Raw genomic sequence first — 486,795 nt, forward strand, 5'->3', positions numbered from 1 at the left:
CTCGTTGCGGATTGTATGCATGTCTAGGCGTGCGATTCTGCTGTTCTACCCCTTATTTTCGGCATTGGGGTTACCATTTTTGAGTGGTGCACAACTTCTGTTTTCCTGGTGTAATTAAGCAAACGAAATATAATAATAATAAATTATAATTTTAGAAGGCGTGCCCCATACGCTAAAGAGTCTTCCCCTGGCATAAGAACTGTCGCCTATCTTCGAGGAGGGACACAACCTGGGGGCCATTGCTTCGTTTGTGTGTTTTAAACATAAACGAACAGGCTCTAAGAAATGTTCAACTCGGGTAAAAGTAATGCCCCGCCGTTTTGCTATAAAAAACGTTGGAAATTATAATTCGAAATGGAAAATGCCCCCCCATCTATCATTTTGTTATGTTAATTTTACAGCCAACGCCAACCATTCGATGTTAGTGTGCTGAAACCTGAACGCCAGTTAAAGTACACAGCTGTACAGCGACACTCCAGACCCCCGACTGCAGTCAAGAGCACACTCCAAGCCTTACTCAGACCCCTTTTCAAGCCTCAGCCATCATCATCTCCACCTCTACTAGCGGCTCTAGCACCATCTCCACCTCTAGTTCCCAAGCTCCAGCTGCATCTCCATCGCCATTTCCAGCTTCTGGCGGCGGTTCCCCATTTCCTGGCAAAGTTGCGGCCAGATTTTTGCCATTTCTATGAAAACTTGGTAGCTCTTGGGTTGCTTCTAATGATTTTCTATGCCCACCGCTGTTAAAGAGCTCCCCATCGGCAAACGTCAACACTGCGCGGATACACACTGTGGGGACGGTACAGTGGATGGTGTGTGTGTGTGCCACACCGCCTTGCCTGGCAACAATCTGTTGAATGCGCCTTCTGGCTGGTGTGTTGTGTGGCGTTTCGTGGCGCGGTTGAGAAATGTACGTTCTTGGTGGAGTTTGCGTCATGCGATGTTAAGTGAACAGGCGAACAGAGACCAGCCGATGGATGACGTAAGACGTAACGGCAAAAGGCGCAACGAAGCGAAAGAGATGGCTATACATAGAGGACAGACAGCCAGAAGGTCGCACAACTTGTTCACTGTGTGTGTGGGTGTGCTTGCTGCGAGAGATAGAATGTGTGTGCGAGTGTGTGTTTCGTATCGGTGTGTCTGACAGTCTGGGGCCAATGTACTCGGTCAGTGCATTGCACTCGCACTCCGTCATCCCAATCCTCTTTGTTATGCCTCTTCGCGTTGTTCTGTATCTCAGTATCTTGCGTTTGAGGATCGGACGCAGAGAGCAAAGTCGGGAGTAGACGCTCTTTGGTATAGGGTGGATCAGTTCAAGCGATTGATTGGAGTTCTCTTACCTGAAGGTTACAGTTAAGAAGATCACTCTGTATGTGCGACTATTTCAGAAGTATAATAAATATTTGGAATAATTGACTGCCACATTGCTCTTATTCCAAACCAAATGGGATCAACAGACCAAACTGCCTTCGAAATTCCTCTTAGATTAAAAAGGTCGCTTGAAAATTAATTAAATATTTATTGGAAATGCAATATTGATCATAACGTTTTTTTGAAATATTTTCAATTAATTCATTTCGAAATCCTTGAGATATGGCTCTTTATTTTGAGTATAAAGCATTCCCTTTTTCGCCCAATCAGTAGGGGGTATATGTAGCATTGTCATCTACCTGTTCCCACTAAGCACTCTATACCTAGATAATGTACTACTTAGTAATGATACTCTATAGATACTCTTTCAGCTTCTGCTTCCTACCTGGTTGCCAAGTCAACTAAAAAATGCACTGAGAACTTATAGACGAGAATGAGGCTGCCCTCCACTATGTTGCAATTACGACATAGTCATCGCGTCTACGTACAGAGTGCAATTTCTTCTTCTACATGTAAAATGCACGTAGCTGCTGTTATCTCTATCTCCCTCTCCAGAGCTGGCCCTATCTCTCTCGCTCCCTCTCTATGGCTCTATGGCTCTCTTTGGTCTATGGACGCGAGTGTGAGTGTGAGTCTCGAGCCGGCGGCTCCTATTGCCGCCCCCTCCAGCCCAGTGCCGGCAGAGAGCGTCAGCTGATGGAAAACTGTTTGAAAAGTGCATCTCCCGATGCACGATGCACCGACACCCGCGACCCGCTGTTTCCCTGCATCTGCCGAAGCGTAGCCCCAGACCGAGGCCTAGTCGAGCCTAGAGTCCGACGCGTCGTCGTCTGCTTGGAAAAACTCTTTGAATTTTCTGTTAGACAGAGCGCAGACGGCATAGACCAACGATCCATGAGCGAGCCATGAACGAAGCAGCAGCAGCAGCGCCAGACCAATCCAATGCAACCAATGCACCTATTGGGGGCACATGCAACTCCAACTGGTTGCATCTATTGCCCCGACGTCGTTTGCTATGGCTAGGAAAAATCCTGGCCTCAGTTTTCCCCAAAATGAAAACCACACGAATGTGTGTCTATCGGTTCATAGAAGATGCCCCTCCCTAAAAATGTTGGCAGTCCTCCTGGCGGACCCTGTTTTGGGGGTACTTCTGCCTCAACCTCCGTTGCACGCGTACCAATGAAAAATGGTTGAAAAAAAAGTTTGAAAAAAACGTTGTATGATTTTTCTTCGTCAATATTTTGTAACAGAGACGCAGCACCGATGCAGAAGCGGATACCCGGATCCGACGACGACTTGTGTAACAATAAAAATGCACACACACGGTCAGGGCGAGAGCGAGAAAGAGTGATAGAGACTGACTGCGAGAGGGAGCAGTCATGTCACGTCACCTCCACATCGGTTACGCTTTTCTACTTCCCCTCCAAATGCAGTAGCCGATTGCCCCAGTTCTATGTAGCTGTGTGTGTATGTGAGTCTGTCTGCTGTCTCTCTTTCTGTGTATTTCTCCTGCTCTGAACGTTTTTTCAATGAGAGCAAGAGAGCCAGGCACAAAACGGTACGAAAGAAACAGCAAAAGACCAATGCAATTGAACTTTTGCTCGGTACAGTGTAATGAAATCATTGGGAAGGTGTTCAAAATAAAGGTACAGTTTAGAAAAATAATTGGTACAACAATAAAAATAAATTTGTATTATAGACAACCTTTAAAATCTATTTAGGTAGTGTGTTTTATGTTACAGATGTAAATTCGCAAAATAAATCTCTAAAATATATCTAAATCGGAAAATATACGTTTTCGGTGCTCCAAACTTTAGATCCTTCATAAAATACAACACGTTAAAATGAACAAAGATTCAAAATCCATTTGTAAAACTTCGCAAATAGTTTTCACTCAACTGTTAACCGACCCGAGCCCACTGTGCAAGTGCATTCTCCCTCACACTCGCATACGCTCGCAAACATACACCGCTACGCTGCTTGCTTGTGTAACTGCAGCTGAGTGAGAGAGGGAGCAAGAGAGCGATTCGAAAAAAGTCGAAGCCAACCAAAGAGCAAAAGAGGCAATGCAAGTGCATCTCAGTCGATGCGCTGCAGCAGCATCAGCTCCCAGCAGCCCCCACACACCAAAACACCCCAACAGACGAAGGCAGACACAACGGCGTACAGCAAATGGAGAGCAATGACGTTTGCTCGTCTCTCACACACTCACACAACCCTGACACTCACTTGGACATGTATTAACTTGTATCGAGATTTGTGTATGGGAAAGGTCTTTGACTGCAAATCTCCTCCACGCGAAACAAGGCGCGCACCTGCTCCGCCCCATTCTCGCTCGCTCTCACACAAACACAGTCGCAAGCGAGTACATTTTTGCATTTTGCTGTATTTTTTTGCAAAAAAGTGCATCGCGTCGCTACGAAATCTGGGCTCCTTTTCCCAATGTAACACAACCATGCACCATGCGAGTGCGGATGGCCCCTAGGGGACCCGTTACGACAAAAACGGTGTGGACGTGGCTTTTACAGCTCTTCCAACCTGGATGGAGATGGAAGTAGGATTCTCTCGGAGATGGGGAACAGGATTATGGTTAGGGACCTGACAGGAAGCGGCACTGCCAGTGCTCATTTTAATTACATGTAATCCCTCTCCACTGGCAGCTGCGGGCATTCATTTCCACCAGTGGAGCCGTAGGTTCTCCTCCTGGTGTACGGCTACAGCTCCTCCAGCTGGCGGCCAACTCGGAACACTCTGGGGTCCGCCGGCTGCGTGCACAAAAGTAACAAAATGTACTGAATGTCATCAGGCTCTCAGTTTTCTGTAGAGCAACGATTTTACATTACGCTGTTCGTTGTCGTCGGACTTTGTGGGGGGCTCTCCTCTCAGTACGGTACACGCTCATTGCGCGATATTTCCCCCCTCTCATACACCCAACCATTCTCTTACTTTGTGTGTACTCACTGTGTGCGTGTATCTGTACAAGGCATGTGCATGTGTGTGTGCGCTATACTTGCGCGGCTGCTCCCCTTTCAAACCGCCCTCTCCACAGCACAGTACGTGTATTATCTGTGGCTCCACTCCCCTGATGATTTTTTTTTTTTTTGTGTGCCTTTGCCTTTGGCGGGGTCTTTGCTCTCGTTTTTCTTTATCATTCTCGACTTGTCTTGCCTTTTTCTGATGCGCTTGCTGTGTTAGTGAGAAAAAGAGCCAGAAAGAGAGAAAGAGCAGCGTTGCAGCGCAAAAAACTGCACATGCATTTTTGGCCACCCTATTCATTTGACATTCGGCTGGCAACGAGATAGGGATTTAGCTATACGTCACCATAAATATCTAAATACATACAAATATTGCACTCGCGGCTTATGGATTAGAAAATTTATAATATTAAAAAACATTCAAAAAAAAAAACATATTTCTATAAAAAATACACTGCAATCGCGGCTACAGTATTTTATTCCCAGTGCCAAAAGTCTCTAATATCTCAAATTAATGGATTATGATCTGATTGTGGCAACTTCGTTGAGAAATAAACCCAATTAAGAAGCAATTGAATTGACATTTAAAGCTAAATCAAGCTGGAACTATTGAAAAAAAACTAGCAAAACCAGCCAAATATGAAAATATGCTAAAATGGCAGTACTGCCAGAAACATCCACTCTTCCAAAGAACGCATTAAATGTTGATCAATTTCTTATAAAAGGGCGAGCGTAGTCGGAGCCAGGCGTCATAATGTACATGTATTTCCTTTAAAATGGTACAAATAATTGTCTGCTCTATTAGCTGATGATTTTTCACTCAATGTTCAAATCTTCATATAAGACTGTTTCGGAAGAAACCACATTCCATTCATCTAAATCTCATCTATCTGCATCTAACTGCAGTGGTAGAAAGCAAACAATTTCATTAATATTCTTTAAAATTCGGGAACATTTATTTAAATACATACTAAAAACTGAAAGGCCTTCTCCTCCTTCCCCTTTTTATTGTATAATTAATTTAAAACTTTCGCTTGATATGCTTACGATTTGGACTTAGGTCTAGGAAAAACGCTCAAACGCTGATATGCATTGGTTTTAGCTAAGAGAGAGCTTCAAATTCACGATTTTTGATATGTATCGATTTCGACTTTCAGGATCAACAATAATTATCTTCCAATAACTAAAAATTCGACTAAGATTAGATAGATAACATCGCAGGGGGCTGCGGTCGTTTTACATATGTAAATTATGTGACTGGAATGGTCTGGAATGGGACTTTCTGCTGCTTATTTCGGGGCATCTTAACTACGTATCACAGTTTCAAAAGTGCGTGGGAGACTCCTCAATCGTTGGGCCTAGAACTCATTTGCCTTTGGTGGATTGGTGGTGCCACAGGCTTCCTTAAAGTTGGTGGCATTCAGCGGCGCAAAGTAATCCTCGTGCAGAAATCGAATAATGTTCTCGATGGGACACAGATCCGCCTTGTTGCCCCTCGAGTCGCGGGTGACACGCAGACTCTTGCCACCCTCACAAAAGTCAATCTGCTGCGTGACATCCCGACCATTGTAGACGACCCGAAAGTAGTAGTCTGTGTGCGCCTCGCTGCGGTACACCTCGAAGGCCAGCCGCGAGGCGTACGCAATGGTCTGGCCCTGGCTATTGGCGATACCCAGCGCCGCTGTCAGATACTGCATGGTGCAGTCGTGGCCGGAGTAAAGGACAAACTTGGTACGATCTCCGGATATCATCTTGAGCATGTAGCTGACGATGTGCCGTATCATGCCATAGGATCGCAGCAGGCCGGACAGCTTGTAGTAGGGATGATCCGCGGAACGCTTGGACAGATCATCGGCAAAGGACATCAGGGTGTCCACATGGGTCGCCTCCACGCAACCCTCTTGATGATCCGCTTCCCCCTGTGGCGATGAGGGATTGCCATTGTCCGCCTCATTCGACTCTGGTTCCACGATGCCATTGTTTGCCTCTGGCTGCAGATTGGTCGCCGTCTCATCCTGATCAATGTTGATGACATCCACCAGCTCCTGGTTGGGATTCTTTCGCGCTGGCCTGGCCGTCGGACTGCGTTTCTTGCGCCGACAAGGCAGTGCCGCCTCGTGGCACAGCACCGTCAGCATAGCGTCGACAACTTCGAAGGGATTGGTGATGCCGTTCGGTGTATGCTGCAACAAGGTGCCGCCAATCCATTGCATTGCCTCCAGCACATCCGATTGCCTCAACAGCTGCACATCGCCCATGGCCTGCAGTCGTTTGCGCAGCAGCGCCGACTGGGCACAGGTGCACTCCCCAAAGCAGAAGGCCATGCTGTGGGATTCGCGCACGTTGAGGCCCAGCCACTTGTCCGCCGGCAGTAGCGTGAACAGCATGGCCAAAGCGGACTGAAAGGTGCGACGATAGCGTGTGGTGTAGACCACCACCTCATCCGAATTGAGCAGCGTGTGCGGTGTAGTCTCCGTGCCACCGCGACTGAGTGGCGGCTTAAGCAGCAGCCCCAATGGATGTGCGTACACCTGATGCATGATGTCGCCCACATGCAGCAATTGAGAGATGCCCCTGCAAAGAGAAGACTGTAATGCGTTCTCTTTGTGTATGCCAGCACTTACTTGTAGGTAAGCTGCCCCAATGGACAGCCACGCTCGGTGGCTGGCAGCAGCGGAAAGCCATGAAAGGGTCCCACCTTGTTCCAGTACATGTGATTCGAGCCCGAAGCCGAGCTGCTCGAATTGTGCAGAAAACTGCGATATCTGGGGAGAGAAAAGAGATATGATAGAGCATAGGATTACCCAACTGGGATAACCCACCTGTTGACCAGGTTATCAGTGCCCCCAGCAACGCCACAATTGATGCCAGTGGTGCGCACATGCGACATGGGTCCACGATCCCCGTGACGTATGACCAGCAGCACGCCCTGCAGCTTCCAACCCTCCAAGATGCCGCCATCATCCAGACGCTGCAACTGTGCCAGCGGTGCACAACGCTCCCGATACTTGGCAAAGCGCTGAGCATACGACGAGGCGGAGTTGTCACCCAAGGAACTGATTGTGCCCGAGCTGGGGCCAAAGCCAGCGCCAGCACCAGAGCTGCTCTCCACATTTCCCATATAGCGATACATGCCTGCCAAGAAGGAAAACCTTGGATTAGCTTTGAGGGATTAGCTTTCAGTGCGCAGAATGGACTTACCCGCTATGAGTAGAAAGATCCAAATGCTGAGCAGCACGTAGCAGTAGAAGGTGCGATGCTGCGTGGCCAGACGCATCAGTTCCTTGAGCAGCAACATGCCAACACAACCTTGCCCCGCCTCGTTCTGCCCTTACCCTTCCAACAGCGACTGTTCCAGGGCATATGCTCGATGGCGGCACTCTCAGAGGGTATGCTTGGGCCTTAAAGTTGATGGTTTTTGGGCCAAAATCTGCTTTTCTTTCCTTTTGTTCGGGGACCGTTTCGACAGCTGGGCTAAAAGAAAAACCTGGTTTAATTGCAAAGAGAGGGCGAGAGGGTGGATTGGAACTGTCAAGCGACGACGTGGAGCATGTCCAATTGTCAAGGCATGCGCACTGGAAGAGGTCACAGCGTTATCAGCTGTTGTTTGGGGGGAAATTTAAACAAACAAAAAAGTCTACAAATATTTACAGATTTCGTTTGTGCATTAGCTTCAAGCTTTGAGTGTTTTTACTCTTTAATTACAAATTTGAAATGCTTTTTTTTGGCTGCAAGCTCAATAAATAATTTGGATTATAATATTGTATGTGGTATATGTATGTATGTAGTTATAACTGACAGATCAGAGATCATCGCATTCTTCTTTCTTTCCAGCCGTCGCCTAATCCTGCGCAGCAGTCAAGGCCAAAACGGTGAAACGCACTTCGGTGGGATCACGTGCCATAAACTCTTTGCACACCTTGGCCGCATCGTTCACGAAGGTCTCCTCCGTGGTCTTGCCATGCTTAATGGGAAACGATTTGCGTCCATCGAGCTCGTACAGCGTGCCCTCTTTGTTCACCAATGCAATGAAATGATGGATGACACTCTCATGCTCCTCGGCATTGGTCTGACCCTCCTGGGCCAAAGCCTGATGATCGGCTGTGAACTCGGTGTCGTGCTCCAAAGCATTGCCACGCTCCTCTGGCGACAGAGCGGCAGTTTTCTCGAGGAACTTCTTGAGCACTCCACCAGTTACATCCACCCTGCAAGAAGAAACACATCAGTTAAGAGTTCGATGTGAGTAAAGGAAATTTACTCCTTATTATTGGCCACGCTATGGATGAGGGCTACAGTGCCGCAGGCATTGTGAGTGAACTGGCGCATATAGAACAGATCCTCGGGATGCTGCTCCTTCACATCCTTGATGCGCTCATGCTCCTCAGCACGATGTTTCTCATACTGCAAAAATGGTGACTAAGTAAACGCCAGAAACGGTATTTGTTTGTGCAGAGGGGTGACACTTACAACCTCACTGCATGGGAAGAGCAAGATGAACGCCTTCACTGGACGGGGTATAAACGCGAGCATGTCTTCGTCCAGCCCCATGACGTCAGTCACAGACCAGGCCGGCGACACGCCTAGCTTGTGTATGTACTTGGTCAGCACCTGGGAGAATGGGTATCAATATCAATGGCGTCTTATAATTGCCAATTTTCAAAGGAGCACTTTTTGCAATGCCGGCCAATCAGCACATATCGCTGTTGCATGTGTTATAAAAGCAGCCGCAACTAATAACAACTGTTCTACTTACATCTGGGTTGGATTCAAGTGGCGTCCAGGTCGACATTTTCCTAGATTTTTGGTTTTTCTTACGTTCTGAACAAAATTTCGAAGCAAAATGGCTTTGACGGAGAATTACCGGCACTTTTGTGGTGTCAAAGTGTTGGGAAGCTTGCTAAGTTAGCTTTTTACAGTGCTAGACAGCAAATTTATTCCAAAGATTGCAATGGATTTGTGTATCGACATACGGGTTTGACCATCTCTTTGCGGAATATTTCGGTATATTTCCGAGAGACCGATGGTATATGTTTTCGATAAATTATTGTTTGCCATCTCAATTGTGTAAAAAAAATGACCAAAACAAACAAAACGCCGCAAAAACAATGCGAAACAGATATAAAAAGTACAACTTTAACTCCAGTGCGATGTAAGTTGAGTTAATCAGTTAGTGTGTGTCTATTTTAACATGGTTTAATTATAGATCTGGACAGCCCTTGCCAGCAATCTCCCACAAGTCACGATGCAACTTTGGCCACATGCAAAACGCGTCTGGAAACGTTGGTAAAACAACTCCAGGATAACTATGCCAAATGGCAGCTAGCCCAGCAGCGCGGCACTTCCATCTGCTATGCCATTGAGGCCAAGAAGACCAAGTGCCTGGAGAAAAGCGAGGGTGATGACGGCAGCGGCTCTGCCTATCCAGATGATCTTTTGTTGCCCTGCAAAAAGTTGGCCATTATTGCTTCAATCTTTGGCGACATTGCCAACAACACACGCGAAACACTGAGGCAGCTGCGTGGGCTCACAAAACTGCCTGGAGCGGCGGCAGACACAATATTCTATCGCTCCTGGCGGCTGGCGCAGTTTGTGGCGTTTACAGTGGAACTGGCGGAGCGGTACGAACAGGAGGCGCTGGTCAAAACACAGGTGGCAGGTGGGTAGAAAGTAGTGGATGCCGCTGGGAGTTTATAAGCTTATGTTTCTATTATATTTGCAGAGAACATTGCGCACTGCACGAGGAGAAGCGAGCTGATAGAGCACACAAGCCTCTGGGAGTATCCCGAGCATGCCGATGCCTACGTTAGATTGGGATTTCTGCTGCTGGCCGAGGAAGTTACTTTAAAATAATTAAATATAGGGAGTTTTCCATTCACAATTGTATATAATTAATGTTCATACTTTGCTTCTTAATTCTAAAAACTTACGAAATTTATGAGAGTATTTGATTGGAATAATATTTCCAAGTGGAATGCAGAGATTATAAATGTAGACGCTATAAGCTAAGGTTATGGCTGCAATTTGTCCGAATTAATACACCTTTTAAATGATGTTCAGGTTTCCCGTTGCTTTACCAAAGGGAATGGCATCGAGAGAATGCTTTTGCTTTGGCTCAAGTTGCCACCGAGATCCTGTCCAGTCGTGCGGTTCCATTATGCTTGGACCACCACCAAAACCAGGCACAGGACAAACCCACAGCCATGGCTGCGTAGTAAGCGCAAGTAACCAAATTTAACTTTTTCTGCAAGCAACAAAAAATAATACATATAGAAAATGTCGAAATATAAGTCAGATTTTCCCACCTTCTTGCTGCCTGCCTTGGCCTGCGCTTCATCAATTTTCTGCAGCTCATCGACTGTTTTTTCAATCTTCTTCAGGTCCTTGGACATTTGTTCCAATGTCTCCAGCGCAAAACGACTTGCATAGCGCTTATCGCCCACCACAAAATCCTCCACAGGCATCACTTGCATCTTGTAATTGGTGGCAGCAAGGGAGGCGCGCAGCGACATGGCATGATTTGTGGTTTTGCCCAGAATTTGCGAGTTGTATTGCTTGGCCATGTCCGTGTTGCACAGGTAATCATAGCTGGGATCCTGGTTGGGCATTTTGGCAAAAGTTTTGAGCATTTCCTCGCGATGCGTTGCCGAGGTGAAGCCAAACAGCCGCAGATCCTCGTCGGTAAGCGTGCCCAAGTCGCGGTAGCTGATGCCATCGGGTATGAGGTTGTCCAAGCCACTGCCGGACTGATCCGTCTCTATGGTGGTGGCCAGCAGCGACTTGAGTAACTCCCGCTCGCGCTCTGTGTCTATCTTGCTGTTGGACTGCACCCAGTTACGCTTCTGATAGCCCAGAAATGATTTATCCAGCTCCTGTTGATGGGTAAGCGTTTGGAAGTCCTTGTTGGCGCCAAACTGTATAACTGACGGCATATTTGCAATGGATGCCAATGGCACATGTTCTGGGAGCATGTTGGGGCTGTTAGCTACGTTCTGCGAGCACTGTAATTCGAGTATTTAACTAATTTAAACACAAATGCGGCAAAAGTGTCTTGCCAGGCGGGAGATTGCCACTGTGTCGCTAGAGCAGCGCTTTCCAGCACTGCCCACCAGTGTGTACACAAAGCACGAACGAATTAAATGCTCGACATTTATATTTTTGTTTAACAATTTACATATATTTAAATGAAAAAAAGCTATTAACTAATCTTTTTTGTCCCCTGTTGGTGTCCTGTACAGTGGTGTACTGGTGGCGGCCGCCTCCTGCAGACGCTTCATGAACAACGCCTTCCTTTTCTCATCGTCCGTTTGGTTAATATTACCGCGGGCAGAGGCCTTAATACGATCAATTTTATCGGCATTTGGCTCGGTCAGCCGCATCAGGCCATAACCAATGCCACCGAAGGATACAAGCCAGAACAGGGACTTTAAATACGGATTGCCAAACATGGTTTACTCGCTCTTCTTCAAGGCGCTCCAGTAATGGGCGTCCGACTGACGGGCCTGATTTTCGCCGAGGATCTCGCCGATTTTGTAGTAGTAATCAAGCACAAAGGGATAGTTCTCGTGTATATGCTGACGGAATTCTGTAAATGGTGAAATACTTATTATTCCGAAACTTATATAAAGGACGGCCACTGGACATGCCTCGATTCGTGTTCATGCGGTAATAGACGCCGTAGCTGGCCGCAAAACAAACCGCTTCCACCACAAAGAGAGTCTTGGCGCTACCCTTGATGAATCTCCAAAATGCAGGCTTGGGTGTTTTCGGTAACATTACAATAAGGTAAAAGAAAGACACGTTTTAAATTATAACAATTCGTCACGAAATTGAAAACAAAAAATTGCTTACGCAGTTACAAGTTAGTGTTGCACAATGCGGAAATATGGTAGCGGCACAAACAGCTGATTGACCGGCAGTGTATGCGTGTGAGTACAATTTCTCTTGAGTGTGTGAGTGAGTGTGTTTATCGCACGTTTTTGTTTTTGCAACTGATAACGCGACGCAATTAGGCCAAAGATCTGTGAAAATCTGGTTAAAAACACAGCTAAGCGAATGGAAAACTGCTCATGATGAGTGGCAACATACACGGCCTCAGTTGGTTTCCCAACTTTCCCGACAAATTCGTCTCGTGGGGCCAGGAAATAAATTTGTACGAGGTGCGCAGCAAGGACGATGCCCCGCAGAAAAGTGAGTGTCTAGCATATTGGTTGAGACACACATTAAAACCCTCTCTCCTTGCAGGTCGCTTGCCCTATATCTCGGTTAATTATCTGGCCAACGAGTCGCGCTATCAGTATGCGCGATGTGTGGCCGCCTCCTACCACAGCCATCAGCCCATCATTGCCGTGGGCCTGGCGGATGGCAAAATTGGCATATGCAACTTTCGGGACACCTACGACAGCAGCTGGGAGTACAGTGGGTAGACCAACACTCGCTGTGGAGCCCCAGCTAATTCTTGAATGTCTTTTGCAGCGCCGCGACAGCAGCGCATGTGCACGTGCCTGGCCTGGAATGAGTTGGATGCCAACATACTGGCCATAGGACACGATCGTCATCGCTCCGACTCCTGCATAACCATTTGGGACACGGAGCGGGGTGTGCCCAAGGAGACGGCAAACTTTTTTGGCCAGGCAGAGTCCGCGAATTCGCTCTGCTGGGATCGCAATCATCGCATGCTGATAGCAGGCATGAGCCAGAAGATGATCAAGCTGTTCGATCTGAGACGTGAGTGGCACACGGAGCACCCTAGACTAGTGCACACACTAATCCTCCATCTGTTTTACTCTAGAGAACAATGCCACCTGCCAGAGCATACAAACAAAGACTGTCCAGGGTCTGTCGGTGGCGCCCAATGGCAATGATCTGTGCAGCTATGTGGACTCCATCATCATGCTGTGGGATGTGCGCTCCATTAAGCAGCCACTGCGGCAGATACAATCCTCGCGGAATCATCTACAGATCGCCTGGTGCCCCACGCGCAACAGTCTGCTCTCCTCGCTGCAGCGCGACTCGCCCTACATCACGCTCTACGACATACGCACCGTGGAGAACGAGAACTCGCGGGAGATTTATCATGTGAAGCGACAGATTAGTCCGTTTCCGGCCAAGTATCATCACAGCGGCAAGTTTGCGTCCGTCAATTGCCTCTCCTGGCACTCGCGTGACTTTGAGCGCGCCCTGCTGCTGGCGGATGCGGTGAATATTTTGGATTTCCGACTGCCCGCCACGCTCCACACGGCGCACAGCAATCGCCGGAAGCTGCCGCTGCTCATGCAGCGTCCGCTGTACGCGCCCGCTTCGCCCACATCCACGACAGCGGCCACGCCCACCCAGCAGCCGACGAGCAGCTGCAGCCTGAACAGTGCCAGCAGCTCCAACCTCGATTACAGTCCGCATTCCGCGCTGAATGTGGACTTTTTGGTGCCGGAACTCTTCGAGCTGGATCTGGTGGATGAGACGCGGCAGCGTGCCCTCGAGGACTACGGCATCAAGCCGGACAACAAGCGGTTTGCCGAGCTGCATCTGACGCCTTATTTGCGGAATGTTTGGTCCACACTCAACAATGTCTACTGCGACGAGCAGTTGTCGGGCGTAAAGTCCGCTTTGGGCATAAATTTGGGGCACACATCGGAGGCCTTGATGGCCAGCTCACGCATTGAATCTCAGCTGCTGCAGTGGCCCGACGGCATCAACAATTCCAATAAGCTTGTCTGCTACAAAAGCGAACAGCGTGACCATGCCCTGCAGCTGTGTGGCTGGGCGTTCGAGTACGAGCTGGAGCGCTTCATCGATCAGTTGTATGACAACAAGGAGTACAGCCGAGCGGCCATGATCTGCGTCTTTCATCTGAAGATTATGCACGCCTGCGGCATACTCTCCGCGGCGGCGGACAAGATGCGCGATCCCAGCATGTACCGCATCACGGTGATCGCTTTGTCCAGCTTCAATGCGGACCGCTGCAGCTCGACGTCGCGTAATCAACGCTCCAGCGCGAATATGCAGATACAGGATCCACATTTGAGAGCAATTTTCTCTTTCCTCACCATGGAGAAGGACAACTTTGAGGCTGTGCTAAAGGAGGAGGGCGTATCCCTGGCCGATCGCATGGCATTTGCCTGCAAGTATCTCTCGGAGACGAAGCTGACGGACTATGTCAAGCAGCAGATACAAGCGGCCATCGATTGTGGCGATCTCAATGGTCTGCTGCTCACCGGCGAGTCCCTGGATGGCATCAGCATCCTTCAGTCGTATATGGATGTCAGTTTCGATGTGCAGACTGTGGCCCTGGTGGCTATCAACTACTTCCGGCAGGAGCACTTCACGGACAAGCGCATTCAGTACTGGATTGCCAGCTACTTGGACTACCTCAACAGCTGGGGCCTGTGGGAGAAGCGCGCGGAGTTGGACATCAAAATCGAGGGCATACGCTCGTCAGCGCGCAGCTCGCGCACCGTCTACCTGTCGTGCAATTTCTGCGGCAAGCCCGTGTCGAATGCGCTGCTGGATGAGCCGCGGCCACGCAGCACCACAACCAGCACAAATCGCTTATCCTCGTGCCCAAGCTGCCGCAAGCCATTGCCACGCTGCTCGCTCTGTCTGATGCACATGGGCACCATGATAAATATGAGCAATGGCGAGACGCCCAGCACAACGCCCGAGGTGCAGGGCTGGCAGACGAAGCCATTTTCCAAGTGGTTCTCCTGGTGTCAGACCTGTCGACACGGCGGACACACCGAGCACATAATGCAGTGGTTCAAGTGGGTCCTCCATTTACCTAAGGAAATCCCAAGAAATTTGTTTAATTTTCTTTCCTTTTTTTTGCAGACAAAATTCGGAATGTCCCGTCTCCTCGTGCAATTGTCGCTGCTTTGATATGGATGGCAGCAAGCCAAATACCTTAAGAGATATTTCCTAGCTGTCCGAAGGAGTGGGCAGATGCCTTTAAAAGCCACAGCCAACAGCCACAGCCACTATCCACAGCCCATGCCATAATGCCTTAAGTTGTTGATTTCTCTTCCAAAATGTGTGTGTGCGCGTGCGCGCCTTACAACTCAGAAAGTGTTCATTGTACTTAGAGAGAAGGGGTGTTTGTATGTGCCCGGTAGAGTTTAGTGTTTATGACCCAACAGCTTTTAGCTGCTCAAAATGCATTTTATACTTACATTCAAATAAATGACAATATAGGGAAATCTGCGCGCTTTCAATTCAGCAGTTCACAATAGAGCTTTAGAGGGTTTCACAGCACTATTTTTCGAGTGACCGTGTGTTGACTGTATTTGGTATACAATCCAATAAAAGGAAGTCATGAAAACTAGCCAATCTTGTGAAGAAAGGATTCATCCTTAGTATAAAATTATAGTTTTAATGCTGAGACTCCGAACTAGCTAGTAATATTTAATAGAACATCAGAATACAGAAAAATAATTTAAGATTCACGGTATATTGACAGTATATTTAAAAACAGACACTGTATATTTTGTAATATTTCTGATGGTCAGGCGGTTTGTTTCATCGATAAATACGCGGTCACACTGGCAAAACGATTTTAGCTGCAAGATTTTTTTGGTAAGCTTTTTTAACGCATTTTATCCAAAATCCAACGAAATCGGCTATACAACACCTAACCAGTGGACTAGTACAAGTTACTAGCACAGTGATTGTTTAGTGTACAGTGCTTGGTAATAGTATGATGTGTACAGGTGCAGAGGTTGGTCTAGCTGCGCAGCCAACGCGTAGTTTCTTCCTTCTGGCTGCGCTCATACTCCAAGAATATTGCCTAATTTCAAAGAGTTCCACAAACGAACAGTTTTTAAAGTGTTTAATTGACAATAAAGCTGGAGTTGAAGCAGCGGTGGGGGCTACAGTTAACGGATATTCGCCTACGAGCAAGCCCCCTACGCCCCAAATGGCGCTGACTGCGCGGTCGGCGTCAACGGCGGCAGCACACACATTTTTGTTGTTGCTATTCTCGACATATGATTCAATAAGAAATAAGAATAAGTGCGACTGATCGACCGCCGCCCGCCCGTTCTCTCTCTCTCTCTCTGCCGCTCTCCCGCGCTCTTGCAGAGTGTTTCTGTTTTTTGTAATATTTGTGTTAGCTGTTGTTGTTGCTGTGCGCTGTAAATAATATTTAAGGAAAAATCTGTGTTGTGTTTGTGCATGGAGCGAAAGTCAGGCTAAAGCAGCAACTATTAGTCGCTGCCACTTCTAAAGCAGAGACAACACAACGCACACAAATGGTGGTCGTCTGTCCGTCCGTTTGTTGTTCCCATTTATGCAAACCAAAACCATTTGTATACCCTAGCAGTGGTACAGGGTGTTCCGTTACTGACAAACCGTTTGGAACGTGAAGCGGTAAGGTGTGTGCAAAAAAAGGAAGTCGAAGTGTTGGCTACCGTGTGAATACCGGAAACTGTGTGCAACAGCTGCAAAAATATTATTCAGTGATAATTATCACATAAAATGCATTATTTTAGTGTATCTGGCGCTGCGACTACACGACAAGCGTTTGTCTATTGTCATTCATTATTTATTTCTTTCTTTTAACTATTTGCAATTATTGACGAACGTATGATTCAGCCAGCCGCATGCCAATGGGTTAAGTTTCGATGCGGCTCGTTGGTTTTCCTGATTTGGCTTTGTGCTTGCTTGTGGTGGGTCCACAGTAAACTATAGATAAACCTCGTTTTATCAGCTACAATCCGCTTATCAAAGTTGCACATCATTAAGATCTTATATGTAAACAAGTACGCAAAGTATTTAAATCTTAAAACATTTTGGAGCAAAGTTGCGTCGCAGTTTCTTGAGGGAGGCCGCCTAGCAAGCATAGAAATAGACGGAGCACAGCTGCTTTTAGTCAGTAATTAACGCTTAGACACGTTAATAATATTATGTACTAATCATTTGTTAATTTCTTTACAGGGGGAGGTGCGGAAAACACGACGAAGCTTCTACGATTTCAATTCACAAATTCTTTAATTACCTTCAAAACGAAACGACGACGACGACAACCCATTATCCATTGACTGAGATATCAGATATAGTAAATAAACACGAAACCAGATTTTGCTACCCATAATTATGGCACACACACACCTGGGACGCGCTGTTAAAAACATTGAGGCGCCGCGTCCGCTCAAGACACAGTCGCGGGCTTCGTTGAAGAACAGCTATCTGGTGATGGAGGAGCTGATACAGCTGATTGACAATGTCACAGTGGGCTTGCAGTCGTGCAACACGACAACAGAGTCGATAACGTTGCTGCTGCACAATCTGCGTGTGCATGGGCCGCAGCTGGAGGCGGTGTCCAAGGATACGCTGGATCGGGCTTTCGTTGTGTTTCGCAATGCTTCGCAGGACGAACGTCTGAACATAATGACGCGCCTTAAGCTGCTCGAATTGATTGAATTACGTGCCAAAAGCTGGGAGGACAATGACACAATTGCCTACTACAAGTCCAAACAGCAAGTCTCCAATGTTGAGGTGAGTCTCGCTGAGGGCTCCTCTTTGATAAACTCGTTTATAATTCCTTCGTTTCGTTTCTTAGCTACCCCCGGAGCCTTATCAACATGATGTAAGCGTGCAGCAAGGCGGATTTCTCAGCACCTCCCCCACATTCGGTGTCAGCGGCGGCGGTGGTGGCATGAATGTCGGTGCTGCCGCTGCTGCTGCCGCTGTCTTTAACGCGGCCTCCGCAGCTGCCGCAGCCCAGGCGGCCGCCATAGCAGCCGTCGGCTCACCCAATCAGCAGCACATGCTGCTGCCGCCCGGTGAAGTCATACGCAACTCGGGCAAGTTCCCCAAACCCACCAAGATACCGGGCAAAACCTACTGCAAGGATGAGGTTGTCATCCGCAATGCTGACTCAGGCAAAGGTGAGTGTGTGCCGCCCATTTGCTCTGCTGCCCCCCTGCTCTATTTTCCCCCCCGAAATCTACTCAAATTGTATTCTTGAAAATGTATTTTCCAAACATCTCGCGTGTCTGCTGCTGTGCCCCACACACTCTCAGTCATGGGCATCAAAGGGCGACGCGTGCACATGATTGAGGAACTAAGCGAAACTATAATCTCGTTTCAAAGAGGTAACATCCAGATCACATCTAGCCTTAAGGACATGACACGACATCCTGCATTTGCATCTGCACACCTCACACGCTTGCCACACAATTTTCTCAAATAAATTCCGCTTTTCCCATTTTTGTACATAAAAGGTGACCCCAAAAGGGCTTTTTTGATTCAATTTTTTCGTTTTGCTTGTTCGCACGAAATATTATTTATGCAAAATTATTAATACCAACTCTTATTTAGTCAACCCGGGCGCCAAGGAACGTTTGGTGCAAATCACTGGACCGGCGGAAGAAAAAATCAAGTAAGTTTCACAAGGGAGCTGCCAACGAAGGGAACTCAAATTAAAATTTAATTTAAATACAATTTCAAAAGTTCCAGTGCTGCACAACGTCGCACTGCCAACTCTTTCGCTAAGGTTGGCAGTGCGGCTTTGGCTCTAACTGTAAATCTCCCACGCAATTGGCAGCCATTTTCCCTTTTAGTTCACACATTTTATTAAAAATAAACAAATTTCGTTTTGCTATAGCTACGCCAAGCAACTCATGGAGGACACAATTCGACGCAATGCCTCGCCGGTGCGCCTGGAGCCTGCACCAGCGGCTGGTGGCTCGTGCTCGTCCCTTAACTCTTCAAACTCTGACGACGCCGTCGTGGTGCAGCCGCGCACGCCCGGTGGCAGCAGCCTGGCGAATCGCTTGAGCTTCAATTCGGCGCAGAATTTTATGACTGCCCAGCAGGCTGCGGCGCAGCAGATCTCCCAGATCACACAGCATCAACAGGCGCAACAGCAGCAGCAGCAACATCATCACCATCAGCAGCAGGTTGCCGCCATACAAGTGGCCGCCGCAGCAGCGGCCCAGGCCCAGGCAACAGCTGCTGCCGGTAAAGTTTTGCGACCCAGCCAACAGCTGCTAATGCATTCATATTCCACAAACGATGCTTCCGTAGGTGAATACAAGTTCACGGTCAACGTGGGCCAGCGTGTGATCAAGATAACCGGCGACTGCTGTGAGCTAGTGCGCGTGAGTGAAAGCGGGAAGGGGAGTCCAGTTGGAGTTCATGCAGATAATCTTTGCTTTTTGTTCATGCAGGTGGCCAAGCTCGTACTGGACGATTACTTCAGCAGCTCCGAGTTCTTGGCTTCTATGGAGGCTGGCGCCGCTTTTGATGGCAACTCTCTGGTGAGCCCCGTAACCACGCCATCCACACCGCTGCCCGGCGCTGGTCCGCCACAGTTTATGCTGCCCCTGGCCGATAGCGGCATTGGACTGAACTATGCCGCCTCCTCGGCCAACAACAATGGTGATGGGGACGATGAAGTGTTTGCCGACACAACGAACGGCGCTTCATCGAATGCTGCCAATCAGAACGGACTGGCACGCTCACGTCGCAGTCATTTCTCGCGCAAGGAGTCCACGCCGGAGAACAAGGTAGCACGCGAGAAGCTGGACGTAGAGGAGCGTCCAATGAAGACAAGTGCATGTGAGTTGAAGAGAGGTTTTCGCACCGCAACCCAGTGCTAATGGGTTTCCCTTTGCAGCACGCGTCTCTTATGATATTGAACACTTGATCTACTATTCGCAAAGTCCGCATGCCTGGGCCCTGCCCAACGATTGGCAAAAGATGTTGGAGACAACGCCATCGATTCTGCGCAACAAGGTAATTTCGGGCAGCGATGGGCAATTGAAATGCCTCAACGGTCGTCATGTGCCGAGCCCTGAATCCATCACCAATGCACCCAAATCACATGCATTAACAATGGCTAGCATAAATCCCATGAATCCCGAAGGCGATGCGCAGGTCGCAATCGCAATCGCAAGCGCTAGTGATGCAAACACCTTAACCGAAACTAACAAGCAATCTAGAGTAATGCCACAGGAGCGCGAGTTGCGTCGCAATCCAAAACCATCGGCAGAGTCCGATCGGAACTTGTATAATAGGCAATTGCAAATTATAACCAGCACAATGGGTGCCCAAGCAAAGTATCGCCAGCCCAATTCTCATTCACATCATACTCAGTCACAGTTGAAAGCTGTTTTTCAGCGTTATACCGAGGATGACGAGTGCTTGATGGCCTGGTTCGACGAACAAACGCAGCCAGAGCTCAACAATAATCGTACTTTTGCTTAGATATTCAGTCCGTTTCAATACGTAAAATATAAATACGTATTCGTTTTTCCAATCTAAATATTTGGATGATCCCGAAAAGAGTCATTTTGGGAGAGTTACCAAACAGCTTATAGAATCTCTATCGAATCGAATAGAATAGCATCAAAAAAGACTCTCACGCATCTCAAGCATATTTATTCTTAATTATTAATATTAGGATACGACGAAACGAAACCAAAAACCAAAACAAATCAAGCGAAACTTTTTGCTAGTCTTAGACGTAATCAACACTTAACATAAAAAACCGTACACCTAAACACACACACATGCATACATTGTGATGCAAATTAAATTTAGAATGTAACTAAGGGAGGCAGAATCTGTGTTTTGGCTGTGAAACAGATTTAGTTTAGACTACCACACAAACACACACACTCAGACACATTAACCAACACAAACGCACATTTAAGCGCATTTTTTACATAACAAAACCAAACTGTAATTAACAATTTTTCAAATAAGACTTATAACAAAAATACTAAATATAAACGCAAGCAAGCAAAGCAATGATCGTGGCGGAACCTATGTCTAAGCGTTTTTTCACCCAGCATACTCCAAAAAGCATACATACACATAAAAGTACACATATATACATATATATTTCAAATAAAATAAAAGACTTGCAAAGTCGTAAGTAAAGCTTGGTTGGGGTTTTAAATCACAACACAAAACACTCGACACAACCCACAAGACACACTGTAAATTGCATCTAAAACACGCCTGCCCCGCTTGTAATGGCTCTTAAACCTGACACATTAATCTGTTCCATATGTAAATGTTCATTAACTATGTCCGTCCAAGGTAAGCTTAAGCTGAAACGCTTTTTTCTTTAATTTCTAATCGTTTTCTTTGGTTGTTTTGCAAACAGGATCTACAGGATGAGAGTCAACGCTTTGATGGTGACAAGTATTTGGTTAGCATCAAGACTGACGCCACACGCGAGATAGCGGCAGCCGACGATGCCGAGAATCTGGATGAATAAACCCAGTTCCGAGCGGAGCCCCCAAACCAACTGACAATATATAGATAATGTCCTCTGCGACAAAGCTAGACTATATCCTTCAATGCTGTTAGCTCTAGCGGCTCTAACAATCAACCAATCAAAACAAAACGACCAAAAAAAACCAAGAAAAAAATATGAGGAAGCAAACTTAGGCGAAGAATGCTAAACACAACCACTAACCCTTAGAATCTAGTAACGACAAGCAATCAAAACTTTCAACATACTTAGCTAGAAAATTTCAACGAAGCTCTTAGATAAGTTCCAACGAAGAAAAGTGAATGAGGACGTGGGAGAGGGCAGCTATAATGCCCCCCAATTATAATTCAACTAATTCACAAAATGCAGCTAAACTGAACACGTATGAGCACGGGTCTCGAAGCGAAATAAAAAGGGGAATGGAATGCATTTTTAGTAACTCGATAGAGAATGACAACATACACAATTTATTTAATTTTGATTCTCATTTCTCTCCCCTCAAGGCTTTGTTTCCATCCATCCTTAAACCAAAATTCTCAAAACAACAAAGAAAAAATGTATTAATTCATCTACATACAATGTGTTTAATTATTATTTGTATTTTTTATAAACGTTTTCTCTAGTCTATCGTGGAGATTTGTTTTGGAAACATTTATTCTTTATTTTATTGCAATTTTCGACTTCATTGTAACTTCAGAGAGAGAAGATAGAAAGAAAAGCCAAAATTATTTTGAATTTCTGCTTTATGCTTTAGTTAATTTATTTTATTTATTTTGTACAAATACAAAAACATATTCTTCAAGAAAATAAAATTAAATCATGATCAAAAATGTAACGTTTTATATATTAATTTTATTTATTTAATATTTCTACCCATTAAATTATTTTGCTGCATTTTCTTTGGTTTATTTTTGTTTCGGTGAATGTACATTTACATTTATTTATTATAAAACAAAACAATAATTTCTGCATATACTGATATGTATAATATTTGTAGGATATTTGGCTAGGAGGTTGAACGGAACGGAATACGATAACGAACAAGATCAAGATCCCACGAAAATTGTGCGGTTAGCAGAATGTGCTCCAAGGTTTTTCATAACAAGTCAAGTACTATTAGAGAGATGGCGGTAACATCACAATTGGGTTATTTGTAGTATAGTTAGTTAGTTCATATTCATATTTAGTGGCCCAATAGAGGCCGTCGATCCACAGTTGCGCGTCGGATTGAGCTTTTGGTATGGTAAGTCGAAAGTAAATACATTTAGAAAGAGAATGGCAAATTAGTCAATGATTGATGGGACATACATATATATAGACAAAAGACACCAAATCACAACATCAATCAATCAATCAATAGGCATGCTCAGTACATCAATCAACTCGACTCAATATTCACGTACATCGATGTGTGATACGTGGCCCGCTGTGACGGTGACATATTCAAGTTGCCCTGATGCTTGCGATTGTAGGCCCAGATCGCAACAGTTGCCAACAGAGAAACTGCAATTCACAAATGAGAAATGGATTCTAAATGAATTCAAACAAGTTCGGGGCTTTCCACTTACTCAGCAGAAACAGCATAAAGAAGAGCTGCAGCCAGAAGTGACTGCCACCGCTGCTATCCACAATGATGCCAGCCACAATGGTCACCACAGCCAGGCCCAAATTTTGCACCGATTGGCAGCTGAAAATAAATAATAACAAATCACAGACAATCCCAAAAGATCAATTAATTCTTTCACTTACAAGCCATATGCCGTGCCCAGCTGATATTCGGGTATAATCAGGGAAACTAAAGGCCACAGGCTAGCAGCCAGCATGGAGTAAGAGAGCCCCATAATGCTCATGCCAATATACGGATCCAGGTGGGTGAATGTCAGCAGTGCATGAGCCACAAACGTGGAGATGGTGGCACAGAATACCCAAGTCAAATTGCGTCCCACCTTGTCGATGATGAAACCAAACAATGGCGAGGCTATGGCTGAGATCAGGTAGACAATCGAGTTGACAGTGTTCGCCTCGGCCGGCGTCATGTGGAAGTTGTTCACGAAGAAGGCCTGTCCCAAGGCGACAAAGGGAAAAATGGCCACATAGTAGGCGACACAGACCACCGATACCATCCAGAAATCCATCTTGAAGGTGACAATGTCGCTCAGCTTGGCAATCTCACCGCCTGGGTTGTTGTTGCGTTTTAGAATGCGCTCGGCACGCTTGTCCATCCAGCCTAGATGGAAAGATGAGAGACAGATTAGAGAGGATATTCAAAAGTTGGCTTAAACCAAACCTACCCAAAATCAAAGTACAAATCAGCGACATCACACAGGTGGAGGAGGCCAGAAACAGCGCCACACCCAGTCCAGTGTAGCCAGCGTAAGATTTGGACACATAACCATACAACGGCTGCATGATCCAAAAGTTGACGGTGCTTCCGAAGCGTGCCACTGACAATTGCAGGCCAAAGACCATGTTCAGCTCTTTGCCCTTGAACCACAGCACCGCGTAGCTGTTCTGGGCCACAGCCAGCGACTCTGCCCCAATGCCGAACACAAAGCGACCAACGATCATCAACCAAAAGTGCCCGAGGACACCGCCAGTGGCGAATATCAACTGCCCGACGAGCACAATCAGCATATAGATGATGGTGCCCAGACGTATGCCAAAGACGCGATCGATTAGGAAGCCGCCCACGAAGCAGAGCACAATGTTCGGCCACGAGTAAATGGAATAGATCAGCGTGAACTCGGTGGAGTTGAGGTCCAGTTCCTTTTGGAAAACATCCTGCAGTGCCCCGGGGTTGTCGTAGCAGAAGTAGGAACCTAAAAGGCACTTTGCATTAGTGCTGTGCATGCCACATGCAATGCCATTGCCATCACAACTCACCAAATCCCAGCAGGCACATGAAAACCAAGGCCAGAAAACGATGCGGCGTGCTGGAGGGATCACAGCAGCCCGGGTCCTTGGGCGGTGCCAGCTCCGTGTCGCGGGTGCTTCGCCTACGCACCACTGGCTTCGCCTCATCCTCGCCGCTGCTGCTGCTGTTCGACGTGTCCACAATTCGCTGCCGTTCTTCGCGTGTCATGTTGGCACCGGATATTGCAGGTGCGCTTGGGGGATGGGTGGTATGAAGGATTGGTAATTGCTTTTGGCTGTTCTTCCTGTCAATGCGGTTGAATGGGGTCGGGGAGCGGAGGGGTTGCTCGTTTTGTTGGTTGCTTTTTGCGTAGTCGTTGGCGGTGGGCGGGTGGGCTGGGCTGTGGCCCTACTGTTGTTGCTTATCACTAGACCGCACCATGACTTTGTTGTTGTGTGTATTGATTATTCCCACAGAGGGACGAGAGCTGTCACGACGGGGAGGGTGCCAGGCGTGGGCGATGGTAAAGGTTAATCTGCAATAAAAGCGACATGAAAAAATGTCTGCATCTTTGCAAGGTATACACACACACAAACACACACAATAGTACACCTAACGGTGAACAGAACCCACGCAGGTAGCAGGTAGATGGCGTGACAGATCTTGTCGTCCGTTTGTTGACTAACGGTACTAATAATGGTAATCAATTAAGCGCTCACCGTATGTTACGGCCTTACCTTTGTGCTCTGACACCAGTGGGTTTAAGGTTTTATTACTTTATTTGCGTATTGAAAACAACCCAACCAACTGTTTGTCTACTATGCACACACAGGCGCCCATACACCACACACACACACACACACTTCTGTGTACCTATATGTAAACAAGGTTTGAATCCAGGAAAAGCGGCTAATACTCAAATACCCCGTTATCGCAGCCAACTAGGCACGAACGTCATACTAATTAATCACTGTCCCCGCGGTCTTATTATTCGTTAAAATGTCGCCTGCGATTGTAACAGGCGCGCTATGCTGCTGATTCAAAAACTCACTCGAAAAGTCGTCAGTTGCTTTGTTACTTATTTCTAGAACATAGAACATAGAAAAATATGCAAAAAAAAACTAAGACGTATACTAACATATGTGCAGGTGGAAATTCAACAAGTAGAGGAAAACTCACGGTATATTTGACGGTCCTGAATAGATTGATAATATGAAAATAGATAGCAGCTTGATATCAGTGGAACTATCGGCAAAAAGTACCGATTGACAAATTTGTAGTCTGGACTAGTCTTAAAATTAGTTGTGGTGTTTCTTTTGATGATATGTAGTTCCAAATTAGCTATTATATATCACAAAATTAATTAAATATTTCAACATACCATGAATGTGGCTTCTCGCCATGGAATTATTTACCCGCGTTTTTTGATTCTGTATATCGATGCACAGAGCCAGCTGGAAAAATGTATCGGTAGTTATGTGCGATAATCGTGACTTATCGGTAAACACCATGCAAAACAAAACAAGTTAATATTAACTATTCAGCACAAAGTTCAATGTTTTTAAAGTCTACACGAGAAATAGGATCACCCACCGCAGCGGCATAGCGTAAAGTATGTAAGCGATGCATGTCCAGTTTACCTGGAAATCGAGTGGCATCTGGCGCGGTGTAAACGAAAAATGATGTCGTCGTTGTCTTCTTCGTCGTCGTCGTCGTCGCACAACAACAAACATATTTATTCCCAACATTTCGACACAATTTAGAGTAGCCTAACACGTTTCATATGCTTGCATGTATATCTCGTAATGTGTACAAAAGGAACTAGTGCTTTGTAGACCGACCACAGACACAGACGACCGCCCGTGAGATGGCTGCGATTAAGGTAAGGGCCCGCCTCGCTTCGCCTACATAATACTTGATTTAAATGCGTCGTTTGTACCATGCACCACCCGCAGAACATCGCCTACGGCATACTGTACGGGCTGTGGGACAGCATACGTGGCATGACCCTCGTCCTGCACATTGACAACGAGGTGAATCGCCAGAATGCCGAGCAGGAGCTGCGACAAATGCGCAGAACGGATAAAGATCGGTATGAGAAGGCGCGGAGATCGCCCTCGCCAGTGCCCAGCTCGGCGGCGGCCATGATACGCGAGGAGTACGCCAAGCGGGCCGAGGAGAACTCCGATGAGCGAAGTCTGCAGAAGATTCTAAACCAGAAACCCGCCGCCGAGAAGCAGAAACAGCCGCAGGGGTACGTGACACAAAGACAGCCAGACAGCTGGTGCTGCTGCTGCTCAGCATGACTAATCTATTTATTGCGCACTTGCGTTGCCTCTCCCACAGTGAGAAGAAGATCGCCAAGAAGCTCTTTAAATGCTGCATGCTCAATGGTGGCTTCACCTGGCTAAGCATCGAGCTCTTCGAGTCTGCGCTGCTGCCCACGCTGAAGTTCTGCCTGACCATCTTCTACGGAGATCAGTCGGAGACACTGCCCGTGGTGTGGGCCTGGCTGCATCCCATACTATCGCTGCTCTTCGGCATGATGTGGGTGCTGCCCATATTTATGCTCTCTAAGATTGTCAGCTCGCTGTGGTTCGCGGACATTGCCAATGCGGCGTACCGCGTGCGCAAGGGTCGGCCGCAGCTGATTCCCGGCATCAGCAAACTGGTGGCCGATTTCCTCTTCAGCATGGTGGTGCAGATGCTGTTCCTGGTGCAGAGTATGCTGGTGAATCTGGTGCCAGTAAAGTATGTTGGCTCATCGCTGTGCTTTGTGCATTTGTGCCTGCTCTACTCGCTGTACTCCTTCGAGTACAAGTGGTTCAACATGGGCTGGGAGCTGCATCGACGCCTCACCTACATCGAGAAGAACTGGCCATACTTTTTCGGCTTTGGCATACCGCTGACAGTGCTCACGAATCTGTCCAATTCGGTGATTGTCAGCAGCTGCATCTTCTCCATATTTTTCCCACTCTTCATACTCAGCGGCAATGAGGCACAGCCCATGGTGGACACCACGTAAGTGTGACAGATTGTGCGGTAATAGATTTGTGAGTCTAAAAATAAACTCTGCCCCTTTTTCTAGTGAGATCTCGCTGCGTCTGTTCTCGCCGGTGGTCTTCATATCGAACCTTTGCTTCGGCGGCAATCCGTGGAGCAAGGCCAACCGGCTCAGTGCCATGCAGCGTCAGCAGTACGAGCTGCAGCAGCGCCAGCGTCTACTCCAGCGTGAGGAGCAGCTGCTGAAGCAGCGCAAGCAACAGTACATGGAACAGCAGCGCATGCAAATGCGTCGCGAACGCTCGCACTCGCGATCGCAGACGCCGCAAATGGCACCTGGCACTGGGCCACCGTATAGGTACGCCCAGGCACCTGTGTTTGATGCCGCGCGAGTACGCGACTCCTCTGCCTCGTCCACGCACAGCTCCACATCGCCGAGCATCAGCAGCTATCGGCCGCCGCCGTACTACGGCAGTTCGCTGCGCGGCGCCACACCGCTGGTGCCCACACCCGTGCCTGGTGCACCCCAAGCACCGCTTACCCCGCCCGTCATACGACAGGAGACGGGACCAGATGACTGGAATTTGTGAGATTTATGCATATACAAACTGTAGGCTTATAGGCTTTATATATGATTATACGATATATTATTATTAATTGGATCAATGTGCGTACGTGTCTCGTCTTTGTGTGAACTGTTTCGTCTAAGTGTAATAACTGTAACTATACAACTACAACTACAACTAATTATATATCTAGGATCTACGATTAATGACGAATGTTCGCTAGTCGACAGCCCATACCCTCCGACTGGGACAGCATCACTAATGTAGTTTATATCTTCTATGTGTCTGTATGTGCGGCTCCCTGCATATAATCCATTTAGAGTTTTTATTTTTAGGTCGCGTTTTTCGCTTCTGTAGGGTGCACACACTCTACCATTCAAATTACTTTCGTTTACTTTTTAATTATTAATCAAAAATAATAATAAAACAGAAAACATTTTGTACTTTCGTCAAATGTGCGTTTGTTTCTTCTGTGTTTAATGTGCAGTGCCGGACTTTATCTGCCTTTAGATTAGAAATATAATGAGTCAGGACAGGCAGTGCGATAATCGGCTGGTGGGAAACTGATAGCAAAGGAAAAGCATTGAAAGTGCATAATAATTCAGAGCCAAAGAAATGTATTTTTATACACAAAGATTAAAGCAGTCGGGATGTAATGTAAGCGCCAGACATATGTATATATAGAGTATATAAAAATATTCTTGATAAGCATCAATTGCTATTGATTAAGGGTCTAGTCTCTTGCCTCTTGCTCGTCGCTGACCCCCTGCCAAACGCTCGCTCTCTGTCTCTTGTCTGCTGGCGCCCCAAGCGGAGTGAGCGAGATGAATCGGAGAAAAGTCATTCATTGTTGAGAGGAGTTATGGCAGTTATACAAATTATATAAATCGTAATATAACCAACTGAGAAAGAGAAATTAATTCCCTTTTAGTCTCTATACAAATAATAAAAAAAAGTCTCTTGATTTTGCCGCCCCCAAATTTATTTCCAATTAATTTTTTCGGGGAAAACGCTTCCCCCAATCCAATAGCCAATAATCATTTCATGTTTATGTGACAATATAACAAGCTACTCAATGCCTCATCATAACTCTTGCCATAAGCCCACACCAGAGTCTTCGGACAAAACACCAATAGCCGCCGCCTAATTATCGCTCGAGTTCTGTTCCGGCACGAACACCAGACTAGACACAGAATTTGTGGTCAGGTTGTGGGTTTGGGGAGGTGATTACACAGTAAATTGATTATCACCAAGGTTACACACATGTCCAAACATTGTCCGCACATTGAAAGTGAAATTGTCAGTGGCATTGGTTGAGGTATCCTTTCGGACAGGATATGCCCCGTTCAGTTGTAATTTGTAGTTCGTGGCGTGCGGTCAATTGCTGAGATCTCGGAACGGCAGCTCCCACCCTATGTGCCCGCTACCATGTTGGATGTTTGCCTAAAGACTTTCAAATATTTATGGATTCTCGTACTGTTGACGCTTTTAAGCGGTTGGAATCGAGAGATAGTGGCCCAGACGACGCAAAATATTAATGTGTGTAAGTGTGTAAAGCCATCGATTTATAAATGGATATACATATAGGATATATGAGATCAAGGCTATAGAAATTGTGAAATAATTAGAGTACATTTTCTAATGTGATCTAATGGAAGATTAGCATAAAAGTGCAAAGTGCATGGAAAATGTGTAACAATTTAATAAAGTGCTTAAGTGCAATGAAGATCTAAGATTTCAACCAATTCAATCCGAAAATACCATTATGGTGGATGGTGGGACATAATTTGATAGTTGAAATATTACACACTGTAATATATAATATAAGATAATCTAATAAAACATATTTGAATGCGATTTGTATTCTTCCATGGCTACTCTTTTAATCCAATCCCATCCATCATTGTGCTGCTAGTCTTCATCAATGAGGTGGACAACGAACCGGCGGCCAAGGCAGTGGATGTGGTGCTCACGTATCTGAAGAAAAACATGCGCTATGGCCTGTCCGTGCAGATTGAATCGATTGAGGCCAACAAAACGGATGCCAAGGTGCTGCTGGAAGCAAGTGAGTGAAATGCTAGAGATCTTCTCCAGATCTGCCACTTATAATTCCTTCGCTCAGTTTGCAACAAGTATGCCGAAAGCATTGAGAAGAAAATGATGCCGCATTTGATTCTGGACACTACCAAGTCGGGCGTGGCCTCGGAGACGGTGAAGAGTTTCACCCAGGCATTGGGACTGCCCACCATAAGCGCCTCGTATGGTCAAGAGGGGGATCTGCGGCAGTGGCGTGACCTGGACGATGCCAAGCAAAAGTATTTGCTGCAGGTGATGCCACCGGGAGATATTATACCCGAGGTCATCAGGAGCATTGTGAGGCGACTCAACATTACCAATGGTAGGAGGACTTTAAACACTTTACCCCTGAATAAATCTGTATCCTTCCCCAGCTGCCATCCTCTACGACGAAACCTTTGTCATGGATCACAAGTACAAGTCGCTGCTGCAGAACATCCAAACGCGTCATGTCATCACAGCCATTGCCACGGAGGGCAAGCGGGAGCGCGAGGAGCAAATCGAAAAGCTGCGCAATCTGGACATCAATAATTTCTTCATTCTGGGCAATCTGCAGTCCATACGCATGGTCCTCGAGTCCGTGAAGCCTGCGTACTTTGAGCGCAACTTTGCCTGGCACGCCATCACCCAGAACGAGGGCGAGGTGAGCAGCCAGCGGGACAATGCGACGATTATGTTCCTCAAGCCCATGGCGTATACACAATTTCGGGATCGTTTGGGCCTGCTGCGCACGACTTACAATCTGAATGAGGAGCCACAGTTGGCGTCGGCATTTTACTTTGATTTGGCGCTGCGGAGTTTTCTGACCATCAAGTGAGTTCCTTTTGGTTTCAGTTTTAAGATACATTAAAAGATAAATCCCATTCGCTGGTATCTGATGAGTTCTTGGTTCTCTTCTCCTTCTCGTTCTTGTTCTCGCTCCTCTTCTCCTTCTCTCGCTGCTGTTCTCGTTCCTCTTCCCGTTCCTCAGAGAAATGCTTCAATCGGGCGCCTGGCCCAAGGACATGGAATATCTGAACTGTGACGACTTTCAAGGCGGCAACACGCCCCAACGGAATCTTGATCTACGCGAATACTTCACCAAGGTGGGTACAGCTTCAATTATAATTGATTATTAATAAAAAACAAACAATTCCCGACCTCCCGTAGATAAGCGAACCCACTTCGTATGGCACCTTTGAGCTGGTCACGCAACCGAAGCAGCCATTCAATGGCTTTAGCTACATGAAGTTCGAAATGGACATAAATGTGCTGCAGATACGGGGCGGCAGTTCGGTGAACAGCAAATCGATTGGCACATGGACAGCAGGACTGGACTCACCATTGACCGTCAAGGATGAAGAGCAGATGAAGAATCTGACAGCGGATACGGTGTATCGGATCTATACTGTTGTGGTGGGTGACAAAAGGATGACGCCTTGCTCTGACCCAAGGGTGTACTTTCTGCTTCTCTGCTCCACAGCAAGCTCCTTTCATTATGCGCGATGAGACGGCGCCCAAGGGCTACAAAGGCTACTGCATCGATCTGATCAACGAGATTGCGGCCATTGTACACTTTGACTACACCATTCAAGAGGTGGAGGATGGCAAGTTTGGCAACATGGACGAGAAAGGCGAATGGAATGGCATTGTGAAGAAACTCATCGACAAGCAGGCGGACATTGGTCTGGGCAGCATGTCCGTGATGGCTGAGCGTGAGATTGTCATTGATTTTACGGTGCCGTACTACGATCTGGTGGGCATCACCATCATGATGCAGCGTCCCAGCTCCCCGAGTTCGCTGTTCAAATTCCTCACCGTGCTGGAGACGAACGTTTGGCTGTGCATTCTGGCTGCCTATTTCTTCACCAGCTTTCTCATGTGGGTCTTTGATCGCTGGAGTCCGTACAGCTATCAGAACAATCGCGAGAAGTACAAGGATGACGAGGAGAAGCGCGAGTTCAATCTGAAGGAGTGTTTGTGGTTCTGCATGACTTCGTTGACGCCCCAAGGCGGTGGCGAGGCACCCAAGAATCTGTCCGGGAGACTGGTGGCTGCCACTTGGTGGCTGTTTGGGTGGGTTGCAGCTTCCTGCTGGCCAATCCTTTCGTTTAATTTGGTGTCTTTCCCTTTAGTTTCATCATTATTGCCTCTTACACCGCCAACTTGGCTGCTTTTCTCACTGTCTCCCGTTTGGACACGCCCGTCGAGAGCCTGGACGATCTGGCCAAGCAATACAAAATCCTCTATGCTCCGCTCAATGGCTCCTCGGCCATGACATACTTCGAGCGCATGGCCAACATTGAGCAGATGTTCTATGAGATCTGGAAGGATCTGTCGCTGAATGATTCGCTGACACCGCTGGAGCGCTCCAAGCTGGCTGTGTGGGATTATCCGGTGAGCGATAAGTACACCAAAATGTGGCAGGCCATGCAGGAGGCAGCACTACCAGCCACACTCGATGAGGCAGTGGCAAGGGTGCGAAATTCAACAGCTGCCACGGGCTTTGCCTTCCTCGGAGACGCCACCGATATACGGTACTTGCAGCTGACAAACTGCGATCTGCAGGTGGTGGGCGAGGAGTTCTCACGCAAGCCCTACGCCATAGCAGTACAGCAGGGCTCACATCTCAAGGATCAGTTCAATAATGCGTGAGTTTGGTGATAAATAATAAATGTCAGAATGAACTAACTTGCCTTCCCCTCAGCATTCTGACGCTGCTCAACAAACGCCAGCTGGAGAAGCTCAAGGAAAAGTGGTGGAAGAACGACGAAGCACAAGCCAAGTGCGACAAGCCGGAGGATCAATCGGATGGCATATCCATACAGAACATTGGCGGCGTCTTCATTGTCATCTTTGTGGGCATTGGCATGGCCTGCATTACGCTCGTCTTTGAGTACTGGTGGTATCGCTATCGCAAGAATCCGCGCATAATCGATGTGGCCGAGGCCACCACAGCAGATCAGTCGCATCTCAAAGACGTTGGCTCTGGCAAGCTGGTCGATGGCGTCATTTTGGGCAATTCGGGGGAGAAGTTTGAAAAGTCAAATGCTGCACTGCGTCCACGCTTTAATCAGTATCCGGCCACTTTTAAGCCACGTTTCTAGGAGAACTCTAATTAATTTGTAGTTTAACGCGCACGGAGAATGTCTACGTTTAGCAATTAAGTCAATTTGGTGCACTTTGCGCACTTTTATTCAATTCGTAATAAATGTTTTGCAGATTCTAAATATTCGTTACTCAAAAGTATCGTTCCATATGGAGCTATCGATACTAGCGATGGGCATTCACTGCAATAAAATTAAAGACTGTGTGACACTCCAAAAATAAACAACTATGTGGGAAAAGATCGTAGTGAGGGTGAGAGGAATATATAATCTGCTATGAATTTGATTTTGAGTTGGTGGCCGCGCAGCAGCAAAGACCTATTATGGGCATGATATAATATAAGCTATTTGTGTAACTCAGCTGCCATTAATATGGTGTAGTACAGATACCAACACTAATTTGGCACATATTTTCAGCCATCTCTGCCCTTCAGACTAGTTCCATCAAGAATTTGCGCTTATCGCACAAAAGTATCGATGCAAATACACACATCGATAGTGCCATACACTCCATTCAACGAGCCCCAGCTGCTGATAAAAACTCTTTCCGATTCCATTATTCCATCATATTCGCCAAATTTCCATCCAGTCAAGCAGTTGTTTACACAAATTGGAAGAAACACAGCAATGGGTGACAGCTCGGATGACGAATACTTGGGCACGGAATGGATTCCGTACAGCGAGCGCCCTGAGTGGGCCGATGTAGCGCCGCTGGCCCAGGATGACGGTCCCAACCCAGTTGTGTCCATAGCCTACAGCCAGAAGTGTGAGTAATGCGCCGAAATGAGATTAACCTGAAACGAGAGAGTGTGCTAGACTGACTGTGTGTAATGTTTGCTTGCAGTTCGCGAGGTGTTTGATTACATGCGTGCCATCATAGCCCGTGGCGAAAAGAGCCAACGTGCCTTGGATCTGACAACAGACGCACTGCGCCTGAACCCGGCCAACTACACGGTGTGGCAATACAGGCGCGACATACTGCGAGAACTGAAGGCCGACCTCAATGTGGAGCTGGACTACCTCAGCGAGGTTATCGGGCAGAATTCGAAGAACTATCAGGTGTGGCATCACCGGCGCGTCATTGTCGAGATGCTGAACGATGCCAGCAACGAGCTGGAGCTGACAGAGAACGCGCTGATAAACGATGGGGATGCCAAGAACTATCACGCCTGGCAGCATCGCCAGTGGGCCATACGCACATTCAAGTGAGTGGAAAACTAAAACCTCTCCTTGCTGTGGGCTTAATTTTTACATTTCCCTGCAGCCTCTACGATGCCGAGCTGTCGTTTGTGGATCGCTTGATCGGTGAGGACCAACGCAACAATTCCGCTTGGAATCAGCGCTTCTTTGTGATCAAGCACTTTGGCTTCAGCCCCAACTTGGTCGACCAAGAGCTCATCTACGCCATGAATCGCATTCGCATCATCAAGAACAATGAGAGTGCCTGGAACTATTTGGTGGGCGTCATACGACAGAGCAAGTACGGCGACGGGCTGCTGAACAATCATCCAGCGGTGGTGGAATTTGCGGAGGAGCTCTACCAGGCGGGCAACCGTTCGCCGTATCTGATGGCCTTCCTGATTGACCTCTACCAGGAGCAGGCACTGCAGCAGGACATTAGTGACCGTGAACAGAAGGCGCGCAAGGTGTACGGCCTGTGCGATGACATGTCCAACAAACACGACGTCATACGCCGCAAGTACTGGCAGTATGTGGCCAACCATTTGAAGGACCAGCTGAACAAGAGCTCTGAGCAGGCGCAGGCATAGTTCCCCCAATCCAGCAACAACATTCGCTTTGAATTAGTTTTAAATCTATCTACGTACTTAGGCCTTTCTTTATACAGAAATAAAATTAAAAGTGTAACCAACTTTGAAGGTTTCCCAGCCATGTGGCAGGCAGGCCACTCAGCACATTCCCACATTCATTCATCTATCATCTTTCATGCATGTTTATGGCGGTGTGTGGCAGAAGCTTTTGTGTTTGCCGCATTTGCTAGCCTTGCCTTGCTGTACCGCTCTGTTTATCTAAGCGCGCCGGCGTGTTTGTACACGTAAATTTCATTAACAAAGAGCCAGAGATAACTTTAGCGCAGTATGTACTCTAGCTGTGACTCTCTGTTCTGTTGCTGTTTGACTGGCAGAAGTAAGCCCATAAATTATAGAAAATAATTTTATGTATAAACAACCTTTTGTGTGTAAGTAAACTCAAATTAGCTACAAATTGTTGTGGGATTAGCTGTGATGTTGGGTAGCGAATTTCAGTTTTGATAGTGGAAAACTTTACTTAAAGAGTGGAACTTTTTTCTACTATGAAAGCAAATATATCTTCGAAGTGCAGATATATTAGATGTACTTTTAAATGCTATGCAATGATTAATTTTATGCACTTTATGCCACAAATGTAGTGTAATGTACTAAGCAATCTTTCATCATTGGAATATCTTTTTTGGTGAATATTTCAGGTAAGCCGCTCTTGGAACTTGGATCTTGCACAGCAAAAAGAAGGGTCTTTGCACAATAGCAGTCTGCAGAATATATAGAAAGATATAGATAACATATAGCTCCTGCAGCTAGACAAAAATTAGACTTAAATTTCCATTGAGTCAATTTCGCTTGAATTAATCACAGAAATCTACATCTAGAATGATAATTTTCATTCATTCTGCAAGCTTCATTGTAATATTAGAATACCCTCTAATAGAGCCTCAAACGTGTCTAGTTAATAACTTTAATGAGCACTTTTTGTTCTTGCTGCTGTAATTGTTTATCTCGTTCGTTCGTCATGGAGTCTCGTGGCGTGCAGGAAACACCTTCAGAGTTTGCTGTCTCAATATTGTTATTTATTTAAATTTGCTTCTTTAGGTTTTTTGGTTTCTTATGTTTTTTTCGAGTACATACAATATAGCAGTTTTTTTTAATATATAACTTTTTCATTTAATTTGATTTTCTTGCATATATTTGTGGGAGTTTTTTTTATAATTGAAAATTATCTGCCAGGGTAGCAGCACCCAAGGGAGAGAGTGGGAGTGTGGTAAGGAGGGGAATCTCAGGGTTAAGGGAAGGGGAAGTATGTACTTAAAATCAAGCAGAAGACATCTTTGGCGTGTTTTTTATTTTATTTTCTTTTTTCTCTTTTTTGTTTAGTTCAGGCTAAATAGGAGCAAAAAATCATTGATCATTGAGTACTCGTTTGCATAGTTTAATAAAATTTCGTAATAATAAAATATATATATTTATTTGTTGTATTTGTTTTTGTTTTGGTTTTCGCTTTTTGTTCGTTTATCCTTTCTTTTGGGGTATTTTTTTTTTGTATATATAAATTTGAAAAAAGCCTAAAAATCCAAATGTCTGCCTCGTCTCAAAAATCAAATCATTTCGTTTGGGCACAGAAATTATTGGAATATTATCTGAAAAATATATTTGTCTTATAGTATTTGGGCTGCATTTAAATAGTCACAAAAAAGAGGCGGAGGAGGAGGAGGAGGAAACGTGTGCAAAGCTCTGTTCCATGGCCCAAGCGAAATAATTGTTGGATTTGTATTTCCTTTTGTTTTCAGAGAGTTTCCTTTTGTTGTTGCTGTTGTCGCGTGTAGAGCCAGAAGAGAGAAGTAGTTAGTTGTTGTTGTGTGTTTTCGTTTAGTTCATTTAACAATTTGATATATAGAGTTAATATATAATATATATATATAGTAGTTTATAATAAATTGATGCGCTCCTTTTATTTTATGTCATTCTTTCCTTCGTTTTTTGTGCTTGTTCCACGTTCTTGGAGTTCATTTTTGTAAAAGCATTTTTAGCAAAAAATTAAAAGTTTCTCTCTCTCTCGCTTTCGCTCTCTTTCTCTTTCTCTTTCTGTCTGTCTTCGTTTCGCTTTTTAAAAATTGTCGGACTTCAGCATTTGTTTTGTCTCTTTCTGGTTTCTTGTTTGTTTTTTTGTTCATTCTCTACGTAGACTTTGATCTCGAATTGTTTATCAATACCCCCATTATAAAATAAATCCAATATTTAACTGCTGTCGAAATGTCCGCGCACTCCGACGATTCGCTCTCTCCGCCATGCTGTCTGTGTGAGGAAGCTTCATATACCATCTATAAATATACTCGTAAGTTTTCCCATTAATATGTTTTAAATTGTTTTTAAAAAATCAGCGCCACTTGTTCTGTTGTGCCTTGTTCTTTTTGTGTCCTGTCTGTCCTAAAGAGTCCTAAGAGTGGTGCTTACAGCTTTAAGCATAAGTATTAGCGTAGGTATAGGCGCCGAAATCTGTTTGTCCTACTACTTGTCCTCGCCAATGCCCTCGTCCGTTGTGGTCTTGGGCCTTGCCTCATCGCTGCGGATATCACATTTTTCAGCCAACATATCCTCGATGCCCTCGTCGACGGTCTGGCTCTGGCTGTCGCCGGGCCCCACCTTACGCCCCGCCACAATGACGCACTCGCCCTGAGGTAGCGGCGGAAACTTGGCATAGGATGAGTTACTTATGGTGCCCACTGTGCTGTCCTCATAGCAATCGGGCGTCATACGCACGCGGCACGTCTCGAAGGCCTTCTCGTAGCCAAGCTTCGTGTACAGACTGCGGGATGCATCGTTCCCTGGACGTATCACAACGAAGGGCGTATAGCCACGCTCAATGACCAACTGAGTCAAAGATTTGGCCAAACGAATGCCATAACTGGGTAGGAAAACAAAAGAGTTTTTGGTTGAAATTCAATGCTCTATAGGTAGGTGTTTTCTGTACATTCATACTCACCCCATGCGACGATAATCTGGACGTGTTTGCATTGAAAACATGGCACCATAATACGAGTGGACCATCCATGCGGCCAGCTCATTGGTGTCCTTGCGAAAGATGCCCAAGCCGGGCAGCTTACGCACAAGTATGTCAAAGAGCCGAACGCATTCGATTTCATTGGCAGGATATAGTTCGTGTATGCCCTGCACGTTGTCGAGGGTCAGCAGACGCATCTCCGCATCCTCCGGCAGCGGTTCCAGCTCCAATTCCGCATTGAGCTTCTTGCACACATAAATATCACCACTGAGTCGCTCCATCACCCCAAACTTCGAGTAGAAGTCATCCAGGCGATTCATAATGGCGATGTGCGTAAAGTTCAGGTACATAGGCTTCTGCCAATCTATAAGTACATTTTCGGTGCGCATCATATCGATATGCTCGATGTGTGCGGATGGGCAAAATATGCCCAGAGTTTGGTAAATGTTGTTGTGCGGCTGCAAGAAAATTTCCATACATTTTAGCTTTGGTTTTTGTTAATTTTTTGGAGGGTTTTGTGTACTCACCGCAAGCGTGCATCCTGGAAAATGAAGTATTATTGGTTTTTCGGGCCAATCTTTGGCAACATAAAACTTAAAATCCCAAATACGATCATTCAGGTACGTTTTTATGGTTTGATGAAACTGCAAAAGAAATACAGAAAAAATTCTATTTAAATTTGAAGTTTTAGGTTGAAATTAGAGTAAATAAAAAGGGGATAGACTGCAGCCTAAGAAGTACCCTGGAGCTTCCCAGTTCCTTCCAGACTTCGTCTAGAACTTCGTGAAAATCAAAAGATAACTCCCAGCTGCACTTTGGTTTCTCGTTTTGGACTCACACTTTCTCTGGTTGTGTTTCTTTCTGCCCCGACGCTAATTCCCTTCACTGCACATCAAAAAATTGAACCAATTTTGCTTTCAAAAATATATCCCCCAAATCCCCGCTTTAATGCAGAAAATGAAAACAAAAGGAATTATCAGCTGGTTCCGTGTCACGTGTTGGTTGGAAAATTCACATTCCGAAAGCTGTTGGTAAACGCCCCGAATAAAGAGAAAAAAGTTTTCACAGTGAAAATCGAAACTTTAGCCAACTTTCAAATCCTTGAGGCTGGTGCCAAGCCGCCGAAAAAACTCCCGGCCCGCCACAGATATAGCCAGAGCTATAACCAAGCCACGGAATGGGCAGGGGGGCAACAAAAAGAAGAGTAGAAAAGTCAGCGTAAACAGTGAAAACGGGTCAACAGAGAGAGAGAAACAACAACGAGGAAAAATGCGAGTACTGTGTGCTGTGTTCATGGGGTTTGAGGTTGCATGACTTGTGGCCTAGGCGGGCATTGTGGCAACGCCTCCCGACTATCGGGAGTTGCAGGTAATTGTTGGTAAATTATCTGAGAAATGGGCGTGGCAGCGCTTTTCTGGGTGTCAAGACAGCCACAAGTACAGCGCCATATTTTAGCAGAATAAAGGAAGCAAAGAGCAACGGGATGGATTTTATGTACGTACCTTTAATGATTCCGGCAGATAGCGCTCTAAAGTTACCAAAATTTCTGGAAGCTCTGATTCATGCACCAAACGAAAGTGTTTACCTTCAGGAATGATTTCCATTTCTGCCGAAAGAAAGTTAAAGAAATAAATGTTAGTTTAACTTTGGGGTTAATCATCTTGCAAAATTTACCAAGAATTTATTTTTCTCTCTGGGCTATACTTATATTCAAGGAAACCCCATGTATACGTATATGAAGGTCTCACGTTTTGGCCTCTTTCAAGGGCAGAGCTCAACGACAAAAAAGTGAAATGAAAAGTCACCAAAAAAAGAACACAACAACAGCAGGAACCGGAGGGAGCGAGCGAGAGTGGGCGCCGCCACAGCACAACCGGATGGTGAGGATGCTCCGCTGCAAGTGCTTCCAAGGAACATGTGCATGGGGAACTCATATGAGTGCTGTATGTAAATATGTATTGTATTTACATATGTGACTGCCATTTGTTACCTGTTTAGCCATGCAAATGGCTTGCGACAGCGAAAGGACAACAGCGATTTAGACAAATTGCCAAGCAAATTGCAATGCCAAAATACTTGAATTTTGAAGGGTAATCATCCAAATTTCGACCAACATTCAATTTGATTTGATTAACGAACATTTTAGTCCAATTAGCGTCAACTATTGGGAGGTAATGGAGCACTTAAATGGCTGTGGGTGGAGCGGGAATGGGGAGGGATGGGAATGAATGGGGAAACTTTGAATTGGATGACACTGGAAAACCTGCAGTTTCTGCTCAGAACTTTGGGGGAAAAAAAGGAATATTTTGCATATCTGATTTGAGAGTTTTGGGAGTGTTTTTTCATTCCAAACTATTTTTCCAAGATTATTTTCTTGTTGTCAAAGAATCTCTTCTGCTTGCTGATATTTTGGCACTTACATTTAGTAACTAAAGTGCTAAAGCTCCATATCTAATGAGTGCTTTAGGGTGTTTTCTTCTCAACCCAAAACTATTCTCTCAAGATTATTTCCATCTTCCTACTCTTCTCCCTGCTCTTAATTTGGCACTTTAATTTTTCTGTTTTCGTATTTTTGTTTGCTTGATTGATTGCCGTTTGTGATTGATTGACTAATGCGCCAAATATCATTATCCTTCACTCGTTCAGCTGGGTCCAACCCCCCCGGGGGTTACTATGACTATTTACTGCAGTTATTTGTGTGCTGTGTGCTGTGCGCTGTGTGCCCCCAAAATGAACGTAATAACGGGGCGGCACATGCTGGCTGGAATTAGTATTAGTCATGTTGTACATACATAACCCAGGGTGGCACGTGGGGACCCCGCCCTGGCCCAGACCAGACCAAGAGCGGGGCCACTACTGCCCAAGATATCTGCCACGTATCTGCATCACGTCTGCTCCGGCACAGACAGGGACTACATGTGGGTTCCTCTACTGCAAGACAAAATCAATATCAGACCTAAGCGTTTTTCTATTCCTGTGAAGAGCACACACTTGGTGGGGGGTTGGGGTGGATTGTTGCATGATGAAACATAATGAAGGGAGACCAAAACCCGAGACCGAGACCGAGACCGGGGTTGAAATATTACAATTTTGTTGATTTTTATGGATAAAAATACCGATGACATTTCACAGCGACACCCCCCGAGGCGGTGGCCCAGACGAAGATTCAGATTTCCCGATTGCGCGATTTCCCGATTCCTGTTCGCACTTGCCGCATTCCCCTGCCCTACCTGTGGCATGCCATCGCACTTGTCAGCCAATTTATTTTGTTTTTGCTTCTTTTTGCTGTTGGCCTAATTATTGAGATGCCGCATGGGCTATGGCTATGGCTGCGATGCGTTAATTTTTAAGAACCTCCGCCTTGGAGGGTCTCATGAATTTGCCATGAAGTTTGTCCTCCGTTCCCAAGAAAAGAATGTCAGGAGGGTTGAGGAATGCAGAAAGTGAAAGGCAGGGGGATGAATGTCAGAGATTGCAGGGAACGGGATGAATGGATGGACAGATTGGCAAAATTCCAGGAGGTCGGATACTAAGCATAAGAAATAAGTATGTCGGAAGTGTGTAAAGAATTGGAGGAGAAAATTGAATGGCATTCTGAATAATTTCAAGGATAGGATTTGGAAGATTAAACAATAGAATACGGCAGATGTAAGTGGGATCTATTGAAAGGAGTCGGAAGCACTTCAAAGCGGAAAGAAATATAGAAATCAAAGTGAAGGAAACGAAAGAAGATTTGAGGAAAATAATGGAAAGATCGAAGGGGGTGATTTTAGAATGGCATAAATAAATTATGCGGAAAAAGGGGTATTAGGATAATAAAAGGCGAAAGATCCATTAAGAAACAAGAAAATTATCTGCCTCATCGATCTTTCTAATATTTTTCTTAATTCTTCAAGAATAGACAAAGAATTTTTAATTAAACACAGAAAGAATGTAGAGAATGGGAAATTATTTGTTGTACTTTCTCTTTTCGACAGTCTTTAGTGGCGTTGAAGAAGATTAAAGAAAAACAAAAAATTACAGAAGGGGATTTGAAACTCAGATTATGGAAATTATCTATAAATTTGCCAAGTAAGTAGGCAACGAAAAGGTTGGGTAGAAAATTCATAAAAAAGACAACTTAAAGCAAGAAAATGTTCCATGAAAATAAACTCTACAATAAAATGGATAAAAGGTAAGGAATTACTTCAAAATATAATCTCTCATTTTTATCAGAAATCTATTAGGAAATTAAAACTTTCTTCAAAGCACTTCCCAAACACAACCCAACCCACTATGGTCCAGACGACCACTTTTCTTGGCCAAAAGGCAATTTTTAAAAGTTAAAACCAAGACGTGGTTTTTGGCGCTCTGCATTAGAAAAAGAGTGACCATCAAAGTTGCGTACCAGAAATTTGCATAGATGGCGCCACCTTCGCACAATCAGCTGTGAAACCCAGCGGTCATTATGCACAGCACGTGCAGTGAAAAAGTACCAATAATATTGCTGTTTTAAATGTCTCATAAAATGAAAAATACGATTAACTGATCCAATTTTTTGGATGCATTTTATTCAGTAGGGTTTTTACTACGTGTTTTGTAATGTGAACGGTATCTAGTGGTTGGCAGATGTCTTCGTAATTGTATGTCAAAGTGAGGCCTTCAATATGTGTCAGTTCGTAGTAAAGACTAATTTTTGAGAAGGTTTTTTTAATAGAGTGTCACCTAGTCCCACCTTGAAACCTATTGTGTGTCGTAGACCAATAAATGATTGTTAAAATGTATATAGTCACAAATGCCACATTTGACCACAACTCTTACAATTTGCATTTATAGATCATAACCTCAAATGAGAAATTTCAATGTTTTTTGCCCTTTGGAACACAATGAAGAAGAAAATTGTGAAGTAGGGTACCATTTTGCATTGCATTTAAGCCACAGTATTAGTCACTAGCTATTTTGGAGGGCTAGAGTGTAGCCAGGGTAATATTGTTTTATAATGGAAACTGCTGAAGAGCATGCTCTGTGGGAGAAAAAATGCGATTATCTTAGATTTTTGGTTGTTTTAACTCGTGCTACGACTTTTTTTTATAGAATCTTGATCTGCTAAACATATTCCCATCCTTTTTTTGCTTCTAACTTTTTGAGAAAAAAAATTAAAAACCGATTTTCCCTTAAAAAAAGGAGCTGCCACGCCCATTTTTTCAAAAAATCTTCCTCTCCCTATTCTTAACTTATATCAAAAGACTAAATCAAAAAATCTTGTTCCGTTCGCGAGTTATTCAATTTGGCCAAGAAAAGTGGTCATCTGGACCATAGTGCAACCCCTTCCCACTGTCTTGGGTGTGCAGGGTGTTCGGCCGATCGATTTGGTACATTAGTGCCGGGCCCTTGGCCGTAGATTTCGCAGATGCGATTTCTTGAGGCGCATCACAGCCATGATAATTGACATGCACATGTGCATATCTCTCGGGGGAATGGCGCGCAGCAATGTTAGCGACATTTTTGCAATTAAAGCGAAAAAGTGAATAAAATGTACCCACAAAAATGTTTCGATAGATTTCGACTCTTATGATGCCGTATGACGTTATGACTGGCGGTTGCGGAACTTACAAAAAATATTAATTCCGTTGACCTTGTGTGAATTTGTTGTTGTTGCTGCTGCTGCGGTTCGGTGTCGTGCGGCTGCGGCTGCTGCTGCTGCTGCGGTGTTGCGGTTGCGGTGGCTTCTGCTGTGGTTCTTGGCCTTATCCTCGAGGCGTGTCCGCTGCTATTGCGTGTGCCGTTTTTATTTATTTTACTTTTTATATGTTATGTCTTTTAGTTTGTTTATTTTTTGTTTTGTGTTAAAATGTGTTTAATAAATTATATGCTTTTATCATAAAATTTTTATTGGTTTTGTTTTTTTGGTTTCTTTTGGAAAAAGTGCAGTATGAAAATAATTGCTGTCTTTATTCTTTTGTTTTGTTTTCTTTTTTATATGCGAATCACAGATTTATTTTTTTATTAGAAAATTCTTTAAGTATTTTATTTGGTTTATTATTTATATTTTTATATATTTTATATATTTATTTCTTTTAGCTCTGAATGTTGTTGATAATTTTGTGATGAAATTGCTTCGCTGCTTTGGTTAGGCCTTTTTCGAATGGAGATGTCGGCAGGCTGAGATTCACACAGTGAGAGCGAGTGAGACACAGAGAGAGAGGGAGAGTGACCCGCAATTGTATGATGGATTGGGTGATTGATTGATTGATGGAACCTTTTTATATCGATAGCGATAGACGCAGGACACAATTATCGTTGCAGCTGCTGGGAAAGCGGAACCTGAGGAACCCCTTTATTGTGTTGTAGCCTCCGTTGCACCTCCACACAGACAGGCCTAACCAGGCGGCGGCGGCGTCTGGCAGAACCGATGTGACACGGGTACGGTACTCTCTTTACGGCTGCACGGCTGTGTCCCAACAGGCGTGTGCTGCTAGTCCAGCATGGCGAGTCCCCAAACGAGAGGAGTGCGCGACGTGGGACGTGGAACTGGAACTGGGAAGGGTTGATGCTGCTTTTTTTCTGCTTCGTACTTTTTTTGTACTTGTTTTCTTCGTACTTTTTTTTGTACTTGAATGTTTTTTCTTGCGTTAAATTTGAGTCCGCTTTTGTTGAATATATATTATGTTTTAATTAGAAATTGATTTTCAGGACCCGGTCTGGCCTGATTCAGCTGCTGGCGCTGCTGCTGCTGCCTGCTGCTGTGTGTGGGTTGTATGTAAATATGCCTTGGCTTTGCGACTGTCGTCTGGCCTGTGTGTGGGTCGTGGGCTCCGAATCGCTTTCGGATACCGTTTAAGTTATTACCGTTTCTGACTTCTGACCAGCCAGGCGGCCCCCAAGGACGCAGACAAACACACACACTCACTCACACGTTAAGCACCCACAGCACAGTTACACACGCACAGGCAAATTGAGTTCTACTTCGGCTAATTCGATTGCGGCTGGGGGATCAACTTTTTGCATTGACTGTGGATGAATTGCCGTTGCTGTTTGTTGCTGTTGCTGTTGCTGTTGCTGCTACTGCTCCTGTTGTTGCCTTCGCCTTGGATGTTGGTTTATCCCCTGGTTGTTGTTGTTCGTTTAATTCCGCAATGAAAAAACCCGAACTGAACTCACTGACTGACGACAACGATGTGATTTCGAGTCCCAAGGAGCAGAAGCACCAAGCGGCAGCAGCAGTCGCAGGAGTAGAAAACAGCAGCAGCAGCAGAAACAGCAGCAGCAGCAGCAGATGTTGCCACACGTTTCTATGCTGTTGCTGTTTTCACTGTTATTCGCTGCTGCCGTGCCGCTTCTTTTCCATATTGCAAATTCGAGAACGAGAACGAAGCCAACTGCAACGTGGCAGCGGCGCCGTCCGCCCGTCCTCTTCTAACGTTCTGCGTCGCCGCTCGTTTTCGCTTTCTCTCTCTCTGCGCTCAGCCTCGCGAGAGATTTACGCTCGCGCTTTAAAGCTCTCACTCTCTTGCAGTACACTTGCAGCAAAAAGTGTGTGCAAACGGGAGAGCACTATACACCCACGAGGAAACTATGAATTGATTGCATAATAAATTTGATTTAATTTTCTTATTTCACGGAAGTTTAAGGGCTTGGATGATTGAGGAGGAGTAAGTACATAACTAAAAGTTGGTTACAAAAATATTCTAAAATGTTTTGAATGGAAAAAGAAAAGTTTTAAATATTCAAGATAATTCTTTCTTTTTTCTTTTAATTACCTTCTAATTCTTGTCTGTCTGACTATTCCAAATTTTCGTTTCCAGGTATTTTTACCCTCCTTCTAAGTCGCACCTGTGCATTTTTGCTCACATCTGCTCTGAAATTGTTCCCATCCACCCCCTGTCTAATCTACATGTCATGTACACGCACGAATTTCTCTCAGTGTGCCTGCTCTTTGTTTTTGCTCGTCCTCCTTGTGTTTACCTCCCACTTCGGGCCGGAGCAGAGCGGGCTGCGTGTGCGATGCGCTCACATGTTGCCATCACATTCACTCGCTCTCACTCTCACTCTCCACTCTCTCTCTGTGTCTCTGTTTCGCAAAAGGAGCGTGTCCTCAGATGTGAGTGACGAAGGGAGTTTTGTGCCTTTTGTTTTGCACGTTGCCGTTTGCCGTTGTGCCGTTGCCTGGCGTAACGTAACTGTACACCGTAGCCGGAGCAGCAGCAGCGGCAGCGGCACAGTTTTCGCTGGTTTGGGATGCGTTTTCTAAGCACATTAGGCGGCAACAACAGTTACATTTACAAACCAACAACAGCTACAACAGCGAATAAACAGTTTGGGTAAAAGGAAAATGGCCACGGCGTCCGCGCAATACGTATACGCCACGTTGTGCCGGACACATTTTCGAGCACGTGTCACTGAAGCCGGCACTCTCGCTCTCTCTCTCTCTCACTCACTCTCCCAGTCTCTCCTTGCTGCCTCTCGCTGTTTCTCTGCGTTTTGTTTATGCCGCACAGCTGTGAGGATTTCTATGCCGGAGGAGGAGGAGGCATCCATCCCAGCCACCACAACCCACCAGGTCTATGCCGAAAAAAATCCATTTTAATCGCCATAATTTGGACTGATATGCCATGCCCGCTCCCTGAATGACCAAAACATGTACCGGGGACCCAGCTCAAGGTCGCGACTGGCGGGTTTCGTGTGTCTGCAATTGACATTTTTATTGGCACTAAGTGGTGCCGAAACTAGTTCCAGTTCCAGTAATTAAAGCAGACATGAAGACGCGCCAAAACACGCCCGGGGCGTTGAGTGTTGCATTCGAGTTGCTTGGGCGAAAACTTTTTGGGGACACAGCGCCGAGCCCATGCCCCATGCATCATGCTGAATCACGCAAATTCGAGGCAGCTTCAAGGCACGCAAAAGACAATGACGCCAGTCCAGCTGCTTCTCTTTCTGCTGCTCTATCTGCTCCTCCTCCTGCTCCTTTTTCTCCTTCTTCGCACTCCGCCTTGGTGTCGAGGACGCATAACGGGGCTTGTAATCGTCGTCAGAGCCAGCGTATCATGCCCGTATGAGCGGTATCCAAATTCCATAGCCATTTCCAAGGAAACTTTGCTCGTAAAACAAAATAACAGTTAGCGCTCATTCTGACGGGGGCTCCGTGGCATTTAGTCAGGTGGATCCGTGGACTGGGTGCCATTCTATTCTATTCTGGCTGTGGCATTTGCGTAGGCCTGAGGTTAGACGAGGCGAATAGGTTATCCCCCCGCCCCAAGTGAAGTGCCGACAACTGTTTGACAGTAAACTTTGGCCTTCGGTGCATTTATTAAAATTTATATATATTGCCAAAACTGTCACAGCCAAAATACAGTGAAAACTATCTACAGCAAACAGCTAGGGGTTGGAGGAGAGAGCTGTAAAAAGAAGTAAGTGCCCCCATTGAATGGATTTATAAATGTTGACGGAGAATGAAGACGTCTGCTGGCAGTTCAACAAGATTGCTTTTACTGTATGCACTGGGAAAAATTGAGCTGTAGCTACAAATAATTAATAAATAAATAAATATAACAAATAAGGTATTAGGTCTCCATTATATTAATTGTTCGCCCATTTTAGGCTAAATAAATGAGCAAATTTCTTTGATATTTGCACTTTCCGCTGCTCTAGTTTCAGGGGTGGAGCTGCTTTCGCTGAATACACTGAAAGAACTAGTTTATGCTCAGTAAATTTGACTGAGACTCGAATTTCCATGACACAAAATATTTATATTTACTGGCAATAGTGTTTAAACATATATGTATTATTATTTCTATAATATAATTTCTGTAATATTTTATACTCGAATTCTCAATAACTAAAGCCCCATCTTGCTATCTCAATTATTGATAGTTTTTTCGACTCTTTCTATATATATTTTTATCACAAGTTTGGTTCGAAAATAACTCAAAAATTTGCTCTAAAATCTAAAATATCTCACCAGCTCCAAAATAATATTTTCAGTTTCACTTTTGTTTTCCCCATGCAACTTTCTCTCAGTGCATTGGATTTTTTCTGGCTCTTCTCGAACACCAAAATGAATGGCGGTGTTGACAAACGGCCTGGAGAGCGACTTTGGCGACTTGGGGCCTCGGCCTTGGCATCAAGTTCGCCGCTGGCCTTTAATTAGCTTTGGTTCGGATTACTCATTCGATGTCGGGCAGGGTCTGGGGCAGACAGGACGTTTCGGCATGGGTTTTTGGGGGGTATGCAGATGGGGCTGGGGCGACTGGCTCCATTGTTTCAACGACGGCATGCGGATGTGGTTGGTCAAACGTGCATGTCTGGCACGTGTTTGCATTAAAGTTTGCTGCGACCCACTCAGGATGGGTGAGGGGAGTGTGGTGGGGGGTTGCAAGGGCCAACTTAATGTCAGGGTCAATGCAGAGTTGCATGCATGTGCGGCCAATTTGTTGAGCTGTTTCTTTACAATATATGCACCATATAATATACGGAGATATTGCATAAATCAAAAACAAAAGAAGAAATACAACAAAAGTTTCGGTCCACAATGGGAGGAGCAGCCGGAATTGTTTCGGCATCTCTGTTGTGTTTGGGTTTTGTGTTTGGATGGGACATTCATTGGTCAAGATACAATATTTATTCAAAAGCAATTGACAGCGGTTGGGAAAGGGTCTCTGGCAGGGGCAGGGACTGGTGCGCTTCTGTCAGCGACAGCTGCAACACTCTGGGGACACGTCTGTGACACACACACACGTGGCAGTCAAATAAATATACTACGTAAAAGAGAATAAAAGTGACCTTGACTGTGTGGCACTGACAATTAGAGTTATTTTAATTTGCATTAAGGGACACACATCTTTGTACTGCGCATCAAAATGGCCGTGAATAATGTATGGAAATAGTTTTAGGGGCATTAGTCATTGTCATCTGTGCCTTTGGATGCAGCTCGAAGTGCTAATTCAAATTTTCAAAATGTGTAACGTACATGCTGGTTGGCGTTTCGGCATGTCGTTTTTACACAACCACGTAGCTCATGTGTAGGATGTATTTGGGTACGGTGTTGTTACATTGTAAAAAAACGACAATATTTTCTTGCCCTTTTTTGCCTAAACCTTACTAACTCAATAATGCAATAAAAAAGAGTCCCTAGCATTTAACATTCTTATAGTAAATTGATTCATCTATGCGCGAAAATTATATGTTAAGTGTGGAATGTTTTAGCTAGCTAGTAACATTAAATCGAATATCAAAATCTACTAAAATGCTTGCCGAACAACTAAAAGAAACACTTAACCCTAGATCTACCTGTTGTTCTTCCGTTTAATTACAGGGGGCTACAGTGGGTTAAGCCCGGCAAGGAACAGCTGTGCCGCATTGACAACAAAAACAGAATTTGCAAAATAACTTTAACAAATGGCCACGTTTAAGCCGAAATTCCTTAAACCCGACACAGATGACTCAATTTCGGATAGCGTGGGCAGCGACCAGCAGTCCTCAGCCTTTGTTTTCAATGCAAATCATAATCTGGGCCTGGTGGAACAGGTAAGCGCAAAGCCTGAAACAATTTCAACGCCAGTTGCAATCAACAAAATTTGTTTAATTTCAGCGCGAACGCTTGCCCATTCGACAGTACAGAGATCAAATTCTGTACTGCATGGAGAAGCATCAGGTTGTGATACTGGTGGGCGAAACGGGCAGCGGCAAGAGCACCCAAGTGCCGCAGTACCTCTACGAATGGGGCTGGCATTCCAAGGGCCTCATTGGCGTCACTGAGCCGAGGCGCGTGTCAACAGTAAGTAAAATAGTTCCCCAAGCTGTAGCGCTTATAATAATGAAAATTTCCTTAGGTTACACTCGCCAACAGAGTGGCAGAGGAACGCGGCGAGCTGGTGGGCGACACTGTGGGCTATGTGGTGCGCTTCCTTGAGCGCATGACGGCAGAGACCAAGATCAAATTCATGACGGAGGGCATACTGCTGCGCGAGCTGCTGGCCGATCCGCTGCTCACCCAGTACGGCGTCATCATTGTGGACGAGGCACACGAGCGCAATATGCTGACGGACATGGTGCTGGGGCTGCTCAAGAAGATCCTGCGCAAACGCAGCAGCCTGAAGCTCATCATCTCCTCGGCCACCATAGATGCTGGCTTCTTCAGCGAGTTCTTCAGCTGGCCGCGGAGCGATGGCGAGGTTAGCGTCAAGCTGAGCATCGAGGGGCGCATGCACGCGGTGAGCAACTTCTACCTGAACGAGCCCTGTGCCGACTACGTCAAGGAAACAGTGGAGACGGTGTGGAAGCTGCATCAGAAGGAGCCACCTGGAGACATACTCGCCTTTCTCACGGGCCAGGAGGAGGTGCTGGAGGCGCTGGATCTGCTGCGCGAATACATTGCCAGCTCGGAGCAGCAGAATCTCAAAGTGCTGCCCATGTACGGCAGCATGACGAGCACCGATCAGTTGGCCGTCTTCTTCACCCCACCCAAGGGCGTGCGCAAGGTTGTGCTGGCCACAAACATAGCCGAAACATCCATCACCATTCCAGGCATTGTCTACGTCATCGATTGTGGCTATGTGAAGGTGAAGTGGTACAATCCGGCCACCTGCAGCGACAGCCTCGTCGTCGTGCCTGTCAGCAAGGCTTCGGCGGTGCAGCGTGCTGGCAGGGCAGGCCGCATGCGTCCCGGCAAGGTTTACCGTCTCTACACAAAGCAGGACTACGATTCACTGGAGCCGCGACAGCCGCCCGAGATGCGACGCAGCGAAATGAGCGGCGCTGTGCTGCAGCTGAAGGCCTTGGGCATTGGCAACATTCTGCGCTTTGACTTTCCATCGCCACCGCCAGCGCAGAATCTGCTCTCAGCTCTGGAGACACTCTACGCGCTGGATGCCATCGATGAGGAGGGTCAACTGACCAAACCCGTGGGCTATCTGCTGGCCGAGTTGCCCTTCAGTGCCATGCTCTCAAAGATGCTGTACATTGCCGGGAAGATGGGCTGCTCCGAGGAGATAATCACAATTATAGCCATGCTGCAGGTGCAGTCGGTGTTCTCCCGCCCCGTCTCTGCGGTCGCACAGCAGGGCGGACGCATTGCCCATCGTCATTTCCAGGTGGCAGAGGGAGACTTCATTACGCTGCTCAATGTCTACACCGCCTTCGTGGAGGAGGGCATGACGAAAGAGTTTTGCGGCCAGTATTACCTCATCTACAGGAATCTGAAGCGCGCACACGAGCTGCGGGAGCAGCTGCTGACGCTGGCGCGCAAGAAGTACGGCATTCCGATCTTCTCCTGCAAGGGCGATGTGGAAATGCTGTGCAAATGCATCACCGCTGGCTTCTTCACCCAAGTGGCCTACCTGCACCACTCGGGCGTCTATCGGCAAATCAGCAGCGGCACGGAATTGGCGGTGCATCCCAACTCCACGCTCTACACGCTGCCGCAAGCGCAGTACGTGGTGTACGGGGAGCTGCTGCAGACCACCAGAATCTTCATGAACCACCTGACTGTGATCAAGCGCGAGTGGCTGACGGAGCTGGCGCCGCACTACTACCAGCAGACCACAGTGCGGGACTAAGAGGGAGCCACAGGCTGGTATAAATCAGTTTCCTGAATCGTTTTACTTAGTTTAACATAACAATTATAGATAAAAGACTTAAGCTAAAAGGATTTCCCAATTGTAACTCGTATCGGAGGTGTCCAGACTAGCCAGCAGCCACACGTCCACGTCCTTGGAACATCATCATGGACTCGGGCCCGCGTATGACGCGTGACATCAGCTCCCAGCACATTTTGGCGGGCAAGAGACTGCAATGAAAGCAAAATGAACTCGGCTATAAATCAGGCATGGAACCAGCACTCACCATTTAAGTGGCGTCAGCAGGCGTATGGAGTTGGGCAGCACGCACCAAACCTCGTTGCAGCGCACAGCCTGCACGATGCGATCGGCCACATACTGGGGCTCCAGCATGGGCTGCATGCGTGGCCGCACGCCCGAGAACATGCCCGTATTGATGTAGTACGGACAAATAAGACTCATCTCTATCTGATCGTAGCCATGGGCCTTCAGATCCGTCAGCAGACTCTCGTGGAAGCCAATGCAGGCGTACTTGGTGGCCGCATAATCACTACAGCCGTAGGTGCCCAGCATGCCAGTGACAGAGCCCACGGTGACAATGTGCCCGCGATTGTTGCGCATCATGTGCGGCAGGAAAGCCTTCACCGTCCAGTAGTGCGAAATGATGTTGATGTTGTACGTGTTCTGGATGACGCGATCGTGCAGTTCCCAGAATGGTTTGCAGCACACAATGCCCGCATTGTTGATCAATATATCCACGGGGCCCACTTCCTCGATGACCTGGCCGGCACGCTGATAGACCTGCTCCCGATCGGATATATCCACCACATAGCCCTTGCAGTTGTTGTAGCCATGCTTGGCCAACAGATCCACCGTTGTCTTGATGGCTGCATGGAAAAGTATCAAATTTTAATATGGAAATGTAACAGCTTTCACTCGGCCCAAAGGTGCTTGACCCTCTCCATCTCTCGCTCGAGTGCTGACCAAGCAATTAGCGGGTTGCTGCGAAGTCTCAGCCTCTTTTTACCTTCTTGATTGATATCCCAGATGACAATTCGCGCCTCCAGTCGAGCAAAGTTGAGCGCTATCAGACGACCAACGCCGCCGCCTCCACCAGTGACGAGCACCACCTGACCGGAGATGTTCTGTTGCAGATGGACAATTGAAAGTGAAATTCAATTAACATATTTTTGACACATGTAATATGGGAGTAATGGAAACATGCCATGACCAGGCTTAAGTAGGTTATTTGTTTATTTAATAAGAGATAAAGAATTGGTGGAAGGAAGTGGAAATGGGTGAGAAGATTGGTTCAAATCTTTTAAGGAAGATTCCACCCTTTTATGCCGAAATAATACTTATTTAATGATAAGATAAATCATAAGCTAACATTTTTAAAAGAAGATTTTATCCTGGAATGATATGCTTAAAGATAGCCACACAATTTTGTAATAGATTTAAAAGTTTCAAAGAAAATTTTGAGGGTTGCCCTAAAACTCTATAAATGTTTATAATACTCTACCTAAACAGACCAACAAAAACCTCAAGCCTATCTGCTTTAATTGCTCACATTGTTACCCAACAAAAACTCTTAATTTGAACACTCTTAATCTGTCGCTGTGTCCGTTACTCTCTGCCTCTCCATCCCTTACTTTCGTTTTGCATTTACACTCGTCATAGCCATGCCTATGCAGACACACAAATGTACACTGTTTAACATATGAAAAAGGTGCGACTGTGCCATGATATTGCATTTAATGTGATATCAACAATTTGCATTCATACATATCTATATAATATTCAAATGTGTTTCTTTTTGTTGTTTTTTGCGGTCGAATGTCTTGCATCATGTTGCCGTTGTTGTATAAAATGTCTGTGGCAAGTTTTTCTTTTGGCTTTTGCCATTTTTTGTAGCCTCTAAGTTCATTCATTTCGAACAGAGTTCAATCCCCTACAGTCCGGCACATCAGTTGTCGTGCATCGCTGGCTGAAGGAAAACTGTCTGCTATGCGGGTCACAACTTTTCCTTTTTTTTGCCATTTTCTTGCAATTTATATGTATGTTTCTATGTAATTGTAATTGTAATTGTGTTTAATAGGAGTATTCGTGTGTGCATGTAAAATGCGTTTCCGGCCTTTAAAATTATATATTTGGGATGTCATCTTAGGCATTTTTCTGCATGAATGATTAAAGAGGAATCATAAAGAATGGTATGATATTTTTCGATGTTGGTTTCGATGCCCGCTAAAGGGTTTTGATAGCCACAAAGTATACCAACAAATTATTACAGCAAGAATAGGGATTTGAAATTATCTCCATATATTTTCTAATGAGTTTCTGAGTAATTTTGGACAATTTTCGTATATTGATTTTCCGTTCTGACTATTTTCGAATATTTTTTCAGCTTTGTTGCAATATTTTAATGGGTAATTTCACAGTCTCATAAGTTTTATTCCCACTAATTGTGCGTTGAGCGTGCAGTACGTAGACACTGTCGAAACATTGAGAAGAAGAAAAATCAGCAAATGACAAAGGAAAAGGCAAGACACAGTGGGATGCGGAAAAACTCGTTGTCAAACGATTGTTGGCAAATGTTCAATGGACTGCCAAGTCACGAACGCTTTTGGGCCTGCTTCTAGACCCCACCAGAAACTGCAAATATGTTTAACCATGAACAGCTCCCATTAGTAGGATGGAAAGATCTCCATTTCAATGTCACTCTGGGCGCTGCCTAATTGAAACCAAAGCGCCGTAAAACAATATTCAGATGGCTAAACATTTGCACAGTTTGAGGTGTTTGTTTTGGTAGCAGTCGAAGTACTCAAAAGGCTATCACAAGTGACGTCCACGGATGCCGAAAAATGTAAATAAGAAGCGGCATTAACCATTCATGAGTGACCAGCAAAGCGTGTGAACAAAATTGCTTTTGCCATCCCAAGCGTAGCCAAACAAAGCGAAAGATTTGTTCGGACAGCAAAAACCAAAAACTGTTTTACGATCACAGACAGAGCAGACAATTTACAACAATCGCAAATGAAGTTTTGTTAAATGAAACAAATAAATTGGAAAGTTTATAGGCAGTGAAGTCGGTGTGCCAACTGAATACACTCCATTTGTGGCGGGTTCTATCGAGGCTCTCATTGGTTTGGTTTACAAATCTTAGAAAATATATTCCCAAACTAGTTTGACTCAATGACCTGTTTTTTATGCAAATTACTTATGCAATAGAGCATACAGCATTCGTTTGAATATGTTTTGTTTTTATTGCTACAACGCCTCGTGTGGCTCATTAAAGTGTTGGGGAAATTATTGCCAAAAAACGGACAGGCAAAAATGATATGAGGAGAAACGGCTTAGAGGTAGCCCCTGGAAGCCTATGATTGATTTAAAGTGGCCAACTGGTAGCCAGTCCGTTGTTCCGTTGTTCATTACATGGTGGGTGTCGGTTTGGTTGTGCAACCAAGCAACAGGGAGTCCCCCCGGGTCATTTGGTTGAATGAAAGTCTATAAAATTAGGTCTAAACTTATGCACAAGCGACATTTGGGTCGGACTTACCTTCAACTTTCTAAAACGCATGGGCAGCAGGGTATAGTAGAGCGTCTCCAGTATATAAAATGCCGATTTGATGGTGAATATAATCAGGTCGAGGAAAAACTGATAGAAAGCCAACAGTGGGCGTTCCATGTGTAGGAGTCCAGGAGCAGATGTCATGTTGATGGATGGATGGATGACCCACAGTTAGTTGACGGTTTGCCCCAGGCCTTGGCACTCAATCGAGTTGAGTGAAGTCGCGAATTACACTCGAGGCACGTGCGGGGGAGTTTTTCGTATTCACAGCGCATGCGCGGCTGGAATGGTTGATTAAGGGGCTTTGTGGCTTTGTGGCACACCAGTCAAAATGGCATTCAGCATGCACAATTTGATAACTTTTATTGTGGGGCTCAGCTGTGCATATCAAATGAACCGAACACAAAACAAATGCAAATGAAATTCCTATGAATTTCTCTATGTATCTCTCTCTCTCTATGTTTCGATTCGCACTTTAACTTTGAGCTATGCTAGGCCCGATCCGCACTCACGTCCGCTTATGCTGAAGTCACAATTCCAACTGAGTTTGCCGCGTCTGGCAAAAATCTTCAAGCTCGGCGCTCTGGCGCTGCCTTTTTGCCTTTTCCATTATTTATTTGGTGGCTGCCCAATTCAAGACTTACATTCACACAATAGCCGAAGTCGTGACAGCTGCGATAGAAGAAATGCTCAACAACAACAACAACAAAAGCATTGAGCGCTTTCTTCTTTGACTCTTTTTCTAGTTTTTTAGCAGCTGAGAGAAGTGCTAGGGAGCCGCCACACTCTTCAACCTGTTTCTTGGCTCATTTTATTGTCTTTTATTTGAGCAAAGAAATTTGATTGTGGCCGTATGCTGATTCCGTTTTTATATTTATTTGTGGGTTGAGAATGTTTGAGATGGTCAGTGATATAATACAATCAGAAGATCAAAGGTGATAACATTTATGCAGGAAGGAATGCATAATTAATATTAAAATATTTCATAAATTTTTTGTTTTTGGTAAAAATCTAGTACGCAAGCCGTGGAAAGTGAAAGATAAATAGAAAATGTTTTGAGCAACAATTTATGTAATTAGTTACCAAAATGTTTAGACAAAATTGTGTTTCTGTGGTGTAGTTTATGGACAATTGCGACTAATAGATCTTTGTATAGCATAGACGAGCTGCTCTATAGCTGCGCTGATTAATATAAATAAATATCATGTATATTTGTGGAGTGGGTACATTCCGTAATGCGGCCTACGATACTTCGTTCTACCCCATTTTGTTCCCGAAATGAATTTGTATGCACAAACATTCCCTCAAAACCATCAGCCACCGCATTGTTCACAGACCCAACAGTGGTTCAATTCCCACTGTGGACAAGGACAAATATTTTATTTTTTCAGCTAATAATTTTGTATTTTTTTTCACTTAATATATTTTTTATAACTTTTCACAATTTAAACATTTTTTCTAAGCATTTTTGAAACTCTCAGGAACTAAAAATGTAATTCAGCTTAAAGCAGAAAGGAAACGCCTTTTCTATCATAGGCTGAGGCTTCCTCGCCAAACTCGTTGGCCAGAGTTTCTGAAACATGGAGCTCCTGCTGTTGCTGTCCGGTATCGTCTGCATTCTCAGGAAACTGTGTCCTCTGCAGAGATCCTGCAGTTGGTCTATCAAGGGACGCATTTGTTGTTCGTTCTCCTTCAGCTCAATGCTTTCATATGGATAAGTTAGAGACGGGACTAGATAGGGAATTTCACTGTATCTTAAGCTTTCTTAATCTTACTCGTTCCAATTCCGAATTCTTTCCTTTATTAAACTTAATTCTTTCTGCATGATGGTAATCAATTCAGATTTAAGTAGAAGTTCCTTGTTTAAACGTTGCTCCCTTAATTGGTTGACTCTGTGCAAACTTCTGAGCATTCTAACTTCGTTGCTTAGGTCAGAGTTCTTTGCTTTAAGTTGAAACTTAACCAACTCATCCTGGGATATTCGTCTTCGGAGTCTCCGCGTCTCCAACCGAGCGGCGCAGAGTTCTGTTTTTCGCTGGCCTGTAACTGCTTTTAGTTTCTCATTCTGTCACATGGAAATGCAATAAGAATGGCCAATGTTAATTCTATAAATGAACTTACATACCTCTCTCTTACGGCAATCCACTTCCTCCAGCAGCTGTTCCTTGTCTGCCGTCAGGCTGATCTTTGACGAGTGAATCTGGAAGGTGTTCTTCTTGGACTTCATCAGCAGCAAGCAGAGCTCATTGTTCCGATCCTCAGCCACCTCAGTAATGACTTTGTACATGTGCAACTTATTGTTGCTCTCCATGGCCTGGCATCGGAGTTATATGCAGAGGTAGCTTAAATCTCAATTGGCTAACTCACTTTGTGCTTGTAATAATCCTTCGCCTTGAGGAGCTGGCAGATGTCTTTGCCGCGTTTGCACCAGGCGCGCACTATGACCTTCGTTGCCGTTTTCTGGTAAGGATCCGTCAACCACTCCTTGCCTGACTCTACCGTCTCTGAAATCTGGTCCATGTTGATTCTGTGTTCTACGAGCTGAAACGTGTTGGAAGACGGGAATGTATGTACCTATCGTCTATGTTTTTCAAGAAAGAATAGAATGTTCGATAGGTATTGTTTAGGATAGGGTTTGGTTTGTTTAGCTATAAAACTGAACGACTACTTGTATCAAATAGTCAGACGGAAAGACAGAAAAAATTTACCACCATCTGCACAGGTAAGTGTGCCTCAATCGACAAACAGCGCATGCCCACAGTTAGCACCATAGTTCCATTCCCACCGTGGACAAGCAACCGTGGACAAGTTATATAATTCCAAGATGCAGTTTTTCTTTTTTTTTCTTCTAAAATACTTTTTCCGAATTTCGAAAAATGTCAATTAATTTTTAGCAATTATTGCGCCACTTTTTAAACTACTTTGAATGCATTTTCGCCAGGAAAATCCACCCCGTTGCAAGGCGTGCGCATTCGCTTGTAATTCCCAAGTGCTTATTCGCGGGATGCACAGTATATATACGAGATGCACTGCAGTGTACTTTGGAAGTGTATTCTGTGATTGTTCTGTGCATCGATCGATAGATAGATAGCCATCTGTTTATCAGATCTGCTCAGTGCCGACCCTCCGTCACACCTTTGTTTCCCAGTAATTCTGCCTGGCATTGCTGTGGCAACATTGTTCTGGATTGGCTTTCCCGCTGCCTTTGCTAGCCGAGTGCGTCGACTAGCAACAGACGCACGGTCATGTGCTGGTCTTCCACCACCCACTCCGCCTCGCGGACTCCAGTCATCTCCACGACTGGAGCACGCATAGGTCGGGGCCGGGCGGTGGTGCCAGTGCCGAAGCCAACAACAGTTGCCCACGTCAGCCATTTTCAAAATTTCTTGGTTAAGTAACTTTGTAGCTTAGCTTCGGATTTTCGTAATATATTTGCTGTTCAGAACACTTCCATGTACGCGGCATTGCCGAGCAATTTGCCCATTCTTTTGCTGTACGAAATGTTTTTGTTGTAGTTTTACTATAATATTTTAATGAAAAGTATAAGCGCATTGAAAAGCACATGCTGGGGCATCGGGAACGCAGCTTTGTTACTTTTCCTGCATTCAGTCTGTAAACTGTCGTCTGAGATGGATAACTCCTGCAGTTCCATCTTGGGGCGGACCTGTGGTTCATGCTCCAGCGGCTCATTGCTTTCATGTGAATTAGGAAGATTTAATTTTGCCTAGGGATATAATAACATTACCTGTTCCATATCCGCATTCTACCCTGAAGACAGTTTAGTTCCTCTTGCATGGTGCTCATCCTCGCGTTTGTTTCCTCCAACTCCTTGGTTAAGCATTGCTCACTAATTTTGTACTCCATCTGCATCCTGCGGAGCGTGGTGACTTCCGTGACGAGGTCAGCATTCTTCCTTCTTAGCCGGTTGATGGCCTGCTCCTCCTGCGACAGTCGCTGTTGGTCGATCAGTTGCTTTTTGAGGGCGGTACAGATTTCTATTTGTCGCTGGTCTGCCACAGCTTGTAGTTCGTTATGCTGTCACATGGGTAAGCAGCATGAATGGGTTAAATTTCTCCCCATATAAGATCCTACCTCTCTCTTGCTACATTCCACTTCGTGCAACAGTTTTTCCTTGTCTGTCGTCAGACTGTGAATGGACGTTTGGGCCTCATTGAAGCTTCGCTTGTACATCATCAATTCCAGATGCAGCTCGCCATTCCGCTCGAGTTCCACGTCCTTCAGGGCCTTAGACAGGCGTACCGAGTTCTTAATCTGTAAGTACTGGAACTGGCATATGGGTACAGACCCATAACAGTATTTTGATAGCTCACTTCATCCCTGAAATGCTGCGTCTCCTCCTCCAATTGGCAAATATTTTCTCCTCGCCTGCGCCAGCTGCGCACCAACGCCGCGACAAAGATCTTCAAACTTTCCGATCTTTTTCGGTAAGGATCCACGAGCCACTCCGATGTCTGTGGCTGCAGCATTGGATTTGAACAGACATCGACTTGCATGCCTGATCCTTCTTCCATGTTTCCTCCTGGGAAACTTTTGGATGGTTCTCTAGAGAGAACTCCAGTTTTGCTCCGACTTGAATGTATATTCAATGATAGCTGTGTTTCGAGGAAATCTCTCTACTTTACACACAAGTTCCCCACCCAATAAATCATTTGACCTGGTGTTAGTTATTTCACAACGAATACTCGGAATTGGCCAAGGTTATTGGGGGTTAACTGTAGAAGTGCACGCACACGGGACTGGGGCTCAAACAGCACGATGTGGTCTTAAGGCTCAAGGCTTTCCTGGCCAATCTGATTGCTTTTGGTGGGGCTGTTAAGACTGTGGAAGACGCTACGAAGCAGGGGACACCGCTTATATTGGTGCACATAAAAGCTTTTCTAAATAATCCATTTATTGGTGCCATAGAACCTGCTTAAGAAGCTCCTCCTTACGTTTCTAGGAACCCGTAGACAGTTCAAGATTTAAAATAATAATTTCCAAAGAATTTTTAAATTTTTACACTTTCTTGGAACCGCTTAAACGTAATTTCCAGTCGTTATTAATCGCTTAGTCGCTTCGAAAATCGGAGACGTTCTGGCAGCAAACAACTTTCCCCAAGGTCCTGCCGGCAGAGGCGTGTACCCTTAAGAGGGGCAACATTTTCTGCACACTAATTAATAACTCTTGAACCCTCATTCATCATTCGGATCGGCGCTACTGCCTGTATCACCTTCACCATGAACGGCCGCGGCCCCACAACATTGTAGCGGTTCTTACCCTCCCGCTGTCAAGGACACGTGTCGCAGGAAGTTCAAAGAGTTTAAATCGGCGAAGCAGAACTACGACTACTACGACAACCGGTAAAAAAATCAATAGTGTCGTATACCTAGGAGGATACATGTGTACATAGCAGCGACTCCTTGGCACCTGCACCCTGCCCCGCAGCGACGCTGCTCGTCAAGCACGTGTCAGCTTAAAAACTGGGGGGCCAGGTGAGTCACCCATTCCCTTCACCCACCAGAAATGGCAGGCCAGGACTGGATAAATATCGCGTGATTTTCAAGAAAAACCCTCTGCAATTGGCTGTTTGGGTACTCTGCAGAGTGGGGCTCGACCGTTGTTTGATCGATGTCGAAAGGACTCCATTAGCATGGGAGTAATGGGTAATTGTTGTTGTTGTTTTGGTTGTTGTTGTTTCAGGACTGCCCCGATTCGTGCTATCAAGGCATCGCAGGTTGGCTGAGGTTCAGTATCCATAGCCAATCTGTTGGCATTTGTTGTGAAATTTCAATACTGACATTTGACATAACTTCTATTTATTTGGCTTAGGTCATAGCCATGTGTGGTGAACTCTGCAACTTTATGTGGGAAATTTCGGCAATTTGCAGACTGTTGCATGACCTTCGTGTCGTCTGTTGATAAGACTATCAGATCAAAGAGTGTGGAACAGGCTGGCATACATTTTGGTTAAGAAATATTTAGCATATCAATAAACTGGCTGAGTAAGTGGGGAAACCAGCTTAAATGTTGCCAAAAATGCTATAAAATGTTAATTTTGATCAAAGAATTTCCACCTAAATACAACAAGATTCAAATAGTCTCATTTAAAAGCAGAAAATCATGTAAATAATCTGGAACAAAATATCATATCAGATTTAGGAAGCTTCATCATATATTTTTTCGGAAATTCCCAGCCACAATTTGCATTATCTTGAGAACGTGCCAAAAACTATCTTATCTCGCTGCCTTACCCACTAATGTTTCATTTTAAATCAATATTTTTCCTATCAAATGGGAACTAATCAGCTGTACTTATAATGTTTCCTCTGGTAGCAGTGTGCCTCCCCCCACGCTCTTTGTGTGATTCTGCAACTTATCAAATTCCATGGAAATTGGCATCCCGAATGCCAGAGTTCGCCCGGAAAGTGAAAGCAGCTCCGGCTAGAGCAGTGGCACGCGGAACACGGACCAAGTGAGTCACATTGGGGAGCTGAAATTTATGCCACAACAAATGCCGGCGCAGGATAATGTATCCTTTTTCCAGGAATCCAACGCTGAATCAGGCCTCTCTGCCAGTGGGCGGTTCGGGGATGAGTCAAAAACACGCAGAAAGACACAGAGACGCGGCGAGCCTGCATTTTCATTCATAAAAGCGAGAAAAGCTTTGCCTGCCGCGAGGATGAGTCACAGGCCGTGCGCTACACTGGGAAAAAGTACGAGTACGAGGCTGTGGTCAAAACTGCTGCCTGCCTGCCCCCACAAAGGCCGTTGATTGTTTTGCTTTTGCATTCAGCCACATACGTGACTCAACACAGCTGCTTCAGATCGTTTTTTGTGACGCCACTTGCTCTCTCACTGTCACTCTCTCGCCCGCTCTCTTGAGACAGCTTAAAAGTTTGATCTTTGTATTTGTTTGTGCTTTGACAACAACTCCAAGTGAGCCCGAAAGCTTTGCTATCGTATCTGTCTACGGTATTGGAAGTTTTGTTTTCTTTACCGCGCTCGCCGCAGAGTCTTCAATTCGCTGGCGTCGTGATCGGTTGTGCGTGTGTGGAACAACAGTAACTCTGTGCTGTGCCTCGTTTTTGTGTCTTCTTTCGTTGCGTTTCTCGATATTAACGCTTTTGCATTCGCGCATGCTTAAAGCTCTCTCTCTCTCTCTGGCTGCGCCACTGTCTGCCGTCTTGCGACAGTTAAAATACCAGAAAAAAACCTGTGCCCAGAGTGTTGAACAAAGTTTGTAGATAAAAAGTACTGACAAAAAAAAAATGCGATGCATGAAATGTATAATTGAGTTTTGAGCGAAGCAAGTTTCACTTGCTGGCAAAAGCAACAGCAAAAGCAACCATCGAACCGACTCTGCACTCGTATCGTACATGAAAAAACCTTTTTAACGGCACACGTATTGATAATTTCGATTAAAATTGAACGTTTTACCGATTAGATTACACGACGCACATCGACAATTTGTTGCCGTTGTTTGTGTCCCCCCTTAGTACTTATTTACCATAATAAAACAAAGTCAAAGCTAAAGAGACAGAGACACGGAGAGACAGTGAGAGAGAGACACGACAGACGTCTGCATGGTGGGAGAGCAACAAATTAAGAAATATTAAATCCGCCGCCACTGTTTAAAAACAAAAACAAAGTTGATGATGATCGCATAAGCATAAAGCCCGGAATTCCCTAGAAGAAAAAGACGTCATTATAAAATCGCGCCAGAAGAGCGGGACGCGCTCTCTCTCTCTCTCTATGTCTGTCTGTCTGTCTGTTTGTGGGTGTCTCTCTCACTTTTGGCTGCTCTCGCTTTCGTCTTGGCTTTTGCTGTAGTTTCTGTTCTCCCTCTCTCTCTCTTGATATTTCTTTTGATATTATCGCACTCTGTTCTCGTGTTCGTTTTTCGCGCAAAAATTATAAAAAGAAGAAAAAAAAAGATTATTTATCTATATAAATAATATGCAAACCGGTTTCTGTAATAGTTGCTGTGCCTGTGACTGTGTGCCTGTGTTCCCGCGCCTGTATTCGTGTGTGTTTTCTGTGTATTAACATTAAAAGGAATTTTTTTTTAACCATAAATAAATGGCTTATTTAGCATTTAACTAATTTACATAACGGCACTCATCAAGGCTCGGGGGAAAACTAAATATAAAGCAAAAATAAATTTAAAAGGAAAAATCTACATACAGCGCAAAAGTGTATTAAATAGTTCGTGTTAATTTCAGGTGCTTCTCAACTGTAACCCACTCGTGTGATCAATGCCTATGAAACGTCGACAAGTCACTCCTTGATTAAGGTGAGTTCCCCCGCCCATCCATGTCTACAGGTTAGACGGCAGTCTCTGGGAAATCCTAATGAATATTCAGATTTCACATTGAGATGTTTCTTGGTACAGAATTACAGAATAATTACATCTAATAATACACAATTTCTAAAAATTCTGTATAATGAACTGATAGTTTTATAGACCGTAGACATTTCGTATAAATCTATAAATGCTCAAAAGTTATAAACAAATTCGGAAAAAAGAGGCTGTATCGATGGAATAATGGAATTTTCTAGTCGTTTTGATTTAATGTCCCAATTTACTATAATTGAATGTACAGCAATAAGTTAACAAATAATACATCTTGAGAGTTTTCACTGTACACACGCTTTACATTCCATTGTTTATTAGCTCCCAAATGTTAATCGTAACAAAAAACAGCTGCTTCTGTTTCTATTTTCTACTAAACGAACAGAACAGAACCTAACCTAACACGGCATAACAATCCACACTCAAGCCAATATCATAACAAGGCAACTTCAATCGCATTCCCATGGCATAGAAATTCCCCAAATATGTATGTGTAATTGTTCGCCCAAAATTCCTTTTGCAGTGTAAGCCTCAAGCTTTTTTGGGGTTGCCCTTTCTTTCAATTGTGCTCGCTCCCTCTGCGGCACAACTGCACACACCTCCCCTGCTGCGTATTAAATATTCCACCGTTAATACAAACGATAAACCGAAACAATAACCAAAACACCTGTGTATATGGCAGCGCAGTCCACCCAGTCTCTGCCCTCTGGCGCTCAGCCGCTGTCAGCGTCTGTCACAAACGAAAGTTTCTTACGAGCACGTGTGTGTGAGTGTATGTGTGTGTGCGTGTGTGTGGGGGGAAAAGCTTTTTGTCAATTCGCTTTCAGCACAGTTCAGTGTGTTCGGGTTCGCCTTTTCCTCCTCCTTGCACTCTACTCTACGCTGCTTCGTGCGGTCTCTCTCTGCCTTACACTTGCATTTGTTTTTCCGGCAAGCCAGTCCAAAAGCAGAACGGAACCGAACCGAACTGAGAGGTTGGTTTTTCAATTGTTTCATTTTCATTCTAAGATCGACTCGATGCGTTTGCGGTTGTGCTGACGGCTAACAGCTAACGGTATTGTTTTCCTTTCGTTGCGTTTCGTTGTATTTTTTCGCCAAAGAAGAACAAAACAAAACTCAAACAAAATCCCAAATAATATTTCTTGACTTAATCCAAAAACCGCAAATAAAAATTCATTTTTTGTCGTGTGTGTGGAAAGCAAAATAAAAAAAATCTTTCGTCATGTGTTAACTGGTACTGGTCCTTGGCTTAATTTACAGGTAATTATGGAGAGGCTTTTAGCTAATTCGAAGTAATTTTAAAACTGCAAATGGAAACCGGCTGCTGCTGCTGTGGCTGCTGACTCACATCCAAAGTGCTGAAAACGAGTGAAAAACATCAGGGAAAAGTACAGAGCGTCGTTTCTTTTTAACCAAAGTCGTCTACGATATTCAAAGCTTTGTGAGTGCTTACAGATCTAAGGCCAAGTCAATAGATGATGCTACTCTACTCATTCCCACAATGGGCAGTTTCCCCGTATGCTAATTCCGCAATGATTGATACAGTGAGGCGGAGCTGGGCAAGGCCCCACTTTCTGCAAATGATCAATCAATAGGAATTCTGTTACCACAAGTGTGGGAGGGAGTACATTCATACGTTGTGTTTGTGGATAGAAGAGTGAAATACCATATCATATCGAAGTGTGAATATAATAATTGTGAAGTGACGGATATTTTATATACATTTTAAATAAAATTTTCCCTGCTCCAATATCACAATTCTGCATCAAAATATTCCGCAAATCATCTGCCTTTTACTTCCTAAATGCAAAGTAAAAATATGTAAACCCCCGTCTGTAGAAATCCTCTTCTAATTTCAACATTCGGAACTAGTTCCATCGATTTGTCAGCATAACAGTTATTTATTTTTATTTGAGCTGTAAATTGCTTGACGCCAGCGATCATTAAATTGTCTGTCTGGAAGTTTTGGTAACTCGTTTTCAGTTGGGCGGCCCAGCAGTTGAGGAATTTTTGCAGCTGCTGCTGGCTGCTTCTACTTTGATGTTGATGTTGATCTTAATCTTAATTTGTAGTGCTGGCGCCACAAGAACCTTTTTATTTATTTTTTATTTTTCTGTTGGGGTATTAAAATTGCATAAAATTAGCATATTAAATGATCGAAACGAAATGTTTTTATTTTATTTCTGTTTATTTACTTTTCTACTTTTTGCGATCCACCAACTGGAGAGTGTCCGGCTCTGAGCGGTGGAGGGAAACGTTCTTTTATTAATCAATTTAATGGTTGCGAAATCCATACGCTTTCTGTTTAGTAACAATTTATCAGGTGGCATTCGTGCTAGCGATGGTAGCGTGAGCTCAATCCCTTATCAATCAATTAAATATTCATCACGCTATCATCGCTACTCCTGGGTCTAGTCTATTTATATAGTCGCAATCTCCAGTGTGTTATCATCGAGCTGTGTTTTCGGTATTTATACGCTCTCCACCTGTGCATTGTCTGTCTGTGCGATACGCTTTGCTGGCCATATCTGATGGGTTCTAAACGGTAGCGCATTTGCCTTTGCTTACCCCTGCTAACGGGCATAATAATCTCTATATGGTCTCAATCATAAATTGTCTATGGAATTGATATTACTACAATATTTGCTCATATAATTTCGTACACACACAGCAGCTGGCTATCGATTTTCATATTTCCAAGAAGTCCTACCCGTGGGTAACTGACCTATTCCTGTTGTGCCTTTTCCCCGTAGAGTCACGCATTTGCTGAATGATATTCGCCCACACGAGTGACTGTGGCACACGAGCAAATTCCTGACATATTTCAATTCCTTTTCGAATATATAACCCATTTAGATTTTGCACTGTGACTCATTGTGTTTCTTGGAAAGAATCGAAATATTTTTGTTTATTAAAAATCTGCACAGTACATTTTGGCATACGTACACCCTATAGGATATATGGATTTGCTCTTGCCCATTCCCATTTCCCCCAGCATAAACCTAATTATTATATGCATATTCTTTTGAAATCAGTCACAGAGCTTTCAAGAAACTGGCGCCAAGCGTTGACAAGTGCCTTTATCCCACCCATTTTTTGGTGGCCATTGAAACGGAAATGCCAATATATGTATGAATCTACCTTATGCCTATTGCATACGATATATTCGTATGTGCAGATGTGTGTTTGGATGTACTTGAATATATTTGTTTATAGTCGATACGAAAACAAACAGTTGCCCCTGCCGTTGATGCATTTTATGGTAATTTTTCAGATACCTTTGCATCTTTTGCTTAGATTAGGCGCTGTGCAATTTCCTTTTAAAAAGATGTGACTCAACATTGATGGGATGTTCGATTTTGAAGTGCATTTAGCTCTGGAATATTCCTAAAATTGTGGCTATAATTGTGTCTCCTGCGATCAAAGTTTTGCGATCACCATTTGAGGTATTTTATGTGTGTATTTGCGGTCCCCAAACGCGGTTTAAAATCATCCTTTTCTTATAAAAAACTCACTCTGAAAAGCGTTCAATGAATCATTCAACTTGTATCTTATTTATTAATATTTACTTAGTTGTGTTTAACAAATATTCTGATTTCCCTTCCATAAATGTGTTGTTTTATTCCATTATTTGTTGTCTCCATAATATTTGCTAAGACATTCAATCAGAATCAGCAAACTAGTCAGCCATTTATGGCTTTCAATCGCTTCAACTGTGTATCCATAAAACACGTGTACGATCGATCGATTTATCTATTGATTGAACTGTTTACACAATTGCCCAGCTATAGCCAAAGTTTATTGACATCGGGCAATAAAGTTTTCATTTCATTTTCCTTACGTTGTAGCTGAGTATATTTTCCTGACACAAAATTGGGACAACTGCCCCGAGACGAGTATGAAAATTCCTTGAAAGCAGCAGCAATAAATACACGACACAAAACACAGGCAGATACAACAAAATATTCAACAACCAGCGTATATAAGATTATTAACAAATTAAGTAAAATAAAAATAGCAGAAAGCTTCTTTCTCTACGACAACTACACAACGTCGAAGACGACAAAAACTTTTGCTGGTCAGAGGCGTGCATAAAGAATTCTGTGTGTGTTTTTGATTTTTTTTCTCGAAAAACATTTTGCTCGGTTCAGTGTTCAGACATTAGGCGAGTACTCAAGACGCGTTCTGCTCTCTGTGTGTGTTTTGTTCGGTCAACTAAAGAAAGATTTCTCATTATAGATATTATATATACAAAAAGGTATATAAAGATATAGCTAAAGACTCTGTGAAAGAAAAACTTTAACGCCGTGTGTGTGGTTTTAAAAGAAAGAGCGAAGAAGTGAAATAATAATGCAAGAAATTTAAAAAAAAATTGTAAATCTATTCAAGCTAAAAAATATTACTTTAATCTAATAAAAATTCGAATTTAAATCGGTTTGGTTGGTTTTTGAAAGCCCTTTGGCAGCGCAACGTTCGGCCGTGATAAGTGAAAGGTGATTGATTTATAGCTAAATGATCTTCAAATTGATTATCTAGTATTCTTATTTTAACTAGATCTTGTTTTATATTTATTTTACATTTGTTGGCCAGCATCCAATTGGCTTTTCAATTCGCTTTTCAAAATGCAAATAGTTTCGTGACGTAATCTTTGCTTTAATCTTTTGTGCAACATGCGAAAGTTTTTGAATCTAATTTGTACTATTTGAATCTACAAAAAATATTGATATATTACTGAAAGACTTAAGGACAGCACGTGGACACTTTTTAGCCTGTTCAAAGGCTTTCAATACATTTTTCCTCCATTTAATTATGAATAGTTTTGTCCTCTGTGAGACAGTTGGTTCGGCGCATGATTTATATTTCGAAATGCTCTAATTGACGCACAAAAAGCATTTGACAGCTGCGAAAAATATGATCGGAAAATCGAATTCTTTTAGGGGAAAACACATGTATAAATACGCATGTACATCAATTCGATAAGCTGGCCACAAAACATGTTGAATTAAATAACAGATAGTATTTGTTTGCTTAGGAATTTTCAGGAGGGAATACAAATATTTAGATGGGATTAATGGGTCTAAAAGTTGCTGAGTTATTTCGCAAAATATTTATTAATTTACTCATGTTTGTTTTGTTAAAGAAATATAATTTTCTGTTATTTGTATATTCTGCAAATGTTTATTCGATATTTTTTAATTCATTTTTTTTCGTGCCGCTCGTCATGCGGTATTCGAGAAACGCAAGATTCTGTTTGATGTCAGTTGGGTAACTTTATGTTCTGGAATTCAAGGAAAGATTGGCAGCCACAAATAAGGACTAAAATATTTTCAGATGCACTTCCATATTTTGTATCCCTGGATTCATAGATTTCTGAATCTTGTGATGCATGCTGTACTCTCTGCTAAAAGATTAACCAAGAATGAGTCACTTTTAATCTAATATATAACAGATGTACAAGTAACGACAGTTTTTTCTGATGTTTCGTTGTCTGCAAGAAAAGATGTAGTACATATGTATGTATGTATGTACTTATGTCTGTATGTATGTATACATCCAAAGTTCGTTCACCTAAAAATAAAAAATACAAAACAAATAAAGTGCTGATTAATTAGCAGATTCGCTAGCAGTTACAGTCAGAAATTGTATCAGTTTACTTTTCCTACATGAAACACATTTTAATTCTTTGGTTAAATAAAGCAGCGATTATGCAGCTTATAAATATATAAAACAAATCAATAAGCTGATGAGCAATACATTGAATACAAATAAAATCCCTGTCAATGCATAACTCATAGAATTCCATTTAATTTGAGTGCATTTAAACAGCGCTTTATAGACGATAAAAAGGAGATAAAATACGTAAAGTAGAAAGAGATATTTCAGCTACAAAAAATTACAAGAGTAATACATAATTTACACCCATCTAAATCTAACAATAAAACACAAAACATCCGAAATTGGCACACGTTTTTCTTGGGTAGTTTGTGGTGTGTTTTTCTACCCCATGGCCCGCAGTTTGGTTCGAAGGGGATCGGTTCAGATCAGATCAGACCAATGCACGGACGTAGTTTTGTCAGCCATTGACGTCTGCTAGACCAATGTCTAGACATGAACGGAGAAGCAGAGAAACAGAGTGAAAACTCTGAGGTCATAGCAGCTACTTTGTCTTAGTCTTTGCCCAATATAATCGCTATACATTAGCTGCTATATATTGGCTGTATGATCGCGTTGACAATGCCCCCAGCCCACCATTGATAAAATGTTTTTGTTTGGAACAAACTCTATGCCAAAAAGAAAAGCTCCAAGCTTCGAGGAGGCCAAACTGCGAGGCGTTCTATATGTGCAGGCAGATCTCTATATATATAGGTACTACCTGATATATAGAGTAAAAGCATATGCGCTCTCTATGGGTGGATTTTGTCGCTTTGTGGCCGCCGCAGTCGCTTTACGCGTTACGCAAAATGTTATTTTTAAACAGCACGCCCCGGAGCGGCGTGGCCGGACCAGACCGGACCCGGCCAAAAAGGAAAATATACACACACGTGTCTGTATGTAGCTGCCATTGCAGTCTGCAACAAATACTACACCTTAATGACCCCTAAATAGTGCAATTAATAATGTCCGAATATTGTACACAAACGCCCACACACACAGCCAGCAGTGGGATTACGCGAGTATCTGGTTCTGGCTGAGAGTTCTTGCAGATATTCAGTTCCATGCCAGACGCTACACGCTGCGGTTCGTCATAGTTGCTGGTCATAGCTAGGTATAGCCAGCCAGAGCCATACATATATTAAATATATAGTGTACATATAACTAAGAAGTGAATCAAATTGTACAAGTGATTATTTTGGGTTCATAACGTCATCGTCTGGCGCTCATTTTTCTTCGCAAATTAATTGTTGAAAGCTGAAAAAGGGACAAGGAAAATTTAGATAAATCTTTGCATACATAAATATGTACTACATTTACATATTTTAACGTACATTTTACTTACATATATTTAAGCAGAAAAATGTTCCTCAATAGCTGTTAAATTTATCAAAGTAAATATGCAAAATATCGATCGAGTTCCAACATAAATTTTCCCCTAAAAGAGTAAATGTTTAATCGTAAATTTACTTAGCATTAAATAATTTTAGCAATCATCACAAAATCTCTAATCTCTCCCTCTCTCTTTCCCCCTTTGCAGTTAATTTTTTGGCCACGAAATGTTTCCCAACCAGAACAATGTTGCCGCTGCCGGCCCTGGTGGTCCGGCGGTTGATGCGCAACAAAATCTCAACTACAATGGGCTGCCGCAGCAGCAGCAACAGCAACAGCAGCAACAACAATTGTCACAATCCACGAAGAATGTGCGGAAGAAACCGTACGTGAAAATAACGGAACAGCCCGCGGGCAAGGCGCTGAGATTTCGATACGAATGCGAGGGTCGCTCCGCGGGCTCCATACCCGGCGTCAACTCCACGCCGGAGAACAAAACGTATCCAACCATCGAGATTGTGGGCTACAAGGGACGTGCCGTCGTAGTCGTCTCCTGTGTGACCAAGGACACACCCTATCGGTGAGTGTGAAGCGAGTTTTATGGCTAAACTGTGGATATTTATTTGGAAACTCTTTTCACAGTCCACATCCACACAATCTGGTGGGCAAGGAGGGCTGCAAGAAGGGCGTCTGCACGCTGGAGATCAACAGTGAAACGATGAGGGCTGTGTTCAGCAATTTGGGCATTCAGTGCGTCAAGAAGAAGGACATTGAGGCGGCCCTGAAGGCACGCGAGGAGATACGCGTCGATCCTTTTAAGAGTAAGTGGAAGATCCATCTACCAGAAATCTTTGACTAATATTTCTGCCTCTTCCAGCGGGTTTCTCGCATCGTTTCCAGCCCTCGAGCATCGATTTGAACTCGGTTCGTTTGTGCTTTCAAGTATTTATGGAGAGTGAACAAAAGGGACGCTTCACCTCGCCCCTGCCACCGGTCGTCTCGGAGCCAATCTTCGACAAGAAAGCCATGTCCGATTTGGTCATTTGCCGGCTGTGCAGCTGCTCGGCCACGGTGCTGGGCAACACGCAGATCATCCTGCTGTGCGAGAAGGTGGCCAAGGAGGACATCTCCGTGCGCTTCTTTGAGGAGAAGAACGGACAGAGTGTGTGGGAGGCGTTTGGTGACTTTCAGCACACGGATGTGCATAAGCAGACTGCCATTACCTTTAAGACGCCCAGATATCACACGCTGGACATCACAGAACCAGCCAAGGTGGGTTCAAGCTACGAACTTTGAGGACTTCTAAAGTAAACTTCGATTATTCTTAGGTCTTCATACAGCTGCGCCGCCCATCGGATGGTGTCACCAGCGAGTCGTTGCCCTTCGAGTACGTGCCATTGGATTCAGGTAAACACACGTTCTGGAATCTTCACCGGCACCTCAAGCGAAAGCCGGACGAAGATCTCTTTCAGCAGATACTCACGTTGGATGCCAAGCGGGAGGCGCCCACGATTGAGGTCATCGATTTGGATACACCCAAGTTGGAGGTGGTGCAGTCGCCACTGGAGGTAGTGTCACCTGTGGCTGCTACAGAGGAGAATATGGTAGAAGAGGAGTCCTCGCCTGTGGCTGAAACTGTGGCAGATCAGAGTGGAGAACAAGTTCCTCAGGACATGGAGGCAGCAGATGCCGAGGCAGAAGCCGAGGCTGAACGTCTGCGCTCGGAGCAGGAGAAAGAAATCGACACAATCATTGATGAAAAGGTGCGCGAGTTGGAGCAGCTGGAACTGGGACAGCGCTTGGAGCCGCGGCCACTGACAGCCAACGACAAGATCACCGAATGGATGAGGTCCAGCGAGATTGAGCAGCAGCCGCACGAGCCGAGTCCCACACAGGTGGAGAGCGACGTCCCAGACTCGTCGCAGCTGCTGGACTCTGCCATCGAGCCACACCTGCAGCCCACGGACGAGGACAAGACACTCAATGAGCTGCTCGAGCAGGTGGCCGAACTGGATGAGATTTACACGGACTACAAGGTGCAGCGGGACACGTACAACAATACGCTGCAGAATGAGCTGGCTGGCAGTGGGCTGGAGCAGGAGTTGGACCGTCATCCGGCCATGCAGGTGGAGGACAGCTTCGATGATGCTGCCACCTACACGAGCCTACAGATTGCCTTCAAGAATCCCGTGCTCATACCCATGGATGACATAATGCCACCCACACCGCCCATGTCGCAGTGTGCGCCGGAGGATGCCCATCAGCATTACGATGCGGTGGAGGTTAATTCGCAGTCGCTTACGTCGACCCACAGGCCAGTGCCTCCAATTCCAAGTGCCAGCATCAGCACACCGCTGCCCGTGCATGTGACTGCGCCGGAGGAGGAGAAGCTGCCGCCGCTGCCACCCAAGAGGATACGCAAACAGGACAGCAATGCGGAGAATCGTTCCATCGAGGCCAACACGGTCCAGGGGGATAACCTGCCGCCAACGAAGCGCCTGCCGCCGGCGCCAACGCCCAAGAATCCCAACTTTAATACCCTGCCACGCCAGAAGAAGCCAGGATTCTTCTCGAAGCTCTTCTCGCGGCGCAAGAGCAAGCCAGATCTGGCCCAGACCCCAGCCGACAGCTGCTCCCATTTGGAATCGAAGACCAACAGTCGGGAGCCCAGCATTGGGCACTTTAACATGCAGGATCCGATGCGCGCCTCGCTGCGGTCCGCCAAGAGTGCGGCACCCGCGCAGACAGCCAGCAAGTCGAGTCCCATAAAGTCGGGTGGCGCCAAGAAGCCGCTGAAGCTGGGCAAGCCCGTGGGCCGGAGTGTGAGCAGTGTGTCGGGCAAGCGGCCGGCGTATCTCAATGCCGATGTGGTGCACATACCGCTGAAGGGTGACAGCGCCAACAGTCTGCCCCACCACTCACCCCTGGAGGCGTACTCGCAGTCCAGCACCATAACGGTGGGTGGGGCACTGGATAGACGCACTGCCTCTGCCTTACAGCTGGCCGAGATCCCCATACTCGAGGGCGGCATGGAGCTGGTGGCCATTGCCGATCGTCAGAGTCTGCACAATCTCGTGAGCTCCATCGAGGGGCACTTCAATGTGCAGCTGGATCCCAATCTTGACCTGACAGAGGCGGAACACTTTGCGCTGTACACGAGTGTGCCACCGCTGGCGGCGGCCAGTGAGTTCGATGAGACCTCCGCCTACTATACACCCGTCGATGCTGGGGAGATACTCACCCCCGAGCAGGTGGCCAAGCGGCTGGCGGCAGCAAATGGCCTGAACTAGGAGGAGCCCAGGGAGATTTTGTTATATTTTTTTTAAGGAATACGAAGGAAAGGAAATCCAACGAATAATTCAACGAAGGGGCAAAGGAAAGCCCCCAAGGGGTTGCATATTTTTCCAGGAAATAAAACCCAAGGCAAAGAGGTCACCTCTTCATGGGAATCTTTTGCGGAAAATGTCGCCCCGTCTAGAACCATAAATTGTCCATTTGTCGGAGAGCCGGCGACTGAAAGTATCTTTCGGCGCGAGGGCTCTCCATTTTGTATTTGTTTTAGATTTGATAATTGTGCTAAAAGTTTATCCAACTGCGGATAATACTCGTATTTTGTAAGACCCAAAGAGCAAAACATTTCTGATGTGCTGTGCTGGGAGCGAAACGAATTGTTGTTGTCCAGGTCCCCCCGAGGAGACCTCAACTGAATTTTGTATTTAAGCGAAATCTCTCTAAGGATTTCCCAGGAATATCTCCAATCGATTAACGAAGAATATGACCTGTAGCCTATCTATGTTTTGTTTTTGTAGATCCAGCACACCTGAGGCGGAAGCGTCAGAAGACTGGCGGCGATCCCATGCACCTGCTGCTGCAGCAACAGCAAAAACAGCAATTACAAAACGATCATCAGGATGGCAGTAAGTTACCAGTAGATTGTGTATTTCTGCTACATATAAATGTACATTCTGGTGCTGGGTTTTGTCTACTTTACTCTTTGTATGGTGTTGGGTTTTGTACCCCTTACTTTTGCTGTGTTGCTGGGTCTCTGTCTCTGCCCTTTGCGGGGATGTGTTGGCATCTAATCTTGTCTTGAGATGTTCAAACATCACAAACTGATCCTACCTAATCGAATATGCGATATTTGATACTTGTTTTTCGGTATACCAAAGACTTAACTTAACTATTCATCTGCCTTGATGATGTATTACTCGAATAGACTATTAGAAATGATTAGCAAGCACTCAACGCACACACACACACAAGAAACACTACTTAAATGAGAGTTACCTACTATATATTTGATATATTGCTCTAGTCGAAAGTTATAGCATTACTATTGATACAGAAATTGATTTGAAATCAACTAAAACAAAACTTTTGTCGCTTTTCTACTCGTTTACTCGTAATTGCGAAAGATATTTGATATTTTTATATTCATGAAATGGGAACGTTCGAAACAAAATCAAAGAAATATTTTATATAAAATATTGTAGTTTAATAAAAACAGAAAAACCAAAAAACAAAAGTTGTTGAAACGAATTCGAATACTTTCAAAAGGTGTTTTTATTCAAAACTGAAAAGAGGTTATAAAATTAAAGTAAGTTTTGCTCAGGGGTTGCCGGGTTTTTAAGGAAGTTCTTTTTACTCTGAGTAAGTTCTTAATCGCAGTTTCCAAGTGCTCTTAAAAATGTTTGTTTAATTTGTTTGAGTTTGATGTTTTTGGTTTGTTTGTTGCATGATGAATATTTTGTATTAAATTTTGGTTTAGTTTTTATATATTTTATGCGTCATAGTATAGCATTTTTTCTATCAGCTTTAAAAGCAACTTTTCTTTTCTACTAACACTGGCCTTGACCTTATTTTAAGCTGGTTTTATTTTAGCAATTTAATGTTCCTACTTTTCGACTTTCACCTTTTTTTGTGTACTTATCCTTGGGACTCTTTATTCCCTCTTTTCAAAGAATTTTCCTATAATTTGAGTTTATTTTGGAACTGCTTGCAGTTTGAATATTTAACAATTTGCAGACCTTTAATTAATAAATATTTTTAGACCTTTTCGCCAAGTGTTGTACTGTTGTTGTCTTAGGATAAAGAGCATCGGCAATAGGATTGAACCTCTGCAGGTGCTCTTTCAGCTTTAGTTGAATTTTTGTAGCTTTTAGACCTTTGCAGTGTACAATAAATAGCACGATTTTTGGTTCAATATGGCAAAAATTATATTCTTTAGCGTCTGGCAAGGCGAAATAATTTTAAAAGAAATGACAACATTTATTCACAATTTTTTTTGTTAGTCGTTTTGTAAGATTTCCCCCGTTTATTGCTTTGCTGTTTTGTTCCCTTTGAACTAACTCAATTTAACTTCCCTATTAATTTGTTTTGTTGGCTGTCTTACTTAACCTTTACTTATATTTATTTTATAATTTTTTAATGCTTTTATTTATTGTTTTGCTTGGCTCTTTAGGACAAAACAACATGAACTGTTGGAATGCACAGAACATACCGCCCATCAAAACAGAACCGAGAGGTGAGTGGTGGCAATCTGCTTGCTGGTTTACCATATACTCGAATGCAATTTATAATAAATGCCATCTGCAGATACCTCACCGCAGCCCTTTGGCTTGTATCGGGCACCGCCAGAGTTGACGCCTTCGCCGCAGCCGTTGTCGCCTTCGAGCAATTACAACCACAACAGCACGCCCTCGCCTTACAATCTAGCTGCCACGCCCACCAATGGACAGCAGCAGATGATGTCGCCCAACCACCCACAGCAGCAGCAACAGCAACAACAGCAGCAACAGCCGCAACAGCAGCAGCAATATGGTGCCACAGAGTTGGGCAACAACTATAATCCCTTTACGCAGCAGGTTCTGGCACAGCAGCAACATCAACAACAGCAGCAACAACAGCAGCAGCAGCAACACCAACAACAACAGCAACAGGCAATGCAATTCCATGGCAATCCCTTTGGCAACACTGGCAGCAGCCATTGGGAGAGCAAATTCTCGGCAGCGGCTGTGGCAGCAGCAGCAGCGGCGGCAGCAGTTGCAGCACCCGCCAGCAACACCAGCAACACCAACAACAACAGCAACAATCTTAGCAATCTCAACAATCCCTTCACGATGCACAACCTGCTGACATCGGGGGGCGGTGGCAACGGCGGAACGGGCCCAGGCGGCAATCTGCAATGGAATTTGAGCACAAATCATTTGGTGAGACGAATTTTAATTAATTGTTGTAATTTAAATTTATATTTTAATCATTTTGCTTACAGCACAATCAGCACACGCTTCACCAGCAGCAACAATTGCAACAGCAGCAGCAGCAACATGCACCGTCCATGCATCAGTTTGATAACAACGGTTCCAACAACCCCAACAATAATACCAACAACAACAGCAACAACACCAACAACAACAACACAAATGCGAGCAACCAACCGGATAATGGTCCAACGATCAGCAATCTGCTCAGCTTCGACAGCGAGCAGTTGGTTCGCATTAACTCAGAGGACCAGCAGATACTGCGCCTCAATTCCGAAGATCTGCAAATATCCAACCTATCGATATCTACGTAATACCTTAAAGAACCCAGAAAGAAACAGTCAAATCATATAAATAATGAAACGGATAAGGAGGAGGAGGGAAATGATTAAGCATTAACCCTTATCGACCTGGTCGTCATCATATTGATTGTTTTAGTGTTTTTGTTTAGTAATTAATGTAAATGTAAATGCAAAGTGTAAAATGAGTGTGTTTTTGTAGGTTAATGTTTTTTAAATATGAATAAATTAAACGTTTTAGTAGTAATATGAAAAGCAGTTGAAGCAGGCTTTAACTTTATAGAAAACTTGGAAAAAAATATATTAAAACAGTCTCTGTGGCTCTCTCTCCCAGTGTGGCTTAGTACTTAAGGGTGAGTTTTTAGGTCTGCTTATTTCCTAACATATCTATCATCTACAAGTCCAAGTTATCCTTCAAAGGAATCATTAAAAGTGAATGAAGTAAACCCCAATTCAGATGGTTTAAATTCCAAAATTAATTCTCTTTGCCATTTACAACAGTCTGGGCAGCTACAGTTGTTATTGAAATGTGCAATGAACCTTACCACGTGCACATTATTCAATCTAATTCCGAATCTAATTCCATTTATGAGTTTGGCTGGCTTTTCCATTCTAGTTCAAGCTAATTATTAATAAATCAGCTATCGCACATATGTAATTATGAGGCTAATACTGTTTTAATGGGTGGCAAAAATCTTCAGCTTTTCACTTTGTTTTAAGCTTTGCTTTGGGCAACATTTAAATCAGTTACCGAAACACTAGAAACAGAAACAGAAATGAATTTAAAGTGCATGCGGATGATGTGTTCAATTATTTTACTTTTACTGTTTGACATTAATGCTGTAAGAAAATCGTAAACTGTGAGAGTGAAAGCAGCGATTAATACTGGGAATTTGTGTACTTAAAGGTCGACAGCAAACTGGAGTTTACAAATGTCAAATGCACCATGCTGGATAGAAAATTCGCCAACTTTGAACAGTGCTATCTGAAGGCGCAGAATCGCACCTATAAATACATTACCATCGAGGCTGTTCTCTATCAGAAACCAGTTACCCAGTTTAAGGTACGCAAAATAGTTGCAAAAAAAAGTTCTATAGAAATTTGTGTTCTCAACCATTCATTTAAGGTTAATTTTGCATTGTATAAACGCTCGAATGGGCTACAACCGATCAGCATTAACACGACCATAGACGGCTGTAAGTTATTACACAACGAGAGGAATCCCTTGTCTTTGTTTCTCTTTGGCCTGTTCAAGACGTACTCGAACATCAACCATTCGTGTCCATTCGATGCAAGTATCCAAAGCAACAGGATTGACTGTGCATCACTCATTTGATTTTTGTACATTTTGCAGCATGATTTACTGGTGGAAAAGCTGCCCACCACATTCGTGCTGCATCACATGACAATGTTTCTGCCCTTTCCCGCCGGTGACTATGTCTTCAACAGCAATTGGATTGCCAATGGAGTTAATCGGGCTAATGTCAGGGTGCATGCAACTCTAGACCAATAGAGGATTTGATTTTATTTTTATTAACGGACAGCTCCGCATAACGGACAGAGGCTATTGCTCATCTCTTGTGAAGTAAATGGTAACATTTATTTGTGCAAACAAAATATATAAATTTAAAACAGCAAACTACAACCAAAACAAAATAAATGCTAACCAATAACTAAATAAATATTAATATTAATTGGACGATTCCTTATTTTCTTCCGCTTCATTAAGGAATTCCTTTATGGACTTTTCTTGCTTAGTGTCAACCTTCTCCTCTGCAGACAGCTTTGGGAACAAGCGTTCCTTGATCATTCTGACTGCCTGTGGAATGGATGGCGGCGGTGCATAGCCGGGTAGCACATAGTCGGCCACAAAGTGTAGCACGCGGAAGGTGGCCTGCTGGTAGACCTCTCTCTGGATGAGGCACTGGCGTATACGCTGCCCCATGGTGGCAGCCAGGCAGCTCTGAAGCAAATCTACCTGATCCTTCATCTGCTGCGCACAGAGCTCCAGCTGCTTGGAGTGCTCCAAAAGCTTGCTGCGGGAGCAGGAAAAGATTTAAAGACGAATCTCAGGAACCAATTTCATTGCTTACTTGTACTTCTCCTCCGATTCGGCTTGAAGTTTTTTTGTGTTTTCCATTTCCTTGTATATTTCTTCGATGACCTTCATCGTGCGGACTGTCGCGATGTTAGCCAGCTCCAAGTTGGCGGCCTGCCCCCCCGCTGGATGTCCAAACTCTTTTGAAGGTCGCGATGTAACTGTGCAATTTGTAGCATTTGCACTTCCTTGTCGGCATTGGCAGAAAAGACTTCACCGTTCAAGGTGTCCTGCCACTCTTTCAGGTTCTTAATCTCTTTATTCTTTTCTTTCAGCTCAACGGACAGTTGCTGCTTCTCGCTCTTGATCTTCTCCAGCTGCAGGTGCAGCTCCTCGTAGGAGAGTTTTGTATCTGCAGCCTCGCGATATGATTGCAGCAGCTGATCATTGAGAGTGCCGTTGCGACGCTGCTCCACGGAGAACAGGGAGGTGTAGAGGTGGAGCTGGTTGCGGGTTTTCAGTAGCTGGGGGAGCAGGAATTGGAAAGAAATTACTAAGAGTGGGAACAAAAGCAGCGTAAGATTATTGGAATTGCCCCAAGAATTGACATAAAACGAAAAGCCCTTTGACATTTCTCACACAACTTCGATTCAGCTGTCAAAACTCCCAAAAATTCCCAATTTAAATTCCAAGACTATCTACTCACAATCTTCTTTTGATCCTCCAATTGCTGTGTGATTTGACGTACGCTCTCGCGCCGCTTGCGCCAGGCGTGCAGCATAATTGTGTTGAAAATCTTCAGGCTGGCCACGCGTGCATCCTGATCGCTGCTGACCACAAAGCTCACACGTCCCTTGGGTACGTCGGACATCTCTGCCGCATCCTGCAACAGCAACTTGGACATGCTGGCATCCAGGCCAGCGGCAGCCACTGTCTGGTTGTCCTTGCTGCCCGGCGAGGGCACATGGGCCACCAGCTGATACTGGCCTGTGCGACGGGCCTCCTTGATGTCCATTTGGGAGACGGATTTGCGTGCCCGATAGTTGATCATGGCTGCCGTCTGCTGGCGCTTCAGCGTTAGAATGGGAGCCAGTGGCTTGGGCTCCTTGAGCAGACTCGTGACCTTGGGCATGACCGTGCAGCTGCGCTGTCCGCAGCGGGCAACAGTGGTGGTCAGCGAGGTGTCGGACGATGAGGGTGTCAGCAGTCCAGCAGGTGGGTGCTTGGCAAGCAGCTGCTCGTTTTTCTTTTTGTCGAAGGGGCTAAAGAACTATTTAATATAATTATTATTTTTATTTATTATGGATACTCACCCATTGTTCTTGTTTTGGTTGCTGCGCGGCGTGAAGCTGCGACGCTTTTGCGATGTGCCCGGAATGAGGGACTTGGTGTATGGAGCCCGAGCACGGGGCGATTGGGTCTGGCCAGTCAATTGTGTTTGACGAATGCGTGGGCTTTTGGGCTTCATATTTACTAATCACTTAATCAAATATTTTAACTCGAAATGGATCAGAAATATTAACAATTTTATTTTATTTTAGTTTTTTTTTTCAAGAGAGAAGTTTACAAGTGAACACCACAGAAAGGAATGACTTATTCGACTGAGATTTCAGCTATGAACTGATTAAACAGTGTTTTACTAGAAATCAGGGCCTACTGAGTTGCTTCAAATTTATTTTGAAACGAATTCGACATGGAAAGAAAAATCAAAATGTATGGCAAATTTTTGCAAAATGGTTTTAAATTACAAAAAAGATATTTAAATTTTCAGTTACTTCTTATTGGTTGCCCATAAAAAAACACACAAAAGTGTTTGTTTAATAGAAACCAAAAAATGATTTCTGCATCGGCCGGGAATCGAACCCGGGCCGCCCGCGTGGCAGGCGAGCATTCTACCACTGAACCACCGATGCTGTGTTATTTTGGGTAATTAAATATTTAAATTTAAATATGAAAATTCAGATTTTGTGTGCTTTGTTTTTTATAAGTGAAAAGTTATCTCTCTTTCTATTCATAAATTGTAGATTATTCCCTCGAAGTATTTCTTGGGAATCCAATTCCTAGACAGTCGTCAGAGTTTTTCTTGTAAAGGTTCATTGATTAAAATCAATTTTGTCTGGAATCCTCTCAATTGACACATGACAAATTTGGATCCGCAAAATGAAAGAACATTGAGTTCAAAGCAACAGTCACATCCTGCGGACAACAGCACCCTAACACATACCCACACTCCCACGCAGACCCCACATCCGGTTGAGTTCTCACACATAGTAACTCGATTCGGTTGCGGCATCCGTTTGCTATTTTTTTGTGATACCCTTAGATGGGTCCTATAAGTTTTGTTGTAATGTTTTTTAAGCACCAAGTTTTCTTATACGAAGTTCATGTTACATTAAGTTATAAATAATTCAGCCATGGGGATAACTATTTTATGTGAAGCCATAGACAAAGATCTCAATAGCCAGCAAGGGCATATATATTTCGGCAACTTTCCTGCCATTGCCATCCATTTTGCCAGGGGCCGAAACCCAGACATGGGACCCAGTTTCCGCTAGATTGGGCGCCAACTTTCTGTTCGAATCAGCCGGACCCAACTGAGGTGGGAAACTTTCAAACTCACCACGGCAGAGGCAACGTACGCACCGTTTGAGTGTGCGCAGGCAGGCGAAAGCTTTCTTTCGAATTGCCGCTGCACCACGCCTCTGGTCGCCCAGCCTGACTGAGTGGCGGCCCTAGGACAACTTTTGGGTCTGTGGTTGGGGGGCAAGCGGCACTCCGTGTGGCAGTCAAGGCGGTGTCGGCTTCATTAACGGTTCGACGCTGCTGGCAAACGGTTCTTTCCTCTCCTTGGCCAACAGGGCGCTGCGAAAGCTACAAAAAGGACGCGAACGAAAAAGTAACGTAAATTGAAATTTAAATTTGATTCGATTGCGAACAAATGCTAATAAAACAATAATGAAACATATAAATTAACAAAAATTATTGTGCTGGAAATAAGATAATCAAAAAGTGTTTATCTGTGTGTGTAATATTACGAAAATTCGAAACGAACATAAAATTTATATTGAAAATTGAAAATCACACAAAGTACATTGAATTATTGCCTTTTGCTGGAATTTCTGATTTAGGTGAGTTCTGGATTTTGTCTATAAATAATCTATGGCCGCTGCGTGATTACAAAATACCAAAATTGTTTATAAATAATAGGCCATTAAGGCAAACGCGTCCAAAACCAATGAACATCAATGGAATCGGTTTCTCCCAGCATATCAATTAATTCAATTCCATTGGGATCTTACTCAGATTCCCCCGATGAGATACCAGTTCCGATCCTAATACTCAGATGCTTACGTCTGCGGGAAAAAGTAATCAAACTTAATCATTATTCGATTCTTCGACAAAAGCAGCGTCATAGTACATGATGTATGCATATGTATCTCTCCTTTCTCCCTGGTGACCAGTTCTGGTTCTGCGGTTTAATATAAAGTATGTGATTTGATGGGAACAGCGATTATAAAGCCGGGCGAATGATAATTCTGACGTGTTAACTGGAATCATGTTGATTGAGTGAGCGCTCGACTAAAATTCCCAGAAATTCGTAACGTTACAAAAATGCATAGACAAATTTTTAGAATAAAGTGCACAATTATTCTTCGAAATTGAATGGATTTCCTAGTAGTAGAGATATGTTAATAGAGGTTAAGAATTTTAATTGTTTAAATCTAGTGTTGAAATCATTTGAACTGTGACAGCATTGATCTAAAAATATTTTAGTTGTTAACCCTTTGGAATGGGTTTAAGGGGAAACTTTCATTTCCGTCCCACTCTTTCTAATGCACATTCAGCCCGCATTTACACTAGATATTAGCTATCTTCATGTAATTAGAAATATTTATCAATTCTTGCTACACAAACATTGTACGATAAAAACTGCACTTTTGAGTCTTATGCACCATCAAATGGTAGAGACATAAATTAGTGATTGGTAATTGTAAAGATATAATTGATAAATATCCGTGATAGTTGAAGAAGTGTTATATAGATAATTGTATGTTCCTATAAAGAACCAAACCTTTTAGTTCTTGGATTACTTAATGCGAATATCTTATATGAGTAGCATTAGTTTGTGAAATTTAAGAAATTTCTTACAACAATTTGAAGCTCTTCGCATTACTATGAGAAATCGAATTAAAATGCGCACAGCTAAAACGCTTTAAGAGAATCAATTGAAATGGGGATTGCTGGGAAAAACAATTAACTAAATAGATTTCAACTCCTTAGAAAGCTGACCTTTTGTCAGTTGTGCCACTGTCTTCCACCGTAGACAAATACAGTGAACACTCTTTAAAAGTGCCTTCCGCAATAATACTAAAATAATAAGTAGTCTCTCTAGCACGGGTGTTCACTGTCTTGGCAAAAACAAAACAATAAAACTTTGCAATTGCAGTGGTCGATTCATTTCCAGTTCCAGTTTCAGTGAGAAATGGCAATAAGCTCTAATCCGACCCAACCCATTGCCTGGCACGCTCCTGTGCCTTACCCCTTCCGCTTGGCCACAGCCCCAACGATTTCGCTGTGCTTCACAAATCGCTGGAACATTAATTAATTAACAGTTGTTTGTGCTGACTGTTGCTATTATTGCTGCTGTTGTTTTTTCTGTCGTTGCGGTGTGTTATTGTTGCTATTATTGCTGTTGATTTTCTATAAGGCAAAAACCACACATAAAAAATGTTAAGTCTATCGCTATTACTGCTCTCCCTCTTGCTCTCGAACTTACCTGAAGTTGTGAAATGACAAAGTCAAAGTCCCAAAGTCTTTGGCTCAGACAACCTTGATATGGTCACCAGCCAAGCAAATTAACGAAAACAAGAAAGAAAGATGAGCTTCTGGGTTCGAAACTGTAGATACTCCAGCAGATTCGGCTGACAATTTACTTAGGAAGCTTATTCAAACACAGCAGATACAACTAACACGACCATTATGACACGTCTGTTACTGCTGATAGCTCTGAGTTGTCCAAACTTAAGCGAAATCGCTATACCCACTGAAAGAGTACAACAACAACAGCTTAACATTGCATGCGGAACTCGAACGCAGATTCGAACTCGAACTCGAAATGAGCATCAACTTTGCAACTGCATTTACCAATTATGCAATGCAAAGAGACTGGAAACTGGAATGGCAAGGCAACCACCGACACACATGTGCATACACACATTAATACATACATATGTATGTATGCACACTCTTCCGAAACTTGATCGCACCAAGCGCACTCGCTCTCAGCAGATTTCCGCCTGGGCGAACAACACTCTCACTTGCTCTCACGCTCACTTGTTGGCCGATGCTGCTGCTTTAACTGAACATGCGTATGGGGAGAGGGAGAGTGAAACAATTGAGTTTACCTAGCAAGTGCCTCTGCATCTGCCTTTACCTGCACCACCATGGGGTGATTCATGCTCGTTTTCGGGGAATCCAAAGCCAATCAAGTGTGCCCCAAAGAAGGCAGACGGACAGGTTTTCTGCTTTACCTTTTCGTTTTTTTGTTAGTATGCCAAGCTAAAGTTGGGCTAATCCACGAATCAGTTACTATAGTCGTGGCTCAAGGAAGCGCACAAACAAAAGTTATGTGATGGAAGGCGGCACTGACTGCTATTCTAGAAGCTTTGCTGGTAATGTCTTGTGCATATTATGTTTGTTCTGGAAGTATTGAAATGTACGGTAAATATGTATGGAGATCATTGACCCTTTTGGCACCAAAAGCCACCAAATCAGTTCAACTGTGCGCACGAGCTTTTAAAAATCTTTATCAACATGAATGACAAATATTCCACAAAACAAACCACTTGCTTGATTGGCCCGCAGAGTAAACAAACAAACACATTTATCATAAGCTGAACTTTGAGTTCTCCTTAGCATTTACTGGTCACTTTTTTCCATAAATACTCGTACTACGTGCGTCGTTGAAAAGTAAAGCTAATTGCTCCCAAGAGATCAATTAAAATGCACTTATTTTTTTTTCGTTTCGTGTGCCGGCGTTAAGGAAAGAGGAGGGCATAAAAACTTCGACGTGGTGTAGTTTTTTATTTTTGCCTATGCTTCTCTTTATCGTCGTGTCTCGCTGCTGGGCAAACATTTAGAGTTCATTTGTAATTTTGCTCATCTTGTTATTGATATTCCCCCCTCTGGCCATTGCCCGCTGCATGACTGAATGTCTTGCATGTTAATGCTCTTAGTCTATCTCTCTCTCTCCCACCCTCTCCCTCTCTTTATTTTTTCGTGGCGGACGACCTTTCGTTGTGGCTCCACTATTTCATGGAATGGTCGCATTATAAACAGTGGCCTCAAAAGCGATAAAAGAGGAGGAGGAAGAGGAGCAATAAAAGCAGAAACAACAACAAGTGGTTGCTCAACTCTGTCGCGTCGCGTTGCCTCCCGCCTCCCTTCCCTTCACATCTCTTGTGTCTTTGTCACCATTCGCTTTGGTTCGGTTCGGGGTTTGGCTTTGTTTGTCTGCAGTCTCTCCCGCTCTCCTCCGCTCGTACGCGTGTGACCTTGAATCATACATGTGCCAGAATTGCAGGGGTACGGATTTTTTGCCCGCTTCGCTTTCGTCTTCTCTGCTCTGCCCGCTGCTGCTGCGCTGCTCGGATGCTGTTGATAGGAGCTCTCGAAAGCAAGCTCAAAATAAAGAGATGGCAAAGTTTGACGTAGAAATCGAACTGTTTCGACGTCACTGAATGGCTGCAGTGATCCAAATTAAAGTGATGTTGAAATGCTTGAAGAAAATTTCGAGACATACATAAATGAAAACGCAATTTATGTTTGTTTTCCCAAAGTATGATTCATAAGTGCAGAGTTTATGTGTAATATATACAGATGTTTAACGGATAAACATATCCGATTGTTTCACGTTTTTATTCTATTAACAATCTAAACTTTTTCCATTCATAATTTAAATTCCATATAAAACAAATAGTTCTGTAGTTGCAGTTTCTTGCTCTGTTGATTTTATTGTAAAACTTCTACGCGAATAAATAGCTTTTGGCAAATACATCTCACAGAATGCAGTCAGTCGATCCAGACGCTACCCACGCCCCATTGCGATTTTGTTTTTAGTTTGGATATTTTGTTGCCCAAAACCAAACAACAGAAATAAACTATACAGATCTGCATATAGTATGCACCGACAATAATGAAATTTTTCTGCCCGATTTGCAATCTCAAACAGAAAATATTTTTCCACCGATGGATGTGTATTTCGTGCTCGTGTTTATTTAAATGACTAAAATCTGGTGATGGAACAGAAGCCAAAAATTGAGTTAATAACTCAGTCTCTGACCTTAGGCGGTGTCGAGAGTTTTTGGTTTTTTTCTTCTTTCTGTTTCGTCTATTGCTAGTTGGGGAATTTGTCTGTTTAAATTAGCAGCGCTATATGGATTTTATAATTTACATTTGGCCGAGGGTCGAATCGGGCTGGTTACTTTTCAGGTATGTCAATTCTTGGGAAAATCAATACGAAATGGAGCTGTCAATAATTCATAAATAGAGCTTCTTTGTTGTGCCAGGGGAGGGGAGAATTGTGGGTATAATTCGCACACATTTGCATGCATTTATTTATGAATATTTTACATTGGTGCCCAGGCAAAGGAAATGAGAGTTGGTGACCTTTTAGGCCATGTACTTCAAGCTCGAATATCTTGCATGCTGGACGAATTGTCAAATCCAAAAAAAAAACCTTTTTGAGTGCCCAGAAAATGTATTGTGGGAAAGCATGTGGAGTTGTGGGACTTTCCGTCTACTCTTTCGTTGGATTAGTCACTGAAATGATAAAAGAAATTATTATTAAGTATTTTATGGTATTTATAGTATCTGATTCAAATAATTTCTCACATTCCAGCGCACATTAGTTGTAGGTTTTCCACCTATGACCTGATCTCTTTCATCTTTTCCACACATTTTGTTTCAAGCAATTTTTAATTCCACGTTTTACTCGATTGATTGTACTCTTTGTACTCTGTTCTTGCATGCTAAATATGTTTGCAAAAAGGCTTTCAGTTTTGAATACCTAAACGTGTAACCCCTCATGATCATAGATCATCTTTGAGTTCTGCGAATGTGCTGAATAAAATTCTTCTCAGAGCAAAGAACATTTATTTATACCCAAAATCGAATTGTGGAACACCTGCAGCGTATTATAAAAATCTCAACACTTTGCCATACCCACTTTAAATTCAATAATTTTTGTTTGCGTCTTGTTACGTCATTGAAAGTACAAAAAAGAAATGAAAATAAACCGAAGAATACGCACAAGGAACAGCGATAAACAACAAAAGAAAACAGCAAAACAAACAATCAAAGTAAAGCCAGCTGCAGGAGTCGAAATTGTTGATACTCTTGGAGATCCATCATGGAAAATGAACCATTAAAAAGAGGGAAATATGATTTCCAACGTATGAAATTTCTACATATAATTTTAAATATTATAAAGATTTTTTATATTTAAATAAGTTGAAATAACTTATTTTAGTGCGCAGCAAACATCTGATCACAATCGTAATACCCTCTACCAGGGCATAAAAGCGGTTAAAGTGGCGGAGAAAATTGAGGCAGCCAATCAATGAGAGAGCGAGCCGCCTGGCGGACTGGAAATGAAAACAAAAGTGTGCGTCGCACCGCTTCGCTCCGCATGGAATTCCATACGATAGCAACGCGCGGCAGCAGCAGCAGTAGTTTATCTCACGTACATATACGCGCCCGTCATCGGCCTATCAGCAGCGGCTCGTTCGCTCTCCGCCAACACTCCGAGAGCGCAACGCTCCAAGATCGAGCCGATGGCCAAGCCGGGGCCGACGTGGAGTCGATCTCAGCCTGCAATCGCCAGGCAGCCAGCGAGAGTCGATGTGCTGAGACCCGTAGACCGAGGATCGCTCAGTTTCACAGCAAACTTTTCGGTGGTCGGACGTGCTAGGCCGGGAGAAATCATTCGCTTTATAACGCTCATATTGTGCAAGTCACACGCGACCATTTACAGTGCTTGTGTGTGTCCATGTGTGTGCCTCTCTATATGTTTGTTAATTATACGCGACACGACAACTACACAGTGAAGTTAGCTCTAAGCGAGTGTGTGTGAATAAATCAATGTTGGCGACGGGCTGCATTGCTAATACAGCAAATAAAAAACAAAACAAATAACAAAAGCACACTTGAAAGATTGCGTCGTCAATTTGTGTTGCTTTTTTCCTTCCAATTTCGTAGCCCATATCTTTCATATATACAAATTTGGCGCGCAGTGAACCGAGTGATAAGACCCTACGGCCTGAACTGTCACAAAATATAAACAAATTATGCACAAATATAATTAAAATTGTAATCAAATACACGTGTCACAGCGCGGCAACAAAGAGATAATTCGATTGCGTCCAAAGTGCATGCAGATCAACGTCAAAACCAACCAAATAAATTAACACAATTCGAAGGCAATAACATTTGTGACAGGCAGGTGCAACCACCACAGCAACAGCAACATACAATCCATAAAAGGTTAGCAGCAAATCCAATCCCAATCCATTTACTAAACAAATCAAAAATCTAAGGCGCAGTTTATAAAGCTACAGGCTACCCTCTCCCTCATTCATAGTACAGGCATTGAATAGTCGCGGCTCAGCTGCCCTTCCTGCTCTCCCTCCTTCAGCAATCATTGCAATGACACTGCAAGAAATCGGCTGGTGGGATTAGCGGAATAAATAAATTATAATCCCAGATACATAAACAATAGCACATGTTGTGCAGTGGCAATTAATTAACTGCCGCATGTAATGCAAATTTTATTTATAAATGTGTAATAAATAAAAAAACAACAGCGTGGAAGTGCATTGGGTAGAGCATTAGAAACTGACTATTTTGAGTCTTTTGTTACTATTATTATTATCTGTAATGGTTGCTCATTTCGTTGTTATCTGCTCCCACTCTTATCTACAAAGTGTGGCCCGTTTTTTAGTCATTCGATTGACAGCAAATGTCTCCGCAACTTTTGTTTAAGAAATCAAAATAGAGAAAAATTATATGATATTTGAAGCAGGAAATTCCACAACACTTTTGTGGCGCTGCCTGACGTCACTCTGCTCTGCTTTTGTAATGCAACTACAATAAAAGTGAGAGGCAGACACAACACACCCAAAACTTGATACGACTTCCCCACTTACACAGTTGCTCTCTGCCCTATGATTTGCTCATTGCATGCAACGAGAGTGAGGCACGGAGAGCCGATCTCTCTATCTGCTAGCTCATTGTAAAAGCCATAATAATTCATCTGAGGAAGCAGTCAGTCGAGGGCATTGCCAGATGGAAGAAATGTTTGACATGCGAAACGCAAATGAAAATTCATTGACATGTGTAAAAGTCTGTCAAAGTGTTTTGACTGCTAGACACCCGAAACTCAGCTCTTAAATATGTAATTTCCATTTGAATATGAGCAGACAACGAGCTACTTAAATAACTATTAATGAGAGATGAAAACAAAGTCACTTTTGAGCTCCTATGACCAACAGCTGAAGTAAATAAAATAAGCAGAAAGATAAATGTTGCTCCTTTGGTGTTTCACAAACACTTCCTTCTGGCTATTACATTGCCCCTTTGCTGATTTATTCAGCTTTTTTTCAAGTGTAACATTCGATTTTGCAACTCAACTGATGCCTATTACAATACACACAATAAATGCACAATAAATCTCTAAAGAATGAAGGCGTCGAACTGCGATTTATTGTAATTATTATACATAGTTAGGTGCACTTACCCGCGAATCTAGAGGTGGTTCCCTGCTTGAACTGTCTGTGGCACACAGCGATTACCGATTAACACAAATCATTTACATACTGGTACTGGTTCGAGTCCAGTACATAGTACATACATACATACATATGTATAGGTATATATGTTTTGTATATTACATATGCCGGAACAACTCCCCTGAGTAGACATTTCCTCCAGTATGCATTAATTTTCATTTCAAATTATACAATTTTATTGCTTGTTTGCTTATCGCCAGAGTCAAGTTTTTACACAATGCCTTGAAATGCGTCTTATGTACCATTCATACTTATAAATATATGCTTTAGAATATGTACATAGTGTCTAGTAATTCCAAAGAAATTGATAAGGAGTAAAGAGAGCAAATTTTAACAGTTAAAAATCAAGAAATCCAGTTCCCGAGTAAAGCTATTTCCAAGAAGAGAAGTTCAGAGATCTTCTTCAGAGAAGCTCTTCGAAGTCCTCCCTGTCTCCCACTATCTCCATCCCTCTCCCTCTCTCATTTTCTATATCAATACCAAACTGTAATCAATTCTCACTTGACCGCAGGTCGACAAACATCGTCAAGATCTGTACAAAGAAACAAATGAGCAAAAATACCGAAATGCTGACCCGAAATGCTCACCCGAACTGCAAATATTTATACAAGAAATGTTGTAAATATTTTTACAAGTGAAGACCAGTTGGTCTTGGCCAGGTTTATAAAAATGCTGCCACACGGCGCGGCATCTGGAAGATTTCGTTTATTTCATTTGTAATCAAAGGAACTGGAACTGCATTCGCAGAAACGAACAGAAGCCGAAATCCAATAAAGTCTTTAAGACTTTTCCACACGCACACGGACAGGGTCTGGCCGAGCCATAAAAATAGAATGAGATGGAACAGAGCACAGAACAGAACACAGTCATGGTCAAAACTTACTTAAATATCGATTTATCTGCGCCTATGCCCCAGCAGATCCCGAAACTTGTATTCATTGGGAACGAATACATAAACTAGGCGGCCAAAAGGCAGAGGTGGCAGCGGAATTGTTTTTGGTAGTTGATGAAAGGAAGACCCAAACAAAACACACACTTTTCACACCTTCTGCTTACAGACAATCTGTGCTACATCGAGTGGGGGATATGTAGGTACAAAAGGTGTCATATACCCTTGCCCTGCAGTTATAACTTTGCCATTTATCGTTCGGATGGTGCTCGGATTGAAAGTTATGGGAAATTAAATGCCAACAGCGGCAGGAAGGTCACACGCGGGGCAGGGCATAGGAGTGTTGTGAGTGTAACTAAGGGATAAACACTTGTGGGCTGCCGTTTAGGGGTCAGAGTTTGCTTAAGTGGAAAATTAAAGGAAAATTATAAATGCCATTCTGGAAATTAGAAATTCCACAAAGGTAAAAAATTGCGCAACCAAAAATGGTTTTAGCAGCCCGCCAAAATGAGGGATATACAAAGTTTAGTCCCAAAGTTCAGGGTTCGATATATTTACATACATATGTTTTATGTATATTTTATACATTTCCTTCAATCCCCTCTCCAATTTCCGTTCAGCGGAATATTTCCCAAACAAATTTCCGTCTAGCCAAATTGTTTCACGATCTGTCATCTCACATGCCGAGCGCCCTGCCTTCAGACCCGAACACGCATACGCCGTGTAGTTGTACGCTGAAAATGTTGAATTGATTGAATTGTGAAAAGTTTGATCGCAAAATAATTAAATGCTGCGGTTTCTACGATTTGTTGGGCATCGCGTGTGTCGAGTGTTTCTTTTTGGTTTTAGTTTTTCGTGTGGTTTGCTGTGTGTCTTGGCCATTAGAATGGAAATTGTTCTAACGCTTCGCTGACTCTTGCTCTGCCCTGGCCCAGCCGGGTGTCTGGTGTGGTCTGGTCTGGTCTGGTTTGGCATTCGGAGAATGCCTTTGCGTTACTCTCAGCATTATTTACTTGACTGCAAAATATGTTCGGTTCGGTTCTGTTCAGTTCCTTTTGATTTTTGCTTGAAAAGACATGAAAATCGATTTGTTGTATAATTTAACTTTTGCTGCTCGCTCCGTTCTGTTCTTTTCGGTGCTGTTTTGTTGTGTACCTGGGCAGCGTTCGTGCTGAATGAAGAAGCCAAATGTAACCGGAAAATGTGAGAGAATTAATTGCTTTTTAATTAGTTGCGCACATTAACAGTTTTCAGGTGGCACGGCATGCCGAATAAAATGCCAACAAAAGCAAACAAATGAAAACAAAATACGAAAAAACGAAAACACGAAAAATGCAAACCAACACAAAAACTTTTCATGATATTTTCATTTGTAAAAGCAAAAAATGGGAAATTATATTCCACTGTTTGTGGCAGGGTTCGCATTCACATTCATTCACTCCCTCCAGCAACTGATTCACAATTGTTGAGATTCATAAAATATTCATTTAAATATTGTACGAGGGGTTATCAAACACACGCTGGACACTGGGCATACGCCCTGATTTGTAGAGTTAAATAATCTCTCAGTTACCCGCTCATTTTATTACCCTATTAGTTGAAGAAATCTTCTTGGGATTACCCATAGATAGGCGCTGCTGCTGGGAAAACCTCACCAGAGGCAGCAGCTTACTGAATGGAAATCCATTTTGTGGCTGCTGTCTCCACAAATTAAATAACAATATTCCAAGGCAATATTCGGCAACAATCAATAAGCTACCAAAAATATACAAAATGCACTCAATGCGTGACAGATTCAATTATGGTGTGGCCTAATGCTCGGTTTATTGCTAAAGGAAAAGAGCAAAATATAAAGAGTTTTCCAAAAGAGGGAAAAGAAGGGCTGCACGTCCGAAGAAGTTTTTTGCTTTCATGAAATTAGAGGAAGATCTTTTGGTATTTATACAGGAAATACACGAGGTAAAAAATGTCCATATAATCTTTTATTAAACGGTTAAAAAACGGTGCATTGATGCCCACGATCTGCTCGAACAAAAGTTTATTTCTTCATTTAAAACATATTTTAAAATCCCATTAATTTTTTCTCACAGTACAGCAAACACTTTTAACATAACGTCCACACCCTTCTCTTCTTCCGACTAAGGTCCCACCACAAACAGGTTAAACAAAGTTAAGATCAAGCAGCAAACAATTCCCAAACATTTGTTTATTCGTCATATACAGAATGCCAAATGGATTTTGCTGCGAATGACAGCGTGGTTAGGCCCTCTATGAAGGACACTCTCTCTGCCAAGAAGGGCAGGACAACTGACGGGGAAATCATAATTTCATTTATTGATTTTCCTAGTCAACTTTTTCTTTTCTTTTCTTCGCCTGAGAAGATTCCATTCGTACTTTTTTTGGTGACAGGCAGAATTTGTGTCGGGGGGAAACTTTTTATTTGAATTTAATTTTTTCTATATATAACATACGGGAACGGAACGGAACGAGTACGTTGGTGGAGTATGGAATATAATGCAGGGCACGGGCACTCAACAGCAGCACCAACAACACCAGGCTCAAAGGGAGGCCCAGTCACGCACACAAGCGCACACACACACACACACTCGCAATAACAGCTTAAGCACTTGAGGTGCCAATGGAAGAGAAAAGGGAGATAGAATGAGGATACCCTGTGGGGAGTAAGGTGCAAAATTTGGGGATGCAACTGAAGATCTTTCTTCGATGCATGGAAACATAATAGATGTTATATAATTTTGCAGAGTGACGAAAGTTAAGGGAATTCCACTTCAATTTCTATTCCTCTCACAGATTATTCTTCGACTGCCTAGTAAGCTGAATATTTGATGGGCATCCCTTAGTCGCGACCCTCAACTCTCGCGCTTCTTCGTTGCTTTGTCTGTGTTTGATGTTGAAGTTTATAAAGCACAACCACTGTGCTTAAGTGTGTGTGTGTGTGTGACTGAGTGTGTGATTAGGCCATCCAGTGGGTGAGTGAAGTGTATGTGAAGGTGGCGGCATTTTGGGTTCTACCCAGCCAAGCTCTTCCTATGCCATTTCCCACCCCCCTAGACGGAGCCTCAGACCTAGTCCCAGTCCCAGTCCCAGTCCACTTCCGCTTCTATTTAGCTGTGTGTTTATTTTCGGTTCAGAACGCGATTTTCCAATCGATTGAGCACGTGACAAGCTGCTAGATTCTGAAATATGTGTGTGTGGATATGTCCTGCCCGCTAATACATCCCCAATATATCAGAGTATTGCTGAAGTAATTCAAAACTTTCCAGCGTAACTCGAAACCATCAATTTTGAGGCACTCTCCGTGCTACTCCCACCCACTGACATCTCCATTTCGAATGGAATCTATTTTTGACAACATTTAATTAACATTTGGCTCAACAATTCCGTTTTACCTAGCTCACATTTTTGGTTGTCCTTTAGACAGTCCTTTTTGTTTTCAGCTTTCGGTTTTCGGTTTATTTATGCATCAATTTGTGGCTCTGATTTATGTCGCCAGAAATTTCCATTTCTCACTCCCAGAAAACGACTCCCACAAAAAAAAACCTAAATGCGAATTAAATTTGTGCGTTTTTCCCGCGCAGAGTCTCTGCCCTGCCATGGCCTGTCTTAAAGTATTATTCAGCTTAAGTTATGCCCAAATTGAGTAGGAAGTACGAGTAGCTGAGGGCTAGACGACCCCCATAATGGTGGGCGGGCAGGGCTCTGCTCTGGAGCAGCACCCAAAGTAAAAAGGAAGCTTGAGATGAGCCAAGCAATTGCGCGCCTTTCCATTTTGGGGCACTTAATGAAATCTACAAATTACGAGCACACTGCAGGAGAGAGCTGTGCGAGAGCAAAATGTGAGAGGAATATTGATATTTGAAATTCACAAAATAAAGAATAAATGAAAAGGTCATTCTCCAACCAGAAATAGTAGGAACCGGTAGCTAGGACTTAACCACTCAACTGAGACTGCACGAACCCTTGGGCATAAGATTAAAGAACACTTTAAAAGATGCCCAAAATAAATTCGGAACAATTTACAATTAAGTGGGAGTGCCTTTGAAGTCTTTAAAATATGATTATGAAATTCAGAAAAATAAAAGAAGGTTTAAGTTGGGTTAAGCCCTTAACTTTAACTGAATTTTAATGCATTTAAGCCCTAAATTTAACTGAATATTAATGCATTAAATCCTCAAAAACCACAACTTACTTTTTAAACACATTGAGCACATACACATGTAGTTCGCGTTTAAAAAAAAAACACATTAATTTGCATCATATGCAGAGAGTCTTTCTTAATGGCCATACAAATGATGCTAATAAATATTCCTAAATTTATGCATGTCCTTTTGGCGTGGGCCAGATAGACAGATTGGGGGTAAAAAGGCTAATTAGCATGCGTTCTATATTTATATTTATCTCTGCTGCTCCATTGAGTGGCGCCAAGCTCAAGAGGACTTAAGCTCGAAGGGGAAATCACTGTCAGCTAATTTAAGAACATTTTACCACGCGAGAAGGATTATTTCTCTAAGCGAAACTAACGAGAGGACCCGCCCGTGTGTGAGCTGGCAAGAGGATTGTGGTTCCTTGATACCATTCCATGACTGTAAGTTACAGAGTTACATTTTGATTTTCCATATAAGTGGGTTTTGTAACTAGGTGCAGATAAGAGAGGGAGAGAGAGTTCTCTGCCACAGATCACACAGGATTATCTTTGTTTTCAGATGTTTATGAAATTATTTTGTACTTTTTGAAAGCTTATTTGGTTGAACAAAGTTAGGGTCTAGGGAGAGCGCAGCTGATGGTAGCTGAGGGATTTAATTTCAATCCTAAATGTTCCCCAAGCTTATGTCAGGAAAACATCTCCAACAAATTCGTAATGGGGACTCTTAAATGTGAATCTCTCCCAGTTCCAAGTTACAGATTGTTGGACTATGCTCCCACTGTAAGTTTAACATGACAAGTCCTTGGCATGGGATTCAGGACATGTCACCGTGGATCTTTTTATACCCTGCACACGTACACGTATCACATATGCACACACTCTTATCCCTGTACTCGTAGATATCTTTATTATTACACCGGTCTCCGTTTTTGTGGCTTGCATTACACTTGAGTTGATTTATTATTTATGCCTGCGAGCGAGCGGCAATCGATATCTCTTCTCACAACTGCTTGGCTACCCCGTTACACAACAGTTTAAACTGTACCGTTACACATGACAGTTAATGACCCGACCATTGCCAGGGCAACCAAACTGCCCAGTGTGTGTGTCGGCAGGGGGTGTGTGTGAATGGTGTGTGGGCGTGGCAGTGGGTGCGCGGGTTGAGATTAGCGCAACGAAGCCCGACTGTCAGCAGCATTAGCCGCTAGCGCCATCTACTTAAAAGTTTTCCTGATGTCATTGCGCCGACTGCCGGTTGTCGAAAGCCGCTGGCAAAGCTGAGTAAAGGCAACGGGTCTTGGAATACCCTTTTGGAGTAGGGTACGTTTGACCACGGGTTGCAGCGCAGAAAGACCATAATTTGCCATAAAGTTAAAGCTCAATTAAATATATTTATCTCTATGTTTTGGATAATTATGATGCCTTACAAGCGAAATAGTTTGAGCTTATCCTGTATGCACAAAACAGCCATACAATAAATATAGCTTCTAGGGTATCAACTGTTTCACACCCCAATTTTCGCATTCATTTCTTTTTAGTTGTTTTGGTTGTCGACCCATATTCGCTTATTACACAGTTGAGATGTTCGACACACGTGTGGGTGTGAGGGTTGGGGGCGTGTGCTTGGGTAGGAAGGAAGGAAGGAAGGAAAGAAGGAAAGAAGGAAGAAGGAACACTGCCTGGTCAGAGGACGGACCCATAAAGCGTCGTGTGGTCCGTAAACAAAAGCTGTAGGTGTGAGAGTGTGTGCGTGTGGTGTGGTGTGAATTGCAAGAGCGGCGAAACGAAAGCGAAGAGCTGTAATGCTGGAGGATACCCTTTAGTTGAACATATTTTAGGTGCAATGGTTTTGAGCTCTTCTAGGATTGAGTTATTATAAACAAACGAACGGACTGGTAGACTTAGCTGGCTGGTCCTGCTCTCCATGCTCACAAAGATGCGCAAATATGAGTATGTTGCTTGCTTTTGATCTGCGAAAACATGTTCGTCCATGCACCCAGCATACCCTCTGTTCCTCCTCGAATGGCTGAGTAACAAAATCCAGTGGCGTACAAATTTTTTTTGCAATGCTATAAATGTAAACAAAATTAACATATGCAAATTTTTCAAGCCCACGTGGACGCGCATGTGTGTGTGAGTGCTGCTGTGTGTGTTTTTGTGTGTGTGTTTGAGTGTTGGTAAGCCTGACGCCAACATTTGGCATTTAGACAAATAGGCTGGCTGGCCTGGCCTAGCTGGCTGACTGTCTCTGAGGCGAGACTTCTTGCTGGATTATGCATGTGGAATACTCTGAGGGTGTGTGTGTGTGTGTGCTCTCCTTTTCTTGTGGAAAAGTTGAATTATGTTCAGAAAATGCAAAATACTTTTAGCCATATGTTGGCTGCATTCTGCTGGCTAGAGAAGGGAGAGAGAGAGAGGGAGCGATGTAGAGCTGGCAGCCAACTTGTTTGGCCTTTTTATGGTTGAGACTATTGAAGGCACATTACACATTACAAAGTATTTGTTATTATCCCATACAGACAAGCGAATAACACTGATAACCTTGATCGAAGCGGCAGTAACCGAGTCGCTTTGTGTGGAGCAGCCGCATAGGAAGTCGTTAGGATAGGGCCCACACGCGCATACTATCGCATCGCATTCATAATAGAGCAAAAACGATAAAGAAACAGGGAAGAGGCAGAGTGATGGCATAAACTAAGTCTCTAAGTTGTTGGCTGACAAGAATAAAGCAACATTTACTTCATATTTTATGAATTAATCACGATAGAATAATAAATAATGTGCACATCATTTACATACTCGTACAATCGGATAAGCGCTATAACAAATTGAGATGAATTCAGCTGTTGGGAAGAGAGAGATAAATGAGGAAAGAGATGGTGGAAGATTATGTATACTTACTGTGTCTATAACCTGTACTCCTGCAGAATCATACAGAAGAATAACATCTGTAAGAGTGGAAAAATACATTGAAATCGGATCACAAGTTTAGCCATAACAAACAATAAAAGTTGCAGAGTCCTTGAGCTCCTTGAACACCTGGCTTTTCGCACACTATTTATGCCAGAGCAACGAGCTTTTAAGTGGCACCCCCCAAGAATATTCCCCACTGTGTTAAAGTACTTGCCTTTTCCTAGAACTTAAAACTTGGCTGGGGCTATCTTTTCCGCGAATCTACAACAGTTTGTACACCGCCAAAAATGTTTATCAAAGCAATAGAAATTATGGGTATGACTAGGCCAACCTATTTTGGGTTGTAGTTACCAATTTTGCATTTGCATTTGTTGTCTTCCAAATCAAAGTGCGAAACTTTTGCTGATAAGAATGTTGTCAACGAGACCTTTTGGGTCATGTAAATAGATTTATTTTAGAGGCCGTCTTTTGATGGTGAACCTTAACACTAGATTTCGTTATCAGAAATCTTTTTTTGGGCAAGAAAAAAACAAGTACAGAGATAATGAAAAGATTGACAGAGTAGGGGACATAAATCAGTTTGGGGCGGGTTGCCAACTGCGGATCATAATTTGGGGGGGCTTACCCATTCTAGCCATAATAAAGCTCTCCAGAATTCTTTGTCTTTTTTTTGTATTATAAATTCGTATTGGAAGTGTGTCGTTTGAAGCGATTATCCCTTGAATCTTGATTAAAAATAGCTGAAATCGTATGTTTAAATATTCTGCTACAAATTTATACCATTTGTTGCATTCCATTCATTACTTTCGTTTCCAAATAGCACACAGAAAACTTTCCTTTACATTTATAAATCATAGCCATCGATGTTTCCAGCTAAATAAAAATATCTTTGGCTCATCAATCCCAAAATCTGTAACCATATCGATGCAGCATGTTTCGACATTTAATGTTAATCTATCATTACAAATCAATTGGGTTGGGGAAATGGCTCATCATATATGGGAACAAATTAATGGCCATCTATCATTTGTTTTTATTTGCAGGCAATCAAGAGTAGCAGCAGCAGCAGCAGCATCGCATCCAATGGCTGAGGAGGAGCTCTTTGGCGATTTACGTATGTATAAACAGTCATCAATTTATGGCACATACTCGCAGTAGTTCTAGCCCTAATTAATATAAACATGTGGCATACCCTGCCCCTGCCATGAGGGAAAAGAGTGCTCCATCCGAAAGGGGAAACGATTGCTCCTGCCATGCGGCAAAAGATTGCTCTGGCTAATGAATAATCTGGAGGCATAAGTCAATCGACAATGGGCTTAATTAGGCCAGGCCAGGCCAGGCCAGGGCACAGGCATCCGATTTGTGTAGAATTTTTAGTGGCTAATTGAACATTGTTATTGCTGTTGCTATTGGTGCTGCCGCGTGTGGCATACAACCGAAAAACGAATCACGCACCAAAGTGGCATAAGAAGTCTGCCAAATTGCTGTGGCCCACAAACATTTGACGTCAGAGACAGACAAATGGAGCAACTCCTGGCACGACGTTGACCACTCGAAAACAATGCCACACGAGTGTGCATAGATACAAAATTATCCACCTCTTGGTATCCTTTTGGCACATGGAATTAGACAAATGGAATACTAATAAATACTGTGGAAAAACTGTGTCCAAGTGCTCGTCTGTCTGCTGATAATTTTTCCCCTACTAAAAGCGCATCAAATGAAACTTTATGAAGCATGCTCGTACTTAGTTACTGCCCTAAGTTTTCCACGCTTTACTTATACTTGTTATTAGATATCTGCCAGTGCGTGGAGAACTAAACTTTTCTTTTTCCTAGAATTTTCCCAAGCCATTCGAAGTTGGTCGAGGGCCATCCTTGTTCTAGTTCTTGCGCGTAAATTGTTTCTGGCATTCTGGCATTCTGACTTATTGATTTTTGTGTTATTTTGCCCCCCATCTGCAGAGGACATTATCAATGCCAGCATGGAGGTAAATGGCGGTGCTGGTGGACAGGCAGGCGGGCATATGCCTCAGGTATTTCATCAGTCCACATCGCTGCCGGTGATGCCATCGGCCATGCCGCTGCACAACCAGACACCATCCAAGACGACGCCAGCAGCCAAGGCCAAGACGGGTCCACACCTTCGCATCATTGAGGAGCCGACAAATAATATAATCCGCTTTCGCTACAAGTGCGAAGGCCGCACGGCTGGCTCCATACCGGGCATGAGCTCCAGCCCGGAGACGGGCAAAACTTTCCCCACCATCGAGGTGTGCGACTACACGGGCCCCGTCATCATCATCGTCTCGTGCGTGACCAGCGATGAGCCCTACCGCCAGCATCCCCATTGGCTGGTCAGCAAGGAGGAGGCGGACAGCTGCAAGTCCGGAGTGTACAGCAAACGGCTGCCACCGGAGGAGCGGCGATTGGTGCTCCAAAAGGTGGGCATTCAGTGTGCCAAGAAGCTGGAGATGCGCGATTCGCTGCTGGAAAGGGAGCGCAAGAATGTGGATCCTTTTAAGGGTGAGAAAAATGCTTAAAGACTGAAATTATTGCTCAACTCTGAACCTTTTCCCTTTCCTCTTGTTAGCCAAATTCGATCACAAAGACCAAATCGATAAGATCAATCGCTATGAGCTGCGTCTGTGCTATCAGGCATTCATTACAGTGGGCAACACGCGCGTGCCCCTCGATCCCATTGTGTCCTCTCCGATTTATGGCAAGAGCAACGAGCTGACCATCAGTCGGCTGTGCAGCTGCTCGGCGAAGGTGAGTGGCGGCGATGAGATCATTATGCTGTGTGAGAAGATCTCCAAGGATGACATCGAGATACGCTTCTACGAGACGGACGAGGATGGCAGGGAGCTGTGGCACGCCAACGCCGAGTTCCAGCCCACGGATGTGTTCAAGCAGATGGCCATAGCGTTCAAGACGCCGCGTTACAGGAATCCCGAGATAACACAAAGTGTTAATGTAAGCAGAGCAAAAGTTATGCCAAATGTGACACCGAAATCTAAGTCTTCTCCCCCACAGGTGGAACTGAAGCTGGTGCGACCCTCGGATGGTGCCACGAGTGCCCCTTTGCAGTTCGAATATTATCCGAATCCAGGTATAGTAACCTTTGCCCGGCTGCAGCGTAAGCTGAAGCGTAAGCAGGAGATGGACGTGTTCCAGCAGATACTCTCTCTAGATAGCGAAACGACAGCCACCAAGTACTCGTGTCCGCCGCTCGATCTCAATGAGGATGAGAATAACACAGTCTCCTCCGACGATCAGCAGAGTTCGGGCACCCTCAATGACTTTGAGATTGCGGTGAAGAAGCAATTGATGCATCTGCAGCATCGCGGGGAGTCTCACGATGCGGATGGCAACACCATGACGGAGTACACGGACAATGACAACGAACCGGACATGGAGATCGAGCTGGAGGTGCCGCAGTTGTTGCCACAGCTGGCCGATGATTGCACCCAGACATCCACGCCCATGGAGGAGATCCTGCAGCATCCTCAGCTGCAGCCGCGTCCCCTGAACAATGTGGACAAGATCACCGAGTGGATGAAGAGCAGCGAGTTCGAGCGCACGGACAGCCTCACAGTGGAGAATGGGGACACGCCCACAATGTCCAACAGCACCGCCCAGACGGCCTTTACGAATGTGAGCAGCCTGACGGCCAATACGACCATCACGAATCAGCTGGATGGGGATGGGGATGAGGAGGGTGCAGGCTCACGCAGGGATACGCTGGAGAATCCAGCAGTCAAGGAGCTGCCAGAGGCAGATGGAGCTCCTCCAGCCCAAGAGGAAGTGGCAGAGGAGCAGCAGCCGGAGCCAGCATCTGCCAGCGCCCAGGCCTCGGTGGATCTCGATGAGAACTTTGATGAAACGGCCACTTACACGAGCCTGCAGATAGCCTTCAACAATCCCGTGGGCATGCCCAGGGACTCAGCAGCCTCCAGGCAGGTTTACGCAGCCACCAATCCCTTCAGTCAGATGGATGAGGATGAGCTGGTGGTGCTGACGAATCCCCCAGCGCCGAGGATCAAAGTGAATGCAGCGCTGACACCAGCCACGCCTCCATCGCCCACACTGCCGCAGCTGCCGCCGCGCACGCCCTCGCCGGATCCGGACTACCGTCTGCCGCCGTTGCCCCCAAAGCCGCAGAGAAACTCCCAGGATCTGAGCATCGTCAGCGATGGATCGATCAATCGTTCGCGCAATGGCAGCCTCAGCTCCGCCCGGACCACGCCCTCGCCCATTATCATAATGAGAACGCCCGACCAGAGCCCCACCAAGCGGCAGCCCACATCCACGCCGAGTGCCTCGCCCAAGAAGCGGCAGGGATTCTTCTCGCGTTTCTTCTCGCGCCGCAAGAGCAGGGCCGAGGAGGAGGAAGGGTCGCTCACAGTGGGCGCAAGTCCCAGCAAGCAGCAGGGCAACTCCTCCAAGGCCACCACGCCCACGGGCAGTCGAGAGCCCAGTGTGGCGCACTTTGCTCTGGGTGATCCCAATCGCAGCTCCAGCCGGTCCATGCAGCCGCCGAGCAACTGCAGCGCTGGTCGCAGTGGGCGTCCCGTGGGTCGCAGCTCGAGCAGCGTGTCGGGCAAGAGACCCGCCTACCTCGATGCCGATGTCATTCACATCCCCCTGAAGGGCGGCGACAGCGAGAACAGTCTGCTGCGACCCGAGAGCTACTCGACGGCCAGCACCCTCAGCTATGGTCGACCGCTGGATCGGAAGACCCTGAGCACCCTGCAGCTGGCCGACATACCCATCAGCGATGGCAACATGGAGCTGGTGGCCATTGCCGATCGCCAGAGCATTCGCAACTTGTGCGAGGGCGCCTACGGCGTTGTGCTTGATCCCAGCGTGGATCTATCCGAGGCGGAGCACTTTGCTCTGTACACCAGCAAGTCCCCGGAGCCGCCAGAGCAGGAGGGAGCTGATGCTGGTGCTGGTGGAGCGGAGGCTGCGGATTTCCTGAGTGCCGATGAGATAGCGCGAAGGCTTGCAGAGGCCAATGGATTGCAGTGAAGCTGTGGCAGGGGAATTTTGGGGGGTTTCGGGTGAAGGATTTGGGTTTGATCATAAAAGAGAAAAGAGTTCTTTGGGTGTTGATGGATTGTAGCTGGAAAATGGTAGACAACTGCGATGAGAGCTCTGGGATTGTAGCTTTTGCAAGGAGTATTCCGAAAGGGATCAGAGAGGAACCTTCACAGACCAAGACACACATTTGTATCCCTCCAAGCTTTATAACAATATTTACCTACAGAAATACCTGACAACAAGCAAGATTTTTGAAAGATTTTCGCATAAAGTACAGAGAACTGAAAAAACACGGTCAAACAGTTACCCGAAACCCCCTTCAAAAAACTAGAAAACAAAAAGCTAACTTTATTTGTATTTATTTAATTTTCTAGTCGTTTTCTTTTTCAGTATTAATTAACGCTTATCTCTATCCCCCACCCAACACACACCTACTAGTTATTAGTCAACGATGAGGAGCACAAATAACACCGAAACGAAGCTTATACCCGTATACGTATTATTCTTTATAGAAACCTTTACCCAGCACAGTCGTCTGGTGGCGCGCAAGGCCGTTGAGAACCTTAAGAGGAATCTCATGAGCAGCGAATTCTCTGATTTCCATCAGAGTGCCAAGCAGCCCAAAACGTCCTGTAAGTTGTCTTTCCTATCTATTTGGTGCTGGTTTTGGGTTTCTTTACATCTATGTAGTTCCTATAAACACAACACACCCACCCACACACACACTCATTGAAACGATTCAAATGTTTAGAGCTTATAGATCATATTATTGGTCATTGTAATACCTACCTATACATAAGCAAATGTTGCTCATACCTTGTGGACCAATAGGTTGAATTGTCTCGTTGCAAATTGTTTGGGAATTGTCGTTGGTTTTTTTTGTTGAGGAGCCGCCCAGGTTGATCGTTGATGTCCTACACATTCATACGTACATTTATTGTATTTAAACTTTTGATGAATAAAAGTGTTTGGTACAAAAACCAGTTACCAGATAATAAATAATAAATTAATTTCCATTTTCTATCATTTCTATAAGAACAATTTGTGTTCTTTGGAGCTTTAAATAGTTCCAAGACTTCTTGCTTAAATTCTTGAAATGGCTTGAAAAATATTTTAAAGAAATCTTTTACTATATAAAATTAATTAAATATTCCAATGTTCTCTGGTTCCAATCGTTCTACAAATATTTCCTTAAACTAAAATAATATTTCCCATTTGTCTTACTATATTTTTAGAAGTTAAAACATTTCTTTGGTCTCCAAAATCTGTTTTTTTAGAGTCAAAAAGCTTGCACAATGCCAAACGAAGTACAGACGATTTTATGAATATTTCCGCGTGTTACCATAACATTTTCTTATACGACCTATTTCTGGTCAATATATTTGAAATCAGTGGCTCATTTGAGAAACTTTCGTCCTTTAAGGGCATTAAGAACATTCGAAGCTGCCGCCGTTTGTGTTCCTTCGTTTCCTGCTCTTTCCCCCATTTAGCTCTTTCCTAGCTCCAGTGGAAAACTCAACTGATGACGAACAGACAGTAAGTTGGCTTCGACCTAATGCCCAAGCAAGTTGATGTTGTGGTTTGCCTTTCTGTGTCCTTTTTAAGTTCCGCCAAATTGCTTTAGTTCTGCCTCAGTTTGTGCCTGCCTCAATTATGTAAATGCTTTTAGCCTTATAGCCGCCGTGTCTTGCGTTCATTAACCTTTCGTTTCATTGTAATCTAATACCAAGCTGTGCCACAAGTTGCTAAAAACATTCTCTATACATTTCTGTGTGTGTCCTTTGCAGTGGTCCAGCCGCCGCAGATAACGATGACGACCGCACCGGCGCCACAGATGTCACCCGCCATGGGCATGATGTATGCGGGTGGCAGCCCGCACTTTATGCAGGAGATTAAGCTGGAGAATCCCTACATGGATGTGGACAGTCGCAGCAGTCAGTGCGCCTCGGTGGACTACAACTTCCCCTCGCCACGTTCCACCTGCAGCACAACGGACGGCATACCGCCCATGAGAATCGGCGCGAATAATAATCTCTATCAGAACTTGGATCTGGGTGCGACGCTGCAGGAGCCAGCTGCGAGCTTTGCTGCGCGGAATGGCTGCAGTCCGACTGGGTTTAGTGGCGGTTCCATGACGCCCATCAACCACAACAGCAACAGCAACAGCAGCAGCAGCCACAACATGATCAACAATAACTTCTTGAGTCTCAAGCTGGGCACAATGAATCCACCGTCCATTACGCCGCCACAGCAAATGGAACAGCAGACGGCCATCAAGCAGCGATTTCTGGTGCAAGAGTCACAGCCAGCGTCACACTACAACCTGCAACAGACACAGCCAGAACAGCAGCAGCAGCAGCAGCAGTACCCCCCGCAGCAGTGTCAGCCGGAGGGCCAGCAGCAATCCTTCAGCGATCTGATATTGTCCAGCACGTTAATGGATTTGGGGCCCATGGACACGAACGATCTGCTGCAGGGCATGGAGGAGACGCTCAGCAGTTTGGGCCTAACAGGAGGTGGCGCTCCAGCCACGCAAATGAACAACCAGTACAATAATTATAATTAGTTTTTATGTTATAATATGTTATATATGCTTAACCATCAATAGAGCCATGTGTGTAGCTGGTTGTTATGTGTGGGAGGAACCGAGCCAACTATGCAACCAATGTAGACCTCTATTACATGACTCTGCCACGAGCAGATTGTACATAGATTTTATATATAGAGAGAGTGAGAGGGATATGCGAATCTCAGTGAACGTTGTCTTGTTTTGTTAACGACAAATTTGATATATAGAATAAACTATAATTTATGAGATGTTAAACGTTTGATGGATGCACTTCATGTGTCTGCTGTGAATTTGGAGTGGGGAATGTGTGTGGTAATACTAGGTATAGTGGGAACTTAGGATATAAATATGTGTGGGTAATGTTAACTCCCTTTTAGCGACAGAAATGCGGCTGTCCCACACTGGGCTTGGGCTCATCTTTCATGCGGCTAAAGAACGCTTTAATGTCCTCCTCCTTTACGACCTTATCTTGCAAGGCAAAGCTCTTTAGGTAATCCTTAAGCTTGTGTGTCATGCGATTGTATTCGGTTATGGCATCAATCTGCTGTGTGCGATCGATGGAGGATAGGGCGCGCATGCCCTGCTCATAGCTGGAGTTCTCCACGGCACGCTGCATGCCGCGCTCCTCGTAGGTCTTGGCCGAGTCATCCACATCCAATAGGAACTCCACGGCAAATTCCTTGAAGAGCGCCAGGCAGTCGGTGCACTGGCAGAGCGATTTGCGCCAGTCGTTGGTCCAGAAAGCGGCACCTAGAAAGGGAAAAGGGAATGGAATGAATATTCTGTCCAATCGAGCAAGCCCTGACACTTCATTTTGGTTAGAATCTCTAGCCCAAACCTATCACAATTCATCTTGGCTCTAACCCTAACATAAAATATATTTTATTTGAAATTTTTCCTTTGCTCTACAAAAATGAATTTGGAGTACTTCACGGAGGGCATGGACTGCCTGATGTACTGCGGCTTGAAGCTGTCGCCCGAGCAGCGTATACTCATCGAGAACTCACTGATTGCGCTGCAGAACGACAATCGCTTCTCGGGCATGTATCTGTGGGGTCGCATTACGGCCACCAAGAACGATTACTACATTGCCTTTGGCTACACCAACGATTGCCTCAAGGATCGCAAGTATTTCTACAGCCTGGATCAGTTTCAGTGGCAGCTGCTGCCTTTTGTGCAAAGTCCGAAGATCTTTCAGGCCACCACACTGGCACGTGAGCCCTTTATGGGGGATCCCAGTGTGATGAGCTACGTGAAGTTGGTGAGTGGAAAGTGCAGCCATTGGGCACTGAAATTGCTGCTTAACTAACACTTTCTGTGCAGGATCCCACATTTGAGATTGTGGGCAATCATGTGGTGGGCGTTGGTCGCCCGGAGGTGGTCAAATTGAAGGAGGAGGAGCGCCTAGCTGCCATTGTCTTCATCATAACCGAGGAGTGCGCGATCTGTCCGCGCGGCGCCCTGTACAAAATGACCGATGGCCGCGTTATACCCAATCCAATGTTTTGCGGTTTGGACAACCTGCAGGTGGACAGTCAGTCGTTCTATCAGCTCTATCGTCTGCCCCGCAACGACCTCAAGGTGAACCTGTCGAAGCGCAGCGACTACAACTATCCAATTGACTTTCTGGACACCATTGACTGTGTGATTCCGCTGGGGCAGGCCTTTGCCCTGAACTTGCAGCGCAACGAGCGTCTGGTCGTGATCAAGTCGTGCCTCTGGCTGGGCATGACCTTCTTCCACAAGATTAACTCTCACAAGCACGGATTCTTGTACCTTGGGGATGGCAAGAAGAATTCCGATTTGCTTTTCATGTATTGAGAGTTGCGCAGCGTTTTTTCTGATTACAAGTTAATTGTTTTGTGGGCGGGACATGCACTTACCTTGGTGTTTCTTTGTGGGATTGGGGCGACGGCAATCCTCAGCTGTGAGCTTGGGGCGTTTGCTAGCGGGCTCCTCTGACTGCTCTGGCTCGGCATCTACCTGTTCCTCCTCTGCCACTGCCTTGGACTCTTTCTCCGCTTCAACCGGCTGCAGTGCCAGACCCGTGTAGTCGCGCAGGAACTGATTCTTGTCCATGCAAGTGTCGCAAATCATTTCGCTGCACGCATCGAGCATCTTCTCGGAGGCACCGGGAGCCTTCATGTGCGGCAAATGGTACCAGTCCTCGCACACAGCGCACTGCAGCATCACCTCCTCGGTGGTGCGCTCGGGATCAGGGTAGGGACGCTTGCAGGAGCAGTAGAGGCCCTGGAAGTTTTGGTTGTACAAATTGGCGTCGTTTGGCGGCTGGGGTGCGTCCAGCTGGGGATTGAGGCAGCAGCGCTTGACGGTGCCCAGGCGCAGTGTGGGACAGTCGCAGCGGAAGTTCCGCTTGGTGTACAGCTCCACCAGTTCGTGGTTTTCGTGGCAGCGATAGGAGCAGGCCAGGCAGACGCCCGCGCACTTGGCCAGATCCGTGCGCGCCTCCGGGCAGCAGGTGAGGCAGGAATACAAGGCCTGCCGTTGAATGGGACCCTTGGCATAGGTGCAGGCTTTCTCATCGGAGGCGCCAAGCACAGCGGCGTACTCGTCCTCCATCTCCTTCTCCTGCTCGAGCACATCGACCATGGTTATTGTCGATTGTTCGAGTGCATTGGCCTCCTCGACATCGGCGTCAGTTGTTTTGCTGTTCATCTCGCTCATTTCGTTGCCCAAACACTTTAAATGTTATCTTAGCTCTGCGTTATACTGATATTTATTGGAAATGCGCCATTGGCGCGTTGTTGTACGAAAAATTGCAAATAATTGACGAATTAGAGATGGGCAGTGCCGCAGCAGAGGTTTCGATCAAATATACCGCAATGCACCAAAAATGTATGAAATATACTAAACCATATACCGATATATCTGGAATGATCGAACTTAACCCATTGTCCCCCCTATATTAAAAAAGAACGAGGCATTTTGAGATAAATCCGAGAAATTTTGCTGTTTATTTATTGATTGGCATATTAAAAGGAATATTTCAACATATCCACAGTGAGTATTTCGCCAGAAACAATTATCGTATCGTAACGCAACATACAAACGTAGGCGAACGTTTCCCGGAAAAAGTGCGACCAGATCTTCAAAATATGTTATCGATTGCTGCTCAGCAAAAATTTAAAGTCAAAATATTGATTTGCAATAAAAATAAATAAATTGGCAAATAAGCCTAGACACAGCCATGGACTTTACCGGCTTTGAAGTGCGCAAGGTAAGTGAAGCATGCAAGTTCCCTGTGTATTGTTAATCCACTCCCAATCTGTTGCAGTGCCCACCGACTGCCATGTACATTCCCAATTTCATTACCTCCGAGGAGGAGCAAAGGATCCTTACTCATATCGAGCGTACGCCAAAACCGCGCTGGACACAGCTGCTGAATCGCCGGCTGGTCAACTATGGCGGTGTGCCGCATCCAAATGGCATGATTGCGGAGGAAATACCCGAATGGCTGCAGAGCTATGTGGACAAGGTGAACAATTTGGGTGTCTTCGAGTCGCAGAATGCCAATCACGTGCTGGTCAACGAGTATTTGCCCGGACAGGGCATCCTACCCCACACCGATGGACCACTCTTCTATCCCATCATATCCACAATTTCCTGCGGCGCCCACACCGTGCTGGAGTTTGCCAAGCGGCAAGTAGAGGGAGAGGCCGGGGACCAGCCGTGTCGGGAGGTTCTGTTCAAACTTTTGCTGGAGCCACGCAGTCTGCTCATTCTGAAGGACACGCTGTACAGTGATTACTTGCACTCCATTGGCGAGATCAACGAGGATGTGCTCTGTGATCGCATTTGCAACTACGATTTGTGTGAGACCACCTACAAGATGGGCGACCATTTGGTGCGCCGCGCACCGCGCATCTCCCTGACCATACGCAATGTGCCCAAGACCAGCAAAATGAAGCTGAAGTTCTGCTAGACTGACCCAAAAAACCAAAGCACGTAAATGTTGTTGCTGTTGTTTAAATGTTAACTAAAATGCACAAACAAAAACCAAACCCACTGATGTCTCAGCGAACCGCAGCACCCGTAACTATATTCGGGGTGCATGAATCTTCCGCTAGTTGTTTAAGCACCCACACGCGCACCCGAGCAATCCAATGTTTGCCCAACCACAAAAGTGCTTTATTTTACCATTAATATTATGTGTAGATATATATATAAATGTTTCTTGTATTACGTATATTGTGAAGCAATAAGTTCAGCCGCACTGTGACAGGTTCCTTAACCCCGCGCTGGATGCAGCAGTCCGGCCGTTTAGATTTAGTTTCGCGCAGCAATTTTTTAAGAGCAATCCACGGCTGAGAGCTATGAATTGTGTACAATTCCTATTGTTAAATGGAGAAATGATCCCTCTGTGTGTATTTTTGTAACCATTTTTTGTCACCATGCACCGAACAAAATGAAAAGTGTTGCAAAATAAAAGTTATTGTCGATTGTTACCACACGCGCGTGCCCCTAGGCATCCGCCTCCTGCCACTCCAGACGAAACTCCCGCTCGAAGACCAGCCGATCGTACAGACGCACCTCGCTGATCCGCGCCGAGATGTCCAGCCGCAGCTCGCTCACCGCCAGATGAAAGTTCTGGCGCACGGTGCGCTGCTTGTCCGGCGTCAGTTGGTTCAGGGGCTTCCGGAAGATGCTGATGATGCGCTGCAGGTGATACTCCACACTGGCGCAGCGCCCAATGCAGACCCACAGGTTCTCCGGGTCGTGTATGTTGCCCGGAAAGCGGGTGCGCTGATCGAACGGCGCCTTGCCCGACAGCAGCGCCCGCACCTCGGCCACAATCTCTTGGTGTGTCTTCAGGTCCCTGGTGCTGAGGGTCGTGAACTCGTATTTGTCGCAAAAGTACATCAGCTCGGAGATGGCCACCCAGGGCTGCGAGGAGAGCGTTGTATGATGATTCGACCAGTTGGAGTAGCCCGCGGGTGTCGGCGTTTTGGTGGCAGTGGCCGCCGCGGCAGCCGTACCGGGGCCCGTGCCACTGGCCGTGGCAGTGCTCTTCGTGGGGCTGCCCACTTTGGCTGGCATGGGCTTGATAGCCGCTTCCAGGCTACTTCCATTTGTGGCTCTCTTTTCTGCGGTGCGATGCAGCTGCTCCATTTCCTTCTCATGTTCGCGAGCTCTCAGATACGCCTCCTTCTTCATTTGCAGCTCCTGCAGTTTGGTCAGCTTCGGCGGCGACGAGGATCGTGTGAATATGCTGGCCGGCGGTGGGGGTGCCGGTGTCGCAACACCGCCTATACTCAAAGCAGACTCATTCTCTGTGTACAGCGAATGGCCGTTGGTGTCCAGCGATGCACTGCGCCCGTACTTGGCCCGATAACGCTCCAGGGTGTCCAGCGAGAAGCTGAGCTCCTTCTTAATGGCTTTCTGCATGGTTTTTTCAACCCGAACGATTCGCTTTCGGCTTTTATGTAATCACCTTGAAAGCGTTCAATGCGTTCATTCAATTGCACGCGTGTTCCCCTTCGAGAATTTACAAGCGAATGCACAAAGCGAATTTCGAACGAACGAAATTCTTTTTGCTCTTCTTCGGCAGGGCTGCTCTCTCTTTATTTTTATCTTTTATCAATCGGCGGCGGGTACTTTACCATGTGTACTTTATTTTGGTCTCTGCCAATACATTTTGATTCGAATGCAACAATTTTGAACACACACACACACACACACACGGAGAAAGGCCAAACAACTTGTAGAACAGCTAAATGCTCTAACTAAACTAATCTAATGTTAAGATTAGCTTCTTTTTCAATTCTCGCTTCTTCTTCAATTTGAGTATTTTTTTTTGCAAACGTTTGATGGAATTTTTCAGTATGCATTTTTTTGTTTTCTTAAATTTTTTGCTACGAATTGCTGGCACCGAAGTCATCTGCGGCGAAAGTTCTAGCTCGGTCAGCAACTGTTGCAGACTGGGAAATTTGTGCAAGTTCTGTGCTGGCGGTTGGACAGCAGCTGGTAGCGCCTTATGCCAGCAAAACAAAGGCTGTTCCTGCACAGGCTCCACCGCTTTGGGTGTGGTATTACAGTTCTGATCCGCCATTGCCAAAAGGTGGGAACTAAATTTAAAAAATTTGAACACTATTTTTTTAATTTTAAATAATTTATAGTTATTTTTTTACTTACTTCAATTTCTGATCCTATTGTAACCTTGCTGCGTTGTGGCTGAAGTTGAACTGATTAATTTCAAGTCTTACTTTCCCAGCTAGAACTGGTGACAGACTCACAGCCTACTTTCCCGTACAATTTATAAATTTCATATTGATTTATTTATTATATCGTAATGGCACACATTGTGGATTAAGTACAAAATCTTATTGAATTCGTTGCATACATATTTTATTTATTTATTAATTTTATTTCTCGTTTTTTTGTTTGTCGTGTGCCTGATTTTTCTTTAATTAAAAATGCACAAAGTACACATCGAATACTTTTAATTGCTGTTTGTCTGCCAGCTCAACAGGCAGCTTGCGAATCGTTCACATGGATTGTGGTTAAATAAATAAATCGCCTTAAAAAAAAATACGTAATAGAAAAATGTACAAAATTACACACAAAATTGCTTGACAAAAACAAAAAAACACAGACACAGGCATAGACATAGATACGCGTATAACTAGCTAGAAAACATTTTTACAACTACAATAGGGAGAGGGAGCGTGGGTTCGCAGAAGGCACGGGGTATACACAGAAGTGAGCTTGATTTAGTGGACAGATCAGTGACAAGTTTAAGTAGAAAGTTCCTTAGCTTAGGGTTGGTTTGCAAATGTACAATTAGGTTGGTGTCCTCTCCCGCTTGTCCTTTCAAACGCAGTAGGACGAGGGCACCTCGAAGATAATGCTGCCAGCGGAATGACGGAAATTTGGTATCTCCACATTGGCCGCACCCTCGACCACAATGTTGCGCGGCTTGTCGCCCAATCTGCAGGCAATATTACTGCTCACATTCACGCGCAGTTCCGTGCCAGTTAAGCTGTAAGAGAAACACACATTGAGACGTGGTTGAAGGGTATTTGCACTCCATTGTTGATTGACTTACTCATGATACTTCTTGCAGACAATGCCCACCAGCTCGCCAATGCGATCCTCCCTCAGTGGCGATGTCTCGCCTTGCAGCGAGAACACCAAATCGTTGTTCTTGGGCGAGTGGAAGACAATCAGCTGATCGCGTCCGGGCGTAACACTGATTGAAGTCAGCTGTGGGCAGAGAGGTAACAGATGTTAAATGTTTACAAGGTTAGAAACTAATCCAAACTCACTTCTCTGATGCCAATGGAGCGCTGTAAATCACGGAACTTCTTCTTGATGCCATCCAGCTTGTAAATGGTGGAGTCCGTGACAATGAACGCACGATCCGCCTGCTTGTTGTGCCGATTGAACTTCTTCACGAAGCCGGAGAAGAGCACCTGGCGTACGGAGTCGCCACCGCCGTGATTCTTCATATTCCGCACATTTGTGGTGTACGAATCGTAGCCGCTGTTGTCCTGCGAATTGGACAGATAGTCGCCCAGCCAGCGACGCTGCTGGCCCCAGTGTGGTCGTCGGCCTGCCAATGCGGTGGCCGCAATGATCTGCAGCCGCAGCTGTGGCCACTCGCTGCGCGGATACTTGCGCAGAATCATGCAGGCGCGCCAGTTATCAAAAATGCGATGCAACTTCGCCTCCGCCTTGCGTCCGGCAAGCGGGGGATGTGGCCACTGAATGCTCTTGCCGTAGTCCCGCAGCTGTTTGGCATTGCGGAAGCGATTGGCCAGCTCCTGCACGTAGCTGCGCAGCTTGTAGGTTTTGTAGGCCCGCATTATGGCCATGGCTGCCTTCATCTTCTTGTAGTTGCGCCTGGCAATCCAGCCACGCACCTGCTTCTGCAGCAGCGTCACAATGTGTGGGATCATCTCATTCCGCTGCTGTTCCAGCGCAAACAACGTCTTGGGAGAGCGTATAAAGATCTTCGTGTGGCCGTACTTCACGTCCTGCGCGAAGCCCTTCTCCTCGATGAGCACACGCACGCCATCGCGATCGCTGCCGGCACGGAAATTGGGCCACGTGTACTGGGAGATCATTTTGTAGCGCAGCAGGAACTTGTCGTACCGCTGACGATGCACAAAGCCCGCACGACGCACGCGCACATTCTCGAGCAGACCCAAATACCGCACTTGATGCTGCACTCGCTCCTCGTCGAACACTGTGGAGCTCTTGATGTCATTTGGCTTGACGCAGCGCACATAGAAGGGTTCCTTCTTCAGCAGCGTCACGACCAGCTCGGCCATGGATCGCTGGAAGAGTGTGCCAGCCGTCAGCGGTCGCTTGGTGGTCTTCTTGATGTCCTGCGCACCCTCGGGCCACATTTCGCTGAGGTTTGCATCCTTGGAGTTGTGCAGCAAACGCTTAAAGTCCTGATACAGCGTGTCCTTGTTCTTCTCGATGAATCCATTAATGTTGTAGATGACATCCCCGGCGTAGTGCGTGATGCGGAAGTCCTCGCGATGCTTCAGCTCCTTGTCCGTGGGCTTCAGCTGGCGACTGGTGTAGTGCGGATGTTTGCTGAGGTTCTTGTCCATGGCGCCCAGCAGCGTGTCATCGGTGACATTGCCCACACTCAGACAGGCCTCGTCCATGATGGCGATGATGCCCTTGTGCGGCTGCTCCACAAGATCGCAAATGATCTGAAAGGTAAAGGCAAGGACTTCAGTTTAAGGTTTGCTTAAGGAAGGTGTCTTTCGGGGGACTCACCTTGTTGTTAAAGTAATCAATATTTGTCCACTCGATGCCCTCGCGTTGGTACTCCTCCTGCTCCTGCTTTAGCACCAATTCTGCAGCGAAATTAAAGATTTAATCAGCTTCTATCAACGCTAAAAACCCTGCCACACCCACCTATAAACAACTGCTGCAGCTTCTCGTTGCAATAGTTAATGCAAAACTGCTCAAAGCTGTTCGAATCAAAGATCTCAAAGCCATAAATGTCGAGCACACCAATGACGGAGTTGTGCCGCGCTTGGGTCTTGCTGCCGCGGAAGAGTATCGCACGATTGATGCGTGAAATGATCCAGGTGAAGAGACGATCGTAGATGGCCTTGGCCAGCGCATCCTTGCCGTACTCTGCCTGTGTGGCATTGTGATCCTTCTGCATGACATTGCCACCAGCGGCAATGACGCGTTTGGTCAAGGCCGTTGCCAGCTCCGATTCGGTGACTTGCAGCAGCTTGGCCGTGGACTGCAGACTCTTTTTGTTGCTGATGACCAGCTCGTCCTCAATGGCTATAGGGGGGAAAAAATCAATTAGAATTCAATGAAAATTATAACATAAACTCACTCTGAAACTCCACATTGCCCAGGTGCAGCACAGCGGCAACTGTGCGCCAAATGGTGTGCACCTCATCCGTGGAGAAGCCCAAAGTTTTGAAGGCATTGCACGTGCCCTTGTAGTCGGACTTCTCTGTCAGTATATCCATGCTGCCTTGGTTCAAGTAATGATATTTGCCCGTCTCCTTTTGCAGCTCATACTGCCGCAGTTCATTGTCGCTGGCTCCGCGCAGAAGCTAGAAATGGAAACCCAAATGGGGGGCATTAGTTCAGGCACAAATTATACAGTGACCATATCTATATCCCAAGTATTTAGCACAGCAGACAATTAGTAGTCGTGCTAGACATTATTGCATTTCCGTTTTGCCAATTTACGGTGGGGTTTTGGTATCCAAAGAAATTATGTGCTTAGCTGGGACTTGTAGGATTTAGTTCTTCTCTGTACAAGCAGCTATTGGCCGCACAATATTCGTACTTTTATCTATAAAAAATCACTTCCTTAAAAGCTACTTTTGCACCCGTTCCTAGCTCATATCTCACGTAAAAGTGGGCAAGTCCAGTTCCCAAGTAACTATCTATAAACTTTTGACAAACGCAAACACAATTTATGATCGATGAGCAATAAGTTCCAAATTTCCTACAGTTTTAATTATGAGGAAATACCACTGAAAGTCTGAGACCAGATCTAACTCACACTCAACCAGAATTAACACTTTATGGCGCTGCTAATTGCTAAATGAATCAATTTGCTATTAAATAATTCAGCTGGCTATTGGCAATCAAATAGTTCCATCAATTAACACCTTCCCACAGATTAAATCAAGCCGAACAATGGTTCATTATGCTCACATATCAAAGGTGCGTATCGAATCTATTTTGATTGCTTAGTGGATAAGTCGGGGTGGGGCATGGACAACGTTATCATTTCGATGATATCATCAAAAAGCAAAGCCAAAGACCAGGGACAAGAGTTCACCAATTGAACTAAATGCCCAGCTGTCAGCAAGTGTAATTAAATTAATAGTCTCTGGTCTGGCACTTATTGCTTCTTCATTGGCATAATTAGTTCAGAATTTGTGCTAAAATTTACTTGAAGTTTACATTATTCATGAGTGCGTTAGCCAAGCGGACATTCCAGATATTTTTTCATGGCCATCGCTTATCAATGCGCGAAATTCAACCGAAATAAATATGACAAAATGTTTTGTTCTTTTTTTATATATTTGTGATATCAGTTTCCATTTGAGTTGCACAACTTACTCATCCAAACGGAAATGAGTGTGAAAAAATAGGGTATAGAAATATGTATGTGCCCTCCCCCTCCTCCCCCTCATGGTAGCTGTCTCAAATTGCTTTCGCATTCAAGTTAAATGTCCATAAATGTCTCAACACCACACCCTACCCTACACCACAACTGTCTGCCCAACCGAGGAGAAATAATAAAATACAAAGTTACAGTAGAACCTGACCGCACCAGCACCCCCCGAGCACTCCCCTAGCACCACCTTAGCCGAACAATTGACGCCCCATTGCCCTGCCTATCGTCACCTTTCGGCACGCGTCACGCTGACTCACTTGAGTAAATATTGCCCACCCACATAAAAGCAGTCCCAGCCAAGGTGAATTTACTTGCAAGGTGAAATCTTCACCATGGGAGAGCAGCAGCACCTCTCCAGCTTTCTCAGTCTCTCGGCGCGTGGTGAATAAGTTATTGATGCTCACCACAGCGGACAGCGTCACCTTGCACGTAAATTCAGCTTGCTCCCACTTATTTTTAGGGGTGGGTACCACCACTCACCTGATAGAAACTGTGAAAGTTCCGTTCGCCCGGCTGTTGCTGCACCACACGCGACTTCTCCAGCAAATAGTTGGTGATGATGCCACCCACTGGATCCGCCTTGTAATCAAACTCGATGTCCATATACTTACCAAAACGACTCGAATTGTCGTTGCGATTCGTCTTGGCATTGCCAAAGGTCTCCAATATCGAATTGCTCTGTATGAGCACGTTCTTCACTCTGCAAAGGATTACAAAATGGAAGCATTAAAAATGGAAACATTAAGAAATTTATTCATTAAAAATGCAATTAAATCGCAGCAGAAATTGCCGCTTAAATGGGTCTTTCTACCCATTTCGTTGTAATTTAGTAAATGCTTCCCCCAAACCCTAATAAAAGTCAGTTTAAATTCCACTTGTGCACCACTAAAAATTGGCAATTTCCTACGGTTATTATGTTGGGCTTGGCCTGAGGGTCTTTTGTGTAGTTTATGGAGCACCTTAAACTACACCCAAAAGTGATAAAAGTCGCTTAGACAAAGTGGTTGGGCGGCACTGCAGCGTTGGCAATTAGTGGGGGCAATTAATTCGGTAACTTAAGCTTTAGTTGGTCAATGATGTCATCCAAAGGGTACCCATCACGCGATGACTGTCTTCGGCGATGTGTGTGAGAGATTAATCTTTATCTGGGGAATGTTGTCGTCGCTGCCAATACCCTGCGAGGCTTTGGCTTAATTAGAAATTTTGCTGGCCTTCATGCACTCACCATACCAATGAAAATTCCAACTGCAATTTGCATGCAAAAACAATGGCAAGATAGTTTTTCTTTTGGTTGGAGCTTGGGTTTGAGTTCCCACTCTCTAGTTCGCAGTATTGTGAGCGCTCCTAAAGCATTCTCTCAGCCAGGCTGAGACACTGAGAGTTGGTAAATTGACAGACTAATTTATGGCGTACACTCAGTGGAAGCTACTTGGGAATTAATGAACTAGTTCTGTAGTCAAAGAAGATAAAATAAGTCTTTTAAGGAAGCTCTTTTCTATGAACTTTAAATAATCTTTCCCAGATTTTTATCTTGTATCTTCTGCCAAAAACTACTCTTAATTTTCCCTAATATTCCCTTCCCTTCACCTTCCTTCACTCACCTTTCAATTTCATTCTGTCCCTGTGTATTGGTCACCGCTGCAATGTACTTCATGATAATCTTCGAGGCCTCCGTCTTGCCCGCACCCGACTCGCCGGAGATCAGTATGCAGGTGTCCTGATGGCGCTGCTTGAGCACCCTGTAGGCACAATCCGCAATGGCAAATACGTGTGGGGCATTCTCGAAGAGTTCGCGACCCTTGTACTTGCGTATGGTCTCCGGGCCGTAGATGTTCATCTGTCTGTAGGGATTCATCGAGACGCACACCTCGCCGATGTATGTGTAGATGGAACCAACTTGGAAACTGCAAAGAGAAATGAGAATGGACGGGTTGCTCATTAGTTTGTGTTTGGAAATGCATTTAAATTAGGAAATATATTTGTGGGGGAGGAGGACTAGCTAGAATAAATGCTCCCATAGCTCCCCGTGGTTTGGCGCCTGTGGATTCCTATTCGAATATGTTTGAATATGCGTAGATCTGGGTTTATGTGCCACCACCTCTCGTCAATACTCTCTCTCCTGGGGTGCGCCGTATAATCAAATTGATTGCCGTCGATGATGTTGATGTTGATGTTGATGTGGCTCAAATTTGGATCATTTTTTCTCGCTTTTTTGATTGACTGAAATGGGCGCGGAGGTGTGTGTGGGCATTTTATTTTGTATGCAGTTTGTAAGGCGCCAAAAGATTGAGTCTACACTCTTGTTTTGTTGATTAAATGATGAACTGAATGCGCGGTAAGTGGGTCAATTTTGGATGGGATGGGATTGGGGTGTGAGCATGGAGTGGCTGATATATCCAGGGCACTTTTCGATCCGTCGAAATGTGAGGAATGCACTAGATCTTTTCTGTTTTTAGAATAGCCGCATGAATTTTGTATATATTGTCATGGAAAATCTATGTGCAAACGGGGAATATAATTCTAAATTTTGGTAGGAGTAAATTCAAATAATTTCTTCGGGTTTTTAGAGCCAAATATAATGAATAGTAATTAGTCTGTTAAAGTTATTTCCGGCATTATTTATGTACATACATATACATATCTTCATAGCAAAATAATTGTGGTAAGCCAAGAGAAATTGTAACGATATTTTAAAGTTAATTTTGGACTCAAGCAAACCATAAATAAATCCACGCAAAATTTAACATTTTCCAATAAACATTAGGTAAATTCCATTAGCACTAAGCCAAACAATTGAACTAAGATAGTGGCCTCATACAGTTACGTAGTAACTAATACAAAATAGCTATAATCTTACAACATAGTTCCTAGCTATCAGAAAGAACTACATTCAGATAATGTGAAACAAAACCAACGAAATGGCCAGGCATTAGTTCCATTGAACAAAGTAAAAGTCCAGAACTCAAACCTATAGATCAATAGCGCTTATAATCTTATCAAAAACTTAGAATTGTGCCACAGATAGTAAACTTTCCAAAGAACTAAAGCCTTAACTTTAAAGCAGAACGTTCAAAGCAAATATTTCCATTGAACTTCAAGAGTTTCGAACTGATAAAACACTATCAAAAGTGGGAATTTACATTTTGTTTAAATGTAATTAATTATTCAATCATTATTCATTACTGTTGCCTCAGTAAACAAATTACCATGAAGGAAACCCCCTAGTTGCAAGTTAAATGCAAATTGTGTGCCAAAATTACACACAAAACAAAGTGCTCAAGTGTCTTGGCTAATACTGGCCCAAAAGTAATGGTTTATTTCTCTATTAAATTACACCAGAAGAGCGCCACATAACAGACAACCCAACCCAAGACTTGGAGTGTGTGCAACAAGTGTAAGTATTACAAAACCACAAAGACAGACCTGCGCCCGCCCAGAGCCCAGAGCAAAAAGTGTTTCCCCAAGCCAAAAAAAGAAACAAAGCAACGAAGAGAAATTGTTAAAACAAAACCAAGCCAAACAGTTTTGTTTAGCCCGAAAAGAAAAGTGGAAAAAGTAGACAAATTGTTGTTGTTGTTGTTTTCGTATTTTGTATTTATGTTTTGAATGTTTGGCCTGCTGGTCGCTCGGGTCTGCTGGGCTGCTGGTCGGGTGTCTGTTCGGTTGCCCAGAAGTCGGGCCGGCAGCACACATGTTTTTACTTAAGTTTTCAGTGTTTATTTATAGGCAGTGTGCTTGCTGGCTTTTCAGCTTTCTGTTTCGTTTTCTACACATATCTGTGTGTGTGTCTGTCTCTGTGTCTCTGCTGATCTTTTCTGTTACTGTTTGCCGCGCCGCGCGCCTCCTCCACATTTGGGTCAGAAATGTGACAGGCGACAAGCGGCAAAATGCCCTCAGATGGCGATAATATTAGCGCTGAACTAGTGAACTCCGAGGAAGCGTTTAGTACGGCTTGTTAACTTTTAAGAACACCAAGGGGGTCACACACTCATACGAGTGTGTCTCAGGTCTTAGCAGCGAAAAGGGCAAGCAGCAAGCCTCTTAGTCTTAGTCTCCATTCGTTTGTGATTTCTATGATTTCCCCCAGTATCTCTTGGTGCGAGGTATGTTCTAACACCTTGTCAGGTGTGGGGTGGAGTCCGAGGTGTGGGTGTGGATGTGTTCCACCGCCCACGTGGCTCATGATTGACGTGCCGTCAAAAATTTGTAGGTGGCCGCCTGCCTGCATGACTTTCCACTGGCCTTCTGCTGCGTAGGCGGGGGTGTCCAATGAGGCTATAGAAATTATCTTTTGGGAGTAATTATTATGGGTACTTGTATGAGCTGGACTCTATAGAATTTGGCAGAGATTTTGCATGAGATCATTGCACAGGTGGTTGAACGCTGAAGGAGGTTACGGAATTACTTGTGGGAAATTAAATTTCCACAAAATGTACTTCCATTTACAGCTGCTCAATATTTAGAACTAAAACCAGATTATCTTTTTAGGGTGTAAAAGTTTGACTCATAGTTTCCCGTCTCTGCCATAATTTCCCCCTAAATCGTTGGAGTCATAGCCGAATGCCTTCCTTTAATCCGCTTTGCTCTCTCATGGCACTTGCTCTTCAGAAATACGAGTACTCATACACATAATTTATTGTGTTTATCCAAGTGCTGGCACATGCTTTTTGGTTCTTTCTTCTGTTTTGGGCTTTCCCCTCCTATTCAGCTTGAAGCTGAAATTCTCGCACATTCCCTTCTCACATTTTCATTCTTTTGCAAGCACTTCATAAAGTTGACAACTCCATCCAGCTGACTGGGGGTTATTCATTATAGTTAATGTTCGCTGGGGCTTTCAATGCCCCCTCAGTTGTCGCAGTTTTTCATTCTTGGCAAATATTACTGGTGCTTGCATGGCCAACAAATGACGTAATTCAGATAAAGGAAAACAACAAAATCAACAGAATTTCCAGCACAGAATGTAGCACCATTCAGCAACAATTTTGTTATGTCTTTATTCCGATATGTCTTTATTTTTGTGTGTCTGTTCACACCCTGTTTTCACACTATTATTATCCATTATTCTATAAGCAATTTCTGAGTCATCTTTCCTGATGTTGCGAGACCTTCAATATTGCCTGAATTATTTGCATTTATCAATGAACAAATTGCTTGGCTTGGTTTCAAATACTAACACGTTTAAGGCTGAGCTGTGACTCATCTCGCCGTCTGCTGGCACTCTCAAATGCAATTTGCATGTTGTCATTAAACATTTACAACGCATTTTATATCTACTACTCCTCTGAGTTCATGAATCATAGAGTTTTCCTTGCAAAGAAACCTTAACTACGAGGGGCAGAAGAAGGCCGGATAGAAAATCAATAAGTTAACATTGCACTTTTCGTTCGTGAAGTTTTTCTGCTGCTTTTTGGGCTGACGTCATTGATTTGGTCAACAAACTTGGCTTTTAGTGGGTCAATGTTTTTATTTCGCTTTTATGGGTGGGTTGTCTTCTGCTGTCTAATTGAATTTGAGCGATTTATTGAACGTTTTGATAGCAGAATGAAATACAAGAGGAAACAGATTGAATGGGAATGCTCGGGTGTGTGGGAATTTGATAGGAAGGTGATAAATATGGAATAATGGGGGTAGCACTTATTTAATTACATTTTAGCTGGAATAAATTAGCAGTTAATATTATAATAATTACTAGGGAAATGCAGCAACCTTATATTTACTATGGGAAATGCAGTCATGACTAACTAGACCTTAGACCTCACATGAAGTGTAGAATGCAGTCATTATTCTAAGGGTATTAGTGGAATATAAAGCATTACAAAAATTGTGTTCTAAGCTTATAGAAAATAGCAATTGCCTAAGGTTCTTATACCCTTAAGAAAATATCGAAAAAGAAAGTCCATCCGTGCGTGCAGAGAGGTCAAAACCCCTCGCTAATTTCTTGATCTGCTGCCAATAATCGCATTTATGGGAAACAGCAGATCGGCCTCTGCCCAAGAAAGCTGTTCCATCTCAGCCTTCTAGCCATCGTTCCCGTGCCGCTCCCGTTCCGTTCCCGCTTCGTTCCCGACTGACCGCATCCTACAGACACAAGACGAAAGACGGAAGATGGAAGAGGAAAGACAGCACATCTGCGTAGCCTCAGGCAGAACAAAGGCGGCAATAGAATTTTCAACAGAGCATTTTTCCACAAGACTTTCCATTTTCATATGCGCATACTCGTACATCATTTTGTACCTCTGCGTTTTCTTCTATTTTCCCTCAATTTGCGCAATGCACAATTGCATCTTGCGATGCTTTCAAATTAACTTCAATTTACACCCAAAAGGCAAAAGGCAGACGCAAATCAATTAGCAGGAGCGCAGAGCGGAGTGGGGCAGGGAGCTGGAGCTGGAGCTGGAGCAGACAAGGCGCTAGAACTTGATAAAGAATTGTGTAAACGAAATGCAGATGCAGCCGAAGATGCCACAAAATGAACCAAGTAAAAGTTATTGCAATGCGAATGACAAACATTGCCTGAGCGCTGGATAAACAAACAGAGCGAAAGAGAGTGAGAGAGAGAGAGAGAGAGTGAGAGAGTGAGGAGCGAAGCAGCAACAGTGGCGTCGTCTAGACGGGTTCTCAGCGTCTGCCAGAGCATCAATAGACTTTGCTTTAGTTGGTTTAAGTTTTTCCCCCCCGGTTTATGATGTTTTTCTTGCACAGAATTTGCACATAAACATAGGAATGAAAACAGAGTAGAAACAGAAGCGAAGATCCCAGAGATCCCAGAGATATTCTATGTGGCAATCAAATCGAAGCGTTGCCGCCTTGCTGAAGTTACCGTTATGTAAATGATTTGATTTCCGTTTCGGTATCAGAGTGGTGCTTATCACACGAGCAATTGACTCATTTGATAGCAGCTTATCAGCAGACAGGGAGCTAGCTAAGCGGTGCAGTGAGGTGTGAGGGAGAGGAGCAAATCGAGCAATGTTTACCTCCAGTCAGAGATGAAAGACTCCCTTTGAACTGCATTCAGCTTGCACTGAAAGACAATGATGAAGTTGCCCTCACTGCACAAATAAACAGAACGATTGCTGATTGCAATCGGAAATCGAGAAAGCATTCTTGAAGTATTGAACAGCTTTTAGCTCCAAGCAAAACTATAGAAAAACACTTGTACAAATAAGCATTGTGCCAATTGTTTACGTTCCACGAAATGGAGTCTCTAATAAATTCCCATCGAAAGTGAAGCAAAATAAACAGACTTTGATATCAAATGGAGGAAATATTTAGTGGGGGAAACATAATCCCCTGGAAGGTCTTCAAGTTACCAGCAATTGCATAACCATAAAAGTCTGTCGCTTATCACCTTGGCGATAAGTATTACCCATGTCCAATCCCCCCGTACGTGGGCCGTCAATAATAGCCAAAAACCCCGGGCCAAGGCTATCGAAGTACTAAGTATAGGTAACAATTTCTGCGTCTACTTCTGGCACTTGGAGCCGCAGAATGCAGCAATCTTATCGGGCTAACAAATAAATAAATAAGGAATGCCACGTATCGGGACGGGGTGGAGCTGCCACACCAAAAGGTGTACCCATATGTGCGAGTATTATAAAAACAAATTGGGATTTTTTATATACTCCTATCAATTCTGGACTGAGCGATAAGATTTGCCGGAGAACCCTCAAGAGTTTGCCTTTGGAGCATTCCCATTCGAGTAAAGAGTGACAGCAACTTTTGAGAGTCATAAAAGACTCATAAATTAGTGTTTTATTTTTATGTTCTCGGAGTTTTGTTTGCCCACCAAAATCCCTCTTCACTTAACACTCAAACAACACAACAAAGTTTTGTTTTCAGTGCATTTTGATTGTCGCCTGTGGAATACTAAAATCGAAGCCTTGACAAAGCCTAAAAATTAAGTAAAAACAAAATAAATTAAATGGAAAACGAAAAGCATTCAAATTGAAATTGAAATGCAGTTTGCTGTTTGCATTGAGCGCCAGTCGGGTACGTCACATTTGTGATTCATTCGATGGCCTGAATCTATAGCTCTAGCTGTATCTGTAGATTGTTTCTCTTTCCACACTTGATAAGACAAAAGGCAATCTGTGAAGTGTGTAAATAGTGGAGTGCAAAAGCACTTGAAGTTCACAAGAACTGAGGGAAGAGTAGAGTTGATTTGTGGCGTGAAATAAACATATTTCAAGAGTGTTTTGTGGAGTTAAAATATAAAAACATTGTGGTAAATGTTATGCCATAAATTTACAAGCCAAAAGTTCAACAAAGTAACCCCTTCTGAAGTCATTATCATCTTAAAGTTTAAAGATCAAGATACCCCCTTTATTGCTGCTTCCTAAAAGATCTTTCTGTACATTTTTCTGCCCACATAATTATACCCGGTACTCGAAGAGTAAATAGGGTATATTGTATTTGTGCACATAACGGTTGTATGTAACGCACAGAAGGAAACGTTTCCGACCCCATAAAGTATATATATTCTTGATCAGCATCAATAGCCGAGTCGATTGAGCCATGTCTGTCTGTCCGTCTGTCCGTCTGTCCGTCTGTCCGTCCGTCCGTCTTGTTTGTCGGCTAGTTCTCAGAGACTATAAGAGCTAGAGCCACCAAATTTTGGCACCAGACTGCTGTATGCTCACACTGAAACCAGTGTATTTCAAAAATGAGCCCCGCCCCCTTCCGCCCCCGCAAAAGGGCAAAAACCTCCCAAATCTACAATTTTGAAGATAACAGAAAACTAAAAACGCCATTCCGTAGGGAATGACCTTATCTATCAGATCACCAAATTGGAATCCGATTGGATCATTATTATAGCCACAATGAAGAAATTAATTTGCAGTAGCCAAACCCACCCCGTCCCGCAGCATTCACACTCTGCTTCGCGCTGTTTATGGCCTGGCCCCTGACACGTCACTGCCTCTGCCTCTGCCGCTGCCTCTGCCGCTTCCTCTGCCGCTGACTCTGCAGTGTGTGTCTATAGGGGAGGGTGGCGAGCTAAAGGAGCGTGTTGGCGTGAGTAGTGTTGTTGATGTAGATGACAGATGAAGAAAAAATGTAAAATTGGACAAATAACCGCTAAAGTGCAGATGTAGTACTGAGTGCCGGGTATAAAAGTTGTGACGCGTAAGAAGCGTCTCACACGTCCCTTCTCGTTTTATTTATGGATCATCATCATTAAAAGTGTACAAGATCAAGCTGTACTGATCACCTCGTAAAGAACATTTTCCACGTTGTCATGCAAATCATTTCATAAAACCCCCAAAATAATATTCGAAAAATTCATAGCCGTAATAAATGCGTTTTTTTTTTCTTTTCCAGGAATGAAAAGTTCAACCGGCAGTTCATGGGAAACGCATGAGTGAGCACAAACCGTAAACAGAAGCCCCGAAAAATGATGATCTACAATCGAATATAGGCCAAATAAATGCGTAAACAAAAGATCGAACAATGGAAACTAAACTTATCAGGCAACGAAAGATCGAAATGAGCTATGCACTCGAGTGCAGATGGGTCAAAGGGCAATCCATCAGTGATTTTATGGGGCCCTCCCCTGAGGACACTTGACTTAATGGGAGTCATAAAAAAGAAAACTTCTTCATGAACTTGGACCAGATCAAACAAATTCATTTGCTTCGGAAAAAGAGGAAACTCTTTTTTAAGGTTTTTCTGGTAGCACAAACAAGTTTTCTTCATCCAAGCACATTTTTTGTTTCTCTTTTTTCTCTTATTGTTTTTTTGTGGGTGAGTCTTGGCCAAACTGACGCCATCAACCGGTTTGTATTTTTGGCTACGCCATGGCATTTCTGTTCCTGCCTTTTATTCGGTGTGGTGCTCGGCATTAGTGTTTGTTATTGTTGACTCGAGAGCCGCGACTCGAGTATCTGCAAGATACACAGAGAGTGACTCAGAGCAACAGCGAGAGCCTTTTATTAAAGTATATTTTTTGTTCTGAAAATAAAATATGCTGCCCTTTCTGGCATATCTTTTGGGGTGCCAAAATAAAAGCAAAGAAGATACTCGCCGTGGCAAGTTTCAGTTCCCCCCAATACATGATGTCATTGCCAACAAACTACAGCAAGTCCGAGAAAAATGCATGAAGAAAAGACATTTACAAACGTCGAAGTTTCTACACTCTACTTTGAAAAGGGAACAACTTTTTCGTGGGCCAATGGCTGTGTACAAATATTTAGCAATTCAAACAAAATTAAATTTGGATTAACATAAATTAAAGTGCAAATATTCCTACACATTTCCCTCTATCTATACCCAAACCATACCCAAAAACCCATAGCCCCTGCTCTGCTCTCTCGAAAGCGTATCTGTTGAATCTTCCTACAAATGTAAACCAAATGAAATGCAGTTATTTCGCATTTGGCCAACGGAATGAAAGTGAGTTTTGCCTTAATGAATTTCATTTATTTTCTTCACGTTTTCGCCACTTCTCCCCCTATTACGTGTTTCGCTTTTCCTTTTAGGTTTTTGGCTCGTTTTTGACCCTCAATTTGTTGCGGGGTTTTCCTCGTGCCACATCTATGTATTTCTTTTTTTTTCCGGGTTTTCCCGCTAAATATTTATTAATGTGCAAGCAACAAATTGATTTGTGTTGTGTTATGTATTTCTTATGATTATAATACCGTGTTAAGGCAGCACAGAAAATCGTGGAGTAACATCACTCGACGATTATGCAATTAATCCAATTTCTGTTGTTGCTTTTGCGATGCTTTGATAAGCGGATTTTATGAAGCACATAATTGGGTTAACATCTTTCGAGAGTAATCTACTGTTAATTATAGTTTTCTTTTCAGTTGCGCAATCGAGTTGGAGACCAGTTCCAGCCAGCCATTCATCCATCATTCGTGAATGATCTTAGTGATTCAATATCAATCTGATCATCGTTTCATTCACTGCTGCCACAGCTGCCTAACCACTTAATTTCCTTTTTCGATTCCCATCTGACAGCGCCTCCACTCAAGGCAAAGGCATTTGGTTTTTGGCTTATCAAACGGCAGCGGGATACGTAATTGTGATATATCGTCTGAGTGAGTGTGCTCAGTAATTAAATATATCTGTGCCTATTCCTGGTATACACTTGAATGAATCACTGCCCAAATAATGAGGAATTTCGGATTTGAAGCTTAGCATTCGTAATGAAGTGATGAAGCCACTCATTATCATATGAGTAAAAAAAGTCAAAGCAGAACTTCTACAATTTTGTAGACCCATTGCTAATCGGAAAGATAAATATGTGGACTCGACAATATAGCGAGAACTTACATGATAGTGATCGTTTTTACATGAAACTTAGCGAGGCATGCAATGCAACGACCCGTGGCAGCTTGGATAGAGACAGAGAGAGAGAGACACACCACACACAGACGGACAGTTTTCAAAGGAAGCACATGCAACAAGTTGTTGACACACGCCGCATGAAATGACATACTACACTGCCGTGTTGCTGTGGTGCTGTGTGTGGGGGCACCTCGTGGGCTGTGTGGTGCGCAGGTAAAGGAACTCCACGTATAATGGACCCTCCACTGCCTCTGACAGTAACTATTAAAACATGCTAACTGGAACCAACCACAATGCTGGCCACACAAATATTGACACGCGGACATGGTGGGCCACAGGTGGCAGATTGTTGGGCTAGGGATTGCTGGGGTAGCAGAGAAATAAATAGATAAAAACGATAGATTGCCAGACAACTCAAAATAACTTTGGCTTAACTGAAATCCATAATACTGATATAATTCTTTACCCTAAAATGTGTTCATTATTCAAGTTAAATTCTAATAAAAGAGGTGTGTTCTGTCTCTTTTAAACTATAACCAGATTTTGGCTTTAGTTTTCGACATAAAATCTTTAAAGATGTTCACGAAATGCGACGTCAATCATTGTTGCCAACTTGACAGCGTGATCCGGAATGCTTTTCAATAGGAAAGCAACAAAAATAGCACAAAAATGCCAAAAACTGTCAAATCTGTTGCTTAATTTGAATAAAATTTAAATACAATAAAACTGCTTTAAGGAAGTTTTTTCTATAAATTGGATTCATGTGTGTTTTCGCACTTTTTCACACATTAGCGCTCTGGGCTAAGTCTTCTTAGTTGTTTCCCACTTCCATTACCCTCTTAAATTAAATAAATGGCCAGCTAATGAATGTTTAAAAACCGAAAGTCATGCCGTCAACACTCACTAACTCACTCACTGACAAAAAAAACTAAAAGTAAAGTTAAACACTTTAAATGAGCATGCAAATGGGTCCATTGAGCGCGCTCTGAAGTAGAACCAAGCCGGCACATGGCAGGCGGAGCAACAAGCCAGACAGACAGAGGCGTCAGAACGGCCACCGGCAACCGGCGGAGTTTAATTGAAAAGCCGATAAAAGAAATCAACTTTAATCGAGTTGGAAAAGCCAAGAACCGCAACCGGTTGGGGAGCCGTGACACTGGCAATGGAGCAAAGCAGACAAAGCCCTGAACTAGACCAAGAGAAGGCCACAAGGGGAAGAGCGAGAGTACAAGGCCACACGGGGGAATCAATATTTATTGGTTTTAGCTGACTTACCGCTTACGCAAGTTGTCCATGAACTTCTCCATGGACACATGATCCAGTAGGACAAAGTCCTGTACGCCTACTTCCCGTTGCATTGCCATGTTTGCTGCTCCTTCCTTTGCTTTCCTTATTCGCTATTCCTTTGCGCTGTTTTGTTTTGCCCGGTGAGAGCGGGAGCGCGAAAGCGAGTTGCCGGCTGCAAGGGCAGGGAACTCAGGTAAATAAGAAAGAGATGGAGCGATGCACGCAGAAGATCGAGAAAACGGAATATTTTCGGGGTTCACTTCTTGCTTTTGTTTTGCTTGTCGTTTCGTCTCTCTCCCTTCGCTCTCTTCTTCTCTTGTTTTATCTCGCACTGTGTGTTGCCTTGTGTTTCGCGTCTCGTTCTGAATTTTGATTATACAAAATATAAATATATTTTTTTCGTTTTATGTTTTATGTGTGATTTTGTTGCTGTTTCTGGTGGTTCTGCTGATTTCGACGTTTAATTTCTGCTGTGACAACACACTCAATTAATAAAGAATATTTTGGGCTCGATCCAGCACTCTGCCAATTGGAATGGATCAGTCGCATAAATTGACATCACATTTGATTTAACGCACAATAAAACCGCAAATTTCGCGTCGCTGGGCCGGAATAAACATTTATGTTGGATTGGTTCGGGCCAGGCCAGATTGTGTCGAGAACTTGTTCGGAATGCAGCGAACGCGAGACAATAAATGGATATTGCCAGCTGGTTTCGGTTTCAGCGCTGACGAAAAGCACGAACACGGCAGAGAGTCAGGAAAGCACAAAACATAAAAACAGCGCGCCAACAATACTTGCTGGACAACAAATTCAAAACAATGTGACCTTGGACTTATAGATAAAATATACCGCACGGCCCTCAAAAATATACCTTCTCCTTTTTGAAATATACCGCAGACATGCAGGAACCAAACAAATAAATGTTCTTGATTTTGATTTTATATTTAATATATGCAGTAAATACATCACATCGCAATGTGGAGCTTTCAACACATGAGGGAAAGGTGAGGGCCTTAAAAAAAGCTCGTCCTTTTTTACCTCTTGACATACCTTGCCAACAATGTACGCTCTTATGGGCTCACTTTTGCGTTTAAAATGTGAGCGCTAAAATACCACTGAAATGTACCGAAATAATATAGGTTCATACTTCCGAATTCCTCGATTTTGATATTCTATTTAATATTACCAGCTGGGTAGGCTCTTCAGCGCTAAAACTATAATTTTATGCAATTCATAAATAAATTATCCAAATGACTGGCCAGTTTTGATGTCGTTTTTTTATAAGATTGTCTTCAAAATAAGTTCTAACCTAAAAAGGAAAATACGAAATAAATTGTGTTGGTGCTGGAACATCGACATCAAATTTTTATTGCTGGTTGCGAATGCAATATATATCGTGCTAATTGGTTGTGCTCCAGATTTGAATTATGTTGCTATTTTTGGACAAAACATTCCCGAAACGAATTCCATTTTAACGCTGGTATATATTAAATTTAAGGATAAACATAAAGTGATTTAGTGCCATCCCGAGGTCTTCTTGGACAGCACCACCTTCTGCATGTGCTCGTCGGCGGTGTGGGTGGTGTGAGTGCCGCCGGCATGTCGTGGCACACACTTGACCATGGGAACGCCAGCGGTGCCCTTCGTCCACGCACTGGCACAGTGCGGGAACTCATCTTTGCGGTAGTAGCCCATGATGCCAGATTTGCGTATTTGGCCCAGCTCATAGGTGACTATCGGACCCAGGCCAGTGGAGCCCTTGGCCGCCGGAAGCGAGGGCACCTTGGAGCGCTCCATGGTGCGCATCACACAGGGCGTGTCGCACGAGACGCAGGCCAGATCCTGCAGCACCTTCACCCGCCCAGCGGCAGCGGCGCAGTCGTCGTTGGTCATCTCCATGTACTTTTGCAGCGCTTCGGCGATCATGGCCACACGCTTCTCGATGAGCTCGCGGAAGTCCTTGAGTCCGAGCTCGAGGGCATCGATGCCCAGGGTCATGCGCAGGTGATCGATGATCTGCAGGACGTTCTTCTCGTTGACGCTGATGATGTGACGCAACTCGCAGAATTGCTTCTCCAGGCGCGCCTTGTACTCCTCGAGCTGCTCCAGCGACACCTTTGTGGCTAGCTGATCAAAGTCAACCTTCTCGGCCAGCAGCAGCTCCACCTCCGTCTTGTCGATCTTCAGTTCGTCCAAATGCGTCACGGACTTTCGCAGCTGCGAAATCTGCACAACATTCGCATTGACCTGCGAGAGCATGCTCTGTGTGGACTCCCGATTGCTGGACATGTACATTTTGATCTCCCGCACCGTCTCCTGTAGATCCTTCATGTTGTTCATCAAGTGCTGCGCATCTTGCTTCAGCAGTGCAGCGGCCAGCTCGTTGGTTTTGTTGGTCAGCGCGCAGAACTGCGACTTGAGCTCCAGCAGCTCGTTGAGCATGCGATCCGGGGAGTAGCAGAGTTGCTGCTCTAGGTCCAGGGTCTCCTCCTCCTCTGGCTTCTCCACCTCTGTGGCGGTAGTGGAGGCTGACCCCTCCTCCCCCATTTCCTCCTCAATGGCCTCCATTTCCTCGACCACAGCCTCACCGCTGGTCCAACTGATGGACATCTCGTGGTCGTCTTCGGCACGCATCAGCACTCGCAGCTGTCGCGCAATATTTCGGATAAGCTTGAAGCGATCGGGATTGGGTTTGCGATCAATCAGCAAATGGGTGACATTATTCAGCTGCTCCATGGTGAGCTTCATATGCCCCGTCATTGTCGTCACGAATGACTCCATCTCTATGCTGGCCTGTTCCTTTTGCAGCTCCACTTTAGACAAACGCTTCTCCAGGCGCGTCAGGTTGCCCGTCACGGAGCCATCCATGCGCGGCTGCGACCGCCGCTGAAAGGTGCGTGACGCTGCGCGCGACATCAGTGGAGGTTCCTCTGCCTCGGCTGGCTCTGCGGTCGCCGGCACTTCAGGTTGGGATGCCACTGCAGCTGGCTCTGGCTCCGGTTCAGGTTGTGGTTGTGGTTCGGCTTCAGGCTCGGGTTCGGGTGCTGCCGAGGGAGCTTCATCGGGCGCAGCAGCCTCCGGCTCGGATTCGGGTTCGGGTTCTGGCTCGGGCGCTGCTGTTGCTAGTTCTGGTTCGGGTTCGGTTGCGGCTGCTTCTTCCTCTGCTGGAACTGGAGCTGCAGCTGGCTCCTCTTCGGCTGGGGCGTCACTTGCGGGTGCATCAGCTGGTGCTTCCTCTGCATCGGCACCACCCAACAGACGATATTTGGAGCAAGGCCGGCCCATGGTCACTAGAGAGAAAGAGAACAAAAAAAAAGAGAAAGTAGTAGCATAATCCCTGTGAAATACTCACTCAAACTACTCTGCAAACGTATATTGGAGGCCAGGTACTCATCCTGCTCCACAATCTCATCCAGACATTCCAATTTCTGCGCAAAATTGGACAGCAGCACGTGCAGGGCATAGAAATTGACGTGACCCGACTCCGGTGTCCCAATGGCCACATCTATTAGATCTTTGTACGTAAATGTCATCTTGAATGGGTATTACGAGTGCGCGTTCAAATTTAGCGAGTCAATGAATTTTCTCATTAAATGAGAATTTGTGTCACTTCTATTACGAATCTACCAAAAAGTCTACAATAAAATATGAACTTAACTGAACGGAATCTACGAATATAATGAAATGTTTGCTCCTGAAAATATGACGTGAGGCTCAGGTATTATGATCGATAAATCAAAGCAATGTGAGGTTTGTTTTGAGATGTTCGTACCTATGACTGCTTAAAGATGGTAACTCCGTTGTCGGTCAGAACAGAGTGTTTTATTACAATTAATTGTCAATTTAAATTTCTGTTAGTGATTCCCATTCCTCTTTTTATACCCTGTACTCGAAGAGTAAAATTTCAAAAATTTTACCCTCCCCCTTCCGCCCACGCAAAAGAGCGAAAACCTCCATACTTAAAACTCTTGCTTTCCTCAAAATTTACCGATCTGTTCATTAATAGCTAGTGCCCACTGTGCGCACTCACTGGCACCGCCAAAGCATACACGCACACCAAAGGTACCGTACGACGGGTGGTGTAGGTAGCTTTCAGTCACGCCGAAACATGCGTTTTGTCGAAGCTTTTCGCCTTCGAAGAGCTTTCGTGCATTTGCCCAAGACATTTGGCAGGTCGTAGCGTTAACAACCGTTATCATTCCGGCTGAAACGCTTGTTGCTTCCACGTCTCTCTCTCTCTGTCACTCTGCTGCTGCCTCGTCGCGTCAGTTACCGTTAGCAGTGAAACGAACCGTTGAATCGGCGCCATTATTCGACGCGTAATCCACGAATTTCAGCAGCAAATTGTGCGGACGAGTGAGGTGACAAATGCCAAACATTGGAAGAGTGAAATGTGAATGGAAATGCTATTAGTGCCGTAGCCAGAGATTTGCATACAAATTGTTGGAGACTATTTGGTCAGTGAAAAAAGGAAGCAGCGGAAGTGGAAATCAAATTATGTTTACATTGTGTGCGAATTGAAATGAAAGAAATGCAATCAAAAATAGATGAAAGAAAATTGTAAAAAAATACCCAAACCAGAGGAAATTCTACAACTAAAATTGTAAACAAAAGTGCATACACTATAATATACACAATTTACGAGTGCGTGTGTGTCAAACGGAAATTTAAATAATTATAAATTATTCGATAATTATCAGTTTGTGGTGCGGAAACAACGATTATTTCCACTCATCACTTTAAAAATAGCTCTTTAAATATTTGTGTGTGTTGTTAATAATACAAATTCGATGTGCGAAATGTTTACAATTGAAAAGAAACGAAACAAATAGCATAAAATCAAATCCCATCCGTATACGTAAGTGTTGGATCAACGCAAACAAAAACTTGAAAGCTTTCAGCCATCATCAGCGGGCTGGAAAAGTCAACAATTTACAGTGGATTTTGGATTTTGCTCTAGCTGGTCTAAGTGGTCCATCAACCGCAACAGCAGCAGCAGCAGCAGCAAGGAAAGCCAAATGGTAAGTCCAAAGATGATCTGTCAATTTTGTGGCAACTGCCATGCGGTAGCTGCACCTCCTGATTAGATAGCAGCAACCCAATGAATGTGTTTCGACTAAATTCTTTGGAATTTCTTGGTGTTTCCTCCTGTTCGGTGCATTATTTTTGATCACATTTTTGTGTGAATTACTGTCTCTGATTGATGATCGCTTCAATTGAGGCACACGCACGTCGTAATTGATATTCCCCATTTGACACTGATCAATTCTAGATAGACGATCGCCACAGATGTGACTGATTTCAGGTTCAGTTTGCGGCATAATTGCCCCCCCAAAAGGTGATGAGACATCGATCGCCCCCTTTCACTTTTATTTTGGTTGCTGAAAAATATATATATTTTTTTATTAGATTGTGCTTCGATCGCTACAGTTACAGTTACGGTTATGGTTATATTTTTCAGAATTTTTTCTACTTTTTTGTTGCTGTTGTTGTATTCGGCAGCGGACACTTTAAGTGATAAGCAAAGTGTCGCCATTTGTTCAATAGTATTTTGTGTGTGTGTGCGATTGGGTTTCTACATATATAGTACCTTGGCACATAGTATTTTTGTCAGTTTAGTTACTCCACTAATTATCGAACTACAAATTATCGCACTCTTGCGGCAGTGCGCCTCTCCCTCTCACACGACACTTTGTTTTATTACAGCTTAAGCGCATGTATTGTATGTTATTTATTATTGAGAGCATGGTCAACAAAAGCAGCCAGAAATAATTCCATACAAACTATATATGTATGTATACGCTCGGTAGAGTCAGCACATGATTAAGTAGCCGCATTTAATCAACTTAAACACGCGCTACAATTGATAAATAATTGCGGCCCAAAAGAGAGTCAAAGAGGGCCAAACAAATGGCCAGATTGGCCCGGAACATGCGGCAATGTGCTCAAACATCTCCACCCCTCCCCAAAAGTGCTGTTCCAATTAGTTTTGTATAATTATTTTCATTCCGCTGGTTTTGTTTTACCCCCTAAAATGATGCACAAAAGAAATCCTGTGGTTTTAGCAGAAACACACAGCGGATCATCCAGACACAAAGCCAGAGTTTGGATTACAAATGTGGGTAGCAAATACACATACAAATACATATGTAAATACGTACATAAATACATAAAAACATACACATTTATGCAGTTGAATGCAGCTCCCAACACCCAGCTTTTATACCAAATATTCGTAACATAAAAAATGGTTTAATATATGTATTTAAAAGTAAGAGAAAACTCGAACTTAAATTGTTTCCATCGAAGAAGTTGTTTCCTGTAGACTGTAGAATAATTTGCTCCGATTAATTTCAACATTCTGTGCACTCCGCATAGTTAGTCTTAAACAATTTTCCGTTGCTGCAATCCTATTTGGATTTTTTGCCCGCATTTTGTCTGCCCGCACGCCCCGCCCAAACCGAGCTCCAAACAAAATTCGCACAGATGTTGGCTAGACGTCATAGTTCGGCTTCTCTTTGTTTTTACGCTTATTTATTGCTTTTCTTTTTGTTGTGGTTTTTATTGACTATCTAACAAATACAGCTACATGGCGTTATATATGTACGTATGTACGTACTGGCAGCGTAGTGCCGTGTTTCTCATATCTCATCAATTATTTCACAAATAGTCATTGCCGTTGGCGCGGCTCGGCTCCGTTCGCAGACATTGGAAAAGCTTTAAAAGTCAACCGCATACGGGTGAATACGAAAAAAAATACACAACAAAACTCAGGGACAATCAGAATCAGACACATGGATACGCACACACACACACACACACACACACACACACACACACACACACACACACACACACACACACACACACACACCCCCAACCGCCTGCGACTCTGAACACATGGAAATCGAAAATCAAACAATTTAACAATTTTACGAGAATATTTTTGGCAGCTTTTTCCTCGAAACTGTTGACCCGACAAATGGCTGCCAAAATAAAAAATAACTCATGCCAACAGTTATCGGCATCCAGTTCAGTTATTTGACAGAGATTTAGGAGAAGGGTCCATGCAGTGTGCACACTCTGGGGTAATGGAAACCCATTAAGGCTGCTGAGTGACAGCAGAGTGCAGCAACCAGCAAGGCACGAAATGTTGCAGAAAACCAGAGAAATTGCTTGAACATTTCTTTACAAATTGCTTAAAAATTGTGTAGCAATTGTTCAAAAATTGTTTTACATATTTGTGTGCATGTTTTCATGAATGGGAATAGATTTTGTTCATGTGAAGCACATTTAAGCTGCTAAAGTTAGAGCATAATTATTACTAAATAGCTTCAACATACAAATCTACTGAAACCCTACAGTAAATTCACTCTAATTAATTAATTGTTAAAATTGCATTGAACTTTACTACAAAGTACCCACACAATCGCATCCAGCTTCCGCTCTGTAGACTTCTGTTTTCAATGCACTTTTTTTACAAAAATTCTTTATCCTTTCGCGATGTGCTGTGTTCCGTATAAAATTCTCTTTATAAATAAGTATAAAAGAGAATGCTGCAGGGTCTGCCGTTTGTTTGCCTGCGAATGAACCCATTGGATTCGGCATAATTCCGCATGTTTATTTAGGTTTTATGGGGAAATGGACATCAAATACAAGCTCGTTAAAAGTTCGCGCAAATAATATGAACTTGGCACTGACAACTGCAATGCAGGGGGGGAATTTCTCAATGTATAAATATCATATTTGTGGCCATTCATCCACGGGACTAAAGTTCACTTCGGGCACTTCAAGTTGTTTGGTTTATTGGCCAGTCCTCCAGTCCAGTCTCTTATCATCCAAAGTCTGCACCGAAATAAAATACTACAAGCAAAGGAAAGCCAAAAATAGTCAGTTCTTTATATAACATCATTCTTTGTATCTATCCATCATCAATAAATGCTAAATTTATCACTTTCGCATGATCGAGGGCAGCATTTACAAAGCTTTTTTCGTGCGACAATTGGCTGGAAAAAGAGGTTGAGTTCGGTTCGGGGTTCGGCTGGGCTGGGTGTTCATTTTCCCATCGAAACAGCAGAAACCAAAACAATTTGTTCAAGTTGGCGTAAAATGGAAAACAAATTGAACTTATCAATAAATCGAGTGCTGCGCCGCGCGCGATAACGATTAGAGAGAAGTGCTGAAAGTGACGCGGCCAAAAAAAAAACCCATCACAAAAAGAGTAACAAAGTTCTGTACATAAGTTGGGCGACATTGAGTGCTCGTATGTATGGGACAGACCCGCGATAAGGGTTTAAAGTCGTTGCTCTTGGTAGCGGTACAAATTTGTTGGGTGTATTTCGTTTGGCAGTGATCAAAAGAGTTCTGAAGAGGCAAAAGATTTGGCTTTAAGTTTATTTAAAAGTGATTTAAATCTAAGTTCTTTTACCTTTCTTTTCTTACTTTGCCTTACCACATTTACCACGAAAAACTCATCAAAGTGTAGAGCATTCCCCATCCACCAGTGCACTTTTCCTTCGAATATTTGGCTTTTATTTGTGTTTGCGCTCGCATTAAGTTGGCAGCGCTGACAGCGCCAAACGCATGGATGGAAAACTTATCAATTGATTAAAACACAAGCATTTAATTTATGACTATCCATCGTCTTTGGTCTGCGCCACGACACAGCTTAGGCTGTCATCCCCGGCCAGACATGGGCAATCCTCGGCGAGCCAAAGGCCCGGCCCGACCCGACCCATTGGAAGCTATCAATAAGCTGTATTTAATGTGTATAATATCTGGAAAAGTCCTCTGGCTGTGCTCTCTCTAGCTGGCTGGCTGGCTGCCTACGCAGTTTTATTGATTGCAATGTTCTTTGGACTTATCACACGACTTTTAAATGAACTTTATACGCTGTTTATGCCAGGCCTGCTGCCTGCTGCCTGCCACCCCCCAAAGACCTTATCTGCGGTTAGAGCTGCTTGTCTTCGGCAGATGAAATGCGTCACATTATTGGCAATGTGACAAGCGCAGTTAACATGCCAATAAACGATTGGATATCATGGAAAATTATTAGTTTTCAACTGATGTCAGATAGGGCGAGAGGGAGTCCTGTCACTTTCAGCCGATCATCAAGTGAATTTTCTATTAAATTAGCTTTGGGAATGCCGCTTGGTCATGCTGTTTATGTTGTGGCCAAGTGACAGGCCTTGGGGCTGTCTTTTGTGTGTGCAAAAATTAACTTTGAAGTGTGTACACACTGCCAGGCCCACATCAATGTCAAACCGAGGGAGTGTTTGGTGTGCAAAAGCGGCTCAGAATCTGTCACTGGAAATAAGTTAATTAAATGCAAAATTTAACAGTAGCGGGAGTCACCCTAACCGAAAGCTCTTTCCCGCGTTTGCTCTGGTCACACGCAACAGTGTGACCACCGGAGGCGGCTTAAAAGTCACAACAGTGTGGCTCTAAGGTGGGAATTTTTATTACTATTTTACTACGCAGATACTACGCGTAGCACTACAACTACAACCAGCACTACTACAGGCATAGATTCGCCTAGGTCAGGGCAACCTATTGCCATGCATCAACGTCACAGCTGAAACGGTAACTTCACGCATACAAACACACACCAGCAGCTACACATACACGCAGCCGCTTTCCAGTGGCGTCAGTTCCGTTGTCAAATGCTTCACGAACTCGAGATAGTAACCAAGGAACCGGAGACGACTGACTTTGACTACCCAATATACAGTTATGATATACGACTGGCAGTAGTGATACCATAAAAGAAAACAACAGAAACCAAAAAGCTGTGGGAGCAAGCACTTTTTTTTGCTGGAAGCATTCGCAAGCCAAGAAGCATCTGCGTAATACTTTGCTGTTTTAGATGAAATACTTGTAAATGTTTACCCCTAGATTTAGATACGAGAGGAGAGAGATTTGGCAGCGAGACACTCGAGTATAAATGAAGCGCCGGCAGCTATTTCACAAGTCATTTTGGAACCACCAACAAAGCAACAAGCCGCCAGACCAGAGCATGGAAAAAGGATATCAAAGTTTCAGATTTTCCAGAAAGTGTTTCCAAGTTACTTAGCAGACAGCGGTCTGTGGTGTGAACCCAAAACTGTGATAAAATCAAGCTACAAGTCCACCAAAGTGTGGAGAATAGTTAGTTAAAGTATAGCAAAAGTTAGTTAGGCTAGAAACAAATTTGCGAGATGTTGCTCAACATATTCCAATCGGGCATATTCGAGTGGCAATTTCGTCGCCAGCTGCTGGTGACGCTGAGTGGTATGTGTTTGATGTGATAAAAAAGATCTACGGAATCACTTAAGGAATGGAAAGTTTCAATAAGGCTCAAAGTTTGCTTAGAATTTTGAGATTTAATGAAGCCTTTTGAGCAGCAGTTGAAGTGAGGCTTCCCCACAGCCTGCTGCTGCCAGGATATGACTTTGACGGGTCAAAATTCAATTTCGTGCTTCCGCTGCCTCTATGCAAATGAGCTACTTGAGCTGTTGACTCGGCAAACCCCCTCCCTGAATGGCTGTCACATATGAGTGTAGAGCCCATTATCCGGATGATGTAATTTGTTGATCTACTTGTAGCCACGCTGATAACCTTCTGCCATGGCATTGCCCTGGGCTGGCTGTCGCCCATGTTGCCGCAGCTGCTCTCCGAGCAGGATACACCGCTGGACTTTTTCATCGATGTGGGCCAGGCCTCATGGCTGGGTGCTGCCATCAGCCTGGGCGGCATTAGCGGCAACTTTTCCTTCTCCTTCTTGATGAATCGTTTCGGTCGCAAGGTGTCGCTGTATGCCCTGGCCCTGCCCAATACGGTGCGTTTTGTTAACACAATCCCCAGTCAAACACCGACTTAAGGTGTCCATGTTCTCCTCCGTTTACAGTGCATTTGGTTCCTGTTCTACTTTGCCCGCAGCATCGAGTGGCTGTATGTGGCGCGTGTGTGCGCGGGCCTCACTGGCGGCGGCATGTTCGTGGTGCTGCCCATTTTTATTGGGGAAATAGCCGACAACAGGTGAGTGGGAGTCGTGAGTGATGCCATATCCCTGTCATCAGCTCTTCGCTTTCAAGCACTTGTTCTGTCCAGCCTGCGCCTCGATTCATCCATCAAGTGGAATTGTTTTTAGTTGCTGAGAGAAGCCCTTCATCTGTTTCTGTTTCTGCTTTTCCTTTCGCTCCTCGGACAGCATTCGTGGGCGTCTCTGCTCGTTCTTCACCCTGACCATGAATACGGGCATTATGGTGGGCTTTATTGTCGCCTCCCACATACCCTATCACGTCATACCCTGCGCGGTGGTGGGCCTGCCCGTGCTCTATCTGTTTCTGGCCACGCGCTTTCCGGAGACGCCGCAGCAGCTGCTCGTCTGGTCGCGCGAGGAGGAGGCTCAGAAGGCGCTCAAGTATTATCGGCATTGCGATGGTCCGCAGGTAACCAAGGAACAGGAACGCGAGTACCAAAAGCAGTTCGATGAAATGCGACTGGCCATTCAGCAGCGCAGCAAGGATGCCGGCAACGTGGGCCTCTCCATGGCGGATTTTTGTAAGTTTTCATTGGAGATTCGAGACTGGAGTTGGGTTAATTAATTTCTGACTCACAGGCAACAAGCGCGCACTCAAAGCCATGGCCACGGGCCTCATGCTGATGATTGCTCAAATCTTTACCGGCACTTTCGCCTTCATCAACTACATGTCCAACATTTTCGATGCGGTGCACACGCAGCTGGACCCAAACACGAACACAATCATCATTGGCGCCGTGCAGATTGTGGGCACACTGGCCAGCATGTATCTGGTGGATCGTTATGGCCGGAAGATCCTGCTGGTGGTGTCCTGCGCGGGCAGTGGGCTGGGTGCCGCTGGCTTCGGGCTGTACGCCTTCTATGCGGAGGAAACGGATGCGGATCTCTCAGCCTATGCCTCCTGGCTGCCCGTCAGCCTGATGGCTCTGATCATCTTCATCGCCAATGTGGGGGTCATCTCCGTCACGATGGTGGTGCTGGTGGAGCTGCTGCCGCAGAAGATCCGCGCGGTGGCCACCAGCATTTGCTTGGGCTGCCTCAGCTTCTTTGCCTTCACCTCGCTGAAGACCTTTCCGCTGATGATGTTCCACTTTGGCCTGGCAGCCACCATGTGGTTCAGCGCCTCTGTCTGCGCGCTGTGCCTCTTCTATGTGGTGGTGTTTGTGGAGGAGACCAAAGGGCGCTCCATCTATGATTAAGCTGCTGGGAAACTGCTGGGGGAAACCTCGATTTACTATGACTAAGCTAGTAGGATGTTGCCCCTGCAACCTTGCCGAATAAAGTTCAGTGTTTAGTTCGTGTTTTGTTCACTGTTGTTAGGGGGGGGGGCTGGCGTTAAACCAAAACAAAACACTCCCCAAAAGCTTGTAGCCCATAAAAATGACGCTGACATGCCTTGATTTATGACCCGGCTGGCACAGTGGCTTTCGCCTGGTGGAGCGCCTGCCGTTTGCCACTGCCACTGGCATTCCCTCCGCTAATGTCATGTCAACAATTAGCCCTGTTGGTATTATCATTTATAAGCGCGCACATTAATCCCAACCCACGTCGGATGTGTGTCTCGTTAAGTGGCTGGCAACGCGTCAGGCACGTGCAACAAGGCTCCGAAATCCCAGCCCAACTTCCCACCTTTTCAGCAGCCAAAACTGAAAATGGCTTTTCAAGATACAGCGAGAGAATATTCTAAGCATAAATTAAACACAAAGCCAGAACTGCTGCATCATTCTGATTGTTATTTTTTGAATGCGATTGTGAGCGGGACAGACTCTTATATATTTGTGGATTATTTATGGATACCATTTGGGGGGGTGCGCTGACACATCGTTATGCAAAGAAAGCGTCCTGCCACTGTCACTGCCACTGCCACAGAGCTACCATTAGTTTTATTATTTGTTTATTTGTGGACAATCGATACACAATGCGGGCCAGCAGGTGTAACAGGTAGCAGCCAGCAGGTGTGTCCTGCCTTTATCTGTGGGTTTTTCTATCATTACTAATAGAAATTTTATTCATTGCTTATCGATAAATCTGTAATGTTTGGCGATTAGTTTTGTGGCACTTCTAATACTATTTTTGGTCTACTTTAATGAGAGTTGGAATCATTTTGCTGGAGGATACACTAATTACGCTGTGCTACACATTTAATTTCATAAACGAGCAAATGTTGTGTGTGGGCCAGGCCAGAATTTAATTTCCTATGCGGTAATATAGTTTTGATTACCAGAAAGGCTCGTTATATCCGCACAGTTGTGCTGTCCGGTCGGCCATAGCTGTGGCCACTGGGACTGTAGCACACAACGACCACAAAATATTTAGCTCTGGTGAAAATGTATTCAATTTGCAATGTTAAAGCAGAACTGTCGCAAAGCTTTGGCAGATGTTACAAATGATATTAAATTATATCAAAATAACTCGAGTGCCTTAGCTCGAAAATCAGCCACACTTCAGTCATTACCACTCAGACTTGGCCACTTTAAAACCCAAAACACTCGGGCCGAGCAGGCTACTTTGCGTCGCTTAGGCAAATTGCCAGTGTACGAGCAAGTACATGGGAGCGGGGCGGGCCACGAGGCCAAACTCTTGTCAACACAATGGCAACGATGATGGGTGCCGTAATGATCAGGAAAGGTGATAATAATGGGCAACGATAACAGAGAAAGAAGAGAGAGAGAGAGAGCGAAAGACACTTTAATGGGCGCTAGAGATGAGCGTATGACACGAGACGCGCACCGTGCACAACAATGCAACCAAAACGCACTGAAACATGGAATTGGAACGGGCAATTGTGCTCCCTCGTACCCAGCCCGTGTGCATCTCCAACAGGCACACTCATACATATCTATGTATGAGTTAATGTGCAATCAGCTGTAAAGAGACGTGTTTACCCACGCTGTTTTTGTCAACAACTGTGTAACTTTGAGTGCAGTCAACTGTCTAAGCTCTTATTTTGCTGCTTGCGAGTCTTACTTCTCTAATGAATTTTGCACAAACTCCTGACAAAGAGAAATGTTTTGCAGGGAATGGGCTGGCTGGCTGCTTATTAGGAATATATCATATTTTTTTAAATTTCTAATACGAAATACATACATATCTGCTGTAAATACATACATATGTACATATCTGCTGACCTCTCACACCGCATAAAACCAAAGCGCCACAAGGACAAATGACCCTCAATCGTTGTAATTCGACACCAATGCAGAATATTTTTACAAAACTACAAAGCCGCGGAAAGGGAATTTTCATACACAAGGCCCGCTAATTAATTGCCCAGAAATTTGATAATTAGTGTTTGCATCTCATTCTCTCACTTGCACACCTCTCTCTCTCTCTCTCTCTCTCGCACTCCTGTCTTGTGTTTTCTCTCTTACTATGTTTGCATTCGCATTTTAATGACACATTTTGTGCGCGCATTTTCGGTGTTACGGTCGTAATTGGAACGTTTAGCATTTTGATGGGAATGTTAAAGGTATTTGGGGGCTGGGGCAGACCCTGCGTAAGTCCCACTACCGCCCACAGCGCATGTGGCAAATGACATTTCAGCGTCGACTCAATGGCGTACGAAAACATCCCATCAAGAGTATTATTGATTCAATCGTGCACCAAAAAAAAGCAAAAAAATACATATAATCTACTTAGAATCTCTGAGCAAAATGGTTTTTCGATACGATTTTCAGGTACTGTGGTCTTAGAGGTGCCGAGGTACTTCGCTTCAATATTTTGAGACGGAATTATTGATGGAATATAACAATATATGTACATACATATGTACGTATTTAAGCATCCACTTTATTCGGACCCTCAAGAGGCAAACAAGCAAAAGGGAGCTGAGATTGTAAGAAACTCTTTGCATAGTAAAGAACGGACAACAGACAAGCGTGTTGCCTGATTGCACACTTCTGGGAACTGAAGCCAAACGAGCCTCAGCACTTTTGCTCTCACTTGCCAGACAAACAAAGGTCCCAGCTGCACGATACAATGTGGAGCATAAGAATTGTGCATCAACTGCAGGCATGGAAGCGTTAGAAGGTCAGCAGCCGTTGGATAAAATATGAATAATTCAGCGGAAAATTAACATCAACATGGCCGTTACATCCCGTGCAGAGACGGCAAAAGTTTAACAGTTTAAGGCGAGGTCAAGTTGTCGGTGCAAGTAGCTCGAATGTCAGACAAGATGCAATTCTTGCAGTACACCATCGAGGCACAGGGCTAAAGGGCAAAGCTCCACGCGCAGTCAGTCAGTCGTCTCAAACACGGGGGGATTAATGTTGCAACAAACAAGCTGTTTTATCACGTGGCAGAAACCTTGAGGAGCAGCTCAGAACAGACGACTTAAGCACGTGCCAGCCAAAGCACACGTAAAACCATCAGATCCATCACATGCACGGTACAGACAGTCGTTTGTTATGTTGCGTGCACTTCACTGCATCCTGCTCGAACATATTTTAGCTCCTGTTGCTGCGCATTTTTCTTTCGCTGTTGCTTCCGTCGAGCCAGAGCACCCCAACTGTAAAATGTTAGCATATACAATATATATACATATATATTTATTGTGCTTGAGTGCACTTTCCTTTTTTCTTAGGGTCTTGCTAGTTACTGCTGTCAAAATTCTCGAAATGTATTAATAAAATAATTGTATTTTCATTTTATTTTCTCAAAACTTTGTTACGACTTGTTATAACGAACTTTTTTGCCAGAGAGTAAATAAAGCTTTGGAGAGAGAACCCAGCAGCAAGCAGGTAGAAGATCAGGAATGCACCGCACACATATTGCTGTATACACTAGTTGTCCCGCTCTAATCTACAGATTGATCCCTGCTTGCTCTGCACATAACAGTAAATGCACATTAGTCGTTTACAATTCCCACTGCCTTGCTCTCACTACGCCAACTGTTGTTGTTTCTGTTGTGTTCATGGAAGATTTGTTGTTCTTGTGTTATATGTATATACTCCAAGCGTCTAAGTGTTCAGCACTAATCAGATGTCGGAAAACATCAATTTATCTGTTTATACCACAGATTATACCGCCTTAAGTCCGGCCAAATAGATTTAATTAGCTTGAAAGCTTAGCCCCCTAGAGGCACTCCTGGACACGTACAATCGTCCAGTATTGCAATTAATTCTATGCAAACTTGATGCCCAAACCAAATTCGTATTGGACTTCATTGCCTTTGTTTCCTTTTGCCTTGCAGTGAACACAATACACACACATAACTATGAGCAGATCAAACTCTCAAAATGCGGCTCTCTCATACAATTGGCATTAGCATTACCATCCAGGAATGGGTGGTGCTCGTGCTGATGCTGGTGCTGACATGTGCCAGTACAACTGCCACTGCAGTGGAGACCACTACAATGGTAACAATTTCGGAGAGCCCCCAGCCAAATGTTCATTTAAAAATGTCCGAAACGAGCAGCAGTAGCAGCAGCAGCAGCAGCAGCAGCAATGAGGGCCAAATAACATCAGATGCACAGCCAAGAGGGGAGACAGCAGGCACCAGGATACGCATCAATGTGGGTATTTACTATCTGGTTTGTGTAGCATAATGTTCTCCACTTTTGTGTGTCCACACAGACAATGCCAGCTGGGGAAATAACGGAACTGAGCACCAACGTCACTTTGTACATGGAGAAGATACCGCGCATACAGGTGCGCTGGCAGGACAACCTGCCCGAAGGTGAGTTAAGCCGCTTGATGAAGATGTTCCACAATTTCAATGCCTGCTCTATGCCAGGCACCTCCTACAATGTCCTTGTCAGTGCCGTGAACAACACACGATGTCCGGATGCGCCGTGCAGCGAATACGGCATCAAGGAGAAGCCATTGAGTTATGTCTACCTGCCGCTGAACCCCAATCTGAACGTGGAGTCTGTCGATTGCAACTACATGTTCGGCTGCCAGTACAAAGTCACCGTGGAAACATCCAATGCCCTGGTCCGGCGCTCCACTCGCATCTTTATTCCACGTACGTGCCAACCCAGCGCCAAGCAAAATGTTTGCTAGCGCGCTCTGAACTGTGCTCTAACATTTCTGTTATTCCCGTAGAATGCGTGGCTGGCAAGTGCTCCTGCCAGCTGGCGCCGACCCCGCCCAAAGTGCTGACTGCAGCCAAAATGCTCACCAACGACACCATCAACATCAGTTTTTCGATACAGGCCAGCGAGCAGTTGCGCAAGGAGCAGGCGAGCCAACTGCACGATACGCTGCGTTCCTACAAAATGCAATTAAGGTGAGTCCGCGGGTGGGGGCACGGCCAACCCTGCGGTTGTTTGCCTGCCAGACCAAAGTTTTTTATTAGTTTTTTAGCACTTTAAGAGCAAGCCAAAGTAGGCAAATTAATTGTCTTAGGGAACATGCCACTTGCCGGTTAGCAAACTTTTGCACAAAATTAAATTCACGAGAGAACTGCATAGTTTGTAAAAATTAAGCTCTGTACATCCTCAAGGCCCCTCAGGGCCCCTCAAGCCACTTGATTTAGTAATTGTAAGAGTGCAAAGTTGCCTCAATTTTCATCAAAATTATGCGAAGAAAGCAGCGTGGCAGAGGCGCGTCAAGTACGTCAAGTACTTCAAGAGTTAAACTTCAGAAAATGTTGCAACAAGGATACGCATATATAAATGTTTGCATTGCATTTTTTCATCCTTCTCGTTTTGTAGAATAAATGAGGAAATGAATCCATCACTGCCCTGGGGCGGAGTGCTCAAGAATTTGCTGATTCGAGTCTACAATCTGAGTGAGCTGAATTTCAAGCCAACGCCAAAGGGCTTCGAGGGCAACCTGAGGCTACCGCTGGGTGCGCAGCTAAAGGAGAAGGCCTCGCTGAATCTGCAGGCCGTCATCATGGACACGTCTGGCTGTGAGGGGCCACGCAGCGTAACAAAGGTGCCAGGTAGGATGCTTCTACCCCTACGCCCACACACATGAGCTTAAAGCAGAAATTAATTCATATTTGCAGTGCCAGCGAATCCCATAGTGCTCACGGACGAGGATCATGTGGTAAACAACAGACAGACAGTTACGAAAATCATCTTATGAGATTGTTCATTGTTTTACCCATAGAGCAATTCCATTATCATCATGAGCGCCATGCTGATTGCCGTCATACTGGCTGGACTCTCACTGCTCTTGATGCGCCGTCGACGTGCCCGGACCAAGGCAAAGCTGCAGAAGGAGGAGACTTACCTGCAAACCTTTGCCACCTCCGCCATCGAGTGAGTACTCAGAGGGATTCTGCTGATTTCAATGCCCATTCTCTATTTCCATTTCCCAATTTGCAGCATGGAGGACAACATCAACTATGTGGACAAGTATGTGGAGGTGAGTGCAGCATTCCCCCTGCTTTGGTTTAAGCCTCTCAATGCTAACCTGTCTATGCCCACTCAGCAGTCACAGGCATTGGGTCTGGCCGATATATTCGAGGTGCCACACTCGGCCATACACATGGGACGCATGCTGGGCGAGGGCGCTTTCGGGCGGGTGCACGAGGCAACGGCCATCAACCTGCGACGCATGCGTGGCACAACAATTGTGGCCGTGAAGCAGCTAAAACGTGAGTACCAGCACCGCCCACTATTATCACGTGACACTTCATTTCCCATTTTTATCAGCTAATCCCTCGGCGGATGAGGTGGCCGAGTTTCTGGCCGAAATTGAAATGCTCAAGGGCGTGGGCACACATCATAATGTTGTCTGCTTTCTGGGCTGCTCCACCATCAAGGCGCCCTACCTCATGATCATGGAGTATGTGGGGCGAGGCAATTTGGTCAGTTTCCCCATCCATTTAATCAAATTTTTTCGAGAATTTCCCTTTGAACTTCCAGCTCAGCTATTTGCGTGCAGTGCGTCAGGAGGCTGGCAAATTGAAGCTACGAAATGCCAATTATACCAGCTGCAAGCCCATTGGCAGAACTGCTGCCAACTCTGCAGTCGGACTACCCAAATCGCAGAGCGTCAACTATATCGAATTGAAGGCATCCAGCCAGAGCATAGAGCTGCAAAATTCTGAGAACTCCACAGCGAGCAACACTGCGAATGGCTTGGGTCCGACTGCTGGACGGCAGCCCATACCCTCGTATGCCGAAAGTAAGTTAAAGAGATTAATGCACAAGCAGGATAGCTCAGTGTTTGTTTGTTCTGTGTGCACTTTAAGCCACGTATACGATTGTGGAGGATGAGGAGCCCTTTGAGTACATCCTCGACAACAGAGAGTTGCACAACTTTGCCTTGCAGATAGCAAACGGCATGCGTTTCCTCGAAGAACAGGAGATTACACACCGGTAAGAGTGGGTGGGCAGGGGATTACGTTTAACGCTTAAGCTCGGTTCTTAATCCTTGACAACATTACAGCGACCTGGCAGCTCGCAATGTGCTAATTGACAATAACAAGACCTTAAAAATATCCGATTTCGGTCTGTCCCGGCATGGCATTTACACGAACACAAAGACGCGCAAGGTGAGCATTTTATTCCACACAATTATACACACATCCTCCATGCATGCATGTATCTCTTCTCTACTGTATCCTGTATCCTGTGTGTAGCTGCCACTGCGCTGGCTCTCCATCGAGGCCATACGAGACAATGTGTACTCGAGCAAGAGTGACATTTGGGCGTATGGCGTGGTGCTGTGGGAAATCGGCACGCTCGGCGCCTCACCCTATCCAACGATAAGCAACAGCGAGCTAATACCATTCCTCCTAGCGGGCAATCGGCTGCAGCGGCCGGACATTTGCACGCCACAAGTGTACACCATAATGCTGCAGTGTTGGCTGGAGGAGCCCGAGGAGCGGCCCACATTCGATGCCCTGTACAGGGTGTTGAGCCCAAAGACCACATATGTGGACATTAACAGTCTGAGTGATGATTACGTATTTCCGCCGATTAGAGAGAATAAGGATAGTCCTTAAGTTCCCCTAACTAGTTAGTTAGTAAGTGTAGTTAAGTCAGTTTTATTCTTATATTAATGAATGAATATGAAAGAGCTTTTTCCTATAAATTGTAGCCATTAATATCTCCTGTCTAGCTGTCTGGCTCTAGGTATAAGAAAAAGTTACATAGTGCTGCGCCCTGCCGTTGCACTGTTCTTTCACTCGTTAAACTTCTGTAAATAGTTAGCTAGTTAATTAAGAGCGAAGCAACTGTCAGACTTCCTAAGTATACGAACCGTAATTTCGATGTGCTGTGAGTTTTTCAACCAACAAACAAAAGAAAGTAGCGAATTATACCCGGTACTCGAAGAGTAAATAGGGTATATAGGGTCGGAAACGTTGCCAACCCCATAAAGTATATAAATTCTTGAAAGCATCAATAGCCGCGTCGATAAAGCCATGTCTGTCTGTCCGTTTGTCCGTTCGCCTCGGTGAGCGCCTATATATCAGAGACTATAAGAGCTACAGCAACAAAATGTTGCATCGACATTGCTGTGATATTACACTGTTACAAGTGTATTTCAAATTTCGTGCCGCCCTCTTCCGCACACACAAAAGAGCGAAAATCTACTGCATCCACAATTTTCAAGATAGAAGAAAAATAAAAACACAGTTCCGTAGATAATCGAAATATCTATCAGATCCCCGAACTAGGTTCAGATCGGACCATTATTATAGCCAGAATAACAAAATTTACGCCCAGTGACTAACTCCCACCTTTTTCCAGCAGACTTGGAGGCGTAAGAAGTGATGTTATTGATTATGTAGCTGACATATGTAGAAAAAATGTAAAATTACATAACATTGCACTACATTACATTATGTACCGGATATAAAAATTGTGACGCGTTCCAGCGTCTTCTAACGTTCCTCCTCGTTTTGAATTCAAATTCGATGTACATTTAATCAGTAGTTCTTACTTCGTGTTTATGCATACTTTCCAGAGTATTATTAAAAACAAAAAAAGAGCAAGAAACTAAGGAAACGTTTTAGGATTTACTTCTTCGAAGTTTGAAGAGAAGCCTTGTTCCAGGCTTGCTTTGCTCTCTTCATTTCAGTGTCTGTTGCCATACAATGCATTCCATTCATCGAAACGTTGGCAATCCTCCTGCGAAACACTTTTGGAAATTACTTTCAGCGACTGTTTAAAGTCCTCCATGGTGACGGCAGGCAGCTGCAAAGTGAAACAAACTCAAGCTGTACGTAAATATAGGAGGAAGAACCCTGTAAGTATTACCTCATGCAGCTGCACAGTCTCCATTTGCTCAAGACTTAGCGAACGCAGCGGAGCTCTTAGTGCATAGCGACATAGACTATCCACATCAGCGCCCGAATAGCCATCAGTAAGCTCGGCCAGCTCGCTGAACTCCGCTGAGCTAAGACTGTGCGTCACTTGTGCGATTATCTTCTCAATGATTTGCTGTCGCGCCTCCTTGGTGGGCAGTGGCACGTACAAGCGGCGCACAAAGCGTCGACGCACAGCCTCGTCGAGCTCCTGGGGACGATTGGTGGCACCGATTACCAGTATCTGTTGCTCATCATTGGTGGCAGCGCCATCCAAGTGTATCAGGAACTCATTCTTCAGGCGCAATGTGCTCTCGTTCTCGTTGCCCGAACGCTTCGATAGCAGAGAGTCAACCTCATCGATAAAGATTATCTGCCAAGTGCAGTTCAGGGATTAATAAAGCGTAAAATCAAGGAATTTATGCAACTCACAGCTGGCTGATGGGCAATGGCGACGGCAAACAAAGTCTTCACCAGCTTCTCGGCCTCGCCCACCCACTTGGAGGTGAGCGTGGAGGGCTTGATGCCAAAGAACTTGGCCTTGGCCTGCGAGGCAATACTTTTCGCAATCAGTGTCTTGCCGGTGCCGGGCGGACCAAACAGCAGCACACCACGTGGGGGCGAGCGTACGCCAATGAATAAATCGGGACGACGCAGCGGTAGGATGATGGCCTCCATGAATGCGGTTTTAGCAGATTCCAAGCCGGCAATATCCTCCCAGGCTACAATTTAATTGAATATTTGAAGTCATGTCTACACATAACGTATGGGATATACACTTGCCGACATTCTTGGCATTTTGCAGACTCTCGCCCATTATTTGCTCGACCATTTGCGCGTCGAGATGTGACAGCGAGGCAGGAATGTCGCTGCCACTGGACCTGCTGTGGCACAGGAATTAATACAAACATTTTGACATGTCTTCTCCCTCACCCAGTGCTGTGGTTCTCATGCTGCCCCTGTCCCTGTCCCTGCCCTTGCTCCATGGGCGGCACATAGTTGGAATGCACAGTGCGACGTCCACCAAGTTTTTTCTTTCTGTAATTCATCAAATCGGCTGGCGCGGCAGCTGGCTGCAAGCTCACACCATGAGGTTTATTTTTCTGCAACAGAAAAGAGTACGCTTGAACAAAATGTTTTATTGATGGCACAGGCAAGGGCATACCTTTAGATCATCCAGTTCTTGTTGTTCGCGTGCAGTGCGAAAGCCTAACCAATTCGGATCCGATTGCACAGCGGCAGGTAGAGCTTGTCTGCCGTTGACACGAACATTAGCTGCAGCTACTGGGGGTCCAGTGGCTGCATTGCGTGGGATTGGATTGCGCGTCACATTCTCATTAGTTCCCCCATCAATGCGTAATTTTTGCAAATCGCTTAAAGTCAATTCATCGTACTTGCAGCTCTCATAGCAGCCATGGCAAAGAGGCTCAAATGAGCTGGGCGGCGGCATTTTAAACTCCATGGGCTTCCCGGTGCTACGGCGACGGCTCTCGTTCAGTGTCTGTAGGCAGCGCTCCACGCGCTGATTAAGGATTTCCTCTGTGCTCCTGTTGCGTTCCAGTTTTTCCAAGTGCTCTGTGTTTACTGCATAGTGGATTGTATCATCCAAGTGCCTGCAATTCCAGGAAATGTTAATTCAGGGCCCCATTCGCTTTTGTCCACAATTTACCGCGTTGCTTGGCCCAGCATTATGCTTTGTGTGCGCCAGGCATTCTGTTTTTCCCGGGCACCGTGTAACTCTGACACCCAAATGACTTCGTTTGCTGCAAAAATGTCAACCCATTCTTCAGGTTTGCCATTTGCCATTTTTCTTGCTACGGCTTAAACACGCAAACAATTTAAAACAATTTACAAACAAAATTTCCGGGCTGCAGCTGTTTATCGTTTTAAAGCAATCAGCTATGGTGTGGCTGCGATCGTAGCAATCGATATCGATACATGCGTATCGAATAGATTTGGCGATTTTGCGTTAAAATTTTTTTGAAAGCTGATAAATGTTTGAACATACAAACAATTAAAAGCAAAAAATAATAAAAAGGCTACAGCTGCCTAACATTTCAAACTAGTCAGCTTTTGTGTGTCTGCGATCTTAGCTAGTGCTATCGGTACCACTATATCGATATGTGTAGTATCGAGTAGGTAAGCGGACTGTCTGTTAATTTTCAAATTTGTTTGTTTATATTTTTAGTAAAATGTCATAAATTGCATTAGATTCCGAAGCCCTGTAGCTGTTTATAGTTGAAAATGTCACGCAGCTGATCGTTTGCCCACTCAATTGCTCTACAATTGCTTTTAATTGATTTCCATGTGTTATTCGCATTTCAATTAACAAAACTATTTGCGGTTTGAGTTGTCGCTGTGAGTTACCCTAGCGCAGACGTTGGTCCGACATCCGATCGCATCCGTCTTGGATTGCCTCATCATCAGCCGGGACAGACAGCAGGCCGCAGACAGTTTTCACATCTTATCTGAACCGAATCATTGTGTTGTGTGGACTCACGTTGGGCAAATATATGCCTGCATAGAGATACTATTGCTCACATTTGGACATAAACAAGTGGGATACACCGCTCTGGTCACGGTTGTCTGCCCGACTGGGTTCAATTGGGTTGCGCATAACGCTGCGGGCAGCTCCGTTTGCTCCGTTTTTCTGGGTACGCGCTCTTATCTGTTGCCACGTTCAGATAACAGATAAAAGATAACAGCAATTAGCCCAATGGCCATAAATACCCGCACAGCATCCATTCACCGATTCTCATTGTAGCTAACGCGGGGCAGTGCGTTGCAGGATTATTTGGTGCGGAAAAATCAACTCAAACAGGAACTGGAGCTGGAACTGGCAGCTGAATCATCATCATGTGCCTACCCACGAACGTCGGTGGCCTGGCCATACAGAGCGTTGCCACAGCCATTGGTGAGTGCCGAGGAACGCTGACATGATGCACCATGTCAACCACTTACCCCCAGGTGTGCTATGCACCGCTCTCCCCCCCACTCAGGCAACCTGCTTTGCTTCAATTTCGGGCTCATGTTTGGCATTACACCGGCTCACATGTCCCTCTACGAGTCGGAGACCAAAACACCGCTAAACAAGGCCACGGATCCATCAGGCACGGCCTGGCTGACGGGATATCTCTTCCTGAGTGCGGCAATCGGAGCTTTAATTTCTGGCGTTTTGGCGCTGCGCATCGGACCCAAGTCCGTGCTGCTCTGGGCCGGACTGCTGCAAATTGTGAGTCCAGCAATTGAATTAACATTGAGCGATTAGAGTATCGACTTCCACTTTCAGTTCGGTTGGTTTTGCATCCACTTTGGCTTCGACATTGTGCACATTTATGCCTCACGCATGTTTTCCGGCGTGGCAGCTGGCGCCGCTTTCGTCGTGCTGCCCATCTTCATTAACGAAATCTCCGAGACGCGCGAGAAGGCCGCACGGCTCACCTTCACCATCGAACTGTGGCGCACCACGGGCATCCTGCTGGGCTTTGTCCTTGGCTTCTATGTGCCCTACGACCTGGTCAACATTGTCGGCTGTGCTGTGTCCTTTGTGTTTACGATGAGCTTCCCCTTTGTCCAGGAGAGTCCGCACTTTTATATGCGCAACGAGAATGTGGCCTGTCTGGAGAAATCCCTGCGCTGGTATCGCGGCATTCGCGACATTGACGATCGCGAGAAGCCCGAGTATTTGCTGGAACTGGCGGAATTCAAGGCCGAGATGCAGTGCCTGGGCAAGAACATTGGCACGGCGCCCATGTCCCAGAGCTACATTGTGCGCCTGATCTTTGTCAGCTTTCTGCTCACCGTCTGCGCCAAGCTGAGCGGCGTCTTTGTGGAGCTGAACTATGCCGCCGATTTCCTGGGACGCACTGGCTACTCCATGGAGACGAATTACGTGGTGCTGGCTGCGGCACAATGTGTGGGCGCGCTGCTGGCACGTGTCGTCGGTCCAGGGCTGCCGCGAAAGGTTTGCTCACAGTCTCTCAGCCTCTCTCTCTCTCTCTCTCTCTTTGTTCCTGATCTTTTAGCTGCTGCTTTGCCTCTCCTCGCTGATGTCTGCTGCGGCGGTCATTGCCCTCGCTCTGTTCAAGCAGTTTGGCCGCGATTGGCTGTTGGGCAATGTTTGGTGTGAGCGTTATCTGCCCATTTTCCTGCTGGCTATCCAACTATTGTTTGTTAGCTTTGGTCTGTACCCACTGGCGGCGGTTGTCAGCAGCGAGGTGCTGCCCACAAAGGTAAGTCCCGGCCCTCGAAGGCAGTCTTAACCGAAAGTTTTAATTTATTTTATCCCTTGGGCAGCTGCACGATGTGTTGTACTCGCTGGCCTCGGCCTTCTCCTGGCTGCTGCTCTTCGGCATGATTGAGGTGAGTGTTGCCACAGAAACGAGCCCAAATTGCATAATAATTATGCTTCCAATGTGTGTTTGCAGGCGTTCAATGCGGTCAAGACCTCAATTGCTCCTGGCCTTGTGCTGTACTTGTGGGTTTTTGCCGGTGCCTCCATATTTGTGGGTTTAATATCGTTGCCCCTGCTGCCCGAGACGCGCAACCGGCGTGCATCGTCCGTGCAACGTCAACTCGGCTATGTGGATGATGGGGGAGTGGCCAAGGGCTCGGCCATAGCCAATGGCCATCACATTTCCACACACATTTGAGGCATGTGCACGTGTGCAACTGTTAGTTTACCTACGATAGTATTAATAATAATAAATATGTTAAATTAAATTTCGAATTTTACAAAAAGTATGCTATGCATTTGCACATTGCATACCCACACGAAATAACTGTTAAATAACTCTTACTCATCCATTGAGTTCTGTTGGCATGCTGCCAGCCAGCCCACGAGCCACTGATGATTCCGGTAGAAGGAAACGGTTCGCTTATCTGCAGCACTCGACGACTGCCACTCGTCGACTCTCTTCCTACACTCTCTCAAGTATGTTTGCTTGTATGTTTACAGATCAAATAAATCTTATCTGGCATGGGGTTCTACCCAGGGGTAGTAGTTATGGTTACCAGATAAAAGTTACTCGAATTGCTTTTTAATTAGTGATTAGCCAAAAAAAAGTCTAGAACTTTAGTATTACACAATGTTGGCATCTACGCGGGAGCTCGTACACACGCGTTGATATCTTTGAACTGATTCCAATCTACACTGTAAGAAGTTTTCTAAGAAATAAGAACTATCTTTACGATGGTAGATTTCATATCCAAGAAATGATACTGATGCAAACACATTCACATTTCACTTTCGTTTTCTGTTCAGGTGCATGCTTTTGGCACGACCTGTACCCACCCTCATGTTCAGCCTCAACAGCCAGCTACCTGCTTTCTGCACACGGCAGCCTAAGCTTGCAGAAGAGTAATCCAAATTTACGCTTTTAATGCGTTGAGTGCAAAGTGAGAGCGAGAGAGAGAGAGAGATTGTCAAAAAATGTGCGACGGACGTCTGTTTGCCTTGGGTATCTGGGGACAGTGGCAAATATTTGCGACTTATTAGTATGTAATTTACAATCGCAATGTCTAATCTCACTCTCTCACTCTCTATCGCTTTGTTGTGTGCTCAAGATGAAATTACACAAGGTGGTGTATACTGCAACGCACTCTCTTTTCGGTGCTTAATTTACCGCAAATTCAACCGCATACTTCGCTTCGCTTCGGTATGAAAGAGATTCCGCAAGAGAGGGAAACACCACCTTGCCTGGTTTGCTGTTACTGAGCTTTGCGATCCCTTTCTCACTCTTCCGCTCTCTCATTATAACGGCATTGGCATTGTCGAACGCATATCAAATCAGAAAAAAATGTGCAATAAAAAATGGCACTCACTGCGATTGTAGTTATTGTAATTGTAAATAATCCGCAATGGGTTAGCAACAACAAATTTGCATTAACACCCCAGGGGCAATATTTTAATAGTTTTTTATATAGCCTATTGTTTTAGTATAGGCTTTGGGCCGCTGCCTGTTCTCTCATTTCGTGTGAGCATAATGAGATGCACTGATAACGGCATATACTCGTACCCCTCGTGGTAGGAGTCGTACGCGTAATCTACAAAGTTTGCGCTCCCTGTCGCGCATTCTCTTTACAACTTGGTCCGCTCGCTCGCTTGTTCGTTCTCGTTCCCGTTCTCGTTCGCTCGTGTTCAGTTTACGATCTCTAATGCAGTGTATAAATATTATCATCCAGCCACTGGTTTCGCTTAGTTAAGCGTGGAAACTTAGGGCCAAACGACGCCCATCGAGCCAACGAGGATACGCCGTGCTATGCATTTAATATAAATTTAATATAATTAAATCAGTAGTGAAAAATAATAGCTGTAAACAATGAGTTCCTCGGGTAGTACCAAAAATCAGTATCTGGCAGCCATAAGTGGTTAGTAAAGATTCAAAGTGAATGTGCGTGAGAGTGTTGTAATACTGGATCTGGGATAGCTGAGATATCCCTTCCATTAGCATATGTACGTTTTGGTGCACGAAAGGATATTCAATTCAAGTTTTTTCCCCTCCCTCCCAGTTAACATTGTGACCATATCCTATGGCGCATTTTGTGGCTGGCCCTCGGCCAGCTTTCTCGAACTTGGCAGCGAGGATAGTCCCCTGGAAACGGGTCCACTGTCCAATCAGGATCAGGGCTGGGTGGCCTCCACCATTTGCATAGGCGGTCTGTTCGGCACCATTCTGTATGCCTGGCTGGCGGATAAGATCGGCAGACGCTGGTCACTGCTGTGGATGGCGCTGCCAAATTTGGTATGAATTATGAGCTGCGACCATTAAGTAGAAACTTCTATAGAGTTATCTATTCTATCGTTTATAGATTGGTTGGATTATCATACCTTATGCCAGCACTCCAACGCACTTGATTATTGCACGCTTCATTGGCGGAGTGGCGGGCGGTGGCTGCTTTGCTGTGATACCAATTTACGTGGCAGAATTGGCATCGGATAGGTGAGATAACATCTGGAAATATATATTCCAAAGCTGATTTACAACATTCTTTTAGTGTTCGCGGCATCCTGGGCACTTATCTGGTAGTCACCTGCAATGGTGGCGTCGTCTTGGCCTTCATTTTGGGCTACTTTTTCGACTATATCACAGTGTCCTGGATTGTCTCTACCCTGTCCTTTGTGTTTGTGGGTTGTTTCTGGTTTATGCCCGAGACACCTCAGTATCTGGCCAAGCAGAATCGCGTGGAGGAGGCCGAACAGTCGCTGCGTTATTATCGCAATATACGCCTCAGTCCCGCCAAAGAACTCAGCGAAGATCTCAAGCTGGAGCTGGAGAAACTGAAGCCCAGCGAAAAGACAGATCTCGATGCCAAGGATGCTGACAATGCGGAGGATGAAAATGCCGTCACCTGGGCTGATTTTGGTGAGTAAAACGAAACACAAAACTGTCTGAATTAGGCTCAAACTTTGACTCCTGTTAGCTGAGGCCAAAGCCCGCAAAGCCTTTCTCATTGGTCTGGGCCTCGTGACGTTCAATCAGCTGTGCGGCTGCTTTGCGATGGTCAACTACACGGCTGTGATATTCGAGCAAGCGGGCGCCAGTCTGGCACCCACAGTGTCAGCCATAATTGTGGGTTCCATACAGCTGCTCGGCACCTACACATCCACGGTGCTGGTGGAGCGACTCGGACGCAAGATCCTGCTGCTCGTCTCAGCCGTGGGCATTGGCCTCGGGCAGAGTGCCATGGGCAGCTACAGCTACCTGAAGGTGTTGGGCTACGATGTCAGCTCCTACGGTTGGGTGCCCATTGCGGGCTTCTCATTTATGCTGCTGCTGGCCGCCAGTGGATTGCTGACGTTACCCTTTCTGGTCATAGCGGAGCTGCTGCCACCCAAAATACGCAACATGGCGAATATGATACTCATATCGGTGCTTTATGTGATTGCCACAGCGACCATTAAGGTGAGTCAGTGGAAACCTTAAGTATGCATTTTTACTCTAATTTGATTTCTTTACTATTTCCCCATAGTTTATGCCCCTCTTCACCGAATCTTTGGGCATGCACGGCACTGTGTTTATGTTTGCCAGCATGTCCTTCAGTGCCGCTCTGTTCATTGCCATTTTTGTGCCTGAAACCAAGGGCAAAACCAATGAAGCCATTCTGGCCAGCCTCTAGTATTACTTACAATTAATTTTAACGGATTTGTTAATGTTTTTATTTGCTAAAGTTCATAGAATAAATGTTGCCTTTATTTTTATTCATCTGTCTTGTAGCCATGATCTTCCACAGCTATCGGCACACGTCTCCCTTTCTGTCTGCTTAAATATGGAAATTCTTTGATTAGATAAGAGCACGTGCGATAAGGATCAAGCACATGGCGGCGCCACCGTTCAACGGACAGTTGTCTCTGGGCAATTAAGAAACATTGTGTGGATGCTGCTCTTTATGGTCATTTGCACTTGATTAGGAACTATATTTTACTCGAAAGTTAGTTTCCTGCGGCAAACGCGAGACGAACTACACACAAAATATTTTATTCATAAGCTACCTTAAAACTGTTCCATAACTAATTGAAACCTAAACTTTTTCCCTGAGCAATTTACACACAGAAGTAAATGACTAATAAACTGCACTCAATTGTGTCAACGAAATCCGCTTAACTATTACTAATTTGTGCATTTTGCCCAAGGGCCTAGCATTCAACTGCAATATTCTAATTTTATGAAAATTTGAAACAAAATTCCCGTAGGGTAAACTTTGAACGAAAGTACTGAATCTACATTTACCTTTATGCATTACATTTTCACAGTTTGCCTCTCAGTTTTAGTCCTGCAAAACAGAAGCCTGTCAGACATTTATTAAAAAGCTCGTAGAGGTAATTTAATTAAACAATATAAATTAAACGTTGCCTACTAATAGGAGACACACTTCAGGGAAATACTCGCACCATGCAAAGCGGATTAAATGTCTCCTGTGGCAAATGAGTTGATTGTAATAATCCTACTAAGCCTTACTAAACTGCCAAAGTTAAACGCTTATTTAGATTAGATTATGTACAAATATGTTGTATGGCATTCCGCTTTAATGGTAATGGCAGATAAAAATAGATTTGCAAAAGGTTCATGTACTTTTTCATGAATTTTTTTTAATTCGCTCAAACAGTTTCTAGATTTTCTGTAACTGACACCCTATAATCCTCTTGTTTCCCGACCTACATTACAGAGGTTTTATGAACACTAAGAAAATCCTCTAAGCGCTCAAATTAAGTAAGAAACTTTCCTTGAAATTCTAACCCTCTCAATTTTATTAGTTCTACTCCAACTTAACTATGCCCTCTTCAAAGGATTAGTTGGAACAGCCATTAAATGTTTGCTTTGTCAAATATCTCAGGTTCGCTAGCCCCAGACCTAGCCAGACAGCGACCTTAATCTGTTTGCTTGGAAGTAGAGCTATCATCCATGGAGCTTTGTCTGTCTAACGGAGATTGCATAAATACGCGGACTGGCACTCAAAGCGAGACACTCCATAGAAACACTCTCTGGAAACACTCTCCGGAGACTGCACAAAATGGCAAAAATATTTCAGAATTCCCTGCTGCAGTCCAAGACACGTTACCAGCTGCTGGCCACTGTGATCGGTGAGAGCTCTGACCATTTATTGCATTTAATATAATTCAGTTTTTGTGTACAGTGAACATCATAACATTTGGCCATGGCTTTGGTGTGGGTTGGCTGTCGCCGACGCTGGCGAAAATTCAATCGCCCGACTCGCCGCTGGACTTTGCAGTGAACATCGATGAGATATCCTGGCTGGGTTCCATGATTGGCATAGGAGGCATGGCTGGAAATCTGACAATAGGCTTGCTCTTGGAACGAATTGGAAGAAAGCTTTGCATTTATATGCTAGCCGGACCATATGCGGTGAGTATTCTTGATGGAACTTATCAAAAAGTTCTATATTTTTTCATTTTAAAGTGCCTGTGGATACTCATCTACTGCGCCTCCCATGTGGGTTACCTGTATGCTGCGCGTTTTCTTTGCGGCTTCACTGGAGGCGCCCTGTTTGTGGCACTTCCCATTTTCATCAGTGAAGTTGCCGATTCCAAGTGAGTTGCTTAAATTCAATTAAAAACTATGTAATTCAATTGTTGCTTATGTTTTCCAAAGCATTCGTGGTGCCCTCAGTTCCTTGATCATGGTTTATTTCAACTTTGGCGTACTGGCTGGCTATATTTTTTGCACTTATTTGCCCTACCACATTGTGCCCTTCTTTGGTATTTTGCTGCCAGTTACATATTTTGTGGCAAGTCTTTTTCTGCCTGAAACGCCAACATATTTGCTGAAGCGCAGCAAAGTGAATGCCGCTGATAAATCTTTTAGGTTTTACACAAATCAACCAGAAGGAACAACCTCAAAGGCACAATTTGAAGATCTGCAATCAGCGATCCTTCTGCAGCAGTCGCAGCACACAGCTCCTTTGAGTTACAGAGACTTGAGTAAGACTTTGCTTAGAGTAAAAAAAAGTTTACTAATTGTTTTCGTGCAGTCACCAAACCTGCCCTCAAAGCTTTCGGTGGAGCTGCTGTGCTTTGCGCGGGTCTTAGGTTCAGCAACATTTCCAGCTTCATCACCTATACGTCTGATATATTCGCTGCATCTGGTTCAGTGTTGGATGTCAATACCTGCACAATTATCATAGGAGTAGTGCAAATTGTTGGCGTCTATACCTCCACCATGTTTGTGGACATCGTGGGACGGCGACTGCTCATGCTGCTGTCCACGATGGGTGTGGGTCTGGGCTGCATCGCCTTTGGCTGCTACACCTACTTTGCGGGAATCTACGATCTCAGCCAGTTCAATTGGCTGCCACTGATGCTGATGATACTCATCATTTACTTGGCTAACATAGGCATAAATTCGCTGTTTAGCCTCGTGATGGTGGAACTTTTTCCCGCGAAGGTTAGTCTGGATTTTGGTTTATATTTATCATAACTGATTTTATGTTTACATTTACAGATCCGCTCTTTGGCTACCTCGATGTCCATGATATGGCTGAGTCTGATGGCCTTTTGCACCTTGAAGTTATTCCCCCATTTGTTGCACGATTGGGGCATTTCGGTTACGATGTGGTTGTCAGCCATTTGGAGCCTGCTGACTTTTATTTATTTTCTGCTGTTCTTGCCGGAAACTAATGGCAAATCCATGATTGAAGATTGAGGTGATATAATACAGATATACGAAATAACTTGTTAGTTTTATTGAGATGCACATTGTGAAGGAATGCACACGAAATTCATTTTGGCCTATTGGGAATTTGCATATATGTAAATAATACCCACCAAGCCACACAGACATTTCAGCACAGACATGCCGATGGACAGGTGAAGGCGTTGCTGCTGCTAGCTTTCTGTTGACACGAACTCAGAAGCTCTTGTAAGTGTGTGTATAAACAAGAGTCGGCCCGCAGCACTCACAAGCTTTAATGAATTTAATGCCAAAAACGTTTCTTGCTTCTCTGCCGCGCCGCATCAAGCAATTGTGCATGGGCCGAAGCTACACGAAGCTTTTACGCTATGCATGTGCCGAATGCGCTGCCCGTGATCTTTTCCTGTGCAAGAAACACGACTTTGACGCTTTAAATTGACTACCGGGTATATCGTTGTCGAGGCGCTCGCCTTAAGCGCTCTCTCTCTCTCTCTCTTGTTTAGTTGGCTCTATCTTCTATAATTTTGTTTTGGGGGCTGGATTTGCTTACTGTTTGAGCAAGCTTTTTTTAAACGTGAGGATCTGCTGGCATTTTATTATACAAATTATTACCCAGACAGCTGAAAAGCTTAGATAAGTGGAAAAAGATGTTTTGGGGAAAGACAATGCGTAAAGAAAAATAAAATATATTAAGAGTGTCAATACATACATATGTATTTAATATATTTTTCTTGAATTCAAGCACAGTTTCTGGCCAAGAAAACTTTAGTTTTATTTGCAAATGAAAGCTTGGAATATTTAATCTTTTCCTATTGAACAGAGAACAAGTATTGTAGTCTAGAGATGATGATGTGATTCTCCAAGAACAGACACTAATTAGTTTCCACACAAATCATAGTCTACTTATAGGAAACCCAAAACTATTCCCAAGTGCATGAACAATTCCCACTTGAAGGCATTTCCTTCCTTTTACAGACGAGCCCCCCAAGAAGTTTCGCTTCGTGATTATCGCAATTCATTGTATGACTTGTGAAATGCCTGTCGCACGGCTGGCTGGGCAAACTTAATCTTGACAAACTTAATCTATTTGTTTGAGCACAGCGCGTACATCACGGAGTACATATTTGTTCTCAATTTATCTTTAGGGTGTGCACTCGAGGAGGGACGATGCTCCTCCTCACACCTGATGCCAGTTGTAAGCCGACTCAATAATCTCGAATATAACGTGGCATAAAGTATACAGTCGAAATATTCCGTGAGCTTTTTGCTTTTTGTGGTAATTTATAAGCAGGAGGGTCTGGCATTCGCGTGCAGAAATCCCCCCCGAGTGGAAGACATTTCCAGCTGCAAATATGACAAAAATATTTCACAATTCGCTGCTGCAGCCCAAGACACGATATCAACTGTTGGCCACAGTCATCGGTGAGAACTCTGTGTATACCCCTTGGAAACTATTTATGATATAGTTATGGATTTTTGTGTTCAGTAAACATCATCATGTTTGGCCATGGCGTTGGCGTGGGCTGGCTGTCACCGACTTTAACGAAAATTCAATCACCCAACTCTCCGTTGGATTTTGTTGTGAACATCGATGAGATATCCTGGCTGGGCTCGATGCTCGGTCTGGGCAGCTTGTGTGGCAATCTGATTATGGCTTTGCTGCTGGAACGAGCTGGTCGAAAGTTTTGCATTTATCTAATGGCGATACCAAATGCGGTGCGTAATCTTGTATATTTTTAACAGATTTGTTGTGGTTCCATTAATAGAGGGATTTTGTTTGCTTTTACAGTGTCTGTGGATTCTCATCTACTGCGCCTCCCATGTGGGTTACCTGTATGCTGCGCGTTTTCTGTGCGGCTTTACTGGTGGCGCTGGTTATGTGGTCATTCCCATTTTCATCAGTGAAGTGGCCGATTCCAGGTAATTATTTTTGCATTTTAAATTATTTTGTTCCAACTATAAACAATATCCTACAGCATTCGCGGCGCACTGAGCTCCATGGTCATGTTATCCGTCAATCTGGGCATTTTGGCTGGCTATATTTTGAGCACATATCTGCCCTACCACATTGTGCCCTTTTTGGGTATTCTGTTGCCCATTTCCTACTTTATGGCAAATTGTTTGTTGCCCGAAACGCCACCGTATCTGCTGAAGCGCAGCCAATTAAGTGCAGCTGAGAAATCCTTCCGATATTATAGAAATCTGCGTGAAGAGGCAGCGGCAGAAACATCCAAGTGTAAATTTGAGGAGTTGCGTACGGCAGTGCTGGCACAGCAGGTGCAAAATACAACAACAGCCTTGAGCTATAGAGATTTGAGTGAGCAAAGAGCTGAAGAACTTTCCTATAGCTAAACTAATCTTTCATTCCTTTAGTCACCAAACCCGCTCTGAAATCTTTTGGTGCTGCGGCTGTGCTCTGCATGGGCTACCAGTTCAGCGGCGTCTTCAGCTTCATCAACTACATGTCTGATATATTCGCCTCCTCTGGCACAGTGCTGGATGTCAACACCTGCACAATCATCATTGGCGTAGTGCAAATTGTTGGAGTCTATACCTCCACCATATTTGTGGACATCGTGGGACGACGACTGCTCATGCTGCTGTCCACCCTGGGTGTGGGTCTGGGCTGCATTGCCTTTGGTTGCTTTACCTACTTTGCAGGGATCTATGATCTCAGCGAGTTCAATTGGCTGCCACTGGTGCTAATGATACTCATTGTGTACTTGGGAAATATTGGACTTATCGGAATCTTCTTCCTGGTGTTGGTGGAACTTTTTCCTTCGAAGGTAAGGTTTCTACAGCAGGCACTCACATAGGGGTCACGCCCACACTTTCTGAAAGCGGAGCTTGATCAATGACAAAGCTTTCATCTCTGCTGAGCAGCAATGTACAAGCTTGCACTGGTGCAGTCTGTTTGTATTTTTCGTCTCCGCTTTCAACTTCGCTTTCAGCTGCTGTTTGTGTGCGAGCCCTAACTGCGCGCAGTTTACATGCACAAACAACAGAAACAAAGTCAAAAACGTATCTTGCTTCTCTGCCGCTACGAAGTTGTTTCTCTGCCGCTACGAAGTTGTTTCTCTGCCGCTGTGCCGATTCTCTGTGCATTAGCCGGAGCCACACGAAGCTTTTACGCTGCGCCGTGTGCCGACTGCGCTGCCCATGATCTTTTTCTATGCACGCTGCCGAGACATCTCTTCTACCGTTTCTTTTTTCTCTTTTCAGATACGCTCTTTGGCCACCTCCATCTCCGTTATATTCCTGAGTCTCCTAGTCTTTTGTACCTTGAAGTTATTCCCATTGTTCCTGCACTTTTTGGGCATATCGATTACCATGTGGTTCTCAGCCGTTTCGGGTTTACTCACTTTTGTTTACTTTTTGCTGTTTTTGCCCGAAACCAAGGGAAAATCTATGATTGAAGATTAAAACAGAACTTTTATCTAAGCGTGTTTTTGAGTTGAGTGTTGTAAATGGTATCTCTGCGGCAGAGATAAACTGGGCGAAACTGATTAAAGGGTAAGGAAGATCATTGTGTAGTCGCAACTCGCATTCAGTTTGGAGTTTGTATCGCTGCGATGACGTTTAAATTGCGGCTGGCGTCGCTCTTTGACGATCCCAATTGCCTGCTGAGTGCCAGGAATCGTTATCAGTTTTTAGTTACGCTGTTGGGTGAGCAAGAAGGAGCTTTTAGGGCTGCGATTAGTCATTTACTCTGAGTCTGTCCCTTTCCCCCCAGTGAACATTGCCACCTTCTCGCATGGCCTGGGCGTGGGCTGGATGTCTCCTGTAATGAGGGATCTGCAAACTGCAGAGTCACCCCTCGATTTCGCTGTGCTCGTGCATGAAATATCCTGGATTGGCTCACTCGTGGGCATTGGCAGTGTCATGGGCAATATACTAGCGGGCACCCTACAAGATCGCATTGGGCGCAAAATGGTCATGTTCGGCATTGCCATACCCTACACGGTAAGTGGCAGCGATTGTCGCCTATGGGAAGTACCATAAAACTCTGTTTTCAGATCTTTTGGTGCCTCATTTACTTCGTGCAGAGTGTGGAGTACCTCTATGTGGGTCGTCTGATGGCTGGCATGACTGGCGGCGCCTGCTATGTCGTCCTGCCCACATTCATTAGCGAAATTGCGGACACCCAGTGAGTGTTTTAGTTGCAATAGAAAAGCTAAGCTTTAATTATAAATCCCCCACAGCGTGCGCGGTCGTTTGGGTTCCATGATTTTACTCTCGGTCAACACGGGCGTGCTCACAGGATACATCGTGTCCACGTCTGTTTCCTACTTTACAGCTCCACCTTTTATTATTGCGCTGCCCATTTGCTATTTTATTAGCAATTTCCTGTTTCCCGAGACACCACATCATCTCATACGCCAGGGTAAACTTGCAGCTGCGGAGAAATCCTTTCGTTTCTATAAGAACATCAAGAGAGGAGACAGCAAGGCGGCGAGTGAATTTGAGGAGCTAAAGTTTGCACTGAACAAGGCGCAGGTGCAGAGCGATTTGTCCTTTAACTACAGGGATTTCAGTAAGTAGCAAGCGGCAATAATATCACACACAACTCAAGGACATGCTCCTCCTGTTCCGCTTTCCCTTCTTGCAGTCACCAAACCCGCCTTGAAGGCCTATGCCACAGCATTCACCCTGCTCATTTGCAACCAATTCAGTGGCAGCTTCTGCGTCACCTCCTATCTGTCGGACATCTTTGCCGCCTCGCACACCACGCTGGATGTGGGCATGTGCACCATTATCATTGGCGTGCTGCAAATTGTGGGCAACTATGTGACGACGCTGCTGTGCGATAAGTATGGAAGGAGGATCCTAATGCTGATATCCACCTCGGGTGCGGCTGTCTGCTTGGCCACCTTTGGCTGCTTCACGTACTTTGCCGGCAGACACGATCTGTCCGTGGTGGGTTGGCTGCCACTCGTCATACTCTCCTGCTATGTCTTCCTGTGCAATATTGGCATGGTTGGGTGTCTGTTTGTGGTGCTCGTGGAACTGTTTCCAGCTAAGGCAAGTGTCCGCTCAACCCTTGACAATTATAAACTTTAATTCTGTTCCCCTTGCAGATCCGTTCAGCTGCTGTCTCCACCTTTGTCGTCATACTCAGCTCTACGGTTTTTCTCACACTCAAAATCTTTCCCATTTGCATGGCCGTGTGGGGCATTTCCGTGACCATGTGGTGCTGCAGTGTGATTACGTTCTCCGGCTTTCTCTACTTTAGCTTCTACTTGGAGGAGACCAGAGGCAAGTCGCTACTGGAGGCTTAGTTGATTTACAGTCAAAGCTAACAAACTTATCTCCAAGAGAGCGAGCGAAACAGAGAGAGCAACATCGCACCTGTGTGAGATTAAGCTTAAGCCTAGGAACAGAGTTTATCTTTATGGCCAGAGGATATGCCCGGTTAGATACTTAAGTTGATTGTCCCCCCGGTCGCAGTGCATCTGACAGTGATCAGCGAGCCACAGGCTAATAAAGAACTAGGAAATTATAGTTAACAAATTATAGAAAAAATTATACAAAATTATTCAAAATGTTGAGCAGACTCTTTGCGCGTCCCAATTGTCTGTTGAGTCGCAGAAATCGCTACCAGCTGCTGACTACTCTCATAAGTAAGTATTTCCGTGCACTGCTTTATCGACCATTGCAGAACTGCTTCGTTCCCCTTTTCGCAGTAAATTTGATTTCCGTCTCGCATGGCATTGGCATTGGCTGGCTGTCGCCGACGCTGCGCAAGCTGCAGTCCAACTCCCCCATCGGCTTTGAGGTGAAGTCTGAGTTCGAAATCTCCTGGGTGGGCTCCATGCTGGGCATGGGCTCCGTGACGGGCAATATACTGATTGGCACGCTGCTGGGCCGCTTGGGCAGCAAGAGATGTTTGCTCTTTCTGGCCATACCACATTCGGTAATTTATAGAAAAGAAAAACGTTAACAAAAAATCACTTATGGTGTGTCCTTTTAGTGCCTGTGGCTTTTGGTTTACTTTGCCCAGAGTGTGGAGTACCTTTATGTGGGCAGACTCCTGGCTGGCATCACCGGCGGCGGCATGTACATTGTTCATCCCATTTTTCTCAGTGAAATCTCAGATGCCAAGTGAGTGTACAGTCCGTTGATTTATTGTTTTCTTTTTTTTTTTTTTTCACGATAACAGAAAGATTAGCCCGAGTGCTGCGTTGTCATGGCTGTTCGAGTGGCACTTGGCCTATCCAAACTAATCGAAAATTAATCGCTTGCAGCATTCGCGGTACGTTCTCGGCCATGGTCATGTTGTCGGTGAATGTGGGCGTGCTGGGTGGCTACATTGTGGGCACTCATCTGGCCTACCATGACATACCCTGGATGGTGTTGGTTCTTCCTTTGATCTACTTTATTTCCGTGCTGCTTTTCATACGCGAGTCACCCATGCACTTGATACGCAAGGGGAAGTATGCAGCAGCTGAGAGATCCTTTAGGTACTACAAGAACATCAAGGATGGGGATAATATAATCGAACAGCATCGCTCCATGGAGGAGTTTGAGCAGATGAAGGTGGCACTAACCAAAGGCGATGATCGCAAAGATGCTGTCACACTGAAGGACTTTTGTAGGTTGAGCAAAATGCTGCGAAAATTATTTAAAACTAATTTTTGATTTCCAGTCTCACGTCCCGCACTCAGAGCCTATGGCCCGGCGCTCGTTTTGCTCATTGCCAATCAGTTTAGTGGCCTCTTCACCATGGTCAACTATATGTCTGATATATTTTCCAAGTCCGGCAGCACCATGAATCCCGATACCTCCACCATAATTATAGGAGCCGTGCAGATCCTGGGCAGCTATGTGACGACGCTGCTCTGCGATATTTGTGGCAGGAAGCTGCTCATGTTGGTCTCCACCGCTGGCGTGGCTGTCAGCCTCATCGCCTTTGGCTGCTTCACACACTACGCACAGTCCTACGATCTGAGTGACTGGAGCTGGGTGCCGCTGGCGCTCATGTCCATGGACATCTTTCTGGGCAACATTGGACTGGTGGGCTGTTTCTTTGTGTGTCTTGTGGAAATATTTCCACTCAAGGTGAGCCACGAAACTCAATTAAAACTAACTAACTTCTGATCTAAATTATTTTTTATATTTTCTTGCAGATACGTGCCAAGGCTGCCTCAATGGCAATTGTCGTCTGCAGCAGTTTTGTGTTTGTCATGCTGAATATTTTCCCCATCTGCATGCGGCAGTGGGGCATTTCGGCCACCATGTGGTCTTGCGGTGGCGTCTCGGCATTTAGTTTTATTTTCTTTGCTTATTTCCTCAAGGAAACCAAGGGCAAGTCTATGCTGGAGGACTGAAAAATGCACAGCTTGAAGCTATCAAATGTCAGCTGTATGTTAAATAAAAATGCTGCTGCTTTTATCTATTATTGGCGAGAACTTTGACAGCGCACAGGAGGATGCGTTCAAATGAAAGTCTATGCGAGTCAACACCTTTGTAGCTTTGGAGATACATATCTTCCTTGCTGTTTGCATGTGCGCAAAAGTCTCTCTGTTTTACGTGCATTTATTATATCTTTTGCTGCATTATTCTTGCACATAGAAATTCCTTCCTGGAAATGCTTTCAGCTGCCACACAAAGAACCCTTCGGGTGTGCACGAAATTTGTTAAATTAAAATCTTTGGCCCTTGAATTCGCGCCCTTATTTAATGTCATTTGAAGTGAAGTTAGCCTAGAAAAAATATATAAAGGTATGCAAAAGAGTCGTTGCTACACGTCCGGCATTTCCATCTGCTTATCTGATTGAATGTCGCTTTTTATGTAGCGACTGCTGCGGGCTCGTTCATTCTGGTCAAAACGGAAATTAACTTCAGGCTGGGAAGCAGCTTCAACGTTGATGCTGATTTTTACACTCACTTTTGCAGCGGGAGCGAAAAATATAGCTGCTGGAATTTGTTGCCACATAATGTGTCAAATAAAAGAATTCATATTAAAGTAAATGCCAAACTAAATCAACGCAAAAAGTTGCAAAAAGAAGTCCACAAATTAAGTCTTCTGCTGCGCATTAAACATTTAAAAAACAATTAAAAAATTTACCACTTTTCTGCTTACATTTTGGATGTACAGTTTATGTATATTTAAATAAATTTAATTACATATAATTAGTTAATATATAAACAAAATACAATTTATACCATAATTTCATACAATTGCTTGATTATGCGATTATGTGTGTGTGTGTGCTTGGGTGTGTGCGTGTTTTTTTTTCATTTTTCCATTTCTATTATGTGCCTCGGACACATTTCACTTGCTGCATTTTGCACGCACTCAATTTAAAACTAATTAAAAAACTAGCATACTAAATCACAGTGTTTTTTTTCCACAAGCGAAAAAAAATTATGTTTGCAAAAAATTCCTACAAAAAACATTACTAGCGTTCATATTAAATTTACAATTAATATTTATGTGTGTGGATAATTGGCCAGATATGCGCGCGGGGGGGTACTTTAAAACGTACATTAAAATATACTCTCTTTACACTCCGCTCTCTCCCTCTCTATGGTTGCTGCAGCGAATTGTAATTTGAACGGCTAACAATTAAAATGCATAAAACAAAACAAAGATTTCCGTTTACAGATACGCGCCGGCTCCTGGCTATTCTCTAGCTCCTACAATGATAATAGTAATAATAATAGTTGGGGGGATAGTAATATTTATAGTAGGTAATAATAAATGGTGTGTGTGTGGCTTGAAAAGTAAACTGAATCACATAATTGGCGCACTTTAGCAGACAAAAAATTGTAACGAGCAACGTGGCACTGGGGGTTCCATCTCCTCGGTGCTCGAGCTCCCTCTCTGTGTCCTCCCCTGGATATCACGTCTTTTTGGGGCAACGCAGGTAGCGTAGCACCGCATAGCCCAGGCAGCGGAACACCAGAAAGAACATCATCAGGATGAGCGTATTCAGCCAGAGCGGAGATGTCGAATTTTGTGCTTTGAGTATTTCCTCATATGGAATGAATTCGGTTGTCTGCTGTTTGCATATCTCATAGCTACTAGGCGTACCGCACCTGCAGGACATCAGAGAGAATGAATAAACGAAATCAATGGCAACGGGCTGGTCGCTCACCTAACAGCTGGACCCTCGCGAAACTCCAGTATCTGCATATTCTGATAGGCATAATGGATCATGGACGTGTAGCGTATCCAGCTGAGGCCCTCCGGAATGCGTGACGACAGATAGCCGCCAAAGAGCTGGGTGGCCAGTGTGTAGAGAGCACTGAGCGTGATGCTCACATTCATGTCCATGCAACAGGCGCCAATAAAGAAGCCCACGCTCTGTGCCACAATCGTGTTGATGAGCAGAAAGATGAGCATCAGGAAGAACAGTTTAAGGCTGTAAATGGAAGTCTAACATTAGATTTGGCTGCTTCCTTATGGCTGAGGTCAAACACTTGCCTTGTGCAGCCCAGCATGGGATAGCTTATCATGAGGTAGACAGTGGGCAGCGTGACCACCAACGGCAGTTCGGCACACATTTTGGCCAGATAGTAGGCGGAGAGGCGGTAGGCGCCCGAACGTCGCTCCTTGCTGATGACCTCACGCTCCGAGGGGACTGTCGAGAAAGGATTAATTAAGCATACAAAATAGATTCAAATTGAAGGCAGGCAGGCCTGCCACCAGCACAACTCACATGAATTGAGGGCACCGAACAGAGCAAAAAGCATCCAGTAGGTCTGCGAAAAGAACATCCAGCCCTGCAGGTCGTGCAGAAACTCCTCGGTGCGGGGCAGTTGGAACCAAATGGCGCCCGCCATCAGTGCCAGACCGATTGTCTGGAACCAATTGAGCTTGGAGAGCATTCGGGGCTTGGCCTCCTTGAAGTTGCGGCTAGACAGGACACAGAATTGGGTGTGAAAGCTTGTGGGATACGACAGCCAGTCCTCATCCCCATTATGATTCGGCACACTGCCCGCACTATACGAGTGACAGTCGCTGGAGGCGCAGGAACTGAAGTTTGACTGCGAGTCGGCACCGCACCAGACCAAGTGTTGAGCTGCCTCCTCATCCTCCTCCACCTGACAGCCACTGACTGTGTGATGTAAATTTTCGTACTGGTGATGGTGATGGCTGTGATGATGATGATGGTGGTGGGGCTGGTGCAGATGATGATGATGCTGGTTGTAGTAGTTGTTGATTATATCATCGATCAGTATGCTATCCGGCTGCTTCTTGGCCTTGGGCTCTCCGCTGGTGTGGTGGCTGCTGGTAATGCAATTGCGGTTCAAATAGTTGCCATGAGATTCCCTGGCGGCTACGAACAGCTTCTCGCGTATATCAGGATGGGACTTCAGTTGCTCCACTGCGAACAGCATGGAAAATGTGGTTAAATTTCACGTAACACCCAGAATGTATTGTGTTTACTCACAGACAAAGTCAGCGGGATTGTAGTGCGGTTTGATGGTTACACCAATATCCTCGAAATGTCGGTAAATATTGTGCACATCCCCAAAGTAGGCGGTGCGGCCCTGATGCAGCAGCAGCAACTTGTCGAACATGTGGAACATCTGCGACGAGGGCTGGTGCACACTTATCACAATTGTCTTTTGCTCCAGCTGTGCGTACCGTTTGAGCACCTTCATTAGCGAAATGGCCGAGTGGCTGTCCAGTCCCGAGGTGGGCTCCTAAGAGAGAAAGTACCTCTTAGTTTAAGAGAGAGAGAGAGAGAGAGTTAAAGAGAGCCGCACTTACATCCAAGAGCATGAGCAGCGGATTTGTCAGCAGCTCGCAGGCTATGTTGGCGCGCTTCTTCTCACCGCCGGAAAGACCACGATTCAGGTAGTCCCCGAAACGCGTCTGCTGGCAGCAGCCCAACTCCAGTGCCTCCAGTATGTGATCCACTTGGCGCATCTTCTCCGCCCGCGGCATGGACTCGGGCAGACGCAGCAGCGCCGTGTACACCACCGTCTCCCTGAGCGTTAGTTGCGGAAAAAAGATCTCCTCCTGCAGTACATAGCCGATCCGGCGACGCCACTTTTTGGAGAGCGGCTCGCGGTTGAGGAAGACGCTGCCGCTGTCAATGTGCCGCTGTCCGCTGAGGCAGTCCAGCAGCGTGGTCTTTCCGCTGCCCGAGGGCCCCATAACGGCAAGCACCTCGCAGGGACTGCAAAGAGAGGGAGAGAGAGCGGGAGAGAGAGAGCGAGCCCAGCGAAGAAGCATGCAAGCATGAGAGATTACGGTTAGTTCATTGGTTCACTGGGTCTCTAGTTCTTGTTCTGGTTTTATATACCCTTGCAGGTTGCTATTTACTGTACTTTAAGTTTTGTCGAATGTTGGTAACACACGGAGGGATAATCGATAGAAAATCTTTTTCTAAATATCGCATAACTTTTAGATGCACTGAAAATATGAGTATTATTTTCCTATTCTCAAGCAAGGGTATATAAACTTCGGCTTGCCGTAGTTAGCTTTCTTCCAGTTTATTGTATTGTGTGTTTACTTGATGGCTTGCTCTTGTTTCTGTTACCTGACAAATCCACTCACATCGGAAAGTATTTTTCGTTCGTTGTGCAAGACGTTCAGATTCTGAAAGGTTAACTGTAGCGTGGGTGGGGTGGCTTGCTGATGCTGTGGCTGCTGTTGTGGCGCTCCGACTGCTGGAACATTCGGTGTCGGACCACTCAGAAATGGATAAGCCAAAGATGCTGGCGTGCCACTGAAATGGAAATCAAAGAAAATTATAGTATGTTACTGAGGTGGAAAATTAAATGTTATAATTGATTCATATCAGATTTGTTTTACTGCAATTATCTTATCCTTATCGTTCAAGTGCAGTATTTTGGGAAGTTTTCCGCAAGCGCATACAAATCTTTTGTGCCTGTCATGTCCGTACACAAGTCAATGTACCCTGTTGCCGCAGACAGGCAAAAGTAAAATCAATGCACCAAAAGTTCTCCCGGCTCGTCCCCCCTTTCAAAAGAGTGGATCAGAAAGCACAATGCTGTGTCTCGGCTCAGGCACCCCCCTCCACCACCCACAACTCTCGAAACCAAGCCAGAGTCAGTCTCACTGTCAACTGTTATCGGAAATATCACATGTGTGGCGGTCGCATTATCACTCTCCCTCACTCACATACGCACCCATACTGAGAGGCGCGTAAAGAGAGCGTGATCTTAGAGTAGGAGTGCGAGGGGGAGACGGAGCTGTGCGTGCTCTCTGATTGTACCCTGTAGTCGTGGAAGAGCAAGGGCATATTGTCTTGGATACAATGATGAACCAGAGTAGAGGAATTTGTACTTTGTACATTGTACATGCATAAAATTAAATAAAATCAAATAAACCATAAATTATATTTGCTGTTCTCTCATTGCGTGGAGAGAGCTTGCACCTTCTACATCCAACTAGAGGGTAACTTCTCGTCGACATATTGACCATTCAATCTTGCTTATTTCCTTTTGCCCTGACTCTCGGTCAATGCTTTGACTTCACTCCTACTACACACACAAGCGCACACAGTGGGCCGACAGAGTCAATAGCCTCTGCGGACGGACGGACTTGCATGGTGCGCCAGTTCTCTCTTCTTTTCTCTTGCCAGCCCTGCTTCTGCTGCTGCTGTTTCTGTTGTTTCGTTTGTTTGTGTACCTATCAAATTTATTCAAATATTTTCTTTAGCCGAAAGTTAATGCTGAAAAACATTCGAAATAGAGAGAGAGACACTATAGATAACACCGTTATGGTTATAACATCTATTTCTGGATCAGAAATCAAATCAAAAACAGCAGCAGACCCAGCATCCGCAGTAACAGAAGCAGCATCATCAAATTATTCCTAACAAAAATTTTAATTTACAAATTATACAGATATGTAAATTTTTGATTGACTCCTCCGTCGGTGGGTAGGCGCCGAAAGTAAATAGAGAGCCACGTCGAGTGCATTGAACCGCTCTGTGCGTGCGTGCGAGGGAGAGCCGGTGACAGCAGCAATAGCAACAAGAACAGCGACAGAGAATGAGAATGAGACGTCATGCCCAAGTGGGGGTCAATGCAGTCAGCGTCGGGAGAGAGAAGACAACAACGGCAAACAAAGCCAATGCGCGCGCACACACACCAACGCACACCAGGCTGCATGCAAAGTATGCGAGGAATAAGTTTTATGGTACCCTGTACTTGTAGGAAGGTAACAGTGGAATGCTTTTGCAGGCATCTAAAAGGAAGCTGTTTAAGAAAATATCCTCTGGTGTGTCAGTTTGTTAGAGAGGCAGTTAGGAAAAGAAAAACCTCTCAAATCTCTTTCACCTTGGCATGTTGCATACAAATCAGTCCGTATCCTTTGTATACCATGTCAAAACACCTTAGTAGTGGGTACCCTTAAAGTCTGAATAACGGCTATGGAGCTCTTACTTCATTTTGTGCATTTTATTTTTTCTGCCCCCGCTGCTGCTGACGGAATTTGCCTGTCAGACTGCCCGGTAAAATTGCCCGGACAATGTCCGGGTTTGATAGGGAGCCGGAAAATATTTAATTAGAAATTTCTCGAGACGGGTTACACAATTATCCATGCAAAAGATAAGAAGGAATGGCACTGCAATGTCACTAGCTTTAGTTTGAGTGTTAAAGAGTTGAAGGACAAATTTCATATTTTAATTAATTAATCTGGATCATCTTCTTTTACGTTGCAGTTTACTCTGGCTATTTACATTTTCTTGCAGTGTGAACACCAACAAACTACATATGTACATATGCATGTTACTTTGCATATTTGTTGGTTTAATAATTTAAAGTTTATTTTAACAAAATTAATTTCACCCCACACACAAAAACAAAGTTTTGGTTTTTAGAGTTTTCTACACGTATTTTGTTATGTTTAGTTTTCGACGTTCAAAGTTGAATACTTTCGCTGGTGGACCAGACGCCTGACGTAGATGCAAAACAAAAAGAAATTTAGCCATCAAACTAACTTTCCAAAGTCGAATGGAAAATGTGTTCAAAATTTATGTCGGCATGGTCCAAAGCCCAGGACAGGCAAAGATTTCCCCCGGGCACTTTCCATCTACTACTCCTTTGAGAAAAATCTTTGAACTTTACACCAACGTTCTGCATTCCCACATTCTGGTTTGCAAAATCCCATTCTGACTCATACTACGAGTGTACGATACCCATACCCATTGTTCAGGCTTGACCCATTTTTATTATGGCCCTCACTTGGCACAAATCCCATTTGAATGTGAATATTTCGCAAAGAACAACCAATTTTTGTACCTCAGCTGGCGGAACACGTGACATCACTGGGGGTCATTTCACATGAACTCTTTGGCTCGTTCGTTGCTTTTTGTGGGGGAGAAACTGTTTTCATCAGCATGGTAGTGTGTATTGCCTTGGGAAAAGTAGTTTTAATTTCTTCGGTTTCTTTTCCTCCTACAATTTGACTTTCTTTTAATTTGGAAACGACATTTGAGACGGAACCAAAACATTGGACTGTGTGCCAAAGAGCACGTAGGCCTGGTCTCAAATAGTAGCCCCTGGACATCAGTACAAAACTTGAATGTCACTTTGTGCAGAGAAAGAATTTCATATGGGATGGGTTAAAGATTTTCTGAGGTATTTCGTTTTGCCTAGGATAGTGTTTCTTACTGAATATTGGAGTACACTTTCAGATCAAAGTATTGTGCATTTTTGATATATTTATTATCAATTACAGAACCCATTTAAGAATCATCTCTCTTATCTTATCGACACGAAAATCACCACGAAACCAACTCCACTTCCCTATGGCACACACCTACCACAAAACTTTCGGGCCAACATCATAATATACGTAATTAGCGTACGCTGACCGAATCTCCACTTGGGGCCAAGAACCCTTACTGACCAAGTAACCGGCTATCAATTTACTTAACCCAACTATGATGCCATTTCTCTCGCTTTTTTTTCGACTCTTGATTAAGGCCAGCAAAAGCATCAAATCTGAGAAGAAACTAACTCTGTTTTGTTTTGTTTATTGTTGTTGCTTGGCAGAGGAGAGCTGGGGTTTCTTTTGGGGGAACGCTGCATGGAGGAACTGGAACTGGCTTCTTGAATACGCGAAAAGGTTATTGACTTTTACAACAAGCAAAACAGACGCCAAAAAAAAACACGCACGAACACACACAAAATAATATAATTCACACACAGTCTGTGAGCGGGAGAGGGACAGCTGGAAAGCGTGTGAAAGAGAGAAGGGGGGTAGAGGAAAGAGTGTGAAAGAGAAAGGTAGCTCGGTGGAGGATGAGGAAAGAAAACAACGCAAAAATTACGTGAAAGTTTGGCATTGCACACAGAGACGAGACCCTGTGCCGCTGGGTTGGTGTGTGTGTGTGTGCGGATTTGTGATTAAAATACACTTAAGAAAAAGTACTTTGATGCTGAGAAGGCGTTTGGCAAGTGGAGGAGGAAGTGTGTTCTACATTTACTTGGTTAAATATGATTAGAGTTGCAAGACTTTGATGGCAACAATGGATCTGCAAGTGTATATACAACTTCGGCTCTCTAAGCCACATTATTGTTCTTCTCTTGTTTCCGTGTGTGTGCGTGTATCGTGTCGCACGCAATCGAAAGAAACATTTTTGAAATTCTTATCTCGTTTGCTTTTTGTATTAAATATTTCTGCTGCCGTTGTTGTGGTGGAATTCATTGACCGATATTAAACAAGTTGCCAAATAAAACAGATGATCGTACACATGTACATGCGTATGTAAGTGTGTGTGCGCATATCGTATAATGGATATCGTAAGGGCCGGGCCTGCAGAGTTCATTGACGCTGCCGCTGCCGCTGCCGCTGCTGCTTCTGCCCTACCGCAGTCGGCGTCTATGACGCCAGCGCCGTTTGCCGTTGTTCTTGCTCTTCAACAAAATTCTTATAAAAATTTCAATATACATAAATAGAAGATGAATAGAAAACAAAATCATTTAAAAGAATTGGGTCACGAATTTTGTGCAATTTATTTGATGTTCTGCTCTGTTGTTTTAATTAATTTTTTTGGTTGTTTATTATTGTTTTTTGCGCTTTTGTTGAACTTCCTAAAACGTTTGACAATAAATTCCTCCTGCCCTGATGCTCTCGTTGTATTTGCTTTTGGATTGTCGCGTCATTCTTATGGTACCCTGTTCTCAGCATGGATTACAAGGGCATGTTGTTGTGGTCATGAAATGTGTGGCATATTTTTGATCGAGGGTACTTCTAAGTTTTTGTTAATAGGTCAAGTATAGCACCCAGAATAAAGTAAAAGAGCATTCATTTACAAGCTATTTTTAACCCGTTCTGCCATCACTTTCCTCTCACTGCCAAATTACACACAATTAGAGGGTATTCCGTACTCGTAACCTGTTATTTATGGGTATTTTTGTTGTTGTTATTTCTAGCTATGACCACGCTCAATTGACTTTTTTATTGCGTGCTTTTGTTTTTGCTTTTCTTTCTCTCTCTCTGACGGTGCCGCCACCTCTCCCTCACCATTCCATTCCAGTGTTTCTTTTTCCTACTCTTGTTGTTGTTGCTGCTGTTCGGCTGGCTGGCCTGCTGCTGCTGCGGCTCCTTCTTCTTCTTCTTATCTTTCTCTTGCGTTTCGTGTGTGTGCGGCGCTGCCTGCTCCTCTCTGCTGCTTCTTATGCTTTGCCTTTTTTTTTGGCGTGTTACTGACCCAATTCTTTGGCAGTATTTTTTTTCGTTCGTTGTTTCTTGAGTCTTCTTTGGTTTTTATTTGATTTTTTTTTGGTCATTTCTGTTTGATTTGTTATTTATTGCTGCCTTAATTTGTTGCTTGCTGCTGAAGGAGGGTGGGGAGAAACTATTCAAATTTGTCTGTTTTTATACCCTTGAAGAGGGTAGTATGACTTCTTGGTTAAATGAGATTTAAATCATAAACCAAAAATGTCTTTTGAATATTTTCAGAATTGCCTTTATCATAACTCAAAACAATTCAATCAAAATAAATTATTTTGTTTAACTTTTATATAAAAAAAATATATTTTAGCCAGGGTATCAAAATGTCGACACCCAAATCTAGTCTTGATTTCCTAGTTTTTTTTCGTGAATGTGTTTGACAAATGTGCCAAGGCTTTTGGCATAGAACCTCGTCGAGTTTTTGGACTCTCTTTCGATCTTGGACTCGAATCGCGTGGCTTGGCATGGAAATGCAGGTCAGGCTGTGTGGATGGCAGTCAGGGCGGGGAGCAGGAGGAATGCCAGTTAACTAACTGGCACCAAAACAACATGTCGTATACGTAATTTATGCATGCATATCATGCATATTTATATCATGTGTCCGAACGAGACCAGTTCGAGTGGGGAGTCTCCTCTCTTGTGTCTCTCATACCCAGCTCTGTGCATTGCCTCTGAGTGTGTGTTTGGGTGGGTGTTTCTCTCTTGGCCTTTTCTGCTTGGCAAAATTGAATTGGAAAGGCGGCAGCAAGAGGCAAGAGAGTCGAGAGCCAAGATGATGACGATAGAAAGCAGAACTTCAACTGCACCAAAACTACTTTCAGAGTTGACCAACTTTGGTTTTAGCAAAGTCCAGGCCAGGCTAAGACTAAGAGTATGGACTGGTTGGCTATCCTGTAGGGTTTGGGATAAGTTTTCGAATTTTCATTGCATGCCAAAGGACATGCGATGGGTAAAAACTCTCAAAAGTATGCTACTTTCTCGTGGGTTAATTCTTTAAACATTAAATTTGCAATTAGTGTTTTATTTTATTTGTTACTAAAAACCCTTTAATTGTAATATTTATATTCCATACTTGGCAGATCAATTTTCATTTAATGGGCTCATAAAAAAGTCAATTTTTACGAAGAATTGTTTTGATTTCAATGAAACCACTGAATGACAAAACGTTCTGAAATGTTATATGGATTCTCATCGGCTTAAAAAACCCCTTAACCAACAGTTCCATATAATTGATGATTCTTGGAACTCTTATTTACCGTTTCATTTAACATTTTCACACATTTATAGGCTTCTCACCATTAAAAATTCATTTTTTTTTACTCATTTGCAATCACATGTTCATAATCAAGTAAATACTTATTCAGCATCATAAACTGTCTGCTGGTAGTTAATATTCATGCATATACATAAATTGTTCCTTCCTGATACTACTGACATTCCTATGTACCCATTGTGTACACTAAAACCCCATCAATCTACACTGCACCCTTCTAGCTGTAAACCCTCATCCATTCCAACTAAATCCTTTCTCCTACCAGCATCCCTTAAAGTTTACAAGCTCGTCCTTAATGCTTGTTTTAAATTCAGCTACCATACCGCCCTGCCCTGCCCGCTGGGCACATGCTCAGCCAGCCGTCAAATGCATAGCCACAGCCATTAACCAACAATGAAACAAACTCATGCCAGCAGCGCTTTATACGCTGCGGCAGCCATCGAAAGCGCCTGAATACCCCAATATGCCAATGACAAACAACCTTAAATGGCCTTCCCATCGACCTGCGGTGCTGGTGCAGCACCAGCTGGGGTCTGGGCTCTGGGCTCTGGGCTCCGGGCTCTGGGGCCTGGCGTTACATAACTTTACTTGGTGGCCGTACTCGTAATTGAAATGTGGGGTCAAAACCATTCCGAAGCGGCCAACAAGAAAGAAAGAAAATAACCACAACAAAAAGAAAAGCCAGCAACAAGTAGTGCGAACCAGACGAAAGAAACGACAAGAGACGACGACGACGACGACGACGAAGCCAAGTCGTGTCAAGTGGCACTTGTTGATGTGGAGGCACAGTCAGAGGCGATGCCACTTTGGGGGCAGGAAGCAAATATCGCGCATACGCCAGGGTGTGTGTATGGGTTTTGTTTGCGAGTGGTTCAAGTTGCAATAAAGATTCAAAACGCAGATGAAATTGTTGTGTGTTAGGTTGTGTTGTGTCGTGACTTTTCATGAGATGCGGCGAGATATATTGCAAATGAAACAAGAAAGCGCTTTCTTTCTTTTGGCATGGGCTTGGGCCCACCAGCCTCGGCCTCAGCCTCAGCCTCAGCTCTAGCTATAGCTGTAGCTTCCCCCCTGTATTTACGAGCAGATACTTATAGCTCTTCGTCTTCAGACTGGCGACTGCGACTGCGGTTTCACGAACTTTCACGTCATTGTGTGGTAATTAGTTGAGCTGGGAATTATGCTTCCTAGTTAGCAATTGATTGGCATCCATCTGGGGCGTCGGTCTGCCACTTCAACCAACGAACCATCCATGCTGCCACTGGAGATGTGTATAATTTAGCATATTAATTGACACAGTTTCTAGTGTTTTCCTTTTTTGTGTCTTTGTGCTCTTACGCACTTTCTCTCAGTGCTTCAAGAAACTTTATGAACTATGTAAAAATTATAAAAATGCTGTTGAAATTGCATTGCCAGCGAGAGAAAAAAAAGTACACAGAAAAAATATCACAAGAAAGCAGCCGGCAAAGTGAAAGAAAAATACTAAATGCAATTTATTGGCTGAAAGTGTCACTGCAATTGGGTCAACGCAATCAGTTGAGAATGCCAATGCACCCCACCTGGCACTAGCTTTGCTGTGGCTTTGTCTCTCCTTCTCTCTCTCTGTGTGTGTCACTCTCTGTCTGTCTTCGCCCTGACTGTTGGCCTGTCATTGCATCACTTCATCTAACAGTTAAATATCCAATACCCCATACGTGTCCAGTAATAACAAAAGCGTCACAAAACAAAACAAAACAAAACAAAACAAAACAAAATATGTGTGAATTAGTTGTGCAAATATTGAATATGCAGTTGAGTGCAGCTTTTTTTATTGCTGTTGTTGCTGAAACGGAAACCAACAAATGAATACCGGGAACACACAAGCAGTTGCTGGCACAATGTCCATTCATAGCTGTCTAAAATATTAATGAATTCAAATTAAATGTTAGTGTGTAGGTTGCATTGTTCAGAATCCCTTGGGTAAACGAAAATATTTATCGAATAATCTCCATGGTGAATATTTACATGAAATGTAATTGAAACACAGAGGAGCTTCAGCCTGTGTATGGTGGTGTTTGATACAGGAATAGGTGAAGTTTAAATAGGCGCATAAAATACAGCAAATACAATTTATGTGACCAAGGGTAACTGAAGCACTCGACTCGGTTCCTTACGCACATTCTCGTCCAGGGCTGTGCCGCAGCGTGGGAGGAAGGATCTGTCCACTGAAGATTCGAAATAGCGCATTGAACCTTTCAACCTTCGACGTTTTCAAAGCTTTATCCATTCGTGAATAAATTACGACACTTGAAACACTTTTCCTGTAAAAGTAAGTCCGATTTTCATAAGTATAACTGCAGAGGCCAAGAGCTCTTGTTGATATGTAGTCCTTCTGCATGCATCTAACCTTAGTGCTGGAAGCAGCTGGAAGCAACTGCAACCCACCTCAAAAGACAACACAAGAGGAAGGGGGAAAAGACAGAAAAGAAAACCAAGTGAAACTTGGGGAAAGAGTCGACACAAAAATGTCTTTGAGTGCGGAAAATGAGGCAGCAAAATGTCATAAACAATGCAAGCGGCGAAAGGCGGAGAAAAGTCTAAAGCATCTGCAACTATGTGCACATACATACACACATACATATGTACATACATACGTATATACATATGTATCTTTAGCTATTTTTTTACCAAAAAATAATATTTCTTTTGGTAAATTTCTGGCGCGGCCTTGCAGCTGTCAAAAATGTGGGAGCATCTCCCTCTCCCAGTCCCATCTGCATCTGACGACAGCTCTGACAGCCCATGCGGGTAGAGTTGAGCCAATTTTCACTGGGACAGATAAAACAATTATCTGATCATTGAACTTTGCTGGCTGACATTTCTCTAGCATTTTGTATTTTTTTTTGTGGAAAGCTTTCATGCCAAAATTGCACGGCTTTTGTCCAAAATTGTATTCAAATTGGGTTTTGTGTGTTCTATTTATGCATATTTGGGTCATGTTTTGTACGGAGCTTTTCAGAATTATAATTTGGCGTTAAGCCTGTATCCAACGCGGAAATACATCTTATAATTCTGCAGTATGGTGTTAAATAATTTCACAAGAAATTGGATTCTGGGAGATTCTAGAATTTACTTTTTCCTAGTCATCTCATAATCCAAAGATTTTAGCAAGATTTTAACTCTATCTTATCGGTGTGAAACGCACTGTATCTATGCAAGTAAACGACTATATTTCGTGGCGATCATTTGCCAACCTCCTCATAATAAAACTATATAAATATGGGTTTCGCTTTTCAGACGTTGCTCTCTGTGTGTGTGTGTGTGTGGGCGTGTTTTATTACGTTCCAAATATGATTATAATAAGTGTTATTAAGTTCGTTGAGCTTGTTTCGTTCCACCATTCCCCCCGTTGGCTGTTTGCGTTCTCTCTCCAGTACGGTAAATAGCCGAATTACAGGGTAATAATAGCCCTTCACCACCGCCACATGCGATGTGTAATTTTTGGGCGTAGTTGTGAAAATGATATACTGCGGGATGGAGTGAGCTAATGACTGCATGCAAATGTGGGAAAGTTCAACAGAAAATTTATTTTAAATTGTAACTATTTCACGGGAGTATTTACATACAATCAATAATAATTGGGTTCATTTTGTGTTGGCATTTAAATGCAATTTGAATTTCGAATATCAGAAATAGTTTATTTGTAAATTTCTAGAGTTTGCCAAATGATTATTGAAGTTCGCTTACGATTTAAACTTGATTAATGCTAGATTTAATGCTATTTTCAGCGTGTTTAATGGTAATTTTCATCAAATTAAAGGTGTAACTATGTATACTTTAGGTGGCTTAAATACGCAAATAAGAGTATTCCATTAGGCAAAGAGGATTCGACAATCCACAATTCGACACAATTCTATCCTCTCTTTTCAACTGTTTAATATTGAGAGCTTGTTAAAGCTAGGATGAGCTACACGTGGAGTCCCGGCTAATCTAGTTTATTCTTTGTTATTGGCCTTGTCACAGAATATTTGCGAATAATGTACATATTTGTATGCAGTTAATTAAATTTGCATATAAGAGGAGCCCCCGCCAACTGTCGTCTGCTGTCAATAAATATCCATGAATATTTGCCAGAAGCCATTCCCCCCTACCACCCTTCAAGGGATCGAAGAAGCTAACTGATGGCAATGTTCAAGCAGAAAAGAGTGGGTGGAGTGAACGGGGGAGAAATGAAATAGAATGAAACGAAACGAAATGAAATGCAGCAGCAAAAGTACTAAAAACGAACACGAATTGCAATGCAAAGCGAAGGAGGTAGAGAATAAGAAAGACAAACAAACATAAAAGGAAAATGTACAAAATCAATGCATACGAAAGAGAAGGTGAGGTGTAATTGAGTGGGTGTCTATTATATTCAATTGTTCATTTAAATATGCATGGCACGAGGAGAACTAACTAGAGAGCGTGGGTGTGGGTGAGCTGGGCTTGCCGGAGAGCGTGGACTACCTCACACTCTGCTTTACCTTGCTGGCAAATATACAAATACAAATGACGTTGACGAAGATGAGAGCGTAGAGAGCCTGAGCCAGAGACGTGACGAGAAAGAAACGCACCAACACCAAAGAAGTGAGGGAAGAGGAAGCAGAACGTGCGAATGGCGCTCAACGGCAGAGCAGCAGCAGCAGCAGCAGAGACGACATGACGCAGCCAGTGGGCAGGAGGAGGCGGGAGACGGAGACGCCGGCTTGCCGGCCATTGAACTTGCGAAGTGGAGCTCAGAATTGGCGAAAGTGAAGACCCAATGCCGCAAGCGGAACGAAGACGGACGGCACTCAACTCCCCTCCCATTCCACAACCCACTAACAAAAGAGAGAGAGAGAGATGTAGCAGAGCGGGAGAGATAAAGCACGATCTTCGCATCGTGCTGCTGCTGCTGCTGGTGCTGCCCCTGATGACGCAGTAGTCAAAAGGCAACAACAATAACCATAAAAACACAAAACTGATGATGAAGCAGAAACAACAAAAAAAGCCGATTAGAAGAAGTTGCTGGATGTAGGAGCGGAGCAGGCAGGCAGCAAGAGAAAGAGAAAGAGAGGAGTCGCGGGTCTCTGCCACACTGACTGACTAACTGACTCTTGGACTCCATGGCCTCTTCTTTCGCTCTCTCCCTCCCTCCATCAACTCCCATGATCATTAAGTTGATTATCATTGTTCTTGTTCTTTTCTTTTTTCTGTTTGGTGTACCCTGCAAAGGAGGGAGGTTTGATTTTGAGAAGAAGTTTGTAACGCAATGGCCTGAGGTGGCCTGTTAAATATATGATACATAAGAAGAAATGTCTGCTGATTATTTTATTGCCAGGACTTTAAAGTGATTCTGCATATCGAAAATATGTTCACCCAACTGCACATAGAAACGGTCAAACTGCATGACAAAAGAGTATTCAATGCTTCGACCCAGTCCGCCGTTCTCTTTCTTTGTTGTTGTTAATGCATTCGCTTCTCGGAAGAACACCCGAAAATAACTAAAAGAAAGATACAAACGACTTAAAAGCGAAAGAACCCAAGACACAAGAACAACAAGCACATTCTTGATGGCATCACAAACACATTAGTAGAAGAGAGAAAAAAAGAACATGAAGAAAAGAGAGAAGAGATACAAGAAGCAGGCAATCCGGCCCGGCCCGGCACGGACAGACACATTTTGGTAAGCAGTGAAAAAGAGACGCAAGGAGAAGAGGAAGAGAGGCAAGGCAATTTGTTTGAAATGTAGGTCTATAGGTTTCACGAAATCCTCTATATGGGGGCCAACAACAGAGCATGGCAACAGCCCCGAGAACAGATGGAGTGAAAGATGAAGCGGATGAGTGCGTCTTTTTCTTTTTTTGCTTTCCTTTCCTTCCATTATTTTGGCCATTTCTTGATGGCAAGCACGCGATTGCACTGAGAGAAATGGACTTGGGAGTATTAACTGCAGCTAAGTGTGTCTTCTTTGGAAGTCTTAAGTCAACTTTTGTAGCTCAGAGAAAAGATCTTGGAGTGCATGGCATTGGTACCCACTCCTAATGAAATCCCCTGATGGTTTATCTGTTGGATTGGAGCTGACTTTGGAACAGTTGCTCCATCACTTTGTGCACCTTGACTGTTTGTCAGTTTCTTGGCTTTTTGGAAAAAATCAACTTTAAGTTATGAGCATTAGCCGCATTTTATTATGGTTCTTTTGCTTGTTGTATTTTGGACTCTGTTTAATCTCGTGTTATTGTTGTTGATCTTAATGTTACTTTGCCACAAGACTGGTGCATTGTATGAGCTCCAATGTTGGAGTGTGTGAGTGACTGCAAATGAGTGTTTGACTGGCACAAAATAAATTCTGTGAATAAAGGGTAGACGGGGTATGAAGGGTTATGCACATCATTTTCAAATTTTAAACTGACTTTAGAATAACTCTTAGAATATCTACACTTTGGTGCATGGACTCTATCCCATTTCGTTCTGACTTGTTTACTCCTTACAATATTTGTTTTATATTTCCAGTTTTTTGTTTTTTCCATTTGTTTATTTGCCTTTTATATTGGTGCCACAGCAAATGCAGTCCAATTGGTCGAAACAAAAAATTGCAACTCATAAACTTTGGGATTTGATGCTGCAGCGCTTTAAAAGCAAAAATCTCTTGCCGCAGTTTCCTTTTGGTTTTTTTTCTTGATGTTTTTTATTTATTTATTCTGGCCTAATGTCATTACACAAAAACGATTCCAGCCAAACAAACCGAAGCGAATGAAGCAAACGAGTCAATGCAAAAAAAAAACAACAAAAAACAAAAAGTGTACCAAAGCAATTTGTTTTATGGCCCGGCGTCTGGCTAAATGCATTTGGTAAGCATTTTATTGCTCTGGCAGATTTTTATTTTGCGATTTTCGTATGATTCAATGCTGGTCAGCAGCCGGCCCAAAAGGATAGTTAGACGAAATGCTTTATGTGCGTGTTGTGCAACAGTTTGCCGGTCGGGTCTCCACGCCAGACCTGTGTCTCGGTTACCGGAAAATTAACTAATATCGGGGGCGCCAATTAGGCCAGACGGTATTTATTTTAATGGCACAGGGGCGGCGTGTTGTGGTAGAGGTGCCCTCGAAAACACGAGCAATGGGTGTTAGGTGTTAGTTTTAGGAGGTTCACGTAACCTCCTAACTTGACTTCCTGAAAATATATTTACTTCCTGGTGCATCTAGTGCAGTTGGGTAAGTATCAGAAATAAATTAAAACACTCAGGTAAGTATTTTTTAAAGAAATAAAAACAAAAAAGTGTACGAAATGTTAATTATAAATGAAGCCTCTATGAATAGTTTTAATTTCATGAAAGTTGAATATTGAATACTTGGAATTTTGCTGGAAATTAAATTAAAAAAGTTAAGCAGCTCATGTGTGTTCATGCATAAAACAGTTAAGAAAAGCTGCAGGAATAATTCGAAGAATTATGTAACTTTCTAAAATACATTTTCAGACAAACGATTTAAAGCTGCATTTGAGCGGCTTTCAACTTTGCACTGGCATACAATTCGTAGAACGAAAAGTGAGCTTAGCACCCGCATTATTTTGAGTATCGATTGCGGCAATCATCTTGAATTAAGTGCTACTTAGGTGTCATAAGTGTGTATTTAATAGTAAGTTACAGCTGTCGCTCTTTGATAATTTCAACTCCATAAATGACTTGTCGCTCAAGCACTACTACTGCAACATTTAATGAAGTACCTGTGGCTTTTCTCAGGTATTAAGTTGCAACTTACTTTGTTAATTTGCTTATTTATTCAGGCCGAAATGCAATTGAACATAATTTCATGCACATATTTTACATTTACATTAAATCAGGTTATTAAGTGAAAAATGTAAAAGTCCCAATTAATTAAATGTTCACTTCATTTCATTTGGAATAATCCGACAATATTGAAATTGCATTAACTACACATGAAAATACATTACATTAAATGTTTGTGGTGCGAATGTGGCACGGTGTTACGGCAGACAAAAGCCAGAAAAAAGAACAGGTAATAAAAACTGCAGTTTAACTCGTAAAGTAGACTCGTATTTACGTATACGCCATGTGGTGCAACCGTAAAATGAATATTCGTAAAAGCCAAACAAAAGATGGAACAGAATTGCAACAAGAGAGGGAAACGTTATAGGTGATTGTCTCGACAATGGGATACCCGGTAGTCATTGCGGAAATAAAAGAGGTATACAAATCTTGCCTTAGATGCTCAGCAACGCTGGGAGAGAGCGAGTCACTTGTTTTTCTTACTCTTAAGGTTTTTATTATGCTTTAAAGAGCCAGTAGTACTTTTCATTGTAATTGTAATACATCTATTAAAGAATATAAATAAATTACAGAGTTCATTCACTCAACCATCTCTGCCTCTCTCTTACCTACACTTGCCTGAGTTCAATATACCCCATGCCCACACTCTATGGTGTACCGGGTATACAAAACTAATCAAATGTGGAATAATAACGAGGCAGATGATGACTGGCACGGCACGGGTTCAAGAACGTTCATTTGGCATGAACTTGCAAAGGCCGTAAAATCCGTGCAATAGAAGTGAATGCACTCGACCAGCGGCAGTCGCAGCGGCAGCCGCAGCAGCGAAAAAGCAACAATTTTGAGCTCTTTAAATAATGATACTCGTAGTACAACAGAGCGGGAGAGAGATATATGGACCTACTGCTGCCGCTGATTCCTGACGCTGCAACCGCAATTTAAACTAATAACTTGCAACAACAGCAACCATCGGTAGCAGCAGCAACAGCAGCAGCAGCAACAGCACCACAACAATGGCAATGACAACAATTTATTTTTGAATTAATTTTTATTCGTTTTGCTAAGCAAGAGCAACAACCACATCTACATGTGCCATCAGCTGCAACAATAGAGATACTCCGTCTGTGTGCATATGCACTTTTCAACCACAGACTCTCTGCTTGGGGCACAGTGGCTCTGGGTGTGGAGAAAAAGAGAAAGGGGTAATTCGATTTGGAAAGGATTTGAACTAATTTCATTTCTGTATTATGTGTGCTTGAAAGTCGTAAACCCAATTAAATGTCATAGCTTTAGGGGAGTTGTTGTGCACCAGCGCTGTGCAGTGTTTCGCTGCTGTTCTGGAATGCCTTATGTAATTAAGGTTTTTTTGGATCATATTAAGATATTATTTTTGGTCACTAAATAATTTATATATAAATTATAAACTGAGAAGAAAATTCCACCTTTCATGGCATCTGACACCACTGTGCACTGTGCATGGTGCACGGCGCTGGCGCTGCAGTTGGTCTTCGGTTTCCAGTGACTGTGACTGTGACAGTGACAGTTGTCAAAGAGCGACGCCGACGTTGGCCTCCATTGCAGTTCGCTGCCCCCCCGCGGCGGTGCAGTTGTCCCCAGTCACAGTCCCCCATCTTTCTCTCTCTCCGACGCTCTCTTTATATGTTCCACTCCCATTGCCATGTCCCACCGACTCGCCTCGCTCGTCGTCAGTCATCAACGCCCGCGCACACGTGTCTCTCTGTGCTCTCTTCCCCGCCCCACGATCTAGCTATACATCTCTCTCGCACTCTGTTCCCGTGCTATTGGTGACTCTTTCGCTCGCTGTGTTATTGACACTGCCAGGCCTAACGGTAGATAAAACCCAAACGAGGCAGACAGCGCCTCGCCGGGAACGAAATGGGATGGGACGGGACGGGAAGCGATCCAAGTCGAGCCGTTGAGAACACAGACCTCCGTCTCTATTTAATTTTCTATTCCAGATTAAATTATAATAAATTGCAATTTTTCTCTCCTTTATTTGCTCTGTATGTTTTTTGTTTGTTTTTTTGTATCTTGTTTTGTGCGCATTTCGTTGCGCAATGCGTTTTCCTGTTTCGGTGCGGTCTGGCAATTTGTTCTGTCATCTGTCGTCGTCGTCGTCGTCGGTGGGGTTTTCCAGATCCAGAACTCCGGGAACCGGGATGCATCTGGGCGCCCACACACGCACAGACAGACCAGAACGAGAGGTAAGTACAATATGTAGATACTACGAGTATGTACATACTTGGAAGGGAAAAGAAAAGCACATCTCACATCTCAGACACATTCGATGTGTTAAAGTTTGTTTGCTCTCAATCTCAATCCAGAAAAGTGCATTCAACTTGCGGTCGAACCAAAAACAAAACAAAACAAAGATTCTAATAGAATCTACAAATACTATTTGGGGTATTCCTGGAACACACAGTGTTTGCTCTAGATTGGACTATAAGATGTTCGTTCATCAGCTGAATGCAGCTGTTCTATATCGAATGCATTTATAGTGAAAGTTTTTTGCTGCAGCAGAACAGACTCCACTGCTTAGCGAATAGTTTTGCAATGAATGTAAATCTTTTACAGTGCTTTTGATTCATTGTAGCACAAAGTAAATGCAAGCATTTAAAAAATTCCATTACACGGATTCGTGGCACATTCCAGAGATTCGATGATTGGTTTAACTTATGGGCAGTTCTTACAGCGAATCAAAATTCTATTTTGAAAGTACACACAGAGCAGACTCTTTACAGCCATAGAACATGGCCATATAAGTACAAATAATCACAAAAAAACGATGACTAATACACCGAGAAATGTTTGCCAATTTAACGATTTAAAAAGGATAAAAACCACAACCCTTTTAATTCCTAACAAACGGAAACAAATAAATAAAATGACCAAATAAACGCCTGCATTGCTATAGAATCTATGTAACAATTTAATCCCTTGGAATGAATTTAAACTTTTAAAGGCTTTCCTGCATTGAAAAGGCACAAAGTCAAAAAAATAAACATTTACTATTTACTACATGTATTCATCCAATTACTCAAAATTCAAATGAAGTCACGTTCTTGGTAGTCCTTTTATTATTTCAGACAATTCCTACGACACAAAATATTCTCTTTAAACGAGTGCTGAAAGGTGGTTAGCCACACACCCTCTCAAAGTTGTCTCTCTCACTGAAATCTCTTTGGCTTCAACATATCTTTTGTAAAATAATAGTCAAGAGGGGGCGAAAAAAAGAAAAAAGGGAAATCAAGTAAACCAAGAACAGGAAAAATTCCATTGAAAAATAAAACATTTAGATTGAAAAATGGTTGGTAATGTGGCACATCAATACTCATAGTAAGAGAGAGCAGGGATTCTGACTAAAATGCATTGAAATGAAAAATGTCGTTTTCCTGTGGTGGCAGCAATGTCGCGCAAAAGTTATTCGAATCGAATGGGAATGGAATACAACGGAAAGGATAAACTATGGAAACTAAATGGAAATAAATGAAAATAAAAGCTAGATTTAAGGGTACATAAAATGGCCATAGTCAAGAGATGAATCAGACAAATAGTTTCTACATACAAATTTTGTGACCTAAACATTTAAACAACTTCTGATGAGTTTTTATTATGTACATTTCTGTACCACAAATATTTCATTTTATATTTTCTCATACAATTTCTACAAACCCAAAGCAAGTTCTCAGCTTCTTTGCCATTTTGCAATAAGCCAACAGAAAGGACTGAAAGCAAAAAGGACTGCAAGTACAAATACTCGAATTCTATCATGTTTTTGCTTATCACACGGACTTTGTTTCTTAGATTTCTCATGCGAACAAAAGCCTTTCACATGCAAATAATAAAATGTATAGCATAAAAAAAGACACGGAACAATGCTTGATGCCAGGAAGACTTCTAAAGAAGCAAAAATAAACATGAACAATACTTGAGGCTACAGGAGGACTTCTACTAAATTGCCAGCTTACATTTCCTAGGAATAAGCTTTTGTGATGGCCAATCGCAGCTGCGCCCCTTTCGGGTTGGCTTACCTGTCAAAAAAAACTATTCTTCTATGAACCCATCCACAATCCTTTTGTGTTCTATCTACGCTCTAGCCAGCACATCTAGGCCCGTATATGAAACCCAAAACCCAACCCAAAAACCCGAAAAATATATATTTTGCCTGAATTTGGCACGCCTGTGGATCTGTCGCTGCCGCTGTCTCTCTCTCTCTCTCTCTCTCTCTCTCTCTCTCTCTCTCTCTCTCTTTTTCCTCTCTCTCTTGCTGCTGCGACTTCTGATCCAAGTTGATCCAAAACTTGACCTACATACGCGGGCGCCTAACAACTCACAGCAACCGGTTCATTCTGGTACAGCGAGAAGGAACCCAAAATATTTACGAGCATGTATTGGGGGGGAATTTCTAATAAATTTGATCCTGACTTTAAGTGGCTTTTATTTATAGGAACTCAAAGAAAGAGAAACGTTAGCTTAAAAAAGCTTTTAGCAAAACGAAAAAAGAAACCCTCTAAAGATCTTTCTGTTGAAGATATTCTACCTTTGTAGATTTAATTTTGTGTTTAGTTTTTTTTAATTTTCGGTTCCCTCTTTTATCCTGCCAGAAAGTTTCGACAGCTTGCCGTGGAAAAAGTTAAGAAATTCTTTCTTATTTTACTGTCAACCACACAGCATATTTTTAATTTAAGTTTTTCCCTCAAGAAATACACTTCATCAGCGTATCCAGCAATCCGGCAGCTTATGAGTTTTTCCAGCACAAAGTTTACTCTGTTGCAAAATACGTGGGAGCAATGCTTATTGGAAATTCTGTGTCATATTTATTTGCTTAGACACCAAGTCAAGTGAAGCATCTTTAACATACGAGATTTGTCAATAATGCACTTTGACGTTGTACAATATTTATTTGTGGCATAGATATTTGCATGCAGCAAATCCTTTGGCAATGCTCAGATGCATTTCAATGCATCTTTGATGTCGGTTTTTTGTAGGCCACAAACTATTCTGCACAGAAAGAAATAAAATGACAGAGAGAGCCGCAAGGAATAAACCTTTCTCCTTTGCATTGCCATTGCATAATTGAACACCCTCCAAGCACCCTCCCGACACCCACTTTTTTGCCACTCTCTGCTGCGATTATTGCCCATTGTTTGGGCAAGCCTCCATCTCCCCTGCCTGCGACTGCCATTCGTTGGATACTTTTTGTGTGTGGGCCGCCACTGTCTATGCTCGGAGTCTGGGTCGTCTCAGGGTTTGCTCTACTCCACTTCCGATAGAGTTTTTCCATAAAAATAAAAAAACACTCACGCTGCTAGAAGCCAAAGCAAAATAAATAGAAAACTCCCTAACCCGCCGCCACACAAATGGTTTGTTTGTGTTTCCCCCTCTCTGCCTCAGAAAAAGAGTTCAACAAACTTTAATCGCTTGAGGAATTCGATCCCCAAGCCAATTGTTTTGGTGGAGAGAATCCACAGAGAGAGAAATACTCACTCAGCAACAACAACAATGGAGTGCTCCTTGCTATGGGGACTCAAATGTGGTTCCTCCTCTGCTGTTTACCGAGTTTGAGTATTTCCAAGTTCCATAAACAAATTGTAAGTTTTTTTCTTGGTTCAGAGCATTTTATCCACAGATGGTTTTACATAAATGGCGCAAAAATAAAATGAATTTAACGCTGGACAGATGTGCGGAATTATAATAGAAAACAATCTGAAAGAGGAGACTGTTGAATGAGTTCTCTTATGACAATAAAGGCTCAGGAGAGGAATGAGTCCAGTACTTGTCCAAGAAAAATACAAAGGACAAATTTGTATACATTTAGGAATGGTTTTTTGGCTGGATAAAGGGAGCCTATATTTTTTTGGAAGCCTTAAAAAACGAAATACAGAAAGAGGGGCAGAGTACATGTAATATTCGGTTTTTAAGTACAAACAAATCAAAATCCTCAGTCTATTTAATATCTAAACTGTAGGAAGATATTGAAATAAATGATTTAAAATTGTATTTCCAATAAGCGGTCTTTAAGAACAGTTTTTATAAAAAAAATTCCATAAATTAGCTGCGAAAATGGTGAAAACTTCTAGAATTATAGATACATAAAAGTTCTCCAAAGAACTAAAAACACTTGCTACAAAAAGTAACACTAGCAAAAACCTTCAAGAGCTCTCAACACTAACTGACGTGCAAAACGACCCACATTCACCTACAAAAGTCTATTTTCCCATTTGAACTGCAATTAAGTTCGTGCGATCCGCAGAGTGGAAATTCGTTACACAATTGTGTTTCGTGTGTTGCCCTTTTGGAGACTGTGGATACTGTAGGGAGCTCAATTAAAGTGTGGGCTATAATGCAAATACGTCGTGGAAAATCAAGAAATAAACATAATCATTGCCATTTTGGCCGGGCCACGGCGATCTGTTTTGCAATTCTTAGACAAAAGGCAAAAGCTCTCTCGTGGTCGCTGGTGATTTCAATTATTTATTTTAATTCGTTTGTCACTCGGACATGGACATGGAGCTGAGTGACGGACTGCCAGCCAGCCAGCCAGCATTATGGAGCGACGACTGACTCCAGCAGAGAGTTGGGCCAGTCAATTACGTGCAGAGAGAGAGAGAGAGATATCTGAGATCTGAGGGATCTGTGCTGGGTGGTTTGGCGAATTAACTAAATTAAATTACAATGAGAACATTGTTGGGTCGCCATGGCAGGCCTCATTATCTGCATTTAACATAAATTTTTCAATTATTATGCGATTCAAAGTGCACTCAATGTCGCAGCTGTTAAATGTATGTACGCTGTTGTTGTCGTGCATGCATACATCTTGCACTCACTGTGCACAGGCACTTCAGGAATTCAAATTAAAGTTGCGCTTTTTTCATTTGTTGTTTCCTTATTTTTTGTGCACAAGTGGGGCATATTTTGTAAGCCTTATAACAAGCAAGAAGGAAGTATTTTGCAACAACAAATATTCTTCAAAAACCAAAACGAGTCACTTGAGATATGCATTCTGTATTTCTGTATTTAAAAGAACCTCTCAAAATGTTCTATAGTTCTAATTGACTTCTTTTGGATGCTTTTGGAAGTCGCAAAGGCAATTTAAATGCATTTAATTTGCTGCATCTCTTGCGCCTGGCTTGTCTTCATCTTGTGGCACGTTTTATTTTCGCTTTTGCTGCTTTTATTGCCTGTTGGCAGTTGGCTGCTGGAAGTTGCTCTTTTTTCTGTACGTCGCTCTCTGTTGTCGCAATTTTGCCTGAAAATTGGTTCAGATCTGACCCAGTTTGTTTTTGGTTGCAGCCGCAGCAACAGCAGAAGAGGCTTGGAATGGATGCTCGATTTGGCAGCTGCAAAAACCACTGTGGCTGCAACATGTTGCACAGTGAGAACTTTATGAACCACCAAGGAACAATCAAGGAATGAATCATTCAGAATAAACTTGCAACAGGAATTTACTTGCAACCAAATGAGACTCATCAAAGAGGAAAGGGAAACAGATTTGAATGGATGATGGGATTTGTTCGAATCACTTCAATTAATGAATAAATCGCTCAGTAAAATAAATGTTCATTCACGCTGTTTGAGTGAGAAACAGAACTTATTTCATTTGTATCAGAAAGAAGCTTTTGAATATTTTTTGGACCAACTTTCTGTAAAAAATAATCAAAAACTAACCAAATGTTGCATTGCGAATCAAATTCCTTGGCTTTTGAGTGTTTTGATCGATTGTTTCTTTCGCAGTTTCTATCGATTATTTCAAATCTTTATTAAAAAATCGCAAAAATTCAAATATTTAAGTGTAGAAATTCATGGATGTACTTTTTTTTATTATTAGTTACATTTTTCAATGTTAACTGAATGTCTTGCATGAATCTGTTACACTTTAACTGGCTAGTCGTGGTTTTCCGCTCGTGAATGGATCACGTATTCAAAAGCTGCAACGTGAATGGAATAATCATTCACTGGTGTCGTGTATTATTTACTTTAAAGTTTCACTAGTTTATATATGAATCATTCATTGATTTGACCACTGCACAAATATGACAATACAAAAGCTCTTCTTAAACTAGGAGTTATGTGGATTAAAAACAGATAACAGCAGAATAATAATTATGTATAGTTGGATGCAGTGTAGCGTGTAAATTTGTGCTAAAATAAATAAATGTATCTCTATGCACAATGTTAAGTAAAACCAAATTCCAGAAAAATGCCAGAAGGGATGGCTGCATCAAAGGAATTGCTTGGCAAATTGTGTATCAATTGATTCTAGTGAAAATGGCTCAGAAATGTGTTAATAAAATTGCTCAGAAATGTGTTAATAAAATTGCTCAGAAATGTGTTATTAAAATTTCATTTAATGCAAGGCATAAATTGTAACTGACTCTTTAAAAGGAAGTAACTGAATATTTGCTGTGTTTTCTTATGGAACAGCACATATTCCAGTGAACCAGAAAAACAACAAATTTCAGGAAATGCAGCGAGAGACAATATTCAGTTACATTCAAGATTTATAAATATTGTAGAATATGTTTCTTAAACAGCTGCTGGCAATACTGGTCGCATGTAGATACTTGTATTTAGATGTACACGCGTCTGTGTGTGTGAATAGTCCCCCTCCACCCATTAAGTGCAACAAGGCATGGGACATGAGTAAGAGAGGAGCAGCAGCAGCAGCAACAGAAGTGCAACAAGCAGCCTCCATCCGAAAACCTGCTCCTTGCTTCAGAATTCGGTTCTGTTTTTCGCTTTTTTTTCTCCTGAGGCATACAAAATTGTTGTTGTTTATTTTGTCTTGAATGCTCTTACAGCAGAGAGTCTCATAAATATTCACAACAGGCTGCAAGCTGCAGAGAAGAAAGCAGACATACATAATTAAATCTATGAAGTGCACTTCATTTGTGATTAATTTTGGAAGAAAATGTGCTCTAAACATAGGAATGTCCCCAGAGAGATTAGGGGATTTACGCAGATTTAACGCAGAGACAAACATATATTGGGATGGCCAGAAAATGGAAATATTCTTGAAACCATTTATTGGACTTTATATATTTCCAAAAGTTATTAGCTTTAAATTTACTTGCAAGTAAAAACTGTACGCTTTAATTTTTTGTAATGGTGTCTTAATATTTATTTTTTGTTAAATAAAAATCTTCTCTATTATTCTTTTTTTGGTTAAAAAACTCTACAGGGTATGTACCTTTTCGACGTTTAACTGCATTTCCCCAGTGCATTTTTTGAAGCCTTTTTTTCGCAAGCGCTTTTCTTTTATTCTGACTTAATTTTTTTGGTCTTTTGTTGGCTTTGTGTGAGCGTGTGTGTGTGGCTCTCGTGTACATGTGTCTTCTTTTTGTATCGGTGTAAATTGTAACCCAAATTTTAAGGTGAAATTGCATTTTTGGCCTGTTTTTTTTAGTTGTTGGCGCTGCAGCATAAGGTAGGTAGGGGATGCGAAGGATGCAAGCTCCAGCGATAAAGCAGATGCTGCAGCTTGCAGGTTTTTATCCCCCACTCTCTGTGTCGCTTAGCCTGAAAAGCCGAATGATACCCTAGTTAATCTCTGGACAAAAAGGCAGGCGGCAGTCGGCAGTCGGCAGGGGGCAAGTACGGGGAGAGTTGAAGAACGGGTTTGTAGGCCGATGGGTAATCAATTAGGGCAGCGCAGCATACCCGTACATACGTGGCTAGGAATTGTTGCCGTTTCCGTTGGGTGTCAGCCGCAAATTAACCAAGCAGCACTTTTATGGTATAACTTTAATGTGCAATAAACTTTTAACTAAGTTTTAATTGAGCAGCAACTAAATGAGGGCATAAAGGATCAAGGGAATTTTATGCTTTTAATGAAAGTTATCCAATGGGCAGCTGCAAAAGAACAGCACAATTAATCGGCTTTTAGCTGAGCTTCTCATAATTATAAGCGGAGCTTTAAAAATATTAAAGGTTTGCCATTTTTTTTTTGCAATTGTAACCAACAATACATTTAAGCTGAGGATTAGCAGAGCTTAAGCTGCGCATGAAATATTCATTCAGCGAGCATTAAATGTACTTTCAATGAGCATATTTAAGTTGCATTTTAAGCGTATTAATTTATGAAAAATGTATAGAGCTTCACCAACGCTAGAACTTTTTTCATGAAAAATTCACCCTTTGATTGGCAACACTTTCCCCCACACAAAAAAAATTAAATAAATATACACACACACATCTACACACATATTTATAGCGCACTCCGCTGCTTGTGCCTCTTGTAACGAAAATTGGGTCACTGTTGATTGAAAACTCACCTTTTGGCATCAACTAAAATGCTTTTGCCCATATTGGCCAGTCCATTGGATGACGTTAGATTATCCGTACTTGGTATTGTCGTCTGTGATGTGTGCGTAAATTCTGATGATGTTGAGCTGGAAGATGATGTAGAAGCCGACGACGACGCTGAAGACGCCGACGAAGATGTTGTTTTTTCTACCATATCTTTTGTTGCTGCTGCTGCTGCTGCCAGTTCTGTTGCAACTTCAGTTGTTGCTGTTGTTGTGGCTGGCGCTGCTGCCGTTGTCGGCTCTATTTCGATTTGTAGCCGACAATCGGCTACGATTTTGGCCAGATTCCGACGACTGGCACTCACCAACGGTACCTGCTCCGTTGTCTCGTTGTCATTGTCCGATGATCCCATATCGACTGTCTCAACACTTTCCACAATCATCAAATTCATTGGCATTTTTTCGTAATTAGTGGCTGATGTTGCTGCTGCTGCTGCTGCTGCTGCTGCTGGTGTGGCGTTGGTGGCGGCTGTTGTTGCTGCTTCACACTTTGTCTTCTTCTTGGCTTTCAATTCTTCGGGTTCCTTTGGAATTTTTGAAATTTTTGCCGTCTTGCGGATGGCCAGCGGTCGAGACAGTGGCAGTGGCAGGGGCAGGGGCAGGGATAGAGGAGCAACTGCAACTGTTTCCTGTTTATCTGCTAGTGTTGCTGTTGCTGCTGCGGCTTTTAATGACTCTTCTACAACTTGTTCAGCTGCTCCTGCTGCTGCTGCTGCTGCTGATGCTGTTGCCGTCGAGTTTATTACCAACGAAGTTGCCGCAGTGGCTGCGGCTCCTACTGCTGTTGTTGTAGTTATAATTGCCGGCTGTTGTTGCTGGTGTTGCAGATGTTGCTGCTTTTGTTGCTGCTGCTGTTGCAGATTTTGTTGCTGCTGTTCCTGCTGCTGCTGCTGCTGCTGTGTTGCCACTGCTGCTGCTGCTCCACCTTCTGGTATAATTGTTGCAAAAATTTGTTCGCCAAATATGAAAAGATCCTTGGAAATAATCATTATCACCTTTTTGTGAACGTTTTGCTGCCCTTTTTTTTGTTGCTGCTGGCGGCTACTTTTGCTGCTGCCACACTTTGTATATATCCCTCTTATATATCTCAGCTTTAAATGTAAATCTGGTTTATATACCCAACGTTTTTGGGTGCCCTGAAACACGTTTCCTTTACTTCAATGCATTAAACATATTTTGTTGGCAGTTTTTTTTCGCTTTTTGGGGATTTCTTTAAAATTTCATAATTCCTCCCGTCATTGTCTGGTTTCCGCTTTTTCCTTTTTTACTTTTATATTTTGTTGAATTTATGGAAGGCTGTAATGAAAGAAATGAAGGATGGGGATACAATTAATACGGTTTCATGTTTTTGGGCGTTTTTCAAGGGATAAATAAAAGCTCAAAACGAAGCAAAAGTTTGCTTGAAAAACATTTTCAAACTTTGTTTGCTTTGTCTTCATGAGTTTCATAATATTTTCTCACAAAATAATTGCTTTAAAAGTTGTTTGCATTATTTCTAGGTCTTCTTCACATATTTCCAAAAAATTAAGTGCAATAAAGTTTTTAACTACTCGTATTAGGTGCTATGATAGTTTTCCCATTAAAACTATTTTGAGAATTAATGGGAAAATGGAAAAGAGTTGGGAATTTTAGAAATAATTTTAGTATGTCTGTTTACATATTTTTGGTTTCAGTAAATCATTGTTTCCTTTTGGTTTTAATTAAAATTATAAACTCAGAGAATTCAAGCACTTTTAAAAAATTGTGAAATTGAAAACATTAATTTTAGAAATTGCTTGAATTGTTCGATATTTAATTGAATGTTTAATATTCTTAAATTTTTCTGCGGGTTAACTATAATAATGTACACTTTTTATTTGATATTTTGGCTCAAAGTTAATAGTTTAAGAATTTTTTGAATACGAATTGGTATAGCAAAAATTAAGAATGAAATGTAAATTAAATTCTTTACAAATGTACACTTATTCGTATGGTTTTTATTAAAGATTTCGATTTGAAAGAAATATGGTATAAATTACACTTATTTTCGATGCTTCCAAAATGTTATGTTAATTTACTAAAAGATTTCTTCTTGTTTTATTACATTTTCTGAACACACATACATGTACATACATACATACATTCACATAAATATGTTTGTATGTTCTAAGCTTAACTTTTGTTTACGCTGTTAAACGGTTTTTTACTAAAGTCGTTTAGGTTAGCATCAAAAACGCACTTGAACCTTTTAAAAAGTTCCTATTTTCATGAGAAATAGCACTTCTATATTTATTGTTCAATAATTAATAATTTCGATTGCAGTTAGAAGAACTTTGAAAACTCAAACACTGGGAAACTCTTTTGTTAGGCGACTCGGCGTCTAAGCGTCTGAGCGTCGATACTGATTCTCCCTTTCGCTTCTTTTTTTTAATATATCAACTTCAAATTGTTTCTTGCACTTGAAGCTAAAGAGAGAGAGAGGAGTAAAGAGCAAAGAGCACAAAAGCGATAGAAAGAGAGAACCAAAAGAAGGTGCATCTTGTTGCTTCTCACACACAATTGTATTTGTTGCAATTTTTATATTACTTTTCACTCGCTTTTGTTGTATTCTTTGGCAATATTTGTCAATTAGCCCGCGCGAAACAAAGCGCCAGAGCAAAACGTCAGTTTTTATCGGTTGATTTTTTGTGTATGTGTAGGAGAAATTTGTGTATATAAAATAAATATAAAACAAGAAGAACGCACCCCAGAAACAACAAACGATGGAACGTATGTATTAAAATATATATTTTTTTGATGATGTTAAAAATTGTCAGCACATTATTTCACACACTTTTTATTTGTACGTTTCATGTTAACATATTCACACGGATTTCGAGTTTTTCCTTTTATTGATAATTACATATTTTTTGTTGAAGGAACACTTGGCGCGGGGGGCAAAGACCACAGGTAGGACGAGGAGAAATTTGTATACAATTATTGTTGCTTTTTGCTGGAACGAAGAGAGAGAGGAGACGCACGCACGCAACCAACGATCAAACGAACGGGGGGAGAAGGAACGGAACGAGGAAGAACAGCGCAGCGCGTACGACAGAAAACAAAACGAAGAACAACAAAATTGTGCTTTTCAGGCAACAACGCGAATTCGGCGCGCTTTCAGCATTGAAAAAAACATCCAGCGGCGGCGCCCGATTTCGATCTGATCGCAGGGACCGTTAAACGCTCCCCAGTTGCTGCCGCTGCTGCTGTGGCGGTTCGGTTTGCGCTGCCGGCGTCGACGCTGAAGAGCGAAGCCTGCCATGAATGACATTCATTCTTCTCTCGCACGCGCGCTCTCTCTTCATTGTGGGGCTGCTTTGCACGTGCGTGTGGCGCTTACTCTCACTCAAGGTGAATGTGTAAAAGGTGGGGTGCTGGCAAGAAAGCTCTCTGGAAAGATGCGGACAAGATTACACTGGAAGAGCCAAAACAAATAATTGTTGTTGTTTTGTACATCCTACATAGGCGTACTAGTTACAAGATATTAAATGATAATTACAACTTAAAATTTAACTCAGGTGGAAAAAAGTTCGTGCGCACATAGGAAAAGAGAGTGGAAAAGTCCACTGCCGCACCCTGTATAAACACAACTTGCTCTCACTCTAGTCAACGGTCTCTCTATTTTTCTCGTTCTCGCGCTCCCTCTCTCTATCTTCATTACATTCCAGTTGAGAGCATTTCTTTTTACATTGTATTACAAGCTCTGTTAATGCCATGTAATCGCTTTACAGTCGCGTACCGCTGATAATGCTATTGATAAAACTTTGTCAAAGTCAATAAAAGTTGTTGCTTTTGTTACGGGCTGTTGTTTCTGCGCTAGATTGATCAGCAAATTCGACTTGGTGATAGAAATTTAAGGTCTTGATTGGAAACCCAGAAGTCATTCAACACGTTTTGGAGACGTTTATTTCTTGGGTGGAGCGGACAGCTTTTCAAAAGATGTTTTGGCTCGAGGTTGTCACTAAAATATGTTTAGTAGGGTTCTGCGTTTGAAAGTCAACTGTTCTTGATTGTATGGATAACGTTTTTGGGTACATTGATCCAAAAAGCCTATGAAATGTAAAGAATTGCAGAATTTACAGTACCCACCATCCAAAAATGAATTTGCTTTTGCGGAAGTTTTATCGAAGAATGGAAGCCTACCAGAAATATAAAGAAACTCAAATAACCTTTATATCAGATCTGTACCATCCATACTTAGTGTCTTGCATTATGTACAGATTTATGTATTTATGTATGAATGTATGTATATGTATGTACATATTACTACCACTGCTTCAAGAGAACAGTCATTAATCTTAATTTGCATGTCTTCAATTGAGTTTTCAGTAGCATTTCATCACTATTCGCTCCGATTAATATAGCTTGTGGCTAACTACAATCTAGAAGAGTATAACTCATAAAGATATGAAAACAAAGCCATATTCTACTTCCAAAACACTCTCTTCTAAGTTTTTCACTAGAAAGAATCCTTTTTTAGTTTGTTTCGCATATTCAGACTTTAATTTAAGTATTCATAAGGAAATATGCCCCCCTAATTCGAATTAAAATTATTTTCTAATTCGTCTTAAAACTGTCATAAAATAAGTACTTTTTCCGTGTATGTATGTACCCAAGTGCCTCTCCCTTTTCTCTCTCTCTCCTTTTTTCTTTTGGCAAATTAGCATTAAAATCTTATCAGTCATTAAACTCGCACTGAGAGAATGTAGCAAGCGCTGCGTATACGCAATTTAAATGCGTGAAAAATATATATAATCATGCTCATATACACATGTACACATGCCGGGCAAGAGAGTGTGTGGACTTGAAATTTAACGACAATAAACTGGGTCTTTCATTTGGGTCGTTGACCAAATTCAAATGGAAAATACCATCCATCTAGCTGCATTTTAGGCCTAAATAATGATGATTTTTCACTTTCTTCCTGCCTCCCCACCGCACGCACGCACCCAGGAGGCTTTTGCCTCCTGGCCACATTATTAAGTTTTTTATTGGGTGGCCATAAACCCAAAAAAAACAAAAAAGTAGAACCGAGAATAAAAAGTCAACGAACAGCCGCCGCCGCCACAGCGTTTCTTTTCCCGTTCTGGTTGTTGTTGCAGTCTACGCTCTTTTTTCGTGCGTTGCGTTGTGTTGTTGTTGCTCACTTCTCTATAAAAAATGTTGTTCAACAATTTGTTCTTCTTTTTGTTGGTTGTTTTTTTTAAGTTTTTTGTTGCTTTTTATTTATACGCACAATGTGCAAAATGTGCGAGAATGGCGGGCAGAGACACACCGATACGAACATTTACGCACATTCATGCACACGCACTTGCTCTTAACCTTGAAAAAAACACACACAACACAGCAACTGTTGTTGCTGCTGATACTCTTTATTGAAGGTAGTCTTCGTTTGAGTTCATAAACGGCACTGGGGTTTTATAAGGTGGATTTGAAGATGAACGGTGCAAAAGGTTGCCATGCAAAGGAGTTCGTCTTTTAGATAAAATATCTCTAAGTAGCTTAAAGTTTATGCAGAAATAATCACCTAGCAATATAGCAGCTACGAGAACGATGGCTGGTAAAATTAGTCCTTGTAGATAAGCTTGCTGCTTTCTTAATCAAAATTGGATCATTAAATTCTCTAGCTGCCATAATACTATCGATTGGACGAATATCAAGTTGGTTTCTTTCAATCTTAGTTATGAATAAATATTTCAGATTTCAGGTCACGCTACACAGGCATCGAAATACTTTTTTCTATGTCTTCAAATCACTCCAAATCGAATCAATATCCAATTAGAAGATGTCCATTATGGGAATCCATCTCTCTGCTAGAGTATCAACCACTTCGACCTTCAAAGCTTCTCTTCCTTTTTCGTGTTTTTTTGTTTTCGCTCACTTTGAGGTGTTTACTGTACTGAAGAGCTCTGTTTTGTTGTTGGCGGCGGCTGCTGATAAGATTCTTATTTTCTTTCCTTCTTTCTTTTTGCTCTTTTTTCCTTATTTCTTTTTGGGAGAGTGCGTGCCGTGCGTGCGTTCTTTCGTGCCCTGTACTTTTTCTATGCGTATCTGTGTGTGGGCCTAACAAATATTGAATTTCTAGACGAATCTTATTAAGCGAATTGCTGAGAATGTTAATACAGTTTTTGTTTTTTTACTTGGGGTTTTTATTTCGTTTATTTGTTGTTTGCATAAATTTATATTCATTAAATTGGCCATTCATATATTCTTTAAGTTATTTTTACTTTACAAAATAAAAACCGAGCTGCAGCTTCCTTCGCTAAAGTCCAAAACTTTTCAATGATTTTTTCTGATTCCTGATTTCCTTTGCCAAAAATGGACCCCCAGCACACATTTTATCAAATATTTATCATTTTTGTCACAAGTAAAAAAGACTCCGCCTCATTAACGAATTATTTGTAATGCCTTTTTTTCCACATTGTTCCTAAAAAGTTCCAACATTTCTTTATCATTTCTATATGTACTTTATTTGTAATTTTTACAATCTTACCATTGAACTTCACTCTTATTCTTTATTCACCAAAAAAAATGTTCCTGATTTGTGTGTGAGGTTTATTGAACTTGAACTCTTATCAGTCAGGTTTGCATTTGTGTGATACCTTACCGCGAATGCCCCAGAGAGCTGTGTAATGCAACAAAAGAAAGCGACAAACGCCACACACAAAGTCGACAAAAGAATAAAAGAAGTTAGTCATGGTGATCGTCACATGGGTATATCTTATAGGGCCTTTGACCGGGGTAATACTTGTATATAATTTGTGTGGAGATTCAAGGTATTTTCTAAAATTTTCCATTTATATTTCATGATTTTTTGCAAAAAGTACTGAAGTTCCTTTGGTAGAATTCGGAGGCGTTTAGCCTCAGGGAAGGGAATACTTTTTCTATTGAAATTCGTAGAATTTTCATATTTGTTACCCAACAAAGGCATAGCTATCCGCTCCTATTTTTCCAGAATTTACCATCCTCAGGACAGCTCGCATATTCTTATGAAACATATAGCTTAAATCCTGAAATAAATCCTCCTTATACAGATCTGGGTCAACTGTTGGCCCACATGTCCAGGGATAGTTTTACATTTACATTACATTTACGTTATGCACTTTTAAGTGGCGCCCTCCACACGGCAGCGGCCACAGCATGAACTACTCAAGTTATGTAGAATACATGTCGAAATTATGTAGATGTTTGCTTTGAATGCGAATTTGCAATATAAAGGAACGAAAGTCATGATAGCAGAGTCCTCCATTATAAATGTGCAAAAAGCACAGCTCATGAAGGAATATATTTATGTATCATCAAAGTTCTACTTCAATAATGGACATAGAACCCAAGTGAAAATCTTTCAAATCCCAATCTTTCCTTCACATGAAGTAGGCTCGGACTTGGCCTCTCAATCAATAGTCACTTCTCCACACATTATCACATTAGTAGGTACAACAAATCGTTCTTATAAATATCTGTGTCTGATTTTGTTCACTATTATTTTAGAGACAACACATTTTAGTCTCCTACTATTAATAACTAAATACTTTCAGAGCGCACTGCACGTTTGTTGACTTTTCGGGCTTGCCAGAATGTCTAACTTACCGGGCTCGCCGATCGTTTCCATCTACGATTTGCTGCTGGAACGCAAGATCTTATTGGCCGGTAAAAGGCCATCAGTCAGCAAAGAGAAGAGCGGACCTGAAAGCCAAACAATCGCCGAGACTTTAACCAAAGCCAAGGCAATCAGCAGGAGTATCAATGAGTACCTAAGCTGCTCGTCGGATGGGGAAGCCTTGCCAACGGCGAGGCCATCGAAAGTCACGGCCAAGCACCTGACCAAGAAGCGGACGGGGGTCATCATGCAGCAGCCCACCCCGAAGGAAATCATCGTCAGGCTGCCCAAGAAAATTGCGCCCAGGATACTCAGTGGGAAGTCCAACTCTATAACCTCTTTGACAAAAAGCAACTTTGAGGCCTCCACATCGAAGCGAGTGACGGGCACGCGCCTCAAGAAAAAGAAGAAGAAAGTGTCAGTCTGTGCAGCATCGACATCAAAGGCGACTCTGTCTGGAGCTTCCACACCGAAGGCTCACCTGATCAACCACTCTGCTGACCAACGTATGCCCATGTCACCACGGAAGGCAGGCGGCGAGATCCCGGCACGCGTCAAAACAACCACAATACCAAAACTTAATAGCCCCAAGACTTCGCAGACCAAGTTGCGCGTGAAGGGACGCAAGTCGAAAGTTTCCATAAGCACCAGCAACACGCCAACGACTCCCAGTAGTGCCAATCGCTGGCGCATCTGAGCACGTCTCACAGGATCTACCACAATGCATTTTTTCATTACCACTTAAAATTATTTTTAAATTTAAAGTTTCATTAAAACCAAGCTAGCTAAGATTCATAAGAACGTAATTAAAAGAAAAAACCTAACATAAATAAAAACTGAAAATAATGAATAAAAACATAATTTTAACAGAGTTTGGTCTGTTTTTATGAGGTACTCAGAGTTTAACTTGCGGCAAACTTGTGACATTGAAACTAAACAGACTTGCGGCTGATTAATTGAACAATCTAATGTCATAGAAGGAATATATAACCTCTAGATAAACATTACAATCTAGAGGCAATTTTGTAGTGTACTTTTCACACTTTTCTTCGAGCTAAAAAAGAAGTCCAAAATATATTCAAAACATTTAGCACAAATCATAGACCTCTTTTTTTTGTATTTTTCATTTATTTTGGTTTTATAATAAATTAGAATTTTCATTACTGCAGCTTAACATTCGGTTTTCGTTTCATTCTTTCTTTCATTTAATTCTAGGACTAAGACTTGTGACACATTTTGTAAGCCAATTTCTGCGCGGGCTCAAATGAAGTTGACAAGAATTATGTATGTATTTTTTGGGGTTGGGGGGAGGATTCTCATGCTTCTCATGCTTATTTTCAGTATCGTGTTTTTGATTTTGTGTTGGAAGTTAACCAACATTTTTCATAGCTTAGACCTAAATGTATTTTGCTTAATTAATTCTGCTTAAACATTTTCGCCTTCAATTCGCACACAAGTTGGTTGCCATTTTGCATTTTGCTTTGCTGAATTTCGTTTGATTTTTTCTTGTTAAAATGCAACCACTACAAACTAACAATACTTGGCTATATATATAGTGTATATATAGAGTATGCCATAATCGGATCTCAACTCGCTTTAGTTTTGTTTTGAAGTGTTTGTCGGTTCTGTGTCGGGGTTTTTCGACTGTAAACGGGCGCCATAAACGTGGGTTGAGGGTAGATCAAAGAGGAGTTATACAAAAAGAACGAAAGAATTGCTCACAATTCGGTTTCGATACGGTTTTACAAAAATATTGTACACAATAAAACATTTTGTATAATCGTTTTTATCAAATGTTGTTTTTCCCCTAGCCAAAGACCGGCGGCAAATCGGTTATTAAATATATTCTTTTGTTGTTACTGTGTGTTTTGCGCTTGCTCGACATCTTAATGAATTTTCTAAAACAAAAATTCAAGGGCGCACCCTCTCTGCATGTGGTTTGTTTTTTCTCTTCTTTCTTTCTGTTTTTGGTATGTTGTGAGATATGAAATACTTGAGGAATTTGTAGATACATTTGTCTAAAAGCCAAAGCCAAACGAACAGGTGCCAAAACGTATGTAAATGCAGTTAATAAAAACGTTAAACAATTTGCTCTAAACCTAACTAAAATGCAGCTACTTAGATCTTAACATTACACATTTTTCTCTTTTTTTCACTTAAAATGATAGACATAAATATGGAGAAATTACGAATTTGTAGGGGGTACAATTTTATATGTGTTTCATGTGTGTGTGTGGGGCGTGTTTGTGGGGTTTGTGACTAAATTTTAGTTGAATTTTAAATTCAATTTCAGATTGTTGTTTTTTTTGGTAGCTTTTGCTTTGGGCCCAAGACTTTGCTGTGGGTCTTTTGCTTGCTTGTGTCGAAGACAATTGGATTGGATTGGATTAATTTTAGTTGCACCACAATTATAGCATAGCTTTCGTTTTGTTTTGTTTTTGTTTGCAGCTAACGTACAATGACATCAGCCAATGTTTTTTCAGTCTGAAAAACAAAAACGTTTAAAAATTCATAAACAACTTAAATCACTTTGACAATATAAATTCATTCCATGCGGAAGTAAGCAGTAAACAAATTACAGTGTTAGTAAACACAAAAAGAGTTAGTTGTGGTTATTAGACAACAAAAAATAGAGTGAGTGTGTTTAAATTCAATTAAGTTGCCAGCATAATAACAGAGGAGAGAGGAGCATGGTAGAAAATTTGCAAAATTTACTTACAAAAAAATTAACAACATTTTTCGCCTCTACTGAACTTTTTTTCTGAATTTTCTGTGTACAAATTTTAGTGACTTGTTTTGGTACAGCACAAAATGTGTGTGAGGTGAGTGATACAAAAATTGCATTAGCTTCATTCGCCTTTGGATTGGCCTCTGGGTTCTATGGCATACAAAAAACCTAGAGCTAAAGAGTCGGTCTACTCTGGCTGCACTATAGGTGGAAGATTCATGGGCTAAGTTTTTACCAATGTTTCCACATCAGTCTGCGCCCAGAGTGAACGTTCTCTTGAACAGAGAAAAGGAGAAACATGCAACAATATTGTTTACGGTTTTTTTTTACGTCTTTCTAACTAAAGAGATCAGTTACAAATGCCCGCTAATACAGTGCGTTTCGTGGCGATAAGTTAGGAGCTCGAAAAACATTTTATAAATGTTTTTAATGCCATGGGAGTGCCAGAATTGTCGAGGTGGCGGAGTTTTTGCACGCAAATTACACTGGAATAAATACACCTAATTCAGGATACACTGAAAATAGTATTCTGTTATGTAATACGCTTCTCTTCTCAGCTGTGGCAGTTCCTGTGGCATTGAACTTCCATCTAATAGCAACTTGGCCGCAATCTTCGGCTTCAGCTACTCGCCAAAACAGACTTCAGGGACTGTCACCCAATGCCCAGCTCTAACTCCGCCTTAACGCTTTTGAAACGCACTGTATGTATACATGTATGTGTGTATGTGTTTGTGTGAGTGTTTGTTTCAGTTACAATTAGTTGTCGCTCTTGCTGTTTTGTTGCTGCTGTTGCTGTGCTGTTGGTTGCTGTGGTGGTTCGTGGTTGCTGGTTGCTTTGTGGTTCACATTTTTGTTTGTAATGAGATGCTTAAAATTCAGTGTGCATTGACATCGACTCAATGCTCTGACGCAGCTGGTCATCGTTGTAGATCTTTTCGCAGACAATGCTCACCTTTTTCAGCAACTCGATGGCAGTTTGCAGCACTTGATGCCATTTGCGTAGCTCGCTCTCGTGCGATTGCTCCTGCTGACGCAACAGCTCCAGCCATTCCTCATTTGTGTTTGGTAGTTCCCTGCGTAACGAATAGAAATTGCGAGTTAAACAGCAGATGGTTGGCTGGCTGTGTACTCACTTTAAGGCCGCCAAACTGGGAAAGCTCGCTCGTCGACTGAGATCCACATCAATTCGTTCCTCCAGCTTCCAGAGCTTAAGTAATAATATCACATTTAATGCCAGCATCAAGCAGAGCAACAGTATAACAAACAATGACAAGCCCTTGTGTTTGAGGAATCTGTAGTGTCCCTGTCCCTGGCCCATGGCCAGTGGCAGTCGGCCAACGCCGCCGAGATCGACGCCGCCCAGGTGCTTCTGCAAATGCTGTTGCTGATGGTGGTGCTGGTGATGCTGCTGCTGCAGGCCCGACAACTGTTGCAACTTGCCGTGCTCGTGCAGCAGCGCATGGCCCGAGGCGGCCCCAACGGCACCCGATCCGGCGACGCCGCCCGCAGACAATAAATGTGATTCCAGCAGTGTATCGCCGCCAATGCCAGCTTGTGCCGTACCGCTGCCGCCGACGCCAACGCCGCCAGCTGCTTCCTCCAAGGGGCGTATTTGTGTGGCGGTACCTGTGGAGTAGGGACGAGCGCAGAGAGAGGAATGGCAAATGGTACGGTTAGAAATCAAATCATTCGAAAGCATAAATCTAATAAACATATGAGCCAGAGAATTAGGTGCACGCATTATGGCAACGTATGGTGAGGCAGCAACAAAATCACAACAATACAACAGAAAAGTCGAGAGAACTACTCATTCAAAATATAAACTGAAATAACAAAGCAAATCGATCAGGTACAAGTTCTAAATGGATTGGAGTAGCAATTGCCAGCAGTAGGAGGAGAAGTTACAAGAAAAAGAGTTTGAACGAGCTCTAATATGGGATTCGGAAAAAGAGTAAGATTATAAAAGAGTTGAACAAAATGTTTGATATGATTGGAAGAAAGCAAACGAGAGGCAGGAAAGGGGAGTGCCATTTGATGAAAATGTGTGGAGAACTTGGGAAGTTCTTTGGAGTTAATGGTGACTAATAATCCCACAGAAATATTCTTCACTTTATAATTGATTGACAGACTGATAAAGTTTTCCTATGCCTATGCCTAAAAATTGCAAAAACAACATACATGCGTGTGCATGATGCGCGCAATAACAGCTTGTCTCGAGTTGCGCTGATAGGCATTTAGTTTGTTGTTCTTTTAACAGCTAAGAAATTCAAGAGGCCTGTCCATGACTGGTCACAAGTGTGTCATAATCTTATGCTTAATCTTTATCGTATCATGGTCAATTTCTATGAGTCTTAAGTGACTCATTGCTCAATGTCTAACCCCCAACAGGTGTGTGCACTACTCCTAAAAATGTGTAATATATTGTCAGATTAGATAGCAATTCAAATCTATGCAATTAAAGTCCCGAAGCACGTGCAAAGATTTAGAACACACCATTTGTTGGCGACACCTGCATTCACCTTGCCACTGATAAAACACCACCTGGGCGGGTAATCAGCCCACTGATAACCTGGCAAACATTTATGACAACTTCTTTTTGTCCAACGGAAGTCGAAGATACGAAAGAAACAAAGAAATTATTTACAACTTGAAATGGAATGGAAACTTTTAACTTTTTCAAACATTTGAAAACCTTCTCCCCCTGGCAATTGCTTTCCATTTTTTGCTAGCTATCACTACTATGTACCTTTACTCGACTGAAATATGGCCTTACGATGATGCCACAATGGCTGCGTATGCTGATGATGTTGATGCAAGTGCTGATGATGATGATGCGGCCTTTGACTGTGCGTTTGCTGATGCTGCTGTGCGAGCTGTGGCTGTGACTGTTGGCTACCCCTGTTGCTGCTACTGTGATGATGATGATGATGGTGATGCATGTGCAAATGCTGATGCTGATGATGCTCATGTTGCTCCGACTGATGATGATGATGGTAGTGATGTCGTGATGGCTCTCGTATGCTTTCATTGTCCGTGCTGGTTGCGGTTCCCGTTCCCGTTTCGGTTACAGTTGTTGTAACTTTTGCTAAAGCTGTACCTCCAGCTGTTGTTGTTGATTGTTGATTTATGCCTGTTGTGGTGTATGTTGTTTGTAGCTTGTTGTTGTAGCTTAGCATTATTGGAATTGGTTTTTTTGCGTTGGTGGTAGGTTGATGTTGTAGCAGTTGTTGTTGTTGGAGGAATGGTTGTTGTTGTTGTTGGAGGAATGGTTGTTGTTGTTGTTGGAATGGTTTTGGTATGCATGCGTGAGTGTTTGGTATGTGTTTGTGTTTAGAAGAAGCAAATGGCAATGGCAAAATGGCAATTGGCATTGGCAGTGTGTATAAATTTCTATACATTCCATAATTAATTTTTATAGAATAAAAATTGCTTTGCATTGTTGTTGTTGATGCTGTTGTTGTTCTTGTTGTTGTTGTGGTTGTTGCATTGTTAATTGTTTATTAATTCTTACATCTAGATGCTTACCACGCCTCGGTCTCCGTCCTTTGCCCTTCGCAGGCGGAATACACGTTTCACTCTGCAGCGCATGCAACTGAGCGCCAAAGAAATCTTCAACACCCGCCCACGTATTCTTCTCAATGAAGCCCTTGACAACGCCCCAAATTGATTTCTTATATTTGATTTGTGTGTGTATCGATAGCATGGTGTGATCATCCACCGTTCTGTAAGCAAAAAAGGAGTATGAAACTGGCACGGGGAATGGGTTTTCGTTTGCGTCATACCTGGCCAAACAAAAGTGTATGAGCACACTGAAGCTATCCGCATATGGAATGCCTGCATTAACACTATTTACGTCTATGGAATACAGTTCTCCCGGCTTGCTGCATGCCCTCATCGTTTGATATTCGGTTACCTAGAAAAAAAAATGTATACAATGAATTCATTTGTTTTTTTCCACATGTTGTAACACTCCACCTTTGAGGTCTTGGGTCCCACAGAGGCGGCCAATTGTACTGTAACATTGACAGTGCGCACACTGAGACCCTCCTCGTTCTTCGTCCATTCGCCCATGGTCAAGTCCGTGGACTTGCGCAGCGCATGGAAGTCCGTTAAGAATTTGGATTTGGTGAACAGCAAATTGAAGAGCGTGTCCACGCTGATGGGCAGAATGGTGTGCACAATTTGGCGGCCCTCGTGCGTCGATGTGCACTCGGTGGTGGGCACAAAGCTGTGGAGGAGTTACAGAAGATTAATGCAAGTTCTTTGGAAGTTTCTTCCCCCCTACTTACGGCACATTATTCTCCTCTGAATCGGACGAATCCGAGACATCTGTGGGTGCCTGCTCTTCGGCATTTTTGCTGACCATTTCCGCTTCGCGTTGCCGATGATTTTTGCTCATCTTGCGCTTGCTTTCCGCTGCCACATGCTTGGCATCCGACGAGGCCGATAGAGAGGCGGCCGCTGCCGTGGCTGCTGCTGCCGCCGCCGCTGCCGCAGCTGCGCCCGAGTTGGAGCTCGTACTGATTTTCTTCTCCGCGCTCTTCTTATCACTGCCACTGGCTGTGGCCGTCACGCTGCCGCTGCTGTTGTTTGTGGAGGCTGTGCCGCTGGCTGCGGCTGCGGCTGTTGCTGCTGCTGAGCTTTCTGTGCTGTTTCGGGTGCTGCTGCCGGCGCTGCCACTGCCTGGGACATTCATCATGGTGACGCCCACCGATTGCTCCGCTGGCTTCACGGAGCTCAGCGTCAGCTCTTTGGCATTCTGTTTCATCTTTTTGCTCAGCTTGCGGGCACTGTCCTTGTTGTTGTCCGATCCGCTGGCCGATGCGTTGGCCGAATTCGAAGATTTTGAAGAGTTGAAGAAATATTTTGTTTTGGATTTGCGGGGAGCTGCCGCACGGCCACTGCCGCCGCTGCTGGCACTGCTGTTGCCGCTCAAACGCTGCAGGGGCTGCTGTAGTTGTTGCGATTGATTCGATTGATCGTCATCAAGCGCTGTGTGGAAATCCACATCGGTCTCTGTGTCCTTATACAGTGTGGGATCACAATAGTCCTCGTCGTCGGTGGTCAGGCCAAGCTCTTCGCCATAGCAATTGTGCACGTACTTCCAGATCTCTTGTGGCGAGAAGGGTTTGTTCATCAACGTGTTCTGCCAGACACGAAAGAGCATCAAGAAGGACTTGTCGCGCGAGGTGAATGTGGCAAAGAAGTACTTGTCCTTGCCACTGGCTATCGATATGGCATTGGGTATCACCAGAGCGGTCTTCTCCTTGGTTATGGCCGTGACATCCTTCCACTTGATGCTCACATAGGTCTCCCAGCTAAAAATGTTGGCATGGAAGCAAACGTAGTTCTGTGAGACATATAAACGGCCCTGGACCAAGATATCACGCTGCAGGGCGCACGAGTAATCTGGGAAGAAAAATGAGCATTCAATTGATTGGATTTTGTGTTTGCTTGTGCGGATTACCTACCCACAATCAAGCGCTCATCATTTGGCACGTCCTTGAAGAGTTTCTTGAAGTCCTCGGCGCGTGATTTGTAATTGGGATAAATGACGTTGTACCACGACTTCTTTTTGGCACGCTCCGACAGACGCGAGGGCTTGGCTGACTTCTCGTTGGAATTGGAGCTGCTGCTCACCTGTTGTTGTTCGCTGCTGCCACGATCGACGCGTAGGATGCTCAGCTCGTGCGGTGTCAGCTCGTTTAGCTTGCTCTGTGCGGTGTCCTGCAGGGAGATGGAGAGTTGATCCATAATCATTAGAATATCCATTCACTAAGCAACCATTAAGCAACGAGAGCTCTAACATTATTGCAGCTAACTGTTGGAGCAATTGTTTTATTTTCTCTAGCTGCTGCTGCTGCTGCTGCTGTCGTTGCTATCAGTTCTTCTTCTATTATTTTGGATGATTCACCTTTGGTTCATAGGAAACTACTTTCGGCCAGGTGTTTAGGTTTTATATGTCTTATCAGCACCACACGCCTGTCGCCTGTTTATGACCCCACCAATTATTTACAACAAAAAGAGCGCAAAAAAAAAACAAAGTTCGCGATATTTGTGCTACTTTTTTTGCCTTCTTCTGGTATCGTACCCGTGGAGACGCTTCGTCGCTTATTGAATACCGCTTTGCTATGGCCACACAGGCCCACAAATTACACACGAAAAAAAGAGAATATCTTATCAATGGGCAGGCAGAGAGAAAAAGCTTAGAGCGACCGAAAATTTATGTCGCGAGCTTTTTGCACACACACGCCGAAGGGTAATTCTAATCAGCTGCGGCATGGCACGTTGAATGGTTGATAGGGTGCTATGCCCATTTATTATATACTTACATATTCATACATGTACACCGGACGGACGGACACGTTTGTGTGTGCGCCGACTATCAATTGGGCACACGATTAGATTGCGCCCACTGACGTTCAATAATATTGCAGTTATTAAACTGTGACTGATATCGCACTGTGTCACACTGTCTTGTTCTTGTCTGCCAAATCCATCTAGCCAGCTGTCCACAGACATCGATCATTTGCTGCTTTGATCAGCCATCTGTCTTGAACTGGATTCTCACACCTTTGTTGGCTTCGTGGTGCTAATGGCTTAAGCAAAGCCTGAAAGGCACTCAGCGAGAGAGAGCTTTTTCTTTGGAAATGCAAATAAAAACCGGAAATAGTTGGGGGTCTTTTTGGACCAATATCTCTGCGCCAGAAAGTAGAGAGATCTCCGCAAAGTGTAGCTGGGAATGCACAAAAAGGGAACCTATCTGTAATCGTTCCATTACAAGTCGTAATTCCCATAAAAGTTGTAAATCTTCTATAAAAACTAATCAAAGTTGGTTTCTGCTTCGCTTGAGCACTCCAAATTATGGGTCGAAAATGTGTTTTTACCCTTGAAAATTCATTCCCAACAGGTGTTTAATCATAAAACGTTACATTGATTCAGTGCTAATCAAACTGCGATCTAATCGCTGGCATTTGTGGCGTGGGTTTATGTACTTCGACCCTGCAGACCAAAAGGTATTTGTAAATCACTCTGACTATGGTTTTTGCACATTTATCAACTCATTTCCCCCGATTTGGTTGCACCTGCTCCACTCACCTCATCTCGTCCACTGCTCGATGTGGAGAGTTTTGGTTGACTGGCGCGTCCCTTGGAGCTGGTCGAGCTCTTGCGACTGCTGGGACTGTCCGTGCAGGAGCCAGCAGGCTGGACACACCCGTTGGAGTCGACGCTCTGTGACTGCAGTGGTTGATCCCTTGAAGCCGGATCGCTGGCTACAATGTTGATGCTGGGCGTGGGGGCGCTGCTGCTGTTCGCCAAATTCGTATTAGAGCTGGAAGTGGCTTGGGCTAGGCTAGGATTGCTGCCGCTATTAATGCCATTGGTGGTGGAGGAGGTGGCAGCCGACGACTCATTGCGTTGCTGAGATCCTGAAGCTGCTGCTGCAGCTGCTGCAACTGCTGTGGCAACAGTGGCCGCTGCTACAGTGCCCGCTGTGGATACCGCCGCTGCCGTGGAGTTTGTGGCTGCTGTGGAAGTATTCTGTTTCGAAGACGTCGACGATATGGAAATGCTGCTGTGCTCAGCCTCCTGAATGGTGAGTAATTTGCTGCTCAAACTGCTGTTGATCGTAGTCGTGGTAATTGTAATCTCCTCGGTGATGGAATCGCGCCTGCAATGGTACGGTTGGGGGAAACACAAAGTTAGTTTATAGATTCCTTATGCCACGCCCGATCTAAAACTACCAAAGTTGAGTTGGAATTTTAATTATGAATGGTAAAAAAACTCTTGAACTAGGCATGCAAATTTGGAATAAATTTATTCTCTTACGGAATTGGACCATGGCCCGGCTGGAGAGTTTCCTGAGCATGGGTTGGATCCCACCTACCTGTCGCCACCATTGCTACAAGCAGCAGCCGCTGCCCTCTCCTCAGGCCGTGCTTCTTGCTGCTGCTCCAGCTGCTCCTCCTCCTGCTGCTGCAGTTCCTGCTGAGCAGTTGGTGGCTCTTCCTGGCACCGCTCCGGCGTTTGCTCTGCTTGTAGCTGTGCTGCCTGTGGCTGTGTCTGTGTCTGTGACTCTGGCTGTGACTCGTGCTGTGTCTCAGCTAACATGTTGGCATTGGCATTGGCATTGGCTGGGGTCTGACTACTGCACGGACTATCGGCAGTTCGGGCGTTTATGATTACACTTGATGTGGTGGTGGTTGTGTTGATTGTTGTTGTTGTTGGGTTGGTTATGGTATCAATATCTTTAATCCTACAATAAAATGCATAAACAAATCAACAACAAAAAATAACAAATGCCAAATTAAAAGACATGCCTAAAGGGAAGTCTTTAATAGCGAAAACAAAAATTGGACTCCTACTTGGGGATGGTAATAGAACTACTACGAAAAACTACAGAGAACTGGATGGAAGGAAACTTATGGAGAGCACATTAATAGGGACACTCCAACTGGAAAATTGCACAGCTTATGGGGTAAAATTTGACCAGGAATACGAGAAAGTCCCAAAAAATAAGTCAGCTAAGAATTTCGCTGTATGTAGAAGGAAATTAACGATTTTTAAGCTGTGAAGTGGCAGATCAACTTTTGTAATACATGGAAGATACCAAAACCTATTTCCAGGTGAAGATCTTGAAGTCTAGAAGAGTTAAAAATAACTATAAGAGCTTAAGAACAGAAGAAACGGGAGCTTGAGGAAGAATTTCAAATCCCAACCAGCCCATAAAATTATAGAGAAATATTTATTTACTTTTATATCTCGATTAAATATAAACACCAACGAAAACCCACTCAAAAAGGTAAATTAAAGTAGTAAATCATTACCCAACCAGACACAAATCATAAAAAAATATTATTTCTCATAAAATTTTCAAGAATAAAAATTACTTCTTAAAGGCCGCCAAAGACCTTCCACATAACTGTCTCAAAGTGCCGTTCAAAGGCTCCCCCAATCATAAATAGCAAATCAATTACTCATCCAATTCAGTTGCCAATGAGTTCATTAACACTACACACACATGACTCACAAACAATTAGACAGATAAAACGCCAACTTTTACACGGAAAATGTCTGTGCGGCTAATCTAAACTCATTTTCCAAAGTTCACTCTTATAATGCACACAACACACACTTTTGCCAGCTGAATCGCAATTAATAATTTATAAACGGCTGGTTTTAAACAATAACTGTTATTATTAAGTGGTGCCAATGATAAGCAAACAGCAAACAGCTTCTATAGAGAATGTGAAGTGAGGGATGGAGCCACCTTCCCATCGACACCTGTCAATTGGTTTTGTTGGCGACAGGGAGACAATATCGCCAAAGCTGATCATTGTTCCCAGTAATTTTCGCTTTTAATTAATTTCCTTTAATTGTTTCGCGGCACAGATAGAACACACACACAAACACACACTCACACACTCGAAATTCGAATCAACTTTTTTCGGATGCTTTTTCCATACCAAAGAACGCGCGGCGGAGCTCGCTTCTTTTGCGCCACTTTCCCTTCAGCATTATTTTTGCGTAGTTTATGGTTGGGCCTATGGAAATGTATTATATTATTTTCAATTAGACATGCTATTGCCTCAGCGGACTGCGACAGAGTGGTGTATCAATTGCCATTAAACGACGATAATCAATTCCATTGTGTACTATTTTTTCTGTGAGCTTTTTCTGAGCCTCTGTGTCTGCGTCTGTGTCCACATTTGTTTATTATTTTCAATATATGTATATGCACTAACATATACTTGTATGCCATCTAGTGGTGATAAGCACGATAAGATATTCGCTTCTTTCAGCTTTGATAAAGCAATCTGCCAGATGTCAATGGTCAGACCCACAGTCGTCGGCCACTCGAACGAATATTTGTGCAAACAATAATGTCTCAAACGATTAAATTAAAAGCTGTTACAAGCCTTTAACCGATTTTAAAGTATCACCAAAGCCCGAGCGGCACGCCTCCGACATGACGCGGCGCACAACGTTGCTAGACTCGGCACGCACGAGCGAAGTTTGCATAAGAGAATGCCTGAGAATTTAAAAACTTTAAAACTCTGCGACTCTGCTTATCTACACAACCAAAATGAAAGCCTAGTTTTGGGCTTGACAAGCTTTTGACACTGATCGTTAAACAATCTTTTGGCCAGATAAGCAAGGCTGACCCACAACTTGATTATCGTTTTATGATAGGGCGACAAATATGTACATTCGGCTGCGACTTTGGCACACAAAAAACCAGCTGGATTGCATAGAAACAGACCGATCGAAAATATCAGAGCTTCTGCTCTGGGTTTAGGGTTTAGCTCTTGGCATTCCTGGCAAACATCTGGCACCAAATACCCTGTGCAAGGGTAATGAGGTATATTTAGCTCAACATCTGTTCCATTTTTCGTATTGTTGAAGAAATATGTGAATTATGGGACGAGTGCACTCGGCAGTTACGAAATAGCTATACTGTATGATACGTTTGTACCCGAGGATTATGACTTGTTAAGGAAATAAATAATTGTTTTAACGATTTTCTGTTAACTTTCATCTAGAGGGAAATGGAGCTAGACTGCTTCGGGCTCGAAAATGCAAGAACAAAAGACATGTCATGTGCGCGACCTATTCAATAACATTGAGAGCAAAACCAGAGAGATTTAGGTACTTGTACATCCAGGGAAAAAACATTTTCTTTGTGATTAATACAACTTTCCACTATCTTTACGTATATATGTAAATATTTATACATTCCCCACTTCTTACTTTTCTCCGCGCGTTACACAAAGAATGTATCCCACCGAGTGACTTTGGAAATACAGCTCAAAGCCTCAAAACCTTATCAATGTCCCCGGCTCAAGTTCATAGAAAACATTGTTGAGATGAAAAATATTTAAGCCCCCAAGCAAGCAGCACAAATACGAACCGAGGAATTGTATAAACAAACAAAATAATGGAGTGGAGTGGAACCATTAAATGATAATTCCCCCATCATTAAGTACACAGGCATATAGTATATGTTTAACATTATGCGATTACGAAAGAGTCACTTCCAATGTGAGAAAGATCAGAGATAATGTGCTCCCCATTTAGTATATGAAAACTCTCTTCATTAAGCAATTAAATGTATGTAAATACGTCGAGTATTTAAGGAAGGTTTCGGTGTGAGAATGTATCCCCCAGCCCCAGATAGCAGATTAGCAAAAATGTGTATGAATAGACTCTGAGAAAGATCTGAGATAAAAGCTGAGCTGAGAAAGTTCGGGGGAAAACAATTATCTGGCTTCCATAATAACTGATAAATTCACTACGAAGCAATGCAAAATAATCTCAGAACGGGCTACGATAAATCATTGGAATTTTGTGAATAATTGAATGGAAATTTTCTGCTACATATTTAGAGGGCAAATGTAGATGAAATTCCTACAGAAATATGAATGCTCTACAGCAAATAATAAACCAAATATACATACAGTATAACATACATATATAGTATATCAATTATTGTAGTTTGCCATCGATGTAATTGAAAGTGCAGCGACTACACTCACCTCACTCGCGGCCCCGTTGAACTCTAACCTTAGCCATAAAACTATATTAGCCACATCAAAAATGTATTACAATTAACAGCAGCACCTCACAACAAGTCGGGGGACAGAGCTCTATATGCAAAGGAACTATCCGGCAATCGAAAAACAAGTCTGTCAAATCGTAATTAATATTTGCCCCCATCAAAATGCAACAGACTTGGGGGCAAAAAGACATCGAAAGACTGGCGAAAAATCAATAATAAAAGTGGGTAAAACAAAAAATCAAAGAAATGTATTACATTTTCTTTCTTTTGGTTTTCTTTGGTTCCACGTTTAGGGTTTTCCTATGCGGTTTTTTTGGTTCCTCGTGCGGCATTGTTTTTGCTTTTTTTTTGTTACTGTGTGTGTGGGGTCTTTGGGTTCTTTTATTGTTGGGGCACCGACGTCCCAATGTATGTCATCGTTCCGTAGAACACAGAGCCAGAAAACACAAAACGAACGAACGAATAACAGCAGGAAGGCAAAAAATAAAACTGATGACGAAATGTGAAAACACGACGCAAAAATAAAATATCGTATTTTTAGCACTGTTTTGGCGAAAATGTCATTAATTTATGAAACTATCCCCACAATATTCTCTCGTTTAGCACTATGACATGCGCCGCAACCGTAGCCGTTTTGCTGATAATTATTTAATTAATTTTTCTGCTATTCTGTTCCGTTTTGTTGTGTTGTTTTCTATGGCTGGTTTGCTGGTTTGTTTGTTTGTTTGTTTGTTTGTTTGTTTGCTGGCTGTTTAAAGGCACGCGATGTTTTCAGTCGTTTTGTGCTTTGTGCCGGGCCGGGGCACGTCATTACAGCGCGACGTTACAATTTGCACTCGAGAGAGAATCGCAAATAGATGGCAGAGAAAGGCAAAGGCAGGCAGGCAGTCAGCCAGCCCCAACGGCCCCAACGACGAGAATGAGTAAGACTGATACGAGACGTTTGTTTGGTCGACTTTTGCATACGCTAGAAGCGTTTGCCTTGTTCTTAGATACCTCCACAGCGGTTCAGATAAAGAGTAGTAACCCACATACATAAATGTATATACATAAATTTGCTGGATAAACATATCTACCTATTCCCTACCTTCCCCGCACAATCTGCTTTTGCCACATACTGTCTGGCGGCTGGCAAGCCAAGGCTACTCGGAAAAAGTTTGTTTTTGCGTTATTCGGCCATTCATGGTTACATGGAAAACGCTTCGCTGCACTCGCACAAATTTTGATACGTGTATATATGGGTGAATGTACAGTACGTTTCAAATGTTTAAGACACTTGTTGGCAAATACTGTGCGAAGAGAGATTCAAATAAGATTTGCCCCAATTAATTAGAGCGGAAATTGGCTTCTGACAGCAATAAAAGGTACACAGAAATTATAAAAATTGTCAGCTGTGTTATTTGTTTACATTTTAGGCAATTCATTCGAATTTTGCTGTGCCAAAGTTCGACCAAAAAACCGCACTAGAGCACAACCTCTTTCGCTCACACAACCTAATGGTTGTCTATTTATTTAAGGCCTTTAGAAAATGAAACGCAGTTCGAAAAATAAATACGAAATTACCTCCTAGCCCGATTCCGATTTAATTTGAAAGATAATGCGTTCTTTAATTTGAATTTTAATCAATTAGTTCATTAAAACAAATAAGGATTAGGAAAAATCCAAGTTTTTTTTTTAAACCAATTATATGATTAATTTTTGTTGACCACTGACTACGTTTAATAGGAAGTTGGGTAATTTAACAATAAATTCATGAAATTAGGGGAGTCTACTAACGTTGATAAAAAAGAGACGCTGCTGCTCATGATTATATTTGAATTAATTTATTATACATGATTTCAGTGCCTCCCACAATTTGAAAGAGGAATATTTTAATGGAGTGAAAAATCTTCTCAACTCCCTAAAAATGCACTACTCTAAGCAACAACAACTATTTCTTGTTAAAAGAGGGCCCACGTTCTGGAATAACAGCTAAATAAACACATTTACAATAAAGAGACCTTACCACCATGGAACACACGATACTCCTCGATTTGGACACAAATAAAATACGTTTGTACGTCTGAGCGCGCAACTGTTGCGCAATAAAAATAAAAAAGAGAAGTACAACGGGAGCTAATGCAAGAAGTAAAAGGTTTTTTTTTTGTGGTGTAAGCAGACTAAGTAGACTGGGAGCGCAATGGGGTTATTATCACTCGAATGGGTAGATAAGCCAACTGAAAGGAATGGAACGGAACGGAATACTATATGTAGGTAGATATAACGACATGCAATATGAGGAGCAAGAGCGAAAGAGTAACTGTTAAACATGCAAACCAGCGAAATAAACCTACACCACAAATTAATATGCTTAGCTTTTAATTATATTTAAGTCTTTTTTTTGGGGTGGCAGAGTGGCACCACAGGTAGGGCAAACAAAAAAACACTCACATGGGCGTCGCATTCAGGCTGGCAGTGCGTTTGTGTTGCCTATGTTGTTGTTGTTGTTGTTGGTGCTGCTGGCTATGGTGGTGGTGGCTGTGGTGTTGGTGGTGTGCCGACTGTCGGTAAAGGTTTTGTGCCGTGGCCAGGGATTTGGGTAGGGCACCTTGGCTGGAAGATTTGCACAGGGCCACAAAGCGATTGCTGGCACTGACCGATGGTGCCGATGATGTGGATGCTATTGACGAATTCGAGGACGAGCTGGATCTCTGTTGTTGTTGTTGCTGGTGGCGCTGCTGTGTGACAAAATGCATGACAACACGACACACGTTGCCGTTGCCGCCGCACAATTACAGTCTCCGTTTGTCTGAGATTTATTTAGTTATTATTATATTTAAAGTGTTTTTTGCGGGGGCCAATTTGCGTAGTCGTCGCCGTCGTCGTCGTCGTTGTCCAGCAACAACGGTACTCGTCGTCGGCTCTGTCGCTGTCGCTGCCTCTATCTCTGCCTCTGCGCCGCTGCTGACGTCTGCGGAAGTTTCTTTTTATTTTTGTAGTTTTTCATAGTTAAAACACTGCCACTTTATGCTCTTTGATGTCTACATATTAGTTGGAGTCGCTCGTTTACACTCGAATGCTTTTCTTTTATAATTATTTGTAAATGAGATTCATGTGCAAGTGTGTATAAATTCGATTCCTTTCCGTTTTTTCACTTTTTTTGCGCATAGATACGTCGTGGCTAGGGATGTCGAGGGTTTCGATGTGCAGACGCCGCTGTACTCGATTTTTATGATTCCACCCACTTTGATGACTCAAAAATGGTTTAACATATATTCTTATTGCTGTTGATGTTGTTTTCTTGTTTTATAGTGTTATTCAGTCAAGAAAATGTGTATATAATAATTTCTGGCAATTGCCGGCACCATGGCAACTCCCGGCCACAGCTGTTTATCGTTCACCTCTAAGCGATGTGTCACAAATCGATAGCTCCTACGCCGGTGATTTCTTGTGACAACGGCTTCACAAAACGATATAATATATTCAAAAATTAAACAATCTTTTATTTTATTAATATCACAAGCAAATTAGAATACACAACACATATTATTTTGTTCATAAAAACGTTTGCTCCTAAGCATGGCATCGGTGGGGGAGGGGTGTCACCACAATTTCTATTGTAGGCGCTGAAAGAGAGAATAATCGAATTTGAAATTGGAGGCTCTAGGAAATAGTTTTTAGGCAACTATTTAAGCACTTTAAAGATCCTGCACGACACAAATGATCTTCAAAATGGAATTTCTTAATAATACTTAAGCAAGAAAAAAATTTGGCGTTAGTACAATGCTCGAATTTCCGCTCTTGAGGAGTCCACGAATGAGTGCCAAATCATCGGGCGTGAGGGACCAGCCAGTCAGCTGCCCCACAGACTGCAGTTCCGGGCAGCTGTCCAAGAGTAGCTGCAAAGAAAAGGGGAATTAATAGAGGGGGAATGTTCCAAGCAATCAAATGAGTTACCTCCACAGCTTGAACGGTGAGCTCGGGGGCCAAAGTAAACCAAATATCTTCCAGCAGCTTAAAGTCGTGCTGCACAAACATGCTGCAAAAGAAAGATTAGACAATGATCCCACACACTATACCGATATTACCTAATGATATCCTCATCTGTAAAGTCCACAGTATCCACGGCCATGCGCTTGAGCTCCGTGCAGCTGCAGAGAAACGCCTTGAGGGAGCTCGTCATAATGGCACTGCTGAGAATTTCCAGGCCCTCCAGCTGCTGGAATTTCGACTGCGCCTGTCCATACGACAGACTGTCTATCAAATAGCAGTCGAGATCGATCAGCGAGGGACACAGACGCGCCAGCTTGCCCAGCTCCAAGTTGCCAGTGCCCTTGATCATTGTCAAATGCCGCAGATTTCGGCCAATGGGCCGCTCCAGCAGCGGCAGCAGCTCCGCCACCACAAACCGATTGATCTTCAGTTTCCTCAGAGTTCTCGTGTGGAGAGCCCGTAGAGAGCCCGTCTTGGGTGAGTCCAGATAGAGCGTCTCCAGACGCGGACATGTCTGCATAATCACCTGCAGCGTTGCCTCATCCGTGGCCGTGTCGTGGACATACCTCAGCCGACACTTGAAATGATCGTCGACATTGTCAAAGATAAACTTGAGGGAGGCGCCCACAAACGAGTACGTGGACAGCGTCTCCACCTGTGGGCAGTGCTCCAGAATGAGCGCAACGTCCGAGTAGCAAATGTTCTCCTCGCCGGGCATGCCCACGTCCACGACAGTCAGCGACTGCGAGCACACGCCCTTGGCCAGCACATCAATGCCAATCTCTGTGATGTCCGTCTCGCCGGAGATGTCGAGTATCTGCAGGCGCGTGGACCACTTGCCAATCTCCTCCAGCAGCTGATCGTTGGCTATGTATGGCACATAGAGCTTCACCAGCTGCTTGCAGCGTCTCACAATGTCGTACATGTAGTGCATGTGCTCCTCCTTCACCCAAATGCCCTTGATGTTGAGCACGCGCAGGCCAGCGCCCTGAGCGGCAATGACCTGCGGAAGGGTAGGCAGTTCATGGCCAAAATCCTGCGGAATGTGCACAGCAAACTCACCTGCAAAATCTTCTCATAGTAACTAAACGGAAAGACCTCCGTAAACAGAAAAGTGACGCCACAATTGAGCAACATTTGCAGGCAGGTGAACCGCATATTGGCATCCAAATAGTCCGAGCTGAGTATAACCCGCAGCAGATCCTGATAAATGTTCGATGTGGCGCCCGATTGCGCCAAATACTCGTTCAGCTCGACCATCACAATGTTTATGTCCAAGTGGACATCGGGCGCGTACTGCACATAGCTAATGGTGGACACCAGCAGATTGGCCAGCTCCGCCAGAGCGCTGTCGCTCAGTGAGCGCACGCTGCACTTTTTCGACATCGTAAACAAAATGCGACGCAGCAAACACCAAACAAAAACGAGGCAAGCAGATCGATTGAGGACTGCCTCTGTGGTTACATCACACGCTGGGTGGATCGCTTATTTGTTTCGGGTTTAGCTGGGGGTTTAGTCCTTTCGTACGTCCAACTATTTAGCGAATTTTCTCGTTGCTCTTTTTGCACAGATACATATATGTTTATATTCTTTATATTTATAAACAAAAATAGATTCTAAAATTATATACGCGATGGAAGTGGTTTTTCGCGCTGCGGCGATGCTACGTGCCAAACGTTTGGACAGCGCGAGGCAAACTGAGAAACCAACAATAGGACGCGACGCCAATAGTTTTGGCTGCACAGCAGAGGCAGCGCCAGACGACACTTTCGATGGCTCTACAATTTGCTCAGGGAAATGCTCATTTATAAAGAAATACTAAGAGAGTTTTGTCCGGCTTAAGCTTGTGAGATTCTAAGGATGAAGATAGCTGGGCAGCTTCATGCGCATAAACAGCCACGTAGTAAAGAAGGAAACGAGTATGAATATAAAGCCCATGGCGGTGAGCAGCAATCGATTGAGATTCGTCTTGCCGGGTGCATGTGTCTGGTCCATAATGATGAAGCCCAGACCGCCGACGGTAAACAGAAAGCTGCTGGCAAGTCCTTCCATAATGTATTGTCCGTTCACGCGGTAAGGCATAAACGCCACAGGTCGCGAGTGGCCGTGCTCATCCACAGTGGCACCCACGCTGGGTGGCTCCACAATCACATCATAAATAATGCCTGCAAGGGGATTGTTAGGATATATGTAGCTCTAATATTTGTAGCATTTTTGTGTACTCACCGCCGGTGACCAGAAAGTAGGAGAGCAAAATGACACTAAACACAGCCATCGGCGAGGGCATTGGGACGCTAAACCGCCGCACTTTGATATTGGGTGGCACCAATATGTGGAAGGGGAGGCTGTACAACGTCTCAATCATGGCTGCAGCTTCAGATATTACCAATAATTAATGTAAATACAAAGTTTTTCGTTTTGTGAGGTGTCAAAAAAATAGCCGGCGTAGGCGTTCAATAATATCGGCTAGAGACGAGCGATGACAAGTATTTTTATAAGTCGCAGCTGTTACACAGAGTCGCGGTATGAAATATTAATATATTTTAGAGAAAAAATGGACCAATATGTTTATTGTTGATTAGCTGTAGAAATTTAAAATGTAATGAAAGTAATGCCTTAGTTCGTTTGAAAAGTTAAAATAGAAAAGAATTGGCGGCATTTGTTAAAACAAAATCTGCTACTATCGCGTAATCTTATGCGCAAGCTGCTCCTTCTAAATCACAGAAACGATTGCACCCCTATCGATGATAGACACAAATGAAACCAAAATATGTTATTTTAAGATAAAGGCATTGTTAATGTTTAAAAGCAGCTTGGAAAACGGAATTTTAACATTAATTCATGAAAGTAGGGGGTATTCATATTCCAATTGCACTGGAGGACAAGCAACAAGTAGTCACCCTTTACGTTAAAGTCTTACGTTTATACTTATTGATGCTGTTTTTACTTTTTTAGTTTGGCCCTTATTTTCTACACAATTCATTAAAATATGTCATCAAAACTAGCCAACCTTATGGAGAATTTATTGGCGAATCAATTAAAACTACACGTTTAGTGCTGAGGGTACTAACTATTTGATAGTATTCATCAGAATATCAAAATCGAGGAAAATGATTTAGCAGGGGCGGTATATTTATGGTATATTTTTAAAATGATTCGGTATATTTCAGTATAGTTCAGAGGGTACTGCGGTATATGTTATCGATAAGTCCGCGGTCACACAGCCAACAACAAACAAAACGTAATTTCCAACACAAAATAAATTGAATAACAAAATCCACAAATAAAACAAGCATGGCAGATGCCAATGCATATGAATCAGGTAAGTCGGCAACCCAAACTATTGAGAGGGAGTAACCATAACGTTTTGTTGCAGTTATATTGCCGGCTATTGCCAAAAGAGTGCAAAATATTGGCGACTTAGCTTTGTGGCAGCGTTCCCGCGCCTACCATGATCTGATTGGATACATCAATGGCACCAGTTCGGCCATACAGGGCATCAAGTCCACCGACGCCATGTACGAGTCGGATATGCTGCGCAAATTGTTGCGCATCTTCGAGCTGCTGGAGAAGCTGGTGGAAAAATATCCGCCCTTGGACCAGCCGCAGCGCTTTGGCAACAAGGCCTACCGGGACTGGGCCAGGGACATGCGAGAACAGTTGCCGGAGCTGCTGGGCCAACTCCTGCCGCCCAGCAAGCAAAAGTACTTGAACGAGCTGCAGCAGTATCTGACGGAGGCCTTTGGCAATGCCACGCGCATCGATTATGGCACTGGCCACGAGCTCTCGTTTATGTTTTTCCTCTGCGCTCTGTTCAAGGCCGAGATACTGGACGAGCAGGATATTGTGAGTGCTGCGCTGCGTCTGTTCAAACGCTACCTGGAGTTTGCCAGGCAATTGCAGCGCACATACAACATGGAACCAGCTGGCAGTCAGGGTGTCTGGTCGCTGGACGATTACCAATTCGTTCCTTTCATTTGGGGCAGTGCACAACTCTCGGGCAAGTCCACCCAAAGTTTGTTCTGCCTATTTGCTTATATTTTCTCTCTCGCTTTGCAGTTCGAAGTCCCTTTGATCCGTGCAAATTTGTGGATGAGCAGATCATCAGCGACTACAAGGATCAGTACATGTTCATCAGCTGCATTGATTACATCTGCAAGGTGAAGACAGGGCACTTTGGCGAGCACTCCAATCAGCTGTGGAGCATTTCGGATGTGCCCTCGTGGGTGAAGATCAACATGGGTCTGGTCAAAATGTATCAAAAGGAGGTGAGCAGGTCGAACCAAGTGGCAGCCGCCTGTTGCACGCTTTACTTACAGCTGTTCAAACTTCTTCCCACAGATCCTCTCAAAGTTCCCGGTCATTCAGCACGTTTTCTTTGGCGATCTGATGTCTTTTGAGACGGTTACAGCTGGCACAACTATCACTAGCGCCCGCCTGGGTCATGTGGCGCCACCGCCGTCAAAGCGTAAATGCATAGTGCCAACATTGGTGCCACAAGCGCCACAGACACAAGCACCACCGCCGCCCATCGAGGCTCTAGCGGGCGATCAGAATGCCGGCGATTCGAGCAGTGAGAGCAGCGACAGCAGCGTTGTGCTACGTCCATCGGCATCGGCCAGCTCAGCCTCGCTGGTGGCCGCCGCCGCTGAGGGCTCCGGTGACAATTTAAATGAAATACCCAAGGAACCGGCCGCCGAGTAATAGTTTAATGATCCAAGATCCTACCTGTGTTACAAAATCTCTAATTAATAGCGTTGCCATTTACTCCAAAATAAATTGCTTATAAATGTGAGTCGGCAGAGGTGTGGCACTGGGCATGGTTAGGAAGGAAATATTATTTAATTATACAATGGAAAGTAGCTTCAAGTTAATTTTAAATATTTTCTGTAGCCTTTAGGCAAGACTTGTTTGAAATTTTGTGAGCTGCTCCGAATGGGGTTCTCGCGAATATTACAGGCACTTTTGGCTCTAAATATTATACAGATCTCTTGGGTTAACTCAAATTTATTTTATTGGTACTTCAGTTTAAAAAAAAAATAATATTACCATTCTCTATGGGCTATTCCTCAGCCATTAACATAAACATAATTGTTTGGATTTCTTTGATTTTCTTGCCTTTGTGAGTTGCGCTTGCCGCTGACTGTTGTGTGTCTTCTTTGACTCTCTCTCTTTCGAGTGTTTCTTCTTTCACTCTACTTCTCTTGTGTCTTCTTTGACTCTCTCTTTCTGGTGTTGTCCATGGTGGGTTCTGTTTCTGGGCTGCGTTTCTGTAGGCCAACTCCTACAACATCTCCCTCAACGCTGGCCTAAGCTGAGTCTTAATTTTCGTATACATATTTGCCACGCACCTGGAGAAAGGGTTATAGAAACATTAGCTAGGGGATTCCCCTCTCTAAACTCTACTTACAGCTTTCTTGACTCTCATCGGCTTTCCAACAAGAGTCCGAGTTGAGTTGTAGCCGCAGGCCTGATCCTGGCGCTGTTTCTTCTGCATCAGCATGGCAATTTCCCCGTTGGTTTTTGCCATCTTATTCTCAAGATCGATACGCTTTTGATCGAGGATTTGTTGCTTGGCGTTGAGCTGCTCCACCGAGATCTGTAATTTATTTTTATCCCTTTTCAACTTTCGATCCGCCGCCATAAAGTCCTGCAACTTGGAGAGGACCACGCTCCCCTCGTGTTTGACGATATCCAGCCTGGATTCGAGCCCGTTGCCCTGGCTGGGCTCGCTGTCCGAGTCGCTGGAATTGTCACTGTCTTGCCGAATGGCATGTTTCAGGCTAAGAACCTCAGCGGAGAGCTTCTGTTCTTGCCACTGAAGCTTGACTATTAAACCATCAATGATTGAGCCCTTGGCATCGAACTTGATCGCGGCTTCCTTCTGTTTGCTCATCTCCTGCAATAGCTGACGTTGCTCCTCCGTGAGCTGGCTCATTTGGGACCGAAGCCTGCCCAACTTGGCCTGGACAATTCCCAGCTTGCGACTGAACTCGTCGTCCAAGCAGCTGAAGTCGCTCTCCGAGTCGCTGCTGTCGCTGGAGTCCGAGTCGCTGCTTGACGAGTCGCTGCTTGACGAGTCGCTGCTTGACGAGTCGCTGCTGTCCTCCGATTCGCTGGGTACCTGAGCGTACAGACTCTCAAAGACACTCTCCAACTTCTCGCACATAATCACGACATCGTGGGTTTTCGGATTGTACTTGTAGCAATTGCTGAATATCAAGTGCATATCGGCTGCAAATTCCGCGACTTTGCTGTACTCGCGATTCTCCATTTTACGCTTGACGGTGCCCAGATCCATGGGCTGCTTGATTATGTCAAGGTAGTCGTACAGGCGAAGTTTCACGACATCCACCGGCGCGTAGAAGGGCCAGGCAATGGCCTTGTGCTTCTTGCTGAACAGCACTTTGAGGATCTGGTAGCATAACTTGAGCGAGTCCGAGAGGTTCGGCTTTGGCTCCAGCTTCACCTTGCGGGTCTCCCGCTTCACCCCGCCGGACTCGTACTTCACCTGCGGCAGCGACAATCCTGGCTCAAGCTTCACCTGGGGCAGCGCTGACAGTCCAGGCTCCAGCTTCACCTCGGGCAGCGACCAAAAACGTTGCAACGACTTCGGCGCGGGCAGGCCGCCTCGCACGTGTTTCACTTTGCGCCGCTTAGAATCCATTTTTAAACTAAGCAAAGTAAACAGAAACAGCAATGAAATGTTTCACAACTAAACTATCTATGCTCGCACTCACTATTTGATGGGTTTTGCAGCGCCTGCCGTTTGGTAATTTTACTGCCAGATGCCGTCGTCGAATGATCTGGAATGTGAAGTTTCAGCAAGAACTGGAACTAGTTCGTCATCTTGAATTTGCATGCAAGCGTCACCCTGTTGATTTGTACGTTTTTTGTATGTAAACACAACAAATTTTGTATTTTCTGCTGCGGGAAGGAGTTATACTTCAGCTGAGAGGCAGGGCTGTCAGGGCTGCAGCATAAAAAACAGCAGCATGTGTGACACACACACAACTCTACGTGCATATGTGTGTATGCTTGACCATCTGGCTTTTGATTTGGCGCCTAACAGAGAATAAACTTCTAAAATTAACTAATTATTGCACGGACGAACTAAAGTAGCAACAAATTTTGCGCTTGCAACTGTGGGAGCGTGTTCTTAGGCTTCATTCTGGCCATAGCTGGACACTCACACATGCCCAAGCACTCTTACAAAGTTATGTACATATGTATGTACACAAGCACATGAAGCACACATAAAGGAGGTCTCGTCGGCAAAAACTAGGGAAACTTGCTAGTGAAAAGTACGAATGAAAGGGCTCTCGCTGTAACCTTCCGCATTGATAAGCACACGAGCCCTGAAAATTGGGGAAAGTAGCGAGTAACTCTGCCACCGACGAGATCTCCTTTATAGTTTCTTCATGCACATGCATAGCGCCTCCGCCGAGCAGCTGCTGCATAAAAAATCAGATTTGGGCACACATTAATGCACATTTCTTGCTGAAATACAATAAAATATGCACTACATCAATTGTAATTGTAATTTATTTTATTTAACATCTAGTTAGCAGCATTTAACCGATGTAATTGTTGAATATTTTTGCTATTTTTTATATTTATTCTGAGATTCCAGGCTTCATGGCACGAGCCTGTGCGCGTACGCGCTGCTCGTACTCCAGAATATCCCGAGTATAAATGTTATATGCCTCGGCTTGGGCTGGATCATTGATGTTTGGCTCATCCAACAGCTCTTGGATACCCAACAGAATGTGACAAATGGTCATGGCCGGGCGCCAGTCCTTGGCCTCATCAAGCAGCGACAGGCACACAGTGCCCGATGGATAGACATTTGGGTGAAAGAGCGGCGGCACGAATTGGCACTTGGGCGGTGCACTTGGATAGTCGTCTTTGAAGATCATGCGAAGCTTGTACAGGCCCCCCTCCCAGATGGTGCCAGCCTTGCCGGGAATGGCGCACTCCCAAATGAGTAGATTTAGGGTGCCATTTGCATTCTTAGAGGGCCGTGCGACAAACCCAAAAGGGTGATTCTTGCGCCAGGCCTTGCGCTCCTCGCACAAACGACCTTGAGAAATTCCAGACATCTCTGCTAAGTTTTTCTATACAAAAGAGAGAAAATGCTGCTGTAATTGTTTAAATTTTTATTTTGTACTCACCTATTTGATATTTTTTTTTTCTTTGAGGTAAACGCTTTTCTTTTGACCTGAACTGACTGACTCCTTTTGAATGAATGAAACATTTTTCTGACAGGTCCTCTTATATCTGTTCTAGCTCGGCTTGCTGAGCTTGAGTTTTCCACCTTGAACAAAGCGTTAACAATTTGGTCACACTAGACTGTTCGAAAAAAGGATCACACTATACAAATTTTCATGGAAATGTATGCGCCACATTCTATTGCTGCTTTTAGGGTTGCATTTTAGTATTTGAATGGGCAACTGTTCAAAAAGACCGCCACGATACCTATCAGTTATCGATCTCAAAGCAGCACTGCGCATGTACAGAGGATTCGAGGCGGTTTCACAATAAATAATTTGAAGCATTGCGAATGAATTGAATATTTCTGTATGGTCTGAAGCTGCAAAAATGCTTTGAGCATGACGAAAAGAAAGCCAATTCCTGACTCATAATAAGCCAGACAAAACCCATAATCATAATGCCCTAACAAGCCCTAAAACCTTTCGAAAATAGCAGTCTGGGAACATATATTAAACTTAATTTAAAACACATTTTTCACACCCAACAAGTCCAAACTCCAAAATGACAAAAAAACTGTCTCAATCTTAAGCCGGATTGGATGGAAACAAATGTACCTTAAACCCTCCCCCCCACCAGCAGGGTGGTGCCGCAGAAAAACAAACAAAATCAATACGACAAATGAGGCATGCAAATAGATGAACTTGCATCAACTTTTTGTGTATGTAAAATCTCTCTCATCTTATTCTAAAATAAAATAAAACAGCAAAGTGGCAAAAGTATAAAACAAAAACGCAAAACAACACAAAAAAACTTTTGTGGGGACTCGCCGAAAGCATAATCATTTATTTTCGACACATCATTTATCAAGCTGGGCGGCAGGAAGCAGCTTGCCACGGCGCCCACTGCAACCGCTACTGCTCGGCATCCTTCTACCTCATTTCGTCGCTTAAAAACTTCCCCCCTTCTGTAGTTTTTTGTGTTATTTTTCGGTGGGGAAAGAAGGAGAGGTGCGGTGTCGTGGCAAGCATTAAAAGTTTGCCGACGCATTTTTGATTGAAGACTCTGAAAAACATGAACAATTTTCGGTGCACAGAACAGGCCAACTTCGGTCATGTTCATCAATTTGACCTCCTCATCCAGCCTCGTTTTTGGATGGAACTGGAACTACGCAGCCGGTACGGTCCGGTTGTATGTGGCTAGGTTCAGTTTCTGTTTTTGCAAATTGAATGAAATTTTGTGGGCGAGCCCTGTCAGCGGGCGTTGCGTACATGATTGAAGGGCGGTTCTGGTAGCGGCAGTGGCGACGCTGGTGATGGATGCCAAGGAGGGACCCGGAACTTGTACACTTTGACGTTAGTTTTTGCCGTGTCTCTACCCCGTAACGCTGCAGTCTCCAGTCGTGGAAGTACTGGAAATATTTACTTTAAAACTTCGTTGATTGGCTGCTGGATGTTATTTTTAAGGGCAAACTTGGGTAAGAAAATGTGCTTTGGATATTTCTTATTATTCGATAAGATTCTGTTAAATTTTTGATTAAAACTCTGCACCACTTTCACCTCAAATTCCAGCTTGATTCAAATTCAAATTTCTTCATTGCGTGTTGACACTTCTGTTACAGTTCTGTTAGAATTATGTTCCTTCTGTTACAATTCTGTTAGCATTCTGTTCCAGTTCTGTTACAATTATGTTAGAATTCTCTTCTGTGTCGTGTCTTTAGTTCTGTTTTCTGCATGTCAACTACTGAAAGTTCTCATGTTTACTGGCCAAGTGCTGGGCTCCACCTTCCGAGCTACTTGCCAATCAAAGTGTTTTGTGGCAAGTGGCTTTTGTGCCTTTGCCATGGAAACACCTATTAGAGAGAGACGCAAAGCCATTGAAACTGAAACTGAAACTGTAATCTAATGCATATCCTTTTCTTGAATGGATTCGACTGCCTGCTCGGTGAATGATCGCAAAAGGGAAACTGAGAGTAGAGAGGGAAACACATCATAAATTTAAGGGTAAAATCAAATTACGGACTTTTCAGCTTCTTCTCTTTCTCACCGCCCTGGTCCTGAGCCCCAAAAACATAATTCACAGATTTTGCTTGCCATCGCCGTGTCCCTGTCCTTGTCCTGTCCTTCCATCAGGTCTCTGGAACAGGCAGGCAGGCAGTCAGGCATACATATGGTAGACAACTCATTCATGTACCATGCACCACCTCCTATTGTTCTTGTTTCTCTTGGCATATGGGACCACACACAGCTTATGCTGTGGGGGACTGCTCCTGGGGTGCCCGCCCTTGGTCACTGCTGGACTAACACAATGCGTGTACCGTTTGGGACGTTTAACTCTTTGGTTAGCCATTTTTGTACCCGGTATTCGTGGGTTCAACAGGGTGGAATGGGCTTGTGAAGGTGTTTGTAACTTGGATGGTTGTAACAAAAGCCATTACCATTTGGTTATAGTGGAGAGCGCTCGGTGGATCGTAAGAGAGAGTAGATGTAAACGAAGCAAAAGTCCTCAGCTCAAAGTGGATCGTAAGCGAGAGAGAGAGAAGCGTGAGCTAACAGTGAGCAGGAACTGAAAGCGGCCGCTGCCTGTTAACGGGGAACAGTAACATGATGTAACCATAGGTTGTTAACAGAGCTGTTGCTATTCCTATGGCTGGATCTGCGTCATGGTGGGGACTCTCAAACAACTCTATTTTGTCTGCTGTTACCTAGGTACTATCTAGTCGAATTTCTTGCCCATAATCTACCCTAATGTTGGTATTCATGACTTGGTCTTGTGTTCATTTTGAGGCGTGTCCAGGCAAGTTGGGGGCTGTGGGTTCAGCCTGATGGCAGGGGGCTGAGCGACAGCTGGTTAGACACACACACACAAGTGTAGAATGGAGTCACATGACAGAAGGAAAACATTGTGCCACCCAGCCCCAAAGAACTAAGAAGAAAACACCAAAAGCCAGACGCATATTTCAGAGCCAACTCTGTTTGGACTCAGTTAATTTAAGACTTGGCAGAAATCTAGTGTCAAATGTTTGGTAAGGGGGTAGGGGCTGGTGGTAAGCTGTGGTTCGTGCGAACAAAAACGGACGCTGGTCAATGTCATACACAAAGTTGCACGAGTCAACTTGGGGGCCAAGAAAAAAACACGAAAGTTGATCAAGAACTTTTGCTAAACGAGCAACAAAGAATACTTGTGTTCCCTCCGCCCTCCACCGACCTCACAGCTAATACACAACGCACTTTCCATAGACAATAACTAATTTTCACCAAGCACACGTACAAGTTGTGCCACCGCCCCGTACCCACACCTGTGCCCGTGTTCAAGTCTCGTGTTCGAGCTGCAGTTTTCCCCTGGATGAACTTTTTGCGACTAGAGTTTGAGAGCCACTTCGCAGCCTGCTGCCCCCGTACTTCTTGACTTCGTGGCATATCCTAAACTTTAGAAAATTGCACATTCAGTGGGGGGGCATGGCATGGTGCTCGTCAAGAAAGCGCTACTGCAACATAATTGGCTGGATCGTAACAGTGAGCTGAGCTGTTACCGTCCAAAGCAAAGAAAACAACCGAGAGTGGATCGTAAGAGAGAGCACAGATCGTTAACAGCAAGTTGAGCTGTAACTGAAAGCTGCAGTCTGTTAACTAACAACAGTAGCTGCTGTTACCTTAGAAAGAGAAGAAAGAACTCTGTAGTTATTTTCAAGAGGCACTCTAGAGAAATTAAATTAGAGCTACAAGTATTATCGCTAGTTTTCCATTATCAAATGGTGGCCCTGGTAATTCCAAACGCGGTGGCTCCACTGACACTCCAAAAGTTTGCCGTGCCTTCCGCTGTCTCGTCGCGCTAAGCGTCGGCAAGTCATCAAAGGTTACAAATCACTGCCAGCTTGAGCCAACTTAAAATATTAGCCCAAATGGTTTTGCGTGGAAACTTCGTCATGCAAACATGACTTGGCAGTCGTCAGACCACCGGTAGAAAGTGCAGGCGGAGAGGGAAGGGTACAAACGAGAGTGTGGCGTGGCATATCCTCGCACATCCCAAATGTGTGCCAGCAAATTGCATCTTCTTTCCTCTTTGCTCGCCGGCTGCCTGGGGCCTTTTTTCAGCTACTTCGTTTGGCTTCCAGTTCGGGGAATAGACAGCTGCCGTGCATCCTCCCTTTCGCATGTGTGGTTACGGGATCCACCCACTTCCGAGTGTGTGTGTGTGCATCGCAGATTACATGCCATCGATGTGTGCTTTGGCCACTGGCCAAACACAGGGCTTGGCCGGGCTAGGCCATCAAAGAAGTACGCGTGTGCTTAGTGTTCCGTTTTTTTGGTGTATTCCCGGCTGTGTCTGTTTTTAATACGTTTCTCATTTCTTTATGGGCTCGACGTGCGTGCTGCTTTTAAGCCCTCCAGGGCCTCATCTGCTTATTTGGTCAGGTATTAATTAGAACACAAACTGACCCAATGGCTGCCATAGCAATTAGAGTAGTTCTGAGAAAATTTGTGAAAAATAAGACAACAAGAAGGAACGTTGTAAAATATTACTAGCACCTATTTTATCTCCTTGCCAATACTTTTCAAACTGTATCACATTCTTTGCCACTTACAGCTGCTGTGGCCACGGCCTGCCATCGCCCATTTCAAAGTTCACAAACCACAAATGGCCCCTCTAGCGGATTGGAACGTGTTGACATTTTTATACCACTATTCGGATAAGTATGTATGCGCTCTGCTGCCTTTTCTTCTCCTCTCTTCTCTTTTCTTTTTGCGGTGTTTTTTGCTTTGTGTGTGTTTCTCCAACTTTTTTCGGGTGCAATTCGGCTGCAGCCTGCCTACAGCAAAATATGCTGTCTTGCACAAGGGCTCCCCGAACGGCATTCAAATGCACAATTGTTGTCACCACGACAACGTTCGCTGGGCGCTGTGTGCACTTTTGCTTGTGTGTAAGGGAAGCAAAGGGTATTATGATTCGAAGCAGATTTAGTTCGAGATGCTATAAAGTTAGATTTAGATATTTAGATGTTTGATGAACAAATCTTAGTCTGTAGTTATGAAGTTGCCGTTGTGGATGAAAACGTAAAACGCAAAAGTAAGAGCAAACGGCAGCCTGCCTGAATGTATTACATATCTTCCCGTGTTAAGTACCAGGGTATCCCCTCGTCCATCCGCTCAACTACCTTCTTCTCTTTTCTTGTTTTTCGAATGGCAGCTTGTCTCTGCGTTTGTGTGAGTGCCTGTTAGTATGCTAAACATCCGGTGGCTGCTTTCTACTGCTTTTGATTCCTCTGTGGCGTGGCTCGCTCCTGCTGCCGCTGCCGCTGCCGTTGCCGCTTCTGTCGCTCAACTTCCGCTCGAATAGAGTGAAAAATAGCATTTTAGTGGACAGATTCCCTCTGGGGACAACCTGCTCGCGTGCTTCCTGCTTGTGCCGTACCGTTCCGTCTGTCCATGCTCTCTCTCTTTTTAGGTTGCGTTGCAATGGAGATTGACAATACAAAAGAGCGCGGAGCAGAGCGCGGAGCAGAGCGCGGAGCAGAGCGCGGAGCAGAGCGCGGAGCAGAGCGCGGTGGAGAGTGCGGCGGAGACCGCGGAGCACAGCGCGAGAGTCAACCATCTTGATTTAAGCTGTCAGCTGTTAAAGGCACTCTCTGCACTCTCTGCACTCTCTGCACTCTTTGAACTCTGCTCTCGGTGCTCGCTCTAACCAAATTAAATAGTGCAATTTACAAAATGTGTGTGTTTGTGTGCGCGTTTTGTGTAAGTTTTGTAATTGCAAAAGTTGCCTCCGAAGTTCGTACGGAGAAAACACATCAAGGATGTAGCGGTAAAAAAGAAGCAGAGGAATAAACCGTTCAACGTTACTACTGCATTTCTAGGCTATTTTTTATGCGTTGACTGTGCAAGGAAAAAATTGCAAACGACTTAAATAAGCAAACAGCAGCGAAGAGTAAACACACGCACATCCACTCGCACACACTGCACTCCGCCTGCAATTGCACATACTCGGAATGATGCAGAGTCTTCTGCAGCGTGAGATGTAGCATCCCCCAACACCACCCACAAATGACAAGCTTTACGACCTGCTCCTGCTCCTGATCCTGCTCCTTCTAAAAATATTTATCTAAAAATACAATTTTTTTCGCGCTCAGCTACTTAAATAAACTACTTTTTACTGTCTGTCTGTCTCTCTGTCTGTCTGACTGACTGACTTTTACGGGCATTGTTGTCAGTTCTCGTTGCTGTTTTGGCTTGAGTGTTTTTATACTCGTTGTTTATGCGTGCGGAGCTGTGTAGTGTGGTGTTGTGCCACATTTTGTGTCTTTTATGTGTCGGCATAAATTTGCGAGTAAAAGTAGGTACATGCATTCGTTGTTGCGGCTTCAATTTGAATTTGTATTTGAAGAGAGGACAACACTAATGGTGTTCCAGCAAGCGTTGTTTGTACTAAATTGGATGCTACTTTGATCAACGTAAAAAGATGTACAAAGTGCAGCGATCTCCAGTGTACAATGAGTGACACTTCACTTAACTTTTAGGCGAATTTTTACATTGCAGACCAATCGCAATGCTCACTCGCATGGTAGGTACTTGTGAACAAAATTTCTACTGATTTAGAGCAGAAATTTTGAAGTTGGAAACATTTCTGATTTCATATTAAGTTACTTTCAGCCGAAAGCTTTTATAAGTAATATTCTTACATAGCTAGAAGAGCTCCCAAAATACTGTTTGAATGTTTTCCCCTTAAACACCTTAACAGCCCACGTGAAAACTGGCTCATTAATTTTCAACAAGCCAAAGCGTAAGTAGCTTTTATCCTAAATTTCCAACACAGACTTTCCACTTTTATTCCGAATTTCTAACCAATCAAATGCTGAGCACCTTTTATTCAGAATTTGGAACAAATCACAATGAAATTATCTAGAATCTCCCACAATACAAAGTCTAAGTGGCTCTTCAACCAAAATTGAATGCATTTGAATGGTTATTGTTTTGGCTGTTCAGCAATCTATCCACTACGTGAATGGATCTACCCAACTGCCAAACTAAACTGTTTTCCACTCACCGAACTTAGTTTGATTTGCTACTTTTTGGCTAAATTGTTTCTCCCCAAAGACAAGCAATCCATTCGAGAATGCAGCTTTGTGTTTTTTTCATCCTTGTTTCTGGAAGTTTCAAACTGCAGTTTAGTTTCGTATCGGGGCAACTTTAAAATTTAAACTGTCCACCAGGGGGACATCTAATCACTCAAAGAGTTGCAACAACTTTGCTCCAGTGCTCGCCACTTCTCCCACCGCACCAACACACACGCAGATAAACCCGTAAACCAAGCAATTGTAACTTTGTCTCCCGGAATCCGTACTCTGGAGTTTTCTACGATTGCGTAACTTTACGGAATGGTTGGAAAAATCCAACAACTGGCGGCCTTCCAACTTGCCTTTCAGCAGATGCGTTTGACAGCCGTTCTCGGGTGGGGGTCTAAAAGGCCGCCCCAAAGCTAGCAAAACAATTTTCACATTTGTACCAGGCAAAGCCAAAAGGCGGCGGCGGCGGCTGCGGCGGTGGTTTTCTCTCCATCTGCCAGAGAGGTCAACGTGATTGCCGTGGGTGGAGTACTCGAAGGCAAATAAATTTGGATGATTCATTGGAGTATTCTTGCTGATTCATTGGAGTATCTAATCGTGTTGCTCGTGCTCAGGGTTTGTCTCACGATTGCATCACTAGCCAAAGGGGTGGGGTTGGATTGCCTGCAAAATCGAAAACCTCAAAAGCGTAAGCGACACTTGTGGGCGCCCCATTAAGCACAGGCATGTGGGCGATGAGAGGAGTCACAGGCAGAGCCAGAACTTCCTTCTAGAGTTAATTGGAATGCACTTCGAGTGCTCTGGCAGCAGCACTACTTGAAATTGAGACTGTACAAAAATGTTGAGCACTTTCGAGCGCTTTGCTGATTTTATTTTCTCCCCACCCCCCCAAAAACACACTTGTCCCTCCCACAGAGCCAATTACCAAGGAAGTGAATTGCCCAAACTCTAGATGAGAATCCAAATCAATGGCCTAAGAGTTTTGCAGCGCTTGCGGAAACACGGCAAAAGGATAAACTAAAAGCGAAAAGCAAAAAAGCAAAAACTATTTGCCATAATCCTTTTCAATCAACTATGCGGAATCAGTGCATTCTAAAAACTCGATCAACTGCGATTTGATTTCGTATTTATATTCAATTTCTCTTAGATATTTGCTGTGTGCTGTGCAGCAACATTTTCTACTTCCTTCCACTTTTCCTTCGATTTTCTTTGCTTTGCCCACAGTCTTTGCTGAATCAAAATCAACGCAAAGGTTGTGTATTTTTTGTTTGTACCAAATTGAATTTGCAATTGAAAGAAGGGCAACTGCACAGCAAGTAAATTTCAGTGCAGAAGATACACCGAGAGAGTGGGAAAGAGAGAGGAAGAGCAGTCAATGCGGATGTGGATGCTGCAAAAGCAACAACAAATTGCCGCAGTCAGATCCAATAATTTATGGTCTGGGCTATGGCTTAACCAGCCCTCAGCTATTTTAAAAATCGTTTAGCGTTTTGGCACAAATGAAACATCAAAGATTTACGAGCCATGATTAAGGCATTTTGTGGGCATCCTCAGCGGAGAAACAAAGGCAACATCCATCGGGCCCCAGAAAAGAGGCCTCGGCATCGTTCTGAAAGCACTGCAAGTGTTTCCTGGTCGGGGGGTAAAGTGTTGAGCTGAAAGTGAAATTCCCTTCTTCCCCTCGCTCTGCTCTTCTTTTTTATTTATTGAATGTGCTAAGCAGGCGGAGAAATCCTTGTTGTTGTTGGGCACTTTCTGCGAAGGATTTCGCATTTCGGTTTTATCTTTTGAATGGCTGCGGCAATGGAGGAGCGATGGTTAAGCTTTGGGTAGTAACTGGCTGTTGGCTACAATGGCAGCATGCTGTAAGGATTCGTCAGTCAGTGAGAGTGCGATTTGTGGGCTCTTTAGTGTGGCAAGTTTTGGGCTTCACTTGGCAGAAGCTTCAGTAAAGTATGGAAAACTTGCCTTAAATGGTTTGTTTTTTCGCCAACTCTGACTATGACTTGGGGGATTATTTGGGGATTAAACGCAAGTCAATTTTTCATTTACTTTATAAATAAAATGGTAGATGTTGTGAATATTTTTACCACTTTCCATTTCAGATTTTCTCAACTTTTGCTACTCTGAATCCGCAAATTTAATGAGTCATTTACAAGAGTCAAATGTGATTACGACTTCCGAGTTTTATCCCAAAACTCTAAGATGAGCTTTTCCGGGCAACAAATAAATCCCTGCATGGTGCCCGTGCGAGGGACTTATTTTGTAATTAACATGAGCTTTGTGCACTCCACTCCACTGCCTTTTTCTCCCCCTTTAGATCATTACTCATGCCAGGCGGTGGGATGCTCCTATGCTCCTCTTTAATTATGCTGCTCGTACCCGCCCAGATCTGTTGTTGCTTACTCACACGCTCCCCAGCCACATCCCATTCCACCTCCCAATTTTGCCTGGGTGCGAGAACCCAATTAAAGCTTCGCTTATTGCAGGGCAACACCAAAGTCGATCCCACAGCTGATAACGGGCAATTTGTATTTGCTGCTCCCCAGGGGGTATCCCTCCCTGTCCTCTCTCTCTCTCTCTCTCTGTCTCGCCTGCTGTGCTCTTCTCTGCTCTCACTCATTTTTTCGCTCTTCCCGAAACTTGCTGAATTTCCATTTTTGGTTTATTTGTTGGGCGAATCCTTTGGAGGCTTATAGTTTTTGTAATTGTTTCGGGGGCGCTGTTATTGTTGTTGGTATTTTTAGACACAGATTCGTTTGTGTTATCCCAGCGCACTGCTTTAAATTGCTTTAGTGGGCATTGGGTTCTCTTTTAATACCCGGTACTGAGAGATTATTTGGGTATATTCGTGGGCATATTCCCTTAAAACTCAATACATGACTCTAATTGGGCGACGCTCTGGTTCTTAAGTTGATGCGCTTCTTACTGTCGATCAGTCAAAGACGGGAAGGCGAACCGAATCGCAAGTGTCATACTACAAGCGGGAGAGATCGAAAGAGAGCGACAGAAGGAGAGCGCAAGAACAACTCCGCTGCTGCGAAGCCGAGTACGAGCAAAGCGAAAGAGCGCGAGAACAGCTAGATGATATGCAGGTAGAAACGAAACGAAGAAGGCGGGATAGATAGACGAAAGAACGGCCGCTGCCGTGCATAAGCACATGCAGTTATACATATGTATGTACATATGTACATATTTATGTAAGTAAATATGCATGCGCAGTGGGCAGTGCAAAAAATGCTAAGCTGCTGCGCACCCATTGAAGCTGATTAAAGCTATTGAACTCGATGAAACTCTCTGCAGGCTTTGAAGTGGAATATGGAAACTGTTCATTTGTTATAATTTATACCCAACAAAAAATAGCTTTAGCTAGCGGGTATCCTTTAGTCGAAATATCGAGTTTATCCTTATTTTTTTTTCGCTTTCCTTAACTGCTGTTTTGGATAGCGCAATTTGCATTTTGGGAGAAACAGTAACAGTGTTGGGTGGGGAGGGGAAATTGTGCGCTGTGAGGCGTGTGAATAATGTGTGGAGCTTACAGAGCTTACTTGCTCCCAATGCTGCTGCTGCCTGCCTTTCCACCCTCTTGGGTGCCGTTCCAAAATGATTTGTAGACATTTTAATCTAATTAATGTTGTCGCGATGCAGCGACAGAACATTAGAGACGAAAAGGAGAAAAATCCACAGAACATTAGAGCCGAAAAGGAGAAAAATCCACACAAATCCACATTGCTAATTGTCTGCCAAGTTACTCTTCAGTCTTCAGCGTTTTGCGGTGCCTCCCCGCACCCCCCGCCCGAAACAGCTGCCAAAACGGGCGTTTCGCTCTATTTCTATTTTCGCTTTACTTTCATCTGCTTCTTCTTCAGCCATTACGTGCACTTGTCGCCAGGGTTGTCATTATGCTTTCATGGTTTTAGTTTTCAGTGAGTTAAAAAAACAGCAACAAAAATATGAATACAAAAACTGCTGAAAATGGTGGGGCAAGGCAGAAGCTGTTGATGTCTTAACGACTTGCTGGCAAATAGGAAAAGTTTTTGTCGAAATGTTGAAAGTTCTGCTGCAACAGCAACAAAGCTGCGACAGGCTGAGAAGCATGGCAACACTTTTCAAGCGGTGTGAAATAATGACTGCAAAAGTCGCAAAGGAATCGAATTTCAAAGCGCCAAGAGAGTGCTCCTGCATTATTTTTATTATTTTCCCAGTGAAATCGGAAACCAGAACAACCCTCGCAGAACGACTGTCAGACTGAGTCTGCCTTGTTTTGCGCCAATTTGAAAAATAATATTCGATACGAAATTTCAATAAACAGTTGATAACAAACACTTAACCTCCAGCAGCATCGACACATCCCCAACACACATACGAATGCCTCAACAACCAGGTGATTGTCTTTTCTTTTCTTTTACTTTTTCGAGACTCGCGGCAATATTGTGAAAAGCTTTGTGCAAATTTTCTCATATTTCCATGGTAAGCTGGCCTCGAGGACGAGAACTCAAGATGGCAGGGCATAAGGGCAAAAGGGCATAAGGCAAATATAAATACTTACGCTGAAAAAGGGGCAGAAAGGTAGCACAGAAAAATAAAATTCTTATTTGCTTTTATGCACATATTTTTTTGTTATATGTTCTTGTGTGTGGGCTGGGGGTCCTTTGGTAATTGTTATTTGATGCACACAAATATACAAAAGCTATTTTATTGCCGCTCCTGGCATGTTTGAAAAGGATACAAATGGCCAGCGGAAAAAGCAAGCAAGAGAGGGACAGGGAGAGAGAGAGCAAGAAGTGCAGAAACTCCCACGCCTTTTTGCCAATAAAAGTCGAGTCTTGGCAATAAGCGAAATTCAATTAGAAAATTCAAAAGCTGCCTAACAAATTTTCAACTGCAATTAGAAGAGAGTTTGCGAAAAACACACGAACGGAAAACATGACTGCCAGCAGCAACTGCAACATTGAGATGCAGTGGGAGGAGTCGAACATATGTATGTACATATGTACAACAGATACAGATACAGCTACTGATATGTATACATATGTACATGCATGTCTGATGCAGTTGGCTGCCGAGATACAAAAACTTTGCAAAAGGGAAAACTTTTTTGGACCATTATGAAACAAACGCAACGCCGTGGAGGGCTATAAAACGGCAAGTCTAATTCAAGCTTCTTGTTTTTATAAATGGATTTGTACATATACTTAGATACGAGTATATGTTCATAAGAACATATGTATGTACTTATGTAAAGCAAAAGCAAAATCTGCAAAGATTAATCTTCTATTCCAAAACTGAGTTTTAAGTTCAGCTTTTCCCATAATATTAAAAGTAAATAGGAACTGAGAGTAGTAGAAATTGTATTTCTCTGGAATTGTTTTTTTAAATTTAAGTTTTAGTTCTACTAAATTGTGAGCAAATTTGCGTTCTCTTCTTCTTTTCAGTGTATTAAAAGTTTTGACGTCATCAAAGCATTTTATTCTAGAATAAATAGCCGTCGGTGGTCATTGGATGGAATATAATAAGAGCATTTGAACTCCATTTGAAAAGTTTAACCAGAAGTTTTAAATGGAGAATCGGAAATTACGCTCACAGGCTGTAGATTTTATGTTCTCTATGCTTCTGACTAACTTTTTTAATATATATTTAATTGACAATTAAACAAACGTTTTGGTAGATCCTGTACCCACCATTTCTTGCCGACTGTGAATTCTAATCCAATTAATAGATTGAAATATTTGTTAAAACGAGTTAAGCTCTAGACAATGTCTGTGTGGTATATATTGTAGGGATAATATTCGGGATCCTTTGGCTTTAAAAATCAAACTGAATTCTTACCTAGGCATATTTTTAACCTATTTACTAGTTAACGCTCCACTTTCCTCGGCTACAGATTGCTCCATGTCTGCCATCTGAAGTTGTCTGTCGAATACACTTAGACTCAATTCTCTCCTTGTGCCCTCTACACATCTTTAACACTCTGACTTAGTTGTGGCAAGTAGTACCTCGACTCATACTCGTAGAAGACTCTTTCTATTCCTTTTGTTGGTAGCAGCAAAAAGATTCTCCTGTGACTTAATGTAATTAAAAAGTTTGAATAAACAAGAGCACAAGCATAAGAGAACCTTTGATGAAGAGTGCAGAAGGGTGCCACTATGATGGTTATGATGATGATGATAATGATGATTATCCAACAACTCATCAAAGTTGCTGAGCTATAAAATAACCCATGAGTGAGTACAGACACAGACAAGAATGTGTTAGAATGTGGATAGTTGAGAAAGTATTAGAAATAATGAAGGAAATCTTAGCAGCAATCAGCTATAAATAATTTCACTGATGATTTAAATTCCAAAATTACTTTACACTCAATGAATTAATGCTAAACTAATTCGTTTACCCATTTAATCATAAATAACAGCACACAAAATATTCACCATAAATCCTATTAAAAACGCCAAAAATACTTTCGGGCATTAAGTTAAATTTGATCATCGCTTATTCATTTTTATGACCATATATTTGTTTACCATTTTAATCCTATAAACTTTAAGCCCACAAATATCAAATCTCAACAAATAGCACTCGAATCTATTAATAATATTGCTATTATTTATTAATTGACATATTTTGTTGGCCCTCCATTTAGCCAACAAGCTGCTACCAGATGACCTCTGCCTGAATCATAGATTAAAATTGTATTTCTCCATACATTTTTTATGGCCATTTGATAGCCTCGTACAGTGCGTTTCGGCAGCATATAGGCGGTGTTAAGTGGGATGATTTATTTATGGATAATGTTGGAATGTGAAGGGACTTTTAGAGGTGGTTCTCTTTATACATTTTTCCTTCCTATATTCTATGGTTGATCATCCTGGACTTTGGACATATATTTGGCAGACTTTGTCCCATATTTTCCTACAAATTTTGTACTTCTTCAATAAATAAGTTTAGAGTCCCATAATTTTTATACTTTAATCAAAAATTGCATCCAAATTTAAAGTCGCGTAACGCACAGTAGTTGAAAATTTCTGCAAATTCTGCGCTATTCCATTTATCTCAATTTCAGCTCTCAATTTCTCCATTTATTATAAATATGCCACAACGGATTTATGTTGCACGATTTGTTTCTGTTCCCTGCCACAGTTGAGGGTGCCATTATGACTATTTGCTCCCTTTTCTCCCCCCTTCGGTGCCCACTCATTCGCCACTTTTCAGCATTTGGCATTTGCATTTTTATGGCAACACTTCCAGGGGCCGCAATTATTTCCTCATCTCGAAAGCGAACCCTTCGAACCGAGGCATTTTATTGCTCCTGCATCGTCGTGTGTGGCGTGTGGCAGTTTTATCTCTGTCTGTCTCTCTCGACGAGCATGCGGAGGACAGTGGCATCAACAGTCATTTGGCAAATATATTGCAGTCACAACATCGCACATAACACATCAATATCCGGCACGACCATGCCCACACATGCCACCCACTCTTGCTCAGCCTTCAGCGTTCCCATCTCCGACAATTTACACATAAAAATGGGCAGCAATGAGCGAAGCGAAGGCAGGGGCCAAAGCAAATTGAAAATGACAAAACAAAACAGAAATATGTTGGGGAAAACATAACAAGAATGTTGGCCAGAGTGGGTAGAAGGAAACGAATAAAATATATCCTGGAGACGACTCAAATGGGAGGTTCACTTACAGACATTACAAAAGATGGCTAAAAGTCCGCGATTGCATTCAAAATTCACAGATGAACCAATACAAAAGTTGTCCCTAAAGTAACCCTTAATTAATGTATGTTTAAATCCGTCGAAGATATCTACAAAGTTCCCAGTTGATCCAATGCAATTTTTAACAGTACTAAAAGCATTTTTGGCCATCTCTGCAGAAACCCATGTACTCGCAGAATATTCCTACGAACTCATAATGCTTCAGAGTACTCCTAGAATATTCCTTGGAGAATCGATTGCTGCCAGCTCTAGGCAGTCCAATATTCCTCGTAGTTCTTCCTTGCAGTCGAAAGGGAGTTCCAACTGAGAACAGCAAAAATTTGTTGCAGCGGATATCCGTTTTTTCAGCATGTGCCGGAAGTTGTTGTTCTGTGCCACTCCTCCCTCCCTCTCTGTCTCTCCACTTACAGGCATCCGCCATTTTACCTGCAGGTAAAATCCTCTCTCCGGTTTTACTGACAACTTCCCCTTTCGTTTTTGGGTTCTCGCATTTTTGGTTCTTGTTATTGCCGCTGAAATGTTGTGTCGGCCGCGGCAAGATCTTAATTTCGATATTGATGTCAAATTGTCGCGGCGTTTAATTAAAAAAATCCACAGGCTGCGCAAAGAGAAACGAAACCAACCAAAAACAAAAAAAGAACACTTAAAATGGGCTGTGGATGTGGATGTGGCTGTGCCCACAGGCTTTGGGCTTGTGTCGTGCTGTGGATTTTCTCGCATTTCCCTTTTTCATTTCAGTTCACGTATGGCAGTGCCCCACAAGCGGAGTGGCTCGATTTAAGGGCCAACACGTCGAATGCTTTTCGTTCCCCGCATGGTTATGGGGCCTGCCTTGAGGAGTTCCAAAAAGTTTCCATTTATGCTGCATTCTTTTGGGCTGCAGCATGCTGCAAATACTTTTCAGCTTAAACTTGCAAAATTGCTTACTCGAGAACGACATAAATTGAGCTCCAAGAATGGGATTACATTCAGCTCGAAATAAAATGTTGAGAAATTGAATCAAGCTCGTTAGAAAGTTGGGGAGAGTATTATGCTCTGACTAGATGTTTTGCAGTAGCGGATAGGGATGGATTTCAAGGGATAAATGGGCTGAAAGATTTGCAATTTTAAGCAACATTCCTGCTCTATTAAAAACGAATTATTTTTAAGAACGAGTGATTGGAAAGGGCATTAAAATACTCGACATCAAAGCTATTCAATCTCTTATTTAGTAATAATATTTGGAATCAATAGAAATTGTTGCTTACAAATATTTTTGCTTGAGTTTTTACACAATCATTTTCAATATAAAACTTGTAGGAAGGGAATAGGAGGAATTGCAAGAGCTATTTTCATACCTTTACAAGTGAATAAATATATTTCTTAATAAAATAGATTTCCATTTCAGTGAATTATTTTTCTGCTTGGCATTTTTCTGCATATTTTGTTGTCCAATATGAATTACGAGCTTAACTGAATTCCACTGCTAATAAAGCTGTCTAAGATGTTTCGTAAACTCCAGAATTAATTTAAGCTTAAATAAATTTGTCTGCACCTTAACAGAGAAATTATTTATCAAATTATCTACCTAATGAAAATCATTATCTGTATATTAGACTTGTCTGCAGCTTTTTTGTTTTCTTTATTTTTATTTCACTTTTATTTTCGGCAAGTTGCGGCATTGCAGTTGATTTATCTGCATGCATTCATATTTCCAAACAAATTATTCAAATAAATAACTTATGGAGTTGAAACAGAACATCTGCATGCCAGCAAATTGAATTATTTCCAAAAAAGGGTTACCACAAATCTCTCTCTCTCTCTCTCTCTGTCTCAAAGTATTCCCATTAAATTATTACACATTAATCCACAGGCAAATTGTGCATTTCATCAATGCCAGTGACTGCCAATGATTTTCACAACTGATTGCTGGCCACCAAAATATTTAATATAAATTATTGATTTCAAATGAAAATGGATTTTTGTGGTTGTGGTTGCCAAAAAGGACCAAAAATTAACGAAATAAGTAGAGCAGCCTCGTCGATATTTCGATAAAAAAAAGAATAAAATAAGCAATGAAATAATAAAAAGAAAATATAACTAAAAACAATTAACGGTCTGGCTCTCGATTGGTTTACTTCGATTTAAATTTAGGTTTTTAACCAGCTTTAGTTGAAAATATTTCAGCTGCATTTTCCTCCAATGTACAAAGCTCAAATTACATGCATGACCCATGACCTTTTTACCATCATCAGTGCTGTAAAACTTTCAAGTGACCCATAACGTTTGAGCTAGTTGCTCTCGAATGACCATAAAATGATTATAAATTAATCCACAGGCAAATTGTGCATTTCATCAATGCCACATGGCCATGTGGGCAGGCAGTCAATGCACGACGAGGGGACAGGGGGACTTTTCACAACTGATTGCTGGCCACCGAATAGTCCAATATAAATTATTGATTTCAATTTAAAATGTATTTTGCTCGCATGCACCAACGATGATGATGATGATTATGAGGTTGATGATGTTGTCCATTTCCATATTCCACTTTCTCTTATTGTTGTTTCCTCTTTGGGTAATCTGCCCTGCTGCTGTATATTCTGTGTGCCGTGTGCCCTTTCTGTCGTTGTCAACGCAAAATTCAGTTTGAAAGCTACTGAAAGATGCAAAAGTTCGATTGTTGATGTTATTAAATATTTATGATATAAATGGAAAATCAGACAGACAGAGCCAACGGTTCTGTTGAGTGCGAGTTAAATGGTAAGTGGATCGATGCAAGATGGAAAGGCATGAAACGGCACTCGATTGTGGTTTATTAAGTAGACTTGGCACGGGTTTTGGTGAAGTCTACTACGGCTGCTGCTTTCTGATATAAGTATAAGATTGACAGTCAGTTCTGGCGAGATTATGCTCCATGTTGGGGTAAAATTTGTCAATGATTCTCAATGGGTTATGGATTTTAATGGATAGATCCACTAGAAAAGTTCCCACTGGAGGAATCTTCTATTTTTTTGTCCCGTTGTTCCATCTGCGACCGTCTGTAATCGTTTCATGGTTTGCAATCGTTTTTATTCAGAAAAATAGTCTGAACGCAGACCCATACAAATAGCTACCACAAAACTTTCCCCTCTCACGACTGCACCTCTTGAAGATTCTTTTGAAATTTCGTAAATCTTTGAGTTTTATTCCTTACAACGAGAGGTCTCTCCACAGCAACTTCCTGTTCATTGGTTCTCCGGTCTTAACCTTAATAACTGAATTTGCAACGAACATTTCCGCACAAAATAAAATTGAGTTGTGTTTGCACGGTCAGAGGCCATTATGCTGGCTGGACCTGCCATTCGTGGCCATTTTCGCCCACCAAAAGCTGCAATTACCAGTTAAACCCAGTAAGTAGCCTGAGCAGAAAGGAAGTTGTTGCAGCTTCCTGCCCAGCTCGAGTTGCGGAGCCCAAGACGCTGCATTCTCTCCGCCGCCAGGCACTTAATACTTGCAGCACAAAGTTGCAGGAAGCAAGCAAAGTTTTTGTATATATTTTTTGGGACTATTTTTGATAATATTTGGCTGACTGCACGTTGCGTATTTTAATTTGCGCTTGTTTAATTATATTTTGCAAGCTACCCCAGATAAGTTTATGGCAGTTCCCAAATAGCTTGTCGAGGGGAGAACGAAAAAGAATGGCCCGCAGGAAAATTGTTAAAATTCTCAAGTCAGCGAAGGTAGCGTTGAAGTGATTTTCATGGGGTTACTTTAAGAAAGAGCGAAAGTGGGAGTTTAATTGGTGTTGTAGCAGAAACTTTTAATTTGTTTTTGAATAGTGTTTGTTGAGCTTTTGAGCTTTTTCAATAGCGGTTGAGGTATATAGAAAGTCCGTTAGGTTCGATGTGGTACATAAACCGTTAATTTTGCAAACGAAAGCGAACGCAGGTAGCTGCAAGAACGACACAAGAATTGATACATGACTATCGCCGCTACCTGCATGGCCGACGGGTGGAATTGGCGAAGCGACCGAGAGAGAGAGAGCGATGTTAAGAGAGCGTTGGCGCAGCTCGGGGCTGCTGCTGAAGCTGCGCATGAAGCTTAGCGAGAGCGCGAGAATAGAGCAGCAACGAAGAAGGCCGGATAGATAGACGAAAGAACGACAGCTGCCGCGCGTAAGCATGTGATAGAAACTTTTACATGAATATGTAAGTATGTACGTATGTACATATGCATGTACATGTGTTCTGGGAGTACAGATAATTTGCGTTTGACTGTAATTTAAGCACTTTACGACTTCATATCGAAGACCCACAGTCTTAAACAAATGGTGCACTCCCTTCTAGCTTTTATTTTTATAGCAAATATTGCTCAAATCTTTTTATAATTTTCTACATGATACCCACAGCTCTTACACACACACACGTGTGTGTATGTCACTTTCGAGCAATTGAGTTTATGCTGTATTGCTGGCTCGTAAAACGTTTTGCCAAAACAACAACATGAAGCTGCAGCACTTGGGGGATGTCACTTTGAAAGTTTTTTTGGGTCTGTAAATAAAACATAAGCATTTTGGCATACAAACAGCAGATACGAGTATATGGCAAGGAAATCGTGCCAAGCTGGGTCAACAGTGAGTGCCAGCACTGTCAACAATTCCCTCCCTCTCCCTATGCGGCCCGGAAAAAACATTTCCCCCCCGAGCAGTCGCTAGCTTTTGTCATGGCCCAATAATGAAAACAGTATGGCATCCCTTTACCAATACTTGTGTCCAGATACGAGCGCAAAAGTTTTGTCTTTCCATTCCTTTTTTTTTTGTCGGCTCTTAACCTTTGGGCTTGTTTCAACTAAAAGTTGGCTTTTGAGAGCATGTGGCAGATGTCATTAAAATCATATGCTGCGCTGGTCAAAAACTGGCGAATTGCTGAGAATCAGATAATGTTGACGTGCAACGAACCAGAACGGGGATAGAAACGAACACGAACACTCACGCGCACATTTGGCCGGAAGGACAGAGAAATGTGTTGCAGAGTGGACTTGGGGTAGAGCTGAGGGAAGTCGATGGGGGGATACCGTGGAGGGTAGAAAGTGGAATCAAATTCGAGGAGGATGACTACAGAATAAGGACACAAAAGAGCTGTGTAAATATGACAAGTGATGTAACTTAAGATTTACCAAGAAAAAGATAACTTTAAAAGAAGGAAAACTGCCAGAAATATCTATGGTTACGGTGCGGATACCTTAAAAAATGCACCAAAAAAAATTATAAATTTCCACGTATTACAGCATTAAAATATAACATGTTCCCATTGATTTTCGAAGCGTTTAGCACTCCTCTACTTTATGTTTGCTACCCTCTAAGCGTGCGCTTATCATAATAGATGGATGGGCTTTTGTGCGAAAGTTTCCAATATCTGGCCGGGCCGGCCGAGCAAATGTTTCCACACTGAGCGAGAGAGCAAGTTGAGGCCAACATTATGCTGCCCCATTTTGTGGCGAAAGACTGAAAGTGAGTGCTCGCCTCCGCAGCAGTGATAGTCGTCCCCTGGTGCTGCTGCTGCTGCTGCTCCCATGCCTCTTCTGCAGTGTGTGGTGTGCATTCAATTTCATGACGTCATTAGCGTTAATGGCTGTCCATGTGCATTATGCACAAGTTTAAATATTCATTTTAAAAATAATTTTTTCTAATGAAAATTTACATGAGCTGCAAATGAGCTAACGAGCGACGGCGAAGAACGAAACGAAACGAAACGAAAGAGCCAAACCAAACCGAACTCAACGGAAAGCAGCGGAACTCAAAACCAACCCTAAACCAAAGCTGAACTTAACTGAAGCGACGCCTTGCATTGAAAATAATGAACCATAAAGTGTTCTTCGCTATTAAAGTTGGGGTTTTATGCAGGATGAAGTACGAAGGAGTATGTAGGAATGCGAGGAGTGTGGAGCACCTGTGGTGGCGGTGTGCGGTTTCCTCTTTACCTTTCATCGAATAGTTGAAAGGATTTTGCCTGTTGTCATGGCGGATTTTACCCTCCACTTTCGTTAGTCAAGCCAAGATAAGGGGGGATCACATTACACGTGGCTTGTTGAATATTCACAAATTTTCATGTTTGTTTCCTTAACTATGGGATTTTGGTTAGCCCTCCATTAATGAAGTGCGTACAAGTACATGGCTGTGGCTGTTGCTGTGACAGCAACGGATTTCTTGATTAGTGTAAAACTAGCAGCGAAAGCAATGAAATTGGGGGACAAACTATGAACATTTTTATGGCAGATTGGAAGTTTGGGAATGTACATTGGGTGCACGAAACATTTGTACTCCACGCTTATAAATATAAGTTTTTAACAGTACTTAAATAAAATCCACTGTTCTGTTATGCTTTGCATTGTTAGATGCATCTCACCACTGTTAAGCTATCAGCTCCTTAACAGAGCTGTTCGCAAGAGAGAAGCGTGCGCTGTTAACACAGAAATTATCTGTCGCTACAGCTAAACAATTTAAGTTACATTTTTAATGTTTTTGCCAATAAAACCTAAGGAAGGAACTTGGAAAACGAAAGCCATAATTTATGTGTGTTATTTGGATATTTTTTCCTTCCATTATCTCCCCCTTGGTTGTCTGAATATATCCCCGCATTGACACCAAACTGCTCATTGCTGTCGATCAACTTTCGCGTCACTTTTCGTTAGCTTTTAAAATCCTTTTTAGTTTCAACACGTTTCGCCACACAAGCTGTTGCAGCTGCACATGGTGAGTTTGCCACATTCCTTGCCACGTTCCGGTGCCTTCCACGTAAATCCCTTTACAGCAAAGGCAACGTTGCATGAGTTGGCTTAGTCAGCGCTTACACGCAAAACTCCCACACATCAGGCGGTCATGTAAATGTTTCCACTACATATATAAATAAATGTACATATGTACATGTGTATTTTTCGGACTATCTCCAACGAGGCATGAAAAATGCCACCAAATTGCACAGCAACAAGGAAACAGACCATGCAACCCATTTGGTTCTACGACTTTAGTTTTTAACTTTTAACATTGAGAAGTCGAGCAGACTTTGTAAATTAGCGAATTTTTAAAAGCCACACACAAGAAAAGTCCAGGATGTCATCATTAGCCAGTTTCTAAATTCGATACAGCATCCTGTCGCTTAAGGAAACCCAATTGGTCTGTGCCCAGTTGACCCTTGACAGATCTGCTTCGGTCATTCTAGCAACATTGACGAATTTGTTGCAGCTGCGCACCAGAATATGCCATTCTTCTATCACCCATCAAACCATCAGAGGATTGTACCACTCACCCAACGCAGAACACTGACTCCGAACATATGCCAAAATTCGATAGGAAAACACGCATCCAAGACGGTGCTGAGCAGATGCCAAAGGTAACCCGCAGCTCTTGTCAGTGATGTAAAATTCCAAATGGAATAATAATCACAGTCCGGATACCCAACTTCTAAATATATACGCGGAAAGTAGCAACAATTAACAGCGATTTTCTTTATCATGACTTGGAAAGAGCGTAAGAAAATAGTGAAAATAATTGTGAAGCATTAGCTTGGGCTGCTTTGATTTGAATGAACGCAAAACTAAGCTCAAATCTAAGCTTTTATGTATTCTACTTTCAAATATCTTGCAGCTACCTTTGGTTGCCATGATTCTGTCCAAAACGATTGTTAAAAACTTTAGCCGGATTTCCGGAGACCGCATGCATGCCTGGACCCATGCCGCAACGGCAGAGGCGGAGGCCCTGCTAAAAGTTTCGAGTGCACATGAACGATTGAACTAGTTCCTGCAATCGCACTCGAAAGCGCCGCATGGGTTCCGGCTTGGCCTTGTTTTTGCGGTTAAGTCCACATGCCACATGCTTCATGCCCCAAAAACTATGCCATGTGGTTAGTGTCGTGTTGTTGCTGTTGCTGTTGCTGTTGCAAAAATATCAGCATTCTTTTTTGTTGCTGTTAGTTTTTGTTGGCTGTCTGCATTTTATGACTCTGCCTGCTGCAGTGTGGCGAGAAACGAGCTGCTGTCAGCCGAGTGCGAACAGGAGAGAGAGCGACAGAAGGGGTGTGGGAAAGAGAGTAATTGTTACATGCATTCAAGTCGACTTGCTGTGGTTGGCGCCCCGCACCAGACGACAGATAGGCAATTTAATGCCTCGACAATGCCGCATTATTAGTGATCCTTTACCGAAACCATCTTCCGCCTCCGCCAGCACATGGCCGTCATAGGCCGGATAGGACCGACCATATGTGTGTGTGCGTGAAACCGAGTTGTGCATAATAAATTAACCGCATGGTCGGTTCGAGAGTTTTGCTCATTAAAGCACATTTGTATTTAGTTGTGCATAAAACATTAAGCGAAAATGTGACCAACATGACCGCGTACGCACAGAACAGACCATGGGCCCAATGGCCATGTGGGTGTCCGCAGTGGTGTCCGTGTCCGTGTCTCTGTCCGCTGTGGGTGTCCGCATGTCCCTGTTTGCGTAATTACACTTGTCCTTGCCCTAAACGAATTCATGCCAATTCATATTTATAGTATAAATTCTGTCACTGCGTCCCGGCAATGCGTGAAGATTGCAATCGAGTGAGGAATTTCTCATTTGCATGTCCCCCAGCGCTCCACTCTATCGCTTTCACCCTCTCTGGTTGGATTCCCTGTAATTATGTGATTAAAAAGCGCTCAACCCATTTGCTCACTATTGATTGAAATGAAGTGACTGTCATTTCATTTAGTTCTCAAGGGCACAGGTCAGGCCACGTGTTTGGGGACCTGTTTATGTCGCACTTGTGCAGAATGTTTGAATTTGTACGATTATTTAGGGCTTATAATTACTGTGTAAGCAGAAGGCTAAACTAGCTATGCAATCGTTTAATGATGTTCAGTACTCACCAGAGAGAAGTTACGTGGAGCTTCTACTGCTTACAGGAGAGCTTTTCAGTTCACATGAAAAATAGAAAAATTAATTGGTTAATTTACTTATTTTTAGAAGACATTTGGAAATAAATTGGGATACTTATTAGTTCATAAAAATCAATTTAAATTGCTTGAAAAAATGTAGTTGTCTTTATATTTTAATTTAATTCTAATTTCAGTTATTTCAGACTTGTATTTTCACTACTAACTAAACTTCTTTCGAGTTTTCCATTCTTTTATTATCTTATTAATGCTACAAGTTCTAAGTCCAGCAAAAAATGAATGATTTATTTCGCCCTAATGCCCCTTTTCTCCACTCTACATCATAAAAAGCTCATATTTCGTTGTCAGAAATGTGGCATTTACCATAACAATAAGTTGTCTCCTGTTTGTGCATTCCATTCACACAGACAGCCACACAAAGGACATCATATATGCGTGTAGGAAAAGGAAAACCCCAAAATATTATGACAAACTTTATTACGCCAAAAAAATAACTGTAGGACAATGGCCCAGAATTATGCTTATGAAAATGAAATTTATTTGCCAACTACCCAAAGGGGAAGTAAAAACCTCATGCCGCATGACCCTTCAGCCCCCTGTCCATCGGCCACCGCGTTGGCATGCAGAGGGAGCAAAACGATTTAAACTTTCATTACGCCCAACACATATTCTCTCTCGCTCTCTCGCCCTCACGCTCTCTCTTCTGTTCCGTTTCCTGCTCCCTCTCCCACATTAGGCCACTTGAGCGACAGCCATTCATAAATGGTTATCTGTGTGCGTGCGTGAGTGGAGTAATTGTCCAGCTGTTTCACCGCCTTTGTGGAGTACTCATGCTGCTGTACTGGCATGACGCTTTCTAAATGCAACAAAAAGTCTACAGGAACCCAGGTACAAATATGAAGACCTAGGAAAATAATTTCTGATATGTATTTGGAACATATTTAAAATCCATTTTACGCTTTTATCTCTGTAGTATTTGAAGTAAACATTCCCCTCAGCAAGTGTCATTCTGTTACTTATTTGTTTTACTTTCCCATGGCCATGCTTCGCGGAGTTTTTTGTGTATTTTCTTTTCAGCGTGTCTTCGTTCGCACCCTTTCATCTTTTTCCTTCTGCGCTGTTCGCTTTCTTTTTCTTCTGGCTGCTCTTTTTGTTTTTATCATTATTGCTCATCAGACGCTGTTTCTAATGAAGTCGTTCAAATTGAAAACTTTCAACGCGTCTGAGCATGTGTTTCTTTGCTCTGTCTGTGGCTTTCCCTCTCGTATCTTGTTTACCACATCCTGCTGCTCATGCATCTTGTCTTCCCTTCTACATCTTACTTCCAGCCGTCTTGGCCCCATTTTTGTGGCGTTTCGGCTTATGTCCTTGCTTTATGGCCCTTTATTTTGGTACAGTTTTTATTTTTTTTCTCACTCGCCCTTCAACCATTTGGTCCACCGATTTTGTACGCCTCTTTCGCCATTAAATGTTTATTTTTGTGCGGTTTTTCTCTGGTTTGGGTTGTTGTTGCGATGTGTGTGTGTTTTGTGTAATCAGCTTTAAGCTCTCTATGCCAGCAGCCGCTTTATGTGCTGCAAAACATGTACAAATATTTGCCAAACAAACTGAATTTGTTTGTCTGGGTTTTGGCCTCTCATTTGGAAGGTAATTTGGTGGTTTGGCCAAGTACATAATTAGAATTTGCCTCTTATATGCTTAAGCTCTGCTTAAATTTAACATTTCCTGGACATAAATGTCATCCCCAAATATGCTTAAATGATTTTTAAAGGCACACATAAAAACATCTAAATTAGAAGTTCCCAAATTGTTTGCCTGTTTGGCCTGGACTTCCCTGCCGCTCAAGATGGTCTGCCGCTTCAATCCTTTTTATGTTGGTCCAACACCACCAACCTGTTGCACCTCGGAGACGATCAATTCCTGCGACTGTCCGCCCTGTTCGCCCGACACTGGATACCAAGAGCCGCGCTGTCAGTGCGACTCTTGCTGTCCAGGTACAATGGATTGTGCAGTTAAATGTGAAAAGGCAGCAAAACCTGAGGCAAAGGCTGCAGCTGCAAGTGTCAAAGGATTTTCCAAGTGCACACCGACAGCAAAGACGACGATGTGCAATCCTGCATGCAGCGAAGCTGTCAAGAAATAGAACATTTGAGAGACAGATATGGGAGTGTTAAGGATATGATCAGGATATGGGGAGAAGAACTTGAATAAATAAATGAATTTTGGTTGAAATTGTGTAAAAACTTTACTACCACAGAGAGGGTCGAAAAAGGGAAAGACAAAGTGAAAGCCTTAAATCAGAGCACCAAAAATATGAGCTAAATTGATTGAATTTCCTTATGAATTTCTGCAATAAAAACTCCAAATCATCCTCAAGAAAAGGTCAATAGCACACTCTCATTTTCCTTGGAAAAATTGAATTAAGTCTGCTGCAAAATATGCGGCATGAAAAACATACAGAACTCGTGGACTGCTTCTTAAAACTCAATTACTTGCCGCTCAGCAATCCTCACACATCCAGACGACCAGTACAAAAACACATCCATGCCTATGTCTTATAGTATATTAAATCAAAGTCAGCCACCACAAATATTTTCTCAAATTCAATTTGGTCCATAAGAAAGCAAAAACACAAGGCAAACGGCAATAAAAACTTAATAAAAAGCAATGAAAACATAGAAAACCTTTGCAGAGTCGTCCTAAACAATTTGTCGACTGTCGACAAGTAAACGGTTTCGCTTTTACTCAATTTTCCTTCTGAACTTTGCCCCGTCTCCTTCGACGACTTCTTGAGGCGCACTAATTTAATTTTGCCGCCGAGAAAAGTGGCTGCTGGTTGAAGGGCACTGGTAATTGATTTCATTAAACCATTTGCCAGGCGGTGGGGAATGCAAATTGTTAGACAATGGGAAATATCTGAATTAGAATCATTTCCCTATGCCATGCCCTCTCTCTCTCCCACTCTTCATGGCTGCTTGGAAATCAAGGCTCATTCTGACAGGCAAAATCAGCGTTGACAACTTGTCCAACAAGTTCTGGCACATGTCCGTTGCTCTTCTTATTTAACATTGGCATTAGGGATTAATTTATCTATGACAAACATGGCTTGTTCATCCACTTGTACCATGACTGTCATCTGTGGGTTGTCTGTCCTCTGGGCATATCCTTCACTGTCTCCGATTCTTGTGGAGTCAGTGTCAACATTGCTTGCATTGTTTTTCCATGTTTTTCAATGTTTCTTTTAGTTCATACACATTTTTCTTTGTCAATATGCTTTGTAAGACGTTAGGTTATCAATTTTATATGGGAGTATGTTGACTTCTTGATTTATTTTGGAGCATAGGTGAAACACGAGAGGAGTGAGAGAAGAAGAAACTGTCAAGCTTTTGAGCTTTTACGAGGTTTGATATTGTCAATGGGCCACTCCTTTTGCAAACAAAAGCGAACGCAGTTAGTTTCAAGAACGATCAGTCAATTCATAACGGTGACGCTCAGCTCAAGACTACCTGCAGGGCCTACGGGCAGAATGGCCGAAGCGAGAGAGAGAAAAAGAGAGCGATGTAAAGAGAGCGTTGCAGCAGCTTCGGGGCTGCTGCTAAGCTGCGCACGAACTTAAGCTGGAGTGGGAGAAAAGTGCAAGCAAGAAGAAGGCGGGATAGATAGACGACAGAACGGCCGCTGCCGCTCGTAAACATAAGCTAGAAATAAATATGTACATACGCACATATGTAAGTATGTATGTACATATGTATGTATGTTGCTGTACAATGAGTAGCGCAAATAGCGAAAAGCTATTAAGCATTTTACGATTAAATATCGGACTGGTAGCCCTGAATGCACCTAAATATGTCAACTAAAGCTGTGTATGAATGCATAGCCACAACCCTTCCTTCACCATACCATCATTGGCCAACATTTCTTTGGTTAATTTAGTTTTCCATGCGAAAGCCATCTGTATTTCGCCAGCTCTATGAAAGTCCTTCGTTTTTTTCACCTTAAAACCCAACCCGAAAGCCAATTAAATTTGTGTTGCTGAAGCGTGCTGCTGATTGCAGCCACATACCCAATTGAGAGTTTTTAATACAAAAAACAGGAAGCAAGACAACGCCACGAACGTTGTATACCCTTGAAGACCCTTGATGACCCTTTTGGCTGTAGGTCTAAAATTTTAATTGGAATCGGAAAACGGTATTGACTTCCAGCGCTTTTCATAATAGCGGCACACCCTGGTTAGGGCAACGAAGTGAATGACTGAAATCAGAGAAGGAGCAATTAAAATAAGTAAACAGAGAATATGTTCGATGCCCTGTTGAACCAAAACCACCTACTTGGAAAAATAATGGTGCCGAGCAAAAAGAATGGGAATAAATTGCTCAGATTTTTACCAATTGTGAACATCCGTTTGCTATCCTGCAGAGTAAAAACTTATTTAATACTTTGTGGTAAGGAAAAATAGATACCTAACTGACCCTCCAATCTCCAAGCATGATCAAAATGCCAGACAACCCATGTAGTGGCGCACAAATACAGATCGTAATTGTATACAAACAAACTACAATGTCGTAATATCGCGAATGTATGCCATCTGAAAAAACATCCGATTAGTTTTTTCTCGCTTACAGATGCCATTTTTTACTTACGCTCATGTCCGATGATGGCGAGATAACCCAGAAAGCTCCATGTAAGGCCGAGTATTATGTTCCATATTGCAAAACACCAGGTGCATATTTTATCAAAACTTTTTGATTGACACATGGTGAAACATTTTTTGTGATATTTTTGGTCAGACGTGTTTGTTGGGCCTTGCTATGATTTAAAAATGTGCTACTACAGCAGCGCTGTTAACAGCAAAGCTTAACAGCCTGTCTACAGTTCTGTTAGAGCTCACCGACAGCGCGCTCTGAGAGTGCACTTGCGCTCGGTTTCACGACCCACAACGGCTCGCGCTCGCTCTCACGATCCATAACGGCTCGCATGCGGCCTTAGCTTGCAAGCTATAACAAGTGATGCTTCAACCCCCGCTCCGAAGTGGGAATAAGCCGCGACACCATCGAGTGCATCCGTACGACAAAAAAAAGCGAAATTGTTTTAAATTGTTCACTGCTCGATTTCCATAATCACTTTTAAAATTATAATATTTATCAAGTGCACTTTGTTTAACCGTTTTTCATTTTAATTATGCCTGAGTGATAGTTTTTGCAAACTCTTGTAATTATTCGAAAACAAGCGAGAAGAAGTCAAAAACAAAGCCGCCGCTGCAACTGCGGCTACCTCTCTCACTCTCGCTCTCTCTTTTGGCAACACTCTCCGCTCGAAGAGTATTAAATTTGCATCATATTGTCGACACCTAGCGACGATTTTTCTTTTCTTTCTTTTCTTCTTGCTTCGACTTTTTCCCTGTTCCCTTTCGCTGCCTTCGCTGCGCTGCTCATGTGTCACTGACATTGTTATCCTTTCGTCCGGTGGCTTTGCCAAGGGAATACGTATTTTTCTTTCCGCACCGTTGAAATATGCACCCGAAAAGCCAAAGGAAGAGTACTGCCATCATTCCTTTTGGAGTACTTGAACTCCACTTGCGAAATCCCTTGAGAGACAGAGAGTTCCAGCTTCTGCTGCAACTTTCGTCTTGGCGTCTTGGCCATTATGTATGCATCGGTATGCAAATGCTGGCTGGCTGGCTGGCTGACTGGGACTGGCGCTGGAGCTTCATTTATCATTGACGTTGACTTTTATGCACGCCATCCATAACTTTGGATGCGGCTGAACCGGACATTGATTTGGTGTGTCCGGCGCATGTCCTGTCGAGAGCAGTGGTCCAGTGAGGGTTTTGAATTTTGATGCTGATTGGCCCGGATTGATGGCGCCACTTGAGTCTGGCCGTCTGCGCCGGCCGTTCACGCCTCTTTGCTTTCAATTAATTAGTTTCGTAATTGGGCTCAGGTGTCGTTGCTGCTGCTGCTGCTGCTGGTGGAGCTCTCCTTCTGGCTTGATCCTTGCCACTTGTATTTGCTCGCAATTGCGGCTCCAGCGGTTTATTTGCATACAATCAAACTGGTTGGGAAATTTGTTGCAGATTCAGCTGAAATGGCTCGGGATTTACCGAAGTGTTTACTCTCTCGCCCAGCAGCAGCTAATTAGTTGTGCAAATTTTCAATTGCTTGATTGGGCAATCGAAAGGGGTCGTGGCACAATGGAGGCATGTGGCAGGTCCAATTAAGGATTTCCTAGAATTAAGTTGCACAATTTTCAGTTATATCTTTTATTTGTTTTTGCAGCAGCTTAAGAGTGATTTAAGTCCCTTCTGTTGATGTGTTTTTATGTTCAACTGTTGCTCAAATGTTGTCCCATTTGCTGTACTAATTTTTATGGCTGCCATTATTTATGCATAAGGACAGGCCGGAGTGCGTGTCTCCAGCTGAAGTATGAGTAAATAAGGCCAAAATATTAAATGCACGACCCATCCCCCACACCATAAACAGCTGTCGAGTAGCCACTTGGAACAACATTCCGCCGCTGGAATGGAACTTAGTTGGGCGGAAGCTGAGGGCTGAGGGCTGAGGCCGCAAGGACAAACATTTTGGCAGCCATTGTCGTCTTCGTTGTCGTTGTGTTGGTGTCCTGTTTGTTTGTTATTCCTGGTCGTGCGTGCTTTAATGCCAACACGTTTCACACTCCGTGTGTGTGGTGTGTCTGTCTTCATGCTTTCCAATTAAGTCGAGGAGATAAAACAAAAGCTGGTGGCAGCAAAGGTGGAAAAGCCAGCCGGAAAGTTTTCTACGTTATGACTCAAGACAATGGCGCTAACTTAGCTCTCTCTCTCTCTGTGAGCTCTGTTTTTGTGCGCTGCCATGAAGAAGTATTTGTTTGCTGTCAAAACAACTTTTGGCTTCTGCGAGAAGAAAGCATTGCCTGCTTCTGGGGCGACATCATATAGGGGCAGCGAGATAATCGATTGAATTGACGCTGGAGCCTTAGACAATACATTTGCAACAGATCCTAAATCATTGAAGGATATAAATTTAGATGTATTACTAAACTTTGGAGGAAGTTTCAACTGCAGAAACTCAGCAGTTCCGTGTCTGCATGAGTATAATAATTTCTACAGCTCTCCATTAGTGCATTATCATTCAAAATACTTTCTTTCCATGAACTTGCTCTCCATATTGTCACGGGCATATAATCCCCTTAATCCACTCAAACACCCCCGCACACCCATCGAATATTTCGCTCAATTTGCTGCTCCTCACTTAACCCAATTATGGCCAAAAATAATATTTATTTCGCAGACTACGCACTCATTTAGGGCCCATTAAATATTAATGAATGCCGTTGAAAGCAGAAATATTGTTTTCCATGGAAACATGAGTTTTTCCTTGCACAAAAATGTTCTGATTATGCGCCAAAAAAATGTCGAAATTTATATGAGAAATGATCTAGAAGGAATTTAACTTTGCTGAAGAAGAGTCACATTGTTATCAATTTTCTGTAATAACCAAATAAAGAAGAACAAAATTAAGCTAAGCCGATTTAGATATCGATTGCACACGCATTCAATCAAATAATTTGGTGGCACAGTCAACACAAAGCGGCGAAGGATAAATCGCAGGACAAACAGCTGTGTCAACTTTATTCTTTTGTTGCCGCGACATTTTGCCCAAACTTTTGTGCAAAGTGTAAATTTAAGCTGATTTATAGGTTGTCTTTTATACCCTGTAGGCAGGGGGATTGGGGGTAGATGCCTCCCTTGTTGGAGATGCATTTCTCTGAATATTAATAAATATTTTGTTTAGGATTTTTAGACACCCCAGAAGACCCTCAAACTAGATGTTTTCTCAAGCTTTCTTTTAATCCTATTAACAACGTAATTATTTCCTTAGCACAACATCAAATAAAGCCATCATCCGAGGGTATTTATCTCTTACCGAACCATGGAAAGAAATTACCTATTTTGATTTGATGAAAATGCTTACAATGCCCCCCCCCAATGTCTCGAAATGAGAGTGAAGTAATCCGCTTATGCGTGCAAAATTTGTTGCTGCTGGTGCGAACATTGAATAATCACCAGCCCAGCAGCCCAGACAATAACAGCAACAGCCAGCAACAATAATAAAGAAGTAATTTGCATTCGCAAAATATGAATGAAAAAGAAAGATTAGGCAAACGTCTATTGATTTCATGGACTACAATGGAGGGGCATAAAGAAATTATTTCTGATTGTAATTTAATGGTAATTTTTGGGCATGGGATTTGTGTTTATTGTATATAATTGGTTTGACTTAATTTGTAATTTATGCTAACTTAGAGTCACTATTTTTGCTACATATTTGCCGCAGCTTTTGGAACAGAATCCAAATCCATGCACATATCTCTTCATAGCTCACCCCTTCCTAGCATTAATATTTTGCGGGTCATCTCATCATAGTCTACTCTCTAATGTGTTGTTAATTATGTTTCCGGCGACAGTCTGGCAGCGACAGGCCCATTACTTAGGTCACGCTGCCCATGTGCATGAGGTAAACACTGTGCCGAACCGCCAAAATGATTAATGCACAAACTTGCTGGGCGAAACGCAAAAAGAAATTATAGGAGCGAAACGAGCCTCCCAATATAATCCTTGCCCCCACTGCTGTTGCTTGTAAAGCTGTGAACCTGTGTTGCAAAATGTCAACTGATTAGCACAGAGAGACAGCGGGAGGGAGAGAGCAAGCTCTGTGTTATTAACACGCCAAGTAAAGCACAGGACAGGCTCAGGACATGCGTGTAAGTGTGCATGGCAGGAGATGCCTCTCGACTGACAGCGACACCCAGCAGACAGCAGACAGGAGTGGAACTAACAGAACTAGAACTAACAGGAAAGTGGCAATTAAACCGGTTAGCAGCCAGGAACTACGGCTAGCAGCCTGTGCGGAAAAGCTGCTCAACAAAATAAATAAGAAATTAAAGAAGGAATTATTTGGCAAGTCAAATGGGGACAGACAGAGCGGAAAGTTTTAGGAGAACTTATAAATGAATACTAATTAAACAGATTAAGTTAAGATCAACTTGCAACAGGTGCAACTACGAATAATAAATTAAAGAACTTACTCCAGTTTAAGCATGTAAAAAAAGCATTTAAAAAGGCAACAAAAGAGCAACTGATGTTCGTAATTAAAGCTCGTAAATTGGGTTACTAAAGTCATTAACAGAACTGTCAATCAGTCGTTGACTGCCTCCTGCCCCACACAGCAGTCCGATATGCCCCAACCATTGCCTGAGCGTTGGGCATAAATACTGGAAGGGAAAAGTTGATGCCCCGTGATAAAACTGCGGAAGCGGAAAAAATGCCGATAGCATCTGCTGGCAAGCGAAGGAAGGCGCAAAAAGGAAGCTGGCAAAATGTTTGTCCAGGTCATGTCAGAGTCCGGACCACGCCAGAAGTGAGGCTGGCTTTTCACGTATGCCTGACACACGGCGTCTTAAATAAGAAAACAGGCAGCAAGAGGGAAAAACTGTTATTCACCTGTCTACCCACACATGCACACACACACAAATAAAGGCCAGACCCGCCTCAACAATTTTCCGCCTTACACGTACTCGGATGTGTGTGGGTCTGATAGGGGGGAAGACGCATAAACGATTTTCCCTGACTTGGGGGAGTTAACCTTGTCGTGGCAGGGCATCTGCCACACACATCTACCCCACGGGGGTGTCGAGTTCAGGCTTCCGCTCTGAGGCAGCTCTTGTGAGGAAATCGGTTTGTCTTCCGGCTGCGTCTTCGGCTGCATTTCTATGATTTCCTTCGAGCCACAGTCGCACAGTGCAGGGAGGCGTACAGCTTGGATGGGGCGAGGCGTGTGTCCTGGTTAACGAGCTGTTGCCTGAATCCAGCTCCATCTGCGTGGAATATGTTCCAGCATACTTTGAACTTTACATTTTGACAGAGAGAAATGCTGCAAGATTTTGTCTCGAATCAAGCAGAGTTTTCCTTCCCATGTTTCCCATTAACTGTCTTTCCTTGGTGCATCTCTTGGGTTGCAAAATCTGTGAAGCACAAACAGCACGGGGGAAAAAATGATGAATAGATATTTCCGCTTGTTCTACTGATGGAAAGTTTTCATGGCAAAACCATTTGGGAAATATATTCCATGGCTGCTTAATATTCTACCAATATATTTAGGGATATTCTTCAGTGCAACATTCGTGCACTCCCCATCCGTAAATCTATCTGCTGGAATTTGCATGCAGCAAGGACAAAAGACTTTTGTTTTTCTAGTGGCAAATCCATCAGAAATTTCTCCATGCTGCTTTTTGGAATAACCTTCCCACGCAGCATCTTGGCTTGGGCTTATCGCTGAAGGAATAGCTGAGGAGCAGGACCCGTATTTTATGTTATTCTTTATGCTGCGCGTGCATGAAGACACCCTCCAAGGCCGCCCTAAAATAACTCAAAATGAGGAAAACATTTTGAAGCCGCCTTCAGCCGTGTTTTACTTGAACATTTTCGTGACATTTTTCAGTGCGAGTAAGACAAAATTAGCGCAAAGAACTCCCATACTTTGCTTTCCTTTCGTGTGTCGTATGCGTAATGTGCCAAGTTTTCATCTGCCTTCAGTCGTTTTGCTTTGTTTCCTTTCGTTTGTTTGCCTTGTCAAGCATTTTAGAGTTGAAAGTTAAGTCGTTTAACCTACATACATAGGAGTCAAAGTACTTGGCAGGATTTGATGGCAGCTGCTGTGCCGCTCCTCGCCACACAGCAATCATATTAAGAGCACCCCATGGGTCCCCCACTTGGAGTAAAATAAAATGAAATAAAGCCATTTGCACAATTTACTTTTTATTTGGAATTTTGTTTTCGTTTATTATTTTTTTGTTTGTTGCATTTCTGGCTGATTTCAATTAAAAATGTTTTTAATCATCAATGGTTTATTTTTTCACAAACAAATGTACAATATTTGGTTTAGTTTTTTTATCTTTTTTTCCTTTCACGCTTTTTTCACTTTCACACAAAGAACTAGAAAAAGGAAAACTTTTTTTCACATGCAATTTAGTTGATGTTTGATAAAAATATGTTTCCCTTTGATAACTGGCAATGATTTATGCATTTGAAATAATAAACAAAAAAGTTTAAATTCAATTTCAATTCTTTTTTCGATTTTGCATACTTTATAATCGAAAATGTTCAATTTATTTGGCGTTTGATAAACAATTAAATTATAATTTTTTCTTTCTCATTATATACAATACACATACAGATATTTTCACATAGGTTTTCAATGATTTTCAAATGATTTTTCCACTTAGATGTATAACTAAAACTAATGATAACATTTTATGTTTTTTTTTCTTTGTTTTTGTTAAGTACAAAGTTGAGAAGACTCTGAGCATGTGTGTGTGTGTGTGAGGCTATTATTTGTTTATATTTTGTGTCAAATTTCGTATAGATAGATCCTTAATTGACGCGAATGAATGTGTGGAATGCAAAAAATTATAGTTTTTAGCTTATACTTTTTCTCTTTGTTGTGTTTCCTTTTTCTTGTCAAGCAGCTGCCGAAAGTTGTACACTTTTTTGCTTTGTTTATAGTATTATTTCTTTTTCATATATTTTGTATACATTATACAAAAAATTAATCAGTCTAAGTACATTTTTTGTATGCATTTCATATATTTTTTTTCTTCTTCGTTTGATGTTACTTTTAACCCCCCAGAGGAAATGGTTGTTGAACGATTTGTGTGTGGAACCCACTCTCTAACTAAAGTTGAACTTATTGTTTACATGTATAATAATAGTATTATTAATGATAATTATGATAATGCAATCGGGCATGTGTGTGTGTGTTTGAGTGTGTTTTATGTTCAGCAACAAATCAACATTGGTAAATAAAAACATTCGACGAATACATACAGTACACATACAATCCACATGCAATCCACACATCGAGTTAGTTAGGCGCTTCCTCTATCACTGTGTTCTGCCTGCTCCCACTCTCTCTCTCGCAATCTCTCTCTGTCGCTCGCTCCCTCTCTAACTTCCCATCTCTCTCTCCGCCTCCTTCTGCAGCCGCGTCAGCAAGCTGTCTCTGTCCCGCGTGTTTGCAAACGACCAGCGCTGCGTGGCGAGCGCCGAATTGCAGTGCTGCGCACTCACCCCCTGGGCCGTCTGATCGCGCGAGTCCAGGCACACATTGATCTTGTGATGTCGCACCAGGCCGCCCTCCCGCATGATCCAGCGCTGATTCTCCGACTCATCGCACGCCTTCAGCACCACCTGGGAGCCGCGTGCAAACTGCACGAGTGTCAGGCAGAGATCATCATGCTTGATTTCGCCGCGCTTCGAGTATGCCCATTCCTGATTGCCGCCGGTGTTGTGGCAGGGGAAGAGGCCTGGGGGAAAAAACAAGGGAATGGGTGCAAAAGATGTTAAATTGCGTTCGAGTGCGGAAGTGAAGTGGCGTAAGGCTGCAAGTTTTAGGCAATGAACTGCTTGCCAGTCAAGGTTAAGGGTAAGCCAAGCAGGTTTCAGCGCTGCACTGCTGGAACATTTCCTTGTGGGAGAGCAAAGGCTACGCTTCAGGTTTGCTCGCAAGTGAACGCAACCCTGAGAACTGCCTGCTCTCTCTCTCTCTGCATGTTGCTCACTCGCTGCCGCTCAGCAGCGCACTGCTTGTTTGGGCTTTTATGCACTTCCCTGAGGAACTTAATTTCATAATTTATTTCTTGAATTCTTCAAATTCTGTCCCAGCATTACTCTCTACGCCCAGTCGCTTGTTTTCACTACTCACCCACAGTGCCATCGATTAAATGGCCCATTGTATCCAAGCATTCGGTGCTATCCTGTCGGAATTGGCCAACCTCCTGTGGGTCGGGTGCCTGCAGGTCGGGATACACATTCTCCAGATACCATTTGAATGGCTTACAATGCAATTTCTCCTTCAATGCCAGACGGTCGTCAATGCTGCAACCAGACACGGAGAGGGAAGAGAAGAAACGATGAAGAGCAAAAACAATTTCAAATAAATAAAGTTGGCTGTTAGTTTATGTTTGCCCTCTGCCCCTCCCTTGTACTCACTTGCCGAATGGAATGTTTTTGGCCAGAGGCACAGCATTGTAGTAATGCTGCTTGTAGTCATCCATCCAAACCTCCGCGGCACGTCGCGTATTCCGGGCAAACACATTGCCACTGCCACCCGGAAAGGTGTACGGATGCCGTTTACGGAAGACGTGACCCACGCGACTGCATGGAATAATTTCCAAACTGCCGCCACACTGCCAGACACGGAAAGAGATTTCCAAATTCTCACCACCCCACACATCCATTTTCATGTCATATTTCCCCAACTTGTTGAAGTACGCCTTGTCGATGACAAACAAACCGCCGGCAATCATCGGAGTGCGTATGGCCGTCGTGGGATCATTGTGACGCACCGAACGCTCCGCTGGACTGAGATATTCCCACTTGAAGATCAAATTCCAATCGAAACCGCCACGCAAATCGGCCGATGCACCAATATACTGAAAGTTATCCATGCTAATGACATCGATGACGGGACACACCACACGTGAGGGATCCTCGCGCACCCGCTCCAGCAGCGGCTCGAGCCACTTCTCATTGCACTCCACGTGGCTGTCCAGGAAGGTGAGAACGCTGCTCACAGCAGCATCGGCACCTTTGACCCTCGATCTGACCAGTCCTTCACGCTGATCATTGCGTATGATGCGTACCTTGTCGATTTTGGCCAGCTCCAGGCCATCTTCAGCTGAGGATCGGACAGAGATGAGTCTACAGACTGGAGCTTATGGGTTTGCCATCTACTTACGATGATTACTAAAGTCATCCACGAGTATTATCTCTCTTATGAGATGCTCGGGACTGCGATTCAGCACACTGACAATGGTCCGCAGCAGCGTGGAGCGCGCCTCATTGTGGAAGGTTATAATGACACTCGTCTCGGGCAGATCCTCGCGATATTTCTTGGTGCGACACCTGCAAAAAGGGCACAAGTTTACCCTTAATAAATCTCCTCTAGTTCGCTCCTAAGTTCTGTGTCTTACATGGGATTCCTCGTGTCGGGTATCTCACGATTACTGGGCAGTGCATCGCTGGCCTCCTGATTGAAGCGATTCCTTATGTAGGGATCTTCGCCATTGCGCAGGGCACCCGCCTTGATGTAGCCCGCTTCATCGAAATATTCCACCTCGGTGGTGCCACTGCCACGACCACTGGGCGCCATGGGCAAGCGTCCGCCGCTGTGTGACTGAAAAGGAGTTGCAAATAAATATTCTGCTGAGTTTTCTGCGAGTGTAAAACTCACCTGCGACGTCTCTTCGAGCGCCACAATTCCATTCAGTTTAAGGCCATGAACCGCATTGCGCTCAAAGTCCTTAACCGAACCGATTAGAATGACATTGCCGCCGGGATCATCGGCCCCACTGCCACCCAGTCCGACCCCGCCGCCTGCTGGTGCCCACAGCCGGACCGTGGATGCTCCGCCAGCTGCCGCCGCAGCTGCCACCGATGAGGAGTCATCCTGGTACTGCTGCTGCTGCATGGCCGTTGCCACCTCACGTAGCCGCAGTGCACGATTTTCCACCTAAAAGGACACGAAGGCAAAGGGAAGGGAGACAAGTGTTTTAATTTATTTCTTTAATCTGCGCCACATTGGCGACGTCCGCCCGTCCCCGACCCGTTCGGGGGCAATAACTCAACACTCAGCTGAGAGCAATTGTGGAGAGGAAAAGGATAAAATGGGTTGTGGGTTTGGGTTTGGGTTGGGTTGGGTTGGGGGAACTTTCGTGCAGGTTTATGGCAAAGTTTTGTTAAAGTTTCACCCCGCAGGCACAACATACAATAACCCGGGAGCAGAATGGCACAGAAACACCAAGAAAAGGAAACACAAACCAAAAACGAAACCATTTCGTATTGCTTTTCGTGTTGGCTTTAAGATTAATAATCTATAAATTGCAAATGTTACACAGGAAGCAAACAGCAGCGACCAACCAGCGATCACGACCCAGTTTAAACATTGTCCAAGTACGAGATTTTTGCAGAGAACATGGAAAACCTTTTAGGTCAGAGAAACAAACTTTGGTGAATCTTTAAAGGGGGCAACCAAAAGGACTTGTGGTTAAGACATTTGTGTGCAGAAACAAAGGATGTTCGAGCCTGAGGCAATTCTCTTTTGTGGCCACACAAAGCTGTGTCTTTAATGTCGATAAATCTGCCCATTCTGTGGCTCTTAAGTGTGGATAAATACTCATAAACAGGCAACAAAAATAAAGCTTGCATGAATGCCTGGTGCCCGATACTTATTTCAAATATTTATGGTAATTTCTCAGTCATTTCTCTCTGCCCAGTAACTAACCCCAATCCAAGTAACATTACCAACGTCACTTAATACCTAACCCTCCTTAAGCAAACATACCGCTGGAGCCCGCCCTGAATGTCTGTCATAGATACAAAGTATGACAATGTGTCTGTCTGGGTTTTGCTGCTATCGAAAAGAACACAAAGGCACAGACACAAAAAGGACATCAATGCCCCGCAGCCAGGCAGACATCAATATGCGAGTAACCTTGAGACCAAAAAACCACTCAAACCACACAAGCCAGAACAAACCATTGAGTCTATCCACTGCCCAAACCCACAACTCCTTTGCAGCTCTCGAGTCTATTGAAACAGCGCAAAAGGACACAGAGAATGGGTGAAAAAAGTCGACACAGAACATTCTAAATAATTTATCAATGCAAACTCAAGCGAGGCACAAAATATTTTAAATGGCAAAAGCTGCCAAGTGAAATCTTGCATATCAAATGAATCTCTTTCAGAAAGAAAGGGGGCCAAGGAGCGGGGTAAGTGTTAAAAATGCGTTTAAAATTGTCGCTAAAAGGCAGCACGTTTCACGCTCAAACTCCACGTACAGAAGAGTACAACGAAAACCCCAAAAACGAAATGGAAAGGGCATGCCAAGACATAAAGAATGCTTCACTTAAAATTAAAATCACGCATCCACTCAGCACACTCAACACACGCAGCAGCATTCAGCAGAAAGTCAGCTCAAGAAATCGCTTTCAATACACACATAAATCAGAGTTAGAAAGAGCCACAAAAGCCCTCATGCCCCGCCCCATTGCCACACTCATGACAAATAGATTCAATGCAAAAGAGCAATTAATAATCAAACTGGGGATAAAATATAACAATCCATTGGCTCTGGCATTGGGTCAGTGTTTAGCAAAGTGAAATGATTCATTTGTCAATTTGGATGGGCAGCAGTCCGGCCAGTCAGTCAGTCAGCCATAGCAAAGTGCCTTCAAATTAGGCTGAAGGAATGCTCCCTGCCTGAGGGGCAACAGCTGCTGGGTTTTGTTTTTATTGATTGAGTTGCATTTGGGTTTTGATGGAGGGTTAAGAATGATATCGCTGAAGGAAATGCTTTAACCGAGTGGCAAAATAAAGTATGGTGAGGGGAGTTCTGCACGTTGGTGGAATTCTTCTTGAAAGCCAATCCAGGACTATTTCTGCATAAACTCCATAAGCTTTGTTCCCATTTTTCGACTGTTTTCGATGGCTCCTCTTATGCTCTGGCAAATCGAATTAAATTCTTTAATTAGAGAATATATTTTTTCAGCTAATAAAATTTGAGAAAATAAACTTTAAATGGCCGAAAACTGGACTCAAATTTACTGAAACGTTTCTCTCGATTTCCTGTTTTATATCCGCAATTTCTGCATCCATTTCGATTGTCTGCAGCTGCCCATTTAACTCACAAACTCGATTAGTCTCCGACAATGATTCACCCTCATAGAACCTTTGTTTCGGAAATGAATAAATGCCTTCGATTGAGTGATCCATTTCACATGCACATTTCCTTTCGATTTGCAGTCAATTTCATGAAAATCTGCACACAATTAGCAATTCAAACCAGCCTCAAACACGGCCCAAGCTGTGCGCCGCCCGAAGGATTGCTGGCCGACCGACAAATCCGATTACGTATACGCAGCGTAAACACAATGGGAAACGGCCCAAGGAATAGGCCCGTGAAGTATGCTGCATTGTGTGGTCGCAAACCCATTGGAAAATCCATTTCGGTTCATTTTGATAACCGGCTAATGATGTTGCTGGCTGTGCCACCTCAGCCAAGGGGGATCTTGATTAGTTTCATTGTTTGAAGTGGCTGCCACACACGAGAGAGCGGCTTAGCGCATAGAATCAATATTTTGGTAATCGATATTGGCTGGCCAATAAGTCCTGCTCCTAATTAGATGGGCCACTCGTTAATCATCCATAAATTGGGCAACTTGTAGAGATTTATGAGGAGTGGAAGCATAAAAGTAATGTGAAGCTTTTCCACTCCATTTGCAAATTTATGTGCCCTTTGGGGTGGCGTCAACTCCCATTGCAGTCTATTTATAGACTAAACTCTGGAGAGTGCGCCATTTGGCTGACGTCAATTGAAAGATGATTCGGATTCCTTTTTCTTATTTTTTGCCCACACAAAATGTCAATGGCAAGACCTCAAATGTGCCACTTGCCTCATCAAATTCTCATTGGATCTGGTTACACATTGATTGAGATTAAAAAACTACAAAAAATAAACCAGCAACAGCCACAAGTTTGTGGCAAGTTGATGCCGAACCAGAGCAACAGGTTGCCTTAAATGTCGTCTGTTTTTTTTTTACATTTTTGTCCATCTACGAGCTGGGAGTTCAATGTTTGAGTTCAATGTTTTTGGCCAAAAATAGATGCAGATAAAATGCGAGTCAAATAAATGCTTTTGAAACGAGTTCAGAGCCATTTGATGGCATTGATTGTTGTTTTTTGGGGTCGCCTAGAGCGAGAATATGGAAATAATACCAAAAAGATTCCCAATGGAAAGCAATTATAAGGATTTATGTGTTCCAAAACAAAGAATAGATAAACAGAATAAATAACTTTACCCAAAAACACGAACATAAGGCTCGAACGAGCGGAATGGAGATGGAACTATAAAGGAGGAGAGTGAAGTCAAATTGGCAGAAAATTGACAAAATTTGCAATAATTTTCTTGAGCAAATTTCTGATTATATCTTTGAGCAGAAGGTGCATGCCCTGCCACTAAACCTAAGGGAATCATCTATGATTTTGGGTGTCAGGCTGCCTATTAGATTTCCCATTGAAATGAAGTGTGTGGGGAATACATTACACAGAGTTTGGGCTGTTGAAAATATCTTCCTGAGGCGGAACTAGAACTCATTTGAATATTGTTGCTCAAATGGGAAACTTTTGTGCAGAACTTAGCCTTAGAAATTTAGATGCCACACTGAAGGAGGTACACATTTTGTTGAAATGATTTTGCTGCACTGCCCAGATTCACTTCTAATGGTTATGAATGCAGAGATGGAGCTCTGGAGCCATGACAGGTATTACTTTATTGTTACTTTTTTCTAATTTTATGCCAATTATTTCTCTAAAATTTTCTTTGAAAGTTTTCTGCTTAAAATTTGTTCTTTTTCTTCTCCCTTTATTCTTCTAAGACTTTTTTGCTCTGTTCTACAAGCCCAACAGCTGTCTTTTTGGTACCTCCAGCAAATGTCTTCATTTTTGTTTTAAATTGGAAAATTCCTTTTTCTAATTAGCGACAATTTCCTCGTTTTTCTTTGGCTCTTTTTTTGTTGCTGCCACAATTTTAATTTGCTTTATTTACTGTTTCTCTCTCTCTGTAGATGTATCCCCCCAATTCACTCAACCTTAACCATTATTTGGTTTTATCTTTGTTGCTTGTTTGGTTAGATGAGAGTGGCAGTAGAAACGGCAGAGATTTTCTTTAATCTGGGTGCTTCGTGGCTTCGTTTCTCTTGCCCTGAGTGTGTGCAGTCTTCCAGCTGAATGATTTTCACATCGAAAGAGCTGGGGAAAGAGCTCCTAACTGCATAATTTAGTAATTGGAACGTATCAAATGTAGTTTTCACCCAAGAAGAAACAGAAAAAAACAACAGATGTCTGTCCAAAGACATTATCATTATCGTGTATTGCAATCTGTTTTTGGGTTTCTTGCTGTTTCTGCATTCCAAATTGCCACGGCAGGCCACACCCCAGAGGGGGGAAACTTTGAAAAGCACTAAGTCTTGGCCTCTCTCTATCGAAAGAACAACAAAATTCAATTAAAAGTCTATGCACGCCATCAACAAAAGAGATATTGACAAACAATCGTCTCGTCTGCAGGCAGGCAACCCCAAGCAAAAAATCAAAAACAGAAATTCAAAGGCGAAAGGCGACCAGCGGCCATTGAACTCGAATTTTCAGATAAAATTCAATGTAGAATATGTATGTAAATATGTATTTATGTATGTAAATGTTTCTGTTATGTATGTATGTAGGTGCATATGCGCCGCTTGACATGTGGCCCAAAGTCTTGTTATTCAGTCTGTGTCTGAGGCAAAGTTTATTTAAACGAAAAAAAGGATAAAGAAATAAACAGAATAAACAGAGAAAGAGAGAGAGCGATGTGTGAAAAGGCTTCTATATATTTTTTGGCATATCAATGAAATAGTTTTAGAATATTTGCTCTTGATTTATGCATAAATACGAAAATGGAGCAAAATTAATTACCAGATTTAAACATGATTTTATGCAAATATTTGCCATTGACTTTAGCACAGAATATGGCAAACAAAAGGAAAGACAGCCGAAAACCCTTTCGTAAATGATTTTAGCCCCAAGAGATAATTAGAATGGCAAAGTTCCGATGAATTCTGCACTTTAATCAGTAATCAAATTTGCATCTCAGCTTTCATCAGTCTTTGAGCGCCAATCTCCGTCAGCCCATTATTTTTTATTTACCCTCAAATGTTTCTGATAGTTTTCACTTTCAAAGATTTCCGGCCTCAGGCAATTTCCCTTTTTTTATGACTCAATTTTGCTTTGGATTTTTGTTTACGATAGATTATAAAACCTCGCAGCCTGACTTTAGAGCTAATTTCCCTAAGCATAAAAAGAGAGAAGATTCAACGAAGAGAAGATTGTTATCTGGCTTTAATGGGCAGCTTTTGGGCTACTTTTGGGCAACTGTCAACTTGCGGGCCTTCGACATTTGACAACAATTTGAATGGGAAAATGTGCCCCCAGCCTCAGCCAAAGAAATGTCCATCAAAAGTGCTCAATGGCCCCAAAAAAATGTTCGAATCTCTAGAGCAAACAGACAATAATTATTCGTTGTCATTTTTGGGAAGAGACAACACCGGGGAAGAGCAGTGTAGTGGAGTGGAGTGGAGGAGAGTTTGACCCAACAAGTTAATGGGAAAAAACTCAGATGTGTTCGCTCAACCTTCTCCAAACACCCTCGCAGCCAGGCCAGCCCAGCCCAGCCCACTTCTGCTGCCGTTGAGAGATAGATTGTGTGGTCGTGGCAACTGCAACATGTTATGCAACTCAGTGCTGTGGCACAGATGGAGTTGGAAATTGTGTGCCATGCCAACCAAATTGCGGCCGCATCAGCAGCAGCAGCAGCAACAGAAATTGCAAATTGTTTTTGGTAGCAAAAATTTGTGTGGCATCTTCATCGCTGTGTCTTCTCGTACAAGCAAACGATGGGTAACAAACTCTCGGGCTTCCTCATGGGCTGCTGCAGCTGCTGTTGCAGTGGCACTGCCACTGGCAGTTGCATTTGCAACAAACAAGTTTCGCTTTGTCTTGCAAAACTCAATTAAATAAATATATTTGCGCCTTTTTTTTGCATTTATTTTTATTGTTGTGTGCGTTGTTTGTGGTTTGAACTTCCTTTCTATTGCTGCTAAGGTCAGACAATAAATTTGTCATCGAGATGGGAAAAAGAAGCGGCTTTTTGGGAATGTCATGGGTTGATCATGGGTAGGCCAATTAACGTGTTTCGGCAGGGGATGACTGTGGGGAAGGTTTATACCATTTTTCAATGTTATTTTCCTGCTAGACCAGGGACTCTGTTTCGCTGCTTTCAGCAAACAATAATCCAATAATCAAAAATCTCCTCAAAAACGGGAATTTCATGAACACAGAATATTTAAATAATACCTAAAATCGGCTTAAATGAATTATAAATTATTTTCTTTTATATTTTCAACTCTTTTAACAGCCAACATAATTACTCAAAAACTTTCAGAGTCGCCGCCTGCCCGCAGCTTAAGTTTTTTGCTAATGATTATTTAAACTTTGTCCACCAAATAATTAGTTGTTTCTGGTATTTATTTTTGTGGCCTTAGAGCTGCTCATTATTACCCAAAACCATGTCGGAGTTGCGCCTTCCTGCCTCCTCTTTGGGAGGAGTCGCATCATTTGCAGTTGGTGGGCAGCAGATGAGGCTGCAATAAATTGCAAACTGCAGCCAGGCGGCAGCTGTTGCATGTTTGAGGTTTTGTGGACAAGTGTCTGAGTGTGTGTCTGTGTGCTTTGTGTGTGCAAATTGCTACTGTGAGTGACTTTGCCCAAGTGCCTAGGACTTGCCATCTGGGGGGCACTCCTACAAGACAAGACAAGGCTGGTGGCTGCTGCGGTGCTGCTGCCTCGATTTGCGACAAGAAGTCTTCATAAAATATATTGAAAGTGCTTTGCATAAATTTCGGTCGTTCTTGCGTCGCTCCTCTCTCTCTCTCCCTCTCTCTTTCCCTCTCTCTCTCTCCACTCTGACAATGGTTTATTGCATATTGCTGCGGCTGTGCTTTTGGTGTTTTCTGCGGCACACAATCTTGAGCTTAACCTTTGACTTTCCGGCTCTCGCTCAGCGCGGAAAAGAGAAAGAGTGAAAAATCAATTAAGGCCAGGCTGAAAATTATTATGGAAAATACTCTTTGGCGCACTTCATAATCAACTGGTTGGTGGCCCGAGCCAATTCGGGTCATTCCATTAAGACAAAAACTCGCATCGCAACGAATCGGTCTTCAGATACTCAGCTACAGATACATTAACAGATACCCAGATACATACATATACAGACAGCTATAACGAATTGTGAACTCTATTATTGCTTTCTTTGCTTTGGCTCTGCTTTTTTTTCTCTGTTTGTTGCCTGTCTGCTGGTCTTTGGTTTGTCTTTGTTTTTTCGTGCTGTGTTATGTTTGGCAGACAATGTGTGACTCATGTGCATAAAGAATTTTCAATGATTAAGCACAAATAGAAGTCCAGCGAGCAGCTGCCTGGTGACCGCCCGCCCTACAGCCAAAAAACACCAAAAGAAAGAACAAACAGACAGGCACTGTGGGACAAAGCGGCGAAAACTATGTGGAAAAAGTTTCTTCCAGCAACATTACGAAAATTTCCTATTTGTTTTATATTTTGTTTTTTTATGTAAGTAAATTGGGTTTTTGTGCATTAAATTATGTAAAATAAATACATAAATCCATTAATTAAAAAACATAAATATATAAAATAAATAGAACTTTGTTGTAATGTCTCTGAAAAAATATTTTTAAATATTATTAATAAGTTGCTTGACACCGCATACCTTCTGGTTTCATAAACAATTAATCAATCTATAAAATAACAAATTATTGTGGTAAAAATTGGTAAATGGTTTGGGAAATTTAGCGGTTTAATTTTTAAAAGTTATTGAACCTATTTAGTTAACTGTCAGACCTATTTAGATTACAGATTTGCAACAATAAAAGTGTTGTATTTCCCACATTTTCGCCCACCTTCGACCACTGTGCGTTAAGGGAGACCCCAGCACTGGCACATGTCATCAGTCAGGCTACAGTGAGCTCACTCACATGGCTCATGGTCTGTCGTTACAGATACATAAACTCGCACTCGCATTCATAGAAATAGAGACACATTTGAGACAGTTCAACAATCAGTTGATGGATGCACTGTTTGCTCAGGGTCTGGCTGGCTGGGCAAAAGGGGAAGGAGTGGAGAGACGCATTAATGCGCAGAGTGCAATTTTTCTTTCACATTTAAATTAGATATTGTTCTGTTTCTGCTGCGGGGCAGAACCGAATTGTTTTAAAAGAGTGGCCCCGAAACCATGATCAGCAGTGGTGCTTGTGGTCTGTGTTTATTTGTATTGGAAATTGGTTTGGCATCCATTCCATTTGCCACTGTTTTAATTAGTTTATTAGCATTGCCAAATGGGGCCAAACAGTTGACCGCATTTCTATTTGGCGCTAATCAAGCTAATAAAATAGATTATGTATTTATTGCTGTATGAAATGGATTATGTTTGAGTTGTTGCATGCATTGCAGGGGCTTTTCGGGCGTACTTCTATTTTTCGGTTGTTTATTACAGTCAAATATTTATGGCTAAACGCGAGGCATTCAAGCGAATAAGCTTTGAGTTTTGATAATGAATATTTAACAAGATTTTAATTATAAATAAACACCTACGCAGGCAATTCATGGCGTGGCTTTTGGGTGGGGATTTTAATTATGTAGTTCAAGTTGTATTTTAATAATTTACGCAACAGCGAAAGGCCAAGCCAAACACTTGAAGTGTGTGCTTTCGTGGTGTTAAACCGTAGGATTTTTGTGGGGTTTATTGGAATTATTTATATAACCAAGAGTAGCAGAAGTCCGTGGCTGCCACAGAGCTGCCTGCATCCATAGATCGCGTCTTAAAAAAATTACACAAATCTCCACAGACAAAAAGACGGGCATTAAAATTCCCCCACAGCTTGAACTTGTTCAACTCTATTAAAAATACAAATAAAAGCAACTTAAAGTGGAAAATGTTATAACCATTTCAACGCAGTGTTTACGTTGCTAAAAATGAACTACAAAAGGTCAGCTTTGAAGCTAAATTACACTCCATTTAGCTGAACTCGAACCCAACCCATCCCATCTCGAAGCAAATGCAATTATTGCAAATTTTCAATGTCTATTTCGGTTGCCTCTTGTGCCCCGAAATAAAACCAAACCCACACAGCAAAACCCAATCACAAGCAAAGGAGAAGCAAAACTTTTAGACAACACAAAAGCGGAGGTGAATGCCACTACTTAAGTGGCTGAAAATGTCCGAAAATTGGTGGTAAAAGGCGCCAACAGGCATTTTTGGTATTCAGCTGGCTACAAGAAGCTCAAATAATACAAAAAAAGGAGAGAAAAAAACCAGCGAGCGAACGTAATACGAATTGGAGACAGTTTATCATGCATTTGAATTGTCTGTCTTCGGGGTTGGACTTTCTCGAGTTGTTCAATTGTTTTGTTGCTGCTTTGCCCGTACTTTCACTTGCCAGCGCTTTAAAATGTTTTCTTGTATTTAAATGATAATCTTTAAATTGACATTTAAATGTTTTTTGATCATGAGTCACGCGGCAGAGGGCTTTTGCGGCTGCATTAAAATGTCAACTTGGAACTTGGGCTCTGAAAATGAGGCACGTGAAAGCTGGAAAATGGAAGCCCAAAACCCAACTGTAAAAGGGCTCGTGATCGTGGCATTTGTGGACAAAATTATGTTGGAAACATAATGCAATAAATGGCTAAAATAGAGACATTAAATTGGGAAGTACAATAATATATTTTGTTATATTTATGAGCACTAGAAGGCAAGTGGTGGAGTTTAAGGTTTTATCTGCCTCGAGTGTAAAACAAAGTGAAGTTATGTCTAAATATAGGTCATATTTTGACCCAAATTAAACTAACATACATCTCACGCCCCTCACTCTTATTTTTTGTGGCTGGGTTTCTTAACTCGGACAGATGCCCATCATTAAATAATAATTATTTAATACCCCACTCCATGGAGCCACAAATTTTGTTGTTTGTCTGTGTGTTTCGCTTCACTTTTGTTGTTGTTTGTGTGTTTTGTTTTTGTTTTGCCTGCTTGTTTGTGTAATCGCCTGAAAGTAGCACTTAGCTGAAGTGTCGGAACGTCTCTCTTTTTTTATACCCGGTACTCGAAGAGTAAATAGGGTATATTGTATTTGTGCACATAACGGTTGTATGTAACGCACAGAAGGAAACGTTTCCGACCCCATAAAGTATATATATTCTTGATCAGCATCAATAGCCGAGTCGATTGAGCCATGTCTGTCTGTCCGTCTGTCCGTCTGTCCGTCTGTCCGTCTGTCCGTCCGTCCGTCTTGTTTGTCGGCTAGTTCTCAGAGACTATAAGAGCTAGAGCCACCAAATTTTGGCACCAGACTGCTGTATGCTCACACTGAAACCAGTGTATTTCAAAAATGAGCCCCGCCCCTTCCGCCCCCGCAAAGGGCAAAAACCTCCCAAATCTACAATTTTGAAGATAACAGAAAACTAAAAACGCCATTCCGTAGGGAATGACCTTATCTATCAGATCACCAAATTGGAATCCGATTGGATCATTATTATAGCCACAATGAAGAAATTAATTTGCAGTAGCCAAACCCACCCCGTCCCGCAGCATTCACACTCTGCTTCGCGCTGTTTATGGCCTGGCCCCTGACACGTCACTGCCTCTGCCTCTGCCGCTGCCTCTGCCGCTTCCTCTGCCGCTGACTCTGCAGTGTGTGTCTATAGGGGAGGGTGGCGAGCTAAAGGAGCGTGTTGGCGTGAGTAGTGTTGTTGATGTAGATGACAGATGAAGAAAAAATGTAAAATTGGACAAATAACCGCTAAAGTGCAGATGTAGTACTGAGTGCCGGGTATAAAAGTTGTGACGCGTAAGAAGCGTCTCACACGTCCCTTCTCGTTTTGGTTTTGGTTTGGTTTTCCTGGACGGGTAGTGGGCGCCCACGGGCTCCCTCGTCGGCAACTGCTGGTTACTGCTTTTGTAATCGAGCTTGTTGTGGTGGTATGTACACATGTACATGCACATGTCTTTGGGTCTTCTGCTGCCTTTGCCAGTCATAATGAACTTGAACTTTATGACGCAAAAAGCAACGTCAAGTTGACGTCGGAAAGTGATGAGTGTTGGGCAAACACAACCCTCGATGTCTGCCGCGGCAAGTGCGCGTCGCGTCGCGTCTCGTCTTCTGTCTTGTGTCTTGTAAAATTCGCTGCTTAATTATTGCCGGTGTTGGCTTGGGTGCTGTTTGCCGACCCTCTTGGGTTAGGTCACAAAATATTAAAAAACTATTTGTGTTAGTTGGTCAAGTGGACAAAGGTAAAGGTTAAACATTATGGTGTGTGTAACAGGTTTATGAATGAGTGCTGTAAGGCCTATTTATAGCCCCAGAGGGTTAGAGGTGTAGGCTCTAAATTTGAGAGGTTTTTATCGTTTTTTAATGACTAGTTTGGAGAGCAATTTAAGCAGGGTTATGAGCAATTTTTTGGTAATATTTGACGTGAAACTACTGTTCAATAAGTAGCGTTTTAGATAGACCACGCAAGTTAGTTGCCATAACAAATTCTCATAAATTCATTAGTTAACTCTCAGAAAAATAATCTTTATGGCTAAAAATCAAGCTAGTCTTGACGTTTCCCTGGACTATTTATTCCGCACACTTCCTAGGAGCATTAGGAGCCATTTATCAATACATTTTTCACTTGAAATCGCTACCAAAAAAATATTTCTTACTTCGCTCTATATTTACTTGGTTTTGAAGTGCTCTTATTGATGGCTTAAAGTTCATCTTGCTCCAGCTGTCAGTGGCAGTTTTCCTCTTGTATCTCGCTCTATTCGCTCTGGCCGCTGCTCAATTTGTTTTGTTGTATGTGTCAGCCACAAACAAAAATCATTTCCCTGCCCGCATTTATCATTGTTATGCCATTTCGGGTCGTTCGGTCGGTCGGTCGCTGCTGCTGCTGCTGCTGCTGGCAATAGGAAGCAGCAGTCCAAACAAGTTGTAAAATAACAATAAAAATCAGCGAAATGAAATTGAAAGTGGCCCACAGGCCACTACCAAAAGTATCGACACACACACACAAACACATCGATACGATCAATACACAAAACGAGCAGAGCAAAAAGAGATGATGAAGCAGCAGCACCAGCAGCAGCAGCCAGATAGTGGTTGAGGAGGAGTTGGAGGGAGAAACTATAAAAAGTAAAATTATTAAGCGAAACCAAACGACCTTGTCTCAATGCGTTGGGTTACGGTTACGTTGCGTAATGGCAGACGACGGCGAAAAAGAAGAGCAAAAACCGCATCAACAACAGCGGCAGCGGCAGCAGAGGAATCAGCAAGAGAAGCCGCAGAATCGGCAAGAGCAGCAGCAGCAGCAGCGGCAGAATTAGCAGCAGCAGCAGAGGAATCAGCAGCAGCCACCGCAGCCCAGCCTCAAAAGCAGCGCCAACTATCCATAAGAAGTAAGACAGGGATGGGAATAGTAAGGTCGAAGCTTTTGATACACTTGCTTATCCATAGGAACAAATGGAAAGGAACGAAAGGCAAGGAACTAAAGAAAATAGAGTTTTTAATGCAAAGAATTCTCTTTCGAATGGGTATTCCAAACAAGTACTTTTAGCAAAGAAATTTCCATAAAATATATTACCGATTTTGTGTAAGCTTTTTCTGTGGCTTGGAGTACAAACTACCCTTCCACTTTACCTTGCAAATTTAAAGCCAAACACTAAAGCCCCCCCTTAATTGACAAACCCCACACTTAATAGATTTCTGCAACTCCCACTTCCACGCGTGATAAACATCTCTTAGAAGTCACTCCACCCTCTCTGAGAGCATCTCAAGAGCAACGACGAGAAGCTCAGCTTCTACAGCAGATGGTCACGCCAGACACAGAAGGGTGTGAGTGGAGGTAGATAACCGGTTGGCAGACCATTCAAAAAGCCATAGCCAGAGCCGGTTGAGCGAGAAGTTTGTCATTTAGTCTTGGCCGCCGTCTTGCCTGCCTCCACGCCCTGGTCCGCTGCCCTCTTCTGGCCGACAAATTAGTCGGAAAACAAAAAACAAAACTAAACACCCAACAAAAAGTCAACTCGGAGATAAGCATCTTTAATTATTCAAAGCAAGTCAAAGAGGCTCAACCAAAATGCCAAAGAAGCAACTGAACTTTGTAATTCCATTGGGATCGTTCCTCCGGCATCGGTCGCTCTTCTGCTTTGGGTCTGTGACTCTGATGACTCTGACAAGTTTCCATTGGCAGCAAAACCTCAAATCAAGACAAGTTGTTTGATAAAATGCTAATTTGTTGGCTGGCCCATCAAATGAGACACCTCTCAAGAGTGAAGATTTGCAGACGACTGGGAGGTTGTTGAGTTGGTTTTTCTTTCATTCTATTCATTGGAAAAATATTTATCTATTAAGCAACAACTGTGAACATTCTCAGAGATTTATTTCAATTACTATTGCAATTGCCATATGGCAGCTGTACAACTTGTATTTAGCTTTATTAAACTCATTGAAAGAATATTTTTAAAGCTGTTCTTGGAACCTATTCCGTGACTATTGATTCCCCGAAGAGCCCCAACTTGGACCTTCAGTTTCATTCATTTAAAATTTATTTCATGCACTTCCAGCGACCTTTGGGGAATATGTGCATAAGTTTATCCTCAGATGGGGAAACCAGTTTGAACGCCTCCATTCCGTTCAGCGTCGTCATCATCCTATTGAACTTAATTGAAATTAATTTCCAACGACCAAAAAAATGTTAATTTCGTACATTTTCAAGAGCAAATTACTTTTTTGTTGTTGTTGAATCTTTGACATTCTTTTCAAGTGGGATTTTGTTGTTGTCCGTTGTTTGCTAATGCGATTGGGTTTGTCAACCAGCGCGTAACTTGCTCCGTCACGCGAACGTTTTTCTGTTTGTTATTTTCTGCCTCTCTCTCTCTCTCTCTCTCTCTCTCTCTTTTTCTACCCGTAATATATAGATTTAATATTTTTTTGATATTGTTATAGTCCGCCATAAATCGAACTCACGATGCGTTAAGGTCGCTGAAAGCATTTTTCGTTTGAACTTGAAATACATGTAGAGGACCTATTTATAGCACATTTGGACTCTTTTTTGTACCATTTTTTCTCGCTCTTTGGCAAGGCCATAAAAGTTAAATGGGAAGTTGTCATAATAGATATCCACAGCCCAGCATATCCGTAGCGTGGGAGCCGCTCGCTGCAAGCGAGAAAATTGGAAAGGCAAACTTGGGGTAAAAAGTTTTCTGTCAGAATTTGCATTTATGATGGCAGCAGCATTTGCATATGGCCAAAATGATGCTGAAAATGTCTTCGAGTGTCAAGCATATGAAAAAGTATTACCAAGAAGCAAAAATGTATCTACATATATGTATATGATTCGTTTATGTATATTTGCATTTACAATAAGACACACTTTGGGCAGGAATATGTGGGGGAATGGATGTGCGGAAGTGCCCCTCGGTTAGTTGTTGCTTTGAGTTGGGTTGGACTTGCTTTGGACTTGAATTTATACTTGATTTTGGACTTCAATTCATTCAGTTATATTTTATTCTATATCTATAATTATATTTTTATTATAAATCAAGTTTCTGCCACGCTTCCACGCTTAATACTCACTGATAAACTTTCATTATAACCACATCGTTAATCCATTAAGCTTCACCTTTCTTAACTATTCTACACGTATCCATGCATGACCCCATAAGCAACTAAAGAAACTCTTAGAAAGAAAGGAGAAAGTTCAATTTTGGAAACTCCAGCGAGCAGCAGCGGGACATCTCAGTGCCTAACCAAAGTAATTAACGCACAAAAACGAAGGAGAAAAATAGCAAAAAAAATAAGAGACAAAGACTAATCAATTCGTTATGTAAGCAAACGCGCCCTGCTGCTAACAAATAAATTAAATTAAATGTGTGATTGACTTTTTGTTGTTTTTGGTACGCTTTTCCTTTCAAAAATTGCTCGACACTCAGCACTTGATGATTACGTGTCGAATCGTGTTGCATGAGAGCGCATAAAACTTCGATACACTTTTGTGAATGAAATGTCATTGAATAGCAAAATTGAAGAGCTAAGTCATCGATACGTTTGCCATTACAACACGAGATGGTGGGTAGTGGGTAGCTTAATTTGGGTGAGTTGAAGTTCAGTAAGACAAAATATGATTAACGATCAAGGGGAGACAATGGGAGACAACTACATATGAAGAAATAAAATCGAATCAATGGGAAATAGAGCTGGCAGTTGCATAAGAGCTGTAACTAAATGTCAGTTGATATTTGGAGGAGCCAAACTGTGGCTGCAGAGTGGGATATACATACAGCTGTTCCTTTTCCTTTCAATTGCTTCATTGATTTATGATAAACAAAATACTACAAATGGATTAATAAAAGTCTTTGGTGGATGTTCCTTATGCGATTATTATTATCCAATAAACTTTCTAATTTTAAACATTTTTAAAGTGGCTTAAAACTTTGAGTTGTTTTAGATTAGATACCTAACCGATCTTCCTATACTGTCGCACTGATTAATGCCCTCTGTTCTGAGCAAATTATCAACACCAAACACTCCCGATTAAAGCTCAAAATACCTGACCTATCAATAGATAAATTCAATACTTAGCTCATTCTCTCTCAAGTGGAAACTCGTGTACACCCAGTATTTGCGATTATAAAATAAAATTCCCCCACAATTGGCCAATCCACGGCCCATCTCTGAATTTTCGCTATCTCTGGCAAACACATACTAATTTTAAAACACCTCATAAATCTCTGACCACGCTTAATCCGATTTGAAAAGTTAATCAACTTAAATTTAGCCTGTCCAGAAATAAATAATAGTAATTAAACGTGCTACGAGGCTGGGGACAGGCCTATTCAAAATCACTGAAACCAATGAGCGAGTGCAGTGAATGGACAGCAACATCATTTCCTGCATTTTATTCACAGCGAAAAAGGAAAATAAATCAAGTTTACAAACAAGAAAAATGATTTCGGAGAGTTGGGAAAAAAAGAAGATGATTGCCAGTGGGAAAAATGTACAAAGAGAGAGGGAGGACCAGGCCGAGCCTGTCTCTACAAGCCTCAAAGTATGTACATACATATGTACATCATATGCATATGTACACTTGTATGTGTGCATGTAAATTGATGTATATAAATCTCCATAATCGGATTCATTGCGCAGATTTACGTTTTTCACATTTAAACTCTTGCGGCCACGCCGATGGCACTTCCATTTTTCCATAATTATTATTTTCCTCAATTTAAAAATCATTGCAAAGATCAAAAGTGTAATTAACAGAGTATTATTGAATTGCTTTTTCACACTTATTATATACCAGAGCCAGAGCCAGACACACAGACTGATGCGAGTGTGAGTTCGTGACACTTGATGAATTTTCACCTTAACACCGCCCCCAAACCAATTAACAAGGTTTTGTACTGTGTACTTATAGACAAGTAGGGTTACGTGGGCTTAAAATAGAGGCAGGGAATAGGCTATAAATAAAACAGATCCTGGGGATATAAATAGCTAGAATTCGACAAGTTGGCAGCTACGAAAACAAAGGAAATAGCAGGAAACAGGAGAGAGCAGCACAATAAATAAAGAATACAAATGAATTTAATAAAAATACATTCAAAGCAAACGAAATAAAAATTCCTGAACACTCCAAATAAATTTCCTACTAAAGAAAATCAAATAAAAACACTGACAAAATATTACAAAAATCCTGAATTACTTTAAATTTAATCCCTTTAAAGGGTAACCCCAAGTCGAGTCACTGACAATGCCCCACTTATACTACTGATTGCTTATTGCTGCTGGTTGTCAGTCGCCTGCCAGTCGCCAAAGGCTTTTAATTTTATTTAAAATTTTGATGGATTCATTTTACATTTTTTTTACAAGGACTTCAAGTTGCTCTTTTTTTTCGGCAGATGTGCGGAACTTCGTGGTGCATTCGGAGCATCTCTCAAAGTGGTCAACAAATTGAAAGGATTTTTTCGCTTAACACAATTAAAACATTTATAAAAGTGCTGCTGCTGCTGCCTGGCTGTGTTTTAACAAAACAAAAAATACAAAACAAGTCGGAAGACATGTCCCCCATGTCATGCCGGGACTTGTTTTATTTATTTTATTGAGTATGTAATTTCCCTGTTCCGCTCGCTACAAAAGTAAAGTACAAAAAAATAAACTGGAAAATTGCAGAAATAAATTGACATTTTCCCTTCGCGTGTGCGAGTGAGTGGTGGGTGGGTGAGTGAGATTTTTCCCGCCGCATATCGTGTTGAACGTATATTTATTTTTGCAGCAGAAAACTCAAATGGAATTTGTTGGCGCTGTTGGTCGGATAAATAAGTAAACAGCAGAAACCAAATATCAACTGGAGTGAAGTCCACATGTGGCAGAGAGGCTGAGACAAATAAACTGAAGCAAAGTGAGTTGTAGGAATAATTTTAGGAAAGAAAATAATGCATGAAAAAGAACATTTGAAACAAAATGTATTTTTTGTTAATAGAATATTTGTCAAGATAAGCGAAATGGAATGATGAGAGTCTGTCTAAGGGGTGTAGAAGTTAAAGATAGAAAAATGTTCTTAGAAAAATAAAATATTACCCCTGAAGAGGGGAAACTAATAATTTTTATCACACCTGCACACATTTGTGCACATTATTTTACAACAAAAATAAATAAATAAAAGATAAGAACAACACCTGAACAGTTGGACCCGACCCGACCCGGCCCTCATGACTAACTTTTCGTACCACTGAAAACTGTCACAGTTTCCCTAATAAATAACCTCCCCAAACGCACACCATAAGAGACTTTTAGATGACAACCGAAAGCAAAAAACCTAAAAACTTAATTAAAACTTGTACAAGAAGCAACGAACGAAAGAAGAAAAAAATAGTGCCAAGCGCTGTGATGGCACCTCCCAATACGTGAGGCTAATTATGTGCAAAGAGAAAGATAGAGGGAAAGAGAGAAAACAATGGAAATATCAAGTTGGTAGTTGGTAGCGGGACATAGTTGGTGGCAATCAAATAATTACTATGCAAGGCACAGGGCATACGCAATGGACGACTCGCGGACTGACTGCCATCGTTACGGGTATGAAAAATGATGATAATGATGATGATGATCCAAAGCGGAAGAGGAAAAGAAGCAGCAGAGGAAGTAGCAGCAGAGGAAGAAGCAGCAACAGCTAAAGGGTTGCTCCAACTTTCAGTGGAGAGTCTTCCCCAAGCAGCCCTCTCAAGCTGCCATGCAGGCACCCTCATGACGTCGCATCTGCACACCTTCTTAAGTGTGCAACAAAAATGTATAGCAAATAAATAAGTAGGTTGCACAAATAGAAAGCGAAAGTGGAGCACACTATTAAGATGCTTTTTATAAGCACCTCATAGAATCTTGTGGTTTGAACTCCATAAAATTTTATCTTCTTTGAGTTATTGCCCCCGGGGTCTACTTTTGCTGAATCTTCATAGACTCTTCAGTTTTTTCTGTACTTTTTAGCACTTACCTTCTCTGTGCTGGACTGGAAGTAGTAGACCATCACAAACATCCAAATGATGCTGACGAAGACAATCAATTTGATATTGCGACGCATTGTGGACTGTTCCTTGGACAATAAATATATTTATCTGTTAGGTGTGGGCTGGAGGACGTATCACGTTCACTTCGGTATTTATTTAGTTATTTATTTCTTTTTGGTGTTGTTTTGGCAATTAATTATGCGGTTTTCACTAGTGGGTGGTGAGACGGGGAAAAACAGAATATTAAGAATCATTGAAATGCGTATAAACAAAATGATTAATTGCCAGGATCTGTTGCAATTTGATTTTTTCTCTTGCTGCAATTTTTTCGTCATATTTTCACCCTCATTTTCGCTTAAATGTGTTTGCTGTTTAATTGTTTAACTCGGTTTAATTTAATGTAATTGTTTTTAATTAGAGCTCCGCGTGAATGCAAAATGATTATCTGGTTTCGGTTTTTAATGCGACTTTTTTCACCGGGGATTTCCTATCGAATGTCGTGTTTATATAAAATAAATATTTTTAAATATTATATTAAAGTGCATTTTTTTTTTGATAAAATTTTATTGCTGCTGGGCAGATGATTATTGCCGGCTGATATGTTTTTCATTAGAGGCAGAATAAACTTAATTGTGCAACGCTTTTGTAGTTACTTTTTTCCTGCAAAAAGTTATGCTCTGAAAATATTTACTGGGACAACATTTAATGGCAAAACAAGAAAGAGGCAAAACTTGTAGCTTGACAATCTAATAAAAGAAATAACAAACTCAACCTTGATTGAGCCACTCCCAAACAAGTTGGAATAAATCAATAAAACAGAAAGGTATTGCTTTAACACGATAATTTGACTAGATTCGCCTAGCCCATCAATCAAATATCTTGAACGTATCATAATTAAACGTGTAGCAAACCACTCTAAATATTTCCAACTCATTCAGAACTGTTTCCTATTGACACATTTCACTTTGTTTATTTGCAAAATATATCTTATCCATGCATCATGGCCTTTATCAAGTTTACACTCTGATAAGACACTGAAACTGTTCAAGCGACTGACAAGTCTTATCTGAGGCGTTTGTCAGTTATTACATCATGAGCACTTAATAGATGTTAATTCAATTCTCACAAAATCAAAGCCAAATTGGGTTTGTTGTCCGGGGAAAAGGGAAAGTCAGGCACAGCTGTTGGAAGTGATTTCTGCGGGAGAGACTCTAAGAGCCATTGGAAACATTACGCATACGCACTGAATGCCAACCGATAAGATAAGTTTGTTTTGAGTATAATTTTCTTTGATATCTGGGATATCCGTCGGCTTCTTTTGGGTTTTCCCAACAGGTGGAATTTTTTATCAAAAATTCATTTCATTTTTTCTAGCTCGAGCATTTTATCTATTTTTATTTCTGTCTGTTCTTTCTTTAGAATTTAATTTAATTTCTGTTGCACAAAGATAAATTCTTTCACTTTCATTTTCGTGTTTTCTTGCTATTTTTATTGTGGGTTAAGCTCGTCCCACCCGTTGCACATGGTAAACCACAATTACCAGCAGCCTTGGTGGCCTTGGGGTTGTGGTTGGGCGGGGGGAACTGTCTTCAATTGACCGGTAAATGAACGTTTTTCTTTTGCAATCGCATTTCTAGCCATTCCATTCAATTGAATTCCATTATCTTTGGAGTTTATCGTTTTGCCGTTGCGCCAATCGTTTCGCTCCCATTATTGCATTTACCGTTTTGTCGATTATTTGTGACTGTTGCTAGCCTATGCTGCCGCCCGTCGCAGCCGCGCTTTTGCCACCAAAAAATTAATGGCTTGTTTTTTGGGGCGCACGAGACACACGAGTCGAGAAACCAAACGCGAGACGCGGTACGCGGAACACACACGCTTCCAAGACGACAAACGAGGCAGACGGCGTCGCAGAGAGAAATGGCCCAAAAGCGCTGCGGACGGTATATTTTATGCTGCTGGCGCTTCTACTTCTGCTGGCGATAGCCGACTGGCGAGTATAAGAGCTGGCGCGTATAAGAGTTTGGTGTGCGCTCTCTTGCTGTGCGTTAATGTAGCAGTTTGTTGTTGTTGGTTGGGTTTAGCTTAAGAATGTATAAGTTGCGTATGGCGTCTGTGGCTAGCAATTTGCATTTTTGGTAGCATTTTTGATACCAAATTAGATGCTTCTATCAACAATAAGTTTCCATGCATTTTTGCATGGAGTAAATGTTGGTCAAATATGATAGTTTTTCGAGGAATATTCCTGGGCAACGTTTTGCAGTTTCTCTAATAAAAATGTTAAAATTTCCATACTGCTAGTTCTACAGTTCTAATTTCAGAAAGAATTATTCCCTTTGTGCACCAAAAACTAAATTCTTTTTGTACACATTTCTAACATGTTTTATTATATTTTTTTTAGCAGCATTTAGCATTTTCATTTAAAATGTCTCTTTGAATGTTGTATGTTTTAATTAAATATTTTCGTTTGAACTTGTTTGCTTGCTGATAGTTGCCTTTTTTTATTACCCACACGTGAAATTCATGTTTACTTTTTGATTCATTTACTCTTTAGCTGGAAATTAATTATAGCCGGCGTTGCCATTAGCTTATTTATAACTTTTTTTATGGCAGCACATAAATAAATCACTTTTAATGCATTTTCTCTGCTTTGGGAAATGTTTAATTGCATCCAACGAAATATTCATTTAAATTTGTTAGAACAAACTTCAATTATGCAGATTTGGCGAAAAAAAAATGCACCAAAAAGAGTGAAACTTTTGACGCGGTTTTGACCAGTGAGAGTCCCTCCACCCCACACTCACATGTGGTGGGGCAGGGAAAGAAAATCTGCTTTATTTATAAATATACCGTATGTAGGGCAATCCTAAAAACGGAGAGCAAAAAAGGATATGGCATGGAATGAAGGATGAATAAAAAAGCCAATGCTCTGTCCAGTTGGTAGCAGTCCACTGAAATTGGCTTAAAAACTCAACGAACAGGCAACAAAGTCATGAATATGCACCACACAGACACACAGAGAGGCAAAGAAAAAGATGCAAGAGAGAGAGAGAGAGAGAGGGGAGTGGAGTGGAAGATAAGAGATAAACGCTGAGGTGGAGCGGATGGACAATAAGATGACCTGCAGTCAAAGTAGAGGCCCAAGAGAGAAAGATTTATTCTTCATTCTGCCTTTAGTTGGATTAATTTTTAAATGTTTAAATATAATTAATGATTGTTAGATACTTTTACACGAATGCAGCATACCCTTTGTTGCCCACAACTAGGAAGTATTCCCATAAAAAGACAGCAGAGTGAAGAATTGTCGAATAAATCTACACTCACAGTCAGCACGAGTGCATCCATCTGCACTCGTAACAAATAAAACGAATATTCAATTGTATGTCGGTGTGTGCTGCTCCTCGTCTGGGTATTCCATTAGGCGTAATTAGAGCATTTAGCATTGGGGGGGGAGGAGGAAAGTTAAGAAAAGCCAACGGCACATACAGACAGTCGGCAAATGGTCTGTTCCTGAATGTGAGCCATGAGCTGCCAGACTAACAGTTAGCTGCAGTTATAGCGCAAATGTATGTACATTGATGCATTTACATAAATATGTATGCAAGTATGTAAATACATACATTCCTCGTGGCCTTGCATGATTGCTCTTTTACCACTCGGCAGCGAGTTGACGTTGTGGCTGCTGCAGACAGCGGCTGTGCCCTCGGAACTAGTTCAGTGGCTAATTTTGGCAAGTGAATCCGCGCATAAGGAGTATCCTTTAGGTAAGGTAAGGAGTACCTCATTTCATATTTAAAATAAGACCAAAACCACCCACCATCGACACGTCAGGAGACGTAGAAGTAACCTCGCAAGTGATGCACTTAGCTTGATGAAATATTCCCTTTACGATTTAGCATAAAAGCAACGAACTAGTTCTCGGCTAACGCCCGATACATGCTACATCACTGGTTGTCCCATGCCCGCCTTCAATTGACTTGTGGCTCGAGTACGATAATTAAAAGTTGGTTAAATGTTGCAAGAGTTGCAGCTTCCTCAAGCAGCCGCCTCCACTTTAGCTTCCACTTTAGGTGCCACCAGCCATACACCTCCACTTCTTCCGCCTTCGCCCTCTTCTTGGTTTTTATGGTTGCCATGGCAACATCCATTTGATTGCACACCATTTGCCACACACACACAAACACACACACACGCACACGAGCTCATTCACATGCACATGCAGGAACGGTGCGAAACGTAACGGAACGTGTGCACGTGTATGACAGGGCCTCTCACCTCAGCTCAGCTCAGCAAAGAGAGAACTTCAACTGCATTGCACATTTAACTGTCATCTCGTTTCCTTCATTCCATCTGTTTTGGAGGGTGTGCAGTCTCCCCTTCCCGCCCCTTTGCACACTTCCATATTCTACAGCTACGCAGCTTCTGCTATCCCTTTCACGGAAATCAAAGTGTAAATGTATTTTGTCAAAGTTTCCTGTTCTCCATTCCACTAGAGATGGGATGGGCGCGGTCGTTGCGGAATTTGAGTGGCAACATGGAAACGAGTCGAACAATGTTGGCAATTTTGTGCTCGCCAATCTGAGTAGCATGGAATCGAATAAACAATTTGCCAGCACAAAAAATAGCCAGTTGCAGCTTCATTTTTGAGAGTATTTTTTGAAGCTTTTTGTTAGTTTTAAAATTGGCTATGATTAGCGGGAGTGTAAGATGTTTTTACTTATGATATTTTGTCCCTTATCTTCGTAAAATTTTTCGCTATCTACCTAACTTTTGTGCCTGTTTCTCCCTGCACTCACTACCAATGCAGCTCCATGTGCCACTAAGAAAACCAAAATTTATTACCATCTCTAATTGTCAAATTGGTGAAAATATTGTGTGCGGGCATGCTTCTGCCACAAATTAAAGCATAATTGCATTAGTCACTTCATTTGTGGCTGCCGCAGTGGAAGCAGGAAGACGTTGAAAACCGCCAAAATTTGTTGCAATTTGTTATAAGTAGAAAATGGGGCTGCAAGGAGAAACGACAGCTGCCAGGCACTGGGGATCCTTGTGGGCAGAGTGTCTGTGTGCCGTTAATGTCTTGATGACAGCCGTTCCGTAAGGAGCTGATAAGCAGAATTAAGTCTTATGATTTTGCACGTGTGTGTGTGTGTGCATGTGTGTGTTTTAGGCTTTTGCGGAAATTTATTGCATTTTGAAAATGACTTGGAGACTTGCTTGCCAAGATAAGAGCATATTATGATGTTAATAACGAGAGTAATGCAAATTTCTCATTTCAGAGCAAGTTTTAAGGCTCAAAGGATTAGTTTTGTAGTAGGAGAATCTGAAGAGAACTGCTAGAAGAGTGATTCTTGATTGTGTATTGTGAAAGTTAATTAAGTGGAGCGGAGACCTAGATTCACTTTTTAATTATTCCTTATTAACTTGGTGCTCAAAAATGGTTTATTTTTCTGCGAGACCATATCAAAACAGTCGGCAGACATCAGAAACTAATATTTTCCATAATTTCTTATTTGGTTTCCGATAGAATTCTAGGGCGTCAAAGATAAACTTTTAATACAATATCTTTTCTGAGATTCTTCCTTCTTACTTGCTCTTTTAAGTCCCATTATCAATAGATAGTCTAACTATCCATTGCTAAGCAAACCACATTTGAACGTTTTTGAAATACACCCAACCAACACACTACGAACATTTTTCCTTGGGTGCACTTTTCAGCTGGCTTGCTCTCTGCCTCGCACTCTCTCTCTCTCTCTGTTTTGGCATTGTAGGCAAAGAAATGCAATGCCGGCCTTGGTGCTCTCTCGACACAAGTGCTCTGTGACTCGCTCGCTCTCTTCCCTGCGTTGCCAAGGGTGGCATTTGGTTTGCCACATTTCTACCCCACCCCCGCTCAGCGAAACTCTCTTTTTGATGGGGCTTCATAACAAACTGTCCATCAGCTGCTGCTGCTTTTTGCTACTGCTTTTGCTTTTGATTTTACTTGTTTGCCTTTTCCGCTTTCGCCTTTGGCTGCACTCTGAACTTTTTGTTGTCTCTCATTTCTTTGTATTTGCTTTTGGCACGCGCCCCCCTGCCGCTGTATCCTCTGCCTTTTGCATTTGTTTGTCTGCCTTCGATTTTTAACAAACAAACCGCAAGCACGTTTGACATTGATTATTTTGCTGCTTACTTTTCCAAGTTAATGCACATAAAATATTACACACGCTTTTTATAACGTTTTTGCTTGTGATTTATGATTTTTACGCGTATTATTGCTTGTAATTCCATTTATTACTCGTTTTACGCGTTTCACTTTGTTGTTATTTTTGTATTAAATGCACTTTGGGTGTTGTACAAAAATATATATATTTGTTTATGATTTATTTATTAACAATTGCCATGTTTTCGAGTGGACACAACAACAAATGCCGCGCCTTTCGTTCGTTTCATTTGACAGACTGAAACGCGTTGCGTTCTTCTCTTTTTCGTTTTCGTTTTCTCTGTTCTCTGTTTTGTGTCTGCTTCGCTTCTCGTTTCAGCGGGTTGTTTTCCTCTCTCCTTCTTCTACTCATTCTATTCTTTCTGGTTCTTTTTTTCTGGCCAGTATGAAGTAACAGTTCTTCCTCTTTGCGTCGCGCATTTCCGTATTTTGTTACCCTTTAGCTTCCTAGTCGTTGCTCTCTCTATCTCTGTGGGTGTGCTTTAAGGGTAGCTGAATCTCTCTCTCGCTCTCTCTCTGTTCTGCTGCGCATGCTCGGCTTTTCGCTTTGGGCTTTTCAAACTGCAAATACCGTTAGAAGTAGGTTTCTAGTTGCTGATGGGCCTCTGACAAGTGGAATGACCTGGTATGAGGTTATTCAAAGGAGCTACCAGCCAGACATGACTCAGTTTTTCGAGCCTTCCCTTGCGTGTTTTCATAAACTTTGACGAGCAACAGTACTTTGTTTACGGATGTTTACTGAGTGGAGCGGGGGGCTCAAGCACACATCCTTATCTAAATCTCTATGTGTACAGAGGTATTTAGGTTGCAAGGAGAACAAGTGTAAATTAAGTTAATAACTTAAATGTACCTTGCTGTGTCCAAATAGCAAATATTTTAAGAGTTAGGAATTTATTTATGTAGAAACAGTCAGTAAAGTTTAAGGACATAAAATAGGAAATAATTGCTAGATGATATTCCAATGTTTGTAGGATTTTGTTTCTGACATAAAAATTATTTAATTTTTTTTAACTATTTAAGTTTTTACCCATTTCCATGCTCTTGCCCAATTTTACCTGTCCTAAAATATTTGTTCGGCCATTTTCAAAAGTGATTCCTTATACCTTAAATCTAGCTGTTCTCTTCTTTAAAAAAGAAACACTAAAAGGGTGGACCAAAATCATACATCAATTCCCTTCAAAAATCGAATACTTAAAGTTAAAAAAAAAAAACATTTTACACTAAAAATCTTTACCAAGCTTAAACCTTATTGTGCTCTCAATGTCTCCACGTTGTACTCCAATTCGCCACATAACGTAGAGCTGACAAAACAGGAAAAAACTTTATTTCTACTAGTCATTCCAGAGCAAACTTTCGATTTGCCCGATAAGCGCAATTCAAGCACACGCGTGGCATGACTCTCAATAAGGCAAAACGGCAAACCGAAATACATAAATTCATATTAGCATAGATACACGCTCGAGTATACCCAAATATCCAATCCTTGAGCACACATTCGTACATTTGCACAAATGAGAATTTGTATATCAAACATATCTATATTGTGTATTGAAATTAATCGCTTAACCCTTTTGCATATGTCACGTACCCCGTTCCCCCTAACAGCAGACACCCTAAAAACAAAACAAAACAAAACAAAAACCAAGACATCGGACAAGGACACGTTTTGGGGGAGTGGAAAAAGTCTGAGTCCCGCGCAAAATAGAACGAAATTTACGTTAAGCTCAAGGACAAAATTCCTCCCACACTGCCTCCCACCCACCGCTCAACCATTTGTATGGATTATACATGGCTGAATCATTAATATTTTTGTTTTTCTTAGCACTTTTGACTTTCTGATGCCACACCGAAAATTTACATAAAGTTTTGGGAAGGGGTTGCCTTTTTTTGTCGCCTGCCAGTGTGTGCCATGAAAATTAATAAGACAGCCCTGTGTTCTTTTCATGCCCCTGCTCTATCTGTCCTCTTTCTTGCACCTTATCCTTTAGCATGTTTTTCTTCAACCCATCCATGCAAATGTCGTCTGGGAGCATTTGATAAGATGTTGACACAGACTCCCAATTCCTCTGCTGCTTCGCTGCTGCCGCTTGATGAGTTTGTATTTATTTTGTGCTGAGAAGCCCAGTGAAAAGTGTGTTTGCATTTTTGAAATGTCACAGAGGAATGAATATTCTCGCAAAAAGCATCTTAATTGGTGTCGGAAGTTGGTTCAGTTTTCTGTGTTTTGTGGTAGGAAGTTGTTTGGTTGCTCAAGTGCAGGTTCTACATGTGAAATGTGATCAATTATGAATGGAGAGTGGGAAAGTTCTTTGACTTTAACAAAATGGAACATATTTTATCAGAAAAGTATGCTATAAAATATAGAAAATAAATGAAAATGGTAAAACAATAGTTTTAGATTTATGCGAATATTTGACTCTTTCAATTTGAAACAATTTGTTGAAGAACGATCTGAATACGAAGCCTTTTTGTTTGAAAACATGTGAAAATAAATAAAAATATTTTAAAATATGTAGCACATTCTTAAGTATTTCCCGATTTTGTGTTATTTTATTGAAAATTACTTTTCCCGTCACCTGTGCCACTCCTCGTCTTTTCCTTTCCAGTTTATATTCTTGTCTCTGCATTGCAAAACGCAAATCGCTCTTAATGCTTTTCCGCAATGCTGTGCTGTCCCGTCCGTTCACTTTCCACATTCCCCAAATCCACCAATGGGGACTCATCCGCAGTCAGTGTCCCCCGCCCCCTGTCGCCACAGCCCATACCATCCGCATAGATGAACTCGATTGCTGCCAGTCGCTTCCTCCTCGTCGTCGCTGAAAATTGCAATATTATGCTAGACTGCGAACGGGGCGACGTAATCGCCCTGAGAAACACAGCGAGAAGACGGCAAAACTAGGAAAACGGGTTAATAATGCCACAATAAAAAAGAACTAAAAAAACAAACAAAACAAACAACAAAACAAAAAGTGAAGTGCAGCAAGACGACACTTTCGTGACTGGTGGCCTATGCCGGCATGGGCAATGTTTGTTCGCTGTTCGTTGTCCGATGTTTGTTTGTTTGTTTGTTTGTCTGTTTGCTGAGAGAGCGCCAAGCGGAAAGTGAAAGGCACGCAAGCCAAGTCAGAGGCAGTTTAGGCCAAAGTAGAGACAGGCAGCTGGCTTAGCCATGTGTGCCCCACGCTCTGTTGTTGCCTCTCTTGTTGCTGCTGTTGTGGGGCATGACGTGGAATTAGTGTCTTATCACAAGGTAGCATATGCAGCCAGAGACAGCAAAATGTGACAATAATTTCCATGTTCCAGGGGTTCATTGACACAGCATCAGCCTCAGCATCATCCTCATCATCATCATCATCATGTGGCATGCTCTCTGCCTGCTGAAACATATGCTAATAAATTTCTCATAAAAGAGCTTTTCACAATGCGAACGCATTACGTTGGAGCGCAAAACAAATTAACAAGAGTGTGACAGTGCTGAAAAGTCGACTTGGCAGATACCCTATAAGAGAATATTTATAGAGGAAGTGTAAGAAAATAATTTACAAAGAATAGAAACGTTGCTAAAAGGAAAACTCGCTAATAATGTAAAGAATATGAAGAAAAATATGAAGAAGTTTTCTTTGTTAGAAATGTTCTGAAGATTCCGAAAAATTGAGTATTAAATAAACAAATTTTACCAGAAAGGTTTGCTCAATTTAGCTACAAACAAAACAATTGAGAAATGAGAAAAACTTGAAGAAATTTTCATTGCTCCAATAAATATTCTAAAAATGCAGCTTTTTAAACCATCTTTTAAGTGAGTTTATTTCCCTCCTTTTACACCCCTCATCAACATACATTTTCCCCCCGCGTACACGCCACTCACAAAAGTGAAAAAGCCACAGCATCATCTTCGCATGTACTTCATCATCTCAGACTGGCTCCCTCTTCTGCATGGCACACACAATCCGCATTGAGTTATATTTCATGTCAAATTCGCCACCCAAGTTATCCATCAAGCTCACCTTTAAACGCATTCACCTCATACTGACTCGTATTTCCCCTTCTCTTCAACGGTGGGCAAACCAAAAAAAGGCAGCGTAAAAATAATAAACAGAAATGCTTTTCAACTGATTTTCCATCAATGCCGTACGCGTCTGCCTGTTGACACAATACCGGAAAATGATTGCATTGTAATGGCTTAATTGGTATTTATGATTGAGGCAGGTCCTGCTGCTGCTGCACGTGCAATATTGACATAATTGTAATTTCATATATTGACCAATGCACTTGAGGTGGGTTCGAACGATTTAATTTTAAAATTGCTTGCCTGCTCCTTGGACTACATAATTATTTCCCATGGCCACATGGCCTGCTCTTTGGTTGTGTGAGGGCATTAAGAGAACGTGGAATAATAACAATCGATTGAGGGTAGCAAATACTTTGAGCTTGTGGGAGATGCAACGATTTTGAGGACATCGGCTGACCCACTTATGTACAAGAAATGTACAAGAATTCTGATTCCGGCACTTCACAGCCATAACAGCATCTGGCATCAGTCTTTGAGCTCTCCTCTCCCCTCAATCACCTTTTATTCAGCTTCAAACTATAATTTATCAAATTGCGCTCACTTTTAGCGTTTGTTATAAATTTCTTAGAAAGCGCTCATTTACGTGGCAGCAGTCTGCAGACTGCCAGCAAATGCAATTTGTCGTCATTATGGCATAGTGGAAGGAAGCTTCAAGTTTGAGCATCTTTTGTGCAGTTTATTGGCCAGAAATGAGCGCAAGACGAGGCGCCATGACTCGCTAGTTGGGCTCGTTAGCAGGCAAGGCTTTTGTTATATAAAATATATACACAGCCATAAGTATAACAACAACAACTGGAAGGATGTATAGAAAAAAGTGCAGGAATATTGCACATTCCATAATGGCCTTAGAGGTGGCGAAGCGAATTGATTTATGACAAGTCACGTAGCTGATGCTGATGCTGGGACTGGGTCTGCCTCTGGGTTCAACTCCCGCGAGTCTTCCCTGAGCAGAGCAAACTTTCTGTTGATGAGATTACAGTTTTCAGGGTAAGGTTATCCCCTATTCAACCCTCACACTACCTTCGTTTAATCTGGTTATAATGGCAGTCTAAAATCCTGACTCGAACTAAGCCTTCAAGCAAACTCCTGCCCTACTCCGCCACCCCTTTCTCATTAACATAATCGATGGCACTTTGTTTTCTCAGCTTTTGTTGTTCTGCTTGTTTACCGGGCGCAGGGTGCGGGTAGTGGGTACACATGCCCGACAGTAAATGAATTAATTAACCATGTCACGAGCGTGAAATTTCAACAAAAGGCCAGCACAGCCCAGCCCAGCCCAGCCCAGCACCAAAGTAAGTTGGAACAATTGCAATGCGAAAATTTAATTAAGTTGCAGCCAGCAGAGCGCAAGACGAAAAGCGAAATGATTCTGTGGCCCCGGAGGGAGCTGCCCCCAGGTCTCCGGCAGTTCTTAAATATACATATAGATAGAGTTAATATTGCAATTAAGTTTTCGGGTGCACAAAGTTTCACTGCTTTCTGTTTAAATGTAAAACAGTTGTTAATTAGATTTATAGCGGCTGTCTGGCCGAAGCGGACGAGCTTCCTGGGCTGCTTTAAGTGAATTTCACGAGTAATTACGAGGGATTTTTGGATTTTAATGGGGGTGAGTTTAAGCAGTTGGAAGATATTTTTACGGAGATATTTTTAGAATTTAAGTGGTTGAATCTTAGAGCCGAGAAAATATATTTTTATAAAGATATTTTTGGATTTTAAGGGGACACCTTCGAGCAGTGAAAAATTTACATTTTAAACTCGCTTAAAAATTGCTACAGCTCAACAATATTGTCATCAAAATGATGTTTTAATAGAAACCCTGAAACACTGTTAAACCAGTAAAAAGAATACCCCTACAGAGTCACACAAAAGGGTAGCCCGAACATATTCGTTGGCAAGCAATTTCCAGGCCACTGACAGCGCGCAACTTGGTCAGCAAAATTTTCATGCTGCCTGTTGCTGGGGGAAAATGTTCGTTGAATTTTTGGTACCACATCATCATCCATCCCCCGTCTTTCCCCACACTCGCTGTCGCCACGCTGGACGCTCTCTGACATGACAAAATGTTCATAAAATGAATTTTACATACATAATTCAAACAAAAAGCTGCAACTTTAATTGTTCCCGCCTTGGCAATGAAGTCAACTTTCCCTAGAAGTAGCTTTAAGTTTTCGCCATGAAAAGGACTCGTGTTGGCTGCTTCTTGCTCCAGTTTCTGTGCATCCCTTAAACATATTTTTGATGCTTATTCTAACAGAAAATGCTATGCAAATATGTAAATATTCTGGCATATATTTATTGAAATTAGTTTTAGGTTCAAGCCACACAATTTTCTGCTAAAGTTAATTTAATTTTTTGGATATTTCTGCGAACATTTCACCTACCAAACCCTCTGCTTTTAAACTAATATCTAGCAAGAATTTTCTAGTTTTAAGAGTAATATTTGCGGTTCGAATACCTCCCATTCGGTTGACAAACTCAACTGAATGTCAACTAGTCGCATCAGACTTTTGCGACTCCACAACTACCCGTACTTTTAGGGCAAAAGTACAGCAGCGACAAGTTATTTGCATATAGAAAGTATTTCCTCGAAAATGTCATATTTGAAATTGGAATTTTTGGCTAGAACTGAAATGAATTTTGCTGCAGAGCCAAAAACCAATTTGTCACGAATTTAATTAGCTCTAATTTCCAATGAACTTTAACCAATGCTTTGGTTTTGATTTCACAGAGACAAAGACTGATGTTAAATCCAATAATGTAATTCAATCTCTCGCTGGTTAATTTGAATGCTGTGGAATTTTCACTGGAGCCATGCAGCTATGCCCTAGTGCGAGGGACTTTTCTTTGCTATTTTATGGATTTTTCCAAATGCTTTTTGACACTTGAAAGCAAACGAAACGCAAACACGTAGCAGGCAAAAACGATCCTTTGCCATATATTATGGCTACGGCAAGGACATCAATTCCAGCTGTGTGTGTGTAACAAATAAAATGTCAGCGGGCTGTGAGAGGTTCAAGGACGAGCAACTGTGCAATTGTTCGGACCGGGCCTCCATTTGGTGGCTTCCCACGTGCATAATTTGCGGTCAACTCATATAAAGCGGAGCCAAGTGGCAGCAGAGAGTGAGTAAAAGGGGCCACTAAAGGAGCTGGAAGACTGAGTGGAGCCCTACGGCCATTGCTTGTAAGAGGGCAACCATAGAACAACTCTCAGGTTGATTATAAAAAGGGATGGGTATATAAATAGTTGCACAACAGCTCTGAGGTTATACAGTGGGTACTCAGAGCTCTTTATACTTTAGTAGAATATATTAAACTATTATAATATAACAAATGAAATGAAAATAAATCCCTAAACCCATCAGAACACACCTCATGATAGTTCAAACTCTAGAAAGCGCGAGACAACCGAGTTCTGGTAACGTTTGCCATCGAATTTAAATTCTATTTTGCAGCATAAACTTCGGTAAACATCTTAAATGATTTGTCACCCTCTGGCAATTAAGTTCATGCCTTAATTTACCCCTTTTACCCCTTTGATATCTAGCAAATTTGCAGTAATTTTCCTTTTAAAATGCATCGTTCCAAGGCTGCTGCCCTAAAGGCCATTCCATGTGAATTTTGCACAAAATTTTACGCTTCCATAAACCTGAAATAAGAACACACATTCAAACTACACTGAAATGTAATCAGAGCACCGTTGATTAGATACATTTATTTGCTCATCTAATACGAGAATGTACATAAGTATGTAATCAAATGTACAACATTTTCATTTTCATTATTATTGCTATTATTTTGGTTATTGTTTGTGGCCATTTCACGTACGCCTGTCACGCACAAATCGCCCTGTTGTCTGCCCATAAATAAGGCAATAAATCAGTGAAATACAATACATCACCTGTGACCTGTGAAGCCCAAAAGGAGCCAGCCACAATCCCCACCCAAACCCACTTCCATGCCCAGCCAAACCCTCTTCCATCCTCAGACCTTTCCCACTTCCATCCTCAGACCCAAGTCCCCACCTTTCCTTGGCAGCAAAAAAAAAAAAATGTTTGTCATAAATTATGCGAGGCTTTAGCCCGCTGTAAGAATATGACATATTTGCGACTTGGACTTTGACACTGACCAGGGTTGGGTTTTCTTTTCGTTTCTTTCTTTTTTCCTTGCCAAGGGCCAAAGTTTAATATAAATTTAGTCGTGCGTCTTTTAGGTTTTGCATTTCACTATTTTATTAGCATTCGCATTGCGCTCCTTTTGTGACAGGCAAATCAATTAATTAAGCTTCACTTTTGGCCTGTCACAGAAAGCTGATTAAATATATTTGCTCGTCATTTTTCCCCAGCTTTCTGTCAGCTGACCTTTGTGCGGGAATTTTTTGTTAGTTGGCCAAAGCATCAAAAGGAAACCCATAAAGTTGATGGAAAATGGCGGTGAATGGCAGAAAATATTAGTTGCATGTCAAAGGGAAAAATTGATAGTTTGTGGCGGGATTAAACTAAATAAATTTGATTAAATATTGTATAGAAAGAGCTGCAAAGAGCCTGCAAAAGGGGCTACAAAATAAAAGCTGTACCTTAATTGTTTTAAAATGAAAAAGCCACTTATAACCTCGACAAACTGAGCTGCCTGTTGGCAAATTCGCTTAATGGCGGGGACATGCACGTCACACGCCACAGACTGGTGTGGAAAATGCGGCACAGAGCGCTGCCCCAGAGTGTGTGCTTGGAAAACGCAACGCGATTAGAATCAACAATTTCTAGAGGCAACAGGGAGCTTCTCCTGGTATGCCGTCTGTCAAGCCAGCAAAGGGCCAGGAGCGTGGGCAATTTGTGATTTCTGCAAGCCCTTCAAAAAAATGCACACAGCAGTTATACAAGACGGCTGAAGAAGGATCCACGTCAGCTAATCCTGCACCTGCCTGTGTAGGTTTTTTGCTTGGGAGGAACTAGAGCCCTCCGGTGCACAGAGTTTCCCATTGTTTTGTAATCCAAAATCCGGACATTTGAGGTCATCAGCAAAGGAACAACACAGACGCAAACTTTGAGAGTAGCTTTCCTTGAAGCTATTTTCTATTTATTATGGTCTCTCAGTACCTCCTTTCATTACCCCTAAAAATACCTGCACATCATGGCTCTTAAGTGCAGCATTCTCTGTGCAGCCAATAAACTTTGTTGTGTTATAGTTTAAACATATTGCCAGTGCAAAAACCTGCGTGGAATAAGCGGCACTAAAAAATCATTTATAAATAGCCTCGTGTGAGCACTTCCCTTCCCCTCTTCGCACACCCTTCCCTCTCTGGGCTGGGGTCCTTGAAGGCTTTCAACTACTTAAAAACGAAGAGGAATTTTTATATATATTTTTTAGTGCGCCTTTCTAGAGCGAAATAAGGATAAATAGCTACTTGAGCCATCGTTAGAATGCTGTCCCTACCTCCTACCTCCTACCTCTCTGCCACCCCTCTCCCCTCTCCTAGCAGCCTTTGATGCTTTCTCTTTTCGGTGAGTGTAAGTGTGGCAGGCAAGGTTATGTGTGGGGAGGAGGCTGCAGGGTGGACCTAGATCCGAGCTGATATTCCTCTGCTTAAATTTCTGTTTAGAATGCACGTAGAAAACAATAAATCCTGAGCACACACACTCGCAAATCCTCATGCGTGATAACTGTACAAATAATGCACTAAAAACAGCCCAAAGATGAAAAAGTTTGGAGCACACTGGAGCAGAGCTAGAGCAGAGCTGGAGTGTTTTTGGGAGCGTCCTGGAGATGAGCGAGAACTCGGCAAACGGTTATCTCAAGCGCAAACACAACTTAACAAAATGCAAACATTTTGCGCACGGGGTTTTTTCTTTCGTACCCCCCGCAATTTTTGTTTGCACTAAAATGGCAGCAAGTGTGGATTGTGGGTGGTGTCTGGGGAGGTAGCTGGTCTGTGGATATTTGCGTTGCCCGCTGGAATTCCAAGAGTCGCTTGCGGTCTGCTGCACATATTTTACCTATGCCGCGGTTTTTTCTATGCTTTGTTTTACCTCTCGCGGTTCTCTGTTGTTTTAGTTTTCGCGTTTTTTTGGCGTTTTATTTTATGTGTAATTTACATTCAAATTCGTTGCATTTTTACGCTGGCAAATAAGTGAAGCGGAAAGGAATTGCTTTTGCAGTGAAGTACGGCCCACAGGTGATAAGAAAATGTGGCATTAATTATGAACATAAATATTGAAGTGGGTTTTTTTTTTGTTTGCAAGTTTTTGTAAGTTTGGTTGGTAGATTTTTAGGAACTGATTTCAGTCTTTTTGAAAACTTTTCTTAGCCTTGAAAAATCCATGTAAAAATTCTATAAATCTGCAATTATCTTATCACAATTTAGACTTTCATTTTAATTGCCTCACTTGAAAATAAAGTTGCCATTCGCAAATTTCAGTACCAAAACACAGACCCATGAAGATAAATTTACTTAAAACACTTGAATTTTGCCTGAAATTAATAGTGGCAGTGCATGGTGTGGGGTGCGGGGTGCGGGAAATTCTCGCAATTTACTTTTCCGTGGCGAGGGTTGGGCTGTTGCGGGGGGCACGCCGTGCATTTACTATGTCTCCACACAGTCCACTCTCTGTCTCCACGGCTGCAGTATCCAATTGCTTTCTATTGCCTGCTGCGCTCCCCTTTTTATGGCTGGACGATGGCCCACTCCAGTGACCCAATTTCTCACGTTTGGCTTTCATGTTTGCTGCTCCCTATGAATGCGGGGTGGGGAGGGGCAGCACCACTAACCAGCCTTGTAGACCAGCTACTACATACATCAGGTCGCCATACTGCTGCAGCCAGACCTACTCAATCCCAACCTACTGCACCTCACCCCGCTCCACCCCTGGCATGGCTGTGGCCTGTGTTACATTTAACGACTTTCGAGTTCAAATTGTACAAAATTTACGATTGCCAGCTATCTTCACACTCACTCCAAAAAAATTGCTTCTTCGTGTGTGGGGTTTGGGGGTGGGTTTTGGGTCTGCTGCTGCTTCTGCTTCGTTCTCTGTCGTGGCGTTCTCTTTGCTGGTGCTGGCGTGGTGTTCTCTTTGCCAGGCCTGACCAGCGGCTGTTGTTCTACACGGTACTCCGGGGTATATTGTAATGTTAGAAGATCAACTATAATAAGTTTTAGTTTATGCTTTTGTCAGGCTTTTATGGCTACCAAAAGGCATTAGAAAAAGATGCCAAAAGTAGTTTGCAACTTGTCCCAAAGGTATTTTAAAAAGAAGAGGTATTCCCTTTGTCGGTGCACATTGCTCCCACTTGATTCACTTCTTCTGTTTTGCAGTTGGTGTTCGCTTTCGCGCTGCCGCTGCCGCTGCCGCTGCTGTTGGTCCCGTTAATTGAGGCGCAAAATGGACGGCAAGTGGCGAGCGGCAGAGTGGGAGCTCTGAGCCTGAACAATCGTTGTCTGTGCAGGCATTTAATTCAATTGGCAACAGCAACAGCCAGCAAGAGGCACAGGCACAGGCACAGCTCAGCAATTAATATGGGCTCTTTGATATATCGTTGCAGCAAGCGCAATAATAATAATAATAATAGTAGATAATACTGATAATGGTAATAATGATTTAAAATGCATGCCATGGTTTCCAGTGCACAATTCGATTCAATATCAATGTTTGAGATGATTTCATGCCATTGCGCAGAGCAAATGGTGTGGAAGTGTTTGGGACACAGAGAAATATTCAAACTGCAGCCAAGTGGGGGAATTATTTGATGGGAATTATTAGTGTAGGATGCAAACGAGCCCCCGTGAAGAGGAAAACTGAAACTGGTAATCAAATGGAGATATTTAAACGCTATTCCATTGGTGTATAAACTAGATATTAGCCTCAAAATGCACTTTAATCTATGTATGAAGCAAACACTTCAACTTATCATTGTCTAATGCTCAACCCATTGCATGAAACAAACCCTAAATAAACTCTTTTTTGTTATTAAATTGGTTTAGTGCCGCATCAATTCATATAAGAAACACAGCTCCCCCAACCAATTACCAACTATTGCACCGTTCCCTGCCCTCACTCTTTAATAAAAACAATAATCATGATAGCCCCACACACAAACAAACAAACAAAAAACTTTCAATGTCAGACTGTACACTTGAATGCATTTTGGTTTGTGGCCAAACATTTACTTTGCTTACTTTTGTTATTATTTGTTATTTGTGTTTTTGTTTGTAATTGTGCTGCAAGTTGCTGCTGCTGCTGCAACCGACTTGGCCGGACAAAAGAGACCCAATGTAAAGCCGCAGCTTAGGCAAGCTCCGGCTCCGGACTGCCAACAAAAGATGGCCATAAAGTTACCTTCTTCATTCATTCACGGGTCGACCTCAGCCCTCAAGTTCATTGTGGCCCCAGCCATTGGCTAAATGAGGTCCCAGCTGAGCTCAGACTTGGCTTGGCTTTTTTTTAGCTACTGCTGCTGCTCCTTCTGCAGTCAGTTTTTCTTCAACTTTATCTTTATCTTTCGCTGTTTGTTGGCATAGTTAGAAGGCGTTTGGGGCTCGTTCGTTTGTCCGTTCGCCCGTTTCGCTTTGCACAATCTGGTGTCGGTTGGTCGTCAAGGTCGTCGTCGTCAAAGATGCAGCAGCAGCAGCAGCAGCAGCCAAAATGGCAAGCAAAAATACGACCAACTATTTTTTCTTTCTTGTTTTTTTTATCAACGTAAATCAAAAGCGTCACCAGCAGTGGCCAAGTGTGGCAAGAGTCTCTCGCTGAAATGAATACAACGTCGAGCTGTGGCACAATTGCATAAGGCGCGCGCGTGCAAACACGATTTGGGGAATGGCGAATGTTGCGACCTGTCTGCCCCCTCCCCGTCCAACCAAAAACATCTCATGTCATCTCCTCTTCCTCTGCAGGCATTTTTCAAGAGCTAAGCTTCAATGCACTTGGGTTTATGCGGTGCACTATGACACTGGAACAGTCAAATCGGATTTTATTTCTGTGAAATTTTCGAATTTATGGCAAGAAGAAATTCGGAAATCGGAGTTCATTTAGGTGGGAGTTTCAATTATATTTATCAGTTGCATTTTCTCTATATTTACCCACAGCATATAGAAATATTTGTTGTTTGAAGGCAGTTCATTATTTTCTTTCTTCACCTTCAAAATTACACCAAATTGCTGCCGCATAAACTTGAATATGTTCTCATTCATATTCATAACTCTGCTCATTCGTGCGAGCATAAATCATAGCTAACTCTGACTGACTGACTGACTGACTGACGTGTCTGCACATACAAAGTACGGCCACAACACACATATTAATATTCATACTTTTCAAATCTCTTTCAACTTCAGGATTAAATACAAAAGGTAAACCATCAAAGGCTTGACATGCCAGGAATCATTATTATTATTTTTTCTAGCAACAGTTTGCAACATGTTTGTTGGCTCTTTGTTATCGGCCCTTCCCCTTTTTGACTATTTGAGTTTTCAATTAATTTTTGCACTATCTTTGTGGCTGATAAGGTTGAGGCTTTCCATTAACTTTGACACTGAAGAGTCAATGTTCAAACGAAAATTAAACTAGAAAGAGGTTTTAGTTATTAAAAAAAGGGCAAGGGAACATCATTTCAGCATTAATATCTTCATTTAGATAGTTAAAGGCCTTGACAATATGAAATTGCTTCAGCAAAAAATGCCTTGGATCTTCCAAGAAATTTAAACATCAAACTTGTTCCTCACGGACAACAAATAAGTTTAAACTTTAGTCTAGTTTCTCTTGCAGAACACAAATATTTTTGCCATTGCAATATATTTTTTCCATTGTTCTACAATCTTTTGGCAAAATTGTTCGCTTTCTGTTGAGTCCTTCCAAACAAAACGAAACAAAACTTCATTCTCTTTTCTTTCATTTTTTGTTTGCCCAAATCCAATAAGCACTTTAATCAAAGTCAAACAAAAGCGCCGTCCTTTGGCTTTATTTCACCTTTTTGCCAGCGGAACACATAGAAAAACCCACCACGGGGCCCAACCCAACAACACACAGCATAAAGAAACGCAGAAAAATAGTAATACGAACAAAAATTGTCAGTTTGTGTCCAGCTGCGATGCGGTCGGTATACGACGAGAGAATATTCCCCTTGGGGGCTTACACAGCCACGGAATTTAATTTGAGTGCATTGCTAAAGCCGTCCATTTTTTATGGCCTGTCGTGCCTGTGGCTGCCGGAATAGAAGGATAAACAAACGGATTATGACTAGGGACTACGCCAAAAGGCATTGAACTCAAAAAAAATATAAAAAACTGCACTAACAACAGCAGGGCCTGTGGATGTTGATGAAGGTGGCAGTGCGATAGGCACGTGGATTAGGGCTAACTGAATTAGAGATGGTAAAACAAGGGGGATTTGGCACTACTAAAATGTATAACTTAATGCCCATTGGTAGCTACAAATGTCTCCATGCAATAGCATAAATATTTAGATATAGAATTTAGGATTTAATGGTAATTTTTAGACAATTTTAAGAGTCGTTAGAAGTAAGGAAATTTCCGATTTATTTATATGTAATTTATGTATAATAATTTATAATCATTTTCGGGTCTACTAGTCACTTGTTCACTGGCATTTATTTGCAATTTATATATTTATAATGATTAATTATATTTTGTAAGAATTTTCTTGTCTCCAAATCCAATGTTTAAAAGCATTAATCACACAGTTGAATGCCTCTTAAAGACACTCACATCATGCCGCACGACTTCTTGGCTGCTAAAGTTATCAAACAATTTTCATCTTAGATCATTATCTTCCCTCATGGCACGACTCTCGCGATACTGTCACATTTTTCCCCCTTTACAAGCGATACCATAAACTTGCTAACTCCTCCACTCAATGCAAGGCCTGCCTGACTCACGCACATCTTTGTACCATCTCCAATCAATAACATCATGTACTAGCGCCCGTGTCAATGACAATTTAATAAAACTCAATTGCCAGTTGGCAGTTTAGTGGGCGGGGAAATACGGGACATGGCTTTGAGCACGAATCAAATAATTAAATTGCAGTTTACGCCATCGCGAAACGGCAATTAAAATACACTCAAGTAGCAGGGAGGGAGAGGCAGTTCAAAAGCCAAAAATTGCATGATTTATGGGCAGTAAAGACGATAACTATGATGATGATGATGATAATAAGACCGTCTGTCATTATGATTTTAAATGAGTTACAAACGAAAGTGTTTGCTTTGTGGGCAACATCTCCTCCAGTTCAGTTTGCTCATTAAATAGTTTTTAAAATGGCTTCGCTGGGTATTTCTTTGACCATTTCTTGGGGTTTTCCCTTTACCTTTGCGCTTTATTTATCAGCAGACAACTCTGTTAGCTGAATGATTTTCTGAATTATTTTACCGTATAACGAATTAATAATGCCCAAGAGCTCGAACTCTTTGCCTTTTGTTTCCAAAAACCTTACAGACAATAAATAATATTAATAACAATAATGGATTGTGGGCAGAGAGCGACCCACTAACCGTTGCATAATTTACACATCTAATTGAATATTTAAGCATTTTTCGCATTGCCAAATTTGTGCCGAACGTTTTTATGCAAGCCCATTAATACATGACTAAACATGGTTGTTAGCTCATTAGCTGCTGCATGTAAAAATATTTTAAATAATTTTTAATTTGATTGTAAAATGAAACAACAAAACACCAAACAAATGAATAATTTCACGGCAAATATGCTTTACAATAGTAACACAAAAAAGTGTGTTTTGCTCATTATTATAATTTTGCGCAAAGTATTTATTGAGTTTTTCAGTCCCTCTTTGCTATGAATTTATTGTTTAGCTTTTACCTCTCTTTGTCATCAATTTATTGTATTTATCCAGCTCTTTACAATTCAATAGATTCGAATTTTTCCCTCTCTATGACTAACTATTATATAACCAAAGGTTCATTTACCCGAGCCCAAGTTCAACCCAACTTCGATTACAAGCTCCAAGTTCATTTAACTTGAAACCCAAATTAAATTATCATATCGCTGGCAGAGATCTGGGCTAATTATGACTCTGTTTCAAGCTGCTTTCTATCTTTAATTGTATTACTATTAGAATTCGTTTTCTTTACATTTTCTTTCTTTCCAAGAACCTTTTTCTTTCATTCTTTGCGCATCGCTAATTTCATATTAAAATCAATAAACTCTTGTAGAAAGCACTTGCCAGACTAGACCCAGAATTCAAGAAACAAAAAGTGTTTTCAGCTTCGTTTAAAATGCAACAAAACTGGTTGGCTGGATGGGTCTGGCACCCCAGCTGTAGCTTTAGTTGAACCATTTTAATATTCGAAATACACTTCCAAATGCTCGCTCTGTGTGCACTTCTTAGCCTTATTCAGTATTCATTAAATATTTCCCTGGAATGGGGTTGCAAGAGGAAGATTTTGATACTCTTTTTAAGGGGATGTGGAACTTTGATTGAATAAAAGGTTAAAGCTAGGATGATGCTGAAACCAGCCCTTCTATCATGATTTTTATTTATTGCAGCATCGAAAACTCTTATTTTATTATCCTAAGAATTATATACAAAAAAAAGTGTAAGACTTTTAACCGCTTTAACTGGTTTTTCAAATAATATTTACCCAATGCCATTTCTGTTATTCCGAGTACGTTTGATCTTTCCATTTCAAGAACACGTTGCACAAGCTATCACATATTCGATTTACATTTGTAGATCTCAAGTGGGTGTTCTTTTGTATTTAAATCTATTAAGTGTAATAAAAGCTTCGACCTCTCAAAACCGGTTTTTCCTACCATTTTCCCCAGACCTTTCTTTCTTTCTAAATCATTCTGTGTGTGTTCGCCCTTTTGTGTGTGTTTGTCTTGTGTGTTCGTGTTTTTTTTTGGTCATTTAGCTTGCCCATTTTATTGTCTTTGCCAGAGGTCGGTGGCTACAATCAACTTTTCTCTGTAGATTCTGCTCCCACTCCCTTGCAGCATTTCTCTTCGTTTCCTGCCATGTGCCCTGTCCGCACCTGGGCGGAATGGAAACGGAATGCATATTGAATTTGAATTTGATTAGGAATGTCGGTGAGTTGACACACATTTGGCTATTGTTAATTTATGCACATGCTGAAGTCAGCAGTGTCCGTAGCAGTCAGCAACTGATTGGCCGACAGGTTGGATTGGGCATGGTGTGGATTGCGGGGGCCCAGCTTTAAATGGAGTAATTACAGCCGCGTTGAAATGTGGCTTGGGTCTGGCCCACTCCCCCACTCACTTTCCCTCTCCCGCTTCGGTCACACAAGCAAGAAATGGGTGAATGGCTCATGGTAGGGAGGTAGTGGCCAATAGTTAGAGTGAGCGGCGTTCAAAATGCGGGTGTTGGCTTGTCTGTTTGCGTGCACTGGGAGAAAAGAAGGGGCTCAGAGTGGAGATAAAATGTAATCGAAGTTCAGCAATCTTTTAGCGATTGTTGTTAAGGTTTGAAATGGTTTTTTGTATGCCAAAAGAAAGATTTTTAGAGTACATTTGGTCAAGTTACAACATCTTTTCACTTAGGAAAATGCAAGGGTACGGAAAAAATAATTGTAAATGCATAAAAAAGTAGATAAACCTTAAATAAAAAATTATTTCGACAAACAAACAATAAAATCCAAAGAGACTGTTTTATTTCAGACAAAATTGACGTCTCCTTCTTTAACCAAACTTTGAATTTAATTGAAATTCATCACCTTCAAAAGTACCCCCCAATTTCTTTGAGTGCAACAGTTAGAGAACGTGTTTGGCATGAGCCAAAAGTCGAGCGCGACTGAAGCATCACAAGTGCCACACAGTAAGTACACTGCCCAGTCAGGCCTAGCACGGTCTATCTGCCACTCTCAGTGCAGCCGCCGAACCACCCCCCACGTAACGCTCGAGTTAAGTCGGTGGGTAAATTATAATGCGAAACTCTTTTTGCCCAGCCGGGCATATCAACAGTTGGCTCCTCCAGCACTCTCTAACTCGCGGCTCCTCTGGCTCTCTGTTCCTCAGGCTCCCGATTGCTGCACAACTTTTGGCGTTTTATAACACGCAGCGAAGTCAGATGACTTTCCCACTGAGATGTCTGCTATTGTCTTTCTGTTGTTAGATTTATCACTCCCCTATTATGTTACCATTGACAACTCCATGGCGATGGGTGGAGCGCTGTTTGCAGCGTTTCCCCTCTGGTTAATCACTTTATTGCCAAATTGCTTTCGTTCATATTAAATTACTCAATTAAAATCCATTTTCACAGCGCTGCTGGACAGAGCAGCATTTATTTTTAGATTATTTTAAATGGGGGCAACACACAATTGATTTTCACTGCGGCCAGCTAACATTTCTCTTTTATTCTATTATTTTAATCAGCTGTTTCATGGCCCGAATTGGCCTTGGTTTAGCCATTATTGAACTCTTTGGTTTGCTGCCACTCTTAATTGTACAGCAGAACCCTGCAAGTCAGTTGTTTTACTGGTTACTCCCGTCACTCAGCACTGATTATCCTTTTAATGCTGTAAGTACAGCCTCTGCCGCTGCCTCTACCGCTGCCTGTTAGCCTTAATGGAAAATGTGCATGTCGGTGCCGGTAAAACATTGTCTTCAGTACTCTTATACACTGAAGACAAATGCTTTCTGTGGCTGTGGCGGCTGCCCTGCCTACCTCTTATACGCGCACATGCACGTCTGGTTGCACTTGTATAAGAGTTCGATGAGGTGGCTGTTTGATGCAGGAGAATGTTTTTATTTTATATGGGATGTGGCATTTAATTAAAAAATGTAAAAAATTCGTATATACGAAATAATTAGTATTTAATACTGAAAAAATTTTAAATTATTTTAATTTAATTTCAATTTTTCGTTTTATACTTTTCAAAATGTTTGTTCTTATTATTTTTGTATTATATATTTTGATGTTTGAATTAATAATAGTTTTATTTCAATACTTTTCCATTTTTCTAGTTATAGTTTTTTTAGTTTTAAATTTACATTATTATTATTTTGATTTTGGTTACACATTTTCCATGCGCATTTCCCCTTTCACTTTCTATTTGTTTCCTAACAAGAACTTAAATGAATAAAACTATTCATCAATTGAATTACCACTAACCGCTACACTTTTATTAAACTTTAAGCCTACATTCCGAACTGCTTCTCTAACCCGTAGAAATGAAACTTCTGGTACTTCTTCCACTCAACACTTCCTGCAATGCACAACAATTGCACTCCGCACACAAACACCTGCGTACAGTGTACACAACTGGACCAGCAAACAATTAGTGAACGTTTGCAAATTGCTCAACACTGGCAGGGCATAAAAAAAAGAAAACCCAATCCTGAGGTGCCAAGAAGTTTTGCACAAAAAATCAACCAAGCAACAACGAAATGTGGCTCGAAATGCAATGCATGAGCAGCTCTTACCGTCAATGAGCAGATGAGATGGGGAGTTGGCCAAGAAGGCTTCGAGATGGTAGATTATTAAAAGGAGGGAAAAACTAAAAAAATGCAAAAGGAAGGGATAGTATGCTGGAGGAGTGCAACACAATGTTGATACCCTATTAGAGTAGTGGTAAGATGAGGGAATTATGTGCAATGGGAACCACGATTCATGGGACTATTTCTATAAGGAATATAATATTGAGAGAGACAAATAGATAAGTAAATCAGCCGCTCTGACCACTAACTATATCTCTGACAAAAAATATGTAAATACATAAATTGAAATATATATTTAAAAATATTTCATAAAAGTTGCAGTCATTATAGCTCCTGCAAGGGCATACAAATTAAACAAACTTGGAAGCTTCATTTTTCGTTCATATCGCTTATAGAGCACACACAAGCACACACCAACAAGTAAACACTAACACACACACACACCAGTACATTGCAATAATTAAAAGTTGGTTTAAATGTGGAGGCTGAGGATTGATGGTGGATGGTGGATACTGGGGGACCAGCATGCTCGATGCACCATCATCATCGTCGTGTGTTGAAGTTGCGATGCGAAACGACCGCACCTAATTGGTTTTGCATGAGTTAGTTGCTGCTCTGTGTGTATGTTATAGGAGGTATTTAGGTGGCATAGAGAGACCTGCAACATACAATATACTCGTACAATACTCGTGTGTGTAGCGTGGTGAGTTGCCAACACAGTTTGTGGCATAAGTGGCAAAAACTAAAGAGAACAAAAAAATGAAACAAAACATTGTGCCAAAACATGAAAAGCCATGCCACCTGAATGGTGTCAATTTATTGGAAACTATTTACGAATGGGCAGACTAAGGGGGAGGAAAACACAGCAGGGGAGGAGCTGAACAGAACCTAATTATGCAAAAACGTGAGTGCCATGTGTTGGCTTTAATTTTGACCATTTTGAAACCATTAGCACTTATTGATTGATTAAAAGTGTTTTGAAAATATTTAAATATTAGCAAATATTCTTTTTTGAGCTTAATTTAATTATTAGAGATTTTTAATTGATGTATTTGAGTGTGAAGTGAACCAAAACCATAATGAATGTGTCGTTTGATTAATTGGAGTAGCGTGTGCAACAATTTAAAAAATGAGCAAATAATATTTAATGAAAAACTAAATTTAATTTAATTATTAGAGATATAATTAATGGATTTCAGAGTAAATTAAACCAAAATAATGACGAATGTGTTATTTAGGCGATGCACTTATCGGGTACTCCAACCAAAGGTGAATTTGCTAACAAGGTGACTTTCTCCGCTGCGGGGATGATCAATAACTTATTCACCACGCTCAGAGGCACAAGCGCTAGAAAGGGACGTTTCCTTGAGGGTAAATTAATCTTGTTCCAACCTGTCAGCCTATAATCTAAATATCAAAACACATAACACATCCACACGCCTCATTCGTTTAGGCATTATTTACGAGATTTTATATACACATCTGCCCGTCCCCTGAGCAGCAGCCTTCCTATTTCACCTGCCACCCACTGAAAGCGGACACCCTGCCACAAAACCCAAAATGCACAATTTTAATGACGTGTTTCGATTTGTTGGACAAATGAACATTGACCATTTTCGCATGTTTTTGCAAAACAAACAGGCCATAATATCATGTTTTGGTGGTGCAGCGTGTTGCATCTCCACCCCTACCCCGTTGTGCTAATGTTATGACATAATTAAAGCCTGACACAAGGGCGGCGGGGCGTGGCATGGCGTGGTGTGACGTGACTCCTGTCAGCCTGTCGCTGACATGTCACGATGTTGTTTCAGATGCAATTGTTGCCGGATGCTGAGGAGTTTGGAATGCACGGAATGCACTTTTATGGCATTTAATTTATGCAGCAATTTATTATGTATTTTGAAATATTATAAACAAAGTTATAAGGCAGCTAGAAAGAGAGAAATGAAACGATTTTCAGTTGCAATTTATCTTGCAAATGGGTGCCAAAGTGCGAGAAGTTGCCTTCCTGCCCAGCTAGTTGCTGAAATTTATGGGTTCGCATAACTACACTCTACCAAGGGGTGGCACAGCTAATACTCAGACTAGAAATTGGCCAGGTGAAGCAGACAAAATTTCAGACTAATGGGAATACTCCGCCTAGATTTATTTTTATTTTTAAATTAATAAATCAATTTCCCTAAGGGTATTCCACACCCCGCAGTGCCAAGTCCCTCTTTGCTTTTATTTTATTTGTATCTTTTCTTTTTTCTTCATTTCACACCCTCGCTGGCACATCCTGGGCATCCTTTGGACGCCTCCCACAAACTGCTGCCAGCAACATTTTAATATTTTCTCCCCCCTAGCGGCAGAGGAGCACCGATGCTAGTGGCTGAGTCTGCCGCCCATATATCACAATTTATTGTGCTTGTCAATTGCCAGCAGGCAACAAAAATAAAAATTGTTGCCATGCCATATGCATATCGTACAATGGTGGGAGGAGTCGTTGGGGAAATACGCAAAATTATTCTAGTGGAAATATTGCATTTTGATATCTCATATACTAGATGTCTGCAAATCATCAGAGCTTTAAGCGTCAGTCTGTCCTGTTCCTTGTGTGTGCTTTTGGCCTTGCATTTGACTGCGAGTCTGTGAAATGGAAGTTCGCACTGGATACGAAGACATACAGATACTTGCAGGTCAACGGAAAGGAACGATCTGGCAGCAAATAGGAGAACAAAATGTTTCTTGAAGCGGTGGAACTTTAAAGAAATATTTAACTCAGGGTTTTGGTGTTGCAATTTTGAATTTGGGCAACGAAAAGTCTCCTCTTTAAGCCAGGGTCTATGAAAATGCAGGCATTTCAGCCACTTTGATGCTGTCATTCAACTTTTAGTTTAGATTATAAATATATTGATTGGCAGATTTGTCTTGGCCATAATTTAACACCGATAAAATCATTTAAACGCAGACACTTTAAAATAAAACATTTGAGTAATTGATCTGCCAGCCATAATTGCTCTGAAGTGGTCCGAGTGGAAGTGGCTTAACTTCGTTAGAGAGCTCTTCGATAGATACAGTGAAGGCTCTCCGGTATATATTTTTAGCATGTCCCTGAACTGCAGTCTTTAAAAAGCTAAAAAAAAGGTAACTTAGGTGTCCTTCTGTGAGTCTCTTTACTCTTTGACTGCATTTAACATTCAATTTTGCCCTGACCCCAGACTATGAATAGGCGCAGCTGAGGCAAGAGCCCGACTGAGTAGGCTTTTGGTGAGTGAGGTTTTTGACTTCACCCATTAACGCAGCACTTGACACATTGATGGTTCTTGGACTACGGCTAATGCCACTGCCACTGCCACTGCTGGTGTCTGTCATCCATCCAACACTTTGGCCACAGCCAGCGACAACTGAAGAGGCTCTGCCACCGCGTAACTTTAGATTTATGATAAGTCACGATTTCCGCTGCAGTCGAAGGGAAATTGTATTAAAGCGACAGCAAAAAATCCACTTTTATGCAATCATTTAGATTGCATTTGGCAAACAGTTGACGCTCATCAGGCCAACCAATTAAGTTGTTTAATTGAATTTCAAGTGAACGAAGTGACGGAGAAAAGTACCAGCAAGAAGCAACAGAGAAAATACCGCAAATGTAATTTTTCCAAGCAACTAACGAGGAGAAATTGATGTGGGAGTAGGGCTGACTTTTCTTTTAAGAGTTTAAGAGCATTTGCTGCTGCCTCAATTGCAATCTGACATTTGCGAAAAATTTACACAAAAAAATTGGTAGCAGTATTTGGGTAGGGTACATTTTTGGATTAAGAGAGCAGATATGAAAGTGTATAACCCACTAAAGGAGTGTTCTTCTGAGACTCAAGGTGACATAAATTCTAGATCATGGATATATTTGTTAGTTCCCAAAGTTTCAGCCAAAAATCAGAGCTTTTGATAAAATTATCAAATGTTGTCCAGGACTTTCCCAGTAGCTTTAAAATTTACATTTTTCTACTTCTAGTACTCAATTTTTCTACAAATATTTCTTATAAATAGCCCACCAATTGGCACATCCCACTGATTTAATAATAATATCAACTAGAATCTCCTCGAGCCCCTCTTGATGTACCTTAAGGTACCATCAGGTATCCCATCGTCGACATGTACTACACTTTCTCCGTTCTAACTTCTGTTTCATGCTTTTTTATGTTGTTGTTCGTGTGTTTTGTTGTATGCCTCTTCCTGGCAATTTCAACAAAATGTATGCCAGTGCCCTTCCTTCCACCACCATTTGTGCTTGCTGCACTCTGTTTCCCCGCCTCTATGTATCGCTGCCTCCGCTTCACATAATTTCAATGAACCGCATTTACGTTTGGTTCGGTTTATCTCTCCTTCCTCTGCATATCCGTCGGCGGCGTCGACATTGGCATGACAATGCCACACTATGTACTAGCACAACACACACACAGCCACACAGGCAGCCGCAGTCAGACACATGCACTGACAGAACGAGGAGGAACGTTGTGAGGCGCTGCTAAGGCAGCGACACTGCTTTTATGCACTTTTATGAATACAAAAAAAATTTATTTGGCAATGAAAATTGTACCATAAATAGCTGTAAGCTGTAAAAAACAATATTTTTACCCATTTTTTTTTACATTTCTTAAACATTTTCTCTCTCTGCAGACAGCAACAAAGAATGAGTGTGGAGTACGAGCGCTAGACCACGTGAAGAGAGCTTCGTGGAGAATGACAGCCCTCGATGCTCGCAATTTGTGGCTTTTGCCATGCTTAATGCCAATCTCAGCACCCGTACGTATACCTACTGCAGCCTGCAACCATTCTCCCACCATAATTCCTGCCCCTCCACCTTTCCACTATCTTTTTGCCGCATTACAATTCACTGGCATAATGCAAAAATCGCAGCAAGTCAGGCGCAACTCGTTGATACGCGTGTTGGGGCTCCTCTTTACTCCACTTGGGGCTCTCTCTCTGTCTGTGCCTCTGCCTGATTGGAATGGGGCATGGTGTGTGTGTGTGTATCGAAGGGTTTACCATTGCAATGTGGGGACTTGAGAGAACGCGCAACGCAAAGTTCAGATTTAAGCTACATATCTGTGAATGGGGGACAATGCTTACACGCTGCTTCACTTCCCTGCAGTAATGAATTTCGGAAGCTGCTGAAGTGGCGGCTCCTGCCTGAATCGGTGCAAATGGTGCAGAAATATTCAGTGGATAGATTAAATTCATTGAGCAATGGTTAAAGATATTTATGACAGTTGTATTTAATTTTAAAATATTATTTCGGGTGTTGTTCAGTAACAGCAAATACCACAGAAAATATAGCAAGATTTCAGGACCTCTTTGCGCATCAAAAACTAATCGAAAAATCTCTTTCTTCTACCTCAAGTCTCCTCATTATGTTCTCTATTTTTCAGCAATTATTCTTCAAAATTTCAATGATTAAATGTATTACAATTAGCAGCGCCAAATGCACCCTTCAGGGTCTTGAGTACCCCCTGGGCAAGTGTATTTAATTTATTGTCGTTGAAAGTCATAAAGTAATTAACCATATCAGCATGTACATGCCCCCCTCGTGAGTGCTTATTAGTCATCGAAGACAAAACTAATCTAAATGTAGAGCCAAAAGTATATAAATCTTGGATTTACTTCGCGTATTTCTGGTATCAGACCCCACACATCTCAGCGATTAAATGGCAACACAAATACAAAGCGGACACTCGACTTTTAATCGGCAGATTAGATTGGCATTAAGTGAGGACTGAAACAGGTCGGACTTTCCGAACATGGTACAATAGTCATACAGCGAACTGCCCTGCGAGTGGAAGCACAAAAATTAGACCTAAAATGTTGAAGGAATTGCTGATAGTTCTGGCTGTAACCACAGTGCTGGCCGTGGCCGTGGCCGAGGACGACTTTGATCCTTTTATAGACATTCCCTTCAAGAGACTAAAAACTTCGGTGGGTTGGAAATTTGCAAACATTTTTTTGTGCATTTTTTACTCAAATTCGAAATGTCAATTTTTTGCTTTTGCAGGCCGAACGCATCGAGTCGGATGGCTATCCGGCTGAATCGCATTATGTGGAGACCTCCGATGGTTATGTGCTGAATCTGTTCCGGATTCCACACTCGCCAAAGCTGAACAATGGCCAGCTGCAGCGGCCGGTGGTGCTCATCATGCACGGGCTGTTCAGCTGCTCGGATTGCTTCCTGCTCAATGGGCCGAACGATGCGCTGCCCTACAACTATGCGGATGCCGGCTACGATGTCTGGCTGGGCAATGCCCGTGGCAATATCTACTCGAGGAACAACACACGCCTAAATGTAAAGCATCCGTACTTTTGGAAATTCAGCTGGCACGAGATTGGCTCCATCGATCTACCGGCCATGATTGATTACATTCTGGAGCAGACTCACGAGCAGGCGCTCCACTATGTCGGACACTCTCAGGGCTGCACGGCGTTCGTTGTCATGGGTTCCTTTAGGCCGGAATACAATGCGAAAATCAAGACTGCCCATTTGCTGGCACCACCCGTGTTTATGGGCAATACCACCGAGGGACTGATAGTGGCCACAGCTCCGGTGTTTGGTGAACCCGGCTTGGGCACGGCTCTGCTGGAGAATCAGGTGCTGCTGCCGTATAATCAATTTATTCAGCGTTTGCTCGACACAACCTGCAGCAATCAGCCCCTGATGCTGAGCTACTGCAAGACATTGGCCATGCTGTGGGGTGGGCCAGAAATTGGTAATCTCAATCAGGTAAGCAGCAGCCACATTTCCCATGGTTAAAACTACGATTTTTGGCTTCATCTTTCTAGACTTTGCTCCCCCAAATCGCTGAGACACATCCCGCGGGCGTTTCCTCCAACCAAGCCATACACTTCATCCAATCCTATGTCTCCAACGATTTCCGCTTGTACGACTGGGGCAAACGCAAGAATTTGGCGTACTATGGCGTCGAGCAGCCACCAGCCTATGATCTCAGTCAGATTACCTCCGAGCTCTACCTCTACTATGGCCTATCCGATGGCTCTGCCAATAAGAAAGATATTTCGCGCCTGCCTGAACTGCTGCCCAATCTGGCGCTGCTGCACGAGGTGCCCGATCCCACTTGGGGACACTTGGACTTTGTTTTTGCCCAACAGGTAAAGAGTGTCATCAATGATTTGGTCGTGGACTACAGCATGGACTACGATGTGGAGCAAGCAAGAAGGAAATAAATTGGGGAACAAGTGGGACAAAATATTATTTTATTTGGAGTTCTTTCAGCCCATTGAAATAATATTTTTTAGTGATTTTTCTGGCAGTTGGAATGAGCATTCCTCTGGGTTCTTTTTGGCTGTTGGAATGATCTTTTATTTTGGATCTTTCTGGCTGTTAAAGGGATCTTTCCTTTAAGTTCTTTATGGCTGCTAAAGTGATCTTTAATTTGAGTTATTTCTGCCTGTTGCAGGGATCCTTTATTTGGGTTTTTTAGGGCTGTTGAAGTGATCTTTCCTTTTGGTTCTCTCTGGCTTTTGGCAAGATATTTTCTTTGGATTCTTTCTCGCTGCTGAAGAGATCCTTTACTTGGGGTTCTTCTTTTTCTTAAAGTGTTTCCTTTTCTTCTCAATTTCCATTTCTTTCTCCTCAGTTTTTCTTCTAAATAAATCTGTGCAAACATTTCCCTCTCATTAACCAGCAGATATGTCTCCGAAAGAGTGCTGCTGGCTGCATGACAGTTTTTGGCCAGAATGTTAAATGTGCCAGGGCTAATTACCAGTTAACAAGTGTCTGCTGCCTGGTTAATCTCCCCCCTCTCTCTCTCTCTCGCTGTTTGCTTGTCTGGTCACGCCTCTCTGATGTACAATATTTTTTCTGTTTGCTGGCTAGAATACGTGGTTAGCGGAGACGCTCATCTTCTTGCACCACCCTTGCCCCACTGCTCTTCACTTGCAAAATTATAGTAATTAGCACTTGGCGCTGGTCGCTGTCTGTCGCTGTCTCGCGGCTCCCTTGGAGGAGTTTTGTTTGCTTGTTTGGGGGACAGTTGCAAATATGATTATAATGATGATTTATAGTGTTTGGTGGGGTTCGGTTTCAGATAAGCGAGCGCGAAGATGCAGCAAAGATAAGCGACATTTTATTTGGTTTTCTTGGCATGTTTTGGATTTGGCTGACCAGGAAGCTCGTTGGAATTGAAAGCTGATTAGAGTCAGGGTTAGCTGAAATCGAAATACTTGCTGTTATTAATAGTTTAATGCGTGTTAATCGGGGGACTATAAAGTTTATCAAGTTGTTTGCTGAACTAGAATAATATTAAATTGCAGCTTTAATCATTTGACTGACATTCAGGCCATAAAAAGTCGAACAATTTGGACAGAAAAATAGATTAAAATTTGATTAAAAATCGAAGCATATCGGAGTGCGCAAGAACCGATCGCTATACCTTTTTGAGGCACTGTTTATAAGCAAGAAGACATCAATTACACTCAGGTAAAGGCTAAAGGGGAGTAGCAGATCTAAAAAGAATCTCTCTTTCTCTCTGCCCAAGATCCAAGCTGGATCTCCCTTCCTTACCGTTCAATATCCAGAATAAATCTCTCTTCCTCTCTATCAAAACTCCAGCACGAATCTCCCTCCCTCTCTGCCTCCTCATCCCATCAACAAAGTTACCAAACAACTTCCAACACCGCCTATCATCGCCTCACCCATTTAATTATTAATTAATTTCACAAGCAACGTAAACCTAAATACAAATAATTATTTCCCTACGCGACAAACGCCGACCCTAATGATTAATTGACTCTAAGTAATTCCTTGTCATGGCCCAACAAGTTCTTATCTCGGGCTCGCTGCACACTTTGAATAATTTTATCCGCTACCTTTTTGCGCCCATTGGGCCCAAGCTGCTGCTGGCAATTAACCGCAGAGCCAGACCAGACCAGACCAGGTCCAGAGACAGGCTGTAACTGTTCGTTAATGGCTAACCGCTGATGTGGAAGAGGATAATGCGATGTGGGGCAGGCGGCCATCAAGTGCGTCAGCAGACAGGCAGACGAAAAAAAATGGCAAAAATTATCAAAGCCAACAGCGAAATAAAATTAATAAAGTGTAAAAGGATTTTGTCGCGACAAACTGAAAACTCAGCAGACGTCAGACAGCAGGGGGGGACATAAATTTCCAGGACATAACACTACCCCCCACCCGATCACAACCGTACCCCTCTTGTCCATCACTTATAATCCTTTATTTTCGTTTTCAATTTGTTGGGAAAAAGACAAACAGAAAGTGTTAAAAGTATTTCTCAAGCGGAAAATGCACAGCACTGGCAAACTTTTTGCTTCAAGACCCCCCATCCCCCATCACCCCTTCTTTCTGTCTCTCTCTTATTCCGTTTGTCCGTCTCTTTCTGTCGCTGATGCGCTGCTCTTTCTCTAAGTGGCTGCGACACTTTTGTATGCATAATTTAGACAAAAGTCGCCGAAAAAAAAGGGACAACTAGGACTAAGAGAAAGGGCCTGCCTGGAAAACAACTTGAAACAAAAGTTGCAATTGCAAAAATTGAAAAATTTTGCACATAAAAATATGCAGCACGATTGAAAAGTTCAACTGCAAAAGAAAATAGAGAAAAATCAAGAGAGAGAGAGAGAGAGCCCAGCAGCAGCAGCAGAAAATCTTGCACTTAACTGGGCTCAGCCAAGATGTCGACAAAGTGTCGGGGCGCTGCGCTCAATGTTTTTGGCCAAATGCTTATTGTCAAAAAGTTAAGTCAAAATGCAAATTTATTTAGAAGGGGTGGAAGCAAGAAAAAGTGGGGTGAAAGGTGATAGCCAGAGGAGTTTCGGCCGTATTAACGGATCGAGCTCTGCTACCAGACCCTCGCTGGACTGTGCAGCACCTGCATGACGATAAGTATCTACGATTTTAGCTATGGATTTGGCCTTCAATGGAGCAGAAGCTGAAGTCGATCAATTGTGGCCGGCCTGAAGCGAACGCACAGCTTTGTCCAGCGCCAGGCTTATTGGAAATTACCAACTGCGTATAAGGTTCTGAACTCGACTAACAGTAGAAGACAAATGTTGCAGATTTGAGAATTTCTAGTTCCATTTATTGCCGCCTCACTTCAGAGTGCCGCCACAGGGTTGGTTGCTATTTATCAACAAATAAAAGCCAGATGACGCCACTCGAGTAGTTTTTAGTTCCAAAAACAGTCGAAAAACGAAAATTTGAAAATCTGAGAACTAATTAACTAAATGCAACAAAAGTGAATTAATAAGGAATTGATTAATAAAATTAAAAATGTAAATAAAATAAATTCATAATAAATTTCCATTATCGTCTGAAGTGCATGATTGTTCCATTGAAAAAAAATCATTATTAGTATTCTTAAACTTTACTTTATACGCTAAAAAATATAATAAGATAAATTAGATGGATCGGTAGCATGGAGGACTTCAACTCTCTAAATAAATCAGCCAATTGTTGAATAGTTACAGACAGGTGTGAGCGAAAGTTACCATAAACTAGAGACCTGTAAGTCCTCCGCATCTACTCTTTGTATTCCCCAAGTACTTTCAATTAAATAAGACCTAAATCATTTGAAAATGACTCCCAAAAATTTAAGCACCCACCATTTGAGATGACTTTGGCTTCTAATTTATTTCTGGCCTAAGTTCCACAACACATCTTGATATTTCTTCTCTGGGAAGAGCAGGCTTCAGCACCTTTATCAATCAAATAGATCGTTGAACAAGTCTCGTTGGTCGAAACACAGAAAACTAATTGGTCAGCAAGTTGTTGGACACGATCAGAATCAGTTTATTGACACGACAAGAACTGCGGCTGGCCAAAGCGTAATTGAATGGACATATCAATTTTCCATCACAATCACAACAGAGCAGCAAAGCGAAAAGCTTATTAAGTGCCCCACCAAAAACTACTTCACGCCTTGGAACTATCAGCAAATCGGAGTGGGAAGAGTGGGGAGAACAAGTTGAGAGAGCATCGAATGAACGTCGAACATTGAACGAGGGTAAGAACACGCCCGCAGCTAATCAGGCTCTAATGGCGATAAATATTTCATTCTATATTATTTTGTTTTTATTCGTTGCGCGGGGCGGCACGCCTCTGCAGCTTAAAGATGCGGCCAGGAGTCCAAGACAAAGCGACGACTCAACGGGAACGAACAAGCCAGCAGGGGGAGCGGGAGCGGGAGCGGGAGAGGGAGAGCGAGCGACCAGAACAAGCTCCAGAACAAGACAGACCAAAACAGACACGCGGACAGACGCGCAGGAAAACAATCCAGACAAAATCTGCGACGCGATCGATGAAGACAAGGCTGATAAAGGAAACAAGCCAGCGGCAATTGGAGATGAGCGCGTGAGGCTGGAGAGTGGGATAAGGTAAAATAATTAATCAAAAATATATTTTGAAAATTATTTTAACTTAGAACCACTTGGAAAGTAAACAAAAATTAATTGCAAGTCTTAGAATTTCTTAAATTCTGCATTTTTCTTGCTAAATTTCTCTCACGCTCCCATCCCACACAGACCTGCTCTCTCGCTCTTCTTCCTTTTGCCATCTTTATGTTATGAATCGAACAGATTTATGCAACTTTAGCGCACAACATGGGCGGGTGCACCTTCGTTTCGTCTCTCCCACTGCTCTCTCACCAGTCAGACGTCTGGCTGGTCCGATCCCTGCGCAAACTCCTTTCCCTTGCATTGAGGATGCGCAACCGCGACATTCAGCTGCGACTGCGCCATTATGAGTAATGGAGTAATGCCTGGAATTGTTTACTTGGGGGCTTTATCGGCATCGGGAATGAATGTGCCTGTGCTCTATGCGATTTATATACATATCTCTACACATGTAGCTACATTTTTTCACATTATCTTGTTCTGGCTGCGTTTTTGTGGTGGGGAAACGGAAAACGATTTTATAATTGGCTGTGGGGAAATGGGCATATGGAAATGATTTAGATGTGCGCAAGGGCATGAATAAGCCATGATTAGTCATTGAGCGAATTTGATATGGAACTTGAATTAAATCTAGGGGAAACGCACTTGAAATATGATATTTAAATAAACAAATATGTAACATAGTTCGAAGCTTGAAGCTGTTAAAAATATTTGTAGTTATTTATACTTTTTTCTGGGAAAGTCTTTCGAGATTTGTTTGATATTTTATTATTAATTGCAGTGCTCAAAAGAATCCTTACTTGGAAGGATTTATTGTACCCGCTTTTGTTAATATATTTAAGGATAAAACATAAAAATCCATGGTGCAGTGCCTCTTAATTTCCTGGTACTCCAGTGTGCGCACCTTAAGCCATTTTATGCTCCATAAAAAGTTGTCAATAAATTTGAATTTCTTTCCTAAAACATAAATTTAAAATAATTCTCCCAAATCTGTTCTTAGTTTTCTACAGTCACAATTTCCCCTGCTGTTCTTCCCGTTCCAAAATGTAAGGTTCATTCAACTTCCTCAATCAATTATTGGAAACAAAAGAACCAAAAACATTTATCTTTGCAATCATTCGATGGGCACACGGCTGAAATACCTTCTTACCCTTCCACTTCCAATCGATTGGACAAATCTAAAACGAAATCTAATTTTTAATTGGCCAACAAGCAGCGGGACAAGCGACATTTCATGCTTATCAGCTGCCCAAGCAGTAATTAATCTGCCTTTAAGGCAGAGATGCGCCCCGCTCTCTTTGCAGCTGCGCTCTCTCGCTCTCTTAAGCGATCGCTTGCTCTTGCTCTTTCTCTTGCTCTTCGGCTGCAGCAGCTTTCGAACGAGAATCTTTGGCTTGCTCTGCTCACACACAGAACTCCCGTATATCGTATATGCAGACTGAAACTTTCTTTCGAATGCTTTTTCTTAAAAGCAACTCGTACCTGTTGGCCGCTGCTCAGTCCGAACTCAGCACGCGACGCGTTAAGAACGTAAAGAAAAATCGTAAACCGGCTATGAAAAAAGACTCTTTCTTCTACATGGAAAAACTCTGCTGTTTAAGCGAACCCTAGAGGGTCAGTGAAGTGCTACAATAAACCCAAAACAACAAAACAAAGTCACAAAGTCACAATAAAAATAAACATAAATTGTTCAAAATTTTTGTTATTGTGTCCATCCGCTTGGAGCGGTGGGGAAAATCTCATGGAAAATTCTCGACTCGACTCTGAAAGTGGATAAAAAGCGAACCTCACCTTGGACAGGTATGTGAACTTTGCTGCGGTTTCCGTTGCGGTTCTGTCTGCCCGCCTGTGCACACTGCCTCCCGCCCTCCCTCTGCCAACCCGCTTTGGGGGCATGCTAAAATTTAATAAGTGTTTTCCTCAAACCGTTTTTCTTGTCGCCTCTTTTTCACGCTTTTTTTTTGCTCGTACTTCTCCGTGTGCATAGCTGTTCTTGTTGTTCGATTCGTTGTTGCATTTCCCAAGGGGGTAGGGGCAGGGGCAGGGGCAGGGGTTTTCGCAGGGAGTGAGTAAAATATGCAGTTGTGTCGGTCCCTCTGTGGCAAAAATTCTTGCGGCACATTTCATTCAATTCTCTTTGCTCTCTCTCTCTGCTTTTTCCAAAGTTTTTGCCTAACGTGTCGTGTCGGTGTCGTGTTAACGGTATTGTTTACATTGTTAATAGAACCCAGCGAGACTTGGTGGCCAGATAAATAAATAATAGAGACACACACACAGAGAGAGAATTACAGTGCCAGCTAAAAGTCGCCATGCTTGAGTGCAGCTACAAGACGGGAAGACGGGAAGACTGGAAGGCAGACCTGCCAAAGACCAGCAACAAAATAAAGTGCAAACAAAAGACTCAGGCAACGAACTTCTTGTCGGAGTTTTCTAGCGTAGGAAAAGGCAATGGATTTCCTCCACCCTCCTCCTCCTCCTTCCTGGCTTAATGGCTGTGGAAATGAGCAAACGAAGAAAAACTTTACATTTGTTTGCGTTCTTGGAATTGGCGGCCAGGCCATTGAAATGAATTTTATTGATCAATTATTTTCTGCAAAAAAAAGGGATGGCTGGAATAGTTGTGGTCAACGGAAAGGAATGCCAGGCGCAGTAGGAAGCATTTTTCATACCAAAAAGAACATAAATTGGGTGCATAAAGCAAGTGATTAAAGTCCCAGTAATCCGCAGAGTGTTTAATGCTATTTAGATTACATTTTAGCAGCACTTTTAATGCTCGAAATTACTTTAAGTCTACAAATTTTCATTGCCACTTTTTTTAGCAATATTTCTACCTTCAAAGCCAACTTTTAGATGTCCCTAAAAATATTTCTAACCCTCCCTTAACCTACACCAAACTAAACCCAACTGTACAGACCCTATTTAGGTTCTTTTCCCAGTTCTATGCAAATTGAAGCCAAATTAAAACATTCTCCGCAGAGCAATTAAATCGATGGTCGCAGGGAGAGAACCAGCAGCAAAATTGCTTATTTATTAGTCAAGCGAGCAACGGGCATGCTAATGATGTAAACTAAACATTTAACTGTTAAAAGTGCCAACAGCAGCAGCAGCAGCAACAAAAAAGTCCCATCATTGGGGCACAGAGCAGAGACACGCAGAGGCAGAGGCAGAGCTCTGGCTGTGGCAGTGGCTGGGGGCAGATGAGGCAACGACAATACTTAGGTGACTTCCTAAGACTAATCAAAGCCGTTACAATGGTCACACTGGCAGCATAAAAAACGCACACAAACACAGGTAGAGAGATAGATGGCGACAGGTTAAGAGTCTGCTGTGGAGGGCAATGGGAGATTGGAGAGGCTTCAAGGGAGTGGGAATGTAGGTTGCACTGCAGCGCAATGGATAAAAATGTTGCCGGGTAATCTTTTGTAGATTCAGCTGCTGTTCTTATTATACCCTAGCAGTGGGTAATATTATTTTTGGAATATATTTTAGATACCCTGGGAAGTGAATAAAGGAGAATTATTTCAAGTTATTCTACAAAATCTCAATCGAAGTTAAACTTAAAGGAGAATTTTATGTTTGGTGCGAACAAAATATAGAAATCAAAAGAGAGAAAATCGAGTCACTACAGATTATAATAAGAGACTGAAAGCTTAACCAAAGCTGGTCCAAATTTGCTAACAAAATCTCAAGTCTGCCATGGAATAAATAAATTTTGAAGAGTATCTGCAGCTTCGGCTGCTCACAGCTGGCATTTCTTCCCCGTTCTTTTTGTCTGCTCTTTTTTTGTTCAAGAAATTACCGTTTCATGTTGACAAAACGCAAGAAGAGACGAGCAGCAGCAGCAGCAGGGGAGGAGGAGCAAAAAAGATGTAGAAGAGAGCAGCAGCAGCAGGGAAGTCGAAAGATGTAGAGGAACAAACATCAGCTTGGGGTTCAGCTTCTGCTTCGCCTTCATCTTCAGCTTTGACTTTAGCTTCTGTGTGATTACAGACCCGCTTCCTAATGATCATCATTAGATAGCCAAGGGTTTTTTTGTTCTTTCCCCCAACTAACTGCCTTTCAGCAGCCGCTCGGTCGGGTTCTGCCTGCAAGTTCTTTGAGCTTGACGTGACGACATGCAATTGCAAACGGGCAAAGAAGTACCAGAAAGCAGCAGAATACGGCGAGGCACCAATAATATTTGATAATGAAAAGCGGAAGCTATAAAACTTGAATGTAAGACGACATTTTGTGTTAGAGGTTCATTAAAGCGAAGAGAGGCTGGCCCAAAGAGAATTTGCTAATTGCCTGCAATTGAAAAAAAACAGAGAAGATGGAGGGGGAAGAGAGATACATTAGGTAATGGAGGGGGGGAACGGGGATAGGCTATGCTTGAGAGCAACGAAGTATAAATGCTCTACAAGGTGAGGAGTGAATCTTGCCAGTTCTGAGATTGAACCCCAGCGAAATGGTGCAGCAAATTCCAAATCGACAAAAGGGATAATTTTCAATAAACTTTGCACTAGATAAATATAAGATTGTTGCCCCAAAATCTTCTTTGAAAATTACAAAAACAGCGCTTTGGTGGTTCACAATCACCAACTAAATCCTTCGCTATGGACACACCCCATCTGAACCCCTTTCAAAACAAATCTTCTCTGAGCTTTAGGCAAATCTTGAATTATAAAAACAAAGGGGGGAACTACCGCTATCGAATATCAAATGAATGCTTAATCGATGCCCCTTGGCACTCCAAAATTTGATTATCCGTGGGCAGGCGGCACTGAGCCTGGCTCAAGGTCGAAAAAAGTATCTTGTATCGGGAGAAGAAGCGGAGAACTCTCCTTTCAAGTAGAGCGCTCGCTGCCAGGCCACATTAGCAGCATCTGATATGCCCAAAAAAAAAGAGCTGCAACTCTGCCAGCATGCCAAGCACTTAAGGAAAAGCCTCGAACTGGGGCCGGGGCCGGGACCGTGGCTGGGGCAACAAAAGATAGCCCGCACGTAATCTGATATTGAGAACGGTGAGGCAACCAGCTGAAAAAAACAACAGCAGCAAAAAACTGAACCAACTGCAACTACAGCGACTAACCAAAGGCCTGTCCATATGTGGAGAGTTTTCTTTCTTTTATCCGAATGGCATCAGCGGCAGCCTCAGGCTCCAACAAAGACAGTGGACAATGTTTGGTGGGGACTTTGGACTGTGGGGGGGAGTCGTTTTGGCATCGCGTGGAGTTCCATCTGAGTGCACAGGCAACCAGAGAATGAATGGCAAATGGTGTGAGTTGACATTAGGTTACATATATGGGGGGAGGAGTATTATGAGATTATGGCTACGAGAAGGCTAAAAAACGAACCAAAAGAGCTTCAAAAGTAGCTGAAACATTGCTCCAAAATGAGATATTTGAGAACTATATGAAATAAGCCTTCAAAAATAAGTCGAAAGACACAAATAAGCTTGAGGTTAGCTATGGAAAAACTCTAACAAAACTCCAACTTGATTTATTTTGAGTGCGAGGCGTAAACTTGCCTTAGACAAAGATTTCCATTCTCTTTCCTCTACACTAAACTCTCCACAATGCTCTCTTTCATTGGCTACCGAAGGCAGCGGCTATCCCAAATGCATTTCCCATCGAGAAGTGGAATTTTAGAACCCATTTATTTGCTTCTAATTAAGCCCCCAAGCATTCAACTTGAAGTGCCAGCCAAAGTGCCATTAGAACACAAAGCGATGATAAAAATGTTTACGGCTTGTCGTGGATTCCCTTTCAAACTGCCCCCCGTGCCCCAAGTTGCTGGAACCCAAAGACCTGACTGCAGTCTGCGGACAGTCCTCGGGTTATTTATCAGAACTGTCAGCGGACCATAAATTCCGACGACTTTTGTCACTCCTCTTATGGCCTAAAGAGGCAACATCCAATAAAACATACAAATTTGGTTATGCGTTACATAAGAACGTCTCATCTAACGGTGCTTCTCCTGCCCAACTTGTTTACAAGACACCTTGACAAATGTGCCCGGAAAGAGGCAAAAATATTCGACACAAAAATACAAAAAAAGCAACGCAGAAATTTGCATGGAAACTGAAATGGAAATGTGCGGAGAACAGACTTGCAGTAGAGTCAACTGCACTTTTATGGTGCATTGTCTTGCAGCAATAGAAAGCAAACACAAAAAGTATATAAGGAAGAAAGGAATCTCCACAATTGTAACACAAAAAGTCAGAACAAGTTTGCCACACAAAACTTTGGACGGTCGTTGGCTTCAACTTGAATTAGAGATGAGCAGAAACGACAGAGGATCATCAGCGTGAGGGGAAGTCGAGGAATATCTGTGGAATTTTTGTGGAATTTGTAGAGCTATTTATGTGTCTAGAAGTGTGAAGAATAATTGGTAAAGCTTAGGGATAATCAACCAACAATTAATTGAGTAAATTACTTCTAAAAATGCATCAAAAAGATCACAGAACCTCAGGTGGATCCATAAATGAATAAGCTGCACGTTGGCCACTGGATTCTGTAAGGTTTTCCCTAGATATGCCAAAGAGCTCTCCTCAAAGCAGTTACCCAACTCCACTCTATGTTCTCCTCTCCCTCGTGACCCACACACGACCATCTCTAGCGCCAGCTTGCGCTCCGAAACCTGCCCCCAGGAGCCGCATCGCATCATTAACCTGTGGGAAACGTACGTCGAAATGCGCCTCAAAACAAAAGGCGCACGAGCTGCCGACTAAACTTTGATTTATGCAGTATAAATTAAAAAGTCTATATTAATCGCCGGCTGTCATGTTGACAATTGTGCTGCCCAAAAATCACGAAACAATCATCTACAGACCGAACTGAGCCCGGGCGACATCAATTTGCCAAAAAGTGTACTTGAAGGTATTAAGAACTTTCAGTTCATCGATTCGTTTCGGGCCATTGTCGGGGGTTTGTCGGGGGGTTTGGTTGGGTTTTCTTTTGTGAAAGGTGCTATTGCTGGACGACACAGAAACCTTTCCCAGTTTTGAAGTTTTTTGCTGGCCACAATCGTGCTGCCTGTTCTAGTTTCATTAGAGAGCAGGAGATGTCGGGAGACGACTTTCACCTGATCAACGTTTCATTTTTGGGCATGTGAGGTTCAGGCTACACTTGGAAGATACAACTCTAATTAACAAACGAACTAAGTATTACTTCATCCCAAGTTGACTGCAAGAAATTCAATTAACTTTTATGGAAACGAAGCCACAACTAGGGGAGCAGCAACCAGGAGCAGGAAGAATTGTTCAGGGCGGGAGCTATGGGTGGTGGCAATTTGTAGTGGGACTTGTAGAGAAGTTCCCATTAAGTCACCGAAGTCAACTCCTATCCTAAGCTCCAGTCAGCTTCTATCCCCAGCTCCAGACAACTCCCATCTTCCTGCCTTGTCTGGAGCTGCTTCCGAGAATCACAAATTAACATAAATGACATCTACACCTCTCACTCGTGTAAATGCAAAGCAAAAGCTCTTCCTCCTAGAGCATTTAGACTTCGTTCCGCCCAAGCAGCGGAGCAACACCTCTGCCATTCTCATTCTCATACTCACTCCTGGTCTGCCCTGCCCTGCCCTGCCTGTATCTCCTTTTCATTTAACAACTTCCGCTTGGGCAGGCAAAACACAAGGAACAAGAACGAACGCGATCTGTGCAATCGCTGATGATGAGGTGCATAAACGACGCCCATTTATTGAGCCCTCGCGGGCTCTAATAACTTTGTACGTGGAGGCAGTGCCTTCTCCTCTGCTCACAGATCGAATCGTTAAGTGAGCGAGAGAGAGGGATGCAGCGCAGGCATCAGAGAGAGGGAAGACGCAGCGCAGCCATCGGAGAGAGAGGGACACACAGTAAGCAGAGAGCGGGAGCACACAGTCAAGAGAGAGAGGGACATGAAGCCATCGTGGAGAGAGGAGGCAGCGAGAGCAAGTGAAGTACCGCAACAAGCAGAGGTCGCATCAATTGAGTTGGACATGAAAATTGTTCAAGCTTCGTTCTCGTTCCCTCGGTCTCTGCTTCGGCCTATTCTTCGGCCTTTACTCCGGCATATTCTTCGGTGTAGTTTTTGTTTCTTTGCTTTTTTACTTGCTGTGTGGTTCGCAGCATATTTAATGAGCCACACATGATGATGGCACTGACAGGCCAGTAAGCCAGGTTTTATACACTTCTCTTCTTGTCTCAGTTTTTTGTTGTCTTGTAATGTAGTTTGGCATGTGCTTTATTTAGAAATAATTTCTTTTGCCACGGCTACGCGAAGTATTGCCAAATTTATTCAAAAACGTAGAGCAGCCGCAGCGACAACGTGTTGGAATTTCTTCAATTAAGATGACACAAATTTCACTCTATGATGTAGCCGCAGATGTACACATGTATGTATGTATGTACTTATGTACATAAATATGTATGCAAATATGATTTTTAAACGCGTTCATGATTGTGCAAAGAAAGAGAGTGAGGAAAGACAACAAGAATTACAGCAGGCAACAAGGTTTTTGATGTTTTGATTTATAGAATTTTAGGAGTATTTTAAAAGAAAGGAAAGAGACTTTTAGAACTGATTGGCCAAATGTAAACGAAACTCCGACTCCCTGTGGTGTTTTCTTTGCACCAGAAACCCAATCAAAAATATCCCTTAAGCCATACATAAATATTATCTTGCATCTATGTCTATTGTTAAATAAAAACTGAACATTTGTAGTCTTGTTTAGTCATTGGCACGTTTCAATACTCACAGACTTCGATTTCTATTCGTGTTCTTGGACAATTTGCAAAAGTGAAAATAGGCCCAGATCTTCAATCTGCCTCTCGCTGCTCTCCATTGTTATTAGATTTTTTTGCAGCCTGAGCAAGAGATTTACATAATCTTAAGTGCTGGTTGTGCGCCGATTTGCTCGGTGAAAGTTGTTACAAATTATTAGTTTAGAATGCGCCCAAAAATATGCCCAGTAGCCCCAACCCAAACAGCGTAAAAACTCCCAAAAAAACAAAACCAAAGCAAGGCGCAAAATGGTGCAGTTTTTGGCCTCTCTGTTGCTTTTTTTGCCTTTCACAAATCAACGTCCAAATATGGAGGAGGCGGCGGCGATGCTCTCCATCGCCTTCTCGCTCGCCTCGCCAAATGCTGGGATAAATAAATCTGTCAGTGGGGCGTTGCTACTGTGTCAAATAGTCTGGACGGAGCCAAACAAAGTATCTATCAGATACAAATGCTCAATGCCCAATGCCCAATACCCAATTTTATTGTTGCCGAAATCGATGTCACGGCACGGAGTTCGACTTCCAGCAACAACAAAATAAAACAATTTATTGCCATCGAAAACTCTTTTCTTGTTGTCAAATATTTGCGGCGATTTGGGACAGTCAAACTAGTTAATTGGGTTGATTTCTTTCAATATCTTCACTTTAAATGGAGGAATCGGTTTGATTCTGCTCGTATTGTGGAGAGAGAAATTTTAGTTGCTGTGTTGAAGTTCGAATTTAATCACCTAGAATTAAATCTATTAAAATATAATCGCTTATGGTTTTGATTACTACATTTAATGATCTGTCTTTACATTTCCCCTTCCTGTAACGTCTGCTGCGCTTTGCCATTTGATTCCTTTCGTTTCCTTTCTTTATTCTGCTTAGATTTTAGCGACTCCTTTCATATTTCTCCTGTGGTTTTGATTAATTTATTGACCCGCTTCTAGCCCCACTCCAAACTCAGTTATTTCCTTTTAATATTAATTTTTTATTGGTTCTGTCACGGCATGACTTTTGTTTAATATTTTCCGCATATTATTTTAGTTTTTTTTTTTTAATTTGTCTGTACCTTTAAATGCTTTTCTTTCGATAAAAATCCCATCTTTAATCAAGAATTTATTGACTCGCTTCCATCGTCATACGCGCACAGTTATTTCCTTTAAATTTATTGTTTCTTATGGTCCTTTCTCGACATGCCATTTATTTACTATTTCCGCATATTTTTCAGGTCTTTATTTGTATTTTTTTATGGCTTTAATTCCTTTTTTATTGATACAAATTCGCTTTTTTAAATCAAATTATTCGGCCTTCATTTCGTCTCTTCTAAATGCTTTGATCTCTTGATCTTTGATTCTCAAAATCTTTTCACAGAATTCCAAGCATTTCTTTAGGCTAAAAGAATAAATAAATCTTTTCCGCCGCACACCTTTTGTTCAAATTGTCTTTCATTTGCTTTGGCATTGTCAAATGTCTCTGAGCTGACTTTCATTTTGGCCTAAAGTTAATGAAACTGAAACCTCAGAAAACTCTTAATTTCTTTCACTATCTTTAGCACGCAAACTGGGTTAATGAAATCGAGAAAACTGAATGAGCATTTTCATTGTGATTAACTAATCGGTGGCATCCACACTATAATCTCAATCTCAACACTTTCGCTGCGACCCTCGGGGGCTACCGAAATAGGTCCATAAATGACTTGATTAATTTCGTACAGTGTATGATGGTCATGCCAAAAAAAGAAAAAATAAATAAAGTTGTCTGGGCGTAATTGCTTGGCCCCATTATAGAGGTTCTTCGGACACCTGAGTGGCATTTGTGTGCTCCCACAGCCGACGCAGCCGACGCAGCCGCTGCCGCGCTTTCTTTTGGTTTTGTTCTGTGGTTTGGGGGTTTTGTCTTTGCTTTTGTAATTACAGTAATTTATTTATGAGGCATACACACACACACACACACACACTTCTAGATTCTTCTGCCCGATTGTGGCTGCGTTGCGCGCTAGTTTTTTCCATGAAAATTATGGAATTATGTTGCGCCCACAGCCCCGGCCCAGATGCAAATCGCCGCTGAAAAATCTGTAATTAAGTTGTTTGGGAAGAAAATCTCTCACTGCAATTTCAGGCCCTAGGCCAAGCTTAGTCACTCTCTCCTCTATCGCAGGGAGAAAGATCTCGCTGCACTTCACTCCATTTTCATCCATTTTCATCTCAGTTGCACTCCTGTAATTTTCAGCGTTCTAATCTGCCTGTTTTTCATGGCCAAGTACACGACGTTCGGCATGCAAATGAGCCACAGCTGAATTTCAATTAAAATCAAACACAAAAAGCAGCAGAAGAACCCAAACACTAAATAAAAGTCAACTGCAACTGATTTACTGTGTGAAACTGAAATTCGTTTTTTTTTTGGTCCGTCCGTTTTGGGGTTTTTTGTGACTTCTGCTTGTGAAAGTTTCTTTAGCTTAGATCCAGCCACTGCTGCGACTGCTTGACATTCAGATAATGGCTTGATTAAAACTTGTCATGAGAACGAACAGAACAGAGCGGAGTCTAAGTTGTGCAAGGCCAAGTCGGTTCACAGCGGGCATGCAAAGAGATTCGAGCTCCAATTAAGCGAAGAAGCCGCTGCCAAGTCATGCCTGAGCACTTACACTTACACTTGATTGGTGTGTGCTTTTTTTTGGGGTAGTGCCGCTGGGTGGTGTGACTTGTCAATGGCAATGGTTAGAGGGTAAAGGAAGTAGTAGAAATATGCTGCAGAATTGGTGTTTCAAGACATCAATTTTTGGTTGAAGAAATACCAATAAAAGTTGCACAAGAGTTGAGCAAAGAGCTGTGCCATTTGAATGAGAACTTTGACGAACTAATTATAATTATTACAGCATTTTATTTATATTTATTTATTGCATTTTTGCTGCACTCTTCCATGTTGACTTTAGCTTATTGAAACCCTCCCTAGAGTATCCCCTCGTCAGCTCTCTTCCACACACAAATACTCTTACATTGTTGCCTCTTCCCCTAGCCATGTTGCATTTGCATGTTAGTGAGTTTTCGCCTGCTAATCACGTTCTTAATGAAAGTGCATGCACTCCAACAGAGAGCGCTGCAAGAGAGTTGTTCATGGCCTGGACAATGTCTCTTGGCTGGGTTGCTTCTTGGCTGTGGCTATTGGCTGGTTCTTAGCTGGCTCTTGGCTGTTTCTTGGCTTTCCTTGACTCGCCTCGACTCGTCTTTTAGTTGCTGAACAACATTGACTGGTGGCCAGAAGTCTGCTACGTTCTGCGACTTGATCTTTCGCTGGCAATGACCGCCATTTGGCTTTGGTTTTATTTGAGTTTCATGTTTGTTGTTTGCCTGTTTGGTGGCTTGTTTTTTTGTTTGTTTGTTTTTACATGCAACTATCGTCTGGCTCGTACCGAGTGTGAAGTGGTTCTGTCCAGCCGCAGGACCAGTTCTTTCTCTTGTGAGTTCTAGCCTCTGATTTTGATTTATATTATTTATGACGTCGGCTCTGGTGTCTCTTTCACTCTCGCAGTTCTAGTTTGCCGCGTATTTATTGATAAGTTTTGGCATCATTTCCGTTCGCAGGCGCAGCACACTTCTTTTTGGCCTATTTCTGTGTGCAGGGGAATTTATGCCAAGTATTTGCCGCACACTCGGCCGGCAAAACTCGGGCGGTTGTACATATGTAAATGAACCCATAAACTTGTGTGAAAATACTCGTATGGGAGTTGCTCTCTTTCTCTCTGCGTGTCTCTGTTTTATTTCAAGCTATTTGTGGCGGTAGTTTTTCTTGGAGTGGTTTACATCGAGAGTTCAAGACTTTAGCTGCTTCTATGAATATTTGGGAGGCTGATTGGGGTCTGTTGCCCGTTGATTGTAGCGGGCATCTTTTTATGGAAAGTTTAGTTTTTAAGCTTGATTAATAATTGGAGAATCTACTATTAGCTGTTGGGATTTTTCTTCTATATAAAACATGAAACATGAAATTTGAAAGATATTTCAGCGGTTTTAAAGGGTTAAATGATAGCTAAAAAAAGATTTGTGTGAATTTGTGCAAGAAAATAGTCATTAAAAATAATCAAAGCTTTAATTTAAATATGAAAATTAAAAGCCAAATTAATGGAAGACTTGTGCCAGACTTTATTCCAGTTAAATTTAATTTCTAGCTAATTTATGGCTGCACCTTCTCCTACACTCTCATTTTCCACTGCCATTTTTACTTCCCCGCTAATCTGTGCAAATCAGAGTCCATTCAAATAAAGTGAATTACCCCCAAGCCAACCTGTGTCATAGTTTTTTTTGTTACTTTTCGTTTATTATACAACATTTGTCGCGCTAATGACAGTCACTTAACCAACACCTTAACATTTGTTCACTCCCTTCTCACCGCTCTCTTTGCAGCTGTCAAACGCACAAAGTAAACTTTTGTGCCGCCTGCGTCTATGGTTCACTAAAAGTGTGGCAGAACTTTGGCATCAACCCAAGCCACGACAACGACCTGTAGCATTGTGCGGGTAATTTTCTAGGCTTGGCTTAATTTGGTCTACGGAGCAGCAGAGGAGCATGCGCACGGCCCGGTCGCGTTGTCATTCGAAAGTTGCCGCTGCGTGACACACATTTTACGCATTAGACTTGCAGTTGGACGCTGCCAGAGCCCGACTTGCAGTGGGATTCTGCCAGAGCTAGACAAGTTGGAGCTGAGTTGGAGCTGCCCTGCCAGCAACAAAAAAAATATACAAAAGGAGCAGCAGAGGAGGAGACGGGGCAGAGGGTAGCTTAGACTTAGGCTCTACACCCAAACCCACAATCGGTTCTGTTGCATTATTCATGCTCTTCTTCCACCGCTGCGACGCTGAAGCAACGGGAACGAGAGGCACCAGCACCACCATCAACATCATTCGACCCATGGAAACGAAGATGACGCTGCGCTTAGTCAGCATATTATCGGCGGCGGCATTACTTTTCCTCTGGCCCGCACAGCTGGATGCATTTATCACACCGAATACAGGTGAGTCGCTCGTAGAATAGCGGGGCTCACCATAATGTCTGTGAAATGTATGGCAATGGGGTAAAGATAAGTCCACCAGCCAGCCGCCAGCCGCCAGCAGCCAGCATTGGCCTTGGAGTGCCAAAGTAGCGGATAATTCCCAGAGTTACGGGGGGGATGTTATTTGGAGTGGAACGCATGGATGAGCGACTCTAAAGTGCGTTACCATTAATAAATCAATTAGAAGATGAGAAACGAAATTGTTTTGATGGGAAAAAATATGTAATTAATGGGCGGAGTTTTGGTTTGGGGAGTCAATAAAATGTTTGCAGCTTCAAGGCAGTTTCTGATATTTGCAAATAGAATTAAGGAACAGAACGCGAGGGATTCTTGTAGCAATTTTTACAGCTGACAACTCTCAGAAAGGGGAGTTTATTAATTTCTATTCAGTAAAGAAGATTTAGATCCACTTTGATTCAGTTTATGGACTGAGAATGAGTAAGAGAAGGGCTCCTTTAGGTCTTCAGAAACAGCTTTTAAAAGAGTCAGAAATGTACCCAAGAAAATGTGTAACCAAAAGCCATGAGGATGCTCTTTCTAGACACTAATCTATCTTCGATCCCATGCCACGAACTGGCTCCATTTGTTCCTGCCTTTTTCCCAAATTCAAAACTTCCTCAAATAAAAATTCTTTCCACTAAAAATCCATAAATTTCCTACCATGCCCAGGCTGCCATCACAATGGCACTTGGTTCGCTGACAAATCGGTGGTGCCCAGCATGGAGAAATGCCTCAGCTGTCAGTGCAATCGCAAGACGCTCGTCTGCCGCCTCAAGGTCTGCCCGGAGATGCCCATGCCACCGCCCAGGGGCTGTGTGGTAGTCCAAAAAAAGAGCAGCTGCTGTCCATATTTGAGCTGTGCGCGACTCGATGCGTTCTACAAGATACCCACAAAGCGACGCATCATCGCCTACTTGGATCACTATGAGCGGGAGTCCATAGATCGCGTGGTCAATGATAATATGCTGCAGCGAAGATCCGATGATTCGGATACGGATTTGTTTGGTGAGTGAACAAAGAGCGAAACTCAGAGGAAAAAATATCTAAAATTAAATTTGTTATCCCCGCAGTTTGTGTCAAAAATGGAACTGTGTACAAGTCGGGCTCGGCCATGTCCTCATCGAATTTGTGCAGCTATTGCTATTGCATAGGTAAGAAATTAGAGATTTGAATTTATTTTTAAAACTAATTTGAAATATTTTAACAGGCGGCACCGAAAAGTGCGTCAAGCCCAAGTGCATGTTGCCTGTGGATGGCTGCAAACCGATTTTCGTGGACTCCACCTGCTGCCCCGTGCGCTATGACTGCAGCAGCAAGATGTCCGGCAAATCCTCGCAGGAGGTGCGCTATCGCAAGACCTCCAATAAGCACTTCCAGCGCATGTCCCAGCGCCTGCAGCGGAATCGTGGCTGCACCGTCGGCTCCCAGTTCTATGCGGAGGGGCAGAAGATGCGCTCGGATGTGGACAGGCCGTGTGACATTTGCTTCTGCATACGCGGCACACGTCGCTGTGCACCCAAAAAGTGTTCCCCAGCGCTGAAGAACTGCATTCCGGTGGTGCCCAAGGGACAGTGTTGCCCCTCCAGCTATGATTGTGGCAGCCAGCGGGATTATCGCAGGTCGCACAATTCGCGGCAGTTTAATCTGTACAACATGCTCTTTGGCAAGGAGGAGCAGGAGGTGGAGGCGGTGGCCAATGCAGCGATAATACCACAAAACTCCATGGCCGAACGCTATCCACACGATCGTCATCCCACAAGAGGGACGGTGGGGGATCCTCTGGAGGCCAGCAGCGAGAAGAGCATTTTGGATACGCTGCGTGACGGCCTGGAGTTCATCGATGGCAACAACAACAAAATGTTGGCCAATAATCTCGATTTAGTGGGGATGAGAACCACAGCCGCTCCAGCCACCACGCGCGAAGAGTCCACAGAGGAGATTAGCAGCTCGACGACGGCGCTGAGTTTTCTCGATTTGCTCTTGGGTCCCAGCACAGAGAGCGGGCCACAAACGCCCCCAGAAACTACTACCACCAAGAGCACACTCTCCTGGATGGACATTCTCCTCGGTCCCGATGAGGAGGAGCTGCCACCGCTCACCGAATCCTACGTAGAATCCAGCACAGTCTCGAGCCAACCGGAGGAACACACCTCAACCTTAAGCAGCATCAAACGCATTGCAGACGACTTCGATGAGCAGATGGACAGTGCAGGCATTGCCGTGGGCGAACTGCCAGCCGAGGCGCAACACATGGGACTGACCAACGCGGGCATTTGGCCGAGTCCAAGCCAAGAGATTGAGCCACCGCCCAAAGAGGAGCCCAGTCTGCTGAATGTCTTCATGGATGGACTGTCGGGCATGCTGGAGGAAACCAATAATGAGACCAGCACAACAACAACAACTACTAGAAAACCAACAACAACAACCACAGTGCGACCTGCGCCCATGTTCCGTCCACTGCCTAGCCACAAGCTGACCCACAATCGCATCAACTCGAAGCTGGCAAATCTCACAGTGACACCGCCCATGCTGGTGGTGACCAGTAAGTATGGACATCATGTGACACACAGGCTTAGCACAACAACCACAAGACAACCAACCTCAACAACAACAACAACCACCAAGAGAGCCACAACAACAACCAAGAGAGCCACAACCACAGCAAAGCCAACGCCGGCGCCGACAACAGCGAAATCGAAGCCCAAAACGACGCGAAGAACAGTGACAGCAACCAAGGCCACAACAACAACAACAACAACCGAGAGACCCGCAACAACAACAACTGAGAGACTCACAACAACAACAACTACTGAGAGACCCACAACAACAACAGCGATCCCAACAACAACACTGAGAACCAACAACAAATCGAAATCCAAGCCCAAAATCAAAGCGCCGCCGCCATACATCACGAGCACCTCGAAACCTTTGGAAATCAAAACGAATCCCACAATTTTGGAAGCGGAACCGATGGACTCCAATGGGGAGCCCACCCTGCCGCCCAGTCTGCCCAATCTGAAGATCATTCCCTTTCTGCCAACGGATGCCGTGGAAACGGTGCCACAGGAGAGCGGCGGCTACCCGAGCGGCGGCTTCTATCAGAATCCCTCGCAAATAGCCTCGGATAAAATGGATGTTGTGAGCTATGAAACCGCCGACGATGCGGTACAGGTGGCGCTGTATGCCCAACCAAACCCCGATCAGGCTGCCTACAAATACAAATTCAATGTGGAAGTGCCTGCGGTGGAGCCAGCGCCCGAGCCTGTCGTGCATGTGGGTGGACAGTATCAGGGCAGCGCGGCATATGTCAAGTTTGACTTTGATCAGCAGGTGGTGCCGCCAGCACACAGCGGCTTCTCGCCACCCACCGAGACGGAGGGTGGCTTTATGCCCAAGGAACCGCTGGTCATCGATGGCGAAGTGCTGCAGGAGCATGTCACGTCCAGTGTGCTGAATGCTCTGGCCGATAGCTATCATGTGACGCAGCATATAATCGATATAACAACGGGGGGAGGGGAACAAGCCAACGATACTTCAGCGATAGGTGAGTTCAATTAGGAGAAATTATTTTTTACCTTTATTTTTATCATTTATATTTTTTTGTTTGTATTTTTTTATTTATTTATTAATTTATTTCATTTATTTATATTTATTTGTTCATTAATTTTTATAATTTTATTTATTTATCTTTTGTTTAGTTATTTATTTCATCTATTCATAATTTTTTATTTTTTTTAATTTATTTATTTGTTTATTTTATTTTTTTATTTTTTATTCATTTATATTTATTATGCATTCAATTGTTTATTTTTATTTATTGCTAATCTTTTATTTTTTCATTTATTTTATTTATTTATTCAGTCATTTAGTCATTCATTATTTAATAATTCATTTATTTATTTATTGACATTTCTTTTACAGAAATTACCACACCAGATCCCTTCAAAGATGTCATTCACACAGAAACGCCGCCCAATCTGGACGCACTAATCGAGGATAAAGCGAACAAGCAACCAATTGAAGAACACATTGAAACCGTCACTTTCAGCATCAGCAACTCAACAGTCAGTGCCTCCACATCCTCCTCGGGCTCCTCCACAACGGAAAAGCAACTACCGCTCATAGATAAATTCGAAATCAATAAATTAGATAAGCTCTTGGATGAGCTGCTGGGCATGGAGCTGCCTAAGGCAGCAGCATCGGCAGTTGTCAGCAGCACTGTTCCGCCCTTAAAGCAGATGCCAGACAAGAGTACACAGCCGACAACAACGACAACAACATCCCCTACATCCCCAACCACAACAACGATAAGCAGTACAACGACAAACCCCACCACCAGCACCAGTACCAGTACCAGCACCACAGCACGACCAACGACAACGACACGTGGCACAAACAAAAAGGGCAACAGTAAAACGAAAACCAAACAATCTACGGGCAATAGACGCAATCCGGGGCCAAGTAGAACCAAAATCCAAACAGCCACGCGTCGAACTTTGGTCAACAAGAGTACGATGCCAGCAACAGTAACGCGGGTAACCACACGAGTGCCCCAAACAACAACAACAACGACAACGACAACAACGAGGGCTGCAGAGGAAACTACAACTATAGCAGCAGCAGCAACGAGCACTATGCATCCATTTTTAAATTCACCATTCGACAAATTACCGTTCATGGACACCAGCTATGAGGTGAGACCGCACAGATTGCAGCCGCAGCAGCAGGTCGAGCCAACGGAGCAACAATTCCACCATTACCAGCATGCACCGAGTACGACACCCACACCGACAACATCCACAACAGAAGAGACTCCACGCTCAGCAGAGAGGGAGAGAGAACGGGAGAGGGAGCGTGAGCGGGAGAGGGACAGAGGAAGCAGCGATGAGAGCCCCATGGATCCCATGGGCATGCTGAAACTGGCAGGATGCAACATTTATGGCCGCATGTATCGCGTCGGTCGGATTATCGTCGAATTATCCAGCCAATGCCTGGAATGCAAGTGCACTGAAGTGGGGGTCAAGTGTGGCCCATTAGACTGTTAATTTACAACTTAATTTAGTGTTTAGATTTTAGCATTTGGAAGCTTAAAAGTTTAAAAGTGAACATCCCCCGCGAGAGTGTATGGCAGTTAAGTTCAGTTCATAAAGTCCGTCTGTAAGTTGTATTGGTAATCCATAGCTGGTAGCTAATTAAGGGGTAGAATAAGCGTAACTACTAAATTGTATTATAAAAATAAATATATGAAATTATGAATTGATTTATCATACAAATAAATAATATATAAATAAATATATATTTCATTTAAATTTCATTTAAATACCCATGAGCTGGCAGTAAAGTTTTGGTTCTCTTTTTGGTTAGCTTTTTCAATTGCGAAATCAGTTAGCCGCTCGATGGTTTTATGCGTGTGTGAATAAATAAGAGTGTAGGTGTTTCTGAGGGATTGAGATAGTGTGTGTGGGTATTTATGAAGGTGAGTTGTTACAGAAAGTGCTCTCTCTTACTCTGTGTGCATAGCTGTCCCACCCTCCCCTAACCTACATCAACGTACATTACAGAGAGAGCGAAAGATCTGTCTTTGGATTGCCTCCCCCTATAAATGTGACACCGTGTTAAGAGAGCGCCCACGCTTACGGCTTTTTCTCTCTTTTCATTTTACGCCTCCTCTTCACATTGCCAAACATCACGTGACCCAACCAAAAATACTTGAACCTCCACGTTTTGCAGGCTCAAAAAGTTTACACATAAAAAAGTAAAAGCAAAGACAAAAAGAAACACAAAATTGTCACACTTACCAATAGATTTGTCCCGTTACATTTTTCTTACCGGCTGTTCTTCTTTTTGTGCTCTGCACATAATGTTCGTTTTGTCGATTTAAAGAGAGGGGACACCGCACGACGACTTCGACGGCGAAACCCGCACCGAAAACGCGCAGAAACCGCGAGCGAAACGCACGAAAATTCCAATAAGAGCACTCACTTTGGGCATATTAATTGAGGGTGAGGCATTGGTGGACGGAAGTTCGTGTGAGCACACCAGATGAGAGAGAGTCAGATCAGCAGTTTTGGAATGCCTCACCCTATAATTCACTTCACTTGGAACGCTCGTTCCTTTTTCACTATCTGCTTCACTGCGCTATTTTATGCTGGAGTGGGAAAGGGACAAACTTAGCGCCTATTTTGCCAAATTTTCACACACACACATACACTGCTGGAACTCCGGAACACACTACTTGAACTGTGGCAATGATTTTACACATGAAAAAAAAATGTATGCACCTTATTTAATGCCAATTTACATATCAAATATGTAATGATTTTCACTCATTGCCGGGCCGTCACTTGGTGCCATTTTGACGCTTTCTTCGCCAACACATTTTCTTGCACAAACACTTCTTTTACACTGCATTTTTTGCCGAGCTGCCATTTTTCGCCATTTCGTTGTTGCCGCCGCCATCTGGAACCAACACTTTTTCTTGCACAAAACACACACTTTTTTGTTAATTTAAGCACTACATCACTACACTACGCTGCACTACACACCACTTTTTCGCCAAGCTGCCATTTTTCGCCATATCGCCATATTCGCCGAGCTGCCATTTTCGCCTTTTGCCATATCGCCGCTGCCGCCGCTCTGGGTCCAATATATTTTCTTGCACTAAACACACACATTTTTTTACATTTACAGTTAATCACTACACTGCACTACACATCACTTTTTCGCCAAGCTGCCATTTTTCGCCATATCGCCGAGCTGCCATTTTCGCCTTTTGCCATTTCGCCGCTGCCGCCGCTCTGGGTCCAATATATTTTCTTGCACTAAACACACACATTTTTTTACATTTACAGTTAATCACTACACTGCACTACACATCACTTTTTCGCCATTTTGCCGTCGCTGCCCTGGAACCTGGAACTTTTTCTTGCACAAACACTACACTTCACATTACACCTGCGCGAGATTTCATTTATTTGAGATTTCACTTTTTCCCCGATTTTTGCGTATTGAAGCGCGGAGACGAAGACATGCGACCCGCTTTGACCCGATGCAGAATTTTAATTGACGAGCGCGGCTGAGATGCGTGGGCAGCTTAAGCTCTGCTGCTGTTCTTGACGTTGCTCTCTCACACTCTCCTCTCTCGTCTGATACGTTTGCAAAGGTGGTGGTGGAATTTTTTGGTTCTTTTTGTCATGTACAGTTTTACATTGCTTTTGCTTATTGCTTGCGCATTGGGAATTGACTCTCATTGAAATCTCTGCTCATTGCTTCTTCCTTTCTTGCAGTAGGAATGAATAGAGTGTAGGTATGTCACCTGTTGGGGGAAGTGAGATGGAGAGACGGTTGCAGCGCGGTGTGGGTGCAGCGCTGCCGGCTTTGTTCTAGAACATTCTGTGTTCGCCTTCTCCTCACCCCCCTCATCAGTCGGTTGAAGTTGGATGGAGGGGCTGGGTGAGAGAACTAAAGCGCGTGGTGTGGGCAGCCAAAAATGCATAGACGGCTGCGCTGTCGGGTTTGTTCTGGAACATTTTGTGCGCTTCTTCTCCACACCCTCCCCTCACGATTTAATGCAAAAAAGATCAACTTATATTTTGGCTGTTCTTTGGTCACCTATGCGTTGGAGTGAGATGGAAGGGTTGGTGGAGGTTTAAAGCGCTTTGTGTGGGTACAGCCAAAAATGAATAGACGGCTGCGCTCTCGACTTTGCGCTCGAACACTGCACGCTCTCCTTCTTCTCCTCTTCCTTCACCTAGCCATGAGTGTAAAGAAGAAAGAATATTTCGGCTCTCCCATGATAAAAACGTGTGCATATGTATGGATGTAAAGTATATGCATACATAAGTATGTAAATATGTATTTGCAGCTATGGATGCAATGGAGAGAGTGTAGCGTTGCTTAGATAAGAGAAGGGTCAAAGTCTAAGTGCAAAGCAGACATGTAATCAGTAAATCTCTAACCAAAGCAATAACTTCAACAGGTAATCTGTGTATATTAATTAGAATGAATTGAATTGAATTCAGCATCAGAGATTTACACATTATTCTATTGCTTTTATACCAGCATTGTTTTGATTTTACTTGATCAATGTTTTAATTAAATTTTCATCTAGTTTTTCAATGACCATGAACTATTTTAAACAATAAATATTAGCTGTCATTGAATTACACATACTGCATACCTAAAGCCTAGAATAGAAGCCCAAACACAATTCAATTTGTAAACCATAAATATTCATTAAATGCTTACACTGTTGCACATGGACTGACAAAATTGGAACAAATTAATAACAACAAAAATTGCAATTCGTGTCAACAAGTTCTGACCACATAAAATTTACTCTAGTTATAAAATTCCGGACAAATTTCCATCAAACTATTCAGCCACACCAAAAGTAAAGAACATTCTGGCAAACCCAATTAGCCGTAAGCACTTTGATGAGTAATAAATTAATTGCATTTAAAAGCCATTCAGTTAACAATTTGTAAGCCAATTAGTTGTGTGTTCGACATGAAACATAGGCCACCACGCCCGACAGGGAGGTGTAACATAAATGTTTATTTATAAAACCAAATTATGCGCGACCAAAACAAAAGAAAGAAACTTAAAAAAAAGAGCGTGTGCCGAGACAGCCCAAACACGGCGTAAAGTAATTATTTATGCAATTTCGATTCCGGTCGGCTTGCCGAGAATAATAATGACAGACAGGCAGATTACACAGTGACTACAACTAATTGAGACTACAAATAAATTGATTTTTGATTGGACTTTTGCTGCACACGTCGATACACGATGAAGCCGCACAGCAGTCCGGCCACGCCTCCACCCAGATGCGCCTCCAGGCTGATGCGCGGATTGCGATTGTGATGCTGGCGAAAATGAAACGTTGTGAAGCCCACATCGCTGAGGAACAAGATCAGCAGCGCGGCAATGCGGGCAAAACGATGCGACAACTGATGGAAGTTCTGTGTAAAAACAAAATAAAAATCTAATTAAAGTTACAATAAATAAATTTAATTTTCCAGTTGACTGACCAGCACCAGGTGTGGCACATGACTGAAGAGCATGGCATAGACGCCAGCGGATGCGCCCAAAAGTAGCAGATGAGGCTGCAGCCAGGCATTGGCCAAGGCACCAGCCAGGCCGCCTGCAAAATAGACCACGGCCAGACGACAGTGACCCTGCTCCAGTTCGAGGCAGACACCAATGAAGCACTGGAAAAAGTATTTCTCTCATAGAAGTGGTGCAAATGGAGGATCGAAATGCTCACCTGCAGACAAATATTGAGCGTCAGGTGCCAGGCATCGGCATGCAGCAGCATGTAGGTGATGAGGCGCCAATACTCATGACTCCATTCCGGCTTGTAGATCAGTCTTCTTTGCATGCACTCATTGGCAATCAGATGCAGAGATAGCTGCGTGAAAAAAAGAGATTAAATGACATTAATTACACTGCAAAGCAAAGGAAAAGAAAGGGGCCAAGAAAGCAACAAAGAATTATGATTTATACAGCATTGGAGAGGCAAAGTCTTCCTTTGTCATTTGCTCAATAAAATCTATAATTATGGTAAGCAAAACTAACCCAAAAGATGTATAAAAACTACAATCTCCACTACCAATTCTCCATTTATATCCAAAGCACCCTCAACTTTGTCGATCAGTGTCATGGCAACAACTGCCGACAAGCGCTGTCACTTTCGCTCCAGCAGCCAAGTGGCGAGATGCAATGCGATGTGCGCGTGTTAAGATGCCGCACAATGTGCGCCGCATGACTTGACAGCGGCCACAGCACCACAAACAGCGGTCGCAGCGACACCAAAACGGTGCAACATGCCAAATATGACAAATGCCAGAGCTGTACTATGTGCGAGTTGCAACATTCAATCGATGACTAAAATGGCAATATATTGTATCCAAAATCGGGGCACAACAAAGTGTTCGCATTGTGCAACCAGCAACATGGTGTTGTGGGTTGGGTCGGGCTGGGGCACAACAATCTCTGCATTGCAGCGCGTACTCAGCGATGTCAGTTGGAGTGTGACTACAATAAAGGTATCAATTAATGAGAGTGTTTGCTGCCAAATGGGTCACACTTGTGGGACTTTGGGTGGGAAGCGGCATTGGCCAACAGCCAGTGCAACAGTTGGCAAATGAGTAATTTGATGCAAAGTTGCAGGCGCAATTTTTGAGAGCAAAACACAGATGGAGCTTGGGGAAGCAAAGTAATATTTATAAATCATTTAATTTGCTGAAAAAAAGAAGGAATAAGCAGAACACAAACTGACAAGAGTTGGAGCTATGGAAAGGAAAGGAATTCTTGTAACTAATTTAATTCCTAAGCAAAGAAAACAAAGCAGGAAGCCAGATTGCAGCTTGCACAATGACTCTGCAAAGTTTACTCTTTCATAATTTATTTATTTATTATTTTATGTGATTTAAATAAAACTTTAATCAAGCAAAAATAATCGCCCTCCTAGGCTTTTTCTCTGCCAACTTCCTTGTGGCATAAATTAAGAATACAATTTATTTTATTTACCAAAATTGTTCCACCTAACAAACCACAAACAATACACTTCCAATTAATACAAGAGAAAACCACTAAGCAATTTTTCCACAGAAGTGAAAATTCAAATGATTTTACGGCCGCACACACAAAACAAAGGCAAACAATTTGTTTTGTTTAAATGAAATCGCATAAACGCCGAGTATATATGGAGATTATAAACAAAGTTTTTTTGTGGAATTATTTAGCACAAAAATGCTGGCTGAGGCTTATCAGCTGTAAACATTTTGCGGGCAAAACAATAATAAGCAAATAATTGAGATTAATATTATACAAAAATATTTTCGGAATTCAAAAACTGTCCACATAAAGGGGAGACTATCTGCATGCAATCTGTCTGTGCGAAAAATTGATTTGATGAATTAAAAAATGCAATCAAAAGCGAAAACAAACACACATCACTCAGGCGACTCTCAAATAAAAACAGAGAAAAATATACAATGGGAGGATAAAGTAGAGCAGCAGCTGCAACAGATCGAAATCAAAATCGAACCTGCATAAAGCACATCAGCAATATAAACCAGGGCACACGCCATGGACGCTGTCGCTTCAGTGGGGATGCATCGCCGTCGTGCCCCGTTGTCATGCCCTTTGTCAGGTCATCAATGAAAATCTTTTGCAGCGGTGCACGTGGTGCGGGGAGACTCGTTGTATCCGCGGATGCTTCTGGCAGCAACAGTAGCCTGACATCCTTGTTATCCTTGTTATTATTATCAACGTTATTGTTATTATGCCGTGGCTCCGACGAACCGTCGACCCGAGGCGGCATTTGACAACCGCTGCGCCGAACGCTTAATGTGCGACTAGGCAGATACGCACACCTCAGAGCTACTGCAAAGGTGCTGGGCTTATTCTTCCATTCGAAAATCAATGCGATACGATCGGCTACGATTGATCCAACGAACGAGCGGCAGTCAGACGGACTGCCTTCAGTCTCGCGAGTCGCGCAGAGTGTGCGCGAATGGGCAAGCAGAAGGCGAAGCATACTTTTGGCAAGTGGGGAACAATTTTCTGTACTTAATGTTCGGTTTGTGTCTTGGGTAATTAGTTGGGAAAATATTGAGAAAATATTAATAGATATTTTAAAACAATTTACAAGCGAGTATTGATGCTCCGCTTTGATCTTTAGAAGCCAACTACAGATAAAAGGGATTTTATTTTCCTTCGCTTTTCTAGCGCTATAAAACAATAACAGTGGGTTTCCTCCTAGCCGACTGTTTATTTACTCCCTCGACCGCCTGCACAATGGCAACAAAAGTCTCTCCCACAATATTACTGCCCGCTCCTTCCGTTTCCCATAAACAGTACAAACAGACAAAACCTCCTTGTAGCGCTTTAAAATTTCAACCAATTCGTGGCTCGTGGCTGTGCCACATCCTTGGCATTTGACATTTGCCTTGCCTGGGCTACAGCGTGGCATAAAGTGAGCGATGGTGCAGCAGCAGCAGCAGCAACAGCAGCACGAACGGAAGCTGCAGCACGCCCGCCCGCGTAATGTTTACACAAAGTTGTCGACATTTAGGTGGCGAGGGTGAGGTGGGGGGTGGCAGTCACAGTGTGGTGAAAAGCTCTAGGGGGAAGCGATTACTCTCTTTGCGTCGCTCTCTTCGCCTCTCATGGACACGTGGTGGGCCATGCTGACTGTCAACACCGAATGCTGGTTATGAATGGCTTTTAATGAAATATTTATGTAACAAGCAATAAGAACAATCACTTTCGGTCTGCTCCAAACGAAAGCAAAAGAGAGACAGAGAGCAAGAGAAAGGAGAAAGCCAACAAAAGCGATAGAAATAATTGTTTTGGCTAGTTAAGTTTTTGACGCAACGTTGGGCAAAGATAAGGGCAAAACACACAGCCACACACACTCCTCTATGTACATCACACATGTGTGTTTGTTTATCATAAACTTTGCTCAATGGTTGAGTTGCCAAAAGTCATTAACAGTCCGTTTGTACGTGTCCCCAACAGCAGAGCAGAGGATGCTGCAGCCAAAAACAGCAAATTGACAAATAAGGAAGAGTGGCCAAAAAAGGAAACCCTTGGAAAGTTCGGTTAAGGCCCAAAGCCAAGGCTAGACACAAAAGTTATCTTGGATTGGGGCTACTCTGTGGATTGTCTGTGCGTTGTCGTTGGGTGGACACGTAGATAGAGGGGGAGGGGATTAAGCTGAGCGGGAATGGGACTATCTACAGTCCGATCTTTTGAAAGCTTTGCAGTGCATTAAATGTAAGTCACTGAGCGGGAAGGGCTTTTAAGGTGACTTTTAAAAGCTTTTTCGATGAAGATTCCGAAAAAATACTCAGGAAAGAAGAGTATATTTTTATGAATGAAATTTCAATAATTTATGGAACGCTATATTCAATAATTAATATCAAATTAATATCAATTATGAAACTTTGGGTTTCATAAAACATAAATTTTGACCTTTATTTCAAATTAAAAACAAATTTAACAAGATTTGATGTAAATATTATATTGATTAATCATACAATACATTAAACAAAGAACTAATCGAACTACTTTCATAGATTACTACAAAATTCTTATAAAAAAATCACTCCCAAACTCTCATAAATGCCCCAAATAACCCACAACCCAAGTACCCCCAAAAAAAAGACCCTCAACACTTCAGCAAATGCCCCAGGGCTCTAGCACAATTTCTGGGGCCTCAACAGCACCAAGATGTTCCACTTTAACAGCTACCGGGTGCCCGAGTACTCCCAAGTCCTGCTAGGACCCACAAAAAAAAACGTTTAGGCAAATCTTTGCGCCAAAATCTTGAGCAAACAAGCTCATTACAAGCCAGAGCAAAGCCAGAGGAAGAAAATAAATAAAAATAAGAGCGAAAATAAGGAAAAGCAAAGCAAAGTGTGCGGTGCCACATGATTGAGTGACTTACAGCCAGAGACGAGCGGACGCAGAGGCGTGTCCTGCCCCAGAGCCCAAAAAAAAGATGAAGCGGGACTGAGGACCATTACGGTTACACTTTATGACCGCAATTTTATTGATACCGCCAAAGGGAGCAAAAGCAAGGAATACAAAATAAAAATACAACAAAAATAAACCAGAGAGAAAGCGGCAACGAGGGACTCAAGGATTTTGCTTGGCCATAAAGCGCATTGGGTAGCAATTTTAGAGTATTTCCTGCATCGCTGGGCGTGTTTATAGCGGACACCCAAGGCAATAACAATCACTACCGACTTGAGCACTACAATAAACTAATCTAATGTGCGCATGAAATTTACATGCAACGGCAGCGGCGTCTCGGCAACATTTTAAAGGACTTTCTTATGGCAAAAGCCCAACCAAATGATAGAGCGCCAGTCGAGGCAAGGACAAGTCTCCAGCGGCAGCGTCATCATCGTCATCATCTCTACAAAGGCAAATATTAACAAGCTTGGTTTCATTGGGTTTGAGTTTCTCTGTGTGTTAGAGATGGTTTCGTGACGCTCTATACAAATATTGCTTTGATTAAGTATCATCTCCAGAATGTGCGGCATTCGCACGGTTCCGTGGTCTCTGGGCGTGCACAGGCATAAGTAAAGGATTCAGAAGATGTTTGCCTTCAGCGCTCCACTCTCCAACACACAATCTGCGCCCTCTCTTGCCACTCCTTCTACATCATCTCTCCTGCTCTCCTTCTGCACAGCTCATATGCAAACATGTGGGTGCGTAAGTTGCTGCTTTGTGCGTGCCTTCGATGCAAACTTAATTATTAACTAAAGGAACCAAAAGGCAACTGGCAGCCGGCAACACCTTTAACTTTGGCAGACTGTCGTCTTGTGGTACCTGGTACACGTTTTCCAGGGTATATTTAATATGTGGAAAAGAAGAGAGTATAAAAGAGAAAGTTTCCGAGATTTTGGGCCGTTATTCTTGAGGTGAATATCTCAAGCAGCTCAAATTTCGAAACGTTTATCGATAAAAATGCATTGTAAAATATTTAGAGATCGAAATCGACTTCTCAGGCCTTAAAGTTTGTTCTAATTATATACATTTTGAATTTAATACATTTTAAATATTAAATATCTAATATTTAGTCCATATTGTGTTAGTTCCTGCCCCATTCCCAGGTATCCAACAGTCGAAATACCTTTTATCCTCACCTCTTATAGTTGTAACTGTTGTTAGTAAGCCGCAGCACATTTCCACATCCTTCCCCTAGCCCCTAGCCCCGTTGCTGCTCAACTCAGGGGAAATTTGCATTTTATCATCTCGAGGGTTGGGGTTTCCTTTCCCCGCGCTCCAGCTAGAGTGTCCCCAGTCGACTCTTTCAGCGGCTGGCAAGGGCTTTGCTTTTAATTGGTTTTCTTAGGCGAGAAACGCGTGTCTTAGCTGTGTCTATGTTGTTGGCAGGATGTTCTGAATCCTGTCTGGCACTGTTCTTGCTGTCTTACTTGTTAATTTAGTGTTGGGCGGGCACTAACTTATAATTGTTTAATTAGCAAGTAAAATGCGGTGAAAATATGTGGAAATTATTAGATTTGCACGAGGATAGCAGAGAGAAGGCAACCAAATGGATCAACATGTGTGTGGTTGTACATATTGCAAATGAAGTAGCTTAGAAAGCAACAAAACCAATTACAATTTCGAGCAAGATACACATGGCCACTGCAAGGCTCTGGGAATAATTAAGATTCTGAACTAAGCACACAGCTAATGTTTCAAGCAGATAAATATCTCTATGCCATTTCAGTATATTTTGCCATTATGGATAATTATTATAATAATAACAACCTTTTTGCTAAATAATTAGACTTGTTACGCATACAAGTATTTACTGATTCTATTAATAGAAAAATAAAGTACATACCTGAAAATATTCGTCGAATAATATGCTTCAATACCAACTAAAAGAGATTTAAAAATTTATTAGTAGTATAAAACTGAACATACAATTTATTGTCTTAAGATATGTTGGAGTTTCTTGCATTAAAACTACAATAAAAAGCAAATAGCAGTACCAATTATACATATTATTTACAAATAGTTAGAAGAATAAAGAAGCTAAACGAATATGTTCAGTGTATTTATGACCAACAGGACATTGGCCAACAGAAAATGAATCAATAAATTACACAAACAAATGAAAGTTACACTGTAAGAATCGGAAAATCATAAATTAACTATTTTAACAAGAAAAATATATATAAAAATATCAAAAAATATCACAAGAAAGATTTAAGGGTGAAAAAAATCGAATTCCAAGAACGTGTTAAAAGTGAATGACAACAAAATAAATTGTTTGACACATTTTTTTAAATAAATATTTCATAATGTTTCCAATGAAGTTTATGTGACATAATCCCATATTTTATTGGAATTTATTTACCAACTAAAGCACGTAATTTTCCACTACAACTACGAACGTTTCTCACAGTGCCTGCCCATAGTATAGCTACACATTTAATAAGCTAAAAGCATTTTAGGCGCCACTCGAAAGATATTTATCTTAAACATGTGCACATTATCCACTCCGTTTTCATTAACCAAACAATTGAGTGAGTACATAAGGTACGTAAATACGAACCCTTTTGGGGCGCCCTTTACACGACAGCACCGACACCTTCAGTGCAAATAGTGAAGTGAAAGGAAACAGACAGAGCAGGAAAAGCAGAGAAGCAAAAATGATACAAATTATGAATTGGTTTTCAATGGTAAGCTAAAGAAATTGCTCGCTCAATTTGTTGTTTAAATCTTTAAACTATTTTCTTTTCCAGGCAATTGGCCTTATCCCACTCAATCGCCAGCAATCCCAATCCAATGTGGTTCTCGACTATGCCATGATGTCCCTAGTGCCTGTCTTCTATCTGGGCTGCTACTTTCTCATCAACCTCCGACACGTCTTTGGTTTGTGCTTCCTGGACTCTTGCAACAGCGTCTGCCGGCTGAGCAACAATTTGTTCATGCATTTGGGCGCCTTTCTCTATCTGACTGTCACTCTGATGAGTCTCTATCGTCGCAAGGAATTCTTTCTGCAGTTCGATGAGCGACTGCATGCCATTGATGCAATCATCCAAAAGTGTCGACGCGTTGCGGAGATGGACAGAGTAAAGGTCACGGCGGTGAAGCACAGTGTGGCATACCACTTCACGTGGCTCTTCCTGTTCTGTGTGTTTGCATTTGCGCTGTACTACGATATCAGGGCACTATATCTGTGAGTATAATTGCTCTTTGTGCTCCATTTGGTGTGGAAAATATTGAGCGAAGTTCTGGCAAATTTCATTAAAAGAATTAATGCTTTAGGAAGGGTTTTAGCAGCTTAAATTTTGAAAGTTTAAGCTCTTAATTCCCATATAGAAAGCTTATTAAGTTCTTTACATAAAAGATTTGGTGAATTTAAGGATTTATTCAAGTATTTATTCTCAACAAAAAACACAATTTGTAGGCCCATTTCGACCCACTTTTAGTTCCCTTTTAAATGTTAATTTTCCTCACTTCGCCATGCCTTAAAATCCACCCAAACTACGAGTATTACAGACATTAAATAACCCGTAAGCCTCAAGTAATTACTTTAAGACTTTTCACAGCTCACTTACCGCAACGGAACTCTGACCTTTGTGTACTTTCCACCCAAATCTTTCAGCACCTTTGGTAACTACGCCTTTATACCGTTTATGGTGTCGAGTTTCCCTTATTTGGCTGGCAGTATCATCCAGGGGGAGTTCATCTATCATGTGTCCGTCATTTCGCAACGCTTTGAGCAGATTAACACGTTGTTTGAGAAAATTAACCAAGAGGCACGGCACCGACATGCTCCACTCACCGTGTTTGATATTGAGAGCGAGGGCAAGAAGCAGGAGCGAAAGAATTTAACGCCCGCCACGGCCATGGACGCGAGAACCGCCACATTTGGCAATGAACAAAAGTTGTCGGGCGAAATGAAACGTCAAACGCCACAAAAGAATGAAGAGGATGAAATGGACACCAGCAATGATGAGGACGAGGACGATTTTGATTATGACAATGGGACGATTGCAGAGAATACAGGGTGAGTGGAGGAACTACTGAAAACTAATTGGAATGAGAGAGAGATTTTGGAAGATTTATGTTGAATAATTGGGAGTAATTACTATGAAATTTTGGTGTTAAATGAACTTAGTTTTTATCCCGAAAATCTTGACTTATACCAACTAAAATATTGTATATCCCTCATGCCATTACTCAACACTCTTTTCCACGTTAAGCAACACTTTTCCTACATTTGAAATCTTCTTTCCCTTCAGCAACACTTCCGAAGCCAATCTGCCGGACCTCTTCAAGCTACACGACAAAATTCTCTCGCTCAGTGTCATAACCAATGGGGAGTTCGGCCCCCAGTGTGTACCCTATATGGCTGCCTGCTTTGTGGTTAGCATTTTTGGCATCTTCCTGGAGACCAAAGTCAATTTTATTGTCAGTGGCAAGAGCCGGCTGCTGGACTATGTCACTTACTTGTACGTCATCTGGAGCTTCACGACCATGGTGGTGGCCTACATTGTGCTGCGACTGTGCTGCAATGCCAATAATCACTCCAAGCAATCGGCCATGATTGTGCACGAGATAATGCAGAAGAAGCCAGCCTTCATGCTCAGCAATGATTTATTCTACAACAAAATGAAGTCCTTCACGCTGCAATTTCTGCACTGGGAGGGCTACTTTCAGTTTAATGGCATTGGTCTGTTTGCCCTCGACTACACGTTCATCTTTTCGGTGAGTCAGGCACACTTTCGCTTACTTTATTTAATAAACTCTCCTCTTGCAGACCGTGAGTGCCGCCACATCCTATTTAATTGTTCTGCTGCAGTTCGATATGACGGCCATTTTGCGCAACGAGGGACTCATGTCATAAATGGCGGGGGCGAGACCCCACGTAAATTCAATTATCGAGCAGCAATTTTAATGCCATTACATTTTTCTAGCACACTTTTGTAGCGAGTACGTTTTATTCTTTTTGTTGTGGAAAGTGGAAGAGGGGAATGCTCTATAAAAGTGCCCGAATGGAATTTACACCTTTGGATGTTGGTATAAAATACTTACAGCACTTTCAAGTATACCTAAAAAATTCTAAAACCTAAAATAAATATTTAATGATTCATTGGTCGAGAGTTTTTTATGCTGCGAGCTGGTATGATATTTCTATTTAATACATTCAAGTAGTGACGCGGCTTTAGATGCGTCTCACAACGTTTGAGATGCGACTCTAGAGGCGTCTCACAACGTTTCTCCTCATTTTAAGCGCTTCTGTAATGCATATAAGAACAAAACCTAGCCCACTGCCTTTTCAAATATCCCTGACAAACAGTTGCCATCTGCGCCGCAGCCCAGCACAGCTTTCCACAGTACCCGTGCCCGTGTCGACAGGCATTGAGTTGGAAATGGGAAAATCGAAGGGACACCAACGACAGTCAGACAGACAGAGAGAGAGAGAGTCCAACGTAGCAAGCGTCTGTTGAGCCCCGTTGCGATAATCGCATCATCCAACACTTTGGGTTCATCATGAAGGGATGTCGACAGAGGATAGAGGACTGCGGACGGCGGAGGTTACTAACACAATTTCTACCAAATGTCAAATTGAAAAACACGATTTGCCAGTCATCAGTCAGTCGGTGGAGCCATTCGACAGTTTGCGGCCATCAAACGGAAGCCAGAAACGAGAAGAAAAGGCCAGAGGCTGTGGAGGCAGAGCCTAGGAGGCAGAGTGTAAAGCGAACATGAAGCAATTTCCGCTTTCAATCACGTTTAGTGCAACGGAAATGTGTGCAGAAATATGTAACGCCTTTTGCTCTTTCCCTTTTGCAATGGACAAGCGAGTCAGGTTTTTGGTTTAAAATTGCATTTCGGTTTTTGGGTTCAATCAATTTACTTGACACAGTAGGAAAATGAATCGGAAACCAAGGGGCATGGCATGGAGATTTAATTAATTTTCACGTTCTACGTACAGTACATGGAAAGAGTGTCAAATTTAATTGATTTTTTGCTGGGTTCCAATTTTCCTTGCTCTTTGCAGTCTCGCTTTATCGTTTGTCAGTCTTGTCTCTCCTTTTTGCCATATGTTTGACTCTTTTTTGTGCTAGACAAAGTGAGTGTTTTATATTACACTTTGCCATTGATGCATGGTTTGAATGACAAGTACACACTCTCTGAAACCATAAATCAATATGTGACTCGATTGGTTGTCGTTTGTGCGGACACTGACACTGAGAGAAAAGAGATAGTTATTTTATGTATATTTAATTTACGCGTAAGTACTTGGTAATCATTTTAAGGAAGAATCAGTTCCAAGTTCTTTTTGGAATACGATTTGAAAAGAAGGAGTTGATGGTTAGGTTTGGGTCCTGAAGGCATCACAAAAGCTTTTAAAACGAAGAAGAACGTTGTGAGACGCGTCTAAAACGGTGTTACCCCATTTATACCCGGTACTCAGTCAGTTTTCAGGGTGGATGCTCCTGTTCTTATATAGTTTCTATAATGCCTTTTTATGCATTATAATTTACAACTGAGCTTAAATTAAAACTAAGGGATCCATAGTATAATTCTGCAACAAAATGTATCCCGAAAACGTGCCTTAAATAATTGCAACTAGTCCAGAAATTCTCTAAGTTTTAATCAAAAATTGTAGTGCTTTAATTTCTGCACTTAAAGAACAAATATTTTTCTCAGTGAACACCTAAAAGAGATGGCCGAAAAGAAAGTAAATGGAGACATTGCCAGAAAGGGAAAGGGAGTAAGGGAAAGGGAGTAAGGGAAAGGGAGTAAGGGAAAGGGAGTAAGGGAAAGATAGTCAGGCTAAGGGAGTAAGCCAAAGGGAGTGAGTAAAAAAATGGAGTAGCAGTGTGTCCTTTCTGGTCAATGTCTGTGAGGGGAAAAAACAGAAGCAACAGGCCACACATATTACCTGCAAATTACGTCAACTGTTGCTGTGGCCCCAGTCAGAGAGGCAGGGACTGAGAGGGTCTGCTACACATGGAGAGCGACTCCCTCTCGCTCTCGCTTGCCAGTGTGCAACAGAGACAGCGCGTATTGAATAAATAAGGAGGACCCCCGGTCCAGGGGTATGTGCCACGTGACCCCTGTGAAATGTCAGGGCACTTTTAAGAGTTCATTCAGAGTGTAGCAACAATTTTATACTGAAACGGTTAATGTCGGGGGCACGTGAGGGTTAAGAAAGTGAGCTGAAAGAGGGGTGGCAAAAGGGGAGCTAACACAAGCAGACAAATGCCAACAGGTTGTTGTTGCTGTTTGAGTAATTGAGGCTAAAAATGCAATGCCCAGTCGAGAGGAGGGTCCGTCCGTCCATGATATGACCCTCGCCCTCTGGTCACACAGCATGTGTGTGTCTGTCTGTGTGTTACACAAGTGTATGTGCTGTGTGTGTGTGTGTGCAACACGTGTGTTTGTGTGGCGCTTATTTATAAGACATTTGGGGGGTAACCTCATTTATACGAGGTTACTTCACCTTAGTAACCGCAGATGTGTGGATAAGAAGTCTGACTGCGACTTTGGCCCATGGAATGTGGCTGCTTGGGTTTTGTTCATTAATGAATTTAGATACCGGTGGGAACTTGGGGTTGTATATTAACCCGAAATGTTAAATTAAAGCTCGCAAAAGCTTATTTAAATAAAACAGATGGACTGTAGATGTAGATGAAAATCACAGACTTTACGTTGAAGTTTCATTGTTTGCAGGAAAAGTCAAGAGAAGTTTGGGAACTACGTAGAACAAAATGTTTCAACAGTTCTAGAATTATTATGCATTTTTTGGACTGCATTAAAGTATGTTTGCAATAGAGCCAAGACGATGTTGGGAAGTCCAGAAATCCAATAATTTATCTGTTATATTTTAATAATAATTATTTAACAAAAATAAATCAAAAATACTCCCGGTTTGGATTTTGATTTAATTATAATTTATCTGGCATAAAATGTGCGCAAAATAATATTTCTGCGATTAAAAGCAATTTAAAATTAAATTTAAAAATATTTCATTTACTCTGACAAGTTGAACAGCAAATTTAATCAGCCACAGATATGCAAAAACAGCATTGAGAATGCAGATTATTAGTGTATGCTAATTTGCAAGAACAACATGACAGCACTGCCAGTTGACTGATTGCCAGGCGAAAGCTTTCTTTCGCCATGCCACACCATGCCCTGCCGACACTACAGGTGTCTGTCAGAGGAGCAACACCCAAAAGACAGAGAGAGCGCGAGAGCAAGCGAACAAACGAACGACTGAAAGCAGCAAGTGTGGTGAGTATAGAAAACATCCTTGAAAACGCAATCGCTCTCTCTCTCTCACACTCACCCCTGGGCCAAGCGATAGCAAATTGTGCGAGGACTCTGCCAAGTGAAATCAAATCAAACTGATAACAGCCAGAAGTCCAGTCAGGCAGTGCGTGCATGCAAGAGCGAGAGAGAGAGAGAGAACACGAAGCACTCAAGAGGGAGCGCGCGGGCGGCAAAACGAATTTCGACTTTCGCTCTCTCGCAAAAGCACGAAACGGACTTTGGCGTTGGGCGCTGCTGCAGCCGTGGGATAACGGTAACAGTTCGTGGCGGAGTTGCGAAAGCGTTGGTTGTGCGATACCAAACATAACGGTACACATTCAACGGAGAATAACTTTGTGTCTGCCTTTAAGTCTCTTTGTGTGTGGTTGTGTGTGTCTGTGAATGGTTCTATCTAATGCGTGTGGGTGGAAGCCTCACTGAACTGCGTTTTGTTTCTATTGAAAAGCGAAAGTTCCGTGCGGGCGCCATCAGCAAATTTCAATTAAAATAAAGAAAAAACCCAACATCCCATTAGCCCTGAAAAGATTTCACATAAAAACGGGCACAAACAAAAACCCCAAATCCAGAGGAACTCAAAGACCTGGCTTGGACGCTGTTGAATAATCGCGGAGAAGAGCAGAGCCAGAGCCAGAGCAGACTGCGCAGCGCTGGCTTGGCGCCGCGTGGGCGTCTGCCCAAAAAGTATAAGAAATAAAATTGAAAGGCAGCCGTGAAAATAAAAGAAAAACATAAATCCCACCTAGACAGCAGCGGTGCGGTGTGTCTGCGGCCATAGAGAGCTTTATTTACAGGTTGTTGTTGTCCCCATCCCCTTCGTCCGATGCTTAAGTGGTTCGATTTGTGTTTGGGCATTCTACAGTGGGGTATTCCGTGTTTGTTGGTGGCTTTGATCAATTGTATTACATTTTCTTAGTATTTTTGAAGAATTTACATTACTCTAAACTTTACTTCTGCAACAATTATTTCCGGCTATCTTTCCCTCCAACGTAACTTAAACATTACATTAAAATTTACTTAAGTTCTTTCCCAAAATACTTGCTGCTATTTATCACAACAATTGTTCACTAAAATGTTCTCCCAAAACGCTTGAAACATTTCCCCTAACATTTCTTTCTCAGCCATTTCTTTGTTTTATCTTTTCTGCATTCATTTTTCATTTCCTACCTTTTTAGTGCACTTTCATCTCTTCAGCTCTTCTATTGCTTTTCTTTAGTTGAACTTTTCGTGTGCTTTAACTCATTAAAGACTTTTCATTTCCGCCATTCTTTACGTCTTACATTTTTTGTTGCTGTTAATGGCCTTGTTTAAAATTGTTTGCTCAGGACCTTGGCTATAATTTAAATGTTGTGTAATCTAGCATTTATTTCAAAGAGTGAGTTAAGATTTATATATTTAACTTCAGTACATTTTGGCATTTTCTATATTTTTATCTATGTTTTCTTTCATTCCATTGACCAATCTTTAACCACTTTTTACCTCTTTTTGCTCTTGAGTGTTCAGTGATTATTAGGTTCCTCGGCATAAGCTTTACTGTAATACAACAAATCATTGCAATGCTCCTTGCCGCAATATTTCTTTTTATTTCTCCTCTTTTGCATTAAATCTGCGCTCCTTTTAGAACATTCCTGCATTCTGTTGCTGATTGCTTTACCCACTGCATTCTTTTCTTATTACTTTTCTCTTTGCTTTAATTCCTTGCCCTAACTTTTACTTTCTCCTAGTTTTGTGTTTATTTTGCTTAGTTTTTAATAATCTTTGCTGAGTTGTAAACGTTCAAAGTACTTTTTGTTCTTTTTTGTACTTTTCGCTCACTCAATAATTTCTCTTTTGTCTTGGTCTCAGCCGTTGTTCCGCTTCCACCTTTGTTTGTTCCGTTCAGGAGTCTTTTTTGCTGTCTTTATTCATGCTTCTCCTTTTTTAAGGGCATTAAAGATTCTTGGTATCCATCAAAGGCAACTTTCTATAGCTTCCACCTCTTCTGATTCTCTTTTTCTGCTCCTCTCACTTGGTCTTGAAAATCAAAGTCCCCCGTGTGCCCTGTCAATGTCTTGGCCCATCTGTGTGGATTTCTGTGGCACATGTTTGTCTGTATGTTAGAGGACTCTTCGTGCGTGTTTGCTGTGGGGTGGGGAGGGAGGCGTTAAAAGTTTGTCTTCCGGTTTGAGTTGCGTATTTGGGCGCCATTTTAACTTTCCGCTTTTATTTACTACAAATTGCTTTGCATTTCTGTTCCATTTGTGCTGCTCCTTCTGCTCGGCTTTCAGTTTTTTTTTCCATTCGCCTGCGTTTAATGTGCCGTTGGCAATTTGTTAAGAAATAAAATTTGTTCCCCCACTCCGCGCCACTGTAGGAGCAATGAAAAATTGTAATTAACTTTGCCGCCGGCAAGCAAACCGAACGGAAATTGTATTCCATTAATGAGGCGGCAACAGGTCCGGCTCCCGCGCACGCTGCCTTGACGTCCATTAGGTTCTTAATAAGCGACAGTTCACGGCTAATAAATATTCATAAATATTTAAGCTCAGCTGTTGGCAATTTTCTCTGTGGCCCTTTGCCGCATTTTGCTGTATTTAAAAGTTATTTTGCTCTAGCCGAAAGTTTGCCAGCACAGAAAAGTGGCAGTTCCATTCATTATTAACGTTAATATGCGCTGAGCTCCTCGGAGATAGCTCCACTGATGCTTAGTTATTCGGGTGGTGCAAGTGCAGTGCCCAAAAGTTGCAAAATTAATTGCAAGTTTGCCGACTCCGAGTGCAGGCTGGCGATATCCGGAGCGAGTTTTGTCCGCAAAAGTAGGTCACACATAGTGCTCCCCGTAGCTGCTCTCTAGCCATTAGAACTGATTTGAGTTTGTTCTTGAAATTAGTGTTTAATGGCGAAAAACTGCACTAAAAATTGCACTAAGCGAGATTCTTGTGGAGTAATCTGACATTAATTGAGGATTATAAATGCAGGCAAATCTTTTGTGCTCTTTTTTAATTTAATTTGAATTCGTGCACGTTTTAAAGAACATAAAAAAATGATTTTACTAGTAGTAGCAATGCAATTAATGCAAGAATTTGGGGTATAAATTACAGAAAATGTGTATATATTTTGCTTCCTTCATTCATATCGCCATAGTCATGTATTTTATTTATAGTTTTTTACATATTTTTCCTCACTTATGCAGCTGTGTTGAATATGCTATAGAGAAGCATTTTTCACGCTGATACAGCAATATATTTGCATTAAAAAGCAATTACTTTCTGCTCTATAACATAAAAGAATATATTTAAAATTACTCCACATATCTCTGGTATTTTTTAGCAACTTTTGTGAGCTGTTTAAATTCCCTCCACATTTAAAAATTGCGCAGCACACACAAAACTTACTCCTATCAAACCAAAAATCTGCAAACAAAGATAAATACTTATTTGAAAATGAATATTTAGTAAATGGTAAACGCCGCATGAACTCAATGAACAAACACGGATAAAGTTGGCCTGAAATAAAGCCAATTTCCGAGATAAAGAGCGAATGGAAACCCACACACACACACACAGCACAAAATATATGAAATTTAATTTAAATATTTGTAAACAAATTGAACCGAAATAGAAGCAGCGCAGATCCTAAGCAAATGAAATAACGAGAGACAATAAAATAAAAGTTCAATAAAAAGTGAGTGCGGCAGAAGATGATGAAGTGAAAATAACTGAAACAGACACCCAAAAACCCACAAAAAAAAAGGAAAAAGAAAAGGAAAAGGAAACCAGAAAAAAAACGCTGACAGGGAGCCACACTTTTGGGGAAACGCAAAGAAAATTCCGCGTCATGATTTGAGTTTCGGGCAAAGGAGGTAAGTCAATGAAAATGTGCGGCATTTTTTGTTACTTTCAAGTGCTTTTAGTTTATGAAATTGTGAAAATCATCAAGAGAATATTTATCATATAAAGCGGCACAAATTATGATGATGAAAATTAGGCAAGTGAAATACTTGGGGTAGAGAAAATTTAAGCAAGTAATTTAAGTGGATTTTATGATGTTTAATGAGCTAAAAAATATCAAATTACTGATTAAAATTCAGTAACTTCCGCTTAAATTTTTTAAAGCCTCCACAACTTTGTGGCATATTTGCAAAACCCAAAAAAAAAACACATCAAAACCAATTTTCATAATTCATTTAGCGGGCGCCCAGCGGGCGTCCCCAAAGTACCGAATAGATATTCCATTTCATCAAACGTATTAACCAAAAATGAGGCACAGCAACAAACCCTCAAGAGATTTATTTTTAGGTCTACATATACTTATGTAGAAATGTATGTATACATGGGTTATACATATGTATGTATGTATACCACATTATTATACATAATTGAATGCGTTAAATTATTTACTTGCTGAATTTGTAGGGCTCCATTTCTATCAAGGGAGTGCTAGGCTTTCGGAGAGGCCCCTTTTTAACCGCCTGACTTGGCCTTTAAAGTGCGGAACATTTAATCAAATTAAACAGCTTTAAGGCACGGCAGGGCTCTGCCAACAGGGGACTTGGCTGGAGCCCAGTAAAGTATGCTACAAATCCTGCCCATAAATATTGATGTATTTATACATCAACAAAGCTGTAGCTCTGTGTGTGGGCTGTTCGTTCACCTTCCTGTTACACTTGAGACTAAACAGGGGAACAGAAAAAAAAAGCAGACCAGTAAATATTCAGTGCTGTGACCCTGCAGAAGGCATTGAACCAGCGAGCAAGGCGAGTTTTTGTGCATATTTTTGCAATACGCAGAATAATCTCCATGGCGACAATTAAATATGCGAAAAATTAGTAAGCTGCACTTCTATTTGGTAGTCTGTTGTAATGCAATTTTTGGCTGCACAATGGCCATCAAATGTTGATTTCATTTCAGCCAATTTAGTCGCTGCTAATAGGCAAAATCTAATTTGTGGCCATCCCATTTGGGTTCTGGCCACGTAATCATTATTTGCCAGCAAAAATTAGCATAACTTAATTTTCATTTTACCATTTTAATTGAATTTAATTCATTAATTGTGCCTGTCAGCAGTTGAGCAGATCCATCGCAAATAAGTGATAATTGTGGGTGCGGCAGAGATGAATCCATCTGAAATGGAGACATTGTATATATTCACTCTTTTCGAAGAGAGTTTATTGTTGGCCTCGAACTTTGGAGGATAGTATAAAAAACAGTAAAAATCAAGTAAAATTTCGACTGCCATATTTTTGGGTATTTAATTTGCCCTTGCAGCTGGCGCACAACATCGACACAGATCTTGGCATCATCAATAATTTTCTTATCTTTAATTTAATACCTACAAATCCCCACTACTATTCCCACGTTCAGTACGTACTGCAGTCAATCAAAATCCCTTTTCATTTGCTATAATTAAACAAAATCCCGTATGTATGGATTAACCATGTTGTGTGCTTCGCTTCCCTGCGCTTTTTCCCACATCAATCAGAGCACTCGATGGCTGACAATAGGGGTGGGTTTACGTTGGAGTGGCAGCAGGAGGGAAAGAGAGAGAGAGAGAGTAAGAGTACGTGTAGATAAACACAGTGGCGCTGGAATAATAGACATTACATAAGCCTACTTTAGATCGTTATGTGTAGGCATACATACTTATATGAGGCAGTGTGCTTGCTTCTAGTCTGCTTATGTTCTTAGGCCTTATTAGCTGCTTATTCATTTCCCCCCCAGTCCTTAGAGTGTTTGTCTTTTTCTGGCAGCAACGACTCCACTTCCTCTCCACATCAAAAAGACAAATGAGCAACGAACAACTGACAGCCAGACAACAATGACAATAAATATTAATGACCGTCGCTAACTAATAGATATTTAAATAAATGTAACGCCTTGATGGCATCATTAAATCGTTATTAAATTGCCATGACCAAGAAGCACTCAAACAACTCCATTTTCATTCATTTCTTTCGACTGTTTCTTTATTATGTGTCGAGTGCTTTTTTGGGCCTAATGAGCCATTTGTAGGCGGCATTCATATGATTGCCTGACGATTGCTCAATAAAAAATGTAGACAGTAAAAAGCCCAGTGCTCAATGGATTGGGTTTATGTTTTGCAATTAATGGAAATACTCGTGAGTTGTGGAGTAAAATTTGGGTGGGATAATTGATGAATAAAAGTGTGTAATTGGGAGCGCCTCAAAGTTAGCGTCAAATTAAAGGTATTCAACAATGGTATTCAAATGTAATAGAATTGCTTATTGAACAACTCATTGAAAAGAAGAAATATGGATTATTCCAAGCCGAAAGATAATTCCTAAAAAAATAATTAAATCGGTGAATAATATAATCAACATTTCTACATATACATATCCTCGTTTTGCTCCAGGCTGATGTTTGAGAAAGTGAACGTGACCTGTCACAAAAGTGTTCGTTTGAGCAAGGCAACTTTCGTTTGTAACAAAAAGCAGCAAAAGGTTGGAATACAGATGTATTTCCCGGAACTAATTATATATTACAAACCCCCATCGGACTTCAAATTAGTCAACTTTATTTGCTGCAACTGTAAATTCTAGCTTTGAGCACTTTTTATTTGCATTCCTCCGTCTATTAGTGCAATTACAACTTTTGCTTTATCCCCACATTTATTGAGGGCAACCATTATGCTAAAAAAAGTAAAGTTTCATTTAAATTTCATTCACGCTTTTGCGATGCAAAAAGTTGCGAAAACCCGATGAAGTTGGGTCGGCAATTAGAGGCAGGAAAACACTCTGAAAAATGCTAAAAAATAAAATAACGCCTAAAGCCAGAGCAAAACTAAGCCGCAGCTAATGAATAATCCGCGTTGGCTGTGCATTTCAACTTTTCTCATTACTCAAATCTATGTGTATTTCTACCTATACATCTGCACAATAATCTCTGTATATACTTTGCAGCACAGAGAACTAAATAACCGACAAACTGAACCCAAAATGGTTCCGTGCCCCCAAAAATCTGTGTGATAAAGGCAGTGGCAGTGGGCGTGTCCATGAGGGCGTGCATTTTTTTGTAAACCATTCGAGCAGATTCATTTGCATCTCGTACCACAGGGTCTCCGGTCCCCGGTGCCCCCATGGGCGTGGCTCCGTGGCTGCCTTTGTGCGAAAGTCAAACGCCAAACAGCAACAAATTTTTAGCTTTCATTTTAATTTTTGCTTTTGCTTGTCTTTTTTTGCTGCTTGCCAATGCAAAAGGAGGAGCGGGAGCAGTAGCCGGAAATGCTTTAAAAAGTTTCAAGAAAAAGGCAGCAACGTCCCAATAGCTGCTGCTGCTGCACTTAATGGTCGGAAAAAGTGTGTGAAAAGTGAGGAAAACAGCGTACAAAAAAGGGAAAAGAGAAAGGTTAAGGAGGAGTCAAAGAGAAGGTTAAATGGGGGGTAAAGTGGTATAAAAGAGAAGCAGAGATAGAGGCAGAAATTAATGGAAATTAAATATCAAAAGATGGACAACTTTACAGAGAAAAATATATAAAATAAATCGTTAAAAACCGGACAAAGAGATGGAGAATTCAACTAAAATTGATCATTAATAGATGCAAAAATAGCTGCAGAAATAAATGAAAATATAAACATCAAAAGATGAAGCAATAACTGAAGAAATGTATGAAAGTTAATCATCAATAAATGAGCAACAAAATCAAGCACAAATTAGCTGCCAGATACGTTCAAATAAAGTTAGTAAGCTCTAAGTACGACCCTCATTTGTTGACGTTGATCCCTCGTTTAGTCTATCCACTTAAATATTTTTTAAACAACCACAAAAAACTTCTCCTCACCCCCCTATAAAGTGCAGCGTATCACGAGCGAAGGATGCACTTGAGTTGTTGCCGCAGTTCAGCGCTTTGAAGTGTCATCAAGTGCAGTCATCAAATTCAGTCATAAAGTTTTATAACCGCACACACAGTCACGTCGGGTAAATGCCAGCACAGTAACCTTGCAAACTCCCGAAGTACTATAATTATTGCTAAAGCATCAAAAGCACAATTAACCACTGCTGTTGTTGTTGTTGTTGTTGCTGCTGTTGTTGTAATTTCCGAGCACTTGTTTGACATTTAATTACACTAATTTATATGCAAACTGCAATTGACACGACCGGCGACGGCGACAGCGACAGCGTCCATGGTTGGCGACGATGCCACAGACGACAGCTTCGAGCTCCCTTCTCGTTTAATTTTCATCTTGTGGACTACATCATGCTCATGTGTGCGACATGTGTAGGGGTTTGTTGGGAGGTAGGGAATTTCGACAGAGAGTAGAACGAGACAGCTAGAGATTTCTTTAATTTAAATATAATTTTAATGCTGCTTTAAATTTGTTGGATTTAAAAGGGAGACTTCATTTATTGAAGCAAATTTAATATATTACAATAATTATTACCCCAAAAACCTCCTAATATCTAGGAGCTACGAGTTATTAGTAATTAATATTAATTAAATAGGGAACAATGTGGCTTCAAAAATCTAAAACAAAACCTAGTCTTTCCAATGCATTGTCAAACCCGTTTCACCTTATCTTTTTGGCAACTTCTGCCACCCTTCTCTGACAATCTTTCCAAAACTTTTCCACAGTTTAAAAAAAATGTAATATTTATGCCTCTGGGTGCAGAATGCAATGTCAAGACAAGCCATGCCATGCCACACACCGTCCTGCCTCACCCACCATGCCAGTTCGCCTTCCAGCTAAAGACATCAAACGCAGCTGCTCGTTGATTCCTCCTCGAGGTTTTTGCTATTTCAGCTGCTCCTGCTCATGTTCTTACTTAACTTTGTTTTATTTTTTCGTTGCTGCTTCTTTGCTTTTGTGGCGCAGCATTCATTCCGCCATCTTAAAATTGCGTTTTTTGTTTTAGTGCATTTTTCCACATGAAATGCGCTTAAAAAGGCCAAAAATGGGGAGAGCACAAAAAAAACTACAAAGCAAAAAGCGCCGGATAACATTTGTCAACAGTTTATAGGTATATAATTTATAGTTGCTATTGTTTTTGGTACAATGTCTATGGCTGGTGGCAGTTTTTGGTCGTTCTTGTTCGCTTTTTGTGCTGCTGGAAATATATTTTTTGTGTTAGCTTTCATTTTTTTGCGTTGGCTTTTCTTTTGGGCATTTAAATTGGCCATTGTGCTCGCTTTTTTTTGCAAGTTTTTAGTGTTAAGTTTTTGGCTTATTCGTGAATTTAAATTGGTGGTTTTACGCTTTATTTTTTAAATATTTCTAGCGTTAAGTTTTTGGCTTTAAATACTTCAATTGCTGCAGTTTTTGGCTGTTCGTATGGCCGAGTTTATTTATTTAGAGCAGGCATTTCTCCTACATATTTAATTGCTAAAAAGAAGACATTTGAGAGGGCTGCTTGTGTCCAAGTTTTAATACAATTCTGACACATTTCACACATGTTTCAGTTTATTTTTTTCCTGCTGTTTCACTTCCTACTGCCACGCATAATCGTTGCCACTTTTACTGATGTTTCTGTCCTGTCTTTTCCACCTGGCGGCTTCACTTAACTTATTAAAGGCCACAGCACAAAAAAAACACTTGCACCTGTCTAAAGTTCCCCAACTGCTCCATGGCACGGGACATGGATACGAAAGTAAACTTTTTTTTTTCAGTATGGATATAGGCTAAATTACTTCCTGGTTTGTGGCAAAAAGCAAACAAACTTTGAGCTTTCCCGGCCCTTCCTCAGTCACTCCCTTAGCCTTTCCCTTCTACATCCCTTCTGCGCTGTGGCTTTATTTTTAGCTGCTTCGTCGCCTTTCATCGCATCTAAACTATCTTTATGCCTTTTGGGGAGGGACCTTTTCATAAACACGTTTTTATCTGCTTTACACATTTGTGCGTTTCTCTCTCAAAGTAGGGTCAAGCGTCCTTTAAGCTGCGTTTGGGGTTTGTGCCCATTAAAAGCTTCTTTTATAACACTTCTCAGACCCTCACTCACTCCCTTCATACGCAGCTCGGGCTGAACAATTGAGAATTTGAGCAAACATTCTGCTGATTTTGTCAGTTTTTCTTTGTCATTGATTTTCGATCATAATAATTTCATGTGCTTTATGTGGTAGAAAGAGGGCAATCCATTGCAATGCATTTATCTACCCACCCCATAACCCTGAGTAGATCCCTGCTCTGATTTGATTTTTATGATTTTTTCTGCTTGTCTTCGTCTTCTCTCTTTTCCCTCGTTTTGGTCTCGTTCACCGCACACACGCTCTGCTTGGGTTCCGCTTATTCTTATTGTTTGTTTTTGCTTTTTATGACTTTATAATGTGGGTATTACATATCCATACAGACAGATACAGTGGCTCCATCGCATAATCGGACAGCGGTTTCCTCTTTACGAATGTGCTCAAAAAGTATATAGAAATGCGTTAGACCAACCGTTTTTTCACTTTTTATACACCTTAATAGTATTACCTATCCAAATCATAAACAAAAAGTCATACTTTTTAGTGAGAACAGTTCGTTTTAATCGAAAAACCAAAAAAAGTCATGTTCTGAGACTCAACGCATAATCGGACAGGGCAAAAATGCCAGAGGAAAATCCCGTTATTTTTCCAAAAATCTTTTCATAGTCCCGGTTTTTCTTATCGAATGTATGCCATGGATGCCTGGAAATATACCAGACAAAACAAAAACATTTTGTATGCCGCCCCCAGGAGAGCTATCCTTTTTCGAAATTTCGCTTGCTATAGACATAGAACACGGAAGGAAAACTGCTCGGAAAACCGCCAAATGGATTGGAAAAGGCTAACCTATGGTTCACTAAATAAATATAAGGATCCATACTAAGTTTAGGCTGGTCAAAATTGTTCGGGAAGGCCACGGCTAACTTTTATATGAGCCAAAAGAGCATTCGATATTAAAAAAAATTAGTCAACATAACTTTAAAAATTCATAAAAATTAGAACCTACTTCAAAATCGATCGGGAAAAGTGGTTTTCCCAAAGAGGGGGTCTTATACATTGAAAAAGTACCATTTGAATGAGAGATTTCCCCGACCTAGTACATTTGTGGGCTCTAACATTGAAATAATTAAGTCGAGAACTTGTACTGAGAAAATTAATTTATCGAATAAGGCATTTTGATGCCAAATCATCGTAAAATCAAACTTTTTTGGTAGCATTCATTCAATAATATCTTTTAATAATAAACACTATCAAAAAAATTGGAATTTTAGTGGATATAGCATCAAAATGCCTTATTCGATAAATTAATTTTCTCAGTACAAGTTCTCGACTTAATTATTTCAATGTTAGAGCCCACAAATGTACTAGGTCGGGGAAATCTCTCATTCAAATGGTACTTTTTCAATGTATAAGACCCCCTCTTTGGGAAAACCACTTTTCCCGATCGATTTTGAAGTAGGTTCTAATTTTTATGAATTTTTAAAGTTATGTTGACTAATTTTTTTTAATATCGAATGCTCTTTTGGCTCATATAAAAGTTAGCCGTGGCCTTCCCGAACAATTTTGACCAGCCTAAACTTAGTATGGATCCTTATATTTATTTAGTGAACCATAGGTTAGCCTTTTCCAATCCATTTGGCGGTTTTCCGAGCAGTTTTCCTTCCGTGTTCTATGTCTATAGCAAGCGAAATTTCGAAAAAGGATAGCTCTCCTGGGGGCGGCATACAAAATGTTTTTGTTTTGTCTGGTATATTTCCAGGCATCCATGGCATACATTCGATAAGAAAAACCGGGACTATGAAAAGATTTTTGGAAAAATAACGGGATTTTCCTCTGGCATTTTTGCCCTGTCCGATTATGCGTTGAGTCTCAGAACATGACTTTTTTTGGTTTTTCGATTAAAACGAACTGTTCTCACTAAAAAGTATGACTTTTTGTTTATGATTTGGATAGGTAATACTATTAAGGTGTATAAAAAGTGAAAAAACGGTTGGTCTAACGCATTTCTATATACTTTTTGAGCACATTCGTAAAGAGGAAACCGCTGTCCGATTATGCGATGGAGCCACTGTACGTACAGAGAGATGTGTTTATGTGTGTACATATGTACACACATATGTGTTCATACAGTTGTGCTTTGGAAATATTTATTAAGACACGGAATCATTGAGAAAGAATGCAGAAAGCAGCGCCAGAAGAGAGAGTGAGGATGGGTTGGAAACTGGTGGCAAACGAGTAATAATTGATAATCTAAATATATGTGCATATAAGCAAATGCCATTAATATTAACTACTCAAATGTATGTACATATGTACATGTCTGTACGTATATTTTTCAGTTTAGAGCTCCAAATTGTTTACCTCTACATAAGTACATATCTTTTTATCTGTATAAATCTGTTTATTGGGTTGTAAATTTACCGTTTATTTCGCAAACGAAAGCGAGCGCAGGTAGATTTAAGAACGAAAAGACATCGCATAACTGTGAAGATCAACGCATGACTACCTGCAGCATTGAACGGGCTGAATTTCCGAAGCGAGAGAGAGAGAGCGATGGAAAGAGAGCAATGGAAAGAGAGCGATGGAAAGAGAGCTTTGGAGCAGCTTCGGGGCTGCTGCTGAAGCTGCATACGAACTTTAGCGAGAGCGCGAGAATGGTGCAGCAACGAAGAAGGCGGAATAGATAGACGAAAGAACGGGCGCTACCGCACGTAAGCATATGCTTGATCCATGTATGCACATATGTACATACATATGTACATGCATATATGTAAATGCACATACTGTATTTGTACAGTGAGTGGTGGAACGGTTCAGGTGCGCGCTGGCAGCACTGCATGTGTACCGAGGTGCAAAGTAAGTCAAGCAATTTATCCATATGTAGTTGAGTACCTAAACCTTGGGCAACATGAGCAACCAAGTCTGTGGTTTGTTTATCCATGGTATAAATGTAACATTATGCCCTCCAAATTTGTATATTCAGGCTCTCCCTTTCGGCCTGAACACTGATACTGATAATCGAAAAACCAATTTCCCCCAAAACTAATTTGAGTGTGAGAGTTTGGTTGTGAAGGCGACAGATGATCCATGTCGAATCAAATGTTCAATCGTGTCCAGAACATTATGCAAAACACATGACAGGCAAACAGCTTAAGGAAACAACAACAAGAACCGACAACCGACTGACAACTTCACTTATTCCAGTTGAGTTGTGACGTTTTGACCGCAGGCTGTGAGCTGCTCTGAGCCAGCCAAGATTTCTGTTACCAGTCAAAGGAAAAAGCCAAAAAGAAAAACCTAGAGAAAGGCGTTGAAACGTTTCGTTTCGTTCAGCGTCAACACTTGAAGGGCTAGGAAAATGAGGATGAAAAAAAACCGCAACCAAATCAAAGGCAGAAGGAACCTCATTAAATTAATGCAAGCCTCAGGAGTTTTTCCCCCCTACACAGCCAGTCCCAACCTCACCCCAAGGCCATTCCCTGCTAAGCTAATTCATGGGAATAGCGTCTTTAGCGAGGCAAGAAAAATTGTCCCACAGATTTGAAATGTTTGATAGGCGTGCCCCAAAATGATTGGCAGGACCTCAGCCTTTGCCGGCGGCTTAGTTTGTAGGATAGTGGGTTGCCTTTTTGGCTAGATTATCCAACATGCAAAGTGGAAACAAGTGGATTTACATTTCAGATGTCTGTCAATTGAAGGAATGTGCGGATATCAAAGAGGGTATAGATATCGAAGAAAAAGAGGAGTGGCAGCTAAAGCAATTTGTTGGGAAGCTAATAAACGTTTGAAGCCGAAGACTTTTTTTTGGCTGCTAAATACAATCAAAGTCTGTCTGAAATGGGGAGCTTCCTCTTCTGCTGGGTCTTCCTCCGGCTTCTACTTTCAACAAGCAAACACCTGACTCTACACCCAAATGTCTTCAACATTTTTCTGACATTTTAGACATTTTCTAAAACACAAATTCCTTTTGCATAAAATCAAATTGGGTCGCAGCCCATGCCCGAAAAATGTATATGGGAAATACAAAAAATGCGACAGCATAGAAAACCAAAAGTTTATAAAACTTTCAACGTAAATATTCGGATGTGCACATGTGTAAATAATTACACTAGTCAGCAGGAAAAAAAAAACGAAGATAAAAATCAAAGAAAATAATTATTACAAAATGTTAGAAAATGGAACATATTTTGAGTCTTTAATTTGTTTAAGTTTACATTTTTGTAATGCTTCAATTTGTATCCAAGCTAAAGAGGGAAATGTCTAAAAACGACCATTTAAATGTATTAAAATGAAGGTCCAAAGAGGTTCCAGTTTTTATTTTTTTTCAGTAGAATTTTTGTAGAAAAAAGAAATTTTCAGAAATTAAAACAGCATAAAATATATCCACAAATGTGTGTCGTCGCTCGTACCTCAATTCCAAATACTTCCACTCTTTTTCTGCCTTTCCAAACTATTAATTTATGCAATCAACAACCCAAATCAAGTCAGTATATCAAGAACAGCTTCATAAACCCAAGAAGAACCAACAGAAAGTGCTCGCAGCTCAAACGAGTAATCGTTTTCCCATCAACCACAAACTCAGCGACTCGGAATTTTGCTGATGAGTGCTGCTCCTCGCCGTGTGCATGTGCAGGATGTGCATACATTGATACTAGTAGTGGTACTGGTACATTCTATTACTCGTACGTTCCTTCTCATAACCAACGTCCGGCACAGATTTGTAGGGACTTTCGTTTTTGCTGTTGCTGCTCGCTGCCCTTCTCCTTGTCGTGTTTATTTTTGCTTGCAAATAAAAAGAATCAACAACAACTGGCAGCCATGTTCAACAGCATTTCCGCTTACATGTCTCTCTTTTTTTTTTGGGTTTTTTGGGTTGAGTTGACTTATGTGTGGGGGTGCACACACGGCTGCTCTGAACCCTTTTACAGCTTTTGGCTGTGGAACAAATTCTCCCACACCCTCTCCCACTGCCTTCCAACCACTCAATCCTTTACATATTGTCCATATTTCTTCAACATGGCTGCGTGTCTGGCTGGGTATATTTTTCTAACGTATGGCACGCTGCTTAGTCATGCTCATGATACGCGAAAAACGCCAACATTTTCCTGCTCCTACTCGTATGTATAGCGGCGGTGGAGGTGGAATTTTCCAACTGTAAACAATAAATACTCGCATGAAGCGCTGTGGGTGGCATCATAATGATGCATCACTCCACCCTCACCCACATCATCATCATCATAATCCACATGCCTGTCGTCGTCAGTCAGTCAAGTTCAAATGGCTGGCAAATTTTTTTTGTACACATTTACCATGTACCAACAAATGGCTAATATCGAAACGTACGTCGAAAAGTGGAATATGGCCAAGGGAAATGTACAAAGTATAATGCAAATTATACGAGTATGTGTAGGTGGGTGAGTTGCTTGAGCAAACAAGTTAAATGAAGCTGGAAATGCAGGTTATTAGGGAGATTAAATTGAGCTAAATGGGTGTGCTATGTGTTTACGATTTTTTGATATTTTTTTTAAACCAAAAGAGATATTTCTACCTTGGGATTTACAAATCTTAAATGTGTCTTCACTTATTTTTCGAATTTTTTAAGTCTTTAACAAATCTTATTAATTTTTTCGAGTATTTATTTTAATATTAAGTTAATTTAATCTTTGTTTAGTTTAAGTTACTCTCTAATTTCTTGCACTGTTTCCTTTTCAATTATCTCCTACACTGCCTTTACATCTTCCTCAGAACTTCCAACGCACATTTCATACATTCAATCCTGCAGCCATAAAGCATTTAGGTAAAGTGCAAAAAGAAATAGAGTGGATGCCAATCGATACATGACTTTATGGCCATACATTTACATATATATTTTTGTATCCCCCCCGTCCATTATTACACTTTCTTACAAATGGCAGACATTTGTTGTTGCTGTTGCTGAAAGCACTGCAAATAAAATCGGTCACGTCACGGAGTGGAACGAGCAGATGCAGCAGCCAAAGGAGTTTTACCTCTTGCTGGCTGAAGCCATTTTTTATGACAAGCAAACACAGTCCCCACCCCTCGAGTATGTGTAGACAGAAGTGGTCTGGTCTGAAACTTAAATCCTGCCACTCCCTTTCTCCCTCTTCTAATGCAAAATATGTGTCGCACATTTTTCCCGAGTTTTCCCTCTTTTCTGACGCTTTTTATTTGATATTTACATTTCGTTTGCTTTTCATGCAGTGGAAAAGTGGATGTGGAAAATGGGTTCCCACTTTCTTCGACTCTTCATCTTTCTTTCTTGTATTTATTTATGTCTTTTGTATTTATTTACGAGTTGGTTTTCATGTGTAAGCAGTTTGTGGGCGTCGCCAGGTGTGCGCACAAATACACAGATAGTATCTGTCGCTGCCTTTCACTTTTTGCTGTCATTTCTTTAGCGCCGGAGTCCTGTTTTCCTTTTAGTTCTGTTTGCATTTTGTCTCGGGCACACATAAATATTTCAACAACCTATTTATGTGTTGACTTCATCATTTTTGCATGTGTTGAAAGCAAAAGTGTGGAGTTTGAACTGTTCTGATGAAGGTTAATTGAGCAGCTGCTTAATAAAATAGATACAAGATGCAGGGATGTAGCTCAGTGGGGGCTATTAATGTGTCAAAAACTTGCCAAGATTTAAGGAATAAGTTGGGGCATAGATTTTGATAGTTTATGGAATTTTTAGGGGTTTTTTTGGAATGAATTCACACAGGAATTTGGCCCAAAAGACAGAGATTATTATTAAGAAAAGTTAACTAAGATTTAGTAGAAATATTGTTCAAGGATACATTTTGTATCCGAAGTTTTATGGTTCCTTTTTTCAGTGTAAACTTTGATCTTTTATCTCTACTATAGCTCTTAATTTTCTCCCCTCTTGTAGAGGGTTTCCCTTACCATCAACTCACAAAACAACATTCATAGCAAAACAATTAGTAAACGTCGCGAAAACACCCTGTAAATGATTAAAATTACTCTTAAAACTCATCAAAGTTGTCTGTAAACTAATCCCAGTCGCTCTCTCTCTCATTTATCTCTTTCTGTTGCAGTTGCAAATGCAAAAACTACAATGAAATGCTGGCTCAATGCAGGGAGGCGCAAGAAGAGGCAGCAGGAGGAGCAGCAGGATGGAGCAGACACTCGATGCAGCAGAGGAGAAGGACGAAGACGAGCTGGACTCCTGCTAGATGGAATCTGTCAGAGACATCAACAAGTGGCCAGCAACACTTTGGTGGCAACACGAGTCGGGCCGGTGCTGGTGTGGCTGCTGTGGCTGTTGCTTGTGGCATTTGCACAACATGGCGAGGCAACAGCAGCAGCTGCAACACCAACAACAGCCAACGGTGCAGCCCCAGAGGCCACGGCAACAACACTAAACAGCAACTCGACGACGATGACGACGACAGCCACATCATCAGCATCGGCAGCAACAGGAGGAGCTGCCACAGGAGCAGCTGTAACAGCAGCCTCGGCATCGACAGTTGGCAAATCGACAAACAGCTGGGGCATAGCCGGCATCCATGAGGATCCATTTAAAAACATTATCAGGATTGGCGATGGCAATACAGTCACGAGGGTAAGACAGCTCGCAGGCATTTGGAAACTAAAACTAGAGCCACTCTTTTGGTGCAGAAAAAACCAATTTAAATTATTGGGAAAATGTGAAACGAGTGTGAAAGAACGGAATTTATGTGTTGTTACGTTGCACAGTGTAAACCCTTTTTAAGCTGTCATTAAGTTAAAGTGCCATTGAAATAATGGCTCTTAAGCGCGGATGAAGGTGCAAGCAAGGAGGCAGGTGGCAGGCTCCGCAGCTCGAGTGTTCCGCTCTTGGTCCAAGCTTAATTGAATTGCAATTGCAGTGGCAGACGCGAATGCACTTCACTACGGCACCAATGCCGTACCCAAAATACTGTACTGAGTGGCTATTTAGTTTTGCACTTAATGAATGCTCAATGAACGCAGAGTGGGCGCTGCTGTCGAATACAGTGCGGTACGGGCACATAAAGCGAGTTCAATGTGTGCGATAAAGTTAAGAGAATGAAGGAATAACACAGCAGCAACTTTTGGCAGTCAAAAAAAGCGTAGAAATATTAAGATTTGGCTCCTAAAATTAACTTTTAAATTAGTCAACAATTTCTTGTGTATTTTTCAGTGAAACTTTTCAGGGAATTCTCTTCCAATTTTACTACAAAAAGAGCCTCACTTACACCTTCCTCATAGTTATGTTCCGCACTGTACTCCAATACGAATTTCTACACCATTTTGTGTGTACTTTGGCTGTGGTTTAATGTGCACATAATGAGCGCCGGCTAATTAGGTTAAATGGTTATTGCAAAGCTCGGGAATTTATGATTTATGACTATAGACACAAGAAAGTGCACAGAGAGAATATGTAACTCCATACAAACTGGCTTAAACATGCTTTATATTTGACCAAAAACTAGTCTCAGGCATTCAAATTCACAGACAAAACAATCACTAAACAATGTCTTCCACTGGAAACTCCCTCTCCCAAGTTGCCAATTTAATTTTGTGCTTTTGTTTTCCTGCTCGGCAATTTACCGTCAAAACAATGAAAACTTTTTCGCTCAAAAGCGTACAACAAAGCAAGCAAAATTTGAGCAAAAAAGCGTAGAAAGAAGCCAACAAATTTGGAGGCAAAAAACAGGAGAACGGAGACAGAAATTTTGAGACAAAAAAGCGTAGAAAGAAGCCAACAAATTTTGGGACAAAACAAGGAGAACGGAGACAGAAATTTTGAGACAAAAAACGTAGATAAAAGCGACAATTTTTGAAACAAAAAAGCGATAAACAAACCAACAATTCTGTAGAAAAAAACATAGAACAGACCCACATATTTTGAGTAAGGAAAAAGGAGAAGCCAATAACGTAATTTTCCACTCAAATTTTGCACATAAAAGGGTCTAAAAAACCAAAAAAAAATACGAATTCTTTTTGTTTAAGCCTAAAATGTATTTTTAATGGGGGAAAAGCAAAACAAAAACCACAACAAAAATGTTTGAATAGCCTATAAAAGAAGTGATTTGGGTTGCCCGCTAAATACATAGAATTTGGAGGGTGAACCCACCTCAACGGGCAGGTCAGATAATAATAATGATGAGCGATTTCTGTGCTAACCATTGACAGGAGGCCATTGAGCAATCGCTGGTGACGATACACGACATTGCCACCGAAAACTTGGGCACATTATGCATCTCGACGCTCTATCGACCGCTACAAGTGCCCATCAATTCGGAGCGCTATGAGAGCTCCAGACAAAAGGCCGATTTGGCCGCGTCGATACTACAGGAAGTTGGCATCATACGACACGGCGGTGAGTTCCATTCCCACTCTGTTTTTATATCCATATATATTTTATCCCTCCATCGATTATTGATTTTGTTGGTGTTTTTTGTGCGGGGGATTGGGAGGCGTTTGTGGGGGAGCTTGGGGTGTGCTTGGTGGGCTTTCGGTCTGCAGGAGAATGTCATTTCCTGCTCGCCGTACCAAAGTCAATATGCGTGTCTCACATGAGGGGCACAGGCACGACTTTGAGCGTGGGCGTTTTGCTCTTTGCTCTATCAATATGGATTCAGCTCGAAGCAGCTCTGGCAATTTTCAATTTCAAGTTATTAAATGCGGGTGTAAAGGCTACAGCCATTCCATGGTAGTGCCTTGTAGTTGCACTTTCATATTCCCTTTTAGCAATATTGCTACACTTTTTGGCGGTTGCTTCGAAATTAAAATGAATTCTGCGCGGTTTTTTGTGTGCAGAATTTGTCTGCAATGTCGGGTTTACAATTTTTAATAAAATCTCATGAGCTTCTGTTATGGCGATGGACTCCAGCCTCTTTCAGGCCTTCAGTTTTGTACACAGAAAATTTCCATAATTTTTGTAAGATAAAATATGGCAGCTAAATATTTATGTAAATGGGAAACAGCCTTTCAGTAGCTTGGAAAATAATCATTTTCTACCAGGAAATGCTTTTAAGTCTGGGAAAATAGAGAATAGCCTGGAAAAGTTCTCCCCTATTTGCAATTATTATTTTCCATGCAACAAATTTCCAACCTACAAATAATTTACTCAATTAATAAATTAATAAATATATGTAAACGATATCTTTCAATATAATTACAACACATTCCGACCCCAAATCGCCCCAGACCAAAGCACAATTCTGATTATCCCTTAAGTGGAAATCTGATATCCATTTCACAATTCCTTTCTCCCTCCCACTCTCTCTCTCACTTGAACCTTGTAAATTTGTTGTGTATATTTGTTGTGCTTACTGTCATACATGTCCTTGCCTGTGTTACACTCTCTCCCTTTATGTGTGTGCTGGGCTGCTGTTTTCCGTGGGTAAATCACAGTGGAGAACAAGGACCCAATGTGGCAAATGACACGACGCACAATGCGAACTTTAAATTAAATCTACAGCATTAACATGGGGCTAACAACGACAAAAGGGACAGTGCATATATGTATGTACATAAATGTATACAAATATACATATTTACATACGTTTGTACATATTTGTTGGAACTGTGTGGGTTCCTGGGTCCTCGCTTGATGCGCCACAAGTGCGTCGTTCGTTGTCAACCCCAATGCTGTCGCGCGGCTGTCAGGACAAGAGACTTTCATTTCATTCCCAACAGCCTTGACAATGCTCATCAGTAGGGGCATACACTGACAAAAAAAACAAGAACAAATAGCTAGCTATTTTTTAATTGGAACATTTAATTCCAATTAAATGTTTTATGCGCTTGATGTGGGTCCAAGTGGCGCCACTTTAAATGCCAACGAAAGTTTTTGGTCTACAAACTAATTTTAGTCAATTGTTTTTGGAGTGTATGAGACTATCAGATGGTCGTGAATAGTCAAGGACAAGCACAGAGCACCAAAAACGCACAATGAACCCATCGCTCGGTTGAGCTCTGAAGCTTTTGGCTCCGGTTTTTGGGATAATCAGGGGAGGCAAAAGGCAGGAATGGGAGCAGCATCTGACGGGGAGCCACAGACAGCAAAGGCAGCAGCACATCTGATGGCAGTACTGGGAGCTAAAAGGCATCACATCTGACTGTGAGTGCTGAAGCGCACAAGTTGCCATTATGGTCATGATTTCATGACCCCCGCCAAGTCCCCCTACCCTCTACCTATTCACCCTATCCTCCCGCTGTTGCTGTTCTGTCTTTGCTTTCTTTCCATCACTGGCTGTCGCTCTTTCTCTCTTTCTCTCTCTCTCTCTCTCTCTCTCTCTTCCTCTCTGTGCAGTGTGCTGGCAGCAAGGTGCGACGTGTCAGCGAAAAATCGCATAAAGCGAAAGCAAATTTGCTGCTGCCTTTTGTTGTTGCTGTTCTCTTATTGTTCCATCATCCTGTTGAGCTCTGCAGCAGCAACAGGAGGCGGCAGCGCAGCCCTCCCCCCATTTGTATACAATTTTTGGCACTTGTCGCACAGCCGTCGCTCTTTTTCGTCTCTCTGTCTTCGTTCTCTGCCTGTCGCCTCGTCTTTCGCCCTTCCATGTCCCCCTCTGCCCTGCCCTGTTGAAATTCTGATATGCCACGCATAAATTATTCCCATAAAGTGACTCACAAATCGAATAAATTTAAGCCAATTTAAAAAGTGGCAGCCAAACTAAAGCAACAGCAACCCAAGCAACGGAAGCAACAGCCGTCGCAGTCACTTCAAACTCACTCTCAAAGGGGTCTGGGCAGACCCAGCGCCTGACTGACTGCGTTTAGCTGAAAAATATGACAAGTGCAGGGAGCGGAGCAGAGCAGGAGTAAGGGGCTTAAGTGTGCGAAACCTTTGGCTGCTTTTCCTTTTTAAGCTTTTCCATTTAAGCCAAATGAAAATGAAGTGCACCGGAAATGGGTTGAGAAACTTTAAGGCTTATGTTTAGCTATGTATGGATTGTTTATGAAGTTGTTAGAGATGTTTTCTGTATTTATTGATTTGTTAAAAATTGCCAAGAAATCAATTTTTAAATTTTAAGGCAGTTTTGGAAGCTTTAAAGTACAAATTTTCTGGGAAATCTTGTAACAAAAATTTAAAACACACTTGGCAACTTTTTATGCACAATCTTCAACGTCTTTTAACTGTCCTTCAATTATATCTTTGAACAAAAAAACAAAAGAAAATATACAAAATTCAATTGAAAACTGTCACAAGACATCCTCTGATTTTCCATCTTCATTTCCTGCACTACCCAAGAATAAATTTCAAATTGAATGCCACAACAGCCGCACTTAATTGTCAGACAAGCCCCCTGCCCTGCCCTGCCCTGCCCTGCCCTGCCCAGACCACTCTTAATTCTGCTGATGAGCCCAGTGTGGCTGCCACAAGCCCCATTTCAGACACAACCGAATCTGAGGAAAATTTAATTATTCCTGCAGGGCAAAAAAAAAACAAAAGAACCAAACGCTGACAGGAACAAAATACGTATGGAAACCCACAAAAACTGGAGGACGAGAGACAGGCAAAAACCTGTCTGACTGTAGTTTGAATAATTGCCAATTTTACACACACTCTCCGCCCAGGCATATGGGAGCTTTTGTTTCCACCCACACAAATTGCTACAATTGCTGGCAAAGTTGAAAATGTTTATACTTTCACACCTTTTTGGCAGCAACAGCATTCGACCTAGCCAGCAATAAATTCTAGAACTAGCCAAAAAAAAAAAGAACTGAAAGCTTAAGATTGATGATGGACTACAAGTGAGTACGAATCCAAATGGCGTAGCAGATGATGAATGAACAACTGACACAAACATAAGCACATATCATTCCATGAAGCATGCTCCGTAGATATTGCCGTGTGTTACCTTTCTCCCCGGTTGTAACCCGGTTGACAGCCATTGCTTAATGTTGTTTACCATCAACGATTTGTTGCTGTAACAGCTGCTGCGTGCCATCAGTTGGCACAGACATCGAGCTGAGTTCAGGGCAAAGTCAGGGATGGGGATCTCTCTACTCATACTTTTTGTTGTTCATAATAGCTCTATATTTAAGTACGAAAATATATTTATGGAACACAAAAGCTGTGTTGTTGCTGGCCTTTGGTCTTTCTTCAATTGTTCGGCCTTTCATTTGTGTTGAAGTTTTGGTGTTTTTGCCATCAGAAACTTCCTAATTGTCGTTCATCCCACCGCGCTTGTTTAAAATCTCGGCAAAGCGCTTGGTGATGAGCACCGAAGTGTCGATGAAGCGGTCCACGCAGTTGCTCAGGCACACCTCTGTGGCATGGTCCAATTTGGAGCTGGGCCTGCCGATGCACTTCTCCCAGCAGATCTCGTTGAACTCGTGCAACTGTGCATTCACCTGAGCCTTCTGTTTCTCAAGGTCCAGGAAATCCTGCAGCTCTGGGTCGATGGCAGACACGTTCTCATAGTCGGACATCTTTGGTGTGAATTTCTTTTACGCCTTGAGTGAAATTCAGTTTCACCGAAAAACTTAAATTTTTGTTTGATGTTTTTTGAATTTTTTAGTTCTGTGAAAAGCCAGTTCCGTCTGTGCTAGCCAAGCGTTACTAGAAATGGAAATCATCAGCCGAATTGTCTAGATATTTTTGGTGTTTCCCCTTCAAGCCTTACAGGAATACTGTCAGCCGAAATGTCGTGAAAACTAAGTAGTTAGCCAAACGAATCAGTTTGCCCGACTAAAAAGTCAAAGGCTGGTATGTTTTTCAGAAATTTAAAAAGTTGTTTTGTCAAATAGTCGATGTGAAAAGTCTGTGTACACAGTGACATGTCTTTTAGTAATTCAAAATCAGCCCAATATTATTCGAATAAGTATGGTTGAATGCCGAAGAAACTATTTCTATGCAAAAAAATATCTTCAAACACTTACCCACTGTCGGCCTTTATCGAAATATGTACATACTACATACATACAAATGTGTGTGTATGTTTGAATACCTGCGTGTACATCAATTTTCACACCAGAGATGCTTCAGCTGGAGTCGTCATGACGCGTCATCCTGCGTTCATATGCATGTACACACATACATGTTTGTACATACATCCATATGTGAGTACGCATCTCTTCTCTTCTCTCACCCATCCACCTCTCAAGAGAAGCGCTCTCCGCAAAACTTTACGAACTACAAAAATGCACGTGCACTGTTTTTATGGCCCTTTTGCTTGCTGAAGGGAACGGAACTTTCACAGATGTAACGGTACCGCGCACAGTAGCAACAACCAGAATAGGAATCAAAAGTAGCAAGTTCTGTGTGACGTTCTGTACACACTAAAACATAAAAAAGAGGAAAGTGCCACGGAAGTTGCGGTAATCGAATTTAAATAAGTTTACTTTGTAAACAATTCTCGTTTCGGTCTCGCGTGCTCTCGTTCTTTCTTTCTCCCTTTTCGCTGGTTTGAAAGTCAAACAGAAAGCAAAAGGAAGAGGAGGCGTCTGCAAGGTATAAGAAAAGGAAGGTACGGCCTGTCCGTTCTTGCTACAAAGAAGCCTATTCTTTGTATTTTTGGCCTCTTATAGCCCTTACCCTCATATTAACATACCTTGCATGGAGGCGGATAAGTGTGGGAAAAAATATTAGCTTTTGACAGCCACCGCCCACACACGACAAACGACACACACACACAGAGAGTGAGAGTGGGATAGTGAGAGGGAGAGAGAGAGAGAGGGACACGGACATGGTGCTGTGAAAGTGCTGGAGGGAATGGGCTTCTGCTGGCCTGCCGCGCATATTAATCATTGTTCTAGGGTTGACACTTTTGCCAAGGCTGAACGCAGCATCAGAGGAAACAGCAGCAGCAGCACCAGCAAGCCTGCTGCTGCTTTTAATGACTGTTCCAAGGCTGCAATAACAGTAACAGATGTGCAGAGTTAAACGGCTAAAGTTGCATTTCACCACAAAGCAATCAGATAACAATGCCACGAAGCAAAAGCCCGCCATAATTCATTACCAAATTACCATTAGTGGTACTTATCCGCTTATATCAGATGTCATGGACCAGAATAAAATAATGGTACTTGCGAAAGGGATTTTAGAATAATTTAAGTATCGTCTTGACGGTATTTATTGCCTGAATGAAATACATCTGCAATAAACAATTAAATGCATTTCAATTTTTGACTACGATGCAAATTAAAATTTATTTATATATTTGTACAATAAAAATATGAATGTGTGCCAATTTATACAGATGTATCTAAATATCGTTTACCAATAAGTTGGCAGCACTCGTGCAAACAATGGTGAAATTACGCCCATTTTCTGTGAAATGATAAACCCAACTTTAAATGAAATAATTTATTTGATCATATTTTAAAATTTATATTTATATGCATACATACATTCAACTGTATATTAAATGTATTTGCAAAGGCCGCAGAATCGATTACTTAACACCAAGTTGGCAGCGCTCTACGCGATGGCGAAATAAGCGCGCATTTCCTGTAAATTGTGAATTGATAAAATTAATTTTAAATGCAAAGTGGAATTTGCTGTAGGGGGGGCAGAATATCACACCACGGCAATTCTGGAGTGCAATCAACAATTGAGATGCATTTACCATTAAATGGACCTCGTGATCGATGCCTACTTGGCATCGCTTGGCATCCAAACTCTTGCGCCCCATAAATAATTAAAGTTGAGTAATTTGTGAGCGGCGTAATTTCACGCAATTAAGTGCAGTGACATGGCCAATTCATTTTGGGGGAAATGTAAGTGCAAATTGTAATCACTTTGCGTTCGTCTGCCGGTCTGTGAGTTTCCCATTTAATTTCCGCCGGGATGTGTCTCGTGCTGCCTCGCACAGCAATTATTGAAATAACTTTTCAGTTGCAACAATCCCAACCATGTGACTGACCCAGATCCTCATTTCCTCTCAGGACTCTCGGATGCCTTAGCCAAGGGCCTGCTCACTGATGACTTTATAACCGGAGCGCGCATTTTGGCTTTGAACCTGACCAACGGTGCGGTGCAGTCGTATGTGTGGTGGGTGAAGAGCAATCAGGACAAAGTTCTGGGCGAAACACAGCGCTACGATGAAGAGGGACTGCAAATTGGCAAAAAGCCGGCCAACAATTATCCCTGGTACGTAACCAAGCCACAAATGCACTTTCAATTAACATTTATGATTCCATCTGTGTTTTTTTGTGAGGTTAGGTTCGACGATGAGAGCAGCACACCGACGCTCCGCTCACCGAAGTTCGCACCTAGCCCACCGAGCAACTACTATAAAGGCTGGTGGACCTACCCGTACTTCTCGTGCGCGCTCAGCAAGTGGCTGGTGTCGTATAGCATCGCCATACCGCCCAGCGGACGGCATGGACTGCGCGGCTTCATCAGCATTGACATTGATGTGACGTCGCTGCGTGTCAATCAATGCGAGGCGCAGGCCTATCAATTTGGCACTCGCAAGCAGCCGCCACTGAGCACGCGGCGCTATCCGCGTTTGGCGGCCAGCAAGGCGGCAGCGGCGGCCCTAAACGACGAGGCGACGATCAATGACTTGCAAGCGTTTCACAGCTCACACAAGTGTCATCGCACCTCCATGGTGGTAAGTTGGATTCATTTCATTTAATATCACCTACACCTGCTTGTTTGATCCCCTTGCAGTGCGACTATCGACAGCCGAATACGGAGACACCGACAATAAGCAGCGGCAAGATATTGACCGCACTCACGAGCAGCAGCTGGTCCCGTGGCTCGTATCAGTGCCTGTGCAAGCCCGGCTATTATTCATTGCGACATCCGGATGGCTTCAATGGCACCATCATGGAGATTGCATGGCAGGAGCATAAGGACAATATAAGCAATTACTATACGGATGTCTTCAAGTGTTTGCCATGTGCCCCCGGCTGTGACATGTGCACCGGTCCGGAGCCATGTCTGGCCAACTATCATTGGCCTTTCAGGTGTGTGTGTGTGTGTGTTTGTGTTTGTGTGTGTTTGCACACCACACTCTGACATGCTTCAATGTGTTCAAGTGTCGTCTTCTGTTCATGTCAATATGTGCCTCACCTCTACCTCTGCTTTCTGTTCCTTAGAATATCATTGTTGACCATATCCATTGGCTGTGCCTGCGGCACCTTTGTCCTCGCCGGCTATCTCTTCCGGCATCGTCGCGTCAAAGTCTTTAAGGTGGCCAGCCCCATCTTTCTGATGATCACACTCATTGGCTGCGCCATCATGTATCTGGAGGTGAGTTCTCTTTTCCTTTTAGGCCAACACTTTTAACCCATTAAGGCACACGACACACAAAGACCATTTGGTAACAATGTTTAGCTAATGTAACAAAAGGACTCCGACTGACTCCGTTTTGGGCTCATTCATAATTAACCCACATGTGTGGCGGGGGGGTTTACTTTTGCTACTTCTTGGCAGTTAGGGAATCCTGGACGGCAACCGCAACATTAAGCGTCTGCTTATGTGTTTTTAAATGCGGCTTTTAGGCACTGGCTGGCGGTCAGGGTATAAGAGATTTCTTGGTGCAGTTGGTGACAGGAAAGGGAAAGATTATGAGCTGAGGGAACAAGGAAATTTGTATAAAATTTGTGCCTAAAACATTTTAAAATATAAATTCTGCCACAAGTTTGTGTCCCAGAAATATGCAAAAATTACTTTAAAATCGCCGATAAACCTCCGGGAAAGAGCACACCACATTCGACCAGTTTAAACCTCAACTTAATGCCCCCTTGCTAGCAATTCTGTTGTAAACATTAGCAAGACCACAGTGCAATCGCAGCTCAGCCCGCTCCTTGCCCCAGTGGACGCATAAAAGGCCTCTGCTAGCAGTCCACAGAACTCTCACAATGGCCAACATTAACAAAGGACAACAAGTACCTGTGCCAAGCAAATGGGTTAAGAGCAGCCTGCAAATAAAGTGCCACAAGCGAGCGATTGTTAAACTGAACTAAATTGTTGCTGATTTTCTAATCAAATTGTTGAGAGCAAATATTATTAAGGAAAGCGAAAGATGAACAGGAACAAAAAGGAAGCGCAAACGCAGGAACTAAGCTACGACGACGAGAACGAGGAAGAAGACGAAGATGCTTTGCAGGCGGCACTCAAAGATATTGTCAGTATTCCAGACGTCGATTCGCAGGAGCTCTTAACGGAGGGCATTCCACATCCAAGGAAACTGCGCTTAGAGGCGGATATAATTTGGTCAGCGGAGCTCAAGAAGGCAACCCCGAATGTCACTCAAAGTCGTCTGCAAAATAAAATTAAGTCGCCGCGGGAAAGCGCTGAAATATCCATCGTAAAAGGGGAGAGTAAAGAGGAGCTTCCTGAGCCAGCTAAGATCTGGTCCGCGGAGTTGGACGAGTCGCTAAACAATTGGTATGCGGAACTCAACGAATCGCAGCAACCCAAAAGAAGCGATTCGCCGTCAATGAAGAGGCCGCAGCAGAGCGCTGAGGCGAAGGTACGGGAAACAGGCGTCGGATCGAGTGATGATAGTGGAAAGACTACCGATCCAGATCAAGCTTCGATGGAGCCAAATCAGTCCGGAATGGAGCCAGCGACAGGCTCGTCGATGGAGCCAGAGCCCACCTGGTCGATGAAGCTCAAAAATGAGGCAGAGAAAAGGCTGAAAGAAAAACGAACAAGGAACAAGAAGGAGCAGCACACCGAAGATCACAGAAGTTCATCAAAGTCCGTAACCTTCGTTGAACCTTGCTGCCTTATGCAGCTGGAAACTGAAAGCAAGTACGCAAGTGAGGATAAACTCAAGAGCCAAAAAAGTGTAGAAAAAGGTCTGCCAACAGAGCGAAGTTCTTCGCAGATCTTCAAGCTAACGCCTCAAGCGTCAACGGAGGATCTGCACTCCCAAAAGGTTCAGCAAACCGAGCGGCGACTTCTAAACTATTTGAATTTTGCGGAGCCCCATGAGCTGGTCGTGCCTGGGCTATCGAGTAGCATTGGACTGGAGCAGTTATCGGCGGAACTAGAGGATAAATTGGAACGTATTGAGGCTGCGTCCAATCCGAAGTCTTATAAAAAGCCAAAGCCAGCGGCCAGCACGCAAACCACTGACTCCATGGAGGCCAAAGCTTCGACTGTGCCAACGATGGAAGCCAAAGAGTTGGAGGAAAACCCGTTGAAGACCAAACCCTTGGCTGTACCACCGACAGAGTCTCAACTATTGGCGGACAAACCATTAGCTGTGCCACCTACAGAGTCCCAACCGTTGGCTGTTCCACCCACAGCGTCTGGCATGGTTCTCATCAACCTTCTGGCGGTACCTTTTCAGAGTACCCTACCAAAAGGAGCGGTTATTTCTGCATCGAAGGTAGTGGATACATCGGTGAAGAGTGCAGCAGCTTCCCTAGAAGAAGAGACTCCTGTCCCTGCTGCTACTCCATCAGCTGCTTCTGCTCCAGATGCTGCTCCAGCTGCAGTTCCATCAGCACCTTCCGTCGAAGAAGAACCATCAAGTCCAGCGACACCTCAAAAACCTGAACCACCGCCTGCTCCTACAGTGGAACCCAACGATGTCAAGTTCAAGGAAAAACCCGCCAGCGATACAGAGCAGAATGAGGAGCGTGAGAAGAAAGAGTCTCGTGTGGCGAGCAAGAGCTCGCTGGCGCGTGCAGAGTCCATGCGGACGCTGATCATCACGGGACACACGCACATCAAGACGCAGTGGCGCGATCATTGCCACCTGGAGGTGCAACACGAAGGCATCGATAAGCCAGCACGCAGGAAACTGCTCATAGCCTGTGCGCTGTGCCTCGTATTTATGCTCATCGAGGTGGTCGGTGGCATACTGTCCAAAAGCCTGGCCATAGCCACAGATGCAGCGCATTTGCTGACGGATCTGGCGGGGTTTCTCATCTCTCTGTTTGCTCTCTACATCAGCGCGAGGCCAAAGACGCAGCGCATGAACTTTGGCTGGTATCGGGCGGAGGTAATTGGCGCCATGATCTCAGTGTACTTTATATGGGTGATAACAGGTGACAGATTGCTTTTTATAGCTTAAAAACTCCACGTTAAATCCCCCTTTATATGCAGGCATTCTCGTCTGGCTGGCCATACAGCGCCTGTGGCTGGGTGAGCATGTGGTGGATGCCAAAATCATGCTCATCACATCCGCTGTGGCCATACTCTTCAATGTCATTATGGCCGTGCAGCTGCATCACGGACATGGGCACTCTCCCCATTATGAACCCGGTGAAATGAGTCGTCAAACGCGCGTGCTGGAGCACGCGGAGTGTCAGCTGCTGGACACCGCCCAACCCGCAACGGAGAACATTAATGTGCGTGCTGCCATGATCCATGTCATTGGCGATATGATCCAGAGTGTGGGTGTCTTTGTGGCCGCTTTGATCATCTTCTTTCAGCCCACTTGGGCATTTATGGATGCCGTTTGCACATTCCTGTTCTCCATCATTGTGCTGCTGGTGACTTTTCGCATACTGCGGGATGTGCTGATGGTGCTGATGGAGGCCACACCCGACTACATGGACTACGATGAGGTGCAGCGTCAGTTTCTCTCCATCGAAGGTGTCGAACATGTGCACAATCTACGCATTTGGGCGCTGAGCATCAATAAGGTCGCGCTGTCCGCACATTTGGCTATCAAAACGGATGCGGATGCACAGCGCATACTGGAGGAAGCCACGACCATGATCCACAAGCGTTATCGTTTCTTTGAGACGACCATACAGATAGAGGAGTACACGCCGGGGATGGAGCAGTGTGAGCAGTGCATAAAGCCAGGACACTCTGTAGTTGTGCCGCGTGGGGGTAGCCTGGCCATGGAGGAGGGTGCTGGAAGTGCTGCCAATAAGCAGGATGAGCAAAAGCCAGTGGAGGATGCAGCAAAGTCTTGAGCAGACGAATTATCTATGAGGTTTAGGAGCTGTAAAAAACCCACAAATTATTTATATAATAAAAATTTAATCTTTTTGCCAAGATCTTGCATTAATTAACAAATCTGTGACACTCTCTCCTCGACAGATGGTGGCTATATTCCCCTATCTGGACACGAGTTGGTGCATTGTCACCAAATGGTCGCGTCACATGGGCTTTTGCATCACCTACACATCGCTGTTGATGAAAACATGGCGGTAAGACGAAGCCTTTAACTAATGTTAATTAATATTTAATAATGAATACCCCAACCCACAGCGTCTCTCTAACTTATCGCGTCAAGTCAGCGCACAAAATCAAATTGAATGATCAGCAACTGTTGCAATGGATGGTGCCCATTTTGTTGGTCATGTTGATATATTTGGGTACTTGGACCATTTCGGCAACGCCCTATGCGGAGGTGGTAAGTGGCAGCTATAGAAAATGCCTCTCACAAGGTAATTCCTTATCCAATTTCTTTGTAGATCTACGACAAACATCATCTAAAATTCAAACAGTGCTCGTACAACTGGTGGGATCACAGCCTGGCCATTGGTGAGGTGTTCTTCCTGGCCTGGGGCATACGCGTCTGCTATAATGTGCGCAATGCGGAGAGTCTCTATAATGAGGCGAGACTCATCTCGTATGCCATCTACAACATTGCGCTGGTCAACATAGCCATGGTGGTCTTTCAGTAAGCAAAACTCTTTACCTGTTCCCTTTCTGTTTGTGCAACAAACAATTGAATTATAACAGTTGACACATGCTGCTGCTGTGGGTAATCCAACATGCTGCGGCACGCGTCATAGCCATGCCCATTAGGGGTAAAGCTGGTCCCGCCCTGCTCGCACACTCCAACCCCTCCATTGGTTAGCCCTTTTAATTAAATTCCTTTGCTTTGTGCGCGCTCGTGTTCGCGTTGTAATCCTTTTTTGTTGGCCTGCCAGGACAGCCTCACTGTCTGTCTCTCCAACTGTCTGTCTGTCAGTCCCTCTGCCTGTTTGTTTGCCTCCCGCACGCTTTGTTTGTATAGACATGCCCGACCATTCCTTTCGGTTTCAAGTTGTCTGCGGGTTTGCTGGGTTTTCAAATTGGCATCCCTTTTTGAAGAACTCTCTCGCTTTTATTTTATATCTATATAATTAATGCAATTTGTTGGCCAACTTTTACAGCCACGTAGGTGGGAAGTCCTTAAGACTTTGGGGCAGGTTAGGTTACGTTTGCTTAAAGTGTTGATTGGGTGCTGAAAAGGTGCAGGAAATCGTACAGCAATCGTAAGAAAAAAGCTTCAAGTGTGAATGTGAGGATTAAAATTAAATTAAGGGCTGCCTAAGATGTGCTTATTGTTGCTAGGTTTTCGTTTGATAATTGAAATTCAAGCAACTGTTGAGCGGGGTCCGTTACTCTACTGTGCGGGTGAATATTTGGGCTTACATTTGTACGCTTAAAACATTGATAAAATCACCACTTTCTCCCCCCCCCCCGAACAGCGTCATGCTGTTCCCCCAAGCTGGACCCGACTACAAGTACATGCTGGGCTTTGTGCGCACCCAACTATCGACCACCACAACCATTGCTTTGGTTTTTGGTCCCAAAATCTTGCGCGTGTTCAAGGGACAAGGCGACAAGTGGGATCAGAAGGCCAAGGTGAGAAGCATTACAGCTTCCTTCTCACTGAATGGCGTTGGGCTGGTGCCAGAAGAGTCCCCGGATTTGTATCAGGAGAATGAAGAGCTCAAGGTGAGGCTAAGGCACCTGAAGAGGCTTTTTAAACCACGAAATTTGTTGATTTTTCGCAGGAACAAATCCAAAAGTTGGCGCATCAAATAGAGTTCATGAAGACTGTGCATATGCAGATGAACAACAGGCATTTGAAACCGAAACCGGGTGGTTACTTCACCATCACATCGACCTCGTTTCAGGCGCCCTACAGCAAGAACACGGTGTCCACGGCACAAACCCAAACGGGCAAGGATGAAGCCAGCGGGTGAGTCACCAAAAATGGAACTCCCTTCAAGTAAATGTTTAAATGTTTTTCTTTTTAGGGCCACGCCTACGAAATGCAAATCGCCCAAGGGCAAAGTCTGACGAGGTCAACGAAGTGTTAAAGATTGCTCAATAGAAGTTGTTGGCCAGCACGGCCAGACAACAGTCGTAGAGGATGATGCAATTGCTTTTAGTTTCTTCCAAACAGAGATGCCAAAGATGACAATGGACACGACGACGACGACGGGGGACGATGGGCAGCCAGGGCCGGAGGAGGCGGAACTGCTTAGACAATTTCGACGCCTCTTTGCGCCCATTTTGGATGACAGTCTGCAGCTGTACTACAAGCTGAATGAACCGGATGGGTTGGAAACCGAGCACATACGCATCCATCAGACAGTGGCGCAGCTGAACGAGCTGACGAGCAGCGAGGAGGAGACAATTGTGACACAGGTGAATAGTCCCAGTCCGAGTCCGAGTCCCTCGCCGCCAGTGGATGTGGAGCTGCTGCTGCCGCTGTCCAGCTGCAGTTCGACATCGAGCAGCTCGCTGTATGCCATACACACACCATCGCCCGCGCATCCCAGCGGTTTGCTGCTGCAGCCTCAATATCTGGACTCACCAACGTTGCTGCAGTCCTGCAGCGAGTCGCGCACGATCACGGAGCAGGTGCAGCTGCATAATCCACCGCAGCAGCTCAACGAGGACGAGAACAACACCTCGTGCTCATTGTCATCGAATCTGACGGATAGCAAGACTCTGGATGGTCGTACGCCCATTGTGGTTTGAGATCTCGCTCTCTCCCTCTCTCTCTCTTGATCGGCTTTAAATGTGATTTTGTTTACACTTTCTTAGAGCAAACAACAGCCAACAAATAGCGAATGAAAACAGCTTCAACTGTTTCAATTAGTCTTAAATAATGTTTGTGTGTGTATGTGTCTGTCTGTCAAACGTCGTTTAAATGTTAAAATGCGGTTTATGCGGTGGTGCAGCAAGTGGAGAAGTTTTGCAGGGAAATTTGCGCTTTAAAATGATGCCAAAAATGCTCATTAGAACATAACTTTGGAGTAATTTGTATTAATATTTGTAATTTAGCTGTTAGTTTGGCTCTTTTAGCTTAGTTTAAATAATTTAATTCAAATTTTGGTTGTGTTTTTCAAGTGAATATTTTAGTCAAGCAAATTTCAAAGGCGTTGACACAATCTTGTATTTGTATTATATTATATTTGGACTGTGTAAAAGCCTTAGAAAACAGCTTGTCCATATATTTATTTAATTTTTTTTCATACATATTTTTTTAAACTTGCTTAAAAATATTTAAGAACGTTTAAAAGAACATTTAACAGACTTCTGCTATATTTTAGCACAGTTTTCCCCTAAAACTTGTAATAATACGCAACATATTTTAACTCTTTAAGAGCTACCAATACGAACGTCTGACATACACTTCTCTTAAACACGGCCACCGCATAAACCTAAGCTACATGTGTGTTTTTTAATCATTTAAGTTTTGGCTTCTTAAACATACACCGTACACCCACACATTATCCAAACCCATACCCATCCCATCATCCATAGATTCTTCATAGATTTTTCGGAAACCAAACGCATTGAGCAAATATTTTTCACTTCGTTCTCGGATCGCCAAGAAGTTGATGTATTATCGTGTGGATAGTAGACAGTAGCCAGATGGTTGGCCTGACGACTCATAGAGTTCGCCTACCAGGGCCCTTAGGGATTTGGAGTTTCATTTCACTCATGCACCCTAGCAACTAAAAGAAACACATACTATATTTAATTCGAATTTTAATTGTTATCACTGGCGCACACATTTTCATAGAACAAAAATATGTTTTGCTTTGTAGGTAAAATTTACGTTGATTTGTTTATAATCATATGATCTATTATACAATAAGCATAGCGAAAGAGTCGATTTTAGTGTACAAGAACAAGAAACATAAACATTATAAACTATATACATAAATATACTAAATATAAATTGGAATTTTAGCGTACAATTTTAAACTGATTAACTGTTAGCAGAAAACGCAATTTCTCTTCATAAAAAAACAGTTAATAAAAACAAAAGAAAACCAAGAAAAATAAATTGAAACATAAACTTAAGTTAATGTTAAATTACAAATATTGTAAAGCAACATTTGGCAAGATCAAAAATAAATTATAAAGTAAATGTTATAAAACGGAAAGGTGCAAATTGAGTGATTTTATAATAATTTTTATTTTAAACGCTAACATTTGCTCTGGGCTCGAATGGGATTGTAGGCGGATGTAGCAGGATACGAAGTGTTCTTTCTGCAAGCGTATAACCACAGGCCACAGGCTGCTCTGATTTGAAAAGAAATCGGTTTCTGTTTCATAATTTCCTCACCTAACTCCAAATGTTTTCCCCCCTAACAAAACTCCACTTCTGACTCTACTGTCTAGGCACTCACAAAATTCCCTCACAACTTTACACTCAAATATTAAATTAAATTTCTTGCTTAGTTTTTTTCTCTCATTAAAATTCGATTCCATGAATTGCTGCTCGGCACCACGCTCGGATCCGGACCGAGAGCAGGAGCCGCAGCTGACGTGCGATGGTCAGTGTGTCGGAGACGAAAGCTTCGCGGAACTCAACGAACTGCTGGACGAGGAATTCGCTTGCATGCGACGCGTGGCGCAGGGCATTTGCCAGTCGCTGGCACGACCCAAGGACAGGGAATGCTGCCGCACCATGCTGCAGGATTTGTCCAAGTTAAATCAATCCCAATCGCCAGAGGTCAAGGGGAATGTGCACAAGTTTCTGATATTCTACCTGAAAGCGTTGCGCTGGACGCAGAAGAATCAGCCGCTGGAATGGTACGAGAAGTGGGTGAGTAGCAACCCAGACACAGATGACGGCAGCAGAATTACTGGGTGATCCTCTCTGTAGTACGGCAACAGCTCCCAGGACATGGGCGAGGAGCAGCGTGTCTGGATGGAGGAGGGGCGCTCCTATGCGGCCATGAAGGAGTTTGAGGATGGCTCCACGATTGTGTACGTGGCCACAGGCAAATATCCCTGCGCCAACTGGACGGAGTCCGGTCTCAAGTCATTGGCACAGCAAGATGATCGTTTATAGATTTGATATATTTCGATTTTAGGCACGAAATTCGCGGTGTAAAACATTCGAGCTTAGGGCTAAGGATATGGACAGAATGTGGACGGAATTTTGATAGTTATTCGTGGCTTAACAACTAATATAAAAGAGCAGTGATAAAGGCACTAAATGGTGGCTGTCTTTTGTGTCAAATGTTGGGGGATTAGTTCCCAAACGCCTGCGGCAGCGGCCGGTGGACATGCTCCTCTTAGCTGCGCATAATTCCTGCAGCGGCGCCCATCAGCAGGAAGCCCAGCAAGAGCTGCAGCGAAGAGTGAATTTGCAGCAAGCTGGCGCCATTGCAGCTGTCGTTGGAGCAATAGCATTCCTCCCAGTAAACGCCATTCTCGTAGACGCCCCAATTGCAGACGCCCGTCACGCCCGTATCCGAGACAGAGGCACAGCGACGTATGACCTGACGCCAGCGGCCGTCCCCTGGGGAAAATGAAACAAACAACAAATATTAAACAATGCATAAAGTTAGAGTAAGAGCATGGGTTGCTAACAAATGAATCCTCTGGGTCCCTGCTGCACCACTTTCATGCAAAAGGAGCCGGGCATGTGGCTCTCATCGCTGTTGCACTCGATGGCAATGTGTTCCGTGCGATTGAATTTTTTGTACGCGCCGCAGCCGTCGTGACCCTTGCGATCTTGGTCCGAGGAGCACTGATAACAGCGTATAGCCCAGCTGCCTGTAAAGCAAAAAACAATAATTAATTAATAAATTAACAAACAAAACACCTGCCCCAAGCCACACCCTAAGCGGAGTTTATGTGACTTGGCTTTGGATTTTTGCATAACCACCTACCGCACACGGCCAGCGATAGTAATATAAATGCACAGCGTGTTATTCTGGACATGGTGGAGCTTATAAAGGTTTTGTGCGCTTCAGTTAACTTGGCTAAAATAAGGTTTAAACTTAAAACCAAAATAAATTCAAAACAAATTGGGTTTGAGTGAGTGTGACCGCGGACTTAGCGATGAAATATACCGGCTGACCCTCAGAAATATACCGAGAATAACCGAACTTAACCCACGTAAGTCCGCTCTATTCAAACAGTAGAATTATGTGAATTCACACAAATACCAATGTATCTAACGGGAGAGCGTGCGTAATATATTCATTGTTGCTACATTCAAGCGCTATTCTACATGCCTGGTGCCGTCGGCTTGTTGGAAAAGATAAAACATTCACTGAGAGAAAATCATATTTTCGTTCATTGCCATTTGATAGAAATAGTCAAAAACAGCCAACAAACTATGAAAATTATGAAAACTATGAAAAGTTTTGGTACCCCAAATGTACATGCATAGTGCTGCCAGCATGTTGAAAAAATAAACAATTCCAAGACAGCCATCGATAGCAGCACGAGAACTATCGATACCAGCCAGCATTTTTTGGGCGGTGTTCGCATTTTGTTTTCCTTAATTTAATTGTTTACCGAGGCTTCAAAACGCGTTGAAACAAAAAGATATACACACCCAAACAACATGAAAGCCATCGAGAAATGCATTCTGGGTGCTGTACTGCTTTGCTTCCTGCTGCAAACGGGTAAGTGCCATACGGGGCGTAGCGAGTCACCTGCGTCTGCGTAAATGTTAAGTGCCATAAAACATTCTAATCAACCGATGTGCCCCACAGCTCAGGCCATCAAGTGTTGGGACTGCCGCAGCGACAGCGATCCCAAGTGCGGTGATCCCTTCGACAATAGCACACTGGCCATCACGGACTGCCAGCAGGCGCCAGAGCTGGAGCACCTGAAGGGGGTGCGGCCCACAATGTGTCGCAAGATTCGACAGAAGGTGCACGGCGAGTGGCGTTACTTCCGCAGCTGTGCCTACATGGGCGAACCAGGCATCGAGGGTGACGAACGCTACTGCCTGATGCGTACGGGCAGCTACAACATCTTCATGGAATACTGCACCTGCAACAGCAAGGATGGCTGCAACGGCGCGGGGGTACCGCACCTCGGACTGTTCAGCGTTCTGGGCGGCACCCTGTTCGCCGTGCTTGTGGCGCAGCTACTGAGGCAATAGCATCAGCCAATAGCAATAGCCTGAGCCATAGCCAAAACTAATGTGTAATTTCAAAGTGCCTTTTTCTCGAATCGAAAACAAACTTAAAAACTTGGAACTTGCTTCCGTCCATCTTTATAATCGCACATAACATTCCGTATAACTTAAGCTCAATTTTGGAATCTCTTCTGTCTTTTCTGTCTCTTGTCTCTTCTATTTTTGTATGCAATTTTTTACAAAGAAATATTTTTAGTTTAAGAAATGTGTGGGATGCACTTGCATAATTTTGTATTGCAAAGCCGCCACGCGACAAGTAGACCGTTTTTGTAATCCGAAATAAACAGATTAAAGTTTACATACAGATTAGGAAATGCTCTGCGGATTGGTTAATGCTTTCGCTCCTTTATCGCGGACCAATAACTTATTCACCACGCTCCCTCGACTCACAGAGAGACAAGTGCTAGAAAGGGATAGAGTTTTCCCTGAGGTAAAGACCTTACTGCGGCTTAGCTACTCAGCTTAGAAGATTCAAATTCGTAGCTTTCAGAAAGGACCACAGTCCCAGTACACTTGCAAGAATCTCCGATCTGACGAGGAAATTCAAGACCGTGGTGGATTATCGTCCAAGGATAACAATGTTCAGCGGTGTGAAACACTCGCAGGCGAAGGAGAATGGCAGAGAATGGAGATGCCACACTTGGGAAAATATGAGTTGGGAAATAATCTTAGCTACAACTCATGAAAGACGCAACGAAACTTTCCAAGGAACAACTTTATTGAACTTGTATAATTGCTTCATGCATTTGCCACAACCAGTGCTGCCAAAAATTTAGAGTAAGAACAAGCTAAAAGCTAGTGTATTTCCCTCGCTCGCACTGCCTCGGCGCTGCATACATATACAAGCGTATAAACAAATTGGCAACCTTATATACAAATTGAGCTACGCACGAAGGTGTGAGCGATAGAAATATATGTGGCAACGCGGCGCCATATTTGGTATGGAAATGTGTGTGTGTGTGTGTGTGTTTCCCATTTTGGTCCTTTTCCACCAAAATTCCTCTTAAAACTTTTGCGTCACTGTAGAATCGTTTAATTATTGTTGCTTTATTTGTAAAAAAATCCTAGGTCTATATAATATCCCTGAACTTACAGCGCAAGAATTCTGTATTCAATATTTCAAATAACCTTTTCAGTTGAACTTATTTTGGTACACTAGATTTGGCGGACTCTCCCATTAACCACTCAGCATGTACATGGATAAGTCAATTCATACAAGCGAATCGTCACCGCTCAGTGTGCGGGCAGCGTACCCCAGCCATCTGCTATAAATGCACATATGTACATATGTATGTGTCGTGTAAGACACAAGAATAAATGCGGGTCAAAATTTTGAAATACGCTGTCGCAGCAGCCTGGATGCAAAAAAATGGTGGCTATTAGTCTCTGATATCCAGGCACTCAAGCCACTCAGGCATCAAGACGAACGGACAGGCATTCATGGCTTGACACGGTTGGAAAGGTTTCCTTTTCTTCACCGACTTTCGAGAACAAAAACAATACCTTTACCCTATTTACTCTTCGAGTACCGGGTATACAAATACGAATTCGATTCGTACATACTAATCGCGCCCATCCAAATTCAAAGAATTTTGTATAAAAGTTGTATGATCTGAATTTTTAATACTTGTATAAAATCTGTTGTAAATAGTCAATTCTTCTTATAAGGCATACGTGTTCCGTATTGTACTTTTTGTCTATCGTTAGGTATGGAAATGTGACAAGCTCATATGCAACATCTATGCAGCTTTTGTCATCTTTAAAGGGCTAATACATAAATACAAAAAATGTGTGAAATTCACTAAAAAACTTGTAAACGCGAACGGATTGTATAGATTATTACAATATAAACTTAACATTATTTTGGAATTACATCAAATAACATGCATTGTAACATAATTGATTTTGTTTTTCGAAAATGCAACAGTTGTCTGCGTACCGTGGTGTTCACCACGACGGTCTTGTCTATATATAAAGGTGCCATTTAGATGTGTGGTGTGGTGTGGTGCATATATGGAGTATAAAATATATGCCTTTATGGCTTCATTTACTTAAAATTGGCTCTCTTCATGCGTTGTGGTCTTTGTTGTTACGTTTTCGCTTTCGCCGTTCGTTTTTTCGTGTGATATGCTCGTGATAACTGATTTTATTACTACAGAACTGGTGCTCGTCTCAGTCGTGTTGCTGTTTTAAAGAAAAAGCATTTATTATTTCATATTATTTATGTGTTTCTTCTTCGAGAGTACTCACTTCTTTGATGCCAAGTCCATTAAATTAGGTATGTTAATGTCAGGAATGTCCTTCATATTCACGGTGGTTGTGGCTTGATTCGTTTGCGTGCTAAGCACAGACAATCGACCTACGTTTGGAAAATTATATTAAGTTTAATTAATACTATGAATGCATAGTAAAATATATATATATTTTAATTGATTCAAAAATATTACACAGGGCATGCAAAACCACTTAAAATTGTGTCAAGATTGTAGAAAAAAAGGTAGTGGATTGTTTTATGTATCGGTTGTACAATTACTGTCGCATATCTAAAATCAAAGGGTAGATAAAATGTTAAGCATTCGGCTTATTTGTAATCAAAACGAAAAAACGAATAAAAGCCACATTGATCTTGACAACAAACAGAACAGAACAAGTGCAAATGTAATGCAAATTAAATGAATATTTTTAAAAGAGAACAGACAGAAGCGGTGTTATGGGAAATCACTCAGAAGTGGGAACACTCACCAACAGTTTCCTCCGTTGTGGTCGAACACAATGTGGTGGTTGTTGTGTTTAAATGGTCGCGCACAGAGTCGACGGTGATGTCACCTATGGAGCTTGTGATTGTCTCGTTTGCACGGTTCGGTGAGTTGCTATTGCAAATGCCATTAGTTAGGTGGAGAGTACTGCCATCAGCGTTCAGCTCCAGCGGCCTAGCGCGTACCGTAGCCCGTGGCTGTTGTGTGTCTGTGGCAGTATTTGTAGGTTCTTTATTTGCCTCGGCATCCTTATCGCTTTCATCGCCCTCGTTTGCCTGCGAAGTGTTCTCGTTTTCCTCACTCTCTAAAGGTTCAACCTCCACCATGCCTGTGGGCTGCACCACTTTAGAAGTTGATAGAGCGATGCGCTGCAGTTCCGAAGAGGATATCATGTACAGAGCTTCCCCGCCATTGGTAAAGCAGAGCGAAGAGATACCGCTGTGATAATAAATGATAAATTTATCAGTCAGAATTTGAACTAAAAGTATGTAAAATTTCCACCTACTTGATATCTTCACGTCGCACGGCAGCAGCATTCAATTGTCTCTTTAGCTCAGGGACTGACAAAACCATAATGTCGCCCATGTTGGTAAGACAAATCAGCGCCATCTCATGATACAAATCACTGCGGCCAGCGGCTGATGTAGCGCTCACATTTCCAACGCCATCGCCCTCGCCGTGGGAACGAACGGATTTTGTCGGACTGCCGGAGTGAAGGCTTTGCAATAGTTCCGGCGATATGCGACAGCTGAATGATCCAAAGTGAATGCGACGAATGCGAGCCCCCTCGTTCGCTGTTAGCTTGTATTTATTGATTGGCTTTAATTGCGGCAGCGAGAACACTTTGAATTGTTCCTCAGAGGCAATAAGTAGACGATGAGGCGGCGAGCCGTTTTCTCCAGCATTCAATTGATCGACAGGACTGCCTGTCTGATCAAAGATCGATATGCCAACGACAGGTGCACGATGCTTTAGCTGAATCTCTTTGGCAAGCTGCGCAGAAATACGTCGGGATGCCTGCGGTGTTGCATTTCCACTTGCTGGTGGCACTGTGGTTGCAGCGGTCTGCGCTGGTGGCAAATGGAGAAGGAAGACCGAAACGGTGCTGGCATTTGTAGCTGACCACAAAGTTGGCGATGTTATGTTAACTGCAAAATCAACATTAAACATTAATATTAAGCATTAATATTTTATTTATTTAGAGTTCTCACCGTTGGTGACATAAGTTTTAGCAAACAGCAGACATCGCACCATGGAGCCCAAACCGTCGTCGGTGCAACGTGCTTCTATTTGCCGCTCAACAGGCCGAGCTTCCAGCTGTAAGGAATTATGCATTAAATAGTTGTATTTAAATTCATTTAAGTAACACTTACCGTTGTGGGAACCTGGTTTGTTGGATTGGCTCGTGTAGATCGACCCTTTCGTAGCTTTCGAAATGATTCTCGCAATGATTTCTTGAACGATTTGCGGCGTGACAGTTGCTCGCCAGCTCCAGTTAGATCATTGGGATTTAATGTGCAGCGATGGAACACCGGCACAAAGTTCTTAAAGTCAAAAAGTACCAATCCATGTGCTGTTCCGCCGGACACAAGTCCCCAATTAGCTTCCAGAGCCATGCAGGTGATGCTGGCGGGTGGCAGGACTTGAAGTACACCCGTGATATTAACACCGTTTTCGGTCAAAGGCTCGGCGTTCTCCTCTAACAAATTGGGGCGCACATTTAGCTGATCGTGTCCCTTCCATATGAAGCCATCGCGATCGCTGACCAAGTTCATGGAGTTATACTTTAAAGAACTTTGATCTTCGGCAGCAGCATCGAAATCTGCTATAATAATTTGACCGGCAGTGCCACCCACAATTAGCTGGCCCTTTTTGGTGCAAAATGCAATCTTCTTAACGGCCAATCGCGGATCATCAGAATAAGGATCAAACAGCCCTGCCTTACGAAATGGTGGCTCTCCCTCGTCAAGTTGCTCTGTGCTGGTGTCTGCAGGTCCATCTTCTCGGTACTCATGCTCGTTGCCAAAAATGCCAGCAGTTTTAAAATTGTATATAGGCTTAAGCAGGACGCCAGTACAGTCCCAGAATTTCACCGATCCATCCTCGTGGCCAGTTAAAAGTATTTCGTACGCCTTCACCACTTCATCTTCATCAGATTCAGCTGAATCGTCGGACAACACGCCACCCGTGATGGGCCAGTCAATATTGCTGTAGTCGATATCTTGTTCATCGCCCGCTCGCAGAATACGTTCGTACACTGCCTGGGTGACTTGAGAGGCAAGATAGTTGCATGTCACAGCGGACGCATGCACTGAGTGAAGGTAGGGCGCCTTGATGGCCAAAATATTCGGATCTGTGAGGTCATATGCACACAGCTCCTCTTCCAACAACACAATCAGTACTTCAACGCAGTCTGTTCCTGGCTTGTATGTCACAAAAAAGTCTATAACCTTGGATGTAAAGTCCAGACATAATTTGTGTCCATCGCTGACATGGACCGAAACGCAATTATGATCTCCATACGCAGAACGTGGCATGCCACCGGAAAAGACAATCACTTCGTTGTCGCTAGAAATATGAAATAAAATTAGTCATCTCATTGTTTAAAAATTATAAATTGAACTTACCCTCTATTGCCCTTGTAGAGGCGATTAATGCTCTTGCAAGGATCGGGTCCATATGGTACATAGTTTACATTTTGAGGCGGTTCTCCATTATCTATGCTCCACGTCGCATACGAACCGTCCGCATGATACCAGCTAAATTCTGTGCCTGTTGCATTGACAGAGAGTCCTACACTCTGACCATGTCCTGGTGCAATGTACGCGCGCTCCACGGAGGAAGTGTCCATGTCCCATAGCACGCATAGGCCACGATTGTAGGCAATTATGAGTTTGTTCAATGCGTTTGGAATCTGGCAAATAGACTCAATTGCACCTGGATTGAGCTTGTATGTCGGTGGCACTTGCTCAAGCACAACATCGTGATAGATGACTGGTTCTCGTATTGTAAAGGAATTTAAGTCCAGCTGATATATATTGCCGCCCTCCGTTCCAATCCAAAGTACATCTTTGTTCAGTGAACAGCACAGCGAGGAGACCTTCTTAAGTTTCCCGTCAAAGGGAAGAGTTTTGATGGGTACCAGTGTAGTGCCCACGGGTTCCCACAGGATTAGCTGATTAGCTGCTGTCAACGAAAGTATGCGTCCTGTGCCGTAAACCCACTCTAGCAGCTGCACATTAAGCTCTGCTGCCGAATTATTGACTAACGTATGCTGGGCATATAATTCCACTCCGGGCTGACCGAATACTTTAATGGCTCCCGTTTGTGTGCCAATTGCCATGAGCTTTGCCACAGGATCGTAGGCCAGAGCTGAAGGTTTGTGGGGAAAGCCATGTTGTGCCGTCTAAAAATATAGGAAAAATAAACATTCGGTGAATTAGAAATAAAAATAATTCGAATATTATGTATAGGTACACTTTGATGATTAATTTGCCTGAATTACAAAACTAGAAATTCTGTGGCATGTTCTAAACATTTTGAACAAACGGCATTACATGTATTATGACCCAGTTACAGGTGCAGCATTTCCTTTTCCCTGGAATCTGATGTAGCTTGTTTTGAAATCTTATCAGTGGAAGATACCACGCCTATCTGCTCAAACAATAAATACGCTCGATATTTGGTTTTTCATAGGTATATACATACATATATACAATGTACATATGGGCAGCAGCACATAAAACAAACAGAGTTAATCTTATCAACTACTTCCTTCGAGGCACCGACTGGTGACTGTATGTTCATATGTATCTGCTATGATTTGTACTAGGTGTAGAATTTTATTCTTTAGGCTTGGTGAATATAAATTTTTCCATATACCGCGCAACAATAGATTGATGACTAATTTTAGCTCGCCAAAGATATAAGCCACCCACAAATATTTCTGTGCGTTGCAAAAGGATATTTCGCAAATGTTAGCCTACTCTTTCTATATACAATGTATCTACATATACGCGTATATACATATGTATTTACATATATGTACGTTTGCATGCGTGTTTGTCAGCAAACATCGAGACAGAATTGTGAATGATGTCATTGAGACAATTGTTGGAAAAACTTGATGACATCGACGATGGTATTTATATTTCAACCTTATTCTTTTTTGTATATGTATATTCAACTAGCTCAACGACAGGTAAAAGTGCTGGGAAAGCGTTAATCCAAAATGATGCAATTCGCTTGACCCACTTATCGAGGTCCGCTCAAGACAAGGCTTTGCGTTTCTAATGATTCATTAAATTCTACCCTCATACGTACAGTACTCGCAAAGAGCTTTATTGTTCTACATACGATCTACATACATACATACATATATGGGCTAATAGACGCCGCATAGCAGACAATTTGGAATGATATATGACGATCACACAATGGAATAAGACAATTGACACACCCTAGCTGCGAAATAGTGTCCGAATTATTTTTTTGTAACTGAAGACCTTAATAAATCAACTCCATTGAAAATGATATGTTCAATAAAAATGTTTCTAAGATATCTTAACAGTTACCTTGGGCTTTTTAAGTCTACCATACCTCAAGGTGTTCAATGTAACTACGTACAGCGATAAGCACTGGTTCTGTTGATATAAACTTAGCAATAGTATAAAAACTGCCTAAAGGTGAGTAAGACTTTTGAGGCTGGTAAGGAAAAAAAGTGCCATGCATGGCATACGTACCTTGCGATATGCAAAAAGATCCTTCTGCAGGCGCTGTCGTTCCGCTGTCGGCTGTTGACCCTTTCCTCGAATAAACTTTAACATTGTTGCACGACTTTTATTTGACGTAACACAATAACTATTTTTGCACTATTTATGAATTGAAAAACACTGAAATTATATTAAAATTATATATTAAATATTGATTCTAGCCGAGTTAGTTCCATAATAATCTAATTTTTGGAAGGAGGGCGTTGCTTTTTCTTGAAAAAGTCAGAAAAAACACTATTAACTGAAGCGAGAACTTGATTTACAAGACTTGTTAAACAAGTTGTGTCGAGATTTTACATAGATGAATGTTTGTGGGCGGGTGAAACGTTGGCAAAGTTTGTATGTACAGTGAATGTGTACACACGCATACATATGTACATATGTTCAACGATCAAGGAAGCCAAATAAAAGTAACATACGAATATGTGGCATTGTGTTAAGAAGTACTAGAAAAGTATTACCCACGCATCTATTAAGCGACTGCTTGAAAAAAAGGTATGGCCACTTGCCCGCAGCTCTATGGTGGAAATGTACATTTGTGTTGGTGGTTACTGGTTATGGAAGTTAATGAACTCGCCATGCTGCGTTGAGCAGAATTGTTGAACAGAAGAAGTCAAGGGTCTACGGTGGCCAGCGACGGTTGAATAATTAACGGATCCGGCACTGATCAATTTCCTGAATATAAGCGAAACCTTGGGTAGCGAAGTGATGACCCAATTTCATATATGTATTCTTTAATTTGCCAGACAACTAAAAATGTGCCATTTTATGACAACAGAAAACACATTCTGTAGGGCCAGTTGCCTTGAACAGTCATTAGTTACTTTATAGGCACTATCTGCAAGGGTAGAACAACACACAACAACACTAAAGACGAAAGAAACCGCCTAGGTATACTCATGTCTGCAAGCGTGTTTGTGTGTGCGTGGCTGACTCACTGCATGCGAATATCTTTGCATGTGTATGTGATGTTTTTATGTACACTAGAAATACAGTTTGTTTTGCATTGCATTTAATTATGTTCAACAGTTTGTTATGTTTTTGTTAATTCCGAACATTTTATCCGCTAGCACGAACGTTTTTTCAGTTGTTCAGTAAAGAGGCATCGGTTTAGGAAGAAATGCTTTATTTTGTTGTCCCCTTGCACACACGTACACTCGATTGTATAGATTGTATAAAGTTTGTGTATCACTGTATCGTAGCTATGTATATATGTATGTACCGAAATATTACCGAAAACAAATAGAAATGAATGTTTTTTGTTATCTCTCGAACGTTGGCTTGGCACCTTTACTGTACATGTACACCTTTCTTAGTTATTCGGTGGGTGGTGGTTAAATTCTTCAGCGAACAGCGAACAAACAACAAAAACAAACGCGACCGACATGACGCGACCGCGGCAAATCAATAAAATATACCGGCGGACCCTCAAAAATATACCAAAATATACCTTTGCATTAAAAAAAAACACCGTAAATATACCGTAGTCTTAAATCATATTAATCGATTTTGATGTTCTACTTGATATTACTAGCTTGCAAAGACTTTTAAACCTGAAACAATAGTTTAATCCGATTGAAAAACTAATTTGGCTTGTTAAAAAACTCCGTTTTATTGGATTGTATACTTTATGACTTTATAGTTAACAAATTTGTATTTGAATTTTTCATTCTAATCACCCCTTCTGGAAGCAAGGGAGCCTTGTCTTCAGTATGTAAATGTATGTAAATTATTAACAGAGACACATGTATGTTAACGGATAACATTGAAAATTATTGAAAAATAGCGCGCAACAAAGGAGGAAAAGAAATTCTATCGTTTCTTTGATTTTATTTATTTTCTATATACTATATATTTTCTATAGTTAATATATTTTTTATTTTATATTTAGTTGTTCATTTTTATTTGAATTTTTTTATTTTACCGTGCTTTCAGGAAGCAAGAAAGCTTTCATGCTGCGAAATTAGTACCAAAAACTAAGGTTTCGAGAACATGTACATACGTCACAAAAAATTTGAGGTGCGCCAGGTAAATTTACACGGCAATTTTCATCCTATGTGTTTGAAATTCTGTAGGGAAGTTCTCTCCTGCGTCTAAGCGGTCAGGGAAATTTTCTCTTGCCAGACGCTCTCGCATGCACTATTAGGGATCCTTTGAACAGGTGTCAAAGAGGTGGGAGCTTGCTATACCTTGCGGTCACATGCCAAAGAGACTATTAGGTCAGCAAGAGAGAGGATTAGTACAGCAGATCCTCTCCTTCCCACCATATTTTTGAGACTCAAATGTGATCACAGAAATCCCACTGAAATATACCAAAAATAATATACGTTCACACCTACATATACCGTTAATCTTTCGATGTTTTTCGATATTCTTGTGTTTTTTTTATTTTCATTTTCGCCAATAAATCGTTAATTGCGCCATTTTTGGTTGCTAATTTTAAGGATTATTCTTTGCTGGGCTATGTATGAAATATGCCAGAGCAAGGAAAGCAAGTAGTGTATGGCTAGTGGTTTTGTGTGGTGTCGGTGTTTGGACCAAAATATTCGTCAGGAAAAAACTCCCCCTGAACTGAAGAAGGCTCGGGTTCGGTTGCGGCTTCGTCTTCGGCTTCTGTCTTTTCCAAATGCGCAATTAACTCATCCAAACAATCCAGGGACTCATCCTGGTCGGAGCGCGCGTGGGAGTGCACGTGATCAGAGGCCTGCTGACCGTAGCTTTGTTGCTGATCTGCTCTGCTGGTATTGCCATATAATTCGCGAAACGTTGTGCGGGTCAAATTAAACTCTCGCATGCCGAAACTCATCTTCGGGCCATCGTCCGCTGCGTCGCGACGCGCCGCCCGGCGTTGTTCGTGCTCAATTTGCTGGACAGAGGAGCGCTCTTCATCCGGGACGAGTGTGGAGCTGTTTGCACTGGAGGCTGACTTGCGGGAACGTTTGATGATTTGCCTGCACTTGTTGGTAATACCTCCAACGATTTCGGACACCAGGGCAACTCCGCCCAGAAAGTAACCGAGTGCCATGAGGAGAAACATTCCCTCCGTGTCCGCTGTGGTCAGCTGTCGCTCCTCCTGAATGATTTCTCGCAGTGAGCTGGACGAACTGGCCTGCAGCAAGCGCCCCGAGGTAGAACGCTGCATGACCCAGCTTACCTCATTGTTGATTTTGCCCACAAGTCCACTCTGCTGGGCCAGCAAAATCATAGAGTCGATTTTTCGCTTGTACACCGATTCTCGGGGAAAGAGAAAACCAATTTGGAAGAGAGCGAAACACTCTTCGCTCAGATGAAGTGCCGAACGCCGGGATATGTTTCTGTTTGAAAAATCAAATGTAGAAGTCATTGGAGCAAAGAAATGTTTCTTACTCATCCGAGAAATTCGATTGAACCAGATATTCCAGCTGTGCTTTTGAGCCAAGAAATGCGTAATTCCAAAAGAAACTTTGCGTCACATTTCCGATTCCCTCTTCCAGACTGCCGACGAACTCCATTTTCCTGTAAAGCCGTGACGTGGGTATGTGTGTGGAGTTTTGGAACCATGTCTCCCAACCGCCATTGTCTAAACATGAAGGAAAATGTGAACCATTTGCGCACTTTTACGGATTGTTCATCGACTCACCCAACGTGCCAACACGAAAGAAGAGTCCCAGCAAATCCAAGACAGAGTCAACCGTGTCTGGAAACGCAGGCAGTGTCACAAACGCTATGATCGAACCGGTATAGCAGGATGTAATAATTATCGTGAAGAGCCAGTAGGAGCCGATGAGCAGACGCGTGGAGATCTTCTGGGTGTTGCCCCACGAGTACTTTCCGGTGAAGGTAAAAGCATTTGTGAACATGCCAAAGACATACCAAAACATATTTTCCACCTCTCCCCAGTTGCCCAGCAAGTGGCTGAGCGTCAAGCGATCGGTGAACACAATCGGCACGATGGCGCCCAAGTACACGCAAATAAGAGCCACCCAAACGGGCCACTGGAATGGGCCCATGATGGCCCGATACTTTGGCAGCGCCTTGGACGCGAGTGTTATGAAAGCAGCACAATCGCGGGAGTGTCCCACCGACATATCGGTCTCCCGCAGACGCTCCTCAGTCACGTAAATGCCGGACATGCCAATGTCCACTGACCTTTGGACAATCTCCGTCTGGATGTTGTCAATTATGCTGCGAGTATCGGACACTCGAGCAGTCTCTGAGATATCCACCGAGAAGTTCAGACGCTTTGAAATCATGTTCAACAAACGCATCTCTATGCCGTCCCAGCGCAGCTGCATCATGCCCGAAGAGTCCAGAGTGCGTATGCGAAAGATGAAGGGCGGCTGATTGGCAGCCGACACTTGGAATCGATGGCCGGCAAAGCCAGCTTGGAATTTCGGAGGAAAGAGATTAATGTGCGGACGCGATAGAGCGCCTTTTATCCAGCTAGTGAGCACAATGGGTGTATTCGAGCCGAGACCATCTGAGTAGAGCTTGTGGGTGTACAATACATACGGACGCTCCTGCGACAGAGGAGAGGTGAGAACTTCAAGGACTTCATCGCGATAAACTCTTGTTACTCACACGCAATGGATCGGCCATCAGTGACTCTCCAATAACCAGCAAATTCACAATATTTGAAGACAACTCGGAGGACAGAAAGTCACGGAGCTTCCACTGCGTTGAACGTGAGACGAGCACCACGCGGCTCTCTGTCTGCGGCCCCAAAATCTTACGCGCCATCAGCGGATCCGACAGAAACAGAATGTAGCTCTTGCAACTGCTGTCGATGTGGCTTGTAAAGCGTGGATTTTCAGCCTCATAGCGGTCATTGATCTCGCCATGATAAAACGTAGTGGGAATTGTCTGCAAAATGTCTCTAAATTCGATTTCTCAGTGGTTGAAACGAAACGAACCTTGAATAGCGTCTCCAGCACCAGTCCATCTGATTTTTCCACAAAAGCATCGTAATATATCACCGGTGGACACTTGCCCAAGTACTCCTGCGTTATTTTATTGACAAGCGCCACAAGAGAGTTGGTCTGATCCAATCTGTACGAATTGATGTTGAAATTGTTGGCCAGCAGCTCGCCGCGCGGCTTTGGATTGCCGTGGAAAGTGGGATCAACGCGACGTCGTAGACGCTTTTGATGTAATTTAACGCCAGCACAGCCCTGTCCATAGATTTCTTCGTTCAAGCCATAACGTTGGATCAGTCGCCTGCTGACACACGAGTCAGATAATGCATTTATCTCAGCAGATTGGCTGGAGAACAGCGCCAGCAGCACTAGCCACTGCGTCCACATGGTGGCTACGTTTAAGGAAAGACTTGGTGGAAATGCCTGCAGCGTGCCACAAGCTGCTGCTTTTATACACGCTCGAATATCCCCTGGCACGCTAAGGGTCAGCACCTCATCAAAATTACACACAATTTCCGGATATCAATTGTAGCACCTGCGGCAGAGGCTCCACGCTTATCAGCAAAAAGTCGATAACTCGCAGTGGTTAATTACGATTTAAATATTTAACTTTATTATAGACATGCAACGTACATTCATACATTCAATTGTAGGTGTAGCTTTTTACAAACATGAGCACAAAATACTTAATTCACTCGTTGCAACAAAATTGTTTCTTACATCGCGCCCTGCCATGAAGAGTTTTGCTACTTTATATTATTAATTTTCGTCTTGAATTATTGCATTTCAAATCCCATTAATACTTTCGCATAATTATAGCTTACATTCGATTGGCTTCCATCTCGACTTGCAGTAAGGCAGCGGCTAAGTATTGGCAATCATTATTGTTCTTAACTATTTATGGGCGCTCCCAGTTATCGTTCGCTCATTGACTTCTTGCAGTTGTTGCTCCATTAGTTAACGTATTTATTATCCATTACCAAAGACTAAACAAATTCAAAAGGATGGTGCATGATGTACAGAATGCTGCTGGTGTTTGACTTAAATGCTAATATTATACTCTGCTCTGCACTGCGTTTAACTCTAAAAGTCTGATACTGCCACTACTGCTCTTGGTTGTGGTGCTAAATACTTAGTTATAGTAAAATGTAGTGAATGGTTTTTATTTCAAAAATATGCGTAGAAGAACTTAAATATATTTAAATGTTCCGCTCTTAATAGAAAGACAAAAATGAAAGAGAGTTTGGAAAGAGTAAATGATTTGGAAGAGGATTGTGCACGTCTAATACATACATAAATTCAGCTGTAAATATTTATCACAAGTTAAATGAAAATACATTAGCCTAACCACTACGCTTGCCATGCAACTTACTAATATTAGTTCTTAATTTCACTAAAGTTTATTGCTAATTGTTTTTCATGTGGTATTCCAGGGTGCATGGAAATACGCTATAAGTAGCAATCTATAGGAATATATCGAGTGTGCAAGCGGGAATAAATAATTTGTGGTAACATGCTCCAAAAAAAATTAACTATGATCTCGCGGCAAACAAAATTAGCTAAAGTATTAAAGTAAATGAAACGATTTTGAACGAGTGAATTTCGTATTTCGAGCTACCTTTGACCACCAGTGTGGCCTCTTGTGCCTGCTGCTGTTAGTCTATGGATCTCGAAGAACAGACTTGATGCTAGGGCAAAGTCTTACGCCGCTGCGGGTTCCTCAACATTATTGTCATTATCGATGCGCGATGAGCGTATGCCCGACTTGCCGGTCCAAGGATAAATGTCTGGACAGGGCTGACAGGTCTTCATGTAGCGCACGCCAGATTTATGCCAGAGATTGCACACTTTCGGGTTGTTGCAGCGCTTCGGTCGGTCCTTAGATGGGATACAAAATATATTTAAACATTTGTCCGTAAGTTGAGGGGCAAAGTCTTACCGAATAATCGCACTGAAACGGTTGGAAGGAGTTAATGCGTGATATGGGCGTTGGATCCCGCACCCATTGCAGTGCCTGCCAGTTGGTTAGAATCCACACATCGGGCATGGCATTGATGGCATCCAGGAACTTAATGAAGCCTTCTTTGTGGTGGGGCTGCGTAAACCAGGCTGCATGGTAGAACAATCCAAAAGGTGCTCTACAGGTAATCAAATCTTTTAATTTGTTGTCCAGTTTCTAACTATTTGATCTCTCCTTACCTGTTCGTCGTGTAGTGCCGCTCAAAGTTCTTCATAATCATTTTGGTAACACCCTCCGCATCACTGGGATTTGAGCAGGCGTCGCCCATGGAGCAGCGTCCACCGTTCAAGTCCTGCCACATGACCATAGGCACTTGCCACACTCCCGGATAGGAGCGCGTTGGGCAGGGTGGAATCATGCAATCGTGAAAGATCTTATAGTCCAGTGTGTATGGCCAGGATGGAGGACGATTTTCATAGACAGGCATGGATGAGTCGTAGGTGAAGTTGGAGTCGTACAACATTTTGTACATTTTGTTGCCGCCCACCGAGAGGAAGGGCGCCCGCATGCCCCTGACATCCGACAACTTGACGCCACCATAAGCCGCAAGTATTTCCCGCTGGCCAGCTATTTCACGTGTCCATTTCTTCTGCGAGAACTGCTCGCCAAAGCTGTGACTGTGGATATATAAATTTGTTGTTAGAATAGCTAAAAACGGAGCAGGTTAGCTTATGTTTAGCTGAGTGATGTATTTGGTGTGGATATTTGTGCGGTTTGTGATAGAAAAATATTTCCACTAGCTACTTCCTTGCTGCATTTCCATTTCCTCTGTTGTTTGTGCTGTGTGCTGTGTGTTGTGCTACAAGGACTGTCGTCTGTACTTACGAAACTGTATGGGATGCCATTTCATGTCCATCGGCGTATAGATTTTGCACCTGGCTGTAATCGGTCCACTCATGGGAGACGTAAAATGTGGCTGTGATGGGGCAACCATTGGGATTGACGCGCCCCTTCTCAAACAGATCCGTGTACAATTGCTTATTCAAATCATTCACAGAATCATCGAAAGTCAAGAGAACTATTTGGGGAATGCTCTCAGCGGGTAGCTCGGCTGGTAAATGAACGATAATGGGATGGAAAAATGTAAAGCAAATAAAATAGAGTTTTCATTCCCAGTAAAAGAAAATAAAGATAAGCAAAAGTAGAGAAAAACAGATGCGAGACTTGATGCAGTGGCCTTTGTGGATGTTGATTTGTTTGTCGAGGATGGCGCCAACTTACGAAACAGTGTGCGAGGCCATTTCATGTCCATCAGCGTACAGATCCTGCACCATGCCATAGTCCGTCCACTCGTGGGACAAATAAAACGTCGCACGCCAAGGACACCCGTTGGGGTTCTTTCGCGTTTTGTTATTGAAAAGCTCCGCGTAGATATCAATGTTAATCGGGTTGATTGCATCGTCGAACGTAATCAATACAATTTGTGGTGTCTGCGTTACATTGAGGCCGCCTACACACACATTATTTTCAATGCATTTGTTATTACGCACGAGAACTCGTAGCCAGATTGGTCGATTGGTTAGTCACTCAGCTGAAACTCCCCACTTACCAGGTATATCCCGACCACCACAATAGCAGTCTGGCAGCAGGCACACATCCTTGCGGCACTTGGCTGCCGTCTTGTCGGGCGTGGGCTGTGGGTAGATGGGATCCGGTCGTGTTGGTGGATATCTATAAATGTCCACAAATTCTTGAGCCTTCGAGACAATAGTGCCGGAAGGCTTAAGCGTGGGACGGGTGCGTCTGTAGTGAAATAAATATAAATAAATACTTTTCTTTATCTTCACTTCTCAAAGTTTTACTCACGGTGGATGCGTTCCTCGATTGGCTGTGGGCACAACATCCCGATCCTGATTGGCATAAATGGCGCCGCCTCGGTTTCTATTGTTGTTTCTGGGTAGAATTCAATGAAATTATGGTTTAAGGAAAGTTAAAAGTTATCTCTACTCAATTACTTAGCTACAAGTTTGTGCTACACAAAGAGGCAAGAGATACGAGTACATATTCGAGTACATTCGATTAGTTGTTTACCGACTTATAAATATTAACATTTGAATGAGGGTTAGTGTTTATGTAAAAATGAGTTTTCATTTACCGAGAATCCACCACCAACAGAACCCCAAAAAAAGTACAATTTGATCAGCCAATTATTATACAGTGAGAACCAAAAAGTTGTATTGTTTTGTTGTATACTTATGTGTCACGTGTTGGCTTGGTTTTGGGTTTGAAATCTAAGCTGAGGAAAGACGAAGAAGTTGTGAGAGATCTTGATACTTTTCGTAGGGGCAAATGGGCAGCGAAATTAAGTCTTTACTTGCGATCACACATAAGTTCTTACTAAATTCAAGCTCGGTAAAATGTGCGAATTGAAACGGGTACTGGTGTTTGTTGTTTGTGTCAAGATCGAGTTCAGAGTTCTACTTCTTAGTTCTCACATTTTTGTGATGCAAACTCACATTTTAATGCTCCAATTTATTATGTTTAAAACTATTAAAAACTGAAGGGATTTACGGTATGAATTCGGCCACCACCAGTGTTTGCCGTGTTCTGTTTTAGCTATTTGTTGCACCATTTTACACAGCAGCTAAAATTTAGTAAGTACTTCTACGATAATAAACTAACATTGCACTAAGTCAGCGAGAGATTACAGTGAGCAAAACTTTTGTTTTAAGTGGACGTGGTCAACATTCAACATCAACCAAGTACAAATAGAGCTAAAGAGAATAGTATTAGCGGATTGGGTGTATGTTTGGGTGGGTGAGGGGGTAATGAGAGACTAGAGAAAGCTTTAGAACAGCACAACGGGTTGTAGTTGTGGCTGTTCAGCACAGTACAGTGTTTTGATTTCCGGTACAGTACAGTGTGAAGGGTTTGGTTTGGTGTTCAAAAAACGAAATTACTGTGAATCTAATAGAGAGAATAGAGAGCTATGGGTAGATATAGGTAGAGAGAGAGAGTGATGATCGACTGAACTTAGTGGCAATCGGGTACGAGTATCTATACCTTGAGGGAATCTCGTTGCATTTGGCGCTCAATGTGCTATCAGAGCATTTTACAGACGCTGCTGCTGCGGCGGCGGCATTGGTGTTGCTGTTGTGCTGCTGCTGCTGCTGCTGCTGTTGGTTCTTATTGTTGGGAGAGAATCCAAATTGGAATTTATTTGCCTTAGCCGCCGCTGTGGAGGAGGTGGAGGTAGTGGAGGAGCCTGAGCTGGACGATTGGGCGGCAGCAGCGGCAATCGATGATCTTATGACATTGTTAACCCTCGAGGCGCGCGCAGTTGGCATTGCAAACACGGAGGAGGAGGAGGAGGAGGAGGAGGAGGGTGTGTCTGTAGCAGTAGCAGTAGAAGTTGTTGGTGAAACTGTTGTTGAGGTTGTTGAGGGATTACTAACATCGGGAGTGGTGCTGGTGGTGGTGCTAGGGGAATATCTAACTGTTGGAGTTGGGTTGGTGGGTTCGGTGCTAAAAGTGGAGGAGGAATAGGAATATGCTTTGGATTGGCTTGCTCCCAAAGTGGGGCGGATACTGGGAGACGCAATGGGCGTGGTGCTAGGACGCAGCGTAGTCGTTGTGGTTGTAATCGTCGTACGCCCCGTGGGCACATAAAGTTGCTTAATTTCATCAACGGCTGCCTTTATTTCCGGCAGCGAATATTCATCAACAAATCGGGAGGTGCCACTCTCATCGCTGTTGCTATTGCTATCGCTGCCGGCGAGGAACTGCTTCAGTTGCTCCAGAACATTCACAGCACGAAACTTTTGGACCCGCCCATTGCCGGTGGTTAGGTAGCCAGCATTCTGGAGACTATCCGCCAAAGTACTTTCCGCCGTTTGCTGGCGATATTTGTTCGAGTAGAGAAACTTGACAGTCGGACGATCTGTTATGGTCACCACATGCTCCGTGGAGCTGGATGCAGTTGCTGTGCCCATTTCCTCGAGGCTATTTTGTTGCCTGACTTCTACTTGCTGATGTCCAATCAATGCCTCGGCTCTGGGTCCATCCGATATGCTGGCCTCATTCTCTATTTGTTTGCGTTTAAACAACTTTACGTGCTTTGCTGTTACATTTTGTGTGCCAAAATTGTTCGAGTCCTTGGCCTGTATGGCCGCCTTGTATGACTCGTACTTGGCGTGTGGCTGCAATGTGGCTTCACCCGAAGACGAGCGCAGTTTGGCGGCTATGCGGACACGTTTTGTGTACTGATTGGTGTCGAAGTGGCTGCTGGGTAGCCTTAGCCGGGGTGCATAGGTCGTGGGCTCGTCCACGCTCTCCGCTAAATTGTCAAGTGTGGCGACTGTGTAGCGTGAGCGGCCGCGAGGACGCAGTGGAGCCTGGGAAACCCGCAAGGGCGATGAAGCTACCACCGCGGACATGGTCGTGGTTGGAGTAGTGGTCGTTGTTGGGGTTGTCGTCGTTGGAGCTGCCTTAGTGGTGCTACGCAGCATACTTGACACCGGTCTCTGCGGACTAAAAGTGCTCAAGATGGCATCGCTGATGCTAAAGTTTCGCACATTTCCTGTAACCATTGTGGCCAGCACATCCGCGCTGATGTTCTTAGGTGTTAACCCAGAAACAAACAAATTCTTTGGCGGCTTCTGTGTGGTCTGCAGGAAAGGCGGCGAGGCTGGGGAGTTGGTGTAACGCGGTCTGGCTGTCGTGCGCAGCATCATGTTGGAATGCTGACGCTCCTCCTGCAGCAGATTCTCCAGACTCTTGTAGGGGGAAACAAAACGCATGGCGGGATTGGCAGTGGCCCGATTTAGGTTGTCCTTGAAGTGATTGGCGCGGTTGGTGCTTCGTTGTCCCGGGGATATGTACCGCTCGGTGCTTGGCATGCCCTGAGACTTTGGCGTTGTTGAGGTGCTTCGCAAAGTGCTGCTGGACTCCACACTATCGCTCCAGCTGTCAGCTGTTGCAGTGGTTGCTGCTGTTGTGGTTGTGGCCTTGGTATAGGCTTGAATTGTGGGTCTTCCATTGCGCCAAATGCGCAGAGGTGGAGCATAGGTTGTGGGCACAATATCCACATCGCTGGGCTTGGTAGATGGAGTTGTAGTTGTACTTGTACTTGTACTTGCTGACAGATCAGTGGTGACATCTGGCCCATCCTCAGCGCGCAGACTAAACCCATACGATCCACGCTGTAGGCTATATTGAAACGCTTTACTGAGCGTCGTGCCTGGCGTGGTGCTTGAGCTGTCCAATAGCTCAATCGAGGACAGAGTTTCGCTCGCAGGAGACCTAAAGCTCTGCGGCTCCACATCGGATGTGATGTAGCTCTGAATGCGCTTGCTGGTCTGCGGCTCATTTAGATATCCCCTAAATGGCATTTGTTTGTGCAACTGCTGGTAGTTCGTCTTCACGGGCTTACTTGGCACCGCGTGCAGCAGATTGCCGCGCGGACTTGTGCCGTAAGCGGCGGTGTTAATGAAATCTAAAAACTTGGGCGAAGTGCTGGTCTCGAAGGAGCGGCTGCTCGGTGCCTCGGCCGTCTGCACATGAACATTCTGACTCTCATCGAAGACGGTTTCCGAATTTTCCAATTGACTGCTGGAACTGTCCACCACCAGAGGCCCTTGCGTCGTGGTTGTGGTTGGAGCAACTGAGGGATAAACATGAGTTTGGAGTTGGAGTTGGGAGTGGGTCTGGTTCTGGTTCTGAACTGAATGTTGATTATGGAATTTATCTGGAGGGTGGCTGTTGGCCACAAAGCTAACCAGCGACTTGGCCAGACTGTGGAGCTTCGATTTGAGAAAGGGATTGGAGCTATAAGTCGAAGGGTGGTATGTTGGAGGAGATATTGTTGTGGTGCTGGTGGTGGTGGTCGTTGGTGGCTGTGTAGTGTTTGTTGTTGTTTTTGTCTTTGATTTGTTTATAGCTTGTTGCTTATAGATTTTATTTGCATGCGCTTTCGAGCTGTTGAAGAGACGTGTAGTTGTAATAAGTAATCACACAAGTTAGTAACTTAGTTGCTAAGCGAAACCCTAACATCCTCAGAGAGTCCCTATCCTTTTCGGTTCTCAGAATTTCACTTTTCATTCTCGACTGGTAATGGATTCTGGAATGGATTATCTATAAATTCATGCTCATGCATACGTATAAATCGCGACACGTAACGGTTATCTTATGGTATAAACATGCAATGAATATGAGAACGCATTTTAATCACATTACAACAGAAAAACATAAAGATCAGAGAGCGAGAGAGAGAGAGACACAGCCAGCAGTAGAGGACGTCTCGGAGGCACTGTCTAACCCCGAAGCGGATATCGGGAGCAGCTATGGCAGCTAGATGTTCCGGAGTTTGTGTGTGTTGTGAGCCGATTTTGCAAGCTTTTTGTGTGTGTGTGTGTGATGGCTATGAGAACTTACAAACTATTTCCTTTAAAAGCAAAACTAAGACTGCAGAAGGGATGCTAAAATCGTGTGGAAACGGAGCTGTCTGTCTGCCAACTTGTCTAGCAATGGGACTAACGAAATACCTTTGGGGTTTTGGTGTTGTTGTGGTGGTTGTTGTTGTCGTTGTTGGTGGTGTTGTTGTGGTTGTTGTAGAACTGGTTGTTGTTGTTGTTGTTGTGGAACTCTTGGGCGTACTCCAACTAACTGCTGGTGTAACTTTTATGTTCTGACCTCTTGTGGTAGGTGGTTGTAGCGTGGAAGTTTTCATTTTTTTGTGCCCCACAACATTGGCAATCAATTCATAATCATCTCTCGTATCCGTGCCGGGCCTGCGCTCGCTCTGCTCATAGTCCTCTGTGTACTCTCCTGAGCTGGAGTAACTGTAATCGGATTCTCCGTTGCGCGTATTTTGCGTGGTAATCGTGTCATAGTAGTGACGCGCATCGGCACGTGTGGGCGGTGTCTTTGTGGTTGTTGGCCGCGCGTCCAGTCTTTGGATGGCCACCTGCTCCGGCCTGTTCCGGTGGATAAATGTATTGTGGGTTTGTGTGTGTAAATTTTCATGTTTTGTGTTTTGTTGGAGTTTGTGTGGGAATAATTTCTAGGCCATAATGCTAACTGTGGTGCGCTCGGGCTGGGCTGGGGCTTGGGAACTACAAATGACTTCCCTGTGCAGTAAAATTCTCCGCACTTTCTGGACTGTTTGCTGTCAAGAGGCTTGCATGGTGCTGGATTGTGACTTACCTTTGGGGCGAATGTGTGGGCTGATCGTACACATTATCTTGCTCGATCTATAAATAGTTTTCAGTTAGTTTTTGTTTACATTTTGTTTTCGTATATCTCCCACCTGTGCATTAATATCCTCATCGTAGTCCGTGCTGTAGGTCAACGTCGGTTGATTGCTGTACAGCGGCTTCTGTGGTGGAGTCGGTGTGGCCGATTGCTCCAGTGGACGGTACGTTGATTGCGTCTGTTGATGGCGCACAGCTGGCTGATGATATTGTTGCTGTTGCTGCTGTTGCTGCTGCTGCTGATGGTCTTGCTGCTGTTGTTGTTGTTGATACTCAATGTCCCTATATAAATCGATATCATCGTCGTAAACAGAATAATATGATGAATCATAGGGATTTGGTAGGGCTTGTGCCTGCTGCTCGCGCTGTGACGATTGTTGGAATGGTGTTGGCTGTAGCTGTTGCTGTTGTTGTTGCTGTTGCTGCTGCTGTTGCCGTGATTGTTGGTAGCCGCCCCCGTGATTAAATATGGATGCATTATAGTAGTTACGATTGGATTCTAGCTGTGGAGATGGGGCTTGTGGCGTGGGCTGTACAAAGATATTAGCATTGGGCGTTGGCGCCCCCCCCAGCGATGACGGTGAAGATGACTCAACTCTGTACACGTTGTTGAAGTTTTTTTTGGTTGTTGTTGGTGAAGTGATTGGCGCAGATTATTTACATTGGCCAAAATGCACAAGTGGAATTTTATGGAAACATAAGGTAAACAAATATTGTGTGTTTTATGTAGAGTTAATGATTGGGTTTACGTACGTAAAACAGGGGAAGAGAAATGTAAAACGACATCAAAAAGTAATTCAATTTGACATAAATATAATAATGAGCATGAGCATGGAGGATAAAATGGGAAGTAATGAAAACTGAGCACAGAATGAGGTTAGAGCATAAAGTCAAGGTTAAGGTTAGGGTTAGGTTTAAGGCAAAGACAATTTAATGGTAAGATGATGAACGCCATACGCTGACTCAAAGAGAATTTAATTACAAGGCGACGCTGTCCATCACAGAGAGACAAGCGCTAGATAGGCTATTGGTGCCCGAAAGAGAATGCAGTGTGGGGAAGACTTCACATTCTTAATAATTTCACCATGGACGCGACTGTGAAAGTGCGGGGGTGGAAACAAGAAGCTGAAGCTTATAAGCTCAGCCGCTCGCGAGCCCACTCTCAGAGCGCTTACTGCACAACAAACGGATGCGCTAACAGCACTGTAGACAAGTGCACTAACAGCACAGTAGTCGGGTGCGTTACAGGCTGTTGGCGTGGAGCGGAAACAAGCTGTTAAACTGTGCTGTTAACACTCAGCTGAACAGCTATGAATACAGAGAACAAACTTTTTTTCGCAAAAGGATTTCGAAGTAAAAATGTTATGCATATAAATTTCTTGCACATGCATGGAAAATGTATGGGCGCTAATCATCTTCCTATTATAATGTCTTTGATTAAATGTTAGTGTAGCCAATGTCCAAGAACAATTTTTGTTTAGTCAACTGTACAACTTTGGTAGGTGCGGGCTCAATCCGTTAAGATCGTTTAGTAATGGGTCGTTTAAACAGTAATGTCGCAAGACGGACGGGCGTATTGAGTATATTTATGTACATTTATCTTTTGTATTTTGTTGTTGTTGTAGTTATATACGGGTATTTCTTGTGTATTTGTGTAGCGGCACAAAAGTTCTTTCAAACTCAGCTGGAACTCAGTATAGCTACCTGTGTCTGTCCCCGCCTGAGTCTGAGCCGACGATGTGCACAGAGTTCAATTGGAGGCCACCTAAGCTGCTGTGACTTTGCTTGCCGGAATAGTAGCCGGACATTGAATTACTTTCATTTTTCGCCCGTTTGGTGTTGTTCTCGACTCCCTTGGCTGCAGCTGCAGCTGGTGCCATCGTCATCCACTTTTGTTGTCCTCTAGTGCGTGGCCGCGTTGTGTAGCGCATTCGTGTGGATGTTGATGTGGATGCTGTCGTGGAGCTGGGCCGCGTGCTCTGCGTAGTGGAAGCCGCTGACGTGGGAGTGGTGGACTGTGGCAGACGTTGCTTAAGTTCCTGGAATATGTCGCTGGGGAAGTTGATGAATGACGGCACTCCAGTGCCAGTCTCCGTACTGGGCCTGCTGTTAAGCTGCGCAAAGTTTGGGAATGGACGTCGTGTGGTGGTGGCTTCCATGAATCCAGTCTGGAAGTTGTTGCGTACTGGCAGCCCAGTCACAGGCGCTGTGGTGGCTGCCAGTTGCGGGCGTGGTGGTGCCATTGTCTCGGACATGGGCATATAAGGCGGCAAGTGTGACGGTGGCAGTATATCATCATCTTCCTCGTAGTCCTCGTCGTAGTAGTCGACGCTTTCGGTAGTCGTTGTGCTGCTGCTGCTGCTAGTCCTTATTGTGGGTCTTACTCGCGGCGTTGTTGGGGATTTTGTAGGCGGTGCCGCACTCTGACTCGAGGTCTGTTTGTTGATTTGATTTTGTATGCCCTTGATAAAGCTCTCGTAGCCCTTGAGCGGTCTCGAAGTGGTTGTAATGGTTGGCTTTTCTCTTTGTCGTGGTTTAGGTGTAGAAGTACTCAATGTGGTGGAAATTGGGATTGTCGTCGTGCTGGAAAGGGCAACTGGACGTCGCTGGACATCGCTGTTCAACTGCTTGAAGTACTTAATCAATGGGTTTATGGCCGGATTCACACTTGCCAGATCGCTGGACTTTAGGTTAGCCATGAACTCATGGATATTGAATTGAAAATTTGTCAGCTTGGGCTTATCGGCAGTCGTTGTGGTCGCCGGAGCCTCTGTGGAAGTGATTGTCTTGGTAAAAGTCTGATAGGATTCTGGCACGGTGCTGTTGCCCGTATAGCTTATGCCTACGGGTATGTGCGAAAAGTCACGGAATGGCACCTGTTGCAGACCTGTGTTGGGCCTGTTGTAGGCCAGATTGGGCGCCGACACAATGTTGATGCTCTGCGTGACCTGCAGCGGTGTGACTGGGGGTCGCACTTTGACCGCCACTTGTCCTACTTGATTCGGTTTGGCTGTGCTGTAGACGCCTTTCATCTTCTGATTCGCTATAACATTATACTGAAAATAGTTGCTCTCCGTGGTGCTGCCAATGCTGTACTGGGATACCAGCTTACCGGGATAGTTCGGGTTGACTTGCCCATGATCGGGACCCTGATTATTGTAAAAACCTCCCATGGTGCTGTACTGTCCTTTGGGAACGGGTGTCACCTGCTGTGTGGGCTTGGACGGGTCGCCTGATAGGTGGGAGTGTGAGTAGTACGCGAACGGCGTTTGTGCTGTGGTTGTGGCGTGTGAGGAGCTGGGTGCTGGGGCGCTGGCAGTGGCGGGTGTCACTGGCTGATTGTCCAAATGAAAATAGGCAAAGTTTTCCGCTTGTATATTCTTGCGACGTTCCTTTAATTCCTTCAGCTGCTGTATTAAATATGGTAGCAGATCTCCACCGCTGCTCGAGTGCTGTTGTTGGAGGTTCTGCGGGGGCAATCGTGGATTGCTTGGCGCTCCGAAGTAGTTGCCCGCAATCGGGCGAAAGTCATCCTCCAAGGGGGGCGGTGGCAGCGATAGATTGTAGCCGGTGTACACAACCTTTGGCTTTTGTTGGTTTGCTGTGGAAATCTGCTGTTGCTGGTGTAGATAAGCCTGAGCGGGATAGCCGGCGTTTACTTTGTTGTAGTTGTGATTGCCGTACGGCTGCGGAGTCTGCGCGGGACTGGCTGGTGGCGTTAGATATGGATTGAAGTTACCAAAGCTATAGCTTTGGCCAGTCTGATGCTGATGGTAGCCTTGGTTGTCAATTTCCCGATAGTTCTGTGCCGGCCATTTGGCAGAGGTGTGCGTGAGTGGGCGAAGCTGACGCGGGCGTCTTTTTGACTCCCCTGTTGCCGCATCTGTTTCCTCTGGGCGCTCGTCCTCGTCTTCAGCAGCTTCATCACCAGCGTAGTCAAACTCCATTACTGCATTTGCTGGGGTTTCCCTTCGCTGACTTATCTTTGAGGAGTACTTTTGTATCTTATCTTCGACAGGAGCCACCTCGTCGTAGTGCTCCTCTGAGTTATTCGATTCACTGTCGTTGCCGGGTAGCGTGCTGCTGCTTTCAGTTTCCATCACTTCGCTCGATGTATTCGAATCGTTGGGCATTTCTGTTTGCACTTTGGGTTCTGGTTCTGGTGTTGTTGTTGTCTCCGTTGCTGTGTCCGCAACTGCCGTTGTCTGCCTCGTGAGTTCTCGTCGTTTTCGCGTTCGTGCCTCGAGTCCGTTATGTGACAGTTCGTATTCGAGCGTTTGTTCGTCATTCAAGCTTTCGCTGTTTGCGTACAGTTTTTTGTTGGCCAAAAGCGGTTCGGTCGTTCGGATTTTGGTCGGTGGTAGCAAGATATATATAGAGATAGTGCAGATAATGCATGGTATGAGAGAAAAGATCATGTAATACGATGAGTTGCGGAGAATTTAGAATAAATTTTAGCTTCAGTAAAGTGGAGTGAGTTGCATCAATGTAGAACGAATTCAATTCAGTTAAAGAAGCAACGAGGAAAGTTGATGAGACACTCAAGCTTGATAGCTGTGATGACAATCGCTTACCTGTAGGCTGTTCCGAAGGCGTAGGAGCTGAGCTTTCCGCTCTGGGGTATGGCATTGATGCTTGCCTGATGGATGATGCCATCGCGATCCCGTTGTACCTGGCTAACGGTGCTTGGCTGGCCGCGATACACACGCTGCTGACGATCGGACTCCTCCTCCTCCGCGGGTGGCAGTGTTTCCTGCGCCTCAGCATAGAGCTGTGCAAGGATTGAACATGGAATTTCTGTTTTATGGAGTCACCATTGACAACTAACCTTCGCTATGTCCTCTTGTGCGTCCAGCAATGGCTTCGGCTGACCCCGCGACGTGACCACCGGATTGGGTGGAACGCGCAGCTCTGGTGGAGGCGGTGGGATATTGTGGACCTGAGCCTGTATGACCTGTGGCGGAGAGCGATGGTATTGCGGCGCCACTGTGGGCGCCTTTTGGGCGCCACCTGGACTGCTGAAAGCGGACCCAAAGCGCACGCGGCTAGGAACATGCTGCTGATGATGCTGCTGCTGCTGCGTCTGGCTCTGGCCACGTGCCGGGCCGCGCTCCGTGGAAGTGTCCACCAACTCGCAGCCCACGTTCCGTGGCCAGTCACAGGTCTGTAGTTCGTGCGAGTACATAAGGCCGCCGGTGCAGCTCTCAAGTAGTGCCCCACCGAACACGCACACGTAGTACTGTGTGCAGTCCGTGGGGTGCGGATAGTAGCCGAACTCCTCGGGGCAGTCGAAGCTGAGGCCATTGGAGCTGGTGGACTTGACGTTGGTGCCAAAGCTGCGAGAGCTGGTGATGCGTGAGGCGCGTTTGCCTTGAGCTTCTGTGGGTCCTGTAAATGCAATGGGAAATGGGAAAGATTTTAAATTAGTATTAAATAAAGATAAAGAAGCTTACATGCCATTAAATATGTACATAACTGTTCTGAGAGCATCGAGAACCTTGTCTGTCAGACTCTCATTGCCTGCAGCTTGTAGCTTGTAAGCTCTCTCTCAATTAATCTCTCTCTCTCACTCTCTCTCTACCCAAGCAGCTTGTTGCAGAGCAACACGCTCGCACGATGTTCTCTAATTACTTTCTCCCTTTTGTTCTGTTCTTGAGCATCATCGCTCTCCCTGCGCACGCTCTCTCAAGCACTAACAACAACGCAGCTATGAGACAAACAAGTGACAAAGCGGTGCGTGCGTGGATATGCCATAAGCAGTGACCAAAAACAAACGGTAAAGTGCAAAGAAGACAATGAAAGGGAACAGTGCATGCAAGCAATTTCGTAGTGAATAAACAAGAATACACTGCAAACAACATGAAGAACTGAAACAAAGTATAATCCATTGCTGCGACAGATAAAGCAGCGCCGTTGTTGCATTCTTGGCATCAGCAGCAGCCGCAACGTACATAAAGGGGTCAACAGTGGCAGTGGCAGCGCAGCGCTGTTATTGCAGTTGCGCTTCTTTGAGTCAAACGCCGAAACTGCATAAAGGCCTGTCACGTTTTTATTTACCGATTAATGGATTTTTCTAAATGTGTGTAAATATGTGTGATGTTGCCAAGTTGCAAAGTTTTTTGTTGGTGCCGTTGACCTTCTCAATTTTAACGAAATGCCACTTGAACAACGTGAGGCTGTATATTGTTTTAAATAATAAACATAAAATGAGTGCCTCAATGTAGTGTTCATTAAATCATACTGGAAATCTGGATAGTTCATTCATAACGATCGAATTGATAGATTTATAGACCATTGATCTTGATTGGTATAAAAGTTGTGTCTCAGAATTGTATTAGTTCTGATTCGGCTTCACTTCCTTTGAATACGGAGTCAATCTGTACATGTATAATCCATTTTGTAAGAAATTCGTTGAAATCTGTTATGGAATAAGGCCGTTGTTTCCCTCGAAACTCATTTAAAGTTTATTCCCCTCGAATAATCGCTTTACAGACAGGGCTCAATGGTTTTATTTGTATCGTTTTGGCGCGCCGGCGACGCCGGAATGTTAATTGAGCAGCGACAACCCACATGTGATAGCAGCTAAAAGAACGGTACATGTGGTTGCATAACAGCCGTGATGTGGGGCCATTATAGCAGACTGCCAGCATCCACAACCGCAAAGACTTAAGCAGTAAAAGCGATCCAAATCGATCGCCGCTGAATCAGCCATCAAGTGGTGACAATTCCCCGGGCAAAAAAAAACTTTTAATTATAAAAACGTGCCGTTATAATCTTGGGTTTATGCTTAAGAAAAGGTAACTGCACCCAAAAGCCAGAGCTGACCTCAAATCGCAATGTGATCAAGACTCGAGGCATCAGAGTACCGAAAATAAACCCCCAATAAAAAGTCAGAATAACCGAAACTGCATATAAAACTGATTACGCTGAACAATTGAGGCCCAATTTGAATTCAATTGCAGCCCGGCTGCTCTGCGCTTACAACACCAAGTAAGGCTGTGGCCTGACTCCAGTAGATTGGCAAAAATTCAACTGGTTTTTTGCTTATATTAGTCCCTGGTTTATGACTGTGCGATAACTAATAAATTGAGCAAGCTTGCCACGAGCCATTCAATCGAAAGCAGCCAGAAAATGCACCAATTCAGAACTGCATTTATGCGCTTTGCCAGACACACTTTTGGAATTGGTCTGTCGTTTGCCACCATTGTGTTGTGAACTATAAGGAACTCTGCACTATAAGAGTGCTTATAGCTTGATGGTGCTAGTTCTACCCACGTATCCATGGGTACATAAAACTGATGCCACAATCGGGTGAATCGCACTGCCGCTATGTTGCACCTTTGACAGGGCACGAGTGGCACGAGAGGTACGTTAAATTGAATGAGCAACACGGACAAACCCACTTTTTCCCTACAACTTTTTACATTCACTTTTAGGAGGCCCTCTCCTGTCCCTTCCTGCTGGTTCACTCAGTGTACAAGCCAAAGGCAGACCGCAACTGTGATCTAATATTCGCCAAGTACACGCCAAATGGTGTCAAGGCTTCTAGACGGAGTATTGTACATCAGCTACTTGGCATGCAGAAAACACGGCACGCTCCACAATTGTGTAATTAACGCGCGAAATCGTCGCAGTTTGAAATCGGTAGTCCGACTCTTCGCTACAAAAACCGTGTGAACGATTTGAATGACACACACGATATGCAACGTCGGTGGCGCACAATGAGAGCCAATCAATTGGCAACGGCAATTGGCCATGCCAGAGCCTAGAGCTGCCCATCGGCTGACATTTCTATTAGCCAGCCGCAAGCCACACTTCTGATTGTTTTTCTGTACAAAGCCACGCTAAAGCTGAAAGCTAATGCCGCATCTAAAGTCAAAGCTAAGGCTTAAAGTGTCTGGGTTGGTTATGCAACGCGCAGTAATTCCAACATAAGCCTGATTGGTTTTGTTTGGCTTTGGTTTAGTCGTTTGCTACTTTACTTAAGAATTCTTAAAGCGATGATGAAGTGAGTAGCGTGTGCCCGAAGTGCAGTAGACCAATAAATTCTCAGCCATAGGCACGACACCCCTTGATGAGCAGCTGAAAGATGCCATAAAACACACGGCAATCGGGTGACTCGTTCCTCAGCGACACTGAGTCTGACTGCCTGCCGTTTGGTCTGTAACAAACTTGCTGAAGATCAGCGTGTGGCATTTTATTATCAATTTATTTGAATGCCGCTGCTTAAGAAAGATGTTGAGCATTTAAAATCAATAAGATTGTCGTATCTATCAATCGTTGAATATTTATAAGTGACCCTGCCCGGTGCTGGCAAAGAGTTCAAGCCATGAAAATACACGCTGTATATCGTATATCACTCGATTGTTTGTGTTGATTGAGCGTTTCCGTGCACAAGGCGTTAATTTATGTAAAGCGCCATTTGTTTAATGTCTCCACTGATGCCACCATCGATGCCACGACAGATGATCCTCTAGGTCCAATGCTCCCCTGTCTCGACGATGCGTCAGAGCTTTGTGGTGTTTGATCCATAAGTTGGCGGCGGCGATTCGGCATTTCAACACTGCCTCTGACTTATTTGCAGCCATAAATGCTGGCAACCGCCAATAGCATGGCCAAATGTAGACAAATGGCGCGAAACATTGCACTAATTGCCACCTCATTTGGCGGCAGCCTCGAAAACCGTTTTATGGCTAACGTAATGAGCCTTCCGACCCTATAGAAATGGCCGACAGGAAAGCAAGAATAAGGCAAGAGTAAAATCACTGCAAGTTGTACTTCCCCAAGTCTGTCGAAGTCGTTTATAAATGCGAAAATATCTCGTACTGCCTGGCCGCCTCAATTCATGTCTCAATTTATTTGTTCGCGTGCTCGCTTTGAACTTTTAATTAAACGTGGCCAACAGGCAGCTAACAAGTTCGTTGCCTAAGTCTTTCGCTGGTTTTCGGGTGCGGTGCGGCGCGCAATTAAACGCACGCTCATCACGGCAAAAATAAATCATTGGAGCTGCCTTTCAGCTGGGTTTTCCTTAGCGCCCAGCGCCCGGCGCCCCCAATGAGCCTGAAGCCAAAGGCGACTGCTCCAATTGTTGCATTCCAACTTTTCTTCCATTACGAAACATGTCCCAGCTGACCAGCCACAAGTAAAAACCAAACCCCCGACAACGATTGGCTTTGCATGTGCACGCGCAGGAGGAAGCTTACAGAAGTGGCATCAGTTTTCCAGTCGAACTTTTCCTTTCGAAAAGAAAAGCAGCAGCTGGCAGTCATGGATAGTGGATAAGAAAATGTTTAGTTCCACTGCTCTGAAAGTGTGTTCTTGGCACAGATAAAACCATTTTGGGCATCAACAAAGCTTGCCAAATAACGCCTGCGGCTGCTCCATGAGTACCTTTATTGATTCCCATCTAAGTTCAAGTTTTATTTAGTTGTAATCAAGAGATTTCTGTGGTGTTCGCAAACGGAAGACACCCATAGCTGAGGGCTTTGTTATTGCTCTTCGTGCCATCAAAATTAACCAATTTCGAATTTCAACGCTCAGCGGCATGACAGATTTACGGGGAAACGGATTTGCTTAGTGTGAGATTATAGCAAAGAAATCAAACATGAAATAAGCAGCAGTAGCAGCAGTGAACCTATTTTCTGTGTGTACCACAAAACAGGAAATATGCAGCGCTTACTCTTGCCACATGCCTCATGCCCCCGTGCCTCGTGTCTCGTATCTCGGTACCTCTTGCCCGATTGCTTTCCTTTTCAAAGCCGTCGGCCACATTCAAATACTAAGTAGAGCTCTGTGGCTCGCAAAGCTTTTTGGCTATTATGCAACATGACTATCGACTGGCTTTGTGCACAATGTATAACACACACACACACACACACAATCGACAATATATAGTGTACAATGTGCACTGTGCACTGGTTTTTCGCTTTTTCTTTCAACTATTTGGAGGAGAATGTTCAAATTTGCCGTCACCACAGCCACCCATGGCAGCGCAGGGGCGAGACTTAGCTGCAGAGACCAGACCTGGGATTAAGCTATGGATAGAAAGCATTTAAACATTATTTCTAAGGTTGTTAATGTGTTTATGTCGGTTTCGGTTGTGCCAATTGATCAGTTAATTATTGGCAGTAATTTGTACGTTGCTTTCGTTCCAGAATTCTGTCATAAACATTGCGCAAATTGCGGGCAAGCTGCCCAGCCAAAAAAGGCACCACGGCATAGAGCGGAATGGCCCCATGATCCCCTCAGTAGCCACCTGTATATGTCGGCGGTTGTACACGCAAAACTGCTTGACTGTCGGGGCACGCAGCAGCACACAGGGTACACAGCACACAGCACGCCAGTTTTGCTCTCTCGTTATGACTGCGGCAATATGACACTTGTGGCACACGATTTTATCAACATTCGGGCAGCTTTTCAAAATGTTAATTGGCAGCAAACTTTCAAATAATTTTCTGAAAATATGCTCGTTGCTCCCGTTGTGTCGTTTGGAATTCCAACAAAAAATTGGAACTGGAGCAGGAACTGTTGGTGGGGCCCGTGACCAATGGATTCCTTTAGTCTGTTCCCCAATATGTCCCAATGTTGTTCCAGCAATCTACGTGCATAAACTATATTTGCATTTAAGTTGCCTAAAGTGAATGCTGCCCAGCATTCGCGACAAAAAGAAGAAAAATTCAAGAAAAACTTCAGCGATCGGGAAAGTGGGTCAAACCGAGAATGTTGCATAACCGACAGACACACAGCACAGCACACTGCGGCGCGGCGCGGCACACAACAAGCCATTCATAGCAGCAGCAGCAGCAGTATGTTCGAGTTGCAGCTAGTATCTGAGATCTTTTTTTTTTTTGCTAGTGGCAGCAACTAGACCACGCGACGTACAGCCGCCGCCAACGACAACGCCACATTGTGGCGCAAGGCCCACTCAGAGCCACGCCTACTGCAAAATCGATCACTTTCGCTTAGTTGTGCATCGACTTGGCCAGCGGGCCAGCCGGACAGTCACTGTGGCTACTGCAACTGCAACTGCAACTACTCGAATTTATGTGCTAAGCAACGTCCGCGCTTCGTGTGTCGCATTCACAATTGCCAATACATAGTTGGACTGCAATAATCGCAGCCGCTAGCCACAGTCTGGGCGGTGACAGTCAGTAGACTCTAGATAGAGATTGTCTCGGGTCTGGGCTCTGGTGTGCTGGGAACGGTAACTGGGAGAATGCAGCTAACTGAGGCAAAACGCGTAATTTGCTCCACAAATACGACACTGTTTTTGTGATTTTGCAAAATGTCTTTGGCTTGAGGGCGATCTGCTGCTAATGTTTTGTTGCGTTGCTTCGCTGTGCTTCAGCTTGGTTTCGTCACAGATCTCCACGCTACTTTTCCATATCTTTCCTGTGCACACAATTGCAATATTGCAATATGCAATATGCCAATGATGACATACATATGTATTTAATTCAGAATATAATTATTGACAGGGTTCGTGTCAGTGCTCACGCTTTCGTTGTTCTCCATTTCAGAGCTCTCACAGTTGGCAGAATTCGCCTGCGAGCAACTGTTCCGTTACACAACAGTTCTGAGAGCATCGAGAACCATCCCTTTTAAACTCTCACTGCCTGCAGCTTGTAGCTCTCGCTCTCTCTTTCTAACCAAGCAGCTTTCTGCAGATCAACACGCTCGCACGCTGGTCTCTAATTACCATCTCCCTTTTGTTCTGTTCTTGAACATCATCGCTCTCCCTGCGCTCGCTCTCTCAAACACCAACAACAACGCAGCTACGACAAAAACTGGTGACAAGCAAGTCGGTGCGTGCATGGCGATGGTATGAGTCACCAATAACAAACGGTAAAGTGCAAAGCAGACAATGAAAGTGAATACTGCAGGCAATTTCGTGGTGCATAACCAAAAATACACTGCAAACAATATTAATATACAAAAGATATGTTCATATGTATGTTTGTATGTACCCACCAAAATACTCATTTTAAGTTTGCCTTGACCGCGGCGACGCATCTTAGCCAGCAGCATCAGCAAGCAAGCAGATGAAAAGATGAAGACAGCCTAACCTCCCAACCAACCTCATACCCGCGAAGGTCATGGTCTATCCCCAGGCGGCAGCGACGACCCAGCAGAGATCAGAGAGGAAAACAAAGTAGTGGGCGATGGCAGTAACAAATTGCAAAGGCAACAAACCGTAAATTTCGCGGAACATCAAAAATAGACAACACGAAGGAAACACACTTACAAAGTGTGTGGATAACCGTAAGCCAGCAACATATTTGCATACAGCAAACAATTTCTGCTTCAGCGGTCTGCCGTTTGTTTGGCTGTTTACCGTTTACCATCTGAGCGTTCAATTCAATTTGAAAGGAAAACGCCCCACTCGCCCCGCTGAGTGCAAACGAGTAAGAGTACATCTGCCCCATTGGCATCCTCATACCCGTAACACACATGCACACAGGTCAAGGTACTCGTGTCTGTCAGTTGGGGCACCACAAAATTGCCGCTAACAAGCGAATCGTGTAATAGTTGACCCCAGAGACAAGCAAATGTTTTGTGCTGCAGCCTCCTGTATGCTGTTTTATGTACATACATTATTGATACATTAAAACATATTTTTCTTTTGCTAGTAAATCATATTTGTTATAGCTAAGCCTCAAGACATGGCATGGCTGTCTGAAAGTACCCACAGAAATACAAATATTTGATCAAAAACTAATGGTAAAATAGTTAAGCTTTAATGATCGGCCAAAAGCCATACTCACACACGTAAGCCCGAGCACTTGCATTGGACATGCCAGCGACAAATTTGAGGCTGACATGGCCAGCGACGGGTAGTCATAAAAGCTTAGTGGCAATAACAATTTTCCTTTCACTTTCATTTAAATGATTTTGATAAGCACCAGGGCAACTCCAGACATTGCAACAATGACCAGGCCAGACCAGACCAAAGACCACAGCCGTAACAGTCTGCTTACAACCAGGCAGCAGCGCAACAACTTGATAGTGCCGGAAATCTTTGTTGCCAGGGCAACAGTTGTACATTTTTTGTTGGCTTCGTGTCTACTGTTTTACATTCCCTCACTGTGGCTGTGGCACACTTCTCTCGCATAAAACGTGTTGCAGATTTATCACGAGATTTATGGAACGAGCAAATAGAATGGAGATTGCTCGTGGACTTGCTTGAAAATTCCATCAAAATACCTTTATCAAAATGTATTCAACTTTCTTTACTTAATTTACAATTTCCGCTGCATTGTCTTCCCGAATTGTCACTTCCGCTTTTCACGAGTTTGCAGGTTTCGGGTGGCTAAAATAATTAGCCAATATGCATTTTCGGGCTGCTGCCAATCGAAACGGTAGGACGACGCCCCTGCATTTCACATTGTGAGGCGGTAATTGCACTCGTGCGGTCTGGCACCCATCAAATACCAAGAGTTACCTTACCACTTGGCTGTGCGTTATGGGTTGCAGCTTTATGGCTTGTCATGCTGCTGTGTGTTGACGTGATGACTTTTGGCACTCCATCGCTCATGTCGTAGCATCGGTAGCGGCGCAAAGGCGTGGTCCGGAGTGCACTTAGGCCGCTGCTTGATTAATGCCACCTGCTGTTGGACAGCTGGGCGGAACAGAAACATTTCAATGTCTTTATTTTAAGTGGAGCGAGTGGATTCTATGTCGGCAGCTGGCTATACTGGAATTGGTAAATTTTGCAGCAAACTTAGCATCATTTAGTCGCTTCCCACATCGCTCTTTCACACACATTCGCTCTCCACTGCTTGAGCTCCATTTCGAGTGCATCTTCAGAAAATGAATCCCAATCTGAATACAGAAAAAAGTGCCCTGCACGATTACGTACGCAACTGCAACTGGAAATTGAAATCTTCCGCATTCGAAAAGAAATTACATTAAACTGTCGCAATATCGTAATAAATAATAATAAAAACATTTTGCGCACAAGCTGCTGTGACGCGAGGTTGAAGCTGTGGTAGAAAATCTACGACCCACTGCGAGACTTTGGTCGTGACTGCTGATACACTTAGCTGAGACGAGGAAGAGACTGGGGAAGAGACTGCGTAGTGCGTGGGTAAGGTCTTTGGCCAGGTCAGAGTCAGGCAGAAACGCTCGTCGGAGCACGTTTTAAAGCATTTTCGTACAACAATAAGTGCAGTCAAGAGCCGGGCACAAATCGATGGCTTTGGCTGCGATGGCTGTGCCGGTGGTTATGATGTAAGCGGCGGTGGTATGACTATCATAATGCGGCAGCGGCTGGCTTTCTGTCTACTGTTTGACTTGTTGCCGTTACACACCTACTGCACGATATTAAAACGCAGCTCGTAATTAACATTCCCAGCCTCGGGCAGTTACCGTTGCAGGGTATACATTTGCGAGTTCGAGCCAGCAATAGCAGCGAAAATGCAATTTGAATTGCAAATTTTCGCACGGCAGCTCCGAGCTCCGAGCTGCGAGAGCTCAGGTCTAGGCCGTGCAGGGCAGACCCAGCCAGCAGTCACTTAATGTGGGGGAGTCTAGGCAGGAAAACAGAAACTGTTCGCATTGTTTTCTCATGGGACTGGCAGTTGCTCGGCTTCCATGTGTGTTTCCACATTTGTTTATTAACCAATATTTTACATTTTGCGTTTCATTAAGTATTTTGATGCCCGCTGCAGAGAAATGCACCTCATGCATGTGAATAAATGTGGAAGCAAATTCTACAAGCGGCTAGTCGTAATTCATGCCTTTCATTTGTTGGCTGACTAGGAGTTCAGCGGCACTAAAGCGGATCAGCGCACGCTTGCTGCACGCCATAAACTCAAATGCCAAAAGCAAAGCACAAAGGCCACAGCTCCGCTTCGGAACTGCAAAACAAACGCCCAGCCCAGGCCCAAGTGCAGTCCATTTCAGCAGAGCCCAGCCCAGCCCAGAGCAAGTCAAACAAAAAATGTAATTGCTGCAAACGTTTTGTTCAACGAATGTTTCATGTACATTTGTTCGCGTGTGGGTGAGCCAAATTACTAAAAAGTAACTTACAAATTAAATTAAAACAAAGCTCGTACAAGTTATTATAAGCAAGAATATCCCTGAGCATATCCTTCATATTTATAGCATTTGTAATTTGCAATTATTATTTTTTTGTACATAAAAGATTAAAAATGGAGCAGCCCAAAGCATTGCCTGTTCGCGTAAATGTAATTGTGGGCGCAAGCTAACGACATTCAGCTTTGGCTTATGCCGAATTCAGAAAGGCATAAAGGCAGCGCAATGAGCTTGCTGGCGACTTGTGGCATTAGAATCGAAACCAAAAAGTGAGCGGCGTGGCTGTGGACTGCCTGCCTGCCGCCTGCTTGCTGCATGGCACATTTTGGGTGTGCCCAAAATCGAAACGGAATAATATGCAAAATAGTTTATGCCACAATGCGCCTGACTTGCATGTTTTCTGATACACTATCTTAATGAGACTTGTAGCCGTTTTGTCGCAAAAATAATTAAGCAAAGATACTCTTGGCACTTTTTCCCTTTACGAGAGGGAAACTGGGTTTCTATTGAGTGACATTTGGATCTTATTTGTAATGCTTAAGCGCGTTCGTGTAGCTTTCAGAATCTAGTCAGAAACCCATTCAGGGTCACACAACGCCTTTGCCCGCCTGACCATAAAAGGCAACCGCTGCTGTTCAGATTGCGCCAGAGATCACCAACAATAACTTGCAGCAAATGAAACAATAACTATTATGGTTTATAAGTCGGCTCTCTGCGTCGGCGTTTTCGTCTCGTCGAGGTCGGCCATAAGCCGTACAAGACAGCAACAAAGTGCTTAACTGAGAACACCAATTACTGGCATAACAGCAGCAATAACAAAAGCAAAAACAATTATGCCAAGACAATAAGATTTTTATTGGAGCTAATTGACACCAGCACTTGGTTCGGTTTGGTCCCAATTTGGGTCATGTAAAGGTACGATTTTTAGTTCAAAGTTTAGGTATAAAAATTATCATAGAACCAACGCAATTTGCCAGAAGTCTGCTTGGGTTTTCACCCTTTGGGCAAAGTATTCCCCCATTTGACAGCGATCATAAGTGGAGTACCACCCAAAAAAGGAACGTTTTCGCCGGCCAAGGAAAACCAGAATCAGTAAGTTCTTGCCAGTAATATTTCATGTGGCAGACAAAAGAGATTGGTATCAAAATCCAGTGCCAATGAGTCATGACACTTGAAACTAAAGGCCTCAAGACCAGTAAACGCTCCACATGAATGCCAAGCCCAAGCCCAAGCCCCAAAATCGAAAGGTTGCTGCTGCTGCAGAGTGGCTGGATAATTATTTCATTTGGAGTGGCCATTCCTGGGCACTGAAAGAACGTTGAAAAGCGAAAAGCGAGTCAACGCCCACCGGAGAGCGAGCACCAAAGAGCTGAAGGCGACTCGACATCTCGTTTAGGCGTTATGCAACAGATCAACACAAAATCCGCTGCCTTTGGGCGCAATTCAATTCCATTTTGGTGCACTAATTTGTTGAATTAAGTGTAACAGCAAAACCCAACAGAGAGACTGTGAGCTGTGAGCTCTGAGCTTTGGAGCGGAGCTCCAATGGTTGATTGGTTTGTGTCTTGAGTTCCCAGGCTTGGAGCAGAAAAACTAGCTCGAGGGAGTGTCTTGTGTTGCGGAATTCATTAGAGCGTATGGCGTATAGAGAATCTGGTTGCTTGCTTATAAATAATGTGAACCAATTAAAACCAGAGCCCAGCTGCTTCCCCACGAGTGCCACTAAAACAAAAGACTTAGGCAACAAACTTGCCTTAATGCCATCAACTTTTTGCTTGCAACTAAAGTGCAGCAGCGCAGCACGCACCCTGCAGCCAGCCACATTTGTAGAGTTAAATGCATCAAATTAATAATATATATGCAGCCAGAGAGCTCAGGTCGCTCAGATCGCTCAGATCGTGATTGTAAAGTTCTAATTTCTGAATATGTACTCGAGTGTGCACATTCTCTGTGGATTGTTCTCGATTGTGTTTGTGTTTGTTTGCTGCTTCTGTTTCTGTTTCTGTTTCATGGGACTTTGTTCTCTTTGTGCGCTGAAACGATGCCAAGGTTGTAAGTGCAATTTAAATGTTAAATATGGTAATGTGGGGAGCACTCAACAGTGATTCGATTCGTTCTACAGAAACTAGCTGTTGTATGGCTAGGGTGTGACATGTCTAAACAGAATTTCGGAGGGATCTAAACTCAATAAGTCACCAATCAGCATTGAAAATTCCTCTCGCTAACGGCTATAGCTGACCCTCACCTTTTCACAGTGCTGTCAAAATAACTTTAAATGAAAAAATAAATAACGATGAGCGTTTATTTACATGAAATCAAATACTAACGAACCAAATTGAAAAATGGCAAAGCAGAGAAGCTGCTATAAACATTTTCCAGCCATTTGGAGAGTTTTCAAAACGCTTTTGACTCGCGGCTTTGTCTGCCGGTGATGCCATGGACCAGCCCTGTCGTTGAACTTGAACCGCTGCCACACGTTTGGCAGGTAAAAGCAAACAGCAACCAGTTACACCAGCAGTGCACCAAAGTGAAATATTATAAAAAGCGAAAAACAGGCTGAGTCCCGATGTTGCATCAACTGCTGTTTGGCTTGTGACTGGTTAAACCATCGCTTATTACAAAATCACAAGCTTTCGCCATGACCATGACCGTCAAGGAGTTAACCAAATAATAGCTTGGGGTCTTTGTTTTAAATGTCACATTGAACGTTGCTGTACTTGCGCTTAGCTATGGCTGCCATTCCGCAAATGACGCGCAGAACCCGAAAAGGCTTTTAGGCTGCGTTCGTAATTAACTAAATGGAGTTTCGCTGTAAGAGGTTCTGTCTACAGAACACAAGATTAAAGGAGGGGATAAGGGAATCGCTGAGGGAGCCCTTAAAGCGCTTACCAACCATGTGCGTACCTTCCAGCACAGCAACAAGACTTTAAATTATTAACCCAATAAATTTCATGGTACCGTGTGTGGCTTCCAGTGTGGCATTTCAGTCTGCGTGTGTTCACGTCCGATACGACAAAGCTTCATTAACACAGCTCCTAATCAAGATGTCTAACTGGCAACACACACAAGCACTGCGAAGGCAACAATTATTAAGCAGAAGGCAAAGCCAAACACCCAAACTAATCAAAACCAAAAAAATACAACACAAAAATGTTGAAGAAAACAAAAAAACCCAAAACATGCGCTGGGCAGACGAGTGTGAGTATTTGTGTGCAGAGATGCGCCGGATCAAAATGTTTTTTAGACAGGATTGATATTAGCAGAAATAATTTTATCATTTGAAAAGCAAAATTCAAGGACATATTTTTGGATGTCTTCTGACAGAAGTGGTCTACATTTTCAGCTGTGAACTTGAGCTTCAGTCTGAGTTTCTATTCTCGTGACTGACACTTGAAACATGCACGAACGATTCCGTCTTTAAGCGTTTAACGTTAAACGTTAATACCCAAATGTTTTGGGTACTTCACCTGACTGTTGGGCATTTCTTCATATTTTCGTTAACTTTGCCAAAGTCTTTTAATAACTCAATGACTAATGAGTGTCTAATACATATGTACATGCCTAAGCGGATATCATTTGTTCGCTGGCTCACTAGCCGGTTTGCTCGATTGTGTCCGTCTAGCATTTCGTGGAGTTTTCGATAAATTATGCGTATTTGAAATGCTGTTTCCACCAATGCTGCTTGTGTAACAAGAAGTTCGGCATGAGCTCCGTTTCAAGGCCAACAATAAGTCATCAGTCATTCAAATCCAAATCTGGTATTTACCTGCTGGCAAATTATTGCTTTCAATCAAGAAGAAACCAATAATTTGCCTTTGCAGAAATGCATTTCAGTGTCATAAGTTACGATTCGCTGGGTAACATGTACGCGCTGCTTATCGGTGTCACATCTATGAATTATGCGGTGCGAACTTCAGTGTAGAATACGCCAGCGTAGGACACGAATAAGGCACGAGAGGAGGCTGCGTAGAGTGCAGAATTATGGTTGGCATGCAATCAGCCAAAAAGCATCTCGCATAAGGTACAAGAAGGCGGGCCTGGCACTCTGTTGCGGAATCCGCATTGCTTGTCTGCTGTCAGCAAAAGTAAAGTATATTGGTAGCAAGTCCTACACGATCCTCTGTATGACGACGCCTTCGCCAGGGCCACTCCACCATAAATTTATGGCCTTTTTGAAGTACCAGCAACAATTGAAATATTTTATACGCAGGCGTACGACTGTCTCGGGATGATCACTTTATCTTTTCCATTGTATCTTGAACCCTTCTGTGGACATGTTTTCCTGTGGGTTTTGCACCTAGGGACTGCGCTTGCACCTAGCAATAAATTCATCAAAATCTGTGCTGGCGAGCTAGACAAATGGGATACACGACATTGAACTGCTGCTCTGTGTGAGTATCTATCTGACAGGCATACACGATAATTTTCCCACGCTGAGTGCGGACCACACCCCAATGCGCCAGCTGCTCATGGGCGGCTGCGGCGGCGGCAGCTGTGACAATGCAAATTACAGCGCTGCCGCTTAAATGTCAACTTTTGTGGAACAGAATCGACAGTAACCACAACTAAAGTAGCGACCATGTCTAGTCGAATTGCCTTAGAACAAATAACATTCGAGTGCGCCCACCTGCAACTATTTGAACTCACGAGTTCTACATTCAAAAAGATAATATTTGACTATTGAAATTAGCAATAATCGATGATCAATGATCTCTCAATAATGAGTTGTGGAACCAGTTAATCAAAACAAACATTGCAAGTGAAAATACCGTTACGTAGCTGCAACTGGAAAGCAATAATGATCAGAGTTAAACGAGTTAATAAACAATTAAAACAAAAAACAAAAGAACACACAAGATGAAACCGGCATATTGCGAGTATTTAAATTAATTATTGTTTAGAGCTGGTGCCTAAATGGGGAGCCTGTTAGATGAGTCGCCGCTGCCAAAGTCCAGCAAAAAGGAGAGAAAAAACGTGTGCAGAGACAGTCGAAGACAGACGGCATTGTGTTTTGTTGTCCTCTGTGTACAGAAAACATTCACTCAACAGTCAATAGCCTCCTTCACCACCAATTATCGATTTGACAAAAAAATCAAGAAGTCCACCCCACTCGATGGAAAGTCATCAAACTATCGGTTGCATAGGAAACTAGTTGCTTGGGAGAGCGAGTATCCCGTTTCCCACCATCAACACTCCTCCTCCACCTCCTCCTCCGCTGACATTGAAAATTTAATTGTGGCGTGGCGTGGACTTCCAGTCCCCGTTGCCATCAGGCAGCAAATCAGCAGCATCGGCGTGTGGTGCAAAAAACCCGAATGACCGCACCAGTCGAACAGTGAAAATGGCAAAACGGCAAAACTACCAGAAATATGCATCATCCACGCACTCTGCTCTTAAATGAGCAAAAACAAAGAGATGATTGGGTAAAGCTACATTTCAGAAAGTAAATGGTGAGCGTACATCTGAATACATACATTTGTTGTTGTTTGTTTATTGTGTAGATATTTAGCATATAATGGTTGTTTAATTTAATTATTTCTTCAATATGTTGAAACGGCTTATGAAACTACGACTTATTTCAGTTGCATTGAAATGCCGACGCAAAATGTGACAACTCATTGCCGAAAGCTCTCTCAGCGGCGTCTGCTGACGCTTCTTCGCTCTCGCTCTCGCGATCTCCTCTTTGTTCTGCTCTCTTCTCACTTCGGGTGAGTGTGTGTGTAAAAGCATAGAAATGCATTCAGGCTTGAAACCGTTGCAAGCTTCAGCTGTGAGAGCAAGCCAATGCTTTATATATGTATTTCTCAATGATTAATAGAGCAGTGATGTGCATGTTGAAAGCTTCGCTTTGAGTTCGCTGCGACCGAATCATGCGTAATCGACTGTGAAGCTCTGCAGTCCTGCATTTGACACTGAACAATTAATTAAGTGAGGCTCCTAACGCTGAAGATGAGACACAGATGTGCTTATGCAACAGACTAATCGATTAACACCACCAAAAACATATTGTCAGTGTCGGCCGCCATCGCTCTTTACGCGGGCCTAGCTAGCACGCACAACAGCCACAGCCACAGCTGCTGGTGAAAGTGAAAGGTGAACAGCACATGCATTGCAGCAAAATATTTGAAAAATTGAATTAAAAATGAAAAACGATGCGCATTGTAGGAGGTGGGAGTAGGAGAAGGAGTAGGCGGAGCTGGAGCTGGAGCGGAAGCAGTAGGCCAGCTGTTTTACCCTTGGCAGCCTTGAGCCTTAATTCAGACTTGAACCTACAAAGCAAGCGTCCATAAAACAACAAAAGTAAAACAGCAACGGCAATCGCATCAAGGTCGTTGAATCGAGCATCTGCGCAAAATCCAGTTTGTTCATTTATCTGCCCATAAAGGAGACAATGAAAACAGCCGCAAGCCGCATGGACGACCCGTGCTGTGCCTGGAGAGCAGGGATGGGGGGCGAATATCACTTTTACTTTCATTCTTGTTACTGCCTGCAGAGGTTCATTAATAAGGGGGAGACATATGTATGTACATGTAAGATTACCGGACTCTGGGCATTATTATCAACAAGTGACCTTGAAATATTGATCCGTGTCCGCCCAAAATAACAATCAAAAGCTATTTATAAATATGTTTACCTTTCTAAAACTATTAAAATATGGTTCCGGAATGACCTTGCATGCCTTGCAAATGATTCCGTGATTATGCTGACAAGAACAAGCGTCGCCATAGTCTCACTTTGTCTTTTCACTGATCCACAAATATGCATACCATGATTTGGACCTTAAGTTCCATGCACTTTTTGGTTTTTGCTTCATTTGAAATGGCTTCACGCATACGTGGTATGCTTGCTCATGTCGCCACAGTCAACAAACTAGGGTTACGATTGCGGCTGAGCAAAACAGACAGAAATAACATGCAGATAGGTGCCTGGTGTGGACTACACGATGCTTATGCTTTGCTTTTGACACCTTTTTCTCTCTTCGACCTTCGATTTTAATGAATTTTATATATACATATAAATTCGTATTCGTGAGGAGCGCATAAACTACAAAAATAACAGGACCACGCTTTAGCCAAACAAAAACGAGGGGGAATGTTGTGAGACGCTACGCACGCGTCACAACTTATTTTCATTAATATAATGTAGAGAATAGATGAGGAATGATGCCCCAGAACTAAGTACTCATGAAATTTTAAACATTTAGAGCATTAGCTGATATGTATGTATGTATATTCAGGTATCTCTGTGCAAATATACCCTGACATTGTCTCATTTGCTTACTCCTTATTGAGATGTAATGTCCAACTTTGCATCATATTTCCACACAAGTCAAGCCGAGCGTGTGGCTTTGTGATTTCGCATTGTGATGGCACAATGTGTAACACCAAATAGAATGTCCAGCGAGGAGCCACACCGCCTGTCTAATCAATTACAGTGGCATGCAGCTCGGGTGTCTATGTGTGTTGAATGCAACGTGGCGTGAATGTGAAATACGCATAAAATAATCATAAAAATTAAAAGTCTTTTACGCAATCCACATACAACATTTCAGCTGCTAGAGGCATTGTTGTTGAAGTGTTGTAGCAGTGAAAGAAAAAAAGAGAAATATTTGGCCGTGGCACGGCGCAGGGGCACGGGCACGGGCAGGGGCAGTGGCAGGTGTGAGAGTGTTAAGTGGAGCAGCCCGGGCAGCGTCGTCGGGCCTCATGTAATGCCACGACGCGACGCATACAAACGTCAAAGCTCTATTCACATTGGTTATGGATGCTTGTCGGGGCTGGGGCAATGCTTTAATAGATTGCTCATTGCAAGAGCGAATATAATTTGCAGCTACGGTAAGACATGTGCATTTCAAGGTGAGCAACATCATTAAGACCTTTGAGAGCTCTTAGGGCAATCGTTAAGCATAGGGGGGTGTTGGGTGCTCTTAGGACCCATCAAATATTTATGCCTCCAAATCTAACTCAAATTGAGCGTAGCCTTTCGAAATCCTAATCGAAATCGAGGCACTGCCACGGCACTGTGTGGAAACTCTAGCCCGTATGAGAAAGCGAAAGTGCACCGAGCACTCGAGCCCGTTAGTGCTCAGTGATTGCATGCAAAACAAAGTTGCGCCATGCCAGTGTAGAGTGTACATGAATAAAGCGTTCACATTACACTCTACATTCGAAGAGCCTAGCCAAGTAATTTAATGACTGTCTTCCGCATGCTCCAAACACTTTCGCACGGTAAGCATTGACATGTGGCCTGTGGACTGCGGACTGCGGCCTGTGGACTGCGGCCTGTGGTAACACTTGAATGGCGGGGGCGTGGTGGCAGCTGCAATCACTGCATTGGCATTGACACTTCAAGTACCCAATCACCAGAGGACGGAAATTCAATTAACTGAACAGCTGACAGTTCTTTCGCTTAGCTACTTTCGCTCTGGAAAGTTTTCCAAATATTTTCACTGATCCAGCGACACGCGTGGAATTTTCTACAACGCTTCAGCGCAGACCCAACAAGCGACCTTTCGTTAACTTGTAAAAATGACATCAAACTTTGGTATGTTTATTTCAAAGAAATTCAAAATATTGTCACTTTCTCAGCCGCTCAGTCAGTCAGCAGTCAGCAGTCTACGCTTTATGCTTTATGGCTTTTCTTTGGCTCTTTATTTATGTTTATTGCTTTGTGTTATACGCATTTGTTTCTGTTTTATTGTGTCATCAGTGGCAAGAAATGGTTTTATGCCTCGTTTATTACAACGACGCTGGCATTGACGAGTGTTAAGACAAGTTCCGCACATTCTCTAATATTTAAATATGTTCATGTGTAGCCTGTGGAGACTGCTCGCTCTTTTATTCACACGCTCTTTTCCAAGCTCGCGGGTCGTGACAAAACAATAAAGATAATTATTTAGTTTTGGCAACGACTTATCGCTGAACAAACAATCAATTAGGAAGGAAGTCTTTCGCTTTCACATACTGAAACAACAGCGAACTGAAATTCAATTAAAATATGCAGCAACGAAAGGGAAATGTGAGGCTTTGTGATTTTTGTGCACTCCACGGTGTAAGGGAAAATTACATATTTAATGCACTTAGATTCCTCCACGCTGTGTGCCCTCTTGAGCCTATTTCGCATACCCATTTATCCACCTGTAAAATACCTGACAAATATTTGGTTGACGTTCCGATAAAATGAAAGTGAAATAGACAGAGCCAGTGGCCACAACCAAATGGGGAGCAGTGGGTGTGCATGCGCTTACTTTTAATTACTTGCACGTAATTTTCATATTAATTTGTATTTTGATTGGAGAGAGAGAGAGAGTTATGGCGAAACCACAAACGAAAGTCCGCACACTAAACCCAAAAGCAAACACTGCAAACGAAGACCCAAAGATTGAGTTTCAGTTCTTGTTTTTCCACCTGTTGCAGTATTACATCGAACAACAATTTGGTTATCAAATTATTGATTTCCTGCGGCTTGTTTTTTGGACAAACAATTAAGTGAACTGTTTGTGAATTATTAACAGTTATTATAACCGCAATTTGCCAGCTTACACCGACACACTCACTCACTCACTTAGTCTCGAAAAATTTATTCACATTCACAACTCATTCAGTGCCATTCAGGGCAGTGTGTTGTTGTGTGCAATTAATATCTGTGCCATAAGCTGGCTGGTTGTTAGCCTGCTAGCTGCCTGCTGGCTGATTGGCATAACTTACATAAGTCCATTACCATTACCAAGCATTTCGTGGAGTGGACAACCCGAGCCGAGCCAGCTGACCAATAGCTTGACATGCTTTCGGCTTGTTATGCTCGAAATGCTCGATTATGTTATTGTTTCGCCTGGTAAATAGAGCAGGTGATCAGGCTATGTATTCACAGTACATTTAATTAGTTATCCCCTTACGTAAAAACAAATTTCAAATGGATTGGATTTCTTTTGGGAAAGGAAACTTCGCTTGAGATCACAGCAAGTGCCTGGCCGGCCAGCTGGTGGTTTGACTTCTTCCAAAAAGATTATTGAGTTGACATCAAATTTCTTGTGTGACTGGCATACCGAAAAGCGAAACGAGTTTGTCTGCTCAATTCTTCTGCCATCTGTGTATGTATTTCCATAACAAAGTACCGCATATATGTTTGAGGTATCATCTCATCGACCAAACAGAATAGGCGTTAATCATGCACACTTATGCACATATAAAATATACGATTCCCGCTTAGATACGAGCGACAGAAAGAAGTCAGATCTCGGGTGACTCTTACTTTCTTTTGAATCGCCTCAAATGAGGTAACAGCAAATTCATTTCAAGTCTTATTTCTCTTCCATACAATACGAAACAAAACAATATTATTCCAATGAAATTCAATCGTGTGCAGCGCGGCAGGAGGCACGAGAGTAAGCACCACCCCAAAAGAAAAGTTTGCGAAAACATTAAAAATTCGAGTGCACAAACTGGGCAGTGCATTGACTTGGAAATCAGCCAAGCAACTCACTCGAGTTCATTGGATCACAAATAGTGCGTCCTACTATTGCAGCATCCTCAAGTCATGTGTGGGGTCTTAGAGCCTTTCATTTCGTACTAAAAAATATGATTCAGCACTTTCCCAGAGTGAGAGAGAGCTATGAGAGCTCTTCTCCCCCAGTTGAAAGTCTCTAAGAACTGTGGGAGACTTACCTGCTTTGAATATCAGTAGACATAATCCCAGCAGCCACAGAAAACTCATTCGATATGTTGAAAACTCCATGTTGCAGGTATTTGCGCGTCGTTGTTGTTGTTCTAAACTGTAACTGTAAATTTTTGTTGGCGTGTTTTGAGGTTAGTTCACAGAACCTAAAATATCAATAGACAAGCTCAGAGCGAACAGCACACACGGTCTGCCACAGCAAGGGGCAGAGGCAGTTGCTGTTGCAGTTGCAACAAAAAAGCTCTGTTTCGGTTGCATACAATTGGTAAATAACTAAGAAGGCAGTTTCGCAATTTTTCAATTTAGATTTTTTTTGTGTTATTTTGTTGTTGTTTTCGTGCCTTGTGTTACAATTTTCTTGAATGTGGATTTTATTTTGTGCTGTGGCTGTGCCTGTGCCTGTGCCTGTGGCTGTGGCTGTGGCTACACTTTATCCGTTCGTTTTTGGTATTGTTGTGAGTAGATGCAGTTGTTGCCCCTATTATTCGAGCTTTCGTTTGTGGCTTAGAAGCAACGGCGATGCATAGTTCACACACACGTTCACTGATTACAACACTTAGTTTTTGTTTCTCTCTCTTGCGCTTTTTCAGTATTTTCAGTTTTGCACTCTGAGCTGCTGCAATGACCGAAAGGAAGGCTTAGTATAAATGCAAAGAGACAAACGAAAGATCGAAAACGAAGATCTGCCGCTTGCTGCTATGATTCAGATTTTCCCATACGCCGTACGGGTATTCGCGGGCACTACCAAATCGGAAAAACTTTGTGATGTGCGGCGAACGAGTCTAGAGTGTGGCGAAGAAAATGCGAAGCAAAATAAAACAAAACTTGCACATTTTTTTATATTTTTTTTGTTTGTTTGTTGATGCTTGTATATTTAGCAAAAAACTTTCTTTTCGAAGCAAAGCGAGTCCACCGATACACACGCTGGTGCTGTGGGCTGGGGCTGGTGCTCTGCGCGCAATGCAGCTGTGCGCCTGCCTGCTTTCTATGTACGATTTATTGGTCGAGTGCAATAGTCGCAGACAGCAGCAGCAGACACCATACGCATATAACTTAATAATCTCGATTTGGATATCTTTTTTCGATATTCGCGTCAGCGCGTTTAGTGAATTCAAATGACCCTCGCGAATGTGCCTCTTACCGTGCGCTTGAGCGAACCACACGTCCTAATCGGAGCAACTATACAACGCGACTGTGCGGAGCAAGTGTCTCAAGACACTCGGCAAGCTCAGACAGGCGACGCCAAGTTTCGGCCCCAAGCTTGGGCCCACCAACTTCGTCGTGAGTCGTGGTCGGCTGTGGCTGTTAGCGTTAATGTTAGTTAACAGAGCCTGCTGTTACTGCTGCTGTTAATGCTGCTCATATGTTGTTCGTGGTTTGTGTTTACTTTGGCACTTTTCTATCTCTTAAGCTTTTGAAAGTAAGAGTAAAGCTTGTTTCATTTATCTTTTGATTATCTTTAGATTGTTGCCAAAGACTAGAGCTGAGCTGCTCACCAATTTCTTTTCTTATTCTTTATTTCTTTACTATTTTTTCATTCAAATTCAGCAATATTGCTACTAATTTGACCCACAGTGCTCGAGCGCTTGCAAACCAGATGCTGCTGCCAGGCTGTTTAGTTGGGTGGTTTCTCTCGAACACAAACGAAAAACCAGCACTCCAGCTCAGCCGCTCAGCAGCAAGCTGCACACCTCCCCCGAGTCTCTCTTAGCTCTTAGTCTGGTATTCGCTGTGGGGATTGTGAAATATTGTTACCGTTCAGACATTTTCATTTTCAGCACAACAGTTTGTCCCAAGGCTTTTTATTTGCACATGTTCCACTGTTTTAGAATAGGCCTTTTGGTAACCATTTCAATGTTCTTGCCCATGTCCATGTGGCAGTGAACTTTCACATGTTAAGCATAGAATGATTCGTCCTTGGTGGGTTACAAGCCCACAAACCAATGATCAGAAACTCAATGTGTTTAGCCTGGCTAATTCCACAATTGAAAGTGAAACCGTGCACGAAACACGGCAGCGGCCAAGAACTGGGCCAAAGCGAGCGACCGACAGCCAAGAGCGACCGTTTGGGCTTCGGCTGGGCATTATTTACTTAATTCTGTATTAATTTATATACATATTTGCTGAATTGTATTTCACACGATTTATTCTGCGTGCGGAGGACAAGGCGTTGTGCTGCTTCAGATATTTGTTTTTGTTGTGTCTAAATTTCACAGTTGAGCCAACATGAGGTCGTTCTGTTTAGGGCCTTCACGATCGACTTTATCTATGATCTATGCAGCTGCGTTTCTGGTTATTAACAGCGACTAAGGAGTGGTTCAAGCTAGAACATATTCCAATCGACTGGGACTACATTTTGTTAACAAATTTTAAATTTTAACTAAAAATAAGACTGTGAAAGTATTTCGCAGCGTGTGCTTAAATATTGGTGTCTATTTCAACAATGTTCCCTTAACTTTGTCGTAGTTGGGCAGGTAGTTATTAGCCTTAATGCACGAATTTCACAAACGAATTATTATAATACTGCTTAATGTGCTAATTATAAAAATTAACCAACGACCGACAGCCCAAATCTTTACGAGTGCTTACAAATGTCTTACAATTAGTCGCTTGGCTGTTTGCAAAACCCAAAAAAAAACAAACGACGCAGACAGCGCCCCAAAAATGCCAGAAATATTTGACCATTCACTTTATACATAGGCGGTGCCAAATTTAAGCTGCAAACCGTTGCAAACTGTGTAAGGGTCTCATGATAATGTTTTAATGGTTTCGTTCGAGTGATGTCCGTCAGAGGGCGATCATGGGTTGACACATAAAAAACTATCTATTCATGTGCACCACCGTTAAGTGTGCCCGACCTTGAAAACTTCCCTATTACTTCTTGTATAACAGGCTTATGGCCAAGCAAGCCTACAAGCAACACTCAAACACTTGCAGAGCGTATTAATAAGGGGCCTTCATTGTGCGGAGTTCGGGGCACGGCTCCTTTGTCCGTAAAGTCCGTCTATTGTGGTCGATTAATGTTTGGGAGTGTTGCACTTTAACAACAACAAAGTCCACACACAATAATGGCCGCGTTAATTGAAAAAGGCTTAATTAAAACTTACGTACAATCGCATTTGTGAGCGTTAATATCAAATTCAATGCATTAAATTATGATTTTTGATGGTCGTGAGTGAGAAATCAAAAGTGGTAAGACGATGGCAATCACATTTGATTGAAAATTGTAGAGTGACAATATTTAAGCTGCCATACAAGGATCTGCTCTTCGGCTCTTAGTACCCCATTTCCGTTTCACATTTAAAAGAACAAATTTCATTAGTTAAAAATGCAGAAATAGGGAGAAGGACGTCACAGCAGACCGACAAAATTTGTTGTTTGCCTTCAACATTTTTCTGTACCTTCTTGTCATTTGATTTGTACAATTTTGGCATGGAGATTGGTCGCTGTATTTTTGGTGCCTTCGACTTTTGTAGGTGCTTGGCACATGCCGCAGTACGTTAATTGACTTGCCCTTGTCAATACGGTTCGGTTCGACTTTGGCTACTTGTATTCCAATTCATTGCAGCCGTTAACGCTCCAGTGATACGCAAAATTCACTCGAATGAGGTGATCAAATGAATGACATGAATAAATGGATCAAAGTGCGTTTGTGTGTACTTTTATGGAGCATAAATTGAAAGTAATTTTGGGCTAAATTCCTCCATTGTGCCGCATGTTGCTTGTTGCCTTTCTAATATAAATTAAGTTAATGAGGTTTTTCGATAAAGACAGAAAAAAGAGCCAATAAAATAGAACGCAACGGAAATAGTTATAACATAAATTCCTCACTTTACCTAAAACTTTAGACCTAAACGCTGAAATTTGGTTCTGTGTGAATAAATTTGGGCTTGTCACAGGACAGCCATAAATAAAATGAAATTCTGATATATTTTGCAAGCAGCAGCGTGGTGAATGCAATGGCAAAATAAAAGGTACCTCAAAGTAACTCGCTGACCTTCTCGTGCTCTAGCTTGGCGTGACGGTGTCGCAACAGCCGTCAAATCAGCACTGGGGTGGTGGCCAGCTCTGTGCTACAATTCCCGCATTGCAAAAACAAGAACGTAGATGGAGATGGAGACAGCGAGAAGGGTAGCTGCGGGGCGGATGTGGGTGCTTTAAGCAGAGCAAAAGTGGCTGCTGTCTAGAACCAATTACAAGAGGCCAGTGCCGGACTCGATCGGAGTCAGCCGCACCACGCCTTAGTTTTATTCGACTAGTTTCTAGTTAATTCTGTTTGAGCATCAAGGTGAGCTCTTGCTTTGGCGCTGATCGACTTTTAACGTTATTAACGAAATAATTTTCAAATGATTTTTTCACTTTCGAAAATAAGAACAATTAATCATAAGCAAAAGGCGTTAATTCCAGTCGAAGTTGAAAGGTTCTCGGGATGGATTTGACTCTAGCAATTTCATTTGGAATTTGGAAACTTTTGGCAATGTGGGAACTGGCTGCCCATTCAGAAGTACATGAGTACATATTTTTGTACATATTTACATACTCGTTTGTGCCAGCTGTTGCATTTTATGTACTGTTTTATGTACAATTACTTGTTTTACATACTAGTGGCATGTTTTATAAGTAATTATCTCTAAAACCAGACCAGTTTAGCACTCACAAACTGCCTGAATTGTAACAGAAAATATGACTTGATTAAGACAAGAACTACAAACATATATTGCAGTCACACGAGTACAGATTTGCCTAGGAAAACTCTTGGCACCACTTGTGCCTATATTATTTCCTGTCCTTCCTCTGCTTAGTAATCACTTGGCGATATTATTGTCACACTCCAGCGCTCCAAGTTAAGAAACAACTGCCGTGGGTTGTTGAATTAAACCGGATTTGAATGACAAAACTGTATCAGTACGCTACATTTCGATTTTGAAAAGGCAGCAGCGTATTACCCCTCAAGGTCGTTTCGCCAGCAAGACAATTACCGAGCTGGAAATCAACAAGTTGGCCAGTGGCAGGCCCTCGACGACAGCCAACAGGATCCAGTTCCGCTGAAGCCAATCGAATCACGCAATGCGGAAGAAATTTACCAGAGCCAGAGCCAGAACCTTACTGCGGCAGTTTACTTCCTTAAGTTTCGAGTGTGTAACAGCCGCTGGACAAGTTCAAGTGCGTGGCCCGGCAGAAGCAACTGCTCTGCGCTGGCTTGCTGCTGTTCGGTGTACAATTTGTTGTGCTTTCGAAAAGAGGGCAGCAGCAATGCATTCCAAATTCAATGAGCCTAATGCTCGAGCCTTCTGACTATAACGAATGGACATTAGCTGGCTGCCAAGCTGAACCGCCACCACAATTGTTGGTCTACATTCTGTGCCCAAGTTGTGCCGCAACTCTTACTTTTACTCTCGGCTTTGCAGTTGTGTTCGCTCGTTCGTTCGTTCATGTCTCAACTGCGTTTGGGTCACTGTAGCCGTGTGCCCGTGTGCCCGTGTGCCCGTGTCTACGCGGTATTCACTTCATCACTGTAAGTCGTAACCTGAAACAAATTGTAAATCAAAATGCTTGAATGTTGTTTTGTTTCACTCTGTGTGAGGTAATATCCAATTGCTTTGATTTAACCGGGAGCACTTTGAGAGGTCATCGTGTCATGTACAAGTTTTGCTGTCTCCTTTCTCTCTTTTGTCATTCGTAGTTAGTTGACTTCCACATGTAAATACACAAAGAGAATATGGCCATACAATATAGTCTCTGAATTATAGCTAAACTAAATCCTTTCCCATTTAAAAGTGCTCAAAATGCATTTACATAATAAACACAAACCAACCCCGCAGTACGGACCAACCCCACGCCCCTATTCGGTGGAGGCGCTGTGACCAGAGCGCTAAATTTGGAGCAAATTCGTGAACAGCGCGACAGCAGGCGCGAAAGGCAGCGCACGATCCACATAGGCTGCCACAGACAGGCCAGACAGACGCTAGGCAATGCCTTTCCAGAAACTTTTAAGCAGATTAATTACCAACTGCTGGTCACGGCAAACAGTTGAACAGGCCTAAAAAACTGGAAAAATTTATAACATAACTCCAAAATGGTCTCTAAAATTGAGTTCTAATATATATTATAATAATGTATTTTTTCCTAATCGAGTTATTATAGTAAACGTTCCATCCTGCCATTTAATGAGGCGACAAACGAGCTTACTAATATTAATGTTCCAAGGAGGCGTGGCTTTGTTTTTATAACTCGCCATAAATGAGGCGCATTCCTGGCATGGCCCGCCCCACCCTGCAGTCCAAAGAATAAGTGCGCCTCATGCCAAAATTTCAGATATTTGATCATATCGGAGTGCAATTGTTTTGAGTTTATGATTCAATTGATGATACATTATGTCAAAGCAACTTTGACATGCAGAGGTGCGGTTCCATTAGCAATCCCTTTGTGCCACAGAGGACGGAGGCAATGGCAACCATCAGCCTATGCAAACTATTCTGCACAATGCACTCTCCGCACCCAACTGCGGCATTCATTGCTCCATGCTCACACTCAATCCCAGACGTTGTCAGAGTTGGAAACGCGAGTTGTTGAGAACGTAACTCTGAAACTAGAAGGCTGAAAGTCAAAAATCTTATTGTACTCACACAACCATGCAAGAATATATTTGTATATTTTAAATATGTTTATTTATATGTACATTGCAGCTTGCGGTGCAAAACTTACATGGCATCTACATCAGTGCTACTAGAGGTCTCATTTCAAAACGGAATCAAAGCATACTTTTGGGTACATGGCACATATGTATCTTCATTTGTATGTATGCACCATAGCACTCACTGAATCAAAGATTCAAATCCGTTTGAATATTGGTTGCAGTGAGCAAGCTGCTTGAAACTGTGCCAGCCATGACAATTCGTATTCTCGTCCAGACATAAAGTCGGTTTAAAACCCAATACTATTCGAAAGAGTTCTAACTGCTCAGCAGTCTCATTTACGGCAGTAAATTCTTGAAAAATACTGACGAGAAGTCTTACTTAATGTGCAATGATCCAAAGCCTCTCGGTGCTTAGGGAATATACATATATGGGTGTACATACATACATACATTTTTCTCTGCTTATGCAATTAATGCTGTGGTGGGTCCTGTGTCGCATCTGTGAGTACTGTCAAGTATTTGCAAGTAGTGTAGCATGCACAAGGGTGCCGGAGTGTCGTTTCCACCCGGATAGTGACCGTGGGCGGTTTTGGCTACCATGATTCTATGCACATACATACATACATATGTACATATGTACATCCATACGCCTCCAAAACAAGTATCTAATGAAGGAATACAAAACCAATTATTGCATACCTTACGGCGAATGGATGCACATACATTTTTACATTAATATGCATATGTGCATATTAATGTGTATGTGTATGTATTTATGTACATGTACTCACATATAAATAAGCATTTCTTTACCAATTTATTAGCCTAACATTATTCCGCCTCTAAAATACTAGAATTATACTGCGAGTATGAAGAAAATGGGATTTATTCACTTTTAACAGCTTAAATTGTAAAGACTCATGTTACCCATATTACGAAACAAATAATGTCAATAAATGATCACAATGAAGTTGCAGATTAAATTCTAGTTTATCAAGTTGCTCAGAAATGTATGTTATACATGTCTCCCATAAGAGTAATCAAAAATGTCTATACAAGCACTTAAATACATACGAACAAACAATGTACATATGTTTGTGTGCATTTGTACATATTTATGCATGCGGGCGGCCTAATTTTTAGATACCATCATGACTGAAACAAAGGAAAACATTTGCCTACTTTTTTGTTTTATAATAAATATCGATTAAATGTTAGTCAGTGTCTAACTCTCTTGATATTGATACATGATTCAGAGATCCTAAAATATGTACTTCCTTGGCTACCCGTCACTTGTTAAATGCACACAGCTAAAAATGCATGCACTTATACAACAAACGTACATACACATGTACACATATGATTTATCTGCGAAATAGCAACAAAAGGAAAGAAAGATCAGAAGCACCAAAACATAAAGCGACAAATACCCACACGTCTGCATGTACTCTCACGCGCCACACGAACACACACACCCATGAACAAAGCAACAACTAGTTTTGGGCAAAATCACCGTCTGGCTTATTTGATATCCATTGGTTAAACAAGCGGTAAACGCGTATACAGTAGCTACTATACAAATTCAAGCAACTTGTGACTTTTCATTTAGATTATATCCATAAATGGCTTCACACTGAGTGACATAATTTGAAACAGCCTTATCTATCCAGATATTCATGCTGTACCCTGGTTAGTGCACACAGGCACAAACATTGAGGCCACACGGACAGAGCGGAAAACTGGCTGTGCGCCATCAAACAGACTGAATACTGAATACCAGGCGTTCACATACACCAATGCACAAAAAAAAGAAATAAAAAAATGTGTGTAAGTGTGTAACACCAGCAAGAGCAACAGCAACAGCAACAGCGACGTGGAGAGTACAGTAAAGCCGTCTGAGCGCTCGTGTGTGCGTGAAAGAATGCATATGTATGGGCGGGTGGAGAGTGTAACAGCAAACGACGTTTATTTCGCTCATTTTTATTTTGTTGGCTCGTGTGAGCGCAAGTGTTAGTGAAATCGTGTGGCAAAAGTTAATTTAAAGCTGGAAAATTTAGCTCATGGACCGCAAGGGCCCCATAGAAGCGTTATAGCAGAAAAGAAACACGCGCTGATATCATTTAAACAATATATTTGAGAAAGAAAATTTATTTTCAACCAAAAACATAGCATAGCGAGTGCGGATAACGTCAAAAGAAGAAAGCAAAATGTGAGTTTGAGAGAGCAAGATCAGTTCTCTCTCAATTTGCTGCTGACTTGCGCTCTCTCCTTCTGCTGCCGCTTTGGATGTGAATAAATACAGTTTGTTATTATTCGTGCGCTCTCTCTCCCGCCTCTCTGTTCCGTAAGCGCACGACTTTCACGAAATTGTAATTGTAAAAATGTTATAAAAATATAGTTTGCAAGGCGAGCCACCATATGCAGTGTGCGTGAATTAGTGAACATCTTGAGAACAAATCGCGTGTGAGGTGCGAGAGTGAGCGGCTCTGGAGTTAGTTCCGCGCTTGTGTGACATTTAGTAAATGCAATTAATATTTCGAGTGCAATACTTAAACACCTTGAGTGTGAGTGCAACGTGAGACTCTTAAAATGGATGCACAATTTGAGCACTTGTGTCGTATTTGTGCGGCCAACACTAAGAGCAAGAACAACTCGGTGGTCGAAAGTGTTTTCATATTCAAGACCCAAGGTTTGAAGGATAAAATATCGCGTCATCTTTACCTAAATGTAAGTAAAAAAATAAAAACAAATAAACCTTGAGTTTGTAGCAATTAAATTCAGAAAGTTTGCAAAACAGCACCGCGCTAAGGCATTTTTAGTGTGTCTCAGCAGAGAAAATACTAAAATTTCTATTGCTGCAGCCCTGGTATTGACTAGTACAGAGCAAGGTGTATTTGCTATAAAGGTGATCTCATCCGACGTTTCGATGGATGGTCCCCGAAAAAGAACAGATGTGTTGAAGACAATGTATTTTAATAAATTAATCTCTTTTTAGGTGGCTGAGGAGGACCCACTGCCCAAGGTACTCTGCAAATCCTGCTATCGTCAGGTGGAGGCCACATCTTCGCTTTCAAACATAGCAAAGCACACACAGCTTGTTTTTCGGGACTTTCTACTAAGCACAGTGGTAAATATAATAAAACTCTTTATTGTGAAAATGTTAAGCTTTGATATTGTAAATTCTTTCAGCCGAAAAATGATCGCGAAGCAACGGCTGCTAGGCTCGACATGTCAATGGATCAGAGAGCTGAAAAAAGAGTGGAAAACCCTTCGGTGACTGATGAATTCCGTCCGATTTTTCTGTCCCGTGCACCTGAGACCACCATGACTGTATCTACGCCCCAGGCGGGCCGCAAAGAACAGGAAGACGTCGTCGTGGGTGCTAGATTGAAGGATATCCGCATCGAGCCACGAAGGGATCGGCCCCTGCCAGCTCCATCTTCCAGCTATAATAATAGCTGCATGATCAGCATAAGCACCGGGACAAGCAACAATACTTTACCAGCGCGGCGCAGCAGCGTCTTTGTTGACACGCGTTACGGCTCGGCACCAATGTCGATAGCACAGCGTTCGATGCAGCATCCGCCATCCTTGGCGCCACTGCATACGGAAACAAGGACTTTAAAAACATCAAAGCACAGCACGGAACAGAAACAGTCGCCGGCAGGCGTGATTAACTTTATTCAAACGCATGGACGTGTGACGGGCAATGCGCCTACTTTCAGTAGCAGCAGCACAAGCACCAAAAAGGACGATGCAGGACAAAGGGACTCCAACTCCAATCGTACGGATAACAGAAATGTTCATCCTTCTTCCGTGCTGGCTCCACAATCTTCCAGTAGCGTCGGCATGCCCAATCTACCCAATAGCGTGCTGCAGCAAAAACGGAGAAATCTCAAAAATGCATTAAACAATATAAAGGCCATAAACAGTGGACAGGTATCACTGCTGAAATCGTCCCAAAGTCGACCACCAGTTGAGGATGTTAGACCCGTGGTCACCACCACGGTAGTGCCACACCAATCCCTGTACGGATGTGAGCCATGCGTGGAAGAAGCACTGCCAGAGCACATTATAATAGCGGCACCCAAGAAGAAAAAGGATTCTGGCCACCACTTGGCTCAAAAGGTGCCATCCAAGCATAGAAAGATTGTTCCAAGCCCAACGAAATCCGCGCCTGTCACGCTCGACTTAACCTTAACACCCACCGGTCCACACCATGTCGGTTCTGGACCAGCTCAATCGATACCCAATGTGACCAGTCTTACGGATGCCATTTCATTGGGCAGTGTTATACGGGATCCTGACTTGTTGAGGCTTATTCTGAAGGCGCTGAAGTGGCCAGTGTCAGAGGGAAATTGTGAAGAGCAAATGACGCGTTTAAAGAACTCCAAGTTTGCGGGTATTATGTCTGATAACAATCTCTTGCAAGACACTGATCTCACACAGCTGCTCGGGCCGTACTTGGCCCCCATGCTGGCATTGGCTAAGCAACACGAAAATCAATCGCCAACATCCGTGTTCGCATCCAACTCGATGGCTAACTCTTCACAGGCGTCCAATGAGGTTATAAACATTGCAGACTTATCGAGCGCAATGCCATATAAGTTGCCTCCGGAAACGTCCGTGCAATTGGTGCCATCCAGTCCCACGGATCAGGAGCCACCACAACTGAGGCACATAAAGACAGTCGATGTGCCCGCTGTGAAGCGTCCGCAACGAAAGATGCGAGCACGCGAATTAGTTTCCGGAAAGTCTTCGGCCGCAGCAACGACATCGAATGCGGAACGTGTAACCAACGAGCTGCTGAACATCAACTCTATGTTATTATCGCAATTCAGATCGAATCCAGCCGATGCGCTAAACGAGGCACTTGTTTCAATGCTAAAGGAACAGCAGGAGTCAAAAGATCAACAAACTAAAAGTCACCGCCGTCGTAGCGCTTCCATTAGTAATCTCAATTTGGAAGATATTGTGCTGGTCGAGCCGCAACCTGACCTACTACTGGACGCTCAAGATGTTTCTGATGTAAGTGAGGTAAACGAGCAACCCCAAACATCGTTCATAACACGACCAATTGTGAAGAGGCGCACGACCGTCATTCCGTCAGCGGAACTACCTGAAACCATAGAGCCAGAACACGTGGTAGAACCTTTGACACCCACTAAAGGCAATAAAAATGATGTTACCACTGAGCCTAGCGTATTTGAGAATGCCGAAACTGATGCAAATATCGATGAGAAATCGCCAGAGCCTCAAGAGGCATTGGAAGAGGCACCCACTAGCACCGTTCCGGAAGCCACAACCAACGACAGTGTCACACCCAACACTCAGGAACCTGAACCTGAGACAACTACTGATGCAGCTACTACAGGTAATTTAAACGAAAGCGAAGGTGTCGGCAAAACTGGAGCACGCAAATCGGATGTCAAGTCTGCGCTGGGTCAAAAACTGCTAGAGGCAATTGGTCTGCCACAGAGTAACGATGTGCCACCGGAGAGCTCGCGCGATACACTCCGAAGTGCACTGAAACGATCTCTGAAAAAGGCCCAGGAGCAACAGCAACAATTGAAACGAGTCAAGCAGGAGGAGCCAGTGAAACAATTTGCAGATTCAACCACCAAGCCGAGCGCTTCTGAGTCAGCGGAGGAGCATAAGAAAGCGATAGCTGAGCGAGAGCTGGCGCTGCTGAAACGCAAATCCAAAGTATCCGAAGAGAGTAAAGCAACGACAAAAGAGTGAGTGCTGCTGATGGTTCCATGTATTAAAAAACAATAAATAATTGATTTTCCCCCTTTTTAGTGAAAAATCGGAACGGACGGATGTAAGCTCTTCCTCGTCGCGGAATCGTCGTAACCGCAAATCCAAGACGGACTTATTGGTGGAAGACTCAGCGGATGAGGAAAAGAAACCCGAGCGTTGGGATGAGGATGATGACTTGCCATTGAAAACGGAAGGGGAGAAAGCCTTAGAAAGGAGCGGCAGCAGTGGCAGCAATCGCCCCGCACGCACCAGCAAGACTATGTCCAAGTATTATAAGGGACCCAGCGGTGAAAAACCGTTAACATCCTCCGCCCTGAAATCACAACACTCAATGGGTACACGATCAACACGGCAACGTTGAGATGTTTGAAATTCACAAACGACTTTGCTTACCTTTCACGTATCAAATACGACAATATATTTTTCGACAAATATAATATATTCTAAGCAGCGTTCTCATGCATGATGAATGATCGATGTGTACAATGTACACACGCGAATACATAAAATATCTTATAGTTAAGAGCAGTTACTTTTGCAGCTGAAGCTGGATAACCGCAATGGTGCGAAAATAGTTCAACTATTTGAAAATGTTAATGAATATATACTCTGATTTGGTTTAGTTTCTGCATCTTTATGGAATACATTTTTATGATTTTAAACGTTTCTTTCAACATCTTATCCAAATAAGGAAATTTATGTACATAAAAAACTCTGATATAGAAAATAACTAGCATAAGCTATGCAAGGCGATTATACAGTTTTTATGAGAAGAATAATTAACAAAGTTTTCATTAACTTTCATTGAACAAAACCATCGGAAAAACAGAAGATCACGAATGATTAAGAGCTCCTTATAAATGGTAGCTGTTGTTCTGTATAAGTATGTAAAGAGTAAGTTTGAAGTCTACTATTAAGTTGCTCAGTTTTAATTCTATATAACCTTTCAGTTTTAGTTTAATAAGATCAAAGTTCAATCTGTTACCGGATTACCACAGCAACATTATTGTTTCAGAAATAAATATCAACCATTTCTTTGTATATTAGGATATGTATAAACGAACTATATCAAAACTATAATTGGAATAAGTAATATGCATATGTACATGTAATTGTTTTTCTTTTTTAAATATTTTAAATCTACTGCGTGAAAGAGAGTTCAACTAATTGTGCGAGTTCCCGATTTTGAGTTCTCCAAACATCACCATAGCTCGCTTCTCCTGAGCAGCAAAACTTAGCCAGTGCTGCAGTACCAAATAAAGATTCTACAAACACATGGGCACAGGTTGTCTGAGTCAGTTGATGAAAATAAGTAAAAACAAAGCGAAAACCTTCATCAGTTGGATATGTATCGCGAAGCGCGGCGGTTGTGTCTTATATCTATGGCAAAATAACATTTGCAGCTGAGTGCTTCTCCCTCGCAAGGAAAGAATAACGATCAACACTGCTCATCATAACAAAAAACTAATTTTTTTCTTCAAGAGAAAACTCACAGGCAAAATCTAAACACTTATCGTTAAATTGCTTTTATCCAGATCTCGTTAACTGATAACGGCGGTGATTGATGACATACTACACATGTATGTATGTATGTACATACATACATATGTATGATATATATTTTGTACCAATTATCACTGGTTTACATTTTTTTTGGGCAGTGTGTAGCCTAAATTATGAATATCTGCTGTGGAAAGCGAAAGCGTGAGGCGAACTATGGCAGCGATGAAGAACATCAGCAGCACTTTTTACAGGATGAAGTAAGTACTAAATACAATTTTGGACCATAATTTATGTCATGTGTTAATCAAATGAAGTGTAACATCCCTGGGTAAAAACTGTCTGATAAATGCTGATAAACTGATTGCGGCACAGTAATCGAAACTTGCAATAGACAACGACCACTGGCTTGTATGTACATATGTACATATTTATAAATATGTATGTACGTGTTAACTATGAGATATGTACATCGCACCCCAATTATAAACCTCGCACCTTATCAAAACGAAAACGTTTGGTTTGGTTTGGTTTCATTGTGAATGTAAACTTTTAGCATAAAGGTGGCGGCCACCAGCATAGAATAGTAGAGACTAGAGAACTGTGCGCACAGAAAAAATATCAACAGGCACCAACACATGTCAGCCGATGAGAACTTTTGTATGAAAATATACATATGTCTGTATGTGTGCATCCATAAAACTGAGACCCCATCTCTTGACAAGTCTGCGCTGAATAAACCAGAGAGTGTGAGAGAGAAAAGAAAGAGAGTGAAATCGCATCTGCATCGCGAGAAACGTGTAAATTCGCTAACCCGTTTTTTTTTAGTATGACGGCAATAATACTACTAGTCTGTCGCTCCGTTCGCGAACTCCTCGATCTGTCGGATGCATTGTGGCAAAACGCATTTAACATTGAGCGCAGTTTAACCTACTACCACACCAAGCGTCGTCTAGAATTGTTTCGATTTCATTGCCGGGAGTTCTGGTTGCGTCAGAGCAAAACAAACGCGAAAAACATGCACCGTAGGAGAGATGTTGTTGATTTTGCTGCCATTGAGGCCGGCGCAGAGTGTAACCAAATGATTGGAAATTTCAACGACACAGCCGAGGAGCTGCATTTAAGGTTTCAGGAATCGGAGCGTCAGCACCTTCGCCAGCTGGATTATTTGGCTGACATCGAAGTTGTCGATGGCAGTGAGTTCAATGTACGTAATCAGTAAACATACATATGACAGACCAGCGATATATTCTACTGTGTATGTGTTCTATGTGTGTGTACGAACGCGAGCTCGATAGGCTTTTTTTGTTACATGTTTTATAATATTAGAACGTACATCTTCATACAAATGTACATTGTAGGTGCGTAAATGTGTTGACAAATGTACATACATATGTACATTCAATTTACTCTTTTTTGCGTTTTACTGTGACATTTAGCGTGCTCTAAAGAGTCTTCTCTCTTTCGCATTTGTTCGCGCACCGCAAAGCTTTGAACAGCTGTTTCACACAGTCATGGCATAAAAAGTGTCCCACTCTTGGCTGTGTTTTCTCCTGGCACATACTTTATATGCTCTTATTGACAAATGTATAAGTTTCAGCGATTAAATGTGTATTATCTCACACTGAAGCTCGTACAGCGGCTCATACTTAAGTACGAATATCTGTTCAGTGTCTGTAGACATTCCACATTAAAATTATATTGTCTAGAGAGCTTTCAGCGCTGTCGCAGTGTTGTTTTGAGCGAGTCATTCGCGAGACGTGAGACAGCCGAAGAAATATAAACAACTTCGGTGGCAGCAGGCAAAACATTTTGTAAATCGAAATAATCAAAAAGTGGCTGTTTTTGATAAAATCAATATAAATAGTTAAATAGTTCTAGCAGGTGTTGTGTTCTAGGGCGTTACTTCCTTAGACATAGATTCTGTGACGCCATAAAATCTCACGACTAGTCGAGGCAATGGGAACCAAAATAAATATATTGTAGTGCCCAAGTTCATGCTATATACATACAATTGTACAATATATAATTATACTTATATGTACTGTGAACTGTTAGTACAAGGACAGCGTTTGAATCATCATTCAGCTACGTGAAATCAGATATAAATCGAAATATTATTGATTGAAGGGGAAACTCACACTCAGGGGCCTTCCAATAAATATATGCATAAATAGCTGTAAATGTTTTTTACTGTTTTTATCGAATGTACCAAGGAATGCATAAATTGAAGTACAAAACTTAATTGTTATTAAAGTTTTAGTCTAGCCTCCACTTTAGCTAAGGATTTATGAACAATGTGTCTGGGGGTTTTATGTAGAAAGCTTCTCTGCTGTTGTGACCAGGCCAAACAAGGCGGTTTGAATGAGGTAAGCAGCAAGTAATGAATATGTATGTACATGTGTATGCGTGTGTGTACACACCCATGTACTACATGTGGAACTTCGTTTACTTATAAATAATATGTTTTCATAGGCAATAGCAACCAGAAGCAATTCGAAAAACAGAAGAAATTTGAACTTATGAGTGTGATTAATGCTGGGAAGAAGAAACAATGCCTAAATGTTGCATTGAAATTTATACATTTAAACGGGTGTCAAATTGTACAATTGAACTTGATTTTTGTTAAGTTTAGTAGTCCTTTTGTTTGTGTTATTTTTAATTTAAAATGCTGTTATCCTTTCTAACCCACAACCATGATCCACTGATGCAGCTACGCAGTATTGTAACAACAATGCTTGGATAAATATTGTAACAACTTTATCAACTTCACATTTTAGGCCTCATTTTACGAGTATTCCGATGCACTGCCCAAGTACAGCAACGAACAAATTGGTAAACTAAGCGAAGGAGTGAGCTTCACCATTACTGGCAGCATAGCAATTAACTGCGAAAGGTAAGGAAGTCAGTTAAATTGGTTGAATATAAATCTAATAAAAGCATTCCCAAACCAACAGATTCTCCATCAATTTTGTGTACGCCAATGAGACGCGGGATGTGGCGCTACACATTAACCCACGATTGCCACAGAATTATATCGTGCGCAACAGCAAAGTGGCCGATATATGGGGCAGCGAGGAAGTCTCATCAGCACTGCCATTTTTGCTGCGCAGAGGCGATAAATTCGCTATACAAGTGCTCATCACAGACGCCTGCTATATGATCTCGGTGAATGGCAATCACTTTGCTGAGTATGCCCATCGGATTCCTTATGGCGCAGTTCAACTGCTGGAGGTTAAGGGCGATGTGGAAAATGTGGAAATGCAGCGAATCGTGGTGGAAAACTATCCTCAACGACTGCCCGAGTCACAGGCCAAGAAAATTGAGCTGCACATAGTGGAAGGACTCGATGAAATCGATGCCAACGTGGAGGAGGCCATCAATATACCTCATGAGTGGTGCCTCATCAGTGCGCCAGTTACCCATACAGATAGTTCCCCGAAGAGCACACACAGCACAACCGATGCTGGACTCACATTGCCGTATTATGGTGCTCTGCCAGCAAACTCTCTATTCGAGGGCAGATGCTTGAAGATCGAAGGACGCGTGCGGCTGCTTCCGCATTCATTCTACATCAACCTGCAGCAGGGCCGGGACATATGGCCTCATCCTGTAATAGCATTCCATTTAAATCCACGCTTCTCGAAGGCAAGCAGTGGAGCAATCGGCAAAGCTGTGGTCTGCCGCAATGCCTGGTACAATGGCAGCTGGGCGGTGGAGGAACGCTCAGAGTTGGATACCAATTTCCGTCCCGGGCGTACATTTAGCTTGGCCATTGTATGTGCCAAGGAATCATTTGAAGTCTATGTCAACAAGCAGTTTATTACGGAGTTTAAATACAAAGTTAGCCCCGAGATAGTGGACACTGTGTACATACAAGGAGATGTCAAGCTATGGAACGTCACACTGGAGCACAATCCAAAGGTTAAGGGCAAGAATATGCGAATCTATCACAATCCAATGATGGATGATGAATATTAGCGGGGAAGCAGCCAGCTGGATGTACATTTTGTTTATTCATGTCTTTTTCCACAGTTGTTGAGCGACAATAATAATATAATAAAATGCTAAGCTTGTTTTTTATCAGTAACAAAAAGTGTTATAAATTCCAGGAAAAGATCTCAGCAGATCAGCATTATGCTCACATTTGCCTCAATTTATTTTCACTTTGGTTTAAAACCACTATTGTTCGGGGTTTTTGTTAATGTTTTTCGTTTATTTTCCTGTCAAAATCTGTTCAGTTAGCAAACATTTTGAATTTCTGCACACAAGATTCTACCTCGAGCATGCAGACCCGTCATGAATTTCCTACCCGGTGCTGCCACTGTAGCCCTGCGACGAGACAGGGATGCCATGTCCATGTTTTATGAGGAACGCACTGCTGCCAATCGACGCAAACACTTTAAGCTGCTCGATCCGCCCAGGCCGGGCCTAAGTTTCTTTTTTCACGGACTCATACTGAATGCATGTGAACATTTTACCATCGACTTCCTCACCTTCAAGGGTAAAGATAGCTGTGATCATTGCGATGTGCTGCTGCAGCTCGGCGCACGATTGCCTCAGAACTACATTGTGCGCAACTCCCGCCTCATGGGCAAGTGGGGCATTGAGGAGAATTCATCGCCGCTCTCCTTTCAACTGCGACGCGGGGATACTTTTTGGATGCAGATACTCCTCACAGTGGAATCGTTTTACATTTCGGTGAATGGTTATCATTTTGCTGAGTACGCTCATCGCATGCCTTACAGTTGGCTGGCTGCTGTCGATCTGCGTGGGGACATCGATGACATTGTCATTGATAAATATTATGTGACAGAGTATCCCATCCGCTTGGCCCAATCAGTGGCTCGAGCTCTGCCCTTTGTCTACGATTCTGATGTATTGAAATGGCTCAATGGCGAGGGCAACAGTATCCTTAGAAGCTCTGGCTCCAGGGAGGCCAAGTTGGACATTTTATCCCGACTGCAGAAGGCCACAAGGCAAGTGACAGCTAATCTAACACTTCCATTCTACGGCCGTGTGCCAAACCACGAGAAGCTCATCGAGGGACGTGCAGTGCGAATCGAGGGCCGCGTACGCCTGATGCCACAGAGCTTCAGTGTAGCCCTGCAGCAGGGCCAGCAAATTTGGCCACATCCAACGGTTTCGTTCTATTTTAGCCCGAGTTTCTTGCGCAAAACTCGCGACAAAGTGGGCAAGGTAATCATAACACGAAGCGCCTACTTGAACGGCTCCCATGTGAAGCGGAAAGCCTCACGGCTGCACACAAGCCTGAGACCCGGCAAAGCGTTTGTCATATTAATTGCTTGTCGTCCTAATTACTACGAGTTGTTCGTGAACCGAAGACACTTGCTGTGGTTTAAGCATCAAATGAATCCCGAGTGCGTGGATATTGTGAATATCCGCGGAGATGTTCGGCTCTGGGATGTGGTCATCGAGACCACCAGGCTGGGGCGGCGACGAAATGGTGAGTGTTCCATAAAAGATATCTACAGATCGAAGCTTTAACTTTCCCCCCCTCAGGCCAATCAATCATTCAGCGTGCTATCAGAACCCTGCGCCAGGCTCACCTTGAATAATATTTCTCAAAATGTTATTTTATCTCTCCATGCAATGGAGGGAAGCGCAACCTGTCGAAAGACATGTTGTACAAATTTATAAGAGCCACGTCGTCGGTCTAGGCTGGCGCTGTCCGAGAGCAACGAGGGGCACCGTGTGTGCGCAGATTTATGATTTCATCTTTGGCAAACGTAGACAGCATTTTCTGCAATTAAAATAGCTCTGCTCTGCCCTGCCCTGCCCTGGAGTGCGCCGCGATCCAACTCATAAATGTCAATGTGCCTGTCGTTGTGCCCATAAGCAGCACGTAACCGCAGCAGGAGCAGCAGCAGCAGCAGCAGCAGCAGTCCAGACCGCTCTGAAGAAGGGCCTCGGAAATTGATTATTAAAAACGATAATCGATTAAGGACACTGTATTGCTGCAGTGCTCGCAGCTCTGTCAGGGTCGTCGTCAGTGGGCACTGAGCACTGAGCACTGCTGTCCGCAATTGACGTTTATGTCTACATGTGTTTAGCAAGACAGTTGACATTGTTTTGGCATGGCCAGCAAAAAGAGCATCAGCACAAATAATTCAAGCCCAAAACGTCGGCCCTGTGTAAATATTTCCCAGGGCTTGCCAAAGGAAGTAGTCCTCGTCGTCGTCGTCGCCGCTCTGCCAAGAAAAAAAATATTATTTATGGCTCAACTTTCGTACGTGTTACGCATGCTTTGGTCCCATTTTGCTAATGAAGTGGGATTACTTACAGCTGCGATTTAAGGTGCACAGTTGGAATGCATCCTTTTTGACTATGGCTTTGGTGGCTTGATATTAATATTTCCAATTGATACAATACACTCTTCGAATGCCAAAATATTTCATTGACAAACTTCTAAAATTTCTCTCAAAAATGTGAGCAAAAAAGAGAGATTCATTTTCGGTAATTAAATTTAAATAATTAAGCGGTTTTGGATAGCTCCAAATGGTAGCAAGTTCGCTGCCTTTCGTTCTTCAATTTTCAATCTTAAATTTGTTGCCTTAGCAGCTCGAATTTTGTATTCAGGCTGAGCTCCTGTCAGCTCCCGTGTAGTAATTATCGCTGCTGTCGTTTGTTGCCCAGCTGCTGAAGTTGCCGCTGGGCCTGTTAATTATTAATTTCATATTTTTCGTGTCGCTTCTTGGGCAGTCCCTTCGGCATTTCGATGATCCAATTTCGCATTTTCTGCATGCCTTCTGCGGAGCATTGCTTCAAAATTGATTCCAGATTGATTATGCTATTAATTCAATTAATAGGTTGTTGATGTCAGACCTTTAATCATGTTTAGTTATAGTTATTGTTTGTTCATGATATAATCCCCATTCGGATGGCTTCCCCTCGATTATTGTGCTCCTGCGATATTGCTTCTGAATCGCAGAATCATCTGTCAGAGCTCTAGCTGTGTCTCTCCATTCTCGTACCCCTTTGCAAACCTTCGCTAAACCAGGCATAATTAGGACCTGTACAAAATTTCGCATTGAAGAATTTCCGTCCAAAAAAAAAAGACCAATCAAAGCGGTGGAAATTGGGCTGAAGTAAAATGGTAACAAATGCATTCGCACCATTTTACAACATGTCGTGGTCCGGCAGCCTGCGACGATTAGTGCCAGAGCCGCACTTGGTTGTTGGTTGTTGGTTGTTGGTTGCACTGCAGTTGGAGTATCGCGCGGGGGCTTATCAATATTCCAACTGTGTGCTGTTGTCACACAGAACACGGAGCGCAATCAATGCGGTGGCAGTGGGTACATTCTAAATTAAACCTCAATTGGGGTTTTGTCCGCTGGCATCGCTGCCCGTGCCCCTGCCCGTGCCCCTGCCCGTGGATGTTGCTGCTGGTGCAGCAGCTGCCAGTGGCAATTGTTTGAAATGGTCAACGGAATGCAACTCGTTTCGCATGCGACGTACTCGCGCATTCTACGAAAAGCTGAATGCTCCTCGTCGCCATCCGAATTACGTCCAAAAAAAGAAGTTAACGAAAAATTGGTGCGTGGACAGACCGCTGAAAGACCACGAAATCAATCACCTTTTTTGTTCGCACAGGACACGATTGCATTGTATATTATATCATGTGCATGTGCTAATCCCATGGATTCAGGCGACAGTGTCAATGCGAGTGCGTTGCAAGAATTGTCAGAATCAATTACGTGCCAGGGAAGTGACAACAGACCTTTTGTGTGTGCGCTCGGAAGGGGCTAACAGAAGGACCTTGAGCTTCCAGCGCTCGATGTTCGATCGGTAAGAATCGAGTTAGCAAAGTAGTGCAAACTTTTCACTATATATTATAAATATGAACTCAAAAATCCTTTAGTTTACATTTTCGTCAAGCTGCGGCTGTCGCTGCCCATTGCTGTCCGCGATAAATTCACTCAAATGGCAAGCTCTGTGGTTCTGCCAAAACCTACGTCCGATCCTGCTTGAGAAATGTTGCAGCTCCGTGCATGTGTTTGTGTTTGTGTTTCGCCTCCAACTAAGGGACCCACAAACCAACCAACCAACCGACCAACCAACCGACCAACCGACCGAGCGACCGCTCCGACTCTCCAGTTCTCAGAATATCGCCCGAGATCAATCTTACACTCGTTTGATTGCATATTTTTATATGGTAGTTGGGACACATCACATCGTTCCTGCTGCCTGCTGCCTGCTTCCTTTTTCGGCGTTGTCGTCGCCAGCCACGGGACGGGCCGTCGGCAAATGGCAGCAGCAGCAGCGGGTAGCGGGTCGGCATCGGCGTCTGTTTTATTTTGCTACTTGCTTTTGTTTTACAAAAAACCCTTTTTTATTTTATTTATTTTTCGGGAGCCTGCACGAAAGTTTCGCTGGTTTTGCTGCTACAATTCTTCAAGGGAGTTACCGAAATTTGACTCTTTTTTGTACCCATTCGGTGTCCGTTTTCTAAGATGTAAATTGAATTGGCATAAGTACAAATTGAAGTAAAACTCAACTGGCAAAATATCTATATGCATGCCCATTATGGATGTGTATACATTTCTGTATATGCTTCATTCTCAATGTGGCACATTTGGCCTGAACGAGGCAGACGAGTGGGATGATAAGCGGCGGCGGGTCCAGCGGCCAAGGCATGTGGCGTGGACGTTGGACACGCTGGCGCCAATGCAATGCGCATGTCTTCCTACATTGCAGCCAGGATTAAACTGGATAGCCTTGGTTTGCTTTGGTTTCAATGGAGATGGGGCAGTGGCAGTGGCGGTGGCCACAGCTGGTAGCTGGTACACCAAATGTGTACATTTTGTTGCGCTGCTGATAGGCATCGTGTTGGTCAGTCAGCCTTGGGGAAAGGCCACCTCTGCGTGTGTGGGGTGGGCTCTTAATGCGCTCTGTGAGAGTGACTTCGCTGGGATTGTGCATTTAATCCTGCCAGTCGATGGTGATGCTGCACCCAGATGTTGCACTTGCCATTTTGGCTTGCAGGCTTCGGGCCGCTGCTTTGACATTGCCAAAGATGAACTGGAGACGTAGAAGTTGAAGCTGTAGAAGCCAAATGCAAGTTTCATAAACAATTTTGCATGGTTCTGCTGTAAACTAGAGTAAAAATTGCATCAGTTTGTTCTATGACGCAGTTCAGACAACCCGAGTCTGGTTCAGACCTGATTTTTTTCTCAGAATTGATAGATAAATATGCAGTCAGGTATGCCATTCAATTAATAAAGATATACCTTAATCAATGGCCTATTTTTTGCATTTGCTTGTGTTGATTTTAGTGCCCAAAAAAGTTCATGAAGCATTCAGTCCCATGTTGCGTGTCTGAAGTAAATCAAATCAAAGAAGAGTTTGTTAAAAGATAATTTGAAATTCTTTCACGCAGATGTGCAGACCAAGGGACCCTTTTGAATAAAAGGCAGCGAAGGAGTGCACAAAATATGCCTTTAGTGTAGTAAAGAAAGGAATTTAAAGGACGCCCCCACATATGTTTTAATGAGAACTTTCCACCAACTGTTGCGTGCAGTTTTGCATTAAACTTTCCAAAAATTATCTAACGGCTCCTCAATTAGCTTAAAAGTTGATCGTAGCGTAGCTGACCTGACTCTAACTATTTTTAATTTAATGCTAAACGTTGGCGCCACAAGCGACATTTATGCACAGTCGCTGGCGACGAGGAGTGCTCCATCAGATCTGGCGACACTTTTGTGTTGATGTCTGCGCACATGCGCAGTGCTGACCGCAGCACCGTCTGTCTAGCTGTCAATTTAAATGCCCGTCTGCCACGTCAATTGCGCACACAGAAAGTCAAAGGCACAGACAAACGCTTGTACTTAAATTACCGCAAATTACGTGATAATTGGTCACAGAAGCCAGCAGCTATTCAATGAGCAACTGCGTGTCAATATGGTTAGAACTGAGCTCCCCGTATTATAAATATCGGAACAAGATGACCAAGAATCCCACATGGACCGAGACTATTCTACGTTAGATCTTGCCCATTGCACATGCATAAATAGCTGCAAGATCCAGTTTATTTCAAATATTTTACGCGACACTGGCGAGACAAACATTTGGCATGCAATGAGGAGTAGCCGTCGCAAGGCGTCGCGTCGCGCCGCCTAATAGCTTTCGTTTCTGTTTCTACTTTATTCTTTTGTGTGTTTAGCTTGGTCAACGATTGCAGTGGTGGCACTGCCACTAGCCTGCCAGCCGTCTGGTTTTATTTAAAAATTGTCACTTGTGCCATGCAATCGTGGCGCCAATGAATCGCAAGCAACACACGGGGACTAAATTCCGCCAGCTGTGAAATCGCTTTACTATATTTATCCCTTTTTGGATGGAAAGCTAGAAAGTAGTTCTACATTGAATAAACATATACATATGTGGGGGTTTATGTTTATTGTTTATAAGTAAAGGTTAATAAGTGATTAAATATGGTATAACGGTACAAGAATTCGATTTCTGCGTCGTTCGTCGTCTGGTCTCGCACACAACCTTTTACGTCGGATTGGATCGAAAGCTCCCCTCTCGCTCTCATCTCGCTCTCCTTCGCTTTCTCTTTGCGTTTGCTCTCGTGTTTGGAATTCGCAGTGACGCGAATTCGCCCTTGCTCGTTTTGGTGTTTTGTCTAGGGATCGCCATTGGCCAAACCCAGCCCACATACATATGTACATATGCACACGCCACACATACATATGTACATATATTTCAAACCATATTCAATAAAGTCTCGTGAGCATGAGCCCTTTTTCTTATTTGTTTAACTTGAAGCGCTAAGTTTTGCCTTATTTTCTTTGCTATTTTTAACCTCAGACTCTCCAGCCTTAGCTGTACTTATTTCTAGTGTACATTTTATACGCATATTAAATGATCGGATCACGCTTTTGGAGCCGCACAGCATGTGATGCCAAGACGCCGCTTGGTTCACCCTCGCACGGCACACGCGCAAGTGCGACCCGAAATAGACATTGGCCACACCTGCGACAGGTGCGACAAATATTTGATGTCTGGTGTACAAGTTAAAGGCAGCAACCACAGTTGGAAGTTGGAAGGGGGTATTTTTAGACCAAATTTAAACCAATATTTGCGCAACAATTTCTCAGTTTGCTACCCACTAAAACAACATCGCGTCACGACATGTGATGCACCGACTTGCCATAGTTTATTTTATTTTAATTGTTTACACAAACGCTAATTTTTGTTTTTTTGCGTTCGTTGGCAGTGGCAGTCTCCTCGTGGCAGACTCCACTAAGCACCCTTACTTGTTCGCTGGCTGGCAACAGATGTCCATTTGTTTAATGTCTTTGAAGTTGGAGCTGGCAGGCAGGCAGTGAACCTCACGAGGTTGGCGTTCTGTCGAAGCTCCAAAACTACAGTCGGAGCCTCTGTTTGATTTCGAATGGCTGGGCCACAAGACTGTGTATCGACTGTGTGGCTGCGCAAGGAGAAAGAAAGAGTTTTAATGTGAGAATAAATCTTATTAATATCAGTGAACAGCGCGGCCTGCAGTCGCTTGGCTGCCCATACCCTCCTGCCTTAAATTTTTTGTTGTTTTACTTTATTTTGTTGCTCTCCTGTGCTCTTGAGTTCCCGCCGTTGTGTTGTCGGAATATAAATTAGCTTTGTCGCATTTTAAGTGCGTTCGCAAAATTTATTTCATTATTTTTTGATGATCTTTTGACGATTGCTTCAATTATTTTGCTTTGAAAATGATTTTTATTTCGATTTTCCAACAAACCTACCTTCTAAAAAGGTAGACACCATCCACGAAATGAATTACTATACCTTTAAGGACAGTCTGCTCTTCATAATCTAACGTAAGCCAAAGATTCCTATATGAAATGTCAAATCATTGCAATTCCCCAGCAGACAGACGGGCGCAACAATTGCGCATATGGCCATAAAGCCCATGGAAAAGTTCAATGAACTTCCGATTTTGCATATTCTACAGAATTGTACTATGGCTAAAACTGCATTTAATTTATGATTGGAAAACAGCGAATTAAAAAATTCATAAAATATATGTACATATACATACATATGTATACATTTGTGCGCTTACATTTAATTCTAGGTTCATTGATATGCAATTACGGCCAGCCGGCTACAGGGGGGCCTTCATTGACAAGAGCAACCGCTTTTAAGGTAAGTTTTTTATTGCCAACTGGTATCCGGAGCATTTGAAATAGACTACTACAATTACATCAGTCTTATGCCAGTCAGTTAATTTAATAAGAATTAAAATGGAAAGTCAAGTGGTAGAAATGCAAATTACTTCACTTTCGCAGCGTCTTACTACTGATTAGTCTCAGCGGAGGAGGAGGAGCTTGGCGTACAGTTATTACCGGGGGCATTGCTTTGATCGATAAGACTGCCTGCTGCATGCTGCACGACAATCACATACGAAGCGCCTCTCAGCCTCAGAGATAGATGCAAAACATGACTACTCATAAAACCTGCGAACTGCTGAATCATTCGCTTTATGATTGGCACAAAAAATAAATAATTTTTGTGCTAATATAATTCGTTGTCTCATTAACATATTATATAAGTGCTTGACTTAATTTTAAGCACCGTTCTATAATCTATTTTATATTCTACGTAAAGTACGAGGAGAAACACCTCGGGTAGAGAAAATTTCAATATGCTGATGTAAACAGTTTTGTGTGAACAAGTGTAGGCACAGCCACCTGGCGCACGGCGCAGAATAACGTTTGCATTTGGAAGTCATTCTACGTTGATCGGAGACTGATCTAATTAACCTGTTGCTGATGTAATTTGTGCTGCCTATTGCACTGGGTCAACTAGATGCAAGCCCCCGCCTGCCTGCCGTATGCGTCATGGGTACGCCTGCACCATGTGAACCGAACATCGTTATTGATATCGTTAAACTTTGCGCCTGCCCGCGCTAGATTAGCTGACAAATTTATTTCGAAACCTGATATGGTGTGTGCCAAAACGCGTTGGATTCGGGTTCGTGTGCACTGAATCGATCGCCTGCCGTTCTTTGCGCACCTGTTGAGTTTATTCTACCACCAAATGGCTTGTTGCAAACCGATAAGATTATGCCAACGTATAGACATAAATTAGCCCCATTTCGTGTGCTTTTTTTTGTGTAATCTTCTCAGTGCGCTCGCACCCAAGTGACTAATGGGTCAAGCCCACTCTGCACTCATTTTGCCCTGACAAATATAGGAAAACATTTCATTAGACAGTCAGATTTGTATATTTGCTGATTTTATGGCACTTACAATTACAAATAATGTACATTCGTTCATTCGTACATACAAATATGTACAGATTATGTACCAGCAACAATGAGATTACAAGTTGGGCGCTAAAGACTATTTCAGGTGTTCCATTCCAGGAGCTTTACTTACATTTATGTACATATTTTGCTTCACCTGAATTATATATGTACTTACATAAATACATAGAATAGTTTTTTGCATACATTTAGTGACTTTTTTAGGAATTTGCCGCATTCATGTAAAAGCGGCTAGATTTATGTGGGTGTACATAAATTTATGTATACATAGTTTGGCATCGATATTATGTACGTTCCCATACCATTATTGTCGTATTATTTTGTTTAACAATTATTGTCTTCCTCAATATTTGTACTGCCCAAAAAGCGCGACTCTAAATTAGGATCACATCGCTGCTATTAGTATCTAAAAATATCAACTATGGCATAAGTGTACCTCAATTACATACACGAATATGTAAGCATAAAATATACATAGAAACCCTCTACTTAAAACTTAGCTGCTGTTTATGTACAACTCTATAAACAAAGCTTTCAAAACTTGTAAAGCTATGAAAACTAGAACTAAAAAACCTACAGCGACTAACAGTAACATGAGAGTTGTAATCAGTCCCAAAAGAAAAGTCTATCATTATTATCTATCAGATTACTCGTCCTTCTTGCGCTTCACCTTGCCCTCTGTCTGAATAGTGGATGTGACCGCCTCGATGCAATCGGCAAGGGATGGCTCCGACTGATCGGCGCTGTAATCCTCACCCGCCATGCGGCTGAGTGTCAGGATGTAGGAACAAGCCACCCGCAGCACCGACAACTTGGACAGCTTCTGGGTGCTGGCATAGGCGGGAACCGCATGTCGCAGCGTCTCGTAGGCGGCAGAAATCGTGTGCACTCGGGTCCGCTCCCGTGCATTCGCCTCGATGCGGCGCTCCCGCGTCATGTTCTTGTAGTTCCGCTGATGCGAGTGCGGACGCAGTGAGGAGATATCGGAGCCCGAGCCAACCTTGCTCATGTCCTCATCGCTAAGGCTCACGTCAATCAATGACGCCGGAATAGCTTCCTTTGCCACCCTTTTGTGAAATGTATTTTTTGGCGTTTGGGCTGTTCTGTTCTTGAGTGTTTTTGCATTGTCTTCTTCAGTGGGCTGCTGTGGCTTCTTGGTCACCAGTGCCAGGGGTTCCTGCTGCTCTGGATGCGCTGCGAACGTGCGATGCAGCGTCGTGACTCCGGGATGACGCACAAACATATGCGCCGGATTGGGCATTATCTCCTGCTCCATGCGCAACGCGGGGGCCACACTTCTGGTGGGTGGCGGTGAGTCTATAGCTGGTGGTGTCAGCACCACAGCTGAATCCGCCGATGAGGTATAGCGTATGCGTTTCTTCAGAGGACCCGTTGCAGCGGAAGGACAAGCGTTGGCCTGTCCCGAGGTGCTTGTCATCGAACCCACCACTTTCGAGGGCTCCGTGCTCTTGCGCTTGTTGCGGATCAGTGCTATGGGCTTGGAGTCCGCAGCGCCGAAATCTTCAGTTCCTTTTAGCCCGATGTTGGGACTGCCACTGCGCGTCGTGTGCTCGACGGCCAAATCATCGCCGCCTTCGCTCTCCGAGCTGGCGGAACAAAAACCCGCATCACGGTCATTCGAATTGGGGGAATCTATAAATACATAAACAAAAGAGTTAAAAAGTTAGTAAGTTGTCTTCTATTTGTGACGGAGTTTCGCTTGAACCGGTTGCTGAAACTAAGGCTTGGCAAATCTAAAAAAAAAATCCCCCTTTTCGCGGAATTCATGCCGAATAGGGCATGCCGACGCCCCCAAGAGGTTGCTTGGAATAAAAACCAAACAAATTGATAGTTCAATTTGTAATTGATTGAAACTTGTGGCTGCTAACTGTTAACATTACATATATACACAATATCCTTTTCCCCTGTACATGCACATATGTAAAAATGTATATGTACAGCCCCAAAAAATGTAAATTCGAAATTTTTGCATTGCTCTCGAAAATGAAACCTGTTTCCAGGCCCCGTCGGTATACCACTGACCTCCACAGGTATTTAAAAAGCGTTTAAGCACAGCTCACTTGTTAAAAGTAATTTATTTCGCGTCTGGCGAGTAAAGTCAGTTCAAGTTCAGCAGCAGCGGCCGCTGCATCAGAAGCCAACAACCCGGTTAGTAATTGATAAAGCAACAAAAAAACATGAAACAAGTACGCAGGCAGGATACTATTCACTTTTGTTATCATTCAATATGTACATAAAATGTATGTAAAATGTACAAAAGGAAAAGATGTATGTAAAGATGTATTAAAATACATAAAAATGTAATGTACAGCTGTTGCCAGTTGTGTACTTTTCCGCTCAAAATTAGTTCATTAAAACATCGGGCCAATGATGTGCACTTATTATCATCCCACTTTTGTACCTTATGATGACATTTTGGTACATGTACATACATATGTACATATTTATGTATACATATACATACATATATTAGCATGTACTTAGTTTACCGTTTATCTGACTCGAGACAGACACGTATGAACACGACGGAAGGTATGTTTTTGCATGTTGACACAACTATTTATAAGCAAGTTACTTTTTGCTATCTTTTCTAATTTTAGACAGACAAACAAACATACGAAATTTTATAGCAACTGACTGACATTGCAGCGACGAAATCAGGCTGTACAAATAACAGCAGTTTTCATATTCAGGATTGTATTTCTTATTCAGACATATGTTTGCTTTAAGCCGACATCGTCAATGGCGTTGTATAAGCCAAAACACCTGTGCCCGCCATACATACTTATATGTACATATGTATGTACATGTGTATGTAGCACCTGTAACTTCTCAGTTATAAGTTAGTTTTTGAGAATATCTAAGCTATATTTTCCTCTTTCTTTGGTCCAAAAATGTTATTTGCTCTGCATTTTATGAGAAAAAGTCGTTTCCGATATTTTTTTGCATGCATCTAAAGAGTTTTTCGACTGTAAACCCAATCCCGAAGTTTGAGCATGAAAATGGCCAACCGTTTGGCCGTAATTGGCCTTTCTTTCTAAGAATGAATGCCCTGATGTGAAAATCAGCTAAAACCTACTCAAAAGAGGCAGACACTAACTGTCAGAGGCATCAGAAAATCCCATATTCACGCCAAAAGTCAGCCAAAGGTTATCATCATAGGCGGCTTCTGGCTGACGGTCGGTCCACTGGGAAGCGTTCCATGTGTGGGAAGTCTGAGCTTATCAACATACAGACATGTTTACATACATACATAAAAATATCTATAAATTTATAGATGAGATGTGTAAGTATGTACGACTAAACGGTGTACGAGTATTGTAGTAAAATGAGGCGTCATTTTTATGAATGAAATACAACAACACAACAATAAACGGTGCATTATGATCGCTTAATTAACCAGAGACTATGGTTGCTGAGCCTTTTTGGTGGCAATATTGTACCCATGTGTGTGTCACATTTTGTTGCAGGAGAATGCAGTGCAACGCTAATTACACCTGAATATACATATGTTTATAAACATGTGTATGTAAATTTGTATACCAAATGCCAGAGGATGCTGTGGAGGTTTGGGTGCAATGCAAATCGTACTAAATACAATGATGCTCAGAACATTTTGATAATAATAAATAAATGATAATTTAATGTGGGGTTTTTGCCAAGTGAAAAATATAATTTCGCTTAATATTCTGTAGCCATAACTTTGAAATTATCCTTACAGAAGCTACGCCAGTCAGCAGCAGTGTTAAATCTGAAGGAGACGCTCTCTCTCGATGCCAAATGTCCTCAAACCCTGTCTGTCACACACACAAATTGCCAATATGTCTGGCGACGTCGTCGTCCTCAATTCACTAGAGCGGGCAAAGTGCCTGTTTGACATATGCGTCACAAAACCCAGGCAGACATACGGCGGCGACAAATAGTTGGCGTTGTTTACGTATCTGTCTGTATCTCAATTGCCTGGCCTGGCCTGCCGCCTGCTGCCCGCCACCCTCAAAGGACTGTTTCTCTTTTATGATTACGGCCGCTGCTGCGGTGGCTCCACTCCCACCCCTGGATGGCATAGCACATTCCCCCCCTCCATCTGTCATCAGCTTGTCGCCACAGCTTGTTTCGTTTTTCATTTGGAGTTTTTGCACAGCTGGTTTTTCTTTTTTAACTACTTTCCTCATCTGTTAACGTTTCTATTACAGAGATTTCATTTCAGCTCAGAATAACAAATTGCCAGTGACTCAGAATTGGACTTATAACCCGCCCTTGGATAGTTCTGTGACTTGTAAAAATATATGCAAATAATATACTACCAGTTGGGGTACATAAGGTGCCTGCTTAAATTGTCTAATTAAACATGTTGCCGGCAACAGGTGGCAACAGCCCCCTTAACAACATTTCGTGGATTCTTACCTTTCATAATGATGGCCGCTAGTTCCGCTGCACTTAATTGCATGAAGAGTTTCTCTGGCTGGGCAACAGCCATAGTCGCAATGGCTAGAAAATCACAACCTTGCTTGAAGAGAGCGCGTAATCCACAAAAAACGGGCCTATTCGATGGTAATTGTTTGATTTTCAATAACTGATTCGATATCAACGGAAACTAGTTGACATCCGTCTATGATTGACACTTTGTTTTTGTTAAATTATATAATGCTTGGTATTGTCAATAAAATACAGCCCTTGTTATAGATTTATGTTGAACTTTTAACAGATTATTTGTTGTTTATTTTTTGTTGGATTTCCCAATTTTCACGATCACTTTAAAGCACCCGCTGGGTTGGGGTTTGTGGAATTAATTCTTTTAAAGATTCCTTTTTTTTTTTTAAAATTATCCTGCTTCGTTGAGCGCTGTTTTTAAAATGTTTCTTTTTTTTAAATATAAGTATGGATATTTCAACTGAATTCAGAAGAAAATTCAACGCTGTTTCCTTTGCCGCGGCCAAAACATGTTTGCCGCAACGAAGTCTGCTAATATGCCGATATACCATGAATCTTGAGTGCGAAACAAACTTAACCCACTAAACACCCCTGTATTTAAACATGTGGACAACATGAGTTTTAACAGCCGAAAAAAAAGTATTTTTACATTCATCTCACAGATAAATTCTTCTTCATTTCTTTCATATCTAAAATGAACACGAATAAACGAGATAAACATGTTAAAGTTTCATAATTTTTGTGTTTATACGGTTGACAATCTATGGCGCCTCCCAAATATTTGTTTTTTCAAATGTTGCTGGGGACCTAAAAATGTTGTGTGGGCCTAAAAATGTTGCTGGGGAACTAAGAATGTTGCTCGGCCACATGTGCATGGAGAACAGGCTGCTGGCAAATGCATTGCATCTCACCCGATTTCTTAACATAAATAAACGCAATTAAAAAACACTTGAGCATAATATTTAATATTTTGTGTGTACATTTATAAGTTTATGTATGTTTTAAGAATATGAAGACAGTGTTTGTTTTTTGTAAGAAAGAGTTTTCAGCCAGTAGACGTGCAATTAAGATGATGCTAAACACACAATTTTACCAACTGTTGCAGCAGCGTCATGTGGCTACCTTTACCACCCACACACCCAACAACCACGCATTCCGTAAAGCTGAATATTACGCAGATCTATCTATACGATGCTGTTACGCCTGGTATTATATTTCTATGGCTGACGCGGCTTCTGTCATTGTCAGGATATCCCCAAAAAGCGTTTCACTTTTTAACAGTTTTACCATCAAGGCGTTTGCGCAGTAGGAGGCATAATGCGTCATACATGCATATATACATACATACATACATATGTTTCTATGCATTTGTGGATTCTGCTTTTGATGGAACGTGACGTCTTCGGCAATAACTGCAGATTATTAAATGTGTATTCACGAGTGTGATGCAATTGCCTACTTTTAGAAGCTAGCTTTACACATTTGTCCAGCGTTAAATTCCTTAATACATACCTAGGTAAATGTAGACTAAATAACAAGGATCCCCAGCTGCCTGTGCCTTCGAGGAATTTATTCGAGAGGCGGCCTGAACTTAGTGTCATGCGACATGGTCAAGGGTCCAAAAGCAGTCCGACTATTCATTAACATTTTTCCAGTGGCATTAAACGAGTTGAAGAGGCAGAAGAGCTGGCACAAAAAAAAACAGCTACATCGGTCGGTCTTCAGTGGCGACAATGTTCCAATAACTTTGGCCACACGTGATAAGTGCTGCTGCAGCCAGCATGCCTGCTGTACATGCAACAAGTCAAGCATATTGCATGTGCCTGGTGTGTGTGCGGTGTGTTGGTGTCTGGCTAGGGTTCGGCGGCGTTTGTGGTTTTAATTTACGAGGTGGACTGCAAAAAAAAGGAAAGAAATTAAACACTGGGCAGCGCCTCATTTGCAGATTTAAGATCTGAAATGGCGTCATCGATAGCACGGGCCTTTTTCCGTGCTGAGAGTGTCAGGTTCGTGATTGAGTTAGCGTGTATTGGGGAATAAGTAAATATCTACACCATTATCCTTTGCCAAATGCACATACATATGTACATCAATACATACATTTGTACATACACATATGTAAACTCTATGCGTATTGTGTTTAAAAGGAAATAATTCTGGGAAAAAGTTTAAATTTCGCATGATCATGACTTCGCTTCATCTTACGCGGCAGAGAACAAAACCTGCCTCGAAAACGAGGGCCACAACCACTAATATAATATCGTTAGGGCTCCTTTCCCTTGTGTCTGCCCATCCCGTGTGCTCCAAGCAGATGTGTACATACGCTGGGCACGAGTTCGCTGCTGTCGCGCAGAATACTTTTTGAATGATGACTTTCGTTTTTTAGGGACTTGTTCTGCTTTATAAGAATTCGATTGGACGGACAGACAGACAGACAGACTGGCTGGCTGGCTGGCTAACCTGTTTTCTTGAGCTGGACATCAGGCTCCAGCTCCAGCTCCAGCTCTTGGCAACTCGAACAGCCACCGTTACCGTCGCTGAGGTCGCGATAAAGGTTTTTGGTCGTTTTCCTTTGTCAAGCTGTAGGTTCAAGGATAAGGAGACTACCAAAAGTTTTGTGCGAAATTTGATCTTCCCTTGAAAATCAAGCTTCTTTTTTTTGCCAGTCCCAGCTAGAATTACTAAAGAATTATTTGGGTAAATTTTTTGTATGGAATTAGCTAAAGTTGCACTTATTGATTTGGCTTCTGTGCGAAACTCTCAACTCCCCAGTCTGGCTTCCATACCCTTGCACAATCTCCACTAAAAAATTCTGGCGAAAATCAAAATGTGTCTTTATTAATATGTATATTGATGCATGCAAATATGTATGCATTTATGTACCATCATAAAATGATACACTCATTCCTATACCGCTACCTGAGCTACCTGTTCGGAGGTGGCGCTATCCTCGTTCGTGTGTCTAGGTCAAGTCTAAATCGCTAATTGTTTTTAGTCTGCAAATACTAATTTCCGGCCTCAACGTGACCCGCGCACGATTGATACATTTCGGGAATTACCCACCCAGCCAAGACATTTTGCGGGCAGGTAGCACTGACTTCTCGGAATTGTCATATTTAATGCCTGATGTCAGTCGTACCTAAGTGGTTGCACCCGGCAAATGTGAAGGAACTACATATATCACTCCCCTTTCATACCCTGTATCGAGATTTTAGCTTACAAGCTGCAAATATGTAACCAGCCAGCCCCCAACCGGTGTACAGTTGTCTGCTATGACTTCAGGGACACCCACTGTTAATAACATTTTTTTGTGTGTATGTACATTACGTTCTCGTAATTTGCACATGTTCGTAAATGTGACGTCACGAGGCAAAGCATCTATCGTTGAAGTTACATTCAGCATTAAGCCGAATGCAGCCGAACGCCCGACTGCCCTGTCACGTGTGCGTGGCAATTGCTGTTCCGCTTTCCCCCTGCTATCATCAAACTGTTTTTGTTCATTATTTGGGGTTCGACTCTGTTACACCACTTTAAGCACCAACTTCCTTCAATCTGTTTAACATCTTTGTTGTTTTTGTGTGTGTGGTTCATTGTCAATTCATAAGGAAATGGTGTGAAAGGATTGCTTACAACAGCAGACTTCAAACAATTTATTTACAGAAGCGCAGAGCTGAGCCACATGGGCACATCCAGGCACACATGGACACTGCCTGGCCCCACTTGAGTCCGCACTACTGTGCCAACACATGTGTCCCCGCCTTGGTGCCCGCCGACGCCTTGCGACCTTCAGCGGCGTCAGTCAGCCTGATTTGCGATTTTTCATGGAAACTGCACTGTCGGCGACTAATGGCACATATGGTGACCAGAATGGGCAGGATAGGAAAGGAAAGGAAAGGAGCGTATGTACGAGCATCCTTAAATGCAAAATGTGTGAAATTTGGCGACATAGTGTCTTCACATGAGTTTTGTTCAGGCTGTAAAAGTCGCTGCGTGGGAATTTATTTGGGAAATTCTCTTTTTTTTTGTAGCTGCCTGGGAAATGTTGGGTTTGCGCGCATCTGGAACTGGTCTAAGCTGCTGCCTAACTCCCACCTAACGTAACAGCAGGTGATTGGGATGAGTCTGGGAAACAACTTTAAACTCAAGGCAACGCAGGAACACTTCCCAATTAAATATTTAAATATATGTTGTTAGGATCTAGAGGGCAGCTATGGAAATTTTGATCCAGGCAAAGTTCCTTGAAAGCGTGACAGCCGCAAGCCATGGGCAATCAAATGCATGCGTGCGTGCAATCCATACCCATAAAACACAATTAGATACTAAAATGTACGCTATTAATGTCAAAAAGTTCCGAATCAGAGCTGCTGGCGAGACAGACAACAACCCCCCCACAACTGCAATTTGTGAACTCTTTTTTGTGGCACGCAATAAGAAGAAGCCAAAGAGAACATTTAATGAGTCCAGCAGCAGAAAGAAAAAAAGAAGCGAAATCGCAACTCAATTTCCCACGCTGCTTGCTACGAGAAACACCCGCAAGCGCTGCAGCAAAAATGTAAGCAGCGCGTTTGCATCTTCATGACCGACACTGTGCGCCCCCCAGTCACACACATAATTCTTATATGGGAAATTACACAGAAGCAATACGGCAGCAGGGAATTGTTAATATGAAAATCGAGATCGCTCTGGGCAGCAGTGCCCCCAAAACGAGGGTCGAGCAGCAGCAGCAGCAGCAGCAGGAGGAGGATAAGTTACTTAACAGAATGTCTTGGCATGTGGCGGTGCATGGGTACTGCATTTGCCACGAATCTTTCTATTTATACAACGGGTGTGTGGCGCTCGTTTGTAGTATTGGGCCACACTTGGTTTGTCACTCATGCTGAGTTCTGCCTAGAACCAAAACACAGGCATTAGACAGGTTCAAGTTAGTCACCGAAGAAAGTTTTGGCCAGAGTAACTCAGGCAAGCGGCAGAATCGCATTGGTACCTGTCTTCATGTTGACCTTTAGCTGCACTTCCTGCTATTTAACCATTCGTTCAAATATCCTTGGTCATAAATTGGCATTGTTCATTTGGCCTTTTGTTATATAGGATTTTGTGTCCATTTTGGCAGTCAACACACAAAGAGCCAGACAGAAGACGATTTTGTTAATTTTTGACTGGCGCCAGACGCACAGCTGGACTGCTGGTTGCCTTGGCCTCGGACTATGTACGCCGAGTCTGCTGTGTCATAAATGCAATGCAAATAAGTAAAATAACCACCGATACCGGTCCAGCAGTGGTGGCATCCACCATGTCGACCAGATGCCTTGCAGTTGTCGCGCGCTGACGTTGACACATGCCACACAGCACAGCGTATGGTGATGGACACAGACACGGACTATTGGCCACTACACACCGATCCACTCCACTCCACTCCACTCCACTCCACTCATTTGCCAATGTTGGCGCATTCGCCACTTCCACTTGTCGGCGTCGCATCAACATCAACTGGTTTGAATTCTTCATTTGCGTGCTGAACACATCTGTTGCTAAGTTTATGGGGAAAGATATCGCAATAATCGCAAAATCATGAGTTTGAAAACTTAGGTTTAATGTTAAAAATGTGTTCTGTAAGCAATCAGTTTGAGCTCTTTGTAGATCCCTCCTAATCATGTAGAACTTTTGATTTTTAGTTCGAGTTTAGCATTAAAGTCTCTTTCCCGTATACCCACAAATATATGTAGATTGCACATATGTATTTATATATCTGTACATATGTAAATATGTATACTTATGTTCGGCAAGTCCATCGCTTTTATATTGAGTGTTCGGAACACAGCCGGCCTGAGTTCTTTTGAGGACGCCCTGTCATGGAAAGGTGCAGACCAACTGCCTCTCTGCCGACTGATGATATGCTGGCGGGCATCGACTGTTGATCGTTGTCGTTGTCGTGCCTAAATTAATAACTGCTACGAGTATGTGCGGTTGAGCCTTTCAGGTGCTTTTGGAAAGTTCATTCAGCAGCAGGTAAAATGACCCTGACGTTGGAGGAAGGAGCTGAACTGGCAGCCACACATTTCCTCGAAAATAAAACGCAAAGTTTATTGAAAGCATTGCAGCTGATACATTGCAATACTCTAATAAGACATATGTACATTTGTACATAGGTATATGTACATATGCACATATGTATGTATGTACCTTCATTGGATTAGTTGCGGTCGAAAGGGCTCTCAGCAGGCAACCTGCTAATCCCGGCGCTGACCCACCCAATTTTACCCCGAGCCTCTGGTATGATTTCTATTGTTTGGAAATTATATTCTTGTATAACCTGAGCTATTTTCGTTGGTTTTGGTTAGTCAAATCATGCCCCTGATAGTCATTTAAGTTTTTAATCAAACATCTAATTCAGTTTGAAAATTGTGTCTTATCCAAACAATATCTAAAGTCTATTTAGTCAAGTTGCCATCTTCCTTTTCTCGCTTTACCTGGCCCATGCTTCCATATTCTGACTTCGAGCCGTCTGGCACGCGGCATGGCAATCAAGTATGAACACCTCGAAAGGTGCCAGACAGTTATTAATATGGTTTTTTTATTCGTACGCGTATCTATAATAAAAATAGAAAAAATTTGAAGATACAAATAGTTTACCAACATTTAATTAGCACATTGCCTTAACGTTTACTTGGCAAGACAAAAATACATTTGAAGTTAACACTTTAAAGTGCCAAAAATAGCTGAAAGTGTGCAAAATAATTTGAACAGACTAATTATAACACTCAAAAATGTATTTGATCTTTGCATTAATTTATCCAGGTGCATTTAAACATCAACATTTACATATGTAAATGTAATTTATTGCACTTATTGGATGTTGCAGCTATTCAATTATGGCATGCAAATTGTATAAATCGAAAGTTCAGGTATGGGGAGAAAGATATCCGAAATTGTAACGGGTATAGCAAAGTCGAGCAGCTAAATTTATACAACTGCTGGGTGATACTACGCTGCACATGAAGAAAATTGGCGCCAGCCGTGAAAAATATGTAGACAATTAGAAGAGCATTTTGGCTGTGCTTCTTCGGACCGCGATTCATTGAGTTGTATTTTACACACATTTGTACATATGTACATACATATGTACATATGTATGTGTTGATCACGGCGCGAGTCTGCATGCAGCATCTTGTCAGAATGTCACTAATTGGACTTTGTACCGCGCGGCCGACTTTTTGGCAACGTTCTGATGCTGGCGCATAGTGGCATCTGTCGTTCAAGTGTCTTTGCTTTCTGGCACAAAAGTTCACAAACGAATAGCGGAGGCGTCCCCGGGCTTCGTTGTCAGCCCAACAATGCGATAGAGCTGCGAACTTTTCATTCCTTTATTTACTATTAGAAAAAAAAAAGGAAACCATGATCCTAGGGATGTTATGACAACACAGAAAATGTGCCCATGAATTACTAATTACAATTGTTAATGGAAAGGTTTTATATAGGCTTAATGCATATTTATTCTGCGTTTTGAAGACAGGAACTCATATTTATGTCTTCGCTCTAAATGCCCCCAGACGTTAACGGCCAATAAGGCGCAACCCTGGGTTAAAATGCACATAAACAAAATTGCCCGAATCGCAGATGGCCATACATCTGTGTGTATGTACATATATTTATTGTTGAAAGGAAATTATTGCTCACAGTTTGTCATAATTTGTCGTCAGCGGGAAATGCTCTCAGTGTTGGCCAAATTGGCCAAGCGGTCGCGACCAAGGTGTGTGAACACTGAAGAAAATTTGTGGTTCAAAGTTACTTAATTTTTTGCACCTTTATTTTATAAGTTAAATCATTCTTCATTTATATTAAATGCATTCCAAATATTTTAGTACCAATAATATTGTTATCTATATATTTTCTTTGAGTGTAGCAACGGATTAACGCTAAAGTAATACATATTTTTGCATTTAAATGTTTAAAAATTCATTAAGATTGTCGCCAACCCCAATTTAAGTCTCGTAAATATATTTTATGTGGCAGATTACTTAATTTTCGCGGCGCCTCACGTGTCTATAACTCTGGGATCGCAGGAAGAGGAGTGCATCATCCACAAAATAATTACAAGGGTCTTCTCTCGTGCACAGCTAAACGTGAGGAGTTTGGATCCAGGCGGAATCCAACTCACACCATAATTTGTGCGACGCCCACATCAAAAGCACAACTGTCTCCCGGTGACAAACATGCGGCTGCTGGTATACCGGCTGGCATGTTGCAGCTCGTAAAAACATAGCGCATTCTGAGGCGCCTTGGAATGTGCGTGGCGTGTTCTAAATCTATAAAAAAGAATCTCGCCAAAGCCAATGCAGCTGTTGCTAGTGGGTGAAAGTGAAAACTTGCGGCACATGTCGCTTGGCCGGAAGCGCATGAAAATTTAAATAAAGTGCCGTGTGGCGCCGTATGTGTGTATGCATGTAAATGTGTATGTTATTTGCGTTCATCTTCAAGAAGATGAATTCAATCACAGTCGCTGCATTAAGAGAGTCGCCGTGAAACCAGAAAACAAAATCCTGGCTTCATGTATTGTTAGGACATCGGCTTCAAAATAACTCTCCGTAAGGCGATTTTCATCCTCCCGGGGTGGGTATTGTTACTCCAGGACAGGGCACGGTAAACTGCGGAATGCAGGCTTTGGCTAATATTACGAGGATTTGGAAGCGAAAGATTTTCACTGACGACTCCATCGGAATTGGGGCGCACCAGGAGGCTGAACAAATTATAATCGTAATCAAACCTCAAGTTTACTTCAGTTGACACACGAACTGAGCAGTAATACGTCAAGCGAGGCGACCACAGGTATTTGACAATCAATTAGCAATAATATAAAAGTCTCAGTTTGCTCGAACATATAGGGAATATATTTCAAAAAAACGCTTATAAAACTGCTAACAATTTTCGTTCGCGCGCCGATTATAGATTATTTGACAGCACAAACGATAGAGTCATCGAGACTTCATATCGATATTGTCCTTGGCGAAATTTGTGTATCAATTTTGAAACCTTTGCATAAAATATTCACGGAACACAGCAGCGCGCCGTAACAGGATGGCTAAAGCCTCATGTGACCCTCTCCATCTGTGCTCCGCATGTGTGTCGACTGCAATTATAGTGTGAAGTGCCTCAC

The 486,795-nt window shown here is 42.9% G+C and overlaps 64 protein-coding genes, 1 long non-coding RNA gene and 1 other non-coding gene across 120 annotated transcripts; 33 read left to right on the top strand and 33 right to left on the bottom strand.

The window, feature by feature from the left end:
* Nucleotides 1-5,300: 5,300 nt before the first annotated feature.
* On the bottom strand, nucleotides 5,301-7,951 carry LOC117900048 (2-phosphoxylose phosphatase 1). The gene is made up of 4 exons (XM_034810241.1): nucleotides 7,548-7,951; nucleotides 7,169-7,481; nucleotides 6,971-7,111; nucleotides 5,301-6,920 (listed from the first exon to the last, which is right to left on the bottom strand). The coding sequence occupies exons 1-4, from the start codon at nucleotides 7,642-7,644 to the stop codon at nucleotides 5,705-5,707; spliced, it is 1,767 nt and encodes a 588-aa protein (XP_034666132.1). The 5' UTR covers nucleotides 7,645-7,951; the 3' UTR covers nucleotides 5,301-5,704.
* A 182-nt stretch (nucleotides 7,952-8,133) lies between these two features.
* Nucleotides 8,134-9,258, bottom strand: LOC117900052 (ubiquitin carboxyl-terminal hydrolase). The gene is made up of 4 exons (XM_034810248.1): nucleotides 9,100-9,258; nucleotides 8,814-8,954; nucleotides 8,605-8,747; nucleotides 8,134-8,551 (listed from the first exon to the last, which is right to left on the bottom strand). Exons 1-4 carry the CDS (start codon nucleotides 9,133-9,135, stop codon nucleotides 8,188-8,190), a joined length of 684 nt encoding a protein of 227 aa, XP_034666139.1. The 5' UTR covers nucleotides 9,136-9,258; the 3' UTR covers nucleotides 8,134-8,187.
* A 99-nt stretch (nucleotides 9,259-9,357) lies between these two features.
* LOC117900053 lies at nucleotides 9,358-10,278 on the top strand. The gene is made up of 3 exons (XM_034810249.1): nucleotides 9,358-9,495; nucleotides 9,550-10,002; nucleotides 10,066-10,278. Exons 1-3 carry the CDS (start codon nucleotides 9,420-9,422, stop codon nucleotides 10,194-10,196), a joined length of 660 nt encoding a protein of 219 aa, XP_034666140.1. The 5' UTR covers nucleotides 9,358-9,419; the 3' UTR covers nucleotides 10,197-10,278.
* Nucleotides 10,211-11,399, bottom strand: LOC117900050. 2 transcript variants are annotated; one of them, XM_034810247.1, is made up of 2 exons: nucleotides 10,649-11,399; nucleotides 10,211-10,584 (listed from the first exon to the last, which is right to left on the bottom strand). In XM_034810247.1, exons 1-2 carry the CDS (start codon nucleotides 11,312-11,314, stop codon nucleotides 10,459-10,461), a joined length of 792 nt encoding a protein of 263 aa, XP_034666138.1. In that variant the 5' UTR covers nucleotides 11,315-11,399; the 3' UTR covers nucleotides 10,211-10,458. The 2 variants fall into 2 exon arrangements, with proteins under 2 accessions (XP_034666138.1, XP_034666137.1); XM_034810246.1 differs by having other exon boundaries at nucleotides 10,211-10,587; nucleotides 10,649-11,398.
* A 92-nt stretch (nucleotides 11,400-11,491) lies between these two features.
* On the bottom strand, nucleotides 11,492-11,829 carry LOC117900937. Its single transcript, XM_034811503.1, has one exon. It carries the CDS (start codon nucleotides 11,789-11,791, stop codon nucleotides 11,546-11,548), a length of 246 nt encoding a protein of 81 aa, XP_034667394.1. The 5' UTR covers nucleotides 11,792-11,829; the 3' UTR covers nucleotides 11,492-11,545.
* LOC117900936 (protein CEBPZOS) lies at nucleotides 11,685-12,187 on the bottom strand. Its single transcript, XM_034811502.1, has 2 exons — nucleotides 11,990-12,187; nucleotides 11,685-11,928 (listed from the first exon to the last, which is right to left on the bottom strand). Exons 1-2 carry the CDS (start codon nucleotides 12,117-12,119, stop codon nucleotides 11,795-11,797), a joined length of 264 nt encoding a protein of 87 aa, XP_034667393.1. The 5' UTR covers nucleotides 12,120-12,187; the 3' UTR covers nucleotides 11,685-11,794.
* Nucleotides 12,188-12,289: 102 nt separating this feature from the next.
* On the top strand, nucleotides 12,290-15,535 carry LOC117900935 (GATOR complex protein MIOS). The gene is made up of 5 exons (XM_034811501.1): nucleotides 12,290-12,533; nucleotides 12,588-12,761; nucleotides 12,819-13,070; nucleotides 13,135-15,103; nucleotides 15,171-15,535. The coding sequence occupies exons 1-5, from the start codon at nucleotides 12,413-12,415 to the stop codon at nucleotides 15,259-15,261; spliced, it is 2,607 nt and encodes an 868-aa protein (XP_034667392.1). The 5' UTR covers nucleotides 12,290-12,412; the 3' UTR covers nucleotides 15,262-15,535.
* A 304-nt stretch (nucleotides 15,536-15,839) lies between these two features.
* Nucleotides 15,840-35,723, top strand: LOC117902427 (eukaryotic translation initiation factor 4E-binding protein Mextli). Of its 8 annotated transcripts, XM_034813791.1 has the most exons (12): nucleotides 15,840-15,911; nucleotides 17,271-17,831; nucleotides 17,896-18,223; nucleotides 18,359-18,430; nucleotides 18,657-18,717; nucleotides 18,943-19,438; nucleotides 19,508-19,898; nucleotides 19,957-20,075; nucleotides 21,454-21,577; nucleotides 24,320-24,326; nucleotides 24,906-24,907; nucleotides 27,622-27,632. In XM_034813791.1, exons 2-9 carry the CDS (start codon nucleotides 17,430-17,432, stop codon nucleotides 21,565-21,567), a joined length of 1,983 nt encoding a protein of 660 aa, XP_034669682.1. In that variant the 5' UTR covers nucleotides 15,840-15,911; nucleotides 17,271-17,429; the 3' UTR covers nucleotides 21,568-21,577; nucleotides 24,320-24,326; nucleotides 24,906-24,907; nucleotides 27,622-27,632. The 8 variants fall into 8 exon arrangements, with proteins under 8 accessions (XP_034669682.1, XP_034669683.1, XP_034669684.1 ...); XM_034813792.1 differs by lacking the exons at nucleotides 24,906-24,907; nucleotides 27,622-27,632 and adding an exon at nucleotides 35,713-35,723; XM_034813793.1 differs by lacking the exons at nucleotides 24,320-24,326; nucleotides 24,906-24,907; nucleotides 27,622-27,632 and having other exon boundaries at nucleotides 18,943-19,298; nucleotides 19,365-19,438; nucleotides 21,454-22,136.
* LOC117902430 (major facilitator superfamily domain-containing protein 1) lies at nucleotides 22,463-25,615 on the bottom strand. 6 transcript variants are annotated; one of them, XM_034813802.1, is made up of 7 exons: nucleotides 25,598-25,615; nucleotides 24,448-24,953; nucleotides 23,856-24,383; nucleotides 23,314-23,791; nucleotides 23,133-23,251; nucleotides 22,968-23,067; nucleotides 22,748-22,796 (listed from the first exon to the last, which is right to left on the bottom strand). In XM_034813802.1, exons 2-7 carry the CDS (start codon nucleotides 24,644-24,646, stop codon nucleotides 22,748-22,750), a joined length of 1,473 nt encoding a protein of 490 aa, XP_034669693.1. In that variant the 5' UTR covers nucleotides 24,647-24,953; nucleotides 25,598-25,615. The 6 variants fall into 6 exon arrangements, 5 of the variants coding, with proteins under 5 accessions (XP_034669691.1, XP_034669693.1, XP_034669692.1 ...); XM_034813801.1 differs by lacking the exon at nucleotides 25,598-25,615 and adding an exon at nucleotides 25,557-25,575; XM_034813799.1 differs by lacking the exon at nucleotides 25,598-25,615 and adding an exon at nucleotides 25,343-25,435.
* LOC117902429 (etoposide-induced protein 2.4 homolog) lies at nucleotides 25,896-28,078 on the top strand. Of its 2 annotated transcripts, XM_034813796.1 has the most exons (5): nucleotides 25,896-26,030; nucleotides 26,237-26,300; nucleotides 26,374-26,672; nucleotides 26,765-27,439; nucleotides 27,507-28,078. In XM_034813796.1, the coding sequence occupies exons 2-5, from the start codon at nucleotides 26,286-26,288 to the stop codon at nucleotides 28,009-28,011; spliced, it is 1,494 nt and encodes a 497-aa protein (XP_034669687.1). In that variant the 5' UTR covers nucleotides 25,896-26,030; nucleotides 26,237-26,285; the 3' UTR covers nucleotides 28,012-28,078. The 2 variants fall into 2 exon arrangements, with proteins under 2 accessions (XP_034669687.1, XP_034669686.1); XM_034813795.1 differs by lacking the exon at nucleotides 25,896-26,030 and having other exon boundaries at nucleotides 26,051-26,300.
* On the top strand, nucleotides 29,247-33,266 carry LOC117902426 (ionotropic receptor 25a). The gene is made up of 9 exons (XM_034813786.1): nucleotides 29,247-29,530; nucleotides 29,903-30,052; nucleotides 30,110-30,385; nucleotides 30,438-30,876; nucleotides 31,034-31,148; nucleotides 31,213-31,458; nucleotides 31,526-32,118; nucleotides 32,178-32,693; nucleotides 32,750-33,266. The coding sequence occupies exons 1-9, from the start codon at nucleotides 29,416-29,418 to the stop codon at nucleotides 33,147-33,149; spliced, it is 2,850 nt and encodes a 949-aa protein (XP_034669677.1). The 5' UTR covers nucleotides 29,247-29,415; the 3' UTR covers nucleotides 33,150-33,266.
* On the top strand, nucleotides 33,671-35,020 carry LOC117902431 (protein farnesyltransferase/geranylgeranyltransferase type-1 subunit alpha). Its single transcript, XM_034813803.1, has 3 exons — nucleotides 33,671-33,915; nucleotides 33,994-34,354; nucleotides 34,414-35,020. The coding sequence occupies exons 1-3, from the start codon at nucleotides 33,777-33,779 to the stop codon at nucleotides 34,916-34,918; spliced, it is 1,005 nt and encodes a 334-aa protein (XP_034669694.1). The 5' UTR covers nucleotides 33,671-33,776; the 3' UTR covers nucleotides 34,919-35,020.
* Nucleotides 35,724-36,283: 560 nt separating the features above from the next.
* LOC117901345 lies at nucleotides 36,284-43,906 on the bottom strand. The gene is made up of 5 exons (XM_034812056.1): nucleotides 43,512-43,906; nucleotides 39,422-39,525; nucleotides 38,447-38,563; nucleotides 37,902-38,377; nucleotides 36,284-37,823 (listed from the first exon to the last, which is right to left on the bottom strand). Exons 2-5 carry the CDS (start codon nucleotides 39,521-39,523, stop codon nucleotides 37,427-37,429), a joined length of 1,092 nt encoding a protein of 363 aa, XP_034667947.1. The 5' UTR covers nucleotides 39,524-39,525; nucleotides 43,512-43,906; the 3' UTR covers nucleotides 36,284-37,426.
* A 5,319-nt stretch (nucleotides 43,907-49,225) lies between these two features.
* Nucleotides 49,226-51,629, top strand: LOC117901103 (probable ATP-dependent RNA helicase DHX35). The gene is made up of 4 exons (XM_034811734.1): nucleotides 49,226-49,421; nucleotides 49,486-49,671; nucleotides 49,727-51,468; nucleotides 51,521-51,629. The coding sequence occupies exons 1-3, from the start codon at nucleotides 49,293-49,295 to the stop codon at nucleotides 51,449-51,451; spliced, it is 2,040 nt and encodes a 679-aa protein (XP_034667625.1). The 5' UTR covers nucleotides 49,226-49,292; the 3' UTR covers nucleotides 51,452-51,468; nucleotides 51,521-51,629.
* LOC117901104 (epidermal retinol dehydrogenase 2) lies at nucleotides 51,476-55,557 on the bottom strand. 2 transcript variants are annotated; one of them, XM_034811736.1, is made up of 5 exons: nucleotides 55,254-55,273; nucleotides 55,008-55,223; nucleotides 52,479-52,596; nucleotides 51,738-52,338; nucleotides 51,476-51,681 (listed from the first exon to the last, which is right to left on the bottom strand). In XM_034811736.1, the coding sequence occupies exons 2-5, from the start codon at nucleotides 55,161-55,163 to the stop codon at nucleotides 51,579-51,581; spliced, it is 978 nt and encodes a 325-aa protein (XP_034667627.1). In that variant the 5' UTR covers nucleotides 55,164-55,223; nucleotides 55,254-55,273; the 3' UTR covers nucleotides 51,476-51,578. The 2 variants fall into 2 exon arrangements, with proteins under 2 accessions (XP_034667627.1, XP_034667626.1); XM_034811735.1 differs by having other exon boundaries at nucleotides 55,008-55,557.
* A 938-nt stretch (nucleotides 55,558-56,495) lies between these two features.
* Nucleotides 56,496-57,604, bottom strand: LOC117900844. The gene is made up of 4 exons (XM_034811359.1): nucleotides 57,387-57,604; nucleotides 57,145-57,333; nucleotides 56,795-57,084; nucleotides 56,496-56,722 (listed from the first exon to the last, which is right to left on the bottom strand). The coding sequence occupies exons 1-4, from the start codon at nucleotides 57,537-57,539 to the stop codon at nucleotides 56,497-56,499; spliced, it is 858 nt and encodes a 285-aa protein (XP_034667250.1). The 5' UTR covers nucleotides 57,540-57,604; the 3' UTR covers nucleotide 56,496.
* Nucleotides 57,605-57,962: 358 nt separating this feature from the next.
* LOC117900397 lies at nucleotides 57,963-59,993 on the bottom strand. Of its 2 annotated transcripts, none has more exons than XM_034810752.1 (4): nucleotides 59,351-59,993; nucleotides 59,112-59,291; nucleotides 58,765-59,054; nucleotides 57,963-58,711 (listed from the first exon to the last, which is right to left on the bottom strand). In XM_034810752.1, the coding sequence occupies exons 1-4, from the start codon at nucleotides 59,549-59,551 to the stop codon at nucleotides 58,540-58,542; spliced, it is 843 nt and encodes a 280-aa protein (XP_034666643.1). In that variant the 5' UTR covers nucleotides 59,552-59,993; the 3' UTR covers nucleotides 57,963-58,539. The 2 variants fall into 2 exon arrangements, with proteins under 2 accessions (XP_034666643.1, XP_034666642.1); XM_034810751.1 differs by having other exon boundaries at nucleotides 57,964-58,711; nucleotides 59,112-59,300; nucleotides 59,351-59,989.
* A 2,034-nt stretch (nucleotides 59,994-62,027) lies between these two features.
* On the top strand, nucleotides 62,028-76,974 carry LOC117900308 (embryonic polarity protein dorsal). Of its 8 annotated transcripts, none has more exons than XM_034810628.1 (10): nucleotides 62,035-62,255; nucleotides 63,242-63,312; nucleotides 70,565-70,936; nucleotides 70,999-71,177; nucleotides 71,234-71,628; nucleotides 71,685-71,763; nucleotides 74,166-74,273; nucleotides 75,818-75,880; nucleotides 75,952-76,565; nucleotides 76,628-76,974. In XM_034810628.1, the coding sequence occupies exons 3-10, from the start codon at nucleotides 70,584-70,586 to the stop codon at nucleotides 76,928-76,930; spliced, it is 2,094 nt and encodes a 697-aa protein (XP_034666519.1). In that variant the 5' UTR covers nucleotides 62,035-62,255; nucleotides 63,242-63,312; nucleotides 70,565-70,583; the 3' UTR covers nucleotides 76,931-76,974. The 8 variants fall into 8 exon arrangements, 6 of the variants coding, with proteins under 6 accessions (XP_034666516.1, XP_034666515.1, XP_034666519.1 ...); XM_034810629.1 differs by having other exon boundaries at nucleotides 62,036-62,255; nucleotides 75,952-76,172; nucleotides 76,673-76,974; XR_004649274.1 differs by lacking the exons at nucleotides 74,166-74,273; nucleotides 75,818-75,880 and having other exon boundaries at nucleotides 62,029-62,255; nucleotides 71,685-73,111; nucleotides 76,128-76,565; nucleotides 76,628-76,775.
* Nucleotides 76,975-77,105: 131 nt separating this feature from the next.
* LOC117901385 lies at nucleotides 77,106-78,428 on the top strand. The gene is made up of 4 exons (XM_034812111.1): nucleotides 77,106-77,155; nucleotides 77,823-77,978; nucleotides 78,042-78,206; nucleotides 78,270-78,428. The coding sequence occupies exons 1-4, from the start codon at nucleotides 77,135-77,137 to the stop codon at nucleotides 78,426-78,428; spliced, it is 501 nt and encodes a 166-aa protein (XP_034668002.1). The 5' UTR covers nucleotides 77,106-77,134.
* A 177-nt stretch (nucleotides 78,429-78,605) lies between these two features.
* Nucleotides 78,606-80,465, bottom strand: LOC117901387. The gene is made up of 5 exons (XM_034812120.1): nucleotides 80,267-80,465; nucleotides 79,660-80,215; nucleotides 79,095-79,477; nucleotides 79,009-79,041; nucleotides 78,606-78,951 (listed from the first exon to the last, which is right to left on the bottom strand). Exons 1-5 carry the CDS (start codon nucleotides 80,419-80,421, stop codon nucleotides 78,606-78,608), a joined length of 1,473 nt encoding a protein of 490 aa, XP_034668011.1. The 5' UTR covers nucleotides 80,422-80,465.
* Nucleotides 80,466-80,795: 330 nt separating this feature from the next.
* Nucleotides 80,796-80,866, bottom strand: Trnag-gcc. Its single transcript has one exon. It is a non-coding gene; the product is annotated as a tRNA-Gly (tRNA).
* A 7,016-nt stretch (nucleotides 80,867-87,882) lies between these two features.
* Nucleotides 87,883-122,613, top strand: LOC117902321 (dorsal-related immunity factor Dif). 3 transcript variants are annotated; one of them, XR_004649390.1, is made up of 7 exons: nucleotides 98,811-98,881; nucleotides 99,732-100,292; nucleotides 100,360-100,742; nucleotides 100,803-100,878; nucleotides 103,325-103,444; nucleotides 104,600-105,542; nucleotides 122,581-122,613. XR_004649390.1 is itself a non-coding variant. In XM_034813611.1 (6 exons), exons 1-6 carry the CDS (start codon nucleotides 98,851-98,853, stop codon nucleotides 105,376-105,378), a joined length of 1,950 nt encoding a protein of 649 aa, XP_034669502.1. In that variant the 5' UTR covers nucleotides 98,811-98,850; the 3' UTR covers nucleotides 105,379-105,636. The 3 variants fall into 3 exon arrangements, 2 of the variants coding, with proteins under 2 accessions (XP_034669501.1, XP_034669502.1); XM_034813611.1 differs by lacking the exon at nucleotides 122,581-122,613 and having other exon boundaries at nucleotides 104,600-105,636; XM_034813610.1 differs by lacking the exons at nucleotides 103,325-103,444; nucleotides 104,600-105,542; nucleotides 122,581-122,613 and adding an exon at nucleotides 87,883-88,496 and having other exon boundaries at nucleotides 100,803-103,265.
* LOC117902320 (unconventional myosin ID) lies at nucleotides 90,223-129,406 on the bottom strand. 2 transcript variants are annotated; one of them, XM_034813609.1, is made up of 10 exons: nucleotides 128,591-129,406; nucleotides 117,628-117,930; nucleotides 116,507-116,726; nucleotides 114,719-114,944; nucleotides 114,280-114,663; nucleotides 114,139-114,218; nucleotides 112,668-114,071; nucleotides 112,448-112,605; nucleotides 112,206-112,381; nucleotides 90,223-90,263 (listed from the first exon to the last, which is right to left on the bottom strand). In XM_034813609.1, the coding sequence occupies exons 1-9, from the start codon at nucleotides 128,677-128,679 to the stop codon at nucleotides 112,213-112,215; spliced, it is 3,033 nt and encodes a 1,010-aa protein (XP_034669500.1). In that variant the 5' UTR covers nucleotides 128,680-129,406; the 3' UTR covers nucleotides 90,223-90,263; nucleotides 112,206-112,212. The 2 variants fall into 2 exon arrangements, with proteins under 2 accessions (XP_034669500.1, XP_034669499.1); XM_034813608.1 differs by lacking the exon at nucleotides 90,223-90,263 and having other exon boundaries at nucleotides 111,826-112,381.
* Nucleotides 105,604-108,183, bottom strand: LOC117902323 (putative E3 ubiquitin-protein ligase UBR7). Its single transcript, XM_034813612.1, has 2 exons — nucleotides 107,265-108,183; nucleotides 105,604-106,131 (listed from the first exon to the last, which is right to left on the bottom strand). The coding sequence occupies exons 1-2, from the start codon at nucleotides 108,064-108,066 to the stop codon at nucleotides 105,755-105,757; spliced, it is 1,179 nt and encodes a 392-aa protein (XP_034669503.1). The 5' UTR covers nucleotides 108,067-108,183; the 3' UTR covers nucleotides 105,604-105,754.
* Nucleotides 106,237-107,259, top strand: LOC117902325 (radial spoke head protein 9 homolog). The gene is made up of 2 exons (XM_034813614.1): nucleotides 106,237-106,642; nucleotides 106,705-107,259. Exons 1-2 carry the CDS (start codon nucleotides 106,295-106,297, stop codon nucleotides 107,200-107,202), a joined length of 846 nt encoding a protein of 281 aa, XP_034669505.1. The 5' UTR covers nucleotides 106,237-106,294; the 3' UTR covers nucleotides 107,203-107,259.
* LOC117902326 (alpha-ketoglutarate-dependent dioxygenase alkB homolog 6) lies at nucleotides 108,467-109,847 on the top strand. Its single transcript, XM_034813616.1, has 2 exons — nucleotides 108,467-108,619; nucleotides 108,677-109,847. Exons 1-2 carry the CDS (start codon nucleotides 108,590-108,592, stop codon nucleotides 109,322-109,324), a joined length of 678 nt encoding a protein of 225 aa, XP_034669507.1. The 5' UTR covers nucleotides 108,467-108,589; the 3' UTR covers nucleotides 109,325-109,847.
* On the bottom strand, nucleotides 109,509-110,904 carry LOC117902324. The gene has a single exon (XM_034813613.1). It carries the CDS (start codon nucleotides 110,785-110,787, stop codon nucleotides 109,864-109,866), a length of 924 nt encoding a protein of 307 aa, XP_034669504.1. The 5' UTR covers nucleotides 110,788-110,904; the 3' UTR covers nucleotides 109,509-109,863.
* Nucleotides 129,407-130,072: 666 nt separating the features above from the next.
* LOC117901815 (formin-like protein 16) lies at nucleotides 130,073-132,214 on the bottom strand. Of its 2 annotated transcripts, none has more exons than XM_034812730.1 (2): nucleotides 131,958-132,214; nucleotides 130,073-131,895 (listed from the first exon to the last, which is right to left on the bottom strand). In XM_034812730.1, exons 1-2 carry the CDS (start codon nucleotides 132,136-132,138, stop codon nucleotides 130,121-130,123), a joined length of 1,956 nt encoding a protein of 651 aa, XP_034668621.1. In that variant the 5' UTR covers nucleotides 132,139-132,214; the 3' UTR covers nucleotides 130,073-130,120. The 2 variants fall into 2 exon arrangements, with proteins under 2 accessions (XP_034668621.1, XP_034668623.1); XM_034812732.1 differs by having other exon boundaries at nucleotides 131,996-132,000.
* Nucleotides 132,215-132,790: 576 nt separating this feature from the next.
* Nucleotides 132,791-148,884, top strand: LOC117901218 (macrophage colony-stimulating factor 1 receptor 1). 2 transcript variants are annotated; one of them, XM_034811887.1, is made up of 15 exons: nucleotides 132,791-133,626; nucleotides 144,817-145,138; nucleotides 145,200-145,302; nucleotides 145,360-145,590; nucleotides 145,671-145,854; nucleotides 146,282-146,514; nucleotides 146,581-146,621; nucleotides 146,685-146,836; nucleotides 146,903-146,942; nucleotides 147,012-147,174; nucleotides 147,233-147,387; nucleotides 147,446-147,707; nucleotides 147,775-147,901; nucleotides 147,972-148,077; nucleotides 148,165-148,884. In XM_034811887.1, exons 2-15 carry the CDS (start codon nucleotides 144,863-144,865, stop codon nucleotides 148,528-148,530), a joined length of 2,439 nt encoding a protein of 812 aa, XP_034667778.1. In that variant the 5' UTR covers nucleotides 132,791-133,626; nucleotides 144,817-144,862; the 3' UTR covers nucleotides 148,531-148,884. The 2 variants fall into 2 exon arrangements, with proteins under 2 accessions (XP_034667778.1, XP_034667776.1); XM_034811885.1 differs by having other exon boundaries at nucleotides 147,009-147,174; nucleotides 148,165-148,883.
* Nucleotides 138,584-140,922, top strand: LOC117901219 (facilitated trehalose transporter Tret1). The gene is made up of 6 exons (XM_034811888.1): nucleotides 138,584-138,874; nucleotides 139,189-139,421; nucleotides 139,491-139,621; nucleotides 139,794-140,146; nucleotides 140,205-140,827; nucleotides 140,870-140,922. Exons 1-5 carry the CDS (start codon nucleotides 138,802-138,804, stop codon nucleotides 140,822-140,824), a joined length of 1,410 nt encoding a protein of 469 aa, XP_034667779.1. The 5' UTR covers nucleotides 138,584-138,801; the 3' UTR covers nucleotides 140,825-140,827; nucleotides 140,870-140,922.
* Nucleotides 148,885-149,459: 575 nt separating the features above from the next.
* Nucleotides 149,460-151,731, bottom strand: LOC117901902 (fidgetin-like protein 1). Of its 2 annotated transcripts, none has more exons than XM_034812867.1 (7): nucleotides 151,505-151,731; nucleotides 151,001-151,448; nucleotides 150,769-150,938; nucleotides 150,619-150,716; nucleotides 150,268-150,557; nucleotides 149,789-150,208; nucleotides 149,460-149,725 (listed from the first exon to the last, which is right to left on the bottom strand). In XM_034812867.1, exons 1-7 carry the CDS (start codon nucleotides 151,639-151,641, stop codon nucleotides 149,606-149,608), a joined length of 1,683 nt encoding a protein of 560 aa, XP_034668758.1. In that variant the 5' UTR covers nucleotides 151,642-151,731; the 3' UTR covers nucleotides 149,460-149,605. The 2 variants fall into 2 exon arrangements, with proteins under 2 accessions (XP_034668758.1, XP_034668757.1); XM_034812866.1 differs by having other exon boundaries at nucleotides 150,619-150,719.
* Nucleotides 151,732-152,582: 851 nt separating this feature from the next.
* LOC117901813 (facilitated trehalose transporter Tret1) lies at nucleotides 152,583-154,518 on the top strand. The gene is made up of 6 exons (XM_034812727.1): nucleotides 152,583-152,749; nucleotides 152,835-153,067; nucleotides 153,125-153,799; nucleotides 153,861-154,067; nucleotides 154,132-154,197; nucleotides 154,263-154,518. Exons 1-6 carry the CDS (start codon nucleotides 152,692-152,694, stop codon nucleotides 154,485-154,487), a joined length of 1,464 nt encoding a protein of 487 aa, XP_034668618.1. The 5' UTR covers nucleotides 152,583-152,691; the 3' UTR covers nucleotides 154,488-154,518.
* Nucleotides 154,519-156,048: 1,530 nt separating this feature from the next.
* On the top strand, nucleotides 156,049-157,992 carry LOC117901834 (facilitated trehalose transporter Tret1). Its single transcript, XM_034812767.1, has 6 exons — nucleotides 156,049-156,204; nucleotides 156,346-156,578; nucleotides 156,646-156,776; nucleotides 156,832-157,199; nucleotides 157,258-157,739; nucleotides 157,807-157,992. Exons 1-6 carry the CDS (start codon nucleotides 156,156-156,158, stop codon nucleotides 157,951-157,953), a joined length of 1,410 nt encoding a protein of 469 aa, XP_034668658.1. The 5' UTR covers nucleotides 156,049-156,155; the 3' UTR covers nucleotides 157,954-157,992.
* A 1,318-nt stretch (nucleotides 157,993-159,310) lies between these two features.
* On the top strand, nucleotides 159,311-160,994 carry LOC117901281 (facilitated trehalose transporter Tret1-like). Its single transcript, XM_034811975.1, has 6 exons — nucleotides 159,311-159,415; nucleotides 159,469-159,698; nucleotides 159,753-159,883; nucleotides 159,945-160,273; nucleotides 160,324-160,736; nucleotides 160,794-160,994. The coding sequence occupies exons 1-6, from the start codon at nucleotides 159,346-159,348 to the stop codon at nucleotides 160,992-160,994; spliced, it is 1,374 nt and encodes a 457-aa protein (XP_034667866.1). The 5' UTR covers nucleotides 159,311-159,345.
* A 1,283-nt stretch (nucleotides 160,995-162,277) lies between these two features.
* Nucleotides 162,278-164,423, top strand: LOC117901280 (facilitated trehalose transporter Tret1-like). Its single transcript, XM_034811974.1, has 6 exons — nucleotides 162,278-162,404; nucleotides 162,469-162,698; nucleotides 162,772-162,902; nucleotides 162,959-163,299; nucleotides 163,356-163,768; nucleotides 164,205-164,423. Exons 1-6 carry the CDS (start codon nucleotides 162,335-162,337, stop codon nucleotides 164,403-164,405), a joined length of 1,386 nt encoding a protein of 461 aa, XP_034667865.1. The 5' UTR covers nucleotides 162,278-162,334; the 3' UTR covers nucleotides 164,406-164,423.
* A 90-nt stretch (nucleotides 164,424-164,513) lies between these two features.
* On the top strand, nucleotides 164,514-166,489 carry LOC117901279 (facilitated trehalose transporter Tret1). Its single transcript, XM_034811973.1, has 6 exons — nucleotides 164,514-164,648; nucleotides 164,716-164,945; nucleotides 164,999-165,129; nucleotides 165,185-165,516; nucleotides 165,592-166,004; nucleotides 166,061-166,489. The coding sequence occupies exons 1-6, from the start codon at nucleotides 164,555-164,557 to the stop codon at nucleotides 166,259-166,261; spliced, it is 1,401 nt and encodes a 466-aa protein (XP_034667864.1). The 5' UTR covers nucleotides 164,514-164,554; the 3' UTR covers nucleotides 166,262-166,489.
* On the top strand, nucleotides 166,448-168,372 carry LOC117901278 (facilitated trehalose transporter Tret1). The gene is made up of 6 exons (XM_034811972.1): nucleotides 166,448-166,603; nucleotides 166,667-166,896; nucleotides 166,954-167,084; nucleotides 167,228-167,574; nucleotides 167,629-168,041; nucleotides 168,110-168,372. The coding sequence occupies exons 1-6, from the start codon at nucleotides 166,525-166,527 to the stop codon at nucleotides 168,308-168,310; spliced, it is 1,401 nt and encodes a 466-aa protein (XP_034667863.1). The 5' UTR covers nucleotides 166,448-166,524; the 3' UTR covers nucleotides 168,311-168,372.
* An 806-nt stretch (nucleotides 168,373-169,178) lies between these two features.
* On the bottom strand, nucleotides 169,179-197,702 carry LOC117902540 (ABC transporter G family member 21). Of its 3 annotated transcripts, XM_034813975.1 has the most exons (9): nucleotides 197,513-197,702; nucleotides 197,005-197,479; nucleotides 172,480-172,668; nucleotides 171,705-172,116; nucleotides 171,382-171,637; nucleotides 170,647-171,315; nucleotides 170,412-170,568; nucleotides 170,083-170,349; nucleotides 169,179-170,023 (listed from the first exon to the last, which is right to left on the bottom strand). In XM_034813975.1, exons 2-9 carry the CDS (start codon nucleotides 197,433-197,435, stop codon nucleotides 169,828-169,830), a joined length of 2,577 nt encoding a protein of 858 aa, XP_034669866.1. In that variant the 5' UTR covers nucleotides 197,436-197,479; nucleotides 197,513-197,702; the 3' UTR covers nucleotides 169,179-169,827. The 3 variants fall into 3 exon arrangements, with proteins under 3 accessions (XP_034669866.1, XP_034669865.1, XP_034669867.1); XM_034813974.1 differs by having other exon boundaries at nucleotides 197,005-197,702; XM_034813976.1 differs by lacking the exons at nucleotides 197,005-197,479; nucleotides 197,513-197,702 and having other exon boundaries at nucleotides 172,497-172,629.
* Nucleotides 197,703-198,065: 363 nt separating this feature from the next.
* LOC117902541 lies at nucleotides 198,066-200,477 on the bottom strand. Its single transcript, XR_004649409.1, has 2 exons — nucleotides 199,762-200,477; nucleotides 198,066-198,333 (listed from the first exon to the last, which is right to left on the bottom strand). It is a non-coding gene; the product is annotated as an uncharacterized LOC117902541 (long non-coding RNA).
* A 4,155-nt stretch (nucleotides 200,478-204,632) lies between these two features.
* LOC117901391 lies at nucleotides 204,633-205,352 on the top strand. The gene has a single exon (XM_034812125.1). The coding sequence runs from the start codon at nucleotides 204,633-204,635 to the stop codon at nucleotides 205,350-205,352; it is 720 nt and encodes a 239-aa protein (XP_034668016.1).
* A 651-nt stretch (nucleotides 205,353-206,003) lies between these two features.
* Nucleotides 206,004-222,246, bottom strand: LOC117902539 (protein Aster-B). Of its 6 annotated transcripts, none has more exons than XM_034813972.1 (11): nucleotides 221,374-222,236; nucleotides 215,272-215,640; nucleotides 214,482-215,055; nucleotides 212,855-213,110; nucleotides 211,673-212,792; nucleotides 211,359-211,611; nucleotides 211,166-211,296; nucleotides 210,909-211,105; nucleotides 208,517-209,009; nucleotides 208,336-208,456; nucleotides 206,004-207,139 (listed from the first exon to the last, which is right to left on the bottom strand). In XM_034813972.1, exons 1-11 carry the CDS (start codon nucleotides 221,676-221,678, stop codon nucleotides 207,104-207,106), a joined length of 3,855 nt encoding a protein of 1,284 aa, XP_034669863.1. In that variant the 5' UTR covers nucleotides 221,679-222,236; the 3' UTR covers nucleotides 206,004-207,103. The 6 variants fall into 6 exon arrangements, with proteins under 6 accessions (XP_034669863.1, XP_034669858.1, XP_034669860.1 ...); XM_034813967.1 differs by lacking the exon at nucleotides 206,004-207,139 and adding an exon at nucleotides 210,130-210,513 and having other exon boundaries at nucleotides 207,514-208,456; nucleotides 221,374-222,246; XM_034813969.1 differs by lacking the exons at nucleotides 206,004-207,139; nucleotides 221,374-222,236 and adding exons at nucleotides 210,130-210,513; nucleotides 219,199-219,316 and having other exon boundaries at nucleotides 207,514-208,456.
* Nucleotides 222,247-222,397: 151 nt separating this feature from the next.
* LOC117900714 lies at nucleotides 222,398-229,931 on the bottom strand. Of its 3 annotated transcripts, XM_034811177.1 has the most exons (6): nucleotides 229,922-229,931; nucleotides 223,978-224,329; nucleotides 223,011-223,918; nucleotides 222,880-222,961; nucleotides 222,675-222,821; nucleotides 222,398-222,548 (listed from the first exon to the last, which is right to left on the bottom strand). In XM_034811177.1, the coding sequence occupies exons 2-5, from the start codon at nucleotides 224,299-224,301 to the stop codon at nucleotides 222,675-222,677; spliced, it is 1,461 nt and encodes a 486-aa protein (XP_034667068.1). In that variant the 5' UTR covers nucleotides 224,302-224,329; nucleotides 229,922-229,931; the 3' UTR covers nucleotides 222,398-222,548. The 3 variants fall into 3 exon arrangements, with proteins under 3 accessions (XP_034667068.1, XP_034667069.1, XP_034667067.1); XM_034811178.1 differs by lacking the exon at nucleotides 229,922-229,931 and having other exon boundaries at nucleotides 222,705-222,821; nucleotides 223,978-224,338; XM_034811176.1 differs by lacking the exon at nucleotides 229,922-229,931 and having other exon boundaries at nucleotides 223,978-224,338.
* On the bottom strand, nucleotides 224,531-225,377 carry LOC117900718 (putative oligosaccharyltransferase complex subunit CG9662). Its single transcript, XM_034811181.1, has 2 exons — nucleotides 225,142-225,377; nucleotides 224,531-225,080 (listed from the first exon to the last, which is right to left on the bottom strand). Exons 1-2 carry the CDS (start codon nucleotides 225,278-225,280, stop codon nucleotides 224,770-224,772), a joined length of 450 nt encoding a protein of 149 aa, XP_034667072.1. The 5' UTR covers nucleotides 225,281-225,377; the 3' UTR covers nucleotides 224,531-224,769.
* Nucleotides 226,085-227,710, top strand: LOC117900715 (serine/threonine-protein phosphatase 2A activator). Its single transcript, XM_034811179.1, has 4 exons — nucleotides 226,085-226,237; nucleotides 226,292-226,915; nucleotides 226,975-227,183; nucleotides 227,257-227,710. The coding sequence occupies exons 1-4, from the start codon at nucleotides 226,210-226,212 to the stop codon at nucleotides 227,617-227,619; spliced, it is 1,224 nt and encodes a 407-aa protein (XP_034667070.1). The 5' UTR covers nucleotides 226,085-226,209; the 3' UTR covers nucleotides 227,620-227,710.
* LOC117901393 (bromodomain-containing protein 2-like) lies at nucleotides 227,938-229,582 on the bottom strand. The gene is made up of 2 exons (XM_034812127.1): nucleotides 228,326-229,582; nucleotides 227,938-228,266 (listed from the first exon to the last, which is right to left on the bottom strand). Exons 1-2 carry the CDS (start codon nucleotides 229,580-229,582, stop codon nucleotides 228,237-228,239), a joined length of 1,287 nt encoding a protein of 428 aa, XP_034668018.1. The 3' UTR covers nucleotides 227,938-228,236.
* Nucleotides 229,932-230,523: 592 nt separating the features above from the next.
* On the bottom strand, nucleotides 230,524-231,022 carry LOC117900716 (SUMO-conjugating enzyme UBC9-B-like). Its single transcript, XM_034811180.1, has one exon. It carries the CDS (start codon nucleotides 231,015-231,017, stop codon nucleotides 230,532-230,534), a length of 486 nt encoding a protein of 161 aa, XP_034667071.1. The 5' UTR covers nucleotides 231,018-231,022; the 3' UTR covers nucleotides 230,524-230,531.
* A 25,557-nt stretch (nucleotides 231,023-256,579) lies between these two features.
* On the top strand, nucleotides 256,580-257,021 carry LOC117900909. Its single transcript, XM_034811469.1, has one exon. It carries the CDS (start codon nucleotides 256,636-256,638, stop codon nucleotides 256,930-256,932), a length of 297 nt encoding a protein of 98 aa, XP_034667360.1. The 5' UTR covers nucleotides 256,580-256,635; the 3' UTR covers nucleotides 256,933-257,021.
* A 1,884-nt stretch (nucleotides 257,022-258,905) lies between these two features.
* On the bottom strand, nucleotides 258,906-259,560 carry LOC117901447. Its single transcript, XM_034812192.1, has 4 exons — nucleotides 259,430-259,560; nucleotides 259,259-259,374; nucleotides 259,118-259,199; nucleotides 258,906-259,040 (listed from the first exon to the last, which is right to left on the bottom strand). Exons 1-4 carry the CDS (start codon nucleotides 259,542-259,544, stop codon nucleotides 258,958-258,960), a joined length of 396 nt encoding a protein of 131 aa, XP_034668083.1. The 5' UTR covers nucleotides 259,545-259,560; the 3' UTR covers nucleotides 258,906-258,957.
* A 6,900-nt stretch (nucleotides 259,561-266,460) lies between these two features.
* On the bottom strand, nucleotides 266,461-289,970 carry LOC117901290 (polypeptide N-acetylgalactosaminyltransferase 2). The gene is made up of 8 exons (XM_034811985.1): nucleotides 289,761-289,970; nucleotides 288,025-288,247; nucleotides 269,078-269,356; nucleotides 268,818-269,020; nucleotides 268,583-268,749; nucleotides 267,835-268,522; nucleotides 267,548-267,720; nucleotides 266,461-267,149 (listed from the first exon to the last, which is right to left on the bottom strand). Exons 2-8 carry the CDS (start codon nucleotides 288,109-288,111, stop codon nucleotides 266,791-266,793), a joined length of 1,956 nt encoding a protein of 651 aa, XP_034667876.1. The 5' UTR covers nucleotides 288,112-288,247; nucleotides 289,761-289,970; the 3' UTR covers nucleotides 266,461-266,790.
* A 29,570-nt stretch (nucleotides 289,971-319,540) lies between these two features.
* Nucleotides 319,541-320,958, top strand: LOC117900371 (lipase 3). The gene is made up of 3 exons (XM_034810721.1): nucleotides 319,541-319,686; nucleotides 319,763-320,485; nucleotides 320,545-320,958. Exons 1-3 carry the CDS (start codon nucleotides 319,573-319,575, stop codon nucleotides 320,944-320,946), a joined length of 1,239 nt encoding a protein of 412 aa, XP_034666612.1. The 5' UTR covers nucleotides 319,541-319,572; the 3' UTR covers nucleotides 320,947-320,958.
* Nucleotides 320,959-338,618: 17,660 nt separating this feature from the next.
* On the top strand, nucleotides 338,619-344,128 carry LOC117900287 (mucin-2). The gene is made up of 5 exons (XM_034810598.1): nucleotides 338,619-338,863; nucleotides 339,572-339,907; nucleotides 339,973-340,053; nucleotides 340,110-342,446; nucleotides 342,824-344,128. The coding sequence occupies exons 1-5, from the start codon at nucleotides 338,683-338,685 to the stop codon at nucleotides 343,945-343,947; spliced, it is 4,059 nt and encodes a 1,352-aa protein (XP_034666489.1). The 5' UTR covers nucleotides 338,619-338,682; the 3' UTR covers nucleotides 343,948-344,128.
* Nucleotides 344,129-347,486: 3,358 nt separating this feature from the next.
* LOC117900290 (protein rhomboid) lies at nucleotides 347,487-350,275 on the bottom strand. Its single transcript, XM_034810602.1, has 4 exons — nucleotides 349,956-350,275; nucleotides 348,171-348,314; nucleotides 347,935-348,114; nucleotides 347,487-347,865 (listed from the first exon to the last, which is right to left on the bottom strand). The coding sequence occupies exons 1-4, from the start codon at nucleotides 350,229-350,231 to the stop codon at nucleotides 347,641-347,643; spliced, it is 825 nt and encodes a 274-aa protein (XP_034666493.1). The 5' UTR covers nucleotides 350,232-350,275; the 3' UTR covers nucleotides 347,487-347,640.
* Nucleotides 350,276-352,144: 1,869 nt separating this feature from the next.
* Nucleotides 352,145-357,377, top strand: LOC117901394 (gustatory and pheromone receptor 33a). The gene is made up of 5 exons (XM_034812128.1): nucleotides 352,145-352,186; nucleotides 355,183-355,619; nucleotides 356,049-356,453; nucleotides 356,689-357,154; nucleotides 357,207-357,377. Exons 1-5 carry the CDS (start codon nucleotides 352,145-352,147, stop codon nucleotides 357,291-357,293), a joined length of 1,437 nt encoding a protein of 478 aa, XP_034668019.1. The 3' UTR covers nucleotides 357,294-357,377.
* A 7,070-nt stretch (nucleotides 357,378-364,447) lies between these two features.
* On the top strand, nucleotides 364,448-395,540 carry LOC117900288 (probable G-protein coupled receptor CG31760). The gene is given in 13 exon segments (XM_034810600.1): nucleotides 364,448-364,571; nucleotides 377,689-378,215; nucleotides 379,790-379,976; nucleotides 386,498-386,702; nucleotides 386,775-387,168; nucleotides 387,228-387,526; nucleotides 387,659-387,812; nucleotides 391,575-391,684; nucleotides 391,746-391,890; nucleotides 391,952-392,160; nucleotides 392,957-393,206; nucleotides 393,266-393,453; nucleotides 393,512-395,540. Coding segments are annotated over 12 exon segments (3,378 nt in total). The 5' UTR covers nucleotides 364,448-364,571; nucleotides 377,689-377,708; the 3' UTR covers nucleotides 394,242-395,540.
* LOC117900291 (mitochondrial import inner membrane translocase subunit Tim8-like) lies at nucleotides 383,751-384,106 on the bottom strand. The gene has a single exon (XM_034810603.1). The coding sequence runs from the start codon at nucleotides 384,038-384,040 to the stop codon at nucleotides 383,771-383,773; it is 270 nt and encodes an 89-aa protein (XP_034666494.1). The 5' UTR covers nucleotides 384,041-384,106; the 3' UTR covers nucleotides 383,751-383,770.
* LOC117900289 (actin cytoskeleton-regulatory complex protein pan1) lies at nucleotides 388,199-391,538 on the top strand. Its single transcript, XM_034810601.1, has 2 exons — nucleotides 388,199-390,568; nucleotides 390,627-391,538. The coding sequence occupies exons 1-2, from the start codon at nucleotides 388,588-388,590 to the stop codon at nucleotides 391,445-391,447; spliced, it is 2,802 nt and encodes a 933-aa protein (XP_034666492.1). The 5' UTR covers nucleotides 388,199-388,587; the 3' UTR covers nucleotides 391,448-391,538.
* A 406-nt stretch (nucleotides 395,541-395,946) lies between the features above and the next one.
* On the top strand, nucleotides 395,947-396,721 carry LOC117901541. Its single transcript, XM_034812332.1, has 2 exons — nucleotides 395,947-396,324; nucleotides 396,385-396,721. Exons 1-2 carry the CDS (start codon nucleotides 395,986-395,988, stop codon nucleotides 396,571-396,573), a joined length of 528 nt encoding a protein of 175 aa, XP_034668223.1. The 5' UTR covers nucleotides 395,947-395,985; the 3' UTR covers nucleotides 396,574-396,721.
* On the bottom strand, nucleotides 396,561-397,553 carry LOC117901542. Its single transcript, XM_034812333.1, has 3 exons — nucleotides 397,400-397,553; nucleotides 397,098-397,283; nucleotides 396,561-397,026 (listed from the first exon to the last, which is right to left on the bottom strand). Exons 1-3 carry the CDS (start codon nucleotides 397,449-397,451, stop codon nucleotides 396,800-396,802), a joined length of 465 nt encoding a protein of 154 aa, XP_034668224.1. The 5' UTR covers nucleotides 397,452-397,553; the 3' UTR covers nucleotides 396,561-396,799.
* Nucleotides 397,554-397,954: 401 nt separating this feature from the next.
* Nucleotides 397,955-398,775, top strand: LOC117901543. The gene is made up of 2 exons (XM_034812334.1): nucleotides 397,955-398,143; nucleotides 398,234-398,775. The coding sequence occupies exons 1-2, from the start codon at nucleotides 398,083-398,085 to the stop codon at nucleotides 398,626-398,628; spliced, it is 456 nt and encodes a 151-aa protein (XP_034668225.1). The 5' UTR covers nucleotides 397,955-398,082; the 3' UTR covers nucleotides 398,629-398,775.
* Nucleotides 398,776-400,267: 1,492 nt separating this feature from the next.
* Nucleotides 400,268-407,580, bottom strand: LOC117900475 (protein lethal(2) giant larvae). 4 transcript variants are annotated; one of them, XM_034810855.1, is made up of 9 exons: nucleotides 407,426-407,580; nucleotides 406,163-406,312; nucleotides 404,048-404,826; nucleotides 402,794-403,988; nucleotides 402,632-402,737; nucleotides 401,926-402,568; nucleotides 401,407-401,858; nucleotides 400,915-401,023; nucleotides 400,268-400,848 (listed from the first exon to the last, which is right to left on the bottom strand). In XM_034810855.1, the coding sequence occupies exons 2-9, from the start codon at nucleotides 406,244-406,246 to the stop codon at nucleotides 400,716-400,718; spliced, it is 3,501 nt and encodes a 1,166-aa protein (XP_034666746.1). In that variant the 5' UTR covers nucleotides 406,247-406,312; nucleotides 407,426-407,580; the 3' UTR covers nucleotides 400,268-400,715. The 4 variants fall into 4 exon arrangements, 3 of the variants coding, with proteins under 3 accessions (XP_034666746.1, XP_034666747.1, XP_034666748.1); XM_034810856.1 differs by having other exon boundaries at nucleotides 407,415-407,569; XM_034810857.1 differs by having other exon boundaries at nucleotides 407,481-407,499.
* Nucleotides 407,581-408,683: 1,103 nt separating this feature from the next.
* On the bottom strand, nucleotides 408,684-411,474 carry LOC117901395 (ionotropic receptor 21a). Its single transcript, XM_034812129.1, has 5 exons — nucleotides 411,085-411,474; nucleotides 410,753-411,034; nucleotides 409,812-410,691; nucleotides 409,559-409,751; nucleotides 408,684-409,506 (listed from the first exon to the last, which is right to left on the bottom strand). The coding sequence occupies exons 1-5, from the start codon at nucleotides 411,472-411,474 to the stop codon at nucleotides 408,699-408,701; spliced, it is 2,553 nt and encodes an 850-aa protein (XP_034668020.1). The 3' UTR covers nucleotides 408,684-408,698.
* Nucleotides 411,475-411,683: 209 nt separating this feature from the next.
* On the bottom strand, nucleotides 411,684-447,238 carry LOC117900202 (putative mediator of RNA polymerase II transcription subunit 26). 11 transcript variants are annotated; one of them, XM_034810464.1, is made up of 14 exons: nucleotides 447,149-447,237; nucleotides 445,998-446,110; nucleotides 425,126-425,685; nucleotides 424,872-425,068; nucleotides 422,002-424,596; nucleotides 420,354-420,579; nucleotides 420,251-420,297; nucleotides 416,111-419,023; nucleotides 414,914-415,000; nucleotides 414,657-414,850; nucleotides 413,933-414,158; nucleotides 413,287-413,724; nucleotides 413,027-413,225; nucleotides 411,684-412,965 (listed from the first exon to the last, which is right to left on the bottom strand). In XM_034810464.1, the coding sequence occupies exons 2-14, from the start codon at nucleotides 446,065-446,067 to the stop codon at nucleotides 412,789-412,791; spliced, it is 7,929 nt and encodes a 2,642-aa protein (XP_034666355.1). In that variant the 5' UTR covers nucleotides 446,068-446,110; nucleotides 447,149-447,237; the 3' UTR covers nucleotides 411,684-412,788. The 11 variants fall into 11 exon arrangements, with proteins under 11 accessions (XP_034666355.1, XP_034666359.1, XP_034666356.1 ...); XM_034810468.1 differs by lacking the exons at nucleotides 413,933-414,158; nucleotides 416,111-419,023 and adding exons at nucleotides 414,329-414,557; nucleotides 419,590-420,021; XM_034810465.1 differs by having other exon boundaries at nucleotides 445,998-446,104; nucleotides 447,149-447,222.
* A 7,386-nt stretch (nucleotides 447,239-454,624) lies between these two features.
* On the top strand, nucleotides 454,625-459,507 carry LOC117900086. 2 transcript variants are annotated; one of them, XM_034810295.1, is made up of 5 exons: nucleotides 454,625-455,371; nucleotides 455,640-455,771; nucleotides 455,834-457,709; nucleotides 457,752-458,382; nucleotides 458,447-459,507. In XM_034810295.1, the coding sequence occupies exons 1-5, from the start codon at nucleotides 455,234-455,236 to the stop codon at nucleotides 458,766-458,768; spliced, it is 3,099 nt and encodes a 1,032-aa protein (XP_034666186.1). In that variant the 5' UTR covers nucleotides 454,625-455,233; the 3' UTR covers nucleotides 458,769-459,507. The 2 variants fall into 2 exon arrangements, with proteins under 2 accessions (XP_034666186.1, XP_034666185.1); XM_034810294.1 differs by having other exon boundaries at nucleotides 455,834-458,382; nucleotides 458,447-459,506.
* Nucleotides 459,508-460,059: 552 nt separating this feature from the next.
* LOC117900088 (galectin-9) lies at nucleotides 460,060-463,997 on the top strand. Of its 3 annotated transcripts, none has more exons than XM_034810297.1 (3): nucleotides 460,060-460,167; nucleotides 462,688-462,803; nucleotides 462,865-463,997. In XM_034810297.1, exons 1-3 carry the CDS (start codon nucleotides 460,084-460,086, stop codon nucleotides 463,886-463,888), a joined length of 1,224 nt encoding a protein of 407 aa, XP_034666188.1. In that variant the 5' UTR covers nucleotides 460,060-460,083; the 3' UTR covers nucleotides 463,889-463,997. The 3 variants fall into 3 exon arrangements, with proteins under 3 accessions (XP_034666188.1, XP_034666187.1, XP_034666189.1); XM_034810296.1 differs by lacking the exon at nucleotides 460,060-460,167 and adding an exon at nucleotides 460,665-461,114; XM_034810298.1 differs by lacking the exon at nucleotides 460,060-460,167 and adding an exon at nucleotides 461,637-462,276.
* A 147-nt stretch (nucleotides 463,998-464,144) lies between these two features.
* On the top strand, nucleotides 464,145-466,012 carry LOC117900089 (galectin-8). Its single transcript, XM_034810299.1, has 2 exons — nucleotides 464,145-465,374; nucleotides 465,431-466,012. The coding sequence occupies exons 1-2, from the start codon at nucleotides 464,207-464,209 to the stop codon at nucleotides 465,484-465,486; spliced, it is 1,224 nt and encodes a 407-aa protein (XP_034666190.1). The 5' UTR covers nucleotides 464,145-464,206; the 3' UTR covers nucleotides 465,487-466,012.
* Nucleotides 466,013-473,131: 7,119 nt separating this feature from the next.
* Nucleotides 473,132-478,141, bottom strand: LOC117900090 (protein atonal homolog 8). The gene is made up of 2 exons (XM_034810301.1): nucleotides 477,618-478,141; nucleotides 473,132-474,845 (listed from the first exon to the last, which is right to left on the bottom strand). The coding sequence occupies exons 1-2, from the start codon at nucleotides 477,688-477,690 to the stop codon at nucleotides 473,839-473,841; spliced, it is 1,080 nt and encodes a 359-aa protein (XP_034666192.1). The 5' UTR covers nucleotides 477,691-478,141; the 3' UTR covers nucleotides 473,132-473,838.
* Nucleotides 478,142-486,795: the final 8,654 nt, after the last annotated feature.

This window comes from Drosophila subobscura, chromosome U (genome assembly GCF_008121235.1).
Source record: "Drosophila subobscura isolate 14011-0131.10 chromosome U, UCBerk_Dsub_1.0, whole genome shotgun sequence".
Taxonomy (NCBI): Eukaryota; Metazoa; Arthropoda; class Insecta; order Diptera; family Drosophilidae; genus Drosophila; species Drosophila subobscura.

What these genes read in the sequence shown, in the direction of transcription:
- LOC117900048 (XM_034810241.1), bottom strand. Translation starts at nt 7,644, where the DNA reads ATGTTGCTGCTCAAGGAACTGATGCGTCTGGCCACGCAGCATCGCACC. An exon ending in GATCTTTCTACTCATAGCGG is followed by an intron (nt 7,482 to 7,547) that starts GTAAGTCCATTC and finishes CCTTCTTGGCAG; the next exon opens with GCATGTATCGCTATATGGGA. An exon ending in TTGGGGCAGCTTACCTACAA is followed by an intron (nt 6,921 to 6,970) that starts GTAAGTGCTGGC and finishes TTCTCTTTGCAG; the next exon opens with GGGCATCTCTCAATTGCTGC.
- LOC117900052 (XM_034810248.1), bottom strand. Translation starts at nt 9,135, where the DNA reads ATGTCGACCTGGACGCCACTTGAATCCAACCCAGAT. An exon ending in CACTTGAATCCAACCCAGAT is followed by an intron (nt 8,955 to 9,099) that starts GTAAGTAGAACA and finishes CCATTCTCCCAG; the next exon opens with GTGCTGACCAAGTACATACA. An exon ending in TCTTCCCATGCAGTGAGGTT is followed by an intron (nt 8,748 to 8,813) that starts GTAAGTGTCACC and finishes CCATTTTTGCAG; the next exon opens with TATGAGAAACATCGTGCTGA.
- LOC117900053 (XM_034810249.1), top strand. Translation starts at nt 9,420, where the DNA reads ATGACCAAAACAAACAAAACGCCGCAAAAACAATGCGAAACAGATATA. An exon ending in AACTTTAACTCCAGTGCGAT is followed by an intron (nt 9,496 to 9,549) that starts GTAAGTTGAGTT and finishes GTTTAATTATAG; the next exon opens with ATCTGGACAGCCCTTGCCAG. An exon ending in GGTCAAAACACAGGTGGCAG is followed by an intron (nt 10,003 to 10,065) that starts GTGGGTAGAAAG and finishes TTATATTTGCAG; the next exon opens with AGAACATTGCGCACTGCACG.
- LOC117900050 (XM_034810246.1), bottom strand. Translation starts at nt 11,314, where the DNA reads ATGCTCCCAGAACATGTGCCATTGGCATCCATTGCAAATATGCCGTCA. An exon ending in CCAAGGCAGGCAGCAAGAAG is followed by an intron (nt 10,588 to 10,648) that starts GTGGGAAAATCT and finishes TGTTGCTTGCAG; the next exon opens with AAAAAGTTAAATTTGGTTAC.
- LOC117900937 (XM_034811503.1), bottom strand. Translation starts at nt 11,791, where the DNA reads ATGTTTGGCAATCCGTATTTAAAGTCCCTGTTCTGGCTTGTATCCTTC.
- LOC117900936 (XM_034811502.1), bottom strand. Translation starts at nt 12,119, where the DNA reads ATGTTACCGAAAACACCCAAGCCTGCATTTTGGAGATTCATCAAGGGT. An exon ending in CCGCATGAACACGAATCGAG is followed by an intron (nt 11,929 to 11,989) that starts GCATGTCCAGTG and finishes CACCATTTACAG; the next exon opens with AATTCCGTCAGCATATACAC.
- LOC117900935 (XM_034811501.1), top strand. Translation starts at nt 12,413, where the DNA reads ATGATGAGTGGCAACATACACGGCCTCAGTTGGTTTCCCAACTTTCCC. An exon ending in CGACAGCAGCTGGGAGTACA is followed by an intron (nt 12,762 to 12,818) that starts GTGGGTAGACCA and finishes TGTCTTTTGCAG; the next exon opens with CGCCGCGACAGCAGCGCATG. An exon ending in CAAGCTGTTCGATCTGAGAC is followed by an intron (nt 13,071 to 13,134) that starts GTGAGTGGCACA and finishes GTTTTACTCTAG; the next exon opens with AGAACAATGCCACCTGCCAG.
- LOC117902427 (XM_034813787.1), top strand. Translation starts at nt 17,430, where the DNA reads ATGGCACACACACACCTGGGACGCGCTGTTAAAAACATTGAGGCGCCG. An exon ending in CAATGCTGACTCAGGCAAAG is followed by an intron (nt 18,224 to 18,358) that starts GTGAGTGTGTGC and finishes ACACACTCTCAG; the next exon opens with TCATGGGCATCAAAGGGCGA. An exon ending in TCCAATGAAGACAAGTGCAT is followed by an intron (nt 19,899 to 19,956) that starts GTGAGTTGAAGA and finishes TTCCCTTTGCAG; the next exon opens with CACGCGTCTCTTATGATATT.
- LOC117902430 (XM_034813800.1), bottom strand. Translation starts at nt 24,646, where the DNA reads ATGACACGCGAAGAACGGCAGCGAATTGTGGACACGTCGAACAGCAGC. An exon ending in GATTTGTACTTTGATTTTGG is followed by an intron (nt 23,792 to 23,855) that starts GTAGGTTTGGTT and finishes CTTTCCATCTAG; the next exon opens with GCTGGATGGACAAGCGTGCC. An exon ending in CTTTATGCTGTTTCTGCTGA is followed by an intron (nt 23,068 to 23,132) that starts GTAAGTGGAAAG and finishes TGTGAATTGCAG; the next exon opens with TTTCTCTGTTGGCAACTGTT.
- LOC117902429 (XM_034813796.1), top strand. An exon ending in AAGCAGAAACAGCCGCAGGG is followed by an intron (nt 26,673 to 26,764) that starts GTACGTGACACA and finishes CCTCTCCCACAG; the next exon opens with TGAGAAGAAGATCGCCAAGA. An exon ending in CAGCCCATGGTGGACACCAC is followed by an intron (nt 27,440 to 27,506) that starts GTAAGTGTGACA and finishes CCCTTTTTCTAG; the next exon opens with TGAGATCTCGCTGCGTCTGT.
- LOC117902426 (XM_034813786.1), top strand. Translation starts at nt 29,416, where the DNA reads ATGTTGGATGTTTGCCTAAAGACTTTCAAATATTTATGGATTCTCGTA. An exon ending in GACGCAAAATATTAATGTGT is followed by an intron (nt 29,531 to 29,902) that starts GTAAGTGTGTAA and finishes TTGTGCTGCTAG; the next exon opens with TCTTCATCAATGAGGTGGAC. An exon ending in GCGACTCAACATTACCAATG is followed by an intron (nt 30,386 to 30,437) that starts GTAGGAGGACTT and finishes ATCCTTCCCCAG; the next exon opens with CTGCCATCCTCTACGACGAA.
- LOC117902431 (XM_034813803.1), top strand. Translation starts at nt 33,777, where the DNA reads ATGGGTGACAGCTCGGATGACGAATACTTGGGCACGGAATGGATTCCG. An exon ending in CATAGCCTACAGCCAGAAGT is followed by an intron (nt 33,916 to 33,993) that starts GTGAGTAATGCG and finishes GTTTGCTTGCAG; the next exon opens with TTCGCGAGGTGTTTGATTAC. An exon ending in TGGGCCATACGCACATTCAA is followed by an intron (nt 34,355 to 34,413) that starts GTGAGTGGAAAA and finishes ATTTCCCTGCAG; the next exon opens with CCTCTACGATGCCGAGCTGT.
- LOC117901345 (XM_034812056.1), bottom strand. Translation starts at nt 39,523, where the DNA reads ATGGAAATCATTCCTGAAGGTAAACACTTTCGTTTGGTGCATGAATCA. An exon ending in ATCTGCCGGAATCATTAAAG is followed by an intron (nt 38,564 to 39,421) that starts GTACGTACATAA and finishes TTTCTTTTGCAG; the next exon opens with TTTCATCAAACCATAAAAAC. An exon ending in CCAGATTATCGTCGCATGGG is followed by an intron (nt 37,824 to 37,901) that starts GTGAGTATGAAT and finishes TTTCCTACCCAG; the next exon opens with TTATGGCATTCGTTTGGCCA.
- LOC117901103 (XM_034811734.1), top strand. Translation starts at nt 49,293, where the DNA reads ATGGCCACGTTTAAGCCGAAATTCCTTAAACCCGACACAGATGACTCA. An exon ending in ATCTGGGCCTGGTGGAACAG is followed by an intron (nt 49,422 to 49,485) that starts GTAAGCGCAAAG and finishes GTTTAATTTCAG; the next exon opens with CGCGAACGCTTGCCCATTCG. An exon ending in AGCCGAGGCGCGTGTCAACA is followed by an intron (nt 49,672 to 49,726) that starts GTAAGTAAAATA and finishes AAATTTCCTTAG; the next exon opens with GTTACACTCGCCAACAGAGT.
- LOC117901104 (XM_034811735.1), bottom strand. Translation starts at nt 55,163, where the DNA reads ATGACATCTGCTCCTGGACTCCTACACATGGAACGCCCACTGTTGGCT. An exon ending in TGCGTTTTAGAAAGTTGAAG is followed by an intron (nt 52,597 to 55,007) that starts GTAAGTCCGACC and finishes CATCTGCAACAG; the next exon opens with AACATCTCCGGTCAGGTGGT. An exon ending in CTGCTGACGCCACTTAAATG is followed by an intron (nt 51,682 to 51,737) that starts GTGAGTGCTGGT and finishes CTTTCATTGCAG; the next exon opens with TCTCTTGCCCGCCAAAATGT.
- LOC117900844 (XM_034811359.1), bottom strand. Translation starts at nt 57,539, where the DNA reads ATGGACCAGATTTCAGAGACGGTAGAGTCAGGCAAGGAGTGGTTGACG. An exon ending in AGGATTATTACAAGCACAAA is followed by an intron (nt 57,334 to 57,386) that starts GTGAGTTAGCCA and finishes CTCCGATGCCAG; the next exon opens with GCCATGGAGAGCAACAATAA. An exon ending in TGGATTGCCGTAAGAGAGAG is followed by an intron (nt 57,085 to 57,144) that starts GTATGTAAGTTC and finishes TCCATGTGACAG; the next exon opens with AATGAGAAACTAAAAGCAGT.
- LOC117900397 (XM_034810751.1), bottom strand. Translation starts at nt 59,551, where the DNA reads ATGGAAGAAGGATCAGGCATGCAAGTCGATGTCTGTTCAAATCCAATG. An exon ending in CGCAGCATTTCAGGGATGAA is followed by an intron (nt 59,301 to 59,350) that starts GTGAGCTATCAA and finishes TGCCAGTTCCAG; the next exon opens with TACTTACAGATTAAGAACTC. An exon ending in AGAATGCGGATATGGAACAG is followed by an intron (nt 58,712 to 58,764) that starts GTAATGTTATTA and finishes TTCACATGAAAG; the next exon opens with CAATGAGCCGCTGGAGCATG.
- LOC117900308 (XM_034810625.1), top strand. Translation starts at nt 70,584, where the DNA reads ATGTTTCCCAACCAGAACAATGTTGCCGCTGCCGGCCCTGGTGGTCCG. An exon ending in ACCAAGGACACACCCTATCG is followed by an intron (nt 70,937 to 70,998) that starts GTGAGTGTGAAG and finishes CTCTTTTCACAG; the next exon opens with TCCACATCCACACAATCTGG. An exon ending in ACGCGTCGATCCTTTTAAGA is followed by an intron (nt 71,178 to 71,233) that starts GTAAGTGGAAGA and finishes TGCCTCTTCCAG; the next exon opens with CGGGTTTCTCGCATCGTTTC.
- LOC117901385 (XM_034812111.1), top strand. Translation starts at nt 77,135, where the DNA reads ATGAATAAATTAAACGTTTTA. An exon ending in AACCAGTTACCCAGTTTAAG is followed by an intron (nt 77,979 to 78,041) that starts GTACGCAAAATA and finishes CATTCATTTAAG; the next exon opens with GTTAATTTTGCATTGTATAA. An exon ending in ACCATTCGTGTCCATTCGAT is followed by an intron (nt 78,207 to 78,269) that starts GCAAGTATCCAA and finishes TACATTTTGCAG; the next exon opens with CATGATTTACTGGTGGAAAA.
- LOC117901387 (XM_034812120.1), bottom strand. Translation starts at nt 80,421, where the DNA reads ATGAAGCCCAAAAGCCCACGCATTCGTCAAACACAATTGACTGGCCAG. An exon ending in AACCAAAACAAGAACAATGG is followed by an intron (nt 80,216 to 80,266) that starts GTGAGTATCCAT and finishes ATAGTTCTTTAG; the next exon opens with CCCCTTCGACAAAAAGAAAA. An exon ending in AGCTGGCTAACATCGCGACA is followed by an intron (nt 79,042 to 79,094) that starts GTCCGCACGATG and finishes GGAAAACACAAA; the next exon opens with AAAACTTCAAGCCGAATCGG.
- LOC117902321 (XM_034813610.1), top strand. Translation starts at nt 98,851, where the DNA reads ATGGCTGAGGAGGAGCTCTTTGGCGATTTAC. An exon ending in GGAGCTCTTTGGCGATTTAC is followed by an intron (nt 98,882 to 99,731) that starts GTATGTATAAAC and finishes CCCCATCTGCAG; the next exon opens with AGGACATTATCAATGCCAGC. An exon ending in GAATGTGGATCCTTTTAAGG is followed by an intron (nt 100,293 to 100,359) that starts GTGAGAAAAATG and finishes TCCTCTTGTTAG; the next exon opens with CCAAATTCGATCACAAAGAC.
- LOC117902325 (XM_034813614.1), top strand. Translation starts at nt 106,295, where the DNA reads ATGAATTTGGAGTACTTCACGGAGGGCATGGACTGCCTGATGTACTGC. An exon ending in TGATGAGCTACGTGAAGTTG is followed by an intron (nt 106,643 to 106,704) that starts GTGAGTGGAAAG and finishes CTTTCTGTGCAG; the next exon opens with GATCCCACATTTGAGATTGT.
- LOC117902323 (XM_034813612.1), bottom strand. Translation starts at nt 108,066, where the DNA reads ATGAGCGAGATGAACAGCAAAACAACTGACGCCGATGTCGAGGAGGCC. An exon ending in TCCCACAAAGAAACACCAAG is followed by an intron (nt 106,132 to 107,264) that starts GTAAGTGCATGT and finishes TTCCCTTTCTAG; the next exon opens with GTGCCGCTTTCTGGACCAAC.
- LOC117902326 (XM_034813616.1), top strand. Translation starts at nt 108,590, where the DNA reads ATGGACTTTACCGGCTTTGAAGTGCGCAAG. An exon ending in CCGGCTTTGAAGTGCGCAAG is followed by an intron (nt 108,620 to 108,676) that starts GTAAGTGAAGCA and finishes AATCTGTTGCAG; the next exon opens with TGCCCACCGACTGCCATGTA.
- LOC117902324 (XM_034813613.1), bottom strand. Translation starts at nt 110,787, where the DNA reads ATGCAGAAAGCCATTAAGAAGGAGCTCAGCTTCTCGCTGGACACCCTG.
- LOC117902320 (XM_034813609.1), bottom strand. Translation starts at nt 128,679, where the DNA reads ATGGCAATGCAACGGGAAGTAGGCGTACAGGACTTTGTCCTACTGGAT. An exon ending in GGACAGAATGAAATTGAAAG is followed by an intron (nt 116,727 to 117,627) that starts GTGAGTGAAGGA and finishes AATCCTTTGCAG; the next exon opens with AGTGAAGAACGTGCTCATAC. An exon ending in GCTCCATTGGCATCAGAGAA is followed by an intron (nt 112,606 to 112,667) that starts GTGAGTTTGGAT and finishes CTCTGCCCACAG; the next exon opens with CTGACTTCAATCAGTGTTAC.
- LOC117901815 (XM_034812730.1), bottom strand. Translation starts at nt 132,138, where the DNA reads ATGACATTTACGTACAAAGATCTAATAGATGTGGCCATTGGGACACCG. An exon ending in ACGTTTGCAGAGTAGTTTGA is followed by an intron (nt 131,896 to 131,957) that starts GTGAGTATTTCA and finishes CTTTCTCTCTAG; the next exon opens with TGACCATGGGCCGGCCTTGC.
- LOC117901219 (XM_034811888.1), top strand. Translation starts at nt 138,802, where the DNA reads ATGTTGCTCAACATATTCCAATCGGGCATATTCGAGTGGCAATTTCGT. An exon ending in GCTGCTGGTGACGCTGAGTG is followed by an intron (nt 138,875 to 139,188) that starts GTATGTGTTTGA and finishes ATCTACTTGTAG; the next exon opens with CCACGCTGATAACCTTCTGC. An exon ending in CCTCTCCATGGCGGATTTTT is followed by an intron (nt 140,147 to 140,204) that starts GTAAGTTTTCAT and finishes TCTGACTCACAG; the next exon opens with GCAACAAGCGCGCACTCAAA.
- LOC117901218 (XM_034811885.1), top strand. Translation starts at nt 144,863, where the DNA reads ATGCGGCTCTCTCATACAATTGGCATTAGCATTACCATCCAGGAATGG. An exon ending in GCAGGACAACCTGCCCGAAG is followed by an intron (nt 145,303 to 145,359) that starts GTGAGTTAAGCC and finishes GCTCTATGCCAG; the next exon opens with GCACCTCCTACAATGTCCTT. An exon ending in CAGCGTAACAAAGGTGCCAG is followed by an intron (nt 146,515 to 146,580) that starts GTAGGATGCTTC and finishes TCATATTTGCAG; the next exon opens with TGCCAGCGAATCCCATAGTG.
- LOC117901902 (XM_034812866.1), bottom strand. Translation starts at nt 151,641, where the DNA reads ATGGCAAATGGCAAACCTGAAGAATGGGTTGACATTTTTGCAGCAAAC. An exon ending in CATGAGAACCACAGCACTGG is followed by an intron (nt 150,720 to 150,768) that starts GTGAGGGAGAAG and finishes CCTGTGCCACAG; the next exon opens with CAGGTCCAGTGGCAGCGACA. An exon ending in GCAAAATGCCAAGAATGTCG is followed by an intron (nt 150,558 to 150,618) that starts GCAAGTGTATAT and finishes ATTAAATTGTAG; the next exon opens with CCTGGGAGGATATTGCCGGC.
- LOC117901813 (XM_034812727.1), top strand. Translation starts at nt 152,692, where the DNA reads ATGTGCCTACCCACGAACGTCGGTGGCCTGGCCATACAGAGCGTTGCC. An exon ending in GGGCCGGACTGCTGCAAATT is followed by an intron (nt 153,068 to 153,124) that starts GTGAGTCCAGCA and finishes TTCCACTTTCAG; the next exon opens with TTCGGTTGGTTTTGCATCCA. An exon ending in GCGAGGTGCTGCCCACAAAG is followed by an intron (nt 154,068 to 154,131) that starts GTAAGTCCCGGC and finishes TCCCTTGGGCAG; the next exon opens with CTGCACGATGTGTTGTACTC.
- LOC117901834 (XM_034812767.1), top strand. Translation starts at nt 156,156, where the DNA reads ATGAGTTCCTCGGGTAGTACCAAAAATCAGTATCTGGCAGCCATAAGT. An exon ending in GGATGGCGCTGCCAAATTTG is followed by an intron (nt 156,579 to 156,645) that starts GTATGAATTATG and finishes TATCGTTTATAG; the next exon opens with ATTGGTTGGATTATCATACC. An exon ending in CGTCACCTGGGCTGATTTTG is followed by an intron (nt 157,200 to 157,257) that starts GTGAGTAAAACG and finishes GACTCCTGTTAG; the next exon opens with CTGAGGCCAAAGCCCGCAAA.
- LOC117901281 (XM_034811975.1), top strand. Translation starts at nt 159,346, where the DNA reads ATGGCAAAAATATTTCAGAATTCCCTGCTGCAGTCCAAGACACGTTAC. An exon ending in GCTGCTGGCCACTGTGATCG is followed by an intron (nt 159,416 to 159,468) that starts GTGAGAGCTCTG and finishes TTTTGTGTACAG; the next exon opens with TGAACATCATAACATTTGGC. An exon ending in TTTGAGTTACAGAGACTTGA is followed by an intron (nt 160,274 to 160,323) that starts GTAAGACTTTGC and finishes GTTTTCGTGCAG; the next exon opens with TCACCAAACCTGCCCTCAAA.
- LOC117901280 (XM_034811974.1), top strand. Translation starts at nt 162,335, where the DNA reads ATGACAAAAATATTTCACAATTCGCTGCTGCAGCCCAAGACACGATAT. An exon ending in TAATGGCGATACCAAATGCG is followed by an intron (nt 162,699 to 162,771) that starts GTGCGTAATCTT and finishes TTGCTTTTACAG; the next exon opens with TGTCTGTGGATTCTCATCTA. An exon ending in CTTGAGCTATAGAGATTTGA is followed by an intron (nt 163,300 to 163,355) that starts GTGAGCAAAGAG and finishes TCATTCCTTTAG; the next exon opens with TCACCAAACCCGCTCTGAAA.
- LOC117901279 (XM_034811973.1), top strand. Translation starts at nt 164,555, where the DNA reads ATGACGTTTAAATTGCGGCTGGCGTCGCTCTTTGACGATCCCAATTGC. An exon ending in GTTTTTAGTTACGCTGTTGG is followed by an intron (nt 164,649 to 164,715) that starts GTGAGCAAGAAG and finishes CTTTCCCCCCAG; the next exon opens with TGAACATTGCCACCTTCTCG. An exon ending in GCATTGCCATACCCTACACG is followed by an intron (nt 164,946 to 164,998) that starts GTAAGTGGCAGC and finishes CTCTGTTTTCAG; the next exon opens with ATCTTTTGGTGCCTCATTTA.
- LOC117901278 (XM_034811972.1), top strand. Translation starts at nt 166,525, where the DNA reads ATGTTGAGCAGACTCTTTGCGCGTCCCAATTGTCTGTTGAGTCGCAGA. An exon ending in GCTGCTGACTACTCTCATAA is followed by an intron (nt 166,604 to 166,666) that starts GTAAGTATTTCC and finishes CCCTTTTCGCAG; the next exon opens with TAAATTTGATTTCCGTCTCG. An exon ending in TGGAAATATTTCCACTCAAG is followed by an intron (nt 168,042 to 168,109) that starts GTGAGCCACGAA and finishes ATTTTCTTGCAG; the next exon opens with ATACGTGCCAAGGCTGCCTC.
- LOC117902540 (XM_034813975.1), bottom strand. Translation starts at nt 197,435, where the DNA reads ATGCCAATGAATTTGATGATTGTGGAAAGTGTTGAGACAGTCGATATG. An exon ending in GATGTGAGTGGATTTGTCAG is followed by an intron (nt 172,117 to 172,479) that starts GTAACAGAAACA and finishes CTCTCTTTGCAG; the next exon opens with TCCCTGCGAGGTGCTTGCCG. An exon ending in GTTCGGTGCCCTCAATTCAT is followed by an intron (nt 170,569 to 170,646) that starts GTGAGTTGTGCT and finishes CTTTCTCGACAG; the next exon opens with TCCCCTCGGAGCGTGAGGTC.
- LOC117901391 (XM_034812125.1), top strand. Translation starts at nt 204,633, where the DNA reads ATGTCTAACTTACCGGGCTCGCCGATCGTTTCCATCTACGATTTGCTG.
- LOC117902539 (XM_034813967.1), bottom strand. Translation starts at nt 221,678, where the DNA reads ATGCATTTTGTCACACAGCAGCGCCACCAGCAACAACAACAACAGAGA. An exon ending in TCAGAGGAGAATAATGTGCC is followed by an intron (nt 211,612 to 211,672) that starts GTAAGTAGGGGG and finishes ACTCCTCCACAG; the next exon opens with CTTTGTGCCCACCACCGAGT. An exon ending in CCCAGTTTGGCGGCCTTAAA is followed by an intron (nt 208,457 to 208,516) that starts GTGAGTACACAG and finishes TTCGTTACGCAG; the next exon opens with GGAACTACCAAACACAAATG.
- LOC117900714 (XM_034811177.1), bottom strand. Translation starts at nt 224,301, where the DNA reads ATGTCGAAAAAGTGCAGCGTGCGCTCACTGAGCGACAGCGCTCTGGCG. An exon ending in ACTATGAGAAGATTTTGCAG is followed by an intron (nt 223,919 to 223,977) that starts GTGAGTTTGCTG and finishes ACCCTTCCGCAG; the next exon opens with GTCATTGCCGCTCAGGGCGC. An exon ending in TCACCGTTCAAGCTGTGGAG is followed by an intron (nt 222,822 to 222,879) that starts GTAACTCATTTG and finishes TTTTCTTTGCAG; the next exon opens with CTACTCTTGGACAGCTGCCC.
- LOC117900718 (XM_034811181.1), bottom strand. Translation starts at nt 225,280, where the DNA reads ATGATTGAGACGTTGTACAGCCTCCCCTTCCACATATTGGTGCCACCC. An exon ending in CTACTTTCTGGTCACCGGCG is followed by an intron (nt 225,081 to 225,141) that starts GTGAGTACACAA and finishes ATCCCCTTGCAG; the next exon opens with GCATTATTTATGATGTGATT.
- LOC117900715 (XM_034811179.1), top strand. Translation starts at nt 226,210, where the DNA reads ATGGCAGATGCCAATGCATATGAATCAG. An exon ending in TGCCAATGCATATGAATCAG is followed by an intron (nt 226,238 to 226,291) that starts GTAAGTCGGCAA and finishes GTTTTGTTGCAG; the next exon opens with TTATATTGCCGGCTATTGCC. An exon ending in TCAAAATGTATCAAAAGGAG is followed by an intron (nt 227,184 to 227,256) that starts GTGAGCAGGTCG and finishes TTCTTCCCACAG; the next exon opens with ATCCTCTCAAAGTTCCCGGT.
- LOC117901393 (XM_034812127.1), bottom strand. Translation starts at nt 229,582, where the DNA reads ATGGATTCTAAGCGGCGCAAAGTGAAACACGTGCGAGGCGGCCTGCCC. An exon ending in CGATGAGAGTCAAGAAAGCT is followed by an intron (nt 228,267 to 228,325) that starts GTAAGTAGAGTT and finishes CCCTTTCTCCAG; the next exon opens with GTGCGTGGCAAATATGTATA.
- LOC117900716 (XM_034811180.1), bottom strand. Translation starts at nt 231,017, where the DNA reads ATGTCTGGAATTTCTCAAGGTCGTTTGTGCGAGGAGCGCAAGGCCTGG.
- LOC117900909 (XM_034811469.1), top strand. Translation starts at nt 256,636, where the DNA reads ATGGTCTGCCGCTTCAATCCTTTTTATGTTGGTCCAACACCACCAACC.
- LOC117901447 (XM_034812192.1), bottom strand. Translation starts at nt 259,544, where the DNA reads ATGTGTCAATCAAAAAGTTTTGATAAAATATGCACCTGGTGTTTTGCA. An exon ending in TCATGCTTGGAGATTGGAGG is followed by an intron (nt 259,200 to 259,258) that starts GTCAGTTAGGTA and finishes TTTACTCTGCAG; the next exon opens with GATAGCAAACGGATGTTCAC. An exon ending in CGGCACCATTATTTTTCCAA is followed by an intron (nt 259,041 to 259,117) that starts GTAGGTGGTTTT and finishes CTCTGATTTCAG; the next exon opens with TCATTCACTTCGTTGCCCTA.
- LOC117901290 (XM_034811985.1), bottom strand. Translation starts at nt 288,111, where the DNA reads ATGCGTCGCAATATCAAATTGATTGTCTTCGTCAGCATCATTTGGATG. An exon ending in TCCAGTCCAGCACAGAGAAG is followed by an intron (nt 269,357 to 288,024) that starts GTAAGTGCTAAA and finishes GTGTCCTTTTAG; the next exon opens with GTGGAAAATCGTGCACTGCG. An exon ending in AAAAACATTCCATTCGGCAA is followed by an intron (nt 267,721 to 267,834) that starts GTGAGTACAAGG and finishes GTCTGGTTGCAG; the next exon opens with CATTGACGACCGTCTGGCAT.
- LOC117900371 (XM_034810721.1), top strand. Translation starts at nt 319,573, where the DNA reads ATGTTGAAGGAATTGCTGATAGTTCTGGCTGTAACCACAGTGCTGGCC. An exon ending in TCAAGAGACTAAAAACTTCG is followed by an intron (nt 319,687 to 319,762) that starts GTGGGTTGGAAA and finishes TTGCTTTTGCAG; the next exon opens with GCCGAACGCATCGAGTCGGA. An exon ending in AAATTGGTAATCTCAATCAG is followed by an intron (nt 320,486 to 320,544) that starts GTAAGCAGCAGC and finishes TCATCTTTCTAG; the next exon opens with ACTTTGCTCCCCCAAATCGC.
- LOC117900287 (XM_034810598.1), top strand. Translation starts at nt 338,683, where the DNA reads ATGCTCTTCTTCCACCGCTGCGACGCTGAAGCAACGGGAACGAGAGGC. An exon ending in TTCGGATACGGATTTGTTTG is followed by an intron (nt 339,908 to 339,972) that starts GTGAGTGAACAA and finishes TTATCCCCGCAG; the next exon opens with TTTGTGTCAAAAATGGAACT. An exon ending in CAGCTATTGCTATTGCATAG is followed by an intron (nt 340,054 to 340,109) that starts GTAAGAAATTAG and finishes ATATTTTAACAG; the next exon opens with GCGGCACCGAAAAGTGCGTC.
- LOC117900290 (XM_034810602.1), bottom strand. Translation starts at nt 350,231, where the DNA reads ATGCCGCCTCGGGTCGACGGTTCGTCGGAGCCACGGCATAATAACAAT. An exon ending in TGCTGATGTGCTTTATGCAG is followed by an intron (nt 348,315 to 349,955) that starts GTTCGATTTTGA and finishes TTTTTCACGCAG; the next exon opens with CTATCTCTGCATCTGATTGC. An exon ending in CGCTCAATATTTGTCTGCAG is followed by an intron (nt 348,115 to 348,170) that starts GTGAGCATTTCG and finishes TACTTTTTCCAG; the next exon opens with TGCTTCATTGGTGTCTGCCT.
- LOC117901394 (XM_034812128.1), top strand. Translation starts at nt 352,145, where the DNA reads ATGTTCCACTTTAACAGCTACCGGGTGCCCGAGTACTCCCAA. An exon ending in GATATCAGGGCACTATATCT is followed by an intron (nt 355,620 to 356,048) that starts GTGAGTATAATT and finishes CAAATCTTTCAG; the next exon opens with CACCTTTGGTAACTACGCCT. An exon ending in ACGATTGCAGAGAATACAGG is followed by an intron (nt 356,454 to 356,688) that starts GTGAGTGGAGGA and finishes CTTTCCCTTCAG; the next exon opens with CAACACTTCCGAAGCCAATC.
- LOC117900291 (XM_034810603.1), bottom strand. Translation starts at nt 384,040, where the DNA reads ATGTCCGACTATGAGAACGTGTCTGCCATCGACCCAGAGCTGCAGGAT.
- LOC117900289 (XM_034810601.1), top strand. Translation starts at nt 388,588, where the DNA reads ATGAACAGGAACAAAAAGGAAGCGCAAACGCAGGAACTAAGCTACGAC. An exon ending in CTTTATATGGGTGATAACAG is followed by an intron (nt 390,569 to 390,626) that starts GTGACAGATTGC and finishes CTTTATATGCAG; the next exon opens with GCATTCTCGTCTGGCTGGCC.
- LOC117901541 (XM_034812332.1), top strand. Translation starts at nt 395,986, where the DNA reads ATGAATTGCTGCTCGGCACCACGCTCGGATCCGGACCGAGAGCAGGAG. An exon ending in TGGAATGGTACGAGAAGTGG is followed by an intron (nt 396,325 to 396,384) that starts GTGAGTAGCAAC and finishes TCCTCTCTGTAG; the next exon opens with TACGGCAACAGCTCCCAGGA.
- LOC117901542 (XM_034812333.1), bottom strand. Translation starts at nt 397,451, where the DNA reads ATGTCCAGAATAACACGCTGTGCATTTATATTACTATCGCTGGCCGTG. An exon ending in ACTATCGCTGGCCGTGTGCG is followed by an intron (nt 397,284 to 397,399) that starts GTAGGTGGTTAT and finishes TTTGCTTTACAG; the next exon opens with GCAGCTGGGCTATACGCTGT. An exon ending in GGGACCCAGAGGATTCATTT is followed by an intron (nt 397,027 to 397,097) that starts GTTAGCAACCCA and finishes CATTTTCCCCAG; the next exon opens with GGGACGGCCGCTGGCGTCAG.
- LOC117901543 (XM_034812334.1), top strand. Translation starts at nt 398,083, where the DNA reads ATGAAAGCCATCGAGAAATGCATTCTGGGTGCTGTACTGCTTTGCTTC. An exon ending in TTGCTTCCTGCTGCAAACGG is followed by an intron (nt 398,144 to 398,233) that starts GTAAGTGCCATA and finishes TGTGCCCCACAG; the next exon opens with CTCAGGCCATCAAGTGTTGG.
- LOC117900475 (XM_034810855.1), bottom strand. Translation starts at nt 406,246, where the DNA reads ATGTTAAAGTTTATTCGAGGAAAGGGTCAACAGCCGACAGCGGAACGA. An exon ending in ATCTTTTTGCATATCGCAAG is followed by an intron (nt 404,827 to 406,162) that starts GTACGTATGCCA and finishes CTATATTTTTAG; the next exon opens with ACGGCACAACATGGCTTTCC. An exon ending in CACAACGGAGGAAACTGTTG is followed by an intron (nt 401,024 to 401,406) that starts GTGAGTGTTCCC and finishes TTCCAAACGTAG; the next exon opens with GTCGATTGTCTGTGCTTAGC.
- LOC117901395 (XM_034812129.1), bottom strand. Translation starts at nt 411,474, where the DNA reads ATGTGGACGCAGTGGCTAGTGCTGCTGGCGCTGTTCTCCAGCCAATCT. An exon ending in TGCTGGAGACGCTATTCAAG is followed by an intron (nt 411,035 to 411,084) that starts GTTCGTTTCGTT and finishes GACATTTTGCAG; the next exon opens with ACAATTCCCACTACGTTTTA. An exon ending in CAATCGAATTTCTCGGATGA is followed by an intron (nt 409,507 to 409,558) that starts GTAAGAAACATT and finishes TTTTTCAAACAG; the next exon opens with AAACATATCCCGGCGTTCGG.
- LOC117900202 (XM_034810464.1), bottom strand. Translation starts at nt 446,067, where the DNA reads ATGGAGTTTTCAACATATCGAATGAGTTTTCTGTGGCTGCTGGGATTA. An exon ending in ATGAGGATATTAATGCACAG is followed by an intron (nt 420,298 to 420,353) that starts GTGGGAGATATA and finishes AACTATTTATAG; the next exon opens with ATCGAGCAAGATAATGTGTA. An exon ending in AATCGAGGAACGCATCCACC is followed by an intron (nt 414,851 to 414,913) that starts GTGAGTAAAACT and finishes ATTTCACTACAG; the next exon opens with ACGCACCCGTCCCACGCTTA.
- LOC117900086 (XM_034810294.1), top strand. Translation starts at nt 455,234, where the DNA reads ATGGATGCACAATTTGAGCACTTGTGTCGTATTTGTGCGGCCAACACT. An exon ending in ACTTTCTACTAAGCACAGTG is followed by an intron (nt 455,772 to 455,833) that starts GTAAATATAATA and finishes AAATTCTTTCAG; the next exon opens with CCGAAAAATGATCGCGAAGC. An exon ending in AGTAAAGCAACGACAAAAGA is followed by an intron (nt 458,383 to 458,446) that starts GTGAGTGCTGCT and finishes CCCCCTTTTTAG; the next exon opens with TGAAAAATCGGAACGGACGG.
- LOC117900088 (XM_034810296.1), top strand. Translation starts at nt 460,737, where the DNA reads ATGACGGCAATAATACTACTAGTCTGTCGCTCCGTTCGCGAACTCCTC. An exon ending in TCGATGGCAGTGAGTTCAAT is followed by an intron (nt 461,115 to 462,687) that starts GTACGTAATCAG and finishes TTCACATTTTAG; the next exon opens with GCCTCATTTTACGAGTATTC. An exon ending in ATAGCAATTAACTGCGAAAG is followed by an intron (nt 462,804 to 462,864) that starts GTAAGGAAGTCA and finishes CCAAACCAACAG; the next exon opens with ATTCTCCATCAATTTTGTGT.
- LOC117900089 (XM_034810299.1), top strand. Translation starts at nt 464,207, where the DNA reads ATGAATTTCCTACCCGGTGCTGCCACTGTAGCCCTGCGACGAGACAGG. An exon ending in GCTGGGGCGGCGACGAAATG is followed by an intron (nt 465,375 to 465,430) that starts GTGAGTGTTCCA and finishes TCCCCCCCTCAG; the next exon opens with GCCAATCAATCATTCAGCGT.
- LOC117900090 (XM_034810301.1), bottom strand. Translation starts at nt 477,690, where the DNA reads ATGGCTGTTGCCCAGCCAGAGAAACTCTTCATGCAATTAAGTGCAGCG. An exon ending in AGCGGCCATCATTATGAAAG is followed by an intron (nt 474,846 to 477,617) that starts GTAAGAATCCAC and finishes ATGTATTTATAG; the next exon opens with ATTCCCCCAATTCGAATGAC.